General features: G+C 38.3%; 3 protein-coding genes and 2 long non-coding RNA genes across 13 annotated transcripts; 3 read left to right on the top strand and 2 right to left on the bottom strand.

Moving 5' to 3' along the window:
• The first annotated feature begins 23,206 nt into the window (after positions 1-23,206).
• LOC311441284 lies at positions 23,207-38,199 on the top strand. Its single transcript, XR_014695871.1, has 2 exons — positions 23,207-23,316; positions 35,727-38,199. It is a non-coding gene; the product is annotated as an uncharacterized lncRNA (long non-coding RNA).
• Positions 38,200-130,616: 92,417 nt separating this feature from the next.
• On the bottom strand, positions 130,617-470,831 carry LOC311441537 (uncharacterized protein). The gene is made up of 25 exons (XM_084529789.1): positions 470,732-470,831; positions 469,627-469,828; positions 457,974-458,028; positions 456,910-457,028; positions 443,854-443,952; positions 262,741-262,857; positions 262,560-262,658; positions 261,580-261,741; positions 260,177-260,262; positions 239,587-239,699; positions 238,043-238,170; positions 230,149-230,413; positions 224,769-224,923; positions 222,842-223,051; positions 221,287-221,485; positions 216,114-216,211; positions 208,469-208,579; positions 204,524-204,641; positions 201,475-201,536; positions 192,314-192,411; positions 190,253-190,361; positions 187,902-188,024; positions 167,733-167,813; positions 157,518-157,611; positions 130,617-130,964 (listed from the first exon to the last, which is right to left on the bottom strand). Exons 22-25 carry the CDS (start codon positions 187,992-187,994, stop codon positions 130,870-130,872), a joined length of 363 nt encoding a protein of 120 aa, XP_084385915.1. The 5' UTR covers positions 187,995-188,024; positions 190,253-190,361; positions 192,314-192,411; positions 201,475-201,536; positions 204,524-204,641; positions 208,469-208,579; positions 216,114-216,211; positions 221,287-221,485; positions 222,842-223,051; positions 224,769-224,923; positions 230,149-230,413; positions 238,043-238,170; positions 239,587-239,699; positions 260,177-260,262; positions 261,580-261,741; positions 262,560-262,658; positions 262,741-262,857; positions 443,854-443,952; positions 456,910-457,028; positions 457,974-458,028; positions 469,627-469,828; positions 470,732-470,831; the 3' UTR covers positions 130,617-130,869.
• Positions 402,855-412,412, bottom strand: LOC311441538. The gene is made up of 2 exons (XR_014696021.1): positions 412,330-412,412; positions 402,855-403,212 (listed from the first exon to the last, which is right to left on the bottom strand). It is a non-coding gene; the product is annotated as an uncharacterized lncRNA (long non-coding RNA).
• Positions 470,832-492,428: 21,597 nt separating the features above from the next.
• Positions 492,429-524,514, top strand: AGTR1 (angiotensin II receptor type 1). 9 transcript variants are annotated; one of them, XM_084529780.1, is made up of 5 exons: positions 492,429-492,562; positions 497,456-497,531; positions 497,701-497,839; positions 512,703-512,980; positions 514,890-523,252. In XM_084529780.1, exon 5 carries the CDS (start codon positions 514,938-514,940, stop codon positions 516,015-516,017), a length of 1,080 nt encoding a protein of 359 aa, XP_084385906.1. In that variant the 5' UTR covers positions 492,429-492,562; positions 497,456-497,531; positions 497,701-497,839; positions 512,703-512,980; positions 514,890-514,937; the 3' UTR covers positions 516,018-523,252. The 9 variants fall into 9 exon arrangements, 8 of the variants coding, with proteins under 8 accessions (XP_084385906.1, XP_084385905.1, XP_084385909.1 ...); XR_014696020.1 differs by lacking the exons at positions 497,701-497,839; positions 512,703-512,980 and adding an exon at positions 523,350-524,514 and having other exon boundaries at positions 514,890-516,303; XM_084529779.1 differs by lacking the exon at positions 497,701-497,839.
• An 18,891-nt stretch (positions 524,515-543,405) lies between these two features.
• On the top strand, positions 543,406-567,124 carry LOC311441533 (carboxypeptidase B-like). Its single transcript, XM_084529777.1, has 11 exons — positions 543,406-543,543; positions 543,648-543,723; positions 546,231-546,355; positions 548,101-548,200; positions 553,439-553,540; positions 554,129-554,230; positions 556,434-556,544; positions 556,646-556,736; positions 557,367-557,569; positions 565,635-565,719; positions 566,897-567,124. The coding sequence occupies exons 1-11, from the start codon at positions 543,473-543,475 to the stop codon at positions 567,082-567,084; spliced, it is 1,254 nt and encodes a 417-aa protein (XP_084385903.1). The 5' UTR covers positions 543,406-543,472; the 3' UTR covers positions 567,085-567,124.
• The last annotated feature ends 9,592 nt before the right edge of the window (positions 567,125-576,716 follow it).

The raw sequence follows: 576,716 nt of genomic DNA, 5'->3' as shown, positions 1-576,716 counted from the left end.
TGGTGCCTGTTCTGAAGCTGGGAGAATATTTCATATCACAAGTATTATGGGGCTGATGAATCTACTTCATAAGGTCATCTGCTACAGTTATTTGAGCTGTCAGACCACCCACCTCAATTTTTGATTTTTTTTTTTTTGAGAGCCTACTTTTATTTTCTATTTACGCATTTTAAAATCTCTCTCTCTCTTTTATTTTTATTTTATTTTATTTTATTTTATTTTATTTTATTTTATTTTATTTTATTTTATTTTATTTTATTTTATTTATTATTTTATTTTATTTATTATTTTATTTTATTTTTTTCCTCCTACACCTCCCTTGTACAAGTTGGTTGAGAGGAGACTGTAAAAAGTAAGGGTAGCACCTTATGCATCTTCATATAACTCTCTGTTCTGTTGAACCCTTTGGTAAACAATTTTTCCTGCATGATAGAGCATGTGCTGTGGCAGACATTTTTATGAGGTAGCCTAGGACAGGGCTAATCACATCACCCTGTCTCAGGTTTTGACCTTATCACTATTGTGCACTGAGCCTAAAAATTGGGCACTGGCTACCACATCACAGGAAAATAAATGGGAAATGACATTTTAGTTAAAAAGAATAAGTGGATTTTATTTTAATGAAACATAAGGTCATGTGAATTTTATTTATTGTTCTTGTATAACTGTAATTAAATAGTTGCCATGTTGCCATGTCAAATGATTTAAAAAAAAAAAAAAAAAAGTGAATTCACTAGCCAGGACCCAATTCATGGTTCTGCTGCTGTTTTACATTCAGGGCTTTTAATGAAGCCAGTGAAAACTCTACCAGTGAAAACTCTACCAGTGAAAGCCATGAGAGAATAATATTCTTATATGAAACATCATTTATAACATCTGTAATAAAACAGGCTAAATCATACCTCTGCCATTAAAAATCATAAATAGTATGTTAAATAGTATGTTAGCTTTTAAAGGTGATATTTGTCCTTTGAAATCTTTTGATATCAGGCTGTTTTAAGAAAAGCCTAAGTAGACTTCCACTATAGTGGTTTGATTAAGAAAAAAATCATTATAAAGTCTTCAATACATATGTAATTACATATAGTATATAGATGTGAGACTGGTCATTTATTGCTGGTTTCAGAAACTGAAGAATTTGTTGTTACAACCATCATTGTCTTCCAAAAGATGTAAACTGATATAAACTGTTCTCATTTGATTACCTGCATATATATATGTATATGTGTGTATATATATGTACATACATGCATGCAGTTTGATATAATCTTTAATAACTTGTTTTTAAAAATATCATTTTTCACTGCTTTACTAAAGCTATTACTTCACAGATATATTGGCACCTTTTACAGTGATAGCCTGACTGTATACAAAGCAAGAGACAAACCCCAGTAGTAGTAAAAAAGAGATCCTTCTTAACACAAAGTAGAAATAATCAGAAACAATGACATATATTGCTGCAAACTGGATAATAACAGGTACCTGCAAAATGCAAGGGATGTGGTTTGGAAGGCAAGTTGACCACAGCTTCCATTGTAAAACCAGTTATGTTTATAACACCAGGAAGCCAAATCTGATCTGTATGTGTGCAACCTGCAGTGCCCTGGGAGCCCTGCACACTATGGCATGTGCTCGGATGGCTGCTCCCAGAGTGCTTGCTGTAAGATGGTGAGGTGTGATCTGGGAAGAAATAAACTCACATTAAGGAGAAATGGCTGTGCCATTCTCTTGGCTAAACTCTTACTCCAGTGAAATTTTCTCTGCCCTTTCATCCCCTGCACCTCTTTGCACCTCGTGGTAAGGCTCACCTCCAGCACAGACCTCCCCAAGCCACCATGCCCTTCCATGGGGTGCCCACTTCACATCTGGGGCAAGGTGGTCCCCTGGTGTCTTCTGCCTATCCCTGGTCCAGCAGCTGCCTGGAGGCACACTGTGGAGTGAGGGATCCTGAGGGCGGATCTGGATGAAGGCTGAGGCTCTTTCTGGTCTGGAGAAATGAGCACACAGGGCTTCTCCCAGCATCCACCAATCAATCACATTGAACACACAGGCCAGCGGCCAGCCCTGCAAACCCTCAACAGTCATTTACACTAACAGAGTTATCCTTCCCTGATGTTCTTTGAGAGAAGTGGGTCCCAGATGTTACCTGCTTAATAATTATCCCATTTCCCAAGGACAAAGCTCCCACAGCTCCTGCACCAAGGGCGGATGACTGTTCCTTGGAGCTGTGCTTCACCACAGGCAGCTGACGGGGCTCAGTGAAATTGCTGCACCTAGTGTTCTCACCTCCAAGAAGGACAATTTTATTAAGGGCCATTTTTAATATTTATCTATTTATTTATTGATGCAGTAAAATAGAATGGGAAAGCCACAGTGCTCTAGACCACATTTTAACTACAACTATAAACCATGTATTATTAGCTGCCCTTCCTTTCTGTTCTATTGATGCCACCAGTCATTAAGCACAGACAATGATTTTATCTGAATTTGTATCCCACAATATATGAAGATTTAGATATTTGGGACGGAGCCTACTATGGCTGTTCCAGGCATATATGATGCATGGGGCAGTGGGTCATTCATCGGGGTGATTTGTTGCTGCAATATCAGGATGCGAATAACAGTGTGGGGGCAATGCTAACGTTTCCTCTTAGCTTCCTTTTTATTGTGTCCAATGTGACAAAAGGTGACGACCTCTAGAGCCTAATCTTACACAGTTGATCTGGATATTAAAGACACCGTGATTGACCTCTTCTGATTTGTAACAGAGTAAGTGGACTCTGATTCATTCTCAGTTGGACAAGCTTATCCACAACTTCCAGATGTTGACAATGCAATTGGTCCCTATGTGGAAAGAAAGAGAGGTATTTCTTCAAGCCCATATCCAATTTCCATGTTTCAATCCCTCTTTGTTTTAACTTTGCCCACATGCTGATATATCATGGTGATAAGTGGACTTTTTGTTTTTTTGAATCATGTGTAGAATCTGCACTCAACTCATTGACATATGGATGAAGAAAGTGATGGAAAAAGAGGGTGAATAGATCCATTACAAGTGTTGTAAATAATTGGTCTTAAATAAAAATATATGGAGAAAACAGGAAAACTGCTATTAAGTACACCTTTGCTGTCTGCAGTAGACCACAAGACAGCTTTACAACATTAATTATTTCCACCAGCTTTAAGTCTGAAATATGAATATGTCAGGTATTTAAATACCAATTTACTTTAAAAAATCTCTACTTTATTAAAATATCATTATGCATATTGGAAAGTTAAAAGTCAAAGCTATATAGCTGCTGAGGTAAAATTCACATTTATTGTCCACTGAATGTGATGGAAATTTAATTTGTCAGGAAGCTGATTGATATCTAGAAGTGTTTTGTTTTCAGTGACTGGCACTGCCGAGTTACAACCATCTATCATCTAACAGGTAATTAGTCAGATTTCTCATCATGAGCCTTCAGTCCTGCTGTTTTATTATTGAAATACCACAAACCAGTAGGCATCTGAATGCAGATAAAGTTCTCTGTCATGGTCTTAAGGACAAAGACAACATTTTGCAACTCAGCTGAAGGAAGTTTGAATAAAAGTCACTGAAATGTGAGGCACAATGTTAATATATATGGAAAAAAAAGCGATCCTGGAAAATATCATCAATGTTGACTGATTTTCTGCAAAGCAACATTTAACTTTAAAATCTTTCGTCTTGCAATCTACATGCAAACAAATACCTCCCAGGTGCCAAGGCAGAAAGAGAATATTAGACTTCAGCAGAGTGCAGTGGAAATCAGGGTGCACCTCTCAGAAGCGCTATGCCTCTGTGCCTCTTTGTCACTGGAGATGTCACCTCTGCTTGCCTTACAGGAACCCTGAGCTCTTCTTGGCAGTTCCTGGTGACACCTGTTCTGCTCCGGCATACATATGAGGTAGCTCTCGCTTGCCTTCAAAGAAAACAAGGCACGGATCATGGTGCTTGGTCCCAGTCAAAAGTGGCCAGGAGTGGGGTACAGGGCTTGGGACACAGCTGGCCCCAGAAGTCTATGGTTAAACAAAAATAGCTTTTTGGGGAAGTTGTTGTAAACTCAACATAGGATTGAATGCATGTTTGAACCATTAGCACGTTTTAATATAAAGGCTGCACAAGACCTACACAACAGTGATGTAACTGCATTTTTAACACATCCTTTCTCTTCTCCCCTCATCTCTTTTAAGTGTTTGCTGTAGATGATGTGACAGCAGTTTAATAACCAGGGATGTAGAAAAGTAAAAATAAATTGTTATTAGAGCTTTCAGGAAAATAAGCAGGATGAACTGTTACACTTCTAAATGCATTGCGCTCTGGATTCTGACTTTGTACTAAGTGGCTACAAGGAAATTGAAAATGTATTGCTGTTCACCCTTAAAATATTACTTTTGTAACAGAATACGACTGCATAAACTAATATTAGTAATGATTATTTAATGTTCTGTTTGGGGACTAATTGACCTAATCCAGCTGCATAGTTTATAGCACCGAAATGCCAGCAACCTTTGCGGTTTCAGGAAGTCAAATCTCTGTGCACTTTTTTGTTGGTGGTGTTTTTACTTTTGTTTTTATTTTTTAATGCTGTTGTTTACTTTCTTTCAATGTAAAAGAAAATGTCTTACTGGTGGAAGTTTGGGTCCATAGTATCCCAGCCCTCCATAACATCAAGACACAACAGCCATTAGTTCTTAATGAGTCATAAATGTTATCCTTCTCTAGAAAGCACCCACTGTTGAATATGTGTTTTTAGTCTTGAGATAAAAATGTTAATTCACCATAACTGATAAAGTGTTCTTAGTTTATGCAGCACACCAGAGAACAATTGCTAAGAAAGTTAGCTAACCACACTAAAAAGTGTTTTGATCCAAAATGTCAAAACATTTCTAGAATGAATATGCTGTCCATATAGTGTTGTGCATTTAATGATTCAAAGAATTTGACAGTAGTAGGATTTAAATCACGGTGTACATTATCAGATAACACGTATGTGAATGTTGTATTACAGCATTTAATTTGCAGTTGTTCCTTAAGATTATCTTGTGTTGCAGAGCCAAGTTCAAAGATTTTGAACTATGAGTTTGTTACACATGCTTGAGCTGACATTGTCATATTTGAGCAAGAGGCTGAGAAATGATCAAGTGTGAAAGAGAGGAATGTATATTTAAAAGACAGCTGAAGCATAAAGGTAGCTCTTTTTCCACAGACTAAGTTTGGAATGGACGAGGATCAAAACTTGGGAGCTCTGAAGAACCCCAAACTTTTTGGAAGGGTGAAATGGAATTTACAATTTGTGGCTGAGACCCATCTTTCAAGTAAATGCTCCCTGCAGAGAGGATCAAATAACCCCCCTGATGGAAAATGCAAATATAAAACCAACCATGAGCCACAGCTTTTGTTTACTCTCCTTCAGTGTAAGAGGTGTATTTTATGTGAAATTTGGATAGCTTGAATGCTTGGGCAAACTTACCCTGACAAATTGTTTGTAAACAAATTCCTTACTTCTTGTGCAGTCATTCTACAGTCCAGCCCTTACAATCCAACTGCAACAAGAACAAACTTCTGTTCTGAGAGGACTCATTGAAGAGAAAAGTCAAATAAAGATCAGGAATTGTACGTGAAATCAGGATAATTGAAAAAACAAACAAACAAACACACCACAACACAAAACAACAACTGACTGAACATAAGGTGACTGTCAAAGCAGAGCATAAAATATTAGCAGTAATAAATAACCCAGAAATCTCGCTTCATGGAAACAAACCAATGTAAACACTAAAGACAGCCAATGCTAAACACTAATTAGTTATAATTGCATTTCAAAATGGTGTAATGGGTCAGAGAACCATTCTCTAGCACTGCCCTGATGGACACCTGGGCAGAGGCAGCCAGCTCAACCCCCATGTCCCCAGGCTTTGCAGAACATCAGCATGGAACGAGGGGCCAGGTCAGGGCAAAAAGGAGAAAGAAAACTTCTCTAGCAGGGCAGACCTTGGAGGCTCACATCTGACAGCAAAGGTGTTTTCCTGTGATTTTACCACGTACCCCTTTCTTGCACAAACGCAAATTACTTTATGGTCCATTCAAGTGCTATATCTGGAGAGCCTGGCTGACCCAGGAATCTGGCTATGGCACTGTCAGAACATGGAGCAACAGCAAAAATTGGGATTCCTTTAGATTATTACAGATTAACTTTTTTTTTTTTTTTAAATTATTTTTATTTTATTATTTTTTTAATGATATAATTTTTGATAATTTATATTGTTTCTGGCTGTGCCAGTTTCTCCTATGAACAGTTAGTGGTTTAAAGTATAAGACATCCAATTTATTGGTACTGTTGAGTCTTGATTTATTTTTCTGTCTCCCATCAAGCAAGAACCTAGCTGAAGGCAGAAGACCAGGGCTGGCACCTAGTGAAATGTCAGGATATAGTATACTTAAGCAATCACATTTGAACAGTTGTTATATGACCACAACATGTCTGTTAACCATAATTTGCATCAAGAGCAGCTTCCATCATTATAGTCTTTTTGCCTTTAAATGAAGCAGCCTTCTGCAGTCCAAATCCCCTCTTCTCTCACCTTGGCTGTCTCCAGGAACTAGCAACTTTCATTTTTCATGCAGTGTTACTTTCTGCCTAGCGCTTGACACTCACAACATGTGTTGGTCCCATATCTCAAAAGGATTTGGTCACTCTCTGCTGAGCATCTATGATGGGCAGTCCATTGCTACTAGTAAAGCATGGGACATGGTGCAGTGAAAAAGCGCGGGTTATCCTGACTTTGTGCCCTCTCTTCATAGCCTGCTGCCAGGACTCATCACTGCAGTGGCTTCACTGCAAACCCCATATAGCCAGAATCCAACAAAACTGGCCTGTAACAGGCAATACCCTAAAATACCTTTTTTTTTTTTTTTTTTTTTTTTTTTTTTGTGGCTTAGCTGTCACTGTGTGGATGAATAACATACAGCCTTATTTAAACACAAGTGCAAAAGAAATAGAAATGATCAAATGGGAGGTGGTAAGTTACAGAAAATTGGTGGAACAAAAGTGACAGCAGTGGAGAGTCCAGGACAGGAATCTTCCCGTCTCTGAATTTTGTTGGAGGAGAGATCGATTTAGAAATGAACTTTCAAAGCATCAAGCATTTAGAATAAATGCTTGGAACAGATTATTTTCATTTTGACATTAGTAGATTAATTAAGCCCCTGAAATCTTAATGATCAGGTCAAGTCTACCATCCATAACAAGTGTGAGTTTGTGAGTACATAACGTGTGTCATGCTCTCACCTTTTAATTACAATTTTGGTTTCCCATTTGGAGTGAAAAGGTACAGGTTGTTTGAAAAGATCACCCTGACAGCTGCAAGTGTTGGACCAGGGCTTATTTCACAGGGCTTTACTGGGTAAAAATCTTGTGCATTCATCCTTTTTCCATCAGGATGTGTGTGTGGGGGGCCAGCAAGACTGTGTCACCTGCTGGCACTACATTGGTTCCCTGTGTATGTAGAAAAGAGCAGGAGTTGGCCCATCGTTCTTCTCAAGGGGATGATTTTCTCTCCTGTGGGTGCCAGGAACCCTGCTTCCACCTCTGTGCAACCTCCCACCTCCAGGCACCCAAACAAAATCCTGTAAAAGTGGGAAGGCTGCAAGGTGCTAATACCTGGGGCTTAACTAATACCTTCAGGGATAATGATAACTGACGCATTAGCAGAAGAAAATTAATGAAAGTTTAGTGGCTGTAAAATGGATAATATATTAATATTTCAGTATGTTTATCGAACACTTAACAATGTAATTTTTTAAAAGAATTTATCCTAGAATTGCTATCTTTTTGCATGTGCTTAGTTATCTTTTTAAACAATTACAAAACAGTGACTTGGTACTGAAGATTTCCTAAGCATCCCAAAGCAATATATGTGTGTGATATATGACATCCTTCCATAAATCCTAAATTTACACAGTATGCTAATGCTTGATTCCATAATTTCTTTTAAAAATGATTATACCCTGCTGCTAAGAGCAAAGGCATACTAAAATCAGTTTTCTATGCTTTTTCAACAATGAAATGCAAGCCAGCACACCACATAACCAATGCTTACCATATGTTAGAAGATAATCCAGTAGGCTTCAGACACTGACATGATTTGCTTAAATAAAAATCCCTTTTTTTAAAGCAGTAACAACAGCCTGCCATTTTTATTATTCCTTTAGTGACCTACTATAGAAATACTAACATTAAATATAAATATTTTTATTGTAAATCTGTCTAGTCTATTTTCATTGCCTTTAATGTGGGATAGCTCTGGCTTCACTGCTAGGCTGGAGGAAAAGGAGCTGCAATTAAATCACTGGGTTGTTCGAAGAATTCTCAAAAACAGAAAATATTCACCAGATCAAAAGAAGTCTAAAGAGCAGCTTCAAGATTTCTGTCGTATATTGCTGATGAGATGAAACAGTTCAATTTGGTATTAAAATAATTAAATGTAGTCTACAAAAACACCTATACAGTATTTTTGTAGAGCACTGATGCCTCTTAAGTATAGTTCATTGCTTTCCCATTCTGTACCAAATGAGACTTAATATTAAGCACATGCTTAAGTGTTTGTAAATTTGGAGTCTAAGGAAAGAAAATGTGAAATGCAATTTTTTATAGTGAAAGGAAGGAATGCATCTGACAGGTTAAGATTAAGGCTCTATGCACTAATGTGGCATCTTTCATTGTTACAGAATGATAAGAAAATAGAAAAATTGCATGTAGAAAGTAGAAGGTAGCAAATACATGAATTCTCTTCTTTTCAGATTCACCAGGGAAAACATACTTGATCTCAAGTACTGCTTATAGGTGGAAAATAAAATTTTTTAAAGCTCAGATACTTTCACTTTTTCCCAAATTATTAGGATTTCATCAGGATTGAACTCTTGGCCCTACAGAAGTCAGTGATAGATGAATGAGTGGAAAATATGGGTCTAAGAGAAATTTATATCTATTATCACTAGATCATTTCTCTCACATCATACTTTTAAATACTGTTATCATTTCAAGTCATGTCATTACATGATCTTTAGTGAAACATATTTGCACCTGTGAGGCAGTGCTTTATATTTTCTCCCAAAGCAAAAATTATGTAATAAATCTCAGCTGGCTGGATTTATTAACAGCCCAGTTTCTTCAGCTAGATGTGTCTGAATTTCTGGTACCCTTTTTCTCTGACCAGACTATTCCAGATGGACTGGTGATTACTGAGTAATGGACTAAGCGAAACCAGTAGTTATAGGGGATACAAGGAGTATGCCCAATGGGAGCATTTGGCAGTATGTAGAAATATTTGTAATAGGGGGATTCGGCGTACTTTCAGCATCTGCAAAAAATGTAGACTCCTCCTTTACTCTCAAAATATGCAAAGAGTTTACAGCTGAGAACAGAAAAATGTGGGAACTCCACAGCTTGACACATTGATCCACTCCCAAATTGCCCACAACTGCCTACGTGCTTTGGAACACCCTCTGGAAACCCCAACATTTGGATTAAGTATTTTTTAGCCCTTTTTAAAATTAATAACAGAGTATATTTTACTCATTATATAGTTAGCTATTTGTTGGGCCAGATCCTCAGCTGGTGTTAATCAGCATAACTATTGATCTTGATGAAACTACCCAAATTGTATCAGCCATACTTTTATATATTTGACTTTATAGACTGGAAATTGCAAATGGAAATATATATTTAAAGATTTATATCTCTACATCTAAACTAAAAATTTTTATCAGTAAAATAACTTGTGTACAGAAATTAATTTTGAACTAGATTTAGTAGGAAAAACATATGATTAATTCTCTCAGCTGCTGGGGTCAATTTTTGCAAACATTTAAAACTACTGAGAAGATTGCAATATTTATATGTATATAACCATTGCACGCTATATGTAATACATATACATATGTGCTATATTTACATACAATAACAATATACATAATATGCATATATGTCACATATACAATTATAGATGTGTGTATACACACACACATATTTAAGTGTACATTCATATTCCCCAATTTTGTGTGCCTCAGATAAGTTTGTATGATCCAATAAAGACATAAAACTATCAGAGTGTCCAAAGGAGGGCTATGAAGATGGTCTAGAGGGCAAGATGTATGAGGAGGAGCTGAGGTCTCTTGGTTTGTTCAGCCCCGAGCAGAGCAGGCTGAAGGGAGGCCTCATGGAAGCCTGCAGCTTCCTCATGAGGGGAGTGAAGGGGCAGGCGCTGAGCTCTGCTCTCTGCAGACAGGGATAGAACCTGAGGGAAGGCCATGGAGCTGTGACAGGGGAGGGTCAGGTCAGATATTAACAAAAGGTTCTTCACTGAGAACCCGGTCAGGCACTGGAACAGTACCCAGGGAAGTGGTCATGGCACTGTGCCTGCTAGAGTTCAAGGAATGTTTGGACAATGCTCTCAGACATAGGGCTTGATTTTTTGGGTGGTCCTGTGTGGAGCCAGAAGTTGAACTTGATGATCCTTGTGGGTCCCTTCTAACTTGGGATATTCTCTGTTTCTATTGTGGCTTAATCCCATTTAAATTAATAGCTACATCATGCAACACTAACTAGCCAACCAATATATATTTTTTTGATATTTGGAACATATCACAGGTCATCTTAGCCTTCTGTTCATTCAAAGCTCACATGTACATTTTGTGGAAACATACTTTATTAAAGATACATCAACTATATACTTTTCACTAGTATTGAACATTAAATTGTATTAATTATTTATAACCTAAGGCTATAAAAGTACACTGTGGAAAAAAATGGTCAACAGAGGACACAAATAGGTATGAACATCCAACAGTAGGATTATTACATTTGGAAAAATATATTGCTGCATTGTTCTAAGCAAAATTTATGACATGAAGACTTTGATGCCACTTGCAGAATATTCAAGCATGCAATCCTTATTGTGGTCAGTCACAAATCCTGCCCCAGTGGAATTGCAGGCTGTGCACAAGCATGAATGAACCCACATATGGTGGTGTACTAGAATTCAGGGCAGATTTTTAAGAGCACTTAGATTCATAACTTCTTTACTAAATCAAAACACCTAAATACCTTTAAAAAATGACTATTTATACCTCATAGTGAAGAATACCTGTAACTGCAATATAAACCTCTGCTTAATTATGTACCTGTCAAGGCCACCAAAAAGAGTCACAAAGTAAAAAACAACATGACAATTACTGGAAATGACTACTTAAACCCAGTATTTACTAACACTTTTGAAGTAGTTTTGAAGTATGTGTTGGTTAAGACCATCTATAAACTGCAAAATGGGGCTGCAGTGTGTAACCTTGTGGACCTCTGAGGTAGCACTCTTATATGCCAAAATGATACTGTCAGTTTCCAAAAGGTGACTGATTTACAGCTTAATGAACTGTATAAATGTATAAATAAAATGGAAGTGTGTCCACCAGATTTACCTGTATCATGCTATCACAGATGAGACTGATTAGTCACAAAGACTGAAAGGTATATTACTAGCAAACATATTGCTGCACTTTAGTCACACAAGGATTTACTCTCCCAGATGCTTTTAATGAGAGTTACATGGCAAAAGCCTAGTTTGCTGTTGAAGATCTTTGCATGGAGCCAATAATGCTATCAACTAGAGCATTGGCTCTGACAGTTGTAAGTTAGAGGTGATGGGTTAGATGTTGTGTCTTTCTCTACCCATAAGTAAGCTGCAGTATACTAATACAGAAACTATAAAATTGGTTTTAAGTATGATATAAGCCAATATTCAAGAATGTTTAATTATACCAATAAAATAAACTCATTATTTTTTAATTTTTAAATAAACTCATTTTAATTTTTAATTTTTAAATTTAAATTTTAAATTTAATTTTAAAATTTTAAATAAACTCATTATTTTTAAATTTTAGAAGGTTTGAATAATCTTTCAATACAGTATATATACAATGTTTCCTCTGACACTATTATTATTATTATTATTATTTCCTATACCATGAGATTTACACTTGCTTTAGAAATAGGTTATTACTGAATTAGCTAGTAAGAGCTACAAAACATTGTGAGAATATAGATTCCTCCTGATATTCTTAGGCTCTGATCCTGCAGTTCATTGCATGATCAACTGCTGTGAAAGTGGATTCTGGAGAATTTAATTGGGCCTCTACATGCAAAAAAGGCAACTTCTGAGGCTTATTATACACACAGGAACAGACTGTGGTTCATACAGGGACAATGTCAAGTGCAGTATATGGTACTTTACTATCAATATAGAAACACATTGCAGTCACCTATGTCATGAGTTTTTTTTATATTTCTTGATTCCTGACTATGCTGTAGAGACTTTGAAATCCACTCACCTGTTAGATCTTTTGTAATAATTCTGAATACCGTGTTCGGTTACACTCATTTTAATCCCTGGGATGAAATTTATATCCACTGTGTCTCCTAAAGAGGAACAGAAGTGTCTACTAGGAAAAGAAACTCATTTCTGCAAAAGGCAAAAACTTCATGAGAATCAGCTTGAGGCATTGTGTACCTGTATAATGTTAGAGTAGCTTTATTAGCAGACCTATCCTAAGATAGATTCACTGTAGACCTGCAGGAATGTCCTTCTGCTGGCATAGTTTGTACTTGTTCCCCAAGTAGAAAACTATGCTGATAAAAGGACATTTTTGACAGTAGGAATGTTTGCTCTTACTATACCATCAAAATCACAACTTCTGTCTCAGATATAGCAACTAAAGTGACACCTCTCCTGTATGCTTCTACTGGAAGCAGGGAGCATATGAAAACTTACCTCCCCATCCAAGAGCAAATGCATCTTTAATGTAGTCTTTGTTGCCATAAACACTTAAGACCACGTTTGCCCATTTAAAACCAGAGAAAAGCAAAAGCCCTCAACTCCAAGTCCTGCCCTTCTGACATCTCTCTCCCCATGGAGGAAGAGAGATGCAGAGCAGAGGAGGCAGCTAATGCAAATCATGCTCCAGTCAGAACCACTCAAAGCTCCTTCAATGTTATGGTAAGAAGGGCTGTGGCAAAATTTATACAGAGCAGGAGGACCCAAAATAACACCACTGATATCTGAAACTTTAACTTTTCCCTTTGAAGTATCTGTGGTCAACTCGATGCAGGTTCTTCTTTTAAACAGAAAAACATTTAATTTCTGCAACTTACATTTTGTTAACTCATCATTGAAGAAATATCTGACCCTTCCAGGCTTGGATTGATACACAATAAGTCTAGTTTGAGGAGCAGTCTGGTTTAACCAGTCCTCATTCAATAGCAAACATTCTTAAAGTAACAGACAGCATTTTTTTTTCTACCACAAAACATTTTCTTCTGACATTGCTTAGCCTATGTGTTGTTCTGTTAAAGATTCATCTTCTCTCTCAGTTCTGACACAATTTCCTCTTTAAGCACTATATAAGACATTAGAACCCTGGAAAGGTTATTTTCTGTATTTCATACTACCGTCACATAAGAAACTGAACTGCTGAGTATGGTAGCCACACTTCAGTTGGCATGCTTTGAACATGTGATTGCCATCATTTCACATAAAGCCAGGCAATCAGCAGGAAATCTAATCATTACTAGATAGTTTATTTTCACACCATTTTTCATATAGTACTTTATTTTGGAATTCATATTGCTGAATGCATTAGTAAAGATTAAAATTAGACAATTTAATGATAATCAAGACATTGTGCTGACTGTAGAAGTAATTTGATTTTTTGAGAATTTGGCGAGGGGGAGGGAACCAGAACTAAAAGTTTAAAGTAACTCTGAGACAGGGGGAGGAGGAAGCAGTGGAATTAAACAGTAAAAGCAGAAAACTGTAAAGGGCATAACTAGCTCAAAATGGATAAATTGAAAGAATGAAAGGGAGCTTTGAAAAATAAAATAAAAAATGGCTCGTTTATTTTTAAATTAAAAAGCAAAAGTAAAATAGAATCGTTTTAGCTATATGAAACCAGAAGCAACCTAGTCTGATCAAGAGTATAGATAGAGGGTAAAAATGAAAGTAGTAAAAAGTAGCAATAAGACAAATAGAATTAACAAAATAGAAGGAGAAAAAACCTTCGTGGAGGTATTAATATACCCTAATTTCAGTGTTAGAACTTTAAAGGAAGCTCTAGTTGCCTGTCAGAGCCCCACTGGAATCAATGGGTTACTGGATGGGTGTAGTTATCAACCATTTCTGTTCAGTTTGCAGGCTCTTGGCTAAGATGTGAAGCTATCATCACCTTAACCACTGTGCTTGTATGTTATATTGCATTTCCTATTGCATTTCCCCATCTGGATCTGGATTCTTTTTTTTTTTTTTTTGTCTCTTAAATTAGCAGCCTCCTTGGAGCAGGGACTGTGTCTTCTGAATATTCAGCACTTAGCACAAAGAAACTTTGATCCTGACTGTAACTTGGAAAAGTAATGATTATTTTTAATGATATCAGGTGGAAAAAAATCAAAGGAAAGAAGAATTTAATTGCAAATAATGTTGGACTGGCCCAGTATAATTTGCGGGTTATTTTATACATTGTACTGGATATTTCCTTGATCTGCCAATATTTGTGAAGGCTTATGTGAAATCCAAATATTTCAAAAATGGTATTGGTGATGTCTGAAAATACATATAAAGCTTTTAATATACATTGCTCACTCTGTATAGATCAACTGATTCCCACCTCTTCAAACAGGTTTTATTTGGCCAGTCACAGGGCAGAGGTGTTATGTGAATTGGGTCCCTCCTCACCAAAAGCTGGCAGTGAATATGACCATTGTAAAACCTCTGTGTGCAGTCAATAGGCCACATACAAACCCCATAGCACTGGTGCTTATGAATGCTAAGAAGAGTAAATATGTTTCAAAAAGCCAGAACTGGCTCATAATCATGTCACTTTTCCCAAGATTGCAAAGAGGGATTAGCTTCAGCATCCTGAAGTTCTGGGGTGACCAAGCTAGGATCTATTTAAGGGCATTGCGAACAGGCAATTTTTAAGTCTCCTCTGTTGGTGAAAAATGACTTATAATGACTAGTCACTTTTGAAAATGTTGGCCTAGGTTTGCTGTGAATGTTGGTAAAATAAGACATAAATCTGGATAATATATGAATATAACAATAATAATATAATACATCTGTAATCTATAGTAAAAACATAATATCTCTGTATAATATTTTTAGGGTGTAAATAAAAGCAATATTTACATAATCTTCTAATTCCTGGACAATGGCCCTGTGTTTTGACGTTGAACATTACCTATTGATATACATCACAGAAAAGTCCTCTTGGAAATGAATGGAAGATATTTAGGTAAAGCAATAATGAGTAAGAGAGAGAACATTCTTGTGACTCTTAAACATGGAGCAATGTGCTTGCAGGATTTCTGAAATTCATACTAATTTCACGTTTATTACTTCACTTTGAAGTCAACAACAAAAGATTGACTGAATTAACAGGCAAGAAGGTAAATGTTATCTCGTCACTATCTGCACTGCTTTTATGATTTAACTGAATCTGTAAATTTAAATGCTGTTATAAGAAATGGTAGTATCTAGGAAACAGGCAACAGATAGTCAATTCTGAATGGTAAAATGTCAATGTGCTTGGGTCAGCAGCTGTAACTGAGACACAATTGTGACTTTTTCTGCTTGCAGCCTTGTTCTTTTGTCATACAGATGTACTAATACTGCTGTCTCCCTTCAGATCACTACATCTGGAGAAAGGCAAAAGATAAATCTCCTTTGATTTAAAACATAAATATCAGTTTTTAAGGTGTTTCACATGGGCACAATACATAGTGACTCAACAATGTATAAATTATGAGATCATGATATTTCTGTCATTCAAGACATGGTACACAGGTAATCCTAGAAAGCTGAAGATTGACAAAAAACATCTGGGTAACTCTTTAAACCATTTGCCATTAACAGTAGAAACATGGTAAGCTACTGGGGAGACCTGTCTGAATTTACATTTTTGCAGAATTGTTGAAGACATGTATTTGGATGCACTGGAGCAAAACCTTACATGCACAGCTAGTACATTCACACATGTTGACTAAAATTTTTGAATATTTACGATGAAAATTTGGTCCTAAAGTGGCATTAGGTTTCCTAATTATGCATGGCTGCATACATAATACTCATAATTGTTGAAGCTGGAGCTTCTAGTTGGTCACAGCCTGTGAATAATCAAGTAATTTTGTTTAGAAGCCTAAATTTGGATATTATAGACTTATGACTCTGGGTGTCTATGACTGTGTTTATTTCCATGTTTCTCTGTTTGAAAAGTTAAGTATTCTAATTTACATGGTAACAAAACCTGTTTTTTGCATTTTAAAAGTTTAATCTTATTTGGAGAGGTCAATATAAAAAGTAGGTCTAGAAAAAATGACCTCAATGCTTTGGCTAACCTGAGGTCTTCTCACAGGGAGCTGTAATTTTTTCTGGCTAGAGTCATATATGAAATTATACAAGTTACTATCAATAGGACACCCTGTATTTCAATTAGCTGTAATCTTGAAGACAGTGTCTGATTTTCCTAGTGTTATAATACCACGGGCAAAATCTTAATGAGTCTACCTGCAGCTTTATATATATATATATATATATATATATATTTTTTTTTTTTCCCCCAAGGAAAAAAAAAATATTTTCATGATTAAGGAGTAAGAGCTGTGGCCCACACAGGTCAAATTATATCCCACTACATATGGGAATCCAAACTAACTCTCTATGTTTTCCTGGAGTTGGTTCAAATTCACTGTGGTCCACATATGAAGAGCAGAACTTGATAATAGCTGAGCTGTGACAGGAAACACAATCAGTCTGTGAGTGCTAAGAAGCAATAGGATGGGCCAATGCATCCATGTCATCAGCTCTGTGAGCAGATTGGCCCCCGAATGAAAGTCCCTGGCCACTCACTGCCTTCACAGCTACCAAAGTGCTGTGATCATTTCTGAGGAATCTTTGCATACAAGTGATACTAGTGTTTGAAAGTTTTTTTTTGTTTTGTTTTTTTTTTTTTTTTTTTTTTTTTTTTTTTTAATGTATTAGGGCAATAAATTATTGAGACCAGGTTTGTAGAAAGAAGTATTAGCACTTAGTAGACTCAGTGACAGTGTCAGGAAAAACTTGGGGGTTCAAGTTCATCTGCATGATCTGTGAAAGGCTTGTGTGTCAGGGGCTTGTCTGTCTTTATCAAATGTTGTGTTAGAGTGACAGAAAGAGAATTTCTGACCTTATTTTTCATTGTTTATATCCTTAAACCACTACGCTAACCTACTGTATTGCTGCAGGTGCTGTACAGCAGAAAGGATGGGCTGCTGCTGCGTGGCTGGTGAGAAGAGCAGCACAAATGACTTTTGCAGCATTAATTCTGTGGACATCCATGGACGTTTCTGTTTCTGGAGTCAAGGTTACAAGTCTCCATCCAGAACAACCTCAATTTTCTCTGGAAAAATGATTTGTAAGGTGTAAAGCAGGCATGATGGTGGCCCCATGTGATGCTCCTCAGTAACAGACCTGATCCATACACTGTAGAAGGGAGTGCTGCATAAGGTTTGCCTAAATGGTGGAAGAGTCCTGTCTATCTTGAGCAATCCATCACCCTTCCTCACCTGATGTGATGCAGGAAGGATGAGCAACTTTTGAGGTCTATGTGAGGTCATGTGAGCATTTTTCTGTGTATGTACAAGAGCTGATGGACTGTCTTATTTCTGAAATACAAGAATTTATTGTAAGCAACTGAAATCTTCCATTTCTTTCCATAACCAAATCAAGCCCATCTACCATTTTACATTGAATACTGTTGAAATTTCATAAAAACAATTTCTGCATCTAATTGTCTAACTCTTCATATTAAGGCACATATTTTCCCTGATTATGCAAACTTTCAGGTAGATTTATATTAGGTGCATTATAAAAATTGAAGATAGGTAGTAAAGAGTAAAGTATATTGATGTGCAAGGGATAGAAGACAACAACACATGGAGACAAAAGATATATGACTGGCTGGAAGCATTGCGAGCTAACACTTTGCTAAATTCCCACATGTATATATCACATAAGCAGCTGAAAACATTTAATAGTGAAGGCTCACACATCTACAGTGTGTTAAGTTTTGGGGGAAGTTTATGCAGCTGTTATAGATTTAAGTATTATTTTCTTTTCCTGTTGGTGACGTTGATGCAAAAAAATACCTATACCAGAGAGGTTATATTATAAAGACAATGTAATGAGGCACAACATGGAAGTGAAAATGAGGATGAGGAAAACCACTGCAGTCCCTGAAAATGCAGACTTGGATTTTAACTATAGATAAGACTCTAGATAAGACCTCTCTCTCTGAGACTTTCTTTAAGGACTTGTTTTGAGTGTTTTCCCAAAGTGGGCTACCTAGGTACAAAACTGAATTTACACCAATTATTATGAGGAGACACAAATTACATCTTGTGTACCAAAATTTTTAGTATGCTATCTCTGCTTTTATTTTATTTTTTTTAATAAGGATGGCTAAAGAGTAAAATTTGCTACTTGTACTACTTGCAGTGTTCTCAGAGCTTGCTTACTATAGCCTTTTCATTTTCTATAAGATCAGAATCAAATGTGTTTATACAAAAACATCCTCCATTAAAAAAAAAAAAAAAAAAAAGGCACAAAATGCTTTGCAGAGAGATAGTGAGGTATGAAGGTCTGGTTACAAGAGGCTTCTGAGAGAAAATGCTTGAAAGGACTGTGGAGCAGCTGTATAAAGGTCAATGAAAGTAGGATATGGCCACAGTCCTGTTGATCTTCCCTGTGAGATCAAATGCTGTAGTGTTCTTTAAAACTGATTGGCAAATTATTTAGTAGCAAAACAAAAGTAGTAGGAAGTGGCTGTGACCAAGCCAACAGAATGAATACAAAGGAGAGGACAAGCAGATCTAGGGTATTTATAGTATGTATAATGATAGCGAAGATAGAATTAACAGTAAGAAACCCTAGAGGGAGAATAGAGAACAATGAATTTTAATGAAGATGAAAACTTCCTTCAAGTCAGAAACAAGGGAGCTGGACAGATAACTTGATCTAACTGGAGAAAAGCATACCACAAACACTGAGCCAAATGTAGCCTGTGCGATGCCAGCTTTTACCATCTTTCTCCACAATGCATTTTCCATGCGCTGGCAGAGAACACTGCCAGCTGTCTCGGTTATGTCTTTTTAATATAGTAAATAGTGATGTGATTTGTACCACGTATTTCGCAAGTCATATGAACCAAATGAAATGGCTTTCTGTTGTAAGATCTTAAAATGATTGGTAGGTGATTCCAAAACTTGCAGCTAGAGCAAAAGAGCTAAAGCAGAGTGAAGGATTCACGACCAAAGAAATAAACATCAGCAAGCATTCGGTGAAGAGCAATCTCTCTTAAGATCACTCCTTAAGCTATATCTGTGCTGTACTTATTCATTACAACAGATTTTAGCTTCAGCTATCATCTAAATGCTACGTAGCAACATGAAATCTGCTATACTCCACATAACTTCAACATCAGTCATGAACATGTCAGATCTTTTCCGAGTTTTCAAACTGCCATTACCTAAGTTAGGCCTGCATTTGCTAATCTGTACTTCTGACATTTGACACCCTTCTTATTTGTCTTGAACCTTTTCTTCCCTTTTCTCTTCTGCTTTACATTTTGTTTTACCTAAAAACCTGAGGTGGATCAGAGTCCATGAAATGTAGGGGTGAGAGAGAGAAAAATGGGGCCGTTATCTCTGTGCCACCACTCTGTCCATACACTTTGAATGAGTCCATACAATGACACTGAATGAAACCCTAAGTAAATTCTGGTTGATAACTGCATGGAACAAATGTGGAACAAAGGAGCTATGTTCTACTCTTTATATGTTGGAAGAATGAACTTGTTGCTGCTTGATCAATTCCTTGTCCTTCACTAGTACTTGAGTTCCTCCTTTTGCTGAAAGAGCATGCAACGTTGCAGTTCAGGGTTGTGTTATATTTCCTGACCTTTGACACTTTTTTTGCAGAGATTTAAAGGAGTTAATAGGGGAAGAAGTTTTTGTCTCACTTTGGCTTTTAAATAGCAGAGTCTATTTATTTCTCATTCAGTTAACCTCAATTATTTGTTTGTAAAAAATCATTTGGTAACAGGATTAATTCATCCTTCATGTAACTACACTGGAAGACAATAATGTTACACAAGAGATGAATTTGCCAAATGTATAACTCTTGGGACAAAAAGAATTTCTAGAGATTTGTTAAAGGTGTATGATGAATGCCTGACATAGTATATTGATACAAACTTGAATGCTAGAGTTCATTTGCCTTTCTTCAATAGTATTTAATGTGATACCAGGTCCAGGTGTTAGACCACTGAGCCCAGCATTAAGAAAAAGTCATTTGCTTATGCCTATGCTGATGGTGTATAATGCTATACATGCTCCTGGGAAGTGCTTCTTCTTGACAGTTCTAATGTAACAAAGTTGGGTAAATCCATGCACATGTATGTTAAGAGGAGCATTCAGTGGATGCCTATGAGGTGGAGCTGCTTGACTCTATGGGTTTTTGGGTGCTGAGAGAGCAGTGGTAATGACCAGGAGACGGAGCGCATGCAAGGCTGTGTGGTGTCTCTCCCTGTTCTCTTTACCATAATGCCTGACTATCACCCATTAAGATGTTAAACAATGTCAGTCACATCTGTAGCATGTTGTTATTTCATTCTTTTCCCTGGGAGAGGGGAACACATAAAGAAGTCTTGCCTTTTTTTTATTTTTAATTTCTTTTTAACCTTATGTACCCATACGTGGTTATGGTATTATATACAGCGTAGTGGTTCATAAACTCAAGTCCTGACTCTAGCCAACACCAAGTGTGAATCTGTTGTGATTGGTTGTGTATCTGGTGCTAGAAAGAGCACTAACCTATGACTCAGGACCCAGGATTCCTAATCCTAACTATGTTATCAACCTTCTGCTTGGACCAAGGCAAACCATTTGACCCAGATTCCCAAAGACAGATAAGCACCTAAGATCTTTAAATGCTGACGTCCAGGACAGATTTATCTGGAGTGATGAATGCAACTCACAAGCTATCATGTGATAAGGTTTCAGCTGGGTGACTGGACAGCTTTCTCTCCTACTTTTAAAGCTGTATCTTTGCTTCATCTATGTCCACCATTTCAGCTCCATTCAAATCCCTTAAATAATGTAGCAGAGGGCACCAAGAACTCTGCTGTGCATATGGAAAAATATGGGGGACTGCTGAGAAGGAAAATCAAGCATAGGAACCTGGTCACAGAAGGGCATTTATGGTCAAGTCAAGGCAGGCATACTAAAGCAGATAGCAAATATACCCAAATCTCATCTGTTAACCTCCATGTTCAGACTGGTGTGTGCAATTCCCCACCCCACCCCTCCCTGCCCTGAGGACAAGGTTGGGTGCCTAATTTTCAGCAGGAACAATAAAACATGGCAGGGCAAGAAGGGGAATGTCAGCTTACTCTTAAAAGCCATAATGTCTATATATCTCTGAATATCTATCTATACATATATCTAAATATCTAGCATATTTATCATGTATCTCTGTATGCCCATCCAGCTCTGTGTTTTTTGCTGTTTCATAAAGAGAAGGGGACACTCTTCAAGGCAGTATTTGTGTGTGGGGAGGTATCCCCAAGGACAGCAGAGCACAGCCTTCATCCTTGCTTCCATAACAGCAGGAACAATCCTAGCACGAGTTGAACCATGTGGAAGGGCAGCTCCATGAGGGGTGGGGACACGAGGATGCCAGGCTCCTCAGAAAAACTCAGTGAGAAAAAACTCAGTGAGAATTTAGAGATGACACATAAAATAACCATTCATGTCATTCAGCTCTGGCCAAGCTCTGTGTAAGTGTGCCGGAATAGTCACTGACCTCAGTTTCTCATGATATTCAAAGTGGTGAAAGTATTCAAAATCCCTTGATGGGCTGGAGAAGCCTGGTACCTTACAACATGGAGTCCAGGTTAAAAGACAACACACAAACGTATTTTATGAGTAGGTCTGGAAGTGAAACAGATGACCGACTCCTTCAACACAGGCTTTTATACATGGTCATAGGGTATCCAGGAATCCATGAATCCACAGTGACATCTGTATGCGTAGAATCACGATGCTGCAGGCCCAAAGTATATGTTTAGACTACATCTACAAACCTAGCAGGAAAAAAAAATAAATCAGCAAAATGAAAAAACAAACAAACAAACAAAAATGAGACATAAAAATGAGCTGGCTACTCTAAAACACAGATACAGTAATTATTTCAGTCTTTTGCTTAGGGGTGTACCAACTGTTTACAATTTACTGTTTGGCAAGCTGGGTGTTCTCATTTCCCTCATGGTTCAGGAGTCAAAACATATGCTACCTTTAGTAATGAACTCTTCTAAGATCTGAAACTATCCATATTCATGTCACAAGAAATGTTTACACAAGAGCAAAATGCTCCAACATCAAAATAAATCAGTAACATCTCAGAGTTTATATTTCCATATGCTTCTTTGGCATAATAAAGCAGGGGAAGGGCTGCTGTTGTAAAATGGAGTTTAATTAAAAACAAAAGAAAAAAACTTTATCAGAAATCACAGCCATCCAAAAATCATGCAGAATAATGCATTGTTTCAACATATTCTAAAGATTTATCAGCTATCAATAGAAACAAGAAAATGTAATATAATCATATCCTCTACACACCTTGCATATTTTCCATCTTCTGTGCATAAATTATACATTCATTTTCATAATTATAGTAATATTCTAGTTTTCACATAAACTGCTATTACTCCTGGGTACCAGTTAGTTTACATCTACCAAGGTTACATGCTAATTACATTTTCTTTTTATAATGTTATCTATTTATCAAATTTAGTTTCTTAATGGAAATTAATAGACTAGGTCTCTGCATTAAAAAAAAAAAAAAAAAAAAAAATCAGATGCAACATAGCTGTTGGAATATTTTTTTCAGGTTTCATTTTATTCAGGCTTTAAGGGCTTTGAGTGCCTGCTTGGTGGTTATGGTGTATGAAATGGGTTACATAAACTAAGACCAGGGGATGGCAGGGAAGGAGTTAATCTTCCTTTTGCTAGAGGAAGGGCCACAGCTGCCTGAACCGAGTGCAGGGATTTTCAGGGTAGCCAGCTGTGGGAATTTAATTGATTCACCTGTCAGTCTATAAAGAGGGGTACCACAGGGTAGCTCTAAATCCTGTTGTGTTTCAGGGAGGAGGAGGTAATTTGGGGGATGGGGAGGGGGTAGGTTATTGAAACTCTGAGAAGACCTAGGTGGGAACGACTACTTGAAAGGAATAAATAGTTAATATATATATATTTTTTCTTCCTGGTGTCAAGTGAGTAAATGAAGGTCTTTTACATTTCTTTGAGAAAAGAGGATACTATTTCTGTTTGTTCTATTTTATTTTTCCAACTTTTAATGGAACCTCTTGTCTGATGTTCAGTTGTAAAGCCAGGAAAGCTATGTAGCTGGGCTGAAGGGAGATCAGTGGATGGAAGACATGTTTCAGCCAACAGCCATTGAAGAGTGGTGGATGGGAGTGGGCGGAAGTGGGGAAAAAACAGCATGGGGGTTGCTAGAGGAAATCTCCTTATATATACGAGGGTGAGCATCACAATCTCTAAAGGATACTTGGCTTTCAGATCTGCAATGTACATTCTTTTATCATGCTTTTCAATTGAATGTGATTTGCAGATGGTAGAGGGATTGCTTGCTTTACTTGGATACTTGAATTGTTTTAACAGGATTTATCAGTGTCTGGCTTACCCTTGGGGTTGGTTTCCCTCCTCTTTCTCTATCTCTGAATCAGAATATTCTTGTCAGAAATCTGTGCAGCTTGTTTTACAGGGACAGCGATGGTGTTGTAGCACCTTCTCTAAGAACTAGTTTTGACTACATTGATTTGAGCATCAATGTGTTTCCCTCATTCAAGCTTGGTGGGTTGCTTTTATCTGCCTTAGGATTTTCCAGGTTTCAGCATAATTTACCTGAAGAAATGGGATTTGGTTAGAATAAGAAGTTCTGCATAAATGTAAGATACCAATGCCAAGCATCACCTTGTTTTAAATATCAAAGTATGTTTACTTGCTACATATTCTGACCTTACTGTACTTTAGAAACGGTCTGCATATTTCTGCCATTATTTACATCTACTCATCCCTCTTCTGGCAATGACTTTCCTGTTGTTGAAATGTGAATCATCTCTTTACTGTGCTCCAGAGAGAGGATGTCACAGGCTTCATTCATCAATGTCTGTCTAAATAGCATGTTGTATCTGAGGAAGGATTCCTCATTGTTAATTCCATTATTGTTTATCACCTCATTCTAGCATTTTTTTGTATAAGTTCATATTGCCATAAATAAAATATGTATAAATAATAAGGGTCTTTGAGATGTTTTGCACAAGCCTGGGAAAAATCCATAAGTATCACCTGTGTGTTCTGCAAGACATTCAGAGGTTGCTGCAATGTGTCATATTGGAACAGCTTCCAGGTAGCACTTCCTTTAGCATTGCAGATCTGTTCCCCTAACTTACTGAAGTGTGGATTATTCTTGGATGTGTTTATCTACCCACAGTAACACCCACTTCAAGACTTCTCTAAGTATGGGTAGTGTTTCAAGAAAGGATATAAGTTTGCAGTTGGTGGTATTTTGAAACTTTTCATAAGCAATTTTTTGCAGGAAGTCCTGCTTCTACAGAGTCCATGTGTTGACTCAGGATATTGTTATGGTTGAAAGCTTCTTGATCTCTTTTTTTTCTCCCTAAGATTGGAAATTCTTACCTTTGCTCTCATTAAGGTCAGTGATTGCATACGAAATACCCTATGTATTCAGAATGCTCAAAGTGTTAATTTTGAATAACACAGAAAATGTTCCAAGTGTTGTGAGCGCTGTATACTGGCCAAAGCTTCATCTCATGAAATCTGTTCCAGATTTTCTGCCTATAATTTATCACTGGATTATTCTTTATTAATTCTTGACAGGTTGCCCTGCTGGTGTATGTGACAAGAAAGGAGATGGTACTTGTTCATTTAAGTGGCAAACAGAACATGGAGAAGTGACATGGCTGTTGATAGAGACCTATATTTGTTTATTGGCTGAGACTTTCAAAGATGTGATTGACAGCATCTCGTTATGCTGCAGTCTCCAGGGTATGTTTGAGGACATGGCGTAAACAGGCTTACAGCCCTTCAGCTTCCCCTCAGAGCCAAGGGATTGTTCACCTAGATTCAGTGTGTTTTTGAATGAGCCCAGACATAATCCATTATAAAACTGAGAGAGTGCCAGTCAGCCTTAAACTGTGTAAAACCCAAATTGGATCTAACATACAGGAATGGTCCAGATAAGCAGTCTTGTACACGTGAGATTACCTCTAAACTGACATATTCTGAGTTCACCTCCTGCTATTAAAATCTTAGTTGCCCTTGGATCATGGCACAGCCCAATGAAGCATCACCCTCTCTCCTCTTGTGATTACACTTTTTCAAGAGATAACATTGCTCAGAAACATGAACAGTCCTGTGTATTTTTGTTAGAATTCTCAGAAATTATTTCCTAAGAGCCACTCCAGTAGTTCAGACAGAGGGCTTGTCTAGCTTTATTCTTTTTCCAACAGTGGCAAGAATTAGATGTTGAAGGAAGATAATACAGCATGAATGATGCAAATGTCTAAAATCTTTCTGCTGAGTGTTCTAGTCTCTAGCTATTCTGACTCTGATCCTACTAACACTTGATCCATTTACTAACACTCCCTAGCTCTTTTTTTTTTTTTTTTTCAAATTCTTATTGAGCCTGTCCTTGAAGCCAGTAAAGTTTTATTTGCAAACCCTTGTCAAAAAAATGTAAAATTCTGCTACATATGACTGAAGAACAGCTTGTTTGTTTTAAACTTGGATCAGCTAGCTTCCCTTGATGGTCCTTATGTCCTGTATTGAAGCAGACAATGAACAATGAATCTCTGCACTGTTGTCTTGGTCACTCATGGTTTTGCAGACCTCCATTGCTTTTTTCCCCCTTTATTGGTCTCTTTTCCAGGATGAATTGTCTTAGCCTACTCAGACTTTCCTTATATGGAATCCATTCATCTTCACTGCCTTTCTCTGAGTATTTCCTAGTCTGAAGGCACTTCTTGGTGTGGGATTTAGAAACATGGTCTACAAAGCGTAGAACCATGGATTTGTACAGTATGCTTGTTATTTTTTTTTCCAGTTCAATTCTTAATTATTTCCAACATTAGAATGACCTTTATAACCATTATCAAGCAGTCAGCTGATATTTTCATGGAAATATAATAATTCCTAGTTGTGATGTCTATATGAAAATCACTAGCTCAGAACCAGCAATTTTATATATGGAGGAAACACATTTTTCACTGCTCATTACTTTATCTTAATTGCATTACTTTATCTTGGACTGCCATATTAGAAATGCAGTCATGATCACCGCCTCCCCTCCCCCCGGTTATTGGTTACTTTTCCTGAAATATCATCCTGACATTCATTCATTCTTTCATTTTCAGCTTATTTCATAAGTTCAGTAGTTCTATATTTGTTTTCAACTGCCTATCAATCCCAGTTCTCATAAACATGCACACACAAAAAAGCCCTATTTTTCTACATTTAATCTTTTTTTTTTTCCCTAAGCTTTGAAAATGATTTTTTTTTTTTTTTAGTAGAAATAATTCAGTGAGAAGGAGTAGTTGGTGCTTAAGAACTGGAATAGATTTTCTGTGTAAAAGTGTCAGCATTTAAGAGAAATCATGAGAGGAGGTTATGAAGAATCATTAGGAAGAGCAGTATGAGAAGAGCACAGCCAGAGGGAGATTTACTATAAGGAAAGGAGGGTTGACACACAGGAAGGACTGGTAGAGTGCAGTGCCTTGAAGTGAAGATGAAATACTGAAATATGATACAAAAGGTGAAGGGGAAGCCATTGAAGGAACTCAAAGGGGAAAATGTATGCTGAGAAGTGGGGAAAGATTATGCAATACCTCTTAGTTTGATCAGGAAGGAAGCAGATTTAGCATAATTTTTCAGGTATTTTCCAAGTCTTCCACAGCTCAGAGAAGAGTATAAAAGTGCAGCATCAAAATACCGCCTATTATTGTGTGGGGTCCTTAAATGTTACTGTGATAGTAATGCTGAAAGGTCTGGTGCTTAATTTCAGCTATGGAAATCACAAGGGACCTGCAAAACATCAACTGCTAGAAAAGACAGGGATTTTAGAAAGTCTGTCCAATGAGCTGGACACTACTTGTGGAGTCAGAAAACATCTGTCAGTATTTCTGGGAGAGTTGTAGTGAGCTGTCATCTATCTTCCTCACACTGAGGGTAGATCAGGGCTGGTCCTCATCTTCAGCACTCATTAAAAGAACCTCATGGAAGATGCTCTCTTTCTCCAGGAGAAGCTTCCCTGACTTCAGTCATTTCCTTTGTGATAATTAGCTCAAGTTTTAGATGTGTGGAGCTTGTCTTAGCACTCACTGTTGTTTGATGATTGTGAGTTATGCTTTTAGTTAGAAAAGTTAAAGGGTACCTGAGATTCTCAGCTATTGTACATTGATATAGACCTGTAAGCATGTTATCTTCACCGTATCCGCATCTTGGTTCCTCTGTTAGAGGAAGTGGGAAGGATGACACCACCTGTGAAATCCTTTGAAGAATGCATGCAAAAAGTTAGCATTTTATTATTATTAGAGATTTTACCAGCTGACAATATCCATAAGTGTTCCAGGGTGTTCCACTTTACCTATTGAAAATGGGCAAAGATTTGAGGTAGAAGGAAGGAAGAAGCAATTTATTTCCTTGATAATGATACACAAAGAACTGGACTTTTTGATGAAGAGTAATGGGAGAAAGGACATATTTTCACCAGATGCATAGTATATAAGCAAAGGTATTGTTGAGATTATATTAATGAAAAGATAATTTCTGACAGTATATGTGTATTAAAAGCTCTTGTTTTTTGTTTGAGTAATCTTTCTGAGAAGAAACAAGTATCTTGAGGCCAATTATATATTTGAAAAGGATTTTGGACCATTAAAACTATATCTGAATTATTAGTGTTATTCTACTGGTTGCCTTGATCATAAACCAGGTGGCTGGACATGTGTGATTATAGCAGAACTTAGTGTTTCATTCACATGTTGATGAACATTTGTTTGGAAGAAAATGTTTGTTAGGAAGATATTTTCTTTTTTCATGAAAAATAAAAACTTTTTGCAAACAATACTGTGCTATCACTCCTAATAAGTAGACTGGTTTTATTGTCTATACTGTACTCTAAAAATTAAAATACTGATTATCTCTCTTGCAATGTTATTTGAAGAAATGTCACCAAAAAATAACAGAGCTTTACATTTAAAATAAAACATCAACAGGTAGTGCATGAATAATTGTGAAAATGGTAAACAGTCAAGCTGAAGAAAGGGAATATTTTATAAAATATTGAAAACTTGCAACTCATGCATGCTGCATAAGCACAGTGTACATGGTTCTGTTTCTGTACTGACTGGGCACCCAGACCAAAGTGCTCACATCTGTGGCTGCCTTTAGAAAGCATGCATGCATTCGGTCTTAACCTTATCAGAGTTTTATTTTAATGATATTTTCATGTTTAATTTCCATGTAAATCATTTTAGCTGAGTTTTGACTGCAATGTCAGAGCTTAAAAACTGAGCTGAAGTTATTTCAAAAGCTAAGAATTTGTCTAGCCTGTGATGTTCAGTCAATATGATCCACTCAGGTGTGGAGCTCTCAGAAAGGACACCAGTGGATGGTGCTTAATCTGCTCAGTTTGAAGGGAACTTGGACCCTTAGTATGAAGTTAAATTTTTGATCTATCTCAGTTACCAATTTATGGATTTAAGGGCATTAAAGGAGTCACAATGGCTAGTCAGACATCCATGTAGTATTTTTTGTCATGTGGGACTTTCTTTTTTAGTTTAGTACATTCAGTGGTGTCTCATACAGAGCTGGGTATGTACTTCACAAACTACATTGGCAAATCTCTTTTCAGATAAATCCTGTATATCCATGTCAGCAATCATTAGGCTTTCTTTGCCCATTTTCCACAGACATTCACACATCCAGTTTCTGTGTAGTCCCATGGATGTAAATCTGGAATGACTGTAACTTTCAGTTGAGTGTTGTAGATTCAAAGTCACCCTCTGCCTTTTTTTGTCTCTGTGCTCCTTCCCACCTCCCCAAAACAATTTCAAATAAAATCTTCCTGGGGAAGGCTGGAGAGTTTTATATTCAAATCTCTGAAAATGTTTTCCCTCTTGGCACTCTTTCTTACTGTGAACATTCACACATTTTCAGTAGGCAGAGAGAGTTTTTTGCCTTGTAGATTATGAGCATGCAAGTCAGTGCACTAGGCTATAAACAATAAGCATGTGCAGGGCACTGGTGGCACAGAAGTGCCTGCCTTGCAGTTTGGGTCACTTCTTGCTTTTGAAGAAAAAATACATCTTTAGAATGTGGCTTGTAAATGTGTATGTCTTGGAGAGGCTCAGATTTAAATCAGGGTTTCTCTAACATGCTATTTCAGACAGTGTTCCTGAAGAAATGGAAGTATAAGCATCATGGCATCTTAGGGGAAAATATATTCCCTATCTTCTTGTACTGGTAGTCTAGGAGATCTTCCACTTAAGAATGAGTCAGAAATTGTAATCACCTCATTTTTTTTTTCTTTCTCCAAAACCTGCCCTGACCCTTCTAAAAGTAGTCAACTCTGAACAAAACTTTGAACAACAAGCCATGTGATAGAAAAGCTTCATATAGCAAATGCAAATGATTTTTTTCATCACATTCCAGTGTTCACTGGGAAGTTCTGTCTGGAATGTGTTTTTACTGTATTCAGGCAAACAGACTTTCCCTGTAGGATATGTAGATATATAGTTTTCACCAAAGACCTCTACCTGTAGAAAATGTCCTACAGATACCCATATTGTTGGCTAACCTTCAAGCTGCTTTCACTTATTATAGGTCAAAATATACATGGATGGGTTCAGTAGTGGTGGATGCACAAACATGTATGATTCAAATTTGCAAATACAAAACTGAATCTAAGCATACAAGAAGTATTTAAAAATTCTCACTTTTACAGCACTTTGGCATGAAAGGAGGTTTCCTTAAAGTATTACAGATTTGACTCAATTAAATATATATATTTAATTTTGATTCATGAATATTATTATAAGCTTTTAAAATGAAATTTTGAGCTGCCAGGAAAAGTCTGTATCCCTGGCAATGTAAGATTATTTTTCTTATTTTGCTACATGACATTGTCTGTGAGAGTGTGATCTTAATCTCAGTGCTTGCTTTTTCCAGAGAGGAAACCAGTAGAACATTTACAGTAATTAATGTATTTTTTGTTCTAATTTTGTTAATATATTTTTGAAGGCTGTGCAGTAATTGCTGCCCACAGAGGTACATACTCTGAAATTAATGACCAATGACCAATAACAATTAGAGATGTAATTATCCATTGTGGAATATAAGCAAAAACAGACATTAGATAGTGTTGGAACCTTAAAATAAACGGCACTGAAAAAAATGTACTGTTAAATGATGCTAAAATTATTTTAGCAGTTGATCAGAAAAACATAGTGAGTTCTCTTCTAATCATACATTAATGTTAGTCTTTTTTTTTTATTTCCATAACATTTTTTTCAACCGGCTGATATGTGAAAAAGGCTACATATTCTATGATTATTTTTGAGGAAATCTACTTTAGGTATGTTACAATTTATTGATAAATGTTCTTATTTTGCAAGTGAATTTTCAAACCAGAATTAGAACTTATAAGCACGAGTTTCTGAGAAGCTCAAATTCAAACCTTTTTAGCCAATTTTACTTTGTAAAACAATGCTGCAGATGAAAAAAGACTTGTACAGTTTTGGGGTGGCTTTTGCATACAGAACCAACAGGTTTAATGCTGGTGAGTCTCCTGTAGGCCAAAATGTTTTGCATAAAATATGCACAATCTTTTTAGTTTCATATTTAATGAAGCAAGACCCTACCTTTTGTTCAGGGGAACAATTTCTTTAATAATAATAATAATAAAAGATTAAAAGTAAATCCAGTAATTAATTTTCAAAAAACTAAATTAAGAACATGTTTTGTTTTTTTTTTTCCAAACAATGTAGTTTAGGGAAAGTATTCCAGAAACCCAGTGATCTGGTTGTTCCTAACAGGAGTTAGATGTCTTAAACATCTTAAATATTTGACCCTTTGACCTTACAAAGCACACTTTCACTTTAGCAAACCTTAATATGCAGGGTAGTTTGGGTTAACATCTATTTTGTCCTTACCGTTCTCTGAACGTCTTGATTTAAGGAAGTTTAACTTTTGAAAATAAGCTCACCTAGAGGAGTTTTGCACTATGCAGCAATGGACAGTGTGAAAGTAGCCCTTTAAGTCTTTAATGTTCTCTTTCAAACCATGGCATCTGGAGGTATGTGTGTGTGTGGGGAAAAAAAAGAGATTGCCATTTGAATTTTGACCCGAGACCTGAATGTTGCTTACTTATCCATATTGATGGATTTAACTCTACTTGGGATCTTATTAAGACAAAGTATCTCACACTGGGTTAGATTCTAATTTTTCTGTTCAAGTTAACACCAGCGTAAATAGAAAACATGCATCACAAGTGAACAAATGGTAGTGTGTGGGGTAAATCTATAAAATCCAAATGTGGGTATAAGCAGCCACAAGTCCATTATCTGAAGTGGTTATGTCATCTTACACCACCAGAAAACTGAGTCCACTATATTTGATTCCTAAGTCTCACCTTACATCAGATGTTCAAAAGTTCAGATGAATAAGATATGTCTTTGTAAAGTGTGTTTTAAATTAAAAGCTAGTGAAAAACATGTCTCTTGATTTCTGGATGATAGTCTTGGAAAACGTGTTTCAAATGGCAGCTGCCCTCTTCCTATTTTACTCCACCCTCACCAACGAACCAGTATCCAGTGACATAAGAGCTGATACAAATACTACCTCATTGGTTCATCTTCCTCATCTTGTTTTGGGTGCTGAGAGGTGGCTTTGAAAGGGCAGCATGAAAGGGCAGAAACACTTCTTTAGGGTACAGGGGAGATGTTCTCTTGTTTGAAGGAAACCAAGACTTCCAACTGATTTTAATTTTATTTTTAAGGTTCATGGGAACCAGTCTTACATGCCTGTCTGAATTCAGACTTTGGATTTTTGGCAGGTTTTTATTTGAGCCCAGCTTGGCTGTTTTTCAAAATATCCAGATTGATCACATTAAATCTGAATAAGTACTACCTGCTAGTTTAATCAGAGTCATCTGGTACACCTCTAATTAGTGTTAGTTAAAGTTGAAGTTCATAATAACATAAAATGGTGCATATTTGGAATGTATTTTGTAAACTCCTGAATGTAAAATTGTAGGAGGAAAAACCTTTTAGCAATATTACTCAAAAATTGGAATACAAAAGTTATGACAATAACACAATGATATATAAATAACAAATTGAAGCTAATTTCCTAACAAATGTCATGAAAAACAATCTGTAACCATTTAATCATGCATACATATACAAAATGTGTAGATATAAATTCATGTAAGAACTTTAATTGTTGGTCCTGATAGCCTAATAATTGCCTGTAACTGTACATTGTGCACAAATTAGTTAAAAAAACCACACATCTGTATTTCAGAAATTACCAAATCATGTGATGTTTTTGGTTGCATCTAGACATAAGTTATTTCTTAGATTCAACAGATGTAATGATATGCAAACAAAGTATTATAGAAGTATCTTCATTTGAAATCAATGTAGGCTTGCCTGAGTCAGAAACACTGTTAGAACCTTACTGTAGATTGTGGGGAAAATTGGAGCTTAATTACTACACTTGTGTGGTTCCAAAAGATCAAAAACTTGTACAAATCTAAAGTTTTATTACAATTTATACCTAAAAAAAAAAAAAGTGCTTGTTTATCTGTAATTATTCCCTAAATTCTTGCATTTCAAGATAATGTTTTAACTTTTATGTTGAAACATAGAACAATTAAAACAGCAAACTGCAATTTGATCCTTTTATTAATATAGACTTCAGATTAGGACCATGAGATTTAGGATTATGATTTTTCAGGTGTCATTTCTATACCTTAGAGAACTGGTGAAACTCATCTTGCAGACAAGCTATTGTTTTAAATGTATGATGTAATAATTGTACTAAAAAACATCTAAACATTTACTTGGATTTACTTACCTCAAATGTTATTTGTCATGTTTCAATTTATATTCTGGATATAGAAATATAAATTCTATTTTTTTTTTTCGGACACATTTCAGCTTCACTATTCAAGGATTGAATGGATCATGATTACAGAGTTTTTTCAAGGGCATCTGTTCTCAGCCACAGCTGAGGATGAGGCCCACAGAGCTGACTGGAAGGATCCACCTAGAATTTGTTGAATTAAGTCCTTGCACCTGGATATAATTGTCATGCTGCTGTGCTGGGGTTTTCTTAAGCTACTGGTAAAACAAATTAGCTCAATTTAAACTGGCATCCAGTAGGGAAGCAACAACTCACCTCATATAATGTTTTTCAAATAATTATTTTTCTATTGCCAGTTTTGCTTCATGAATATTTTCCTGAAGGCAGGATGAATTGTTGGGAATAATTTTTTTTGTTAACCACAATACAACAATGACAAAGACAAATATTCTATTCTGTATATTTGCTGAATTACATCTAATGTTAGAATAGTATATTATTATTAATTGTATGTGACTCTTATATTTATATAAAAATATAAATGAAAATAAAGATAATCTTTAATCACAGATAAAACAAAAAAAGTAATACAGTGCAATGTCATGTTCCCCCCACCCCCCCCAACCAGTTTCAGTATAGATATTTCATGTACTTTTTGCCAGATTTAGCACTGTAATGATATAACCACTTTTACGTTTGGAAAGCATTCATGGAAGTTTGTTTTCTTGTTGAACAGTAGACAAAGGTATTCATTTATGTCTGACATGGGAATTTGTATAAATACAATGGGATCTCATTTCCTTATGTATTTTAGAGCTGTTTGAACTTGGCAACAAAATTCATGAGCTTCCTGGGAGGTTCCTTGCCTCGATCAGACTCACAGTGGCAGGACATTTCTTGAATCCTTGGAATACCAATATAGTATCAGTTCTATAAATGTTACTATGTATTTTATTAGGAGGTGATGTGCTAATTTGGAGAAAAGGGGGAACATGTTCACTAAGTATGGGTGGTAGTTTTTGATGTCTCTAGAATCACCCTGGGGTAGCTGCTTCAGCAGCCGACCAAAGATGCTGTTTTTGTGAGCTGGTTATGTCACTGTGGATACCAACTTAATTTGCTTTCTAAGACACAGCTCAGCTGGCTACAAAATAACGACAATCATATGAGACTTCAGTTACTTGCTTCTTGTATTTTAAACAAGATTCAGGAATAAAAAAATGAGTTCAAGGGTATATCTTAATAAATGGTTTACTGATCATCTTAGAGATTGTGGCAGAAATACAGAAATCTATTATCATAAACCATCCTCTAAGTCACGTAAAGGTGCGGGACAATTGGTTTAAATTTTGCTTTAAATTGATTATGGCTGCTATAAAGCAAATCTTTTTAACTGCTGGGCCTGATTCTTGCTGAAAGCTAAGCCTGCTGTTCTCCGGTCCATCAGTGCAGCAGGAGTTCCCCGTGCGGGGATTTGGGGCTGGTGCTCCCTCCAGGGGCTCAGCACACACCCTCCCATGGCCCTGATGTGGTACTGAGGTGCACGAAACTCCCAGAGCAAAAGGGGCCAGCATATCAAATACTGCTGACTGAATTATCCCTCTTCTGTGGAGGAAGAGGCCACGAGAGTTACCATAACCTAACTTGCTGTGCCACTGCACACCCAGAGCAAAGTTTTTCTTTCAGCTCTGAATCTGAACTGCCCTGAATCGATGTATGCATTGAGAATGGGCAAGTTGCTTTCATACAATATTCCTTTTTATAAGCTCATTTTTCTTGAGCTTCAGGGGAAAGAAAAAAAAAGTCAGTTTTTCCTCAAAGTTTTGTACCCAGTGTGGCTGGTTTAGAGGCTGCCCTTCCCCCTCTCTGTGCTTCATCTCCTGTCTGGGGTTCCAGGGAGGAGAAAGTAGCAGAAAGCAGTAAACTGAGCAGAAGATATTTATTATCCTTGTGATAATAATCCTAGGCCTGCACTTAGAGGGAAGTTTCCAGTGGGAAATTAAGCTAAACTGAAAAGCATAACAAAACCCAAATCATCTAGACTAAAACACTGGAGGAATTTTGCTCTTTAATGCTTATTAATAGAGACAATGCTAAACCCAAAAGGAAGCTAGTAACATCCTTTTTTTTTTTTTTTGTTATAGCATGGATTTTTGTTTAGTAAATTCCATGTCAGCTCTTCTAATTTAATTATTTAACTCACAATGTGAATAAATGTACAGACATGACTAATAGCATTCCCTTATAATTTCATTACGTGGTAATAGACGTGGTTTATAAAACTGTTTTTTTTTCTATTACAGAGTGTTTATAATATAAATGAACTCTCACATCCTGCCTTCTTTTTCTCCTTACCCTTTTTTCATTTCTTTTTAGATTTGATTCATAGAAAAATGCAAGTGATGCATGCCACTGATTTGGGTCATCTGCACGCAATTCAAAAGGAAAAGGTGATTTTTTTTCATTGCCTGCCAAGTAAGTGGGAGAGGTGTAGGAAAAAGTGGATTTATGCATAAAATGCAAAACTCCAGATGAAAGAATGGAACTCTTTTATCATCGTAGAAAGAATCCATCTGCAATAATTACCAGTCAGGCTATCTGCAGACTATGTTACATTGTGACATCTGAGGAGTGCTACACTTCTTGAGCCAATAGCAACCAGCATCACTCCTGAATGAACAAATGGGCCCAACCACTGGTGAATGGCACTCAGTAAGTTTCCCATTGAACTGTGCTGCAAAACAAGGATGCACATTGGTAAATCACTGTGTGTGCCTTTCAGTTCTTATGCATATCCTGCACTGGACAGCTTCTATTCACTCCAGCACCCACTGCAAACAAATGTAACTATGCATCAGAGATGAAAGTGAAAATGCATATGTTAAATCCCAAATGGAAGTGGAAGGGTGTAATATATACATAGTTGCTTAGCAACAAACGTGTTTTGGCCACAGGAGCTGTGACATCAGTCAAAGGAGGGAGAGGGAAGCTGCTCTGCCCTTCTATGTCTCCCTAAAAGCCTCGTAAAGGTCTTTCCTTTATTTCATTTAAAGCAGAAGATGGAGGGCTGTTGTAGATGTTTGCTTATTCTATTAATGTGCTGGACTGTAGCACATTGGACTTTTCTTTGGGGGGGGAAGCCTGTTTTTGTTCTGGGCTTCTGTTGTGATGGTGTGTGCCCGCCCATGCAGCCAGGTGCTGTGAGCCTGGCTGCATGGCTCACTGCGGAGTCCATCTTAGCTGAAATGCTCACATAGGATGAATGAAGTGCTGAGGCCAAAATTACAAACTGTAGGAAATAAAACAAATTTTTGGTGCTGCTCACTGTGTTTTTGACCCTGTCATGCACTTTCAGCTGTTAGCTTTTAATTGTTATTTTACATTCATCTAGATCTATATTTTCTTCATAAAAGAAAGTAATGTTTATTTCAGGAAATCATACAATACTTATGGCTAGTAGATGGATATTGATCAATCCCACCCATTTTACAAATGGTCTGAACTTCTCTTCTCTCCTTTTCTGCTTTTAGCATGCTCTGGCATGCCCCCTGGTGTGCCCTCTGCAATGGGAGGCAGAGTAGAGAGCTGGTCAGCCCTGGCCCATGGTGTGCTCTTCTTGACACTGACATGAGTTGTCTGTGTAGCTGACATGATGGCTTTCATGCTTTTGGTAGTGTGCTTGCTCCACTGGACTATTGCATCTTTCACGTATAGAAATATTGTACATTCAGGTTCAAAATGATCTGCCACCCTGAACTGCTGCAGACACATTCCTGAATACATTATTTTAGAGTGTTTCCTTTTAATTTAAGGTAATGAATGTACTTTGGTGGATCCCCAGTGGAGAGAAAAGAACATTTCAGGCATGCACTTCTCTTTGCAAAGAAGGCCTTCTTGACAGTGAGAGACGTATAGGAATGCAAGATATATTGAAGAACACAAATGAAATTAAAATTGTAGAGGAAAGCAGGGTTAAAGAAGCATTATGGTAAAATAAGGCCTTTATTTCCACTCATGGAGCTATTATGTAGATAGTGTTTTACTTGCTTTCAGTTTTCTGTGAATTCATACAGACCCTTTTTATGTACTATCACATATCAAATTGACGACATGTAGCTGATAATCCCTTGCACTTGCTACCAGATTAATTTGAGGAAAGAAAAAGGGTTCTTCTGAAAATATATAAGAACTTGATATAAGGTATGTTTGTGCCTCTGAGCGGACAAGGTAAATGAGATCATCAGGGAAATGAGGATCAAAACATAAGAGAAGACAAAAAGGTTGTGTGATGAAAGGATGGGAAACAGGAAAAAGTATGATATTGATTCTTTCTGAAATGAAGAGCCAATAAAATGACCCAGGAGCTGGAAGGGCATAGCTGCTGTTCTGAATGAGGTGTCATCGTGGATTCTTATCTTCATTTTCTCTGCGTGACTTAAATCATTTCTAGAAACATTTTGCAGCCTGAATGGAGTACTGTGTAGCGTGACTCTACAGAAACCAAACTAACATCTGGATCTGAAGTTCATGGCTGACTCCTCAGAAATACAATATGTGAAACTGGGATCCCATATCTGAGATTGGTTGACAGCTTGAGCGATGAACAGAAATTTGTTGGCTGAGGATCAACCCAAGAAAATTCACTAATATGCTACTGTGCTTTTTCCTCTGTAAACTCTTCTTATTTTAATTTGTGAAACAAATTACTATATTAGCTGAAAAGATAATTAAACTAGCAACGAAAATAGATGTTTTAAAGGCCCGTCAAATTGCCAGTATTTTAAATGTGAATAATCAAAAATTTTAATGGTAATTGCTATCATTGAGTAAAACAAGATTTTACAACTCACATTAGTTACTGAACTCTAATTTATTTTCAATGTACACAGTTTATACTGCTCATTAAACATAAGTTCAACCATTTGTCCACTGTTGGTTTTCCGAGAAGTGTAAGAATTTTCCTAATGAAATTACTGTCTTTTCCTACTGCGTAGGTGGAGAGGTAGTTCTTTTATTATTATTATTTTTAAACATAGCTTAATGTTAAGCAAATATTATGAAATCTATTCATGATTTTATTAGTTGTGAAGCTCCAAACAAATGCAAAGTCTCTGCAAAAACATCTTGAAGGTTATTCATAAATTTGGCTGTTTATGAGATTCCATGAAAGGTGGGATGGAAATAGGAAGAAAATCACATGAATCATGTCCCAGTGTCCCTGACAAGTTCACATAATGAGGAGCAAAGTTTGAGTTAGAACTCAAGTTGCTGCTTTTTAAGGAGGATAAAATGGAAATCACGCTGGTGAAATGACTGGAAAGAACCTTATTGAACAGGGAGAGAAAGTAATATGTACTTACTATATATACAGGAAAAATCAGCTTCAGAATTCCTGGATGGAAGGGAAAATATTTGATTCTAAAAAAAATGACGGAGAAGTTATGATGGGCTCAACTTCTATGTAAGACTTCAACAAGAGGATGTTGAGGAAAAGACAGGTGTATTACTGATTTTTTTTTTTTTAATGATCATAACCTGGAAGACACAGAATCACAGAATTTCTAGGTTGGAAGAGACCTCAAGATCATCGAGTCCAACCTCTACCTAACGCTAACAATCCCCACTAAACTATATCCCTAAGCTCTACGTCTAAACATCTTTTAAAGACTTCCAGGGATGGTGACTCCACCACTTCCCTGGGCAGCCTGTTCCAATGTCCAACAGCCCTTTTGGTAAAGAATTTCTTCCTAACATCTAACCTAAAACTCCCCTGGCGCAACTTTAGCCCATTCCCCCTTGTCCTGTCACCAGGCATGTGGGAGAACAGGCCAACCCCACCTCACTACAGCCTCCTTTGAGGTACCTATAGAGAGTGATAAGGTCGCCCCTGAGCCTCCTTTTCTCCAAGCTGAACAAGCTCAGCTCTCTCAGCCGCTCCTCGTAGGACTTGTTCTCCAGGCTCCTCACCAGCTTTGTCGCCCTTCTCTGGACCCGCTCAAGCACCTTGATGTCCTTCTTGTAGCGAGGGGCCCAAAACTGAACACAGTACTCGAGGTGCGGCCTCACCAGAGCTGAGTACAGGGGGACAATCACTTCCCTAGCCCTGCTGGCCACACTGCTTCTTATGCAAGCCAGGATGTCGTTGGCCTTCTTGGCCACCTGAGCACACTGCTGGCTCATATTCAGCCGACTATCCACCATCACTCCCAGGTCCTTCTCTGCCTGGTAGCTCTCCAACCACTCGTCTCCCAGCCTGTAGCTCTGCTTGGGGTTATTGCGCCCCAGGTGCAGGACCCGGCACTTGGCCTTGTTGAACTTCATGCAGTTGACCTCAGCCCATGGGTGCAGCCTATCCAGATCCTCCTGAAGAGCCTTCCTACCCTCAAGCAGATCGACACACGCACCTAACTTGGTGTCATCTGCAAACTTACTGCAGGTGCACTCAATGCCCTCGTCCAGATCATTGATGAAGATATTAAAGAGGACTGGCCCCAGCACCGAGCCCTGGGGGATGCCACTAGTGACTGGCCTCCAACTGGACTTGGCTCCATTCACCACGACTCTTTGGGCCCGGCTATCCAGCCAGTTTCTAACCCAACGAAGTGTGCGCCAGTCCAAGCCAAGAGCAGCCAGTTTCTTGAGGAGAATGCTGTGGGAAACGGTGTCAAAAGCCTTGCTGAAGTCAAGGTAGACCACATCCACAGCCTTTCCCTCATCCACCCAGCGCGTCACTTTGTCATAGAAGGAGATCAGGTTCGTCAAGCAGGATCTGCCTTTCATAAACCCATGCTGACAGGGCCTGATCGCCTGCTTGCCCTGCAAGTGCTGCGTGATGACTGTCAAGAGGATCTGCTCCATGAGCTTTCCTGGCACTGAGGTCAAACTGACAGGCCTGTAGTTTCCCGGGTCTGCCCTCCGGCCTTTCTTGTAGATGGGCGTCACGTTTGCTAGCCGCCAGTCAACTGGGACCTCCCCCGATAGCCAGGACTGCTGATAAATGATGGATAGTGGCTTGGCCAGCTCCTCTGCCAGTTCTCTCAGTACCCTTGGGTGGATCCCATCCGGCCCCATTGACTTGTGCACATCCAAGTGCCATAGCAGGTCACCAACCAGTTCTTCGTGGATGGTGAGGGCCACATCCTGCTCCCCATCCCCTTCCACCAGCTCAGGGTACTGGGTATCCAGAGAGCAACCGGTATTGCCGCTAAAGACTGAGGCAAAGAAGGCATTGAGCACCTCCGCCTTTTCCTCATCTCTTGTAACTAAGTTTCCCCCCACATCCAGTAAAGGATGGAGATTCTCCTTAGTCCTCCTTTTTGTGTTGATGTATTTATAGAAACGTTTTTTGTTATCTTTAACGGCAGTAGCCAGATTGAGCTCCAGATGAGCTTTGGCCTTCCTAATTTTGTCCCTGCACAGCCTCGCTACATCCTTAAAGTCCTCCCTAGTGGCCTGCCCACTTTTCCAAAGCTTATAAACCCTCTTTTTTCTCCTAAACTCAAGCCACAATTCTCTGTTGAGCCAGGCTGGTCTTCTTCCCCGCAAGCTCGTCTTTGAGCACGTGGGAACAGACCGTTCCTGCACCATTAAGATTTCCTTCTTGAAGAGCGCCCAGCCTTCCTGGACCCCTCTGCCCTTCAGAACCACCTCCCAAGGGACTCCACCAACTAGTGTCCTGAGCAGCTCAAAGTCAGCCCTCTGAAAGTCCAATACAGCGGTTTTACTGGTCCCCTTCCTGGCCTCGCCAAGAATAGTGAACTCCACCATTTCGTGGTCGCTCTGCCCAAGGCAGCTCCCGACAATTACATCCTCCACCAGTCCTTCTCTGTTTGTGAAGAGAAGGTCTAGCGGGGCGCCACCCCTGGTAGGTTCACTAACCAGCTGCATCAGGAAGCTATCTTCCACACTCTCCAGAAACCTCCTAGACTGCTTTCTCAGGGCTGTAGGTGTTTTTCTAGCTTGCTCAGCATGAAAAAAAAAATATATATGGTATTGCTTTCCAAAAAGGATGTGGGGCAAAAGAGAATATTGAGTTAAGTGGTCAGAATGGCTGACAAGCAAACTGGAAGAGAAGGGGCTGTCTAGGGTGTACAAAGAGGGAACTTAACGGTCTTCATATATGCATAAGGTTGCTGCAGTGAAAAAAGTAATGAACTGTTTAATACTTTCTCTCTGCATTTGTAAGAAAATACAGACTTGAAGAACAAGAGAAATCTAGGTTAGCCATTATGAAAGTCATGATTAAAGAATAGATATGATTGCATTGCGAAAAATTTGTGCATTTTTAATGCTGAAGGACTTTAAAAACTAGTTGAATAAACATCTGTCAAAAATAGCATAGCTATAGTTGATATTTGACCTCCTAAAATCTTTTTCAGCTCTGCTTTCTACTATTTTCTCCAAGTGGATTCTGCTGCTTGGATGTTTGTTGGTAAAGCCAGCAATCTAAATAATAATGTAGAAGCAGAGGCCTGTTAACACAGAGGATCAGGTATGGTTTTCTAGTCATGTCATTTACCCTCTAGTGGAAACTGCCAAGATATGTGCTTCGGAAGACTCATAGGGCACATAGCTGCATGTCAGCCTATTTCAATTAGTGTGTTGAAATGGTGGATTACACATCTCCATAAAAATTAAATTGGTCTCATCCCTGAAATTAAATCAAGCCTGAGGATCCAATTGAAAAATCAGTTCTTGAGCCCCTAAATTTCAGGGGCCACTGAAAAGCATTGTACCACTGCCCCTGCTGACGTTGCTCATCCTCCCTTTCCAGTCCCATAGCATGGGGGGTCACAGAGAAAGGGACACATTACAGACAGCGATCCCCAAAATGTAGCTTTTTGCTCACAGTGTGGTGGCAGCTGAGAGGTCTGCGAGCACTGGGAGTTGTAGTTCTGCAGTTTTCTGAAGACAGTCTTACTCCATGTCTAAAATTGTTGGATGCCTGTATTCAGACAAATTTAAGTGTGGGGTTTAGATGGATTTTGAGTGTTCAGTGATACAACTGCCCCTCATACAACGCATAGCTTGTGTTGCTGTTTAATACACCTTGCATTTACAATCATTATGTGCCCCATTTAGAAGCTCAGGTGACCTGATGGTCTGTAGTTGCCCTTGTGTCCTCAGCTACTTCCCAAGTTTGAGAGCTCGCTTCTTAAAGAGGAAGGTTCATGCCACCAGCCAATGCACGTCTCCCCAAGCTCTGTGGAGGTCTATCACGTTATAGGCTGACGCTATGTTCCTTAGATTCCATTATTCTCATTTCATGCCAGTTAGGTGTGGTACCATGGTCCCTGAAGCTATGAGTCCCTTCTACCTGTTGTGTGACCTCTCTTGGTGGTCTCTCTGCATGTTCTGCCCATGCTGGGGCTGCAGCAATTTCCGAGAAGGTCACAGATGGGCTCTGAGAGTCCCTGTACTAAGTGTGGCTCTCTGGAGGGAGGTTGATCTCTGATGTCCTCCCAGCCTATGTTGGGCAGTGAATAATCTTGAGGGAAGAGCAAATAGGGAGTTGAGGCTGGGCAGAGTTCACGCGGACTCCCCAGGGACAGAGGTTAGTCCTCCGTGGGTGGATCCATGCTCTATCCATGAAGGCAGTGACATTTCTGTTTCTCTAATACACCCTCCAAAAGCTGTACTTCAGGATGTCTTGCTTGGATGTGGGTGGATCTGGCACTGAATTTCTTGTGGACCGAGACACAGATTTATTGGGAAAGGGTCTCAGGAGACGTTATTTCCATAACACTTATCCTTAGGGACTAGGGGAAGAGGAGAGGGGAGAATATCTGAGGGTAGCTATTGTAAAAAGCAAATAAATAAATAAATTCATCCCTTCTGATGCCTCATGCTTGAGCTCTGAAAGTACTGATTTCTAAATGTGTACAAAAGTCAGGAATATTACTGTTTCACTAGGTTTGTTGCCTCAGCTTTTAATTCAGTTCATGGACAGAAATTGAAGAATGGGGAACAACCACCACTTGGATTTCCTGGTTGGTGTTTCTGAAAGGAAAGGCTTGGAGACCCATCTTCTGGCCTGGATTAAAATCTTTTTTTTTTTTTTTTTTTTTTTTTTAATTTTATTTTAGATTTCCTTGTAAGGGACGCTTCTGCATTATTTACAATGACATCAATGTGCATGAAAGAAAATGAATTTTAAATAAATTTTAAATGGCACTGTTTTGAAATGAAAATATTCTTTTCAGACAAGGACAGAATAAAATGCTTTGAAACTTTTCTGATCTGTTTTGTTGAAGAAGTGCAGTGCTAGATGAATTCCTAAAGGAGTTTTTCTGTCTACCTGAAAAGCATTGCCCAGCTCTGTTTAGACAGCCCTAGTGTCTTGTGGTGGGAATTTTCTAAGGTGCATAAGTCACATGGGTACTTATAAGAACTTTACACAGGACCTAATTCATCATATTGAATGTCTTAAATATTGGTCAAACAATATTAAATCCTCTGTAGTATTTTTTTTTTTCCTGCTCAATCCCATATTTATAGCATTAACCATTTCTCTGTAATTAATTAAGAGAATTGATGGCTCTTAAGTTTCCTTAAGCTGATCCTTTAAGATAAGTATATCAAGCAAGATCTCCATTACCCAAATCAGACACCATCACAATAGCTGTACAGAGAGCCAGAGATAGAAGCATAGATCCAGAGAGTATCCACAGGGACTTTACATACAAAAAAAGTAATATTTCAAGCTCATGTCTCAGTGGAATGGTGAAATAATAGTGATATAATCAAGGGAGTGTTTGTGTATTCCTTACAGTTTAAAAACCTTTCACCTCAGCCACACTAATGCTCTGAAACAAGGATGCTGATTATATGACCAATTGTTTAGCATTTGTTCCTAACCTGGTTTATAATTACCAAATTAATCTCTCTGAGGTATTAAAAGCCTATTTACACAATCTTTGTAAAACTAAAAGGGAAGCAGAGCACTTTACCTGTGTTGATGTGGAGCCCTGCAAATAGCAACTATTTGTTTTTGTAGCTGTTGTGGCTCTGGGAACAAGTAAATATAAACAGCAGGAAACACAAATACAGAGGCAGTGCAATTGGAGGCTGTCAGGAAGCAGTATGGTGGCTTCAGGAGCTGAATTCTGCTTGAAATAAGCTTTGTCTCAGTATGCGTAAGAGGCTTTGGCACTGTATCAGACCTCTGGGGAAGCCACTCAGCAGGGTGGGGATTACTATAGTTTGTGCTTTCCAATTCACAGCAAACTTGCTTCCCTGTCATACTCATGCATTAACTCTCTCTGTCCCACCTTGTCGCTTTTTGGGGGAATTTGTCTGCTTTCTAGCAACTGGACTAGTTGGGAGTTGAGGAGAAAACCCCCAGCACACACGTCTGAGTGAATGCAGCATACTTCCCATTCGTGACTAGTGATAAAGGCACAAAGATGGCTAATTTTGCAAGGCTGGATAATTCTCCTCTACAAAGGACGTGCAATAGATGCTTTGACGATACTATCTAAAATGCAAATGAATTATGCCTGAATATAATAGCTGGCAGTGTCATGTAGACCTGCTGCTGGTACAAACTTCCTCCTAATGATTTTTTTTCTCTCTCTCTGCGAACACATGGACTCCACTCTCTCTTTTGAGCCTTCACAAGGGTTAATTTCTCTTAGCTGTGGGAATATTTTGCGTTAGGAGAAACTCCATGGTTATTCCTAACACATGACTATCAAAGAGTCAGATTAGCGCAGGGGGAGGGGAAAAGCTCCTGAGTTTGCACTTCCTGTCTGTTAATAAAGCTGAGATTCCAGAAGTATTTAATATCATTGTGGTTTACATAGGAAATTGTCTGAACACTCTTAGTAAGTAACTGAATAGATGCCTGCTATACCGAATACTGTTTGTCCAAGATCATATTTCTTTCAGTTACGTTAGATATCTGGAAAATGTTGTAAAAGCAGGATCTTGTTATAGTGCACTGCTAAATGAGCAACTATAAAATACAGTTTTTAAAATTTAAATATCTAAAATGTATTGAGAAATGTGTGGTGCACCAGTACTAAAGGAACAACAGCAATTATTTTATATACACTGCTAAGGCAATAAAATGTGGATTCCTTATGTAGGTCCAAATGTAGCAGCTGGATTTGGCTTTATGAACCATGAAAAATAGTTCCCATCTGGAAGTTGATGTTGAATAAAGATGCAACAGTAAGGCTGCATCTTACATGTAACATTTATACATTTCCAACTCAATACAGCACTGGTACTCGAGAGGAAAAAGAAAGAGGGAGGAGGAGATGGGAATATACAAATCAGAAGCCTCTGGCCAACATTTTTATGTGTATTCTCTAATTTAGGAGCCTCAGATTTTGCCTGCTTGTTTGTTTGGTAGGATAACCCTACCAATATCCAACACTGTACAAGTCAGAGAAGGCTTCTGAATGTTTATGACTACACTCACTGCTTCAATAGTCCGCATCTCTTGGTCAGATAAGTAACAAAGTGATTATGCCACTGTTTTGTGATATTAAAACCTCAGAGCATCCCTCCAGCACCGCCACCCATCCAACTGGCATTTAAAAGCACATTCAGGAAGTCTGCTTCAAAGTGGCTGAAAGCTGGCCCTTCACTCTGCACCTGCACCTTGTCACAAGCAATGTTTGCAACATACAAATCCCACATTTTCATACACAAGTCCCCAATCATAAGGTGCCCAGGAGACTCTACTTCCTCTCACACATAAATAAGGAGGTCCAGTTTAAGAACATTTTTGAAAAACCTGTCTCCAGACAACACTCCTTTAATTCTTAAAAGATTTTGTTAAATTCATGATGCTCTGAGGATTTTTAAAATTCAAATTATATACAAACGTAGTCAATGCTAAAAGCTTGCACTGTAAATAAGGTTGTAAATTCTTATTAATAACACAAAGCAACAAATAGCCAATAAAAGAATGAAGTTTGAACATTTAATTGGCTCTTTTTTCTTCCTCGAGCAAGAATTATTTCTAATGCAAGACAAAGTGTTGGTAGACATGATGATCCCCTATGGCTTTTGTCTAGAAGCAGTTTTGAGGTTTCTTTAACTGTGAGACTTTCATGGTGGCCCTAGTGCTGCAGTACATCTGGCTGGAAAGATTTCCTGTATTTTCCTAAAAGGATGCTGTTATTGTTCCTGTTGCCCTGGTCATTTCCAAGAGCCTTTAAAATGAACTCCATTTCCACACCAGTGTGGCAAGGTAGACCCTTTAAAGGTGACAGGAAAATTTAAAATCAAAGTTGGATATTGCAGGTGTTGATAGTCATTGGATCATGGGAATCTTTTAGTGCCCTTAATCCACATTTACAATGCATTTGAAATAACTATGCACCCTGATGCTTGCAAACTGTATTCCTTCAACATAGGAAATAAGAAACACATATGTTTAATATATTAACATGTGCAACACTCACTCGGTACATGTGGCCCACTGATGTGATCAGAGGCTTTCCTCAAGTTAGCTCTTCAAATCAGAAAGCACTGTCACCCTTTCACCTCTTGATATCCTGAGAGTCCACACCTACATAGCCTTCTCCTGCTTATCAGGGTAACTCTGCTGAGTGGGGCACATGGGAACTATCCCAGGAAGGTGGTTGGGTCTGTGTGTGCATGTGCACCAGGGAGGCATAATCCCATTGAGAGGAATTGTGCCACAGCCTAAAAATCTGCCCCTGTTCCCAAAGCTGAGCTGCACATGTCTGACCCTAGTGGTGTGTTTTCTGAGGGATTGCAGTGTTTCTGTCTGATCCTGCTCAGGCTGGGACTCAGGTGGCTTTTCTGCATCTGCAAGTGAGGAGCAGTGAAAACATTCTTCATCACTCCTCAGAAAATGAGGGAAAGACCCCATGTTTGCTGCTTCTCAGCTAAAAGCATCCTTAATAGCAAGGTCTGATAACAGCATCATGAACACATCTCAAAGGGGATTTGCACCTCCAAGTTTAGTGCCTCAGAGGTGGCAGAGCACCTGAAGCAGGGGCTGCAGTGTGCCAGTGAAGATAGACTGCACTGCTCCTTTCTGCCCTGGCCCAAGAAAAGCAGATGGTTAGGTTTTACCCATTTCACCTCTGCCTTGAGCTTGCTCTGGACTCAGTATAGTATAAAGACCATCAACAGTCATAAAGTTGGCTACAGCTTACACAGTGGGGGTTGCCTCTCTTCACTGTATTTTTACATGGTCAAGTCAGTTTTGTAATTAAAGAGGCACTAAAAACAAAACAAACAAAATAAAACCACCCTAGGTATCAAACTCCACATCTCTTTCTATCCACAAACTTGCAAGGAAAAGGGAGATTTTTGTGCAGAGGATATTTCTATTCCCAGCAGCAGAACCAATGATCTTTTCATTGTTTAATTCACGTGCATGCAAATTTAGGGATTGTGTAAGCATTGGCAGTAGATGCTCTGGATGTTGTTCTCACTGCTGAATGATTTAGGCGGCTAGTTTTTGCAGAGTTTGGAAATCCCTTCCAAGACTGCTTGATCTAGGCCAGGACTTGAGGAAGACCTGTGTGGTGCTATTAGAAAGCATAGGTTGTTTGCAGTTAGCCTGGGAGCTGGAGAGCAGCAAGCTGCAGTCCTGCCTGTGTCCAGTGGCTTTAATAAAGAATCCCATTTATATTCATTACTGCATCCAAGTCCTGCCTCTAATCTATCGCAAGGGACACTACAGATATATTATTCCTTTGTAGTCTCAAAATACTCAGATGGTTTTTAACCTTATTAAATCTAAAACCCTTAAATGTGCTTCTGGAGCAAAACTTTTAGCAGTAAGCTTCCCCCAAAAGTGCAAGATTTACAGAGCAGATTTACAGCTGTGTGGTAAGTTAAGTAACATTTTTTTCAGAATATTGTTTGCCAAAATTAGAGGAAATTCCCTACTTCAACTGCACAGGGAGCATTAGCAACATCTACTGTTCTTGTAAAACAAGATGTTAGTGCTCTAACAAGAAAGACAGCAAAGTGTTAATCTACCTAGATGATTTTCTAACAGTTGCTGCATTTCAGGAAATAATAAAACTTTGCTTGAATTACAGAATGCATCAAAGTCCTCAGCATTTCAGGTAAGGGAATAAAATTGGTCATAACCTCCCAGAAACAGTATCTGCATTTTCTAATAGAACCAACAGCCCAAGTCTTCTAAAATGTTGAAAGCACAATTGTGTATGCTTGTGCCCCATGCAACTGTTCTTGGTTCTAAGTGTGCAGGTCCCACCTCAGTATTTACAAATAAAGGAGCTGATGGCAGTAAAGATCAGCCCAAATGGTTCAGATATACCCTGGCACATGATACAGCACACATGGTACTTTCCTTCACACAAAATAAGGCATATAGTTGAAAAAGCTACAGGTACCGATAAATCTAAAATTGGAAGAAGACAGAATCTTCTAGCCATAACATAATTTCTATTTATTTATGTATGTATTTATTTATTTATTCAGATAAAGATGTCAATAATCATTAGATGAATAAGACGCAATGTGATGAAAATATATTGATATCAGATTTTCGCTAAATTGTCTAATAACCAGGAAAAAGTTTTTGGTTACAGAAAGAGGCATTACTGTATAGACTTTTAGCTTATAATAAACAGGATGATAATGGAGACGTTAGTTCATTTTTCTCCTACATTTTGGAGCCACATGTTTTCAGTCAAGTTTTGGAGACATTTTCTGAGCTAAGTGTATTTTTTACTATTAGATATAGCCAGCTGGAAACAAAGAAAGAGGGTTACTGCCTTAAACCATTTCTGCACTTTCCGTACATCTTTTTTACAGTATTAGTAAAAGTAAAATTATATGAGATAATATAGGAGTAGAAGCCAATCAATGGAGAAAGAAAAATGGCCTTAGAAATACCAGTGTTATCATCTCAGAAGTAATTCCTCTCTTCATATTCTAGGCAAAACCAATTCTACAGTGGAGACTTCTCCCAGCACCTGGATCTAGGGAAGGATATGCATTTTCTGGCAATTTGGCTGAATATACTAGTGGAAAAAAATGAGTAAATCTGCTCTGTGAAATCTGACAGCTAGACACAACAGGAAAGCAAAATTATCTGTCTCTAGGCAGACTGATATACAATATGGTTGAGGGATACATTTTCCATAGACAGAGAAAGCAAAAGTGTGTTCCTCCACCTGCCTGCTTTTAACAATAATGTTCAAAGCGACCAGGAGACATTTCAGAATTTGCTGTAAATGTTCTTCTGCAGCTATTCCCACCTGTTTTAGATAAAGATTCTAAAAAGGACCCATACTGCTATTGTGTCATGGAACATACCACCTAACCATTCAGTGTTACATGCAACAATGGCTTTGGTGTCATCAGTGATACTTTCCACATATCAGTGACCAGCAATTTCAGGGAGAAAAGTTTTCCATAAATTCATAGTGATTTATAATTTAATCCATTCAAATTGCATTATATTTGTAAAATTTATACTAAATGGAGTTTATTAAGTACACTACACACCAATATTCAAATTAGTTTACAATATGCATTTTTATATATATGAAATGTTTACATAAAATCATTTACAGAAACTTTGCAATTAGGTCCACAATTCTTTTGAGGACTTTTTCTGTCTCTAAATAAATTTAGGTCTTTAAATTATATTCCAGCCTATAAGCTATTAATTTAAGTCTGTATTACTTGAGAGAGAATCTTCTTGTAACTATGTATTGCTGTCAAAGCAATCGATACCATTTCTGAAGTCTGGTCTTGTCAAATACTTTAAAGAAGGAAGTCTCAGGGTGCATTTGGAAACTTGGCACTTTCAGAAAGAAGATTGTGAAGACACAAAGCAATGAAGCATCAGACTCTTGGTCTGGTTGCAGGTGATATCCCGAACATGAGTGGTAGACCTGCTTTGTTAGATTATGCAGTAGTTAATCAGAGGAAAGCTCAGACTTATTCATGTGTAACTTGCACAGAATCCACAAGCACATCCAGCTGACTGCAAGTTGAACTGACCTTCAGGAGATAAGGAGGGCTGTGTGTCTCCACTGTTTGTCCCCAGGCACAGCTGAGGCTGGTCCTGATTTCCTCCACCCTGGGAGGGCGTGGTGGCACCATGTGCCCGAAACCCCAAAGACACGAGCTCCACTGTGGGGATTCCCACTGCAGCCAGCCCCAGAGACACCAGTCCCCATCTTCTTTCCTGTGTGGAAACTTAGGAAGAAGGGCTGGAATATTTCTGAGGGAATTCTGCCAGATATTCATGTATCTACATTTTCTGCTCACTCAAGGGGAGCAGCGGTAACCAACGTACTAAAAGTCTTCAAATGCTGACAAATACAATTTAGCTTTGAAGGCTGCCAGCAATTCTGTGGTAGTAAATCCCATTTGCAATCAAAGGGTGAGTCATTAGCCTTGACATTTGAGAAATGGAGATTACTATGAATTTATGAAAAAGGTTCCCTAAAATGTTTCCTTAGCAACTGCTGCTGAGGAGCCTGGGGCATCTCTCAGGTCCCTAGGCTCAGAGAAGCTGGCAGTGGTGGAGAAGACATTTTCCTATCCCCTTGCTGTACGTAGTGCTAAGTGTTTATGATCCCTTTCCACTCAAGTCTTGTCTAGGAGAAGAAAAATTGTGTTTTCTTCAATAAAGTTATCTTTACTGAGCTGGCTTAATGAAACTGAAACTACTGCAATAAACATAACTTAGTGCAAAATACATGAGGATGAATTGTAGCCTACACAGTGTGATGGGCAGTTTTGCCAGTCTCAAAAATAATAATAAAAAAAAAGTAATGTGACAGCTTGTTGCCACCATAATGAGCATAAAATTTGATTTTTAAAAGGGTTTATGTTAAATAAATAAATAAATAAATAAAATCATATTTTTCCATTTGTCTTCTGTTTCTGAAATGCTTTGTCCTCTACTCAACCTTTTCCTTGCAACCATAAGCATGAAACATTTCCTTTTATGATAAGAAGATGGAGTGATGAAGACCTTCCACCTTTACAGAAACCACATAATATTGCTCAACCTGCAGTGAAATTAAAACCATTGGCTATATTGTGTATATTATAACTCAGGCTGTTAAGTTAACTCAAAGCAGCTAATTCAATTGAGAAAAATACTTGTCTCCTAGTTTAAAGAAGACCCTTGTCTGGCTGCAACTTCAGCAAAGAACGATGAGAGACCTCAAGGTGAGAAGTAGGAGAAGGAATGAGGGCACATGGGGGCTTCTTGAAATGGAATTTTGGTTGGAGGCAACAGACACTGGGTGTTGCACAGAAGGAGGAATTTCTTGAGTGTACTGTAACAACTGAGTTTTGCCTCAGTCAGGTAGGCTAATAAACCAGAGAGTAACCCCAGAAGAGGCCGGACAATTGCAGACATGGAGTCATACTATCATCTCATAATATGGATATATATATATATAAAATAACATAATAAAGAGCATAAGGTTTCTTCTGGACTTAGGGAAGAGGTCTCAGTGCAGACATGTGCAGCCACCTGCTTAGCACTACTATACACTCTCTTTTGATTGTATTAAACATATTACACAAGATTCTAATTTTCTGCCACAATAAACCAAGATTCCATTTACATGATATCCTCATGATTTTCACTTATATGTGATTTTTCCCCCCAGATTTTCCGAATTCATTCCAAACCTAGATAGTACAATTAAAGCATCTACTAGCTTCTAAGGGAAAGCTACTGCTGCTGGCATAACCCACAATGTAAATATAGGCATAAATCATACACCCAGTTCTCAGAAATTTTAAAAGAATACAGAATATTTGCAGGGAAGTAGTTCCACTCTTTGTATTTTTTTAATAAAAAATAGAGAATTAACATTTTTTCAAATGAAAAGAAACCTTTCTTTATTTTTTCTTCTATGAAATCATATAGTCTTCATTTTCCCATTGCTCCTATGCTATATATCCAAGCAGAATGGCCTGTAATTCTGCAGACTCTGTATTTTACAGAGTCAACTTTGCTATTCATCTCATGCAACTGCAGCCAATCTTAGCTGCCAACTGAAATACGATGTTGAAACAGAGAAGCAGTCTTCAAAAAATACAAGCTCTTAAACCACAAATGGCTTTGTGGATCAAAAATGCCATTTTGAATTACACCTGGAAATGAAGTGGAGAGCAGCAGTCTCGAGCACGGGCACGGCGGTGGGGAGGAGGAGGCAGGCAGTCCTATCCTTGCCTGATGAGTATTTTGCAGGTCTGCTCTGAGCACATCAGTTATGATAAGGAGCAGCTGCAAGCTCAGCCCAGTGCAGCACTCTCAATAAATTCCAGATGATGAATATGATGCAGACTTACTGGAAGAAAAAAATATTTCTGGGGAGAAAAACAATTACTTCTCAAAGCAAGAACATGGAGCTGAACTGATGCTACATGGGCATAAGATAGAACAGAACTTTTGGGCAATGGCTTTAACTTCTAATAAATCACCCACCTGGTGAGCCTTTTTGCAGACTGAGTTTGGATGTCTCAGACCCCAAATATTTCCAAAGCTACATAAAGTTGAAAAATTATGCATTCACTCTTGATTTCTCTGTAAAGGGACAGATACTTTGTTTTATCGTATCCTCCCAATTTTATGATGAGCAGAAAGGTGCCTTTGCTGCTCCAAACAACACATGGGTTGTTTCACAGAAGTTGTGCAAAAAGGCTTAGAAACACCACTTGATGCAGTGGGTTTCATTGGCTGAGTCTTCAGAGGGGACTCGAAGGAAATTTGCGAAAACATGTCAAAAGTTAAGTGGTGAAAATCAGCTTAAATGCCTAATTTTAATTTTGTTTGTGCTCTTTGTTGTTTCATTGTGGGGAGAGGGAAGAAGCTGTCTTTTTCTCCCTGTCTTTTCATTTTGCTGGGGAGAAAATTGATGTTGATGAAAAGAAGAGAGCTCTGACAGGGACTGGGAAGAGGTTGTTTATTCTGTTTTGTTTTCTTTAGAAAGGGGTAACTCTTCTAAAACTGGTGATGATCCAGTTAAAAGGGGATTTTGGGGAGGGAAGAAAAGAAAACTAATAATCAGCCTCTAAATGACAAGTTTCCTCTTGAACAAAAAAGCAACAGGAGGCAGTGCAGGCGGGGGGTCAGTGCCCAGGGGTAACTCGCCAAAACAATGGCTGGAGAATGTGCAGTTTTGCTCCAGGATCTACTGCCCCAGTGTGTTCACTGGCCAGCTGGAAGGATCAAACCTGATCCAAGGCTGGGTGATGTGTTGATGCCACTTCTGGAGTCCTCCAAGGAGGAGGAAATGATTGAGTGTGGCAAACAAGAAAAGAAAGACAGCAGGAGAATCTGGCTCTGAATGACAGGTATGAATAGCCCCAACCACTTTAGCAGAGCCTCTCGCAAAGGCATTAGAGGTGGACCTCAAAGAGGTTTTAGTTAAAGATAGAGACTGCTCAATAATATCTATGCTTTTCTTGCACTTGGTTAAGTGTCTGTTGGGAGCCACCATCAGTGCCAGATAACAGAAATGAGATGATTTTAAACTATTACAAGTGTTCACACAGAAGTCCATTCTGGTTTAGACTAAATTGGTTTTAATTTAAATTCATGTAACTTCTGTGTAGACGAGGCCTATGGCTTTCCATTTTGCAGCAACGGTGAATTTATAGCATGTGTACTCCAAATGGACTATCATGCAAATTCCCTCGGCGTTTACTCCAAGTCCAGTTCCAGTTGTCAGTGGAGATGGAGGAGCAGAATGGACTCATGCTCACATGGCCTCCCATATAATGCAGATTGGATCTATTGTCAGTCAGATAGACTGGTGGTATGGGAGCAGTGTGAAGCCAGTTCTTTCACTACATGGTGTGTAAAGCAATGAGGCAGACAAAAGCTGGATTTAAATTAGGGAATATTTCTGCCAAATTTCATTCTCTGAAGTATAGAAATAAAACACTTAATGTATCTGGCAGTGTTTATTCTGTGCACAATGTTCTAACTGATCATAAAAAAAAAGCTACATGTGAATATTATCTAGAAACTTCATCATATTCAGAGGAGATGAGAGTATGATTCTGCTGCAGTGTCTGAAAAAGTATTTGACTGTGAAAGTGGATACAGTTTGGCAAGAAAACAAGACAAGAAAAAATATATATATATTTTTTTTTTTCATTAGGTAGGAATTAACAATCACTGTAAATTCTTATCTGTCACGCAGGCTCCATTTTGAAAATTTTGTGTCATCAAGATCCTGCCCAATGACCAGTGGCTCCCACTTTGACTCTTTGATGCATTTTCAATGGGAGGCAAGATCTGAATGGCTGGGAAATGCACATGCAGCAATGGCATGTGCATGAAAATAGTAGAATTTTTTGCCTGTGCACAATGAGTATCTATGCCAATAAATAACTCTCCTCACATGTGTATTGCCCATTTGAAGATCTGAATCATCAATTACCTTCATAGAAATAGAAGACTGTGTTAAAAGTAATCCAAAAAGTAGTACTACACAATTTTTAATTACATATGACTGAAACAGCAAGTATCAGCTAATGCAAATGAAAACAGAGTTGTGTAATCCAAAGAAGAATTGTCAAGAATAACAGCTCTGCAACTATATTTGGAAAAATAAACAACGCTTTCCTTTTTACACAATAAATGTGATGTGAGTAGTGAAAGATAACATTTAAAAAATGCTGTAACATGTTTCTATTTCTACTAGTTCAAAACAGCATTTGCTTCCTGAAATTAAATGGAATCCAGTTGAGGTTCTGTCCTTTCAGAGACTAGTCTGGAACAAGGTAATACATTAATGACTACCTTATTGATATTGTAATTTTTACAGTATATATAGAAATTCTCATATTGCAAGTTGTTGGGGCCCTTGGTATGTCACAAATTAAGGATCATTAAGAATGTTTTCCATGCCAGAGCTATACTATTTGTGACTGTGTTGATGACATCCACCATTCTACTTAAATTGAAAATCACTGCTTACTAAAGAAGTTGGACTCAGCTTAAGTCCTTGGTGACTGATTTGATTAGTCCATTTGAGTGAGAATAGGGCAACACAGAGGCTATGTTAATGGAACTTAAACAATAGGCCATCACTAATCAGAGACCTCAAGGTTGAAGTGAGGTTAATTGTTATGCGGGTGGTATTTGAAAAGAAGTGTTGACTGGTGTAATGCACTATGGGACTGTAGTATTTGAACATGCAGCCCTAAGGCCAGAGGTTTTGTTTAGTTTCCCAATGAAATTTAAAGCTACATTATGTACATCTCTAAACAACAGCCTATACTGCCTTTTGATACATCACAAGAGCAACTACTAATTGATAACAGCAATGAACCCCCAGGCACAACATTCAGATCCAAATCTGGTACTGGATTTAAATCCCTTTCTAAAGTTGGTGAGGTGGGAATTGATTGAGTTTTGATTAAGCCCTTCATGAAATGCACATACAAGATTCAAATGACTTCTTCCTGCCCCTGAAAGTTTAGGAAATTGCAAATTCAGAGTTTAGTTTAGTCCTGTGGTGCACATTTGGTGGAAACATATGAACTGACAGCTGCAACTTCTTCATGCAAAAACATTTTGGCATAACTATGGAGAACTGTTATTGATACCACTATTCAGACATGGACTTATATCTCAACATAAGCACCAGGAGTTTTGTAGTGAGTTTTCTAAGGAAAGGCAGCTTATATAAAAGTATCAGTGTTTTTGTCCATCCAGAAATTGTGAACCTGTAGGGAAAGTAGTCTCAAACTTTCTATATTCTTTGTGAAAATAGCCTTGTAGAGGACAAAGAGTCTTAGTGATTCATCTGAGAGGGAGGCCGCAGACTTGGCAGATATTGCATTTAATACATACCTCACATTATCTGGCAATCTAGTGTTATAGAAACAGAACTTGTAGACCAGACCAATACGTGCTTCAGCTCCTCACAACTCCATTTCATGTGGTTTAGAGTATTTATTTTTAATTAAGTAGAGTTTGGACCTCTAGGTTGAATGTCGCCACTGCACATGGGATGTAAAACATGCTGAAAGGAATGTATTAGTTGTGCACTGGAAAACTTGCTAATGGTGCAGCTTCCTTCTGGTTTAGACACGAGTACCCCTTTCATGCTGAAGCATGGCTTTAGACTTTGTTTCCTCCAAAGGAGTCTGTTTGGCAACCATTGACTGGTGAATGAAGCTTCTCTGTTGTGAATGCTTCCAAGGAAATGAATTAGGTGAGGAAGAAAAATATCAAAACTAGGGACAAGGCAGAGGGAAAGAACTCTGAAACCCCTCGGTACAAAATTTAACTATTGTTTCCTCCAAGATGTGGAAAAAGAATGACAAAGACAAGGAGAGAAAAGAAGAGCTGTTATAGTTAGGAACAAGGGACTTTCGGGCCCCTTCTCTCTTTTCATATCAATCTCAATCAGCCTTTTTTTTTTTTTTTTAAGACTGCTGCACAAATCCAGTCAGGAAGCCCAATTTTTCATTTCTGGGCATGTACTACGGTACAGGTGGAGAGGTGAGGAGAATGTGCCGGCACACATAAAAATCTAGTATGAGCATGGGAAACGTAACGACGTTTTAACACAATCACATATGGAATTTACAAGATCCTAAGTCACGAATAAGCGCCTTATTCACAGGAAGCCAATATTTTGATGTATTCCCATAGCAGAAACAAAGTGATGGGCAAGAAATGGATAGGCACATAATACACACTGCAGTTGTCTTTTGCAATCAGTGCCTTTCCCTAAAAGGAATCCTTTCTCTATTTTCATTTCTTCTATATAAATAATCAGTCTTCCCAAGCATACCCAGTGTTAGCAAAGTCTTTCCAATATGTTCAGAAGTGTTACTGGCTGCTGTGGATAGAGCAGCTGGAGGCCTTACTCAGCTGCAAAACCAGAAACTCAAAATATTTTAGCATAGTATCCCACATAACAAATGACTATTTAAATAAAGTTTAATTGCAGTCCTTAGGGACGGATGGAGGAAGGGTCAAACTGCTCGACACGTGTGCTTTGTTCTTTGTATCAAAAGCCTTCAAGTGTAAGTCAATGAACTCTGAAAAATAAAATGAAATTGTGTTTTGATGTTTTGTGTATCTACTATATGGGAGCAGAGCCACACAACAGGAAGCAAAGAGCAAGGAAAAAAAAAAAAAAAAAAAAAAAAAAAACAAAAAAAAACAAACCAAAGCAAACCAGTTTATTGCATATTGCACCATATTATTTTCTCTCAAAAATCCCAGCAGTGTGCAAACTACCTGCTCATATTGTACTCTGGGCAAATTCAGGGTTCAGGGTTAACCTGGTGAGGATTTGTTTAATTGCCGATTACTGCACCTGTTGCTACATTTCCAAAAATTCACTTGTTTTGGGTAGTGCTTGTGAACCTCACACTTCCATCAGGACAGACTGCGTTCAGGCACAGAAATAGGGTCATAGCCTCAAAGAGATGAATATGCAGAAAGGAGAACAGCAGCCAAGAGGTGGTTGCAGACAGTGGTTTTCTCACTGAGGATCCAGTTCAGCCAAGCACATCCTACCAGAGAATTGTCCCATTGAAGTCAAATCAGAGGATTCTCAAGTTCAAATGATCTTGTAAAGTGCAAGGGATATTTCTCTTCACTGTGTGGAAGGTCTTTGTTCCTGAAAAACAACAAAAAAAAAGTGTACAGCTGAATCTGTTGCCTCCTGAAAATGCTAGATCCTACCATTCTCCATAACATGGGTGGTAAGAGAAGTGAGGAGGAAATGCATGTGGCAGAACAGAGTTTGTGCTATCTGGTTCTCATTGACATAAAATCTTTCAGGTCCATGTTTTGTTTGGGAAACAACCCTTCCTTGTGATTCACACAATATTGGATGACTCTGACTTCCATCTGCTGTGTTAATTAGTAGCTGTGGTTTGTCACTAAATATCATTAGTGATGGAGTTTGCTCCACACTTTCTGACTCTACCCACAGGTCACTGACTTGATTTACAGTCATGGAGGGATTCAGGAGGACTGAGAGGAACTTGATTATCTGATCAAGTGCCACTAATTGAGCAGCTATGGAGATGCCAGTTACATCTGTTTGGAAAGTATTCTGAATTCCAGTCCCACTGTTTACACAATTCCACTTCTTTGGCTGTAAGATGTATAAAAACAAGCATTATCCATGGCAACTAATGGAATAAATAGACTTGCTTTCCTTGGAACTCGGAACTTTCTCACTCTGTAACACACAACAGCCTGAATGCTGTAGCCCGAATTCAGAAACCCCTGTGTTTCTGAAGATCAGAGAATCATAGAATCATCTAGGTTGGAAGAGACCTCCAAGATCACACAGTCCAATCTCTGACCTAACACTAACCAGTCCTCCACTAAACCATATCACTAAGCTCTACATCTAAATGTCTTTTAAAGACCTCCAGGGATGGTGACTCAACCACTTCCCTGGGCAGCCCATTCCAATGCCTAACAACCCTTTTGGTAAAGAAGTTTTTCCTAATATCCAAACTAAACCTCCCATGGTGCAACTTTAGCCCATTCCCCCTCATCCTGTCACCAGGCATGTGGGAGAATAGACCAATCCCCACCTTGCTACAGCCTCCTTTAATAAGGTCGCCCCTAAGCATCGTTTTCTCCAGGCTGAACAATCCCAGCTCCCTCAGCTGCTTCTCATAAGACTTGTTCTCCAGACCCCTCACCAGCTTCGTTGCCCTTCTCTGGACTCTCTCGAGCACCTCCATGTCTTTCTTGTAGTGAGGGGCCCAAAACTGAACACAGTACTCGAGGTGCGGCCTCACCAGAGCCAAGTACAGGGGGACAATCACTTCCCTAGACCTGCTGGCCACACTGCTTCTTATACAAGCCAGGAGGCTGTTGGCCTTCTTGGCCACCTGAGCACACTGCTGGCTCATATTCAGCTGACTATCAACCAATACTCCCAGGTCTTTCTGTGCCAGGCAGCTTTTCAACCACTTATCTCCCAGCCTGTAGCACTGCTTGGGGTTGTTGCGCCCCAGGTGCAGGACCCGGCACTTGGCCTTGATGAAATTCATACAGTTGGCCTTCGCCCATCTGTCCAGCCTATCCAGATCCTCCTGAAGAGCCTTCCTACCCTCGAGCAGATCGACACACGCACCTAACTTGGTGTCATCTGCAAACTTACTGCAGGTGCACTCGAACCCCTCATCGAGATCATTGATAAAGATAATAAAGAGGACTGGTCTCAGTACTGAGGCCTGGGAGATGCCACTAGTGACTGGCCTTCAACTGGATTTGACTCCATTCACCACAACTCTTTGGGCCTGGCTACACAGCCAGTTTTTACCCAATGAAGTGTACACCAGTCCAATCCATGAGCAGACAGTTTCTTGAGGAGAATGTTGTGGGGAACGGTGTCAAAGGCCTTACTGAAGTCAAGGTAGACCACATCCACAGCCTTTCCCTCATCCACCCAGCATGTCACTTCATCATAGAAGGAGATCAGCTTCATCAAGCAGGACCTGCTTTTCATAAAGCTATTCTGACAGGGCCTGATTGCCTGGTTGCCCTGCAAGTGCTGTGTGATGACACTCTTGATCTGCTCCATGAGCTTCTCTGGTACTAAGATCAAACTAACAGGCCTATAGTTCCCTGGGTCTACCCTCCGGCCCTTCTTGTAGATGGGCGTCACGTTTGCTAGCTGCCAGTCGACTGGGACTTCCCCTGATAGGCAGGACTGCCGATAAATGATGGAAAGCAGCTTTGTCAGCTCTTCCGCTAGTTCTCTCAGTACCCTCGGGTGGACCCCATCCATCTGCATTGACTTGCATACATCCAAGTGCTGTATCAGGTCGCCAACCATTTCCTGGTGGATTATGAGGGCTACATTCTGCTCCCCATCCTCTTCCACCAGCTTAGGTTGCTGGGTATCCAGAGAACAACTGCTCTTGCCGCTAAAGACTGAGGCAAAGAAGGCATTAAGCACCTCAGCCTTTTCCTCATCTCTTGTAACTAAGTTTTCCCTGCATCTAGTAAAGGATGGAGATTCTCCTTAGTTGCCCTTCTTGTGTTAATGTATTTATAAATCTGTTACCTTTAACAGCAGTATCCAGACTGAGCTCCAGATGAGCTTTGGCCTTTCTAATTTTGTCCCTGCACAGCCTTGCAACATCCTTATAGTCCTCCCAAGTGGCCCGTCCTCTTTTCCAAAGATTGTAAACCCTCTTTTTTCTCCTAAACTCAAGCCACAACTCTCTGTTCAGCCAGGCCAGTCTTATTCCGTGCCAGCTCATCTTTGGGCACATGGGGACAGACGGCTATTGCCATCATTAAGATTTCCTTCTTGAAGAGCGCCCAGCCTTCCTGGACTCCTCTGCCCTTCAGAACCACCTCCCAAGGGACTCTACCAACCAGTGTCCTGAACAGCTCAAAGTCAGCCCTACAGAAAGCCAAGATTGCAGTATTACTGATCCCCCTCCTGACTTTGCCAAGAATGGAGAACTCTACCATTTTGTGGTCACTCTGCCCAAGACAGCTTCCAACCACCACATCTTCCACCAGTCCTTCTCTGTTTGTGAACAGAAGGTCTAGTGGGGCATGTCCCCCAGTAGGCTCACTAACCAGCTGCCACTACCACGCTCTCCAGAAACCTCCAAGGCTGTTTTCTCTGGGCTGTGTTGTGCTTCCAGGATATGTCTGGGAAGTTGAAGTCCCCAATGAGAACAAGTACTGACGATTTTGCAACTTCTGCCAGCTGCCTGTAGAATTCCTCATCAGTCTCCTCATCCTGGTTCAGCGGTCTACAACAGACCCCCACCAGGATGCTTGCCTTGTTGGCCTTCCTGCTGATCCTAACCAATAGGGACTCAACCTTACCATTCCCAGCTCCAAGTTCCACGACATCAGAACACTCTCTGATATAGAGAGCCACACCACCCCCCCTTCTATGCTGGCTGTCCCTTCTGAAGGGCCTATAGCCAGACATTGCAGCATTCCAGTCATGAGAGTGGTCCCACCACGTCTCCGTGATGGCAAACAAGTCATAGCCTGCCTGCTGCATGATGGCTTCCAGCTCCTCCTGTTTGTTACCCATGCTGTGTGCATTAATGTAGATGCACTTCAATTGGGCCATTGCCTTCTCCTCTGGCCTAGCCATTGTTCCCCCGGCACACCTCCAACAAGCCTTATTTCAGCCCCATCCCCCTTCTTACCTAGTTACGTCCCCCTTCTTATCTAGTTCCTGTGTTCCTGTGGCTACCCATTATAGCATTTCCTTATTTTAACTGTAAAATTTAGTTTCTAGGTATCTGTCCCAGGATTCTCACTGGTGTTCCCCAGCAATGAATGAGGTACTACCCATCCACCATTGCTGTTCATTGTGGCTGTGTACACTGGAGCCCACACAGAATCATTCTTAATCTCACTCATTTTTAGAGCTGAGGATATCCATGTCTTTGCCAGTGAAGGCCCTTGGAGCTATTAATTTGCTATCTAGATCAATTTCATTACACTGAGTACTCCAGCTCAGCCAAGACTCCCAGAGGATTCAGTAGGAGCGCTGATAGTGCTGAAAAACTACACAGCTTGCTTGGCCCACGTGCTTGTGCTGGGAAGAATTACAAGAGAAGCATTATATCTAACATCTTAACAAGAAAGAGGAATGCTATAGAATGTAGGATCCATTCCAAGAGCAGGTGTCCCCTTTCTACTTTCCTTTCTCCTGTGAAAACTTCAAAATAGATTAATTAAATGTTATGGGCATCAGAACTTTATTGAACAGTTTAATTTGGGATAAGAAAAACTTTCAGGAGTGTTACATCTTCTTAAAAATAGCAGTAATCATTCTGACTCATAGCAGAGTTCTCTATTTCCTCATCACACCATTGATCAGGACTTAGATTAACTGTCCAATGCCAGTAAAAGCTTTCAGATATTTTATGTAATTAAATATATAAATTAATCTCTCTGAATTCAGCTACAGTTTGTGAGGTTGATTTCAGCTAAGTCACCCTATTTTTATAAAACAAGCAACACAAAACTAGTAATGAAATAGATTTTAGTTGCTGAACTGTATTTGCTGTTACTATCTTCTGTCTGATCTGTGTTTGCTGTAAGTACAAAACCCTTCACACTATAGTAAGTAAACTGAATAATTATTAATAATAATAATAATAAAAGCAAAAACCAAACTTACAAAACTACTGAGTGCACTCAATGTGATGGCTTAGTTTTTTTTCAAACCAGCCTTCAAATATATGGTTTATATCCCAAAATTGCAATCTGTAATCTAAATAAACCTTTCCCTGATGTGAAGTAAACTTGCACCGGACGGCAGACATTGCTAAACATGCCAGCTTGCCTGCTATATGGCCAAAGTGTTTATTCAACAGAAGCTTGGACGACAGCCACCACATCAATGTCACAGCCTCTCAGCACATGCGAAGAAAATACATGTGATACATAGCAAATTAGGTGTCTTGCTCTAGAAGGAATGGAATGGGATTGATTTGCCACTTTTAGCAATGCTTTTTTACTGTCAGCTTGGCTTTGAGAAAAGCATTAGAGATTCTTGTCACAGATGTTTCTTTCATAAACTGTTGTGGGAGAATGACATTCTGCAAAAATGGTTTACTACTCTGCTTTCTTCTCCTGGGAAAACAAAGTGCGCTAGTCAGCCTAGCCAAATGGGCTCAAGGAACGCTCTTCAGTTATACCACAATAGCATTAAGGATCATGACATTTACAGAGCTGATCTTAGAAGCTCTCTTGGCAAATGTACAGTGTAGAGGTATTTATCCAAAGTATGTGCCATTGATTTTTTTTTTTCTTGCATTATTTCAGTGGGGTAAAACTGGCCAGTTGGGTGTTCTAAGCAGAGAAGATAAAAAGGACTGAGCTTACACACCATGTATTAAGTGAATGGTTCACACTGCATTTGAGTAATTAATCACCTTTAAACAAAACAAAACAAAACAAAAAAAAAAAAAAGAGAGAGAGAGAGAGAAAGAGGGAAATCTATTACAGTAGCTAACATAGGAAGCCTCATTTGATTTTATTCAAAGTTGCTGGATTTTCATAAAATGTAGCCATGGGATGAAGTCTCTTTTTAGATCACAGGATGAGTCTTTGATCAAGGAAGCATATTTTTAATTGTTTACGTCTGGGGGATGGGAAAAACAATGAATCTATTATTTTTTTTATTTTTAGGTCATAAACTTTACTTGAAAACATTTTGAGAAAGCAAATTTCCTTACTAAAAGTCAAAAGGTTTTGTATGAGTATTTGCTCTGCTGTAAAAAAGAGTTACTATAGCAACAGCAACATCATATAGAATCTATGACTTACAAAGCACGTTCTGGAGAAAACAAGTTATCCACATCACATTAATTTTCATACTTTATATACCATTAAACAAGCAAAACAGTCCTATAATATCCAGATTTTTCTCTTTGTAATATTTATTTTAAAACAATATATATATACACATGTATATATTTCCAGACACAGTCAGATATTTGCAAAATATTTTAAAATTAGAATAAGACTTTGGTGTTTCAAATGCACTTTGTGGTCCTCCACACAGCTTTCTGAGTTCCTAAACTAATACATCCTAAAACAAAATACTACTAGGGCAATGTGAAATATATTCTAAGTTTACTGTGATTAGGAGCAAGATAATAAGTGCTTTGCAGAAAGGACCAGCTCTTCGTTTCTGAGCAGCCTCAGCACAAACCTCAGCATGCAATGCAGGATCCTGTGCTGTCCAGAAATGATGCCGCTGGGGAGGCTCCTGGTGCTGGAGTGTGCGCGTAGGCAGAGAGCAGGCAGAGATTTGTATTGCCTAGGGCAGTCTGAAATAAGATCATTGTCATCTGTGCCAAAGTTCATGAGGCTTGCTATAAAAATAAATGTTTTCTAAAATAGGAGTGTCTGTGGCTGTAGAGGGCATGTTTTGTTTTGGGAAACAGAAAACAAAGGTGTAGTAACAGCAGCCCTAGCAGCAGATATGCAGGTAAGTAGTTAGACGTGGGGTGTTAAGCAACCACCCGGTGTTATATAGACACATGATGAGTTGATGAGACTCCTTTTTGCCAGTAGGACAGTCAGGACAGTCTAGCATGCATCTGTTCAAAACAATGGTGAAGAAAAGGTGATTCAAGATTTACAAAACTGGAAATTTAGAGGAAATTACTCTTTCCCTGCCCCACCAGGTAGGAAATCCCAAAGGAGCCTTACTGTACTCCCGATTCCAGCACTGTACGGGACTCCATGACCAGCTTTCTCAAGGAGAACCTTTCTTTCTACAAACTGATGTAGTTTGTTTTGTTTCTAAAGGTGCTGCCTGGTGTCCAAGAAATATGACACTAATAAAAAGATTTTATTTAATTTGAAGCTGTGACCATGTGGTCCTGTCATTAGGAACACAGTTATACTGCAAATATATGTTTTAGTTTCTAAGCTGGCTTGATTCCCAGATTGCAATGTGGTAAGACTTCTGATTTGAGTTATTAATCAAATGACAAGAATTTTATGCAAGGTTTGCTTATATAGAAGGTCCATGTAATCTATATCTTTCTTTTCTACACTATTAATGTATTCAGGGCTGCATTTTTTTTTTTTTCCTCCATTTAAATGTCAACAAGTCTGATTAAATATAAGCAAGAAATTAGTGTTCCTTCTTCAGTAGTATCTCAGCACAGAGGGGACTTTACAGAGGAGACAGTGTCATCACTTTTAGACAGACTGTTCCCCAAAACCAGCATTACTGGAATTCTGTGGCAGCTCAAGACTGACTTTCTGACTGGGGGAATGATAACTTCCTGGCTGTAGTCCACAAAATATACCCTTGGCCAAAGAATTCCCCAGTTTCACAGGCTGAAAATCACTCTATAACCACTCATGAAAAAGTTTCAGTGCATGTTGACATAGCTCCTAGGGAGGAACAGCAAACAATAGCCTGCATCCTCCCCATGCCTGCACTGGGGGAGAAAAAGCAAAACGAACGTGTTCATTACTCATGACACACGCATGCATGAGATAGCAGCTGACAGTATCTGACAAGCTGCAATCACAAGTACCCGAAAGCACATTGATTGGGCCCTGTGTGACTTTGCCATGGGAGGACGGACACCACTACTTGCTCCCCAGAGAGCTGGGTGTACCTGGCATTGCACATGGCAATGTGCTACCCCTGCACCGAGCGCCTATGGCTGGCTTTTACCCCATCACTTTAGCATGTGTTACGGAATATTTAATAAAAAACTTCCCAATGAAGTGCTGAATGGCTAAAATACATTACATGTGTTTCATGTGGGAGAAAAAAAAATAAAAGAAAGAAAAAAGGATAAGACTAGAGGACTGATTATAAGCAGGCCTATCTGTTGACATGGGAGCTGTTAAGCGGAGTTGCTGTGTTGCTGGATTTCTCCATGAACATCAGGAGTAACATCAGATTCTAAAAACTAAGTAAACAAAATGCTAACACAATGCTGTTGGCAAACCTGGAAGGAACTGGATCACTTTTCAGAAGTCTTTTTTCCTGCCTCATTTAATGATTTTACATATAGCCTTCCCTTATCTATCCTTTGCCATTTTCTCACAAAAAAACCTTCAAGCAGGGACACCTATCTTAAAACATGCTTGAAATGATTTTGTTATGTTTGTGATACAACACAAACACTGTCAGTCTGAAATTCTTTTCCTCATGCTGCTATTTTGAGAGGTAACCAAAAAAAGGGAGAAAACCAGCTATTTAAAGGCTTTTGAATTATGTCATTACAGATAGTGAGGAATCATCTAAAATAACCTCAGTAGTAATATCTCATCTGATTGATTTTCTATTAGTTTATTCCACATCACCATTTTGTCTTAAGACTTATATTTGCTTAGCACTTAACATAATACAGGATGTTGATATAAAATTTCGCCCCTCCATTTAGGACATACAGGGACTAGTTTTAAATAAAGTAAAATGAATTTTGCAAAAACACGGGCTAGATCCACAGATGGTGTAAATTGTCTTTAACGGAGTTCATAAACTTGAATTAAAGTCCCAAGTGGCTGTGTAGTTTGACTACATTCATCCCACTTTTTGTCTGTGAATACTTATCCAGGAGGGATTTAGCTAGAGGTAACATTCAGGAACAAATATTCTTTCGTTGAAGGCACAAATTCTCATATACTCGCCTTAACATGATGTCTTGTAACCAATTACTCATTATTAGACATTAATTATTTATGCATTTTTTAAAATTTCTCTTCTTTCACTGTCTGAACAAACAGGAGAATGTGAATTCAGGTAAATATACAGTGAAAAACCATACAAATCCCTACAGACTGAACTTTGAAAGCCATGTTGTTTTTATACATATATTACTGCTGACTCAGTGAAGAATGGGCTATGGAAAAAAATGCTTATACATGGTGGTTTGTTTGTTTGTTTGTTTTTTTTAGAACAGAAGGAAAAGGGACTAAATATAGCTGATATATTGTTCACAGTGAATAACGTAAATCTCCCTCTCTCAAATGTGTTATCTGCATCATTAATGAAACCAGATTTCATTTTTCGTGGCAGTATGTGCATCTTTTTCTTTCCATAAAACATTACATGGCTGTTGAGTCAATTGGTAGCTGGAGAACTAACATAAACACATAAATGATAGACATCTATACTGTAATGAAAAGGTCCAACCAACTGATGAATGGGCATAAAGCCATTCAAACAGATGGGTCTGAGCATCAGGAGCCAAAACATCAACTAAGTCCATCAAATGGAGATGTTGAGACTGGGTAGATTTCACAGCCAGGAACATCGAGTGTTAAGACTGTGTAATTAGCAGAATATGACACCATTAAACCAGCTCTGGGCTGGATTAATTCTGAAAAATATAATAAATACCTTCCACCTTATGGAAAGGAGAGCCTGAAAAGATGCCTGCTTTTAACAGGATATGACAGATGGAAGTCAGAATTTCCAAATCAGGAGTTTGAGGTTTCTCTTTCATGAGGACTCATAGCACAATGTTGTAGTTAGGTATTTCCAAGCCTATATAAGGAGAAACCCTTGTTTGCCTAAAATGAACAGCATGCTGCTGCTGTGGACAAAGCCTTCTGCAGGAAAGCCCCAGCTAATAAGAAAGCTCTTCTTCCTGGCTACCATTTGCCAGGCAGAGTGGTATAGTGTCAGAACACAGCTTTTACTGATTAAAGGTTAATTTGTTATATATCATAATTTAGTCATCTAATAAGAGAATAAAAACAAGGAAATGTGGCTTTAACTAAGTAACTTGTGTAAATGATATCTAATAAAACCTACAGGAATTCAAATTATATTTCAATTTTGTAAACTTATCATCCCAGAAACTATGAATTACTTTACTTTCCTAACACAAAACAGATTTTTTATGAGATTAATGGGAAATGTGCATTGTTTATAATAACTCATATTTCATAAATTAGCAGTGATCATATTCTGGTTTCTATTTGCATGCTTAGTTTGTTTCCCTCCCAGAGATACAGAGAAAACTACCCCTTAGATATTTGCCAAAACTGCAAAGAGAGGCACGGTTATTTTGCAAGCACCACCCTGCCAGGGGTCTTTCTTGGAATGGAAACTTTGAACTTTGCTTGTGGCACAAAATGAGCTTTCCTGGAGAGACACTAGGAAGAGCAGTCTGAATGATGCCTCCCTCTGCTGCATTGCCTACTATCCAGCAATAAACCCTTAGGCCTAAATAAGTGATTTACAGTGATACCCAATAGAAAATCACAGAACTGGTAAACTGAAGAGTGCTTTCAAGTAGAAACATAGTGGCATGAGAGGTTATTGATCAAGTTGGAGGAACCAGATCTGTGTGTGCAGTCACGGAACTTCAGTATTGTTGGAATAACTGAGACTTGGTGGGAGAGTTGTGTGGGTGGAGTGCTGTGATGGATAGACACAAGTGCTTCAGGAGAGGCAGGAACAGAAGAGCAGGCCAAGGGGTTGCCTGTGTATGGAGGAACAGCTCAGATCGATGGAGCAGCACTGAGCAGGAGGCAGGGTGAGAGTCTGAGGGACAGGAAGAAAAGATAGGTCAGTGAGGGTGTCATCATGGTAGCAGGCCAACCAGTGAGGGGGTGGATGGAGCCTCCTTTAATCATCTCAGGGAAGTCTCTAGCCTCTGATATGAGGTTATGGCAGACCACCAGCTTGGAGTGCTGCCCATCTTGGCAGCCATCTTGCTGTATGCACAGTCCGGCAAAGCCAGAAAGGATTTACCTTAGGCCTTGCTGCTGAGTTTAGAAGATGAATGATAGATGTGATAGCACATGAACATGATGGCATGGCACGATGGCATGGAAGTGCAGATCAGAATCCAACATTATCCGTTTATCCAGGAGATCAGTTTGGTGCTGCATGGAAGGGAAAAAAAGGGAAGAGGTTTTCTGAAGCTTATAGCAAAGATTTCTTTCTCCCTCCTTTCTGATAACAAGTGGTCCTCTGACCAGAAAGTGTAGTCAAACCAACAGATGAGTCTTCAATAAGTTTGATAAAGAGAGGATCCTATGCTGCAATGGATGCTTGTTCTGACTGCCTGGAGAAGTTACTGAAGGTTGAGGAACATGAACTACAGTGAAAACTAAACAGGCACAGTCATTAAAAACAAGAGCAAAAGCAAAAAAGAAAATAAATCAATTCTCTTTATGTTTTAATGCTTTCCACCTCCACCTCCACCACTTATATATATTCTTAGTCATTTAATAGGCCTATAATGTCACCATGGGAAAGAAAGATGATATAGCTACAGTGCTTATTAATAGGCTACTAATCACAGAGCAGCAAAGGTTTGGTTGACCTGGGGATGTTCCAATGAATGGAGAGCATTTACATTTTTCATCGTTTGTATGACATTATATTTACATATAATTTTCAGAAGCAAAAGCCAAGTCCTACTCTGACCCTAGCTGACCTGCTGAAAACAAATTAGCAAGGCTGCTTTTAAAGACAGTTTACAGTCTAAGGTGGGACGTGACAAAAACAAACCTAGCACAGCATGGTGCAGTCTTTACAGAAGATAGAATGTTAATATTAGTTTTTCAAAAGACTGGAAGTTTGTGAAACCACCAAAAATATTTTATTTTTTTCCATTCACACTCATTGCTTATTTGAAGGGGGTGGAGCTGAGGTGGTAAAGGTTAACCACTCTTATTTTTTCATCCAATAAACTAATCTGAATCATCCTGACAAAAGTAGAATATCATTACTGCAACCATAGAGAAGGGTACTTAACCTTTGGCTTTCTATTTCACAGCCTACACCAGGTGTAGTGAAATTTTCTTAATATCATGTTACCTAAATTTATCTTCTTAATAGCTGATAAGCTTCATCCCATCCGTTGTAAGTTATGCTAATCATAAGGTCTTCAAAAATGTCTAAGCTGAGTTATGTTCAGTTAATGACAGAATAAGGCAGAGGACTGATTTATAGAAATTTGGAGAAAATGGAAAACTAATATTAAATATACAACATTTCCAAGTGTAAACGCTTCAACTATACTTTAGCAAGTTGTACTGGGTCTGGCTGGGATGTTAACTTTCTCTGCAGCAGCCCATACAAATGAAAGAGAGGTTGTGGTGTTTAGCTGCCTAGCACGGTAAAAACCACCACACAAGTACAGTTGAAACAACTGTTTTAGGGTGATGATTTAAACTGAAATGTTGGCAAAGCCAGCTTTTATTTTGAGTAATCAATATACAGTTTAAAACAAAAACAAAAACAACAACAACAACAACAAAAAACACAACACAATTTACAATTTCTATCTTCTGAAGACGGTGACTCAACCACTTCCCTGGGCAGCCCATTCTAATGGTAAATTCCAATGGTAAAGAAGTTTTTCCTAATATCCAAACTAAATCTCCCATGGTGCAACTTTAGCCCATTCCCCCTCGTTCTGTCGCCAGGCACATGGGAGAATAGACCAATCCCCACCTTGCTACAGCCTCCTTTAATGTACCTATAGGGAGCAATAAGGTCACCCCTGAGCCTCGTTTTCTCCAGGCTGAACAATTCCAGCTTCCAATCATAGAATCAACCAGCTCCTTATCATTGAATCACAGAATCATAGAATGTCTTGGGTTGTCTTCCCGTGGCTCACCTGCCTTGCTGAAATGCACTCCTTGGGATGCAGCTACTTGTAATGACACAGTAACTTGTTCAGCACAAAGACTGCCTTTTGTAAATATTTAGCCACAAGCACACATAGACACTCTGTCACTTCAATCTGTTAACACAAGAAGTGTCTGGCTTGTATTAATGGACCTATAACAAGCATGAACTATTGTATGAGAAGAGAAACTGTTTTCTGTGTCTCCTTCTTATTATTTCATTTGAGCTAAATAAGAATAGGGCTAGCAGATGTGTTATTCATATGAAGGTTGGAAGAAATATCACTTTTAGTTCCAGAACCCCTGCAGATATTCAAGAATTTTACCAAAATATTTTTGTAGATTCCTATTTTTTTTTTTTTTACTGAAAAATATGGCCAAACTGAATGAAATGGATAGGTCACTTTCAAGAATAATAATTAAAAAAAATCAATTTCATTGCCCAGCATGTAACATTTTTCTGTGAGTTTCAAATATGCCGTAAAACTAGATCTCCATGTCTTTTTAATAGAGAAACTTAGCACTTTGAAAAATCACAGTCAAATATAAGAAGACTGTTGATGATTCATCTTTCTATAGTTGTACTAATATGATATTTTTCAACTTTGTTCACATTGTTTTGTTCTCAGCAAGTTTTACTTTAACTGTGGAGAAAATACAGGCTTTTCAGAATTAATTCATGCTTTAAATCAAATATGGAATAAAAGCCATATATACAGAGGTATAGGTATATACAGCCTGTAAACAGACAAACCTTTTTTGCCTTATGTGGTCCTGAGCTTCAGGCCAGGCTGACTTTACAGTTCTTGTAAAGGTTATTTAGGCTTACTAACACTTTTATCTGAGATCTGATAGGGAACAGCAGCAAGCAAGGAGAAAAACTCTTGAAATTATTGATGTCCTTTGTTGGACATTCTCTTCCCCTCCCCTGCCCCCCCCCCCCCCCCCCCCCCCCCCCCCCCGCCCCATAAGAATGCCCTGATAACACCTTATCTAGCAGAATCTGCTGAGAGTTCACTAGTGGTCTATGTTAGGTGTTGAATTTGAGCTTTGTACTGAGCGAGCTTCTGACAGCCTTTCTGTTTAAACCACACTTTCCGGTCTGAAGAATGGGAAAGCATGCTGTTCATATCATGAAACAGCAGCTGTTAAGTTTAAATGTACCTGGAATTAATGATACCTTTGGGTTAAGCTCATATAGTAATAATCTACTGTCTAGGGAAAATTGAGAGTAATCACAAGTCTTCTTAAAATTTAAGCATTTTAGAAAGTAAAACCAATTTCAGTAAAAACAACATGTTTTTACAACCATACTTAAAGTTGTTTTTCTGAATACATGGCCTCTTTTATTTTGAGACAGACATCTCTTTTTCACTGTATTTTGATCTAAAACTTAGTAAGTTGCATTAAACAAAGAACATCTGCCTTCAGACTTCTCGTGAAGTTTCTTCATACATGAGCTCTGTGCTTGCAAGGGGTGAAGATAGCATTCACCAAATTTTCTGCGCAAGGCATAAAGATTCACTTCAAAAGATATTTAGTCATTCACGCAGCCAAGTTCTGTTTAAAAAATAAATAAATAAATAAATAAGAAAAAAATATACATTTTGTTTTTGTGCTTTTGAAAGGGATAGGTGGTACAATTGCCTGGATGCTGAAGTCCTGCCTTAACTGAGTCAGGGTAACAGCAAGTACACATCTCACCTCATTATCCTCCCAGTGTCCTCTGAGCTAACAAAGTATTATCGGGGAAAATGTGGGCAACCTTCAAACCCTCTCTGTCCTTGACTTGACTGAGCCTGCCAAGAAAAAAGGCAACTCCTGCCAGCAGTAGTATGCGAGGCCCTTTGCGAAAGGATCTGAGACTGTTGAACTTATTTTCTTTAGGCTGTTCCACCCTCAGTGATTGTACCAAACCATAGCTTCTTAGCTCATTTGGCCTTTAGGTCCAACAGGAATTAAAGGACAAATAAGATGTTCCACTTTTTTTTTTTTTTTGTGTGTGTGTGTGTGTGTGTGTGTGTGTGCGCGTGCGTGAATCTTGTGTTAGGTACCTCATTGAGAGTTTGTTTTACCAGCCCAGCTGCTGATACTTAGCTGGCTTACTGGTTGTTTTTCTTAGCTGCCTGCATGAGCGTTTGCTGGGCCTACCCCGGCCGTCAGACAGTGCTGGGCTCTGCAGCCTGGGCTGCCCAGCCTGGCCCTCTGCTGTGAGCTGTGGCTGGCTCCGTGCTGCCTCAACAAGGACTGCCTGGGCATAAGCCGCTCCAACTGACCATCTGCTCCATTCCCCTCCATTGGCGGCTAATTTATTCAAATCTGAAGCAAGCCTTGTTTTGTCTGCAGTTTCTCTTTCATTGTTTTTCCCTTTCACAGAAGGAAGAACAGGGTATCTCCTCTCACCCCCAGGCTAATTATTACTAAGCACTGTTCTAAGGATTGAGAAAATAGGAAGAAACTGCTCAGTCGGTGCCCAATGAGAAGCAGAGCTCAGGTCCCATTGCTTTAAATAAACACAGAGGATAATATCCCAGAAAACAGACATCTTGTACAACCACAGAATAACTGTTTCTTTAGGTGTATTACCTCCAAAAAATGCTGAGTTTGGGTTAGGTTCATACTAGAATTCAATGCCCATAGAAAAGGGTCAATGGGAAAAACAAAACAAAACAAAACAAGAAAGGGGTGGAAGTCCATATCATGTTTTCGTGGGCTTTAAAAGTCTACTGATAACTTCTAAGATGTAATGCCCTATGTTACACTTTACTTGTTACCCCACTGATTTTATAGAGAAAATGTAAATTTGATGCTGCAGTGAATCTGGTCTTGATTCAAATTCACTGTCTATGAGCAGCGAGGTAATGAATAGGGATATATATGTACACATCCTTAACCTCTCTTTAACCTGTTCTGGAACAAATGACAACTCAACAGCATGAATTTTAAAGTGACTTAATGCCAGGTCTTGTATCTAGAATCAAAGATTTCCAGGATAGCAAACTCTGCCCTGGAAGGCAGTTACAGTGAGAGAGATGGGAGGCCCAGATAACCACCCCTCTATGACATCCAGTGACAGGTACCATAGCCATGGCTGAGTTATGTAGGTCAAACTAAATGACTGCAATTCTCCTTTTTGTCTTAGGGTGTGTTAACCTGCTACTTGGAAGGTTATTCTGTTATTAAATCAGAGGATGTTAAAGATTAACAGCAAGGAATATAGATAGGGGCCAGGGCAGTGAAAGAAAAAAAACTATTTTTTCCAAGTTTTGGCTGAGAGACCTCTATAATGAAGGGCTATATATCTTTTTACTGTACAGATCATCTTCTTTCTCTTCCTGCAATAAATTTCCTTCCAACAGCTTGCAGATACAGAAAACCCATACTGTATATACATGTATGTAAGGATTTGCTTCCTGGATATTATGCCTTATTTTATCTACCATTGATCAAACTGCTGTGATTATGCTAAGCTCCTCAAACGCAAGACGGAAATATGAATGCCACATCCTGGACATGAAATAAAGTTCAGACTGTTTTTTTCTTGGTCACTATTTTCATGTATTTTTTCTTCTCCACAGGAAGTGGGTTCACTTGAAGTAGGTATTTATTATAAAGCCTGATTTGAAAATATGACTGCAGTGATAAATCAGGAGATGAAGTTTTGAACCAAGGTACTCAGCATTTTTCATTATAGTTTGACCCATGCATGACTGCACAGATCTTACCTTCCCCTATTTTTCAATCAGATAATATTCTTGTAATGAGTGTAGCAACAGTTTCATTGCACTGCCATACAACACAAGGAAGGCGCTGGACATATGTTTGTTTCCTGATCTAAATGCCATACAACCTAAAGAAACAACCATGACAAGGTCTTTCTGTGGACAGACAGTGGCCCCAGACTGCAGACAGAGGAATGCTTTTACAGTATACATTTAGTTTTGTGTGTAAACTTTTCAAGACCATTTCAGACTAATAGTCTGAGCTGCATTACCTCGGAGGGTATTGTAGTTAAGACTTAACCCACTCTGCTAATAAATTACACTGATGTAGCAGCTTTTATGTCAAAGGATCCTGAAGTGCTTTACAAACTTTACAGTCCATACATGCATGAATCACTTCACCCACTATTGAAGTATGGCCAGCCCAGGCATGAATTGTGGCAGCTGTTTAACAGCACACAGCAGTACGACACAATGGGTTTAGGAGAGCAAAGACAACATGCTCTCCCAGCGCCGGTCCAAGTAATTCAGAGGGCACTGGAGAACACCTTGGGAGAGAAAAGGAGGGATTTCTCCCTCATGGGCCAATGCAAATGATTGTTACATGACTTTAGTGTCTTTAGCCTCAAGAGCCATCATGTCACTGTTAACTTCAGCAAGGATGAACCTAGGGGTCAGGGAAAATTTGCTCTGTTTCTTGTGCTGAGCAGTGACTACACAACTGCAGAGAAGAAACAGCCTGCGTGGGATTGCTTGTCCTTACCTCTCTGCACAGACATGACTGTTACCAAGCCTTTCTCAGGAAAGTTCTCCATCCTGACTAAGTGATTTGTTCTGTAAACACACAAGTAAGAATGTGTGTTTTTGAAACTGTAAAGGAAATTTAGGTAGGTAGAGTTTTGCTATCCATACTGGAACTTATCAGAATTTAGTGCTGCTTCGGCATGGAAAATACTAAAAATGTGCAGTGTTGGTTTAGGCTGTTTCTGATACAGATTGCAATGGGGAAGCTGAAGGGAAAACATCAGTTGCACTCACAGCCCATATCTGTACATCTACTTGAACAGGACCCAGATCTTTAAAGAGTTAGATAGGAAATTAATTTATTTCCGACTCCCTTTCTGGTAACCAGCTGTCCTCCTGACATAAAGTGATGGTCCCCATAAAGGCCTTCTAAAGAAGCAAGCAATTTCCTGAATAAATCAAGTTATCCTTTCCTTCTTCCTTTTTTTTTTTTCCACCCTTTTAGTGACTGGTATCTTTGGTGACAACTCTGAGAAGTCTTGTTACCAGCTGCTCTTATCTAGGACTTTCGTCATTTCACCTTGATATTTTCATATTGTTTCCCCTAAGTGTACAAAACAATGCCTGTGAGTGCTATGTACAGGACTCGCAGCTGAAGGAGAATTGTTTACAGTGACATATATCAAACTAAGGTTGGTTTCTTGCATAGGAATGGATTTATTTGTTCCTTCAAAAAATATCTTTAAGTTTTTAACTTCTGCAAAAGAGTGTGACTTCAGGAATTTATTGATTCATCTTCCTTTGTATAGATCCATGGAGATCAGTAGAAGTTGCTCTGAATGTGTAGGTTGAAAATAGTTGTGACTATTGACTTAGAGTTGTTTGCATTAGACATTTACAGTGTCACTAATTTATCCTGATTAATAATATAATATCTGCATGACTGGAGACCCTAAATATATAGTTTTATGAATTTCTATCCAGCACTTCACTGCAGAAATAGTAATTCATAGGCCTCTACCTTCACTCTTAGGGCCTCATTGTAAACTCCCCATTCCTCCATTAAGCTTCCTAGTGGGATTGCTCTTGTGAGCACATGCTGCTCAGAACTGCAGAGTCAGACCCTTATAGCCGTGAAGCAGATCACTATTAGTAGGAAGCAACTACTTGAGAGAAGAAAGTCTGCTGGTTTCTTTAAGCTTTGAATCAAACCCACAAAGAGTTAAAAATAAATAAGCATCATAAAGCAATATCCTAGTTATTTTATAAAGATTGCCAAATTTCATTCTAAAATGGGATTTCTAAGCAGAATTTTACATATAAAATACTGTAGGTATTGAACCTAGCTTTTATGCATCAACTCTGTGCTGAACTGAATCTTTTGCTTGTAAATGCACTGAGCCTTAAAAGCAATTTCTGTCATGTCCTTCTTCATATTCCTATCTCTTTCATCACCATCCAAAAGGAAACACTTTAAATTCAGGCAATAAGAAGCTTTTAATTCAAATCTAAGTTTACATGAGCTATCACCATTACAGTGTAAAATGTAAAAAAGAAAAAAATGTAAATCACACTTAAAAGTTTAATTAGATCATTTCTGCTGTTTTGCCTGTTTCAAAATATATAATAAAACTTCAATAAATTATATTCTGGGTCATATCAGCATCTTCTCAAGAAAATGAAGTTAAATCTTTGTAGTAACCAGCAGCTTAATTTTCATTAGGGTAGCTATTCGATAATTAGTCATGCACCATAAATCAAGTCCCCAAGTCTTCTCCAGGTTTCTTAATTGAAAATTATTGTTTCTTGGCTCTGTGGCTAAATGTGCAGCAAGTCTGAGGAGTGATAGATGCTGAATCTAGCACAAACAGTTTGAAACAGTCAGAACTTGATAGATCATTGCCCTGAAGGGGCTTGTAATGTGGAGAGACTGTGAATTTAAAAATTAAAGGTTTGTTCTTAAAAATCACAAGTGTAAAAGCTATCTGTAGTTTACCAAATATGTCCTAACCTTCAGCCACTTTTCCTTTCACTGCTAGCTGGATTTCGGTTGTTTTTCTAGTGACAATTGTTTGAGTTTGACTGAATATATTCAAAAAGTTAAAATGTTAGCTTGGAAAGACCCAAACTGAGATAATTTTTGCTCTCTCTTTTGTTGGTGGTGTTCTTTTTTTTTCTGGTAAATCTCATTAACAAATATGGAAGTTGTTTAATTTTTGGCACTTTCAAATATCAAATGAAATGGTGGCAGTCATCTCAGAGCCAATATGAGTGAACAGATGGGCTTGCTACGCATGCCCCAGGTCATAAAATAATTTCAGATATGATGCAATTGTGGCTAAGTAAAAGACTTGCAAAGTCAGAAATACATTACTTCACTGAAAGAAAGGAACCCTTTGTAATTTTTCTTTTGACAGCTGAACAGACTTTGCACAGAGCTTGGCGTGTGTTTGCCATTCTGTAATTCTGATAAGGACAGCCACAGGATTTTCTGCCATTCGTGGCTTGCTTCCGTGTGATCAGGCCAAGACCTGATGATGACCACAGCAGGAAAGAGTGTGAAATGCTCCATAAATTTAAATGCGGGAATCAATTGATACTAAAACTGGGCCTAAGATTTTTTAGCTGAGAATTTCCTAACCAAGTTGGTAAATTCCTACTGAAAACCTCCTCACACATTTCTTCAAGAAACAAATGTAGACTCAGGGCTGACCAAGGGCTTTATGTGTGATCAGATAAACTGAGACTTACATGATGTTAGACCCAACATCACCCTCTGTAACCCATGCTAAAATTAAACAAGGTATTGGTTTCATGGGCCCAGCCCTGTGCTCTTGCCCTGGGACATCCCTGGGGGATGGTATAAGGCGCTGAGGCTGGAGCAGACTTTCCATGTGGATGTCCTGCATGGGTCTGCTATTGTGTGATACAGATGTCTTTCTGCTGGCAAGGTCCACCTGCTTCCAAGTTTAGTTCTGGACTGCCAGTTCCAGGAAATTTTTGTGCATGTAGTAGCTTTATGAATGTTTTGCGAATATATACACACTAGTGAAAATCCCTCAGAGAAGATGGGTGCATGATGAGTAAGAAAATGTTAAGAAGTGAGAGATTTAAAAGAGCATGTTGTCAATTGGGAATTTATTAAAATATATAATCAAATAATTACTTTATTTGTGAACCATGTTATTTTCAGGGGCCTGAAATGACTGTGCACAATCTTACTTTTGAAAGACTTATTCTTGGAAGGGAAAGTCATTTGCCTAAGGGATATATTGATTTCATTCAGCTGTCACCATCCTTTTGTAATATATTACGGACAAAGAGCCAAATTCAGGCCTAGATTTATTCAACTTTATTTTATTTTTGCACTGTACTAAATCTAAATACAGTGCTCTGATTACAGACAAGGATTGTTTACAAGTCAATTGCTCCAGTTTCACATCAGACTAGATCACAGCTGTGTAGGTGGCTGAGTAAGGACGAATCGGGGCCTGGGGGTGACATCAGTAAACAACGGAGTGGCCTCTGCCTGAGCGGGAGCGTGGAGCCCAGCCCCAGGGAAGGCAGCTCCCTCCAGGCCTGCAGCACTGGTGGGGACTCAGCATGGCCCTTGTGGTGGGAAATGGAAGTTAGCCAAAGCCGACCCAATCTGCTTACATGCAGGAGGCAGAGGCTGTGCTTTTCGTACACTTCCACTTCCCATGTTGCACTGCAATACAGAAAGGAAGTTCAACATCAGGCTGCTGTCCTGGTACACAGGGTTTTGAACTGTTGCTTCCTGAAGTGCAGGTTTGGTAGAATCAAAGCTGAAAGAGCCCATTTTGTGCAATGCCTGTGTAAAATAGGCCATGGAACTTGCCTGGATTAATTAAAATGAGCTGGCATGTCAGTGGTGATGTAAAATCTCCACCAGTGCCCAGACGCATGCTCGCACTGAGGCCACACGAGCTTGCCTGGCTGTGACCTCTAATCAGGACCATATAGCTTGGTGGCTTTCTGCTTATGATGGTCTGGGCCTGGAGGCACTTTGTGCCGCTGCAGCCTGGCAGAGACAACTAATATTTTATCAGAGGGCTGGGCAGATCAGGATTTGTCCTGTGGATAACTGGAAAGCCAATCAGGGTCCTGATCCTGCTGAGGATTGTGAGAGGTCTGGGGGACTGTTTTTTGACAGAATCATAGCAGAGCTGGTGTCTGGATTCCTTGTCAATGAAATCTTGCAAGCTATTTTTGTCAGATTTTCACTGAGAAATGTAGAATTATCACACCTTCAGCTGTTCTTAACATGATTTTCATTAGCATTTATGACATCGTTTTATGGCTCATACAATTTACACCTGAGTTAAAATATTAAAACATTAGTATTCTCACTTTTGTCTGGCTTTTAGAACTGGAACAGATTCAGATTCAGAGCTGAAAACCCCGCTACTGTCCCATCCTTACTACACAAACACACAAATAAAATTGAATAACTGGGGTCTAAGAGTATATTTTTATTTGATAATCAGCTGATACAGACCTAATCTCCATGACATTAAAACTTCAGGAGTAATAATCATATTCTTAGGGCATAAAGCAAGTAAGGACTCATAATTTTTATTATAATTTTTATTATATTTTTTTAATTATTATTATTTTCAAGATGTAGAGTGTGTATATTCTATTTTGCAGATGTTTTACCCCATGACCTATACACTAAAAAAAGATCATATCTTTTTACTCCCTTCCACCAGTATCCCACAGTCAGAAACTGAGCTTACATACACAGAATAGTAATGTGTGTGACTGAAATAGTGTGCTTGGGCCATTAAAATGAAAAAGGTTGTAAAATACTACAGCTGTTGTTCCTCACAAGACATGAACTCATCCACACTTGGTATATCTAGGTAGAATTTCTTATTAGTGTAATATATATGATGTGTGCAGCAACTAGTGGATAGATGAATTTGAATGGGGATGCGTGGTCCATGAAAAGAAGGGGCAGTGCTTACTCAAATGCTGTTAAAACTCCCTCATTTACAGCTCCTGGAGATGAAACATGCAGCAGATTGCCTGTAACCATAGCAATTGGCTCTGACATGAAAGGTCTCCAGCATAGAGGTAGTGGTAATGGCAGAAGCAGTGTGGAAGATAAAGGTGTACAGACAGACAGTACCAGGTGGAAGTGAACTACTAAATAAGTGAAGACAAGGGGCCCTAGCTGGATTCAGGCAGATGTGTGAGCTTGCTGAGAAGGTTTGGGCTGGCAAGGTGAGCTGGGGGGGAAGGAAGGAAAGCTGAAGAGAAACAGGAGGTTTTGCTGCTAGACTGCTTCAAAGGATGGAATCAGAATATGGAGGATACTTTGCTGCTGGAAGGCTGCACCCTTGCAGTTTCTTGTCTTTCAACAATGGAGGATGGCTGGTTTTCAGGGATCTTCATGCATCAGTGCATAGAGGAAGCCTATATTTAGGTCTAGTTGTTAGGTCTTGGAGAAGGGTCATGGTGTGATTCCTGCTGTCAAAATGCAACACTCAGAAAGACATAGATGTTCCCTGTGCCAAAGCAGAGCCAGAGGTACAGATCTGCAGGTTCACAGTGTGGTAGGAAAATCCCCAGTAGAAAAATGTCAATGACAGATGGGGAGGAGACAGTTCCAAAATCTTCAACTGCCTCCAGTTATAAGCACTGGTATAAATAAAATATCTGAGGCTTTTACATTTATATTTTGCTTGGTCTCAATTTTCAGAGATTTTTTTTTTCAAATGTACCAAAGTAATTACCTCTTATTATTTAAGACAAACATAAAGGGAATCAGTTCTAACAAGAAAATCTTGTATCTAGTAACCCATAGAATCATGGATGTGATTAACTTTTTATAATAACAATCAAATTGTCATGTAAGTCGTAGACAAAAAATAAATAAATCCATTTTCAAAAAGTAAACCCTATCAATAAGCTAGGGACTGAAGATCAGGAAAAGTTTATTGTTCAAAACATTTAGATTCATATATATGAATTGCATCTATCCCAAATGAATCTATGAACTCTTTAAAAAATTAGGACAGACCTTCCAAAGACTTCCACCCATTCAGGTCATTGCTGCCATCATTTTTTTGCAAAGTCTTGTTGAGTTTTGTTTGGAAGAAAACCTTGGCAAAAAGTGTTCTGTGCACTTGTGATCTTAATCTGTCTGATTAGGGACAAACTCAAACTTCATTTGAGCAACTGGGATTACACCCAACTAAGAGCACAGAGCAAGGAATCGAGCAGCAAGAGTCTGCGGCTGCAGTGCTATACTGCAGGGCTGAGCTGGCTTCCCAAGGAGGAGGCCACACCACACCACAGCCTGTAAATTTCCCACCTTGTGCAGGATGTATAAACCCCTTGGTCTCCCTCACATTGCCTTTCCACTACTTTTTCTTTGCTTATAAAAGTTATTTTTGGTCAGCCAGGCAGTTCTTTACAGAAGGCATAGTAAACATGAGATTTATACAGCTATGTGTCATCTTTAAATCTACTCAACTACCTGGGTAAAAAACAGGATCACAGCAGTGAACATTTTAATAAACAAGCAAAGGCATTTTACAAAACAAGAGGACAGAGAGAAGGAAGATGTTACAGTTCAATGCCTCGTATGTAGGCTGTAGAAATGAGGTTGAGGCTTGTATTCATGTTCCTGTTTTGAAATATTTTGTCCCTGTGTCTGGTCCTGAATTAGAACAGTAGAGGATTGGCTCTAATTTACTGTTTCATTCTTCTGATTTTGAAGCAATCAGAAACTTGTGAAGCTGGCTGACTGTGCAAGATTTTGGGGCTAAAATCTGATTAAACAAGGTTGCTGGATATTACCTATTGTCAAATCACCAGTTCATTTTTTCAGTATACCTCTAGGACCATCTGATTGCCCTGAGATATCTGCTGAGAGATTCTTTTAAGTTTAAGGATTAGCTAGTACTGTTGTTGCTAGTGTCTGGCTAAGTTTCTCTTTCTGCTATGATTTGTGTTTCTAAATTAAACTTGGAATGGTGCTAGCAGCTTGGGATAAGCACCATTTGTAAGTTCAGATTTAAAAAAAAATAAAATAAAATAAAATAAAATAAAATAGAAATCTAAACTAAAACTACCAGCTCAAGATTTCTTCCAAAGTTTATGTACACCATCACTTTGCAAATCTAGATGGTCGTCAGTTACTTGGACTTTAACACCTGCAAAATATGGACAACATCACTGTCAAATTGAAATGAGTCTTCAGTGATTGGATCCCAGTCTGCAATCATCAACATGCTAATTTGGTAATAGTAATTTCAGAAGAAGATCAAGACTGATAAAAAGAAGAATCAAGACTGATAATTTCCTCCATATTATATTTATGTACATTGTAATGTAATAAAATGTTCCCCAAGGAAATTTTCTCTGCTATGCATAGCACACAATACCAATTGAACACACTTCTTACCTAGTTATGTGTTTTATCTGCTGATAGTACAGTGTCATTGGGAAATGTCCTGCCTTATATGGGTGCCTTGAATGTTTTTTACTGCTTTGTCATGTAAATATGTGTTTAATCTTAACTATTGTAAATGTTATATGCTTAAAAACAAACAAACCAACAAACAAAAAAACACCTATATGCTTAAAAAGCAAGCAAACAAAAAACCAACACCATATTTGCCATAAAAATCCATTCTATCTTGGTTATAATAAACTAAACTAAAGGTTTCCAATTAAATAATGTGAATCCAGATAGATCTGAAAGGCATTGAAATTCCTTTAAGGTGTTTATGATACCAGTATTTAGACATTATGTTTCTGCTGGAAGCTGCTGTTTTCTGGTAGAAGACATAACCTCCAAGAGGGGAAAAAAAAAAAAAAAAAAAAAAAAAAAAAAAAAAAAAAAGCTTTTTTGCAAGATATGGGTTACTTTACAAATCTGTGAGGGCATCAATTTTCCACTCTAAGGTCAAACTGTAGTCAACATTGATGTCAGCCCATGCAAGCACATATCAATAATGACAGTATGCCTCAGCCAGCAGGGATCTTACCTCTTGGCTAGAAAGTCACAAGTTTAAGTCTCCCACCAGGACTTGGGCTGATTCTTAATGCTGACATGGCAGTGCAACACCAGGGAGGCGTTGAACTGTTTGAGGTGCTGTCCTTCATGAGATGAGTGTTAATCCAAAATCCCTTTTGCCCGTCCCTGCTGCCTGTCTAGGCAATCTCTCTGTGGCATGTTTGTGAAAAGAGGCCAGCTAAGACTACCTCCTGGCCAAAACTCCCTGTTATACAGCAATGAGCTTGACTGTCCAAGGAAGAGCACAAGCCCATTGTGTTATCCACCACCATTACTGTGTTTAGTTAAGAATAATGGAAGCACTGTCAAGCATTTTAGGATACACAGGAAGTGAAGGGCCTAATGCAAAAGCAAAAATCTAATGCAGTTTTCTAAATTCTATTGTTTATCATGTCTCTGTACACAGACAAACAAACACATTATATGTATATTTGTATATATATTTAGAAAGTGAGGCTCTGTTAAAAATTACATTCAGCTTGTACCCATTCCATTTATATTATATTGAGCAATTATATCCTTCCCTCAAGTTGATTTTTACCATTTTGAAATACTAACTCTGCATTTAATATAAGACATTCTTTATTAAAGAAATGTATTGTTTAGCTTGTCATGATATAGAGTTGCTTTTCCATAAGTACATTAAGCATGGATACTCAGGGGATATTTTCTTCAAAGCAAGTGGAAATTCTGGGAAGAAACATGTTATAACAACCGTCTATAGATAAAAATGAGAAGTAGTAGAAAGCTTGGGTATTCTCTGAAGAATAGGATGCTCTATGTAGCATTGTTGAAAAACTATCTGAGGTTGATTATGGACTAAGAAGTATTGATGCTTCATGTCATTTCATTTCATTACATTTCATTTCATTTCATTTCATTTCATTTCATTTCATTTCATCTAATTTTATTTTATTTTACCTGAAACATTAACTGTTAAACTGTTAAAAAATTTAACATATACTGTTAAATGTATATTTTATTTACAGTACACTATTGATAAATGCATGCCTATGTGACATAAACTTTAGGATCTCCATATAAAGAGTTAATATGGAAAAGGTTATTAGGTGACTATGAGTTTGGGGGCAAATCAGAATAATGTAAGAATTTTCCTCCCCTCTCTAATTAGAAGTGCTATGATCTTCTGATATCAAAGTATCTATTTGAAATAATAAAGTGGGGAGTAAAACTTCAGAATAACACAGTCCCCATTTTTAACCACTTTGCATAATATAAAGTGCTAAAACTCTTTTTGCAGCAGTCCCGCTGGCTTTCTGTTGCTTGATATTCTGACCATTTTTGAACCCTTGAACTCAGAGAGGAGGGACTTGGAGAGGTTGTCATCTGATCTATGTAAGAAGGCAAATGGAATAGCTTTCTCTTTAATAGCACTCTTTTCTGCTTAACAGTTGGTGGGAGATTAAAATGATCTAGGTGGATAAGGCAGGTTAAAGGTCAAGGGACACCACAACTCCCCCTCTCTCCCACATGTCAAAATATAGACAGGTCGTTAGAAGTTAAAATTTTATATCCTTTTCCCAAATATTTTGATCTATTTATGCACTAATTTTTATTGTAAATTCCAATTCTTGAGGGGGACTAGACCCCTACTAGGCTACTGTCCAGCCCGCATAGTCATCAGGTGCTGACATTCTGAGTTTCAGCCATATTAATTGCTGGATAAAGGCTGTAATCCCGCCTTTGAAGACCAAGACTGATTTTTAGGCAGTACTTCAAAAGCAGCACACAACTGAAGAAGCATATTTCCTACTAGCACTGAATCAACATGATTTACTCTGTTTGCATTCGTCTACCTACGCCTTACATATTTGGCTGCACAACAAAAAGGTGTGAGTTGGCTGTAATATAGTCTAAGGAGAGGTTTTTACTATCCTGAGGTTGATATATGACCTCATCTGAGACATACAGTTCCAGATCTTTGCTTTAAGCATCATTAGGAAAGTATAAACTCCTATATCATGCTTTTGTTAACAATGAAAAATTGTGCCTTAACGTCGCTAGATTTTTTTTTCTCCCTGCAACATCATATTAAAACTATAATTTAGAGTGAGGCTGATTCTTAAGCCGTGAATAAATAAGGCCCGTGTTTTTAAAAAGCAAACCTTTTTTGAAACACAGATTTTAATACCTTAAACACTGCAGCTTCTTAATTAAATGAAACTGTGATCCAGCAGCAAATATCCATTGTTAAGAATAAATAAACATACTGTTTAGGTTGTTTTCAGAAAAACAAAACAGGCAAAGAGGTCTTCTAATTGTAAATAATTTTATAGCAAAGGCAGAGCTCACAGCATAGTGCTAGTGTGCACTTCACTTCTGGCTGTGCTTCTTTTGGGGCGGTGTATACTTCGCTTCCGGCGGGCTCTCCGCAGAGCTGCACTATAGGGACTTTCTCATACATTTGCCAAGTATACTTAGTGTTATGTTTGAGAAAGATTAACAATATTTCAGATCAAAGGAGGATCCTGCTGCACGGTCTTACAAGATTGTCATTCACTCCCATTATGGCTCATTTGCACAAGATTTTCATGTAATATGAGCCATTGTTTTGATGGCAGTGATTTGACATAAAGACAGGGCCAAAATGCATCCCAGAGTCCCGCTCCACCAGGCTGGGGGGTAGCTGGGGTGCAAAGAACTTGCCAATCATAAACCACAATTTTTTCTCAGTGGTGTTAAAGCCTTTATCAGGTGGCAAACTTTTCAATGAACATTGGTTCTAGGAGGAAAACTAACAACGGCCACTTTTATTAGGGCATAGATGCTGCTTTAGCTAGGCAAAGTTTTGGTTAAGATGAAATGCAAACATCAAGTTAGGGGTAATTTTGGTCAGCCACATAGTTCTATTGATTGTTCACTACTCCAAAGAACTGAATTTGTTTTAAGATGTTTTATAAAAGTTGGAGAGCCTCCCCATATGACATGTGAGAAACTTATTTCTCCCAATATTTGTGTTTTAACTTAATAGCTTCATTTTAAGGATCAAATTTTCCATATAGGTGCTTTGCAGACACTTTAAAATGCAGATGTATTTGACAGTAGTGCAAAACAGTAATCGATAAAATTAGAGAAAAACAAAAAAAAAGGTATGCGCATTGAATAATTTTCTTCAAATCCTGCCTTTGAAGTAATAGTTTTTAGGGTAAAGTCAGATTTTATGGGTAAATAAGTGTTGAACTTTACAAAGTTGGTGGAACAGTTTTTTTAGAGTCTGATTTAAATCTAAGTCTGGAGAAAGCCTGTTGCTTTGGCTTTAATACACCCTTTTGGGCTTAGGTATCACAAGAAACTCAAGGCAGTAGTTGCTCTGAAATGTATCAGGCCCAATCCTGCAATTCTTGCAGGGCAGAGCTCCCATTGACTTCAGACAAGAACTGCAGGATGCCCATTCTTTCCCACCCGGTAAAACTGCTTAGGTACATTTATGAAAGTTAAACATAAAATTTCAGCTGCAATTGTAAGTTTGTTTCTGTGGGTTTAAGTTGTCATTAACATTTTACCTGCTTTTTTTTTTTTTTTTTAATCTCTTTTTGAGGCTTAATATATATATATTTTTCAACAATGAATGCATGAGAAAATGTAGTACGTTACATAGAGATTTAGGAAACAATTTACTTCAAATAAATAATGGTGTCTTTAACTCTGCTATTTATGCATATGGATGTATAATGCTACTACATGCATACCAAAAACTGCAGAAAAATTATCGTATTATTTTAAGATGTAAATTGTATATTCCTCTTCCCTGTTTTTGCTTCTATAATTAGTTAATACTTTTTTATGGATAAAACACCTAAAATAATTTGTTATAAACTACAAAGAGTGTTTTAGAGTGAAAGAAATGTTGAAGAATAGCACCACAGTGCTAGGTTTCAAATTGCTTTCACACTTTGGTTTGCAAGTTACACTTCAATACATCTGGTGTACTTTTAAAATAAAAACAACTGAAATATCCTTATATGAAAATGTATGATGGAAGGAACCTTGTGGCTGGGTTGTAAAGTCTTGGTAATAGGAATGTAAAGTGGAAACAGTGAAAAACATTTCACTTGGGTGACGATAGCTGGCATCTCCCTTTCAGTCTGTCACAAAAAGGATTTATTTCAGGAAACTCATTGCAGAGTGTGGAAGGTAGCATCTATATGTCAGCAATTCCACTAGCATTTCATAGAAAGCTTAAAAATATAAACATTAAACTATTAGATCAATGTTTTTAGCCTTCATCAGGAAATGCTTGAAAAATACATGAGCAACAGCGCCCTCTGCACCTGGAAATCCTCCGATTATTAAAACAAGACTACAACTTGCAAAAGGGAGCCTTTTAATTGCAAGTACTGTTGTTTTCAGCTGGTGCAGGTATATTTGAGGCAGGGAGCAGGAGAAGGAGGGGAAATATTCTGTTATATTTTTTAGTGATATGTAAATTTACAATCTACCTGGTCACTTCGGCACCTTTAGGTACAAGAATTGCAGTAATACGTATTTTAAAGTTACCTGGAACAAGCACAAAATAGAAGTAAACACATTGTACTTTTGAATTTCCTTCAGCATAATTTAGATCCATGGTATGTTGTTAACAGTGAAGCATATCACAGTCTGGAGTTTTGGTTTAGGACAAATTTGCTGTATTATTTAATTTTAATTTTATTTTTATTTTATTTCAACTCTTTAAATATTACATACAGAATCAGAACTCTCTGTTTCTTTTAGTGCTTATGGAGGTATTCTGGGGACTTTCCAGAAACTGGTGGTAAAACTAGAGTCTGATGCATAACAATATTTTATGATTTGTAAGACATAATGCTGTATTTTCAGCTGGGGGCTAGCTATTTTTTGCAAGGCTCAAAATAGAGTTCTAAAAGCAAGTAATTATTATAAAAGTGAATTAATTTGAAATAAATGCTTTATGTTCCAACAATAATAGATGGAAGAAAATAGTTCTGTATGAAAAGTTCTTGCATAATATTTCTTGATGATCAAAAAGAAGAAAAAATAATTTGTATTTGCTATTTATATAAGCAATTAGTACAGCTGAGATTCTAATTAACTTCATAATATCCTTAGCTTATTCCTATAAAAGGCATGAAATGAGCTGTCCAAAAAAAAAAATCACACTATAAACATTATATTTCTCTTAAATTAAATGCAGTCATTTAAAGTATTTTCCACTGACAATTTATTTCCTCGAACCAGAAGTGAAATATTAGAACTATATGTATGTTATATATCCATGAAGTATAGAAAAGTACCAGCATAATTTGATTTTTTTTTTTAAATAGATTTTCTTTTTTTCTTTTTTTAGTCCTTTGGTAAGGATAATTTAATTCTTTTTACTATTTCTCATCACCTCATTCGTCAATAATTCCTTATCTTTAATATGAAATTAGCTTCTAATAACAATTTTTTTTTTTTTTTTTGGCCTGAAATATGAGTTTTAGAAATGTTCAGGGTAATTTCTACATGGAATGGATTTTATGAATTCAAGGAAAAAATGAGTGAATTGTATAGAAACTGTATTATAAAGGACCCGTTTTGTAAAATTAAAGTAAATGAATGTAGATCTATGTTTACAAAATATTAATGTGACAAAGTATACTTTTAAAATTTACTCATTTGAGAAAAGCAAACTGTCTTTGTCAAAGCAATTTAGGAGAGGTAGAAAGTCTAAAATTATTCCACTTCTGCATATCAACCAAATACTTTTAGAGGAAATTCTCAGACATATCTGAACATTAATGTATGCTCAGATTATTAACATGAAAAAGTTTTAACAATCAGAAAACAATAGTTCTTTGTTATATCTCTATTTTAAGCAATTTAAGATGCTGCTTAGAAAGATATGAAGTCATACAAAATTTTCAAAGATAAAGCACTTATGACTTAGTATCACTGTGTTCATTTTAAGAGCAAATTAAAAGAGTGAAAGAATGGTGCAAATAATTGTTTCATATGTTCTTTGCTTGTGACTGCTGTAATCATCCAGGCTGATTTACAAATGTAGACTTGAAGGTTTCTCAGCTTCCTGCAGTGTAGAAGACTGTTACTTTGGCACTCACACTCATGCCCTTGTAATCACCGCTCAAAACTGTGCCCTGGTACTTCCAATTCCCAGTCTCTTGATTGAACACCTCATTCTGTGCTAACAAGGTGTCCAAGGTATTTGAACAGGGGCTGCAGTCAGAAAATTGTTAATGGTTTCACTCATTAAGAGTTGCTGCACTAGTTTTGGTAATTTGGTAACTGTCTAAATTGCAAGTTGATTTTTTCCTTCATTTTAAAGAATGATGTTAAAATTTGATACCAGGGACATTAACAGCTACAAAACCCCAGAAGAGTGCTTAATCACTGTATTTGTATTAAAGCAAAGGATTTTCATAGCAGAAAGTGTATTATTTTATTTTTGTCTTTATGTTTTAAAATTATTGAGAAATGCAAAAACAAGTGTTAGATGGAAACCTAGTCAGAAAATGCATTAAAAGGGAATAGTGATGACTGTAAAACAGGCTCAAGATCTGCAAAGCTGGTATTAAAATTACAAACAAAAGTCAGAAAGAGTTCACCTTGGGCCTGAATGCACTTGTGGGTACTTGGGTTTAAATTCTTTAAAATAAAAGAATTTGCAGCTGTAGCAAACTGTAGTATATGTGCCTGAAAATGAGCCCTAGGAGTCTTAAATAATTTTTGTTATAGTGCAAACTAAGCAGAAAGTAAACCAAGATCAGTGGGCCTGATCCTGTAGTCCATATATATATATAAAAGAATATATATATTATATATAAGAATATATATATATATATAAGAACATATATATAAGAATCTCTTCCTTTGTCATTTGTCTGCATGCAGCATTCAGGAAAAAATGTATTCCCTGAAAAAAAAAAAAAAAAAAAAAAAAGGAAGGAAGAAAGAAAGAGCAATAAAGAATGATTAAAATTCATTTAAAAATGACATGCAAGTGATTTTTCTAGTAGTTGCCTCCCTGTCAGCTGAGATCACTGAATTATTTTCTTGAGCTACGGAATATAGGGAGCAGGGAGTAGGTTCTGTTTTCAGACAACAGTTCAACATTTTACACCTGAAGCAATTTCTTTGAGAGAAGAATTTTCCCCATGCAAATTTAATTTATAGAGTGGAAAGTACCTGTCTAAAAAAGAGGTGGAAAAGAATGCTCTGCGGATTTTTATTTAACCCATTAAAAGTTTAAGTCATCCCTAATAATTTGTAATGTACTCATTTTCAAAGGGGGATTAAAAACAATTCAGTGAGTCATGAAAGTATGCTGCATCTTTTGGCCAGGTTTTGTGGTTTTTCAATTACATATATCTATCTTTAAAAATACTCCACTCTTCTCTGTTGCTGTGAAATACATATCCACAAACCAAGGGAAACTATAAAATAAATGCTAGCACTGACCACACCGAAAGCACTGTCAAAAGCACACTATAAACAAACAGGGAAGAGATCTTTTTTCCTAATTATTTATTTATTTATTTTCTACCAATTTAAAGTATTCTTTTTAACTTTAGAAAGCAAACTATGTTCCATCAGAAGTGTAGATGCTGTCCTTGTGGTGTCCTTGTGGCAATTTAAGATTTTATACTTGTTCTGTACTGAACAAGTATACACTTTAATAAAAAATCATACAAGAAAATGTAAAAATAATATTGTAAATATTTTTCCTGGTATGAAATACGATATGATTTGGCCTTCACAGAAATATTCTAACCCGCAGGCAATACTCATCTGACTTTGTTAGAGAAGGATCTCTCTCAGATACCTCCTTTAACGGATGCTCTTTCATAAAGTTGTGCTAGCCACATAATTTGTCTCTCTATTGACTGAGATATCTCTCCAAGGTACACAGCTCTCTTTCGTGATGGGAAAAACAAAAAAAAAAAAAAGTGCAAGCAAAAGAGCAGAATGAAAACATTATTTACAATGCTGGTAGCGTTTATGCTGTGAGTAAGCATGTACATGTGACTTGTTGAACAGAATACATGTATACTTCTTGAACATTAGGAGCACAGTGCATGTTAGTATTTTACATTAATTCTTACCTTTATTTAGATTCATGTTTTTTAAACCTTTAGCATTTGTATTTAACAAAAAGTAGAAATTATGCCGAAGGAAGCATAATAAGAAAGGGCCATTTAATTTGCTCTATTAATAAGCATTCCTTTGTGTGTCTCTTTCACTTTTTTTTCTGACAGCAGTTGCAGAGGGGATGGGTAAATAATTTTTCAAAGGGAAATTTGCTTGAATTTTGGTGTGTGACCAGTGTACTTCTGAACTAAACAATGGAGATTTTTTTTTTCCTTTTAGTAGTTAAGCCATTCCTCTGGAACTGATTGCAATGATAAAACCCCATCTGTACATTGAAAACTTTTTTGTTGTTGTTTTTTAACTGGAAGTTGAATGCAGGCCACAGCTTTTCCATAGAAAAATTAGAGAAATAATGGCCCCTGACTGTGGAGGCATTTATTAGTTTTATTTTTTGTTTTTCATGAATCAGGCAAAAAGTTATTTAAAGTAGTTCTGGTCTTATCACTCTAAAAGAATATCATTACTAATCTTTATTAAAAAAAATGTTTAAAGTCAGCAGTGTGTGGATGTAATGTTAATAGCTATTTGACCAACTTCCCCAAACAATTTTTTCCTTATTGATGGAAAGACTATTGATAAACAAGACTATTGATGACAGTGATCATTCATGATGACAGTGATCACTCACGTACTTCATACATCACACATTATCTTTTTATGTTAATTGCATGTATCAGATGTACTAACTACTCTATTGTTTCATGATTGATAAAGGGTATTTATTTACTGTCTTTTGAAAATAGTAATTAAAGAAAAAATCAGAACAAATTTTCTCCATTAAAAAGAAATTCTGTGAATATTCCCATGTAATTAAAAATACATGACAAAATGCAAGTGTTACCTCCAAAACTTAGTCCATGGCTATGCATGTACCACATGAAGAGTTCTGCTCTGATTCCATCCACTACATAATTTGTGCTCATGTGTGTTTGCATGGACTGTAAGGAAACAGATTTTAATTAACCTGACACTTCATTTCTCTGTGATTCTGCTGCGTAGCAGAATGCAGCATCTCATGCACCACAGCTACAGCATGTTAAATGTTAATACTTATGTAAATGTCGAGATTTTGCTAACAGTTTTCTTTTGCCCCCTTGCTTCTCCAGATGCTATTCCAAATATGCAGAACATCCCCAGAATGAGAACTTCGACAGAGTTTTCTGGATTGGTCTCTTTGCCAGAGGAGGAGGAAGCTTGGGGCTGGGTGAACCAACAGATCCATCCCAGACTTGGCGCGGTCACTGGTGGCCCTTGTCTGCCTACTAGTCTATCTGATTGGTCTTTCTATAAAGCTTAAGCTCATCCTTAAGTGAAAGGTGATTTCTGTTGCTCCCAGGTGTATTGTGCCCTGTGAAATGACATTGATCTAGTATAAAGGCAGAAGCTGCACTTTAAATAAAGGCATTCCAGAAAGGAAAAGGCTGATGCCTTACCTTAATAATCAATACAGCAGCTAAAAGATAGCCGGTGGTGCCATACTAGCACAGCCAAAGATAGGACATTCTTGCTGAAAGCCATCAGTTCTACAGAAATTTGCCACTGACCTGAATAGATAGAGAACTGAGGTCTTCTTCAGAGGCTCCACTCATCTGCTCGTCCTACAGCTCAGCAGCATGCTCCTCCCAGCCGGCTCTGCCAGTGATGTGTTTGCTGAGAAGGGAGCACATTTCCAAGGCTCTAGCACAGAGAACAACTAGAGACAATGGGACTTAGAGGAAGGTGAGGATGAGAGGGCTTCTTGGTACTAAGGAGAAACATCTTTCAAAACTTTCTGTTTCCTCTGCAACACAAGGAAAAAGGGCTGGGGTTTCAGTGAAGATTAGTTAGGGCCAATCCTTAATAAGGATGCATAGTAAGCATTTACGTACAGTATTGTCCTCACTCTAGCTACACAGGGAGAGTAAATTGATAACTTCAATTCTCCCTTTATTCCAATATCAGGTTTCTCTGCATTTCCTGTCTTACTCATCACTTTGTGTCTGATGGTTCATATCATACTCAGCATGTTCATACTCAGCATGTGCTCTGCAAAAACAGATCACACGAGACTATGCGGATTAAAATTGGTGGAGAGACTTTTTCAACCTCTGGTGGGTTCTTCTTGGCTATGTTCAAAACCTCCATTTTTCAGCTGTAGTTAATGGTGTTAGTTGCCGAGGAAAATTCTAGCATGAGTCAGAATTTTTCATGCTGGTTGTTTATTTGTAATAGATTTTTTTTTTTTTTAATATTCAAGATGTGGGCATGATATTTCAGCACAAGAACACCTAATCCATCAAGAGTATTCATAAAAACCTTTATGGCAACTTTCTGAGCCAAAAATAGGGCAAGATAATTTCTTTGATCCAGACTACATGACTAACAAGCTCAAAGCAATATGTAAACAATGAGTTATCTGTATGGAAGTTGAAAGACACAAGTTGAACGAATGGGCAATAGCCCAGCACTGTCATGATCCCCCTTTTAATTTTTTTTTCTTTCTGTGTAATTCTTAAATTAAGTACATTTTACACAAGCAAGGTCTTTCCCAATCCCTGATGAGCCCATCTTCAAACAAGAGAAAAAGTACAGTAGGACTTCTGGAAGCTTTTGGGGAGTCAGGACCTCTTCAGGTTTGCCTTCAGATTTTATTGGCCTTCAGGGTGATTAATATCAATATAATGATTTGCTCTACTTGGAGGAAATGAGGTTCAGAGTGATGTGGGCAGTGATGTCCAGGACTCTGAAGTGGTTCAGGGATCTGCATTCCTGTCCTCAGATCCCTACTGAGATCAGAGAAGCACCTTTGGCTTTCAGAAGAATATCTACCAGAAGGGCTTAGTGTAAATGTTTTTATGGAAGGAGTAGGGAGGTCAAGGATGTCTTTCGCATTGATAAATGTGCTGACTAAAAATATGATGAATTTTACTGATTTTCCCAGATGCTCCTAAAAGCACATTTATGGCTCCTCAGTTTTGTGTGACTACATTCTTAACATTACTCTGTGCTAGTTTTAATCAGTATCTATTTTTGGTTAAAAATGTTCCTCACTTTCCACTGATGTAGCAAAGCAGAGCTTGAGAAGAGCTTTCTGCCTGCTCTCAGTTTTCCCACAGTACAATCAAACAAGCACAACACCAGTGCTTGTCATGCAAGTACCTTGGTGTTGCTGTGTGCACACTGTGAGTCTTTTTCCAGTGAAAAAATGGATTTGGGACTAGTCCTGGGAATAGGCAAAGAAGCAGCTGTGTTAGGCACTGCTGCAGGGAGCAAAGGAAGGACCATTATTCCAGAGTATGCAGTGCCTGTCATGTGTAGAGCTTTGAGGAAGGGAATTGTCAGTAAATCCAAAATCTTACTGCTACAGTACGGTATAATCTGCTCTGAGTGCAAGTTTGCTTTACCATACCACAGATAGGCAATGGGGTCAAAGAAGAGTACAGAACTGGGCATGATTGTCACTTCTTCCCTTCTTGTGCACAGCACAGTTTAGGGAGGAGTTTTGCCATACTTCCTTGTCTTCAAGGTCCAGATGAGCCTTATGTGCTTGGAGCTGTTTCCTGATGCATGACATGAAAGCTGCAGGGCTGGAAGCATCATTTTTTTTCTAAAGTTGTGCTACAGAATCACCACTCTTTTTCCTTACTTTCACAGTTTAAGATGTATCAGTGTTTCAATTTTTCCCCTTGGTGGTCTGTCTATATTTTTTGTTTACTAAGTTTCACACCATCATTCTTAATTATACATTGCTTCTTACCATGTGCTCTATTTCTCCTTAACATACAAGTATACACCCTACAAATTCTACTACTTGTTAGTCTATTTTTGGCCAAAGTGTACTTATGATTTTTTAAAATATGACTATTGTGAAATAGAATAACAGAAAATATCTATGAAATAATTTGTCTGTATCTGAAAGCAATGACAGAGCTTCCAATTGGAGTTAGCTGAGATCTTTTGTTGATTTTGGGTAATATAAAAGGCATATTTTTTTATCAGCAGAATCTTTTTTGAGAGGTTGGTTTTATACATTATATGTGAAAGGAATAAAAAGGAGACATTTAGCAAAAGTGTGACTATGTGGGTACAGAAAATGTTTGATTTTCTGCAATCTTGAACAGAAATAAATCTGGAATATATTTACTGGTGCATCCCAGATAAGCAATTTCTATTGTGATGTGTTCTCACAGAGACTGTACTATGGAAAATTGAGAATAATGGGCCATGTCATGCCTTCAGTCCATGTGCAGAACTCACACTGATGTCAATAGGAGCTCCCTTCACAAACTGAGGCCTATATATGACCCATAGAGTTACTACTAGATCTTTGCCATACATAACTACAAAATTAATGGAGCATTGTAATCCATTTTGAGATCTAATGAAACACACCATGATTTAAATTGCAATTAAACAGAGAGATGTCAATAGGCATCAATGAGCTTTCCACATGAAGACAGTGACATTCCTGCAAGAAACTTACAGCTTTTGAGGGGTAATGACTCATAGACTCCAAAAACACATTTACTCAGAGCCTTATTGATTAAACATCTAAGGAGCCTTAAACACCTGAATTGTATCTTTAGTTGTGAGACATAATTTGAACATCCAAGACTGTCTCCATTCTACAAAGACCACAGAATCCCATACAATTTTAGTTCAACATTTCTTAACCACCTACCTGAAAAAGTAGAATATGATAATATTGTTATGCTTTCATAGCAGGGAGTGGCTGAGAGGTTGTGGAGTTCAGGTGATTCACAAAGATGTGAATCTAAACTTTGTTAATTTGATGATGTTTCATGTGTCCCTGCCTTTTAAAGGTGATAAAAAATTCTGGGGTCATGTTTATAAGGGAAATTTCAAGAAATAATAAGAGTCTCTGTATTTCACAGCACAGAGACTAAATTTCACTACAACAGTGTTTAAAACTCTACAGCAGAACTTTTACATCCCACAGTAATATTAATCTTTGAGTGGTCTGAAATACATCATTCTCTGCTTCCTACCCTCATAAAATACACACAGAGCTGTGGCTTATCTTTGAAATTACCCATTGACATAAAATATGAGGACTATTATTTTCAACTGTGTTTCAAGGAAGTGTTTTCCACTGTTTCACACTGTTTCCAGTGTACTTAGTAGGCAGAACAGCTCTGGTCTTTAGGCTGTAGCTCCCATTACCCTGTGCAGAAGTCGAACTCCCTGCTCACCCTCACCCCATGGACCCATGTTTGTCCAGGGCTTGGCGCATCATCCTGCCCCTTCTGCTAGCTGACTGACCTGTTCACCTGCTGTGAACTGTCTTTCTCACTTCTCCAAATAGTTGTTCACCCTTCTAAGTTTTACACTTCTGCAAAATAATAAAGAGGTCATTATACGCTGTAATGTAATTATCTCTATGCTGTATACAGTGAGTGCTGGCCAGCGTGTTGAAGACTCTAGGCTTCAGCAAATCCATGGTGTCCCGGAGATGAGTAATTTCCCAGTGAAGGAAGAGCAGGGTTCCCTGGACTCCAGATGAATGACATGAGGAAGCCGTTCCTCTCATTCTCTGCAAACTCTGGCAGAAATCAGAATTTCATTTGCTTTTGAGACTTTTTTTGTCCAAAACTAAGGATAAGACATTATATATGTTCTGCTTTTAAATGAAATAAGATATGCTAGAACAATACGGCACAAAGTTAATTATGGAATACATTTCTCATTACAGGAGTGTGACAGTTATATATTAAAAAAAAAAATCACAAATAGAAGCCCAAGAAAATGTAATATTAGTAATTTTACCATTGAATTTTTAGACACAGAAAGAATTTTTTATATTGATAAAATAAATTTCTTTTTTGATTTCTGCTGTTATTTGCTGTATGACACTGTGGCTTCTTTAACAGTAAATTTGCCAATCAGTAGGCTTGGCAGCTATTTTGTGATGTTCTTATGAAGCAGTGAAGCAGTGGCACTGAGTAAAAATTACTCAGGTCGGTTTTACTCCACTGCAACACTGCCATTAAATAGCCCACCTTAGTAGGGAGAGGTGTACTTTGCATTTACTACACTCTGTGCTGAGTTTATCTCTAGGCAACATAGACACAGTCCCTGGAAACTATTTAACCAAGAAGTATATCTAAAAGTTGTTTTTCCTTATTGTTTCCTGACTTTCTGGACTCTAACCAGGACTGGAAAATTCTTAAATCCTACAAACGATTTCAGCCATTTGTAAGTTATAAAAGAACTCTGTTCAGCCCTGAATATCTTAGCTGATTTCTGTTCCTATCGCAGGCTGCTGTGCTGTTGAGCTCTCTTTGGTCTGATTTTTTTTTTTTTTTCTTCCCTTTGTCTGTTTTTTCAGCTTGCACCTTCTCTATGAGCAAAGGTCTCAGATGACAAGAAAGGGTCTCTGAACTCACCAATTCCTGCTTTCCACACACTACATTTGGAGGCATAGTACATAAAACTTTGCTGGGTTAATCTGGAAACTGCTTTCCCACTAAGGACTACAGGGAAAAAGAATCAGGTCTAGGGTTTATTACTTACATTTCCTTTCTTGACCCTTTCCCACTGCCCCCCAAACAGACAGGTGATCTTTCATCTTACCTTTCTCCTTTGATCAAGGTGCAGTCACCTGCATAATAGAATAAATTTTTATTCTAGTGAACTATGAAGCTCAACTTTGAAAGATCTAACGATTTCTATTAATTGAAGCAACCCTTCTTCCTCTCCACAATCAGTGGAATTTTTCCACGGCCAAACTAGCTAAGAACAGTTTAAATTATGTTTTTCTGGACTGAAACTCTCAGTTCCCAGACTCTTCTTTTACTCCTGTGAACATAGTGTTATACTGTATGTCAATTTGATCTTGTTTGTGGGTTCATTTTCCCCTCCATTAGAAAGAACAGCTTTTCTCTCTCTCTCTCTTTTTTTTTTTTTTTTTTTTTTTTTTTTCCTCCTTGTGATATTGTTCAAAGGCTTCTTGTGATGCCTTGAAAAAAGTTATTGATTGTTAGATCATTTCTCTCATTCATTCAGATGTTTTCTGGTCCCCAGATGGAAACATCACAGCTGCTGCTCTGGAATTCACTATCGACTTTTGTCTCTGGATTATCAGAGCTCCAAGCAAAAAGGCCCAAATCAAGGCACTCCTTTCCCTCTGTCGAGGCTTAAAGCTGTTATCCTTACAACTCAAAGGAGGTCCCACTGCCTGTATATGACCAGAGTCTGGAGCAGTAAGGTCCTATGATTGCTGTCTTTGAGTATTTTTCTAGTGCTCCTTTTTTTAGTTTCTGTATTATTTTTTCAGCTCTTCAGTAGAAGCACCAGATATCAGAGAGCAGTCTGAATTTCTGCCTCCCTCTGCTGTTGTTATTTCTGCTCTGGTCATTTGTTTTAGGTTTGAGGGCCAGGATCACCCTGACAAATTAGTATTTTTCAAATTCAGCCTTTGCTGACCAGCAGCCATCTGCCAGACAAAGAAGAAAGTAGGAAGGATCGCTGTGTTTAAAATGCTTTTCACTCAATCCCTCAAGGAAAGCCTCTTTTTTAAATTCAAAGGCTTGTTATGATTCAAAGAAAATGCTTATTCTACAGACTGTTTCCTTTCCATTAAAGTTTATTTATACCCTCCTCCTTGTCTGAGGGTATAATTATGAATGATCTAAGCTGGTAGTGAAAATCCTAAATTAAAAAATACATCTGTTGCAAGGATTCTCTCACCAGAAACCTTGAAAATGTTATCCTGTCTGTGTATCTATATATCTGTCTGTCTCTTTCTAGGTTTATGGCTATCCTTTATATGTTCCAGAAGTAAACGGGATTAAGTTAGTCACTGTATGTTTTAACTGCTGTATACATTCATGAAAGGGATGAAAGTATGTGGAAATCTGAATATATTATTTATTTATTTATATTAATCTTTTGAACACATTTTCATTTGCTAAAAACTGAGGGGATTAAACTTCATTGTTCTTCCCCTTCTTTATATATCAATTAGTGTGAAAAACTATGTTTTAAGTGGTAGAGGTTGTGTTTAAAAATAAAATGTGGAACTATAATATGAACTCTTGAACTGTAACAGTGTTCATTCAAAAACTAGGTGTTTTCTTGACAACAAAGTGCACTTGACAACAAAGTGCAACTTTGGTCAAACTTTTCAGCATACCTCAGGAAGTATCAGTGAAACACATTTATTTTTAATTAAAGCCAACTCTGTCCCAACATTTGCTTTAAATATGAGGACCAAAGAACATCAGAAAAGGACGTTATTTCTACAGTCCTTTGAAGCTGCTGCCTCCTGATATGTAGCTCAAGGGAGGGTAGCACCACAGTCAGCGGATTCATGGCAAAATCTCCACTTGGCAGAAGATAGCCAGATAATACTTTTCTCAGTTGGATTTCACCCAATTAATAAACTTCTTTTTCATTTTTAAAACTTTACTTTGAGAAGAGTCCCTTAAGATGTTGTAATGTTAATTAATGTTGTCGTAAACTCTTCTTTTATTTCACTGGCATGCATTTTTGTTCATCAAAAGGTACATTGTAGAAATGATTCTTTTACCCTGCCATTAGTCTATATATCATTTTGTGCTAGCACTGAAAGGTTATATGTTATAATTTATGCTAATTTTAATTTTCCCTAGTGCCATAGCAGTACAAATCAAGCAGCAGCCATTGATTATACATAACTGACAGTATAAAACAGAACAAACATACAGTTTTGTCAATGAAAGGCCTGTGCCATGTTACTCATAGTTAGGTTTCTATGGCCTCCTGAGAACAGCAGTCAAAGCCAAGCAATAATGATGATATGAATATTTATTTTGTGCATAGTTCTGGATCTAAGCCATTTTAATAAATCATTTTCCATGGTATTTTTGAGCCTCAAGAAGCATGATGGAAAGGCTGTTTGCCTCTTGAAGTATTTGTGCAATAAATATCAGATCTAAATTCTGGCTTTGGCTTCTCAAAGGAGGGAATGCACTGTAGCAGTCAAGCAGAAATTCACTGAAACATATACTTACACAAGAATGTGCAAGTTACAATTTCAGGAGAAGGAAGAACTGAAGGTATAGCTTGGGCCATTAAAAGTCAGAAAGATTGCTCACTAACTCGGTATCATCTGACGGAAGATCTAGCAGATCTTCTGTCACTATCACAGGGTGTCTTTGGAGCTGAGGGAAGACACTCAAGGTCCTCAGCCAGAGCTTTTCAAACTCCCAGGTTAAACATCTATGCTCTTCAGTTATTATGGTCTTTCAGTGTAAATTCCCTCTTCTCACAGTAAAGGTGAGGCAACACACCACCCTTACTTAGACCTCTTCAGAGCATATCTTTGCTGTTACTCTGCTCTTTTAAAGCAGCTATGGGGTAGATTGCTGGCACTTATTTTAATGTAGGAATGGCTCTGCTCTGCACCCTACTTCATAAAATAACAAAATGAGAGATAAATGAGGTTACAGCAGTAGGAAGAACAGGGTAGCAACTGGTATTTTAGTGGCGTAATGGGACAGACGCTAATTCATATAACTCTCTTTGAGAGAGAAGAAAATGCTTTTTGGAGGTAAATTAAAGTGCCCTCTTTGGCTGTGAGCAGTATAAGGAGACTCAGTCTAGGCTGGGAAATGTGGTTAAATGTCTCAAGAGCTTTTCTGCTCCTAAGTGGTCCTCAACCTGGGTATAAGCCACTATGGGCTTCTTGCTTGAAAGAGACAGTTGGAAGGGATGAGCTACAGAAAGGGTTGCTTACTTGCTGGTAGATCTAAGAAGAGAGTCAATGCCACATTGTTTATTGGAGAATGAAATGGAGCATTGACAATGGGATTAGGGAATTACTGCTGGAGTGAAGGGCAAGTGACCCAGTGAGACAAAGACAGCTATACACTTAGATCTCAGGAGACTGGAACAAGATTCTTGCAATGTGGCAACAACAACTGAAAGGCAAGTGTTCCAACAGTATTTTTTTTCAAAAATACTTGATAAATTTTAGTGTACAAATCCTGTTGACCTTTAGTAGGCAGTCAGTTTAGGTAGTTTCAGAACTCTAATTTTAATAGCCACTCTTGCTGATTTTTACATGTCCAAAACTGATTTAGCACTGTTGAATAGAAATAGGAATACATCATCTTTGTATTACTTTATAAAATTTTGATAAAGAGACATTTGTGAATAAAGACAATGTAGTACCGAAAGACCAGAATAATAATTTTTCAATACAGTGCTTTAATTTAAAGACATTTTTCTTTTTCCCCCCCCCCCCCTTTTTTTTTTTTTTTTGCTTTCTTTTTTTCCTTTTATTCATGTAGCTGTTGTACTTTGGCTTAAAATTAGTGAAACACGGCTTAGTTACTTTAACCTACATGGTTTCTACCCCACTCATAAAGATTGGTTACTTTAGCACAGATGTCTCTTTTCCTTTCATGAGACATATTAGACAGAAAACAAAGATTAAAATTTAAGCAATAAATAACAACAATTACCACCCCTGTTTGCTTAGATATGTCAAAATCCAAAACCACAGCTAAAAGTTTCTTTAAAGTGTGGTGGGCCACAACTTATAGTTCTTTTATTTTGCTTTCTTTTTAAAATATTTGACTTTGTTGACATCTTTTACACTGTTTCAATTGATCTTTATTGAAAAAGAATAAAGATGGAGAAGAATGACAATTTTATTTGACAGATGATTAATATCTTTGCTTAGATCTGGCCTGAAGTGTAACCACAAAATATTTGATAAGGGGGGGATAAAATATGGTTTGCAGGCAGTTGAGCGTTTAAGGGATATAAAATGGCTAAATGGCAATCTAAACAATGCAAGGTTCAGAACCATGAGGCCATGTTATTATTGTATCAGCATCCTTTCATCCTAGGGTTACTATGACTTCTCCTAATTGCTCTTGGCTCATGGTGGACAAGTCTCCCTAGGTACACTTACAGAAAGTTCTCCTTATAAACAGGTCAAGCCTTTTGTGCATAGGCTACTCTCTCAGCCTCATTTCCCAAAGTCTCCAGGCTAATCTTGGAGCACCAAACCTGGGTCTGGGAGCAGCCCAAGGCTTCTGTTGCTTGTTTAGGGTAATTTGGTCTAGCCTATTTTCCCTTGCCATAAGGAAGCTGTTCTCCCATTTCCTGTCTAGCACAATACCGTAATGGATTCCTTGCATAAGAAACTCCCCCACGGTTACAGCTTTTTGCATTTTCCTAAGGAGGGTGAACTGGCCCAAGTTAAGCTCAGGTACAACTAAAAACAAAACTTTTATGATAACACTTTTTTTCCTCAGGCTTTTTAGCACAGTCCAAATTTTGCTACTGCGGGGAGACGTTAGTCATTAGGATTTATATTATGTTTATTTAATTACTAATTTCTGTAAAAGAAAAAATAATTCTGTTACTTCTGGCAACGAATCATGCCAGGAATAATATTTAGTAGGTATAGCTTAACACAATAGACCATTTTAAAAAGACCTTTTCCTAAAATTTAATTTTAGATTTGGGACTATGGAGCATTTAACTTACCTTCGGGAGGGTATTTTGAATAAAAATAACAAGAAACTGCCTTACTAGAATATCAGCCATGCTTGACTGATGTTAACCATATGAAAAAAATGTATGAGACATATAAACTTCACATAAAAACTACAGTTAAACCCACTCAGATTTTTCTTTTAAAATGGATGTCTAAACTTTAAAAGTCCTTATGTTATTCTTCCTAAGATCCAAATATATTTTTGGAGACTGAGTTCCTACTGTTTGCAATAATGAACACCTCATGGATGGTAGAGAAAAAAAAAAAAAAAAAAAAATCAGCTTTCCCTAAATGCCACCATTGGCCAAGGGAAAGGTGAAAAATAATTTTGTAACAAGATATCCTCTGTGCTAGAAACTGCATTTTTTCCCCATCTCTGGATGCAGAAAGATGTGTTTCAGAGAAGACTCCACAACTTCATCCTCTTTTTTCTTCCCCTGTGCCCTGGTGGCCCCAAAGCAAACCTGAGGAAACCCAGAGTGACACAAGGCTGAGGATGTTTGTACAACCTGCTGCTTTCTCCCTGAGCACAGGGGAGCAAAGACCAACCCAAGTCAATGACAGGGCTCCTCTTGACTTCACTGGGTGTTGCACACTGCCCTAGCAGTCGCTCCAGGAGCTACTGCCTGGTAGGGCCTTTGAAACTGGGGACATCATGTAACTGGTCTAATGCTGGTCTGACAGGCCCTCACAGCACAGAGTACTGGCACCCCAGGATACACTCTGCCTTGTTAGCTCCTGCTAACAAAAAACATTTACTAATGAGGCCTAAAACTTCCCTTCAGTGATCACCTTATATATTTACGATTGTGGTTTGCTGCCGTTATAGGTGCCATTTTTTGGCCTGTCTCCTTTATTAATGCTCTCTGAGAAGCACTCTCTTTTGAGAGCACTGCAGATAGTTTCTTTCTCTCCATTCTTGCTGGATGCTCTGGTATCTGTGTGCCAGTTATTTTAGAAATGCTAGTTTACTTGGCTGAGTAGTTAGACGGAGCTGCAGGCTCTAAAATTGGCATGTGCCCTTTGTGTGCATACCAGGGTGAGAGTGACGCCCAAAGACAGTCTGCTCTGAACTTCAGCAATCAGCACGATTCTCCCCCGAATGTCAGAGGTTACATTGCAAGGACCGTCTCTGCTCCTTGGGTTGCCGACCCCTGGTGTTAGGAAGTCTGCTTGGAGCAAGGTCACAGCAGCACCAGCCACCTGCCCATCACCCTGTGCCAGGAGCCAGGAGCCAGGCCAGCCCGTGCCAGAAGAGCACCAGGCAGGAGGGGAGAAAGAGGGGAGAGGCTTGGGCAGAGGCTGCCACGGCCCTGTCCCTCAACAGCCTCCACTGGCAACCATCCCAGGAGCCACGGCCAGGTCTGTAGAGCTGCCTTTGCCCTTCGCTGGGCTCCCTGCAAGAGGCTGAGGGCATAAGGGCTGCAGTTTGCCACACAGGTAAAATTAGTCGCTCCTGGGGCCTGGTGACAGAGAGGTGTCTGACCTACACAAAGCACAGTCTTAAGTTCTTAAAGGACTGAAGCAAAACTTAGACAAGATTCTCCAGGCAGCAGCAGAGGATGGAGTTAACAGCCACCTGAACCTGCTGTGGTGTGTGATGAGAGGAAAGGTGTTGAAGAAGAAGCTAATGGGGTTAGTTTCATTGTGCCAGGAGGTGGCCATCACTAGAGCTGAGAGTAGTGCGTATTTCTGCTCCGTATTTTGGGGACAATGTGACCTCACACAGGAATTGGTTCTACAGAGTTTCCAACAGCTGTTCCCACTTGTATTGCAAGGGGCAGAGAAGGAAGTAGGGCTTTGCACTTCATGGCAAATACAAATGGAGTGCAAATATCAGAAGAATCGATTTTAGGTGCATCAAGCAGAGATTAGCTTAGGAAGAGCTACAGGTCAGACATTTGCCTTGTCATTATACATCATTTTCATTGATATATGATTGTGAACTCTCAATTATTTGATCTGAAATGGTAATGGACATTGAGAATGACACAAATAGGTAAACAGCACACAAAGGCAGGTTGCAGAAGAAATTGCCAGAGGGATCATTCTTCAGAAATCTTAGGTAGTTTTAAAATATTGCCTGCCAGACCATGAGACAACTGCAAGAAACATGTATGACTTTATTTAAAGGATAAGTTTCCTCAAGGAAGGCTAACGTTCATTTAAGATCTGGAAAACTGTGTATCTGTAGGAAGTTATATGTGAAATGCATTTTACTCTTTGAAGCAGAAGGCCTTTTTAAGGGACTTAATTAATTCTGGTTTTAACATGGATGATGATATCTGTACATTAGTTTCATGTACTCCAGGTGACATACTGACTTTATTTAGGATCTGCTCAGCTTTTATGTGAGTCAAGACAGATCTATAGAAGTTACTGAAGATGTACTGATATAACTCTGCTGAGATACCACACACAGTTTGCTTTTTATGGCTTTGAATATTTATTTGAAGTTTTCATTTCAAAAAAATTTGGTGGAGTCATTCTGCCTGATGAATACAGGTTCCCCCCACACTTTTTTTTTCCTGATGTAAAAGGGTTTGCTTCCCCCATCTGGCCATGTATCCATTGTGTCTATTTCTGCAACTCTTTTGCTCCAAAAAAGCACATAGACTCATGTGGCTGAAGAAACCTGCCTCCCAGCCATCTATTGAAGTAGCTTCAGTTACTCAAATAGAAACCTGCTCTTTCATGTTCCATCCTCAAACCAGATTTTGCTGCCTGACCTTTCCTAAAGCCATTCCCAGTTTAAATGTGTAATTCTCTTCCCTGTATTATTCCCTCTGGCTACTCTCTATGCAAGGTCTTTTCCATGACCCTGTGGATCTCTTGCTCCTGCCTTCACCAGCCTGAAGCATTCCCCACAGGTTTTCCTACGCAGTCAGTCAAAGCCTTGAGGCACATCTGAGCACAAGCCCTGTCCTGAACACCTTCCTACATTTGTAGCCGCAGTATCTAAATGACTTTTAAACATGGATTTTCAGAAGAACTATAAAAGAGTTGAAGAGGAAAGAATCAAAATAAATACATTTGGAGTTAATATCTCCAAGAGAAACATCTGTTTATTCCTTTGAGTGACCAAAGGCAAATTCTTACATGTGTTCAGAACATGCTACAGATTAATGTCCAAAGCTGTCAGAATTATTGTCAATTTCAATTTTCAATTGCCCTTAATAATGGATCTCAAGCTATTTATTGACAGTGTTGATGTATCACCTTTGATTTTATTAGACAGGTAAAAGCACTCTTTTTTTTTTTTTTTTTTTTTTAATTTAGGTATATATTGTAGCAGTGCACTGTAGTCTACCAATGTCTTCATGTTTTAGGAGCTTCAATAGACAACTATTATCGTAAAAAAGTCTTTTCTCACAGAGAATTCATTTGTGGGACTTCATTTACTGAGAGCAGACTTCCAATTAGTAGTAAAATTAGTAAGTTTAAAAAAAAGAATTGGGAAAATAAAGATGTATTGGACTGTGCATGAATATTAAATTAAAGCAGTAGGAGACAATGCTAGTCAAAAAGGTGCTGGAATGCAGGAATAGGCCACTTTGCTTATGCCTATTCCCACACTGCCTTGGGAACATGGCCACTCTGCCTCCTGTCCCCTGGGAGAAGAGAAACAATGCACACTGCCTTTGAGACTGGGAGGAAAAGGAGAGGCAGGGAGCTGCTGGTTCTCCAGATAGTCACTTGGTTTGAGCTCCCAGATAAGCCACAGAGAACTGCTGAAGCAACAAATATAATACAAACAGAGGCAAAGGAATATTGATTTTGATGGAGTGTTGTAATATAACCACCTGTTTGCCAAGCATGCATACTTTGAATTCATTTATAGTAGGGCTTAGAAAAGCCATCCAAAAGTAGTAACTTTGAGCAGTACAGGCAACTTAGACTAGAGACATTTTAAAATAATGGATTTTGAAGACAGTGTTTTCCAAACAAGTGCCCCTGTGACATTTGGCCATCCAAAAAAAATGATATATTTTTAAATGGCCTCCTTGCACCATCTACAGGATTTGGTAGGACATTTTGGAGGTCATGATTTTAAAAACAGAATAAAGTTCTTACCTCAGAAGTCATGCCAGCATTGGCAGTGAGCAGAGAAGAAAGCTCCCTGTCCTATTTGGAACTTAGGTGCAGTGAAAAGGAAATTTTTGTGTACAAAAGAGTGAGTACTTGTCCCTGGTAACCATCTCCTGTAGCCTGTAGCAAGAGAGATGAGCCTGATTCTATTCTACAACCTGGAAACTGGGGAGCATTCTAGGGCAAGACAGAAAAGGTTGCAAAAAATGCTCCTGCCTTAGAAAATGAGCTGCAGTGCTTCCAGGCACCTTCTGTAAGTCACTGTGAGCAATTTGGCACTTTGATTTGAAAATAAAAATTTGGACCATGACAGAGAGATTTAAACAAATTATTTGTATTTCCATTTAAAAAATACTCCACTTTACCTTTTTTTTTTTTTTCCTTAGAAATTGCTATCATCTTGATTTTTTTCTCACCCTTTTCCAGTGAGAGAGGTGCATCTTTTCAATGTGAAACAGAGCAAAAAGACCTATATAAGACATAGGGTAATATAACACTTTAGAGCATAAGCTGCTTCACTACAAGGAGGAAGCTTGCCATTTTACTCAATAAAAGACATAGAAATACCATGGGATTTTTTCCCCCTCCAGTTGGGCCCCAAATGTTCTCATGCTATATTTGTAATATGCATTACTAGCTGATTAGAAGTGACATCAATTAGTCACATGTCTGTGTTTCTGATGGAAATAAAAATGAGCTTCTGTACACAAAAATCTCAAATTCATCTCCCTATTGCCTAGGGATTTTTCTCCTGCAATATTAGTTATCAGTTTAATATAATATTGTTGACTTAACAATGATATATTTCAGGCTGAAGGCAGAAATGCATTTTGCATTAATAAATTGTTTTGAGATGGGCTTAAAGAATATTTCATTATAAAAGAGAGGCAACTATAAAACCTATTTGGTGGTCTTTCAATCACTGCTACCTGTGGCCTATTTATGTGGCTGGCATTCATCAGTGTGGCAGGAAATATTAAATAAGAACTAGACAGTTATTAGTTCTCCTCATGCAGAAGTCCTCATACCTCCTCTTCCTATGCCATGGGAAAAAATCACTTGGTATTTTCTTTCTTGCAACCATTCTGCTGTTCATAATTTGATGGAAAATTGATTAATCACACATTTAACTCAATGCAAGATCTTCTGCACTGTAATAAATTATGGCCATTAATCAATAAGTACAAAGTAATTCCAGGAGTCTGGAGACATGCTGGTTTCTAATAGAAAAACTTGTGCTTAGGCCTTCTTGCCAGTGACCACTTCATCTGAGGTATTTTGCACCTGTCTCAATCCAATTAGATGACATAATTAATGAATCTCAATGCAGTTGATAATTTGTTATACAAAAGAAAGAATGTTTTGGCGCATCTATTAAGTCCTGATGTACAAATCTTTGCGTGGGAGTGGGGGGGCGGGGGGGAGGGGAGAAGAAGGGAGGAAATACTAGGAAGACAGGACGGGAACCTACAACCTCAGCTACAGCTGAGGAAACGCCTCTTTATTCCAGGTCACTGAGTACGCAAATTCCACTGGACTTTAAAATTCTCACATTTCCTCCTCCTGTGCATAAAGGGAAACTAACTGTGTGCAGGAGTCTTCCATGACATCTTGTTTTTTTATGACAAATTAAATGGTATGATTAGAGCAAGCATTCAGGAAGTGCTGTTTCCCAGGCAATCTAATCAATGTTTCCTTGGTCAAGTATTAGTTACAGTTTTACATATCGCAATCCATTTGCACCTGTTATACGCAGCTAACATATAGGCACCCAATAGATTTTAGTGAAAGAGTGTGAAGATAAAAAGAACCAGTCTGCTGCTAATTCTGTCACTAGGAGATGCCATGAGCAGATTTTATTTAGAGACTTTGAAAAACAATTAGCTGAGGATTATAGGACTAAAAGGCCTTTACTAGCTGTACCTGGAAAATACTTTGCCCATTTAATGCCTTCTAAGCTGTCATTGTGCTTGAACTTCAGTCCCAGTGATTAATGAAAAGCTGCAGGGCACAGCTAGAAGCTGAAGTCTCAATTATGAAAAAGCAGTAACTAGCTTAATGTGCTGATGCTTTTATACTTAAACTGACAGCTGTGAAAAATGGCAATATTTCCAATCATGCTTTAATAATTTATCATTAATTTATTGGCATGTCCAACACACTTTACTCCCACTGCTCTTTTCCTCCTTTTAGGCTCATGACATTTCAACACTGAAAAGAAAAATCTGTTGCAAATCTCTAAGGACAAGCATCCTTGTGGTCCCTGAGTGATTACTGCTTGCAAGCATACAGTATTATCAGTAGTTCATGGTTTATCAATGCAGATACAGTATGAACATTTTGTGGGCTATGATATTTGAACACATATAATTACTGCTACTCAATCATTCTAACTCCATTAATTTCAGCAGAACTAGAACAACTGAGAACATGGATGGCTTTGTGGGACTGGAGTCAGCCAGCCTCATGCGGTCAGTTTTCATTTGTTGGCCCAACAAGCTCCCTGGAAGGACAGCTGAAACTGTCTAAGTGCTCTAAATCATACATTAAATTTGGAAAGTGACCCTTTTGAAGAATACAAGCAAAGTCTCACCTGCTATGAATTCTGTGGAAATATTATGATGTTTAATACCAAACAATTGAATCACTGCAGATAAGTTAATTTAAAACAGCTGAAGTTCTACAATCCATTTATTTTTGAAATATTTTGAATTTTTCCTTTTCTGTTTTGGTGCTCCCTGCTTGCTCAGTTGCTCTTGATTTGGTGTATGAACAATGGGAAAGGAACAAAGTCAAATAGCAAAACCTTGCTTCAGTACAATTTCCATGCTGAATTTAGTTTGTCATGCTTCATGGCTGTTCCCAGGTCTGTTATAGATGAGACAAATATTCACAAAGATGAACAATTATGAATTTTAGAGCCCATGACAGCTTATTCTTTTGATAGTAGAAGCTGACCCTGTTTTGTTTTCCATCTAATACTCTTGTCATTTACAAAAGCTTAATCATCCAAGAAGGAGTGATTCAGTTTTATTTGTGCTTTTGCATACACTTCTCTTTGTGCAATGACTGACACTAGGTCAGACTGACGCTAAGGTCTGAGCGACACTCAATTGGAGTTGTTTTTTATTGGACCTGATGACTCCTGAGCTTTTTTGCAAAGCTCACGTAGGCCTGAATGGTAGCTGAGCTTTTCTTGACAGCCTGGCTGTGCTGATGGTTGCCAATTCCTGGATTTAAAAGCAGTCTGACCAGCCAGTAGGGAAAGTTATTCTGAACTGTTTGATGCAAACTATTACACAACTGCTATATGGCTGTCATTCATGAACTGACTGAATAGTAAAAACATGTCTATGAGAGAATATTAATACCAATTTATGTGACATTTGTAATGGTCTAACAAGTATTAAGTATTATATTGCTGGACAAGAAACATTTCACAAAAAGCTGCAGTGTATCCAATTTAAACTGATGTAATGGAAAGGACCTGTCAAGTGGTTTGTTCCATAGGTTGAGAATTTTCTCCTTCCTAAAATAAATAAATATATAAATATAAATATAAATATAAATATATAAAATAAAATAAAATAAAATTGCCTTTGCTTATATTTACATTTGGACATTTTTGTTTGAAGTTTTGATTATACTTTCCCACACTGACAAAGTTTATACTAATTAGTTAACAGTTCGATTATTATCAAAGGCAGTTTTGAATGAAAAGAAACTGAGTTTCCAGCCCTGCCCTAAGTGCATGTTTGAGTACTGAGTGTGGCACTTCATTAGGAATCCTGGAAACGGGGCTAAGGAAAGTGAGTCATTAGTAACACATCTACTACTATTTCTTAAAGGAATTAAATATCTGTTTTGTGAATTACTACCTGGAAAAGAAGGTTTATTCTAATCTACATTATCTGTCATACTGTAGACCTAATACTGTCTTTTAGCACCACATGACAGAGTGAAGAAATACAACACGATATATACAAATGGTTGGGATGCAAAAGGTTGTGTCTAGAATTGTACAGGTTCATGTCTGGTTATTGGTGGATGTACAGCCAGGCACCAGCAATCACTCTATTATCAATCTGCTACCCTCTGTTTTTCAGGCTCCTAGTTTAAGGCTTGATTACAGCAATTTGGAGGATGTATGCAAACCAATTCCAGCTACTAATTGAAGGAACTCTACTAATTAGAAAAGGCTATGGAACAAATAACAAGTGGCAACAAGTCTGGGGTCATTTTCTGTACTGAACTCCCTCTGTAAAATGACTTCTAACTTGAACAAAATTAACATTAGACTTTCTGGATTGGAGACGGACTTTGAAAACATTATTCACATTGGCTTTATTGCACATCTAAGAGTATCTGAAGTTTTCCTTAAAACCCCAACTCGTGGAACAATATGAGTATGTAAGAAACTTAGCTCCTCAAAAGAAAAATGAAAATTAAATTTCACCACTTCTTGATTGAGGAGAAAGGCTTGTAAATACATTTCCCAAGGTCTGACCTGAAAAGGTAAATGAAGAAAAAAGCCAAATTTTATCTTTGATTTAAAAATGCTTTTCTTAAAAGTTTCTATATCTATGGGGAGTGGCAGTTAAAAGACACCAATATTTTGGCACTGGTAATAAAATAATTACTAATAGAAATTAGGTAATTGTTGTTAGTGCAGATATATGCTAAGACTAAGAACCAGCTTTTAGATCTGGTTCTTCTGTAGCACTCCCTGGTTGACACGTGCTCTCTGTAGACTGATTCAAGTCCTTAATCAAGGGGAAATCAGTTTTGCAAGACATTTCTTTAAAGTACCTTTACAGAGACAGTCAGTGCTTTCTCAGATTAGTTTATAAATAGATATCTGTGTAAGTGTGTAGACAGTGATTATCTAGTCATTGGCTTGATGCACCAGACTTCTACTCACTGAGACCAAGGTGGATAGTTGGCTGCCAGAGGACCAGATCTTGGGATCCTATCTGTAGGATGGGTGGCCATAATGTAAGTTTATCTCCTAGCGGTTCCAATGTAAAGCCCAGATGAAACTACTATTTCTGTTGGAGTGATCTTGTATGCACTGGCTTTGCTGGAATGTGTGCATGCTGAAAAGAACGTGCATTTTTACAGGAACACACCTATCATGATATTCCATGTTTGCTTTAGTCTTCAAATAGTAAAATAAAAAAGCATTAATTTCATGTTTGTCATTTTAAATACCCTTTCTTAATAAGCTTAAACCTTTTACACTTATACCTGTGCTTTATCCCTTCCCAAGAGGCCCCATGCTTCCTAAAAATAGTTCCTCTCCAGTATGAGAGAGTATCTCCCACTCTGCTGCTGAAATGGATAAGAATATTGTCCATTCTGCAACAGAGGGATTTGTCTGATTTTGCCACTGCCTTAGTGAGGTATTTTTAGCAGCTATTAGTGCTAGTTTAATCCGAATATTATTTGCAGTAGAAGCACCAGATATCTTAGTAATTCATTTAATACATATAAGTCCAGAAAATGCTGAAAATCCAGTCCTATTGCCAGTTTGATAAGGTCAAGTATTTTCTGTCCAAATTCCATCTATTCTTTTCCATTGAGATTTGTGGCTTTGTAATTCAATACCAGATGGTGAGTGGCTCAGGTGCAGTGCAGGTACAGAAGGAAATGTATTTAATTGGTGTGATCCTTCACGAAGTGCATGTGAAGAGAATAAGAAATAATTAACACACAGTCAAGGCTTCTCAGCACCTTCACTTGCAGAAACTGCTTTAGGACCTACTTTAACCATGACCTTTGTCTACTATAGCCAGCAGGAAGTGTTTCTGTGGGCATTGCTGCCTGAATGCATTATTCCCATAAGGAACCACTCCTGCATTGTCTTGATGGACTTTCTAGATTAGCCTAAACTGTATTATAATGTCATGACAAAGCATCAGCTTGACCATGACTTCTGAAGATGTCTAAGTACCTTACAACACAGATAATAATACTCTGCAACTTGTGTCAAATATTGCTAGATTTTCTAGTTACCTATTTACTGAAAGTCAAAAGCATCCAGATATTTTCTCAGATTTTTACTGCAACAGTGGGGCTGGAGGTACCTGCAGCTCTGCTAGGGAAGCCTTCTTTGGGCTAAAATCCCAGAGAACAACTAACAGAGTTGGGGGTCTACATTCTAATTAATTTTAATAGATCAAGCTCAACCACATCATATTAGATGTGAGAAATCCAAAACCAAGAAATAGTAGAGTGCAAAATGCTGTGTGTCACCTTAGTGGTGAGTATTGGGGATGGCAGGTAGGAGTCAAGCAACATGCGAAAAAACTCCAACACTATACAGTCATGCTACAGCTTGGTTTCGTGTTGGCAGCTTGGTTTTGAACACCACTTACAAGATGGCAAGCCAAAATATCATTTATAAGGAAACCCAGTTCTACCATTTTGCCCCAGCAATGTATTTCTTGTTTACAACACAATTTGCTCAAATCATGTCTCTAGAGCTTGGGTAGAAGTTGAGCTTTCCAGCCTAGCAGGAAACCAGTATCTAATCTTTCCTAACTCAAGTGGATGTTGAACTTAATGTGTTTGGTTTGGCCTGTGGTGGAAAGAATAACTGAGCCTTCTCCTTCATCTGTCTGCCAGTGATGGCTCTCCCAGCTTCTTCCTCTCTGTAGACCAACAGCTTTTCTCCTGTAATGATTGTACTACCTGTATACTGCTTTAGTGTAGCTTACTCCCTGCAGGTTCTCGGTGGGGGGAATGTGGAGACTGCTTTCTACCAAGCCCTGGCCCAGTGTCTTACACAGACATTATTTCATGGTCGGAAGTGGGGGCAGCAGCCCATTTATTCTTCATCTTTTCTTTCCTCATGCCCTTCCCCCAAAAGTGAATCCACCCTAGAATAGTTCACTTAAATCTAAAATGTATATATAAAAATTGTTCAGAGAACCTTTTCTTCTCTTTTGTGTAAGCTGAAGTCATGTTTGGCCATGCTGTGACCCTGAAGCCCATCCTTAATGAATAGAGGTGATTGTGTCACTGGCCCAACTCAGAGTGCTACATGCTGACTCTACAAGGAAAGGCCTTACATCACTTATATTGCCAGGAAATATTTACTACATGACAGAAAAAGATTTTTTCCCCCTCATAAAAAACAGCGTCAAAGCTGCACAATAAGTGAGAAGACTCATTGGTAGACCCTGCAATGGGGGTTGTGCTCTTAATTGAAACAGCAGCGGTGAAAAGTGAGAAAATGCCTTCCATGTGGACTACCTAAATACTCAGAAGTCTGGGTATGAGCTCTGATTGATGTATTGAAGTCACACTCCTGGTACGATGGTAGTGGAATGGGAAAGATCAATTTAAAATGTCTAGGGCAGGAAAAGATCATTTGATAAACTCTCTTTAGGTATATAACAGCTTGGAAAGTTATCTGCAGCTTTAATAATCGCTTTGTCTTCTGAGACTGCCAACCTGTTTCTTAACTGTTCTTTTTAGTGTGTAGAACTCTCCCATTTCTATTCTTGGGTCAGAAAGTGAACATCCTATTTTTGCAGCTTTGAAGCCACATGGCTATATAAGCAGCTGATTTCTTCACATAATACTTCTCAGATATTATTTATTTTATTTTATTTTATTTTATTTTATTTTATTTTATTTTATTTTATTTTATTTTTATTTTATTTTATTTTATTTTATTTTATTTTCATTATTTATTTATTTATTTTCTAAGAGTAGCCCTCACCATTTCTCCAGTCTTTATGAAAAAATAAATAGGCAACACAACTAAGAAGATTCACAGTTTTACCTGCTGAAGGGCACGGTAGTCAATGGTATTCAGCCCTGCTAGGAGCTTCTGACATTGTTTAAACAGTGGCCCAATTAGAAAAAAAAAAAAAATAAAATAAAATAAAAAAGTGGTTCTTTAAAAATATTTTTTTGAATAACAGACTAATAAAATTAATATATATATATACATATATATTAACTTCTGAATTTTCCACTAAGTGTGAATGCAGCATTTTCTGCTTGAGAAATACATTATTTTTGAATACATTGAGAAATACATTATTTTTGTTTGGCAGTTGAATAAGTTTTTGTTTGCTTTGAACAGTCTTGCTTCTAGAACTTATAGAAAGCACATTTCAATCTGTCTTATTCCAATTTCAGGCTTTGGCTTAGGTAAAGTACTGAAGAAACAAAATTAAAGGGACTAACTCCTGTGTGGGACAAAGGTAGCCAAATCTGGATGCATGTTTTTTTCTTATGGGATTTTATTATCACATATTCTATTTCTTGGCTAAAATATATTACTCATTCAGCTTCAAGGTACCTTGTTGCATACATCAAAACAGAAGATTTCTTCCAAACAACATTCTTAGGAAGGAATGTGGGGGGTCATTTTGGGAAAAAAACAAACAAACAAACAAACAAAAAACAACAACAACAACAACAAAAAAAAAAAAAAAAACAGAACAAAAACAAACAAACAAACAAACAAAAAAAACGTGGAGACAGTTTTTAATACAATTTACTGTTTGTAAACAAAACATGTGACAATAACATTGCATTACTATGCTGTGTAAAACAAGTCATCCAGATTTATATGTTGAAGTTTCTGTAAGTAGTTAATCTGCTGCTGGCCACCTGCAGAGGAGGAATGGAAAAGCTTCCTTTTGATCTCTTTTGTGAAATGACCTTTAAGGGTGAAAAAAATATAAAAGAAAATAAATGTGAATGAGCCTTAAAAGGTTTGGTACAAATATTCTGTTGGGAACTGTTTGGTCCTTTAAAAAGATGTCCATATAGGACATTAAATGTATGAAAGAGAGTAACATCTGTGCTTTAGGTCAAGAAGGCTCATCAGCCATTAATATAACTCAGCTAACTTCTTACAGGTCACTGAAACATAGTGTTAGCCTGGTAGACTACTTTGTGAGTACTCCATCTCTGCAAAGAAGGGTGGCTTGAATACAGAAACAAAGGGTTAGTGGGCAAAACTGCAATTCAAACTCTGTTATGATTCCTCTCCTCTTGGAGAGGTTCACTTGTGATGCCCCCTCTGTGGTATATTCATATCTGTGGCCAAACTTTTCACTTTTGTGTTGTATCTGGCTGTTGGCTTGGACACGTGTCACTGGTAGGAATACAGACTTAATTGAGATTTATACTCATTTCAGAGGAAGCGACCAAAGCAAAGTTCATTCAGTCTTTCCCAAATCAATAAACATTAAAGATTCTCCCATGCATGGAAATAAGACTGAACATTTGCACCGTATATTATGTTTTTGTGTAGATGAGGCTAAATATCTGAAAGTCATGCTCATGACCTATGGGTGGGCAGAGATAATTCTGCCTATAATACCTCTCCATTTTCCTATGACGTAGAACTTCTCAAACTGTCTGTAGAAGCTCAGGTTCTCTTCTTACCCTTGTGCATACCCAGGCACCAGGAAGACATATGTCTTAATGAATAATGGCTCCATTGTGTGAATACTGTCATTATCATATCAATGTGATACAAATATAACAAATTATCTGTGTCTTACTTGCATCAGAACTGCTTCAGCTCTTTGTGTGGAATGGAAAAGGTAGAAGTCAAAGCTCTCTGAAGCAGAGTCTTTTCCTTTTTTAAACAGTGTTCTGAGAAACTGCACCAAGTTTTAGATTCAGGCTTTTTCTTTTTTTTTTTTTTTCTTTTTTTTTTTTTTAAGTAATGTATGAACTAATGTTTATAATCACCTGGGCACTTGGAAATTGGTACTTTGGCAAAATCTTCCTCAGAGAATTATATTAGCAACCTTGTCTGAACACATACGTAAATGAAACATTCCTTGTGCATACTGCTCTGTATTTCTGTCTCTGACACTATTGGCCTCCCTCCAGAATCATAAAATAGCATCTTTCATGACTTAATATACAGATTAGTTAAAAGGATTTTTTGTAGGCTTGCTTTTTGAGACTCATATTTATTGAGTTAATTTTTAAAGAATCTTCACAGATTTCAAAAAATTTATGTATTTAGTCTAGTGAATCAGAAAATTTTAACTGTGACTGCCTTTCACTTCCAGATATTTGCAACGTAGTACAGCCATTGCTAAGGATAATACTTCTGTAGTCACTCAAGAAGCACTGCAAGTGAAAAACGATGTTTTGAGAAGTGGTAGAAAAATAAACATTATAAATTTTATTTTTGACAGGATGCATTTCCAGGTCTCGGTCATTCACTTTTATTTCCATCGGAACATATGAATGACCAGAAGATATCCAATACGTTCTAAAAGTTAAGGCACATTGGAATCTCTGCATTTCTCCCAGGCTTTGGAGGTAACAATTTTTATGAAAAAAGGTGGTTTTTTTTTTTTTTTTTTTTTTTTATGTTTTTTTTTGTTTTGTTTTGTTTTTTTGTGTTTTTAGGATCTTGCATCCCCCATAAAGTACTATGACTCTTGGAAACAAGGCATGTGCCAATATCTGGTTGTGTGTAATCCAAAATGACACAACATTGGAAATTAAATATATGCAATATTTTTTTTTCCACAAAATATCAAATAACAAATACATGTGCTCTGTCTTTTGCAAACACTTGAATGTTCATTTCATAAGCCTGGGCTGGCTTTCTCCCTGCCCCCCTTTCCTGGGAACATCTTTAAACAATGGTTTTCAACAAGTCACTTTTTTCAAATTTTCAGCTGTAAGGTATCAAGTTGCATGTGTGTTTTTCTATAACAAGTCAACACTGAATACATGAACAAATGACTAGTCTGCATGTTTAAAATCTAAGGGATAGAAATAAAATCCTGCAATAAAAATTTCTCCAATAGTGATCAGTAGGCTCACAATAATGTCTCTTAAATACTAAAGACATTATTAAAAAAAATATAAATACAGTTCAGTTTTCAGAGAAGCTCTGTTGTGATGGTATCACTTATGTGAATTTGCCAGAGGAGAACTTTGAACAAATATGTTGTAGATTAGTCCAGTGGCTTTTTCAGTATGTAAGATTATCCATGTAAGTGTTTTTGGGAAAGGGCAGAACTTCACACAGCCTTTCTTCCCTTCCAAAATACTAGAAATGTTACACAAACAGTACTCTAACATGAGGCTTTACTCTTAATCTTGCACTAGTATAGTTTAACTCTTCATCATCTCTGACTTATAGCAGTCATTATATTGACTTAAATCAATTTAACTCATTGAAATTAGTTAAAAGCTTATATTTGGTGCATATTAGACATCCGCATTTCTGATGTCTCAGACCTGAGATTTACAGAAATAGTGTGACACTGAGGAAATGTAAGTCTGATTAAGAAGAACTATGTCTTTTCACCTCATAACTGATAAATGATGGTAACCAAAATTTATGTATTCATGTTGAACCAACAATACCTGTATTTGTTCCTTGTAATGGGTATGTAAAGCTCCATGACATTCCTTGTTTTTCCACCAGCTTCTCCACAGGAATCAGCAAGAGCCTTAGTTTCATCCTGTACATGTATGACAGCACCAAAAGAGAAAAAGAGAGGGCTACAGGTTTCCCTCTCACTTTGTCACTACATCTGATGACTCCTTAGATAGTGGCAAGGCCCCAAACTCATGGTGTGGCACCTTGCTGAGGGAGCACATGGCATGCTTTAAAGGGGCACTGGGCAGTTGTGTTCCCCCATGTTGAAGAGCACCAAGAGTGATGCAGACTGAATGAAAGAAAAATGTTTGTCCGAGAGATCACTGGTTTGGGCATATCTTTTGATAAGTATAATTGTATATGGTTTAGTTGTTGTCTTGCATATGGTTTAATTGTTGGCTTTTAATGACAAGAGTTATGCCTATATTAAGAACCTGTGCTTGCAGGTTACTCCTAGGGTGTCACATGGACAGTCTCTGGCCCAGCATACCCTTTATTCCACCTAGCCTCATGTCTTACCTGGAAATGACACTGCTGTCTCAAGAGCTTCCCGTTAGAATAACAAAGTAGACAGGATGACTTTATGAAGAAGAAAAAGAACTATTGAGTAAACTGGCTCTTACACTTTGCAAAATATAATATTGAACTTCAATGTGGTTCTTAAATACTACAGGGCAAGGACTGACTGGTTGTTTGGTGATTGTACAACTTCAAACTCCAGGGCTTCCTGAGCCATGGCAAGGGATGACCATGCTTTAAATGATAATAAAAATGATAATGATAATGAGGACAGTAATAAATTACCAGTACTCTCTCCAGAGACCATTTATTGGAATTTTGAGACTTTTCTTATTTTAAAGCTGAAACAAAGCAAAGGTTAATTTATAGCACATTTGTATTTTTCCTGCTCCAGCCCATATTCAGCCAATTGTACTGCTTCACTGTGACTCAAGGGAAATTTTGCCACTATTTTAATGGAAACAGAATTGTTGACCTAGAACCTGTTCCTCTCTGGCATTACTCTAACTGCATTCATGTGTAATCAGTGGCATGGATTCTGGTTTAAAACTGTACCTCGTGAACATTCTGGTGAAACAGGTCCTTAATCCCCTGCATCAGTGCAAATTGTATAGACCTCAGTGAACTAAACATTCAGACTTTGTATTTATGCTCAAAAAGGAGAAAATATGCCCACAGTTCATTCACATTACAAATGTGATGGGAAAATAATTCTATGGGGATAAACTTTTGGTTTGTCATGAGACATACTTGACAATTACTGCTTTGTCCCTCTTGTGCTATTGCAATGCAGTTATAAGATTGTGCCATAAATCTGAAAGACTGTTTTGCAAAGTTTGTATCTACATTTGCTACCTTTAATATTAATAGGAGAATATCTTTAAAGTGAGTAAATTGAGAAAGTGGCTGAAACTATAGTTTATAAAAGAAGATTAGTGGGTTTAATATGCACTGGAGAGTAAAAGAAAAATCTTATTACTGTATGGAGAAATTACCTCATAAAGAAGCTAATACAGCAGGCTAGGGAGTAATTTTTAACAAGGTTTTTATGATGCACAAGTGTAGGCAAGTTAATGAACTTATCTTTCTAGTTATTTTCAGACTGTAACAATGCATTTCTTTTCAGTTCCTGTGCTTTAAAAAGTAAAACACATTTAATCACTTACAATAAAATTAACTCATTAGTTTGATAAATCAAGTAAAATCCCATACTGCTCCTGTTGTGGCAGTGCTGCTTAGAAACTAGATCAGGTGAAAACATTAAGTATAGAACAGAGCAAACTACCAGGCTTATTCATTATTGGAATTAAAAGGTGTCACATTGACAGGGAATGTTAATTTTTGGAAAGACCTGCTCTGGTCTCAGTAACAGGACTTTGGAAATGAAAACTAAAATAGGGATTCAGGCCAAGATTTTGTTTTAACAATTCCTCTCTTTTCAAAATAGCCATGTGGTCTTTGACATTCATAAAACAGACATCTGAAGAATGTCACATCCAACAGCAAAGAAACCACGGGGGGGGAGTTGGTAAATACAGAATGTCCATCTGTCAGCACCTCAGCATGGCATGCATAGGTATTGTTTAGGAGGGGCATGTCCACATTTTTCTACCCAAATGCAAAAGAGAGACTGCTGAGTAAAACAGTTCAATCTTTATATTGATTAAAGAGTTGTGCTTTCCTAACATACAATGACTATACTTGAAATAATTCATCAACACTCTCGAGACAAGACTGAATGTTGTTGGAGACTCACTGCAGGATTTAATACATTTGTCCTAGAACAGAAATAATGTGGACATATCACAATAATCTGACACTACAATAGGGCATTTCATCGAGAGTTTATCAGAACCTCATCTAGACCACAGTCATGTAAGCCACAATCATATTGAATGTTAGCATTATTCACCACTTCCATCATGTCATGGGATGGGACAACCTTCCCAGAAGTGCGCTAAAGGAGGAGAGAAGTGTGCTGGGAAAACAAGTTATTGAGTGATTGACTGATTGAGGCAAATGGACAGGATGGCTGGGTTTCTCCTTTACGGATGAGAACATTCCCCCATATGGACATGGAAGAAGTGTCTGCAGAGAGTGGCAGCAGGAAGCTTTCCACTATTGCGATGCTTGGTTTAAGTAAGTGGTGAGTAAGTTGCATACAGCTCAAGGCATTCAAGAGTCTCCACACCCTTGTTGAAGGTCACAGCAGTCTACTGCACTGAACCAATTAATCTAAGAAAGCTTATGACTGGTGGGAAACGAACTGTTATTACCACAGTGTATTTACCCTGGGGTGGGCAAGTATCCATTTCCCAAGTCACATTTTTTAGTTTACACATTTCCAGTGAAACAGTGAATATAGCTAAAATGACTAATTTGCTGTCTAGGGCTCACTGGTGTCTTCTTCCTCTAATACTTCTGTGTCAAGGCAAATCTATATCCTGTAACAAACACAGACTTGAATCTGGCTAGAGATACAGAGGGAGGTCTATCCATCCATCTATCTATAAAACCTTTGAAGGGCCTTTTGAAAGAACATCTTAAAGTGATTTTCCTGCTTTGTAGTTTTATGGTAGACTCTTTTTGGGGACCAGGATAACCCAATTTTTCCCAAGTCCTCCTTTGAATATTATCTGTCAACAGGTAATTTTGGCTTGAGGGATAGCCTTTACAGCCTTTACTGTTTTCCTCAATAATATTTTCTAGCTCTGAGAAAATTCTGTGGACTGGTAAAAATGTGATAGCTAAAAATATTTACAGTTTAAGGAATACTATTTCTATCTTTTTGATTCTGAGATAAACTTTCCTCCATCCCTATTCATCTTTAATTTAAGTATTTTGATGCTGTATATTTAATATTCAGAGATGATGATGGCTATCTAGTGTAGGTGACCCTGAGTTTAAATGCAAATTCAAATTGTTCCTGAGCTCCACCAAATTCAGGCCCCCTCAGACATTAAAGTTGCTGTGACCTTGACTCTGGTGATGGAACTGACTTCTCTGGGTGGCCAACAACATAACTGCTGGATGTCCCTGAAGTGTAGACTCATATCAAAATGATGTGATTAAATCTAATCACTGACTTCTAGAGGAACAGCTTCTTGAATAAGAATTGACTCGAAACTGAAGTAAGCAGGTGAAGGAAGATAATGGGAAGAGGATTGCTTTTTTGTTCACTAAGTCTTTGACTGTTAGACAATCTTAACATCCCAGGTTTGTCTCCCTCTTAGTGGCTTTGAATTGGTCTTTCAGTGAAGATGTTACACAAGGATGAGAACCTACCAGAACCTTTGTTTCTCCATGACACATCTGTGCCCTGTATTCCAGCTTGACAAGTGTCTTTTAAACATTTTCTGCTGAGTTAAAAAAGAAAATAAATTGTTAGTGATTTTTTCTGCAAATTAAAAAAATAATAATAATCAGACCCCGTAGATGCTCAAGCTTTGAAGGCCACTGATTAGCTAAAATGGACTTACAAATACACAACCAGGATCTCAGACAGCTCCTACATGAATCCTTTTTCTTTATGTTTAACGTAAGAATAAATCAGTATCTTGCAGTAAGTATGTACAAAATAAATTTTCTCAGTTTTCAAGAGCAATCACCTATACAAATGCATTATTTATTATATTTATTTTATTTGTTATTATATGCATTTATTCTGCTCTCCATAAAATAGCATTATTTTTACCATTAAATATAAGCATCTGCAGCAGTGAGAAAGTAGCAGGTACTGATCATCTGTGATTAAATAAACTCTCTGTCAGATGATGAATGGCATACTTGTTTGTAACACTGAAACTTTACTGAAGAATTTAATCTGTTTCTCAATATATCTTATTGAAAAACAATAAAAAGGCAACATTGTGTCTGGAAAGACAAAAAAACACATGAGGAGAATAGGCTAACTTCTGATCTCAGTAACCTTATGTAAATCTAATGTAATTACAGTGCAGACAAACAAGTTCCTCTAGATTTATGTCACTCCTTCCTCTTTAAATCAGAACAGCATTTGGGGAAGATGTAATCACTCTAATACAGTATTTGTTACACACCCAGGAACAAATATTTTGATAGACGACAACTTCACTATAGCATTTTCTTTTTCCCTCGTTAGTTATTGAAGTAATAGCTCCTTCTTTAGACTGTATAGACTAATTAGTCAATACACAATTTTAAGAGAAACTTTAACTCAGTTCCTAAAGCAGCCACTCATTCTTTCTCCCCACAAAGAAATGCTGTATAATAAGCTCAGGTAGAAATCATTCTTGAAGTATTATAAAAGCATGTTTTTTTCTCTAAAGATTAATGGACTGAACTTGGACACAGGCTTTGAAAAGCAGCCTTGTCTGGACTGTCTCAAAATCTATGCTCCAGAAAACAGGAATGCACAATTAACTTCCCAATTAAAAACAAAACAAAACAAAACAAAACAAAACAAAATATCTAAATAAGTAAATAAAACATAAGAGATTTACCTTTGTTTATGAATCTCTCTATATATAAAATAAATAAATAAATAAATAAAGCAAGTTAAATTTGAGAGCCTATTCCAGAAAAGCCTACTCCATCATTATTTAAACTGAAATTTTGCCTATCCATGTTCAGATACAGATACTGGTTTTCCAAGCAATAACTGTAAAGCATCATGGGAAAAATGACAAACTTTTTCCACTTAAGTTTGCTCATGTTCTGAGAAGTGATTACATCTGCTGGGCTTGCTTCATTTTTGCATGTGTTTTGCATGAATAACTCAGCTTCACTGGCTGAAACCTTCTCAGGAAATGAAATTCAAAGAGCTATGTTAAAAGCTGTCATCAAAAATGTCAGGTCTCAGTTCACAGCATGGGTGTGTTAACTTGTCTGTGCTCCCAGTGCACACTGGTATGAAAGGGAGAAGTTGTTTGTGGAGTAGATGGATAGTATGTGGGCTCACTTGGTGCAAGGAGAGCTGATGCCAGGCAACTTCACTGACCACTCAAAACAGTTTGTTTTGAGTTTGAAACATCAGTGATCAAGGCATTACAAAGAAAACCACTAAATGTTAATATTTAATTTATTGTATGTCCCACCTAAACTTGCAGTCACTCCCAGCATGTTGATTCAAGCTTGCTGGTATTGGAGGTGGGTTACTAACAAGACCCTTCCAGGGAACAGTTGGAGACACCACTCATACTTGCCAATTAGCCATCTGTCATCTTGACTGATCATTTTGTGATAATGATATAGTAGTGATCAATTTTTTTGTATTTCTAGTAGGAGAAACTGCTCAGGTTGTTACCTTACAAGCAAATGAGAGAGACAGTAACACATTTTGGAAGAATGCCATGAAAATTATGTTTTATATCACACAATATAATGCTGGAGTGCATTGTGTAGCAGGAAGAACTGAGCTCATAGATTCAGATAGAGAGCTCTAGATCTAATATTATCAGGAAAATGACTGCCATTGGAAGGAATTTGTTGTGTCAACACAGTGCCCAGGATAAGGTTGTCAGAAACCAAATGTGGAGCAAAGATAAAAAACTTTTGACATTGAGTATTATATAAAAATGAACACAAACCAGGGAATAAAAGTATATATTCAAGAGAGAAGCACAGAGCAAACTTGAATTCAACTACTGTTAAAATGTAAAAGAACCTTCGATATAGAATAAATCTAGAATGAGACTCTGAGAAAGAAAACAGTGAATTGCAGAAAGTCAGAAACAAAATAATAACAGGCAGTCACCGCTCTGAAATCCCACTTCATGGACAGCAAAGGGTAGCTTGCATATGGGAGACCTGTAAAGGACAGGTGGCGGTGAAAAAATAAAACCTTTTCATGGAAACTGTGCATCCATAGTAATGCAACATAAGGCAAAAACCATATTGTTCCAAGCAGGAGTAAGCATTGCATGGACCAGCACACCCTCTCCCTGGGTATCTGGAGCTCTCCTAGGGTGGTGGTGCTTTAGCCAGCAGGCCCTGACAGATGCTGCAGGGGGATGGGGAAGATGTTTTAGTGAAATCTGATTCTTTATCTTGTTCTCCATCTTTTCCTGATAAAACCAGTTTGGATGCAAGGGACAGATGAGTACTCTTGCCCCTGCCAGTAGGACCATGGCCAGGGCTCATCTCACTGCGGGGCAACCATCTGCTGCCACTTAACAGCACAGGAAACCACCACTGAACAAAAGCATCCACTCCTCAGCATCCTACCTCTTGCAACAAGATGGAGGGGTAAGGGAAATGCTACTACAACAAATATGATTTACAATGAAGGGATTACAGCAAACACTCTAGGTAAGGTTATAGGGTAGCTTTCCCTTGGATGCCATCAACAGGTGCAAGGACATTATTCTGGGGCTTAATACAGCCCAGGTGAGTGAAGGGGAGCAAACAGCAACAGGGGTGGTGGAAGGATGGATGGAGGGAATATGGCCTCCTCCATCTGCATAGAAACCCCTCTGCTCTGATTAGATTTGATGTTGAGAGAGGCTAAGCCTGGGATAGGATCAGGCAGGGTTCATGCCTTTCAAATATGTCACTCCTCAACGGTGCAGAATTTCCTGGTGAACCTCTGTGCACTCTGCATGTTATTTTGGTGTTTTTGTCAGTTCATGTACAAATTCACATGCCATATTTCATTGCTGCCTAAATAAGGATAGTGAACATATACTGTGAACTTCACTCAACCAGAGATTTGTGTGATTTTATACCTACTCACCATGAACTTGTATTCTGCACTTTTTTCTTGCTTTTTGCTCAAAACAAAATTTGAAATCTTTATTTTGAATCAAGACCATGGGAAAAAAATATATTTTTTGTTTTAGAAAAGGATTTTAAGAGAATAAAAGAGTATAACATCTGGTTTACAAACAAACAAACAAATAAACCAAATAACCAACACAAAACTATTTAAACAAGAATTTCCTTTTTTCAAGAAAAAACTGGTCAAAATTGATCGAGGATGTATGCCAACAAAGAAATTATGGTTATGAAGTTGCCAGCAGTACGGCCATGCCCATTTATTGTGTTTTATCTTGACAATCAATCAGAGAGGAAAACAAAGGCTTTACTGTGGAAAATTATTAAAGCATATAGAACTTCCAAAGACAGTGGTAAAAGGATGCAAATACATGCCCTGAACAGAGGCGAACATGGAGTCAATATTATTATATCACCTGTAGTGCCTTCTACCATCAGTATTCACCCAGCAAAACTAATCCTTCTGGAGGATGGCCAGAGAAGGTGAAACTTCTGGGAAGCAGGCTGGTCTTCCAGGGTGGCATTGTGGAGGATGCCCATTTAGAAATAAGTTCTTCTGAGTGGCAAAATTAATTGAGTGATCTTGGCTAACAGAGACTTTTCAGAAGCAGCTTTCGAGTATTCTGGATTGCCATTTAGCTCAGGTTTGGTTTTTTTGACTTTTTTCTAACATAATTTTCTGTCTGTCTTCTGAGAGCAATACTGAGATGATTCCAAGGCTTGATGTGCCCTCAAAACTGTATTCCACTGAGCAGGTCTTTGGGATGGGTGTCTAAAGTATTGGACAGAAAAGAGAACACCTGAAGTGACTGGCTTACTTTTGTCTTTCTAACACAAAGGGCATAATAGGAAGTCAAGGTCTTTTTTTACCAGGTATTTATTACCTGTGAAGCCATGGAATCTGTTCTGCTTTTTGATTGCTTCTTAATTTTACGGAACTGTGAGGCTAGAAGCACTCTATACAAAAGGAGGATGCATGCCCTGGGACAGAAAAGCTGACAGCAAAGCTATAGGAACAGTAAAAATCTCTTAATCTAAAGTTTATATTTTGTTATTACATTTTCAGCTCTTGCTGAAGACAATCCTCCCCACCCCCTTTCTTCCCTCCAGAAAAGGATATGAGTTTGAAGTACAAAACGCCTGTACATTTGCTGTTCAGAGCAGAGTAGGAACTCCACCTGCTCACAGCCTTGCTCTGTTAAAAGCTACTAATCCTCATAAAACTGATCTTTCTGCTTTTTTTTTTTCCATCTCTAATTTCCTGCATTCTTCACACTCTATTCTCTCTTTGCCTAGAAACTCATCTTGTTCTCTTTTGAACATACTGATTCATAAACATATGTTCTAAGTTACCTCTCTTGTCTTTAGTAACGTATTCCACATGCTTACATGCCATTTTATGAAATAGTTTTCTTTAACCTTTTTATTTGCTTCGATTTCCTAATGTTCAAAATATATTATTTCCTTTCATGTTTTTTTTTTTTTTTTTTTTTTTTCTTTTCTTCTTCTTTATAAATATATTGTACAGCTAAACAATGATGATTTTAATCAAAACCAAAACCATGGAAGGCCTAATCCTTCTCTGACATATGAGGTCAAATTCTGTCCTTAGTTACATTTGTGTAGAAAAAAGGAGTAGAAAAAGCTCTCTATTTCACAGGATTTAAATTTTTGCAAATCACCTTTATATGGCTAAATCTTGATTTACAAGGTATGCAGGGGTACCAGAGAGATATAGTAAAAGTCATTCAGAAATTTATTTCTGAAATGAAAAGTCTAAAAATTGTGTTCTGCTACAGTCTATTGATATTGTCTTTATTTGTGTGTGTGAATGTGTTATATCTAAGGATAGTTGTGCAAGTTGAATATCCCAAACACAAAGTCTCCTGCAGCTGAATTCTTTTTTCATTAGTAAGTTATTCAACTTTAATAATAAATGCACTTGGAATTGCAACAGGCAGAAAAATGTACAATATAAGATTTCATAAAAACTTCATTAAAAAATAAATAAAAAGCAGCAGCAAATAACCCAAACAAAATCAATTCAGTTTTTAAAATCCCCGCACAGATATCCTTCCAGGGTGTTTGTGTGGGGTGGGAGTAAGGAGAAGGGGGAAAAGCAAAGAGAGAACAGAAAAAGGCCATTCCCCATCCTAAGTATTAACAGAAGACAGCAGAGTTGCATGAGTGTCACTGAACGTGTAATCTGGCATATTTCTAGTCTTGGTAATACAGGAGTAAAAGAAGTTAAATTGACACTGCAAAGAGAGATACTCCATAACTCCAAGGGATAAGCACCTTTCACTTAGAAGACTCAATGACCATCATATGATTAAATAAGTTTATTAAGATTCAGTTAACTGTTTTGCTTAACTTTGCTGAGGTAGGTAGCCTAGTGCCTTTATAGCCTGCTGTCTGCATACACCAGTAACAGGGACACTAATACCCTAAACTGGTCCGGTTGTCAAAAGCAACACTCAGACAGATAAATTGCACAGCAGTAATTGTGTATTAAATGGAAATTGATGTAACTTACATGAATTTCTGCTAAGGAACACATAGGTTGTAACCTATGCTTCCATTTATGCAAATCCTATGTGAAACCAGTCCAAAATCCAATTAGAGTATCTGATAAGAGAATGAAGCTATTAAATGCATAAAAATCTGCCAAAATATAATGATTGCCTCACCGGTGAAACAAAATGTGCTGAAAGGATAAACATGTGGCAAACCAATTCATGGCATGTACTGAGCATGTTATGGAACCCTCTCAAATGAATATGTGACAAAGGAATAAACATGAAAGAAATATACTGATTGTACACTAAGGCTGTACATTTCAGAGAGATTTGAGAGCTTCACTGTATTATCTTCCTTATTCATGTGGATAACAGGCTTACTTATGTCTTCAAAAGTAATTCTTCTATCCCACTGCAACAATTCTAAGCATAGTGATAAATAGAAAGTAAGAAAATGCTAATGTATAAGAGCTGGTGGAATTTTAAAGGATCAGGCCTGAGCCAAATTTTTAGATGAGATTTCTTGACATGGAAAAAGACTCACTGAAGGAAAAAAATGAACACAGTAATCTGTGTATTGCAAATTTATAGTCCAATAATTTGACTCTGAGATTTACAAAAATCCATATCAGAGGTTTTATCCCTGTTGTATAGCTTACATGGTTTGGCATCCTTTTCAACAGTTCATGAGCAACAATATACAACAGATTTACAGGGTTTATTTCACACTTGTAACAAATTTTAAAGTGAAAACTGAAGCAGCAGCTGGAAAAACATACTCCTTGTCAGTCAAGTGCAATATATGAAAAAAAATAGTATTATTAATTTTTGTTTTTAATAGAGATGCTATTTTTGTTACAATTAAGATGAAATAGATCAGTCTTCTAATATTCTCAACTATTGCATGATACAAAAAGCAACTATGTAAAAATTGTCTGTATCAGTATCTGCATCTCTACATAAAGGGGTAGCCTTCTAACCTGCAAACCAGGGACAAGTTGTTTATCATACTTGATTTCATATGATGAAAAGGGTTTTTGTTGTTGTGTTTTTTTTTTGTTTGTTTTTTTTTTTCCTTTAATGAACTATACTTTTAGGGAGAATTACTACATATCACAAAGATGGCTAGATGTCTTTGTGGTTTGGTACTTTTTTTCCAAATGACAGAAAGTAGGAGAATATTTATACCTGAAATGCCCTTGCTCTCTTTTCCTTTAAAATAGCTTGTATATTTTCAAAATAGCAGATGGATTTCCCTGAAGTATTTGGAAGTAGCAGCAACTCAAATATCTGCCTATTTATTATTAGAGAAAAGGATTTAAGTGTCTGGTATGCAGAGCAGACTTCTTCTGGGCTGGGACTTCTAGATATAAGTGAGGTTTTAGCAAACGTTCTCAGAATAGAGCAGGCAGTTTGCTGGATTGCTCAGAAGCTTTCTGTGCCATTCATTTACATTTTCAGCTATGCTCTCTGCATTAAGGATTTTGTACCTATCCAGACATAAGTCAAATTTTATCAAGGACATCTGTGTATTTTAAAAAGTCCATTACTGTTGAAGTGGCAAAATGATAAGCACAGGAACTGTATTTTTACTGCCTATATTTCTAATCAGATTCATTTTCTATCTAGACAAAGAGAATAGCATTTTCTTAGTGCTTGCTAAGCATAAATTCCTCTCCCTGGACTCATGGTGTTGACTCACCATTCTCACAGATTTCAGCAGCACTCATCACTTTCCTTTATTCCAGAGAATGTCCATCTCACGTGATCACACCTCTAACATATCACTGCTTCTTGGTGAACATGAAATCCCTGGCTCCATAAGACTTAATCACGAAGTCCCATTTTAGGGCTGAGAGAATTCTTCAGTAAATTCTGATATTCTGACAAAACCAATGAAACCTGAAATTTTCCTTCTTTCATCTTCTCACAGTGTTCATTTCAGAGCCGAGTCACACACATATATTAAACAAATATTCTTCTTGCCTTTATTACTAGAGACAATATGCATAATAATCCTGGTCTTGCTATTCCTGATTATTCCTTTAAACAACAAAGTCATCTTTCAATTGCTTCTAACTGGTTCTTTCTGCTGAGAAGAGGCCCCAGACTGAGAAGTGTGGTAACGCAGAGCTGCTCTGTGAAGGATTGGCAAGGTTGCATGGAAAAGCTTGGAAAGCATCTGCTCTCATACTATGCTTGGCTTCAGTTAATATTCTCACTATTAGTCCTTTGGTTTCATGAGCATCAAAAATAAGTAACACTATAAGCAGAAAACAAGCAAAAAAAAATAAGCTGTGTTTTTTTGTTGTTGTTGTTTTTGTTTGTTTGTTTGTTGTTGTTTGTTGTTTTTTTTTTTTCCTCCTGTCTGATCATGTCAGAAAATCTGGTTTGATTTTTGTTCCAATATCCTACTCTGCACCCTTCCAGGTCTAGAAAATCTGTTATCAATATGCTTAGGCTAGGACTTGCTTCATCTCTTTGACCAAGGTGAGAAGTTTGTTTAATGTAAAAGCTGCAGGACCTGCTCCTGAGGAGAGCAGGAGAAGCTCCTGATGCTGCTGACCAGGGAAAAAAAGGACAAAAAAAAAATAAATCAGTCTGGAAGGTAGAAACTCTTTTGAATTTATAAGGGTTTTCATTTCAATTAAAATAATTTCAGACGGGTAAATCCTGGGTAATGTATGGTGCTTTTATACCAGTGCAGACCTATCCCTCAAGCTCATCACCATATGACTTGTGTATGGCTGGATGAAAGCAGCCCAGTTTGGGGCTAAAGCAGCCATTTCAGCAGAGTGGTGGAGCTAACCCAGGCTAGAGTAAGGCCAGGCTGAGCTCAGCCATAAAAGTAAGGGTGTAGAGAGTCCCAAGGGAATCCAGGAGTCACCCCCTGGGCAGAATAATTCAAAGTAAATGACATGCCAAGAGGATTGCTATTTTAGCAGAAGTTACCAGCCTCTTATATTGCTGTGCATGATGTGAGGCTTCCTGAGGAAAGCGATGAGTTAGAAGGGGGAATATTTGATGTCTGCAATACTTTAGGAATGGCTTTGACTTGTGTTTAAATTGGTTTGAGCTGTTGCTAGTCCCACAGATTGGCATGTTGTGTCCTCAGACAGATGTTCATCGTGATCTGAATGAAAGATAATACAGAAAATCAGTCTCAGGAAGATGCAGAAATGCTAGCTTATAAATTGGGATTCCTTTCTTAACATAGAAAGCAGGTATATTTTGAAAAGCGTAGTACATGGGAAGCATGAGGGATTCTTCCCTTTCACCTGTCTTCTCCCAGCCCGTGACTCTGCTCTCCAGTATTGACCTTTATTTTAGAGCTGAAACTAAAGAAAGTGAGCTCTGGCCAGCCCATCTGAGCTGTCCATCAGGCAAGGAGAGGGAGGAATTGCCTCCATAACAGGGACACAGAAGTACTCCTGCTTGGGAACATAGATGCCTGCTCCCCAGTCAGGTGTAACATAATTCTCCCTTGACTGATAAAAACTGTGGCTTTTCCTGCAGGGGTGGGCTTGCAGATGGGTTCTGCCTAAGTTAACAGAATCAGACTCCCATGCAGCTTGTGAAGGCTGTCATTGGTGCTGCAAAATCCACCAAATGCAGAACTTTCTGGTAAATTTCCCTGTTAGCTGCCTTGGGTTTGCCTGGAAGCAAGTAGAATCTAGGCAATATGATCCATGGGAGTGCCATGGCAGGGTCATCAGGATAAGAACTGTACAGATAGTGCAAATTAATGGTGATATTTATATTCTTACTGCTGACCCTGACACATAAAAATATTTGGAAACAGCTATGGATTACTTCTCAAAATGGACTAAAGATAAACCCCTACAGAATAAACCAGCCCAAAGTGTTGAAGGTCTTTGATTGAAGTCATCAGACATTCATGTGTATCTGTACAAATCAATGATCAAGGCAGGGAATTTGTCAATCACATATGTGAGGAAAAACATTAACAGGTGACAGAAAACAATTTGCCAGGGCACATAACCCTAGAGCCAGAAAACTTGTGAAATGGCAGAACTGAACTGTGAAAGACAAATCACTGAAGGTGGAGAGAGTGTCTTCATCATGTCTTGCAAAGTTCAGTGAATTTTTTACTGTTATCCTCTTCTACATTAAAAATATGAGCAAGTTGTTCATATACATTACAAATTCTGTTACAGCTTCACTTTAATAGCAAGATAACAATCGTGTGCCATCTACATATTTTGCATTTTATTGCTCTTGAATAATTCATCTTAAGTAACATAACATGCTTGACAGAAGTTCCACAAAATTTAAGAAAATGGAAGGTGAGCTGTAATACAATCTAAAATAGCAAATAATATTGAGGCGTTTAGGTGAAGAAAATGAAATGAAGTAGGAAACAAGAAGAATGAAGGGAGGAGAGAAAATGAACTGATTACTGCAAGGCATTAAATGAAAGCGTGGAGTAGAAAGTGACATCCTGCAAAAAAAAAGGAATGGTTGGCTCGTATATCATTGATGAGATGGGTTTAATGATGACTAAACTGGATATACTGCAAAAGAGTAATTGTTATGGAAGAACACATGTTTCAAGGAACAATTGCAGGGTGCTGAATCAGTTAGCAAAGCCCTTAGAAAAATGGAGCCATGACTGAGCAGACTGGAAGTTTTCAAAAGAACTATTATCTCTGAGAGCTCTTAAAATCATTCCATTTCACATCAGTATAGCTGCAAACAATAGTCTGCCAGTAGGGTTTTATCAACTTTTCTACATTCCAATCACCTCCATTTGTCTTGTTAATTTTGGCATAAAAACACTTAGGCAATGACATTAAAATATTCTTCATAGAACCAAAATTTGATCTCATTTCACATCTGGGCAAACTAAGTTGAAAACACACATACATGAAAAATTTCTGATTATCTAAGTTTCTAGAACTGTCAGACTAGAAACAGAATATAGCTAACTGGTTTCAGATTCTCCTCAACTGCAAAACATGAGCCAGGTTTGAGAAGATTTTGGTCCTATTAAAGGAATCCTGAATGCCACAAGCACAAAAGTCAAGTTTAGATTAGATGTGATCTGCCTCAGAAGAGCATGAGGGGTTTTATAGCAGTATCTGAAACAACTTAAATCTCAGTAATTTTGGCTCAGGAGAGAACAACAATGATAGGTTTGTTATTTCCTTTGATTTCATCTCCCACCCAATTGTAATTGTCATGTTACACCACAGGAGAGATCTGGGCACAGGTAAATCATAAACAAAATGCCTGGATGTTCCCTAGCTCAAGGCTGGCAGAGAACCAAGCACAAAGCACATGTAATCACTGGAGAAACTCTCCTCTTTGGAGTTTCATGACCTGTGGGTTACTTCCTTTTGCATTTGTGGTCACATGTCCCCCTGGCAACGGTGAGAATGACTTACCATGTAGTAGCATTAGGAAGGGATTGGTTACAGCTTTTTTCTAATGTCATTTAACAGATAAAAATGAAGAACAGGGCATCGGCACATATGCATGAATCAGTCTGGGAAACTCTATTTTGATTGGTAGGGGAAAATACAGAGATGTTGGATACTGCTGAATGATGATAACTGATGGCAAATCTGACATCTAAGTGCCATTCACAATACATTGATACATAACCCCATGTTTAGAGACACCCTCCCTCACTTTCCCACCCCCCAAAACAATCTGAATAATGAATCAAATGGTCTCAGGAGTAATTGGATCTTTTTCTGTGTAATTAGCAATTTTTCCCCTTGCATTATAATTTAAAGTACTGTGGTTGAATTGAGCAACTCATGTAATGAGTCATTAGATTGAGGCTTTTAAGGAAGTTATTTCTGAAGGTCTGTGGAGGCTAAAATATGTCTAAATTAAAAGAATGACAGGCTGCAATCACAGCTGTAAAATAAAGGTGCTCAGTAAGCAGTCCTATTACAATCAGAAAGAAAAAGAAGCAGATCTCTGTCTTGTGCATGGAAGCAGAGGAAATGATGAATACCTTAGGTAACTCATTCTGTGCAAAATCAATCTTTCACTGTCAATTTTAAATGAACTAATTTGTTCACAAATCTGCTCAGTCAGTTTGGAAGCATACTCAGTTCATCCATATTAGCAAATCCTTTAATCTTGACTAGTCCACTGAGTAAGAAATCCAGAAATGTGTTAATATGACTGGACATATGTAGTAGGATAAGAATTGATTCTTTTAATTAGTGTCTATTCGAGTTCCTTCTTTTACTGAACTATTGACCCACTGATATATAAAGAGATTACTATTATGACTAAAATACCTTCCAAAGTTATATTTAACTCTCTTCATTGGTCAGAGTCAGATAGAAAAATAAGCTTTGAATTATCCAAAAAAACACAATGTAAACTAATTGAAGGTTTCTTTCAGATATGTTCCCATCAATTCTAGAGATTCAAACTGATATTTGAAATTAAAGAAAATATATATATATATAATTTCCCTCCACCAAAATTCATTCTTGACCACGGACCAAAATAAAATAAAATTAAAATTAAAATTAAAAAAAAAAAAAAAAGTGAGGGGAATGAGGGGAAGAGGGAGAGGGATGGAAGAGCAGATAGAGATGACTACTGTTCCTTTCATTCCTACTTTACTCACACAGACTGAGGCCTAAATAAGTTAAACTCTGGAAAACATCTTTGTATGAAATAAGAATAAACTCACTGTAGTTTGCAAACAAGCAAGATTATGTTAGCTCTTGCTCACCCACAGAGAGACAAACACTAGAAACAATCCCAAATAACACTGCTTTTTACAATGGGAAGCAGTGTTATTATGGTCCCAGCGTGGTCCTTGGAACAAAAAATGAAATGGGTGTCTAGTCTGGTCACTCATATTTTCTTGTTACTCTTCACCTTACATAGCATAAAAGCCTCTGCAGCAGGGTGGTCTTGGGCAGCTTTGGTGTCCTTATGATGAACAGTTATGTCCTGTCTGGAGGGCAAATGCAGCATTAGCATTACCAATACAGATCTAAACTACATGTATTTAAAGGATCTTTGTTAATTTCAGAAATACCTAGAGCAACAGAAGTAGAAATATGCTTTAGCACCCTACCTTTGTGGACAACCACTTCTACTCACTTTTGAGATTGAAGCCATAGAGCTGCACTTTTAAGATTTGCAGTGACTTTTTAAAATATAGAAGCAATAGAGAGCAATATGCTAAATAAAATGTGGGAAAATGTTGTGTACTAAAGCCTTCTTGCTGTAAGCCAGCAAGCCAGACCCTCCTGCTTTTTCTGAGCCCTGTTAATCTTTTTCCCACTGTCTTTGGTACTATGGTATGATGGTATTTTTTACCACTGTGGTATGGTCTTGACCTGGGGTCTTGCACATACCTGTGCCTTGCAGCAGCACTTGTTTGCTAGCTACAGTCTATCTACCAAGCATAGGTAAGAAAAAGGACGGATAATTTGCAGCTAAACCTTCTGATGTTTCTCTTTTTGTCTTCCATCAAATTTTCACTTGAAGTCAGTTCTCAGACAATGTGCAATAGGAGGAATATTGCTGTCATGATATGAGTCCTGTATTTGTGGAGTTTTTGGGGTATCATTTGTATCATTTCAAGTCATGTCTCTCCTCATGCTTTCAATGCAGCAGTTGTTTTGCTTACCTTCTTTTTCAGTAGGCTGAGCCACAGGGGCCTGACTGGTGGGAACTAGCAGATTCCTGTCACAGAAGGCAGCAAATTAATGGTGGCTTTCCCCAGTCTGCTTTCTTAGTGCATTAAGACTGGCCTTTGCCATTTGAGCTGTTGATGTGTATGAGTGCTGAGAGTTTTTTTTACTGGGTATGTAACCAGTTTGAGAGGGATTAGGATAGCAGCTAACATCACAACCAGCAATCTCAGGGGTTTGTTCTCTCATTTTAGCATAATGGTGGCCACTGCAGTTTCCCCACTTGTTGCTTAAAGATTTGGCCAAAAATCTCTATGAACATTCTTTGTTTGTCCATGATTTAACCCTTTTTCCTCCTATTTTGCTGCAGCAGCAGCCATTTTCTGCACTTTGGCTCTCTAATTCCTATCTGAATCCCTTGTAGGTACTCTTGTGGTGCTCTCCAATACCTGACCAGTCTAGTGAAAAAGCCCAGGTCCTTGATAAACAAGATTATGCCGAAGTGCACATTAACAGAAGAGCTTTGGCTTATAGACTGCCACAAACACTTATTTATATTAATGGTGATTTTTTTTCTTTTCCATGCACATCTTCCTCAGCAACCAGTTATGATAGGTTTGTAGCAGGGATCCATTTTGTGCCCAGAGTGTATTAAGAACCAGTCAGAGTATGTACAACTCTGTCTGTGTAAATATTCATGCAAATCCCACTGGTTTGAATGGGATTAATGGGCTGTGCAGTGGATTTTCCATTTCCTAATGAAAGCACTGTAAAAAATCTTCCATTCACTTTAATAGTTATTGAGACTTCCCAGAGGACGTACCTGGTTCTGCAAATAGTCCTATGAAATGATTAGCCTTTGCAAATGCTAAAATACTTCCTGATATCTATATTTTTGTCAGATATATCTCTGCCTCCCTCTGTGCAAATCTCTATATATATTTATGTGTAAGCTAATTTGGCATGATCTTGATGGAGGACAGGACAATGGCTTGGTTTGGCTCATTTCAGATACTAATGATGACTGCCTTAGAAGTGAATATAATAATAATCATGGCATTTTTAATGTCTAAATTATTGCAGAACTTGAAAATACTCCTCTTGCTTCCAAGGCAGATGTAGGATTGCACAGAAGATGAATGGCACATCTCCATCAGCCAGCACGTTTAGATAATTGATCAAATTTCCATTTTAATTAGAAAACATGCACCCAAAGTGGGTGGGATCACAAGATTCTATCAGTTCAGTTTTTCATAATCCTCTGGGGTGAATGAAAAAATGAAGTGGCTGGCCTTTTACTAACTCTGAATTCAAGAGATTGCCTTGACCACTGCTTGTTCAATTTATCTAGTAATGTCTTTTGTGCTGTGTGATCTCTGACTGTCTGAAAATACCTTTTAATTTCCTGAATACATATATGTATACAATGAATATTAATTAAGAACTGATTAGTATCTCTTCTGCCAGCACACAACAATATTTTATCAAAGACAGATTGTATCTGTAACTGCATATTTAAAATCTATATTGGAATGGCACATGAGTTGACTGAGAATGGACATTTAAGTCTTGCACTTAAATTTTAGATTTTCTTGTCTTTAACAAACAAGAGGAGCTGGAAGCCATCATGCAGCAGGCAGGCTATGACTTGGTTGCCATCATGGAAAACGTGGTGTGACCACTCTTATGACTGGAGTGCTGCAGTGTCTGGCTATAGGCTCTTCAGAAGGGACAGGCAGCATAGAAGGGGTGGTGGTGTGGCTCTGTGGCCTTCTGGAGGGCTGACTTTGAGCTGTTCAGGGCACTGGTTGGTAGAGTCCCTTGGGAGGTGGTTCTGAAGGGCAGAGGAGTCCAGGAAGGCTGGGCACTCTTCAAGAAGGAAATCTTAATGATGGCAGGAGCCGTCTGTCCCCATGTGCCCAAAGACGAGCCAGCATGGAAGACTGGCCTGGCTGAACAGAGAGTTACAGCTTGAGCTTAGGAGAAAAAAGAGGGTTTATAATCTTTGGAAAAGAGGATGGGCCACTTGGGAGGACTATAAGGATGTTGCAAGGCTGTGCAGGGACAAAATTAGAAAGGCCAAAGCTCATCTGGAGCTCAAACTGGATACTGCTGTTAAAGATAACAAAAAATGTTTTTATAAATACATTAACACGAGAAGGACGACTAAGGAGAATCTCCATCCTTTACTAGATGTGGGGAAAACTCAGTTACAAGAGATGAGGAAAAGGCTGAGGTGCTTAATGCCTTCTTTGCCTCAGTCTTTAGCGGCAATACCGGTTGTTCTCTGGATACCCAGCAACCTAAGATGGTGGAAGAGGATGGGGAGCAGAATGTGGCTCTCATAATCCACCAGGAAATGGTTGGTGACCTGATACAGCACTTGGATGTACGCAAGTCAATGCAGATGGATGGGATCCACCCGAGGGTACTGAGAGAACTTGCAGAAGAGCTGGCCATCAATTATCGGCAGTCCTGCCTATCAGGGGAGGTCCCAGTCGATTGGCAGCTAGCAAAAGTGATGCCCATCTACAAGAAGGGCCGGAGGGTAGACCCAGGGAACTATAAGTCTGTTAGTTTGACCTCAATACCAGGGAAGCTCATGGAGCAGATCAAGGATGTCATCACACAGCACTTGCAGGGCAACCAGGCAATCAGGCCCTGTCAGCATGGGTTTATGAAAGACAGGTCCTGCTTGATGAAGCTGATCTCCTTCTATGATGAAGTGACATGCTGGGTGGATGAAGGAAAGGCTGTGGATGTAGTCTACCTTGACTTCAGTAAGGCCTTTGACACCATTCCCCACAACATTCTCCTCAAGAAACTGTCTGCTCGTGGATTGGACTGGCATACCAGTTGGGTTAAAGACTGTCTGGGCCCAAAGAGTTGTGGTGAATGGAGTCAAATCCAGCTGGAGGCCAGTCACTAGTGGCATCTCCCAGGCCTCGGTACTGGGGCCAGTCCTCTTTAGTATCTTTATCAATGATCTGGATAAGGGGATCAAGTACACCAGTACTAAGTTTGCAGACAACACCAAGTTAGGTGCATGTGTCGATCTGCTCGAGGGTAAGAAGGCTCTTCAGGAGGATCTGGATAGGCTGGACTGATGGGCTGAGGTCAACTGTAAGGCCAAGTGCCGGGTCCTGCACCTGGGGCGCAACAACCCCAAGCAGTGCTACAGGCTGGGAGATGAGTGGTTGGAAAGCTGCCTGGCATAGAAGGACCTGGGATATTGGTTGATAGTCGGCTGAATATGAGCCAGCAGTGTGCTCAGGTGGCCAAGAAGGCCAACAGCCTCCTGGCTTGTATAAGAAGCAGTGTGGCCAGCAGGTCTAGGGAAGTGATTGTCCCCCTGTACTTGGCTCTGGTGAGGCCGCACCTCGAGTACTGTGTTCAGTTTTGGGCCCCTTGCTACAAGAAGGACATCGAGGTGCTTGAGCAAGTCCAGAGAAGGGCAACGAAGCTGGTGAGGGGTCTGGAGAACAAGTCCTACGAGGAGCGGCTGAGGGATCTGGAATTGTTCAGCCTGGAGAAAACAAGGCTCAGGGGTGACCTTATCGCTCTCTATAGGTACATTAAAGGAGGCTGTAGCGAGGTGGGGATTGGTCTATTCTCCCACATTCATGGCGACAGGATGAGGGTGAATGGGCTAAAGTTGCACCAGAGGAGGTTTAGGTTGGATATTAGGAAGAACTTCTTTACCAAAAGGGTTGTTAGGCATTGGAATGGGCTGCCCAGGGAAGTGGTTGAGTCACCATCCCTGGAGGTCTTTAAAAGACATTTAGATGTAGAGCTTAGGGATATGGTTTCGTGGAGGACTGGTTAGTGTTAGGTCAGAGGTTGGACTAGGTGATCTTGGAGGTCTCTTCCAACCTATACAATCCTGTGATTCTGTGATTGTCTGTAAGTAAATTCTGCTAGTCTGGAAAATAAAATTTTAAAAAGCCAAAACTTTTTTTCCTTCTTCTTCGGTAAAACTATCATTTTCTTATATTCGGATACTCTAGCCATCAGTATTGCTGGTGCTGTACTGGGCTAAAATCTTACATCCAATATGAGTCACTGTTATGATATGGAAGGAATCCTCCCAAAAAGAAGCTGCTGACCTTAAGGTTCAAACCAAACCTTGCAACCTTTTCATGGGGTGAAGGCAATTGAGCAAGTTAGTAGTCTGCCCACCTGCTAAAACTGATGCTGCAGCCTGCTCACAGGACAGCTGCCAAGGAATCCAGACCCATATCACCTGGGGGATGACCCAAACTCTGCATCCCTCCATGCCCTTCTGTCCACGGAAATGCCCCTTGCTGTAAACACTTGGAAACTACAACATATTTTGAGGAAGGAAGAGTAAGGTTTGTCTTTTAGTTTCTTTAAATTTAACTCAAACTTTTAGTCTGCTTACCTAAAAATACCTTATGTATCCTCTGGTGGCTGAGAGTCTGCCTTGCATGCAGGATGACAGATTGAGTGCTAATTCTACCACCTGTAGACCTTGCTTATTTCAAAATGTCACTTGTTTTTTGTATCTTAAGTGCCAAGAGAGATGTTCTCCCAGGATACCAAAAATCAGTCATTATTATAACATAGATATTAAGCCACCCATTGATGTTTCAAACACATCAGTCAAAGTCATCTGTCCTGCAACTGTTCAGCAGAAAGGGCAGCATGTTATTAGAGAGAAAGAGAGAGAGAGATACCAGGGGAGACAAAATCATTATCTGAACATATCTTAGAGGCTGTCTGAATGCTGTAGGACCCATGGCAAAGCCCATGTACTTTAATGGAAATTTCAGTCCTCTGTGATCATGTAATTGCTCCACAGTAATTCCTTCTAGCAGCTTCTTATAATGTTTCATCATGGAAGAACCTGGACTCTGAAATCTCCCACCTTTGAGTTTGAGCCACTGTAAAAATTCTTTTTTTCTGGAAGTTGCAGAGGGAAAAGCATGCTCAGAAGCCCAATTCCTTACCTCCAGGCTTTATGCAAGGTCTTAAAAAGCACAACTACCTCACATTAGGTCTATCCTAACACTTATTCCAGGGCCAAACTACATAGGAGCAAGAAGGGAAGAAGAGGAAACTTTCTGAGGACATCTGCTAGGCCCACATTGGCTGTCTGGATGAGGTTTGTCAGTACACATTGGAAGTGCGCAGTGAGGCTGAAGATTCCCTACTGGCTGGAACCGAGTCATTTGCCAGGTTTTCCTTGTCAGGGAGAGTTAAACCAGTCACTGATCCTAATTCTAACACTGTTGTTGCAGCATTCCAATTTTTAATCGCTACATGACTTGTCAGGTTGAATACGAGCCGCATGAATAAAATTTAAAAACCTCTTAATAATGAGGGTTGTCAAAAATTACTAGCACTCACTGTTTCTACAGTTACCTTTTTATTTCCTAAAAGTGTAGCTAAGGTGCAAAGATCCTTCTTTCCAGCTGCCCTTTATTTTTCCATTTCTACCCACAACAGTTTTTTTCCTGAAGGCCACCGGGACAATCAGAATAAACAGCACATTCCCATACCTCAAGTACAGTGCTGGGCTCCCAGTGCCTCCTTCAGGCTTAAGGGACTTATTCAAAAAAAGGGGATCCTTAATCTTCCACAACTAGGGGGAAATATAGTTGAAGATTAGTTAAGAACATAAAGCTGCCATTTTTCTTCATCCTAGGCAGCCGCTTTTCTCTATTTCCTTTTCTATGAGTTTTAAAGTATGTGAGATGCAAGTCTCTGGCTGTCAGTGAGCATTGTCTTTGGAATGTCACAGTTTTGCATATCACCAATTTGTCTCTAAATGTTTGAAATTTGAAGTAATTGTAGAAGACTGAGGCAAGCAAAGTGGGAGCCAATCAGAAGGAAAGGACATTTTTCAGGCTAGCAAACTGACACGTAGGCATCCCAGTGCTCCTTTTCCAGTGACAGAGTGCAGCTAGGACAGATGTGCTTCATGCTGTAAGTTCCTGGATGCTGACAAACAAATCAATTTCCAGTAGACTCTTAGTTCTCATCTGCAGTTGAACTAATTTACCATCCTCATGTGCTGCGTGAACAAAATACAATAATTGATTTCAAAAGACACCAGCTTGCTAGCAAATACGGGTTGCTGAACGCTAGACTTTTTCAATGAAAAATTATCTTACCCTTAGCAGTGTTTCAGTTCACTGATTTCTTTTTGTTTGGGTGTTTTTGTTACAGAATGCTTAAATTCACAGTGCTTTCCATAAAGGAAAATCTGCACTGTAATCTCAAATCACAACAGAAAAGGCAAGGTTGTTTGACTTCATCTTGGCTTGGCATTAGAAGCAGGCTTACAGCACAACAAAGCTAAAGCTACACAGAGGAGGAGTTAAATGCAATGGTCTAGTTATGGGTTTAACAGGAACATCAACATATAACTGGAGCAATTCAGTGTTTAAAAAGCTTAATAACATGTGAAAAGTAAGTTCAGCATCAGAGCTGGGTCAAGAAAAATGGGATCATTCAATTAAAAATGGAAGGACATGAAAGTGAATCTGTCTGTGTTTGCAATGCTGTGCTATGCTGTTGTAAATTATGTATTTTAAACTGAGCTAAATGACTATTGCAAAATGTTTCATTTTCATGGGAAAAAAAAAGTTTAGCTATGAATACAATGCCAAGATGTAGCAGGAGGAATTGTGGGCCCAGGGAGGCTTGTACATAGCCTCCAGACGAAGCAGCTGCTGTTGAAAGGCCTCCTATCCATCAGTGCAATTTCTGCAGCTGACACAGCTTCTGGAAGCCATCCCCATTTTCAGGAGGAAATTCTCCACTGTGGCAAGACAGGAACATGGACTCTAGCTCCTAGATGCACGCTGTCTTTGAGGAAATCTCTTTGGAACTTCTCCAGCCTTATCTAGAAGCCCATTGCAGCCTTAAGCAACTCTACAAGGTTTCAAGAATTTATGCACTTTTATTAGTAGAACTGAAAATGTTGCAGAGTAGTGTTCATGAGTGCTGTTTTTGTCCTTCCACTTTATCAGCTGTTCTTAAAACTTCTATTCACTTCAGAAGTTAATCATAAACCCTCTTTTTGAAAGCTGAAAAGTATATCATTGAAATGACAACATTAAGGTCTGACTTTATACAGGTGTAAAATTCATGAGCACTTACATGTATTGCTACTTACCTGATGATTTATCTAGTGCAATGGCTGCTCTGCTCGGTGACACCCTTGTTGCTAGCTCTCTTTCCTGTAAATATGAAGTGATCTGGAAGAACTCATAAGGCCTTCTAAGTGTAAATAAAATCTTTCACCTAGGAGCATTCCTGGTTCAATGCCCCAGTTTCAGAAATGCACACAACTAAGATTCAGCAAAACTTTTCTAACCACAAAAAGTACTAGGAGAGGGGCAGAAAAGCCACATCTTTCTTTTTTAAAACTCAGACTATGGGTAGTTTGAGTCTTTGTTCCCTTTTATTCTGATCATCAGAGAGTGAGCAAAACCACACTTTTTTCTGAGTTCAGAAAAAGGTTTTATTTTTATCATTTCTATTATGAGCAAACTGGGATGAATATGATTTTGACTTGGGCTTGGAAATAGCTCAGAAGTTAAGTTTTGGGTTTGCAGAAAAAAAAAAAAAAAAAAAGTTGTGTTGGATAAAACATTCTTCTTATTATCACCTTATTATCAAAATCAGGAACTTTTTATAGATGTGCATAAAAATGAAGATTCAGTCCTTTTAATCCCTCCTGGCATCACAGGGTACCTGAACTTTTTGCCTTCTCTTTGAACCATAAATTGGTTGAGATTTCCAAAAGAGGAAAAGCAGGATTAAATTTGATTAAGGGTTGCAGCAGTTCAATGTAAAGTAAATTATTTTTATCTACCCTAATTTGATCCAGCATTGGGAAACTAAGCTGACCTTGCACCTTACCAATGTTTTACAACAACAAATTTTTCTTTACATGATTTTGTGAAGACAATGTTTTAAAGATTCCATACAGCACTCCTTTACCAACTGTTCAGCAAATTATTATAAAACTTTGAAACATGCTAATTTCAGTGTCTTTGACCACTATTTACACTGAATGTACAAGAGAAAAATTTAAATCAAAATTTATCCTACTCTTTTATGTCATTATAAAGCCCAAATCTAGCCAAAAAACTCTGTACATCTCCTAGTTGCCTTCGGTTTAGATTGATTATGTCTTTATACTGAGGAGAGGGACTGCCTGATAAAAGAATGGCTTAATCTTTATTTGCCTAGAGCAGTTAGAAAAATAAGTGAAGCAAGCAGCCTCCTGTGACTGATTTCTGCTCACTTAAGGCAGTTCACCCTTGAAACAGAGAGTAATTGTTCTCTGTCCTTTTTCAGATAATGTCATCCCTTTCATGTATTATATCCAAATAATCTTTAAGATTTTGAACATTAAAGGAAGACAGAGTGAATCAAAACCATACACCAGGTTAAATTCTGCCTTGAGAGGCATATCCACAGTTTTCATGAAAGCCAGTGGAAACCATACACACATGTAAGAAGGAAAATTGGGTCCATAGTCTCTTAAAAAAATAAAAAATAAATAAAAATAAAATAAAATGAATTTCTGTACTTCCATTTCAAGAAGCAGGATATGAATATATGGGCTTTGATCAAATTACTGTGTGTCAACAATAATAGGATAATCTTCAGAATTGCACATTATAATTTAATTCCTATTTGGTACCCATCTGGACATGAACCATGGAAATTTGCCTGTTTGAGATATGTTTTGCTTCTGGACATCAACTTTATGGGGAAAAAAAAATACAAATATTTCCCTTCAGCATCCATGGAGAAGGTGAATTTTACCACCTTCTCTTTCATGTAGCTCTATATTTAATGAGTTCTTTCCTTCCTGCAGCTGGTCAAGTGGTTGGTGATGAACAACCAGTTGTCTGCCTTCTCTATTCAGCAGGAACCTAGGAAACTCTTTAATCTAGTTTAGGTGTAGTTGTAACATCCTTACCATGTTAGGCTGATCTTGATGCTGAGACAACTCCTACCAATCCCAGGTTTATGAATCCTTCTTGTAAATATTTCTCTTTGTTTTTTTTTGTACTCTTAATTGTTGGTACTCCGGTAGCAAAGTTGAAACAGAGGTGACCATAGGAAAAGAAACATTTTTGTAGTTTACTCCAAAGTTGTTTTTTTTTTTGTTTGTTTGTTTGTTTGTGACTTCACCAGAGTTGTCTCTTACAAATACCTTTCTGTCAGTATAACTGAGCACCTTAATACAAAGTGATATTGCAAACTATTAAGGAATGATTTATTTCATGTAGTTATGTTTGTAAGTGAAGCCTTTGTACCTAGCAAATATTTGTTGAAAATATAAAATTAAAATTAGAAATAGCAAACTTTTCGGAATTATTCAACCGCATTTCTTCAAAAGTTGCAATTATACATCCTGCAACTGTCTCTTCTCTACTGCTTGGTAGTTCAGTTGGATGCACTATATCCAAAATAGGACACCTAAGCTTTTCACAAGAAGGGCTTTCTAGTGTCTCCTCTGGCAGGGAGACGTATTTAGGAAGGGATCTGCTTATGTAGGTCATATACTTTGGGACCGACCCAAAGCTGTAAATTGTAAACACCAAAAAGGAGCAAAGATAAACTGTTGACCTTATAAATATTATGATTGTTTCAATAGGTTAAGGACATCATTTGTGTCTTCCCTCTGTTCAATAATATCCACTGTATGATTCTGTGTTAGACAAATTTGTGTCAGCACAGCAGATGATTTACAGCATGTATTTTTATAAATTTAACACTGGAAAATACTGACACCTGATTTTTGCTATGTCATGCATGGTTCTTTCAAATGCGGAGATTGGCAGAGAGCTACCAGAAACCAATTCTTTACCAGTTGACAATGAACAGACTTTTGTAAGACAAATCACTATTTCACATATGTGGCTATGTTATCAAGAAGTCACTAAATTATTGTACAGTAATGTTAAAAGATAACAATTTTATAAAACCTTAAATCAGAGAAAATCTGAGGTTAAACTTTTGCCTCTAAATGAGTCCAAACCAGCAAAATAAGTGCATGTGTACAAAAGAATCTGAGCAGATTAGAAATAGATGCCATTAATCTTAATTTATAATATGAATTCAATTTCTAATTCTTTAGGAGTCCTGAATCATCAACTTTCAACTTTTCAAATAATAAAACTTCCCAGTAAACCAGGTAACATTTCTGTAAGGGACACTAGGGGATGGCATCAATTGCTAAGCTTCCAGGTTGCACCAGCCCTTACAACTGTGCTATTTGTAGTTCTTCCTTTTGCCAGTATTTCCCTGACATTGGATTTCTGATGTGTTATGTCCACTTTTAAAAGTAATGGTTTAATAACTAGAAATGAATGCATACATTGCTTTTCAAAATTCCAAGTTGCTAGCAATCCAGCCTTTCTTAGCCTCTACAGTTAGAAATAAGATCTAGTTTTACTGTGAAACACTGTGAGAATCTGTATCTCGTTGTTGGTTAGATCATAGATGGGCAACAATGCTTTTTTTCTCAAGGTTTCACAGACTAGCAAACTTAAAGTAGCTCCTTTTAATTGAAACCCAGACATACTTTTAGGTAAAAACAAAATGAGCTGGCTTGAGTTTTTCCCAAGCCAAACAAAAGAGATTGGAACTTTCCATTGTTTTTGTCTGCCAACCATGCATTGTTAAAGGAATCGAAATAAAGAGGGAAAGGGGTCAAGGGTTATAGAGCTCATATTTCCACTCTACATGACCCCATCTCAGCAATAGTGGGACCCTCATGATCAGTTCCTGTTGGTCTAACAGAACAGCCATTTCCTAAGAAAAGGAATTACTGCGTACAGTACCTTTGTGACTAACAGAAGAATACACTAGCTCTTCAAAGGTCCTTTCATTACAGCCCCTGAAGAGGACTCTGACATTACTTTCTTGAGATTATAATGAAAACAGCTGTACTTGTACCAATTCCCCTTTTTATTATTTTTTTTAACAAAACAAGATTGATGTTTTGCCACTTTCTATTCTGTCATGAGAATAAGGTATCACAAATGCTAATAACTACCACAGTAGCAATATGCAGTACTACTTTGATCTTTTCACTGTTCTTTAATTTGGGCAGCTGGCAACTGAATTCCTCCCTAAAAATCTCTGCTGCCTATAAAAAAAAGGGAAAAATGGCCAACAAAATCAAATGTGCACATTTAAAACTATTCATCTGACGAGTCCAATTGAAAGTCCACATGAGTAATGCAAATACGATACTTTGATTTTGTGATTCTAGGCACAAAAATCTTAATACACATTCTTTTGATGATGGATTGTGGCAGAATGAGAAATACCACAAACAACCAATTTTCATTAAAATCTAAAGCTTGTAATCCGTCTGTTCTTATTGGTTGCTTTGCCAAAGACTTCTTAAGAGATTATTAAGCTTATTAATGAAAATCCAGAAGTAATTTTAAGTGATTTTCTTCCTTATGTTTATAAGACAGTAAAATTAAACATGCTGTGGTTGTTTTTTTTTCCAGCATCAATGGCAATGCAAGAAGGCAGAATCTGGCAATAGCGGCTGTCAAGATTACAAAACCAAGAAATGCAAACACCTAGTGTCCAAATTATTGCTGTACTGGTAGAAACAGGATAGTAGTCATTAGTGTTTGTGCTAGTAAGACAGAAGAGATCTGTCTATTGCCAGTTAAATTTCTTTTTCAGTGAGTCAACTTTCACAGTGAATCAGATGCACAACTTTTCTATTCCCTGTGTTTCAGTTCAATCCCCTATCCATGTTCAAAACGAGCATAATTGGTCTCTTGTTGGCACCAATACCACATTTGAAATGATAAGGTGCATTCATTTGAAATGAATGGTGCTCAGAATTTGCAAGTAAAGTTCTCTAAACTAAGATTTTGGATTCTCTGTTCCACTCATCAACAATGATTTAGTTACTTAAGAGCTTTGCTAGAAGCCAGACACAAAGTATCCAAAAGTTAAAATAAATGCTTCTTGGAAATTTCAGAATCAGCCAAAGATATAATTTTGTTGCGTAAGTGCTTTTGAAAATATGATTGTTCTGTTTGTAAATGGAACATAATTTTAGAGGTATTTATATTCATAGAAATTGATATGAGATGTGGAGTATGAGGAGAAACATTCTGCAAATACAGTCCAAAAAGCATCATGAAAATAAATCTACATGTCAATGTATGAAATGGGAAGAAGATCCTAGAACCTCTGATGTTCATAGAGAAATAAAATAGGTACCAAGCAGGACAGAAGATCCAGTTTTGCTATATTTCAAATGAGATGGTTGCATATATGTTTACGTTCTTCCTCAGAAAGACATAAACAAGTGTATCTTGCACATTCGTAGACATATATATATTAGCCAAAACCCTAATGCAGAGAATGCAACAGGGTTACCAAAGCCTTGTAAACAAGCTGTTACAGGAATTGATTTGTGTTGTAATACAGGGACATTCATCAATCCTTTCTTTTTTACTGTGCAGATATAGTTCTGGCTTAACATAAACTTGAATTTGCATATTTTTTACTTTTGTCTGAGCAGTATTTTGTGCTGTAGACTTGGACCTGCTGCATAAACTCTTCTTGATCCAAGTGGTTTGGTCATGCAGTAGAACAGATGCTTGGCTAGGTGTGTTTGACATTGTCCTGGTTTCAGTTAGAAATACAGTTAATTTTCCTCCTAGTAGCTGGTAGGGCGCTATGTCTTGGATTAGGGTGAGAAGGGTGCTGATAACATGCTGATGTTTTAATTGTTGCAGCACAGTGCTTACACTAAGCCAAGGACTTTTCGGCTTCTTGCTCTCTCCTGCCAGCGGGCAGGCTGGGGGTGCAGCAAGAGCTGGGAGGACAGCTGACCCAAACTGGCCAAAGGGGTATTCCATACCACCTGACATCATGCTAAACAATATATAGGGGTGGCTAGCCAGGGTGGGGGGCCGGCTGCTCGGGGATAGTCTGGGCATTGGTCAGTGGGTGGTGAGCAATTACATTGTGCATCACTTGTTTTGTACACATTATTAGTAGTAGTACTATTATCATTATTATTATTGTTGTTGTTGTTGATGCTATTTTCCTGTCTTAATAAACTGTCTTTATCTCAACTCAGAGGCTTCACTTTCCCATTTCTCTCCCCCATCCCAGAGAGGAGGGGGGAGGGTGAGCGAACAGCTGTCTGGTGTTTAGCTGCCGGCCGGGTTAAACCACAACAGACATCCAAGACAGATGATTATGACTGTGAAAGTCGTCCAGAGGCCACACACCACTGGGCATCTGTACTGAATGAAGTAGATATTTTCCAGAGTTTGTGGTGCAAGAGAACTAGCAAAACAAGGAGAGAATTCAATTATGCAGATTTGAAATGGCCACAATTGTTCTACAAAGTCAAGTAAATGAATTAGATGTGGAGCACCTTGTGGTTCCAACACCTGCAAATTCAGTTCAAGGAGCTATACACACTTACAAATATCTCATAATTGTCATCTGGAGACTTCCTATAGTCATTTTATATCAATGACTCAAGCTCAGTAACTCATTTATAAAGTTCAAAGACCAATATGTGGCTATACATTAAATACCACTAGCCCTTGGGAGTCAATAACATCTTTCTAAATAGCAGGGACAAAAAGTGTATGAAGTACGTCCTCAAATCCTCACTGTTAAATCTGCAACAGTCAATTCAATATACTTGTAGATATGTCTACATCAACACTGAAACTGGAGCAATGGCAACCAACAGAAAATAGATATAGGAACAGATAAAACAGTGGGTCCAAGAGAAGGCAAACTCATGACTACAGAGTATTGCATAGAAGGGGAAATAACTCAGAAGGTAAGTAGGGTAACAGAGGAGCTGTACAGAGAGTAAAATGTGCATAATATGCTTGAGAGTAGTAGAAGAAAGCCAGTTGGGGAAGAAAGGTTCAGATATAAACAGAGAGGATTTTGCAACAGAGAAAAAGATAGTAGCTTGAAGGGAAATGGATGTCATATAGACAAAGAGCAGTAGTGCAACCATTCTCAAAGCCATTGATTGACAGAAAGGGAAGGATGTAGTAAGAGTTGAGAGTTAAAGACAAGCATGGTAGAATATCAGAAAACTCTTAGTTACCTTAGACTGGAAAGCAAAATGACACATGTAGGGCATGCCTGATCATTGCAGCATTTGAGGACAGATGTGAAACTAACCATTTTAAAAATACACAAAATATTGACATAGAAATGAAACTGCCTTTTCTTACAATGTATTCACTCCTACTGAGATGTGCACACATACACATACACACTGCCTTATGCTCCTCTAAGCTAAGCATGACCCAGAAATACAGTATCATCTGCATTTGCTCAGTCCTGGAAAAATGCTTAAGGGAGGCAATGCAGATCCAATATATGGATGCCAGTTTGTCCCTGTGTCTTAACAATGCAGCCAAGGTCTGACCTCCCCCAGCTTCCAGGGGTTTCTGAGTATAGGAAGGAAAAGAAATCACCAGACCATTATAGATGAAAAGAACTCTGAACATTGAAAGATGTTAATTAATATGCCATACATCTGTAAGACATTTGGATTTTAAGTTACTTTTGTCAGCGTAAGAAACTTGAATGAGGGACTGAATTTATACAAGCTTATAAAGGAAGGTGTATACGTACCTGTAAAGAAAGGTGCAGTGTATATTTTTTTCTAATCAGACAAGATTTAAATATTTTTTAATATCTTTTGTGTATCACTACTAAAGAAAATGGCAACTTTTCAAGCTTTAGGAAAAAAAGGCAAGAAAAGAAAAGCCTTTAGATGCCCACAGTAGGTGGCATCAGCTACTGACCTACCTACTAATAAGGCAAATGAAAGGAAAACAGCCTGAGAGGAACTAAATAGCAGTAAGACCATGTCTTGAGGGAAGAACAGGCAAAGGAGACACACAGTGTTTAATTCACCCTGACTAAAAAGCTTTCTCAAACCACAAGTTGAAGATGCTACCATATATAACAGTGTTACAATAGGAATATTTAATTGTATTTTGGTCCTTTGACTGGAATACTGCTGATATTGAATTGCTGAACATGGCTGTAGTCAGGAATTCTGATAAGTCTTTTAAAAAATACCATATAGCCTGGAAGCAATCACTAAGGCTAGTCAAGCTTCTGCTTACAGTTACAGGACCACAGTCCTACTAGATGGTATAGAGGAAATAACTCTGAAATCAAATCAAGCTAGCTGGTCTGGTTTCAAAACCAGCACCTTACACCATAAATAGAAATACAGGACAGAATAAATTGAACAGAAGACTCAGAATCGTGATTATAAATGCCTTCACCAGCTGGTCTGGATATGTGCAATATTTATTAAATTTTCTAAACCTGTTTCTGTCCCTTAAAAACTTCTTTATAATATTTAGAAAACAGATTTCCTTAGAACATGACTATCCTTGCACTCAGTTCTAACCAAATAAATACTTTGAACTTGTTTTTAAAAATCATAAACTTCACTCTTGAGCAGTTTATCATTCGCTCCTTACAATAAAATGAGATCAACATTAGGAGGTCTGTTAATGTATTTATTCATATATTTAATATCTGGGCTAATATACACTGGATAATAATATATTGCTAATTGCACATAGATATATTTAATATTTAGTTAATGTCTGTCTGAAATAGTGTTCTGATCATCCTTTTTAAGAACATCCTCAACCATAGAACATTTCTGCTGTCACTGACACAACCAATGCATTATTTCCAGTTACGTATTTTTCACTGCAATGCAGAAACTAATCTTGGTACAAACTGTGTTTCTGGTTACATTGGCATTAGAATTATTTTAGATTTATAACAAGCACAATTTGATTTGTTTATGACTGAATTAATATAGAAAATAAAATTAAAATATTTTAAATACATGCATGTAGTTTGGGATTTTTTATTGCCTAAGGCAGTGAGAGGATTGAAGCATCAATGTTTTCTTGCAAGTTCCCTAGGAAAAAAATACATAAATAAAAATAAAAATAAAAATAAAAATAAAAAAGCATCTATAAAAAAAGTCTCACCTTTTTGTTTTAACAAATTCCTGCAACTTCTTCCCATGGCTTTAGCGAGTCCTGGAAATTTCTCATATAGGCTATACCATCTGCAAGAATCTTTCCCAGATTTCTCACCCTTTTTAATTTGTGTCTCTTAGTTACCTGCTCCATCTTTTCCTTCCCCCTCCTTTCTACTCTAACACTAATAGGCTTGCTGGAATCTACTTTCTAAATGAAATCAGTCAATTCACCTCAGCTTTGATTGTTTTATTCCCATGCTGTAGAATGAAAGCACTCTGCTGAATCAAAAATGTCCTACATTCAATTGTCATAAATAACAATGCACAGCAAAGAACTTAAGCTATCAACATAAATAATACAATATGAAAGCATGCTTCAAACCAGATGCTGCTTTATTTCTGTCCAAACAGTTTGAAGAGCCTGTTAAAATGCTTCAAGTTGCTGTTTATAGAGGGTCAAATGAACATTTTTCAATTAAATGTGTCCCTTCTGGTTCCTTAATGATTAAATACAGTGGAACAATAGCCATTTAAAATAGCCAAAGAATATCTGATGATTTTTTATTGTTAGAATTGTTAAAATAGGAGGAGTTGAAATGCTTTGTGTGAGGTGAGAGAAAAATGCTCTGACAGCATCAGAGCCACCTCAAAGATTTTGACAATTTGTCAAAAATCACTGCACTTTCCAAGTAGCCTTTTGCAGGTCTCATGGGAAAATAACAGCATCTCTCCTTCAGTCAGACTGGCAAACAGTTTTTCCCACAATCTCCCCCAAATGCCTCCCCCAACAGTTCTCCCTTATACCTGGTGATACTGAAACTTCATCTGTATCAGCTGTAAACACAGGATGAGGACAAGTATGTGTATATATCCACTGCCTGTAAACAGACAACGTCAGATGCTCAACCAGCCTAAGTCAGTGTGGCTCTTCAGATCGGAGATGACCCAGGCCATATCTGGTTTATTTGGAGATCAAACACAAATATAAAAGTCTGTCTAACAATATGACCCTAAAAGGTAGGCTGAGCCTACCTTCCCATGGAAACAGCCTTCCCAATGACTTCTGTGTACTTGTGATTTTCGGAAGGGCTCTCTCTTTCTAACCATCAAGACTCCAAGTTTGCCTCCTGGATCTTCCTCCTGCTCACCTGTGTCAGGATTTAGCCCACTGTAAATACTCCACTTGCCTATATGTCATTAAAATTGCAATGGGTTTGAGTTTTGTTGGTTAAACAAAGCCTTTAGGATCCACTTTCATCTGTAAAGCAGAGTTAAATTTTATTGAAAAAAAATAGTCTGTCTTTGCACAAAAACATTTATGCATGCATAACATCAAATGTTGACCTAACTACGAAAGAAGATGATCTTATTTGATGAGAAATCCACCATTTTAAAATGAAATATAATAATAATAATAATAATAACAACAACAACAACAACAACAACAACAACATAAAAAAGTAAACAATGCTTTTGGTCTAAATGGTCTGGAACAAAACTGTATTTCTTTTCATGTTTGATCACAGCTTTAGTGACTTGTCAGGATTCCGAAACTCAGAGCTATTAGGCTACTACACCACAGTAGCAACCCTAAGGAGTAATACGACTTGGTATTTGCTACTTTTACTCCGTCCAGCTAGACTTACTTAAACCTTGCAGAGCAATAATTTGCTGTATAATGAAAACAAAGACAGCAACAATTCTATTAAATTTCTTTAATACCATGCTGGAGAATCTGCCTTTTTGTCTAAACATACCCAGCATGTGACGACCAAAATGGTCAAGGAACAGCAATAACAGGTAATAAATTTTTGCTATGTGAACTTCTGTATTTAGTTACTTATAATTATCCATAGCTTCCTAATATGCCAGGAGATTTATGAGACATATAACTAATAAACAAGAATCTTATTAAACTGGATCCATCTAGATCCATCTAGTTTATGATGAATTATGCTAGGTTTCACAGTGCTTTTTTGTAAGTAGAATGTGTTTTTTGTTTTTGTTTTTATTTGTCTTTCTCAAGAGGGAAGACTTTAAAACTCTCCCTGGCTCCACAGAGGTGACCTGACACTCTGTTTGGCCTTTACATGCATGGGCAGTGCAGGCAACAAAACACAGGGAGACTTCTTCCACACATGTAAGCCTTACCAGAGCTCCAGAAGTCTCTGCTTCTGGTGAGAGCAAGATGTGCTGTCCTATGCTTGATGTCTTAAAAGGGCAATGAAGGTAGTGGAGTATATTAACTTCACTTAATATTCTACTGCTAAGTACTATCTGCAAAACTGACGTGAGCTGAAGTGGTCAGTGGTACAGTGGTAGGGCTACCCTCAAGTGGATTTCTGGGGATGGGCTCCCCCAGACCTGTTTCACCTTTGCAGACCCTTCCTCTTCACCGTTCTGCTTCTCACAACACCCTCGTCAATGGGCTCTGGATACACAATTCAGGGCTGGGTGGACTGGGCAGACTATGGCTGAAAATTCAGCAAAATGAGTAAGAAAAGGTCACTAGTGTGTTAAAAATCCCAGTAGCCATCTCAGATGGGTACAGTAGCCAGGCTCCCTCTAACAGACTCCATTTCCACAGATAACTGATGCCCATTAGGCCCAGCTCAGCTGCACACATTAAGCTCTTTGCACTGCATGAACTCCCATGCTAAGTGAAGTGCATCACTGTAACTTATTTTCTGCACCTCTACGTTAGCTTTCTCAAAAACTATAGCAAAAATAATGGTATTTGTTCTGTCTCTCCTTTAGCTCTCTTTAATTACATATTTATCCATCCCTATCTTTCTACCTTCAGAACAAATTTTAAAAGTGCAGTGGAGGTGAAATCATTTGCTTTTACACTATAGCAAAAGATTTTTCTGTTCTCAGGTACTGTATTTCAGCTCCTGTGGAAATACAAAATAAAACCTTTGCCATCCAAGGAGTTCTGCCAAATTTACACCATTGAAATAAACTGAAATTATGGCCCAAATCCTTTGATATGTAAGGTAGAAGCCATTTAATTTTAGTCAGACTTCCCTCCAAACTCCAGAAAGGATCTAGTGAAAGAAGTGAGTATAGTAAGTGATGGACCTCCAGTATTTGGCTCATGTTAGTTCTAGGCTAACATTGTCATCCTAGGGTGCAGAAATAATAGTTAAACACAGGAATGGATTGCTTAGAGGATAATAACAGGTGTTACAACTATTAAAAATAATTTAATAGTTCAAAAAATAGTGACAGATGGTTATCAAAATTTACTTAGCTGAAGTCAGTCCTGCCTTCAGGCGGAATGATGGGCCAGATGATCTCCCTTTCTGATCATTTTATTATGATTCATTCTACGATTTGCTGATTCACTTTCCTCAGCCTCTTTTGGGAATTCTTCATGTGACCATCTGTGAGCATGGGCACTAAATATCTTTCCTCAATACTATCCAAGCACTGCAAGGAGAGGACAGAAGAGCCAGACCATCCTTCTTCTGCACAGAAGGATGCACAGTCAGGGAACAGACAAGATCCAGTGTTTCTTTCATCAGTCCTCCTTTTTATCCTTTGACACCTTATGTAGATCTGCTAGCCAGCTCTAGCTCAAAGGATTAAGTGGAAGAGAATGGGATGCTATGGTTTTCTTCCCTTTAGGGTGGTTAGAGCTCAGCTCTCATCCTTACACGTATGCTCACCTTTCTCCACATAAACTGAAAGTGAGTCCTTTATGAATTCATATCCAGAAACATTTCACCTACACAATCCACACAATCATTCTTCACCTTGATGTTACTGGGGTTCACTGACATTTAAAAAAAAAAAAAAATTAAAGCTATCTTTCAGACAGAATTGATAATTACTTTTCCCTGGTAAATTTATCAAAGAATGAAACCAACACTTTCTATGGGTGCCTGGAGGGTTTGTATACTTCCTAGCTGTGATATTTCTGTCAATTACTTTATTTTTGACTATGTTTCCTGGAATTTCTAGTAAAATCATAAGCAGTGGCTTGTTGCCTGAGAGGTTTGAAAATACTATCAGCTGATTTTCGGACAGCATCAGTTGAGCTTGTGAGTTGTGAGTTTCTGCTGCCAGCAGTCAGTTATTGTTTTCAGGATGCTCTTAAGTGAGCGTCCTAAAGATGTTCACATTAAAACTGCATTCCCAAACTGCCAATATTGAGCCATAATTTCCTACAAGACTTTTTAACATTTGAGATATTTGTGTAAGAATGGTCAGCCCACCCACACACTGCACAGAAAAAAACAGTGCATACGTCATTCCATTTGCCTGGATGGGCTGAGCTTTTGAATGAGCCACATATACATTTATGAAAAGATCTTCTACACATGGAAACTCAATTTTTATCTTTGGCAGCTCCACTGAAGAACAGAATATGAAACTGACCTGAAAAACTAGCATTTACAGGGGGGAATCCAGTTCTCCTTTCACTAACACAGATGTAAATCAGGAGTATGCCTTTGACAGCCAGTGATGCTGCACTGCACAGGCAGTGTTACTGTGCAGGGAACCAGGGCCAGGGCAGAGAGCTGGAACACTGCCAAGCTGAGGCAATATTGGGTTGATACCTGCTCTGAAATCCAATAGAAACCCTTGTCTCCAAGTTTATCAACTCATGACTACAGATGCTTAAATAGAAAAGAAAAAGCCCCTGTGTGTTTGTGAAATCTGGCCTTTATTTTATATCACTTTCATGACAAAAAAGTGTTCAAAAAATGTCTTAAACCACTACTTGGGGATTTCCTCCAAGCACTATGCCAGCTGCTCTCAGCCTCCATTGTGAAATGATGGGCTTCTGGCATAGCCAAAGTACTTTACACTCCAGCAACCACTGGATGCATAGCAGCCCTTTGGGAGTCATTACCAACTGGTGTAATTTAGGGCAGCCCTGAGGCAGCTCTAAGTCACAGCCTCCAGGAACTTGAGGCTATAAAGGTGGCATAACACCTCTCCTTTAGGTCTATAATCTGCAATAACATTTACAATACAGACTGCATCGTATTATTTCCATGTTTAATTAGAGTAAAGAATATCAAACATTTTACTTTAACGCTACCCTGTGTGCTGTTACCAGCTCTGTATGTGATTTAATGGGTGATCAATCATTCACATATCGGTGGTGATGTAAACCTGATGTTCATCTGCTCTTTTCACATTGTGCATGGATCTCATGTAACAAGAAAAGAAATATCTACCAGGAATGTGGTAGTTCTCTGTTGCTGTTAAATCTCAGCAAGTTCTTCTAGAATCCAAGAAGTAAGGTAGCATCAGTTTACAGACCAACTTTTCAGTGGCATTGTTCCAAGTCTGTGCTATTGGCCAGCCTGGCTTATGCTTTGCTTCCATGGCCAAATATGTGATGCTTGACATGTCAAGTCAGCTGCTTTTTTTTTTTTTTTTTTTTTTTTTAAGAGAGAAGATATTGTTGATACAGCTGTGAAAGGATCCTTTCTCCTTTCCAAAGAATTGTCACTAAATTACATTAAGCAGAGGGAGACTCTCTTCATTGCTTAATAAACACTCTGAAATGAAAACATTGAAGGTAGGAATGGATACTTTTGCGCTGCCATCATTTTTCTTTCAGCCTTTTCTCACCAACCATATGATCTGATGCTGCTGACCACTTATATTTCAAATGGGTATTATCCTGCCATTGATCCTCAGATACATCTTCTGTTGAAATCACCAGGAAAATTGCCTTTGTGAAATCTGAAGGATTAGACCTCTTAAGGGGAAAATTCCCTTTATTTCACTGTTTCAGGCCAATGAACTGAGTCCAGCTAAGCTCAGGAAGAGATGGGGCCAAGTACAGCCAGGGTTGGCAGTGTCCCATGGCAGGGGATGGAGGAGTCACAGGGGGCAGTGGGAGGTTGGTGCCTTGCAGAGAAATCCTGGGGAGCTTGCAAGCTGGCACACGGCACGAGTGCCTGCCTGCTGGGTGTCCGAGGAAAGGGTTGGGATGCCTCAGACGTGCCAGGCAGGGAGGCTACTTGTGTACCATCCTTACCTTTGTGCTGCTCTGCAAGTGCTTCTGTGTCATTCCGAAGGACAGCTTCCCATTGCTCCACTCCAGGAGCAGGGGTAGAAAAGCAATGTGAAATCTGCCAGGGAAACAGAAGTCATTATTTTGCCAGTGATAACAACACAACTTTGTTTTAAGCATAGTAATAAAACAAAAGATGACAAGTGATGACTCCTCTGAGGTACTTATAACCTTAATAAGAGCTCCATTAATTTTTCATGTTATTGATAAAGCAAATTAATACATATCTAAAACCAAGCAAAACATAAAAAGGCATCAAAACCAAACTGAAATCATTGAATCTTATTTGTAAAGATTGCCATTAAAATAATGTAAATCTGTTTCTGTAAATTAACTTCATGCATAACTAGAAATGATTAGCATGCATATCTACCAACCTCTGTGTTTGTAATTTTGGCACACATACTAATGTGTTTAGTATTTAGAGCCTTAGAACTTCATAGATGAATATCTGAATGCCATGATAGGTAGCTGAGGAAAAAGTTTGGACACTAATTTGGATACCTGCTGGAGTCACAGGAGGAACTCAAGGAACCCAAGATCCTATTCACCAATATCCTCTACCTGCTTTGCTGACTTCAGGTAGTCTGAGCAGATGTGAACCCAGCCTAAAGGCCTACCATGTGCTGGTGAATTTAGCAAGCTCTCTGTAGGACAGTTCTTCCAAAACTGGGAGCAAAAGGCATTGGTAACAACTTCTGCCAAGCTCTTAGTGTTTTGAGAGTTTGAAAGAATTCAATCCTCTCTCAACTGTGTTTGTGATAGACTTTGTTTCGGTGTTTGTTTTTGTACTCTCTGAAAATAATACTGTTTATGAACTAGAAATGGGCATTTGGGAATAAAAGGCTAAACAGGAATATTCAATGCTGGTTGTTATTATTGCTGTTGTTATTATTATTTCTCAAATACAGAGATAAAGCCTTATTTTAAGTTAAGCATTTCCTACTTCTGCCTGCATCAGTACTAAAGCTGAAAATTTATACAAGACAGTTTAGTGTTTGAGGATAGAGACAATAATCCACATTCCCTGAAACTAGCCAAGAGGGTAGGCTCCTGCCTGGAATTATTTACATTCTCTGACCCTTTAGGCTCAACTCCTTAACTAAATGAATTTCTCTAGCAGAATTTGTAGCCCTAACCTGTTTGTATTTTACACATGTGGTGTTAAGATTGTAGCAGAATTTTACAAGTATCTGGCATATTCTTGATACCACATCTGGTGAGTATGGACACTGTTCATTAGAATAGTTCTGCAAACTGATAACATGCCAAAGCTTTGACAGAAGTACTTATGGTAGATGTCAATCATTTTTCTTTGCCAGTTTAAACACATACCCTTCTGGGAGTAATTCTGATCTATTCTGGCACACAAAACATAATGAACAATATTTTCAGGCTTTGCAGATGAAAGTGAGTCCACATATTATATGTACTACATGTAGATCACTAGACAATTATGAGAAGGAAGAATGATATTTATATACGTTATCGGAAAAAAAAAAATATCTGTGAGAAAAAGCAGTTAAAGTTAAAGGCTATCTCTGGAAAATAGGGACTGTAAGAAGAAGAAGGAGGACAGTGGTGACACTCTACAGCAGTCACCAGTGTTACCCACATCTGGTAGTTTCTTCTTCTGCCAGAACTCCCTCCTGCCTAATGGACTTTCCTTCTCTTACAAAACTATAAGAAAAAAGTTATCAAATGTGAGAGAGACTGAATTTGACAGCAAAGGGATAACAGCAAAGAAAAAAAATCATAACCTGATTTCTGACATTTATAAAGTCTTGCATTATTTGTCAATTTGTTCTTGTTTTCTCCGAGAAGGGACTCCTAGTGTAAATGACAGAGCCAGAAATGGCCCCTCCAAGAAGTATGAGACATCTTTCAGAGCCAAACGTATGTCACACCAGAGAATTTCTTGTATGATGGATATATTGATTCCACACCCTTCTTCTCAGTGTTGCTTGGATGTAGATTTTCATTTATAAATTTCCTAAGCTACATTTCAATGGTGATTACATGTTAATAATAAAGTGGGAATAAACAAATATTCAAATGAGCTCTAAATCTTACTTTTGTTCAATAAATTGCATAAATAAAGCACACAACTTTTTGGTCTTTCACACAAACACACTGGATATATCTTAAGTATGTACTGGTAAAACACTTCAGGTCTGCTGAATACAGTAAGTATTCATACTTTTAATTTAAATGGGGATTAAAAATTATTCGCCTTTTGCCATGCACAATATGCATATTATAGTGTGGATATTGTGTTACCAATTCACTGTAACTAAGTACTTCTTCACAAAAAAAAAAATAAAAAATAAAAAAGCCGGGGGTAACGGGAGGGGGAGAGCAATTTCTGACCCGATAGACCATAATAGACCCTTTCAAGCTTGTTTGATGCAGCTGCCATGAACTGAAAAAAAAAAAATCATACAAAATGTCCTGTGTGTAGAGCAATTTAATATGCAGAAATATGCATTTTCAGTAAGATATGATATCTAGTTCAGGCTATTTTAAATAAATGAAGGTACTGGTCCTTGTTATTATCTGATGGTGAGGAAGGCTTCAGATTAGACCTGTCAATAGCTACTAACTAGCAAGCAAATTTCCCAAACTACCTTCCTTCCTCACTGACCAGGGTGATACCATTTTTGCATAACATGAGCTTTTATGGGCATGCAAAAGCAATGCTGTGGTACTGAGAAAATCTGAGAGAACCATACAATTCAACCAAAACTGTATTTTAAAATTATTCTTAGTGGCTTAAATAAAAACATATTCTTGATTTATTTTTTTTTAACGTGTTTTTCAGTATGTTCCATATTTTTAAATTTAGCCTATCGCATCAATATTTTATATGCCATCATGAATACCATCCTCTTGTTAATGAAATAGTGATTCGAGCCACAAAATTAAAACCAGTTGGTTTGTCAAATCCCAAGCTTAAAAACAATCCTGTAAGATGACTGGAGAAAATATACAGAGTCTTGATTATCTCTCTTGGTTATTAAGTACTGACGATAAGAGTTCCCTTGATTTGTCCCAATGATGTAGGACCCTGATGCCATCTGACAAGACCTGGGGATGCCATGAGGCCTCCTACTGCCATCCCAGAAGAAAATATGGCTCTTACAGCCCCTCTGTCATGTTTGACATCCCCACTTGCATGCCTCAGATACCACATTGCACCTCAGAGGGCACTGGACACTCCTGTTTGGGCCAATGAAACAAACCCTAGAGGTTCATATCTTAAATTCTTAATATGATTTGTATGTGTATGGGTGGCGTGTGTGAGAAAGTACGTGTTTTTATTATATATGAATCTCCTTACATGTTCATACATGTGTGTCGATGTATGTTATTAGATATTAGAGTAATTTAAATTTCCTATAAATTGATACAAATTATATTTTTCCCTTAAAAACATCTCCTTACGTAATTAATTTTATTTTTACCAAGAGGATTGCAGCAACCAAAGCTCAGACTATTTGCCTCTTCCACTGAATAATCGTTGCAAGTTTTAAATAAAGAATCAAGTGCTGGAGCCAAAGCACACTGAAGTCAATAGGAGTCTTTTCATTTACTTCAATGGGCTTTGAATCAGAGTCTAAATTCTAACTGTTGCTGAACATATAGTACCACAACATTTTGTGTGGTACTCTGTGTGGGCACTGTGGTAGAGTTTACTTGGGAAAACAAAGAGGGACACACTCTTAGATGGTATGACCAGTATTATTGCACATAAAAACTAGGTCCTGTGAATATCAGCTATATCACAAAAAAATAATCAAACAATTCAGCTGTGCATGCAAGGATGTATATAGCTAGCTAATATCTATCAAGGCCAGAAAACAACTCATGCTGATGCTTCTGAAACCACTGCCAAAGAGGAAGAGATATTATTAGTGCCGCTGTATTCACATATCAAAATTAGAAGCAGTATTACTTTAAGCAAGTTCTAAATTGTTGTTCTTCTAAATTATAGCTGCTACAAGATGTCTAAACAAAATGTCTAAAAGTGAATTGGTGTTCATTGTTTCCAACACTGATTAATCAGCAGTAGTCACACTGTGCTTACTGCATGCTAGTAGTATTCACACATGTATGTCCAATTTCAGTTTCAGAAACTACAGTGAACTTATTAAGTAATTTTCCCATCTGTAATATAGTGTCTAAGTAATACAGAGTACAGAGTGTTTCCAGCTAAAAGCTATCTGACGCCTGTGTTTTGAAGGTAAGCTGAGGAGGTCTTTCCTCATTCCCTACCTCAGATATGTAATACAATAACAGATACTATACATTACAGTGACATTCCATTATGTTGCACAGCATCATATATTCTTAGCTCCTGGGGGAAAAAATGACCAGTGGAAATTGAAGCTAGCTTGTGGACTTAGCCAGTAATCCACTGGATCTCAGCCAGGTTTCCCAGCCAGATTCTGTTCAAACAGATATGTACATATGAACACCGACATAACCTTGAGTTTAACTGATTTTTAGTAGTTTAATATTCAATTAAAAATGTATTTTCATCCTGCCATGATACTGCAACCAAAAATGGGCTATGCAGTATGGGTATAAAAGAGAGACTGATTTCAATGGGCCCCTTCTGAAACCTTTGAAGACATTACCTGCTCTCAGAGAATGTTGAATATCTTGAGAATGACTTATTATATCCTTATCAAATTTTAAATATCATGCTGTTAAAAATATTAGTCACAGGAGTTTGACAACAGTGTTGCAGTGAAGTTCTCTTGTCTATATGAACATGGATAACCTGATACATAAAACCATGTCTCATTTGGTGGATGGCATCCAGTGGTAAAAGCTGAGCAATAAAAGTATCCTCAGAACATTGGCAATACCCTGCCAATAGATATACTGTACATGCCATTTAAGCCAGCTGAGTACTGCCTTTCCTCTCCCTCCCTCCAGTTTTTCCATTCCCTAAGGGGCAATCCTTTGGCGAACAACCCATTTAAGTCAAACAGCTATCATGTAAAAGTGAAGATGAACAACAAAGCACATCCAAGGGAAGCAAGTTAAGATCTAGGCCCTGAGGTTTCAAGGGCGGGGGGGGGAGGGAGGAGGGTCCTAAAGAAACTGAGACAAAGAAATTCTAAAAAGGCACTTTTTTAGCTTAAAAAAAAAAATAAGATTAGAAACCAGCTTGTATGAGCCCAACTGTGATTAAAAAAAATAAACCTTTTATAGTTAAGACAGGATTATTTTTTTCTTTTTGTTCTTTGACTTTTCCTTGCAGAGAAAGAGGCTATCTTCACTTAATCAGAGCAAAGAAAGAGTGGCTGAGGCAGAAGCAGCATCATGTGGGTGAAGGTCAGGCCAATTTTCACCCATGTGATGCTGCTTTATCACTCATGGAACAAAGATTAAGGCCTTTCTTTTCTTTATCCTTTTGTGCTTTCCCCCATTACTTTAACAGATCTGAACAAATCCCAGGCAGTTCATCCAAAAGTTCCTTTTAGCTGAATTCCACATAAGACTTCATGCTATACCAACATGAAGAGGATATAAAACGCACATGTGTAGGGAGAAAAATGTTACAGAAAAACACAAAAATCATTGCACAGAACGTGATGACAGCGAAGGCCTTTTCAGCTGCAAGAAACTAGGCACATCCAGGAATCAGAAATATCTGCTTTCCTGTGCCCTTATTTTTAAGGAAATATGCTTTGCTGTTACACCAAAATGATGCACAAATATTGGCATCAGTTAAGATGATGTTAACACGGTAAATCTCTAGCTAAGCTCTGGGCTTCTGAAAATAAATCACAAACAATAACAAACCAACCAACACCATTAATGCACAGTCCATTGCTGCCCATATGCAGACGTAAATATGCTATAACACAAAAAAAATGAGCTTACAATGTATACGTCTACATACGTTATTGGCAGCCAGGTTGCTAAACCACATTGTTCCAGAATTGTATCAATTGCAGAAATAAGAGAGGATGTCGTTTTTATGCAAAGTACAGAGAGGCTTGATCGAAAGGGCAGTTGTTTGATTTGATTCTGCATTTCAAATCTGTGGTTTTATTCAGGTAGGGTTAAGCAGCCCTTCATAGCTTGCTATTTATCTCCATTTCAAACCATAAGGCTTAAGGAATGGCTGTTGATTATCATATTTATTTCATTTATCCAACTCTTGATATTTTCAAATGGTTAGTACAATATGTTGAAATAAATAGCAATCAATTGCATAAACTTAATGACAAGAAGGTGTACTTATGTGACACGTCCTGGCTATCCATAATATTTGCAGTTTTGCATAGACTAATTCTGTAATATTTTACATATTAAAATATATGAATAATAAAGCAGCTAAGCATTTTGTGTTATTCATGTTTATTGGAGTAAAATCTTGGCCTCACTGAAGTGAACAGAAATACTGTCTGACTCCACTGGGGCCTGGTTTCACCCACTGTTTGTAAAGGAAATGTAAAGGAAATGGTTCTCTTTTTTACTTAGAGTATTTTGTGATGTGTAAACTGCTAATGTAACTGAGAAGTCAGCACAGAATAATTTAGGGTGGAAAAGACCCTTAAGACCATCGAGTCCAACCATCAACCTAACACTACCGTCTATCACTAAACCATGTCCCTAAGCACCACATCCACATGTCTTTTAAATACCTCCAGGGATGGTGACTCCATCACTTCTGTGGGCAGCCTGTTCCAATGCCTGACTCCACCCTTTCTGTGAAGTTCTTTGTGATATATGTCCAGCCTTAACCTGCCCTGGTGAAACCTGATGAGGCTACTGCCTTGCATCCCATTACTTGTCACCTGAGGAAAAAGACCAATACCCTCTTTGCTGCAACCTCATTTCAGGTAGTTGTAGAGAGCAATGAGATCTCCCCTCACTCCTTTTCTCAAAACTAAACAGCCCCAGTTCCCTCAGCCACTCTTCATATGTCTTGTTTTGTAGCATGCAAAAACTGTTTCAGTAGGATAATATACAAATGCACTCTGGCTCATGGTAATAAGAAATTAATAAATCTTGTTATATATACATTTATTTAAAGCATAGTATTCATTTTGCTCGTTACTTAAAAATCTTCATATTCATGTTCCAGATTTCTGATGAAGCCCAAATCATTGTCATCATTTTATAAAACCAGAAGATACCAATAGTTTTTCGGATCATTTTCAGCCTTAGCCAGAAAATGCAACAAATCCAGAAAGTCTATTTCATGCACTCTAATAAACAGTTTGGTAACAAAAGCTGGAAGAACCTCTCATATTCCTATGTAAATCCCACCTCCTTTCTTCATGGAAGAATTTTGAAATGTGTTTCCCCCTGGCTATTTCCACAGACTATAATTCTTTTTATTATCCTTTCAGTAGCAGGTGGCAATTTATCATTCTTTCTATGATTCTTTGGTTGTAACCAAGATTAACCATCTTTCAAAACAGATAAATACAGATGGAAAACTAGACCTTTCAAAGTTCCTAAAAACTCTGATTTTCAAGCAATGTTTTTGTCTCAACACAAGCAAAGGGCTAAGAGCTGAGGCTGCAGCCAATGAGACATGACACTCTGGGAGCAAGGGTTAGTCACTGTAAAGATGTTTCTGCCCTCAGTACTCTCAGTCCCTGTGTGCTTTTCATTCTCTATTGGAGGAGTATAAATTTGAGTAAATGCCATGTGACAGTGTTGCTGCTGTGGAATTTATTCATTTTTCTTGAGTAGGAAATCAATTAGTAATTACTTAAGGGCAGTCCTTATAGGCCATCTAGGTTGGCCCTTAATTAAGCAACAAGACATGACAGGCAATGCATTTCTGGGCAATTTAGCACATCTCTTAGGGAGTTTTCAAGGCATGAGGCCGAAGGTCAAGTGACTTTAACCACCTGAGAAGTGCAAAAATCCCTTAGAAATGCACTGTCTAGAATGACTTATTGCTGTTATTAAATGGAATTTGTGAATAAAAATAAGAAAGTGTCAGCCCCAGGCATGAATTGGACATTATTAATATGGATATGACATTGTTGACAGCTAATCTAAAGCTCCATTTGTGTCCTGAGCTCTAGAGCTATTTCATTATACTGTATATTAAAACAGGGAAGATACATGGCATTCTTCATTCACACTTTTATTGGAGCTGTCCAATAAGAATGAGGGACATAGTTTTCTGAAATTTGCATTGCATATCACATTTTTGGGCTGTAATACAACAACTAAACCTTGTATGCCTAGGATCCCATTTCTGGATCATAATGTAGAAGTCTCCTGACAGAACAAAACTTCCTTCCTAGGAGGCAAAATCCCTGTTCCTCACACAATCTCCCCTGCAACCAGAAATCTGCTCTGAATTTGTCTCCTCATAGCTCAGCTGCTTCCCCTGTCCCCTGTTGCTCAGTGTCCCTGCCTGTGCATGTCAATGCACCCAGGCTGAAGAAGTTTACTAGTGGCAGTGCCATGTAGAGATGGATAAACAGAGCCAATTTCAAGGCCTTCCTCTTACATATGGTTTTGTGCTTTTTTTCTTCCCCATCGCAACATGAATGGCAACTTTCCAAAGAGCATGCATACTTTCTAAACACCTTGCACTGAACATGCACAGTGACACTGCCAAAGCAGTGTTTGTTTCCTGAAATTTGAAATCACAGAAAAGAAACTGAATGTCTGTTGTAAATATTATCTTTCCCCAGACTGACTGTGTATAGGTCTACATATTTTTGCTTTGCTTGTTTCTATTGGCTTAATTTGTTCTTGGGTTTCTTGGTGTGTTTGTTATTATCCTTACCCCAACGTATGCTCAACCCTTTGTCGGTTCTGTTTGTTGATCTATGGTAACACCCATTTCCAAAGACCAAATTCTTGCCTGGGTCAGCTCTGAGCAGCCCAGCTCTAGCCTTACTCTGACCAGCAGTTTTCTTTTCTCCTTATTTTCTTTCAGAATTGCTGGAAGGCTGCATGCATGTGATCTCGAGTTGCCAGGGGATTTCCAGCTGCCCAGGAATTTTCCTGCTGCAGATTTTCAGTCCAGGAATGGCATGCATCTTGTTGTTGACAAGGCTCACTCTTTCCTTGGAATGTAACAGCCTATGCAAGCGTGCTGTATGTGAGCACTGTACTGGCAAGAGCAGGTTTTCTGTCCTGCAGGACTGCGGTGCAGTCACACATGAGTCCAAGGAGCATTGCTGCATTTTCCAAGAAGCATCGTATCTGTGTAGCATGTGGTGTTCAGTTCTTCTGCACATTCACAAGTACATCTAATATGCTATGAAAGTAATGGATTTATTGTGCATACCTCAAATACTTTAAGGGTATGTGAACACACATTTGTGCCTGGGAAATCCTGCCCAGAAATACAGAAGTACTGATGTGGAGTCTTTGCTTAGGCATACTGGAACCAAAGTAGGTTAATCTAGAGCTGTCTATGCACACAGATAATTCAGGGGAATTGTTATAGGATTACAATGCAGAAATATTTTGTATATTTCCTGAACCTATCTTAACCACAAGGGAGCGTCTCAGTTGTGGTAATCCTGGTGCAAATAATGGTAAAACTGGTATATATAGTATAACCATTAAAAAATTGTATAAAATGTAAAAATGGTTTAAATGAAAAATTGGAGGGTTTCAAAGATACATTTTGAAAATTATTTTTAATTATATTTTATACAGTAGTGATCCATAAGGGTGTATTAGATTTTTTTTAATTTTTTTTTTTAATGACCTGTTGCGCTTTTGTTTGTGCAAAGTTCCATACACTGCAGTTTGAACCAAGTAACTAGAAATGGAAAAGTAATCGGTACTAGTCTAGGACCACTGTACTAAGGGAAAATTTCTTAAAATTGCTAATAACAAAAATTCGGATATCATCTAGGCACAAGGCCATTCTATTAAGTCTGAACTCAAGAATCCTTTTTAGTGCAACATTAAAAGCAAGTTTTCTGGACATTCTGACTGTCCTGAACCTGGTAATTTACTGTAAAACAGATGGAGACATTATGACATCATCTTATTTAAACTGAAATAGAGACCAAAAAAAGTATGTCATGTTCACATATCAATTAAGAACCATTTTTTTTCATTGTTCACCTAATATAACAAGTAATAAAAACCTTAAAAATCATAATGACTATAAAAATATTCCATTGTAATGAAACAAAAAAAAATAATTAATTAGTGTCTCACATTTGTGGTTTGGATCATGCTGAAGGTGATACTGAGCCACAAGAAATGACTAACGAGTTGTAGTCTGCAATCCAAGATTTCCTGAAAGAGCAAACAAGTAAATAATTAACCCATTAACCATCTTAGTAGCAAACCCACTGTATCTACAGCAACCACTATCACCCCACATGAGCTAAGGCAAGTGTTCTAAGACATGCAGTAACTGCTTGGCATTTGCCTGAATTCAGCAATACCTGACAGTTCTGAACTATTTTAATCATGATCAAAAGGATAAAAAAAAAAAAAAAAATTATATCTAACTATTTTCTTTAGAGGGGCTCACAGCAATTGCTGAGCTCTTACACTACAATCTCAGCAGCTGAGCTCCCTCCCGTCTCCCTTGTCTCTTCTGGCACTGGGTGCAGGCAGCCCCAAAGTTCAGGTCTGGCATCTAGAGACCATAAGCACTGGCAAATCTGGATGATTTTCTGCTATTTTTCACGACAGAAAGAAGTGTTAACATAATACAGCCATTGTCATGAAAGTACATTTATCACTGTCAGTACATTTATCACAGGTTCTTTTTCAAAACAGGAAAGTTCTTAGTGAGTGACTGAAGGATTTCAGACCATGATATTTACAGTTAATGTAAGCTGTTGCTTTTAGTATGAAATCCAATGTAAATTCTGCCCCTTCATTTTTATGATCCCCTGTTCTTTTCAAAAGTAAATTATTGAATTACAGTAGACAGAACTATTGAAAAAGATACGCAAAACAAGCAAAAAGCAAAACAAACAAACAAAAAGTAGAGAAAATCACTACAATGTGGAAAGATATTGTGGTCCTGGGTTGAAAGAGAGAAATAAATGTAGAAATGCTGTGGAAAGCAGAATCAAGAAAAAAATAACATAACAGAAGAGGTGAGAGGAAGGGAATTAGAAAGCAATGAAGACCAAGTGAAAAACACTTTGTAATTCTGACAAGGATGTAGAAATGAGAAGAGAAGGATTATTTTTATGACCCAATTAAATTAAGTATTCTCTCAATTATTTTGCCCTCTAAAATTACACTTTATGTTATCAATTAAGATATTTATCATGAATATCTGCAATATGTTTCAGTATCAACACATCTCCAACACCTTGAAACTCCCAGTTGCAATGCATCCAGACTAGAATCAATATAATAATAATAAAAAAAGGTTGAACACTTATTCAATCTCCTGCTTGTATTCACTCTTTAGAAAAGGCCTATTCTAGTTCATTTCTTAAAAGAACAGAACTATGTGAAGAACAGAATTCGCTGTTTCAGAAGGAAGACTAGATGAAATGAGCTAAATATCAGTACTCCGTATAGCTGCATGTACAAAGCCTTGTTTATTGCCAGTTTAATGTAAGGGCTTACTGAAGCATACACACACACACTTCTATATATTTGGTACGCATTCTACTAGGTGACAGTGGTTGGCACATATATCGTAGCATATAAATTTTATTAAAAGTGTTTCTACTATAGTAACATTGGATGTGCTGGGGACTATAAAAGATACTTCCATATTTTTGTTCACCTGCTATGGTCAATTCACTGGATACTAGATATACTTGCAGGAAAGTATATATATGTGACACAAATAGACATGTGAACACTGACATGAAAGTCTTGAGAATGAACAATGGAAACTAAAGACCGCTCATTATTCATTACTTATTTTAATTCATATTGAAGCCATATTGGTAGCTTTTTTCCCTTGCATAGTATTCAGGTGTTAGAGAAAAATCTGTGTGTTACTGTGGGGACAAAAAAAAAAAAAAAAAAAAAAAAGCAACCACCCAATAATCAAAGATTGCTGTTGCCGTGATTTTTTACTAAGTGATGTGAAAGATATGTCTCTGAACTTCTATTTAACTACAGAGAGTTTACACAGCTTTTAAAGACTTCTTTCTTTTTTAATAGCACAACTCATGCTCCTTTGACTTCAACACGCACCAATTATTTGTACTAACTCTATTTCTCCTTTGAAACACAAGCTGTGTTCAGAAAAGATTTCCTGTCTCTAAAGATGGCTTGTTATAAACAATAGAAATGCACTGAAATTAATCATTTGACACTTCTTTTCCTGGTATCTTGCAAAGAGTAATAATATCCATATGTGCTATAACACATTTCTAAAACATTTTTTCACTGAGTGATGCAGTTTTGTATGTTAACAACTGCATTTTAATGAAGCAAACATTATCAATAAAGAATGAGTCTACATTTTTCAAGGAGCATTTGGACATCACTGACTTTATTTCATTTGGAATTTCTGAAGACTTTCCATTGAGGTAACATTTACTTTTGAGGTGTGTAATTGGGACTCAGCATGCTCTGTGCTGTAACTCTTTGATGTTCAACAGTGCTGTTTAAAGAAATGAGTTAGAACTGGGAATCCAATATCTGTTAGGAAAATTCTTAAACCCACAGAATGGCTGCCTATTTTTTCCTTCTCTCTTTGTGTGTGTTTATAGTCTTTTTCTTTAGGATTCCTGAACTGACATAATACAAGCAAGGTCCCAATTATCTGCATAAGTAAGTCAGGTTTTCTGCTGGGATTAAAAACACTTAATAAAGCTGGCAAGCAGTCAGTTAAATTCATACTCAGAAGAACTGCAATGTTTTTGGTCTGGGGATTTTTCTTTCATGTTTTTTATTTATTTATTTATTCCTTTCCTTTTTTTTTGTTTTGTTTTGTTTGTTTTGTTTCGGAGTTAAACAAAAAAAACAGTCTGATGACCTATTGGTACCTCAGGGAATGATACCACATTATTTTTCTGCTTCTGGTTGTAATCATTTGTCTCTTTAAATTGACATCAGCTGAGGCCACTAAGACCCTCACACCAAAAGAAAACTTGAAACTCCTTGCACTGCCTTCAAGGCTTATTTTATACTTCCTAGTTTGCTTGTTTTTCATAAGGTACAGTATGTATTCTGGAGTCAATTTCCTATATTATGGCAGCCTAATCATCTCTGTCCCTTCTTTTGCCCCCTCCCTAAGGCAAGCTCCTTCTGGACAATAATTTTTCCTCTGAGTAGGTCTTTCATTACCACAGGAGAAGAAAGTGATGCATCCCAGAAGGAGTAGATGACAACCTTTTTCAGGCTCCTGAGCTACTGTTTTCATTCTGGGAGCTGTTTCTTAGTTTGTCCTTCTGTATTCAGTCATGTCATTACAGGACTGTCTACCATATAGCTTGGACCATTCCTCTAATAGCAGGCTCAAGGGAATTGTGTTCAGGTTTTATCTCACTTACTCTGCTTCTAGTCATGACTACTGTGCATCCTAAGCTATCCCATAGGATCTACATTTTTCCTCTGCAAAACATGTGCTTTTGCTCCTGCATCAAAATCAATCACAGATCTGGGGCCCCTGAGGGGTACATCTTATCCCTTTTCAGAATACTCAGAAAATGATGGGGGGGAGACTGCAGAGAAAGATCACCTTATCCATCTGTTTTACACAGATGTTCTCACAGGGGATGGAGGCCCAATACAACAGAAACACACTGGTGAACTTGGCAAAAAGTCTCCCTATGTGATTCTTCAGGAAGCAACGTTTAGAGAGAGCTGCTTCCCAGAGTAAAGCTACAGTGACAAATTAAACAGGAGATGGACATCTCTGAGGTAAGGTTTTCACACTTACCCTCAACCACAGAAGAAAACATAGATCATCTCATCTGAAATTTTCTGTGGCAACTCACCTGATCTGATTGAGATGGTCCCTCCTTTACCATAAAGTGCCATTTCAGATTAAGAAGCAAAGAGACCATACACACTTCTCCCTTGAAAGGGTGATATCCTTAAACCAGCACATGTTGGTCTTAACATTTAGGTCTGGCAGAGCATTTACTGAAGAAACAATATTGAAATGGTGAAATAAGTACTTAGGCAGAGGGGAAAAAAATTACATGGCATAAACGGGTCCAAATTCTGTCTCATGCACTTTATTCCAGAAGGCTGTACAGTGTCCAGTGCCCCATGGTGTCCCTGTAGGAGTGTGGTTGTCAGTAAGACTGACATTTCTTGCAACTAGAGGAAGGGCTACTTCTGCAGCATTCAACAAGGACACAATGTCTCCCACACAGCGTCTGCAGCCTGTAGTCAATGCAGTCTGCAGTCAATGATGTCCCATCGCAAAACCTTATGAGAGATCCACTTACATGGAGGAATAAATTCACATCAGTGTGCTCTGCTTGGCCTCTTCTGCACATCTATATGGTGTCTCTGAACATGTTTTTACACTGTTATTTCCAGGCAGTGAACCACACTCCTGGTTTTCAATAAGGCGGGCAATTAGTGGCATGCTTCATTCTCCTCTTGGTCAGCACAAGGATTCAGGAAGGTGTTTTTTTCCTGTCATTTGCTTTCTACAAGCAAAATCATCCAAGAGTCTCTCCATCACTTTCAGGGAACTGTTACAGAAAAAATGGTGCCTGGCAGGTAGATCTAATCTCTATACTATGTCATTTATTTTGTATTTTGGAAGCATTTCTGAATCAATTTATAAAGTATTTGGTGCAGTGTGCTGTATGACACAATGTTATATTGGTTCTGTTACTCAAGTTATAACATTTGCTATAATGTAATAAATTATATAAGAATAAATAATCTACTGGAGTCTACTGATGGCAGCATGCAGGGAAGGCCCTTCACCACATAAAATGTGGCAATTGTTATCGTTAAGTCTGCAAGGAGTTTCTCTTTTAAGAAAAGTTTTCTAAATGGTAATAACTTTCTAAAATGTTCCCCATTTTTGGTTGTAGATTTGGCTGTTCAGCTGGTGATTTTTTGAAAGTTTGAACAAAAACAGCTTAGCTGCTAATAGCTGAAATATACATAAAAATATTACTCTTTTAAAAATGCAGCCTTTGGTAAAAATAGAATCACAGCTGACATGACTCTGGTACAAACACAGTGTTTGGAAAGGAAATAGTCCTCACCAAGGGGTGTGAACAGTCTCATTCCAAACAAAATGGTTTTGATTTGTCTGAGGTTTAAAAAAAATAATGCTCAGGACCTGATCTGAAGCCCATTGACGTCAAAAGAAAGATTCATAGTGCCTTCAATGGGCTTGGGATCAAGTGTGAATGGAGCACAGCACGGGCAGCTGTTTGAGGCCATTGCATCAATGTGATCCACTTAGCATCTGATTCCTAGAATGAGTTTTAACTTTGCTTCTGGTTTTGGGATAGTGTGTACAATTGGCATATCCAAAAGTAACAGCAGGTGGAAAATCACCGATTAATAATTTTTTGTCCCTGCATTAAGAGTTCCATCTCAAAATGAAGACTTGGTGACAAATTCTGTTACACTAACAGCAGAGTAGAATTTCAAGGTCATTTCAGACTCTTACTGATGCCTTGGCCAATTCCAGATTATTAATTTTCATAGAATCTGCCACCTGAGATTTCAGTTGGGCAAAACTTTTGAGCAGAAAAAGCCTGTTGAACTGGACTCTGTGGTACATTCTGTAGTTCTATGTTTTGGTGAGGTGAGCTGAAAAGAGGAGTTTCCCACAGGAGGGCCAAAGACACATTAAGGTTATTACACTTTGAGTGACTACGAATGTATGAGGTGGTAGATCAGATATATAGGCATTCGATTAAGAAAAAAGATTTATACACTCAGACTTGAACAACTTCCTTTACTGCCTATTAATGAGCGTAACTGATGCTTTGTTGTGAATATTCAATCCTCAGCATACTGTGTTGATGCAAATTAATAAAATTACAGATATTCTCTGCTAGCCAAATGTGAGTAAAATAGGCTGCAGAAATATCTGTTTGGCTATATATTTTAGTATCTAAATGTTTTTCAGGTGGAGAAGTGTCAAAGCACTGGAATCTCCACCTGGGATAAAGCTGTGTCTTAAGTACAAGAATTTCCTTAGAAAAAAGACCATGTTAGCCTGATGAGAATGGACATACAGGCAGAGAACAGACGGTTGCTTGAGATCCAACAAGATTTTTTCCACACTATAATGTGGTCTGAGGTTGGTACATATCTGTGTTGAGGTTCATCAGCCAGTTAGCTGCTTTAGTTGACTTGTGAGGCTGGAAGCTGGGCTGGAGGGACAGTAAGCCAAGAGCAGGAAACTATGATTCTCCATGATGGAGAAAATGTTTCTTACACTGAGTATATCTTGTCAGAGAAGGGATAACATTAGAAAGAGAAAAAACCTTCACCACATCCCATTGCAATTACTATTTTTTCAAATTAACTGTCTAAACTGTTTAGCTTCCTTTAAAATCTGTATAGTGCATTGGCACCAACAATGATCACACCTAACCAGCTGTTGGAATGAATGTGCTATGTTTCTCTTAAATAAAATAAACATTATCTAACTGACCAGAAAGACAAATAGAATATTTTCATTTATTACTAATCAATCCTTGATGTCTTAAAAGCAGCAGTTAAAATTCTGGATTAATTACTGGTGATGTTGAAGCATAAAAGTAATAAAATTTAGTACTACTGGACAATTGTTCATTTTGAATCCAATAATGATTTCCAATAATGATTTGTTTAATTATTTTGAATTCTAATGCTGAAATATTTGACTGTACTGAGGATAAAAAATAAATAAATAAAAAATGTATCTGCAGAGGAATATAGATCTAAGCTATCAAAAGTCACTAAGTGTATATTTCTTATATTACTAGACTTGCCAATCTCATTGTTTGAATAAATACTTCTTGCAAAGCATACTTTTATAATATTTTCTTAATCCTGACTGCTTATTTTATTTTCTTTTTCTACAAATGTAGAATCTCTAGAAAGGACCTTGGCTCTACACTTTTTCCAGATCAAATATACATAATTAAATGTGTTTTCTTGCATAGTACTAGTGATCAGATTCTTATGAAACAAACACCTGCTGGTGGGGAAAGAACACTCAACAGCAGAATTTTCAGAATTGTTTCCTTCTATTCTTCTATTTTCTTTACTTTATTCACATCTTAATAACTGACCTGCTTTCGCTTGGACTAATGGTAACAATAATATATTACAATGTTTAGTATGATTTAAAAGTTTTTGCTTCTAGACATTCCTTGCTAACAGTTTCCTCTAAGTGGATGCAATCTACTGACCTGTGTTGGATTGTGAGCTGAGAGTGATATATTCAGGACTATAGTCACATCTTGTTACGTAGATATGCAAAGTTTACGTCACAAGTTCTACTTGAACTGCATCATAAAATGTACAATTGTTCCAGACACAATAACCAATTTAAAATTGAAAGTTAATTCATTACATTAGTAATATCATTTTGCCTATGGGATCATTTGTCAATGTTGCCATAAAAGACTAATGATTTGATAACTGAAGAGAATTTATTATAGTAGCAATTTGTATTATTATACTATAAATAAGAGTGTGTTGTCATTTCTATAATAAATCTGATTTTCAGTGGACTATTATTAAGTCATAAAAAATCACCTTGGGCTGAATTAGATCTATTGGATGTACAATAATAATAATACATTAACAAAATGTACATTTAATCCAGTGAGTAATATGGCCTTGAAAAAACCTTAAATGTGAATTAAATTAATCACAGGCATTATTTAAATAAAGATTGGAATATGCCCTTCAGATACTGTCTATACTTTAAAACAGAGGTCTAAGAGTCTGATGCTGATCTTATTTGCACTGAGTAAATCATATGTAACTTCACTAGTGTCAGCAGACCTACTCTAGGGAAAAATGATCCCTAATGAAAAATATCAAGAACAAAATCAGCTGCTGGATATAGAATTATTCAAAATCAGTTGTGTAGGACGGGCTCAGGTAAGACGTAAGAAGTTGTCAAGCATTGTACACACTGTCAGACTTTAAAAGACCTGTTAGAGAATAAAAACGAAAACTATACCTAGGGAATGACACTTGGCAATTTCTGTTTAACCTTGGCCAGGTTGTATCCATACTCTGAATAGTTACCATTGACGATAAGGATGTCAGTGTCTCTTCTCCCTGGGCATGCAGGAATTGGCCAGGAGCGCATCCTCCTGGTGCCCCCTAGGTGTGAGCCCCCGCAAAACGTATAAGGTGGTGTTGGAAGAAGATGGGCCTACAGAGATGCTGAGCAACATCAATGCAGGTGGTGCACAGCATTTGCATTTTACTTACATGCTGTGGTGCACTGGGGGCATTGTGTCTCTCTAAGGTATAATCCCTTCCATAGTTCCCCTCAGAGTGGTACGAATCCACAGCACCCTTTAATTAAAACTGTGCCTAGAAGGCACAACTGAGCCGTTAGTATTGCCACAGGCTTTACATATACCTTTACTTGCAAATTGCAGATAAAAGTAGTTAATTTAAGTACAAACCACCTCTTTTTAAAAAGAAAGACCTTGATTTACACATGGAAGAGAAAGTAATTATGTTTCACAAATGTCACAGCTTGTAAAGAATATTTGATAATAATTAATCATTAAGATAGAAAAAAAATTAAAAAGGCAATTGAAGTCAGTTTGGAGCTGAGGTCAAAACCTTAACCTCTTCAAGGAAATTTTACTTCTCTTCTCTTCTCTTCTCTTCTCTTCTCTTCTCTTCTCTTCTCTTCTCTTCTCTTCTCTTCTCTTCTCTTCTCTTCTCTTCTCTTCTCTTCTCTTCTCTTCTCTTCTATCCTATCCTATCCTATCCTATCCTATCCTATCCTATCCTATCCTATCCTATCCTATCCTATCCTATCCTATCCTATCCTATCCTATCCTAGTTTTTATACTACATGTATCACTGTAGTATAAAAATTATACTTTCCAGCATACTAAATTAAAAAATATGATTACATTCCATCAACCATTTAATCAGCTATAGTCCTTTAAGTCAATCACAGCTGTGACTGCTCAGTACCTTGCAGGACTGTGAAGCATCCTTCACAATTCTCTAGCCACTGGATTTATTTTTTAATGCAGACTTCCTATCACTTAATTCTCATCATATCACTGAATGAGTGAACCCTAAGTGAATCTAATCCTGACATACCTCTACCCCTCCCTCCATCATCACCATGCCAGTGCTTTGGGTGTCTGTATTTATAAATGGCATTTACCCTCCTAACCACTTTTCTTAGCTACTCCTCTGCAGAATGCAGAAAAGCAGAAGCAGGACGCTCACAACAAGACTGCTGCTTGAATATCCTGCTCATAATCATAGACAGACACCAGGGTGTAAGTGACATTTTTATGCTATGCCAGTGCATATCATGTGTGCCTACACCAATGATCCAAACAGTATGGTATTTCCACTAGTCTGAAGAGTGTCTGCTTAGTTGTTATTCATTTTGTTTGCCCTTTTTTTTTTTTTATTCTACATTTTCTTCTCTTTCATCTTGTAGTTACTAGCAAGTTTCAGTCTAAATAGGATTGAGGTCTGAAACACAAAATGTTCTTACTCTGCTATTCGATGTTTTTCATCTTTTAAAACACATATATTCAAAGATGAAAATGTCTTTTTTGGAGTCCACATCAAAAGAATGTTAGAAGTCATCAAAGAAAGTGGAGAGCAGAGCATGTGCTATTCTAAAGATGGCTTCAATCCTCTAAAAATTAGGGGTCTGATCCTGCTGTCACTGATATCAGTGGGAAAATTTCCACTGACTCCAGCAGGTAAACAATCAGACCCTGTAATATTAAAACACTGACAGACATAGATAAGAGAAATGTGAAGGACATTTTTTAAATATATATTAAAATACCAGTGCACACAACAGAAGCCTAAAATACTCGTGATGATGTTTTCTTAGTTTTCTGAGAGGAGAAAGTGAATTAATCAGACTTTGCACACAGCTCTTTGCCCTTTCTGAGCATCAGGATGCATTTTGTTTCTTTGCTTTTATCACAGAAAAGTTTCAGCTACAATGTTACAACTACACATGCTGAAGATATGTGACATTTCTGAACTTCATTCACTTTCATGGACTTTTAATAAATTCTAGTTGTTGTTTATAGCTTATTACAAACTGTCGTATAGCTTAGAATACACAGCAAAGCCAGGTAGGCATGGTTTCCTACAGAGAGGTCTCCTGCCTTCAGCAGATCCTTACCCTAACACCTTCCTCTCTCTCTCAGACCTCCTTTCTCCAATCCCTCTCTTGCTCTAGCTGGGCAAGCACTATGTACTGTGGGCTGGCTTAGCCGTGTCCAACATCCCCAGGCTGGTAGTCCGGAGAGTTTAAACGGGGTTCTGTTATAGCCTTTTCATTCTGTGGGTAGGCCAGCCTTTCTCTCTTCAGACCAAGTGATAATGCACAGTTAGAAACTCCATGCAACTTCATATCTTCAGGATTTCTAATTCTCAGACTGCTGAATTACAAAGTTTAGTACACACAACTTCTTAATTTTTTTTCCCATGGCAACAAGACAGCATGGTTCCAGTCTACCCTCCACATTTGCTCTTCTATTGCAAAAAGTAATTTTGCTTTAAACAAGTTCCTTGGACCAAATTGCTAAAGGTGGGCATTGGATGGTGAAGCCTGGTTTTCCTCCCTGTAACAGCCTACACAAAAGGCCAGTTATGATACCAGTCCAGACACTCAGCAGGATACAGGAATAACTCTCACTCTGCATCTCAGAGGGCAAGGGAGTGTCAAAACTAGGAATCACGCTCTTTCTGTGAATACACATGATCTATGAACACAAGTTGTCCCACCTTAATGGATAGGAAGTTCAAAGTGAACCTGTATCTAGTGGGATTGCAAGCCAGTGCATAGCTGACCATCAGCTGTAGTTGAGACAGTAGTTAATAACTGAGAAACCGCAACTTAGCAAACAAATTAAAAATGAGCATAAGAACAAGGAACAGGAAAATTAGTTTTTGAAAGGTGGGATTTGCCAAATTCCAGGGGCTACTGATTTGACACATTTTTTATCTTAAGCCCCAGATGACTGGGTAAGGTTCAAAACAATGAGGATAACACATTCATGCAAAATTGTGTAGAAAAAAAATGAAATCAAATGATTTGAGTGCTGCTTCTGACTAGGGAGACTCCATATATTTATAAGGGGAATGATTGAATCTTCCATCAAAAAAAGAAATGATCTCTCATGGCATGCCTGATAATTTAGAGTCTTCTCAGGTTTTTGAATTATGCTACTGTCTGTAGCTGAAAATTTTTTGATAAGCATCACTAAGTGGTCTGGCTTTAAACCAAGCCTGTCATCTAGTGGAGTGCTATGCTACTCTAACTTTAACTAGATGACTGGCACACATAAAATAAGGAAACACAAATGTGACACAGCTGCAGCTAGTCTGGCGGAGCTAAAATGCTTAACAGTGTTTTATGCCTGTAATATAAGACTGCTTACTAATGGGAGAATCCTAAGTGCAAAAGAGTGACAATCAGATTGCCTTTGATATAACTGGTTATAAAAATGTTGGAGATTTAGTATTTATGGTGCCTGCAGGTTACAATAAAATGCTTCTTGTGTAATGACTTTAGCAGACATTCAAAATGCTGTATAACTATGGGCAAACTTCACAAATAACTGCCCAAAACATGTGTAGCAGGCTAGGTTTGCAGCAGAGAATAGGTTAATGATCAACAGTTTACAGAAGGGCTTGTGACATAACTTAGACATTATAGTGGCGTGTTGTGCAATCCATGTGCCCTTTCTGAATAATATATCTGAGTGTGCCAGGAAAAAAACGGTATATGTATTAAATTTGGTAAATATGAGTCAGTGCAGTAAAATAAATAAATAGTGTATGATCCAAGTGCTTTTGTCAATAATGCATTGTGTCAATAATGCATTATAATGCCACATACTGTACTAAAAATCTAATAAATACAGAATGTCAGCTGGATAACTAAAGCATAAGAATATGTTAAGTTCTTGCACTTGAAGCAAATATAAACAGCCTTATTTGTGCTCTAGGAGTAGAAGATATTCCCCTCAGGAAAAATACATACACTATCACTTATGCTACATTTTAAAAGCAGGTGTTCAGAAAAGAAATTGAGGGATCTGCTCCATTAATTATGATCAGAGGGACTAATATAGGAGAAAAATCAGTTGAGAGAAGAAAAGACAGATGGATAGAAATGTAAACTAGAAATTGTTTGTTCAGCCAAGATATATATACACCGGAACCTGTTATGCACTAGGACATTGTACTTGGTGTCTCAGGAAGTATGTCTGCGGAGGTATAACTTGTAGTTGTGATTACAGCACTGCACAGAAAGTGCTAAAATAGCTACCTGATTTAACATGGCATGTCACTGGGATGTTAACAGGCTGTGTTTGGACCTCTTTCTTTGTATCAAACTTAAGAATACTGTGCACAGTTGAGTAAACGCCTATGCACAGGTGTGATCTCCAGGGACAGCATCAATCTGTTGTCCATGAAATGACTGTAGAGGTTTACTGAAACTAATGGTCCAACCTGGATGCTGATGTAACCTCTACAGCTCACACCAGACTGCACAGAAAAACTGAAGATCAGAAGGACCTTTCCCTGCCTGTACAAACCAAAACTGCATCATTTATTCAAAATACTAATAGCTGGCACAGAACTGTGAGCTGGCAAGGATAAAACAAGGCAAAAATAGCAAGGGTGGCTGCTGGCAACAACAGCAGGTTCCAGCCTGTGGTTCAGCTAGCTGACTTGTTCTTGAAAAGATCATAACTTCACACAGAAATTCTCCCTGATATTTTCTGTAGTGTTATGCAGTGTCACCAGATATATTCAGAACTAGCATAATTTTATTTATTTTTTATTGGGCCTCCACGATAACCTTTGCAAAAACTCATGTTTCCAAACTACGTCAAGATCTTAGGGCTGTGATTGATAATCATTTGTGACTAATCTGATTTAGGAAAGGATGTCACACAATTAGGCTGTTGATCAGCTTGCAGTTTGTGACTGCTAAGCCTCTACAAAGACAGCATTCTCATTTTTATGACCCGATCTTGCAAAGAAGTCCAAGAAGCTGAGGGTCCAATTACTCACAAAAGCATGATCCAGAAACATAAGCATTTGAAAAAGTGCAAAATTTTAAGCATTTGAGTAGTTCTATTGACTTCAGCCTACTCTTGTGTTGTATTGGATCAGTCTCAGACTAGAATAAGGTTATCTGTAAGAATGCAACTGTCAAATACTCTGCATACGCCTCTCCATTTTGTTCTTTTGCACCCATGTGTAATGAGTTGTGCATCTGTTTGGATACTGGAGTACTAATGTAAAAAAGTGGTGTTTTGCCTTAACTAGAAATAAGTAGCAAAAGTATGTTGGGTGTTTCTAAAGGCAAAGCATTCTTTCTCTATGGTTTCTATGTTTACCCAACAATGATGCATTCCCTACATCTAGAATGAAGAAAAAAAAAAAGTAAAAAATGTGATGATTGTGCCTATTTGAACACATAGACATGAATGTATTTTATGTTTAAGCTAAGAATATATTGTAAAACACAGACCAAAACCTGATTACGTGCAAGGATGGGTAACAGTATGTGGCTAAAGTTTAGGCAAGCACATAATTGTGTAATGAAATCACTTAAATGTGTTGGGAAATGCATTTTCCTTTCACCCTTGGCAAAACTGATCTGCACAGGAAGAACTGGAATTCTATACTGAGGTTTTTACTCCTGTTCCCCCAGCCCTCTTCCTGCCCTTTCTGCTGGGTCTACAGCTTTTACATGTCTCTCCATGACTCTCTTCCTTTTGTCTGCCTCCTCAATGGCTTGAGTCCTAAAGAAATCTTCAGCTTTGAAGACTGGCCTAAAAAAATGGTAATTTTCCAGACAAAGGCCAGGTGTTACTTCCGATTCATACAATATGCATCTCTATTATCCTGCAGGTCAGCTCCTGCCGTGCTTGCTCCATGGGTGTTCTGACTGTGTAAGGCCTATGAGATTTGCCCCACATGAGTGAACTGCAGATGGCACTTTCATTTCTCCTGTTTTAGTAGCAGTCAATTTTCCAAACTTTCCTAATATCAAGCTACAAGGTGATTTCTGTGTCAGTGCCTCACAGCTTTCTCACGCCAACTGGAGGAGGAAACATAGTGTCCATCATGAGAAAACGGGGTCAGGAATGAAATCTCCAGCCCCATCAGCAGAGTGACCATCAGCACAGCTCTGACCTGCCCAGGCACTCTGCCGAGGCCAGCTCCTCAGACTATCACTGCTTCCAGGGCTCTGCCACTACAGGGGGCAGAGATTTTGTCTCACTGTGCATTTCCCTTTTGCCTTTAGAGAGACAAAATATCAGTTCCCCACAAAAGAACTTCAGCAGGAGAAGAGGTAGGCCAGGCTTTGCAGAGCAAACTTCCCTGAGCACACCACACCTACCAGGTGCCGTGCAGCTCCTGGATCAGTGCATGAACAAAGAGCCTTGCATCAATTCACACAGGCATCCAGACACTTGCCAGGATTTCCTAGCTACTTGTGGAGGCATGGTCATCTGTGTGGATACACCTTCCTAGCAAGGTCAGCCTTTTCAAGCAATGAGTTTTGGATCATTGTTTGCTCTCAGGACAGATTATTTTTATCTATTTCCACAATCAGGCTAAGATAAAAAGGAAAAACAACCCACCCTTTGTAAATATGCTGCATCCAAACCAAACTAACCCATTTGGTTTCTGCCAGAAAACAGTCAAGTTTCAGTTTCTAAATAAACCGCTTCTGAAATCATCACTCTGGAATTGCTCCCTCTCCTGCACCATAATTGTGTGTCTTGGATGGAGACAGGAATCATGTTAGAAAGGAACACTATCTGCAGCCATTTCTCTGTAGTTAAAATCCTTTTTTTTTTTTTTTTAAAGGATTTGAATGTTGCTAAAATTCCCAAAAGTTAGACACAGATGCAATCCAGAACTTTTGAATTATTGTTAAACCTAATTCAGCCATTCACTTTTATGTCTGTGGTGATAATTAGGAATGGATACCCCTTGTGCTGATGATAATGATAGTGTTATCTCTGAATTTGGTAACATAAAAGAATATTTTTAAAAGGCAAGTAAACAGCGCTGCGTGTGCGGGGAGTCTACGCTTCACCAACATGCACACACGAACATCAAACATTCTAAATATACAGAACATTGCTTTACATACTATACCCAAGTATGCCTATACATACATACAATCAGGAAAGGTAACAAACAATACTTTAAGTTCCATGACTTAACAGTCTCCATTTTCCATTCCTTTTCTTGATTACAAACAACAGTCTCCACTTCCCATTCCTTTTCTTCAGGCCTTATGTATCCCGTTCTTCCCGGATCGAAGAAAAGCAGATCCATCTCCTTTTCAAGGCCAATAGGGCCTGGGTCAAAAGGCACGTTCAGGTCAACAGGGGGCGTAACAGCAAAAGCCTTCGATGGCTGTAGCAGCAGAGGGGCCCATGGCATAGCAGTCGGATCAGTAAAGGAGCCCGCAGCTCCCTCACTATCTGGCAAACCACACGTTTGTGATTGTGGCTCCACATGGCTCTTTAAGGCCTCAGAGATTGCTCGCCAGGTGCCGAGCAATCCCACTGCAACCTTGTCGTTTTTAGTTGCAGGGTCCCACACCTTGACCTCAGTTTGGTCCCATATTTCAGGTTCATAAACTGTCCAATTGTTAATAAGGAGAATAAGCTGTAAGATTACCAGGACAGTCTTTGCTCCTAAGGACAGATTCCCCATAATGCACAACTGCTTACCAGCGAGAGGCAGTTGTGTGCACAGGTCTGCTTCTCTCAGCTGGAGCTTCTCTCCAGCTCCAGTGTGCCAATTTCCAGCAACTTTCTGTACGAGCTTCTCTGAGCAGTTTGCTGAGTCTGGCCGAACATATCTTCATGAGGCAATCAATGTGCCTGCTCCTGTCCTGGTCTCCATTCTGCCAGCCTGTTCCTCTTCACTTCTTTTTCCCGCTTCTTTATTGATGTAACTTCATCGTGTTGCCTTTTTCTTTTTTTCTTCTTTCTTCTCCTTTCTTGAGGGCAGGCTCCCCTCTTATACCCTTCTTTCCACAGCAGTTCTTTTCAAAACAACTTTTCATTGGTAACAACAACAGCAAACACCCAGAAAAATCCATGCCTTAACAGCTGGAGAACAAGAGAACCAGCTGGGGAACAAGAAACCCCAGACTGCATGGAGTCTCCTGAATCACCCTTCTTTGTTCCCTCTAAACTCTTTTACATTCCTGATGGCCTCGTCATTAAGAGTCTAATGTTATCTCAACCACGGGGCTTTCCAACCTCCATGGCCACATTCCCAAATCTCCCCCTTTTTTATTAATATCAACCATTTTCTCGACACAAATTAACACTCCATATATAACAATAGAAAGCCTTAAGCGATGGGTAGATCAGGCCCAGGCTAGTTTACAGTAATATGTTATTTAAATTAAATGTCTTATTACACAACAGATGAATCTACAACACTATGTGATTGTGTCCAATGGAAAGCTTGAATCATGATTTCTACCTGACATATCTAGAATAGGCTTAAAATTGTACATTACCATTCCTTAATTTTTAATTTGTTTTTATATTTTTTTATTATGTAGTTTAACCATGTAAGTACAGTGAAACGTATCATGTTATCTAAAGGCTGAATAATAAAAGAAAAATAAATGAAAGTGAAGAAAAGAAGTTTTAAAACAAGATTGAAACGTCAGAAATAAATAACTCATTCCATTAGAAAGAAAAAGCAAGAAACCTAATTATGCAGAAAGCCGCCCGACACCAGCCATGTGTAGGGGGTTTACGTGGCAAGGTTTTGGTAGCAGGGGGCCATAGGGGTGGTTTCTGTGAGAAGGATCTAGAAGCTGCCCCATGTTTGGTAAGGGCCCCACTGCTGACCAGAGGCGAGCCAATAAGCGATGTTGTTTTGCGCCTCTGTGAGAGCATATTTAAGACAGGGAAAAAAATGCTGCACCACACAGCAGCTGGGAGAGTGAGAGGAGTGAGGAACGGCCTTGCAGGCACCAAGGTCAGTGAAGAAGGAGGGGGAGAGGTGCTCCAGGCGCTGGAGCAGAAGTCCCCTGCGGCCTGTGGTGAGGACCATGGTGAAGCAGGATGTCCCCCTGCAGCCCATGGAGTACCACGGTGGAGCAGGGTTCCACACTGCAGCCTGTGGAGGAGACCACAGTGGAGCAGGTGGCCCTGCACCGATGGAGGCTGCCACCTGTGGAAGACCCCTGCTGGAGCAGATTCCAGGCCAGACCTGTAGCCCATGGAGAGGAGACCACGCAGGAGCAGGTGACCTGGCAGGAGCTGCTGCCCATGGGGGAGCCAGGTTGGAGCAGTTTTCTCCTGAGGGATGGACCCCGTGGTATGGACCCATATCTGGAGCAGTTCTGGAAGAGCTGCTGCCTGTGGGAAGCCCATGCTGGATCAGTTCATCAATGACTGTATCCCGTGGGTGGACCCCACAGCACAGGGGACGAGAGTGACCAAGAAGGTGCGGCAGAGATGCGCTATAGACTGACCATAACCCCCATTCCCCCGTTCCCCTGCGCCGCTCGGGGGAAGGAGGTGGAAGAGGGTGGATGGGGGGGAAGGTGCTTTTGGTTTCTTTCCTTTGTTTCTCACTTGTCTAGCTTGTTAGTAATAAGCAATAAATCTTACTATCTCCCTATGCCGAGTCTGTTTTGCCCATTACAATAATTACTGCGTGATTTTCTCGTCCTTATCTCAACCTTTGAGCCCTTTTCACATATTTTCTCCCCATTCCTCTTTGAGGAGGGGGAGTGAGAGAGCGGCTGTGGTGGAGCTCGGCTGCCCACTCAAGCGGAACCATGACACCATGTTATGGAGAGCATTAAGGCAAGACAAGAAAGGTGATGAAGTAAAATGAGTAATGAGGACTCTGTGGTTACAAAAACTCAGTAGACATGGTGGGTTTCACATTTGTGACAGTAACAGTGACTGGGTTCAGAAAATAAATGGAAGCTAAAGGTTGTAATTAAACTTAAAACCCTACAAGGTCATGCTTCATATGTGAGACAATTGCTTTGCACTGCTCTGAATGCAGCTACTCACAGTTTTTGCTGAAGGGATTGAAGTGAGATGAGCAGCAGAGCCCAGGAGAACAATCCACAAGTTCGTAGTTTGATGCAACACTTGGATTGTCACACCTTTAAGCCTGCATTTGGATTGCATTGCAGTTGAGGAAGCTAGCATGTTCCCTTACATGAAAGTGCTGATCAGAACAGGAATGGACTTAATGGTCTTGAATGCTCTCCTGTGTTTCAAGTTTATAGCACTGAAAATGAGGATGATATCAGGCCTGTAGTTACAAGGTTTTGAACATCTAAGCACTATTTCACAACTTTTTTTTTTTTTTTTTTTCCTGTCCAAAGTGAGTTTTTATAGTTTAGCCATTCATCTCATGAAGTGGGAATTTAACATGTCATTGTTGACAGACTGTTAACTATAGCAGCAATGATGAAGCTTCTATAATATTGACCTTTCAAAAAATAAAACTGCAATAATGATGTTGTTTCCATTAGACCTTTCAGATCACTTACAAATTATCTGGATCTCCTACTGTTTATTTGTTTTTACTTTAGATTGTTGCCCCAAGCATTTAAATAATTATAATAAAATAATAATAGAATTAAGATTAGATAAATTAAGTGGAAACAAAACTGAATACATTTTCCATGACAGCTGGCAAGTCCCATTCTGTGACTGCTCAGAAACAAAACTGGAATTTTTATGACAGTAGACAATAAGGCGATCATGTACAGGATGTAACCCAATGCTCAAGAGGAGCAGTGTGCAAGTGACACCAACAAAAACAAATTTGATTCATTTATGTACTGTTAATTACCATAACTTACATAATCATGGACATCTGTTCTCCCTTTTTCATACATGTATGTATACGCAGATAATTACCACTATCTATTGGTAAGAAGAGCAAAAAGCACACTATAGTGATAGATGGGGTATAACATACAGGTGTATATATGTATGTATACATATTTCATATGTATATATACACTCATATATACACATCTGTCTGATTTATCCTTGAAACACTTTGCATGTCATTTTTTTTTTCCTAAGCTTCAAATCCAAACAATAAGTAGGTGTGCTTACGTGGGTAAAGGGGCATTTTACAGAAGAGTAAATCATTTATAATTAATCAAAATAAATTAATCTAGGAATGCAATATCTATTGTCATGATTCTTCTGAACCACTGTATTAAAGAATTATTTTCAGCCATAGCGACAAGAATTATTGTCTTTAGTCAGTTGCACTGTTTCAAGAGAAACATCCATTTTTTTATTGTTATTTAATTAAAAAAGAAAAGTAACTGATACACAAATTACTGTTCTTAACATATAGTCTTTTTTTTCTGTTGAGACTTGAGCACTTAAGGCTGATTTTTGTCCCTGTGAAACATTTTCTGATTTTCCCTTCTCATTTTCTATATTTTTGGAACTTTAAGAAAATGTCAAGAAAGTTAGGTTACATTTCATGAAATTCATTTGCTTGAAATGTCTGTCATTTCAGCATTTATTTTTGTGCCTACAGTCATATACCTTCTCTATACAGATTAAGGATTTTTTAAAAGCATAGCTCTATTTAAGTAATATTTTTTCAAAAATAAATGGAAATACCCACATAATTAAGGTTAATAAACATTCTTTTCTTAGAGCACAAGAGCTCTCCATCCCTATTGCAAGGCCAGCTCCAAATCCATCTTTACACCTGAGCAAGATACAGACTATAAAAATTCTGCATTTGTTTTCAATCTTTTGTTCTGACTCATATCACCTAGTACCAGACATTACAAAGAAAAAAAAACAAACAAACACACAAAACAACAACAAAAAACCTACACTGTGCAGCTGTATCATAACCTACTGAACTTTTCTTCTCTATTAGCCAATTAACCAGAAGATTAGCTTGCATCCCGAGACTTGGCAATTCTTTTTTTCTTTTTCTAATGTGTATCTGCTTTTAATCTCTAGTGTACTAATTCAGTAATATACTCATTTGAAAGCTGTGAAACTATTTACATACTGTATTTTTGTCACAATTCTTTGGAGAGAAGAAAACTCAAAGGACCACCACTCAGCAAGTTGAATCATCAGTCCACAGTCTCACTGTGCTCATAGAATTAAGGGACAAATTCTCTGCTGTTATATACTTGGTCCATGAGGAGGCTGATGATAAAAGGGAGTAGGGAATGATTGGAAAATAATGGCATACTTTACCAGTTCCAAGGAAGAGGCCCTTTGTTTTAAAACAGTAAATTGTTGCTCTGGCTTGACATCTGGCATCAAGAGTATGGTATACAGACATATGGCATTATTTGAGATGATCCTGAGGTCTCTAATAGCCAAAGAAGATGCACAGACATAGACACATAGATATAGGCAAAGATATAGAAGAAATATATACAGATATATTTTTGCACATTTTATTTTCTCTACTGTTTCTGCTGACTAAAGCAAAGGAGGCTGAACTTGGTTCATTAATCCCTGTCCCACAGCTTCGGGGAAGTGGAGGGCTTTGATTTTATTTCTAAGTTGTCTTTCCCACTGTGGAACAAAACAAAACAAAACAAAACAAAACAAACAAACAAAAAGCCTTGAAATTAATTTACTGAGTCATGAAGACTCCCTCTTTCAACAACCCCCAACTGAAAGCATGCTAAGCTAAGAGCTGGTACAGCAACGAAATAAAATATGACTGGATATAAGTTAGTCTCTTTGACCTGATTGAAACTAATGCTCTGATATATCCTGTATACTGCAGACTTTACACCCACTGAAATCCAGATTAATTCCAGGGAAATCAGTGTCACTTTAGGGTGACTGAAACAGGTATTTTTTTTCTAATATAACTCATGCCAAGTAATATTGGTACTAAGTATGGTACAAGACCAAGTCTTTTAAATGCCGTGTCTCCTAAGAACATTTTTTCTGAATAACAATGTTTTATCTTTTCCTTCAAATTTGCTACATTTGAAATATTTTTTCCTAGCACCTGCTTAATCTTTTGTTCCATAGATAATTTCTCATTACCCAGGTGTCCTCTTAGGGACCCACAGAAAGATTGGGCCTAGTTTAAGCGTGAAATAATCCTGTTGCTTCTATCTGAGAATGAATGAGCCCAGGATTAGATCAGATAAAACACACTTGAGATAAAATGCACAAGGTGGATTATATGAGAAAAGAGGATTTAGCGAAGAACATATCCACAACTTTTTGTTAACATAGAGAATGGTAGCTTTTGTAAGCAACATTTATGGAAACTCAACTGGAGGTTTGAAAGCTATGCCTTTTGTTGTACATTTCTCTGCATACATTTGCTTTGTAGTTGGTAGCTTTAACTTTGGAAGCCATGCTGGGCCTTGACTCATGCTCATTTTGTTTAATGAAAAGCTAAGGATGTACTTTTACTCATACATTCTTGTTTTGTTTTCTTTGAAGTTTATTAAGCTATCCAGTAAGATGAGAGGTTCATTAGGTTGTTATTATCATGGCTACAAATTAAGCATCTGTTCCCTGGGGAGTTATAAGCTTCAAGTGGATGTCAGAGACATACTTATTACAATATTTACTTAATTACCAAGTTACTGCTTCTTGTCATATAAAATACAAACATGGACTCTGCTGTCCATATTAGACACATACTCTTCACCTGCTGAATGGTTAAGATACACTCATTCCATTTAGCACTCTTTTAAAATATGCAACAAAATTTTTGTCATGTGATCATATAAACAGGTAAATCAAGAAAAATTAAGGACAAAATTGAATTTAATATATTATCAATAGCATTACCATTGACTTTGGGCTTACATGTCAGGATGTTGGTAGTTTCCAATAGCAACAAAAGCACACACAAATTAGGTAACCATAATTAGCCAAAGCACCTCAAAAGTCAACAGGTAAGGGTGTGTTGTCAAGTAGCTGGTTGAAGATCATTGGAGTTAAGAGCTCTCCTAAAAGCAGTTCAGATGTAATGCTAATGATCTGTAATAAAATCAGGCTTTTCAAGGCACATATCTTTTATGAAAACTCAAGGAATTTCACATAAGAGGTACATGTGTCATCACAAATGTCTGAAAGTCACTCTTCATCATCATTTTGTTGTTGTTTTTTTTTCCCTCCTCTTTAGTGCTTTAATTATCTAATGCTGTAAATTATAGAATTACCAGATCTTCCCCTGTCAAGTTTTCTGAAGATGTCAAGCCATGTAAAACTGAAAATGTTATTTCCTCTTCTCAGATATGACTTGTGAGAACAGATATGGCTGTTGGGAGGATGTCAACACAACAGAACAATGTCTGCATTTTTGAGAAATTTGTGTCAATTTTTAATTCAGAAGTTGCATTTGGAGTTTATAGGTTATTGACTGTGAAACTCATCATTTGCATGCTATCTATCATATACCTCACTGAATACCTCACTGAAAACCTTCATTGTTTTTGTATCTTATAGGCATAAATCTCACTACCAGTAATGTAATTTGATATGGTCCATTCTAGCAGCCCTTTTCCCTGTAAAACAAACAAACAAACAAACAAACCAAAAAAAACTATAATTATTTACCTTTCATGAATCCTGCCCTGGAGAGGCCCATCTCTTCCCTAGCTATGGAAGGAATACAAGCTTCTAACTCCAGGTCCATTGAACCATAGCATATGATTAGCTTTCATGGCTTCCAGAAATTCCAGTTCATGTATAGACAGCAAACATAAAAAAAAATGACTTATGCAAGTTTAAAGAAATAAATAATACTTAAACCTCAATTTTGAGTCTTTTCTGGTTCTCCCACCTGAATGAAAGGCCTACTTGATGAGCTAATCACCCACCAATGAACAGGACTTCTAAAATAAAAAATGTGTTTTTTTTTAAACTGTCAACACAAAAATATTTAAGCTTAATAAAAAGCTTTTTCCCACCCTGGATGAGTCAAGAAAACTCTCATTTGTTTTGGTATACCCATATAAACCACTTTGAAGTAAAATATGAGCATTTGCTCTCCAGTATAAAAGAAAGGATAAAAGAAAAGTGAAAAATCTATCATGCCTCTCGTATAGAAAATACAAAAATAAATATTTTCCCAGGAAACTATGCATACTAAGCAAAAAACCCAGTGCTAAAGTCCTCACTGTGCATTCCTGCTAGATTTGCATTACCTAGCAAAGGATATTGAGGACTTTTCCTAAAAAAATAAAAAGTAATATCAATATCTGAAGATATGATATCAATATTTCAAAGACCTCTGAATCCCAGTTAGGTCAGTTGAAGCCATCATCACAAAAACAAAAAAACAAAGCAGAAACCCAGTCTTAATCTTTCTAGTGCTTTAACTTGATCTTTTAAAAATCTCATATTCTTCAAGAAGATGCACTAAATCTTCGTTTATTATTCAGTTCTAAAAAACAAAGATAAAAAACATTTACAAAAGTTCCTTATAAAAACTCTAAAAATTATCAATAAATTAATTACTTTTCAAGAGAACTAATCTGAAAAAGTTTAAATTAACTGATTAATTTCCATCTTGGCATCTTACATTAATTAAAAACCCAAACAAACAAAAAAACACATGCCAAAACCCACAAAACAATGTTATTTGTCATTTCAGCCATCAGTAACTACATTCTAATTTTGCATAGGGACAGACACACATGAAGTTATTTACTGTTACATAGATGTCAATAAAATATGACTCTTACTCACTCATAAGTGTCCAGAGTTTCTAAAATGTACCAGAATACCGGGAAACAAAATGTTTTATGTAATCCAGTAATAATTATTGCAAAATAATAATTAAAATTTCTTCTAGAATGTCTTGAAATAGGTTTGTGATTAAAAGTAATCCTCTATAATTATACCCACAGAGCTGTTTAAGGTTTTTATCACTGCTAATGAAAATATGGTCATAGCTTCTATGAAAAGTATATTTCTCAATATGATGTGCTGTAAACAACATGTCTTTAGGCTAGTTTTGACCTTTAACCAATGGGAAAGGTCTGTCTAGTTGATCTCATCTAACTACACAGCAGGTATAAGGAATTAAACCAATTTAGGTTGAGCCTTGGTACAATATATAGTTTCAGACTATGTTTTCCAAAAGGAAATGCTTAATAAGCTTGTAATCCACTATTATATTTATCTAGTCAAAGAGGTAAATAAAATTAAATAAAATAATAATAATAATAGTAATAATAATCTGAGCTGTGTTCAACAGAGAGGAATCACAAGTGAAAATCTATGATACCATGTTGTTTGTAAAAGTTGGTGAGGAAGGCAGTTATGAGCAAATTAAAAGTAAACAATCCACTATGGACCTACGCTGTGTCAGACCACTTGTAAGATCACACAAGAAAAGTAAAACATTAAATAGCTGGCTCCAGCAGCCTTCACACATTTGCCTGAGTTTCAAGGGGAATAATGTTTTTCACTGGGGAGGCAGTGAAAGAGCTTGAGAATAAATAAAAGCTTTAAAAATAAGGCTTTTTTTGGTCTTTTTTCTTTTCCTTTTTCCTTTTTTTTTTTTCCTTTTTTTTTTTTTTTTTTTCCTAACATTAATTAGGTCCTTAAAAACACGAGTATAATCTAAGTGGACAACTTTGTTTTTGGTAAAGATATAGGTCCCAAACTCACCATTCTGGCTCTGTTCCCTTGCTGAGATGGAGCCAGATGTTTCTTCTGGGCAGGGGCACTTCATGAAGTTCTGGACAATATGGTGGCACCAGATGTTCCTGAGATTTCATGAGAATAAACTGGTTACTTGCCTTAAATCCATGTAAATCTTACCATGCCAGAAATCATCAGGCACAAGGGGGCAAGTTCAGCATGAATTTGATCCAGAGGGGTCATTTACTTCAAGTGTCCAAACCTAATCTACATACATATTCAACTGTTATTTATTAAAAAGGTACAAGGTCAAATTCAAGCCACAAATCTCAAAAATTTGTGGTTCAGGGTGTAGTTTTATTCCTCCAAAACCAAAGTTTGCAGACACCCTAGATTCTCTGTCTGGTGCAATATGGGATGACCACAGGCCGCACCAAGCAAAGGCAAGATGATGACGGTTACCCTTGAAAGTACATCTGGAATAGGGTATGGAGGTCGTTAACACTGCTTCTGTTTCAATGATGTTCATATAATCAAAGTTGAAAGAAACCTTGAATTTTGCATAGTTTTGACCAATTTTGCTTATCAAAGACAACAACTGAAAAATTTCCCTGCCACCTCTGACTATTTCCTGCTTCTGAAATTTGAAATTTTAATTGGGTAAAAATAGCCTTAGGCAGCCTAAACATTTGTATGGAACTATTTATATTTTTACATTTTTAGGGGATTACCTATTAATGCCATTATTTATTGGTGTACACCTTTAAAGAATATTCAAATGCTTAAAACTGGAAATGAAGCATAATGCAATGCACTACAGAGCAGATGCCGAGCTTGAAGTGCTCTTAGGAATACATATACCACATTTTAATTTCAACTCCTATTATTATACTAACTAGTCACAAAATGGCTTCCTATTTATGCAATATGTTATCTGTAATGTCACTTAAATTGAATAGATGAGTGCCTTCTAATAATGTATGTTTACTTCATGAACTTGTGGGCAATTACATTGTAATTATGTCTTTTGTAGGTCCTTTTTTGCTGACACATAGTGCAGCAGTGCATTTTAAGTGTAATTGCAGTTCTTCCTACCATTTAGGAAAGCTGAACATTGTTAAAGGTTTGTAAATTACCTACACTTAGACCATAGGCAACTAGGCAAATTAAATGGCAATGTCAGTAATATTACAATGTAAATTGGTGCCAAGCATAAGCCAAGGTAAAAGATTTTTTATAGAACAATGTTTATGTAGCACCTCAAAAACTGCAACAGAAAGCACATACTCCCAAACTTGCAAAAGTGTATATTTCTGATACCTGAAAAACACACACAGCATACAGTCTAAATGGCTATCGACTACCTGAAGAACTGAATGTACACATGTGTGTGAATGTACACACATATATTTTGTCCAACAGGGCTACACAGTCATCCCATAGAAGTGAAAGGTATGATCAAATGCCAGTCTTCAGAATCAGAATCAGAATTCCATCCTTCTCACATCCTTCCCACCTCAGGAATGGCACTTCATCATAGAAAATACTTTCCCAGCAGCCTGTAATGTCTTAAAGGCAGGAATGGAGACACTCAGACCATCCCCATACTGAAAGTTGGATCTTTCCTATTCCCTTCTCGCAAGACCTTGTTCTCACCATGAGGAATGAAGGAAACAACCAGCCTCTTTTACCATACTTGTTCATCGCTGCTTCCTCAGGGTAAAACTGTAAGCACTGCGTTGACTTGCAGTTTCATGGGGCAGAATGTTCCTGTCATAGTTGTGTCCCTGTCACAATTTTAGCTTCTCAACAAATCCACAGACTTATCCAAGTAAACTCAAGTTTGAGTCCCTGGTAATATTTGACCAAGATCATTGCAGCAGGAGTAACCTTCAAAAGTCTAGAGAAGGAATAGGAATCCCTTATCCCAATCCTTACTGCTGCAGAGCAGTGAGCTGAATCCCAAAGGTGGCTTAAGGAACACAGGTAAAAAGAAAACTCTCTTGGCATCAGCATGACACCATATTTTCTACAGCTGAGCACTGTTTGACTAGGGTACAGAATTTTAAAATGAGGTTCTTACATTTTCAGCCTGGTGTTTTAAACAGTCTATTCTGTGTGTGGTTTATCATTCACTTCAATGAATGATATTTGTGATGTGATAAAGGATCTTTATCACAAGGTAGCTTTTCACTTATGTTTATCCACTTTGTTGGCAAAACAGAAATTTCAAAGCAGAGAATATTTTTATTTGCACAACCTTTACAGTGATCATGAAGCACAGTTATATACAAATACAACTTTATATATTTTTTTTTTTTTCTTACAGACTGGATATATCAGTATTGTTTTCAAGAACAAAAACTTGAGGAGTTGACAGTGTTTCTACTATAGGAATTTGAACTATCGTATGCATGGACATGTCATTACAGAATTTTTTTAAAGTGGATTTGTGTCGCCCTATGGGGCTTAAGGGGATAGTGATTATTATACACTGAGAAATGTGCATTTAGCTTACAAAACCAATGTCCCACAGAGGTGACCACTCTAGAAAGACCAGCAACATCACTTAAGTAAATTAATTTTGAAGTACTGTCCTGTCACTTCATGCCTCTAGGCCAATCACTCACTGGTGGAGACATCCTAGTTTTGGATTAAACCAGTTCAACCATGCAAACTGTAGCCAATGCATGGGAATGAGCATCTGGGATTGACAGCTCACAGATCTTGGCAATAGAGGCCACAAGTCCAATGACATAATTTTAATTTAGAGTAAAATCCTAGTGTCATTTTGGTAGAATTCAATCTTCAGTAAACATTTATCAGAATAAACCCAGGAGGCCTGATGCTGATCTCACTTGCCTTTCTTGCAGCTTGGAAGTAGCAATTGAATATAGTGATGCAAATCAGAATCATATCTTACGTCTGGATGCAAAAATTGATATGGTAAATTGGAAACACTCATGCTCCCAAGCCCAGCAAACATGCAAACATCCAACTACAACATTATACTTTCAGAGATGCCAGAGATTTAAAATTCCTCTCTTTCTATTGGTGTTTCTAACTAAAAGTGAGAACTGCAAACATACAGTACAAGACAAAACCTTTGAGTGGCTGGTAGCCTTTTCCCCATAATTAGCTTGCTCAGAAAGAAAGAGGCAGAGCAGACACAAAGTTTTTAATTGTGCCTGGCCTTACAAGGGGCCGCACAGAAAGTGCACAACACCAACACCAGTCACATTATACATACACGTATAGCTTTGTGCACCTCTTCTCTTTTTGTTTTTCTAAATGCACATTGAGCAGCAGGACATATTACTTAAATTAAAGGTTCCTTACGAGGAACTTTCTGTGTGACCAGCTAATAGTGACTCAGCCAGCCCCAGCATCATCTCCAGATACTTTAATTTAGCTGGAATATACCTACTAGTGCTATAATTTAAAGTAAACCGTAGTTTAAAGCCTGACGATTTGCACAGGCACAGTAATAATCTCATACTCACAGCACTTCCTGCACCTCTTCTATACCATTTCTGTTGTCACCTTTTTACATTAAACACAAAAGGGTTTTCAGTAAACATCAGTGCTAAGTGCTATTCCATTTAAATGGACATAAATTATTCAACTACTGCAATTATTGCAAAAATGTAACTTTTAATTTGAGGAGGAAAAATACTCCCTTAATTGCTACATTCAGTAACTATTCTTTTATACTCACAATGGACTTAAAAGAGAACACCAGAGAAGTGAGGAATCCTGTTGCTAAACACAGCCCCTAAATTACTGGCATGTCTATGGAGCTTTCTACCTTAATGCACTTAGGGGGAATCGCTCATCACTAATGATTTGGAAATACAGGCCACATAGATCCTCAATTCAAAGTTGAACAGTAACCTGAGTTTTAAAAAACATGTTATGCTTCCTCCCCCCAATGCACATACAGATGTATAAAAAAAAATAAAAATAAATAAAAATAAAAGCACCACAGTATTAATAACAACAAAATACCATGCCAAGTGCAATGGTTTCCCTACAAACTCTATCACCTGTTTATTTCTCACCCCCAATACTAACACTAAATTGGGCCTCATGAATTATTCATGAGAGGGCCTTTAATGGGATCATTTTTCCTGGCTAGCCCTGACACTAATGCTAAGAAAAATCTCTTGACATTAATCTTGGGTTGAAGAAAGTCCCAAACACCTAGTTTTCTTCTGAATGTTCCCTTTCCTCCTCCTATTTAACATGTTAAGAAACCAGTCATTCTGCAGCTCTGTAATGCATGAGTGTGGGCATGGGAGGTAGAAGGAAAGATGGAAAAGAGAAATCTTTTGTCTTTTGAAGTTGGAAAGAGAATCTGTGGCATTAGGATTTTCACTCTGGGGAGCTCACATTAAATTTAAATGAAAGTTTCCCATTGTCCATTGCCAATCCCGGACAGCAGAAGCAAGTCCCAGAGCCCTGCTTTTTTAGCACATATGCATAACTTTTCTGAAGGAAATGGAAATACCTGCTTGAAAAAGACAAGCAAAATATGAATCTACAACTACACTATTTTAGATAAAATGTCTTGAGTTGATTAAAGCCCTTTTTTCCTCTGTTATTTTATAGCTATTCTAATGATGAAGTGATTCAGGGTATTTTCCAGGACTGATTACAAGAGTACAATGGGTCTGGTCCTGCAATTGCAAATACAACCATTAACAGAGGCATAAGAAGCCAAAACTAGGTATTGGCAGATCCTAAAGACAACGTTGTTTTTAATTTATGCAGAAAGACAATTCCTGCAAAATATTATCCAAATTACAGTCCCTTGCCAAAAGAAAAATCTCTTTAAGGTGCCCTGATATAAAAAAGAAGCTATGTTAGAGAACTGCGAATTGCAATTTAAAACACATTTTATTAGCTAGGGCCATATGATAAGGATATCCATCCACAGCCCCCTCCCCACACACTCCTTTGGTCATACTGATAAGACTACTAACTTTCCTAATTTTTTGAAAATAAAATAGCTAAAAAGCAATGCATTTATTTATTTATTTATTTATTTTCAGTTGTGGCTTTTTGACATCTGTAATGGTTTTGTGTCTAAATCTGACAACATTTGTAACAAACTGAAGTGACTGTTACTGCTGGAATGTGTCCTGGAGGCTTTTTCTGTCAGAGGAGATGACAGTAACTTTTCCCATGCAGATTAAGCTAGTGTTTACAGATTTGCCCTGGGTGTGCATTTTTATCCAGCTGCGATCAAGTAACACTGCTTGATGAGTGCCAGACAGATCTCCTGATAGGAAGGGTTTACACGCCCATCACTTCTGCACAGAACATGATTCTAATCTGGACACCACAGCAAAGATCAGTTATTACTGGATTTTTGTTTTGCCTTCATTTGTATACCAAAGCAGAGTATTCACAAGGGAATGTGAAAAACTTAAATGTTTAAAAATCACGTTGCCATTTTACACAAAATAGTGCAATGTGGATTTAAAATTTTTTGCTCAACCTTTATGTTTCCTACACTGAGCCCTAACTGAGAATTTTTAAACAAGAAGCAATAGATTAGGTGTTTTCACAATTTAAAATCTAAGATTTCCTTTTTTTTTTTCTCTTTTTTTTTTTTTTTTTAATTCCCTGTTGAATATCTTTAGCACGCATGGTGTACATACTAATATGTGATATGGCAACCTACAGGCTCAACAGCATATAACCTTTTCCCAGTCAGTGAAAGTGTGAGGTCAAGAGGTTGTTTGCCTTTGTGGGACCTGAAGCTACACACATTACAAAGATACCTTGAAAAGTACCAGTGGTTGCATATTGCTTTCTCACAACTCCTAGCTGTTCAAGCTGAGAGGGAAGAAGCTCTATTTTCTATATCCGAATTCCTGTTTGCAACCTCTAATTCATGAAAGGATAAGAGGAAAACAAACAAACAAACAAACAAACAAAAAAAAAACATCCTTTGAACTTGAATTTAAAACATATTTCTAAATATTAGTAACATTAACATTAGCATTGCTTAAAGTATTAGCAACTTATTTCACAATCACTTTTTCAAACTGTTACTAAAAACACACAAATATGCAAAAGTAACCCTTGTAAAAGGAGTGCTTGGCTTTGTGGATCAGATTCTGCTCTTTTATCAGCATTTTCACTGCTTTCACTGACCAGGTGATCCATATTTATATTGGTATATGTGAAAACAACACTTTCCATTTAGTTTCCAGTTTGCTTCAAAATGCCACGCAATTCATAGATCTTTCCTGCTCTTGTTCTAACTCTTGCACATGCAAGTATTAAGAAACCAGTCCTCTATCCTGTGCAACAGCCAGCTCTGTATTATCTAATGATCCTTACAAATCACAAGGCAGCTTGCTCCGGAAGGCAGCAGCCAGAAGGTGCACACTGAAAAATATATATATATATTTCAATGGTTCCTACCAATAGCTGCTGTAGATCATTTTAATACTGACTATACATGAATTTTTGTGCTTATGGCACTGAAGCTGCAGAAAACAGTGAAAAAACTGATTCCAGAATCTGGTGCATAAAATCGGTAATGTCTAGAGAGTATTTTTATTTCTTTCTGACTACGTTATCAAAGTGTGAACTCGTAAGCTCCAGGGAACACTAAGTTGTACAAAACCTCTCACCTTTGGGTCAGAGGTTCAGATCTGGACAGATCCTTGGTGACTGAAGGTCATTACCAGCTGACAGCTTTCTGGTGACCTACATGCTGGTGGGCTCATCCAGATTCAGTGGGCATATCACACAACACACCACTACAATTTGTTCTCTTCTTGGCAACTGTAGCTGAGAAACCAGGAAATAAATGGACATAACTCCTCCTCCCCCAAACCATTACTTTCATTCAACTGGCAAGGTATAACAAAGGAACTTAGACTTGGAAACAGCAAGGATAGAGAATACTCAGTGATCTTACTCACTATTTAATTCATAAATTACAATATATAAACAGCAGGCCATGCCAGTTGCAAGCTGCTCTTTTTTGGAGGCACAATTTGATGCCAAGCCATCCCAGGTGATAAGAACAAGCTTGCAGCCTCCCAGTACTTCCAATAGCCTCCCTGAAGAGAAGAAAAATGCTGTAAAGGCAAACAGTCAGCAATGAAGAACACTGGCTAAGAATAAAGCCCATGTCTTTTCTCCCACTACTAACCCAGCCCTGTGATTTTTCCTCTGCTCTGAACAGCTTGGAACAAGCAGAGCACAGGTATAAGGGAGGTTTCTCCAGGGTGTGTCTGCACCCATGTCATAGGATGGGGTAACAGGCACAGAAACCCCAAGAAACCTGTTGCAGACTTCTTCCATCATCAGCTACAGCTGAGCCTACACTCTAAATGTTGTATATATACTGTGGACTCATTATATTTGTTCATAATATATATATGTTTATTTATATAGAATCATAGAATCATAGAATATCCCGAGTTGGAAGGGACCCATAAGGATCATCAAGTCGAACTGGCACCGCACAGTCTACACAAAAGTTTAGACCATGTGACTAAGTGCACAGTCCAATCGCTTCTTAAATTCAGACAGGCTTGGTGCAGTGCCTACTTCACTGGGGAGCCTGTTCCAGTGTGCGACCACCCTCTCGGTGAAGAACCTCTTCCTGATGGCCAGCCTAAACTTCCCCTGCCTCAGCTTAACACCATTCCTGCGGGTCCTATCACTGGTGATTAAGGAGAATAGGTCACCTGCCTCTCCACTCCACCTCACGAGGAAGTTGTAGACTGCGACGAGGTCCCCCCTCAGCCTCCTCTTCTCCAGGCTGAACAGGTCCAGTGTCCTCATCCATCTTCCCCTCTAGGCCCTTCACCATCTTCGTCACCCTCCTCTGGACACTCTCCAACAGTTTAATGCCCTTTTTGTACTGTGGTGCCCAGAACTGCACACAGTACTTGAGGTGAGAGTAGAGCGGGACAATCACCTCCCTCGACCGACTAGCGATGCTGTGCTTGATGCACCCCAGGAGTTAGCCCTCCTGGTTGCCAGGGCACACTGCTGGCTCCTATTCAACTTGCTCTCAACCACAACCCCAGATCCTTCTCTGCGTGGCTGCTCTCTAGTGTCTCGTCGCCCAGTCTGTATGTATAGCCAGGGTTGCACCATCCCAGGTGCAGGACCCGGCACTTGCTCTTGTTAAACTTCATGTGGTTGGTGATCACCCAGCTCTCCAATCTGTCCAGGTCTCTCTGCAAGGCCTTTCCACCCTCATCCAAGTCCACAACTCCTCCAAGTTTGGTGTCGTTGGCAAATTTGTTCAAAACACCCTCTAGTCCTACATCGAAATCATTTATAAAAACATGGAAGAGGACTGGCCCTGAAATGGAGCCTTGAGGGACTCCACTAGTGACCATCCACCAGCCAGATGTGGCCCCATTTACCACAACCCTTTGAGCCCTGCCTGTCAGCCAACTGAATATATGAATATATATATATTCTGCATATATGAATAGGAATATATGCAGAATCTTATTGGCTGTCAATAATTTGGCTATTCTATAAAACCTGAAACTAAGTTCTTGCATTTTAAAAGGAGATATTAATTATAACATATCATGTCACAAATAACTAATGGAAAGCCTAACAATTTCTGATACTCAGTTTTAACTTGTCACGTTCATAATATTCATTGAACCTATAAGGAGGTTCTGAATTCTAACCAGATTTTTAAAAACACAAATTAAGTTGCTCTTTGGCTATAGTTATAAAATACAGAAACTTGGAAGACTGCTTTCCTTTGAAAATTTTCTGTGGTTGTACTGAAAATTCAGTATCATATGATCATATGATTGTGAGTAATACTTTAAATAGACAATAACACTTACAGACCACATTGTAAAAGAATTGTGGCTAGCTAACTAAATACATTAAAACGCGGGCTTTAAAGCACAGTAGTATCCCTTTTTACTCTATCTGAGGGCAACAAAGTCAAGCAATCTGCCTAAACAGCCTTACATTCATTTCAGAACTTTTTTTTCCTCTGTAACAACTGTACCCATTTAGATCCCCATTAATGTTAAAAATTAGGTGAATCTTTTTTAATTTTTTTTGAGCCATTTTCTCTGTAAATTAATTAATTATTTAAGGAACTCAATTAATGACAGTTTCAGCTCTGAAAAAATAAAATTTTGCATTACTATCTGATTTACTACAAAACCCACCTATAGGAGGTAATCAGAGGTGTCGTCCGTCTAAGGATCTGGCCCAGAATCATCTTTTTCTTCTTTTTAAAAAAAAAATAAAAAATTGTCAGGAGCAGTGCATAAGTACATAACTTTAATTCATTTATTTCTTCATCCATCTCAATAAACATTGGATTTTATCTTTTAGTGCACAAAAAAAAAAAAAAACAACAAAAAACCTCCACAGAGATTTTTTATAGCACTTATTGATTCAGAAGGATTTGCTGTAATATTTAATGTTTGATTTGCTGGGGAAGATGTGTTTTTTAGCAGTCACCTGTCTGTTCTTCATTTAGCTAGGTGCTTGTATGAGCTTTGCACTTTTTAAAATCCTTTTCAGGAGACTTAACTTTCACCTGCGTATATACTAGCTGACAGCTTCGTGTTCTTCACTGTACTGACAAATAAACCAAGAATGCCTGTACTCATTTCATTATAAACATTTCGTAAGCATCCCATAAAGATTACTTCTGAACACTATGATAGATATGAGCTGCTTTTCCCTGTGATGAAAGGCCAGTGTCGGATCAAATGAGCCATCCAGGCCCTAAAATGGCTTTACAGAAATAGTTTTAATCTCTTCATTGTCTGACTTCACGGCATGGTAGTGCTGCCCTTAAATAAAACTTACATAAAATGGTTAGTACAGCTGGTTAGAAAATGTGCTTGAAGTTTAGAATCACGTATCGTTGTTTATACAGATGACTATTTGGAATAGACTTCAATAGAATCTGACTTTACTAGCAAAGGAGAAGGCTTTGGCAATAGCATACAGTGATCAGCAACAGCAACTCATATTTTCCAACTGAGATCAATGTGGCCTTTAATCCATTAATGCAGACCTAAATATCACCAGACAGATATGAATAGATGACAGTGAAAATATGAGAAAGAAAAGTCTGGAGACTTGTTTCATATTCCAATTCATTTTAGTACTCTACAGGAAAGCAGCCTGTTTCTACACTTTCAATTAGCATACCCTAGATATGAACGAAAATACTTCTTTTCTCCTAACACAGATGCTTTTTTGTTCACCCATTTTGAGCCTGTGTTCATAGAATTGGATTTCTACAAAAATCCTTGGGAGCATTTTAGCAATGCATTTTTTTTTTGAAATGTCAAGGAATGGGTTTGTTTGGAATGGAAGGTTGCCGACAATCACTCCAAGTCATTCAGATGCCAATTTAGATATTTAAATACTAATGCCAGGCTGGGGGAAGGGAGGAGGAAAATCCCAAAACAACAAAAACACAACCCAAACTTAAAAAGCTCCCAGCTCTGTGCATATTAAATTAAACTAAAAATAAAGATGATGGCAGTATCTGCAAGCAATTTGGGTGGTCAGAAGAGAATGGTACCCTCTGGTTTGAAAACAGTGTTTAGTGTTTGCACTGTTCTTACTTGTCAAAATAAATTTGGACAGGGTTCCTATTTCCTGAATTGACTGAAGCTTTTCATTCTTTAAATTTCTAATGTGGTATGTCACATCTTACTGTATTTCATGGTGTCACATTGCATTATTTTGCATCACTGTCTCTGAAGTTGATGAAACACAATGCAACAGCACATGACAAAAAGGAATAAGCTACTGGTTATACAAAAATTTGTAATTCAGTATTTGTTAGATGCTGTAGTCATTGCAGATAATCTTGAACTTTTAATACTTGTACCTTCTTGGTGAGCTAGTGATAAACCTGTTCAAATTACTGATTTATTGAAAAGCAAGCCCCCTCTCTTGGGAAACACAGGGTTGTCATTATTTACTTGGTATCAGAGTATGCTGCTGCTGCTTTTCAACCTCTGCATTGTTAATTTATAATGATTAGAATGAGATTTGAGACATACTAGGGTAGAGAATTTCTCAGAACGCAATAATGAGAGTATTCATTTGAGACAGCATTAAAGGCACAATATGAGTGTTTTGATTTTAGAGCACAAATACAGCACATATCCTTGGGACTATTTCCATTCATTATGATTAAGCCATGTCACTCAGTAGAGACAGAACTGAGTTCTCCTCCCTCCCCTCCCTCCTTATTGTTCTTGCTGATATCAATGCCATAAAACTGAAGATTTATAACCTAACAATTGTGGTCTGCTTAAGAAAAGAGAATATTTACACTTTGAGAAACACACCAACTTACTGTTACAAAATATTAGAATCTATAGTCCGCACCAAAATAAATAAATAAATAAATTAATTAATAAATAAATAAAATTCTACCCTTACTGCAAGTGTAATTCTTGTCTGAGAAGAAACAGATGAACATAAGAATTTAATAGCAATCATGATGAGTCATCATGACAATTGTTTGGTCTATGTGCTGTGAAAACTTTAAAACTGGAAAGTACTGGAGGAACTTCCAAAAATTTGTATAAATATACAGAATGGAAACAAAATGCCACAAATCAGAATCTGTCTGTCTTTCAGTTAAATTGATTTACTTCTGAATGTGTTTTTTGAGTGGATGTGACTCAAGGTGTTTGTGTACTACCCAATTCTGATTCAAAATTTTTGCTGTGACACAACTAACTTGTTGTAAAGAAATACAGCAGTTTTATTTCTTTTTCATTCCATTGTTCTAGTCCATTGCAAGACATGGGCTATTGTTGCTGTTTTCCTCTCAGAAGAGAATAGATAAACTAAATATATCATGCAGTATTTGTATTATATTAAGGAGGCTACGTTAGAAAATACATCCAATAGTACAAGCAAAAATGTGCCAGAAATTGTAATAACCCAAGCAAAGGACTATGAAGCAAGACTGCCTGAAAAACAGAACACAGAGCTGAGCAGGAGTCATCAAGTTCAAGCACGTGCCAGCACATGAATCCCATCACATAAACCCACCTAATAAATCGATCTGAGTTCTGTGTTTACTCCCACACTCCTGTACTTATGGCTCTGGTGTCTAGAAACCTCCTCTCCATTTCTTGTCCAAATTTATCTAGCCAATTTATGTCCATTTGTTCTCATGTCAAAATTACCATTTAATTTCACAAGCTTTTCTTTCTCCCCAGGATTTACCTCATCATATATTTACAGACACCAATTGTATCTGCTCTCAACCTTTGCTTTGCCAGGCCCAGCTTCTTTTCAGACAGTTATCCTTTTCTTTGATCACCACACTAGTCACCCTTTGTACCTGTTTCAAAAATAAATAAGTAAATAAATTAAAATTTGCACCACAGCCATAGGGATTCAGAATTTCAGATGATGTCTAACAAGCACCTTGGTTGACGGCATATATACTCTCCTTGCTTCATTAAAAATAGTTTCCTCAATGTATCTTTAAATTGCATTTTCCCTTTACATAGTCTAAGTGCACTGGTAGTTCACAGTAATTCTGTGATTGACTGTTGCAGCTAGGTAGTTTCCCTCTCTGTCACTTCACACTGATGATCCTACAGTTCATAGCAGATACTTTTCATTAGTCCTGAAGTGCATGACCTTGCAGCACATGACTTTAAATTCCATCCCATTTCTATTACCCCAGACTTCAAGGTCATTTAATTCTTCCTGTATAACATTCCAATCCTCCACTGTATTCATGACATCTCCCAGTTTTGTATCATCAGCAAATTAATTAGTACACTCCTACTTTTTCTGCCTAGGTCATTAAGGAAAATATTAAATAAAATTAATCCCCAGACCAATCCTAAAGGAACTCCACTAGTAACTTTCCTCCAGAGAGAGAGACAAATCCTTTCAACATAACTTGCTCTTGTCTCCTTTTCAGTCACTTTACTTATATTTTAGTCCTGGTACTTGTCCTTATCTTTTCCAATTTAACTAATTATTCCCCATGTAGTAATGTATCTAACACTTTAATAAAGAACAGATAGGTTGAATCTACTACATTTTATTTGTCTCAAAAATCAAGTTGTCATTAAAATAAAGAAGGTAAGATAAGTTTATCTGCATGATTTTTTTTTTAAATGAATTCAGGTTTCATTTAGTCCATTTTTTTCCTATTTTAACCTTATTTTTATTCTCAAAGTCTTCATTTAATTTTTGGGTCACACCTAGACTATCTTTAATTTCTACTCTATCCTCTATGCACAGTGATTCTCTTGTGTTTTCCCCTCCTCACACAACTGAAAAAGCTTTTCCAAAAGCTGTTTAATTTGGTTTTCAGTGCCTAACTCTGCTTGACTTTTCTCTGATACAGTTCTCTGTATTACTATCCTTATGAAGTGCTAAGATGTACTTTTTATTTGCTAGCCTGTCCTTCCCCTGTGGCCATTCCTTGATGAGTTTTTATCATTTCTTGTAAAACGTATGAGGTAGTAATTTATCTGCTAAGGCATACAGTCCCACATGTTAGTTCACCTGGCTGGAGTAACATCACCTTGTTGGTTTAGTAATTGCCTAGTAAAGAAATAACTTGAGTGAGAAATAACTGAACCTTCCTGTTAGTGGCATTCATTTTCTTGTGTAGGCTAGGCAAAATAGTCCTCCACAAAATAAAATAAACTATAGATTTTATCATATATTTCAGGGACTGAAATGACAGAGCTGCATCTCTAAAGGCTGTTGGTTGATGTCACTCATCCTTGCAGATAGTAGCACATCTATTAGGACAGGGAAGAGCTCAGTACAATCCTAGATGGCAGGAAACATCTAGCAGGCATGTCAGAGAAAGGTGACTTCTCGTAAAGCCTTCCTAGTGGTATTTGATTTGATACAAACCCTGTAGAGCACCAGATTGCATAGATGTTCCTCTAGAGAATTCTGGAATGTATCTGAATTGGGCATAACTGTTGCAAGAGGCCTCTGGCGAGTACCCGTTTGCTCTTATGCAACTTTGTATGGATGCAAAAGACTGTGGAGGACCTATGAGCAGAGCAAGCACAACACTTCAGAGCAGTGTGTGGAAGAGTGTGTGGTTTTGCGTGGGGGCTAAAGGTGCCAACCAGAAATAGGAGCCATGAAATCAAAAATCAGTATCTCTGGGCATTAAAATTCATGAAGATTTTGTCCTTTAGAATTGTTTTTCCTATGTTTGTGTTTCTCCCCACAGTGTTGTTAGGCCTATTGTCTTAACTAATTTTTGCATATTTACATTCAGCATATTCTCCTACATTCTCCATAGTTTCCTTTACGTAGTTGCTGTCCTGAGTGGTCCTATAAGGTTTCTGTCACTGATCAAAATCTGTTGTCTTCCAACAGTACCTCTAACTCAGTGATGATTTCAAGCTTCTTCTGCAGTCAGAAATATCAGTATAAGATGCATTACATATGTTCTATGTGTCAAAGTTAAAACAGCCAAATATGAGAGAATGAATTGGGGGGGGGGGGGGGGGGGGGGAAGGGGAGGGGAAGGGAGCCTCTACAAAGGTTCTGTTATTTCTTTTAGTATATTCTGATGTTTTAAAGATTATACTTGACTTCCAGTTATATATATGTGTTAGAAAAGACCCTGCATATTTATACCATGTTCTTAAAATATGGGGCAGCCAGTGTACTACAGTTCAAGGGGAGGGATCTCATTATAAAAACACAGAATCAGTCATGCTGGCTAGACCTAACTTTCCATAACTGTTTCTTGGCTCCAGCATCGGTGATTAGCTAGAGAAAAGCAGAGACAGTGGCATGCACTAAGTATTTTTTTCCCCAGTTTCTCCTTCCGCACTCTGGATATTACTGACTTAGGAACTTAGGAAGATCAGTGTTGCCTCCAGGTCATCTGGTTTAAGAACTACCAATAGACCAAAATTTCATGACTCTGCCTTGTTGTCTTTTCAACCTATTTATACTTTTATCCCTCACATCTTCCTGGAGAAGTAAAGTCCACAGCTGAGAGCATTTTCTCAATTTTAAACATAAAATGCTCATGTGGTTTGGGAGCCCTGAATCTCGTACTGTGAGAAATAGCGATGATTCCCTGTTCACATTCTGATATCATTCGTGTGGTTTCATAGTTTTGTCTTATCTCTCTTCTGATGTCTTTTGCAAGGTAAAGAGTCCTAATCTACCCAAACTCATTCAAAAACAGTTCCATTCTTCCTTGAAATCCTTTCCCACCTCTCCTCTGTCTTTTTGGAGATGGGATGATCGATACCAAACACTACATTCACAACATTGTGGTGTTACAGTAGGTTTATGCAGCAGCAGAGTCCTTTTGCTTTTTTTTTTTCCTGTTTCTTGCCCATAATGCTTAACAGTCAATTTGTAAATTTGACCACTACTGATGTTTTCAGAGAATCATCAATATTGACTCCAAGACCTTTTACTTGAACATTTTGTAAGTCATTTTTGCATAGGATTACGTGTATTTTTTCTCCACACGTATTAGGACACATTAATGGGCACCAAAGATGGAATTCAATTTCCCAAACAGGCATCTAATGTCACAGCAGAGTCAAGCCTGTGTTTTACTTCTGCTACTCTCACATGGATATGTCAGGCACCCTAAGGACTCTAAAATTACTCTAGATATCTATTTGCAAGCAACTGGCACATACCCTGAATGTCACATACCATTTTGTCACCCAGTCAGACAGTAAATCCTACTTCAGGCCTTGATAGACATTAGTAGATCTATCAACCTTGAAAACTTTCGTATCGTCTGGTAACAGTGGCACTATCTGAATAATCCCTCATCCTTTATAATAATTATTTATGCATTTACAGACTGTACAAATCCTCTATGACTCCATTAGCAACCTCTCTTCATTATGAAAATAGTTATTTTATTCCTGCCTGCTGTTTCCTATTTTTATTCAGAACATATTCAAGCCATTTCCTCTAACCTCTTAAGAACTTAGTTACTTAAAGATCTTTTGGGTGAGGGAACCTTCATATGGCTTTTCAAAAACCCAGATATAGCATCTTGATCATACAGTTGTAACTCACATTGTTCTCTGAGCTCAAATAAAATTGTATTCATTCTTACAGAGACTGTATTCATACTTATTAATCTACCTGTTACCACAGCTAAGCTTCAGCAATTTCACGTTTGAATTCTACCTGGAAAAATATTATCCGATCTTCACAATTAGGTCCTGTTGATTTCATCCAATTTGTTCCAAAATCTTTTCTTTAGACTCCTCAGTTCAAAATAGCTTCTTATATTCACACCTGGAAGAGAAGAACATCCTGATATCCTTAATGCTAAATACTAACTTAAAACTTCGATTTATCTTTCCTGCTTTGAACTTATGTTACTTAGATGTTACATTTATACTTTCAACATTGAGCAACATCCAGGAATTCCTTTCAGGACATTCAACAGACTCTGTTGTACCCCTTGTACAGACAGAGAAGATGAACAGAAAATCAACAAGGTTTAGCACACCTCTCCAGTACAACATTCAGGTCACAACCTTCCAGATAGATCTTTCTTCTTTACAAAACACTCCCAGCATACACCTAGTATTGATATTGGATTTAATTCAAGAAAAATTAAATCAAATCAAATATGTGGATAAACAGGAAACATTTTTCTTGATAAACCTACTCAGTCTTACTATAAGAAAGAAGTAAATAACAATTTTCAGTATGTCACCAACCTTATTGTTTTTGATATAATTCTCTGTGAAAGATCTTTTTTCTTCTTCATGAAGCACTATCAGTTTTACATGCATTCAGTGCTAGTCATTCAATGTCTGTATTACGAATTAAAAACATAAGAAAAAATTTTCTGCTCTTCAGAAGGATATAAAAAGCCTGTTAATTATATATCAGCCATGAGCACGAAACTGTAGACACAGAGTTAAAAAGAAGATTCATGATAGACGTATCATTTTCTGAATTGAATGGATATTTAAATCCCAGTTGTCTGAAGAAAGGAGAATAGAGTGTCTAATATCTCACTGAAATGAACAATAGTGTGCACTTATGGAAGGAGAAAGAAAATTGCTTGGACAGGTAATATGAATTCCAGACGTGCTAGTGATTGCTTTGCTTTGCCATTTCTGAAGCGTCAAGTTTTCAAATCAGCATAATTCACCTCTAATTAATAGTACCAATACCCTAAACCCATTTTTTTTTCCGCAATTGCTTTTTCATGTGTCTTTTCCTTATGTTCTCACCCTAAGACAGTATGTAGGCTTGTGAGGCCTACAACCACACATTCATAGTTCAGCAACATTTATAGTTCAGCAAAGAACTTAAGCTGTGCTTTTCAAGTTTTATTAAAAACAAGTTGCAGTTCCATACTGATTTTCCTGCTGTGCATACAAAAATGCCAAAAGCATGTTTGGGGTATATTAACAAATTTCAGCAGCACAAAACCAATCCTACATGTTGCAGATAATTAAACCATCTGAAATAGTTTTGGAAAGGTGGTTTCTTTTGTGATCTGTGAGTAATTCACTTTCATGGACACATATGCATTCTTAGAACTGGCTAGGGTAATTTACACATTACAAGGCTTCTACATATAGTTGGCCACTTATCCAGTGCTAATAAATTGAAAATGTGTGTGCATGATTTAACAAAGAAAGGAAGATGTGAATGTAATGCAGGTAATTGCTGAATTACAGTTCTGCTTCTGACAGCTAAAGAATACATGAATAGAGCTATCTGGAGGACACAAGTTACTTTGCATCAAGTTTCAAAATATTGATTTTTCTTCTAACTGTTTGAAAACAATCATATGACTATTTTTGAGAAAATGCTTTATGTTAAAATGTCTGTTTTTAGGCAAAATGATTCTACACATTCAAGTCTGAGTTTGTATGTGGGGAGGGGTGCAGGACCATATTTTCCTTTCTGTATACATAATGGACTTTAGAGGGACCGGAGGGGGGAGGGGGGGGGGGGGAAGGAGAGGATGTGAAAAAAGCCTATATATAAAACCAAGGAAGATTTTGTTGCAAAATGTTTCACTTTCAAAAAAAAAAAAGACGGCTTTCTTGTTAAAAACTTTTCTGCTATAGCTCATTTCTACAGGTATTTCCATCTCACTGGTCACTGGCTTAATTGATGTATCATTTCCAATGCCTAACTTTACAAAACTGTACTTCTAAATTGAACCTCTGCAGGTTAACAAAGAGCTTCAGTTTCGAAGAGCTCTCTACTTCAAAGAGAAACCTCTTCCTTTATCAAGGTTTCATTCCTGACTGCCAGTACCAGATATATTGCAAGTTTTGTTACAAAGTCTATGGGAAAAACAGAAAGCCTGAGAGCTTCTAAAAGAGGTGGAAGTTTGGGAGAGAAATGGAAACATGTTTGAAGAGTACTGGAGTGCTTTATTGTGGCAGGTATAAGCAGGTTATCCAGCAAATAGCTTTCTTGTCTTTCCTTGCTCTTGCAACCCCTCTATTTTTTCTAGATCTGTTTGATATTGAATTTCTCCCATCACAATCATTTTCACAGAATCACAGAACTGAAGGGGTTGGAAGGGACCTCAAAAGATCATTGGACCCAATCCCCCTGCCAAAGCAGGTTCCTTACAGCAGGCTGCTCAAGTAGGTGTCCAGACGAGCCTTGAATATCTCCAGAGAAGGAGACTCCACAACCTCCCTTGGCAGCCTGTTCTAGCGCTCCATCACCCTCACCGTGAAGAAGTTCTTTTGCGTGTTAGTGTGGAATTTCCTGTGCTCAATTTTGTGGCCATTATTCCTTGTCCTGTCCCCACAAATGACTGAAAAGAGGTTGGCCAAATCCCTCTGTCTACCATTTTTTAGATGGACATGTAAGAAAAAATATAAACCTAGATTTACAACCCTCAAGCAGGAAAACAATGAAACAAGTTGAACTGTGAAGGGCAGATGTCATAATTATAGTAAAATCTTGTAAATTCTATGACACTGAAATCAGCTTGAAATTGTGTCACAGCTACCAGCACAAAAATTGAGTCATAATTATTGAGTCAGCAAATACAAACATTGTTGTTCTTATTTAAACAAACAACATTAGACACAGTAAGGAGAAATAGATTTAAAATGAAAAGTGCCCAAATTGTTCAGACACTATTTTCTGTAAGTTTTCTTGCATAAGAAATTTCTTTACATATGAGCAAAGGTTTTGGTCTGCACTTTAATTATGGAAATCTGGAGAAACATCCATGAGTTGAGTCAAGTCACAAAGTTATGAAACAGGTGTAAAGGTTTGGAGACATGACTCAGCAGTTATATATTCCTGTTCAAAGACAAATTGGAAAATATTTATCAGAGGAAAGTATTTTTTTCTTTCTTCCCCATCTAACAATTCTTATTATCAATCACAGAAATAATTTTTTCCATTGTTCATTTTCATTTTCTAGACACTAGTAGCCAAAATGCTGTACAATTACTTTGTACTGAGCAGACAAAGTATTTCAAACACAGCTCAACATCTCTGCCTTCCTTCTTAATTCAGACATCCTGGAAATGGTGTCATTCTTATCACTCCTCCTGTTATTTCTGCTCCACATCTCCAGTGGCTTCAGATCTTCCTGCCACCCATCCAACACAGTCTTTGAAAATTCCTCAACAACTCACACCAGCCACTGGCATCAGAATCAGCCCTCAGCAGCCCAGCACTACTTTGGAAAGTGGATGTCATTATTATCATTGATCATCAATGGAACAGGGGATCTGTGTTAGCTGAAAAGACGCTTAACTCTTCAGTATTGCCTCAGTTCGTGGTGGTTCCTTTTCTGTCTCCTGATATTTTATTACAGAAGAATCATTTTAATTGGCACATGCTGGTGGAAACAAAACTGCATCTGTTAAGGGCCAAATTCTAGCACTCCTGTTCAGGTGGTACAAGTCCCTTGTTCTGGAGTATGTCCATTGAAATCAAGGGACCTGCCCAATTGTTAGAGTTTCATAGGAACATATTGTTCTGATAGGTATTCACTTTTATTTCGTAATATGCTTTAAAAATATACACTGTACAAACCATTAAGAAAACTTCTATTAAAGTAAGTTTTGCCATAATAGAGCAGGGAAGCAGCAGAAAGTGAACAAAGGGCTACCCAGCACGACGCTTATGCTAGCAAACACCAGTTCTCACCTGTTAACTACTGTGAATAAAATCTTTGGAATCAGTTCCTCCAAAAAGTCAAAAATGAAAGAAAAACTGTTCACCATGTAAGAAAACTGGAATTTCAAGTGTGCTGCTGAAAGCTTACAGAGTCTGATCATCATTTTTAATCAGCCACTTCTGAGATTACCTGAAGGAACAGATGGAGAGGACTTGGCAGGTATACAAAGTATACACAAGCACAGAAGAATTAGTCCTCATAATGTTGAAGTAAAATGAAAGGCAGCCCCACTAGGTCCCAGCAAAGATATAGTTCTGAACTAAAAGTTCAGCTAGAGCTTTGGTCCTAGGAGGTAATTATAAGGCTTTCTGACCTTACTGACCCAACTTAATGAAATGAATATAGCTGAACTGAGGAGAGAAGAAAAATATACAGTGAGAATAAAAACAGGGTTCCTGATCTGTGACAGCTATTCAGATTCTTGAGAAAAGACACATCATTGTCAAAGGCTCTTTCATTAATAGATGTCAGCCTTCTTGGCTATAAGCAACTAAGCACCATATAGAAACAAGTGGAAAAATTCTGTTCTCACATATATATATATGTCCACAAACCTGGAGATGTTTGCCTGAAAACTGTCAATAAAGACCAAGTGATTGTTTTCAGGACATCTGCTTGCGATCCTACAGACATAAAGTGAGCATGTAATCATGAGTTTTATTTATCAATCTAAAGTGCAATTACGCATCCTTACCTTTGTGAGGATCATACACCTGGACAATATTTCCTCAATGTAAGTGATCAGTACAAATCTGTCCCCTCGCTATTAATAATAAAAAATCATTATTTGGAATAGAATGCTCTTGCAGAAGAATGCAGATCAGAGAGACCTATGATTACTGAAGAACCTACGGTTTTATATCTTACATATGTTGAATCTGCTTTACATTAGCCCAGGGTCCAAAGTAAGCTTCAACTAGAAAAATCTAGCTGTGGGAAGTATGGCTTGGTGAGTTTTTGAGTGTTACAAGGCTGCCTTCCCAATCACTGCTACAAGAGTGCATGTTTCATCCTCAGAGAAACAATGATATGGCTTGCATATCCACAGCCCAGCAATTCTTAGCTCCACAAGCAGCCCAAAGCATCTGTTCACAGGTGACACAGCATAAATCCTGAGGCAGTATCCCACTCTCTGTTATTTACACATATATGTAGTCTTAAACAAGGGACACTTTAGCAGGCAAGAGCAAGGTACAGTACATAATGTGCAAATTCAGTTCAGCAGAACTCCAACTAAAGCATGTCAGCCTCAAGGGCTTTTCTCTCAAACAGTGCTCCTAAGTTCTCCACAGAAGGAAACTTGCTGAACTACATCTTTCTGAACTTTAAAGAAGAAAGTCCTGATTCTCACCCGAATCAGGGAGTAAATGAATGAGTAACTTCACTGAAGGCAAGAAGCTGCCCTGGTCTAATGCTAGGAGACCTATGGAGAATCCAGACAATGCAGTCATTACAAGAAAATGTTCTTACTTTTTAAAGTCTTTTGTTGTAGAAACATTATCCATCTCTGTAGCTTTATTCTCAGCAGCAAACCTTAGACTGATCTTTGAGGATTCTCTTAAATAACCTCCAGTATAGACATATAAAAGAAGCAGACCAGAACAATCAAACCTAAGGTTTACTTTTAAATGTATCTCTATCCTCTCTCTCTTATTCCCAAATTGCCCTCCTTCCCCCCCTACCCTTCCTTCATCTTTTTCCCAAGCCAGTTTCATTCCCATCTTTTTCCCCCCAGATGATTCCCTCGCAGCAGGCAGAGAGGTACCACTTTCAGGCAACTCCTGCTGTGCATCAGTTGTTCACATGAAGACTATTTCTTGAGGCTCCTTTGCATGGCTCAGCCTGCCCAGATCTAAAAGAACATGTACTCCTGCCACAGTTGCTTTAGCCTTAATAATTTCCATCTGTGTCATTTATTTCTTGGCCACAGAGAAAGCTCATTTTGTTGGAAGGTGAACTGCTGCCTATTCTGAATAATTTCAGATTCAGTCCTAGACTCTGACTGGTACCTTGTTTTAAGATTCTTTCTTTTCTTTCCCTGGAAATTAATGAACTTTTTCAAATTGCCTCATGTGATACATCATAAGGTGGGTTTTTTTAGTTTTGCAAAAAAAAATAATCCAAAAGAAGTAGTGTTTATCTGTTAAATATCTCCTGATTTCCTTATTACTTCTTTGAAACCGAGTATCTGGGAAGTTGTGCTGTTCCCGTTTTGGTAGAGCAAAGCCTTGATGAACTGACTCATGCAATTTCACAAGTTTGGATTCAGACAATGTTCAAAATAGAAATTCATAAGAGCTCTTTCCTCTGGTAAATAAATAAACCAACCAAATTATCAACAAATCAATGTACAAACAAACAAAACAAAACAGAGAAAAAAAAATAAAATATCCTGGCCTTTTTAGAAAATCAGTTGACACTATGCACTTCTGCAGATAACCTGGAGGAAACAATGAATTTAAGTGGGTGTCTTATCTGGTGTGAGGCTGTTTTGTTGTTTACTGTATACTCTAGAACACCTCCATGCACTTGTTTCTGTTCAGTTACTTTAAGCCAAAATCATTTTCAATCTCTGCCACATTCAGTTCCTCCTATTTCCTGGCTACATCCATGTGTGATCCACATGCTTTATTTTTATCTTAGCAAAATAAGGGAACATTTTCTGATGGAGTCCTGGAAGAAAATCTGGGGTAGTGGTGAACTGGGAGAGGGTTAGAAGAAGCCCAAACCTGAATGGAGATGAAAGAAATATGTAGTCACAAGTCTGTGACTTGATCATGCAACAGAGAAATGTATACCAGTATTGGCAGTGGAAAGTAGCCAAGTTCTCATAGGCCTTACTTAGATGTAGTGCGTAGACTGGGTTTCCTAAGACATGGTCCTAGAATCTGTCCAATACACACCTTTGGCGCTTCTGCAAGATAAAATTGTGCTGTTTTTTACCCTGCAAATCAGCATTTACGCAACTGGTATTTTGTCTTTGAGCTGATATTTATCAACATCCTCTGGCTTCTTTAATTTGTCAGGTCAAATGCTTCTTAGCATCCATGGAGATATTTCTCCCGCCCCAGCCCTCCTACTGGTCTCTGGCTTATTAGGTTCTTCGTTAGCACTATTCTTAACTACTTGTAAAGGAATTATCATAAACTATTTCTGGTAGAGTGTTTTTACTTTGGCCTTCACAACACTTCTTTCACAGGTGCAAACACTTTTTCTTAAAAAAGTTTAAAAATACAGATGTTTAAATTGTGCAAAAATAAATGAATTGGGACTACTAAGGCAAAGGAATTCAGGAAAGAAATTAAAAAGTAAACTTCAAGAGCACTTAGAAAAATTACTTTTCTGACTAAATATTTGAGACACTCCCCCCCAATATTTCATTTCTATACTGAAAGATTGAAAGATCATATATAGTAAACTTTAATGGTACATAGTAAAGCCGAATATCTTGCATTGTCATCATCATATTAATGGTATCTTGTGATACTAATTTTAAAAAGTCTAAGAAAATTAGCATTACATATTTATTAGCATATTACTCAAATGATTTATAATCTCAGAGGTCCCTGCAGTACCGCTTAAATTTTTTTCATTTGTTTCACTGGGCAAAATCATAAAATGCTTCTCTTGTTTACTTACACTTCTCGCAAGGTAGTGTAATCTTTTCATTCCACCTTCATATAGAACTCTTTTCTTTTTGCCCTCAGGACTCCACACAGTGTCTTGAATGTGTTTGTCTGAGGGAAGAACATGGGAAAGGTATCAATAGCATCAGTTCAAATTCTGAAAATACCTTACATGTGTAAATCTTTTATTTTTTTCCACATTTACAACCAAACAAACAACCAACCAAACAACAACATAGTTTTGGGAAAGAAAAAAAAAAAAAGAAAAAAAAAAGTAAGGTTTCAAAAACTAAACCTAACAGGCTCAAGGGTTAAGGGACAAGACATTCTTATAGTGCAAAGATACTGCTGAAAATTTTTACCAGGATTGGAAGTGGAGTTGGCAAACTGATTTAAATTAGTCAGGCCTGGCTATATTGGCGAGGCTATGCTTGCATGTCCATTTTTTTTATGGCAGTGCTTCTCTGGGATTCTTACATAAAAGAGTATAAAGTGGGCATTCTCCGCTTGATGCAATTTCACTATATAGTGATTCCCATCAATGTATAATTAAAAGTGGATTTCCTTTTCCCTGTTTGGCTGAGGTGGGGGAGGGTCTGCATAAACCTGGTTGATGTGAAGTGAACAAAGAGAACTTTCATGAGTTCTCCTACAAACAGTCTATCAGTTACAATTCCTAGTGTTCACACTGCTGCACTGTTCAAAAGGAGCTCTAAAAAAAGTCAAGCAGGGGGTCCAAGAAAAATTCAACCCGCATGCCAACTAAGGGAAAGAATGAGAAGGCAGGGAAAAAAAAAATAGCTTTTGTTGTAAAAAGAACTAATGAAGCTGCTCTTAGAACTGTCCATGGTGACACAACAAGCCTGTGCACCCACACACATTGTGAGAATGCCAGTCACCCACAGTAATGAGAAAAGGGAACACTGTGGGCAAAGGAAATATATGAATACACTGCTTTTATGGTTTAACTGTGGGGAATCACAACGCTGGCCCACAATATCTTGTGCCAACTGCCAAAAGTGGTAAAATAATACATAAGGTTGTCTACTTATATTTTTCTTACAGACAAGATGGACTGGTGGGGGGTAAAATCCCATTATCATTATAAATTGCTAATTAAATAATTATCAATTAGATGGGCAGACAGAACTCATTCCAATGAATTCCTTGGAGGGCGTTCAGTAAAGAAAAACAGTAATTTTGATTATTTTTTTTATCTATACTTCCTGCCTAGGGGCTCTAAATAGAGATGATATATGGTGTATCCCATGTTAGACTTTCACACAGTATATCCCATGTTAGAGCTCAGGGACAAACACTGAACTTTGGAGCATATAGAGATCTTTTTTCAGTTTTTCAGATAAATGGCCTTAATTTCATGACATTAATTAGTAGCCCAGGGTTATTTCCTAAGGAATAAAAATAATATTTTCCAGACTTTTATGCGGCTTTGAAAAATCTCTTTTTTTTTTCAATCAACTGATAATATTTTCTAATGTCATTTCATTTGCTTTTCCTTTTTTTCATAATCCAGAATTTTCTTTGAAAAAAAAAAATATTTAATACATATAAATATACAGATGTTAAGCATGGCTGAACATAGTCCAAGGAATATTTTTAACAAACTTTGTTCTATTCATTAACACTAAAACCAACGCAAAATTAAACCTTATGGCCATAGGTTTTGTCAAGTTTTCCAATCAGACCCTTGGGCAAAAATACTGTTGTCACAGTACTGAGCAAGAGAAACGTTCCTGTAATGTCGTGTGCCCCTTAGTCATGTGAGTAATTTTTCGTGAGGAGAGGGGTCCCAACAGCTTGAATAAAACTTACTCAGCTATGATCAGTAATTACTTACATGTGCACACACTGGTTGTACCCACACTTTTCTTGTCCTAACTGAGTTTTCCAAGACAATTAAAAACTACATTGATGTTCAACGGTTATTAAATGAAGAAATGAAAAAAAAAAAAAAAAAAGCCTCAGTTGTCTGTAGCAGGGAGTATTTTCGAGGAACAGAAGTTCTACAAACTGAAAAGTCACACTAATGTTTGGGAAATAGTTTCCATCGCTGGCAAACACCACCACCGCCACTGCCATCAAAAAAAAAAAAAAAAAAAAAAAAAAAAAAAAAAGGATAGAAAAGGATAACATGAAAGATGGACTTCTAATTCCAAAGCCACAAACATTTAAATATGAATGAGGCTTGCTGCAGTCCGCTATCTTTTGTCAGGAAATATGAAGCTCTGGAACGCCTTTTGTTGCCTTCTTTGTTAACTGTATGAGGCTGAAAGGAGTTAGATGCCTTGCTTCATTTTCAATCCCCATCACAATGAGGACCTCAAAAATAAATTCTGATAAATACATGAAAATTCTGAAGGGTTGATAAAGGAGAGAAAACTTTATTTTCCAGAGTAACCTGTCAATAGGTGACATACCAGGAATGATCATCATTAAAAACAAATGGCAAGTTAGAATTTTAAGGTTTAGAAAAGGGAAATGAGTTACAGCATAAAATAAAAATATAATTATAGTAAAACATTTGAGAACACTGACATAATATACGTTTGGCAATATAAACGTCTTTTCCCTCAGGTTTGCTATTTTTCTCTGGGAGATCACAGAATCCCAAGGGAAGTTCCTTATGATGATGTTCCCTAATGTGATTTACTTTGAGGAATACTTAATACTTAATACTTAACGGAGAAAGGTGCCTACTACATTTTGTTATTGAGTTTTTGTTCATGGTTCAGGATTGATCCACTTGAGTCTTTCAGCAGGGAGTAGTTTTCCAGTGTGGCACAGCATGACTCCAAATCAATAAGGTTAATAGATGTGGTGGCCACACAGTCAGAGGTGATGTGCCTGGCATTTTCTGTGCCAATGAAGAAAATTTTTGATGACGAGATGTCATTTTTGTGCCGGCAGTAATGTCACCCTGATTACCTAGAGCACATAGCCAGTTAGTAAGTTAGCAAGACTGTAAATGGCCCATTAATCTGAATTATCTTTACAGAAACTGTTTGAAAAAAAATTTGCTATATAAAAATGACATTGCTGTGAAAAAGTGACTAAATGGGAATGGCTACCCTGGAACTTCACTGTATATTTTTAAACTCTCAGCACTGTAGTATAAAACCTGCAAAACATTAAAAAAAAAAAAAAAAGTCAACCAAAGGAAAATAAATAAGTACAACACAAAATACCACTGGAAAAAAAAAAAAAAAGGCAGTAATATATTGATGCCAAATCTACTGGTGTAATGAGAGTGCCATGTGTTGGTCTTCCTGCAGTTCTCATTTTCTCTGACTTTTTAAAATATGCAAACTCTCAACAGTGCCTCCCAGAGCATTAATGGGTACATATTCCCAGATGGCTTGTGTTGTGAAAGAAGTGCTGGACTGGACTGCAAAGAGAAATCTGTTTAATATTCCAATATCTAAATGTCAGGAAGGTGTAATTCAGAGTGACACTGAAAGATGAGCTGAACAGAATACAATTTATAGTGACTTTAGTTAACAAATGGCATTAAGGGAAGGATTTCCATAATTAAATCATTAACTAATATGAAATATTGATTTCTCCTCTGATATTACTATATCATCACTTGTCGGACTTGCTGACGCCCAAAGAGCTCTTAGTGCAGTCTCTACCAGCAGCAATAATAATTTGCACAGAGCAAGGTACTCTGTGTACCAAACATCCTTGTCCCAGAGACTTCACAGATAACGTTTTGAAGAAAAATAATAAGATGGTAGGATGGGTGCAAGGAAAGTCTGTGCAAACAGACTGGATAAAATGATGGTTTGTATTACAAGGCTTGCTCCATATTGCCTTCCTTCAACTATATCTACTTTTTGTTAACTGGTTTGGAGTGAGCCAACTTTACTTCAGCTTTTCCTAGACTTCTTTACAGAGCTTCTAAATAGATATTTTATCTGAAGAGCTAAATTCTATTGCAATTTACATCAAGAACTCTTATTTTCTAACAGCAAGGGTTCTGATTTTTTTTTTTTTTTTTTTGACAGCTCTTTATATTTTAGTGTTGTCCAAGGGAAGTTGAGTGTGATCCATGAAAGGAATACAGCACATTCAATGATGATTCCAGTTATATTCTAGTATGCTCATTAACCATGTTAAATAGTTGAACTTATTAAGTTAACTTGAAAATGCGGAAGGAATGGAACAGGCAAGATTAAAAATAAAATAAAATAAAATAAAATAAAATAAAATAAAATAATAAAAAAAAGGGAAAAACTTAATTGAGTTGTAATCAGTATTGATCATTAGTCCTTTCTTTTATCAGCATGATGAAGATAATGATGATAATGATGATGACGATGATGCAATGTGCAGTATTTAGATCATAAAGGACGGAAAAATTGTTTAAATATCTGATGATAATTGTTTTTTGGTGAAAGGTGTTATAGGCTGTACAATATAATATATTACTCTCAAATTGATGACAGAGCTTGAAAATACCTGAATAAGCAAGATTTCCTTTTCTTTGTATACTTTTCCAGATCTACGTTTAAAGAATCAGTCCACTCAGAGCTAAAATGAAGAGGTGCTATATTTTGGAAAAATGCATTAAAAATATGTTATTTTCTACCTCAGTCTTTCAGCAGGAAATCAGTTCTTTTACCAGTTAAACATTCAAAAATCTTGTCTCATTTGAATAAATTAACATATTTTGTGGCAAAAAAAATAATTCCAAGGAAGGAACAATAAATAGGAAAGCAATTTAAATTGTGTATTTTACAGGGGATGAAAAAAAAAAAGAAAACCCAACATTGTCATGCGTATGACAGCTCAGCTAATTTGATGGGCTTTGATGTTAATTTAGGGTTTACTTTAATTTCAAAACATATTTTTTCACTTAATAAGGGAAACAAAAGAAACTTTCAACCAGTTTGTTATCTGGGAATGTTTTGGCTTCTCAAATGTGAGAACATGATTGTTTTTATTTCCAGGAGGAGATAATAACACTGAAGCAATAAAAAAGAGTCAAGGCAGCTTGCACAGCACAGGAAGTTCACAGCCAGAGACTTAATTTCCCACACAATGTACTGTGCAATGGGCCCATTAACACAGATGAATAGGCTCTTTAAAGCTTTTTTTTTTTTTTTTTTTTTTTCCAGATATGCAGCTGCGGCTGAATGGTGCTATGTTAATAAGGTACTCACATGCCTATTCTTCAGGTACTCTGGCATTCTCTGCCTAGGTAATCTCCATATTGGAAAAGCTATTAGGGGTTGTATCTCCTACCACACCTTCAATTATTTTAACATCTGCACTGATAATCCAGGCAAGGTAAATTGATAGGGGGCTGAGGGTCTACGTCCATCCTCTTCCCCGCCAAAGTCACATCTTAGGGGGTGGGGCCTAAGGAGAAGAAAAAAAGTGAAGTCACTTTTATTACACATCAGTGGGAACATTCTGAAAAAGCTTTCATGCCTAGGAAATTGTTATTTCTTCAAACAACTGACAGCCTGCAGAGGAAACTCTAATGGAAATCCAGCTCATGCATTGTTATGCATGGCCCTCATGTAGATACATGGGGGCGGTTTCAGTTAGCTTCCAAAGGGTCTATTGTGTGCAGCATTAATTTGCAGTGCTCTTGATATTTGAGTTTGAAGGTTTTACAACCTTTGTGTTTACTTAGATGCACTATATCCTAGGTTTGTTTATTTCCTTCCACAATCTCTTATTACCCTGTAAACGTTACATTTGTCTTTATTAACTTTCAGTCTGTTGCTGTAAGTCACAGAGAAGGAACAGCTTCCTTGAAATGTATTAGTTTTAGAGGCATTTTTTTTTCTTTCTTCCTGGTCAGTTCCGAGTTATTCATCTGTTAAAACACTGGCCTTCTTTGTAAAACCAGTGGATTTAAAGCATAAAAACTATGTTATTTATTATTATTATATTATTAAATCATACATAAATACATTATATTTCCCATGTCACATACGTACAGCTAAATAAATCAATCAATACAGTCTTCCAAAAGATTGTGAATCTGACACTGGCACAACTGCCTCTTGCTACACAGTGATATGAGAAAAAATGCTCATGACGCTCATCATGAGCAAAATCTTTCTCCTGTTTCCTCAGAATCCTCTACAAAATTCTTTGCTGTCACATACAGGTCTTTGTCTCCTAGTATTAAGATCTGAAATACAAATAAGACTTGTCCTATGCTGCCTTAACTTTTATTATTTCTTTCTGTAAAGATACAAATACAATGTAGACAGGCATTTTTGTAAATTCAACTTTCCCTTAAGATTTAAATTCAGTAGGTCCTAATGGCTTTTTATTCAAACTTGTCAGAGATGTCTAGAAGTGTTAGTTTTTCAACACTGAACTAAGAACTCAAAGTAACTTGTACGCTCAAAAGAAGCTATGATCCTAATCTGAACTAAAGGACTCAATTGAATAAAAATACCTTATGCTCGAGTAACTCCAGTTATGTGTGGTTCCTTCCTTTCCCTTCCCCTTTATATGGAAGTCAGACAGTTAGACGTTTCTGTATTTTAATAACACAAAAGGGTTTCTTGTAAAAAAAAAAAGTGTCTGACTTACAGTAATTAGGGTCTGAGTAGTATCAGGTGCATAGTTTACTCCAAAACAAAACAAAACAAAACAAAACAAACTAGCACTAAGGGAAAACCCTTTTAAATCACAGAAAGTTTTGAATTCAGGTCCTGATGCTACATAATGGATTAAGAGAAAAGAAATTACCTTCTTTAGGGCTCACTCATTAGGGGCACAACAGCAGAAACAGCTGCCTCGAAGACCTGCTTGCTTGTTAGGCGGAGGGATTCTATTTGGAAGCTGTCTCAGACTGAGTGGGAAGAAATGCAGACCAAATGCTAGGAGCCACTGACCTCAGCTTTTGAAGAAGTGAAGATCTTAATCCAACCTCTGGGGTTTGGGATCTTTTCTAATGTCCTAGGAAATGATAACAGTGGGAATAGAAGGAACTACTTTTCACAGAGCTCTTTGAAGTACTGTGGTACTACTGCATTGTATAAAACAATAGCACAGCTTCCCCTGGAACATGATAAAAGTATGTGAAACTGTGACTGGTTTAGATAATATAGATCTAGTGCGTCTGTTCTCCTTGTTTTGTAACACAAGGACAAGGAGTGATAATAAAGAGATGCAAATTCAAAACCAATAAAAGGAAAGCCTTCTTTCGTCACTTTGGATAATTAGGCTATTGGTATGCAATATCATAATATTTCATTGAAGTCAGATTAAATCTAGCAGATTAAAAGAAGAAGTCAGATATTTGTATAATACAAGAATCTCCTGTATTTCTGCAGTTAACTTGAATTACTGGCAAATAAGAAGAGACCTGTGTCTGGAACAGTATAGTCTTCATTCGCTATCACCAAATTCTGCCTTCAACTGAATTCTCAGACCCTGGCTTTTGCCAGAGATATGGTACCGTCCTGGTACAATTCTTACATTGCTGCAGCCCTATAATATCCCTCAGCTTTAATCATCATGTCATATTCAGAGAATTTTTTTTTGGACTAAAACCACAAGAACCACAAGTGAACAAAAGGGTTTTTGTTTTGTTTTGAAATGATAGATAATTCCAAAATTCCAATAACACCTCCACTACCCTGCCCCTCCCCCCCCAATAAATAAATAAATAAATAAAAATTTGAGTACACATCACAAAACTTGTCTTGGTATCATAAAACTGGTAAAGCTCTCCTGGTCATAGTGGTGTCCACAGAAGACTCCTACTGAAGACCTCCCATAGGTTATCAAAGAGTGTATTACGAAGACAAAAAATACTCCTTCCTACCTAGCAACAACCATCTCTCCATTTTAAAAAAAGGGAAAGTTGGTGACAGGAGTGACCAATGCAATCAGGCAGAAATTGCAGGCTTTTCTTTGTTACTTTCGCAACTGTGAAAACATTTTTGATCCCTGATCTCATTTCCAGAATGGCAGTTATTATTCTGTCAGTCTACTCACAACAAAGTCTTTACAGGCACATGAAGCTGCCTGCTATCTGTTTATTTTTGGAATATTAACATATGTATGTATTTCTCTAGCAGAGCTGTTATTTACTTAATACATGAGGTATGAACTCACTTAACTTACTGCATGTTAATTCTGTGCAGTTTTGCAGTTTTTTTACAACCTCCCCATATTCCACAAGAGGAGCCATACACAAAGAGAATATTATAACCCCGAACTGGACCCCTCTATTTTTTATCCATGCTTTCTTTAAGCAACCATTCCAAGAGACATATTATCTGAAATGTGGTGATGAATGTTCTGTATATTAAAGCAGGAGTCTGATTTGTCATTGGTTTCAAAATGTGCACAGTACAATTATTGACTAGGTTTCATCAACCCTCTGACAACCCAGGGGAGGATAATCTACTCCAGTTCTCATGGTAACTCACACCTATATGTTCACTGCACTTGGTATCATGGGAAGTACAGGCCAGGCCACACCAATCCTCTCCCATTACCCTAATCTTCCGAGGAGATATGGAGGTGGCCATGTCTCCACCTTCTCACCTCTATGGACCAAGTCAGGAGTAGGTAAAGTGAAAACTTTAGATTTTGTGTACTTTTTAAAGACAAGAAATAGTTTATCTTTTTCTGACTCATACAATATCAAATATTTAATAAATACCTGGAGTTAACTGTGGAAGGGAGGAGATGAAACTCAGCAGTTTCCCATTCAGGCAATGAGCAGGAAACAAAATCTTCAAAGCACATTACTTTCCCAGTGTCTCCGAACATGACCAGTTGACAGATACCCAGGAAAACAGGAGTTGTTTGGAGGAACTGCACGTTGGGCAATGATGAAGATAAATTAATGTAGACAATCTGTATGGCTGAGATGGTAAAAGACACACTTCAAAGCTAAGGACTGGTCAATCAGAGGTTTGTTACCAGCCAAGGAAAATTATAGGTATTCTAGAAAATAAAAGCCATTGGAAAGGAGCTGGTCAAGAGGAAGAAAAAGTTAAATAAGAGAAACAGTGTAAGGAAAAAGTAAATATAGAGGGAAGCAGGGAAAATAAGGTATCAAATCATAGGAAACAAATAGAGAAGAGTAAATATCTGCGTGAAGTAGTGGACAAATTGTAAGAACATTGTGTATGGGTGACAGTGAAGAGCATGTGGTGTAGATGTTTAATGTTTTAAAGTTTAATGGAAAACTAACTTACTGGGAAACGCTGGAGCTAAACCATCTATCTATCTAATTTTAAAAATGTGTTTTGTTCATGTTTTAGTAAGCAAAAAAAATGCAGCCTCGTGCTCTGTCTTGGAGCACTCGCAATGTTCAGGATGTATTCCAGTAAGTAAATTTGATGGGTCATTGCTCATTTTTGCAACCAAAATTTTGTTGTCTATATGCAGAAAATGGGGCTTGGCTTGATTCCAAAATCAGGACTGCTTCCACACACAGGCCAAGATAATTTAACTTAAAATGAATGCTCATTTCCATAGAACTGTATTACATATATCGGAATATTGGCCCACATTAGGCTTGGTTTCTAATTTTACCTTTCACAGCAAAGGCCCCTGGCAAGAGACAGTCCCAACCCAATGAACAAAATTCATACAAAGCCCTTGCATAAAAGGAGGAATGCTAGATAATTCATTTTCTTGCCTATTAAGGTGTACTTTGACAATTTGACTTCTTGGAAACTAATGAAAATTACGGGATCATGGTTCTTTTGCTTTATCCCTTTTTAAACACAGTCGAACAAATTAACAGAAGGAAGAGAGTGATCCCAGCAGTGTGCATCCTTAATAGTAGGGTCTGTATCTCTGTCTCTCTGCTGCTCCTGGAGGCAGTTCTTAACTGCGGACTCCAGTGTGATGTGGCTCAGAGACAACCAGCCTCATTGCTGAACACCGTGATTCTTTTGCAGCAATCAGTCAACTTGTTCAAACCACCACAGAGCAGGGGCAGTTTGCAAGAAGCAAAGGTAATCATTTCTACATTAAGTATGTGGCAAAGGTGTGGGCTATGGGCAGGGGGAAGGGACACGGGGAGGGAGGAGCTGCAGAACATGGTAGTGGAAGATGAAGAAACAGCTACCAAAAATAAATCCAGTGTTTCATAGGAAGGTGTAAGGCGGCAACAAGACTCGAGACAGGACCAGGAAAGCAGGAAGACTGCACATCTGCATCCTGCACATTTTGCATTTTGTTCTAACATGTTCTTTTGCCTTTATCTTTTTCTGTTTTTTTTTTTTTGTTTGTTTTGTTTTGTTTTTTTTTCAGGCTGTCTGCAAAGTTTTGCAAAAGACTCCCACTGCCAAGGCAAGCAACATGACTGGGTACTGAGATGGTGCTTCTTATCTACAGGATTCTACCTTTTTTCTATTTTGTTCTTCTGAGATGGGCTGCTAAGGAAATAAGGCCCCATGTAATTTCCAGCAATGGCGAGTGAATCAGTTCTTTTGCTTTAAATAATAAAACCCCCTCATTTTCATATTTCCATATTTAATTTTTGCACTTGCATGTACGTTTCTGTTATCTTCCAGCCACATGTTGCTATTTGTCTCTGTAGTGGAGATAGTGGAGAATTTTTTTTTTTTTTGACTGTGGGCTATGTGAAGCCTGACTTGCATGTAAAAGATCCACAGGGGAAAAAACAAACAAACAAACAAACAAACAAAACAAACAAAAAAGCAAGCTCCAGTCCTCACAGAAATACAGAGAGCTGGCATGCTGCACGCTTCATGAGAACACTCCCTGCTCACCACCACACTGGGCAGCATGTGGCACATACATGCAGTACCACACACCTACAGACCAAGATGAGACAGTCAGTGCAAAGTCCCAGAGGAAAACAGCAGGTGTGAGCAAAGAAGGGTAATAAGAGACAGGCTGGGGAAAAAAAAAAAAAAAAAAGACTGTTCCAAAAATCAGCCAGATTTGGCTGACTAAACACTGTTTTAACAATCATCCAGCCACTATGCAACTTCCACAGAGTTCAAACTGACAAAAATTGAGTAGAAGGAGAGCTCTGAGATTTATGAGACCATTTCAGGCAATCTCACTGCATTTAAACTGTTGTTTATGTTAGTCACCCTTCAGCTTTCAATGAAATTCAGACTCCTAAGATATTTGGGTGCTTTTGAAAAGGTTACATGCAGTCAAAAGCAAGCAGCCAAGACTCCCTCATTCAGTCAAAATTAGTGAGGCAGCTGTTGCAATACATCTTAACTCAGCTTCAGCAACACTTGGACAGACAGTATTTTTGCTATGCTTGCTGGCAGACAAGTTTTCAGACAGACTCTGGTTATGATTTAGTTTTGGTCTACATGCTCAGCGCTCTGTCAAACTCCTACAGCCAACACAGGGACTGCCTTCAACAGGAGAGAGAGTAACTGCAATCAATTCCCCATTTGAACAACATTTGGGTTGTCATGAGTGGCTGTGCTCCACTGACTAAACATTCTGCTTTAATCTGCTCCCACACTGCAGACAGCTCTGGATAGTCCACATAAAATGTATTCACTGAATTTATCCTGCACTCTTCTCTCCTGCAGAGGGGACATTACCTCCAGCTTGCTGCTGCCTCCAGTGCCATCATGGGGCTGCCAAACCTAGCATTCCTGTTCTCTGACAGGTATGCTCTGCCCTTGCATTGGAAAAGAAAGTTTAATACAACTTTTTTTTTTTTTTCTCCCCTTCCTGATAACAGATTTGGAAAGTGATACTCAAGAAATACAACAGTATGTAGCATGTACTCTTCTGGTGTTGATTTTGCTCCTATGTCCCCTCTTAGTTCCGTCTCTCTGTATTTACAAGCCTTCCCTCCATGGCACCCAGATGCCAGCTAAATCACCAATCCATGGTTCGCATTTTTCATGGAGTTACCCACCTTTGCCCATATCCTCCTCCTCTCTTCCCTCCCTCCTTCACCATATGTTGGCCATCTTGCTCCTATTGATTCTGTCAGCACAAGCTTTACAGAGAACTGCTAGTCAGATGGATAGCTTTATTGTATCAGACTTCAACCTATGCCATGCCTTAACTACAGTACTGACAGCATTCATTAAGGTGTACAACATATATAAGTACCACAAAATTTACCATCGCATATAAAAATGCACTGTCATAAAGCTATACTGTGGTTGAGAAAGACATCTTCCAACCATTCATCTACACTGAATATGACAGACTTTTCACTCCAAATACCTCCCCTGAAGCTTGAAGCTTTGTGTCAGTTCAGTGTGATTGGAAAGGGATGTGTGACACCAGCTCACAAAATGGTTTGCCTTAATGAACGTGATAATTCTCCTTAAAGGGTCACTTATCCTCTGCTCAACTGATATCAGCTGGAAAACCTATTGTTTGCACCACTTTGACCAGCAGATATCAAAGCAATTCATCAGCCTCTCTTACAGCATGACACTATTTGTGACAGCATATGACAATCCAAAAATATTACCCTAAACAGTTAAGGCATCTCTGTGAGCTTTTTTGACCCCATACAGTGAGACTCTCTGTAGGCATAAAATTCATCCATGCATCTCTGTGCAGGGGCAGATGTTCAGTTTCATGTAGTTTTATGAGGAGGTTCAGTTGTGGCAGACCTGTACAATACCCTGTATTTCTCTGAGCAGGGCAATGTGGAAGCTAAGGACAAGTGAGGATAACAATTGGCCAACACTCAGCAAAAGCTCTGGGGTATACAGTTAGTATAGCCCAAGAAGACAGGCCTATGAGATGATGAGACCCAATAGATACAACCCAGCATTGTATCTATCCAGGGAGTAAAAAAAGAAACTGACAGAAGATACACACAATGTGGACATTAGGGTTTCTAGTTGTATAACTTTACTTTTTCCAGATATGATAACGTTATGCAAAAGGAAACGGATTCAGTTTGGCCAGTTTAGTCTCACTGAGGCCTCTATTGCTGCTATATTATAAATGTGATGTTATCTAGTATTGGAATTGCCAAATTTTGAACTTAAATATGTTACAAGTAAAACAGGCATGAAATGACACTCTGGAAAAGTATTCGAAAATTTAGGGAGAAATTAGTAGCTTTCATGCAGTTTCTTCAACTTGTAAATGTGAATCTATATGCAATTAGTACTGAGTTGCTACTACAAACGTTAAATAAGCTACAGTCACCAGATGACTATTTCTATTAAACATAATTATTGATGGGAAGGGAAAAGTGCCTTTTCCCCCCTAATTTGAGAGTGTAAAAGGTTTAACTAACCTGTTCCTATGAAAATCTTGAAATTTGGCCAAAGATACCGGGATATTACACACTTTTTTTCCTGCATCTATATTTATGTCCTATGGAAAATATAACAGCCTCTTTCTGGAGCAGTTAACATAAAAGGTCTTGGTCAAGAGAAGCTTTTCTCTTGCAAAAGATAATCTGCCATCAAAGTAATAAGTTTGACAATCAAGCGGTCTAATTGATTGAACATTTACAAATACTTCATAACTAAAACTGTCCCAAACTGTGAAAAAGATTAACGTTCTGCTTCCCCAAACTGCTTCTTCCTCATGTTATTTTTTGTGTGTGTGTTTGCATGTGTGAACTGAATCTTTGGGAACCCCTTCCAGTTGATGCATCATTGGGGTGGTTACACACATTACAGTATGGCAGTCTGTCACATCAGTGTTTCACACAGAGATACTAGACTTGACACATCTCTGAGAAAGCAAGTTAGACAATCCAGAGAGTCATGTTTCTTTTGAAACTTGAGATTTTGAGGACAGAATTTTCATCTACTTAATTCAGACAGCAGCAAGAAAACAAGATGTTTAAGTAACTATAATACAACTTTTTAAACATTAAAAATAATTTGCATACAAATAATATGGTCTTGTTGGTCCTGTCTATGGAAGGAAGTAACCAATGCTCTGAAAACTGCCCTTTTTCTTTTGGTGAACCCCTCTGAAGTAGTTATGGCAGGACAATATAGGGCATGTGACTCTCCAGCAAACAAAATGCAGTGCACTGCAATATTTTTATGCAGTAATGCCTTGAATGTTTTCTCTAGCACATGAGCTCTTACCAGATCCTTTGGTGTCTGTGGAAATTTTGTCTACAACCAGCTTTCTTGAGACAGTGTTTCATTTGACTGCCATGTGTTCTAATAGTCACATGAGAATCTGTAGTTGTTTCAGTATTGTATCTTCTGTTTCCAAGGGAAGAACTGCAAGTTCATTAAAATACAAAGCTTAACTTCTGGAGTAGTGTAGAATATGCTCTTTTCCACTGGTATCACCAGCAAGAGAGGCAAAAGCAGGAATTTTGGAACATTTAAGATGTCAGTATTCCTGTAATTACAAACAAACAAAGAAACAAACAAAACAAAAAATTATCTTTACATTTTAGACTACCAGTATTCGCTTGGTAAATTCACCATATGTATGAAACAAGAGACCACTGAACATACACAAGATTGAATGAACCTTCAACTTTAACCAGAATTTACAACACATCTTTTGTGTTGATTTTATCATAAAAAATAAATAAATAAAAGTCAAGATTATAAACAACAATGTTTCAGTGTTGTACTGCAAGAGAGTTAGGAATAGGACCTGAAAATCCTACTTTCTTAGCTTTAACCAGCATACAAAAAAGTGGATAAGTAATTAATATGGAAACAAGGGTGAAGATGGATTGCCACAGTTTGAGGAAAAAAGGGTGCCATCTGGACAACATTGCCAGCTCAAGATCATATGCAAGTCTCAGTTATTTAGTTTTTGTATGTGACAACAGAGGATATGCCATATATTAAGTCTGATGATAAAAAGGCAATGTTCACAATGCTTAATATCAGATGATGCTTGAAAATATGACACTAGCTTTTATTATATGTATTGCATGTATTGTTTCTATTATTTAAAATTTTGTCAGAATCAAATTCATGATTTTAAGCACCTTGGGGTTAATAATAGCATTTGTTGAAATTTCTAAAACTTCCTACACTTTAGTATGCTTATAGAGCTTTTGTGCATGGAATGATGGGTACTAAAATAAACTTAAATCTTCAGTGGATTCTATAGAATACCTTTTATTTGAATACTCCATGGCATCCTCAATCCAAATCTCACATCAGATTCATTCTCTCCTTCCTTTCATCTCAGAATCTCCTGCAAATAACCCTTCCTCACTGGGAACAGCTTTCTTGTGATAAAACTGTTGTGATATCACTTTATCTTGTGATAAAGTCCTGCTTCTTACAATGTCCATCTCAGATATGATTTTATACTGTGTTCAAGGTGTCACAGAGTTCTCTAAGATTGTTCAGCCTGGAGAAGAGGAGGCTCAGGGGTGACCTTATCGCTCTTTTTAGGTACCTCAAGGGAGGCTGTAGCGAGGTGGGGGTTGGTCTGTTCTCCCACGTGCCTGGTGACAGGACGAGGGGGAATGGGCTTAAGTTGAGCCAGGGGAGTTTTAGGTTAGATGTTAGGAAGAACTTCTTCACTGAAAGGGTTGTGAGGCATTGGAACAGGCTGCCCAGGGAAGTGGTGGAGTCACCATCCCTGGAAGTCTTCAAAAGACGCTTAGATGTAGAGCTTAGGGATATGGTTTAGTGGAGGGCTGTTAGCGTTAGGTTGGAGGTTGGACTCGATGACCTTGAGGTCTCTTCCAACCTAGAAAATTCTGTGATTCTGTGATTCTGTAGCAAACAACTTCAAAATTAACCACCTGATTTACCCCCAAATGCTCAAATTCTTCATCATGGACAGAAGAATCAAACACATTTGAAAGCCCTAGGGCCATGATGATTTTTAGTATAACATGCTAAAGTATGCATTTAAAAAAAAAAAAAAAAAAAAAAACTCTTAATTTTTCAGAGGGCTCTATTTCACCAATGCCTTTTCATCTGATCTCCACCTTCCACCCTGTCTTTCATGTGCATGAAGAAACCATCACTACTAGAAGGACAATAAATGACCACTGAGGAAAGCAAAAGAGGTGCTAAATTAACAGCAAATTCATAGCTGAGAGTTCTTCTCAGACTTTGCTATGGGCAGAATACTTACCCTAGTTAATACAATCTTTTATGAGCTCCTATGAAGTTATAGATAACTTTTTTAACCCTCCAATTTCAGTCCGATTCCCAATCCCCTAAAGGATAAGGCCTAAACCTTCATAATATATTAATCTTAATTCTGATTTGTAGTTATTACAATGAATGTCTTCTTCCCCTTTTACCCCAGCCCAGGATTCATTTTGCGTGAATGAAATGCCAGGGAGAAAAAGCGCTTCTTTTTCCACAGCGACTTGTGCTCATGCTAGATTACTCGACCAGTCTGTGTTGAACTGAACACCAGAAAGGCAAAAACCTTGGAGCAACTCCAGGGCTGCCCAGGGTACCTACTTCTCCCTAGAAGAAAAAGACAGGCTGGAAGTGGTGTAAGCCAGCAGGCACTCTGCATATATCCTTGTCAGCTTAGACAAGTTCCATGTAAGTTAAAATACAGCAAATTCATACAGTGGGGCTTCATCCCTTAATGGGGATACAGACCTTGTCCGAGTCTCAATGGCTCAGTAAAACAGCCCGTTTCTTTGCCAAATTGCCTTATAAGGCCACAGCAGGGTCTGGATTTACCCGTTACCACAGGGCTTAATGACCTTAAGCACAATGCTGAATTACACCTCCAATTGTAATTTCCATCTGATTAAGCACTGAAAAATGCAGAAGGCTGGATACATATATACAACAGTTGTAGATTGAGTAACACATTGAGCATGCAGTATTTAACCCTCACTCAACACAACTCATGATTATTTACTGAGGCATTCAGAAACGAATGTGTCACTACAAAGCTACAGAACTGAAGAAACTATTTTCTATAAATAAATAAATAAATAAATTACAAGTAAATAAAAATAAAATGAAGCACTTAGCAATAAAGTTTTAGGAAACCTATCACTGAAGTAATCTCATGAAGTAACTACTCCCACTTCCCAAACCAAGTCTCACCGAAGTCATGACTGTGCAAGTAACTACTCAGGAATAGGAACAATGGGTTCAAAGCTATGTGTTTGGACTTAGCCTAAAGCAAAATAAATGCAAACTTGACAGAGCTCCATTTGCAAAATACTCATCAATTTTACTATTGTTGCAAAAGTGTCCACAGTTCAGTCAAATGATCATCAACTAGTCTAGAAGTTTATCTAAACTGGGCATCACAGCCATTAAAAAATTCAGTGCAAATGAGAGGCAGGGTATGGCCGCAGAACAATAATACCATTTTAAAATTACTAAAATAGAACTTTGAGTTATAATAGGAACCAGAGCTAAAACTTGAATGCCAGCCTTTTGTTTTGTTTTGTTTTGTTTTAAGCTTTCATGTTGACCTCTGCTCTACACAAACTTAAATCTGTTTTACATCAGAAGTTGCAGGGACAAGAGAGTACATGGGAAAATATGTCTGGGAGTTAAGAGCAGACTTGCTAGATTTCTGAGCTCCAGTGATATTGGTGACATAACTAAAAAGCAACAAACAGCAGGTGAGAGGAAGGATTTAAATATAAATAAGGACACTTTGAAGCCATAGGTTTTTATTGAACACTTTCACATTTACAAATCAAAGTCATTGTTTTTTAGAAAAATGTGTAACTAAGAAAAAATCCAAAAGCCACAAAATACCAGGCAGAGAAAGAAAAGATATTAAAGAAAAATAAAAACAAGGAATAGTGTTGATATATATTCTCTTGCCTAAAAATAAACCAACTAAATACCCTATTTTCTTTAATTAAAAATCACTTAATTATTTAAGGATTTCTGACTAAATTAAGCATTGAAGACACATCAAGATCTCACTAGTGCTGTGATTAGTGATTTACGTAGTTATCAAGATCTGCCCATTTGGACCTGAATTCAGCCTCTAATTAGAAAAGTTATTAGAAATTCAGTCCCATAAATGCAGCATATACGTACTCCATGCTTTAAAATGGTTAACTATATTAATTTACACAATACATTCATTAGTAAAAGACCAAGCTTCCTTTTTTTCCTTTTTTTTTTTTTTTCTTCAGTATTCAATATATACAGAGAGACTATGACGACTTAAATGGCCATGGTTTAACAGATAGCTTCTGCTGTTTTACTAAAGGTGCTGTTCACACTCTATCCATGGGATCAGAGTTCAACTAGCAGTGCATTCAATCTGGAAAAAAGTGGTGGTTACAATAGCATAGTAATAACAGTTGCAGATAACAATCTGAAAAGCTGAAACCACTGAAACATGATGGCTTGCAGTTAGAAAATATTTGTGTGTTTTACCAGAATGTAACCCATTACCCTGCTGACTGGGAAAAATAAAAATCCAGTGGGAAAACATAAAATTAGATCAGAGCTCTCCTAAATGAAAAGAAATTCAGTCTTGCTGAACTGAAATGTGATCATTTGGATGGCATTTCTATCAGCTCATTCATTTAAAACTCAATTTAATGCTATGCTAGAGACTTTACCTTAACAAACACTAATATGTGTACGTGCAAGTTGGATCACAGGTGCAGGCCCATTAGCAGGTCTGTGCAAACTGGCCTCTGTGGGAAACCCACAACTATCCATTGCAAACAGAGGCACAGATTCACCAGCTTTAGGCAGATAACTGAGGTACTGGACACTATAAGAAGTCTCACCAGCTTGCAAAAGATGTCCAGTTTGTCATTGGCAGTGACCAAAAGTGGATGCTTGGGAATTACTGCAAGAAAGGAACTGTAGCAAAATTTAGCATTTTTTTCCCAGGAAACTCTTCCAGCCTCCAAAACTTTGCATCTCTGAGACTTCCTATTAGTCATCTTTAGTGGATTTCTCTTCCATGAACCTGTCCTGTGCCCAATGAATCTTCACAAAAGGTCAGTTCCCACAACACACGGGGACATCATAGTCAGCACATGGCCATCCGCCACATGCAGAACTCAGTCTGCTGAGTCTGAAAATGCTGTCTTCATTAAATGCCCACACTTTTGGTATCAGAAAAATTGTGGGCACTTCTACCTCTCCGCATCAGTCATGATCTTCTACAGTTTTTACATACCTCCCCTGCATATCTGCCCAGCTCAGTTTCTCAGTCTGAAAAATCTGGTTTATGCAGCTATTGGAGGGCTTTTCCAACCTTGTCTATGATTCCATTCCTTGTATAAAGTATGTGAAGCCAGGACTCCATGCATCCAAGGTTGCCCTTCTGCTTTTCTTCCTGGGGGAGGGTTTTCATACACCTTCCTCTTGTATGAAGGATTCAACTTATTCATGTTGAATCATTCTCTGAATATTTCTGTTTTGTTGTTGTTTTGTTTTTCTCCCAAAGAGGAAGCCTTAATGACTGTTCTTATCTAAGACCTAACTTAGATGTCAGGCTGGTGTTTTGAAGAAGGAAGAGTTAGATCAAATTTTACTAAATTTATCAGGTGAAGATCTGAGTGTTTCTGTTTAGCAAGATAAAGAAATTCATGCTATTAATGGTTGCTATTTGACAGTGGTTTCTTTTCAGTACATGAAATGAGAAAACAGAGCCAGTTCATTATGAAGATAGTAAAAGTTATAATAAAGCCAATACAGGCTGAATCCTACAATTGCATGTGGGAAATATAACATATGAAAATGCAACATCAAAGAAAAATGAGCAGGGGATGGAGAGCAGAGAAACATGTAATGAGACTAGTCAGACTAAAGTCTAAGAAAATTGGTTAAGGATAACAGAACTTTGGAAATGGTATCCTACAACATAAGTAGAAAATGGACTGAAAAGAGTGAGACCCAGTCAATCTGTAATTATATTATAAGGACCTGAATAATTTTCCTCATTTCTTCAGATGGAGAAACTGAGGCTCTAAGAGACACAGTATTGACTGTCTCACTTGGAACAGCTCAGAGATCTGGGATCAGACCTACCCCAACTTGTGTTTTGCCCACATCTCTTCCAAATATTTTTCATATTAACTCTGTGTCTAGATAAAACCTGATAACCTGTCAGTGTGAAATTATTAACTCTCTTAACAGCAAAGGCAAGATGTGGGGTTTGTGGCCCAGTATAAATTATTGCTGTTTGTGCAGTGTTAAATAAGTCCGTTGATCAATGGTGCTCTGATGATTTATTGACATCATGCTGCCAATGAGAACTCATGCTGAAACTTAAGATGGATCAAAATTAATTGTGAAATATTAAGGTGAATATTGTATCTTTCAAGGACTTATAGAACCAATTGTGCATTTATAATATTTTAACATAGAAAGCAAAATACATCTGAATAATGACTGTATCCCTTTCATCAGTTCAAAGGGCTACAGCACTAATAGCAAGTAATTGTTTTATCATGTTTTCTTGCAATTCCACAAAAATGGCTCAATATCCCAGTGTCAAAATCAATTCCTAGGTTGCGTACTAAGTATCTTTGTTTTTCAAAAAGACCAAAAAAAAGAAAAAAAAGCCATAAATCTAATTTCACTTGGTTATGAGTACATTGTTTTCACATTTCAATTAAAAAATCTAAACGGCATGAATTCCCCAGTGAACAAAATTTGACTGTTATTAAAACAGATTAAACAAAACACTGCAAAAAGTATTTTTTTCTCTCATGAAAGATTCACAATGCCACACTGCCTTGGTTGGTATGATTATTTCTAAAATTTGATTAATGATTTATGCCTCATTTAGGGTGATACTGTACCTGCCTGGTACAGATTTATTTAGCAGCAGTCTGCTATACCAACAGACTGCTGTTCTCCTTTTCTTTTATACATGTATATCCCTACACTGGCAGCACTGCACAGGAAACTGGTCTATAAACTATTACCATGCACTGAAAACCGTGTGGAATACCAAGCAGAGCTTATCTAATAAGCATTTAATTATTTGCATTGCCGTTAATTTTTGTGTATTTTTACAGTTCAGATCCATACCTTTTAAATTAGAAAGAATTGCATGAGGAATATGGGGCCATATTAAGAGTTAAAATATTTGTTATTATACTTCGGACTTACTCAGGCTTTCATCTGAGACGCTTACTGTTTGATAACTGTGGTCAAGTGTTATCTTCCCCATTTCACTTTTTAAGAACCTGAACCACAGACAGACCGAGCACCTTCTAACACCGTTGGCAAATAGTGCAGACCAGAAGAATCAGATATACAGAGCAAAACAGTTGACACTGAGGACAAAAAAAAATACATTATAAGCATTTATTTAAAAAACAAACAAAAACCAACCAAACAAAAACCAACTTTGGACTAGGTCTTGTTTGATCCCACAGACTGGGTGCCTATTAGTAGCTGGACTCCACCAAGATGTAGTTCTGGAGCACATCTGGTTTACTTTTATCCAAAACTAATTCTGGTTTATGTAACCAACACATGAATGAGGGCACAAAAAGTGGAGATAATCATAAGAGTTGCTTTAGAACTACGATCTTCATGCAAGCTAAAATGGAAAGGCAGACTCAGCCTTTACGAAGTCAGCTGGACAGAGCCCAATTCAAAGCCCTGTGGAGCCAGCAATGAGGTGAGAAGAGGACACTTTCCAGAAGCTTCAGTAGAACTATTTGGCCACCACAATTAATCATTTGGTTGACACATCTCCTTGGCGAGGTCTGCCTCCACAGCTCCTGGATTCATATTCTGTCTGAAATTCTGAAAAACTTGCTTCATACCATGCATCATATTGTGCATTAAAACTACCCACATCACAGGCAGTCTTCTAAAGATAACAATAATCTTCAGGTGATGCCAACAATTTGTATTTACTGGTTGTGTGCAGTGCTCTACTGAGCCCGGCCCCTCTACAACAGTCAGCTGAGCAACAAGAGTAACAGTCTCCAACTCTGCTATGCTCTGTCAGTTTTCTTAACTGTTTCAAGAAATTAGTTCTAATGACTTTGCTATAACATTTACATTAAAAGACAATGTACTTTCTAGCTCCCTGATAAATGTATTAGATTATACTCACACATCATATGCTGGGAGACTACTTGCATATCTCAAATACCAGGGAGTTTTCCATACTCCCAGGATTCAGAAATCTGGGAAAGCAGCAAAATTTAGATTTCCCGAGTCAGCCTTGGTGGATTTCCATGCCTGTGTAAAGAAAATGAACACTGAGTTTTGTTTGTCATCAGAGACTTGCTCTATCTGTGATGAGAACAGGATAACTGAGTGGTCCTGTGCAGATCCATGAGCTGGATTCAATGATCCCAGTGGTTCCCTTCTAACTCAGGATATTCTCATTTTTCCACTGTTAGCTTTACTTTGGATAGACAAGGAGAAAAGAAATTTAAATCTAGAGAGAGACAGAAGTCAAAAAGTATCAGAAAAGCTCCAGACCAAAAATCTGAAAGAATCTCAGTTTCATATAAAGAGGCAGTAGATTAGTTAGTTTACTCTGTTTTGACTTGAGGGATTTTCCTTCATGTGAACAAAGCATGCCCAAAACATGCCTCTTCTGAGGATTTTCACCCAGCCAATGTTTCAGTCTAATGTAGACTATAAGAAATCTGGCCCTGAGTATTGTGCTTATACCCCAAAATTCCCAAGGTCTGGAAAAAAAATTTTGAGTTTTACATTGAGTTTTGATTTACAGAGGTTTGCATGTGTACGCAGGCTTTTTATACAGAGATCCATTCTAAAGCAGGTTAAGGTACCTACATGCTATGTAGACATAGCCGTCGAGGCTTTTTTTTTTTTTTTAAATAAATCAAAGAATACAAAAGTATCGTTTAAAAGTTGACAAGGATTTAGGACTTATTTTTTAGCCCCTTATGCAACCAATTGCTACCTTGTATACCTAATAAAATATAGTAGAGCAATTCAAGTTGATCTGCAGGCAATATAACTCCTACTTCAAATCTACCTAAATACAAAAAGTAATAAATTACAGTTAGTGATCCTTGCTTTTTAACTGGCATTCCAAGTCCATTTGCCTTTCTAATGTATTTTGAAAAAGATAAATGCTCAACACTTAAGCTGCACATAAGCTAAGAAGCTTTTTATTATATTATTCCCAATAAATAAAAATATAAATGCTCGTGGTCATGCAATTTGATCTTTGAGTACACGGCACTATAAATCTAGTCATGATGCATTTCCCTTGAAAATAAATAAGACCTTTTATTGTAAAAATCCAGGACAAAAAGATTCTTTCTTAAGGGCATAAACACCTAATAATCTGAACAGAAACTTAGCCCTAAAAGTAAAGACAGTAAAAGCAACAATTGCTCCAGGGCATGCATACTAACTGGACACATGTTCTCCATGCCAGACAGAAAAAAAGCCCTTAGACAGGAAATTCTATGGGACAGAACTGTTCTATACTCAGCCTAGAGCGCCATGCCAGCATTATGTGGTACTTTGTATTTATTGCAGGCAAGTTTGGTATGGAACTAGTCCTCTGCATCTCTCTCCTCATATTTTCTTGCCATTCCTATTCTTCCAGTACCATTTCTTGTCCTCTGCTTTTGATTCCTATGATACTTACATCAAATCTCCATTTCTTACCTGTCAATATCTCTACTATCTTGCAAACAATTCCCTTTAAGTTCACTCTTACTCTTTTCACAGTGGCAGTCCTCTCACTCAGGATGCCCCTTTTTCTCTAAGGTTGTAATTTTCTGTAAAAAAAAAAACAAGGGAAAGTATGCTTTTCCTAGATATATCATAACAAAAAGTCTCTGGTCTCTCTCTTTTTTTTTTTTTTTTTGAATATGCATATGGGTACTACAATATTTGTATATATACTATTTAGTCACCTCATCACAGGAGATTCCTTAGGGTGTAACCAGCACCTACCTATTTTCTCCTCCATAACATTAAATTGTCATAATCTCTTTGAGTTTAACTATCACCACTTGCCAGTAACTGCTTTTAGTTTTTAATATGTTAAACATATTAACACCGTTTGCACTCTAAGCACTAAGAGCACACAGATATGTTTACTTTCCATACATAATCATGCTTAAGATAAAAATAAATTGAATAAAATAATAAAAAAAAGGAGTAAGGGATTTTCATGAACAGGACCAAATAAAAAGTATATAAAGGAATATCTGTATTGTTTTGATTACTCACACTATTCTGATCTTATGTCCTCTGCTTCACAACAGAAATCATTCTTTTGCTCTAACTGAAGTTGCCAAAATATAGCCTTCATCAACATTAATTCAACACACCATCATCTAAAACAAGGTGATAAAGCTGGTATTTATATCTATCAGGGGACTGACTACAGATGATGACAACAACCATCTCAAAAGGCATAATTCTCTGCCACAGTGTATATCAGTATTTTTCTTAATTATTTCTGACATTTTATCTATTACTCCAAGAACTTTCTCAGAGGGTGGAAATAAAGGGAAAAAATTGCTTTTGTGCCATAGATGAAGAAATACATCTTCTGCACGTAATTCCCAGAAGAAATCTTGAAAATCTTACGGGGTCAGGAAAGAGGTAAGAAAATAGTATTTGTCACCCTTGCTGCATTGGTCATCTAAACTTTACAGTAGCACCTGTGACTTATCTGCCACTCCTCAGGCAGGAAGAAAAGTGAGAATAAAGAAGTATATGGGGGAAAAAAGAGTATCATGAAAGTAAGTATCACCTGGATGCCTGCCTAAAGCTTTTGGTCTTTGAGCTACTTACCTTCTGTTTCTCCATTGCTGATGTCCATTCACTTCAGCTATTAGAAACCATACACAGCAAAAAATGAAAAACCATATAGCTGAGGTTATGGCAAGGACAAGAATGCACCAGGCTTAGGACCAGCAAATAATGTTTGAGAGTTGCCGGGAGAAAAATTTTCCAGCTGACAAATTGTACAGATGCAATAAGAGTGACCAATGTTCACTATCTACAGAGAATAGTAAGATTAGATGAATCAAAAATAGGCAGCTCACAAAACCGAAGGATGCTTTGAAAAAAGCACACGAAAAAGTTTGTTACAAGTCACTGCTTTTAACATGAGTTTGATTCAGAAAGGACAACAAGTTGCAAGGAGCAACTTGTCATAGAGCCCTAGAGAAATTTCAAACACAGTTGGCTGCTTAGCTTAATGACACCATTATTAAACTCAAGATAAGTAAAACAGGCTATAGAAGACACGAGCTTCCTGTTCTTATCTTAAAAACCTGAAAACACTGCAGCTGTCCCACAGCACTATACAAAAAAACCACGCATCATCTGGTTTCCAGCCTTGGAGCTAGTTTCTGCACAGTCTTCTCTCACCCTCTGAATCCTCCATCATCCTCTGTTGATGACCCGCCGGCATGAAGATAGTGATCAAAACATGAATTTCACATAGTTGTTGGACCTATTTTATATTGCATTACATGGATACAAATCAAGTTAATAGCACTCCATGGAAGCTCATATGTATAGAATTATATTGCTAGGTATAACAGTGTTTCTAACAAGTGTTAGGACAAACCAGGAGCATGTGAATTATTCAGTATTTAACAGAACGAAACACATAAGTTTCAGATATTCACTGGTCAGGTGGCTTGTCCTTATTCTACACTCAATGAGAAATGAAAAGTGCCTTTTCCCCCTTCTTCTAGTGTTGGCTACATGGTGGCCTGCCTTTAAGAAGGCATTTACTGCCTACCTCTGAGAGATAGAAGAGGAAGGGTGAGTGATTTTCATGCTCTGGCACTCATTGTAGGCTGTTTAATTTGTCAGGACTACTAGGCCATGGTTTTGTACTCTGACAGGTTTTTGTTATTCCTGCTAATCCCATTTCTGTTGTGTAATGTGCGTGGCAGCATCTGGTGACAACAGAATAGAACACCTAATTGTGAATGAATACAGAGCGCCCTGTTCTGCCACATTGCCTGTTGCACTATTTTTGCATTTTTATGGCTGAGGGTGGGCTTCCAGGAGCTGCAAAGCAGACAGCCCATTGTTGTAATCAAATTTTCCATTTGCATGTGTGTGTTCCAGCAGCCTTCATGTTTCTACGGCCCCCAGGATTCCCTGACTTTGGCTTTCTGGCTCCTTCTTCTGAGTAGCGAGGATGATCATACCTATTTATTAAACAACCTCTCTTTACTTTACAATTAAGTCACAATATGAAGCTGACAGATTTACATGCATTTGGGTGTGACTGAAGTGAGCAGAAGGTGGGGTGGGTGGATGCAAGACCTGCACGACTGCTGCCCCCACCCATGGCACAGCAGCTTCACTCACTTGCTAGACACAAGGACCAGCCGCTGCCTGCAGATCCCCTTGCCATCTGACCATCTATTTATCTGCTCCACCTGTTCTGATATTCCAGTGGCTCACTGACTCAAAGTCCTATTCCACTTTGCCAGTCAGGGCATACAGAGCAAGCATAGAAACTCTGGGCTATGCTCATGTAGACGAGCTTAGCTCCTTGTAGAGTACAGTGACTATAAATGCTCCCAGAAGGCAAGATTAGATTATGTTTTTAAACAGTAGTCTTCCAGATTTCAGAGGAAGGAGTGGAGTTCAATAAATTCAAAACTTCCTGAGAGTAGATTACTGATTTAATCAAATTCTTACACAAATACTCTCCTGATAGGGTACTGATCAGATAGCTTCATCTCTGTGTGACCTAAACTGGTTCCAACTAATATTAGTATAACAGCAAAATGCCCTCACTTAGAATGAAAAATGTCTGAAAATATCATTTTGGAAGAAGCTTGGATCATGGTTGACAATTGGTGCGATATAGTTACTCAAAACATGTACAGATCAGAGTGGTATTGAGTTCGACAAAATGGACCAAGGCTATTATTTATAGAACAAAAAAATATTTTGAGAAGAATGATAAACCTTTCTGTCAAGAGGTCTCTATGTGTTTTCAGCTTAGATTATTATCAGTCACAATCACAAGTATTGCATAACAAGACCGACAAAATTTACTGCCAAAATCAATCTTCCAGAAACTGTCAAAAGATTAATTAAGACAAAGCTCTAAAAACACAGAGATCTGAAATACATGACTGACAACATCAAAGACAAAAACTTCAAGGAGGGTGTCCAGAATTACCAATTAAAATGCAGACTTGAATTTTCTCCTATAACACAATTTTTCTCTCAGTAAACTACACAGCTCTTCTGTATTCACCACAATAATACAAAATCAAAACATGAAACCTGTTGGATATGGCAACCTAAAAAAGATCTAAAGCTGGTATAAAATTTAACTGTTTATTCACACATTTTTTTTTTAATATCCTCTATATTATAGGATGTCGAATTTACTAAGTTTAGAACAGGTGGTCAAACAGTAACAGTAAATATGAAAGCAGTTTCAGGACTGAAGCATGAAGCAGCATACAACTCACAAATGAAACTAAGATCTTGTCTTACACTTTCTCTTATCTGCTACAGTTCGATTCTAAACTGAGTTCTAAAGAAAAATAAGATAGTGTGAAAGCAAAAATATTTATGTACGCTATGCATACAAAATACACAAGCAAGGGAGAAATGTTCCTCCTTATCAAAGACTCGTATTAGATGTATCCTTCTTCTAAGCATCTGTGGACAAGTTCCTCATAAATGATGCCTTTCATCAATAATGGGAGCTGTTATTCATTATCATCATCTGTTTATAATCAATGAGAACACTCTTGAAAACCAATCCAATTATTTAGGTCAGTAGTTTTTAACCTTTTTCTATTTGTAGACTCGAGCATTTTCCAGTGGATGTGAGGCTCTGCTAGAAATTTGCTCATGTAGATAGCTGTCACTTTATCTGGCACTTACAACAAACTGTCTAGAATTTATCCCTTCCCCTCGCATCCCCTCAAGAAAATGCTTTTAGTCTCTAAGAAAAGAAAAGAAAAAAAATATTAATCAAAAAAATATATATTTTGTCTAAATTAAAAAAAAAAAAGCATACATGAATCCACGCATTTTAATCACCTTGATAAAACACGCATGTAAAATTTCCTCAGTTTGTATCTAAAAGTCACACAAATTATTTTGATTACAATACAGGAAGGATGCAGTTCTGCTGACATTGCCCCCAGCTGGCACAAACAGTTAAGTTGGTGCTATGCCCCAGTCCTCCTTATCCAGCTTATTGTGATCAATGAATTGTGCTGTGGAACCAAGACTGATCAAGTAGGGACAAACACCTCTAAATCAAAATTGCTCTCAAAAAGTACTTTTGTGACACTGTATCCCAATAGCATTGTACATGCTACAATTCTCCAGAAAATTTTGAACATGGTTTTGAACAGAGAGGGAGGGAGAAGATTACAGGCAAGCAAGGGACAGCTCCAATTCCCTAATTCGGTAACAACAGTACAAATTAAAAGGTTCCAACTGCATCCAATATGTGACTTTATATTCCTAATCATGCAGTAGAACAAATGCAAGACAGATTGGGGCTGCCTTAGGAAGGAACATTGGCTGAGATCTGGCCATGCAAGCTTCTGGTGTCCCACCTAAAGGTACATTCCACCTTTACGGGAGATCAGTAGCAGCAGAAACTGCTCCAGGCACACAGGCTGTGTTCTAGGATTGTTCTGCTCAGAAACAGAACTGTGTCAAATAAGAATTGCTACAGCAACCACTCATGAACACAGACTGAACAGACAAGACAGTTGTTTGCAAGAACTTAAAAAATATCTAATGCCATTTTACTGTTTATTATAATTATTATAGTTACTGGAATACAAAGATTGCATATATTTTACTGTATCTTCACTAAACTACTGTGAACGTATTTGTACAGGCACTGTGCCTAACGCAGAGTTGCATTTAACAGATCAGGCTCTTAAGTTTCCAAATCAGTTCAACCTCTGACCTCTTAAACAACCAAGGAGAATACCTACATCAGCTCTGTGCAGGCTTTGGTAATCCCTAACACAAACCCCCTGGGAAATGCTCTGAACCAACAAACTCATTTCACATGTTGGAAGCAACGAAACAACTGTTGCACTACTTCAGCAAAGTAGCTGCTGAAAAGTTCCTAAAGGAAAAGCAGGCTGGGGAGGGGGGAAGAACTATCCTGGTTTTAATGAAAAACAAACAAAAACAACCAACTAACCAACCAACCAACCAAAAAAAAACAATTTAGGACTGACTACTGTATTTAAATTAAATCTACTTGCTTTTTAAACAGTTGAATAGATGCTTTTTAATTATTGCTAATTGTTTAAGATATTGTTGTATGCCCCTGAAGATTTAAACAGCATAAATTTAATTCCTTTAAAATCTCCTTCAGCTACAAGCAATACAGTAAGAAGCCCCATAGGTATGGCAGTAAAAATAACCATAAAGGCATAAGCATTTAAATGAGGAGAGCACGGAATACTTCCCACTAAAAAGAGAAAAGCAAAGGAGAGGAGAGGAGAGGAGAGGAGAGGAGAGGAGAGGAGAGGAGAGGAGAGGAGAGGAGAGGAGAGGAGAGGAGAGGAGAGGAGAGGAGAGGAGAGGAGAGGAGAGGAGAGGAGAGGAGAGGAGAGGAGAGGAGAGGAGAGGAGAGGAGAGGAGAGGAGAGGAGAGGAGAGGAGAGGAGAGGAGAGGAGAGGAGAGGAGAGGAGAGGAGAGGAGAGGAGAGGAGAGGAGAGGAGAGGAGAGGAGAGGAGAGGAGAGGAGAGGAGAGGAGAGGAGAGGAGAGGAGAGGAGAGGAGAGGAGAGGAGAGGAGAGGAGAGGAGAGGAGAGGAGAGGAGAGGAGAGGAGAGGAGAGGAGAGAAGAGAAGAGAAGAGAAGAGAAGAGAAGAGAAGAGAAGAGAAGAGAAGAGAAGAGAAGAGAAGAGAAGAGAAGAGAAGAGAAGAGAAGAGAAGAGAAGAGAAGAGAAGAGAAGAGAAGAGAAGAGAAAAGAAAAGAAAAGAAAAGAAAAGAAAAGAAAAGAAAAGAAAAGAAAAGAAAAGAAAAGAAAAGAAAAGAAAAGAAAAGAAAAGAAAAGAAAAGAAAAGAAAAGAAAAGAAAAGAAAAGAAAAGAAAAGAAAAGAAAAGAAAAGAAAAGAAAAGAAAAAGCTATGTGTTTTGGAGACACAAGAAGCAAACCATGAAATACACAGTTGAAACATTTAGGATGACTAAGAAAAAGGTCTATGTTCACTTGTTAAGGAATGCGCTAAGGCAGACTAAAGCATATGAATGGCCCTTTCACAGGTCACAGATTCTATTCAGTTCTTGGACATTGTTATTATCCAATAGAAATAGATGGGCCTAATTAATATTCTGAACATACCTGAGAGAACATTCTTAAGGAAATCATCCTCTGGTGGTTTAGGTTTGTTGTGTTTTGGGGTTTTGTTTTTTGTTGTGGTTTCTTGGGTGCTATACATGCTTTTTGGTTTTGTTTTTAACAAACAGCAGACATTACAAATAGCTTCTGGTTAATAAAGTATAAGTATAAGCATAATTTTGGTGTTAAAAGTTTAATAAAAAGTCTACTTCTGAATATATTTGTTTATGCAAAGACTTTTTTTTTAATTTTAGTAAACAGTTTTGCCATATAGATTAAAGCTGAACTGCAGTCATTTTGCAAGCAATTATAATCTTGGCACTTTTCTGAACATAATATAACAATTACCACAGCAACTGCATTTTTATCAGAGCACTGCAAGCATGCTGCAGGTTAATATCAGTGTTCAGCAACTTCAGATAATATTTCTAAGATGCTCGTGTTTAGCCAATTTCAAATGTAGCAGGCAGCTTCTGATATGAACTGAGTTCTGTGCTTTTAAGATAATGTGGTTATATAGACCCTGATTTTATATATATAGTTGGACTGATGTCCCCCTTACAAAATCCTGCTAAGGTTGATGAGAGTCTAGAAAATCAAAATGCAGGGCCAGCTCCACAGCAAGAAAGATGAACTCTGATGACAAAGTTAACTTTCCAAGGAGCATCACAGACTGCACAACTAGGTTAGGATCCCAGCTCTCCTATGGTGTGATATTGGGTGAGCCTTCCCCTTGCACAGCCTGCCTGTTTACATAATCAGTTTTGGAAAAAGCATGTGCTGTTGATGAGTGTTTGCGTGGTACTAACCACTGCCTTAAAATGATGTTGTTACTATCCTAATCTACACTGGATTTTAAAGATACACAGTTTGGTTTCAATTATGTGACTCCTCCTGAGCGATCCCAGAAAGAAATATCCTAATTTTTTGAGACTTGGTTCCTCTCACTGCTGACCCTTGCAGGAGTTTTGCTGTTGACTTCACAGGGAGCAGAAGCAGGCCCAGAAAATGGATAATCGCCCTGAGTCATTTGAGCTGCATCACTGCATTTTGAATTCAGGACACTGCTTCAGTACAGTGACTTGTTCTCATCTTAAATGTCTGGATGGCATACAAATATAGATAAAAGTAGATGACTAATTATCACAAGGCATGCATGGAGGGAAGCAGTAAAGAGGAGGGTAAGTTTGTGGGTTACTCCCACACATAAATCCTCTATGTGTCAATGGGTGAATAGACCCTACTTTAATCTATTGTACAAAGCTGTTTTATAACAACAATAAGCTGAAACAGAGAAGAGACTATATTAGAAATGCAAATATCAAAATACATCACTACTAAAATGCTTGCAGGTAATCATGTAATCCAGTTCTGTAGTACACCCAGAAATAGGAGTCAAGTGTTTTGTACTGAAACCTTAATAAGGCATATGTGGGGAAAATAAATAAATAAATAAATAAATAAATAAATAAATAAATCCCATTGAAATAGATAGGCCTATTCACTTCAGAGACAGTGAAAAAGAGAGGAACTTTCTTTGTCTTGCCACTTCAGGGCCCCTTGATAGCATTTTCCTTTTTTATTGTCTTTTAGATATAGATGCCCCTCTGCTTAAATATCACCAAGGCTACTAGTAACAAATACCTAAATACATGTATATAACAGATGCGTAAGTGCATCTTGGGATAAATACATTATGGACAATTAACTGTCATCATACCCCTCAATTACATTTTCACCCGCTCCTGTAGTGTACAGGAGTGTACCCGCTCCTGTAGTGTTAACCTGTGGCTTGTTAGTAATAGTGTTGTAAAGCAACTCTAAGGTTCAAAGATAGCTCTGCAAAAATCTGTTTTCCTCTTTTCTTAAATGTGCAGTACACAAACAGAAACAAACACATGCAAAAAAGAGCACTACCTTTTCTTTTACCAGCTGACACTTGACTGAATGAAAAATTTTAATTTGCCTGCTGTGTCATACAGGAAAGACCATTTGCATGAAGCAGCCGGACTAATTCTGATTTCACTAAAGTAAAAATTAACCTAGAGAAGAAGCAAGTGAAACTCATTTTGGCACATTTTGTAACATTATTTTAAATGTCAAATTTCTCAGCCATGAGGGGATAATATAATAATCACATACAGCATTTGAGATAATTTTGTAACACACATCATTTTTAGTCAAAAGTAAAAGAAGTTGTTAGAAACACAACTAAGCCTGATACATATCTAGGCTACAGTATAATTGTCTACAATTTTGCAAAACGAATATGTGTATAAGTTAAAGTAGCTATTGGATATCCTTACTATAATCACACTTAAATCCATAATAGTTCCTGGAAGGATTATTTGTTGTTAAATATGTGAGCCGCATAATTCAGTAAGCTCTGTATATGACATCAATGGAGTGTCTGTAAAGAAAAATATTAAAAATATACTGTACAAATGGTCTTGTAGCTAGAAGCAAATCTAGCACAGCAATACTAGCCTTGGTTAATATCCCAGTGGCATTTGTGTTACTGGTATATTTGTTTATGCTTTAGTTTTATATTATTAACAGAAAGCTTTTTTTTTATTCCTCTCCTGTATGCTTCCAATGTTAGTTACTATCTCTGTTAGCAATTCTGGGCTACTGCATTACTTGGGAAGGGAAACACAGATAATCTGAGGCTTTTCGGAGCTTCAGGGGGAAAGATAGGGTGAGATTTGCAATCAATCACATCACTTTCCCATTATACAAGGGATGCCACCCAAAATCTCACATGCTGGATTCCAGCTGACCCACTCCACCATGAGTTGACAGCTTCCTTTAATTGTGTTGCTAGTTCTTTGCTTGTCTTTAAAATGGTCTGTGAAGCAAAGTTGAAGGACAGGACAGTGAGGTATTTACAGATAATATTGGAGAACAGCATTTCATTCTAAGATGCGAGTGACTTACCTGAGAGGTTGGTATTTATTTATAGATGAGAATCAAATATGCATGGCTCGATCAACATTGACGCAAGGATTGTCAAATGGCAATGTTTCATTGCGTTCAAGCAGTCCTGTAAAGAACTGGATTATCTGAATTAATGATAACAGCCACTGGCCAATCAGCATAAACTGTGAAGAGTTACAGCATCTTACTTTACTAAATCCATTGTTTCCACAAAGTTTAATCATAGTTGGATGACACAAAACCAAATACAACCTGTCCTGCTTAGCAATGGCTGTCAGCTAATCTGCATTTTGAAATCATATATGAACAAAATATTACCAAACAGCCCCTTCAAACGGGTAGGAGAAAGAGCAAGAGAAAAGACAAATCCAAATATTTGGTAAAGTGTTAGCACTAGCTATAGGGGGAAAATAGTACGAAAGAAAAGTATGGTTAAAATCAGGAAAACCTTCTGCTACCTGCTATATACAAATCCACCGCTGTCTGGATGCCTTACTACTTGGAAGAGTTTAAAAAACCTGAAAGACCAGACCAAAGACCAGAAAAATGTGTCACGAGGAAAAATCCTACAGGATCCAGAACCTGGACTGGATGATACAATAGGACACCCTCATTTCTAGCATTCTTTTCTTGGCAGCTATTTACCTCTTTTGCTAAAATGCTGGCTCCATAAAAAGAGTTGCCTGTCTTTCCTGCCTCAGATATTTTTTTCTGTATGATTAGAAAATTTATCAAAAAAATAACATCTTAAAAAAATTATCTCCTTCAGATACTGAACTGAAGAATATGAACTGCAATGCTTTGGGATTCTAAATTCTGTAATGATGATAGGAAACACCCTGCCATCTATTGTCTAAGCTCTTCTATTGACTAGCCAGTGCAAAATTAGTATCAGTAGCATTTCCATTGACCTATAAATGGCCTGAGCAAAATCTCATAACAAATCCACAGTGTAGTTGGAACTCATCTGTTGTTTCCACTTCCTACTTTGCAGATGAGATAGTCTCAAAAGAGTTAGGGTAGGCTGAAGACTGGTTGGACAACTCTATAAGTGAAGTCTCAAGACTCTTGTCATTCTAGCTGTCTAAATTACTTAAACAGGACTCAGAGGGACTTAAAGGGGAGAAACGACATGACAAACAATTATATTCTAACACACTATTTATAACAATGCCCTTTCAGATTATTGTTCCACTCAGACTGACACATTACTGTAATCCCAGGGATAAATCAAGGGATTTAGAGTTAGATCGTTCACAGCTTGTAGGCATAAAAAAAAAAAAAAAAAAAAAAAACGAATAAAGAACTGACATTCGGGAAATATAGTGACTCAAGGATAAATTCTGCTGGGATGAGCTTAATTTATCAATGTCAATAACAACGGTGAACGCATCGCAAGAATACATGCATATTAATTGAAAATAACTCAGATTAAATCACTGCAGTTTGACATTTTAAGATAGGCACTTTATCTTTTCAAGAAATAGAGCACTATAAAATCTTTAATCTGAAAACACATCTTAATTGCATGTTATCACCTCCTAATTGCTTCTATATTATATTAAACATTTTGCTAATTACTAGCCTGATCATGGTGTAAATAGCTTGAGGCTAGAGCTTATAACCAGCAGAAGACAACTGGGCACAATGAGGGCCACAAAGAAGTTTATCACTTCAGTGTATTATCATGGACTTCCATCATTAGCAGTGTCTATCACTCGTTATCTCTGCTTCCCTTGTGAGATAAAGAAGAGAGGCAATAATGTAGATCAGAGGTTGGCTTGCATTTCAGTTAATCCATCTATTTCTAGCTCTAGATTTCTAATATTCCCTGGAGACAAAAGTTGTCTGCCTACTGCTGTCACTAATATACTGCTTGAAGACTGAGGCCATAATGCTATTTGCTCTACTACAACACTGGGTAATGGAGGTGCTCCTGGACAGCTGGAGGTGCATGCTGCATCTGAATCCAAAGGACATGGACGAAATGCATTGCTATGAGCAATCTACCCACTTAGCTTCAGAACCCAAGTAATACAAATACAATGTATAGACAGCATCTCAGGCAGCTGTTTGTGCATTCATCAGGAATGAAAATTATTTATGTATAGGTAATAAAAGTGATTACACAAAAATGCCAGGTAACCTAACAATGCAGGCACTCGTTTGGGCAGCAACTAATAATTTAGGCACAGTAATTGTTTAGATAATTACTGCTACCTGAAATTAGCAGACCAGAATATTTTTTTTTTAAAGGAAAACAATTTTATCCAACAACGCATTCAAGAATGAAGTGACTTTGTGAGTTACAAACTGCAAGGTAAAACAGACTTATAAAACATGATTTCCATTTACCAAAGGGGAAAAACAAACAAACAAACAAACAAACAACAAAAACAAACAAACAAACAAACAAAAATAATAATTTGGTCTGTTCTCAGGTAAAACAGTTTTTCTTGCCTTGGCAGAACATCAGTTTGGCAAGTGCAAAGAGGAGGTGGTGATATATGGCCTATGAATTTTTCTCCCTCTGTTTAAATTAGACTTTCACCGTAGCTCCTTTGTCTGGCCTTACTGCAAAATGCCAGAGGCCTAAGTTTGTCCCTGCTTATAAAAGCTTACTTTTATATCCTTCTTTGCATTGTGGCAGCAGCAACGGATCCATGCCTGGAGCTTCATTTGATACAGGAAAATAACTCACAACTTCTTTTACTGAGCAGAAAGTATTCAAGTCGGGCAGAAAGAAAACAGACTGCAAATGAGGGAATATGAAAGACAGATGAGTTTAGGCCTGAGTCACGAGATGCCAAAGCAAACCATTCTCAGCTCCAAACTGTTTTTCTCACTGAAGACCACGCTTCATGAAATTGCACACAATTAAGCAATAAGTAAGCAGTGTACAAATCTGAAGAAACTCTGCCCTCTTATCCACAGGGGCTGACTCCTCAGCATTGGGACACATGACCCTTTTTCCAGCAAAACCAGGGGCACGGTCCCTACTTCGGCTTTCCCCTCCTAGGACCTTTACACCTACTGGACTCTCTTCTGTGCCATTTTTTCCATTATTTATTCCAAGAGATATATCACACTTTACCTAAATTTCTGTTTTTCATAGATTTGAACCTGTGCTTTCTCAGGGTTATCATAAAATAAGTCAGAGAATTGCGGTTAAATAAGGCGTGAGTGCTAACCATGGCCTTGGGTACTGCTTGTCGCTTAGTTCATGCCCATCTCCCCTGCGGCTGCTGTGACTCCTTGCTGTCCCATCTCTGCACCTCAGTCCCTTCAGTGACACAAGTTTCAGCATTACATTGACAGGAATCTTGGGCTGTGAAAGATTGTGTCAAAGCTTCAGAAACTGGGCTTCCTGTCAAAATTTCTCAGCTGCGAGCATACAGAGGAATGAAATACAGCACAGCTAACCTGAAGGAGGCAATGACGCACAGCTGTTTTATTGCCTGGTACAGGTAAGACATTTTTAGGGAATATATTCTGCCTTTTAATGAGCCCACAGCAGAAGGCCCTGGATTTATCTCAGCTGCCAGAATCCTTTCACTTTCAGGTTCTTATTATCTTTCTCTGTTTCCTTCTGTCTTTGTTTCTAGGCTGTGTCTGTTAAAAGCGCTTCAGCCCCTTTCTTCAGCTCCCAAGCAGTTGTTAGAAGTGCGTCTGCTTTCCCCAAGAATTTCTTAATTTGCCTTCTTTATTTCCTCTTAAACCTATGGGAAAGCTGTGCTGTGTTCTTGCCTGCCTTTGTATCCAAAGCGAGGAGAGGGAAATATTTCCTGGTGGAATAAATATTCTGCCATGGCAGACTGGTGCAAGGACAGGCCCCCTGTGTGGTAGCAAGTGGTTTTAAGAACTTATTACATTAAAAGACGGGGGCGCACACAGCTTAAAGGAAAGTCTGTACCATACAAGATTGGACTTTTGCAAGGGCTTATTTCTGTGGTTGTATTTTAAACCCATGCTACACAAGTTTCGTGATATTTGCTTGTGTTTTCTCCTCTGTATTCACATGTTTTATCTACACAGCCACTAATTCTTGATATAAATGATGCTAAGCAGTAAAGTATGGTCCATTAACTTGTTTTTTAAAAGTATCTAAAATTTACGAAGTGATTTAAATAATAATATAAATTATATTAAGTATGTGCAGCAGCAGAGGGTACAGCCTCCTAAACAGAATGAATTTCTCCTTGGAGAGCACTGATTAGTTCATTTTTCCTAATGCATCTTCTGTTATAGTCAGAAGTTCCTTTTTTTTCCCCCTCACTGTCTTACTTATGAAGCATGCATATGTATATATGTAAGTTCCATTTATATATTTGATAGCTAGATTAAGTGGTATCCTACTTCACCTCCACAAAGGGCACAGCACTTCTCAAGGTGGTAGCTACGTTTCTTAGGCAGGGGAAACTGAGGACAAGGTAGCCCATCTGTGGGTTCTTGACCTGCTCAATATATGGGCTGACCACTTCCAAACACACAATCTGTTGCTAAGAGTCTAGAGAAATGTGGATGAATACTGTCGTTTCTCTCGATGAAATGTATTGTTGAGGCCAATTATAAGGTATTGTCCATTAAAACTGATCTAGCAGTTATTGCTCTGTCAAAAAGGTATAGCAGATGGCTTTGCTCTGCTTTCTCGAGTATCTAGCAATGCACCTCTGCTTCTCCTCTCCCCTCACTCTACTTATTCACACCTTGTTTCCCAGGGCAGGGAGAAGTCCCCTTGTTCCCTCACATGTGCTTTCCATACTCCTAGAAAAGAGGCTGCCATCTGGCCTAATGAGTTTTGAAAAAAACTGCCTTCAAGATAACTTTTTTTTACTTGCAGTGATGTTCCTTTGGTGGTTGTTTACCAGCACCCTGGTCATTTAGACTGTAGTTTAAGATGCATCATGGTTGTTTTTTTCCCCTAGAAATATCAATGTAGGTAGTGCTTTCCAATAAGTGGACATTAATTCATGCTAAATTACAGTGGGATTCCCATGAAATTACATATTACATCCACATGAATACTGAAAGAAATCATTATGATTAATGGTATAATTTATACGTGCATGTTGATGAAAGAATCATAATCTAGACTAAATTAGTAGAGATTTATGTACTAATAATTTTATTGTGCTCTAAGGTCCAGATGAAAACCAACTAAGTGATGTTGTATTGACAGCCAGTTCACATTATCATACCTTAAAGGGGTAGTAAAACAGTATCAAATAAACAATTTCTAATGTACATTAACTCCATTTTACTTTTTTTTTTTTTTTTTCCCTGCAGAATCTTTATTTATGGCACTTCTAGGAATAAGGTTTCCATTCCTTTCATCTTCACATATGTGCCAAAGAATCTAGGTAGATGAGATGAATGGAAATATTTAAACATAAAACAACTGACTTTTAACAGAGCGAAGTAAACAAACTGATCTGCTCTGCCCATGAGCTTTTGAGTGCGTGAAGGCCATGTGGCTGCATGCAGGGAGCTGGTGCAGCTCTCCCCAAAGCTCATGGCACCCCAGCTCACTACTGAGGACGGCCATGGCAGCACCCTACACTCATCCAAACTACCCATGTTGTTGACACCCACACCACACCTGAGCCACTCACCAGCTGTATCCCAAACATTCAGCGCACTCCTGTCTTAAATGCAATCTTTATTGATTTTTAATAGCTTAATGCAGACAGTGGAATTTGGGGAGTAAAGGCACCATGAAATGAATTCATCCTTGATTTGCCATATAGGAAAATACCAGCAGAAGCACCTTTCTCATTGGAAATATTTTTTGAAGTGTTTATTGCTCAAACTGAAGCACAACTGAAGCTGATGGTAATGCAGGCCTTTTAAAAACTGAGTCTGTGTTGCAGGGACCATGTACCAGTGTCACACAGTCACCTTGTGCAGTTCAAAATGCAAAATGCAGCTGATGGTAAATATATGAGATAAAATGCATTAGTTAATATTCTAAAGAGAGGGTTGCAAATCATTTTACATTAATCACTAATCAAATGTTTATAAAATGCATCTCTGTATGTAATCACCAGCTGATCTTACCTCTGAAATTCTTATGAGAAATAGAAAGTGGAACATACATTAAATTCTATTTCAGTTACATTTTAAAAAGGATAAATTGCTGACTGGCAAAATCTGCAATTTTTTTTTCCTAGGATGCTCTTAGAACATCATCCTTTTCATATATTCTTTAAAGAAATCGTCTAATTTAGTCAAAATAGTCCTATGTTTTTGCAATAACTTTCTTTATTAATCTATAGCAACTCGGATAGGACTCCTCCCCAGGGAGTTGAGACTAAACTATTTGTAATTTCCTAGAAGCAAACATCCCCTGATCTCTTTGTCTAACACTGTAGTAAGATGAGACAACAGCAGCACTACCACTTATTTAGTAATTAAATTAGTAATTTAGTAATTTTAGTAATTAAATTAGTAATTTAAGCAAGATCCAGAATGTCTTCCCCTCCATCCTCCCTTTTTATGTTAAAATGTTAAAATTTGCTATTTTAACATTTTGCTGCTGGGGATGCATTTTCGTTATAGTACAAAGCTGAATATGAGAGGCAGTGTTTTAAATTTTACACAATCTCAGATATATTAGTTCATAACAAAGACTGTTGGAGGATTAACTCTCTTCTAAAGGGAACACAATGTCAATTTGCAAAAGGAGAAATTACTAATGGCAACATACTAATGACAAGCAACCTTTTTCTATACATTTTACCTAGCTATTATTTATGGAACCTGCAGCCACCACTATACATTATGCAGAATACCTAACTAATTTTCAAAATCCTCGCTTAAAACTGAATTCAAGGGAAAGACCTCTTGATCTTACAAAAGGCGTTATTGCCGGAGATTAAACTGCTTGATGCTATGTATTGTTCTAGCTGTAGTCAAGAGGGAATATTAATTGAGATGTTCCATGGATTACAGTGTGTATTCCACAGTGGTTCACATGTTTCCTGGTGGTCTTTCCAACAGGAATAGCACAAATGAGGGGAATAAGACGGATCATTTTGAACCTTAGTTGTTAAGCCATTGTTCTGTCGTGCACAAAAGGTAATGCTTGGTTGATTTGCTTTATTTCTGAGCTGTTCTGATTTTTTCCTTGTGCACCTAATCTCCGCCACTTCCTCTGTGAGTCATCAGCAGCTGGACCCAGTGAAACCACAGGAATTGGCTCCTGGTAAAGAGCTCTAATGGTGCTATTACTCAAGTTCAAATCTCTTTAAGCCTAGTAAAGAAGCATCATGAGTCATATGGTACAGACAAGAGTTCTTTTGCATTTGCTTCTTTAGGAAAATCAAAACCCATGCTTTGCTTTTTCAAAGTGATTACATTGGGTGGCTCCTATACCTATTTCTCTCTGCCTGTCCTTTGCAGTAAGGATGAAATGTTATTTTTATTTGAATTCCTCATTACTTTTTCCTTGTACTTAACCACTCTACTGGCTATAATTAAAAGCAAGTTCTTAAAAAATAAAACAACAAAAAAATTTACAACCATTTGGCTCTTCCCTTTCTGCTCGTTTTCATTGCACAGAAGTGCAATATGAGTCACACCTCTGATTCAGCTGATTTGATTAGTTGTTGCTGCCATACTCCTGCTGCTGTCACGGCAGTAGTCTGTATTTGTGGCATACATTCCTGCTGTCTGACAGAACAGGTGGATATTGTACAGTAGATTGAAAAGAATGGTGTGAATGGTAATTGTTCTGCATCCCTGTTACACAAACCCAGCAAAAGTTGGGTCTGTAAAATGAGTATCTCATGATTTGCCTGCAGATACTAGGATGGTCACATATCTTATTTAAACTAAGGCCAGATTTTCAACTGTAGAAGAGAATAACCTGGTCAAATGAAATTTACAGTTTGAGATGGTCAGACGTTGTTCATAACCTCTGTTCATTTAGATTCTAAGGCTTTTCTATACAAGACAATTTGAAAACTTCAGAGAGCTCTTTGACTCTTGGTAAGAGTTCCTTTCCCCTTCTTCAATTAAAACAAGTCATCCTTAACATTTAAAAATGGTCCTTATTAAAAGAATATCTCAGTTATTATCCTCTGAGACTAGCATTTTGCCTTCTGATGAAGTCTTGCATGCTGGTTGTAGGAGCTTTACTGAATTGTAATGTAATACTGCTCTGCATAGTCTGTGACAGCCTGTTAAAATGGGCAGTAGAAGAAGAAAAGGAAAAAATGAAAGAAAAAAGGAGAATGGGTAAAGGAAGGGAAAAACTCAAAGGGAGATTATTGTTCAGTTTACTAAGCAGAGTAAACTATATGGTAGTTAAGAGATCCTCTTGCAAAGTGGAGGGGCACCTCTGACTATAGAGGTCTTTGAATTATCTGTAAAACATGACATTCCACATGCTTCACAAATCGAAAGTATTTCAATGAAAACACAAGTAGCAGTTAACCAATAGGAAGAACTGGAGAAACCAAATACAGAAAACATGAAACCTAAAGAGAATGAAACTGTAGTCTCTAAATCAGATCCTTTATTTATTAGTGCAGTTGTATTTAAATGGATGAAAATCTCCAACACAGGCATTCCCAAGTTGCAATCCAAATACCACAAGTCATACACAAGTGTCTGCAATGGTGACTTGTGACCCCATGTACAGCTCCAGGCTGAGACTGCTATCACTACTGTTGCTGATAGCAGTAGTTGGCACGGAAAAGTTTGAAAATCATCATCCTAACAGAAAAACAGTTTTCCCTTTCATGCAAGATATTCATTTTAGTCAAATAGCGTGCCTCATCTAAAGTTTGCCTATTATTTCACCTAATAATCACCTATTATTTCTCCAGTTTGAACAAATCTATATGTTTTTATACTATAAATGCAATCTAAATACCAACTTACCAGCAGTGCCAAAATTTAGAATTGATTACTTCTGCCTAAGCAAAGATAGTGCTATTTCTCTTGATATATTTTTCAAGCTAGCTATTAAATCAGTGGCAGATTGTAAGTCATGATTCTGCAGTAGAAAAATCCAACAAAAATTTGAAGCCAATATTGTGCACATTTTTAATGTGCACTTTTTCAAATATGCTCATCTGAGCTGTTTGTTCTGCTATGGAAGAATTTGTTTTCCTAAAGGCAGGGAAAAAGCATAAACTGATAACATTTTAGGTGGACTGCAATTCTCCAACTTGGAAGCTTTACAAAGCTTTATGGCATTTATTTCAAATTAATTGATGCAAGTATTTTTTGTGCAATTTTTAGAATTATTAATTTGTTCAGCCTTTACCTTGTAGCTATACAGTTGACAATAGTGTTTTAAAAATTGTGATACTGACAGTTTTCCGACTATCAGGTACACAGAGGATAAAGCAGAACCAAAGAGCTTTCAGTTTTCATCCAATTCTAACAGATTTAGAATTATAAACAAATGTATTTGTTTTGCAGTAGAAGCTGGTTTCATATTCTCAAAAATGTAAACAATTTGCAGCTGCTTGATTTTTTGCTGCTATCATAAATATTCATTACAATTTTCCAAGATCTACAAATATAAGGTGACCTTACACCCGCTCCCTCCCCCCCCCAAAAAAAAAAAAAAAAAAAAAAAAAGTCTTGGGTGGTATAGAGCACAAGTCATCACTTCTTCACCTTTCTAAGAATTACACAGACAGCTGCAAAGTCTGTGCTGCCCATCACATGCAAGGCTTCTGGCACATGTTTTTCTGTGTATTTTGAACAGAACTAATGAAAAGCCACTGCATTAAAGCTGTGTTAGAGGAGAGTCTGATAGCACAGTTTTGGTACAAGTATAATGTCCCTGAGAGAAACTGTTAGGTGTGTGATCAATAGCTCTGAACATGACTTTTAATTACATTACTACATATTTTTTAGTTTGCACCACAACAGTTTTCTGGCCATAAGAATGGTAAGAAAATCGAATGAGAGTGAATGGAAGAATTAAAAAAAAATAATAAAAATCACAACTGGCAAAGCTAACTATTCTGTTTGCAAATGCATTAATTGTTCAGCAAATAACGCTGACACTAAATTATACAAAAATATATCACATTGTGTGACAATTTATTACATGACAAGATATACTGTGTTATCCTAACTTTACTCAACAAACAGGTACATCTTCCTCAACCTTGCAAAGTTCTGTGTTTTTTTTTTCATACAACTTTCTCCTTCAGTATTTCCACATACAGTCTATAACAGGTATGTTTGTGTTTCAGGTGAATTTATTATGTTCCTAAAACTAATAAAAGACTGTATACGGAGACAGTAATTGCATCAGTACCATCAGCCAGTCAGATAAGCCAGGGACGGGAAGGTAGGGGGTCCTGACTAATATGAGAAGATGTAAGAAAAGACTTGAGAAGGTGAAGTAATTCCACTCAGAAAGATGCAGGACTTTGAGGGAGCTGATCTTCAGTGGAATAAATTGCTTCAAGTGATGCCGAATTACACCGGCTTGCCTTAAACAATTGGGTCATCTGATATGTAATTTAAGTACAGCCTATATGACCCAGATTTCTAATGGTACTTCTCAGCAAATAATGACTAAAATGACACATTAGTGACAAAAACTAGGATTTGTACCCAGATTCATAGAACATTTTTCACTAAAGGACTACATCCACAACACACTTTTTTCCTGGGGTAGTCACAAGGTATAAATAAATTATGGGTAATATTTTCATAAGTACATATATGATTTAGAAATCTATGCCCCATTATTTAAATTGAAGGAAAATGTTTAAAATTATTTCAAAGGGATTGAGGTGCTGAAGTACTATAAAAAAAATCCCACTAGGCTCCTTTTACATTCCATGTCTGACCATAAATGCTTAGATGTCCCTTTGAAGGTCAGTTAGCATCCAAGCTGCTTTCAGAACTCTGAATTAGACCCCTAAACAACATAAGTGCTTTTGAAAATGAGAGCTAGCAAAATCTTGCATGTATGTTGGTTTTATAAGTTAAGAGTATCTGAAAATCTTACCTGTAAAGTTCAACAGCTTTATAAGCCCTTGACCAAAACCCAACATTCTTCATCTATCAACATGAGAAAGTAAACTAAGCACAGTCCTATAAACAGAGAAAGTGGTTTAAGTTTTTTTTTTTTTTTCTCACTTAAAAACATGCTCATATTTACAGACCTAGGAATCTTTTGCAAATACTCTTTGGAACTTTTGCATATATAACTGTAGCTTAATGTTTTCCCCTTAAATATGCCAATTACTTTCAAAATTTTCACCTCAATTAAACAAATGAAGAATAATCTCCTAAGAAGAGCTGAAACAACATCGTATATTTTGATACATTTTTATATACATATATATTTTTCTGATGTGAAGCCTTTGTATAGAAGGCAGTGTTATATACAGTCAACTGACTATTCATGTTTATAGGATACAATCCTCCAATATGAAAGGTCTAAATTTTCTTTTCCTCTCTGTGGCTTTAAGACAATTTGTCTTAAGCCTATGAGACCTGGAGAACTACTGAAGTAAATTGAGAAAACAAATTTGACAACTAGGTACTCATTTTCCAAGCTAAATTTTTAATTGTGGATATGGGAATTCTCTATGGCACTGAACACTATCCAGAAAGCAAAATGCTCAAAAAACAGTATATATTGTTGGTATGAGAATAAGAAAATATCTCTGCCTGATTCTCCTTGAAAATATTAGTCAAGTCAGTGTAATGCAGTGCTGAGGATACTTGAGACAGATATATTATTTGTTAATGTTTACTTTATGATATGTATGCAACATTAAACACTTGGGTAGATATGCGGTTAATATGAAACCATGCCTAGGTACCTTTATGATTTTTTCCCCTCAAAGCACCTAAAACATACTTTCATAAAAACTACTTTTGGGAATAGAAAAACTGTACAGAGTGATTTTATTTTAAAACAAAATCACATTTCCAATCCTATTCCTCAGCAAGTCATATCCTTTTTACATTTCACAGAAATGACATGTCATTAGGAAATGATGCTACTCTTGGTTACATGGGCATGTCATGTTACAGTACATTAGAAAACATGATGTGCTGACATAACCATGCATGACCATTATTCAAAAGACACTTTATATCCTGGCAGTTCAGTAAGAGGCATATTTAATTCTCAGCACACATATTCTGCATATATTATAATCTACACATGCAAAATGTAAAAGATCAGGAAAAAAAATAAACAAGAAAGGAAACAGGGCAATCATGAAGTCAAATTATCCTTCAGCATTCATCCACCTTCACATCTCAGTCCCCCCTTATACTGCATATGCAGAGTTTTCAGCATAGTCCCTGAGTGATCATTTATGCAAAACAAACCTCAAACAAATAGAAATAATTACTTTGAATTTTATTTTAGAAAATAAAATCACTTTTCTTTACCTCCATAGCTGTTATAGTTGACCTTTGGATTTTATTCTTTCTCTGCTTTTGGTGTGTGTTAACAACATCTGGGACTCATCACGCTGTCCAGCATTTCAACAAAGATGATGTCACTGGTGCCAAATACTTTGACAAACATGGCTACTGCATAAATCTAAAGAACTGAAACACCAGACAAATAATGTTTATGATTAGAGAAAAAATGAATCATTTGTACCATGAGTTTAAGTACTTTAAACAGACTTTCTTTCCAGAGGGAATACATTGACTTAAAAATGTAAAAGCAAGTATTTATTTATTTATTTATTAACTCTGAGAGTTTGGAAGAGCTTTTGATATTCCAGCGTTCGTTACAACTTTGGGGAAGGTTAAGTTAACCCTTTGAACAAACATTCCTACTGGCTTCCAATTCACTCCAACAAAGTAACTTAATTGCCAGCTAAATTGAATTCAAACTGCTCTTAGAGAACATGAACTGACATAGCTCAGCCCTGATGACAGGGAAATGAAGAACAGTGAATTTGTTGCTGACATGCACCAAGGGGTCCCAAACTCTCAATTCCCACATCAGTGTGATTTCACCGCACAGAAGGGTAGGTGCGCAGTTGGCCAAGGTGTGAGTTGTGTGCCAGAGATGCACACAACTTACAAGCATCACGACACCGAGCATCACCTGCAGTGCTGCTGGCAGGGCAGGGAGTGGCAGGACAGCAACAGAGGACAGCTCTGTGCTAGGCTGCCTGGCCCCACCCTGCTGAGAGAGCAGTCGGCAGCTGCAGAGACCACTCCATCTACCACCTCTTCTTCAGCCACACATCGCAGGAGGAATTTCTTTCTTAGCCTTTTCTTCCTGTGCACCCATCCGAAACCTAGCAGGCCTTTTCAAGGATTGCTTTGTTAAATATATAATTCTAAAGGGAATTATTCAGTTCAGTACTGACCACTCCCACCAAGAGTTCATAAAAGCAGCATGACCCTACCAGTCTAGCAGGGAAGGGATGCAGGAGATTCCCAAGAATGCAAGTTTATCAAGTGGAACAGCACCATAAGTGTTGCATTTCTCTGCTGCCAATGTTCACCTACAATTACAGAAATTGTGATCCACGGTTTATCCAATAAGAGTGCAAACAAAAAAGGTGAATAACAGAGGCATAGAATCACCTGGTCTTGCTATCAAGCCTAAACCTGGCACAGCAGTGATTCTGAAGGGCAATAAGTGCACAGGTAACTTCTGTGACATGGTCACTGATACATATTAGAGCCAGCTTAATCATGTAACTATCAAACAAGCAGAGAAAGATGTATTTCAGCTAAGGTATAAAAGTGAAATTCTAGAATACACATAAAATGGTAAAAAAGCAAACAAATTACAATATAGCAAAGGTGTCAGATAAGGATTTGAGTCCTTTAATCACATTGCTAATAAAGTTTGAATAAAATTAAGTCACCACCATTTATTATACCTGACAGAGTACAAGTTTAAATATTAAGCTAAAATATGATTAACTCAGCTTTCAGCTGACTCCGAAAGCATTCATCTGCAATTGATATTGGTGAATACTTTCACACCAGCAACTATTACTTTCAGCCCTCGGGTACAACATCTTGCACCCAGAAGTAGCAGGAACATTTTTTTTCCTCGCCCCCCACAGGAATATTAACCTTTATACAACTGTAATATCTCCTTACGCTTAGTCATGACAATATTTTCCTTTTGCTTTATACCACATGCCTTAATTTAAAATCTCTCTGATAAAACTAAAAGGACCGGGAATTTTATAAAACAGAATAATCCTGCTGAACATGCAATTAATTAATGGAAACATGGAGATGGATATTTTTGAAAGCTCCTTACAGGCTCTAGACAAACACTGTGAGATAACAATGGCAAATTGTTTGGCTTACTAACTGTAACCAAATGTATGCCATTCTATCAAAACATTCTCAGGAGGATATCAAAGATTCTTTTTTAAGTAAACATCTCGTGTCATCCTTTTACTGAAGTGGAACAAGGGTCTCTAATAAAAATAGTATATATCAAGGACCCTCAAAGAGGTTTATATATGTATTACTGAACTTTGAAAATGCAGCCTGAGAGGTACACTAATAATTTCACCCAGCTGAGCAATAAACATTCCTGCCAAAATAATTATGTAAAATTACATAAACCCTTTTTAAAGAGAATGCGTTTCAAGGAGATGTAAAGTATAGACTCAGTTACTTCAGCTTTTTTCTTTTTTTTTCTTTAAAGCTGTGTTCTCAGAAAGCATTTTAGTGGGTAAAATTTCTCTCCTTGTAAAATACTCCAAATAGAAGCCAAAATTCACACCTGATTTTAATGCATAGTACCTAGGTGGCATATGGTGCAAACTACAAAAAGTTTAACATTGAGAAATAAGAAAACCACAGCCAAAATAGAAAGGCTTTTAACATCTGAAGCAATTCATAGAATAGCAATGAACAGATAAAGGCAAATACTTTTTCATCAAGGAATACTTTAACTTTTAAATAGAGTATGTAATCCAAAGGGAGTTACGAAATACTTAAAGCACTTGATCATTCTTAAAATGCAGATTGCAGTGCTGGAATGCTGAGAAAGAAAGGAAAAAATCAAACAAACAAATAAAAACAATTAAACACTTTTTTAAAAGAACCTTACAGTATAGCAATGGATCTAAGTCTTGGGAATTACATTAGTAAAACATTCATGCATGTTCCTGTTCAAACTTCACAGAAGAGTACTTTTCTTAAACAAATAGGCTAAAATTAAGAAACTTAAGGATAAACACAAGTATTTTGTCAGATTTGTCTTCTGTAATAAGTAAATCTGTTCTTCAAGTTTCCCCAAGGTGCTCAAAAAAAACTTATTCTAAAAAGTAGTAAAAATTACATTCATTTAATTCGCACAGAATAAATACCTGAATGGAAAAAAATATGCTGCCATGAGGTCTGAACTAAGAAGTTTTTTGCATGAAACTATAGGGAATTTCAGCTTTTACAGTGCTTCAATAATTCTTTCTTGGCATTTCTGAGAATTCCTAGTATAAATATAACATAAGAAAAAACTGCTTGATTGCAACTTGATTTTTAGAATCAGAAAGGAGCTCCCTCAAACAGATTTTTAGCACAGATTCCTCTAATGAACCTGCAAAATGTTTTCTCAAAGCTTGCCCTAGAGAAGCTTACAGGAAACTTGGACAAAATTTTCAAGATCCTAGAAAAAGTGAGGACATTGCTAGTTACCAACTCATTCCTCATAGTTCTTTAGTTCTGACATCCATGAGTCAAGGCTGCAGGAAATGCTCCCAAAATCTGTGGGAAAACAGGTGTAAGAGGCTGAGATGGTGGCTGACAGGATTATCACCCTCAGAAAGGCAGGGATGCCGTAATATTCACAGAATCACAGAATCACAGAATCACAGAATTTTCTAGGTTGGAAGAGACCTCAAGGTCATCAAGTCCAACCTCCAACCTAACGCTAACAGCCCTCCACTAAACCATATCCCTAAGCTCTACATCTAAGCGTCTTTTGAAGACTTCCAGGGATGGTGACTCCACCACTTCCCTGGGCAGCCTGTTCCAATGCCTCACAACCCTTTCTGTAAAGAAGTTCTTCCTAACATCTAACCTAAAACTCCCCTGGCTCAACTTAAGCCCATTCCCCCTCGTCCTGTCACCAGGCACGTGGGAGAACAGGCCAACCCCCACCTCGCTACAGCCTCCCTTGAGGTACCTAAAAAGAGCGATAAGGTCACCCCTGAGCCTCCTCTTCTCCAGGCTGAACAAGCCCAGCTCCCTCAGCCGCTCCTCGTAGGACTTGTTCTCCAGGCCCCTCACCAGCTTCGTCGCCCTTCTCTGCACCCGCTCAAGCACCTCGATGTCCTTCTTGTAGCGAGGGGCCCAAATTGGTTCTCTTCATCTTCCCTTTCTTTCTTCCTTCTAGGTGGTGAACAGACTGTAAAATGAGCACTACAGAAATGTGAAGAGAACTTTCTTCTGGTCCTTCTATCCTTTATAAATCTACCTATCTAAAAACAAAACAAAACAAACAAAGAATAAAAATCAAAGTGCATAAAAGTTTTAGCATAAGAATAATCAGGCTGCAAGAGACCAAAGTATTACCTCCAGCAGCGGCCAGTGGCAGAAACGTGGGGAAGAGCAGAGGAACCTGGCTTGTACTTAAGAGATCCCCCTGTCTGGTTGTACTTTTCCCAACCACTGGCACGCAGTGTACTTGGGACTTCCTCTGGTTGCTGGAGGCCAGGCTGTTCACTCTCTCATGGCCCTCTCTTTATGCTCACTAACCTGTCACTTTTGCCAAGGGATAGTATAGGACAAAACAGAGATGACTGTCAATGAGAAGAAAGAGCAAGAGGAAATTCTTTAGAAGAGTGATTGGTGTATGTACTGCTCAATAACCAAAGCAGAGGAGTAAGGTCTGTAATTCCAGAGAGGGAATTGCAAAGCCCCATGCAATTGTTCAGCAACTGAGGGCTGATCTACGTCATACAGGTTTAGCTGCACAATGTCCAGGCCTAACTAATTGCAGTTCTAACTGTAATCATTTTAGTTGTGATTTTTAAAATTATTATTACTCCTTTGTATCCAGAAGGCTGGTAAGTTGTTGATCTTACAGAAGCATAGGCAGATTCAATTTCTATAGAAAACTTAGTGGTATGTACAATGGGCAGTTCAAAGCATGGCACTAAATCATAGCAACAAGGAATTAAATCATAGTTAAAGGCATGGCCTTCCTAGATGAAAGACAACTAACAGCATTTTTTTTTCCACAGATTTCTTTAAAATTTCATGAAAGAAAATCAGCAACTAATGCAAGTGAGACTTACAGCTGCTTTAACATTAATTTCATTGGAGATGTGGTACTAGTGATATGACCAAAAGAATGAAATAATAGGAAATGGGAAGCTGAAATACTGGAGGGAAGAGAAGTACTTTTAAAATTTCTGCTGGCAGTATCCAATAATCAATTTAATAATTCACTGTCTAACATGTTCCTCACAGATTATTTTTTTCAAGATTTGCTGTTTATTATTACTTCTTACAGGCCTGATATTTCCTTTCAGACTTTCCTGCTAGATCAGAGTTATATGAGACAGACAGCTTCAGAGGTATATAAAAATATATCAGAGGCATATAAAATCAGTCAAGTAACTGTATATTCAAGGATTTGGTGCTACATTCCAGCTATTCTCTGGAAGAGCAAAGACTTGGGAACTATCACATGAAAAATGAAAAGAGTTGGCAAGGACTACTAATTAGTTCAGAAGAAACTGTATTATCATGATATACTAATAGAAATAAAACTGGCAAAAAGAAAATCTGCCTTTTCTTAGGTAGAATTCTTCTTTGTCCCCACATCATAATAATGACCATGTTAGAATTGCTCAGGTAGATAACAAACAATCTGAAATTATTCATTAAGACAAATTACTACAACTTCCTGCCTATATTCATTCAAATTTTATTACTAGATAAGCTATCCCACTGCAATTCGCTGCAATTAATCAGAGCCAGTATGAGTGGAATCCAATGGATCCCAATTCGCTGCAATTAATCAGAGCCAGTATGAGTGGAAATGGAAGAATCAGGCCCAATATAGCCACAGGACATAGATGTTTAGCAGTGGCTCCAAGCATACTTTCCCCCCTCTTTTCTAAAGTTTGGCAGCTTTCTTTCAGAGCATTTCTATCAAATAGTTTATATGAATGAGATAAAGAATTTTCTGGCTCACAGTCTGGAATCTCTTCCTCTAGATCTTGGAAAGATTTAACACGATGATGAATAAGCATCTTCAATTTTTAATTTATATTATTAAAACACTCTGTTATGATTGACAAGTTTGTGGGTTCATTTTAGTTTTATCTGAATGATGAACTATATTCTGACTGCAGCATTTCAGACTATACCTGAAAAATATCAGGCTCCAGATCCAGATAATTTTCTCTCTTCCTTTCCTGTTTCCCCCTCCTCCTCCATTCTTCTCCTATATTTTACTGCCCTTCTGAAAAGAGATTTTCTCCTTTATTTTCCCTTTATGTGCAGACCTTCCTTCAGACATAAGTTTAGAATGTAGTTTTCTCTTCATATTGAAATTAATATTCCATTGAATCAATTGAGCAGGAATGCAAATGTCTTCAGATTTTTTTTATTTTTTATTTTATTAAGGAGAAAAAATATTAAGTGTCTTAGCTAGAAAATGTACTCTGCTGCCATTGTGAACAACTCCACCTTCTCTCTGATTTCCTAGGCTGTGTATTTGAGCAACAGTTTTTTGCTCGCTGTTGTATTCTGGAACAGGTGAAATATTTCAGTTATCCTGTATGGCCAGATTGGAACCACCTGCCAAGACACGAAGGACTGGCATAGCCCGGGGGCAGGTTTCCCTACGAATGTAATAACGTACCTGGTGCAGTTCTAAATGGCCCCTCTCTTAATGAAACAGTCCTGTGCTACATTCGGGATTCTGGATCTATTTTTCAGAGACTTCAGAAATGGCAAAGAGAAATGGTTTCAGCAGGAGATAATGGGCTTTATGACTTTTCCCAAATTATTCCCCTTTTTAGTAGCCATCATCTTGTCGGGTGACATCTGTAATGATTAGAGGATGATATTTTAGACTGACAACTGGGCTGTCATTCACACTGTCAGTCAGCAAACATCCATGTTGCCCAGGGTTACAAAGCTAGTTTATGCCTTTGTCCTGTAGTATTTAGTGCTGCTGATTCTATACGTTGATTTCAGATGAAGCGGTTCTGACAGCTAGTGCCAGAGGCAGGCAGAGAACTCCTGTTGATGGTGGAAGTCCCGTGGTGCTTTTGTGTGCGACAGTTTTAGTGCTTCTGCAGCAGCCCATCAGGTAGGACGTAGCTCTATAGTAGTAGGGTGGATCTAGTAAATTCCTCTGTTTTCAAAAAATAGAAGGCCAATATTTAATCTATGCCCTAGAAACACATCTATTTTAGGCTTAAGTATCTGAATAGGAGCTTTCTTAAACCACGCAGTTGTCTGCAGAAATATTACCCTTAAGAAGACCATAATGAAAACCAGCCCAAAGCAGCAACTTGAGGCTCTGAGGATGAGCAGTCCCTATGCTTTCCTCAGCTTAAAAAAGCACCCTCACCAAATCATCCGTAAGAATAAAATAATTGTGCTACACAGCAACACCTTCAAACTGCACAACTGTCCCTTGTTACACAGTCCAAATACCTGCCTACTCACTCACTGCCTTTGTGTGCATCCCTGGCCAAAGCAAAGGCCTCTGCTTGTCCTGAAACCAGGACAGCGTTTTTGAGAACACAGCTTTGGGATCCAAAATCCAGATTTTCAAAGGGAAAAAGTACCAGCAGTTCTCAGAAACATCAAAGCAATTTTTTGAGTGTGTACCAACTCTGATATTCAACACCTAGAACATTACCATCAGGAAATCAAGAACAGAAACACCAAAGACAGCTTCCCTGAAGGTTTCTTTCATCTCTTTTTGCTTCAATGTATTCTTCTGTTAACACAAAAATAATAACATTTCTTACAGGAATACTGAGCAAACGGGATTCTCACAAAACTTAAAAATTTATAACTAATGAACTAGGTGATAAATTAAGATAAAGAATGCTAACATCCAGTTTGTTATCAGTGAGCAGCTAAGTTATTTGTTATTATTTATTTCCAGACAGGTAACAGTGCAAGACATCCTAGCACACTGTTTCACAGACCAATTTGAAACTCATAACACGCATCTGTGACATCTGCCTTCTGCAAGTAGGCTTGCAGCCTTGTCCTCAGAAAATGTAAAATGAAAAGAGTGTGCTCAGAGCAAATTTGCCTAAAAATTCAATGAAAGTGCCTTAAAACACAGGTAGAAATTGCATAGTCTGAAGGCAAGGAAGTCCTTCAGTAATGTTTCTAGCTAATGTTTCTGAAGCATGTAAAGAAGTAATCCAATTTCATAAATAAGCTGGACAAAAAGGATGCCTTCCACAAATCTTATTGCCTATTTTATGCATGTGAGAGCATAAAGTCCCTACTTGGGTCTGTCTTGCAGCCCCTGTGTATTCCTGGTGCTCTACTACAGGATGTTTACCAATTACAGCAGCAGAGAAGCTGAAAGTGGAACAGAACAAGCATTTAGATACGTGTGGACAGGGTGTTAAAACAAAAAGGAAAAAAGCTGTTTGAAGCGTGCTTTGGTAGCATTGTACTGGAGCAAAAACACCCCTCTAAAGAGCAACAGGAAAGCAATAAAATCACTATTATTTATTTACACTAACTTTTTTAATAGTTCACTGTGATTCTTTCCAAGTAGTATCTCACAAAACTGGTTGTTAAGTATAAATTAAAACCACTCAAGAGGTAATATTTGTAAAGCACTTTTGCATCCACAGATGAATGCTGCTGTATAATATGAACATTGACATATTTGACAAGGCAACAGAGTTAAGTGTGATACAGAGTCAGACCAAAGATTTTTTTCTTGTCTGAAAAGCCCTTGTTTTGTTACTAATATTAGAGCTACAGAGGCCTATTTGACAAAAAGCACCTCCTAATTTGAGAGCTGTAGCTCTTAAGCTCCATAGTAGCAGCTATTTACCTGGTTGGCTCACTCTTCACAAAATGTGCCCATTAAGCTCAGGGTATAAAACCAAAAAAAAAAAAAATAATAACAGCCACTCTACTGAGCATGACTGAACAAGCAACTGTGCTGGTATGTGTTTGATAAGAGACAGCAGAGGAAAAGGAGATAAACCTTGGGACGTAAAACAAGAGTTTACATATTATATTTAGAACAATAGGGAAAGCTATTATTGACTTTATTGAGAATAACTCATAGCAGCACAAATTCTCTCTGGTTGCAAGTGTTTGGAGGATTTTCCCTGAGGGAAGTTTTATGATATATATACATACATACATACACAACACCAGTTTATGTCAAGGGAATTTATGCATGCATTCTCAACCGAGAGTAAATTTTAGCCCTTTTCTTGTTCACTGATGTTACACAAGCATTTTCCTGGCTTGGCAGGGCTAAATTAAATTGGGCAATGTTCTGTGTGTGTTTGATGTCTGCTAAATGAAGTGAGCTTCCAATTCGTCATATTTACTCAAGCTCACTCAACTCTCGTAAAAATTAAAATGTTCCAGTTAATTTAACAAGATAATTTAGCTCTCTCAAATCTTTCTTGCTCAACGTTTGTTGCTGTTTAGAAGTGGGGGGTATGTACTGCCATGTAATTCTTTGGACAGCTCTGAGGACTTAATAGTTAACAGTAGACATTTTAGGTGCTGGTCTGACACTGTGTTTAATCTCAAATAAGTTCCTGAGCTGCCACTTGAGAGGGAAAGTCTAAGATCAGGCTCTTTGGATTCATTATTTAAAGAAAAGGGGTCATGCAAAAAGATACTGAATATTTAGTAAAGAATCAGGGTGGATAAGGTAGCACCTCTGGATAGAAATAAAAGCTTGCACACTGAATAACTTGGATACAAATGGAAGGTAGTGAAGGGCTCTGAGAACCAAAATAATCAACATATCCACACCTAAAGCTATTTACGCTCTATACTTGGAGATAACAGCTCTGTCCTGAGATGAATGTCTGCCTTGATCTTGCAACTCTCTTACATCAACCTAGACAAGGAAGCCAAAACATCATGCAGTATCACTGGTGTATATGCACTACAGTCCACTGAAATTAATACTTAATGAAAGGAATCAAGAGCAATAATTTAAGATTGCCCATACCTATAAAACAGAGATTACTCACAGGAACTTGTAGTATTGTCTCTCTGCAAACTGGCATCATTGGATGTTATCTGTGGGCTTGAGCAGTAAAAAGACAAAAAGGTGCAGTAACTATTAAAGGTCAGAAATCCCATTATAACCAAAGGGTAGGTCATGCAGCATATTGAATGACAGATAGCAGCACCAAAACATGTGCTGTATAATAGGTCCTCAAAGATCCGAAGCACTGAATTGTAGACAACACTGAAATACTATTCTCATGTTCATTTGGGGCTACAGTAAGAATCGGGGGTAGAATGAGGGTTAATTTTCCTGGCTGGCTGTATTTAATCACATTCAGTTGCTGGTGATCAACTTGCAGAAAGACAAGAGACTGTGCAAACATCTCAAAGGCCTTTGGAGAGATTTGTAGGTATTGAAGGGACAAAGTAGTGGATTGTGCACAGCCTTTCCTCTCCCCAGAGGAGATGGGCTGTTTGCGACCTGGCCCATGTCTCCTACTGCAGAAGCTGGAAGACTGGGGGTGCCAGGATGGTGCATGAGATACTGCTTTTGGCTTCACTGCACTTGAAAATACTACTCCTCTTGATGGAGCAGACAGGAAATTTTGAGAGATCAGACTCCTAACAGAATTGGATGTCTAAAGCTAAGCAAAACTCTTCTAAGTCTCACATATGAGTGACTTAACACACTCCGCTTTCAGTCTTTCTGCAATTTGCTTTGACACAGTGGAAGACACAATCACATTTTGGAAAGAATTCATTAAGCAGCCTAGCAGCCTAGCAATATTCAGTATACCCTGAAGAACATGCAGACAGGTGAACTACCAAAAGCTAATACAACATGCAGAACAATTTAAACAAAATGGTGCTGGGGACTTGAATAAAATTACAGCTATGTGCCCCTCTTGCTGTAGAATCAAAAGCAAATCAGAGTGCACCTGGTTCTGTTATGTAAACCTTGGTGTAAGTTTGCCAAAAAGTTTGCAAACCTGTCAGCAAAACCAGGAAAAGAAAAGAAGGAAAAAAAAAAAAAAAAAGAGAAAGAGCTGTTAAAACACCTTCAACAATCAAGAATGACAGTAATTCACCCTTGGAGACATGCACCTGTATGTGTGATGAGATACCACTACCATGATAACAAATATACTCTTGATAACAAATATACTTTTTTTTTTTTTTTTTTAAATGTGCTTTAATTCTTGCCCTCTTCCCCCTAACCCTCCCCCCGCTCCCCCCGAACCTTAGAGTGTTTTAGAGTGTTTTCATTTAAAATCCATTCAGAAAGACAGACAACATGGACATCAATAATGGTAATATCAAATGACAGTGAAAAGCAAACATGATGCAAGAACATGATGGCAAAACTAAAATTATCATTAAATGACTTTACAGTGCTAAAAGCATTTCAGGAATATAGCATGATTTCTCATCACTTTCTATGAAAGGGATAATGCGGAGATAAAGGGGAGCTGACAAAAATAAAATTAAGAATAGCCAAGAACCTGAAAAAAATAAAAATCAAAACTTCACCTGAAGTTGAAAGTACAGGATTATTTACATTAGAAAGGAGACACATAAGAAGGGCATGATCCAAGTATGAAACCTGAATAGCTGGGAAAGGTTAGGAGCTTCACTTCAGAAAAAGGGATTTACTGAAATGAAAAGGTGGCAAATGCAATGATGATAAAGAGAAACTTATTATTTTGGTTTCATAATTAAACTACGGTAGAGAGCTGAGTATGATTTTTTTTCAGTTTTTCATTGTACAGTGCAATGTAGTCAAAATGGATGTGAAGAATTTATAACAATATACATAAATGTATAAATCTAACAAACTTTTTGAGAGAAAATAAAATATTTAACTTAAACTTCACAGTATTGATTCGAGTTCTTTCATTTGGAAAAAGTATGTTACAGGTATGGGACCCTGTAGGAAGAAGAACATGGAGTGGAAGGAGCTGCAGAATCTGCAGTAAGAGCGTGGAGGGCTCAAGGCCAAACCAGCTCCCTAGCCACCCATAGCTGATGGGAATTCCTGAGATCAGGATTTCAAGGTGTCTTTTCTATAAACAAAAGGGAAAGGGCTTCCTGGAATGCTGCTGAAGCCTTGCAGCTCTCCTGTGAATGGAGGAGGGAACTGATATTAAAGGAATTTGGCAAAATGTTATCCTTTTATAGCTGAGAACTTGAATCTAGTAACAAAAAAGAGAGAATGAAATGGGAGCCAGAAGTGGAGATAGCAGAATAAAATACATTTTCAGCTCTGTTCAGGGTAAAAAAAAATAAAATAAAAAAAATGCCATTGTTCAGCCCCTATATCGAAGATAGAAAAAGCACACACATGCACCAAATTCACAGGCTGAGCATTACTTGCAGCTCTTTCAGATGATGAAAAATGCAGATGAGGTTGGTAAGACGATGGAGGGGTTTCTGCTGGCTGCTGCAGCATGAAGAGGTTGCCTTCCATTCAGGACAGAAAGTCAAATGAGGCCCATGTAACTGTTCAAAATTTATTAGAATGACCTTAGTTAAGCTTTGCTTCCATGCACACTATGGTATACGATAATATAGCCTGGAGCAACAGCAGTAGTGGTGGTGACACTTCCTGAAATATTTCTAGTACTTGAAAGCCACTGAATTTGTTAAAATTTCTAAAAGGATTATAACAGGATGAGCTGTATTTTTTTTTTTCTTTTACTTTCTCCAAGCCATTATAATACTATTACACAGAACTTTTCATCTTCAAAGATCTTTACAAATCTTAGCAATTCACAGTAACTGAACAGTTATAAAAATATAATAAAATTCATTTTTGCTGTCTTGCTAATTTTTTCTCTTATTACTTGTAAGAATTAACTTCTTTAACTGGGATGGTTCTGTAAATGTAAACATAAAACTCATTGCTAAATTGAATGTTGAAATAATAATAATAACTTATTTTCTAACTCCCTGCTATTCCAACAGTAGATGACAGTACTTTTCTCCTTTCAGTGTTCATAGCTAATTCATTGCTGTTTTATTATTTAAACCACAAGCAGGAATAACATCAAAAAAAGCACTACCAAAGAAATCATTTTACCAAATATAACCATATCTAATATCTGTGGCAGATAAGACTATAAGGAAGTAATTTTATTATTCCCCTTTTCCTTTCTGAACAGTTGCTCTAGTAACATGTAAAATTTTCACACAGCTTTCACAACCACGTAATTTCTCTCCTTAACATTAAAGGTCTGTGCTTACCAACCAGGAGCAAATGCCCTCTGCTCTTGCTCACTTTAATGGATGCTGAAGGCACCCACCAACTGACAGGACTGACTCTTCTAGGCTTTACTTCACATCAAGAAAAAATTCATTACACAACACAAGGTGCTTCTCAGTGCAAGGAAGGATACCTGGATCCAGGCCTTGATGAAGCAGTTCTGTGCACCTAAAGACTCACAAGCACCTTTACCCATTTATTCCCAACAGCACGTGGGAAGCTCAAAGGCTGCTAGCTTGCTCCTGGAGACCTTACTGATGCAAAATGCCTATTGAAGCTGAGCACTTTCTGCTCTCAGCACTATTACAAGTGTCCCAGTTTGAACAGTCTAATAATACTTAGCAGTAACTTCTTTGAAGGCAGAGAAAGGGTCAGGCTTTTGATGGCCCTAAAGCATTTCCTAACTGAGGCCTAATTCTGCAACCCTTTTTCACACTGAATAGCATTTAGCTGTCCCAGTGACAGTGTCCAAGGTGACAGCTTGCACGGAACTGTCACTGCAGTGGCAGAAGAAGGAACTGTAAAAATTAAATTTGCATGTAAAAATGACTGGGCATTAATATCACTCACTCATTCTTCTATCTTAGCTTCCTCCACAGTAAGAAAGTATTTCACATCATCAAACTGTATTTTGCAAGGGGTCCAATAAATTGTCATGAACATCTCAAAAACTCTAGAGTTCCTACTCTTGGCAGAAGGAAACTGAGGCAATACGTCCTCCACAGCAAGTGGAGTCAGAGCAAGAAGATGGGCAAGATCTAGCTTCTACACAAAGACAGGTTTGTAGCTTACTGTGGAATGTAGAGTTTTTGGCATGGCTGAGTGAATAGAAGACTGCATACCTAAAATAATAGAAAACAGGAGAGTGGCAGGTCATAAACATAAAGAAGCCTGCAAAGAAAAACCTACTCATTTTTTACCTCACAGCATCCTTCCGGCATTTTTTTGTGTTTTTGTTTGTTTGTTTTGTTTTTTTCCTGTCAACCGATTCCAATACTGAACACTAAAGCCTGGGTTCTGGCCTCCTGGTAATAAGTAATTTGCAAGAGCGTGGTCACGGAGAGGTCAGAAAACCATGTAAATTTCTTGGATGGGAAATCTGTTTTCACAGGAAGAAGCAGTAGGTGGTAGAGAGGCTCCCTGCCACAATTTTGCATTCCCTAGACATAGTGATATAGAAAGAGACAAGAGAGCAACACTGTCTTCTCCTGTTGGGCACCCTTCAGCTGCCCTCTGGGGCAGGGATGGGTCCCAAGCCTCTGGATACACTGAAAATGTTGCTATAAGGGATAGAAACCACCCTCAATCTCAACACAGTTTTTCTGCTATTAGGCAAGCAATTTCTTGAAACGGGGCTCTACGGCTGCATATGTTACAGTGAGTTTTACTATACGCACAGTTGCATGTGTTTAACTTCTACTGTCACCTACCCAGAAAGCGGAATGAGATAATACACCTTCCGGTACTGGACTGGAAGATTTACTGGAGTAAATCTTTACTTCCGGTACTGGACAGAAGATTTACTGGAGTAAATCTTCTGGAAGATTTACTGTAGTGTTTGAATTTAATTTCACTGATGAATGCAGTTTGAAGAACATGGAAGCTTAAAGAACATGCTGCAGGAACTCTTACTTGTTCAGCCAGGGTTGCTCTCACCCACATGCAGAACCAACTGATGGGTTGATTTGGGATAGCTCATTATAGAGAAAAGTCTAATTCATTGAGAAGCATCATTCTTGTGTGCTTTTCACTTCTGGGTTACCCAAGAGGACATGACCCATTCCTATGGGTCTTCTCTCCTCTCCCATGCCATATGACATGCCTCTACTGTTTACTCTGCAGACCTCCACGCAAAACAGCTGAATAAAACCCTTGGCAAACAATAATGGGAAATACTTCACTAAGGAGCTGGTACTGCCGTGATGCATACAACCCACCACCGAGTAAGTCATGCAGCTTCCTTCCACGTGTCAAACAAGCAGTTCTCATTGTGTGTATTGTGAAATGAGCATTCAGCTTTGCCAAATCCATTGTTCAGCTGCATCTCAAATCCTGATTGTTTGGTATTGGAACTATAGCAATCTTACCAAATGAGATTAAAATATTTTTTACCTAACAAGATTTGAGCTCTGAATATTCTATGATTAATCTCATTATACAGACAACAAGACATAAAATATTTCAGACAGCATTATACATCATGTTTCTGTCCAAACATAAGTATTAGGATTAAATACAGTGGCAGTGCAATAAACACCATCACATGTCCCTTCTAGCCTTTGTGCTAAAAAAACGATGGCTGGTCTGTGCTATTTAATATTTAGGCTCAAAGATCACCCCTTGCTTTTTATTAATTTGACAAAAAAAAAAAAAAAAAAAAAAAAAAAAAAAAAAAAGCCTTTTCTCTGGATTAACACAAATAAAACTGAAACACTGTGGAATATAAAGGCCATGGGTTGCATTTTGCACAGGATAGGTTCTGGTTGAATGAGATCTGGGACGTGTGCCAAATTAATAGAAAAAATCCTGTTCTTCCTCTCCAATAGCCACAATGTTCATTATTAAGAAAAGCATATGAACCACAGGATTTGATTTTAATAACACCAATGTCTTCATTAATCTGTACTTTCCATTTAGCCTCATTATTGAGTAAATGCTGAGTTAATGCAGCACCTATTATTGTTGGATTTTCCATGAAAAACCTCCTTTCCCTCTTCTTTTTTTATTCATTCAAGCACTATCAGGTGTGTGTGTCGTGTTTTTAAACAGGCCGTCTGCTGTCAATGGCTGTTTTCTTACCTCAGGTCTATGCAGCTACTGCAGTAACGTGCAGTCTACAGTGCAGACAGTAACAACAACAACAACAAAACACCAGCAGCAACAAAAGGCCCAACAATACACACAAGACATCAAAACCTTGATAAAACCTCTCCTAACCAAACCCTATATTTGTTTTGGTATTTTAAATGCAGTCATGTCAAGGAGCCTCTTACTATCACCTGCAACTAAGCTGATCTTTCCTGGATGCTCCATGCTGCCTCCTTCTAAATCAAGATTGCTGATGGCCAACATTGCTTTGTATCTGCTGAACAAATAGTGGCCTTTTGTCCAGCACAAGTTCCTAAACAAACTTAATCTCTCTAACACTGTGACAGATGACATTTAGATGTCCTTGTTACCCTTCAAATGAGTTTTATTGACAATCACAGAACAAAAAGAAGGCCCAGATAAAGCCCAACGTTTTATAGGCCTGCTAACAACATCTTAGTTCTTAATGCAGAGGGTGTAGAGAAAGCCTGGAGTTGCCCCCATTTTCCCCTGCTTTGCTATATCACCATGACAACAGATATAGAAATCACTTAGTGACTTCTAGAAAGAAAACACAGTGACACAGTACCCCTTGTATGGCGAATCAAACTAAAGCCTGCATTCAAATGGCTATTCAGCATGGGCATTCATGTAGAGGATGGGGTGGATTTTACACAGGTAACAACAACAGAAAGGCCAGCAAGCACTCCAGCCACAGCATATGGTAAAGTCTCTGTTTAATTAATGCATCCTAAATAGAATTTATCCATTTTAAATTTGTTTTCTTTTACTTGAAACATCATTAATGTAAAGGGCAACATTAATCAACATCTTGCAACTTAAAAGGGCATTAAAAAGTGATCTCACCCCCCTCCCAACACACACACACACACACACATCGCAGCAGAATCTTTTCAAGTACTTTCGCTAACTGCGTCTGCTTCCAGGCAGGCTGAGGCCTTCGTCGGAAGGCAAATCTAGAGAGGCCTCTACCGGCCAGCCTGGCAATGTGCAGCTTTTCTATTTTTAGTGGACTTGGAAACGCAAACAGTGAAGTAACTGCAAGTTTTTATCTTAAAGTCGCACACAGAACGGATTACTGATAAATATATTGTGCAAAACATGGGATAATTGTGCTTTTTTGAAGCTACCGTGTATAGTATAACTTTGCTTTAAAAAATTAAAAAATAGGAAGACTAAAGATTTATCCTGGCTGTGATGTATTTACTTCTATGACATTTTGAGATATTTTAAGATTATAGGCCTAAAAATTAATGGGCAATCATTTTTCTTTGTGCACGGGGTTCACCTGAAACTTGGGATTTAAAGCTACCTAAATTTGAAAATGTTGTATATGGCATTTTATATATGCATTTCTCACAACTAGACTAAAACATGAATCAAAACTCAGAGAAATTAAATCAAGAGCACAAGAAAAGGAAGTTATTGGGTGATAGAGGAACTCTGCCTCTCTGGGCTTTCCACAGTGACAACACAAAGAACTTCAAAATCTCTCCTCCAGGTTCTTGGAGGTAAAATTTAATATTTTAACAACGGTCAGTGTGCTCTATGCAAATATCAGTAGTTCTGGGGGGGGAGGGGGGGGGAAAGCAAGCAAGAAAAAAAAAGCGTTTCTGCATTTTCTTCAAAAATATGAAGTGAGTTTGAAGATAGTTAAAACTAAACTTTCTTTTTTTTAATTCCTGGAATTCATATGGCCAAATATCAACCAAAACCATGGGAATAAGAAATAGCTACCTAAGAATCACCTAGTGCTTCACTTAAAGGAAACTTCTTAACATCTAAACGCAAGGAAAATGGGCAAACTGACAGATCTAGTGAAATGAATCCCTAGGTTGAAGGCTGAAAAATGACACATACAAATAAAGTGCAAAATGTTGATAGTGAATGTAATTAACCCTGGAAGTATTTAACTCAGGCTGTAGTAGGCTTCTCCAAAATTTAAGCTTGACTTTCAAAGATATTATTTTCCACAAAATAGAATAGTCATCCTCATAACTCCTAATCTTAAAGATAGTTAATATATGTATATTTCTTTTAAGTCTGCATTGAAGACTATTTGCATTATAGTTGTAGTTAGAAAACTTTCAGTTCTTGGGTGACCTATAAATAAATCTTTTTTTTTTTTCCTAAAATAAAATGGTCTAGTAAATATACAGTACTATTTACCCAAATCCTAACATTTATACAATAAATATACATCACTAATTTATTTGTCTTTCACCTCAAAGAAATGGGGGAAAAATGTTATATTGTTTTAATTTCTCTTGGATCCAGTATAAACTAGAAGCACTTTGAGAATAGAGAAATAACTACTGCATCTAGCCTGGATTTGCATGTACTTTTTAAGATAATCAGCATTCAATTTTTATTTATTTTTTGTTATTGCTAATTTCTGTATTTGCCCATACCTCCATATAAAAAACAGCTAATTTTACCCGTGATTACCTTTCCCCAGAAGGGCTGGAGTGAGGAGGGGAGATGTAATACAGGTCAATTCCTATCTCATGGTCAACGCAGTCTTAAAAAAATAAAGAGCAGCTCTGCAGCTCACCCAGCCAGTCCCAACAGTGACACCTCCTGGGGCAAGCAGGCTCCAGACAGCTGCAGGATTTTCTATGCTTTGAAGTACAGTGAGAGCTCCCCTTTGCAGAGCTGCACAAGTTACAGTCTGGGAGTTTCTTTGAAGAAACTTTTTGGTACTGAGGCACTGCAGGGAGGAAAAGGAACAATCCTGTTTAATTACATCAGTTTAGCGAGGACAGCACAAGAAGCCAGGAGCCATGTGGATGGACAATATGACAAATTAATGGTATCCTTCGGATATTTCATTTTAAAAATGGATTCAGTTAGGGAAATCATGTTCCAGAAATAGTTTTGCAGTACATCCAGCAAGTGTGTGGCAAACAGTAGCCGCTATGGCTTTTTTTTTTTTTTTTTTTTTTTCCTGGCTTTTGGTGCTTTTGTTTTGTTTTGATTTTGTAGTACAAGCTCACCTATGAGGAAAAGCTAGAAACACTTAAAATGAAAATTTCTACAAGATGTAGGCAATTTCATAAAATATATTTAAAAACTATGGGCCAAATAGCTTAAAATCTACAAGTCCTGCAATCTCTCCATAACAGGCACAGATCTTTGAACAACAGGAACTGAGTGAAGTCATGAGAATTAGACTTTGTAAGAACAAGACAAAATGTCCTGAAAGCAAATTGATAAAACATATTGGAGGAAAAACATATTCTAAATATGCCTAGATTTAGAATTTCCTTTACCCATCATTCTTCATGCACTTAAGATAACCAACCAAACAAAACACACACACACAAACAAACAAAAAAACATGCAAATGAAAAACAAGACCACCCTTTTGCAAGAGGAGCCTTTTCTTCCTTTAGATTCCTGCAGTACTAACAATGAATAAAAATATCACCAACCAGTTCACAAAGGGCAAAATATCCACAACGGTCTTTGATGTTAGCCTAGTAAAAATAAATTTTAAGAATCATACATTTTTAGGACTACAGACCGTCAACATTTCATAGAGGAATCTCTGGCATGTGGTAATTTCCTGACAGAGATAGAATTACACAGATTTGGTAACATCAAAGGGTAAAAAATCTTTCACAAATTGGTTGAGAGTTTTTTACTTTATTTTACTTTTTATTTTATTTTACTTTTTATTTTATTTTATTTTATTTTATTTTATTTTATTTTATTTTATTTTATTTTATTTTATTTTATTTTATTTTATTTTATTTTATTTTTAGTGAGTTCATTATTATTTCTAAGAATCCAAAGACACACCATATGTATAGCCAAATAATAAACACTTTCAATGTGTAAATTTGCAGGAAATGATTCTGTGGACAAAAGATACACAATTCCAATCAAATCTAACAAGTGATCGCTCAGATTTCTAGTAACTAGAAAGCATGTAGAGCACTAGGAATAATAATAATAATAATAATAATAATAATAATAATAATAATAATCAAAACCTCTAGAGATCTGATTTTGCAGGTAAAGCCACAACAGAATTTTCTGCATTTTTATTGTAATCATTTGATAAATATGCAATTTACTGATTATAATGAAAAATCCAGAATGAATAAACTGGAAGTTAGAAAGTCACAAAAGAGAAGTTAATCACTATTCAAGGAAAGTATTTTGGTATTTTTTATTCAGCTGTAAATGTAGTAGAACACACTGCGTAAAAAAGGGAAAAAGTATGAAAACATATTATTCCTTGTTTTGCTAAAAAGCCGAAGAGCCTTACTTCCAAATATATTTTATTAACATTCTTCTGATTTTGTCCCACAAAATAATAAATATATAAAAGAAATACTGTATATTAGCTGTCACATAGTGACAAACATATCCAATACATGGAACAATTTTAAAAAAACATTTTAAGAGTTGTATCTGTGTTTAATACAGAATATGCACAATGACTTACAAATAACTTATTTTACATACTTTTTAAAATTTTAAGGCATTATTGAGTTGCATGTAAATTGGAGGGAAAAAATCTCCCTTTTCTGCCTAAAGTACAGAGCTCTTCTTTAGTCACATTTGAGATACTGTATTTACTTTCTGATAGTGTGTTGTTGTTAATATATGATAAGTTTGGCACAATTAAAAAAAAAAAAAAAAGTTTGCAAAAGACCACAGAATACAGCAGCAGAGATAAAAGACAGTGGGGGAGGAGAAAAAAAAAAAGGGGGGGGGGGGGGGGGGAAGGACATGACCTGGCCTTATACCTAGCTGCACATTTGTGACCAATATTAAGGCTTAAGGAAGCCAGAAATTGCAAAATGTATGAAGTTTTCCCAAGTACCTAAAGTCTACAACAGCCAGGAAAGAGATACCCTTTCTGTCTTTGTGAAGCCCATTTATCCATTTCACAGGGGATTTCTGCAGTGTAAAGCTCCAGAAAGCCCATGGGCTGGTGGAGGGAGATGGCATCGAGCCGCACAGGGCAGCCCAGGCAGCCCATCAAGAGCAAAGGCACAAAACAGAGCCAGAGGCAGCTCCAAGGCTGCCAACACAACTGCCTACAAAAGCTGCCAATGAGCCAGAAACTGCTTGTGGGAAAATATCACTTACCCTTAGCATCTGGGTCCCATGATTACTGTCCAAAGAAACAGACTGGTAAGATAATGGCAGGATAAATAGAACTCCTTTTCTCCTCTTTCTTCCCTTCTACTCCTACAGATTTTTGACACCCCTTCAACTTGTGTGTGTGTGTATAAAAATAAAATTTTTTGTTCTTTTTAATCCTTGTGTTACTCATGAAGTAAAATGAGCCTTCCTACATCATCTTTAAAAATAGCTTTTGCACACTTCCCCTAGCTCCCGAAGTACAAGACATAGTGGGGCTATTTGTTACCATTATTGACATGTTTGTGGTGAGCTGCAGGCGTGTTTACAGTAGAAATGAAGTCCCTGCTCTCTTGGAGGTAATCCTGGGGTGTCTAAAAGGCTCACAGGAGTCCTTGACATGGATGCTCTAAAATTAATTTCTATTCCCATATAAATATAATCGTCTCATCATCAAATATTTATATTTTCATTGATTCAAGAAGGGATCAGATGTAAAAGTTCCTGGCAGCCCAAGAAGAAAGCCCCACTCGGTCTCTACTACTGGGGTTGAGAAAGAACACGAGAGAAAAGGAAGGGCTTGGCACTTTCCAGTTGCAGTATAATAGAATGAGAAATGGGGCTCTTGCAGCAAGTAAATAGGGCTAAGTAAGAATTGGCTCCCTTAGGTGAAGGGTGTCAAAAATGCTAGGGAACCTAAAGGACAGAAATGTCTTATATATATATACAGTGAATTGGCCTGAACTTCCCTAAATTACACACAAGGTTGCCCAGGAAATTTTACTGTCATTAGCTTTTCGCCAGTATTGATAGATTTCCATTTCCATGCATTATCTACACACCAAAGGGGGAAAATGGTTTCTAGCAAAAATATACAGTATTATCATCTCAACAGCATAGGCTGCTTTTTCTTGTAGAAATTCATTAAGAGAAGTAAACTCTAGCCAGAACTGCAGTTTGTACTTTTGCACCACACTGAAACAGACTTGGACAGCTGCTCGTTAATACCATTCAGTTATGTATAACATCTACAGGGTTCTGCAATGTCCGGGTGTTAAACAAAACATGAGCTGACATCATTCTGTGGCTTTTTTTCTAAAAAATATGGTCTCATGGTGGTTTACAGGGAAAAAATCACACTGCTTTTTGGTGAACTGCATATAAAATGGCTGAAGAGAACAAGTTGCTGTTCTGTACAGATTTTGATATCAGGTAAATCTCTATCTCTGCATGCACAAATTCATGTTTATAAGCAGAGACCTACACTAAACATTTTATTAAAATATTCTTCTTGGTAAGGAATAAGGAGCTTAGAGTAATATAAACAAAATTTATAGGAATATCTGTGGGCTGCAGATATATTTAAGAGTATAACCAGCAATAAAATATTCAAGAGAGACTATCAATAACATAAGAGGAAATTGTAAGTTGGATTTCCTGTATAATAAACGAAGCAATCTGGATTCAATAGCATAATTAGTTTTTTTGTTTGGTTGGTTTTTAAATTGTCACGGACAGAAAGGTGTTTGATTCCAGCAGTGGACTCTTTTGATTGATGGGCTATTTGATTGAATGGTGCTGAGAGATCTTCATTTCTATTCCTGTGCAAACTAATGAATTCCAAAACCCATTCAAAATGTATAGCATTATTTATACTTCCATTAAACGAATCAGAAAAATTACTACTGAAGAGTTCTGGCTCCTGCTTATGCATTGGGTAAGGTCTACATTCAAAACCAAATTTACCTCCAGTGTGAGGCTGAGCTCAAGAGAAAGGTACCATATACATAATTGGCACTAGGCAGCTTTGTACTTGGAAACAAGAAAAAAAAGCGTATGTGAAAATGAATTGCTTTTAGTGAATAGAAGTACAGAATACTCAGATACCTGTGATGTACTATGCAATCCTCATTTTCAATACTGTAGAAGGATGAGTACAGAAGACTGTGTTTGATAACTCTGAGTATGGTCAAAATGAAACACACCTTAGATAACATCATGTGTGTGCCAAGAGATGCTGGGCTAACTCTGATTTACATTAAGAAAAAAAGTTAATAGTTATATAAAGACATATTAAAAGGTTACAGATGAAGTCAGATTTCATATGCAGATTTTCTATATATTATCTTGTAGTATCATAGTGCTGTTTCTAGAATTAAAAAAAAAAAAAGTTTTATTTGTTCTTTTTCATAGCAAGTTAGTATGCAGAATATTTTGCTTGCTTTTTCCATACACATTCAGTTTATAAGCTTTTTCTTTCAATTATCTTAGTGTCTTGAATATTTAGTGACATGCAGATCTTGCTTACATTCTACATTTTCTTATTTCATTCTAATTACTTCAAAAACTTATACAGAAGCTGCATCATAATATTACTTGCTTCTACTTGACCGAAAATCATGTACATTTTCTTGAACATGGGAATATTTATAATTTTTATATGGAATTGCTTAAGAAGGCACACCATTTGAGTAGTTAGGCCAAATGTTCCAACTAAAACATGCCACCTGCATTTCAGGACAAAAAGAAATATTGAGGCTTACTTATTTTAGAAGAAAACCAATGTCACTTCACCTTTAACGATTTTATCGTTTCTACATGCCCAAGAAAAAAAATGTCAAAATTCTCACTAGTAAAGCAAGGAATATATATTCATCTTGAAAAACCAAATGTTTTCCCTAAGATTTTTTTTTTTTTTTTTTTCTTGTGGAAAAAGAGTTATGCTTTTATACAGGCAAGTGTTTCTTTTCTCTTATGACACCAGCTGAAAGTGCAGAGAACTAGTTAGCTGCACACACACTCCATGTTCATCCTGTATTCTTTGGAATAACTGTCCAAATTTTATTAGGATTTTCTTATAATGATGTTATATGATGTTCTTGTTGTGATACCTGCATATGTAGAGATCTTAATATTGATTTACTATATCTTTTGCCCATCCTTGAACAGCGTAGATAGCAATTACAGCTGTTGGTGGTATCTATTTTGTCTTTTCATAATTGTCATTTCTGGTTCTACTTAAGATTAAAATATGAAAATTGCATCACGTGCACATGAACAGGGCATCAGCTAAGTTATCAGCAGTATCATGGCAACATCATCATTTTAAACACCTTCCTCTCTATCTTTTTTATGAAAACTGCATACTGCAATATAAACTTTTAGAAGGAATTACACAAGCAGTCCTGACAGAAAGCCCTCATTCAGATCATTAATATCTTCCCCCCAAAATCATCAGGGACAGAGAAACACCTGTACAGCTGCACCAGATGTTTCTGAATAATTTTGCTTAGCTTGCTGTCTGAGATTCTGAGATTGATCAGTTCAAAACTGATTCCTTAGCTAGATCTAAAATCATTTACAGGCTTCCTATTGCCAGCATTTTGCTCAGCTGAAGTTGCAGATATGTTGTGGAACACACGCTATTTTAATTGCACAATGGATTTTTAAAAAGCAGTAAAGGCAAAAACTAGCATTAATATTAAGTTATTGTTCATGCTCCCCAATAATTAACATAAATCATATTTCAACCACATGCTTGGATGAGGGGTGTGTAATTTATACAAAGAAACAGTAGAAAATATTTTCAAACTTCCCAGGTTTCTATTTTTAGAGAAGCAATTTTCTTTAACACTAGAAAAAGACATCTTGTACAGGGTTGGCCTGGAGTGGGTTTATTTACAATCTGTTCATGTACAAAACACAGCTGAGATAATGGAGAGTAAACTTCAGACGTAACATCCTTGCAAGCATCAACATTATCTACCAGTCCTCCTGAGCAGGGCATTTGATCACTTGTCAGTGAAGTTATCTTCTATTAAAAATGAAGTTGAACAAAGAAAAACAGAACGAGAAGAAAAGAGTAGGTATTTCACTTTTGTTGTTGTTGTTTTCTTTTTTTTTGGGGGGGAGGGGGGTCTTTTTTAAAACACTCTGTCTGGTATTTTAAAAAATCTTTTGCACATATTTAGATACAGATGAGAACAATAAGATACCCTGTAATAATTAATATATATGCAATCTATAGCGTACATTCTCTTCTTATTAGAGGCTGTGGGTTTTTTTTTTTGTTGTTGTTGTTGCAATCTAGCTAATAAAGGCTTTCTTTTCCACAAGAGAATTTTGACAGGGTTGACTCCAGACGGCTTTCCAGCTGAGGTCTGGGGCCTTGCTGAACCTTCAAAATTTTCCCATTTGAGCTGCATCAAAGTGAAGGAAATTCAAGGATCACTAACGTCTCAGATGGTAGCACTTGCCCTAACAACCAAGGTTCAGGAATTCTTTGGAGCAGGCTGAGGTCATTTTTCTCCCCTTTTCTCCTAATGCTTTTCTCTATTAATCAGAGCTCACAGCTCAGATTGGTCTTCAACTTCCTCCCAATCCTTGCTAAGCCTGTCATTTCTAGCTATTATTTACTTTAATGGACTTTGGCTGATCCCTTATGAAGCTTTGGATCTGAGAATAATAAGGCTGGAGAGTAACGGGCACAGACATGGGTGTGGGTTTGCCTGCAGATTAACCGTGGCAGATGGGCTTTATTGCGGTTTCCTGTGTGCCGAGTGTTGATTGAGGGGGTATAATGAGAGAGGTGGTGTCTGCACAATGGCTGCAGCCACTTCATTGCACCTCGCGTCTAAACAACCCCATTTTTCTAAATCTTTGGGTTGTGAAATTTTAGGAAGTCAGAGCACAAGAACAAGTACAAAAACAACTGTAAATAACCATGAATGTTAATCCAACCCTAATTGGTCCCTTCTTTCATTATGGGTACATTTTGCTGAGCTTTTTTTTCCCTTTTCTTTTAACAAATTAATTATATGGACAGTGATGCATACATTTGACTTTTATAAGTTTAACACAAATATTACTTCATATCAGTTATATAATTATTAATATTAATGTCCCATTAGTTTTGCATTATTAACATCAGCAGCAAAAGCTTACCTTGCGATCATCTTGTTATGCTTTAGGTTTTTGTCATCTTGGGGAAATTTGTTTGAATTAAATTATCTATTGTCTAGATAATATCAAAAATAACAGCAGGAAAATTGCTTATATCTGGCAAAATGTGTCAAAAAATGCTTTTCTAAGTCCAAATGTCATTAATTTTCATCAGCAATCAGATAATAAATTATTTTCAGCTATAGGTACTATCAAAAGATCTTTTACAAATTCACCATTTTAAAGATTTTACTTAATTCCTCCCTTTCACTGATGGATTAAATCACAACTATTGATTCTTTTCTTCTTTTGGGGCTTCACCCATCTGTCCTAACGCTTTCATCCCAGCACCCCTTGGCTGAGAGAAGTGTTCTACAAATGAACCAGTGAAAACCTGGAGAAGATTCCAGGTCAAGTTTGTGTACAAGAGTTTAAATTTTTAGTGACAGTCTTCCCTTACTGAAGACGAAAGTTTCCACACAAGAGCTGTACAAGCTAGCCCCACCAATTATCCTCCTCCTTTGAAAACTATTATCAAGTTTTTCAAAACTTCTTTCATTTCACTGTTGTCACTTGATGAAAAGGAAACTAACCACCATGTCAAGACAACTCAGCTGCCTGGCAACCAAGGGCCACATTTTAATTCTGACTTGCTTCTGGTCTTGACTAATGGAAAGTGACTATGTTAAGCCAGTCAGAAGAGTTGTTTGTCACTTCTGAAATGCAAACAAAACTATATTGTTTCAGAAGTCCAGGATGTGATTGATGTAAAGATTTACAGTAACATCATTCATTTGCCCTTGTGTTTTAGTGGGATTGATGTCATATTTTTTCATGGTTTATTAAACACTTTGCAATAGTCCAAATACATGATGTTTTTTGTCCCAAAGGATCTAAAGAGATTTTCCTTATGCAAGAAAACTGGACTCCAACTTGTGAGACTTAATGATGCCATTCAACATGTGCCTATAATTTAATATGAAACATCGGGAAAGAAACAGGAATGTATATCAAACTGACCAGAGGAAGAAAAAAAAAAGCCAGCACAGAAAGAAATCAGCAGTTTTGGGGGAGGGGAAGAAAAGATACACTGCTAACTTGCCAGTTAAATAAAGCCTGCTGGTTAAATAGAGCTTTCCCACAGCTGTGTTATTTTTTTTTCCCACTTCTAATACCAACACAAAAAGTTTAAATTTTGCTCTCCACCTCTTTCACAATATATGCACCAACAAATACAAAACATGTATATTGCACCAAATTGTAACTGAAAATATTGTAAGATCAGCATCAATTATCCTGACAACGTATGACATATTCAAACAGGTTTTAACGGTTTGTTTTCAAAGTTATCTAAAATAAAATCCCCCCTAAGTACAATTACATTGTAAATTATTTTTGTAAAGGTCAGATTAATTTTTCTAAGAAATTAATGATCAGAAGAGGATGAATGAATTTACAGACAGTTTTCTCCTCAGGGACAGGGGGACAGACTCACACACTCTCCTTGCATATGTATCATTTTTGTTATTATATATTCAAAATATGTGCATGTGTAAGCATATATATGCACACACAAAAATATAAACAGAAAGAAAACCACAGTTGTTGTGGTAGTTTCTGTTTGATTTCAATAGTATAGAACACTTTTCAAATGTCTATTATTAATTGATGCAATAATATGATGAATATTCAGGACAGCAAGCATAGTATAGATTTTGCAAATACACTTACATCAGCATCATTGCCATATTAGAGCTATAAGAGGACCCTTATTCATTTTTAAAAACGGATAATTAAAATTGAAGCATAGTAATATTTGCTGTCATCACAGTTACCATGTAGGACTCTTGGGAATGGTCCATGAGGTACCCACAATATCAGCTGCCTGGGTAGAAGCTTGCCAAGCAGTCCAAATGCAGTGGTCAGCTCAGCAGCAGTGCTGTGCCCTCCAATGTAACAGGATAATGGATATTGATTGCATGGGGCTGCAAGGAGCTATCATGCAGATCCAGTCCCCAGAGTAGGACAGTATTGATATCAGTGCTGTAAGCAGCTGTCAGAGCCAAACAAGAAGGCTTTTAGCTGTGGACCATGCTACAAGAGGTCAAAGAGCCTGGCAGAGGACAAGCAGAGATAGCCCAGGGCTGTTAACACTTGTTCTCCTCGTATAGCCAGGCTCAGCACAGAAGGATGCAGCACCCCTTTTACCTGCCCCGAGCCCATTGGTGTGACGATGCAAGGCTGTGCCTAGAACCTCCCTTCCATAGTCAGAAAGCACCAGGATATGGGGTCCTCCTAGGAAGAGGAATTTTGCTATCCCATTCAGGAGGCTGTGAAAGTACAGTGTTTTCTCGTTCCAGTCCCAGCCTCAGCAGAGGCCAGTACAGGACTTTGAAAGAATCCTGCATAATTGCACCAAAGCACTGAGGCCTTAGGGCTTGGATAAATAAGTGAATACCACTTAATGCTGATCATAAGAAAAAAGGTAAATTAGATGCGTAGATTTGTTGGGCAGATGAAAAAAAAAAAGTAAGGATGTGTGCCTGTCCACCTTCCAGAAAATAAAGATCTCTGCTAAGGCCTGTTACTTCAGCATTTCTCAATGCATGATTAAGCTGAAGCATTAGTGACCTCAAGGAAGGAGGAGGAGAAAGAGGAAGGGAAACAGCTGCCCAACCCTTCCACTGACTGTAAGTCAGGACTGGATCAGACACAATAACTCCATTGACTCAGGAAAATAAAAATACGTTCATTCAGAAAGATTATCTAATCAGTCTAAGTCTGGATATTAGGTCAGTGGATACCCAGTCATCTGGTAAATGTGTTTGATTTCAATAGTATATATAGCATATAGCATATAGCATAATATAGCATTACTCAGTCAATCACCAATCTCAGCAAGTCCTTCATCTCCCAGAAGGAGTGAATTAAGAACATGCACATTCCAGATCACAGCATTTTTACAGTCCTCATCATAGCCAAAAAGCAAAAGCTGGGTGTAAAACTGTCTCTCTATAGCCAAATTACACAGATAGCATGTTGTAAATCAACTTCATTCCAGGGAAGGTGAGCTGTAAACTACCTATCATTTTACATGGCTACATATAACCATCATGGTGGAGGAAACATGAAAAAGTCAAGGGATATTTCTAAACTACCTATGTCTCTGGAGTAGCTCAAGAAGCCACATAATCTAAGGTCCTCAGTTAGTGTCTGCTGTCTTTTTCCTTATGGAAATGAACATGTAGCTTTCTAACTGCCTTCAGCTTCTGCTGAATTAAACACATTCCAGAGTCTCTAGAGCAGCTCTTAGGCAATTGCGCTCCCCCTTGCATTCTCATGGGTAATCCTTCTGGGCAAAAAAATACATAACGAAGCCCTCAGCTGACAATTTGGGAGGCCTGCCACTGGTTATTGCCATCAATTATTTTTCAACTGATTCAAAGGTAACACAAAGACTGAAAGCTCGTAGCTACTTCTTTTGAGAAAACAGAGTTGGCTCAAAGTCAAAACAGTTCCTCTTCATCCTGAGGATTACCTGAAAGTTTCCAGTAACCTACTGGAGACTGACTCAAAATTAAAAAATAAAATATATATATATTTTTTTAAATAATATTGCAATATTCTATATTCCTTTCCAAAAATAAACATGCAAATGAAATTGCAATGCAACTGACTGAAACCTTCTACAATTGCTCCAGGTTCATAAACATTTCATGAACTCAGATTAAATTTCAATTACAGTGCAAATACTTCCGTGAGTGGCAGAATGAAAGACGCTTGTTCTACCCTGGCTTTGTATGTGTAGTCAGGTTGCTTGGGACCTCAGGAGGTACAAAGCTCCAACTGAACATGCTGCCCCAGGTGGGACATTCTCTGTCCTGCAAAGACTGCCAATATCTAAGGAGCCTTTCCAACAGTGAGAACAACAGCACAACTTGCATTTCAGCAGAAACGCTTGGCCAGTAGATTCACTATAGGGCATAGCCTGACACATACAAAAAACATACAGAGAACTGTGATCATAAAAAGACTATTTCCAAACAGGCTGAAAAATATTTTGGCACAGTCAGAAGCAACAATAGGGGAAGGCCAAGCCTATGTGAACCGTTAGTTTCCCTGTCTGCCACAAAAAAGACATTTTCCTGCAGTTCATGGTTAAGCTGCCCTTTGCACAAGTTGTCTGTTTTTCCATCTGCTTCAGCTAAAGCTCTTTCATACCTTGTATACTGTTATTTTCTCTCTTTCAGCTGTTACTGAGCTCACCTTCTTCCCACACCACAGACATATTGCTATTCTGATCCCTTTGCTAATTCTCCTTAGTGATGGCATTCACAGCTCACACCACCACTCCCAGCAGGGCAGGCAGACCCTTCCCAGCCCCTGATTTCAGCTCCCTAGGCTCTCCCCAAGCTCTTCACCTCGCTTCTGCAAGGTTAGGGCTCTTCAGCTGTGCTCATAGTGCCCCCTGTCCCCAGACAGGTCTCTCACCCTACAAGCCCTTGAATCACGACTTCTTGTTCCTCCGGATGATGCACCAATGCCTCATGTTGTGCTTCTTTGTCATCCTCACATTGTATGTTCCTTTCTGCAGTGAACATAACTTATTTGTATTGCACACAGAGCCCTGCAAATTTAGGGGACTATTTTAATGTGAGATAAATAATTACTATAATTAACAGAAAAACAAAATACCTCCTGCCAATTTGTCACAACTAAACACCTCTTTCCTTGCCAGATATTTTCATATTTATAACATGTACATATAAGATCCCTCTTGCTTCTGTGTAGGGACATGCATCTCCCATTATCAGCAATGGGAATTATGTGTGTTCACTGAGGGGAGACTGTAGTCTACCCAGGCTTATGGGTTATGCTAGCTGTGCTTTATTGGATAATATGGAGCATGCCAACAAAAAAAAAAAATAAAAAAAATGTATCTTTTCCTTCTTCATTGTTCAGAGAGAGAAATATGAAATAGGAAGCCCCTGAACACAATCATGCTTTTAATTAAGTGCTATTGCAGGTGCTATATTGCTCCTATTTCCTGTAGCCATTTCTAAAAGAGCAATAACAAAAACTATCTGCAAAATAAAGTGATTAGGGATCAAAATTAGCTAGAGTTACTAGGCTGATGAGAAATTTAAAAATTAGCAATTTTAATAAACCAGATTTTGAAACTGTAAACATCCTTGTATGGGTAGATGCTGAAAAACACAAAACTTCATTTCACTATCAATTTTCTGATTCATCTGAAGAAGTTCATTATCTGTTAAATTGAAGGGAAGCCTCCAACAGAGGAATGCTGTCTAACGATGGATGTGTTTGTGTGTGAAAGGATAGCCTTTTTTACCTGTTTATCAAAAAAGACATTCACAGACTAGTTAACAATATAATTCACTACTTTGTAAATATGAAGTACAATACATACATACAATCATATGACAGTGGTTCATTTCTGTCATCTGGTTTTGGCACATTAATACAAATTTAGTCCAAACATGCAAAGTTAGGTTGCAAGGGATCCTGCCATCTGGTTTTAATGAATATCTGGGGTCCTTTTTTCAGTTAAGCTTTTCTTATTGTGTTTGTGTGTTGCTTTTTCCAAGCTATCTGCATAATTGCTTAAAGATTTTACTGCAAAATTAATATCCTCACTGTGAATGAGGGAGAAGGGCAAAAACCAGGATGACAAAGGCTGAAATGAGGTGAAAGGCAAATTCAATTTTTCCTTGCACCATAGAAACCTCGTCAGGACTAGCTTTATCTGGTAATCCACATTTAAACTTTAACCTGTAGGGGGGCTCTTTGTGCTAGTTAATGTAAGCATAAAAAGAGTCTGAACAACTAATCAGATTAATCATATTTTGTGAGACTCAAAAGCTTCATTAAAAGGACCTCGTTTCCAGGCTACACATTTCAGAAAGGGAAAAAAAGTTGGCTATGAAAAGGAAAGAGTAACACTGAAATTCAAAAAGACACAGACTGTGTGTCTCCTGGAATTAAACCAAACAGAGTAAGAACTGGAACAACACTCACCTTCATAAAATACACCTTGACCATGCCAAAACAATTAGGACATTTTACTATTGAAATTTTGCATTCCCTACATTTACAAAGCTTTATCTTATGCACAAGAGAGAACTATTTATTAGGTAAATACAGTAAATGTCTTACCTTTTCTCATATTTATGGAAGTCTCTCTCTCCAAAGAAGTAATCATATTTCCTAAGTATTTCAGGTGACCACTCAGAGACAAGAAAATTTGAACTTCAGAAGAATAAGAACTGGAACCTGTTATCTGTTGTCAGGTTATTTACAGCCATGCAAGAAACACCACAGTTCCCTAAAGAGCACGAAAGTGGAAGAGCAAGATATTTTCCCAAGTTAGCACTGTGTTGTATTTGTTTTCAAAACCAGTGTAACTATATTTTTAATTAAAAAAATAAATAAAAATGCCACAAATGAAACTTCAGTGAGATTTTGTTTGCACTTTTGGAACAAAACATGGTTTAAGAGTCAGAATCCCAATCTCAGAATTTTGGTCATTATGTTCAACAAAAACAATTTGCACTTAAGGCAATGTGAAGCCCAGTCAGCAGAGCTATTGTGGAGTTAGTGAACACCTGAAACCAGAGGGAACAATGATGCAAATGAACAACAAAGCTGAAAGTCTTACATTCAGAAGGTTATTTGATGCTGAGCAAATGAAACACTTAAGCAAACATTTAAATACATGACATTAAGAGGTGGGCAAAGAAATCAAGACATGACATCACTGGGAAGATCACTTGAAATTACAAATATCCATTTTCCAATCATGGAACTGGGGAAATGGACTTAGTCTCACTTTTTTTTTCCAAGCAAGATGGTGCATCCTTATGCTGATTAACAGCCAAACTGTTTCCTCGTATTGCACCATCACATTTTAATTTTTCTTTTTCCATAACTTGCCAAGATCTCTTAATGTAGGCTCCATGATCCTCCATGCAACAGGTAAGTTCAGTCCTGAGCCACTTGGTTAACCTAAAAATACATTTTAATGCACACATTAATTCTCCACTTGATGTGGTTAAGCATAAATTAATATGTTTTCAAATATCTGTTTACTAATTTTATGCATAATTGTACTGAGACTATACTGCCTTACATAGTTATACTGAAAGGCACTGCTCGTAGCCTGGGTAAGGAGATAACAGATGAGGGGAGGAGAAACCTTCTGCGGAAAATGACCAGACACCAAGAAATTGTCATTACACTGCATATTGCAGAACGGACGGACACATCTTGGGTACACTAAATCCCTCTCCCATCTTCATTTTTGTGGAACCAATGTCACTGCATGTGCTGCAGGGGCTTCAAAGAACAGCAGCTCAGCTTTCCTACGCTCCACAGGCCTTACCTGTGATAGAGCACACAGCTTTATCATAAGTTTTCATTTTATGGCTGCATTTCTGAGCGTGTGCCACTGTGTGCCATTGTGTGCCCTGAGGTCTTCACTGTTTCTTCATCAAACCAAGCAGCTGTCGAAATGTGCCTCAGCTTCATCCAGCACACATTCCCCAGCTTTCTCTTCCAAGGAAAAGGAGGGGAGAAAGGCCAGTCAATGCCAAGGTCTTGCTTGCTCCAGTGAGGAGCTGAGATGCAGCCAAGGACAGGCTCACAGGTTCCTAACATAGATGCAGACTATGATACCATTGAATATCGCACAAACCTAAGTTACTTACGAATTGACTTCAGCACATGTTTGCACCACTGTAAATGTGGAGCAACTGCACCGGCTCTAAGCCAGTGCAACCTAGAGCAGAATCTAGCCCTTCAGATAAGCAAGAAATGCTGTCCTAAAAGTACAGAAAAAAAAAAATAATTGCCTAAACACACACACGCACAAAAAAAAAAAAAAAAAAAAAAAACATTCATAGGTCTGACCTACAGATATGACTTTAAGTTACCCAAACCTAACTCTAAAAAAGAGAAAAGCACTAGGATGCATTATCATTTATCACCATTTTGTGTGTGGTCAGGTTTCCTCAGCCTTCCTCTCTCACCTTGTTTTATGGTGAATTCCAGCGGAACTCACACAAACATTCACAGAGAGCACAGCACAAACAACTATAATGAAGAATATCCCCAGTCAGCTTGTTACCTGAGCTGTGGTACTTCCCAGTCCATAGCAGAGCAGAGGTGATGGCGTTAGCTTTCAGCACTGCTCAAACTGCTGGGGAAGGTCTAAGCTTCCTGTTTGCCTTTGTACTGAGCTGACCAGGAGTTGTTCACATGCACATGTTCACCACATCTTAGCTGAGGCTAATGACTAATAATAGCCAGGAGGAAGCAAACTACTGCAGCTCTTCTGACTACACTCCGAGTATGTTTCTTACTTTAGGAATTGGGAGCCTCAAAGGTGTAAAATCACATGCCCATGCCCACAAATGTTTGTTTTGGTGACACTCACAGAACTGGACTCTTTGAACTCCATGTTTGCACTCAGTCCTCCTGGCTGTACTCTGTTTGCAATTCAGCCACTGGGGTGCAGGAGTTAGAGCTGGGTGCCCCCGTTGCTCTCCCCTACAGCAGTGCAGGTCATGCACAAAGCCTGGGTCACCTTTGTTGCCACTTGTGCTTCTACCTCAAGAGGACACGTCCATTTCTGAGAGACAGAACTGCAGAGGCATGCAGCAAACTTCAAAAGCTGGAATGGTTCAGCTGATTCAAGCTAAAACATCCACATTTGTTCAGCCAGAATCTAGTAAATGCACATTTTGAAATTTGTTGTTCACAAAGATCTTAAGAATCTTTGTGACAGTATGATGTTAGTTATTTATGAATGTCCAAACCTGCTTTGCTTTAAATTTGTCAGTCTGTCAAAACCCAAGCAACTGGGGGACTGCTGAGACTGTTGCCTGATGAGGTCAGGTTCACATTACCTGAGCTGCATAATGTCACCTGTCTCTACTCACTCCAGAGTAGAATTTTCCCTCTTCAGGAAGAAAAGCTATTTAACCCCATCAACAATGTATGTTCACAACCCTCTGAGATAATTCATATTTGGTTGCAAAAGCCTACATTGATCTCCAATAGGCAACAACAATAAAAAAGTAACATGTTTTATTCGTATTTGTATTAGAGAAATTCTTTTTAAAAGCAGTACAAACCTTAAAAAAGACACCACTGGAATGCCCACAGGAAAGCAGCAGACCCAGTACTTTCACCACTTCAAACAAACAAACAAACAAAAATTGTTTTGCAAAAAGAAACTCCTCTCTTTTCTGTAGTTCTAGACTCTGCAGATCATTAGTTTGGCAAAGATATTTTGATCATTTGCAACTCCGTGGTAAGAAGCTTCCCACAAGGCTCACAATGCTCTAAGTCACCTTTGTTTCTTTTCTTCGGCCTCCCTCTCTCCAAGTTAAAACTCACGCAGACCAAAACAGTACTGCTGACCTCAGCAGCATTGTGAAGGAGGAATCTGTGGCACCCTAAGGCCTGATTGTATAAACACATGTAACGGTATCAAGAGAGTGGAGTAGGGAAACATTCCCATGACTGCTTGGTAGGGCTTCATGCCTACCAGGCATGTGTAAAGACAGCTTCACACCTATGAATATTGAAAAGAGTCAGACCCTCTACTGTGTTCTGAGATCTTAAATAATGATGGGGACACAAGTATGAAAATCTTTGCACTCAGAGAGCAAGAAAAAGAAAACACATAGGAAAGGTAACAATCGACAAAATTTGCATTTTTTTTCTATGTTACAAGTAATAAGGTTGCATTTCTTTCTTCCATCTCCTGTCACCCACCTTCTGTCCTTGCTGCACCACCATCAAAACACTCCTATCTCCAATCTTTTAAGTACTTCCATGAAGTTATGTCTAGTACACTTTAAGACACAAACATTACGTGGCAACCTCCAACAGGGGAAGAGTAAACCAAGTTCCCTTTACTGTCAGGGCTGCCCCAAACACAGGAAGGATTTCCATCCTTTAAAATTCCTGATAAGAATGACTCTGCACCGGGAAATGCAAAATTCATCTTATAACCCTGTGAAGTTCTGTAGAGAAAGCCTAAACCTACATATTTGGTTAGAATGGATTTCAGTGAATGTAATAGCCAAAAATATAGAAAAGGATTATTCCCTGAGTCTCATAAAAGATGTGGAGGGAAAGAAAGAGTACAAAAGATCAGGATAGTTCCCTAAATTGTCTGGATGTGATCTGAGCCAATTCCCTGTTGTTTGGATTTCTGTTTACCCTTGCAAATCTGAGGAGACAGTTCACCAGGGAATCCATTGGTTTGCTATATTTCAGAATGTTATTTCAGCTGGGGAGCCACTGGACAAGCTACGAGCAATTTTGCAGCTGCAAATGTATAATGTCTTAGTTTTTTAGTGACAAAGTGGCATTGTATTCTTGAGGCATTATAATGCTGTAGTACAGTGTTTAATTCAGATGGTTAAGGTAATAAAATAATAGTTTTCTATTGACCAAATTGCTGTTGAACCAAACAGTTCATTTCTCTACCTCGACATGAAGAGAAATAAGGTATTTTTCCAGTGTTTGGCACCAAAAGAGTATTTATAGGATTATTGTAGTTACAGCCCCATCTGCATCCTGTTCCACTGTCAGCTGCATAGAGGAAAGAGAAACAGAACTGCACAGTAACAGAGGAAGGACAAGCAGACAAAAAACATACTCTTAGTATTTTCCTCTCTCTTATACAAAATCAGATTTCTAAATACAATCACCTACCGTCTCATTTAAGAGGCTGCACTTTTCACCCATGATGAGAAAGCATTGGAATTTGCTCTATTGAAATCGTAGTTTGGGCACATTGCTAACTCATGTTTGCAAGCTAGTATCATCTAAATTACAGTTTTATGACACACTCATAGAAAAAGAAGGTTATGCACAGTGAAACCTAGTTTTAACTAGCAATGTAGTAGTCAGTTTAGTTGGAAAATTTAGACACTGAGGGAAAGATGCTTCTAAAAGTCACATTGTCTGGAGGAACAGGTACACTGCTATCTTTCAGACTATTCCATCACAGGCCTTAATTGTAGTCAGTACTTTACAAAGTGCTTTTTGTAATGAAACAATGATTAACAATGAATCCATTGTTATGGATTACACACAAATCTCAGTCGCTAGAGCACAGTCCCACTCTGTTCCTCACTCATCTCTTGCACAGCAATTCCCATTCTTTTAAATGTTTAAACTCTCTCCCCATAATTTGCTTGTAAATATATGAAACCCTTTATATTGTCATGCTTCACCTCTAGGTTCCACCCACTGCACGCATGCAGAAATGAACATGGCTAAATGGGTTGCATAAATTCATGCTGTAAGTTAGTATGAGGATTGAAAAACGAATTCTATTATATTCAGTTCTATGCTTGGAACACAGTTTCTACGACACAAACAGAAACTAGACGGAATGTAGACAAAAAACTGCTGCATTTGCCTGGCAATTCCTTTTTAAATGGCCATTAATTATTTATATCTCCTTTCCTGAGTGTCCAGGTTGAGATCACCTTAAGGAACCTCAGACTAAGTGCTCAAGATCAGTGGCATATTTGAAATCTTTCCCAAAAGTTGCTCTCATATTTGGTTTGAAAACTAATGACTGCTAACCATACTGTGCACCTGGTGAGGACATGCTGCTTGGATCCCTGATGTTGGGGAGCCTCATTCTGCTCCCTGGACCAACAGCACATTTCTCTTGTCTGTCAGCAAGAGAAGCAATGGGAGCTGTGCCTTCACAGTCCAGCAGAGGATCGAGTCTCTTCTGGAAAAATGTGTACTTCTAAACTTAAAAGGGCTCATGACAAATAAGCCAGAGACATTAGTGTCAGTACCAGGTTTTGGGACTTGGGTAAAAGTGTACTGAGTTTAGAACTAAAGATATGAAGCACTGCCTGAATATCGAGTATTAATTTTAATATAAGGGAGAAATATAGTCAGGTACCTAACAGCCCTTTCTCTTACACTTCTGTCAGTAACTCTTTCAGCTCTCCACACAGATAGATCTTCTGTCTTCTTGAAACAATAATCACATAGGTGAAATTTCCAGTATTTTCCATTATTGCAAAACTATTTTTCCAAACTATTTTTCTTAGGAAAACATGCTCTTAGGGCTTCAGAGCACCATAACCTTTAAAACATAGCAGAAGAAAACAAATATGTTCCAGCAAAAAATCAACAATTTTACTTACGTAGTCAGGTATGAGCAATGACGTGCAGCTGGCTGGTGGTGGGTCACCTGCAGAAGAATTTGGAGGGTCTCTATTTAAGAACTGGGAAGTTTGGATTAGACATGTGCGTGACTTGAGGGAGCTTTAAGCAATTAACTCTGCACATGAACAAAAGTGAAGCACAAAGAAACACTAATTGGAAGAGATCATTAATGCAATCCGTCCACATTCTCCATCTATACACTCATTACCTACTGACAACAGCAGTAGGTTTTGCCCATATGAGGAAATGGACCAAAATAGCTGTTGCAGAATAAGCCATTTTTCAATAGCCCTCTGTTTGTCCCTGTGTGGACACTGTAGGAATAATTAGAGCACTTATTCTATTCTAGAATAATCAGTGCACTAATTATTCCAGACTAATCTTTTATTTCAAAACACTTTGTCCACAAGGGGAGCTATTGTGAAATAGCTGTGCTCCTCTGCTCAATTTCCATCTCTAAAAAGAACGTAATCCATGTTGTTGGAATAGCTGTACCCCTGGACTCCATGAACAAATCAAATTATAGGCAAGTTCTGATTCTCCCAGTGCTCATGCTGATTTGCTGAAGTAAATGAATATACACAGTTGTTGTGAAAACAGGATTCAGCTGTATGGCAATGGATGAGCTCCTCTTTTAGGAGCTTTTCCTTTATAAAATTATTTTAGTCACATTTGCATCCAAGCTTATTACTGGATTTAATGACTGTAGTGTATAGAAGCTGACATGGTAGATAAGACTTTGCCCACTCTTTTGCAAAGTGTGAAATGCTGAAATTGGATGAGCATATAGTATAAATAGCTAATTTGTTGGGGTAGTTTTACCCAGTCTACATGTTTAGAAACACCACTCATCTATCAGTTTTTTGTGACACAAAGCAATTAAACTAGAAACAAAATATGACTAGACAGTGACCCCACAGGGCTGTTAAAATCCATTTAAAATGAAGGATGGGAATGGTGCCGTCAGATCTTGCTAAGCTTGGAGGAGAGTCCCAATACCTTGGCCTACCTACCACTCTACTCTAAGCAGCCCAGCTTACCAATTTTGCAGAGTTCCTTACAAAGGCAGATTCATATATATATATATGTATGTATTTATTTATACATGTATGCATATTTTTATACATACATATACATATATAAATATATATATATATTTAATTCTACCCCTTTTATATATATTTTAAATTCTCTGTGGAATATCCTACTTTGTAAAATTGTATACAAGACATTTACGTGCAATAAATTGTAATCTTAATACTTTTGTGTTTCATACAGGTTGCATTGTCTCACCATCCATCCTCTATCTTTGTCTCACCAGAGGAAAAACAAAGGCTGTTTGGAATGTGTTTCAAAATAAATGGCATCATTACTTAACACATATTTCAATAACATTTCCAATGGACATGGGATATTACTTGTTAGGGTTTTACTGATATCTCCACTGTCTAGCTAGGATCTAAGAAGTTGTCTGGTATTTCTCAAAGGAGATTCATTGCTTTGAAGCATTCAATCCCTTCTCATAGTATTATTTTGTTATTAATTAATTAGACTTTTATCTTGAAGTTTATTTATCCAAGATACATTGTTAACCATTAATTGCTCCAAATTTATTATTAATAATTTTTCTAAAATGTGTTGGAAATGGACTAAATTATAACAATTTTTATTATATTGTATACCCAGAAATCTACACTGAAAAAATGTTATTAAATAATTTCTTACTGGATGGAAATATTGACATTTCCAACATATTTGTAGCTCCAAAAAGCTTTGCTGATGGATTTATTTTCACTTTACCAAAATAAAAGAACAAATTTGATTTGTGACAAATACTATCTACCCTATTTAAGGCAGCTATCCTTTATAAGACAGCTTTTCACTAGTGATTCCTATAATAAGTTTTTGCTCAATTAAAGTTTGTGTTCATTTACAAGATGGATGCAATTAGAAATACAAGATGTTCTGTATTCTCAGCTAAGACTGTGCTATTATCTTATGCTTCTCATGTGCTACTGTAGCTGTTCTACCCTGAATTGAACTAAATTATGATTACTAGTTAAGAACAGAAAACACTGCCACCTTTACTTCTTTCTGACAGTTGCTTTATAAATAAATACTTCAAATTACAAAAATGTTCCCAAAGAAATAGGAATTATGTTGAAAGAACCCCACTGCTGCTCTAACAGTTTCAGCAGTGAGTCCTTCTCACTGTATTACAATAGCTCCTGCTGTTTTACCTGGACTAAAGCAATGCCAGACTCCAGCCTTGTATTTTTTTAATGTTTAAAACCATCTGGGATAAAAAATAAAACCAACATTTTTCTATCTTCAAGCTTTTGATTAGAATCAGAATGGAAATACTAAGAAGAAATTTTAAAATGTCCCTTTCTCATTTCCAATAGTTGGCTAAGAGCCATGCAGCTACATTTCAGTTTTACAGTTATCTCAGATTTTACAGGCAAGAGTCTAATTTTATTTTATTTGTATTTATTAAAGCCAACTCTAGCATAGCGGTTCAGAAGATACAGTGTAGTGAGGCAGATAAGAGAAAAAACGTGTTTAGCATTAAAACAACACTGAATTTGAAGAGACATACTTCCCCATCTGCAGCTATCCTACAGCTGGTGCTGTGCTCTTACAATCATTCTTATGAGGAAGTTTCACATCAAATTTCTCGATCTTATTGTCATAATCATTCAAGTGAGAATCCAGGCTCCAGATATTGCCTTTACTGCTGTACTAAGGTATGCTGAAATTTCAAGTGTTTGGATAATTTCACCATCCTGTTGCTTTAGTACTGGACTATTCTCATTTCTTTTTGGATGCAACATGAATTACAAAATGAAAGTTATATGATGACACTCCTCCTTTTTTATATATGTGCAGACCTATCTACTCAAACCATGCCTAACAGGAAGCAGAAATTTAAAATACTTTATGTTTTAAATTACTTCTTCTTTCCTTTCTATATATGTTTATGTACATTTACCCATTTAAAATGCACATCAAAAAATGCAGATCACAAAAATTACAGGCTACAGCATTTCTACTCACCATTGCTTCATGATAACAGAAACACAAAGTAGTAAAGGTTCCAGAGTGAAGAAAAGCACTGTGGTTTTACACAATAAGTGACTCCAGCAGCCACTTCTGGTACACCAAGAGCAAGCATTTTCTATTTTTATTATTTAATTATTTTTAATTTATTAAGCACTCTTACGAAGTATGAAGGGAAGAGGGCAAATCTGCTACTGCTTCATTCTTACCCAGCACCTCGTGATCTAAAGCCAACTACTACCCATGCATTTTAATTGTCTCACTGAGGTCAAAGGGATTGTTGACTTGTCTAAACTGGTCCAAAGTGATAAGTAAGAGACCTAAATGATACATAGAAATTGTTCCAAAACAATATAAACAAAACCAGATCAGCTGTCTTGCCACTTACTCCCATGGAGATTCCAGAAAAGCAATCCATAACACATTGAATTCTTTCTTTTCATTTTCATTCTTGACAAACTATTTTTTCATAAGCACAAGGGTAGGAAAATCAACTGCCAGATGGCAAGCTGGGGTATCAGCTATTGGATCCAAAGGTATACTGAAAGTAGCCAATATTCTCAAGCAAAGACCTTTAATGATGTTTGAAATTGAAAGTCCTCTATTTTTGGGAAACTAACATAGAATTAACAAAATGGACAACTGCGAAGTGGATCCACAGAGATGATCACTGTGCAAGCTGAGATCAAAAGACAGTGAAATAAACCCAGGAGAGCAATTTAGGCAGTGACTCTTGTTATAAATTACATACACAGAGCAACTCCTGAAGATAATCAGCTTTTCATGCCAGGGGGAGAGAGAGCCTGTATATAGATCTATGCTGAATCCATCAGAGGTATCTTTTGCAGTTTTCTTTTTGTTGTTTGTTTTTTGTTTTGCTTTGTTTTTGACGTTCTTGTCCCTGTTTTTCACTGGTATTCCCTTCCCGAAGCATTACAGAGCACTTTCTGTGTTTTATCACTTGCCACCTTTGCAGATGCATTCAAAGTGTTACGCATTACTGAAATTAGCCCTCCACGAGATCCTGGCAGTTTAGAACAGCCTCAAGCAGAGAAAGAGATAAACACATATTTGTACAACTATGAAATGCCTCAGTTGAAGGTAAGCAAAGAAATTAGACTTGGAGAGTTCATAAGGGGAATGCAGATCATAAAATCAACAGACTCCCTGAGATAAAAATAATGACCAAGCACTTTAAGGCTGTAACACACAGAAGATCACATGAAATGAGCTTGGCAAAGCACAATACACAGAACAGTCATTTGCAAACACCCATGCTATGCTCAGATCAGGGAACCATTCCATACAACCTCACAGATTTCAGGATTTGTTTTATGATAGAATACATAGTGCATTTCCAAATGTACTTTCCAAACAGACCATAACATAATCTCTGTTTAAAAGTTGGGCTACTTTCATTTTGGGGTTTCCTTCCTAAATCTAGATCACTCTTCCTAAGATTTAGAAGGGTTTTAGACTTCTCTATTATAATTAGTGGATTATTTTTTTTTCATCACTCAAGAGTGTATTTGAGCATCAGTTTTCCTGCACACCATCACTGTTAAGCAAGTAACACAAGCAACTGCAGTAGCATGGCTCCAGACATTCACTAGTTCAACCAAAATAAATGTTCAGGCTTTGGAAAATCCAAATACAGATTCTCACATCTATTTCAAAATGTTTACAGAACTTGACAAATACAACTTGAAGGTACCTCTAGACTGTGCTAATAATTAGTTTGAGAAAGAGATAAACCTTCAAGTTCACAGAGGAATCCAGCTTTTGTCTCCTAAATGTTAGAGAAAAACATCCTTTAAAAACAGATTATTCTGTAGCTGGTGATTGTAGAGGCTGATTGTAGCAGGTGCTTCTGGCTCCTCTAAGTCATTGGTCTAAATGGACTATGTGAAATAAAGTGGATACTTGCATGCACTGCCATTTTCATCTATGGACCTAACAAGCAAATGACCTTGTAAAATTACATTTTTCCTATTGACATCTAGTACTCTTCACAATTCTTTGCAGAGTCCAAATTAAAGATCAGTTGATGTCCAGACATTCTACAGATTTATTTCACCAGAGAATAGGGAAGGAACAAGGTCCACTGCTATGCCCTTCTACTACAGCACACAAATACAAAAGGACAGACAAGGTGAGGGAAAAGCAGGACCATGACTGAAATTCACCCAGTGTTTTGGCTACCAGAGCTGGCTGACTATACAAACAGAAAGATTTTTCATCCCCTGAAGTGGAACAGCAAAGGGCTTCTGTGGCTGCCAGGACACCTAGTAGGGCTTCTACATTTTGAGGCATGATTCCTTGAGGCAATATGACTGAAGGGATGTGGCTCCCTCCAGTGCAGGGTTCTGCTTAAATGCAACACTGAGCCCTGGAAAAAGATATTAACTCATTCCTCATTTGAGCTGCCAAACGCACCAGAAATACCTGGCAGCAGCTCCCTGCCATGCTGCCAACCATTCTAGGTACACAGCCAGCTATTTCACTGATTTCAGAAGAACTCAGAGGACTTGCAGAACAGCAGCAATAGCAGTGGAAGAACAAAAACAACATTCGATTTCTTCTCACAAATGTCTGTCCCAGACTAGAGTGAAACTCACTCAGGCACAAACCTCCAGCATTAACTACTGCCCTGTATGGCCCGAACCCAAGCTCAACTTGCTCTATAAAATCAGATGATTAAACAACCAATAGCAAGCAATTGCCTCTCCTACTCTCAGAATGTTTTATGTTCATGTCACAAGCAATCCTGCAAAGCCCTGATAGGTATATTCATTATTTATGGTCTGCCATAATTATATTGAGCACTTATAGCTTAGCCTGCAGGAGGCAGTGTCATGTGTGGAAAGAACTCATCAATGCTAATGAACTTTTGCAGGGAATTTTGAAAAACTATGATTTCACTTAAAAACAAGAAAAGCAAAAAAGGCAATAAGTTTAGTAAGAATATCTGGTCTAGGGTAAAACTGGGGCAGGATGCCATGGGTTTTAAACATGATTTTTTACCCTCAACATTTCCAGATTTTCACTCAATTTAGTCAAAGAGATATTTTCCTCTCTAAAAAAGACTTTGCTTGAGCATTTAAATAGCATTAGTTCAAATAAAAGACAAGAGCAGAAGACTGGACAATATCTGTGTTGAATGCATTGCATTAACCAGTGCTGTTAACAGCAAACACCCAAATTACCAGCTGTAAAATCCTGGCCTCCCTTAAGTTTCCTTAGTAACTACCATGAGGTCCAAATGGACCACACTTTTAACCAAAATATTTTGGGGTTTGACTTTTAATGCCCTAAAAGGAGCAATATGTGAGCAGAAAGGACCATGCAAGTGCTAGAGTTCTAACTTGTGATTTAAGGACACTGTCACCACAGCTTTTTTCCATGGATGTGGGAAAGCTATGTAATTCCTCTGAAGCTCAAATATCTTTGTGTAAGACCAGCATATGAACAGGATTGGTTTTCCCCACAAGGTAACATGAAATGCTTGACTGATAATACAAGACATCATAACGCTTTTGCTAGGATAACTATAGTGTTATGGCACAGAGTTTGACTGAGCAGGAGGAAAAACAAAACACAACAAACAAACAAAACAAAACAAAAACAAGAACAAGAACAACAACAACAACAAAAAACAAACAACAACACAAACAAACAGATTTACAAGTTTGCATCAAAAGTTTAGAACAACTGCTATTTGTGAAAAGGGGGAACTCTCAAACTTCTTAAAGGAGCTAGGCTGTAAATTTGAACTTTTGCAGTTGTCAGTACCAAAATAAGTAAGCTTCAGCTTGGGTGAGTTACTGGGCTTGCAGGATTCAGTAGATCTCCCACATCTTTGTACAGCACAGCTGAATTGTAAGTTAGAGACTGGTTCTGCAAATGGTAATCACCATGTAGTTACAGGGCTGTACAACAGGGTTGTTCCTGTCTTTCTGATTTTCCCCTCAAAATAAGAACTGCAGTCCATCTTTCATCTCCTGCTGACACCGTCTGGTGTCCCGGCTCTCAGTTCTCTGCACAGACTTGCATAGACTCCACCTGTGTTTCTTAATAGCAAGAGAATTAAGTAATAGCAAGTGCCCACCTTCAGACTAGCTACCTACCTACCTAGCTAGCTACCACCCACTGATACCATACATACAGCCTCCTTTTAATATTAAAAAGAAGAAAAAAAGTGATAAATCTGGATGTAGATCTTTCTTGGCGTTTTTACTAATGCAGTTTCCACGACTAAAAAATGAAGAAAATTGCTGGTTATTCTAAAAACAGTGTGGAAACTATTGGCATATATAGCCCCATTGTATAATCTGTAGGATTATACAAGATAATAAATGTTAAGGTCCAGCAGTGTAAGAAGCTGGAAGTGGTAGAAATGATGCACATCAATAAACTGGCAATACCAATAAGGCTTCAAATCTAAACATTCAGCTTTGAATTGAATTAGTGAAAAGAGATATGATAAAACAGACACTCAGCACAGCTGTGCACAGAATGCCAGACTTAAAGTCTTAAAGTTTCTTTTTTTTCCTCTTTTTAATAAAGTCTGCTAACTTGTGTTTAACAGTACAATGAAAGGTTGGCCATGAAAAGATATTCAGAACTTAAAAGCTAAAACTGGACTATGTTTCATTTTCTTTTTATTAACCATCAGTGAGTGTTCTGCACAGACACAAGCCATGAAACTAACAATAGAAAGAAATTAATTAGATGACTGTATTTCAATCTTGTGGTTTTCTTGACATTTTATACCAAAGGAATGCAGCTCAAGCAGTTTGTAACTGACAGCAGTGCCATGAAATTGCACTACAGCCTTGATAATTATCTTCTTCATTATTTTTATAATATATAAAGAGATAAAATACAATATTTCCCTTTCATTTTGTAATAGTATGAAGTATAATGGAAGTAGCTGAAGGAGGATGTTTGTCTTACAATGCTACAGTTTAAATCTAGTGACAAGGAAAGTATCACATTAATGATACACAGAGAAGAGCACTACAAGGAGCCATCCATTATATAATTATACTATACACACTATAAATATATGGATAAATATATACCCCAAACTTTTGTTACTTCCTCTCTTTCCTTAAATTTAAAGAAATGCCAATGACAACTCACCAGAAATAAAAATATATTAATCAAATTTACATGAATTTCTTTCTTTGTTAAAATCTAGCATCATCAAAGCTTTCTGATGACACATAAAGGGTTGGTCATTTTTTTATATAGCAGATGCAAGTACTTCTGCACTATACAAGCCCAGAAAATGAATACAAGCAAGAAGAGTCCCTTTGGCTGCAGATGGAGACTTGAAAGGACTAAAGGTCTTATCATATACTATCACAGAATCACAGAATCGAGTAGCAGTGGAAGAGTAACAATTCCATAATTTGGCACATTATTTTAGACAATATTCAGAAAAGGTAAGAAGGGAAGACTCAGCTGGAACATCTCAAATACACACAAAGAGATAAGTTACAGTTTCTCTGTCTATCCCGGTGTCAGCTCAATTTGGTATATGAACAACAGAAGTTGGCTCCAGATGGCTACAAACGAAGTCATTCTTTTACTTTTAGTAAAGCAGAGTTTGAAATCCGGATAACTTCAGGAACAGCAATTTTGCAGGTAGTTTTAGCAGAAGCTGCCAAATTAAGCCTGTAGAGATATGAAGCATTTAAAGCAGCTGTGGAGAACAGTAATCTCCTATCTCTGAGCATGAACTCAGTATATTCTCTTGGTGTGACACCTATAATAGGTATCACTATCCAAGTTTTAAATGAATCTGTTAAAACTTTGTGGGAAAATAAATAAATAAATAAATAAAAATATGGCTGCTTGCCCTGGTATTGTATGAATGACAAAACATATCTTTCTGCCTTTTCAAAAACATATTCCTTTAAACATATGTGACAGCTCTAAGCAATGTAGCCACACATATACTTTTGTAGTGAGTTTTGGTTAAATCTACTTCAGCCATTCAGCCATCCATTCCTGTGTCATACAGCTCAGCTGAACCAGTTGCTTTCCAGAAATGAGGAATTCTGGGGCAACACTCACTCTGCTTTACTTGCCTTTACAGCACAAGAATACACAACAAGGGGTATCCAGGATGGCCCTACAAAATACACCCCATACACTTTGTGTGTGCATCCACCACACTTCCAATGCATTCTCTGTATACAATCCACGCGCACGACAGATCTGATGCTTCCTCATTACAAGTGATTCACTGTGTGTGTGACGTAGGGCCCACCCATATGCATGTTGTGAGTCCAGAATTGTCATATCATGAGAGATCAGCTCCATGCTAACAGTACATCTCTTGGACACAATCAACTATTGCAATCGTTTCCAGTGACACATTGGAAAAACACCTTTAAGTGCACCTAAAGTCAATCAGATCACAAGGGAAGAATACTTTTCTGTTCTAAAACACAGTGCAATTATTCAAGAACGTTCTATGCAGTGACATACATACCCCAAATGCTTATTTTCATTGGTTTGCAGTGGATCAGAATGGACTTTGATAATTCAGGGCATACAAATAATAAAGAAATACTTAGAAACAGTCAGACCTTTGAAATAATCCAAGGTAAAAAGTTTTCTTTTAGGAATATATGAGCAATGTGAACTTACCCTCACAAGGTAAACATTTTCAGAAGACAAGTCCTTGGAAATCTTCATAGTTGCAAAAATTGAAACAAGCAAACTAGTGGCTAGTTTAAGGTATCACTCCTTTGAAATGTCCAAACTTGCTTAATTTTCAGAAACATTTTGCAGACAGTTTCAGCAAAAGTCCCATTGTTATACCCATTATTATATACAAGAAGAGCTTCCATAGCAGAAATAAAGGAATTCAAGTCAAGCCTCAAGGAAAACAAAACAAAAGTCAAACACAAACACACATCTCACGCACATACATACAGGAAGGCCAAATCCTTCTGAAAATTTCATGTGACTTGAGTATCCAAAAGTACATGCTGTCAAAATTGCCCGTTAGAACAGAATCAGAAAGTGATTTGGAGGACTGAAGACCTTTCTACCCACAGGGTGTTCGTTATTTGCCTCTCAGCTTCCGTGAACTTGCTAGCGCTCAGCCTGCTCACATCACTTTTTAATCAGTCTATGTTGAACAGTTGAGTTTGTACCAAAGATGACAGCAAGTGCTCACACAAATCATTTCATCAATTTAATGAAAAGTTACTGATGGTTACCTGAGAGCATCTGAGACATACTCATTTAGAAATGTATAATTTTGTTGTTTTAAGAAAATTCAGACACATGGGAAAAACAGTACAACTAAATTTCCAAAGAATTGCCACTTAAATATGCATATGCTGTTTTCATTTGCTCAAGCTGAAGTTATTATTTTCACTTTTTCATTGCTAATTCAATAGAATATTAAGATTACGAAAAGTTTTAAATACATAGATAGGATCATTAAATTACGCCTATTCACATAAATCACTGTGAAGCTGTATTACCTAAGCACCTAAACTACCTCCATGTAGAAAAGAAATAAAGAGAGGTAGTTTCTAAAATGGAGAGCTTGAAGGAACATAAAGCATACAGCAGATACTCTATTAGATTTCTTCATATGGAGGCATCGCTGCAACAGTGTTGTTTCTTCAAAGAGGTAGCCCCTCAACAACACAAAAATATACAGATTTTCAAACACGGTGAAATATTTTATAATATGAACATCCTAAAAAGGGGAAATCAATAAATTGCATGAAAAACTTCAAAGACGGACCTCCTGTCAATGACAGAGGTTCTTCAGCAATGTAAAGTCTTTGAAGAAGGAATCCCAGTGCTGGGAAACCTTTGAAGTGACAGAAAGCAGACATTTATAATTACAGAAAGGTGCGGTGTCCAGCAGAGATAGTAAAAAGATATAACTGGGGTATGTGTGGGGGAGGTTGAGCGGTGGCTTGGGCCCTGAGTGGCCCTGTTCACTTGAAGCCTAAAAGCCCACAAGGTCAACTCTATATCCATATGAAAGAGATAATTTGTGAAATGGACAGGTGGATGGGACTTAAACACCAAATCAATGCAGCTTTCACACTTTTAGCCCATGTTTATTAAACAAGACATCTCTCTCTTCTCTCACTACCCCAGATTCCAGCACACACATCACCACACAGTCCGTTTTCACTTCCCAGCGTAAAATTCCCTCAAGGGGTAATCTGAGCTTGTTTTGTCCATTGGCTTGGAAACTGGCATGTACTATGAAATGGGGTCATTCAGCTTTAGAGGGATTTTTCTCGATGTTTTTCATGGGTGTATCACTCCTTCCTGAAATTCCTACTTCCCTCTCCTTCCCTGTTTCTTGTCTATTTTTTAATTAAGTGTTAAAGAAATGCAGGGAAATGAAAAAAATACATATATCCTCGAAGAATGCTGTGCTTGGGCTGTGGAGTTCTTTGAATTCTTGGGTACTTGAAAGGGAAGATGTGAAAGCACAGGAATGTATTTTTGTTTTCCTGTCAGACTATGAGGTACATCTCTACGGTGTTTTTGGAGCAGACCAGGTGGATGGATAGAGGGAGAACAGCTCACTCTTGCTCTTACGCTTTGGAACTCCACAGCTCCTGATTGTCCTAAAGCACAGGCCCAGCTCTCTTGCTTCTGTCTCAAAAACTTAACTTAATCACTTAACTACATCCCAAATATTTATTTTTAACTCATTCCTTGCCTGTGACATACTAGAAGTAAATCATTTACAGAAAAACAACTGCCTGATGCAAGTCAAGATCTTCTGGAAAGCTTAAAGGAAAAACAAGCGAGCAAATCAGCCAGATGATGCCACATCATTTTCACCTAGTTGGTCTTTCTTGTATAGCTGGCCCAGCATCTGGAAGCAGGACTGCTCACAGCAGGCTGAAATGGGTCCTCCAATCAAGATGTCTGGTGTCAGGAGGACTCTAGAGCATTCTATAGCTGCGCCTGTGAACCTTAAATCCACACAGTCCTTAGCCAGTAAAAAAAAATGCACTACTGAGAAGGAGAAAAGGGCTATTTTTTCATTGTGCTTCCCTGCAGGCTTGCATAGATGAATACTTCCAAGCAAAAGCTGGTGGAATATGACATTTTTTTAACACTGAAATAAACACATGGACCATGAAGTTTGTTACCTTTTGGAACACGGCAACTGCAGATCTCAAATCCAGTTACTAACCCAGTTTGTGAATGGGAAAACTGAAGTCCTGGACAGACATTCAGCCAGGCTTTGTAAAAGACCTTAAAGTCTTTAGGAAAAGCAAACCAACGTTTATTACTGCAGGAAATTTAGAGTAGACAGCATTGAGTCTTTTTCTGTTTTTAGATAACCTTCAGTCCCAGGTTAAGGTCAGAGCTAGAGAAAAAAATATCAAAGTCTAATGCAGGCTTTAGAGAATTGCTGAAAGATTTTTTTTTGTTGAACTCTTTTGTTGGTCAGATAGCAACTGTATAATTATGCAACAGCATTTTTAAGGAAGTGTTATAGAGAAAAACTCAAACTACAGTACATATTGTGGCACTGTATTTGTTTCCTCATGCATCAACAATTTAGTTTTTCTTCTGTTCAAGAGGTTAGCCTGAAGGGAATAAGAGAGAAGAAATCACAAAAATTATTACCTTTTTATATCTTTCTAAAAGTTATGGCATCAGCTACATGATGTGTATAGTAAAAAGAAGAGAAAAAAAAATCCTAAATACCAATGGAGAGACTGTATGGAAACTCAGAAGGCAATTAACATGCAGACAAAATTTTTAAGAGTAGTGATGAAATTAAGTATTGTTGCCAGAAGATGTTTACTACTTAAAATATCTTTCAGGTCTTTCAAAATATTGCTTGGAGGATTTGGCATGACAAAGAAAGCAGATGTCAGATAACACATAACACATCAAGAAACCAATAATATATTCTGAGCTTAAGAGTCATGCTGGTGATATGGGACAAAAATATGCATGGGCAATATGAAATAGCTTTTAAATAAAACAAAATCAAAAAATATATACATGTTATTTTTGAAGTGTCTACATATCATGTAAATTTTGTGCTACAGAAAGTTAGGCTACAGACAGGATGAACTCAGCAAAAACTGAGATTACCTTAAATGCAACAGATCAGTGGAAATTGTTTTCTGATGCATAGCATTCCCTAGCTTTGTAATACGCACTGATAAGGTTTGGGACATCTGATTGGTACACAGCACTGTTTATACTGTCTATTTAAAGCCAATGCTTTCATAGAATAAGCAACCTTAATTCCCAGATGAACTTTATTATAAAAGAAGGTTGCAAATGTAAAGACCTTTCCAAACTGAGAAGCAAGGAGATCTTCCTTATGGCTGCTACATGATAATCCTTCTGTAAGTTAACACCATGTTCAGTATATTCTGACATGAGATGACATGCGAAGACCTGCACCTATTGTTACCTGTCTTTTCTCCTATTCCTCCCTGTTAGTGGCATCTCTTGGCATTTGTTGCTCATTCTTATAGCCTAGATCCTAGGCTATTTCTGTAGCCAGTTCAACACAGACTTCTAAGAGCAGTGGCTTTACCCCTGAGCAGGGTGAAAACATACTCTCTGCTGATAATTTGAATTGGAGCAGTACTCCTCTGACAACAGTAGAATAGGTCATTAACAGCAGTCTGGGCAATGCCTTACTCACAAATGAGGTCAGAGTGAAACAAAATTAATTTTCTTCCTATTGTTAGTGCATTAATTACACCATAAGTATATCCTCATGGCGTGGTAAGAAAGGGATCTAAGTGACTATTCACAAAGGAACATGCAGTAAAGCCTTAAAAATGACGACCAAACACCCTGAATTTAATACCATAAAATAAAATATGAGCAGACAGTAGTATGATTTAGGAAGATGAGGTATTTCTGGTTATTGGAAAGGCTTCAGGGTTCATTTGAAGGATGGATGATTTGTCTTACTGTCTTATTTTTAAAAGAAATTAGAAAGAGGCAAAGAGGTTCTCAGCAGATAGGATGATGAGGGTAGCCTTTTCATGCATTTAAAAGAAAAAAAAAAAAAAAAAGTCAGATTTGGCCATGGTCTAAGAATCAAGAGAAAGAGGAATAAAGAATGAGCCAAAGTATAAAGAATGAGCCAAAGTTACATGCCTGGTTGATATTCCTATTTTTTTCCCCGCTATAGATGATTATAATTTCAGTGAGTTTGCCAAGATGTCATTTTTGTCATATTCGTTTTTGCTGTTCTTTCCTTATATTTTGTCTGAGAACACAAGAATCAGATTTATGAAAAATGTATGCTGTTGTCAAGTACATACAAGTAATTTCTGTGAAGTGTTAACTAAGAAGGACTTATATGCCAAAACTTAAGTTTATGTTTGTTTTTAAGCACTTTTTATTTTCATTCTTCTGTGGGAATCATCAAAATATGATAATGTATTGTTTAAATTCTAAACTTCAAATATAATAAATTAACCTGAGACAGGACCAATGCTGAGAACTCAGTAATTCTTCTTATACCTATTGTATTTCAGGCACCTCTCTAGCTCCCAAATGCCTTTCAGATTCTAGAAATACCTCATAAAGGAAAAAAAAAAAAAAAAAAAAAGACTTCTTTTTTCAAATATCAATCAGAACAGATTGCTTACTTCATGAAATAGCGTCTTCCACACATGCAGGAGCTGCACATAATGATAACTTGAAATTAGCAGCTGCCAGTATAAAGCTATCAAAATAAACAAGAAAAGAAAAGAAAAGAAAAGAAAAGAAAAGAAAAGAAAAGAAAAGAAAAGAAAAGAAAAGAAAAGAAAAGAAAAGAAAAGAAAAGAAAAGAAAAGAAAAGAAAAGAAAAGAAAAGAAAAGAAAAGAAAAGAAAAGAAAAGAAAGAAAAGAAAAGAAAAGAAAAGAAAAGAAAAGAAAAGAAAAGAAAAGAAAAGAAAAGAAAAGAAAAGAAAAGAAAAGAAAAGAAAAGAAAAGAAAAGAAAAGAAAAGAAAAGAAAAGAAAAGAAAAGAAAATGAACAAACAAAAACCACACAAGTGTTTTTGAAACTTCTCCCAAGCAGATGCTGTATTCAATTCTATTCTATCTGGTAAAAATAAATAAATGTTGTGCCGATTTTCAAGAAGGGTCAGAAAGAAGACCCTAGCAATTACGGGCCTGTCAGTCTCACGTCAGTGCCTGGTAAGATCATGGAGAAGATGGTTCTCGAACTTATTGAGGCGCACCTGGGGGACAAAGCAGTCATTGGTCCCAGCCAGCACGGGTTTGTGAAGGATAGGTCCTGCCTAAACTAACCTGATTTCCTTTTATGATAAGATCACCCGTATGGTGGACCAAGGGAAACCAGCTGATGTGATTTTTTTGGACTTCAGCAAGGCTTTTGACACAGTTTCCCATAGGATCCTACTGGACAAAATGTCCACCATACAGCTAAATAAAAACATCATACGATGGGTGAGCAATTGGCTAACGGGCAGGGCCCAAAGGGTTATGGTAAATGGGGCTGTGTCAGGCTGGCGGGCGGTCACCAGTGGGGTCCCTCAAGGCTCCATTTTAGGGCCGGTACTTTTCAATATTTTTATAAACGATCTGGATGTAGGAATAGAAGGTATTTTGAGCAAGTTTGCTGATGACACCAAACTTGGAGGAGTTGTGGACTCGAATGAGGGTGGAAAGGCCTTGCAGAGGGATCTGGATAGGTTGGAGAGCTGGGCGATCACCAACCGCATGAAGTTCAATAAGAGCAAGTGCTGGGTCCTGCACCTGGGACGGGGAAACCCTGGCTGCACGTACAGACTGGGCGATGAGACGCTGGAGAGCAGCCTAGAAGAGAGAGATCTGGGGGTCGTGGTAGACAGCAAGTTGAATATGAGCCAGCAGTGTGCCCTGGCAGCCAGGAGGGCCAACCGTGTCCTGGGGTGCATCAAGTACGGCATCGCTAGTAGGTCAAGGGAGGTGATTGTCCCGCTCTACTCTGCTCTGGTGCGGCCTCACCTCGAGTACTGTGTGCAGTTCTGGGCACCACAGTATAAAAAGGACATGAAACTGTTGGAGAGTGTCCAGAGGAGGGCTACGAAGATGGTGAAAGGCCTGGAGGGGAAGACGTACGAAGAACGGCTGAGGTCACTGGGCCTGTTCAGCCTGGAGAAGAGGAGGCTGAGGGGAGACCTCATCACAGTCTACAACTTCCTCGTAAGGGGGTGTCGAGAGGCAGGAGACCTTTTCTCCATTAACACCAGTGACAGGACCCGCGGGAACGGGGTTAAGCTGAGGCAGGGGAAATTTAGGCTTGACATCAGGAGGGGGTTCTTCACAGAGAGGGTGGTTGCACACTGGAACAGGCTCCCCAGGGAAGTGGTCACTGCACCGAGCCTGTCTGAATTTAAGAAGAGATTGGACTGTGCACTTAGTCACATGGTCTGAACTTTTGGGTAGACCTGTGCGGTGTCAAGAGTTGGACTTGATGATCCTTAAGGGTCCCTTCCAACTCAGGATATTCTATGATTCTATGATTCTATGATTCTATGGTAACATCTACATGCAGTTTCCATAATATGTTCATTTTTCAAAAAATATCAATAAACAAAAAGGGCATGGATCACATGGATCAGACCCCAAGTATTCTTCATGCAGAAAACAGTAAAACAGTAAAAACAAGTGCATATATTTCAGCCTTATCCTGCAAGCAGTGATGCATGTGTGAAATTCAAGGCCACTAATTTTTATCAATATTCAAGGCCACTAATTTTTATCAATATTAGTAGGATTAAATCTCCTTTTGACCATTAACTTAGCAGGATCAACCTTATATGTGAAATCTAACACAAAAGAGAGGACAAAAGTCACCACAGAACTGAAAATGTTAATTGATACAGCTGAGTCTTTTTCTTAGGACTTCTGCTGTTTGGCTACAGTCTGTATGTCCTTTGTGAAAGAAAATTGTATTGTTTGAAAGCAAAAGCAATGGAAAAGAGTAAGACTTCAAAGATCACAGCATCAAGATTTCTAGGACTTTCTAGACATCATGAAAATGGATATTTAGCTATTTCAGAGTGAAACGACAGCAAATAAAAGCCTCACATGCACAAGAAACAGGGTGAAGAGCAAAACACAAGATAACTAGTAGCTGGGGTATGGACTATGTTAGGCATTAGAAGAAAATAGTTTTGTGGCTTGTTTCCATCATGCAGATTTTTGCACGTATCTTCATTACTGAGAGCTCAGTTCCAATGCCTAAACATGGCTCTATGTCCCAATGGTATCTCAAAACATGGAGATGGTAGATATGATAAAGGACACACATAGAGCAGGACTTCAGAATCCCTGTGCCCTGGCTGCATAGTCACACCATTCCCTACAAAACCAGGGTGCAGCCACCTCATGAACAAAAGCCTGAATCCACATCATGCACAAGTCTGATCACAGCCAGGTGCTCACTTACATTCTGCAGTCCAGAGCACTTATTGTGGTCCTACCCTGTGTCGGTGATGGTGATGACTGCCCTTCCTCAGGCATGTTGGGGTGGGTACAGACCCTAAGTCTTCAACTTAGGCAAAATGAATCCAATTCCCACAACTGATAGACGACAAAGACTTCAGAGACACCACTTCTTCACTTTGAAGGATGGCAGGATACAGAACAGGAGGGAAAGAGGTGAGCCTTATCCTAAAGGGACTATGGCTGCTTAGAGAACCCCTCCACTATTTTTTGTAAAGGGAAACCACATGGTCCAAAAGCCACAGGGAAAAAGGAAAGCAACAAGGCAGCAGAAGATCATTCTTACTGCTGTATGGTTTAGATTTCTTGCAAATAACAGGGATTTGTTATGTTGCAGGAAAACTAAGTATCTAGCTGGAGCCCTCCTGCAGTAATCAAGGCCTGAAGTGCATAGGTCTTTGACCTTGCATGATTTTCAAGGACATTTTTCTTAGCTTTTTTGCAAACTGTTAAAACTTCAATGGTGGTACCAGTCTAAAATCCAAAGCACAAATGTCAGATATCACCCAGATTGTTCACTTTTTGATTTCTCTACAGTATATTGAAGGATTATTAGAGCATTCAGAATTAATCTGTTCAAATTGTTATTGTTTGGAGAGCATGCATTTTTCTTAGAATCACCTACCATTCATACCCATAAACTATGCACGGTATGGAGGGTTGGATAACATCAAAGGAAGCAGATCCTTTTCAGTAATATATTGTATTGCGTAAATCAGCTTGAAAGGTATTTTTCAGCTCATTTTGATTTTTATGCTTCCTTTTTCCTGCTGCTTGATGTAAAACTGACAACAAGCAGCAGAGAGATGCAAGCTTCCTAGTACAGAAGAGTAAACATTTCTCTTAACAGATGGAGTCATTTTCACTTTTATTGTCATTAAAAATTTCAAAATTCAGTGCAAGTGGAGGAGCCAACAAGCTAGCACTCAAGGATGCTGCTTTGTAGCTAGATTTTTAGAGTTACTTGTATATTATGTTTAGAAGATCGTGTAAGACAGTATTGGATACAAATATAGGTTAGCTTTGAAGAATGTGGTCCAATACTCTGAGTAGGACTGTGGTAATTGGACTGTGAAGAATAAGACAGACTAACTAATTTGAGTCACTGAACTGTTGTCACCCCGAAGCTGGTATTCACCACAGCAACACTGGACTGCTGTGCCTGCTCTCCAGAACAGAACAGATGAATTTTCTGTGTAGAAAGCACATAGATGCAGGTGACACTAGAAGGGCAAATATATAGGTTGAAAACGAGGCAGTAATGCAAATAAGGCCACTGCTTAAGCAGAGGGAGAAAACGCTTCTGTTGGAAGCAAATCCTTGGAGGATACCTGATGGCTGAGTTGGCAAAACTGGGCAGCCAAACTCTATTTACAACATATGACATCAACATATGACATCAGAACATCCATAGGATCGATTTTTCTTTGTCCCAGTGTTTATTAATCTTCCTCATGTAAACATTCATAGAATGGAATCACAGAATGGCTCAGATTGGAAGGGACCTTAAAGATAATCTAATCCCAACACCCCTGCCCCTTTCACAGCACAGTCACAGAGGAAGTTGCTATTCTTGTCCAACAACCTAGGGGGATATGTTATACAGTAATACATACATTACTGTAAGCAGCACCACATAATGAGGAAATCATTCTTCCAGTTAGGAAAAATACTGTAAATAATTATTAATTTTCTTTCTTATTTGGCTGTCCAATCTTGTACTGTCTGCAGTGTGTTTATTTTTTCTATAGTATAAAGACATTTAGCATTTAGAAATGTTTTACATAAATTATTTTGGAGAGGAATACACATTATGAATCACAACGGTTTTAAACTACAACTGCATTTCCAGACTCTTCGAAGCTGGCCCAAATTTAGATATAAAAGCTCAATGTACAACGTATCCTTTAAGTATTCTATTGTTTTATACACTTAAGTAGCTGGTGGTAAATTGTAAACTGCTAAAACCTGCAGAGATCCTTTTATAAAGGGTTTAATAAGCCATTTAAGATTTAAGCCAATGGGTTATTAATTTACTTCAACATTTGTGAGCTGTAAAACTAACTACAGCATTTTGTTTTCAAGTGTAGCTCATAGACTTTACTCATCATAAAAAGGATTTTGTTTGTTTTCACAACTTCTTGTTCTGCATCTTCTTTCCTACAGACCAATTTGTAAGAGCATTATGTTTGCCTGAAATGGGCAGCAATTTAATTTTCTTTTTGCTTCCCTAATGTATCAGCAGAATCGGATAGATGCTTCAAATGAGTAAGGAATAATAATATCCAGAGAAAATTACAGAAATAAAGAGTAAATAACTTAGTGTTAAAGAAGGATTAATATAATGGGATCACTCAGAAACTATCAGGATTTTTAATGAAATTAAAGTATAACCCACAGTAATTTAAAAATTCAGTTAAAGGCTATGTTTAAAATTACTAAATGTCAAGGGAAAATATATAAATTATGAAAATATTTATTATAGAGCTATGACTGGAACTACCCATTTACACAAGCCTAAAGTCACCCATTGAGTTTATATGCATTGATACTCGCACTAGATTATTTAGCAGAAAATTATTAAGGGAAACGACTTAGTTCTATTTACTTTCAAATATAGTTAAGATACAAATAAAGATACAAATGCATTTTTACTGTACTTCTTGCATTAGCTCCATCTGACTTTTACGATAACTGCTTTTAAATTAATGTGATTTTCTGAAGTATATCCTCTTGTACACGTGCTTATTTGGCAGATTTACTGACACATAGGGATGGTGCAGGGGTGATAGCTGTGCATCAGGGAAGAGGCTGAATTGCTGCTGCATTTGTTGAGCTCCTGTCCATCACACATCACAGAGTTACATCCACCCAACTCCATATATACACCTAGAAGGCATGTGCAAACACAAACATCTTGTATTCATGAAGTTTTCTGTGCAAACACCAGCAATTTTTTTGAGCAAAACATTTAACAACTAACAAAGATTTTGTGACCATACTCTAAAGAAGGTTGGCAAATAGTTTAGAACAGGAGCCCTAACAGAAAATCTGCTACCACTAAAAGACTAAAGCAAATGAAGAGATGCTTAATGTATGTCAGGATCACAAGGTGACATCTCAAACCCCTGCATGTCTTGAAAGATTTTCAGTGGAGTTAGGATTCCACCCACAGTTTATGGAAGTTTAGGATGAAAAGTCTGTGGACAGCAGTAGCACAAGTTATTTGATACAAGCTATTAAATAGCTGAAGCTAGGAAAGCTTTCTTTACATTACAGGTGTAAGACTTCCTTGCCAGTTTAAGCATGTTAGTCAAGTTTGGGTGTCTACACAGATCAACCAAAAACTAATGGAGAAAACAGGGCAGATTCTAGGGCATGGTTATGCAGAAAGTCTGAGCAAATTTTATCAATCATTTCTTTTGGATATAGAATCCAATTCTGACCATGAATTTTTTGTAGGTATCTCTTGTTCTCCACAGACACAGCATGGCCAAATTTTAAATCTTGGGAATTTTACAGGCAGTTCTGCTTTCTTCTCTATTTGTCCCATGTCCTGAGCAGTCCTGTTACTAACATTATACTGTGTAGGTATTGAACACTGGCAAGTGTGGAGGAATGGAAGCTGGCAGAAAAGGACTTGAAAATACCCTTCAAGGTTTCTACAAAATTAGTCCAATGAGGAAAGTAACACAAATGCCCCTTTCATGTACAGCGAGTCAATCATAAACTGCATTTGCTGTTGACAACATTCTGGCCATTGCCATGGACCTTCCACAATTACTGTGAGCTGCTAAGGCATGGTATGATGAAAGTCATTAAGCATGTAAAATCTGAATTAGCTCATTGACCTAAGTTAAGTTATTCCAAAGTTAGAACCACAAAACTACAGCCAATATCCAGATATAAATGAAAAATTACTGTAAATTCTAACTTCAGATGTCTGGATGGACTCTATAAAGCCTCTTCAAATATAATCAGACAAATACAGTCAGTCACAACAGTATTAAAACATCAAAATGGTCATGGTCTCTCAAATATAATTAATTTTGTCCAGTTTGTGAAAAGAAACATTTTGGGAGAGAAGCAAGAGCCGAGAGATCTTTTTTGTTGTTTGTTTGTTTTGTTTTTGTTTGTTTGTCTTGTTTTGTTTTGTTGTTGTTTCAGGTGACTTGATGATTTATTTCCAAATCTGAAATGGTCGGTGCTTTTCCCTTAAAAGCAAACTAGGAAAAAATGTGGCTTTAAAAACAAAAACGCATCTGCAGAAACATTTTCCTGAATGTATTTCTCTTTTGATCTATTTGAGATGACCAAACAGTAGGTTTTCTTTTATTCAATATCTCTCTTATAGCCAGTATATTCAATTATATTTGATGTACTTTAAAGCTACATAGAAAACGTGGAACAGAGAAAATAAAGGAAATAAAACTTTAAAGGAAACAGCAGTCGTTATTAGCACAAACATATACATATGTATATCTCCTGAACTGAATCATTAATTTCCCCTAGTAATTTAGTGACATCAATTACTGAGTTTTGTCTACCTTTTTCTCAGGGTGTGTCCCTAGCCTAGTTCCTTTAAAGTTTTACAGATCCAACTTCCATTAGCAGCAATGAAGGCAAGAAGGGAAAACAGATGGGGATACAATTACAACTTTTCTCTGCAATACACGAACTTAACTAGAAAGAAAACCAGCTGATTTTTCAAAATGTAACTGTGCAAAACACCAAACACAAAACCAAGACTTAGGTAAATCACAACTCCTCCAGTCCCTGACACAGACAGCAAGCAGAGCAGGACTCTAAAAGCAAGTAGGTTCTTTGTTCATGGTCCCAAGTTCTTCCTAACCAGCACTCAGCTCAAATCACTCTTGTTATCTTGCTCTCTCCCAGAGCAACATTAGCAGTGATTCTCTCCATAATGCTTTGGCTTTTCATCCTGGTCTCTTGCTGTCCCTTGCTACTTGCAAGGCATACTCCTGTCAAACTGCCCAGCAAAGCACTTCCGTATATATAACTATGCTTCACTTTGACTTGACACATAGTTTGCCTTTTTTACTGTTGAATCCCAGACATCTGTTGTTGTTGTTGTTTTGTTTTTTAACTTTGACTTTCCCTATACCTTCTACTAACCCTGCACTATCAGACAGTTGTCAGAAGCTGCTTGGTTTGAAACTTCTGTCCTAATGACAATACATACCCTTGGCATGTGTGTTTAGTAACAGCCTAAAAGCAGACCTTAGAATAGAAAGATATAGAAAGGGACAGAGTTTATGAAACCTAATTGTCAACTAGATAATGCATTTTAAAATTATTTAAGTCTTAGGGGCCTCAGAAAGAATCAAGAACTAATGCTCTCAAAACTCCAGGTTAATTTTTAAATACTATTGGAAGCATACAAAGGTTTGACCTCATTAACTAGAAGGTATGAAGCATGGTTTAACTTGTGGATAAAGCAGTGCTAGCAGTAAGCAGTATTGCAATGAACAGCTCTTTTAGCCAAGATCCAGGAAAACTGTGCATTAATTCTTGAACTTCTCCTGAGTTCTCTGGTTTCTTCATTAATTCCTTCTTGAATTTGCTGTTGGACAAAAACAAGGAACCACATGGCTTTGTACTGCGCCTTACATAATTCTTTGAGTTCACAAATCTTCCACTGGATCTGAGTTCACGGGCTTGCAAAGGCAGCATTTTATCCAAAAGAGTTGGCTAATAAATAGTCGGCAGGCATAAATACCTGGTAGGAAGTTGTTTAATTTCAGAAGGGGAAGGGGACAAAATAAGTCAGAATATCAGAATTCAATTAAGAGAAAGGAAATTGAGTTAAAGCATCACAGGTGCTCGTGAGACCATATAGTGCAGCGGGCTCACTTTGAAACAAAATGAACCCACAGAAAATCATCTGAAACAAAAAGTACCTGAACAAAAAGAAAAGAAGCAAAGTATGAAATAGCAGCTGCAAAAATCATTAAAACGTGGGCTCCATCAAATTTAACAGTTTACCATAATGTTAATTGATATATATATAATACACAAGAATGATTTGTGCATTTGCAGTATAGCAATACAAGCAAGAACTCTCGTCTCTCTGCTTTAGCAACATCAAAATAATTATCCTGTTTATCAACCTTAATGTCAGTACAGTACACAAATATTGCCCAGCCTCATTGTGAAACTATCTAACCTCTTTCTTGTCTGTGCCTCAACCAGCCCAGATTTTCTTCTCAGCCCCAGCCCACAACTACTGCTGCTTTACTACCAGCAAGACTCCAGCACATCCTGACCCTAGGATTTTACTATAGAAATTTTTCCCATTCCTATATGTCTGGCCTTTTCGTGTCTCTTTGAGCTCATCTTTATCACAGTCTCACTGCGACAGTCCCCTATCCACAGGAAGTCTTAAGTCTACAACTATACCAACTTGTTAGCAATAACTGCCTTGAGCCCACACTGGATCTGCCATTTGTGAAGTGTCCCTAAATGTTCCTGTTCTGTCAGCAACTGTTTCCATCATTAATTTCATTGTTCATTTGCCTTTCTGTGTCACTGCCCTCATGCAAGGTCCTTCTTGACAGCTTACAAAAAGAAGCCTTTTTTTTCCTCCACAGCAAGCACAACTTGCAGACTCTCCTGCTGCCTCTTTCCTCTAGGGACTTCCAAACATACAGGCATCTGACGTCCCTAATTATCCTGTCACAGAAAAAGTAAGCAGCTTTCAAACTGCTTGTAGCATTACCATCCAAGGGAAGTAGTCAAGTTCCTATTGTATGAATTGTTTAAAACTAAACAGTACAAAGCATCGCACAACCACACAGGGAAAACCCAATATTGACAAGGGACAAAATTTGGCAACTTAAAAGGTGTTTTCTGTCCCCACTTTTTGTGATATCTTGAAGTGCTTTCCTGCACTAAGGTAGAAATTGTCACATTTCTTCCAATGTAAACAATGGCTCTAGGTTTCATTGCATTCCTTTACTGCCTTACCTTAGTTATCCACCTGCAAGTGTCAGTTTAATTTTCCTTAGCGATTTCATCAATTATTCCTGTAGTACCTAGAGAGGATCTACCTTTGTTTCCTGCTTAGTATACTGGAGGAATTCAGCACAGCTCATGGAAGCAAAAGCATAGCTCTGCAGCAATCTGAAATCTTAACTCTTTTAAGAATCTGGTCTCTCAAACTATACGTGGACTGCAATGGTGCTGGTCACTTCTCAAATTCTGTTCTGCCTTTGCCAAATGCAGATGAATTGGCATGCTTCCATTCATCGAGACAGGAGAGCATGGCTAGGGAAGGCATGGGGAGCATGCACATATGTGTACCACATGGGAGTGCAGATGCCTAGGGAAGCACAGGGGAGGAGAATGAGTGGAGAAGTCATGATTCATAACCAAGCAGCCCCTCTTTCCTCACAGAGAAGAAGCAAAGGAAGAATGCATGCATGGTCACGTGGCTTCACATTTCCACTGTGACCTGAGGGATGCTTTCTTCAAATATGTAGATGTTCAGAGTTTAGCCAAATAAAGGACCCTTTGACCAGGGATGAGTTAGACTTGAACTTTACAATTAGTCCTCACAGCCTTCATTTTACTGTTTTAAACCTTAATATCTATATCAATAAATAGCAGACTCAACCATTGTCCAGGCTCCTCTCAGGTAAAAGTCAAAGATTTTTTCAGCTGCTAAAAAAAAAATAAAATGCCAAGGGGAGAGTAGAGCTAATATCTTGTAGCATTTATACATTTTCTGAAGCTCTGTGTAAATTGTAAAGCCTCTTGTTTTATTGCACACTGTTGGAAAAGTTGGAGCTGGAATCTTGTAATGTCAGCTGAGAGGACCCACACACAGTCACCACAACCCCAGGAAGAAAAGAATTAACAGCCTTCAAAAATTGAAAGGTTTTTAAAAGATATTTAAAAGGCTTGACTCACAGCCAAGTGTTAAACAGTAAATACAAGTTTTAAGTGTCTTAACGATTGAGATGAAGTATCATAATTCAGCAGCATGGAATGGGACCTCTTACTGGGAGAGGCTAAAAGAAGAAAACTAAACCAGTACAGAAGGAACTCCCTCTAGGGAAGATCTCACACATTTGGGCTTGGAGCCTGGTTAGAGTAGGCCAAAACCTGATACTTTTATCTCCAACCTTTGACCTTGACATCTGGAAACTTAGTTTCAGTCAAACAGAAGGAAGTTTTCTTTTCTATTTCAAATACTTTATAGAAGAAAAACTCCAAGTATCTACAGTCAACTCTGTTAGTACAAACTACTTTTATTTGTGCACTTGTAGTGAACTCTAAAATATGGAACATTTGTGCAGGAAATGCATGCGTCAGAACTTTTGGGAAAAGAGAGTAACTTGGTGAGACTGGCACATTGTTAGATGCTTGTATGGGATCCAGATAACAGCCCAGATAAACATCTCCAAGGGGGTGCTGAAGAGTATAAAAGGTCCAGTTCCTTTGATGTTCTTAGATGTTCTCATTTAATAGGTATCAGCCTGGGTGCCAGAAATAACAACATGTTTAAACATTCTGTATCAAAACACAAATTAAATTCATTTAGCGTGAAACCTGTGTTTCCAAAGTTCATTTTCATCTTTAGCTGGAACACTAAGTGTGATGTAACTCATGTTCTTCAGTTATTTTCATTATTATGTTTATTACTCATTTAAGAGGCATTTTTTTGAACAGAGGGATTAATGAATTTAGACTGCACATTATAACATCAAAAGGTTTGGTTTCAAATAAGCCCATCTGAGCTACGGGAGATTTTCTCCCCTTATATGAAGCTAAACAGCAACTTCAAAAACATATCTCTGTTACAGTATTATTTTCTAGTTGACTGAAGTCATGGGTTTTATGTCAACCTGTTATATTTGCATATAATAAATGACTACTTATTTGTATTGTCCAAGCGACTTCTTTAACCCTCAGTTTGTTTAGAAGTCAGATGTTTTCCACAGATACAAGCTGTCTCCTCAGAAGGATTTCTGATCATGTGAAAGAACAAAAATAATAAGAAAGGAATTATCTTTTGTTCTTCAAATGACTGAGATCAGTTCATCAGTGGGTAAGAAGACACACAAGCTGCTCAGGCCATTGTTAAACTATTATAGCAAACTAAGAATAAAATAGGAAATGAACACATTAAAACATAACATTTAGCAAAAATATTTGAAACCTGGATATGTTCCTTTTGATCACTAACATTTCTGTTTACATGTGAAATTATTTTTTTTAACCCTCTATTGATTAATAGCAAATGTGCAAAATCTCATCGGAAGTGCAAGCAGAGGTCTTAGAAATCAGCCTGACTTTACAACTGAAGGCAGATTTCTGCTGAATTTTCTGTCTAAAATATCTTTAGGATATATGGAGTCCCCCCAGTCAGTGATTTCACTAGAAATACTAAAACACTGCTTAGCACACAGGCCAAAATGCCAGTTTACTCCAGACAAAATATTTTACTCATTTTTAGTGAGCCTAGACAACTTTACAGCACTGTCTTTAAAAGACTGTAATGTCCAAGGTAAAGGTCATGCCTCTGCATTTCCACATGCAGATGGAGTAGCTCTCATATACAGAAGATACAGTCTTCAGCTAAGGAAGTTATTTCAAAAGCTTCACCTTTGTTGTCATGAGAATTTACTGTGTCTTAAGGAACTGAGTTAGTAGGAAATATTTAAACGTATCAGCAATTGAAACCAAAATGTCTTCTTTGAAAGTGTTATAAGTACACTTAAATACCTTGAAGCCGCTTTTGATAAACACTGTGAAAGACCAAATTTGTTAAAAGCAACAACAACAACAACAAAAAGAGTCAGCAAATTCTTCTTTGGAAGGAGTTAATTACATATTTGTCTCTGGTCTAGCAAACAGGTACCCTTGTGAGAGACAAACAAATGGAAAACTGCTCTGACATTTTTAACTATGAGAACGTAGTTTTGCTTCTTATTGTTTTCAGCAAGACTCTGTCATGTCTAGACAACTTGTATTCTTACTACTGCTTGCCATTGTTGAGATTTGTATCCTGCTTCTCAAAAACAGTTCAGCAATTCCCATCTCACCTCTCATACTAGAAGAACAACTAATAGCACTGTATGAAACACCCCTCATGCCTTCCTTCCTCATCTCAAACAATCCTATGATGCACCTTAATGTGCAGTCTGCAGATGTTTACTTGTCTCTTTCAGCTCTATTTTTCATGAAGGCGGACTAACAGAAGAAAACACACATCCACTTAAAAATCTTTTCCCCTGTACTTTGTCAACACACCTACACCATCCCAGTCAATATGTATATATCTGTATAGCAAGATGAAGTCCTTTCCACAGTCTCAGCTTTAGTTTAGGTAGCGGGCTGCTGCTCCCCTTACCTTGAGAGCATCTTCAGGTCCTCATGAAAGGCCATCCCGTTGAGACTAAGCATCTATGTGTGTGCGGTTGACTGCTATACAGCTGCCAAACACAGCTCCTAACAATACTTCATTTAGCTCTTCATTCTTAAGTCCTTCAGGCTCTAGGAGGAAGGACATGCTATTTAGCTTAAAGGTTGTAGTTTAATAAGACATCATTCACATTTGTTTTCTCAAAACTCACCAGAGCTGTGGGATCTGATCATTTCCAAGTTCATAGTTAGACTGTAGTTATTGATGCACATACTCATAGAACCTAAAGCCATTACAAAGTTTTACTATATTTTTTTCTTATTTTTCCATAAGCATGCTCCAAGCACACAGTGTACAGGAAGATGAAAGGCCAGGTGATTTTAGTGATCCATCTCACAAGTCCATTAAACAACCAATGTAAAAAACTCAACTGGAGAAGTATTGACCTATTTCATCTTACATATAAATGCTTAGAGAAGAAAAGAAAGTTGATACAGAAGTTAATTGAACCAATAAAAAAAAGAACAACGGAGACACAATTTGACAGTCAAAATAATATAGAAGGGGAGAGCTACTTCTGTTTTTTCTTTACAGCTCTAAAACCAAATAAATAGAAGGACTGCTGAGACAGACATGTTTTTTCATTTCCTAAATTTTCTTACATCTCAACTACACAGTACAGCAAGGGGCATATTACCCTTTTGAAGCCCAGACCTAGCATTAACATTTATGGGAGTTATGCATACATCAAAAGGAAACCCTACTTTAAGCAATTTAAAAATCTGAATATTTTTTCTCTCTGACCAGTGCAAATGCAGGATTATCTGTAACAGAGTGCAAAATTGTCTCATGTTATTTTTGCTGCTGAATACCTATAAGGGAAAAAAGATGGAGAAGGAGAAAGGGAATAAGAAGATAGAGTGAGAGTGGATGAGAGAAACAGGGAGGAAGGACAAAGGGGGAGAGAGAAATGCCTTTCCCACTCTGATCTGAAAACTGTTTAGAACCGGTTTCTACTCTTTTTCATGTGCTTTTCTTATCATTTTGGGCACCAAAACCATAATTGTTTATATTTAGAACTATTTGTAGAAGCATTGCCCTTCCTGAAAGACTTTCTTATTGCTTTTTGTCCACTTAAGGAACCATCTGTACATGGCACAAGTTCAAGATGTTTAAACCCTCTGTACGTAATGCCATGAAGTACTTGTATTCCCTTTCATTTTTTTTCAGTGCCTTCTGATCCTACAAATTAATGTATGTTCCCATCATTATTTTGTGATTAAAACCCCTTGATCTTTCACAAATGCAAAAAAGGATTCCTTCCATATATTCCCATTAGAGAGAAAGCTGATTAAAGGAGTCCCTTATTCAGTTCTATTCTATTCCTTTCCAGTTTAATCTCTTGGAGAAATAACTCCACTTCCTTTCCCTAGACTATCTTTAATATATTTTCCCCATACATATTCTCTTTTATCTGTGTAAATTTAAATTCAAAAAAAAAAAAAACAAAAAACAAACAAACAAACAAAAAAAAGTAAACTTAAGCTCTTCCTTTAGAGAAGCAAGATGGTTTTGTGAGCATTTAACAACTTTCACTATGAAGTCATTGTACATTTGCTCTTGGTCATAGAGCCAAAAATCCCTGCTGAGAAACTTGGATTAGTGAATCAGAGATGTTTTCAAAAAATAAAAATAATTAAAAAAAAGGTCTGGACTCCACAAATGCACACTTTCCAACGATACCATGTTTCTTTGGAAAACACGCTGTCCTTGCTGCTATTCAAGACAAATCCCACAGATGTGACACCATGATAATGTGAGGTTGTCAGCTTATACTGCAAAGAACTTCCCTGTACACTGCACATCTGAACAACACGCACCCAACAGAGATGCTATCTCCAGTTGGTATTGAACTTTATGTATTAGCAGTACTAGACCCCACAATTCCCCACTGCATTTCTTATTATATTGTATACTTTTCTTCATGAGATATAGAGTGAATTAACTGTAGAGAAAGCATTAAGCTTGCTGTGGCTGGGTTGGTTTGGTCCTTTGTTTACAGCTGTCTTGGGTACCTCTGCATTCTCCTGGCATCTAAAACGTGATTCCTAACTTAAACCTCTTGCCTGTGCAAGGGGCCTTTCTTATAACAGAGCCTGTCACCACCTGTTTTCAGAGAGGATTTTTCAGAGACAAGACCATGGCCATTTGAACAGTTTGGAACTGGAAGTATTTCCTGTACAGGTTTCTAGTCATGAAATGTAATTGGGCCTCTAAAGAGAAACTTAAAGCTGGCCAAGTAAGATTCCTTTGGAATACAGCAAATGGGATGATTCCCTTGAAATGTGACCAGTGTTGATCTGGGGTTTGCTGCTCTCTTAAGAAATACTAACAAAAATATTCACCAGGCTGTCAAACAGACAGCAACAGCAGTGAGAGACAGGAATATATTTGCATTAAAAAAATCACCATGCAAAAATTTCCTTGTCAAAACTTCGCAAAGCCAAGATAAGAAGTTAGCATGCACAAGACAATAAAACAAAATGACAGAAGTAGTAGCTGGCATATTAGTTGTTATTTGAGTGTTAGTGATCAGATCAGATATGAAATAATAAAGAATTTTAGATGTAAGCTAAAACATTTATTACAGGTGCTTAATCATGAAATCCGCTTAATCGGGACATTTCCCAAGGAACCAAATTAAGCCTAATGATACTTAATGGCAAGGACTGCTGCTTAATTGGGGTGGTAATTCCAGTTAATTGGGATTCCTGCAGGTGAGTAAATGGTACTCAAATAGAGATACTGTATCTGGCCTTCATGATGTTCTGATATTGGTGGTGCTTTGTCTTCCCTAAAATAGCCTCTCCTGTTACTGGATCAGCAAAGCAAAATTACTTCTGTGCTCCCATTTTGGTCCTTACAAGCATTACTTAAAGTTACAATCACTCTCTTTGGGCAGGCAGTACAAGAAGCCTACTCTGAAATCTAGTGAATCTGGATTTATAGATTTATTTGCATTTAATCACAATAAAAAGATCACATTCAACCTCCTGGTTGTGACCAAGGCGAAGCTTTTTAGTAAGCCCTTAAAAGATGCACAAGGATATTTGAAATTTTTTGGTAGCAATTTCAACTTAAAAACAGCATGTCCTAACAAAATTGATTTTGCACTGGCTTATGAGGACAAAGATTTTACCACACAAAACAAAACAAAACAAAACAAAACTACCCTGAAGTCATTTAAGTCATTTTTCAATAATATGAAACGGAAAGACCTACATTCTCATGGCACACTTGCTATTGCTTGAGGTTTTGTTTCAGTCCATCACATGTACACAGGCACACACACACAACTCTTTAGATTATTTTTTTTGCCATTATTGAAATATGCTCAAACATTACTTAGGCTGCTACATAGTGCCACAGACCTTGAAACTAAAAACCAGTAATGGTAGTCATCTTATTAGAAAGATATGTTCTATCATTGTTTCTTGAGGTCCTTATTATCCTCTGAAAGACATGGTATACTGCACTTGGTGTGCCACTCTCTCTTGCTTAGCTGGAAGATAGGCAAGTTGCCAGTTCTTGGGAGAGAGCTGTACCAGCAGCGCCTGCAGCTACCTGGGGAGAGACACTCTTCTCTGCAGGTTTCTAAAAGCAGTAGAGCTGCTGCCTCTGACAAACCCAATGTGCATCTCTCAGCTGCTGGGAATTTTGGAGAAGGAGGGAATCTTGGTCACTGCAGCCCATACAAAACTTGGGCAGGCCGTGAGCCATTATCACCCAGAGTGCAGCCAGGTTGGCTGGAAAGAGTTGATCCCAGTCAGCTGAGAGAGGTGGCTGCAAGGTTCAGGTATGTTGGACAACAGCATCCCCATGTGAGCTCAGATCTAACTGGAGCCAGGAGATCCGCAGACAACAGACCAACAGACCTTGTCTCCCACAGTGGCATCTGGCCACCCCTCAGTGATCTTCAAGGGGGCTGCTGCAACCCAAGCAGTGTCTATACACAAGACAAGGATACCCCCACAGCCCCCATTTCTCACAGAAAGTGGGATGGTGTTTCTGCCAGAAGCAGCTGCTCCTGACTTCTGGCTGCTGCTGAGATCAAAACCATACGTTATTTTTCCCCTCCCACTCCAAGAAGTGATTCATCATCTCAAAATATTTCACAACAGAAATGTTATGAACAAAAAAAGGAAACATTCTGCAAGCACTTGGAGGGGGTGGGCTGGTTTTCCTACATAATAGAGTACCTGTTTGTAAGTAGGACTGTGTTTCACTGCTCCAGCTGAATACCAGCAGTAGCTCAAACTTGTACTAGAGACTACTACCTCTGCACACAACATTGCGAGCCTCTGTCAGGGTACAACTTCAGTCCCAAAGCAACGCACAATAGGGGATTTTGATTCAGTCTTACAGTAGAGGGCTCCAGAGTGAGAAATCAGACACAGTAAAATATTAGCCAATAAAAGCACCAAGGTCAGATTTTCAGCATGCTGGGTTTTCCTTTCTCAAGCATTTATAAGCTGCAGATCAGGTTTTGCAAAAGGAAAATGAGAACAATAATTTAAGAATGAAAATAGATTGATCTTTGTTGTGGAGCTATTTAAGGTAAGTGCCGCAGTTAAAATGCAACAAAATTCTCAGGTGAAATACTACAAAAAATTTCACTTCAAATTTTCTCCCTCACACCACTTTCATTTACCTCAGATAAACTGAAATAACTGGCAATTTAATCATTTGACTAAAAATTATCAAGATATTTGTCAAGCTGCTGAAGTCCTCCTTCAGAAGACATGTTCCAGCTGAAATCTGTACTGCAATGACTACGCTGGTTCTGAATTTGTTACTCACTGCATCATGTGAGTAAGATGAGTAAGAGTGCAGCTACAAAATAGTCAATATATACACAAAGAGAAACCTAAGTGGAAACCATTTTTCACTCTGATCTACACTTGAAGTTACAGATTCTTCACAAAGCTTATCATAAAATATTCACAAAACTTGAAGAATATCAGCATTATTCAATTATTCACAATGAATTGTTAACTTAAAGTCATAGCTTTTCCTCTTCTTCAGAGCACCCACACTCGGCAAATCACTCACTGCGTAAAGTGAAGATGCATCCTACGTGTGAAACTAGCTTGGATGAAGGATTTGCCCAACAATATCTCACTAACAGACTCCAGACAGGAGGAAATCAGAGGTTACCAGCCAAGTATATCCCTGAAGGAAGAAAACAATATTAAACTACTAAAACAAGTGGGGTAAACAGAACAATTTCTCCATTTTAAAATCCAGTTCATAAATTTTAACTGGTTTCCACTGGTAGGTGGATGCTGCTAGCTTTAAAACAAAGAAAGGTGATCAGGATTTTTTATCCTCAAGAAATGTTACTCTAATGAGAACTTGCACAGACTGCCTGAACCCACCAGGAATTAGCTGAGGGATTTTAATGGACTCTACAGCAATTTTCACTGTGTAAGGGAAGAAATTGAATGAGTTTAAATAAGTAAAATGTAAATTAATAATCACTATCATGAAAAAGTTGAAATGTCAGAAAAAAATTTGGTGAGATAAGATTAATGAGGACACCAAAGGAAAACGAGGAAAAAAAGAGAAAGTAAACAATGCTTAGAAAAGTCAAGACTGTTAGTGTTAGAAATTAGTTATTGCAATGAAATACAAGGGCTCAGAAATGATTGAGTCAGCAGGTGATCAAAAACATAAATGAATATTAAAATAATGAAGGACAATAAGGCAAGGTGAACTAACTGAAAATCAACCTAGAAGGAGTTTAAGGAATTAGTAATGAACAAAAAGGGACAGCTCCTCAGCACGTAGAAATCCATCAGAGCTATGTTGATTTAGACCAGCTGAAGAGCTGGTCTCTGTGCAGTCAGAAAATACAGAAAAAATGACCTTTCACTCCTGAATCCTAACTGGAAGAAAGAAAAGAAAGCAACCACCAAGATAAATTTCTGCCAGGAGCATAGCAGGCTAAAACTTCTCAGACAAATGATGTATTCACTCAGAAATGCAGTCAGAAGTCTGACGTAACTATCTGTGAATTTGGATCAACTCAACAGATAGCACTGGACGAAAATAAATAAATAAATAAATAAATAAATAAATAAATAAATAAAATACAGAACACATGTAATTCTGAAACATTTTGATTTGATGTTTTTGAAAGCATAAGGGTTTTCATACAAAATATTTTAAACTGACAAAAATTAATAACTGAAAAGGTGCTAAAAATCCATTTCAAGTTCGAAAAATGTTTCACTTGACCTAGAATAATTTGGGGTGGTTCATTTTGTGCAGAAAATTGAAAATCAATTCTTCTCACAGCTCTAGCTCAGGCCGTTTATGTAGATTCTGATATTCACTCTAATCTCAGAAGCATCCAAAATACAAACAAAACTATATATTTCCAGCATGTACAAGTGATTAAACAATGCAATATTCATAAACAAAAGACCCTATTCCAAATTCAACTGAGAACAAAAAGATCTGTATTTATGTTTAGAAACAAAGTTCTTACATGAATGAAAGATTATATGATATGACTCATGAATAAACTTAGTATGAGAAGCCTCTACATACGTAGGTGGTAAGACTTAGCAATGCAATCAAAATAATTCCTGAAAAATATTTTTCAATCCACATCACACAAAATTGACACAATATCCCAAAACACAGAAGAAAAGAAATCCACTAATATATGGCAAACAAGATCCCAATGTGCTACTCCCTTATAGTCCTGGGCACAAAGTTGAGCAAAACACACGCCTAGCCACAGAAAGGAGCTTTAGAGAAGACGGAAATCGTGTGAGCAGAAAAATATGGACACTACCTGTTCTGGGAGGAAAAGTGCTAGTAGTATGTTAAGGACCTCTGTGCTCAGCAGAAAAGATGAGACAATTCTATCTTCTGTGTTACACAAGAAACCACAGCATTTCTTTCCTTTCTCAAGTCTCTGAGTACTCATCATGACCAAGACCACTGAAACCAATGGTTGTAGACCTATATAAAATCTGGTGCAACTGAATAAAGAATTGGACTCCAGTCCCTGACAGCAGGAATCCCTCATGTCTCTTGAGCTCCTTTTCACTCAAAGTAGCAAAATTCCCGGCTACCACCTGATACATTCATACTTAATTTTGCCATATCTTCTGTAAGTGTTGTTGTTTTAACAGATGTTGCAATATTTACAGATCATACCTTACCTTGACTCTGTCATGACCTGTAGGAAAAAGTGTCCCAACAGAGAAGATAAAAAGAGGAATCAGCTCACCTAGACTCTTCCATCTGTAACACTGCCTTTACTGTTTTTTTCCTGCACTTTTAACAGTGATATATCATGTTTTGTTTTACAAAAGCAAATTCATTAAATGCTTATAAAGAATTCTGAGTTTCACAGAGGGAAAACTTTACCAACATTCAATATTATTAGAAATAGCATGTGGATTAAGCTAAAGTAATCTATCTCAGTTTAAGTCAATATAAATATTTTTGTAGCGTCTCTCCAGTACAATCTTCCTGCTAACTGCTGGTAAATGGCTGCATTCTAAGACTGGCTTAAAAAATTGTTCACACAGTCAAAATTGTATCATGTGCATTTTAAACAAGAGTAAAGCCAGAAGCTAACTCTAATTCCACCCTCCTCTGCCTTACCCAGCAAACTCCACAGTAATGTACATTTTCAATTACTCTCCATTCAAAATTCAACAATTCAACAAACTGTCATATTAGCAACAATTGTGTCTTATTGGCAAAACCTAACACTATTATTACACAGAAACTGTCAGCACAAAAAATAGTGTAATTTCTAATTGAAAGAAATGTTCATGCAAAGTTCCATCCAACAGCAATGGATGGCACAATTTAGGCTATATAGCTTCTAAGCAGAGAGCAGTCATTTAAATATCATTTTCAAACAATCTCTAGCTCTGCCTCAGAAAATATAGTAGCATCCAACATCTAATTATTATCGTGGAACATTCTATATACTGTATCTCAAAACAACATGAAAATTAACTTCTATTTGTCTCTTCAAACATTGAATAGTTTAATGTTATGATAAATCAAAATGAACTAAAATTAATACCTATTGGGTGCAGAATACCATTATACTAATTCATAAAGCACAATTCACGTTTTCTAGTACAATGAATTATCTTGCTAATGAGGGCTGAAATATAACAGAGCAGCTAATAGAGAGACTCTAACTCACGTAATATAAGTTACCATAGTCAGTTACTTAGTTTAATCAGGTAAAGTATTATGGTATTACATTTTCAAGTTCCTTGGGGAGATAGTGTCCCCTCTGGCAGAAAGCAAGGTTACATGGTCATCTTCATCAACTGAGGCTGTCATCTAAATTACCTCACATTTACTACAGGCTTGGGAATACACAGAGCAATTACTAATGGCCAGCTGATGGGTGGTAACATGCAGTCTCAGCGCCCACAGTCACTGCATCTAACCCAACAGAAAATGTAATATAATTTGATATAATTTACTTCACGAAAAAAAAAAAAAGAAGAGGGGAAAGTTGTCTCAGATATACTCTATCCAAATGGGCAGTAGCCACAGAAGCACTGATCCCTCATGTTTTCTTTATGAGGTCATACCATGGGTCTCTCCACTGTGTTCAATTCAAAATGGGAACAATACAGGGAAAAGACTGGGCAGAATCTCATAGGGGTGCATGCACTTTATGGAACCTCAGAAAAGCCAAAAACATTGTGTTAATAATGGGGAAAAATACCATGTAGTTAGTGCAGCATCACATATGATTAAGGTGAGTTCTACTTCAGAACTGTATGAAATGTTTGCAACAGAACATGATGAAACCATTTAATATATGATTGACTTCTGTGATGTTAAACTTGCACATGGAAGGACTACTAGAGCTAATGAACCTTAAATAATAGTCAGGGTGCACCTGTGTACACGTGTCATTACAGCATTGCTCAATTTCTAAATCCGAGAGGCTTGATTATATTTTTCAATTTTCTTGAACCCCAATCTCAAAGCTAAACTGTTGTCCAGTGAATGACACTCAGGGAAATGTTTGCAGCAACCCTAACAAATGAAAACCACAGCATTTTGCATGGCTCTTTCCTGCTAATGCAGTCCCAGTCACATCTGGTGTTCCTTTTATCCTAAAACAAAGATAAATTCATATGCAAGAACAAAGAGATATACATGTCATTTGGTGTTATTTTACAAAAGAAGAAGAAGAAAAAAAAAAAAACTTTCTGGTTTTCCCATGTCAGCAATCAGAGCTTTAAATCCATGAAAGGAGATTTGCATTCATTATTTAACCACAAGGCAAGACAACATTTTTAGAAAGCATCCAAGATTGACTAAAGTTCCCCTCGGGTCTCCTTTCAGACATATCTTCTTCAACCCCTCACACAACAAACATTCCACTAGAAAAATGCATCTGCCAGGTTTTAAGATCTTTGCAATGCTCCTTATTTGCATATTATTTTCCTAGCCCACCCCCAATCAATAATACTTACCTTTCTGTTGCAGCATTTGATAGTTCTTAATCCATCCTGCAGTATCTCACTCAGCCTGCAGCTCTGGATGTGTCCTGATTTTAGAGCTTGTCATCCCTGAACATATTTCAGATAATTGTTTGATTCTTTTCCTAAATCCACCAGCAGTTTTGGAAACTTGCATTACAAATAAAATGATGAATTTCTTTAGCTTCAAAACTGCTGTTATTAATTATTACCATGGAAAATATTATTTAGTGACTTAGGGCTTGATCCTGTTCCCACCAACCTTGATTTCAGGGCTCCCATTGCTGTTAGAGGAAGTAGGATCAGGCTTTTAACTTCCAACGGATTAAATACATCATTAGTAGAGTTTAATTGGACTTTACAACATGATTCTGCTTACCTCAGACATCCTGTAAGACATCAGCACATTGAAATGATGAACGGTGGCAGTGAGAAACTAAACACTGGGATAACGCTGAAAGTGATTTTATTTCTTCTGTGTTCTGTAGTGTGTGTCAGTGATGGCACTGCTGCAGTGAGTGCTAGAAATGGAATTGCTGCAGGTAACTCCTGGAGCACAGCCTGGTGCTGGGCAGAATTTCTCATAAGCACAGCAAGACAACCTGAGCAATCTCAGAATGCAGAAGGAAATGGGGTGGTAGGGTAGATATTTTTGGCATTACGTGGATAAGGAACAAGACTTAAAATCCAGTCTTAAACTTTTGCTTGTTCTGCAGCAACTGCCATAAGCAAGCCACTACAATAAAAGCGGCATTAAGCACCCACTGAATAAAGAGGAAAAAACACATATACAGACATTCAGGGCATATTTTAATTGACCTTTGCAGCATGAAGATTTAAGTCCCATTCTGGGAAATCATTACTTATAATGCTTGATCAACTGTATGCACCTCTGTGCCCCAGACTCCAGTTGAACTGACTTCATATGTGAAGTTAGGTAAACATATAATTATGTGTAGGATTATCACACTTCAACTGTAAGCTCCCTGGGCCAGGCTATGTCTACCTCATTATCCTTTAGTAAGCAGAGTCCATAGTATCAAGCAATACTGTTACAATTGTGTGCTGAATTATGCAGCTCACAACAGGCAAAGTAGAGCACTTGGATGCTGTTCATAGATTATTATTATGATTATTTTAAAACTGAAGCACTTACCACACCAAGTGATGCAACTGCTTAAATTCATTTCTGGATGAAATATGTGTGACTACTTTAAAGATATATTTCATATCGTTCAAATTATGTCTGGTTGCTTCACATTTAGACTAAAAACATAATAGGTTTTTAGTTTGGCAATCAGAGCCACACATGTTGACATGTAAATTTACATAGGCTTAAGCCATGATCTGCTTTTTTAACAAAACCTAACATCTGATCCCTTTTCTCAGAAATATCAGTACAAGTAAAATCCTGTTGACTTCAGTGGCAACTACTTAAACGTTATACCAGTTGGAAATATCTACCAGCATTACAGAATGTGTCTGAGGGTATGTCTACATCAGCATTTTATTTCAAATCAGAAACGCATTTTGCTTCCTAGTCATCCCCATTCAGCACATTTTGCCTGCATTCTCAGACTGCACAAACTGAATTCCTCTTGGCTAAAGCTATACTAGAAGATGTGCTTCCAGCATATCTACTGTACATCTGCTGCTAATGGGTATTCAGTCCATGGGACCGGAAGAAAACTGGATACATCAAAATCCCATGACTTCTGTGATGCACGTTGGGTCCTCATCTCCAACTGTATTAGTCTACACATCAGGCTCTTTTTTTAGAAATTACCAGAACATTTGGGCACTCAAATTTGGTTGCCTATTACACTTATTCCATGTATATTATTTTATACAATGACTTTCGTAAACATTTTGATATTTCCTCTAAATAAAATAACCGATCAGAGAGTCCTCTTCCATACAGGGACAAGCCCAAACATTCAGCTACACATGTATTATTTCTTCCATGCTCCCAATTACAAACTCTGTTGCAAGGTCATAACTAAACACTGATGGAAAAGTTGACATTAGAGTGCTTCATTACCCAGCACTAAATTGAATTTAGCTTCACCCTAAACATAGCTTCTAGTTTCTGCAGCCTCTCAACTAGCACTGTAAATATTTGCTGCTCTTGGCTTAGACTGGCGCACGCTTCGTTGGGTTAGAAACTGGCTGGATAGCCGGGCCCAAAGAGTTGTGGTAAATGGAGTCAAATCCAGTTGGAGGCCAGTCACTAGTGGCGTTCCCCAGGGCTCGGTGCTGGGGCCGGTCCTCTTTAATATCTTCATCGATGATCTGGACAAGGGCATTGAGTGCACCCTCAGTAAGTTTGCAGATGACACCAAGTTAGGTGCGTGTGTCGATCTGCTTGAGGGTAGGAAGGCTCTGCAGGAGGATCTGGATAGGCTGCACCCATGGGCTGAGGTCAACTGCATGAAGTTCAACAAGGCCAAGTGCCGGGTCCTGCACCTGGGGTGCAATAACCCCAAGCAGAGCTACAGACTGGGAGAGGAATGGTTGGAAAGCTGCCAGGCAGAGAAGGACCTGGGAGTGATGGTGGATAGTCGGCTGAATACGAGCCAGCAGTGTGCTCAGGTGGCCAAGAAGGCCAACGGCATCCTGGCTTGTATCAGGAACAGTGTGACCAGCAGGGCTAGGGAGGTGATCGTCCCCCTGTACTCGGCTCTGGTGAGGCCGCACCTCAAGTACTGTGTTTAGTTTTGGGCCCCTCGCTACAAGAAGGACATCGAGGTGCTTGAGCGGGTGCAGAGAAGGGCAATGAAGCTGGTGAGGGGCCTGGAGAACAAGTCCTACGAGGAGCGGCTGAGGGAGCTGGGCTTGTTCAGCCTGGAGAAGAGGAGGCTCAGGGGCGACCTTATCGCTCTCTATAGGTACCTCAAGGGAGGCTGTAGCGAGGTGGGGGTTGGTCTGTTCTCCCACGTGCCTGGTGACAGGACGAGGGGGAATGGGCTTAAGTTGAGCCAGGGGAGTTTTAGGTTAGATGTTAGGAAGAACTTCTTTACTGAAAGGGTTGTGAGGCATTGGAACAGGCTGCCCAGGGAAGTGGTGGAGTCACCATCCCTGGAAGTCTTCAAAAGCCGTTTAGATGTAGAGCTTAGGGATATGGTTTAGTGGGGACTGCTAGCATTAGGTCAGAGGTTGGACTCGATGATCTTGAGGTCTCTTCCAACCTAGAAATTCTGTGATTCTGTGTGATTCAACTAGCACTGTAAATATTTGGTTGATGATTTCCTTTATGTCCTCTCTAATAGAAGTTCTTATACTAGGATACCTATGAGGAAATCAATGATATTAGAAAATCCTTTTTTTTTTTTTTTTTTTTTTTCACTCACTCCTCCTAATCTCTGTGGCAATTTGCAATTTGCAAAGCCCAATTTGTCCTTTTGTTCAGTTTCACTAATCCAAGACGAAGATCGTAAAGTCTCCCAAGTGGTCTTTAATTAATAGCTGACATGAATATACAAACGTTCTCACTTAGACTAACACTGGAAATTAACAAATATGTCTGCAGTCCCTCAGGATTTATTGACAGTCCTTTCTTAAACTATTGCTTGCAGAGCTGTTGCTTATCTACCCTCAAAATATCTTTGTTCAATGTGGCCAGGTGGCCTTCTTCCCCCTCAAATGGTGATATAACTTCTTGAAGGAAAATGACTACATTTTAGCTCACATTTTTTTCTGTTCCACTTGGTAAAGAAACATGCCAAATACATTAGGGACACATTGTCCAATATGTTCAGATCTCAACCTACAGTTCTGTGAAGTGTTTTCATAGGAAAACCCTCCAATACACTAAATTCTTCCCTTTTTTAAGGATATAACAATACACATATGGAAAGACAGGCCAATGCCTCATAGAAAAATGGAAAGATAATTTACATATTTCACACTGCATCACTGATGTTAACTCAGTGCATGTATGGCCATTCTGCTGCATATGCACATGATGACTTCCTTGACATCTACATTAGTTGCATTAACAAAGACAACAGAGAAATGTACTCTTTTAAAGAGTGCTATTGAAAGCACCAGAATGCCTTTGCTCTTTTTAATATCACTTCCTCCTTCCCACGGTTCAGCAAGGCTGTTTCTGGTTATAACAACATACAATAGAACTTCAATTCCTCTTTGTTTCTGGAAGCTCGTATCAGTAAGCAGGGTAACAAATAGTTGAATAGGTTACCGAAGTTTTCTGTGGTTAGTACTTGGAGCATACTACTTACATATATTTATAAAAGTCACATTCACAAGCACACTTGCAAATGAAAACCTTCTCTCTCCAGCCAAGTTCACCCCAGAACTGCTCCATGGACTGAAAGGGACGAAGCCACATAACAGTCTTGTCACTGCTATTGAAATTTAGAAGATATTAAATACAAAAGTGTCTATACAAAGCAGCAGCAAGATTCAACAGAAGAGATCTTCTACTTTGCTATTCAGCATAACCAGGAGAAGTAAAGGGGCAACCAGTAAAGTAAGAATATCTAAAGTATTTGGGGATTTGCAATGAAGTATAAACAAAAATACCATTATAATAAGTATTATAGCAACTGAGCTGGGCAGGTAAGGTAGAGCAAAGTTCCAAGATACAAAATATCTCAGATGCATCCCGTGATTCCCATTCAGTGGGATACATAACATTGCACTTTTCCATAGGTTTCGCTAGTACCACATAGGCTGGGCTTGTTCAGCTCAGCAGTGGGAAATTTCACAGAAAAAAAATCTGTAAAAAAAATAAATTTCACAGAAAAGATCTGATAAAGTAACTGAATATTGGCAAAAGATTATTTGCAAGTTTGCTTGAAAGCAGAGAAGCAGCGTGGGTGTTTTTTTTTTTGTTTTGTTTTGTTTTGTTTTTTCTTTAAGTAAAAAAGGTGTAATTACTTCATAGCGGTTAGTGTAAGTAACAACACTGAACAAATTGCAGTGATTACAAAATCCTCTATAAATATGGGTAGCACTATTCTTGACAATAATTAGTGTACAGCATCTCCTCAATAGTATCATGATTAATATTTATTCTGATGTTGTTTTTGTTCTGGGAGATGGGAGGGGACAAAAGGGAAGGGAGATAACATTTAAGTAGAGCTGAGTATGTTTTTGAAGCAGAACCAAAAGCACAAAAAAAATCTGTTTTATTTTTCTGGTTACTGTCATTCCTTCCTCCCCTCAAAAAGGCAATGCAAATGGTGCTGGTTTTAAAAGTAAAGTCAGAAATTATGTGGAGTTGGAAATGCTGAATTATTCATGAGTTCTGATTGAATGGGATCATTATCTCTGGTCTTACAAGCTAATAAATACTGTCTAATGCCTGGGTACTGTTTTGATCTAATGGTGTCAGAGGGAAAAAAAAAAAAAAAAAAAAAAAAAAAAAAGGACTTATTTTTTACAAGCTAGAGCCTAAATTGGGGAGGAGCTCCCTGATGAGTTCATTGCAGGAAAACCATGTGTTTTTTTTTCCCCTTCCATTGACTACAAGGTTCACTTTGCAGTTCTCAGTTCCATTTGCTGCAAAGGCATTTTAACTTGGCCATGAGGTTAAGATGTTGCTCTGTGCTGTCTATACAATGACTTACTTATTTCTTATAATTTCTTATTCCTTTCCTATTTCCAGTAGTATCTTTATATTTTCTACCCCTCCCCCTGCTTTCCAATCTCTTGCACCTCACAGTACAAAATACCCCAAACATTCAAAGAGGCGGATAAAGCAAAGTAAGTGATTATGGCATCTAATCATCCACCTGTCAGCAGTCAAATAATCTTAAATTGCACTGTTCCATGTTTTATTTCAGGATTGACTGTGGTGAATCTACCCTCACTTGATTTAGGAACCCAAATTAAGGTTCTGCTGAGCCAGCGATCAAAGAAGGAGGGGAATTTGTTAGAGGTGCTATGCCAATGTCCATTGATAAGATGTGAAATAACAACAAAAAAATCATTCAAAAACTGTATAAATTAAAATGAAAGCCAATATATTTTGTTGGATAGAATTTCACATGCTTTCTTGAGGATTACTTTTAGAATGGGACTTGTTTCAATAAGAAGAAATAATTAGGATATTATTACAAGTTTAAAACCCCTCATAATTAGATAGGGATTAGTAACTTCGTTTTCATATGATTAACACAATAAAACCCATTTTTCCCCAAAGTAATTGGAGACCTATTAAGCAACATGAGATCATATATCAAGGGGCCTTTTAGTAATTCTGCAGTTTGTAACATTTACACAGACTGAGTCTTCCACAGACAAAGTCTTCCACAAAACAGCTGGCTTCATTCTATCAAGAAAATACTTAGTTTTGGTTGTATTTATTTTGCTGTCTAACACAATCCTTGAAATTATATCGTTTAATTAAGGATTTTTTTTTTAAACTAGAGTTAGAAATGTGTGAACAGCTAGGGGAAAAGTGTGAACACTTTCTCAAATACTGCATCAGTAGTGGAGTGCTCTGCCCCAGTTTAGCATGGGAGAACCTACCTGGTACCTCTACATTTAAGGGAGTATCTCCTAATATTTTGCACATTCCAAGCTTACAAATGCCTAGCAATATGTTTTTGTTCGTTTGTTTGTTTTTGTGTTGTTGTTGTTTTTTTTTTTTTGCTAGTAAAATCATGTTAATGCTTAGCTCTGTTATGATAACTAGGCTGAATATGAAGCAAATTATTGACACATTTGCTCTTTGTACACACAGTTCATAAGCAATAAGTAATAAAGAACAGATGCGATATAAATTTAGTTTTGTGGGTCTATTCAGTAGAATAATTCCCCAAACATTACCTTTTCATTCTCCCTTTTTAGTGTTTTTAACTGCAGCAAAAATACAAAATTGTTCCTTTTGCTGTTATTAAGTGGGGACGTGATCACCCTTTCTGGTGATGCCAGTCATTGCAGCCAATGAGACCTTCAGACAGTAGGCATTATCTGTCACACTCCTGGACCAAAATAATAAATAATATGCCTGGAGGTGCCGCGTTTTGTGACTGCTAGTTTCCCTGCATGGCATATGCCTCGATAGACTCAGATGAGAGGCGATTGCACAGAACTGTGATTGTGAGATGACTTAGCAGAACCCATGATGATGTCCAAATGGCCTCCTGCAGAGGGAAACAGGGGTAATTGTTTGTCAGGGGAACGAGCACATCTGTATGGAGGCATCCTCTGCAAACCAAGCAGCCATGTGGAAAAAAAAGAAACAGAATCACAATGCAGCGATGCTGCACTGGAGTCTAATAAAACGAGTCACAAAAGAGGTGGGAAATGAAACAATGTATTAAATGACCAGGTTAAAAAGCTGTTACAGGTGTGCACTAGACTGAAAACAAATTGAGTCATTTCCAGGCAGTTTTGTTCTTTTAAAACAGTCAGGTGAAATTCTAGGAGTCCCAGCAAGGAAAGTTAAAGCAGCAAACCTGTGAAATGTAAAAACGTTCCCAAAAGCGAAAGCAGGCACATAGCAACCAGTGTGCCTGTACATTCTCACTTGTAATAGGGTGGTTTTGTAGCCCTCATCTCTTTGCTGCAGTATTTTCTTCTTCCAGCTTTTTAATTTTCTATTTACTTTTCATGTGATCACTGCATAGAAAACTAACATCCTCCCAACATCCTTTCTATAGCAAAGATACTGGATTTCAGAAACGAGAACCCATCAGTGTCAAGCCAGGCAATTATGACATCAGTCACAGCAGTGGGAACTTGCCTTTAATGTCGACAGGGACAGAAACAGGCCCTTAGAGTATATTAAGGGCTTTATTTTAAACCCTTTCAGCATCTTCTGTTTGATCAGAAATAAACTGAAGCAAACAAGCTAATTAATCGTTTACTGAACTAATTCCCCAGTCTTTTCAACCCACATCTTAATTGTTTATTTTCTAACTACAGAAGAGCAGACATACTAATCTCAACAGTAGGAAGATTCCCTGTAAATCAATTAATCGATTACAGCTTTATTGATCTATAGGCTATAGAAAGGAGCCAAAATTCTTCAAGCTTCATCTGTACTCATAATCTACTAATTACACCTTACCAATGGACATCTGGAAAGGAGTCACAAAATGAGAGCCAGGAGTTCCTATACTAACTTCACTACACTAACATAGAAAAAATGTTCTTTTGTTTGTTTAAATGATGTTTTGTAAACTCTCTCTTTAAAAAGTTAGCAGAGCATTTAAAAATACCTTCTAATCAGATCTACTTGCAATCAAAAAAGCATCTAATTCACAAATTATTAAATGAAATTTGCAAAGTGAATCAAACAAATAATAGCTTTTATTTTTCCCTGATGAGTGACTTGTAAAACTTGGGCCAAAAAAGGGTATATAATTATTTCAAGAAACAAAACATTACAGAAATCAACATAGCAATTACTTTGCACTTTTCCAAAAATATAGGTTGATCTTTTAACAGAAAATGATTCTCTGAAAAGTTAGTCTCACTGAAAAAATGTTCCAATGAAGCATTTTGACTTTTCTGAAATATCCTTGTTCTCATGTTTTCCTTCCATGTCTTTCTGTCAAAATTATCCACTGCAATTGATCTAAATTTTCAATTGCTTCCAAACCTTCAAAAATGATACTTTTGGGGAACTTATTCTCTCCCATACAACAAATGTTATATAGCCCTATTCACAAATATTTATGACAAAGCTTTGAGTTTAAGAATGCTTCTTCAAAAATAAAGTAAAAATTAAAATGTAAAGTAAAAATTCTGGGGCTTATACAGGGCATGCTACTCTGTAGATGAATAGAGTTTGGGGCTATGTAACACATCCCACACTGTGGGTAGCTGCAAGGTGCACAGGCACACATTTTTCTACATAAAGTCTCAGAAAAGAATATGGGAACATCAGTTAAGGAATTGGTGGAAGTGCTGACCTGTTTCACCATCAGCTGAAAAGAGAGTAACCCTGTAAAAGCCCTTCCACTGACATTCAAGTTTTCCTTTTTGAAGGGAAAAAAAAAGGAGTTTCAGTAACAACAATTATCAATTGTCTTGTTAAGGCAAAATACACATGGTCATTAACAAGGTGGCAATATCTGAGGGCCAGTCACAAATTTCTTTCAAAAATGTTTTGATGGGACACTGGGCTTGCTTAAGCCCAGACTAAATGCTCTTGATTGATTGTTTCCCAAAGCAAATTACAAATTGAATAAAAAAGCCTTTATTTTTTTTCCCCAAAAAAATCATTTTCTTTTATCCTCTGCCTCAAATATTCACAAAGGTGAGTTTCTTACAGGCAAACCAGCCATGGGCAACAACAAAATACATGCTGCTGAAGAAAGAGGGGTTTGCTTTCTCGGTGCCTTGCCCACATTTCCCACTATCTGACTAGAGCTGCTGAGGTGTACCTCCTGTCTCAAAGTAGACCAGGTGGCAATGGTAACATAACTGAACATAAAGATGTTTTCTCTGGGTTGCCTGAACAAACAGAACCCAGACCTGACGAATAGCTTCCCAAAAAAATCTACATACAGCTGAAGAAGAAATAAACATGAAAGTACAAAGTGGTGAGGCGATCTACTGTTTAGGCTTTACTTGTTGGTTCTGAGCTCTCCTCTTCTCTGCTTAACAAAAAAGTTTATCTAGCTTTGTGGTGCCAGGGGATGCCATGTTGTAAAGGTCATATTCAGAGCAATTACCCTTCTACTAAATTTAGCGTCCATGGAAATACACAGAATTTCTATTCTACATATAATAAGTCATATATTTTTCTACACATAGTATATTCCAATTTTGAACAACTCCAAGGCAACAGAAATCTTTTCTATTTCTACTATATTGTGTGCACAAGTAAAGCCTATGTTTTTATGTGATTGGAAAATTATAAAAAAAAAATTTAAAAATACTTAAGTAACAGTGATGTTAAAAATCACCATTTCTCTCCTACAGCTTTTACCACTGATCTTGTGAATATCATTTAAAACTGTTTTATTACACTACTTAAGGGTTTTTATGATTTTCAATTATTAAAACTGTACTTCTGAGTAAGTGTCCTTCTGTTGTAACACTGAGAATTTGTATCTAATTGCCAGGATACCAGCCTGTGCTTTAAAACTGAACATTTAAATATTTTAAATGGTGCTTTATTCCTATTAGTTTTGAAAATGATGAAGATCAACCACAAAAGTAAACTGGCAGCAAAGCTCTGCTTTAGCAGTGTTTGTCAGGCTGCACATACTGTCATCCTGACTTTCGCCATGCAGGAGACAATGAAATACTGCTAAAGACACATCTACCAAGGAGGCAGAAGCAGGAGTCTATAATTTGTGCCTTCACCCACACCAGCATTTTTGTCCTCCAAAAACATGGGAAGCAATTGTTCAAATCCTCTTCACTTTCTTCATAAGAGCTTTTTCAACTACATAGAATATGTCTGACTAACTCACTGAAATGTGGCTGGGTTAATAGAAAATATACCGCAGACAGTAATAATAAGGAAAGTTTTATTTTACCATGTTGAATCTATTGCACCATACTGACCCATTACATATCCCCTCACCTATACACAGAGGCTAATCAAGTAGAAAGAAGCAAAATTTGATGGGCAAAATCTGTAAATCTGTGATTACAATTACTGTAAGAGGAAAAAAAAAAAACAACAAACAACAAACAAACAAACAAAAAACTTGCTTTGGTTTCATATAATATAAAAGCAGACAAAGTACAGTAGGAGCAAAGTCAGATAAATTTATAATGTCTTTTATAATGTCTCAGTACAATTTTGATAACCTTGCAATGATACAAACCATAGAAAGAATATTTATTATAGAACTAACCGAATGAATTTTACAAGTCCAGAAACTTTCTGAAAGGGACAGAGTAACTTACTATATTTGCAAGTGAACACTAAATATTTCTATATACTTGTAATGGAAAATGTTATTGAATATAATGGATGAACTTGCTAAATAACTAAATATGGTGAATTTTTATGGATTACAAAATGAAGCTAAGTGGATATCAGAATTTCTTTTCTGTATGAAGTAGTAAAAGCAGTAAGATGTAATTAGACCTTGAAAATGAAATGGTACAAGCAACTTATAGTAACTTGTAAAGAACAATACATAAAATGTGAAAGGACAGCACGCATTATAAAATATAGTGGAGATATTAGGATGTCTGCATGATAACTCATGAAGAAACTCATACTGCAGAGAAGTACGAAGACTTCATAGGAATCCAGGCCTTAAGAAACTAATGCAAGATTTGTTCTTGTGTTAAGATAAGATTTCACTACCTCAATACATAATTTTTTAACATAGAAAATCAAAGTAAGAATCATTAGAAAAAGAAATGGTGTGCCAAATGAAGTCTAATTTCTCTGCTACATGCTTTACTTCAGGGGTTGTATTAAAATCCGTAATACTAACAATGTGAGTGAGTAATCATTTGTTGAATTGTGTCCAAATTGGTTGCTGACTAAATCAGATCAGATTAAATAGATTTGGCAGCTTGAACTCAAGATTACCTATTTTTTCATTTTCTTTCCTTAATTTCAGACATCACACCTTGCCCAGTTTAACCCCCTGGCAGTCTATTAAATCATCATTTTTCAGTACAAAAATAGCATAAACAGCCTAAATTCTACTTTGCACAGAACTGAAAACAAAAAAGTATTTAATTTAGCAGGCACTCCAAATGAAATATTTCCCCTCCTACCAGGCATTACCTCTCTGTTCCAGCTGTACTTTCTTATCTTATTGTATGGTTCTCTGGTAGAACCTTTTAGTTGCTAGAAAAACCTGTAATGAAATTAACACACTGGCCAGCAATAAGTCACAGCTGGTAGTGATGGCAGGCAGCTCTAAATATGTCTCCATTACTTGTCCTTATTCAACAGAAAAATCATTGTTGTATGCTGTTATATACACACATGTCGTTGTATTTCACTAACCTGTGCACATGTATATGTATAAACTTGTATCTTACATAAGCTTTCCTAATTTAGCAGTGATCTCAAACAGTATTTTAGTATAGTAACATCATCTTAAAATGAATGATCATCAGTAAACATATATGTGAGCTTTCTAAGAGGAATCAAAGTGATGCCTTTCAACAAGGTATCTGTCCTGGAGTATAACTATGTTGAGATGCTTTTTACCAAAGCAAAATAAGTTTGTAAAATGTGATTTTATTTCCTAACAGCTAGTGAAAAAAGCATTTCAGAGATTTTCCTTGGAAAAATAGAGCCAAAGATATCAATACCTTATTACACTATCAGATCACTCTTCTGTGCCAGCATTTGCCTATAAATTTTCAGTTAGCACTGCTCTTTTTAACTTAGAACACACACCATGGGATCAAGGGCCCCATATAATCCCTGGCATCTTCAGGAGCTGAAGGAACTGGGAACGTCACAGGTGGTGCTTAATCAGGATGTGACAACAGCACCCTTTGGGGATTCATTGCTCCATGGAGAACTGATCAGGGCCAGGCATACTGACGGCTGGCCTTAAGGAACCCTTTAAGCTTATTCATTGTACAACCCCGTAAGGCCAACAAAACTCCTCAGGAGAGCACACAACATAGCTGTAGTATGCTCATGTTCAAATGGCACAAGAGGCAGATGCTGGACATGTCCTGTCTCTCTGTGCCAGCATATATGTCATAACTACATAAAATGGAAAACTCAACAGGAATTATTGAGAACTCTTTGTAACACCCAAGCCACTCACTTGAAAGTCCCTAGTTTGAACAAGGTCCAGCAGAAATTGAGGTAACCAGGAGACTGTCCTGAAGTAGGTGTCTCATGATATGCAGTTATGCCTGTCATCTGGGGAAGCATCAACAGAAATGATACATCCTTGAAAAAAAAAAAAAAAAGTCTTTCCATAAACATGATTTTTGTGGAAAAATAAATGAAGCATTTTCCAGTTCTTTCCACTGGTGACCTAGTCTTTCTTTCTGGCAGACATCTCCAAGAAATAGCATACAAAACAGAAAAATGTTGATTTGCCACGTTCTACCTCAGTCTGATTTAGCATAACATTGCAGTATTTTTCTGTGTCTTTTATATCCCCAATCACTTGATTACTGAGTTGCATCATTGCTGAACCCTGGCCCATAAAAACTGAGGGAACACAATGACAGTCAGCCAAAACATCACAAACAGCTGCTTGTCTAGACATATTAGTAGTGTCCTGAAACTCTGGCAGCCTGGTAACATAATCTAAAATAAATTGCACCACTATTCTTGAAATGTTTCATTGTGATTATGTAAATCACATTTATTTTCACTGGAAAATAAAAAAATGCAGGCAAAAGAAATCATGAATCATTGCCCCTTGGTTCCTAACTAAGGGTATGATTCAAAGGAAGGTATCTGCAAGCTTTTTTCTCTAACGAAAGACTCCTAAGAATAGCATATTCTATAGCATGAGGGGACAAATTAATAACAGTGTTACAATATAATTATTTTCTTTCTGTTGTGTGTGCTTATTTTACTGTGGCAATTATTTGTTTATAAGCCATTAAGTTATCTGAAAGGCCTATTTGATATTCTACCTCTGATTTAATTAGTAGAAGACAGTCCCTTTACAGTAAACAAAGTTTAATTTTGTGTTTAAATTCTCAATTGAATTTATCATTTCTTTGCTTATTTATATCCATTTCTAATTAAAAATATATGGTTTTGTTCAATCAAAATGTGCGATTAAGTCTTCAAAGTATGTAACAGATTGCCACCAATGGCACATAGCATTGAGAGTCCCCACAGAGTCACTCTGTACTCAAAGTTACTGGTTCCTCAGCTTGTGAAGAAAAATAAATGAGAAAAAGAAAAGCAGAAAATGGTCTCTGATTTGCACTAGCCATGAAAGACATCTGTAGTCAAAGCAAGGAAGAAAATCGAAAGCCATGGGCCTGAACTTTGGGAGCTTTACTCCCGTGCCCTTATTTGTGTGATTTTTCAGTCAGTTACCTCAGGCTGTCAATGATCCGAACTGCAACTTTTCCTGACTCCAACTATTGCACCTTTGAAAAACTGAGCATCTTTGAAGACTGAGCCCTACACCAAAGGGCTCCAAGTTTCAAGTGCATTTAATGGCTAGAGATATTCTGACTACCTTGGCTGCTCAGATAGGGCCTTAGAGGTAGTTAGAATGAACAAGGGGATGAGAATTTGACTGCTTGTTTTTGTCACTTTAATATTTGGCATTTCTGTGGCCTAAAAAGACTAGGGAAATCATTTAAGAACTAATGAAGAGCTATTTACCTCCTAAATCTTCTTCCCTTGAGTAATGAAATAATTACCCTCCCATAATCATGGAAATATTCAACTTGAATCTTAAATTGAGCTGTTGTGAAAAGTGGTAGTAATGTTACATAGGTGATCACCATGGTAACATTGGGAAACTGCACTGTTGGCAAGCCAGGAATATCACGGACTCACAGAATCACAGAACTGAAGGGGCTGGAAGGGACCTTGAAAGATGATTGTGTCCAACCCCCCTGCAGAAGCAGGTTCCTTAGAGCAGGCTGCCTAGGTAGGTGTCCAGACAGGCCTTAGATATTTCCACAGAAGGAGACTCCACAGCCTCCCTGGGCAGCCTGTTCCAGTGCTCCATTACCCTCACTGTGAAGAAGTTCTTTTGCATGTTGGTGCGGAACTTCCTGTGCTCTATCTTGTGACCATTACTCCTTGTCCTGTCCCTGCAAACCACTGAAAAGAGGTTGTCCAGATCCCTCTGTCCCTCACACCTCAGGTATTTGTACACATTGATGAGATCCCCTGTCAGTCTTCTTTTCTCCAGGCTGAACAGACCCAGGTCTCTCAGCCTTTCCTCATAGGAAAGATGCTCCAGGCCCTATATCATCTTTGTGGCCCTCCGCTGGACTCTTTCCAGGAGATCCCTGTCTTTCTTTCACTGGGGAGCCCAGAACTGGACACAGTACTCCAGGTGAGGCCTGACCACAGCAGAGAAGAGGGGGTGGATCACCTCCCTTGACCTGCTGGCCACACTCCTTTTAATGCACGCCAGGATCCCATTGGCCCTCTTGGCCACGAGGGCACACTGCTGGCTCATGGTCAGCCTGTCGTCCACCAGGACCCCCAGGTCCTTGTCCTCAGAGCTCCTCTCCAGCAGGTTGTCCCCCAGCCTCTACTGATACGTGTGGTTGTTCCTTCCCAGGTGCAGGACTCTACATTTGCCTCATTTGGTTTCTTCCTGCCCATCTCTCCAGCCTGTCCAGGTCTCGCTGAATGGCAGCACAGCCTTCTGGCGTGTCAGCCACTCCTCCCAGCCTTGTGTCATCGGCGTACTTGCTGAGGGCAGACACTATTCCTTCATCAAGGTCATCGATGAAGATGTTGAATAAGATTGGACCCAGGACTGACCCCTGGGGAACACCGCTTGTCACAGGTCTCCAGCTGGACTCTGTGCCACTGATCACCACCCTCTGAGCTCGGACAGTCAGCCAGTTCTCAACCCACCTTGCTGTCCACTCCTCTATCCCACACTTTCTCAGCTTTGCTATCAGGATGTCATGGGAGACAGTATCAAAAGCCTTGCTAAAGTCAAAGTAGATGGCATCCACCACTCTCCCCTCATCTACCCAGCTGGTGATGCCATCATAGAAGGCAGCGAGGTTGGTCAAGCACAATTTCCCCTTGGTGAATCCATGCTGACTACTCCTCATAACCTTCTTCTCTTCCAATTGCTTGGAGATGGCATCCAGAACAAGCTGTTCCAACACCTTTCCAGGGACAGAGGTGAGACTGACTGGCCTGTAGTTTCCCGGAGCCTCATTCTTGCCCTTCTTAGAGACCAGAGTGGCATTGGCTATCCTCCAGTCTTCATGCACCTCACCCGTTCTCCAGGACCTTTCAAAGATGATAGAGAGCGATTTGGTGATCACATCTGCCAGCTCATGCGGATGCATCCCATTGGGACCCATGGATTTATGTGCGTTGAGCCCACTCAGATACTCCCATGTCTACCAGGGGGGAGCCCTCCATTTCCCAGATCCTTTGTCCTATTGCCAGGGGCGAGGAGTCCCGGGGAAGTGTCCTTGAAACAAAGACGGAAGCAAAGAAAACATTCAGTATCTCTGCCTTCTCAGCGTCTCCCGTGACCAGGACACCCCCCTCATTCAGCAAGGGACCCACATTATCCCTAGTCTTCCTCTTGCTGTTTACATACTTGAAAAAATCCTTCTTATTATCCTTTATCTCTTTCATAGAGATAAAGCCTCATCTCTAGGTGGGCTTTAGCCTTCCTCGTCACATCCCTGCAGGCCCTGACAACACATTTATACTCCTCCCAAGAGGACAGGCCCTTTTTCCACATTTCATAGACCATCCTCTTCCTTTTGATCTTATCGATGAGCTCCTTGCTCATCCACGTGGGTTTCCTGCCCCCCTTCCCCGATTTCCTATTCCTCGGGATGCACCAATCCTGAGCATGGAAGAAGTGCTGCTTAAATGTATCCCAGCTCTCACAATTACCCTTGCCTTCTAGCAACCTATCCCATGACATACTCCCAAGCAGGTCCCAGAAGAGGTCGAAGTTGGCTCTTCGGAAGTCCAGGGTAGCAATCCTGCTTTTAGCCTTGCTTCCTTTGCCTAGTTCCATCTGGAACTCCACCATCTCACGGTCGCTGCATTCCAAGCTGCCCCCAACCTTCACATCCCTAACAAGGCCATCCCTGTTGGTAAGAACGAGGTCCAGGAGCACCCCACGCCTCGTTGGCTTCTCCACCACCTGTGTCAGAAAATTGTCCTCAACACATTGTAGGAACCGTTTGGACTACTCGTGCCTGGCTGAGTTGCTTACCCAGCAGATGTCGGGGTAATTGAAGTCCCCCATGAGGATCACAGAATCACAGAATTTCTAGGTTGGAAGAGACCTCAAGATCATTGAGTCCAAACTCTCACCTAATACAAACAGTCCTCCACTAAACCATATCCCTAAGCTCTACATCTAAACGTCTTTTAAAGACCTCCAGGGATGGTGACTCCACCACTTCCCTGGGCAGCCCGTTCCAATGTCTAACAATCGTTTCGGTAAAGAAGTTCTTCCTAACATCCAACCTAAAACTCCCCTGGCACAACTTTAGCCCATTCCCCCTCATCCTGTCACCAGGCACGTGGGAGAACAGGCTAACCCCCACCTCGCTACAGCCTCCTTTAATGTACTTATTAGAGAGCAATAAGGTCGCCCCTGAGCCTCCTTTTCTCCAGGCTGAACAAGCCCAGCTCCCTCAGCCGCTCCTCGTAGGACTTGTTCTCCAGACCTCTCACCAGCTTCATTGCCCTTCTCTGCACCCGCTCAAGCACCTCGATGTCTTTCTTGTAGCAAGGGGCCCAAAACTAAACACAGTACTTGAGGTGCGGCCTCACCAGAGCCGAGTACAGGGGGACGATCACTTCCCTAGCCCTGCCGGCCACACTGTTTCTTATACAAGCCAGGATGCCGTTGGCCTTCTTGGCCACCTGAGCACACTGCTGGCTCGTATTCAGCTGACTATCCACCATCACTCCCAGGTCCTTCTCTGCCTGGCAGCTTTCCAACCATTCCTCTCCCAGTCTGTAGCTCTGCTTGGGGTTATTGCACCCCAGGTGCAGGACCCGGCACTTGGCCTTGTTGAACTTCATGCAGTTGACCTCAGCCCATGGGTGCAGCCTATCCAGATCCTCCTGCAGAGCCTTCCTACCCTCAAGCAGATCGACGCACGCACCTAACTTGGTGTCATCTGCGAACTTACTGAGGGTGCACTCAATGCCCTTGTCCAGATCATCGATGAAGATATTAAAGAGGACCGGCCCCAGCACCGAGCCCTGGGGAACGCCACTAGTGACTGGCCTCCAACTGGATTTGACTCCATTTACCACGACTCTTTGGGCCCGGCTATCCAGCCAGTTTCTAACCCAACGAAGTGTGCGCCAGTCCAAGCCAAGAGCAGCCAGTTTCTTGAGGAGAATGCTGTGGGAAACGGTGTCAAAAGCCTTGCTGAAGTCAAGGTAGACCACATCCACAGCCTTTCCCTCATCCACCCAGCGCGTCACTTTGTCATAGAAGGAGATCAGGTTCGTCAAGCAGGATCTGCCTTTCATAAACCCATGCTGACTGGGCCTGATCGCCTGCTTGCCCTGCAAGTGCCGCATGATGACTCTCAAGATAATCTGCTCCATGAGCTTCCCTGGCACTGAGGTCAAACTGACAGGCCTATAGTTCCCCCGGTCTGCCCTCTGGCCCTTCTTGTAGATGGGCGTCACGTTTGCTAGCCGCCAGTCAACTGGGACCTCCCCCATCCTCCGTTTTGCATTGATGTATTTGTAAAAAGATTTTTTGTTGTCTTTAGTGGCAGTAACCAGATTGAGCTCCAGACGAGCTTTAGGCTTTCTAATTTTGTCCCTGCACAGCCTCGCAACATCCTTATAGTCCTCCTCAGTGGCCCGCCCTTTTTTCCAAAGATTATAAACCCTCTTTTTTCTCCTAAGCTCAAGCTGCAACTCCCTATTGAGCCAGGCTGGTCTTCTTCCACGTCGGCTCGTCTTTGGGCACGTGGGGACAGAACACTCCTGTGCCATTAAGATTTCCTTCCTGAAGAGCGGCCAGCCTTCCTGGACTCCTCTGCCCTTCAGAACCGCCTCCCAAGGGACTCTACCAACCAGTGTCCTGAGCAGCTCAAAGTCAGCCCTACAGAAGTCCAAGACAGCGGTTTTACTGGTCCCCTTCCTGGCCTCGCCAAGAATAGAGAACTCCACCATTTCGTGGTCACTCTGCCCAAGACAGTTTCCAACCACCACATCTCCCACCAGTCCTTCTCTGTTTGTGGGGCACTACCCCTGATAGGCTCAGTAACTAGCTGCGTCAGGAAGCTATCTTCCACGCTCTCCAGAAACCTCCTAGACTGCTTTCTCTGGGCTGTGTTGTGCTTCCAGGATATGTCTTGGAAGTTGAAGTCCCGCACGAGAACAAGCGCCGATGATTTCACAACTTCTGTCAGCTTCCTGTAGAACTCCTCATCTGTCTCCTCATCCTGGTTCGGCGGTCTATAACAGACCCTGACCAGGATGCTTCCCTTGTTGGCCTTCCCGCCCCCTAACCAAAGGGACTCAACCTTGTCATTCCCAGCCTCGAGTTCCACAACATCGAAAGATTCTCTAATACAGAGAGCCACACCACCACCCCTTCTGTGCTGTCTGTCCCTTCTGAAGAGCTTATAGCCAGTCATTGCAGCACTCCAGTCATGAGAGTGGTCCCACCACGTCTCTGTGATGGCAACCAAGTCATAGCCTGCCTGCTGCATGATGGCTTCCAGCTCCTCCTGTTTGTTACCCATGTTGCGTGCATTAGTGTAGATGCACTTCAGCTGGGCCATTGCCTTAACCCCCGGCCTTGCCATTGTTCCCCCTGGCACAGCTCCAACAAGCCTTGTTTCAGCCCCATCCCCCTTCTTACCTAGTTTAAAGCCCTCTCAATGAGCCCCGCCAGCTCCTGGCCCAGGACCCGTTTTCCCTTTAGAGATAGGGACCCGTCTGCAGCCATCAGGCCGGGTGCCGAGTAAGGCGCCCCATGGTCAAAAAAAAAAACAAGATTTCTGTGCTGGCAGCAGCCCCCGAGCCATGTGTTTATCAGGTGGGCTTTTTGTGTCCTGTCAGTACCTCTCCCTGCCACCGTAGGGATAGACGAAAACACCACTTGTACTCCCGCTCCCTCCACTAATCACCCCAGCCCCTTAAAGTCCCGTTTGATAGCCTTGAGGCTTCTCTCTTCAATGTCATCACTGCCTGGACTATCAAAAGGGGATAATAGTCAGAGGGGAGAACCAGGTTGGGAAGCTTCCTGGCAACATCCCTGACCCTGGCCCCAGGGAGGCAGCAGACTTCCCTACAGGTAGGGTCAGGCCGACAAATAGGGCCCTCTGTTCCACGGAGAAGAGAGTCTCCCACAACAATTACCCTTCTTTCTTTCTTGGTGGAGGCAGTCCTGAGGCGGAGTCGACTTCCTTGCCCTAGGCATCCTCCTGAGTACACTTTCTACCTTTTCCTCAGCTACCAGTCTCAGTCTCCAGGGCCTCAAACCTGTTGCATAAGGGCACCTGGGAAGGTGTGGCCAGTGGGGGAGGGCATCTCCTGCGACGTCGAGCAGGGACCTGTCTCCATTCCTCCTCAACTCCCAGGTCCCCTCTCTCTGCCCGACGGTGACAGGGCAGGGGGTCCACCCCCATTTGGGGTGTCTCACCCCGGTACTTCTCCTTGAGGCCCTGCAGGGAGTTGCTTCACCAGTCTATCTCCTGCTCACACTCCCTGATATCCCTCAGCCTCTCCACCTCCTCCTTGAGCTCCGCCACCACGTGGACCAGGTCATCCACCTGCTCGCACCTCACGCACGCAGTTTCTCTGCCTCCCACCGATGGCAGCAACAGGCTCAGACACTCCCCACATCCAGTGACCTGAACTGCTGCATTTTTGAACGGTTTGAACGGGTAGTCGGTCTGGGTGTGTACCGACTTTCTGGAGAGCGCACCGTGCCTGGTGGAGACCATTGCAGCCTAGCTAACGGCTGTCGTTAAGGAGGTGTTCGTATGGGCGGGGGAGAGCGCTCTGCCCTTCCTGCTCGCCCTGCCGCGCCACTCCCTTCTGATGCACCACACCCTGTTTGCCTGCCCTGTTCGCCGTGCTCCCTAGGGGCAGATTTTGAACGGCCGGGAGGGGGCGCTGCTGGCTCTGCCTACGCCTCGTCAGCCTCCCTCAGGAGGGCTGCCAGGTCCTGGCGGCTCCCTCAAGTAGTCTCAATGCCAGAAAATTTAGCCCTTCCTGGCCTGATCCCCAGTTCTGCTGCAGAATGCGTCTGCCCTGGAGCCGATTGCCTCGGCAAGTAGGCTCATGATCATGAGGCTACTACTAGCTGCTCGTAGAAGGCCTCATCGACTTCCTCCTCCTGATCTGGAGACCTGTAGTAGACCCCTACCACCATGTCTCCCATACCAGCCCAGCCCTTAATTCTTACCCACAAGCTCTCCACTTGTCCTTCACCCTCCCCCAGCTGGAGCTGGGTACACTCTAATTGCTCCCTCACATAAAGGGCAACCCCACCCCTCGCTTCCACAGCCTGTCTTTTCTAAAGAGGACATAGCCCTCCATGACAGCGTTCCAGTCATGCGAGCTGTCCTACCACATCTCAGTGATCACAATGAGATCAATGTCCCAATTGATCGTGGTCACAATTGTCGTGGGTCACAATGTCCCATGACCGAACACAGATCTCGAGCTCATCCTGTTTATTTCCCGTGCTCCATGCATGGGAATATAGTTTTGCTTTTCCCATAAGAACCAGGGTTGAACTCTTCCAAGATCCCGTAATACAAGTAAAAGTGAACATTTATCTGTCTCACCCACATGGGAAAAAGGCTTTAAAACAACAACAACAAAAATAAAAAATAAAAAAAATAAAAATTAAAAAAAAAGAAAAAAAAACAACCCAACCCATCAGTACACCACCCATAAAGTGAATTTATAATGTGACATCGCTGTTTGTTGGCGCTGTATTATTATTTTATTTTATTTTTTACCTCTGTACAAGACAGATTCCAAAAGAACAATGCTGTGGGACTACAGGGAGAAATCAGATTTACTCATATAACTTATGTAATTAGACATCCTGCAAAATATTAGAGCAGTTACCTTTTAAACTGTGGTTATTTTACAAAGAGAGCCCTCCCATTTTGCTTGATTTTTGACTTCTCACACAAGATAATTTTCTAGACCAGCAGTGGTCATTGCATCTGAAGCTAGTTCACTTCAGGGTACCCAGTGCAAGTACCCTAAGCATGTGCTTAGGTTCAGAGAACTATTCAAGGAACAGTGAAAGGGATGATCAATACTACAGATATTGTTTCCATCAGCAGTCTGAGAGATACAATGAAAGACCATACACTGAATCCCTACCAGAAATGGTACAAGATTAAAACCTCATAGATAATGTAAAACATGAAGGACAATATAGGAGAAGCTGAGTAACTTCAGCTAGGGTTTCACAGAAACAAGGGGATGAACTAATGTGCTTTTAAATAATCCACCACAAATAAGTGATTGGAGGCTCTGTATCAAAGCTGAAGGACCTAACATTTTCCCAGCACAAGGGTACCATGATTTCCACTTTGATGGCTGTTTTTCTGTCTACATGCTGTGTGGTATGAAAGGCATGACTATTCAAAGGGCAGACTAAGCATTTGGGATACTAATCTTACATTAAGCATGGTAGAGAAACTGAACTGTCAACAACGTCAGAGTACACAGTGCTGCAGAGATGGCAGATAAGATATCCAAAAGGCATTGCCTGTTTACAGCTAAGTGGGATTATGTGATCCTAAAATGTAAAGTTCATTAAAAATCCAGATGAGAAAATAGAAGATCTTGAGAAAGGATGTATAATTCTAGGAAATTACTAGGAAGCAAACGATTAATTCCTCCTGAAAAGGACATTCTACTGCAGAATAAACATACTTGAGGAATGTTCACATTCATTCTTTGGAGAAGATAAGGAAATCTTTTTGCCAGGCTGTTGCAATAAAATAGCAAGCAGTAGGTTAGGTGAGAACAATAACAAAGACAACATATGTAGACTCTGAAATGATTCTGTTCCTCTTGAACTTACAAGTGAGCTACAGACTGCTACTACTTTTCTTCCATTATGCACAGCAGAGCTTTATCTCCTAAAAATGGCCATCTGTTTAATTTTGAATTACTTAAACCGTTACAACATGTGAACTGCAGGATGAACCCAAGAGGACTGTCCACAGCTGCTCACTGACAATATCAAGCTTGGGATGGGACTGGTGGAATGCCATCATTTGGCTGTAAGCTCCCTGCTACCCAGCAGTTATGGTGAGTGGTCCACTGCAAAAGGTAGCCAGAATTCTATGAAACCGGAGTAGAGGCCACTGCCACATAGGATTCACCCTGTCCGCTTAGCACAGAAAGAGAAGATGGAGACAGCACGGAAAGAAGTAGGGTTCAAGAACACTTTGACAAGTGTAGAGAGGTGCTGAGGCAGGAACAGCATGTGGTATCAAGTAAAAAATACCTGCTTTAGCCAAGTACAGATAAAGACAACTCACAGACTTTTAGAGTGTTGCAAAGGCAGAGATCAGTGCAGAGCCTTAGACTTTGAGCAGCACTTCTTTCTTCTGTGGACAGCAGGGGCACATGACTAACGCAAGATTGCCTACAGTTCACTCTTAAGAGACTTCAGAAGTTGTAAGAGACCTCTTTATTCCCAGAGAGCCTGGAATAACCATTGTAACAGATGACACGTTCATAGTAGACTGTGGTCGTGTGAAAGAAACAGGAGATTTCTCCCATGGAAGAGGTTCTGAATCAAATGCCCCTTTCACCGACTCTGCCATCCAAGCAAATTCAAATTTACTTGTCAGCCTATGGTCAGCTGCCCATCTCAAAAGCCTTTCCATTTACACAAACATAGCACTGTCCAACTCCTTCCCTTCAGCAGGACCATATGGATTATCCTCTCATAACCCATTCCCAGAGTGTTCTCTGGAACGATCCTAGCTTTGGTCAGGAGATCTGAGAGGGCTCAGCACTCCACATGGCTCACCCCCCTCTAAATCTGTAGAGAAAAGAAACAGCTCTTTCAAAAGAAAAGTTCAAGCTCTGTGCCAAAGAACACACAGTTTAGGAAAATGGGTCCAAAGCACTGAAGAGCGTTATCTAAATATTTCATTACCTCAGTGCAACCACTTATCCAAATGAAGAGGGATCCAGCTCATTCCTGCCTCTCCTGGAAGACTCAGCTCTCTCTGCCTGCATCTGATCCAACCTGCTCACAAAGCCCTATTTCCTTTGATCTAAAGTTTAGGATTGAAAAAAAAAAAAAATCTAGTCCAGGTAAAGATTTTTTTAGGTCGGGTGGATACAAGCCACAGTTATTCACTAATTAACATCTTCCCCATTGTGCTCCAAGAGCATTAGTATTATCTAGGATAGATTCTTATCTCTGCCTTTTTCTCTGCCCCTTTGTTTGATTCAAAATCTCTTTGACCAACTCTGACCTGACTAATAGGTAGTGAAGGTCTTCACTTTTTTTCCCCCTCCCTACTCAAAAGTAAAGTTTATCTCAAAAAGTTTTTCTGTTACACTACTTAGAACCATATTCAAGTTAGGAGTGTATTTCATGAATGATTTATAAACTGAATGCTTTACAGGCTACAATTTTCACATAAGGAAACAAATGTCCTATGTACATCAAAGGCACACCCTACTGGAGAATAGGTTTCTGCATTGCTATTGGAGCAGTAAACTCATAATTCATTTTCCATTTGCTAGTCTTGGCCACTGTATTGTATAAGCAAGAAAATGCCATACAACGAAACCTTTTCCATTGACTGTTCTGACAGCAACTCACAAGAACCACTAGAGACCTAAAAGGAAAACTCAGACATTTCTGGGTGGGAGGCAAGCAAGGCTGCATAGTGTGTGGCTCTGTCCTTATGCCCCCTAGACCAGTCAAGTGATTCAGATCTCATACTTGGGATACATGTCCACAATGGCAGTGGGGTCCTTGTATATGGAGACTAGGAAAGAAAGAGATATTACTTGTTTATTTACTTGCTTCCAAACTGCAGTCCACCATGACCACCACATCATTTCCTACAAAACTCTCATCTCCCCAGTGCTCTCCAGGTCATTTATGTATATGCGTAAACCCATTGTCTCACTCCCCATTGGGAATTCCTCTCAGTTTGGCAGCACCTAAAAATTTAATAAGCTACTTGCTGGCCCATTATTCAGGTCATTAATGAAAAATAAGAATAATATCAGATCCAGAACAGAACCTTCTTGATGTTCACCCAACATACATACTGGTAGTGAACCACTGATAATTCCTTGCTCTTTACATATCTTTACATATTTCAATGTCTTTCCAGCAATTGAAATAAAGTTGTGTTCTATAAATTTTCACTTTTCCCACTCCTTAAACATAATTACTAACTTCACATTTTCTCTCATCTAGGTAATTTTCTGTCTTTCAGAAGTTCTTATGGGTGACTGTTCAAGACTCCAAGATTTCATCAACCAGCCCATTAACTACCAAGTAAAAACTTCACCTGTGCAGCTGATTTGAAAACATCTAAATTTTACCTATATTACATCAACTGTTTCTATCTTGTTCTTTCCTTGTGGTGCTGGTGTAATCCACATTATTGCAGCAGACCTTTATATTGAAATCCAACACAAAAGACATAAAACACTCAAATCCTTCCACTCTCGCCTTCCAATAGCCTTTCCTCCCTCTCAAATATTTTCTCTGATTTATATGCTTGCAGCTGGCCTTAGTGAGCTAACCTAGTTTCTACTTTGTGTGATCTTCCTTTTCATGTTTGCAGTATGTGAAGAGCTCTTCATTTAGCCAACTCAGGCTCTTACTGTATTTCCTATCTTTCCTCCACAATGGGATAATTTGCAGTGCCCTTAGTAGCATTTCCTTAAGGAACTGCCAGGTCTCTTACTACATTTTTTCTTAGACCAGCCTCCCAAAAATCTAACCTAACTGTGTGTAGAGCAGACCTATTCCCACAAATGTAAGTCCTGATAAGGACATCAAGGATCACAAAAATCAGGTTTGTGGTACTCTCATTTATTGTGTTTCTTTGTTTGTTTAAATTTCAGACAGTTACCAAACTGTTGATAAACAGTTTTTTCTCTTCATGCAGGAGTGGCTGAGTACCCTCTGGGTACATCTACACACTTCCACATCTTCTGAAAAACAGATTTTCTTCAAACTATTTTAAATTGATTGATAATGGAATTCATTAAGAAGTGAAGAATACAAACAGTGACTGGTCATGACCTCCAGCAAAAATAATACGCAGGTGATAGCTATGTGTATTATTTTTCTTGAGATGCTAGTCTAATGATTCCAGTCTCACTTCTCTAGTGTATCCCTGCCTCCAATTCATTCATCCTTTTTCCTTGAAGTCATTCTGGTCAATATTGTGATCTTTGGTATTCCCAAAGTTTCTAAGTGCAAGTGGCATCTGTCGGCATTGCAATACAAACAAGAGCACAAAGAGGAATAAATGTAGCATACTACAAGACTAGAGAGCGTCAGTCTCTTAGATCTGCATCCATTAAGATGTTTTTGTTGTTGTTTTTGTGTTTTGTTTTTTTTTTTGTTGTAGATGTTTGTTTGTTTGAATTATTCACCTGCTTTTGATGGAGTTACCAAGGTTTGGATTCCCTTCACTTTCAAGTGATCCCAAGCTCCTAAACTTGAGGTAAGTACAATTTTTTACACCAAACATGTGAGAATTTTCAGTGCATAATATAATCCAGAAAAAAAGTCCATCCAAGAGTAGTGATTTATAAAAAAAAAGAGGAACCAAAAATTAATCCTTGTACCGTACAAAGATTTTAGTGAAGAAATAAGAAGAGAATTAAGTTATCTCATCTTTTCAAAATAATCTAATTTAAGAGCATGTATGCCATGGACTTGTGCTCTTGTTATTTAGCCACCTTTGAAAACCCCTCCTCTGCACTGCCAATTTATTAGTGCTCCCTTGTCTCTTAACACTACTGAAATAAAAGCATAGCTTGTCTGAAATTGGGCTACTGCAAATTAGTAAGCATTTTATTTCTGATAAATTGTATTGATACAAGCAACTTGTATTACTCCCCCATAAAAGTTGATAAAGAGCAACACATAGGACTTGCATTCATCAATACTACAAATTGTTAATTGAAACAGTAACTACCCTGTAGTTTATAGAAATGACTGGCAGACGCACTAGACTTACTATATTAGGTGACCTAATGTGTCCAGAAATTAAGACTACAGTCAAAAAGAATAAGGCTAGAGGCCATTTAGGCCTAAAAGAATAAGGCCTAAGGTAGTTTAAACTGTGATTGGAGAGCTGTTAATTTCCTCTCATGCACAGAAGGTAGCTGGTAACGGGAAGCTTGCTTATGCTATGTGCATTACACCATGGTTTGATGGTTCAGCTGCACAGGCCAGAAAGGGCACAGGCTGAAAACTAATCCCTGGCAACATCTCTACGCACCCATTTATCCTGGAAAAAACATCCATAGATAAATCACCCACTATAGATGATCCAACCCTTGAGGCCTTAAAAGATTGATGGTTTAGATTCACAAGCCACTACTTCATCAGCAAATTCTGATGTAATTTATGTGAAGAGCTAGATTCTGAGAAGTTTGTCTAGCCATATTTACTCAATGAACAATCTCCTCGATATTAACAGGAGAAATTCATAAATCAACCTACTTTTTAGGGTGAATAAAATCCAACCCATGATTACTAGTGGTAATACTTCATGTTATAACACTTTCATATGGTTTAACTGTCTATTTTGCAGGAGTAGACACCACTATTCCCATCCAGATGTAATAAAATCATTACTGAAAAGAGGAAATACATTGTGAATTTTTATCCAAGTTCTGAGGAAAAAATAAAAATAAGAATTATAAATTGGATTTTTAAAGGACTAATTGGATTACTTTGATTTTATAAAAAAAATGAAACATAACACAACACAAACATAACATCAGAAGAATTTCTTTGCATGCTCATAGGAAAACAATATTCATAAACAAAATTATTTTGTAAGATGAAGTTTTATTAAGAGATGATTTTAAAGAATTTTGTAGAGTTCTAATATCACTCCTGTTAAAGCCATACCCTGTTTGTAAGCAGAAAAATCCTTCTTCTTGAGTTTACTTGTCAGTGGAAGTCTTCATGTACAGATGACTCATATAGAACTAGACAAAGATTATATATTCTCTACAGAAAGCAAGTATTTTCAGAATTTGCCAGGCACTGTTTCTGGTCCTCATTTTTTGATTTATGGCAATACATTTTGATTGACTGCTTGACTGAGGAGTGTCCTGGGTAAGACCCACTTGACATTCTCAATCGTTTTCCTGAAGTCTCCAGAAAATGAACCGGTCCCTTTTGCTGTTCTTTTACCAAGCCTTATGACTCTGTATCTTTATATGGAATGAAAGACTCCAGATCTAAAGATAATCAAGACCACATGACTGAAGTGTGAGCCAATTGTATGCAGATCTAGGATCCAACACTGTAAGGTTAATACCTCCTTGTTGAAAGCATATAATCATTTTGAAGTATCTTCTTTGTTTTGTGTGGTTTTTTTTTTTGCTTTGTTTTTAAAGAATAACAAAAAACAGAGCCTGATGTTATGTGCCTGGGAGTAGCTATCTAAGCTTCAGGCAATACAAACGCTGCTATTACTGGGGAGTAAAAGCTCTGCATAATTAACAAACATCATCAGCCTTACAGTTCCTGTAGAATGTAGTAAGTTCCTTGCCTGAAGGCTGCTCTCAGCCTAGTAAGTCTGTTTACCCTGTCCAAGATTAGATTAGTTTAATTATTATGAAAAAGACTGCTAAGATCTTACAGCCTAATTATGCAAATGTTTCTAAATGTTCACAAAAGTAATTTATTTATTTGGAGATAAATGAATCTGTTTTGTCATAAACCAGATTGCAGTCCTGGCAATGTACAAGCAGGGTTATGTGCCCTTAGGCATATCTTTCACCACAAATATCAGTGGGACCCCTGGATTACAACATTTATAAATACATAAGTGGTTTTTATCAGGTTTTTATTGTTTTTGTAAATTATTATAATCCCAGAAAGAACTATCGCAGGTTTAATACTCACCAACCTTGTTATGAAAACAGGGTTTCTCAGCAGAAGCATTTAAAAGATGCTAACAGCTAAAACATTCCTAGTAGACCTATTAAGGTACACCTGTTTTATTATGCTTTGGAACTGATATCTTCTAGAGTTCTCCTCTCCTAGTACAGAGTCTTGCTGCTAAAATAACCTGCATCAATAAAGCACTATTATTCTAAATACTGTGGTAACATTCAAGGTAGACAGTGCTAAGCATAACTCGAAGCAATTCCTTTTTACATTAGAAATTATGTAGGTTTACCTTGTAAACATCATTGCAGTTCAGAGATTTAATTCTTCATCTATTTGTAATTACATGACAACACATGAAATAGATGCAGAAAAACTGTTCTATATTTAGCTACTGCTGTAGTTTCATTGCTATTATCATGGAGATAATCCCTAGGCAGCACACTGCTGCCTTCTGTGAACTCATGCACATTCAAGACAGAGGGCAGAGTACTTATATTTTGGAATGGTAGACGCTTAAAACCTGATCTTGACCTCCACCCCCAAAAAAAAATAACAAAAAAAATAATAAGGCTTAATATGTTGCACAACTATGTAAAATGGAGCAGGACATATGCGCAAAATAAGACTGGCCTTCAAAGAGTTCAAATCTTTTCATAATGAGACAGTTCATCTGTGGGTAGGAGATATTTTGCACACTGCAGAGCATACACCCCTAACTCCTGGAGGCATCAGCTTCTGAGGGAACTAAACAACATGCACCTTTAAAACACAGCACAAGAAAAGTTTAGCTGTATGCTACCAGCAAAGCAGGTGAAACAGAATCACATCTCTATGTAACTGGGACACTTGGAGCCAAGTTCATTTAAACACTATTGTCTGTTTGATGCTGTAATGCTTTCTGGCATCAATGTTTGTTTTCTATTTGAGACATCAGCATGACATTTTACTGGAAATATACTGTATTAAAACCAACGCAGAGTGACTTCTTGATTTGTTTCTAAATTAACCATTCCTTAAATAAGCAGGGAATCTCTATATGGGAATTATACCCACAGTTCCGTGTATTAAATGGAGGATGTGAGCAATGATTTTAACTGGCTGCAATGACATCACCATTATCATGGATATTCAAGACATTAGAAGCTGTTTGCTGTCAGTTAAATGATCACATCTCAAGTGCACCTGCTTTATAATTATTCATTTGGAGCAGGATCATTAGCATATTCCTTAAGTCATTTACAGGCAATTTGACTCTACTGTAATGATTTTTTTCCCTCTTTGTAACAAATTAATGATATATATAAATACGTGAGTACAAATGAAATTCACATAATTCATACCATAATTAGTGTATACCGAAGGACTGAAGGTTGTCTAACTTGCCTTTTTTTGTTGTTGTTAACAAGGCTAGAGAATGTGGAGAATCATATGATTAGTTGATAGGCACACATGAACACACAGGAGCATGTCCAAGCACCTATAGTATGTATTTTAAATACCGGTAACTCCTTTGGAGATTTTCCACAGCTCACATGCTGACAGAACTTCCCTAAAACCTCCATCATTAGTGCAAGATAGTGCTGATCTCACCTTGGCTTGCATACAAAGCTCTTTATAGAGAACATTACTGCTGGGGTGAAGGATACTGTAAGACTGTCAGAAAACTGCAGTGCACACTCATTTTGGCCCAAAGAATCACTTTTCTGTAACACCTGAGATGCCATAATTGCCTACCCTAGGCAACATCTCTTCCTCACAAGATGCAGTGGCCTGCAAAAATGCACAGCAGAGTTTGCACAGATCATTCCTACGTATTATTTGCTCTTAGCATGTGGTTAGCCAGTGTCATGGAATTTCTGCAGAGAGGCAGTGAGGAACAAGGGAATCAAGTCAAATTCCTTCATTAATGATATGCAAGCGAAGGGCAGCATGGTTCAGCAAACTACTGGGTTGAAGTCCGTTTACCAAGAGGGTCTCTTCTGTCTCCAGCAGCCCTGTTCATTACATTGGCAATGTGACAGTGAGCAGGAGACCTTCTGCAGGCACACATAGAAGGAGAGATGGGCATGGGAGCATTTCTTCTTCTAACATGCCTTGCCAAAAAAATGTGTGGAAAACACCCACCATTTGGGGAAATTTCTATTATACAGCTGCTCTTCAGGACTAACCTGAGAGCATCTGAGAGAGAGACATCTATAGATAGGGTGAAAAAAATATTTCCAGCTTCCTTTCAGGTGATGGCAGACGGTTCCTGAGAGTGCTAGAAAAGCCCCAAAGGCTATCCACAGGAGCAGTATCACCTCTGCCCCTGCTGAGCAGTCCCTCTCGGACAAGTGTCTAAGAGGAACTGAAAGTGACCTTGGAAAGTGTAGTTGCATATGAGCATAGGAAACTTGGAGGTAGCATTTTTTAACTCCAAGCACCAGACCAAAGACCAAAGCATTCTGGATGCCATGCGTGATTTTGTATGACTAACAAATGCAAAAAAACTCTTGGATTTTTTTTTTTTTTGAAATTATTTTTGTGCTAGACTTCTGACTAGAAATCTTGGCCTTAAAAACACCATGATTTTTCTATTAGCTTCTGCTGCCATCACGATACCAGTCAGTGCTGGTGAACCAATGGCAGATGAGAAACTTAGTAGCATGATGCAAACATCCCTGAGCTCGTGATCTGTTTCCCTAATTATCCTGAGAAAATTACAGCACCCTTTATGGAACAAAAGCCTTATAAAAAATAATTGTTTGTTATATGGTTATCAAATTCTCTAGTTACAATGTGTAAATTTGACAGGTGCATAAAAAATTAAATCAACTTATTTACTAATGTCATCAGTGGGTGAAAGTGCCACTGTTATTAAAAATGTTACAGAAAGCTGAAGAATACTAATCACCAACGGACATACCAGTTATAAAAATCAAAGCACAGAGACACTGTGATGGAAGTAAAAGGAAACTGAGCCCTCAGTTGTTTTAATTTTTTTCTTCCAGGTGATAAACTACTCATACTTAGATAATCTCACAATATAACCATACCTACTGTGCAGGATATATATCATTCCCAAGTATCAGTTAGAAATGGAGATTCAAAAAGACTGCTTAAACCTTTGTATATTACACTCACTCTATCAGGGTAATTTACTGTTTTTAATATACAACTAAAACGTTACAGAAAACAAAACACTGGATTATAATTTATTTTACATTACTGAAAGACACTCCCTCCAACAGTGTATTCTGCATTATTGAAAAGTGAGCACTTGCCTTCCTTTTTCTCTTGGTACAGCTCCTGTCACCATTACTGGACCAGATGGCTCTGCTCTGCAGCCCTTTCTCAGGATCTGATGTCTGCGGTGTGGCATGGGAGAGGTTTTACCTCTCCCAAAATGAAATCTGACAACTCACCAGCTCTTAAATATGACCTGCCCTGCACATCCCTGCATAACAGCCATGGTTAGTTACTTACCAGACAATAAAGCACAGATTCCTCATAGGATTTCTCCTACTTTCCACCATGACAGCAACTGATTAAAGCAATTCACAAACAGAAGAAAGCATTCGTTATTCCTTCACTCAGTGATGGAAAGCATCAGTGCCACAACAGAAAGCCAAAGGAGAGTCCCATACCTATATTCTCCTACCTAACACAGACTCTTCCTTCAGTGCTCAAGCCAACCCAGTCTACCTGCCCAGCTTTGGATAAACAGCAAGTCCTCAGCCTGCAGCTTCTCAGTGCTGTGATTCTTCCCTGGCTCTGAGCTGCCACGTTTCTCTTTTGCCTTCTCTACTACACCCTCTCTAAATCCCCCTCTCTTTCCTCAGGACAGAAGAATGGGAATTCTCCCCGGCCATCAAATAAGCCCTGGAAATAGTAAACCATTATACTCTGCATTGTTTCTAGGCCAAATTAAAGCTGTGCATCTGAAGCTTACCTGAGCCAGCACTTTTCTTTTCCTTCTAACTTTAAAGACCATTTTACAGACTTCCTTGACATAAAGCTGCATTCACTCAGGCAGCAATGTGCAAGTTTGAAGAAACCGGTAATACGTATCAGAATAATGCAGAGAGCTCATCACGACTCATTCTTACTTTCTTGGTGCTCACTGAAAGCAGTTTTAGATTCGTGAACTGCATGATACCACTGAACAGTACCTGAGTGCCTTCTCTGGGTGACAAACTTACACAGTCAATTTGTTGGACTTGTATTCAGAGCCAGGGCAGAGCAGTATCATTCCAGTTCCCTCCCGCTGAATGCTCCTTTCACCCTTCTTGGGCCCCTTTAGCCATAGCCACTGACTCACCACAGCACCATGGATTTCCAATGCCTTTTAACTTAGGGAAACAAAGGGCAATGGACCTTATTTGCTCTGGATTGCTGCACTATGGTGTGTGCAAGTGAAGCAGAGACCCCTTTTCCCCATATCTTTGCTATAGTTCTATTTGGATCACCTACTGGTGTGTCTACTGAAAATACATGCCCAGTAAAGCAGTTATCTTCTTTACCATCAGTTCAGGTGCATCGACATCAGACTGTCGTGGTTCCCCTCAAGTGGGCAGCCGAGCTCCACTACAGCCGCTCTCTCACTCCCCCTCCTCAAAGAGGAATGGGGAGAAAATATGATGAAAAGGGTTCAAAGGTTGAGATAAGGACGAGAAGATCACGCAGTAATTATTGTAACGGGCAAAACAGACTTGGCATAGGGAGATAGTAAGATTTATTGCTTATTACTAACAAACTAGTGAAGTGAGAAACAAAGGAAAGAAACTAAAAGCACCTTCCCCCCCATCCACCCTCTTCCACCTCCTCCCCCCGAGCAGCGCAGGGGAACGGGGGAATGGGGGTTATGGTCAGTCTATAGCGCTTCTTCTCTGCCACTCCTTCTCGGTCACTCTCGTCCCCTGTGCTGTGGGGTCCACCCACGGGATACAGTCCTTGATGAACTGATCCAGCATGGGCTTCCCACAGGCAGCAGCTCTTCCAGAACTGCTCCAGATATGGGTCCATACCACAGGGTCCATCCCCCAGGAGAAAACTGCTCCAACCTGGCTCCCCTACAGGCAGCAGCTCCTGCCAGGTCACCTGCTCCTGCGTGGTCTCCTCTCCATGGGCTACAGGTCTGGCCTGGAATCTGCTCCAGCAGGGGTCTTCCACAGGTGGCAGCCTCCATCGGTGCAGGGCCACCTGCTCCACTGTGGTCTCCTCCATGGGTTGCAGCATGGAACCCTGCTCCACCGTGGTACTCCATGGGCTGCAGGGGGACATCCTGCTTCACCATGGTCCTCACCACAGGCCGCAGGGGACTTCTGCTCCAGCGCCTGGAGTACCTCTCCCCCTCCTTCTGCACTGACCTTGGCACCTGCAAGGCTGTTCCTCACTCCTCTCACTCTCCCAGCTGCTGTGTGGCGCAGCATTTTTTTCCCTGTCTTAAATATGCTCTCACAGAGGCGCAAAACAACATCACTTATTGGCTCGCCTCTGGTCAGCAGTGGGGCCCTTACCAAACATGGGGCAGCTTCTAGATCCTTCTCACAGAAACCACCCCTATGGCCCCCTGCAACCAAAACCTTGCCACGTAAACCGACTACACAGACAAAAGATAAGGAAACATTATGGCATCTGTATGTTGCAAAGGCAAATAACCAAATTTAAATCAAGCGCTACATCATTTTTCATCTCTGACTATTCAAAAGTTTAAAAAAATAAAATAAAGTAAAAGTGCACTACACAGTACTTCACACTCAGAAGAGATTTATTTCATTTTACTGAGGCTTTCTGTATCACTCATCACTGAGGTATCCAAAACCAACATGTTTTGCTTATGAGAACAATAGCCTGTAAATTTCTGAATTTGAAATATTCATGAGAAATAGGTAATGACATTTACAGCTTAACACATGTTGGGCTTCTAATGAAAGATCAGAAAAAAAAAAAAAGCCAGAGTGTAGTGTAGCATTATTCTTTGTTTTAGACTATTCTGAAAAACTCATTCTACATAGGAAAACAGCAAGTGGAATTGGGGGGTTTCCAGTTATAGAGGTCATTGTCTGGGAGAAGATCTATGGCTTACCCAAGACAGGGTGTCCCTTAGCACTGCTGAGTAACTCTTGCACAGCAGCATCCCATGAAGTGGAAGGGAATGTTATTTCCTATAGCATGGAGCAGGTCTGTGGCCTATCAGTTATTAAATACTGCTAAATTTTTTACCCTTCTTTGCATTTGATATGTTTACTTTTTAAATTGCTTTTTTTCCCCTCTGAAAATGTATCATTTGGTAGAGAACATCTATTTTAACTGAATGGCTAATCCCTGTTTTGAGATAAAAGAGTAATGATAAAAGGGTCTGACAATGTTATGCCTTATTTCATTTTTAAATCAACATTATCACATCATTACAGATTTGCCAGCTCTATACAACAATTATTCAGTTGATTATTTCAGATCCCACACCTCACTAATGCTAAGTCTTGAAAACTTTCTTTAAATAGATATTGCTCTTATGATACTTAGAAGCATTTCTCACAATTCAGTCTAGCTTCCCAAATCCTGAACATGACATGTCATAGATATTGCAAATATTAAATTACAACAAATAGAGCACTGATGGTAAAAACAAATCAAATCAAAACCATATGTTCATTTCTACATCAAAATTTAAAGTATGCTGTGATTCTGGTTGCAAAAATTTATCTCACTGTATATTTACTATTGATCTGTCAAAAGAATACATTACATTGAATTTGATCTCTCCTCACTTCACATCAAAACCATTCCTTAGCTCACAAATTCTTTGTAATATAAGGAAAAAAAAAAAATTAAATTTTTAAAGAACGCATCTAAACCAAGGCTGAGTTTCCCATTGGTAATGAGACTAAGCATGTTAAAAGGGATCTACATCTTTGATTAACAGGAATTTCAATACCCTCAGAGCACCTGTTGACTACAGTATTCAACGTTCTGGATAGCCTTGTGTTAATCAACACATACATGTTTAGATACATGTATGTGATACCCAAAGAACATGCAATAAGCCAACTTAAATTGGTTCAGCCTATTCCCTCTGCCTTCAAAGGGCATTTCAGTGACCTGGAACCACTCTTCCTCACCCCACACAGAGGCTGAAAAGTTCATCTTATTTGCTTAACTCAGGAGCAGAAGTTATAACATTAGGTGCTATTTTCATTTCTCTTTTTCAAGAGTTCTGACCTTCCTAGACAGGCATCAGGTGTTCTTACCAGGAGGATGCCCTCTGCTCTTTTTCTTCTACTTGAAGTGGGAGCCCCTCTCTGCTACATATAAGATCTTGTCACTCTGTTGTCACATGGCTCACAGCTTCATTACAAGCATTTTGCACATCTCTGGCTGGAAACCGTAGATGAGAACAGCTTTTTAATGTTTGCTGTAGTCTGAAAGAATTGTGCATTTATTCAACTGAAAGCAGTAACAACAAAGGAAAAAAATATTATTTTCAATGCTACTTTCACTGCACATTTCCAAGATGAGGCACTGAAGCTTCATTTGCAGTCTGTTACAAAGGATATCAAGACATATTTAATATCTAAATTGTGCACAGCAGCAATACAGAAAGAAGAGACAAAATTGCTGACTATGTAACTCAAGACTGGGCGACAGAACATGCTGCTCACATTCCCTGCTCGCTTAATGTGCCTTTGTGCAGAAGCTGACACATCTGTATAAATGTTATAGGATGCTGGCTTGTAATTGAGGTCTCTCATTGCAAAAATAAGGTCTACGGAATTAAGTTTCTGAAGCGTCTGCCTACTAAAACTTGAAGATAATTAAAGCAGTCATCCACAAGATGGCTCCCTCTCTCTGTTCGCATTACTGACTCAGACCTGAGCAGAGAGAACATAAATAGTATTCAGGTCAAAAGTGAGATTACGGTTTGGAGGAGTAAAACTGCCTCCACAGGGGAAGAGCTGACTTAGCTGACTTAGGGCAGCCTATGTGACAGTCGGGAACTATACATCGTCCGCTTTCTACAGACTGGAAAGTAGATGAAGGGTTTGGTGGGGTGTTTTGAAATCACGTCAAATTGTTAAAATCACGTTAAAATAAAGGCATGCACTTACTCCATCTGTACTCTAAACTAGTGGTTTCAGTTCCTCAGCTACACACCTCAGAGGCAGTGTCTAAATTAGCAATCCCTGCCCTTCAGGGCTAACAGAAGTGTTTAGCTTCTGGACTGGATCTGAACAGATAGCTCCTGGTGTACTACACACATGGGCAGTGAGGCTTCTTTGCAAAGGGGAATTGAAACTGGCATTCCACATTTCGCGGGGGGGGGGGGGGGGGGGGTGGGTTAAAAAAGAAGTGCAGTAATAATAAAACACATTTCCACTGATTTTCTTTACAGTTTTTTGTTTGCGAAATTTTAATTCATCTCTTATACTACACCTATGGAAAATATCTTTGTGTCATCTGAAAGCATATACAGTTGAGTGGCTTTAAAACCTACTGGACTCACAGAATCCTTTCACACACATTTATCCTGGACCATTATGTATCTTTGCCTTATTTTCAGTGTAATGCAATTTACACTGTAAATTAACCTTGTTAATTAAACAATTAAATTTACCTTGTTCTGTTTATATGCTTATATATGCTTACCTTAAACTTGGGGATCAGACTTATTCTTGGGAATGAATGCTACAGATTTATTTATGAAATGATTGTTTAGTTCTAAAGAAAATTCTCAGAAATCATATTTCACAACAATCTAAATACATTTGACTGAAACAGAAATTGTAGTACCTTGCCTTATTCCACCATCACCAACAGCTTTACACTAAGTGATGATCTGCTTATACAGATACTCCTCATTACAAAACGTGCTCTTTCTATGCCCAGCATTTGAAGTAGCTTATCTTTAGGTGGTTCCATCAGGTGGATTCAGGATAGTTGTGCTTTCAAATAACTGCCCTTATGAGCAAGACACAGACACCAAAACATGAGACTGGGAACATTTGTCACACTGTGGCTTCCTCTGACTCCCAGCAGTACGCTGGGGCAGGGATAGGTGCAGGGAGCTGTCTCTATCCCCCACTCTCTATTTGCTGCAGAAAGTGGCAAAGGGCTGCAAGCAAAGTCTTCAGTTCTGTGGGATTCCTAGCATGGTTTGGAGCTGGTGCCATACGGCTTTCTTAAGTATATCATGGGAATAAACTGGGGCACCCTCTTACCACGTTATAATCTGAGGCACCTCCAACTTCAGGCTGCCTCATCTTTACCACAGCAGAAGAGTATATCACTGGCAGCTGCAGCAGGTGGGACGCTGTGAGATTACTGTATAATTTATCCTCACACACCCATGTTTATTGACCCTAGAATATAACTTCCTTGGTTGTACTCATTTTGGCAGAGGATCTGTGTGGTGTGGTAGACAGGTACCTTCTTTCTTCTTGCATCATCATGATGTTGTCTCTGCAGAGCTGTAAGAGGGTACCAAAAATGCAGACCTACATCTGACTTGATAACAGACAGCAGAGAGCACTGCTACTATAGGTCTACTTCATAGTCTGAGCACAGGAAAATACCTACAGTGTCCCCTGAGATTATGGTATATTACATTAGCAAAATGGGATTAGGTCTAGCATGATAAGGAGGTCTGCTCTCCCTATTTTATCTCACGCATACTAAAGCAAGCACTCCTCGGTCCATATCACATGATGTTACTTGGAGAAAACTGATCTGTAAAGAGCTGCTATTCTGCCCTAGCTGCTACCAGCCACAAGAAGGACAAGCAGCTGAGAGATACCAAGGAAAAAGAGAGAAATGCTCACAATCCTGTCTTTGCTCATGATGCCACTTACACTAGCTTTATGCTGAAGCAACCCCATCATTTTCTGCATGGCTGCACTAACACACACCATCAGGAGAACAGTCACACTCACATACTTGCACAGCAATGTGCAGCACATCACTGGATCCCATCAGCCTGTTCTGCCTCCATCTCCCATCATAAACTCATCTCAGTGTTCATAGGGAGTTTCTGGCACATTTCATATGTACCATTAAAATTAAGCAAAGAAGAAAGATTTTTTTTCCTTAAGTTTTCTTCAGTTCTGTCAATACCTGTTAATAGTTTCACCTGCAGCTTTGTAACTACCTCACCTCTCCAGCACATCAGACAGTCTGCCCCCAGTGCTATCTCACAGCCCAGGTAATGACCTCTTCCTCAAAAACCATTCCCGCTTTCTCCTTGTGCACCCATGTACAGAGTTCAGTTATCATTTGGTAGGCTGTACATAGTAAAGTACCTTTTCCTTCTGTTGAGGTGGGAAAAAAGAGGGTTGTGATTTATAACGAATATAAAGGTTGTCCTGGCAGCAATATGATTCATCTCCATACTGACAAAAAGCATGGAAGAGTTTTGAAAGAAACACAAGGATATATCCCTCACTTGCTCTCAATCAGTATTAACTAAATGTTATTTCATTGTCAGAGAAGCTTAAGGACATTACTAGAACCTTTAAGATCCAAATCTGATGCCATACTGATTTGAATTTCTTGTGAGAATCTTATTTTTTAGAAACAGTTAAAAAAAAAAAAAAAAAAAAAAAAAAAACACACTCACACAACACCAAGCACTAACATTTTTGCTTGCAGCCTTGTAATTTCTCTGAATCATGCTGTGTTGCTGACTTTTAAGTAAAAGTCTTTATTGAAATCCACTGGAAGTTCTATTTAAGAACTGGTGGCAGGGTATGGGCCATTGACTTCAGTACAATTACCCCATGCTGAACTGCCTGCATCTGAGAATCTGTCCTTTGTCCTTCCTATAAACTTAGGCATGCTTAAGATGCTTCACACAAATAAGACATTCAACTGAGCAAAAACATGCACGGGATTCCTTTGGAACCTGTACGAACCTCTCTTCTTTTAGCTTTTGCTTCTGGGGGTCTAATTTATGCTTGAAGATGGACTCAACGTAAAGCCAGTTCGCTTTCCCTGCATATCAAAGTTTGCATTAAAATTGCTGAAATTGCTGTCATTGCATCATAGAATAATTTTTATTTTTTTTTACTTTCTATGAACTTTTAGAAGAATGCCTATGTCATCATTATTGCCATAATTCTTAAGAAATTACATTAAAAATCCAAATAAGGTCAACTGAGTGGTACACAAAAATGGTGTATTTACCTCTGCTGGGATGTTTCAATACTTGAGGAATATTTCATGTCCACAGAGATGCAAAAGGCAAGTCATTTGAAAAGCAGTGTGCATGCAGAATATCATCATAATGCTCTGTAGGACCAATCTGAGCCCATCAAAATCAACCAAAGTCTGTCCACTGACTTCAGAGACTTTCAGCACTGGTCCTCAATGTGCATTTTCTCAACCTAAAGAATCGTTAGGCATTCTAACACCACTCTGTTACAACCAGCACTTTAACAGACTCAAAAACTCTCAGAACAACACACAACTAGAGTCTGATGCTGTACCACCCTATGGACTGCCCAATCTATTTTCTTTCCACAGTGGTGAGAGGAGCCAGACATATGCACTGTGGCAACTGGAATAAATGGCACAGATGGAGAAGTGTTGGATGCTGACAAGTTTAAGATCTAAGAGCAGCCCCTCCTCTAAAAGGAGATTCTTTACTACCAAATAACACCAAAGCCAGGATTAAAGGCCAATAAACATAATTATTTAGTGTATATTAAACGGGGCTTGACACTAGGAATGCAGATCAGTAACACTGGGAATTTTCACCGGATATCAAAGCACTTCCAAAATACTAATGGCCTGTGCAACCAGGCCCCCAGATTTGGGACCCAGCCCCTGAAATCATATTGCCACAGCTGAGATCAACAGAAGTCGCCACTGCAGAATTATCTACACTGAAATAAAAATAAAATAAAATAAAATAAAATAAAATAAAATAAAATAAAATAAAATAAAATAAAATAAAATAAAATAAAATAAAATAAAATAAAATAAAATAAAATAAAATAAAATAAAATAAAATAATATATATATATATATATACATAAATAATAATAATAAAAAAGAAATTCTAAAACCTCTCTATTTTGTTTCAAAGAAAGCTGCAAAACTTACTTTCCTACCAAGCACCGCCAGAAAAGCTTAAGTGGCTTGTTATGGAAACTGTTGTCATGTCTGTTGCATATTTACTCTGCAGAGGGAATATCAGTCACATGTTCTTGCATAATTTGAATTAAGCTTGTATGTAAAACAATTACTATAAACATCAATTTTTTTAAACTGAAAATGTTAAGTAGAAGTAACTTGAAAAGCTAGGTCTGTAGCTTGAAGTGGCTAGGTCTGAAAGCAGCCCTACTGTTTTGCTGCTAGTTAACTTCATTTTACACTTCCATGTATTTTTGGTGTAAACAAATGCTGGAGAAACTCAGTACTTGAATATTACAAAATATAAATTGCTTACCTATATTACTGACTTCTATAAACTCTCAGCGCACACAATTTTGTTCACAAGGATTTCTAGAAGCAGCATTCATTGTGAATACCTGTGCAAATATTCACAATTACACCCTGACACAAGTGATTACCACACTATATTTAGGGTGGTCAAACACTTCTTCCTCAGCCTCTAGCTGGCAACCTCCTGCTGTGGGACAGGTACCAGCAAAACATACATGTACACCTCTCTAGAGTGCATCAGCAAAGATCTGTGAATGCAGCCAGGGGGAGCTGAATGTGTCCTACAAGTATGCTCACTACCAAATCCTGGGTACTGCATACAGCAATGGCAGTTGCCCTAACCCCAGAAGCACAAGCTGAGCTGCTGCCTTATGATGAAACCAATTTATGTAGGTTGAAGACTGGACCAAGATGTTCTAATCTCAGCATTAAGTATTGAGAAAGATTTTATCTGCATACGAGAAGCGTACACTTTTGAAGAGAAAAAAAAAAAAACACAAAACCACATTTCTCATTTGAAATAAAACAGTTTAGATTTCAGTCAAATTATCTACATTTTCTCAGCTAGCTCTAGGTGAGTTCGTTTTTTTTTTTTTTTCCATTTTGTATTTATTTAAGAGTTACACATTTGCCCATCCCTTTTTTTACCCACTCAAGCCAGAATATGAGAAGACTGGGAATCCTTGTGGACAACATGTAAATCTTTTATATAACGAGCAACTTTCCAAAAAGCTTGGAATTCCTGTAAATTACTTTTTCCTGTCATGTGGATGAAAGATGGCTTTGACCCTTTATATAAAAGTCTGACAATCTTAACAAATATCTCCAAGCTATAGCAGCTAACACATATTTATATGAAAGATGGCTCAGAATAATTGATTAGGTTTGCTAAGGTTCCAGTTAAGGAACTGCAGCTGCAATCTGCAAAATTTATTGATTTATTTTACCTTCCCTTACTGTTTTCTTGCATAACAATTTCTTCCTTATCATTGCTTATTTTCATGTGGAGCATGTTTACTTATTTGTTATGGTCAGTAGACACTTCATTTTAATTACTTCAAAGATAAATGTATTTAAAGGCACTTGGCTGTGATTTCAGGTAAGAAAAAAAATAACAAAATTGTTATAAAGCAGCATAGGAAAAAATGGCAGAAGTATGAGCCGCCAACACCTGAAAAACAGATAAAGTAATGAATATACTGTTTGTTTTGCTTTTGCCTAGACCTTTTTCTAATGAACATAGTAGTGGCAACATGGTAACTTTTTTACTACCTAAATCTTGTCAGAGGCTACTGTACAGTTATTTATCAAATGCAAACCTACAACTTCGTTACTATAATTATGTAGTAACCATCCAATTAACTCCTGGGGTAAATGCATATTGCTCTTGCACTTCCTGTTCCAATACGCATTCAGCTTTCAATTCTTTTCCTTACCATGTGTGTGTTATTGGAGCAGTTATAAGGCCCTTTAGACATATGAATCCCACTGTTACTGATACTGGGCAATCAGATAACTTGAAAATGCAAGGGTAGCTTTAAGAAGTTGTCGCTAGGTAGTAGAGATTTATCATGAAACACCATGGAAGGCAGCAAGACAAGGAATTCCACTGTGCTGTAGACACCTCCTGTCCATTCCAATATGGATAAGTCAAGAGGAACCAGACCATAAACTAGCATCAATCACTGTAATTTCAGTTAAATTCATGAAGTACATGAAATATCACCAACCCAGAAAAAAATGCCTTTCTTGCCATGTCATATGATGACCATTGAAAGAAAAAGAGAAAAAAAAAAAAGGAAAAAAAAAAAGGAAAGTAGAAAGAGAAAAAAAAAAAAAAAGGAAAAAAAAAGGAAGAATAAAAAAAAAAGAGAGAGAGAGAGAGAAAAGAGACAAAAACCACAACTTGATATGGCATGAGATACTGATGTAATCTAACCATACAGGTCCAGATGCCAGTGAACCTTGACAGATGCAAAATCCATCACTCTTTCAAAATGACTGCTACAGAAGCTTTACATGAAGCCAAACCAATAGTAAGTAAGCTGAGGCACAAAGCAGAGGTGTTACCTCTGAGCACCTCCACCCTACCAAGGCAGCGGCAGCCCAGCATACAGCATGTGGCCCTCTCCCCAGCATCACGCAGGGCTGCACATCCTCCACCTCGACAGCCCTGCAATGCAGCAGCCACATCGCAGCTGCCTTCTGATCTTCCAAGAGGCAGTTCAAGGGCAGGAAGAGAAACTTTGCTGTTTGGTCTTCTAAAATAAACGTAATGGCCTTTTTTTGTTATGGAAATGTGAATAAATGGGATACAGATTCCTTTCCAGAAACAGGCCAAAGAGAAATTTAAGAAAGATGTAAGCAAGTTCTTCCTGAAGATGTGCAGCCCATAAAACTGTCCTGAAATCCAGCATGGATGAGTCTGTTCCTTCCCTCCAAACCACTTCTGGGAATACGTTTATTGCCCTCATCCTCTTTCGCATTCCCCGATCTCTTCAAGGGCATGTTAAAAGAATTGCTTGGAAAATAGAATTTAATTGCATTAAATAGCAAATTAATCTTTTCCCCCTAGATATTCTACATTGTGACACCACACCAAAAACAACTGAAAACACAGCCATGCAAGTGGAGTCTCTTGTAAAAAGTTATTCCAGAATATTGGCTTCTATCCAAAAGGTAAGACTAACGGAGGTAATTTAAATATGCTTGAACACAGGAGCAAATGCCTAAGCTCTGTCGCTTTCTTTGTTGAAACCCATTCTTTCAGAAAATCATTTTCTTTACCCATTGGACAACAAAATGCATTGTCAAGAAATTTTATAGCAATAATTATAAAAGATGTCCATTTGAACCCATTGAGGTCTTACTGATTTTATAACACCCAGCAGACTTCCCTGCAGGAGAACACTATATTTATGTTAGCAATATATGCGAGAATTGAGATCGTAAAATTAAATGACCACATAGAACTGTCATTTATATGATGAGCACCTACATATGTGAAGGCTGATTTATCTTGCCAGATAGGGTAGTACTAAATGGTCCACTCTCAGTCAATGCTTTTAATCACGCATTTCTTCACCACTTCTGCAACATTACACTTGAAGGACTGGTAAGCAGTTTGCTATGAAATGTTAAATGGCTACTGACAGTACAAGCCCAATGGAAGTGCTCACTAAAATAGAAGTACAGTACATATTGTATGCAATTGTTTTATGAGAGACATTATGGTTACTAGAATAACATTTCACCATTACCAACTGCTGAGAGAAAAGTCATTAAGATATTTGGCAAGCCAGTGTAATTTTTCAGCAGAACTACAGTACAAGACCTCGGAATAGCTTCTGTACAAAAAGGCGAGCTGTCTCAAGAAAACAACTTAAGTCTTTGGTGTCATTTTATTCAGAGGGGTTTATTTTCAGATTCCAATGAGAAAGTTATTGTTGCTGGAGAGTGAACAATTGAGCCTTAACCCTTATAACACTGCAATTTCAGAAGCACTATAATAAATCTTGCAGCAGTGTTTACATTAAAAATCTCTTTTCCAAGGAGCTTTTATGGCCTGTAGTGTCCTTCAGACACTTTTATGAGAGATTTCTTTAAACTATTGTTCTAAAACTAAAGAGAGATTAAACGTGTGTTTAAGCACTGTTAAATGCTGAGATGGAAACAAACAAAACTCAGGTCACTGTTTTTATCTCTGCCTCTTTCCATGTTTTCTGCAAATTCCACAGCAACAGAAATGAAAAATGTCCCCCTCCCCAAGGGAGGGGGGATCCACATGGGACAGAGTCCCTCTCAGGACCACCGCCTGTGTCCACAACTGCGCATTTGTCATATGGCCATCACCATATTAAATGGGGACTCACAAACACACGGATGTCATTCCATCCCAATCGTTTCCAGTAATATGCCTTTCCTCTTCCTAGAACTGTACTTTAATGATGTGACGAGACATTGCAGCTTCAAGGTACAAACATTTTCAACCAAACAGCCACTATGCATCACCGAACTAAATCCTTTTCTCTACAACAAGAACGGTATTGCCATATTACAGTATTATCACAAGGTAACAAAACATAAGGAATGAGGCCCATTGCAACCAAACACTTCTAGTTGTCAGTGTTTCCAATGGAAACACTGATTTCTGGTTAACACAAGCTGACAGCAGAGCTCACAAAAGCCCCGTAAACAATTCAGGCCAGCATTAAACAAACTGCTATTTTATTCCTCTTTAGTTCTTCATGTGCAACCATGACAATTTCCAAATGATTAGAGGTTTCAACAGGACTTGTTATTTATTGGATTTGGAAGAAGGCAAATTGGATGTTTGATTTTTTTGTAATTTGTTTTTGTATACTTTCCACACAAATACTTCACAACAGAAATTAAAACATACCATCTAGATTCAAGCTCAAGGAACCATTTGCCTGGTGATCCATTCACTAACAAGAATAAATGAGCAGAAACATGGTCAAATGTGGTAACAGTTTCAAAGATGAAAAATCATAGTTTATTATATTTGCCAGAACTAACACCCCCCAAAAAGAAAATATGCATCCCAGAAAGTGATGGTGGAAATGAACCAGTTCTCAGGTAAAACCATATGAATACAGAGGTATATTGAAATTTCTGGCCAAAGCCATTCCATTCAGAAAGGCGGGTCTCCCGTTCCCAGCAGAAGCTTGCATCTGTACAGCTCTTAATTTGCAAACTCTGCCATATATGTTTGATTTTGCCACTATAAGCAATTCCTACTGGTCTTCCTATTCTTTTATTCATAAGAATAAAATGGAGCCACTCACTTAAAGAAATGGTTAAGTCACTGACAGCATTCACATTCGTGTCCATCACCTCTTACTGCACTATGTCACTTAACTAGGACTGCTCCTAATGACTACCAAGTGATCTCTGTAGTCCCTTAAGGCATTTAATTGTAGGGCAGATAGCGGAAGGACAAGAATTTTAGAAGTATGGAGCTACACTTTGAAAGCCACAATAGAACAGAAGAAAAAATTAATGAATGCAAAGTTAAAAATATTTTCTAGAACTCAGCAGCTGAACTACACAACTAACATATTAAAAAAAAAAAAAAAAAAAAAAAAAAGCATTAAAAGGCACATTTATTTTTCTTACAAAAATAATGGCCAAGAACTTAAAGTAACTGCTTTTATAATCATTAAACTACTCCTCATACATCAGCAAACTAATTTTCACAACTTTATTCTGCAAATTAACTGCAATTTATTAAAGATGTATTTTAACTTTCCTGTCTCCTAATCTCATGAGTTTGTTAGTACTAGAACCAGACAACCAAATCACATATGGGAACACATATCTCTAAGTATTGATAAAAATTTTTTCCCTTTGGTCTGAACAATGAATAAATTTCCCTTTTATTTTAAAATTCAGTTATCACCATTTTCCCTCAGAAAAAAAAAAAAAAAAATCCTTTCTTAAAGCTTTTACAAATAATTGTGAACATACACACAGATAAACTCAAACAAATGTTTTGTCTTTAAAGCTCATCTGTTGTGCCAGAAGGGTGTGTTCTTCATCATTTTTAATTTAGAATGCTAATTTTACAGAACGTGTGAATTTAGAGAGAGTTCTTCACAGCTGCTATTCCCATTAGAGCTCTCTCTGAAAAGTTAATAACATTAACAGTTTTTCTATTAATTTTACTTGACTTTACACTGTGTTGTTTTTTGTGTTTTTTTTTAGGATCCCAAGAGAAAGGAAAATAACCTTAAACTTACAAACATTTAAAAAAGAGGTTGGTAAAATTTCCCTCATTAAATTGAAAATATCAGAGCTGCTAAATGCTTCACCAGGCTTTCCCAAAAGTCACCATCATTTCAATATCAATTAGCAAAAATAAAATAAAATAAAAATACAAAGCAAACAAACAACCCCCTGTTTACCTAAAACTTAAATTCATTTATAAAATTTTATGCATTAACTGGAAACACACCAGTAATTGCATCAGATGTTCTAGTGCACACCTTTCTTATTTTCTCATGCAACCTCTGATGCAAGTGACTCACAGGTATGCTTTATGCTTTAGAATCTTAAAAGATGTTGGGTTTTACATTTCTTAGAAGAAAATGTCGGCTTTTAGGCCGTTTGCAGTTTCCCCATTCAAAGGAGACTGTTTTCATATCTGTAAAATCTTGGGTGTAGTTCTTCAAACACAAACTGCTGCTTCCCTTTTTAAGAACAGTTCTTAGTATTAAACTGCTGAATAGCAATACTTCCAACAGAATTTAAGGAAAGATACACTTCAGCCCCAAAGTGGAGCTGGGATAATGTGATAAGTAAACAGGATTACTTGTTTAAGCATTCAAAGTTCGACAAGTGGGAAAGCACAGAAAAAAAAAAAAAAAAAAAAAAAAAAGTAATAAAATTTGCACAAAGCAAACTTATTAGTTATTAGTGCCTGTGGGATAGTTTTGCAAACATAAGCCTACAGCATTCTAGGTTTACCACGTATGGACCCCATTTACATAAGTGAAGTTATGCTGGATTTATGGTGCTAAGACTGATACAGAATTTTGTGCATTCAAACAAAGCAGTGATTACTACCATGCCTTTCTGACAAAGGAAAAAAAAAAAAAAAAAAAAGAATCCCTCACAGGTCTCTTCACTATTTTGACAGATTACTTAGCTATTTCATTTACTCAGCACTTAGACATGGTGAAGATTTGGGATCTGATTCTCTTCTATGCTACAAAAATCTGATGCCAATAAAACTTTCTTCAAGTCCGCATATAGTGAATATTTATAGATAATAATGGGGTAACAGGTTCTTAACTCTATCAGCACATTATTTTCTTGTAATATTTCTGCTTTACATCATGTATTAAGGAGCCGTATTCAGTCCACATGCAAAAGCTTTCAGGTAATATCAGTTGTTTATCAACCACCTAGTAAAGATGAAAAGCATTTTTCTGACAAGAGCTCACTAAACTCTTAGAATCTTAGAAGCCTTCTGTATGCCATTTGATGTATTTAAAAAAAAAAAAAAAAAAAAAAAAAAAGGAAAAGAATGGTATAGATTCTTAGATTCTCAAATTTTTATAGAAAACCTGTAGCAGCAGCAGATCGTCCCTCCTATCAGTCCTGCCCCAAGCCATAAAGTAAGCATCCTTCCTTTGGAAACTACAGGGCATCCAAAAGGCTGCAGAAATTTCACAGCTTTTTACCGCATCAGACAGCTCTTTCGTTCAATTAAAATAACAATAACAATAATAATAATAATAATAACAATAACAACAACAACAACACTATATTCCTTTCAACCATGTACTGCTGTACCAATCCAGCTCTTTTAGCAACTTTGCTACAGCTCTGTGGTTGCCTTCTGAAAGGAAAAAGGCTTGCAGCATTCCCATAGCAGCATCACTCGGCATTTTGCATAGGCTGGTTTGTCACCAGTCCTCAGGCACAACCAAGATTACAAAGTGCTGTTCAGGTTCCCAAGATGCCAAAGTGTCTGAATTTTAACAGGCTTGTTCAACAATGTTTGCAGGTGCGGCTGGAGTGCAACACAAGTGCAGGTCAGACTCAGATTTGACGTAATAATGTCACTCAGTTTGATGCATTTATATTCAGTTTAAGCTACAGCAATGTGCTGCAAATCCCAGAGAAACAAATCTGTCATGGTGGAACAGCAACTGGCTACTATCTCAAAGGGCTTTAATGTACAACTTCCCTTTCAAATGGATTGTTTGGGCTAAGGAAGGAATTTCTTTAGCCAGACAACTGGCATGCCAATAGGAATGTGTCCACCTGCATCACTGCCCAATTTTTTAATGAAGCAGAATAAGAACAAAAATTGAAATCTGAGAAATAACAAAAATGAAATGTTGTCACAAATAGAAGGCTAAAAGGCCTCAACTTTTCAAACAGAACACTTCATATTACTTGTAGGAGAAAGTGAAATCGCTGGAGTTTTATGGAACAAGGTATGTTGCAGACGTGTCACCCTTCACTTTGGCAGGTGATCCAAAGGGAAATACACACAACATTTAGGCTTAAAAGAAGGAAGCTAAGCCTAATTTGTAACAAGGTACCCTGGGAGGTACCTAGACCTATTCAATACCTTATACTTAAGTGGAAAATAGTACTGCTATCTTCACCTATTTGTGTCTCCTCGTCTAATTGATAAAAATGACATGATGTCTCTTTGTCATCAGACACAACAATCAGTGCTCCAGGCACACACAAACCTAGTAAAATTCTTCCCAGTGATATCACTTAAAAAGTTTTTTGAGAAAATCCAACCACTATTGTAAACCTCTAGTGCTATTCGAAGAAATGTCAGTGTTACTTGTCAAAGAACTGTTGTTTTACCTCTATGAATAAATGCAATATATTCCTTCTAGGAGTTTCTTTCATAGTTTTGCAGAATTGTGAAATGAGGTATTCCTAATCAGGAAGGGAGATTTGAAGACAAAAAGAAAGATTAAAACTGTGGAAAGGACCTTTGTAGGTATTGTGATTACAGAAATTAACTGCATTTTTTCATAGGGCAGATAAAATTTTTAAATAATAGTCAAGAAAATGGTATCAGAAAGAATATGCTAAATGAGTTTTATTTAGGAACCACCATGTTTAACTGGGCAAAGTCTCAGACTTAAATTATCTGCCCGCAGTGACCCCTGAAAAAGGCTTATTTTTGCGGTTTGAATATGAAAAGATCAGAAATGCTAATCATTCCATCTGGAAATCAAAATCATAAACTGTTAGATTAATGAATGCTACAAGTAGCTCTCACATGCAGAATAGCAAAGACATTGTTAGCAATTTGTTTTGACAAAAGTGATTAGAATATTTATTCTTTGTTAACACTTCTACATGTGGGCCTGGAAAAACGAAACATGTTTGTATAATTCTGTAATACACAAATCTTTATTAAAACTCAGAATGTTGCTAAGTTAATTATATGATATTACCAAGAAAAGGGATAATCAAGAAACCCTTCACAAATTCATAATCTCAAAGGCAAACAATGCTTCACTGGTCTAATCTGTAGTGCCACTTAGAGCTCTTTTAAATGGAATTGCTAGTTTTTACTATAAATTATTAAAATGGAGGAAAAGCAGAACTGCTGATTATAGTTGTTTCTGATCATAAGAAATGCAACAGCACCTAAACCGTTACATCTGGTTTAGCTGCTAACAAATAGTGGGTCAAGAATGAGAAGGACAAAATGTGAAGGGTTGTTTTGTGATCTGTATTGCTTCTGCTTATTCCATTGTGTGTAACACTTGTCCAGAAATCTGGAACAAATATGTTTTCTTGAAGAAAAAAAAAAAAAAAAATCGTGGTTTTGCCTACACTGAAAGTAACTTAAAAAAAAAAAAAAAATTAAATTTAGTCTATGATTTCAAATTTCAATCCAAACTGTAGAGTTTCCCTCCTCTTTTGCTGTTAAAGTAACCACTAGTGCAGAAAACAGGCAAAAATTACTAGCAATTATTCACAGATTTCTAGTTCCATAGGAACCATGTAGTTCAGGGCTTCCAGCATAGCATAGGCTAAAGATTGAACACAACGATTTCTCGCTCAAGCCCCTTAGTTGTGGTTGAGATTTACAAAGACATTCCTCCCTGATTGCTAGCAATAGAGAATCTTAACCTCCTTCAGTTCCAGTGATTAATTACTCTCACTATATAAACCAATTTTGTCTGCCTTCAGTTTCCACAACACGGTTTCATTATGCCTTTTTCTACTAGATTATAGAGCCCATCTAGTATCAGAGCACATTCTCCTATGGGAATAATGATAGGTTATAGGCATCACAGTTTAGATGAACAATTCCTTTTATGTTTGATCCCAAATGCAAATGGTTTCAGAGCAAAATTTACTTTTCACGTGTCCTTAATTTTAGAAATGTTTGTTCTGAGAAAGTAAGTGGAGGTAAGGAGTGGAGGAGAAGAAAACAAGCAGCAGGTCTGGGGAAGGTAGAGGGATATGATGTTTTGAATTGTTTTAATGTTTCCAACAAGGAGCAGGGAGTGTTGGTAAACACACATATTTTACTGTGCACAGCAAGCAGAAGTTCCCCTACCTGACCTGCACTCTCACATTCATGCTTTCTCTGATTACTGGCAAGGCAGCCACTAACCCAAAGCGAAGGACAGGCTCCAAACTACGCTGTGCTTTGCTGTTGTGAGGAAACTGCTGCTGTGCCCAATCTTCCCTGTGGCTCAACTATGGTTTCCTAGAGGAATCCACCCACATATAGTTGTAATCTCTGTCCAAGAGCAGCAGCCTTTAGGCCTAGTACGCTAGCAGAAAAGAGGAACATAGGGAAGCACCAGTGCAGGGAGAATCTGCTACAAAATTCAGAATTAAGGCAGTCTGCATTTTCTCATTCGTTTGGTACAATGTGTTTTTGTTATCAACTCTGTTCATATCTGCAAACCGTTGTCACCACCTTCTCCAGGCAAGCAGCTGCCTCTGAAATGTTCAGACCCATCTCTTGGCAGCAGCCTTTCTAGCGGTGCACCAGTGAAGCATTGCCTCTCCACAAAGCAGCAGCTGCTAATGCTGGTGCGGTACATAACAGTACGGTGCCACAGCAGGTTGGGTCCTGCAAGAAAACAAATTTCTCTGGCCTAGATCATTTGACAATTGCTATCGCATGAATAATTCAATTCACAAAACCTAGCAAATGCAAACAGCAAATAAAACAGCAACCTGGTACTGTGCTGTACAGCCAGAAACGGCACCAGTTCAGCCAAAGGGCATGACAGCTGCTTGCAGATCGTGACGGCCATAGCCACTGCATGCTGCCTAACCACCGAGCCAGTGGGAGGCATCCCAGGAAAATATTTCCATGTTTCCAACTATATGGCTTGCTATGCTGGTCCCGTTGCTTTCAGTTAGTAAAATTAGGTCTTAAACCTATGAAAGTAGGTTCATAATAATTCCACCTCAAGATTAACTAACCTGGTTTAAAAGCATACATTCAGCTAAACCCATGCAATTTCCTCATGTCCATAAAGCCTTTAGCTTTGCCTTACCTTCTTCTGGCTTCTGGGATTAAAATTGTTTGCAAGGACAGAGAGCATGACAGTTCTGTTCAGAAACATTTTCCCAGCTTTAACTTTAGCAATATGCACAGGAAATGTACATTATTGGAAAGATATAATGCTTTCTTTTCTACCCTTAAGGTTTTTTGTTTTGTTTTGTTTTGTTTTGTTTCTGCCCTGGTCTCACCCTCTTAAAGCAGGGAAGGAGAAAGCATTTAATGAGAACTTTGCCACTTCTGCCTTGAATTTATTCTGCTCATCATTTAAGAAATTATCTCCAAAAGCAGAGGAGACTGCAGCTCCAGCCCAGGCTGCATTGTGGGCCGTCTCACACCTTTTGTGGTCCACCTCCCTTTTGTGGCTCACAGGCAGCAGCCTGGGAGCGTGGAAGCCCCAGGCACAGGGTAGCCCACCTGGCCGAACAGACAAACAACCTCCACATTGTCTGCATCTCACTTCATAGCTGGTGTGCTTCCAGTGAGCTGCTTGGGTAAAGCAGCAGGGAAGCAAGTTAAAACTTCACATATTTGCAGAAATAACTTTGTCAAATTGAACTATTTGCATTGAGAACTTGGATGAATTAGCAGCCCCAGCGCTGCAAGTGTTCTGACTCAACCTGTTCAGTGTCCAGCTTAGTGAATGCAGTGGCCAGTAAGTGCCCCATGCTTGTGGGGGCTATTCATACAGGAACAGGAAAACAAAAAACACAATTTTTTTTTTTTTAATAACAATAAAACCTGGCTGTAAAACTACAATTGTCAGGGATATTTTCCAGGTTAGGAACTTTTGACACCCAAATTCACATTGCCTCTTTTATGTTTTTCTGCTTTGTTCACACTAACAACTCCCATCTCACCATTCCTGCTTACCCGCAATCACTCCATCACATAATGCATTACCGACTTCTATTTCTCCATTGTGCATAGCCTCTTCTGGTCAGAGAGGCTATCACCTTTGGTTTCTTTGTTCATCAAACATCTGTCTACATACAGCAAGAATGTAGCAGGATATCAACGGAGACACCTAACTGTACTGTTTACACAGGAACTCTGCTGTGTCATTTTATTTGACCAGATAAATGAACAGATGACATTTATTGTGATTGACCTTGCCTTGACAACTACTGAGAACTCTTGACACATACATCCGCTTATAGAGGCAAGATGGATAATTTCTCCCAGGCCATAGTCAGTGTGAGGTTCCTTGAATAATCAACACCTAGCTTATAGCTTGACTTTGATAAAGCATGTGGTACTCAGGGACATTAATTCAGAAACATTTAGCCAAGCTCTCTTCTAGGGAATTAGTAGGGCTATCTTGATCAGAAGTGGTCAGCTAAAATCTCACACAATCCGACTGCCCACATCTATGGTATAAATGCCCTACCAACAAACAACAAGAAGCCTCTGGTAGAGTACAACATAAATTAAATATTACCCATACAAGGAACAGAGTGACTGAGAGTGATAATGGTGAGGCCTGTTCATCCAACAAAACATGTTTTCTTCTGCGTGAAGAAAAAAGTGAAAGGCGTTTACAACCCTAATCACCCAAATTAAAATAAAACAGACTAGAAGACATCAGCAAGGTAAGCAGAGTTGAGCTTTGATGAAAAGAGTACTTTCAGACTTTCAGAAAGAGATGGCTTGTCACCATAGCAAACAAAAGAAGAAAAAGTATTGATAACTGAAAGCAAACAAGAAATATATTTTACTTTCAAAAGAGAAAGAAGGAAGGAAGGAAGTCTATAGAAACAAGACAAAATTGGTCATTCAGGAAGAAAAAACTGATGAGCATAGTGAAAGACAGGAACTAAACAGTTAGATCTCACCGAGAAGAAAACAATTAAACAATCTTGTTCTATAATATGCACAGATTTATTAGTTTGGACTAGAGACTCTCTGTTGATAGACCTGCATCCAAAAGGCACTTCCACAATTTCCTGCCAAAGCTTGAGATTTTTTTTCTCCGAAACTAAAAGGTGGGGAATTGGGGAGGAGGAGGGTGGAATGACTTGAACTGCTCCTTAGTCTGCCCTTGGCCGCTTTGCCACACCAGCAAGCACGTTGTGCTAAGGCTTCCACATCACAGCCTGTGCATAAGTTGGTTCTGCAGCACCTCACCAGTCTCAGTCTCTACTGAGCAGAGTCCTGAACACACCAAATAGGACACTTTTCCCAGCCTTTATTTTCTGTAACCCTGGTCTGCTAAGCAATGTCATCCATGCATGCCTCTGACAAGCACGCACCCTCTCCCCAGCCAGTTCTGCCCGATCCAGCTGTGTACACTCACTTTCCCGGTTGGTCCTAGCAGAACTTTCATCTCCTCCTTGCTTCACAATGGGGTGCGCTCACTTCTCACACAGCTCCCACTTGAACGCATATTAACAGCTTATGCTAGTGCTCCAAGTTCCACAGAGCCCAGGCTCATGCAGGGAGACTTATGAAGCCCCCTGAAATCACCATCCTTCCAGGTAAATAAGTCTCTGACAACCCTTACTACACATAGGGCTTTATGCTGCATTTGCAATTCAGATGCCTACTCCAAATATAAAGCACATGTACTGTACGAGGGAACTTTCAACATAAAGGAGAAAGTGGAACTGATTCACACTCTCTGCTGCAATCAAACTACCAGAGGATGCTGAATGATTCCCTCTGCTCTGATTTTGGATGCAATTATCTGACCTCGTTTTTTGCTTGTGACATTTTCTCGGGCAGCGCAGTGCTCACACATCATTCAAGCCAGCAGCACTCAAAGCATACAAATGTGAGTGTATGTGTATGTCTCTGAAATGGGACAAGGCGTGGAGTAAATTAAAGGCTTTTAAGTATTACTGATTAAGAAAGAGAGAAAACAACATTTAAAAGCCTTTTAAATTGCTATTCCTTCCTTTTGATCCCAAATTTCTCTTTGTTTTGTTCTGTGCAGCTGGCTGAATGATGACAGAGTGGCTTGCAATTATCTGGATGACATTAGATGCCAGCTGAAATGGACACTAAAGGAAGAATCCAACATTCTGCATACATAATTCCTACTCCGTTTGGCATTGAACCAAGTCAACAAATATAATTCCCCCCCCCAGTTAAATCCCATGACCAGTGATGCTGCTATGGTAACAGAAGCCCAGGAAGGGAAAAGATCTTGGATATAAGCAGAGTTTCAAAATCCTGTAGAAGAGTTTTGACTCCAAACTGCACATGCCTTTAAGGTAAATCCCCGAAGCTCTGCACACTGAACATTTACACATATGCGACAGATGTGGTCTTACAATGCCTGGCGAATTCTGAAGGGCTTTCATTAATTTAGTGACTTGCATTTTCAGTCTTTGTAGGGTTCTTTCAAATCACAGGTACTTCTCCAACAATTCTATGAAGCTTACTAAAATAGACCTTAGAAACTGAGCACAGTTGCCAAAATAATGTTATTGTTTTCCAGAATCTGTTTCAAAGATAGTTATTCCAAATAAACTTAAAAGTTATATTCCTATATTAGCACACCAAGCAGTTCATAGCAGGTTAGTAAATCAAATATTCCATACTGCTAGCTTAATAAGATGGGGAGTCATGCATGAAATGACTGCCAGGTTAATGACATAGGGAGCCATGCATGGCATGTATTTGCATATAATAGCACAGAACATTCCCCTAAATCCTCTAAATTACTCATCAGTTCTTAAATAGGCATTTAACTAAGCCTTCATCCAGAATCAAAAAGAAAGAGTGAGCCACCTATAATTGAAAAGAACGATTAATAAAGACTAAGCAAAACCTAAAGTGCCAGCTTGTAGGAAGCTGGAAAATCTGCACATGCAAACCAATCAAGCCATACCAAATGTGTACAGCTGAACATAAACAGAACAGATTTGTTTCTGGATATAAATTCTTAATGGAAACTAGGGCGTGGCTTTATATCAGGTGTTGTGCTATGGGATGAAAACAAAGGGAAAACATGACAAATCTTAAAACCAAGGCTGGAGCACAACTTGCAAAGAGGAGACATTGGGAACAGCATTTGTGCCCATTATTCCTGATGACTTACAGGCTCAGACTGTACAAGCTGAAAATTTTTCTTTGGTTTACTTTTGCAGAGGCCTTTTCAGACTGCCAAACATACATTCTTTCATGCTGTAGCTCTTGCTTTAGGCTCCATTTGTAGGAAGAAATTTGTTTTGAAGAAATAGGACACTAAAACCTGAGCGAAATTGGAGAAGTCAGGGCACGGAGAGAAGTCTGGAGCCTTCTCCCTAGGCAGCAGTTCAGAAGAACTGGGCTAAGAGTACCAAGATGTACTTAGAATCACGCAAGATGTTTCAACCCTGGTTTGCTTTTTTCTTCCTGTTGCCTGTTATAATTGCTCAAAGGGCAAGATCTTCAGGGCAAAGACTTTCAACGTGTTCGCAAATGGGCCCCCAGAGCATGCTCAGGGCTTCTCCATATCTCTGCAGTATAACAGGTTTTGTTCAAACACATTCAAGCACAAATACCTGTAATAAACACAGGAAAAAAAAATACTAGCTGGAAAAGTTTCTGCCTCACTTTAGCAAGTAGTACCTCATGTAAGCATCCCATCACCATCCCTACACAGAACAGAGGCATTCTCTTCTGGATCCTGGCTTACTCTTTCCTCCACTCACACAGAAAAACCTCCCTCAAAATCCTGCCCCAACATCATTTTTATATAACTGGATTCAAATGTCAGTAACTTCAGGCTGCAGATTACAATCTGAGTCATAGATTTATAAAACTGAAGTTTCTAAAGCTTGCCCAGAGGTATATTATTATTCCAGCATGCAAGAAGATAATATGCTTAATTTTTTTTGTTTGCTTGGATATGAAAAACAATTTAATCATTAATTCAAATTAAGCGAGTTTGGAATAACAAGCCTTGAACTTTCATGCAATTGCAAAAAAAGTTACATTGGATGAATAATATGGAGAAGGAGAGGAAATAAAGAAGGAGAGTTGGAGGGAGAGGAAATAAGAGTTTTGTAAAGTGTTAAAATATATCCACTGTATCATAAGCTGAGATCTTTTTGGTCAGAGAAAGTTCCTCAGCCTAGATAACAGCAGTGAAAAAAAACATGAACTTACTTCCCTTCCCACTCTCAACCACTGAAGTATCAATTTCAAAGCCTAAGCAAAATGAATTGCCAACATTATTAAATCCAAGCTCCCCTTTACTTCTTCATAAAATTAAAAATGCAGATGTTGTGTTATTGCCACTTCATGTATGCCAGTTTATAATTAAAAAAAAATAATACTAATAATAAAAAAAAAATTAAAAGGATACAAAATATAAAGTTCCAGAGAAATACCAGCTCATCCTTTTTGTAAGCCACAAAACATCTCTCTCTCTTCATGTCTTTAAAGACCAGGTATCACTGTAATGCAAAATGCTGACCATGGTTCACTTACAGTTCATTTTCCAGGGAAGAAAGCCAAGTTGATATTGCCAAAATATAATTTAAAGACTCACAGAAGTGCCAGTGTCCTAACTGAAATAATTTTACATTGTGAGAGGTAAGGGATGATAAGTAGTGCTCACTTCCTGAAGTAGCTGAAATATACTGGTATGCAATATAACAACTCTTTTGGACAAAGAGCAACTCTTTTAGGCAAGTAAACCATTTTGGAGAAATCTGTGCTCAGTCACTCAGTTATTAATATATTGCTATGAGTTGGTAAAGTATTAAAGGAACATATAAATAGGTACTATTCAACATCAACAAAAAGACTTCCAGTGTCTACATTTAGCATCAAATACACTGAGGAAATAAGTTAAGAAAAAGAAGAAATATCTCTTTATCTAAAACTATGTAGCCACAGTACCTAGATGCTTTCTAAGGATGACTTTCTAAGGATTAATGGAATTTCTATCCTTTCTACAGATTTGCCACATTTTCATTTACTGAATACCGATAGTTACATTTTAGAGATCAAAGCATAACATTTCTCAGTTGTAAGCAACCAGAGGAAAAGCCTACATTTTATTTACCAGGAAATATTTATTTCTTCAGAATACAGCTCTTTCTAAACTATATCCTTATTTCTCATAGACTAAGGCTCAAGCTATTACATAGCTTTTAATTATAAGTATGGTCTTTTGTGTTAAGAAAGATAAATGTCAGATGAATTAATTATGTATCTATAATTAGACACTGCTGAAAATGAGCTGAAACTTGTTTTGACATCTTCTTTGAAGAATGTATTTGTACATTGCATGTAGCACTGTGCACATGCATTTGCAAAACCTGAACCAAGTGAATGGCAGCTATGTACAAAAGCCAGTAGGCTTTGCCAGGGTAAACAAAATCAAAGAAAAGCACAGCTGAGGAGTTAATAAGCACTGACTTACAGGAGGGAAATTCATACTAGACAGCTTCCTCAGAAAAAGCTAAATGGCCATCAAGAGGAAAGGAAGTCTCAGACCAGGAACACATGATAAAAGCTGTACTTTGGTGATTGCAGAAAGCTTTATTTTAAATATACCCCTCTAAGTGTTTAACTAGTTTCCAAGAGGCTTGACTGTACTTTCCTCATCTCATTTTTTTCCCCCTACTAATCTGGAGATAGATTGTACCTTAAAGCAGAGCCAGGAGCAAGGTGTGTGTGCTTAAGTGGCAGGAGCCCAAGAGTAAGTGTGGGAGGCATTGTGTTTCAGCAACAAAGCATCACTCCCTGCTCCCTCACAGAGGCAAAGGAGATGAATCAACCTTACCACTAACTGTGAATTCAAGTATGAAAAGCAGCAGCACACAGAACATGTTGCAGGATGTAAGCAAAGTCTCTTCTGCCTTTCACACAATCTAGGAATTTAAAGAGGCAGTGCCAGCAACCTTTCTATGCGAGTGGCCCTACGGATGAGGTAACCACATGTGAGTTTAATAACAGTAATAATAATAGTAGGAGTATTTAATGAAGACTCCCAACGAACTGTCTATGTTATTATTGTAGGATAATGATAAATGGTTTGACAATGCTGTTTCTGGGACTGAATAAACAATTCAGCCTTATCACAGCTGTTGGACTTCAACACCCAGCATTTAAGTGCTGTTATGGTCAGAAGAGTGACTCTGGAAAAATAATACCTTCTTACTCAAGAAAGCTGCTTCTTCTATGTATTCTGAGTCATATCTGATACCTTTACTGACAAAACAAGTTGTTACTAATGATAGCATGGAAGCACTAATCCCGATCTAAGAGGGGAGGCTGTATCCTAGTTTGTCTCACCATGACACAGGTCTGTCTGTGGCATGTAGCCCAGATCACCACCAGAGATGCGATGCAGGAACACAGGAGAAGAATCATTCCCAAACACCTGGGATTAGGCACAGCGCAATATTTCTCTTTGGAAGACTAACCTGTTTGTCCCTAATCCAAGCAACCCCTTTGCTGAAGTGGGAATAAGCATAGGCATTTGCCCTGCAAGCATGCTCCATGCCACACGTACATCTGAAAATCCATGTCACCAAAGAAGAGAGGCTTTACATTTGATCTCTTCCTTGTGCTTCACTGCCAGGTTCAGAATCTGCCAGCTCCCAGCTAGAGAGGACAGCCCTGTCTAAGCAGGCACTGTGACTAACCCTGTCCCCATGCCACCCTTGCCAGGTCATGCATCAAGAGGAAACCTTCTAAAGAAGAAGGGACTGTCGGTCATATACTTACTTCTGCATGACTCTGAAACAAATTAACTTTCAGTCAGGTTAAATCCTCACAGCTGCATAGATCACTTTAGCTGGTGTCAGTGATTTTACTGATGGGTTTACACTCAAACGGTACCAAAAAGGAGCAATTTCCTTGTTGCTCTTCACAAAGCCTATTCCAGCAGGTACTACTTGGCAGAGCCTTGCAAGCGTGCTTTTGCTGGTGCTTGCCAGCTTATCCCTGCACTAAACTGGCCACATGACAAGTGAATATAAAATGGTCTGTGGGACTTCTACCATAGCAGGAGCACATTAAACTGAGAAGTTTCTATAAAAATGAAATGACTAAACATCTAATTTTTGGTGTTCATTTTAGAGTTCCCATAAAAAAACTGAAGAGGAACAGGAAAATTCCCTTATATTCACTCAAATTTCTTATTTTCTAGAACCTTAGAAATAACTTCAGTGTTTCCATATCCGTAAGGAAACTACAGCATAATGGTTCTATTTTATGCCAATAACCTTCACTTTAAAGGACAGAACCAGCAGAAAGGCAAGATTTTCTCCTGGAAAGCTTTCCCTAAATGCCAGCAACACAGCAGTGCTTTCATACCCTCTCACTGAATTCAAAACAACTTGAAACAATCGTGGGCACTGCTTGCTATCTTGTGCGAATCAGGGAAGGGAAGCAGCTTATTTCCTGATTAGCAGTTTCTCAGTGGTAGTAGTGGGAAGGGAGAATCTGCCTACCAAAATCTTAGCTCTGTGGAAATATCAGCCTGTCTATAAACAGATGGCTGCTCCTCACGAGATACTGTCCTCTCTAAGAATGCTGTTCTACGTCCTGAACCTCTTCCAATGCAGCCCTGAGCAGGCTGCGCTCCTAGCAAAGGTGAGGAAAGTTAGAAATGGAACCAAGCCAACCTGTGCATATAAAAGCTCTAAATTTATTACTCTCAATTAAAATGAATGAGGATAAGGATTGCTTCCAAGTACATCAGCCAAAGAAAGTACCTGCTGCAGGAAAACAAAAGACACCGGTGTATACGTGAAGGAAATTATTCATATGTTAACAAAATGTGTGCAAGTTAACATACATGGAACTGGTAAATTGTTATTCACCTGACAAGTAGTTACTACCTAGGAACAATGGGTTAAAAATCTAGAATTATTCTTTTTTAAGCCAGTTTCTAATCTGAGAGATACTTATACACCTGCGCACCTGCTTTTACCAAAAAAAAAAAGTGGGGGGTGGGGGATCTTCAAAGCCAAGTACTTTATGCAGCACAAACAGGAATATGATGTTCAGTTGGCAAGCACAAATTTACCTCTAAAGTAATTTGTTCTCTTAATTCTTCTATTAACTTTGGAGTGTCTTAAAAACCCTTAACTCTTTCTAAACTCAACAGCAATAGAAACTACTGAGAACTACAGAACTAGCTTTGTGATGAAGAAGAATCCTCAAACAAAAGATAATGCTTCTTATTTATCTAATGCTAATGTTTTTTATTGCTGGAAAAAAAAATAAATTCTTATAGTGATATTTCTCATTTTGGTTTTATTTTTGCTAATATTGCAGCCAAAAAGAGAAAACAATGTCAAGGTTTTGAGCTTGGGAAGTTTGCACAGAAATTTGGAAAAGGACAGAAATCAAATAATTTCTGTCTCAGTTTAGCTAATATTGCCTACATAAAAGCAGTGCTGGGAAGCCAGGTTCATTATTTGTAGTAACATATTTTTCCTTGTGCAGAAGGCCTATAGAAGCCTCTCATTAATTGAGATGTTTCAAGAGCTTATCATTTCTAAGATGGTAATTCCATCAACCTATACCACAAAGCACAAGAAATGTGCCTATTTCACAAGGTGTGGCAAAAAGGGACAACCCATTTCTGTTAAATTCCTACACTTAAGCTTATAGAAAAAAAAAAATAAAAAAAAATGGAGGAGTAGCTGTAATAAATCAACATAAGCCAAAAGCCTTTCTGAGCACTGAACAATCCTGTAATCCTCCTCTGGGTGAAAATTTCTTAGTGTTCTTAAGAGCGGTTTATAAGCTACAGGGAAGTTGAAGCTTAACCTGCGGCACAGCACAAGGATTTTTAGATGCTCCCAGGATGACTTTCAATTATAGCCCCTGTTCTTGGGATCACACAACTAGTCACTTTTAGCAGGACACGATGCTGTCAGAAACTATGATGGCATTAAGCTTTCTTATACTAACATCACCACAGCATAGCTCTTGGTGGCACAGGTTTGTGCAACAGTCAACAAAACTGAAAGCAGCCCACGGTCATAGCAGTGAAGGGCCAAGAAGGAACCACAAGCTATAACGACACTACCTAAGCTCACCAGGCTGGGGACTGGGCTAAAGTTGATGTGCCTCCCACCCTCACATATTTGTTGATTCCTTCAGGGAAGCTGAGCCTCTCTACAGGCCTACTCACAGGCTGCAAAACCCAGCTGCCCTTGTAACTCTGGCAAGGATTCGTGACAGCTCAGACTGCACTTCTATCTTACACCCTGCACTACAAAGCTCGAGTCTTCACTGGGACAGATAAATGCCATCGAGATATAACTAATATCTCTTAAAACAGTAGAATTAAAACGTGTATGTTTATACACAAGCATACTTCCTAAAACCGGGGACTAAAAAAGTGCACTTCATTAACTTACTTAAGTTCTTTCCTATAAACCAAAAACTTCACTAGTTAGTCCCAGAGGACTTTTCAAAATTGATTTAACAGATGAGCGCTCTTGGGGACTCTTAGGAGAATTCACTAAATACATGTAATTCATGGATTATTTACTTTGATAAGTACAAGCACTTCAGATTTATATCCTCCATAAGATATTTTCAGACAAAATTCTCAAACACAGAATTTATTCATCTATCATTCAGGTACTGTCCCAGGGTATATACTGTCCCTGTTTTGGTTGGGATAATATTAATTTTCTTTACTGTAGCTGGTATGGTGCTGTGTAGCTGGTTGGATTTAGGATTAGAGTAATGTCAATAACACACTGATGTTTTAGTTGCTGCAGAGCAGTGCTTACACAGAGCCTAGGACTTTTGGCTTCATGTACTGCCATACCAGCGAGGAGGCTGGGGCTGCACAAGAAGCTGGGAGGGCACACAGCCAGGACAGCTGACCCAAACAGGCCAAAGGGATGTCCCATACCATGTGGTGTCATGTTCAGCAATAAAGACAAGGGAGGTTGCCTGGGGGGCTGCCATTGCTCAGGGACTGGCTGGGCATCAGTCAGCTGGTGGTGAACAATTGCACTGTGCATCTCTTGCTTCATTTTTTCTTTTTTTTTCTTCCCATTTTTTTTTCTATTAAACTGGTTTTATCTGAACCCATGTTCTCACATTTTTCTTTTAAATTCTCCCCCACCCCATGGGGAAGGGGAAGAGCAAACAGCTGTGTGGTGCTTAGCTGCCTGCCAGGTTAAGCCACATGTACTCAGCCACATTATATTGAATTACGGTATGTATATACACACTGCTTACAACTTTCAGTCTGAAATTTACTGTTCCACCACAAGTCTCATACTGACTAGAGAGAGCTAAGAGAAAGCTAGCAATGTTCAGTTTGAATGAACTTTTCCAATCAAAGGTAAGTGTTTCACCAACATAGTTTAAATAGGAACAAGGGCAGATGGAAGCTGCAAGACAGTTTCTATTCTCTGAGAGCATTCAATGCCATAAAAGTATGAAAACACTAGATGGCAATAACAACTGTACATGTATTGTTCAACTCAAATTTACTCCTGTTAAGGCAGTTTATCAGCATCTAGGCTGATACACTTTACAAAGCACCATACTTATAAATAAATAAATATATAAATAAATAAATAAAAATAGCTGTATGTTAGGGTTGTTTTGTTTGTTTGTTTTTAAACCTAACCAGACTTCCTCGAAGGACTAGTTTTCACTTCAGGTTTCTGCAGTGGTTCACAGTAAACTCTGCTTCAGTGTGGATCAGGCTGGCATCTTTGTTATGAGACCTGAAGTTACTATACTAGAAAAGGGCAGAAACTGTGGAACACTGATATAGTGTTGTCATTCCTACTTAAGTATTTATTTTAGAATAAATAGAATACATAGCTTAGAATATACAGCTATACAACTGCTTAGAATACACAAACATCACAAAACAATCATATGCACTTGTTAGGATGTTAGCCTGAAAATGCATTCATAGCCCAAGAATGTATTAATTAATGAAAAGAAACCTTTATAGTTTTGTCTTTCATAATCAGGAAACGAAAAAAAAAAAAAAAAAAAAAAAAACCACTTCGTAAGTATCAGTAATGAAAATCATTTATGAATCAGACAGAAAGTTTGAATCATTCAAAACCTCACAGTAAGTACTTTAAAAACCGTGATCAGACGACAAGTATCAAGAAAACCAGAAAACTCTATAGACCAGCTGGTTCCTTTTAGGATGGGAACTTGTCTCAGTATAGTAACAGCTGAGAGCCATAACCTTAAATCAGTCAATTGCTATTTGTACCTTCACAGTATTGAGGAAGCCTGGTCATGGATCAATGTAACTGCCTAAATCCTGCACACCTGCAGATTCATCGCACCCTAGTTTTGCTTGGAACATTCTCCAGGACCACAGCTGCAATTTTCTAGGAAAGTGGGGCTGGAGAGGACACTGCAAGGAACCAAACCTAGCTCTTGCCAGTCACAAGCTATAGCATAACCAAACCCCTTGCAAGCCACTTTGTCCTCAAACTCAACACTCCCTCAGTGGGAAGAGGCTGCCCCACAGAGCTCTGTCCAGGCCACAGGCATGCCTGCTGTATCATGCCCTGTTTCAATTGCTTGACTGCCCAGTATGAAGCCCACAAAGTTTCCTCATAGTGCTTTATACACAGAAGGTCCTAAATAACAGACACAAAGATTTCTGTGCACACACCCCACCAAACCAGACGTGTTTACAGGCAAGGGACCCACACAAAAGCCGTGAGGCAGTTAAGGCCTTGCTGTGGGTTTGCCTTCTTGCACATCAAGGTTACCACATTCAAACCCTCTTCACCCACCTCACTGTGCCCTCCAAACAATGTAGCCACATCTGACCACTTCTGTTCTGTCATACATGTAGGTTATTTTCTGTTTGTGCATCCTTGGGCCCTTACAGACCTCAGCTCTCTACAAGGACTCAGTTCCAACAGAACATTTTTCCCTATGGAAACCTAATGTGAAAGCCTTCCTAAGGAAGGCATCTCTAGTGTTATAGAGCAAACAAGCTGTTCCATCAACAGTGCAAACAGTTCATGTTGACACTATATTACTGAATAGTTGTCGGGTTTTTTGTTTGTTTTTTCCAAATGACATTTTACCCATCAACACTACTACTCCACTACACACTATGCAATTTAACACACTGATTTTGGGTCACCAAGAAATGATGTAAGATATTTGATGCGTTCAAATGAAGGAAGTTTAAATGACACACACAAAAATTTCAGAATTCAAAAGTTGCAGACTTTCCTGTGAAAATAAAAATATTCTAATTTCCCCACTGATCCATCCCTAATCATCTAATTTCCTCACCTGCCTCAACAAGCCAAAAACGGTTAAATTCATTAAACTTTTGACAGGTTTTTAGATCTAGAATTCAAGCTGGCTTAGCAATCCATCGGTATAACTAGAAGTAAAACCAGGAGTGATTCCTATCAACTTTTATTCCACCCATTTATAAAATCTCAAGAACAAGTTAGTCTTTGGTTTAAAGAGTTTTTAGTTATTCCCAGCCCCTATAAAGAAAAGGGTAGTCTAATCATTCAAGTTTGATTAAGGAAAATTACCTACTACAGACAGTGATTAAATGCATATATAAAGCCTACACTCAAAAACGGTCAGTTTAAATATAAGTTTATTATATTTTCATTAGTAAATGAAAAAGAGGAAAGTAGCACAGAAATATTTAAATGGCTGTTTTGAGAAAATTTTGAGATATGAAACCCTGCAGAAATAAAGATATCCTAAAGTAAACATACACAAAACATATTATACATTGTACATTATGCAATGCTAAATCAATTACATATGTTGTCATCTACATATGTTAGAAATGCGACAAGTCTAATTTGAGATGTCTGTTTGCAGCTGAGTTCACAACGGTCTTATAAAGGATACAGAGCTCATCAGACACAAGACCTGCCAGCATCCACGATGGGGCAAGGGAATGGTGCCTTCCTAGCTCACAAGCAGTACCTAGATGAAGGAATGGACAAATTAAGACTCTTATTAAGCACTGTAGCAATAGCACTGAGCTTCCTCCTACACTCAGTGTATACAGACCCAAGTCATCATTTTACAAGGAAAAAGCTACTGTTTGCTAACTCAGTCTATATACAGAAGTCATCTGGGATTGCCATCATTATAATGAAAATGTAGTCAACAATCCTTTTATTATAACAGAACCCATCTCTCCTTCCAGTAACTATAGACTTTGCAATCTGAAAGAAAAAAATAGAGCAATTTATTTAGGTACAAGAATAGAGAAAATAGGTGTTCTCAGTACACAAGTGTGGAACAGTCTCATTGAGGAAACAAAGAGCTTTCTTGTTGTGAGTATGCTGTCACATACGGATTTTAGAAACAAGCAATATGGAAATAAGACAATTTATGTCCATACTCCTTGTATGTGAATCAGTAACAGTCTGGTAAACAGATTGGGAAAACACACACACACACACGATGTCCTTGCTTAAGTAAGAAAAATGACAGGAAGAGCAACTGCAATTTTCATAGTTTCTACACTGTTCACATCCCTGACAGAAATTCTAATGAAATATTTTATACTCTCTATTGTTTACAAAAACATCTTTACTTCACTGTTCTTGCTTTCAAAAGTTTATCTCCATGAAATAATGTTGCTATGAAAAAGCAAATAAATCATGTGATGACCAGAGACGGGAATTCTCTTACTAAATCATCACACTAAGGCTTATTTCCTCAGAACTTCATCTTGTAAGTCATCAAATCAGGTGACACAAAACAGCTTGGGGAGAGGTATGCAACAAAGACAGAAACACAAAATGTTTCTCCTATTCTCAGGGAAAAAAAAAAAAAAAAAAAAAAAAAAAAAAGGAAAAAAAAAAATCAGTTTAGGGGATCTTGGGAAATACTTTCCAGTGGGGACACCTATCTTTCTGTATTGCTTCTAGGCTTCCAACTATGCTGTCAGGGAAGGGGTGAGGATAATCCTGGGAAAAAATTGCACGCATAGAACTTGATAGTTTAGCTTTTACTATATATTACAGATTTATTGGTTTATCTACAGCAGATCCGTATTTGCAGTGTTAGCACCACCCACCTTACATGCTCTGGTTGGGGAAGCATGTATCAGTATTACCTAACCACAGAAAATGGCTCCAAATTAAAGCCTGTCTCAATCATGAAGCAGTTACAATCCCCTGAAAGTAAAGCATCACTGACCAGCAGGCAACGTTGGCGAGCGCCATGGCACCGAGACCAGAGTATGCACCTCACTATCAGTCAAACACTCTTTCTAGCATCAGACTAAAGAGACCCACTGAAGTCAATGATAAGGTTTCCATGGAAATCAATGAGGTCTCAGTAAGGCTGTAAAGATGCAGCATTAATTTTTTCAGCCTCACTTTCATACACATCCATTCCCTCTCTAATATCAGTTCTTATACTATTTATATAACTCACAATCTAATCAAGACATGTACTCCTGCTTGCTGGGAGCCGAAAAGATCATGCTGATTTGTTACTTTTCTTTTATTATTTAGGAGGTACTCAGTTACACTGGATACATAGGCTCTATAAAAGCCTTTACAGAGGTGTTGAGAAGCACTTGGACATCTGTACACAAGAACTTTTACATCTAAAGACCTATGACAGTTTCTAAAGCAAAAATTGTTTAAAACCCAGCTCAGTAGAATTTAAATACTGCAATTACTGTGTTATTAATAACCAGAGAACTAATTTTTTGCTGGCTAATATAAATCTCATGAAAAAAAAAAATAATGCCTCAGTAAGCATCTGCCACGTAAGTGTTATATAATTAAATGCCTAAATTGTATTTCCTCTCTTCTCTACCTATTTGACACTGCTTTGTAAAACGTCCTTGAACTTGTTAGTTTATTGCTTCTGTTTTTTTCTTTTTTTTTTTTTTTTTTTTTTTTTTTTTATTCACAGTTGCTAGTTTATGTGGAAGCATTCAGAAGCATGGAAATTAATAACTGCAGAAGCTGTGAGATGCTAATGGCATTGTATTTCATACAACTAAAACATGGGCAACAGACTATATTACTGTTGCAAAGTACAGCATAAACTACAAGAAAAGATTTTAAATTATTTACCTTTCTACTTCAGCACAAATGTCCTGTAGCCAATTATCATGAGATATTGCCTAGAAATTAACCAGTCATCTTGTGTTTCTATCTCCAGATTTACAATTAGTAACGCTATTAATGTGGATCCTGTACTTAGCATCACTAATTACATTGCTATGAACTAATGGTGTTAAAAATAGCAATAGCCATCAACTACCAATTAATGCTTAATGAGAGCATATAAACCCTGGCATTGTAATGAATTTCCAAATTATTGTTTCTTGTGTGTCTCTTGAAATCATACACACAAAAAAAATTGTGTAGCCCATGAAGTAAGACAGTGACTAAAAGCACATTCATAAAAAAAAAAATGTGAATCAAAAACGGGACCAGGAACAATAGGAAATTAAGGATTTAGCCTACAACTTCCAGGCAAGTAAACAGTTAAACATACATTTTTAAAAGGGAACCTCTCAAATTTTGACAAAGGCAAGGAAGTTGGTGGTCACTGAGTTGTTTAACTGTTGACAGTCTTGGGCACAGCAGGACAAGAGGCTAAAATGCAGGAAGGACTGTGAACACTAAACAGCATTAATAAACCGTTTGTATATTGAGCTGTTGCAGTGCAGAGTAACACTGAGTTTTTCCATATCCAAACAAGGTTTGTTCCTCTTAAGGCTATGGTATATGTATCAAAAATGAACCCTCACCACTTCCACAATGAAATATTGCTTGTGCTGTTTACTCCAGCAACTTTCAGCAGCAGATGCTGAAAAAATCCTTTGGCAGAAGAAAATAAAAGCCCACCACAAGTCTGCTCTCTATGAACCAATACAGGACCAGATGCATCCAGGGCTGGAAGGTAAAGACAGAGAGAACAGGTTGTGGAACAGAGAGAACCTGCCAACAACATTAAAGAAAATATGTACTGCTAAAACAGTGAAGGTTATCTTTCCAGGAAGGAGCCAGTTGGACAAAACCCCTGGAATGGATAACCTTTGGGACCAAATCCCTGCTGCTCATTGTCATCCTTCATGCATCCTCTGAGTGCCAGGAGAGTTGAGATTAGTCCCACGACAGTGACTGCAGCAGAGAGCATAGGGAGCACAGAATTAAACTGCTTTCCTGTCCCCAAAATGTAAGAACAAGCAAACGATAAAGCAGATGAAGAAAACTGTGGTGCAATCATAGCCAACTTGACCAGCCCCAGCCTGACACCAAGGAGCAGGACACCTGCTTCCCTGCCAAGGTGTGCAGCCAAAGGGTGATATCTAAGAACCTGAGGAGAACATGACCAAGGTCTTCCATGCCCTGTAAGGTAAATGCAGCCTGGGGATGCCATAAGCAGCTCTTCCTTGCACAGAGTGGTTTAGCAGAGAGAGCCAGCCTCACATCTCCACGTGGTGAGCGCTCCAGGCTGGAGCAGCAGCCTGGGCAACGTGCTCCATCGGCGCAAGTTTCCCCAAGGGATACTTTTCCAAGCATGCTATTGTTCACCAGACAATGTAATGTTTCTCATCTTTGCTCACTAAGCTCTGCATGCAGCTTTGATCAGAAATAAGTCCCAGCAATTCCAGATATCTCCCTAACTGTGCTATATCATGAACACATGCTGGGACAACTGTAAAAAGACAGCAATTACCACCGGGAATAAGCTCCATGTTTCCTGTGCTGTTTTGCATGTCTTTGCAAGAAACAGGAGACAAGACAATCCCATACAAGGAAGACATTACTCGTTGCTTCCATTCTTGCTTTATCTGTGACAAAGTTGAGTAGTGGAAGATATCCTGTGCAGAGTTGCATGACAAGTGGATTTTTCCCTCCTTAAATTTCAATTTTTATTAAAAAAAAAAAAAGTTTTCTCCATGCCACCCGAGCAAAGCAGGTGGGGATGACAAGAAGAGAAAAAGTAAGAGAGGGTATTCCCTAGAGAGACTGGAAGACCACACACTCACTGAAAACAAAAAATGAATCTACATCTCCTGCACACCAAGGAAAGACCACAGCCACTTTGCTGCACAGTACTTTGGACTCAGGCTGTCCTAGACCTGAGTCACCTCTTCCAAAGGAAGTCTGAGATAGCTTTAGCTAATGACAAGACTTTTCTTCTCAGCAATTATCCAAACAGATCTAATATGAAAAATTCACCTCCAAACACGCCATTCATATTTCTCATACTGAACTGCAGGTTAGATACATCAGGACATATAGGAGAACACTGTAATTTATATTGCCATCTTGGGAGAAACAGTATCTTGATTTCAATGCATGTATAGTTGTCTGGTTTTTGTTTTTAACTTTTAAGTTCAAAGGACTAGTTTTTTATGGTTTTTGTATGTTTATTTGTTTGTTTGTTTGTTTTTTTAACTGTACACACTTGTACAGTGGCCTCTTACAGCTTTCAAAGCTAATATATTGAATTAGCTTTTATATCTCTCTTCTAGTTTCCCTACCAACAGGATACTGTCTCAGCTAATGTATTCAAATTATCCTAATAAACATCTGAACATTACATAATTATGGTAGGATTTTTATTCTCCTCTTCTTTGAACCCTTACTGTGTACAGCTGTAAACAGTTCATGAAAGTAAGAAAAATCCCCTTTATTTCAAGATTATTTTTATATTTTCTCATCTTTCACTATCAGCCATAGCAAACTCTAAAGCACTAGAGGTACTTTATTACTAGAGCAAACAAGCAAAATGAGAATGTTTTTGTAATGGGAACCAACTAATTTTGATCTGTAATGATTCTAAAATATGAGAATGGAAACGTTTTCTTACAGCTAAGCTCTTCACAATTTTTTGATCTAAAAGAATCTTACTAAGCCATTATATACCTGCTTCAATTACTTCTCTAAAAGTAGGCATCTATGACATCTTTGCACAGGAAATTCAAACGTACTTGTCCAAGATATTGTGCTGTACAAAATAGTTGAATTTCCTGCACTTCTAAAGATGCAGCCATGATAACAAAGTCAGGCATTCCAACTGACTATGAATGCTCAGCCAAACCTGCAGCATCTCTGTCTCCTTTCGCCAAAAGCATCAATCTATCATGCCTTCATGGTGGGAAAACAGGCTTTATCTGATGTATTACAAAGGATTCAGAGCAGAACTGATAGTATACAGCTGGGATATTCTGGAAACACATGTTGGGAACACATGCTGGGATTCTGGGAACAGCAGGGAACACACATGTAGCCTGACAACCACTGTGGTTAGTTTATATGGTTCAGGGCAAATACTCAAAGCAAGAGTTGCATAACTATATACAGACCCAGACTCTGTATGCATGCAGTATTCACTGCTGGGACCATGATAAATATCATGTCTCTTTCTCTGAGATCACGTAATTAATTCTGAAACTTACCCACTGTTTTAAATTATTTGAAAAGTATGTTAGAGCTTAAATATTGCAATCTCTAGCATAATTCATGGAAGTAGATTTTTGTTTTTCATTCATGCTACATCTATTTTTTTTCATTCATTATGAAATATGTTTAATCCAAATACATTAAATTCCTCTTCACTTCTTTCAGTCTTTTTACTTCAGAGACTGATTTTGCCGTGTTTTTCTGCTTCCCTTCATACAATCCAATTCAGTTTAGAGTCAGACATTCACACACCAACTTAGGCATGCAGAGATTTATTCTTTATATTCCACTGGCTCCATCATATGGTGATATTTCTCTCCAGGTTCATTTCCATACTGGAAGAGCTAAGTTCCTTTCAGAAAACTCCTAATCAGAACACTGGTCCATCTATAAAAGGACTTTACAAGAAGCAAAGATTACCCATGCAAAATGAGAGTTATAGATTAAGTCTTCTTTAGAAAACTGCAAATGAATCTGCTGAAATGTGCATCATCTTAAAAAGATGACAGCCCTGATATAACTTGGCTGTGAGAATATTCTACTTTACAGCAAATGAAATATGATCAACGTAGGTTTGTATAAAATAAAATAGTTGAGATCCTCGACTCTTCCCTGTCTCCTTCACAAGCAAAGAATCGGGGCAGTGGAGCTTAAAGAGCAATGCAAAAAACATCACCCATATTTAAATTGATTAACTGAATGTGGACAATAAAGATGAAATACATCCATGGTCAAGCAACACAGTTCTCCTAGGTTATGTGTACATCACTGTAATGTCTTAACACAATATTGCTGGGAATGCTTCCCTGGCTTGTTCTCTAAAGATTAAAATAATGTGCAATATATCTACTATTCCTGTATCAGTAAAGATTAAGTATTTTTGTTTATTGCAATACTGATAAAAAATAAGTTAGAGCTATTAAAACAGGTTTTATTTCCCCTGCAATCTAAGCAAAAAAAAATACATCTGAAATTTCCATTTTTAAAAGATGCTGAAAATACAATTCCTAGCTCTTTTGCTTTTGAATCCATTTTTCTTAAGGTCACCAAAGAAGATTGTATACTTCAGTAAAGAACTCTGGTGTACTGACACATTTAAAGCGTCTCTTTTCTTTTTTTTTTTTTTTTTAATGCATTATGGGCAAGAACGTATCAGTTTTATCCTACCCTTGTGAGAGTCGGTACATTTAAATATTTTAAAGTTTTACTTTTAATAAGCAAAAAATCATATTAAAGATTAATTATAGTCTATGACGTACACCCTCCCAGAATACACCACCTGAACGATAAGGTAATGAAGTACACGGAAAAGAAAAAAAATCAGTAGAAATATATATATTAAAATATGAGTATTTGTGGATCTGAAGAGTTATTCATCCTAATAATAATGGATAGATTTGAGATACTTTCTTAAATGTCTGATTCAGTGAAGACATGGCAACACATTTGCACCATGGGAGATATTATTCAGTACATGCAGCAAACAACAGTCTCTTAGTAGAGTCATCAGGCTCATTACTGCTTACCAGAGATGTGCATACATTCAATTACGTCTCGAAGTGCATACTGCATATGCTTTAATTTTACTTAATGAATAAGCTCTTCTGAACAGTATTGGATCCCAGAAATCTGAACTTTGTATAAGAATCTGAATTCACAAAGCAACCCAAACTTTGTCAGTGTATGCACTGATGTGTGAATTCTGACGCTTAGTCCAGGTATCCATCTCTTAACCTCTGCACTTGCATCTTTTGTCTCTCTTGGCTTTCTACTGCACAAGCACAAGAACGCTATATAAGAAAAGTAAATGTTTGTTCTTTGATTGAACTCTTCGGGTAAACGTTCACATAGGGTGTTACAAGGCATAGAGACTCTAACACAAGGTGGTGCTCTCTTCTTATTAAACAGCTTGTTGTTTGGTTTACACGTTGAAAGGAAAACGTCAGGTTTCTCTAAAACTCAAAACGCTTTTCAGACATAGAATTTCAATGTCAGTAATTTAAATAAGCACTAAAGCGCCTTTTTTCCCCAAAAAGATGTTTCATTGGATGAAATGAAATTAAATCCCTCGCTGCATTTATCAGTTCTTCTGTCATAGTTCTGTCTCCAGATCTTTCAGTCCATCATCCAATCTCTCTAGCCATTTCTGACTTTTTTCCCCTCCTCCCACTATCTGCATGTCATCAGGACTGAGATTTTCAGCTGGGAAGGGGATACACAAGCTCTTTTCTGCTGAGAAGGGGCGGGGCAATAAAAATCTGTTTGTTAGGTTTGTATCAAGTGGTAACTAAGGATCCCTTTGAGAGTTTATGAACAAAGTCTCCTCAAATCACACAGGTTCCACCCATGAGACTCGACTCCAACCTCAATCCCCTATTAAAGATCTAACCGTGGTTTACTTCATACTAGCATTACTAACAGGAAGTGTCAGCATTACAGTTTTTGCTACTTCTCTCCCCTGAGCAAACACTGGTGGGCCTTTATTGCCAGAACTTCCAAATCAACCCCCAAAGCACCGATCACAATTCTGTCCATGAGAATGACTGCGCATGCAGCTTTTCAAGATGGGGGAGAGGTGGTGGGGGGACACAACAACTCAGCTTGCTTGTTACAAAAGGCTTTCTTTTAGATACAAAGAAATATCAGATCTATTTCAAACTGCACATTTCTGCCAGGTTTTGAATTTTCCAAGGTAACATTGGTAACAAATACAGCAACACCCTGTTGACAGCAATCATCACAGACAGCACTCCCATAAATCCTGTGGTTTTTTTTCAGTGCAGTTCAGACACATGGAAACCAATGCATTACCTTGGAGTATGTGAAGTCCTTCAGCTCAGTATGCGCAAAATCATGGGTAAAAAAACTTGTCCCTAGTCTTTTACAGACCATTCTGACTTTCTTGTGAATATTGGCCATCTGCAGGAACCCTCTTAGAAATGCATGCTATAGACTGCAGAGGCACACCTTGTTAACTATAAGATTAGTGCATTTAATCTCTCATGAAGACACCAGTGGTGGAAATTTCATACTGAAAATTGGATTCTTGCCTTTTTCAAAAATGTAAGCTACCAAGTAGCTGACTACCTTTTCAATCACCTTTGAAAATTCCATGACAAATTAGAGACAGTGGAAATTCAAAAACAAAATCAGCAAGATGAACATTTCTCATCCCATCTTTAGAATTAAAGAGTATCACAAGAATAGTAAGCATATGATAAATTAGTTAACTTTTAAAGACCTGTGTTACACAAACATCTCTTTAATCAGATTACTTTGGTGCCGTAGGAGTGTGCCATCTTATATTTCCTCAAAGAACACGCTGTTCGGTTACTGTAGCATTTCTATATCTGGATTAATTAGAAACGGAAATGTGGATACAATTAAGTTTGAAATTAAACACACTTTGTAGCAGTGAAGATAATCACTGCTTTAGAATGATCTGGCTGCTCCAACCTGTGAAGTATCAAGCTATTCTCTCAATTAATTGGAACAGTACTGTGTGTTCTTGGAACCAGCTAACCATGGCACACTGTACAGAATATCTACGGACATATCAGTTCTCTGACCTATTATTTGACCTGTATTATTTGATTATAAGAATAATTAATGTTGCTACGCAATTAGTGATGTCAAGCATACTACTTACACTTCTAAATGACTTTGTTTGATTCCATCTCTTATTCTAGCTACTGTTGGTTTGCACTTCCTGCTGTATTCAAACAAGCAAACTCAAGTGCCACAGAATTCAAAGTCCTTTCCTGTGAACCAGAGCAGAAGTGATTATTAACTCAATTATTAACTCAAAACAGTTAAAAGACAAGTCCCTTTCCCCAGTACTACCTGTTCTTGATGAAGAATGAAAAGTTCAAGTGCAGAAATCAAGCAAGGTTCAAGACCACAGTGACTGGGATAATACTAGTGTAACTCTGTTCATCTCTCAGTAGAAAGACAGCAGAGTAAACTACATTTTATCCTAAGAAGAAGATGCAACAATAAGGTGGTGTTCTTGGGGCTACGACTCTAAGAACCCTGTTAGCAACAGGCCATTGGGAAATAAACTACAAGGCCAGTCAGTCTCACCTCTGTCCCTGGAAAGGTGTTGGAACAGCTTGTTCTGGATGCCATCTCCAAGCAATTGGAAGAGAAGAAGGTTATGAGGAGTAGTCAGCATGGATTCACCAAGGGGAAGTTGTGCTCAACCAACCTCGCTGCCTTCTATGATGGCATCACCAGCTGGGTAGATGAGGGGAGAGTGGTGGATGGCATCTACCTTGACTTTAGCAAGGCTTTTGATACTGTCTCCCATGACATCCTGATAGCAAAGCTGAGAAAGTGTGGGATAGAGGAGTGGACAGCAAGGTGGGTTGAGAACTGGCTGACTGTCCGAGCTCAGAGGGTGGTGATCGGTGGCACAGAGTCCAGCTGGAGACCTGTGACAAGCGGTGTTCCCCAGGGGTCAGTCCTGGGTCCAGTCTTGTTCAGCATCTTCATCAACAACCTTGATGAAGGAATAGTGTCTGCCCTCAGCAAGTACGCCGATGACACAAGGCTGGGAGGAGTGGCTGACACGCCAGAAGGCTGTGCTGCCATTCAGCGAGACCTGGACAGGCTGGAGAGATGGGCAGGAAGAAACCAAATGAGGCAAATGTAGAGTCCTGCACCTGGGAAGGAACAACCACACGTATCAGTAGAGGCTGGGGGACAACCTGCTGGAGAGGAGCTCTGAGGACAAAGACCTGGGGGTCCTGGTGGATGACAGGCTGACCATGAGCCAGCAGTGTGCCCTCGTGGCCAAGAGGGCCAATGGGATCCTGGCGTGCATTAAAAGGAGTGTGGCCAGCAGGTCAAGGGAGGTGATCCACCCCCTCTCCTCTGCTGTGGTCAGGCCTCACCTGGAGTACTGTGTCCAGTTCTGGGTTCCCCAGTAAAAGAAAGACAGGGATCTCCTGGAAAGAGTCCAGCGGAGGGCCACAAAGATGATATAGGGCCTGGAGCATCTTTCCTTTGAGGAAAGGCTGAGAGACCTGGGTCTGTTCAGCCTGGAGAAAAGAAGACTGACAGGGGATCTCATCAGTGTGTACAAATACCTGAGGTGTGAGGGACAGAGGGATTTGGCCAACCTCTTTTCAGTGGTTTGTGGGGACAGGACAAGGCGTAATGGCCACAAAATTGAGCACAGGAAGTTCCGCACCAACATGTGAAAGAACTTCTTCATGATGACAGTGACAGAGTGCTGAAACAGGCTGCCCAGGGAGGCTGTGGAGTCTCCTTCTCTGGAGATATTCAAGGCCTGTCTGGACACCTACCCAGGTAGCCTGCTGTAAGGAACCTGCTTTGGCAGGGGGGTTGGACACGATCTTTCAAGGTCCCTTCCAGCCCCTACAATTCCGTGATTCTCTGTGATTCTGTGAAATATAGCACCACGAGAGCCAAAAGCATTTGTTCCTTCACAGAGAGGGAGATCAGCTCTGTTTAGTACATTAAGAACAGAGATCTCCAAATCTGCACTATTATTGGAACACCTGAACAGGTGAGGAAAAAAGGGAGAATGAAAAATTAGAAGAATAAAATTTAAATAAGCTCTCTCCACCTAGAGTTGGTATGGCAAATTTTAGGTAGATCAAACTTTTAAATTTGCTTTTCATGTTTTAAAGCATCCACCGTACACATGTGAACAAAATAAACAAATAACAAAGACAATGGAAAATTATCCAAACAGCGTAATTAGAACACCACGATCTTCTTATTGCCAAGCAGTTGGCTTTAACTACTGGACTACATGGCTCATGTCCTAATTAATAGAGAAATTCAATGTTATAAAAATTTCCAAATCTTCTTTTCTTTTTTTTTAAACCTGAGATGGAGATTTCCAGTATCAAGCAATTATAAGTGTCTTAATCCACTCAGATACCTCCTACAAAGCTTAGCATGTGGCAACAACATTTTGCAAGTCTTGTTTTTTGCCTTCACTGCTCTGATTTTTATTTCTTAACATCTATCAATAAGCTTTTCATATTTCATAATCTTAGTCACAAACCAGCTTTGCTGAGGATGGGAAAGTACTTTGTGGTTTCCTACAAAGCTACAGTGTAAATGAAGCAGAGATTCTTTTACAAACCTAAGGCAGCTGAGCAGGTCTTTATGCATCAGGTACAGAAACCGTCTTGGGAACCTGCACAACAAAGAGTCCTACGCCATATTCCCCACAAAGTGTTCAATTTTTATTTGTAAATGTAATAATATTGATAGGCAAAGAGGATTTAAATATCCTCTTAGGAGTTGGACTCGATGATCCTTGTAGGTCCCTTCTAACTTGGGATATTCTATAATCCTATCACCATGTGGCTATTTAAACAAATACCATAGACTGAGAAAAAAAACTTCTGGGCCATGTTTGTCATTAAGCAGTAATCTGATAACTCTCATGCACAAGTGCTTGTGGAACATGGGATAAGAATAAAGTAGAACAAGCCACGGAAGGTGCAAGATTGAGAAGAGTCCATATAATCATAGAACAGTTTCCTTTTTAATCCCGACATCCTTCTGTGAGCCCCTGGCTTTCCTGCAGAAATTTCCAGTATGTCAGAAAAATCTCATAGGTGGCTATTAATCCACAAAGGATATTTTTGCTTTAAAGTTTGGGGGGTGATTAGTCAATCTGGGTTTCATTAATCACTAAGAATATTTAAAAAAAAAAAAAAAAAAAAAAGAATTAAAATGGCCTTACTTTTACATACTCTAAACAAGCATAGTTTTTAATAATAGCTAGACATCTTTCTTAGAGCTTCTCAATAAAGAAGTATGCAAATACATATTAGTTTCAAACATATGATGAGTTCTAGGATAAACTCAGTGGACATTACAAGAATATGAAGTGTTATATGTTTCATAAACTGACATGCACAAGTTCCTGAGGCATATCCTGAGTGGTGACAAGCCCCATGGTGCTTGCAGTAGCTATGTAAGCTTCACCATCACCACTTCTCCTATGAAGCTTGAAAATCTTTTAGTCCTAGCTTTTTCCACTGGCTCATTATGATACTTGAGGAAAATCACTTTTCCAAATGGAAAAGCACAAATTTCCCCAATGGAAAATTCAGTAAGTCCAATGAATTCATATTCTTAACTCCCCAAGATGCTTCTGACATCTTCTCTGTCATATCTTCTGGTTTCCCATCTCTAAAATTATGGCATAATACACCTCACTGAAATGCTGGCAGAAGCCAGTTACGAGCTCTTTCATAAGTCCCTTGCTTACTGTTCCATGGGCACCAATGAACTACAAATGATGCTCTCTGAAACCACTCCTACACCAGTCACAAATCTCTGCACACAGGTATTCTGAGGTCATCAGTGAGGGAGGAAAAAAAAAAGGGGGGGGGGGGGAGAGAGAGATTTTCAACCCAAAGCTTTTTTAATGTGCAGCTCCATTAGAAGTTAAGCAATCATCTTATTGAAAATGGCACAGTTAGTTCTGTAATCATTCCGCTATGTAACTTCACCAGTATTGCCATGATATCTGAAATACACCCCTAACACATTCTGAAGACATGGGATTTGAAGTGACTCTACACTTTGCTACTCAGTTACCAACCTCACTTTGGATAAAAACAGGAAACGTTATATAACCCTTACCATACAATTGTCACGATCAGAGGACAGCAGACACAAATAGATCCACTCACACAGGGCTGAGAAACGAAGGAACATTTCAGATCTAAAGCACAGCAGGCACTATTTTCCTGCTGATCTTTTCTTTGCAGCAAAGCGATGGCCCTGGTGAATAAATGACCAATCTTAGTCTTTTTTTGTTAAAATGATTTTTGCCATTTGGGGGCTCCAGACCTCTCCCTTTCTCCCTAGGAAGGCCTGTCCTCTCTGTGAGTTGCTCTCTGGGTCAACAGCAGGAGGTAGGGCTGGTGGCAGCTGCCTGAAGGGAGAATACAACAACCTATTACTGCTTCATACAGGAACAGCAGCCAGCTCTGATTTTGTGAAGAAAGAGAAGGAACACTTGTTTTGCCCTTAGCCATCTCCCCTATTTCATCCCTACCTATAAAAGGTATTCACACAGCCCCTACTGAGGTCTTGCAATCTCCACTGCCCTTACAATACTTACGCGTTAAAGAAAAGAAATATCATATCTTTGTGCACATCAAAAATTGTGGTACAGGAAAATTGAGTTGCTTGAGATTGCTTGTAGGAGAGTGAAGTCACTCCACATTTGCAGAAAACCTCTTATAAAGAAGCTTACTCCCCAGAAAATTGCCAGTAACAGCAATGTTGATAACTCTGCAAAACATAGATACTACACCTCTTTTTCTTTCAGGTGCAATAGTTGTAAACATCATCTGTGCCTTCCATTTTAAAATACTTGTAAAGTTCTTAAAATACTTTAAAGCTAAGCTGAAGAATCAGCCATCCATCTTGCAATAGATCAGACAGGCAGAATAGGGTGGACTTAGCTTCCTCTACAAAATCCCTGGACAAATGCTTCTACAACCCCAACTCGGTGGTCCATGGTGGAAAAATACCAGTCAGCAGTGTACTCTCTGCAAACATGGAGCTGTGGGCACACCAGTATCTTAAGGCGGAGTGGGAAGAGAGAGAGAACGAAGTATGCCACGGGTGTCTTACAGCTTAAAAACTTTTCTGAAACAGAACACAAGGAGACAAACTGCTTCCAGACAGTGAAGGGTTTTCAAATGACAGATTTCACTTGCTACCCACTCTTCTTCTTTTCCAGGTTGTCTATTAATTCACCATGATAATTTGGGTAATATGCACAGTCACTAGCTACCTAAAGGAATTGTCAGACATGATCACCAGCGTTTCTGAATAATCAAGGGTGGGTAAGTCACATTATTTTGGTATGACTGTACAATGAAAGCTATGTTTAAGTGGTTTTCCTTAGCTTAGCCACTATTATATATAGTTGTAAATATTGACTTACTGGATCTACACAACACATTTCAGCTCTGCTTAAAGGAGGTAACTCATCTTGACTTGAGATTACTGTCATTTCATATACCACATCTTTTAAAATCAGAATACATGCCCAATAAATATGTTTCACAAAACTTATATTAAGAAATTTATACTATGGGTGAAGATCACGTAGAATTTTATTTTATTTTATTTTATTTTTTTGATTTGCATAACTGCTTAAGTAACACTTTTGGGGTGAATTGTCTCAACGTAGGTATCATTTTTTCGCTTTGGCAGGGTATGCAGTATAAAAGTCAAGCTAGACATTTGTCTCAGGTAAAGAGGAATGAAGCATTTGTTGGCTATGCTGTTACCAGCTTCCTGGTACAATTTTTGGAGAGAATAATTATGCAAAGTGTGGAATTTATTATTTATTTCCAAGTTATATTTAGTACACAAAAAGCTAAATCACTTGTTCAACTACTATATGTACTGTAATTACACTCTAATTTCAAGCTTTTGGTCATGCAGTTAGCATAAGTAGTTGTAATTACATATTTAAGGCATGTAATCATGTAATAATTAAGATACACAATTAAATTATATAATTAAGATATGCAAATATGTAGGACCATCTTGTGACATTGATTTTAAGTAGACTACCCCATTAATTCTGAGGAGAGTTCTGCTTAAAACACATTTCACAACACAGCTTGCAAAGAAGAATTACACAGACGAAGAAAAAACAGACACGTTATTATACCCTTTTGGATATCTGCCTGAAATGTTAAATAAAATAAAATTGAACTATCAGATTTTAATCGTATTTACAAGCTTGGTTCTTGTCCTAACCTAAAATAAGTAAATAAAAATCCAGCGAGCAAGAGAAGTTGTATTCTTCTCCAAATGGACCAAAATATTTGCAGACTTGTTTTTAGGCAAGCATTGGTACAGAGAAAACAATCTCCACAAATATCCTACTACTTCTTAATTACCTGTTATGTCCCCAGAAAGACATGTTAAACAAGCAAGCCAAATAGCTAATCATCTCTTTGCATGTTGCAATACCAAATATGGTTTTCATAGTTTATTTCAGAGAACTAGGAAAGGAAAGAGCAATTTTTCTTGATTGGATGAAAACAAGGGAACACACAAAACAGAGTCATTTCCACTGTGGTTGTTTTTATGCTCAGCAACAGAAAATTTTTATCCAAAATTACAAAATCAAGATTACTGACCTCAATTTTACTGCATTATATTTATGTTAATGCTTTTAGCCTTTTTTCCCCCCTTCCCACAATTAAAACATACAAACAAAAGACAAACAAAACAAGGAGGACTCTGTGCAGAACACCACAAGTAAAGTTTAATGGCTCCTTCAGGGGTTTTCTCTCTAAGAGTAGAAGAGCAGAAGCAAGAAAGCCACTGCCAGAGCAAGGAGGCCAAAGTAATTGTTGCACTGACCTACAGAGATTATGCAATCACTGAGCCTCAACTTCCATACATGCTCAGCACTAGCAAACCAAATTAAGAAGGGGATTTCAAAAAAGATGGTAATACCTTGATGAGTAGCCCAGGATAGATAAGTTTCACCTTTCCCTTTCCTTTGACGTATCTTAAGGAATAGGCATTAGAAGTTGAGAATCAGTCTTCTACTAAGCAAAGTGATAAGGAGAAAAAGCTATCTCACCACAATGAGTTTGTTTAATAGCAGCTTGGTAGTAATGTGTCAGGAGAAATATGTGAAACGAAGGAAAACGCATCACTGAGTATATCTAGGTTGAAAGGAAGCACCAAAATACCATGGTATAACTCCTTTTACACCAATTTCCCTCTGCCATTCATAGCATTTGATTGTATGTAAACTTGTGATAAGGCTGTGTTGGGAAGTCTCTTCTATTGAAATGGGCGTATCACAGGGCAGCCTAACTGGGACTCAGAAATCCTCAAACTGGAACAGTGGTTAATTCCTGGTAACTCACCGTTATGCCTGACAGATTTATACTTGTTCTAGAAATAGACAGAGGAGCAAAATAAATAAATTATTTTTTATAAATTCTGTAGGAGATTTTTACTGTCTCTCTCTCTCAAAAAAAAAAAAAAAAAAAAAAAAAGCCTCTGGATTCAAGATATAAATCATTCAATAGATCTGCATCAGTAACCAGTATTCAATAACCAGTATTCTCCTCAGATGACAGAAATGCTTTAAAGATCCTACTTAGAATATTCATACAATCTAGGGTGATTTTTAAATTTTTTTATTTTTTTGCTAAGATTAATATATTTTATCATTCTTTTAGTATTCATTTGAAAGATAAAAACATACATTCATAGTTCAGGATCTTAGGATGCTCCACTGCCTATTTTGAGTTTAAATAAACAACCATACCCATATGCAAGTATGCAATAAGAGAAACTGAATTCTGCCAGGAGAACATACGCGGGCAATGCTATTTACATTTCTACGTACTAGAAGTCAGGAATAGATAGCTATTGTACCCAAAATATATCCCACAGGACAGAGAAAAACAAACAATCTCACTAGAAAGCTCAGAACTAGAGCCTATTCCAGCAGCAATTAGCACAACGTGACTCTGATTTTTGGTGGCATTTCTATTGCACGCTTTGCCACTCCACAACTAACAAATACCATTTATAACCTGGCGAGCAACATCTCTGCAGGTGATCTCAGCTATTTTCAAAGTACTCTTTTCTCTCATTGCTGAAGAATAACACAGCTTTGCTTGAAGAAGAATTTGTAGCCCTTTGAAGGGCTACCACTAGCATTTCTCTAATGGCAGTATTTCAAAGAGAAACAACTGCTTCCCTCTAAGGCCCTGAAGTTCTTTGGAGAAGGGAAGGCTACTCTGAAGTGTTATAATGCAGAAGCACACAATCTTCTGTCTGAAATTCAAGTCAAAGTGAGAGGTCTTGAGGGATCTCACAAAAATAGGATGACACACTCCTATTCCTCCATATTTTCCACCTTATCTTTACATAGCACAACCAACATATGGTTTTCCTGTAATTTCAGAGGATTTTGCCATGTAATACTGGCAGTTGGGAGCTGCTGCTGTGAGACTTCCCCCCCTTCCCCCCCCCAAAACATGGAAAGAAGCTGACAGATGGATGCATATATTCATCTTTATTTACTGCTAACAACACCCAGACCCATGGTGATATGGTTTGGCCCATATCCTTTCAGCATTTCCTCTGGCCATTCCTTGATTTTCATCATTAGCTTACAAAGAATATTTCTACCTAGACATGTGGTTTTCTTTCATTTCTGGATGATTACTGTACTGACATACTTCAATTTCAATTCCTTTTTGTCCTTATCTGTTTTTGAAGAACTGGTTAAAAGAAGAAAATAATACAAAAAGCTCTTTTTTTGTACACTTTTATTTTTTTTTTTTGGCAGATATTGAATAAGTATCTCTTTTCCAACTGCCTTAAGGAAGGTGAAGAGGTTCCCTTTTCTCTAACGTTTGTTCTGATTATTGATGGAAGAAATTAGCTCTCTGAAGTTTATCCTGTCATGAATTTATCCCTTGCTCAACACACACTCCTGACTCTTTCTCTGCATATTAAACATTCATGTAAGCAGGTTAGACTTCAAGCTTTCTACAGAGAAGATGAGTTCCTAACAGGAGCTAGCCTTCAGCTCTGACCTAATAGACCACAGTGTATCCCAGAGGCAAACCCTCACGTTGTCATCCTGCTCAATACTATTACAATGGCAATTGACCACTGCAAACATTAAGATCCTGAAAGTTATTAGATGTTATAATTTAAATACATAAGGATTTTGATATTATGGGTAAATCCAGTAGTAGACTAAAATAACATATAGCATGCAATTTGGCAAACATCCTCAAGGAAGAAGTTAACACATTGCAAGACAGCAATTGCAAATGTTCACATGAGCTTTCACAATAAATGTGCTTCACACACACACACACAAAAAAAAAAAAAAAAAAAAGTGTCAGTTTGGAGTCTATTTTGTGGGTAGTCTTAACATAAAAATCATGACTTGAATGATAGTGTAATATTTATTATTGCCAACAGATGTAAAGAGGGAAAATATATTTTCCTACTGAAGATAGAAATGATAATTGCATATATAGTATGCATCTATATCATATTAACCCAGTATACCAATCTCTATCATCATCTGTGGATCAAATTTGAGCCCCTTACGTGCAGTGTCCTTGAGATAAGGTGACTTCTGCACATCTGTACTATTTTTCATCACTTGCAACACCACAGCCCAAGTTCCTTCTCCTTCTATCCCTTGCCTTTGCTGTCTCACAGACTAACCAGGATGAAAGGCAAGGGGACTGTGTATAACATAGTCCTTTAGTAATACACAGGCCACAAGCATCCTCAAGAGCCTATGAAGGACTCACCTCATTTCTCCTCATGAGGATCCATCTTCACATCCATATAACCATGAATATTTGGCATTCAGTAATACCAAAAGCTGCTAACAAACCCAGAGGACAAGTCTAAACAATGATGGTGTCATAGGGGCATTGATCACCAGTGACCTTAACCTGTAACTCACTAACGTTGGTTCACACATCGAATGGCACAGGGACTGCGTGTTTTTCAATCATGAAGATGGTGTCAGCTACTTTAAAAATGTTCTCCAAGATGTGGTGAGAGGAAGACACCCTTGTATATGCATTATGATTTGACACCAACCTCAAGATGCATTCAATTAAGGTGTCACATCTCACCTCAAGTGGAAACAAAGAAATCAAGTAGTAGTACAATAGCATTTAACAGCTGATAATAGTGTTTCTGTCTGATTTGCTATGATTACACAGATTGAACAGTCTGTGTTACAGGCAACCATTAATTACCAGTTCTATACCCCAAGTATATATTTTTCCTCAGAGTTTTAATGCTAGGTCCAAATTCTTTTCATAAGAGAAGTAATCCAGTAACATTTCCTTCCACACCAAAAATTTTTTACTCCATGTAGTGCAGACATTTAATTTCTCTGCTGGCACTCTCAAAAGCAACTAATACTTCCAAGAGAAACTCCATGTGAAATACCAAATTCTTATCAAGTCATTTGCTAACCAAGTATTTTAAATATATCTAAAATCATTTCATGGCACAACTGCTGCCTTTCACATTTATTAGTAGATTTTTAAAATGTTTATTATATTAAGTCATTCAAGGGCAGAATTCACCATGACAATAATTTAAATATGTTTTGCATTTCAGAAGGTTTACCATAAGACAACTTGCAGTGCCTGCAAAAATCATGTGTAATATTGGTAACATTATTCAGCCTATACATTTACTGCGCTCCACTGCTCCAAATTCTGAGAGACTTAAAATTAATACAAATAATGAACTGTTTCTTACTAACTATTTGTGATAATCATTTATGTCTCCAGAGCATATAACTCTGAAAGCGGTTTTGGCAAAAGTAACAGGCCTGTCAACCGGCTTTTCAAAAACATGCATTCCCACTACATTTATATAAATCTGATGAATCCAAAGCTAAAACTACTTAAAATAAGATAAATAAGAATATGCAAACACAATTCTTTAAAGTGAAGGAACACTTTGGAACTCTTTTACTTGACTGGTGACTTGTGATAGAGGACTGTGAATAATTATTGTTAGACAACAGGAATAATGCTATATAAAACAATTCTGAAAGCCTTCTTGCAAAAATGTACACATACATTTACTGAGAGCAAAGTGCTAACTGTAAAAGCAAATAATGAAAAACCTTGTTAATGGGGAATTTAGCTTTAAAATAACTCCATGATTTAGCTTAATGTCTCCTCATGTTGATACAGACATTTTGGAAACTAAATCTCTTGAGAAGAGTGCAGGCTAAATGCAGCTTCCACAAAGTGATCCATTAAAGTGACCGAGAGCACAAACCCATGTGTTCCACAATGCTGGATTTGAGTCTGTTTCTATTTCTCAGAAAGAAATTATCTTTCAAATTAGACTAATCTGATTTCCTAAGATATAAAGTACTCACAAATTGTAACCTGAAGATAAAAAAAAAAAAAAAAAAAAAAAGCATATGAACACTGTTAAGCAAGTACACAGTGATGTTACTAAAGTGACAACTACATATTAAATTACAGAAACAGTACCAACAAGAAAATAAACATTTTAAGACTTCATAGCAACTTCAGCCCATCAATAACCCCAGTGTAAAGATATTGAGACTAGGAGTCTATACTGAGACCTGCAACTATACACCATACTTACGGAAATTATGTGTTTCACTGCAATTCTGGTAAAGGCATGTTCTAGCTATGACAACTCAAGAACGCTCCAGAATGTTAAGCATAGCTACTTATTCTTAAAATTTTAGATGTGAGCCTCATACCTTGTTTCTTCCTGTTGTTCCAGTTATTACATGCTGAAGTCATTTCATATTGTGGGTGATCAGATGAGATGAAATAAAGAATCAATGTGTAAGTGGTTCCTGTTGTTTAACTTTGAGGAAGTACAACTTTTTCAGCCATCCAATCAAGGGATTAAGGTAGTTGTAAGGTTTCTATCACATTACTGAAAATTCAGATTCAATTTGATATTCAGAATCTTTCAACATCTTCTTCTGTTAGCCAATCCTGAGCTTAGTTTTTGCAATATGTATGAGTTGATTATGTTCGAACTAGATAAAAGGCGACTGAGCTATCCATTAAAGTTGAAGTTCACTGTTCACTCATATTGAGCGTCTGTGTCTTCCTTCCGTCGACAACAAATTGGTGCCCGAACAGGGACAGGTCTGAACGGGATTTGGACACTGCTGGCAGTGATCCTGGGCCACGTGTTCGACGGAATAAGGGAGGATCCGGTCCTGCAACGCAGCCCAGGAGGTGGAAGGGACAAGAATCCCCGCACACGCGTCGGGAAGGTGAAAGGGACGTGGAGTCCCCGCACCCGGGAGAGGATCCCGCCGGTCACGCGTCGCCGAGGTCTGAAAGGTGAAAGGGACGAAAACTTGGAGTCCCCGCACCCGCAGCTCGGAAGGTGGAAGGGAGTCCCCGCACTCGGGATGAGCCTATAAAGGGTCCCGCCGGAAAAGCGCCGCCGAGGTCTTTGCAAAGGCTGCAACTGTATATATAAAGGTATGAAAGACAAGCGGCGTATAATTTGCTCAGATGCTTTTTAGAAAAGCGGAGTATTTTAGATATAGATTGTAGAAAAAGATTTGCCAGGGTTATTAGCATATGCAGTAGCGCAGGGTTGTTTTACAAATCCTGATACAGTTTTTTGAACAAACAGAGTGGCGTAAATTTGGAGATAAATTGTTTGATGATGTTATTAATGATATTAAGTCTGCTAAAAAATTTATTGAAGCCTTGGAGAACAGTCACTAGCGCTTTAGCTACACATCAGGCTGAGCAGAGAGTCGCTGCTGCCGCTACAGAGCGACTGGGATTGCCGGGAAGTGCTGGAGCTGGGCATTGCCCACTGCCGCCTTCAGAGAGAATGGTAACGCTGCCTCGGGGCTACGGGGCAATGGGAGCCTCCCCACCCCCCTCAGTCACCGCCACGAGCAGCGCTGCGCTTGGAGCTCACCGTGTGGCGAGTCGGCACAGAGCAGAGGGACGGACATCAGGACCCTGCAGCCTGTCTGACGTAACCATGGAAGCAGCGGCGACTGTGGTGCTTCTCTCTGGCATGTTTTTGATCTGTGGAGACCGTGCATGGCAAGGAGTACCAGCCAATGCTTTTGGAGGACCGTGTTACCTAGGGCGACTCACATTTTTCGCTCCAGATTTACACTCATGGCAGAACTCGACAAGGAGCAGAAGAATTAAACGAGAACTAAAAACTTTGGGTTCTGACTGTAATGATGATGTAGAATTGTGGGGTCCAGCAGAAAGATTCTTTGCTTCTTTGGTGCCTGGTGTGGGAACTGCACACGCTTTGACTAACATTAATAAGCTTGCTTGTTGGGCTGTTAAACAATCAAATGTAACAACACAAGTTCTTTCTGAAATGTCACAATATATGGAGAGTCTAAGACATGCTGTATTGCAAAATAGGGCCGCTATTGATTTCTTACTGCTGGCTCAGGGACATGGGTGTGAAGATGTAGAAGGAATGTGTTGCTTTTATCTTTCCGACCATGGTTAGTCAATTCACGACCAGTTGAAATGGTTAAGGGATCATATGCAAAAAATTGTAGTACAAGATAGTTGGTTTGAAGGTTGGCTTAAATCTGTTTTTGGGAACATGGGTGGATGGGTTTTCTTAGTTAAAGAGGGACTTCGCTTTCTACTTATAATTATATTGATTATAGTTACTGCACGTATAATCTTTAACTGCACTGCCTAACTTAGAAACTAGAGCAACTCACAGAAGGTATTTGTAGCGCAAAATAAAAACGGGGGAATTGTGGAGGAATGGTTAAGTGAAATAGGACATGTGGATGTTGGGCAGTTAAAAGGCAATGGGCTAGTGAAGTACCGTACTCAACTCACAGGAGTCTGGCACGTACGCAGCTGGCTGAGAGCCAATCAGGATCAAGGACACGATGCCCTTGAGCGATGGGGAAAGTCCCTAAGGCGGGACGGTGGCTAAAAGAAGGAGGAACAAACTGAAAAGAGCGGGAAATGTTAGCCAATCCTGAGCTTAGTTTTTGCAATATGTATGAGTTGATTATGTTCGAACTAGATAAAAGGCGACTGAGCTATCCATTAAAGTTCACTGTTCACTCATATTGAGCGTCTGTGTCTTCCTTCCGTCGACAACATTCTTCGTTAAAAGAACTTTGCATCAATACAAGTAACACGAGGAAAATGAAATAAGGACGATCATACAAAAACCTGTTTCCTCCCGTGAGAGTAAAGAACCCTTTGATGGCTCTCCCTCCTTCACTTTATTTGTCCTTAAGTCACCTTGGAGGCTTTTATACTTCCTACAATAATGCTTGATTTTGCTGTGGAAATGAGAACTTTTTTCCTCGTTAACATAAAAACAGACATTAGACTCAGCAGCTGCTGCTGAAGGACTTGTTTTCTTCCCTGGCAATTCACTGTCATAAGCATCTCCAAGCAGACAACACAATGTTGTGCATTGCTACCTCAGGTTGCAGTACCACTTAAACCAACTAAGTTTGGCCTCTCTTCTTCGTCTCTCTTGCTGAAGTATAAACATTTCAGCATTTCTTAGCCACACTATGGCTTAAAGGCACTACATATTCTCATAGATTAATTGAAATAATTGCTGAGGCAAACAGCTCTGGGGCAGACACGTTCTGCAGCAGAGCAGGGAATAGCAATAGGCAGGGCTTTTTTTCAGCATCGAGGCCACTTGAGGCAGCTGAGGGAGCTGCCAGGGCCCGGCAGCCCTCACAAGGGTGGCTGACAAGGTGTAGGCGCAGCCAGCAGCACCCCCTCCCCGGCCATTCAAAAGCAGCCCCTGGGGAGCGCGAGGTGAAAGCAGCAATTTCTGTAGGCAGGGCCCCTTGCTGCTCTCTTGCAGGGGTCTTTCCCTTCCGTACCGGTAGCCTGCTTGTGAGGAACCTGGCCATGGTATCAACCAGGCAGAAAACTTCGCTAAGAAAGTCAAGCGCCTGGTACAGCCCACCGACTACTACCTGCTACTGGTCTTTCAGGCTGGTAATAATGAGGTAGCAACGAGAAGTCAGAGCAATCAAAAAGGACTTTTGAAAAAGGCTTTGGGGTGACTACTTAAAGGATCAGGGGCACAGGTTGTGTTTGCCTCTATCTTTCCAATAGGGGGGATCGATGCTGACAAGCGGGCTCACCACATTAACACATGGCTTCAGGACTGATGCAACCGGCAGAACTTTGGGTTCTTTGATCATGGGAAGGTCTACGTGACACCAGGCCTGCTAGCACCAGATGGGATGCACCTCTCTCAGAGAAGGGTAAGGATTTTGGCTCAGGAGTTGGCAGGGCTGATAGATAGGGCTTTAAACTAGAGCTGAAGGGGGAAGAGGATAAAACCAGGCACTCCGGCGATGAGCTAAGGGATGGTGCACTAGAATCAGAGGGACTGTGTGCTAGTGAGGTCCTTTGGTCAGCTCCACAAGGTGCTGCATGTAGGGAGGCACATTTGAAGTGCTTCTACACAAACACATGCAGTATGAGGAATAAAATAGATGAGCTAGAAGTCTTGGGCCAGTCCCACAGCTACGACATCATTGGCATAAGCGAAACCTGGTGGAATGAGTCCTGTGGCTGGTGTGCTGCAATAGATTGTTACAGGCTCTTCAGGAGGGACAGGCAGGGTAGGCAGGGTGGTGATGTACATGTATATGAAGCATGGGCTGGACTGTGTGGAAATTCAAGTTGGCAATGGCAAAGTTGAGAGCCTCTGCATAAGGATTAAGGCATGAACAAATAAAGGGGATGTCGTTATGGGAGTCCATTACAGACCACCTGGCCAGGACAACAACGCCAATGAATTATTCTTTGCAGAACTAAGAGATGCCTTGAGATCAACTCCCCTTGTCCTTATGGGGGATTTCAACTTGCCAGACATCAACTGGGATCACCACACAGCTGACACGAGCAAGTCCAGGAGGTTCCTAAAGCACCTAGATGATAACTTCTTGGTGCAGGTGCTAAGGAAGCCGACTAGGAAAGGTGCCCTCCTAGATCTGTTGCTGGAGAACAAAGAGGGTCTTCTGGGAGACATGGCAATTGGCGGCCATCTCGGTCATAGTGACCATGATGTGGTTGAGTTTAGAATTTATGGTGACAAAAGGAAGACTGCCGCCAAAACTTCAGCCCTGGATATAGGGAAAGCAGACTTCAGGCTGCTCAGTGAACTAGTCAGCAAAGTCTCCTGGGAAACTGCTTTTGAAGGCATTGGTGTCCATCAGTGCTGGTCAGTCTTTAAGCACTGCCTCCTAAAAGCACAAGATCAGGTGATTCCAAAATATTGAAAGTCATGCAGGCAGGGCAGAAGACCAGCCCGGCTGACCAGGGATCTTCCACTGGAGTTTAGGCAAAAAAAGAAAGTGTACTGCTGCTGGAAGGATGGTCAGGCAACATGAAAGGAATACAGGAATGCTGTTCATGTTTGTAGGGAGAAAATTCATGTAGGGAGAAAATTCAACTAGAGTTGAAGCTGGCCATGTCTTTGGGAGATAATAAGAAAGTTTTTTTTAGATACGTGAACGGAAAATGGAGAACCAAAGAAAACATAGGCCTGCTACTTGATGGGGAAGGTCTTCTCACATACAATGGCATAGGCAAAGCAGAGACATTTAATGCCTTCTTTGCCTCTGTCTTTAACACTGACGATGGGCTTTGGGACCTAGGGTGCCCTGAGCTGGAAGACCATGACAATGGGAATAACAAACTCCCAACCGACCCTGAACGTGTGCGGGATTTGCTGCTCCATCTGGATCCATACAAGTCTATGGGTCCAGCTGGGATCCATCCCAGGGTGCTTAAAGGGCTGGCTGACGTCATCGCAGGACCTCTCTCGATTATTTTCAAAGGTTTTGGGAATCTGGAGAGGTCCCAGTAGACTGGAAGCTATCAAATGTTGTGCCAATTTTCAAGAAGGGTAAGAAAGAAGACCCCAACAATTACAGGCCTGTCAGTCTCACATCAGCACCTGGTAAAATCACGGAGAAGATGATTCTTGAAGTTATTGAGGCGCACCTGGGGGACAAAGCAGTCACTGGTCCCAGCCAACATGGGTTCATGAGGGGTAGGTCCTGCCTAACAAATTTGATTTCCTTTTATGATAAGATCACCCATCTAGTCGATCAAGGGAAACCAGCTGATGTGATGTTTTTGGACTTCAGCAAAGCTTTTGGCATGGTTTCCCACAGGATCCTACTGGGCAAAATGTCCAGCATACAACTTAACAAAAACATCATATGATGGGTGAGCAATTGGCTGACGGACAGGGCTCAAAGGGTTGTGGTAAAATGGGGCCACATCTGGCTGGTGGATGGTCACTAGTGGGGTCCCTCAAGGCTCCATTTTAGAGCCAGTCCTCTTCCATATTTTTATAAATGATCTGGATGTAGGACTAGAGGGTGTTTTGAGCAAATCTGCCGATGACACCAAACTTGAAGGAGTTGTAGACTCGGATGAAGGTGGAAAGGCCTTGCAGAGAGATCTGGACAGATTAGATAGCTGGGTGATCACCAACCACATGAAGTTTAACAAGAGCAAGTGCTGGCTCCTGCACCTGGGGTGGGGCAACCCTGGCCGTACATACAGACTGGGCGACGAAACGCTGGATTGCAGCCCTGCAGAGAGGGATCTGGGGTCTGTGGTTGACAGCAAGTTGAATAGGAGCCAGCAGTGTGCCCTGGCAGCCAAGAAGGCCAACCGTATCCTGGGGTGCATCAAGCACGGCATTGATGGTTGGCCGAGGGAGGTGATTGTCCCACTCTACGCTGGTGTAGCCTCACCTCAAGTACTGTGTGCAGTTCTGGGCACCACAATACAAAAAGGACATTAAACTGTTGGAGAGCCTCCAGAGGAGGGCTACGAAGATGGTGAAGGACCTAGAGGGGAAGACTGATGAGTAGCAGCTGAGGTCACTGGGCCTGTTCAGCCTGGAGAAGAGGAGGCTGAGGGGAGACCTCATCACAGTCTACAACTTCCTCATAAGGGGGTGTCGAGAGGCAGGAGACCTTTTCTCCATTAACACCAGTGACAGGACCCGCAGGAACGGGGTTAAGCTGAGGCAGGGGAAATTTAGGCTTGACATCAGGAGGGGGTTCTTCACAGAGAGGGTGGTTGCACACTGGAACAGGCTCCCCAGGGAAGTGGTCACTGCACCGAGCCTGTCTGAATTTAAGAAGAGATTGGACTGTGCACTTAGTCACATAGTCTGAACTTTTGGGTAGACCTGTGCGGTGTCAAGAGTTGGACTTGATGATCCTTAAGGGTCCCTTCCAACTCAGGATATTCTATGATTCTATGAAAAGGGAAGGAAATACTCAAGATTCTCTTCACAAATCATATTCATGTTTAAAATAAAAGCTCATGGTTCAATTCTCTAAGAACTTAAGTACTTCCAAAGTTTGCTTTCTTCCTTTTCTCCCTTATTTCATCTTTAAAGATGAATGGTTCTCTCCTTACCCATTTTTCCTTTTGTAGCATTCAACAAGTAGAAAGTCAGCCCTTTTCCACATACAACAGCTAAGATTGGTGTGTTTTATTAAAAAGAGGTGAAACAGCATCTCACTTCTTATACCTCAGTTATGTTCAATCAACCTGACAAAAAAATGCTCTGGAACTCTTAAATGTCAGAGCTAATTTTGTCAGATTTGCCTTTCTTTTGGAAGAAAAGAGCAACGATGATGCAAAAGTGTGCCAAAATGCCTTTCTGAAGACCCTGTTGGTTTCGGTGTAACCTTAGGGATAGAGGTTTTCCATCCAGTAAGACTGAAAACACAATGTTCCCTTCTAAACAACCTGCTGTCTTCTGGCTAACTGCCAGTGTATGGATGTACTTCTTACAAGAGCATCTATCCAAACTAAACACTAGGGAAAAAGTTGCAGTCCACAGGTGATGGAAATTATCTGCCTCCCTAAGGAAATGCTTCCTCCTAGTCACTAACCCTTTGTCTTCAGTAAAAGGCAGTAACAAATTCCCACCAATCTTCTCAGGCAACCTAGCTCCCAGGGCTCTCTGTGACATTGCACTGCTATACAAATGTAAGATAAGAGCTCAGAGACCTTTGAAGTCTCACGCAGAGCAATACTTTACTAAGGTGACTATATACAGAAAAATAGCTGTTTATAGCTTGCACTGGCTTATCACAGAAATGGGGCTCTCTTTCTAGACTGTTTAAAGAATTGAAAAATATTGCCTCTTTTCCAGTAAAGTACTCCGGGAGCTACTATTTATATTGTGGTAGTTAATAGTCAAAAATATATTATTTGGTTTAATCTAAGAGTATAAATGCTCAGAGGGTGCAAACTTCAGTTAAACTAGAAACAGTTTTTTATGACACTGCAAAAAACAATGTTGTCGTATAGAGCTACGAGCTATAGTAACCATCCATTATCACAGTGCAATTAAACAACCACTTCACCTACATACCAACAGCACAGCTTTCTCTATTTTTCTAGCACAGCAGAGTCCAGTAATCCCCATCGAGTTTGAGTGTACTTTAGGTTTACGTTTCATATTATTTTTAATTATAATGTAAATTAGTAATTTCCATCATTTACTCACAGAGGCAAAGTGATATATTTGAAGAGCTAAATAAAGGAAAATATCAAAATACACTTCCATAAGTGAAATACTCAAATCTTCAGTTTCCTCAAGGACAGAGATATTTTCAGAATAACCATTCATGAAATTCAGATTGAAATCAGAGTCTTACCCTTCCTGTGTTACTTTTCTCATTTGCCTCACCTCATTTGTTTAAGTACTAGCTGATTTTGTGTTACAACTTTGGCACAAATATGCAGCTTTCCAAGAAAGTCAGGGATGACCATAAGTTCTGAAACAAGGACTACCTAACAAAAATAGGACCAAAAAGGTGTTGAAGGATTTTTTGAAACAGCAAAAATCCCATGGATTGCTGCAGCTGAGCAAACCAAGCTACCAGGGCAACTATGAGAAGTTCCCATGACAGTGTTCCCACATCGCCCAATTGAGGAATTTAAAAAAATATTGTTACCAGCTTCAAGGACAAGGTCTACGTGACTGCTAATCACAAGGGGGTTGTTTTCTTGTAGTTGTTTGTCTGAGTGTTTTTGACCAATAATCTTGTGCGAGACACTATCCGCCCCTGTTAAGTTCACTATAAAATTTAGGCAATTCGGGCAATAAAATGGAGCATGATCTGACCATACTGGTGTCTGTCGTGCTTTCGGCCGTGCTTCTTGCAACAAAAAAGGGACATTTAATATCAAACCCACTCAACATAAACAGTCAGTCCTGTACAAATTTCTACCTGACTCTTCTGATAATGATAGTAATGGATAAAAGTGCAGGTTGTTCAGTCTTATACCTGATTATACACACATTATCTACCTACGTCTTTCTTTGTCAATATTTTTCTCAGATAAAAATCTGTTGAATTACGGCACTCTATGATTGATGGCAACTGTTAAAGTGGTGCCCTGAGCTACATGTGTGGGAACAGTCTCATTGCTTAATTTAGTAATGAAGCATCCAAATCAGATTGCCAGAAGCTGGCAGTTACCATACACTAGTTATGTTCTTGCATCCTTTTACAATGACTCCTCTTCTGGCCACAGTCAGATGCTGCATGCTAACACTAGGGAGACATTGGGCTGTTTCTATATGGCCATTTTGACGCATTTACAAAATTTAAATAAGATTGATAATATCATTAATAAGTCCTGTCTGACATAAATAACCTACTCCTAATACTGGACCACTCTCCTGTCATTTGGAAATGTAAAACAGGCATATGGAATTTGTTATTTTGTTTTTTGAGTCATAAACATTACTCAAAAGACAGAAAGTTTAAAGATTAATGAGAGCTGATCACAGTGACTTGTGTAACTTCAAGATGAGGACACTGAAAAATGCAGCTCCTTGGCATTTATGGAGGAGGGTGTGTGGATGAATCACAAAATTGATAGATACCCTTGTTTCAGAAGGCAGCTCTTCTGCCAAGTCATGTTCTTTTTTATCTAATCCAATTAAGAAATCATAATAAAATCTACCTTACTACTTTTCCTGTATCAAGTATTCTTTTGCAAGATATTCATAGCTGTGTATGCAACAAACTTCAGGGGGAACATTTCAGTGCTATGGAGCACCCACAGAAAGGGCAAGTCTACATTCTACCAAATCTGTGTTCTTGCTCATCCAAGAGGGTCCTGTTTCCAGCATAATACTAAGAAAGCACAATACTTAATAGCATTAAATGGAACAGTTTTCACCCTAATAGAAACCACAGCAACAATGTTAAAGAGACATTTCACAATGGTCCTCAAGACCAGAACATTCGCACAAAGACACAAGTCCCATAAATTTAGCTGGTATCCTAGAGGCAAAGCAGACTTCACAACTCAAAGCATAAAAAGATAAACAACTGTGGGCAATATTCAGCTTTAGTAACAGTCAGAGGCTAAGAATAACAGAGAACATTGAATCTCTCAACAGCAATAAAATCTGCCCAGCATCACTGGGTCTGGCTTAAAAAACAAACAATAAAAAACTGTTAATGACTGGGGTCCAACGCTGCTCAATGGGACTTGTGTAAATAATTAAATAAGAAAAGCCAGCACTTTTTTAGTTTACATGATCACTGAAAATAAGGATGGAAAGGCAATACCATTTTTTTTCCTATTATAAAACTCTTTTCTTTAAGTACAAATGGTAGACTAACAGTATCAGGAAATCAGGAAGATGCGGGGGGGGGGGGGGAAGGGGAGACGGGGGTGATAAAAAAAGAGCTGTTAAGAAAAAATTCTTTTTGTCCAGTTAATGTTATAAAGTTACCAAAATATTTGTTTCTTTCTGAAATAACAGTAATATTCACTACAAAGAAGAAGATTTATTTTACTCATGGCCTTTTCTCCAAGGTATTTTCAAAAGTCTACAGATTTGGCCCAGTGTAAAAATACTAGCAACATTTCATTTTGCCAAACAGCAGCATGTAACAACCACGTGCACAAGTACACAACTGAAGCCTCATAAGTTGGTGCAAATCCTTCTACAGCTTCCCAGGCCCCTGTTTCTTGCCTTTTAGTCCAAGATGTGGCTCAGCACCCACCAATCCCCCACCAATGGGACATGCTCCCACTACGAGCATCTGCGTGAAGCTGTGGGGAGGCCGCGTGCTCCGGTTGTGTGGGGCCTTGAGTGTCTGATATGCTCCATCCTTTAGCCTTCACACTGGCAAATTAAATAAAGATGCTATTTCGCTTCTTTACACAACTGAGTGGCATTTTAATTAGTCTACAGTTAGAAGTGTTAATCACACGATGAAGTGAGGCGATAATTCACAGCTAGTAAAACTTCCTGCAATGGTTTTACAAGCACCAGTATACAGTTTACCACATCTGTTTTAAAAGGAAAAAAAAAAAAAAAAAAAGAGAGAGAAAGAAAAAAAGAAAGAAAGGGAACCCACCACACCACAACGGTGCAAACTCTTTTTCAATGAAAATCAGCTTCCAGAAATCCATTCCTAACAGAGGGTTTTTATTCCTCTTTGAAAGGATACTCTAAATCCCTAATGATTTCTTTCAAAGGGCTTTATATATTAACTTTATTTACTATTTTCATTTTGATAGATTCATAAAAATATATGCATAGTAATCCAGGCCTCTCCTTCCTGAAAGCTTCTTTCCTTCACTCCACTGAAAATACTGTATTAACAACTTTCGTTCTTCTATTTTTCATGTATTCTACTGGTGAAAAGCTTTTCTGTGCAGCAAGTTTTCAGAAAGGGAAGCTGTGTTTATTATTGAAAACACAGATCAAAAAAAAATGTTGAATTTAAGCAGCTGAGATCAAGCAGCAGTATATACATGCCACCAAGTTTATTTTTTATTTTTTGAAAAGAATGCAAGACCTTCACAATAAATATTTTTAAATTAATCATTCATTTGCTTATTTTTGTGGGGAGCACATTTGTGCAAGATGATTTATCTTCTGCACAGCTCAGCCATCTGGCTGTTCTGAAAGCCTAAAAGAACAGGATAGAAACAAATAGCTAAGCGATTCCTTTATTTTTCTAAGGAATATGATGGGTGTGGTGGGGCTGTTCTGGCAGGCTCCATGCAAAGGATGGCTATAACATAGCATCATCAATTTGATAGACAAAGTTTTTCAGTGCCATTTTAGATAGAATCCTAAAATGTACTTAACACTCACATCCAGTGTTTTCAGTGAGCAGAGGTAAGCAAACAAGTAAGTACCTGAGAACTCAAAGGTGCCTCTGTACACAGATGCATCTCCAATTCTGATTAGCACATTTAATACAAATTTACCTATCAGATGCAGACATTAAGATGAACTTCATTCTAACATGATAGGAAGCATACAGAAAGCTTCATAACTCCAAACTACATTATAGTTACCAGACGTAATAAATGTGCAAAGTGTCTCTCTGCACAGACTCTTTAAATTAAAAATCTGAAGCAAGAAAGAACCCCAGCTTTTTTTCCCCTCCCTCCATTTTCTGTTACTATTTTAAAGCACTCTTTAAAGGTTTCTTCATCAACAAACCAGACCCATGAATCAGTTTAGCAAAAGGCTAACATGGCATCATCTGCACCTATGCAGAATTTTCTTTTGTCATGATTAATCCATGACTCTGAATATCTTAAATGAACCAAGCCACAACAACATAAATTTCCTTACTTATTCAAGAGTGTGGTTTTGAACAAAAATTGGGCAAATCATTTCAAAGTCTATGGGTCAAATAATCAGGATATATAGAATTTCTCATATTTGTTTCCCTTTGAATGTCAGGCCTCAAGTCAACAGGAACATTTAATAACTTGTCAATAATTTGTGCATGGAATGATCTGGTAAAATCTTGTCACAGTCCATGCAATTCATATACATCTTTTATCTTTCATTAGATATACATGTCAGAGTCACTGTCTATGCTTTTGTCTTTGAATGTAATCACATATGCAAGAAATCAGAAATAAGACAGCATTCAAACCACACACTGCATTGTATGAGGACTACTAATTTCTTAGTAACGCTGGCTTTTCTCATAAAGGACAAGGAGGAAATCAGCTTCAAAAACATCACTTTCACACACATTATTAAAACTTTTAGCTTAAGAAATGGGGCAAGGGTAGTTACAGACCAGTCCAACATGGTGCTTTGTTATCCATATGAAATATGGAGCTTGGCTCCAATGAGCTTGCCTTGGAGCCAAAACCGAGGGAGGAGGAAGAGGGGATTACTTGCAGGCCAGAAGAAAGTGGGTGTGATCACGGGTAAGTGACTAAACAGACCTCCCTTGTGCATCACATCCCCCCCACACCCTGCTTTTTGCCCTTTTCTCTCTTTTTTTTTAATTTTTTTTTTTTTTTTGGCTAGTGCATAGAGGTTACACTTCTCTTGGTCCAGAAGCACAGAACTACTACAGCAGTCTGATGTATTCCAAGCCATTGACTACAGCTAGTAGAAATATGCAGGATGAAATACATTGTTCCTGGCATTTTAATTCTATTTCAAACCAGAATATCTAAAAATCTCATATGAAAATCCTTTCAGGTTAATCTAGTTCATTTTTCACTCAGTGAGGTTCATAAATTATCTTGCCTAAAAACAAACAAAACAAAACAAAAAAAGTATTTGAGCAAAAACTCATCCACTATTACTATAGTGCTCATTGCAAATATTTCCTTTTATTGAGGTATCTTCCCAGTGTTTTTCAGAAATTGATTAGTTAATCAAGTAGCAAAATAAAATTTATGTGGCAGACGTTTATTGGTGATCAGATCAGAAATTATGAAATTGAAGTCCAAAGAAATTATGTAGCTCAACACCAGTCTTACATTTGATAACCAAACCCGTAGAATAAGATAGGAAGATAACTTAAGGTTACGTCACTAGGAAAAAATAAAACTACCACTTTACATTTACCTCACTATCACACAGGAAAAACAAACAAAAAATTATAAATGAACTTTGCTATTTCTTCCACCGAATCCTAAAGTTTCCACAGGTGTTGTTGCTGTTGTTTGTTTAGTGTGGTGTATTTTTCATTTTGGTGTTTTGAGAAAGAGAGAGAGGGGTGAAGAGGATTTTCACCTGATGGGGAATTCAAACACGCTTTTGTCCTGAAACTTGCACTAATTGTACAGAAGTTCATGAGCCTTGTGCTGGCAAGTGTTCTTAAAACGTAACCCTATGGCTCATTTATGTAATTCCCAGTTCTCTGGTAAAAGAGAAACTATCAGCATTGTGTGCAGTACAGCTGAAAAAGTACTACTCTTACCGCTCCTTCTTCAATATTGTAAATAATGGGAATATTTTTTCCCCATGTTCTCAAATTCATAGCTAATTCTAAAAGAGAGCATCAGCACCTGGAAACACAAACAAATATTATCCAGCCACTGACAATAGGTTCACACATTGACCGGCTATTTGCATGAGAAGCCATCCTTTCACACTGAGCTGCAGAACAGCCCAAAAGCTGGTCCTTTATGAACAATAAGTGGACTTCCCCCACCCTTTTTTCTTAGAGCAAGTCAAAGATGTACAGAGTGTGAGAACACGCGTTGCTGCTGTTCATTCCCCACCTCATACATGCTGCCCCCTGCACCCCTGCCAGGTGGGGGTGTTGGGGATGTTTGTCGGGGAAACAAGGAACCTCCCTGCAGGGCCCCAAGCTCAGAAGAGCCTCACCCAAGTTCACCCTTTTCCTACCATCTTATGACACTTTATCACCCCATTTAACACACACAGACTAGTGTCCTCAGGCCATATCATCACACACTTCTGTTTAAAAGCAGCCAACGCACCAATAAAAGTACAAAAAAGTCCAGAGAAGCTAATATTGAGATTTCAAGTCTTTCAAAGACAAAAATTTGAAACCGGAGAGCACCTTTCTTTAATTGCACAACAGAAATGTGGATTTCACTTTGTAATTAAGGCACCCCAGTTTTCTGTTTCACCCACACACACACTCTTCTTTGGAAGTGAAAAACTCTACTCATAGCCTCCAAAAACACTAAAGATATAAATTTAGAAATATCTTAATTTAGCTACAAAATAATGTTTTAATATTTTTTAGTTACTAGAGGATAAAATGCTTGGTTGATGGTTCTTAGTGTTATCAAACTTTGCAATTAACTTTTATTTGATCTTCTCCTGCTTCCAAGGAGAAAGTCATGTCAAGTATTTTGGCAAAGGCCCTTCAGTTCAGATTCTAGCAGAATTCATTATCAATACCACTGTATTGTTGTATCCAGGTAGGACATGTATGATACCTTTGGCATTATACTAGCATGAATTGTCTCACATTATTTTATATATAATATATAAAATGCACATATACGCACATGACAGACTATAGCCAAACATAAAACACAAAGTTATTCATCAGATTATGAGGAAAATAAATGGAACAAGGATATTATGTCCAATCTGAACAGTCTGCTATTACCAGTCATATTTTTAAAAAAGCAACACCTGAGAAACTTTATTTCAATTCTCATAAGACTGGGGTTCAGATCATTAAGATTTCAAAATGAATTTTCAAAACTTTGGCTTTATAGTACAATTTACATTTAGATGCAGCAGAATACAAACAGCTTGATGCATAACATTTTTTTCTGTTAAATACGTAGCACATTCTCAAAATTAACGACTTCTTCAACAGCACTTGCAAATAAATATAGTTGACCATTTTTCCATCTTCTAAACACCATAATCTCTCTTTAAGTATTAAGAGATGTCATGTTCTGAACTTTTATGGATCATAAAGCTTCCATTGTATATCCAAAGGTTACTAAACTTTAAACAGTTGACTGAGATTTATGAGGCAAATGCAAAATCTGCTTGCATGAGTCAGGCTTCGTAACTAAGCAAGGAGAAGGTAGCCCTAACCATGGAAATAAGGTATATTATTCAAAAACACTCCAGGAAATAAGGCATGATGGGGTAACAACATCATGAAAGCAAAATACCACAGAAAATAAACCACAGGAAAAAAAAAATCAGGAAATGGAGTAAGTCAGATTTTGTTCCATTAAATAGTAACAAAATTAGAAGTAAGACATGTAAAGAAAACAAGATAAAGATTTGTCATCACTGAAGGGAAACGGAAGCAAAAACAGCTAGCAACCCCATGGGACATATAAAATAAAATCAGGATGCAGAAACGCAGAGCAGCTCAAAAATTGATGGACTTAAAACCTTCACTTTTTCACATCACCAAAGTGAAAGAGATTAAAATCAGAACTGTAATACTTTAGGAACATGTCAGCCAGATCACATTTGCAAAAGATGCCCATCTTGATTAGCTGCAAGGGAAACATTCATTTCTACTAGATTTTGGATGAGAATGTAAATGAAACTCTTATCATTGCTTGAATCCCTGAAATGCAAATGTAGGGCTCTGATTTACCACTAACATTCCTGAAAAGCTTCTGACTTTCTTACCTTAATATCTCTAAAGTGAATGATCTGATGGGGAAAGAAAAAAAAATAAAATGTTTTGCAGTTCCCCTTTCCCCTATCACCTCAATGTTGAGTGACTTAGCCCTCAAGAGTTAAAACCAAATCAAAAGCAAACCAAAACCCTCCAAACTGACACCACAACCACCAAGGATGACATTATCTGTATATACTGACAGAAAGAGGAGGGGGGAATAAAAAACAAACAAACAACAAAAACAACAACAAAGACAGTCAGAAGCTGCAAAACTAAGCAGGATGGATGAAGGAAGAAGCAGCTGCTACTTCAACACTTCCCAATGTTTTTCTTCAACTCTTAAGCCCTCTGTTTTCAAAGTCTCTGGGGCCTGACATTGCTGGGTTACATTCTTGTGCATAATGTTTGCCAAAGAGGAGGAAGCTCCACACTGCAGGAGCTGTCTCATCCTTGGGGAGAAAATGTGACCCGTGCTCTGAGCCCCAAACAGGCCCATGCAGGCATGCCTTAGGGGCAGAAGCTAGGGTTGTCCATCACTGCTCCTGCTGCAGTGTCAGTCTATGGACAAAGATTCAAACCAGTAATGAATGAGCCAGACTCCAACTATGAGGACAAGTGAGAAAAAAAAGAAAAAAAAAAAAGGGGGGGGGGGGGGGCAAGAAAGTGCTCATTCAAGAAGCAAAACTTACAAGATTACAAAAATATGAGAGCAACATATGAAGGGAAAAATAATAAAATGGAAATACCAGTACAGGCCTGAAGAGCTGCTTCTCTTTTGCCATGCAGTGAAGCAGAAATTTAAAATGTTATGACAAGGGATATTAGGATGATAACCAGAAATCAGGGAGACTCGAGACATTTAAGAAGGCAGGACATAAATATGCCTAGTTTTTCTGCTAGGCAACAGCTCTAGAAACCTCTGGTTTACTCCTAGAGACTGAAAATTTACAAAAGATCAAAAGTTGGACAACAGATTACATTTACAGAGCATTACACTCTACAGATTGCTAGATAACATCCTACATAACAGCAACAGATCTTTGATCAAACTCTGGAAATTGGTGTTTATATTCAAAGTAACTGCACTGAGCATAGTTTACATTCTGGAACCCAATTTGGACTCCTTTAAGCAAGTAGACAAGGCCAAGTTCAGAGCTGTGAGGTGTTGAGAGCTCTCATTGCAGTGTTTGCAGCATGGAGGGCAGACTGGATAGAGAAATTATCTGAGTTTTAAGACTGGCTGGAAATTTTGGAATAATTAAAAGAAATCACATAGATCTAATCTTCTACATGTAATGGGAAATATTAACTTGATGATCAGGCATAGTGATGTTGACTTACTCTAGGTGACAACCTGGCACAGGGTTAGTCCAGAAGGCAGCTGGCAGCCTGTGGCTGGTGCTGCCCTCAGTTCACCACTGCGCCAAGGGCTTCGAGTGCTCTGGGACTGCTCGGCTGCCTGCACACTGTTCTGAGCACAGGGGACTCACACCTCAGCTGTGAATCTATTCTGGAATGTACTTTAAAGGAGCTTAATAGAATAATAAAGGAGAGTGCATACCAAAATATGGCTCATACCACTGAGCTTTTTTTTTTTTTTTTAAGCAGTAGAACTCTTACTGTTCTACATGCTACAAATAAAAGAGGTTTTATTTTTTAATTTTTTCTCCCGAAATGTCAAGACTTGTCCTACTTAGGAAAGCTTTTTTAATTGAAAGAAGAGTTTGAAAACACTTTTGTAAGTATCTTATGAAAAACAAAAAAATCACTCAAATTTTTTCCATTCATTTGTCAATTGTGCATAAATAAATGAACGGATTTTGCTTAAAACTATTTTTTCCTTTCAGTTGCCTTTCTTCTGATCAACTTTTTAACTAGAAGATTTCCTTTCCCTCCCATTTTCTAGTTACAATTCCTAGTGGAACTGGGTTTAAGGACACACAGCAGAAGGCAATGTTGGATTCCTCAGCATGCGGGGCTTCGTGTGTGACACACATGGCCACATGGCACCAGCACTATGCATGTTCTGACTGCCACAAAAGGCACCACAACACAGATGCAAGAAGTCCATACCTTCTTTCAATAACCATTTTTAAAGCCTACTTTGATGTTTCTTCAAGTACTGCAAGAAGTAAAAACTTAAAAACTTCCTCAGAGAAATAAAAATAAAAAAAATAAAAATAATAATAATAAAAAAAAGATCCAAATGTCTTTTCAAGTTATTTCTCCACAGAATCTATTTGATTTTCAGATTTTCAGTCAGTTCCATGAAAACATAATTTCTCAGTAGGGAAAAAAGAAACAGGACCATATGAAAATAAACACGACTGGTTCCTGACATGGTCCTCCAAGCTCTGTGCCCTTCCTGAAGGAATTTTGGCCCCAGATTTGCTCAAAGTGGGAAGAGTTGACTGTTCCCAGCCCTCCGCCAGGTGCTATCTGGTGACAGGAGGATCCTTCCAGCGCATTTCAGCAACCAGCCAGCTTGACAAACGTCCTGCAAAACTGGAATATTGTATCTCAGCAGTACGCAATGGAGTTTTGCCAAATGTCTAACAGCCCTATTATTTCTCCCTGACAGGCTGTTTTACAGAAGTTATTATTTTCTAATTACACTAAATGAAAGTATGGGTCATTGGACGGAACAGAAGGATATTTACATTGGGCCTCTGACATCATTATAACAAGATAAAGAGCAAATACAGGCCAGAAATGTTCCATTCAGAGTGACATTACAACTTGCTATACCATATATTTACCCAAAAAACCACATTCTTATCACAAAACATATATTTCTCCTTAACATGAGACCACCAAAATAAAATAAAATAAAATAGAAGAAGATCGGAGTAGAGAAATACTCAACGTTTCAGAAAAGTGGAAAGAATGTAAGAGCAGTAGTGCTGTGACAATTCAGACCAGCTAGAGATCTAGTCTTAGCAAAGCAAATTTATTGTAATTCAAAATGATTAACCATTAACAGTCAATTACATGCATACTGCTAAAAACCATAAGACAAACGTGTGTCTTAACAAGTATGAAAGGTACACTGATAACAAGACCCTCCTTGGTTTTAAATGGACTTTAAACCCAACTTTCCCTCCAGGTGTTTTATGTTAAGTAGAAGTATCTGCCTACTGTTGGCATTTATCTCACTTCTCATGCACATAGCACTAATTTGGCAGTATTGGGGTCTTATGATAAACAATCCCCATGGAGCTTTAAAATTCTGCCTAATAATTCATTCTCTTTTCTTTAACATTCAACTGGTCATGGAGTGGATGAAAATGGTTATTAAATGGGCAGAGTCAGCCTTTCTGTACCATTTGTGCATTATCCAGAAAAAATGAGGATGCATCTAGAAGGAAATAATACATCTGACATCTTTGAACAATTTATTTTCAACTCCTAAAATGTAGTAGTTCTATTGTGGCAAGTACAGATGTTATATCATTTGTGATGAGAACTAAAATCAATAAGAAAAGAATTTCAAAAAGAAAACCATACAGTACAGTCATGGCATATGTAACAGTCAACATATTACTAGACAGACAGTACATAGCATCAGTAGTTCCTATTCATAGGAATAAAAAGCAGCAGTATATATGAAAACTATTCATATTCTCTGTCTTACTATTAAAAGATGCTTGAGGGGAAAATCTTTGCTGATAAGCATATTCTGACAACATAAAAATGTACCTGTACATTGAAATTATAGTCAAATACCTATTTGTGTAATTTTCTTTTTAATTTTGTTTTACTCAGACTTTTCAAGCTTACTTTTGATAATACAAGAATAAAATCAAATCTGCTTAGGAGGTGGAAGTTTCCCAGTTAAGCATGTGTTAAGTCTGCACTGCCGAACAGAAATATTTAGGCAGCCTCAACAAAAGCCACTTCCATCAGTTCCACTATTTAAAAAAATTAATCATCATTTAGAACAACATAATGTTAGGTGAATGCTATTATGAATTCACTAGTAAAAATGCCTGTAATATAACCTCTGAACATAAAACATTTCTATTTTCAGAAAGAAAATCGTTATAATGCATGGACAGACACACGTTTGCATCCTTGACTTTTGTTATCCAGAATGAATTAGATTTCATGGCAAAGAAAAACAAGGGAAGGTCTAATTTTCTTGGAAAAAATGTGTGGCATTTTATTTATTTATTTACTTACTAATACACTATTAGAGCAGGGAACACAGAGTTCTTCAGGAAGGTGGGGAGGTCTGGCAGGTACGTCTTTATAGAGGGTAAAACCACACTTAGATGTAACCTGAAAACAGAAACCGGTAGTGGATCACTGTAGCAATACTACCATTTCAACAGCTAATCATAATTCACCAATGGCAACTTTTACACATGTATCTCACCACAAGAACGCTGCATCACCTGTATCCCATGAAAGAGATCAAAAAACTTTTGAATGAAGGTAGCAGAACATGGTGCTCTTGAACAATCTTGCAAAGTCACCTGAACTTTCAGCAAGATGCATTTTAGTCTTGTCATTAACCACTCTGAAGAAAAACAATATGAATCAAAATCATTACTGCCTTAAAATCTAGCAGTACACCATCAGTCTGGTAGCCTGGCCAAGAGTCCATTCCTGGAACCTCAAAAAGCATGTGTGCAGTCGAAGGTTTTTTGTTGCTGTTTTTGTTTTGTCTGAAAAAAGTGAAACATATCATATCTACCCCCATTACAACTCTAAATTACCCGGGAGGAATTTTGTTTTTCTCTAAACAGTCTGTGTGTATTTGAGCATGGGTTCACCTATCACACTGTAAACAATGAAACTCATCCTATGAAGTTCAAACCAACCCAAATAAAGATGTGAAATCCTTGTGTTTTACCTCCCAGGCAGCTATGAGGTCTGGCAAGGTAACAGATTCAGATCAGTTTAGATTTTGAAATTACTGCTGTGCAGCATTCTGAGGCCTCTACAGCATGCATTTTTAGAGCTGTAGACCATGTCTGTGCAATGTCTGTCAGTTAACTGACAGTTAACTGCAGTTAACTGCAATGTCTGTCAGTGACTAGGTAATGAAATTTATCACCTGGAAGATAAGGGACTATTTCTGAGGAGATAACAGAGCTCAGCTTTCTGATGTTCTGGCAAAGTGCTGCCTGCACACGTACACAGTGCTGGAAAGGGTGCCAGGCAGCAAGGAGCATGAGTTCAAAGCTAACATCTGCAAGTTAGGCAGTTCACAGTTTCATACCTAAATATTCAAAAGCGACCCTACTCCACTCCTAAGTGAGAGATGAAACAGACCAGATAGTGAAAGGAAAAGCAGGGTAAGTAATAAGTCTTCATAAAATGGTAATTATAAAGAGGAAATAAATAAATCATAAATAATTAAATAATAGGAGTAAATAAGAACACATTTTGACAGCAGTAAGAAGAAATCTAGTTAGAACAGATTACCTGAAAAGAAGTGGTGTCTGTAAATGGGAGACAAAAACATTCCTTTGAATTGACATAATTTCATCTTGCTGAGTGCAGGTCTTACCAAAGGCCCTCCTGGGATTCTCCTAGAGAAGAGGTCACTAAAGGTCCCACTCCATCCTACTTGGCCACCTTAGGGTTGCTTTTCAACCCATGTTTATTTTAGAAAATAACTTCAGAATAAAAATAGAGCCGGGCATGTAACAGTCCTCAAGATGTGTTGTGTACTCTGCTGATTAGTTTCATGGTTTAAAAATTCATTTTGAATTTCTGCATATACATTCAGTGTCACGTTCTGTTATAAAAGAAAATTCTTCTACATAGAAGGTCTGCACAGTGGCCTTGTGATCTACACACTTAACGTGATCCACAAAACACTGCATTCCCCACTGGACTTTGAGGGTGTTTTGAATTTCACAAGCTAGTGAAATCTGGTCATCTGTGAATTCATGAAAAGTGAAAGGCAGCAAATGCGTCACTTTCAAGTCTGAATGAGCATTTCTTCTCTGCCACAGACCCCAAACCTAGCAGTCATTTAAGCCTGGAGTATAATGAGCCAAAATTATCAGGAGAGCTGACCACAGCTGATATATTCTAAAGAGGAAATTGTTTTCATCAAAACATACTGTCATTAGTTTCTCCACATATACTACAAAAGCTGAAATCATAAACACAATAATGCATGGTTTCAAAACATTAACTGAGGCCACAGAGGCAGCTAGGTTAAAGAATCCACAAAGATCTCAGTGTTCATATAGAAGGAGTGAAAAACTCAAAGTGAGGACCTTCTGAGAAATCAGAAACTGAAATTATATATATTCAGGATAAAGTACTTATCTGAATATTTTAAAGGGTTTATTTCAGTTTGGCTGAATAAATTAATTTTACTCCCCATCTTACTGCGCTGCTAAGGATCAGTTAAATGAGTTGTCCTGGGCCACAGACCTGAAGCTTCAGCTTTAACCTACAGGAAGTGTGTAAGCAACCGCTGCTTCAAAAGCATTGACCAACCACCTATTGACTACTGTGAACTTGGGATTTGACCTAGAAATTCATTACACTGCTGTTGTCTCAAAAATATAACTTTCTGTCATGGTCTAACTGAGAGTAACAGGGTTACATACAACTTGGACAAACACTTCAATTTCTCTTTGTATTGAAGTAACTAGGCAATTGCAGAACTTTCATGTTCTTATAACTGGAAACTCTTTTTTAAAATACAAATGTACATTTATACATGGTCATTTGGACAATATTAGGTGAAGTACCAAAAAAAAAAAAAAAAAAAAAAAAAAAAAAAAAAAAAGCTTTTATTTTTCCTGATATAACAGCCACCATAGGCTTCTTCCAGTTTTTCTATTTTGACATTGAGTAAGTCAAGTGCTTTCATCTCCTCTTGTACAGGGAGTTCTCCAGTCCTCTGATGATTCTGGCTGGACATTTCAGTTTGGACCCACATCTCTTGATCATAAATGATTAGAATTGCTCAAAAACATACCAATAAAGGTCTCAAGTGACTGAACATGAGTATCGGTATTCACTCTGGGATCACTTCATTTGATATGTTTCATTTTTCCACAGCCATGTCACACTGATGGCTCATACTCTTCCTGCGACCAACCAATGCACACAGATCCTCTTCTTCTTCAACTATTTCAATCTGTGAGCCTCCAGAAAAGATGCTTTGATTCCCAGGTACACAGCCCTGCGGTTTGTTTTATTGATTTTCTATTATTTTTGTCTCCAAGCCTGTCCCATTCTTTCCTTTATAATATAAAGTGGTCTGCTGCCTTCACAGTCCCTCCTAATTTTTTTTGTCAATTGATTTCATCAGCATAACACAATTGTTTGTGCCAAAGTTATTTTAAAAAATAAAAATAAAATTCAAAGTAATTTTCTCCAAACTAATCCTCAAGGAAATAAGAAGTAATCTTAATCCAGACAATCTTTCTTTCATAGCTATTTGCTGTTGACATATTTAACCAGCTCTTTATGTGTTGCGTACATTTTCTACCACTTACTATCATTACTAATAGGTTTTCATTATTCCTCCTGGTCCATAATTAATAATTTCCCAGCATTAGATTTAAATGGCAAAGACTTCAGAGTCTAGTCAAGTATATAAAGTATTGAAACTATCAATTTTGTTGTTCAAGCCATAGAAGATGAATTTTCTCTTTTCCCTTATGCACTAATAGACAAAGATTGCATTTGCAGCGAGACTTTAAAGTAAGAGAGCAAACATAACTATGGAAACAGAACCTGAAAAATATTTTAAATATCCACCAAAAGAGCTCCAAGCAGGGATACAATATGGAATCACCCCAAGAAACAATATCATGAACAAAATGGGAGATTACAAACCATAAGAAAATTCTAGGCTGCTTCTTCTTCTACTTAGCCTTTCTTTGGGAATCCATTCCTGATTAGGAATGACAAGGTTTCATTGCCTGCTTTCTTGAATATTTATTCGAAAAGAAGCCAGCTGTCCCCATCACTGGGAAGCACATTCACTTTCTTCCCCTACCAATCAAAGCTTATAGTCTGCCATCTTCTCTTCCAAAGACCTTTAAAAATTTGATACTTTCTCTTGCTATTAATAACTTTCCACAACTCCAAACACCATTCCACAATTTTCAAAAATACAGGCAAATAATATAGCTTTCTAGAATACTGTACATCACAGAAACCTCTCACTAAAAGTAAAACTTCTTTAAACATATTCATTAAGTAACACAACTGTACTGACTCTTGGTGAACACACATAACAAAGAATCTTGGATCTTCTGGGAAGTTTTACACATACCACTTCTTTCTATGTTTCATTTCCTCATGAAAAAATACTTATCACTCCTATTCCTTGACTGGTCTCCACAGGCTCAAATCCTGTAATGCAGCAGATTTCTGAGGAGTCTCACAGCACAATTTTCATATTGCATGCTCAGAGCACCTTGCAGAAAAACTTTTCAAACTTGGAGGAATTATTTATTATTGTAGTATAAATATTCACGCAAAAATACAACAAAAATTTTTAAGCACTTAATAAGTAAGAAAGCATCATAAGTTAAATCATTTCTTACATAGCCCCTAGTGAACCCAGCCAAAAATACCGGAAAAAAAAGTTCAAGAAGTGATCCTCAAAAATAGCACATTGGTATTAAAAATAACCCAGGACAAATGAGTATCAATCTTGTTTAACCTTAGGTTTAAAAATAGGATGGTTTTATTCTGTGGTATTATCCAAATAACTTTAACCATGAAGCCGTGAAAATTAAAGTAATCTCTAGCACAAAAGAGTCATTACAACAGAGCATAATAAGAAAACAGAAGGTGCCAAAGCACAGAAGTCTACCAAGAAAGGAGCTCATCTAGAGTGTATTAAGGTAGATTTTACATGTGGTCATTGGTCGTTATTACATTGTAGGAATTTTCTGTACACCAAGAAGTGTAACACTCAGAGAGTGTTCTGTAAACCAAGAAGTGAAACACTCTACTGGAAGGAGGGCCAGGTGTCATGGAAAGAATACAGGGATGCTGTTCGTGTTTGTAGGGAGAAAATTCATGTGGCCAAAGCACACCTAGAGTTGAAGCTGGCTGTGTCTGTGAGAGAAAATAAAAAGGGTTTTTTTAGATATTTGAATGGAAAAAGGAGAACTAAAGAATACATAGGGCCGCTCCTTGATAGGGAAGGTCTCCTCACAGACAATGACATAGGCAAAGCAGAGACGCTTAACGCCGCCTTTGCCTCTGTCTTCAATGCCGATGATGAGCTTTAGGACCCAGGGTGCCCTGAGCTGGAGGACCGGGACAGTGGGGATGACAAACTCCCAACCGACCCTGAACGTGTGCGGGATTTGCTACTCCACCTGGATCCCTACAAGTCCATGTGTCTGGATGGGATTCATCCCCAGGTGCTTAAAGGGCTGGCGGACATCATCGCGGAACCTCTCTCGATTATTTTTCAACGATCCTGGGAATTTGGAGAGGTCCCGGTAGACTGGAAGCTATCAAATGTTGTGCCGATTTTCAAGAAGGGTCAGAAAGAAGACCCTAGCAATTACAGGCCTGTCAGTCTCACGTCAGTGCCTGGTAAGATCATGGAGAAGATGGTTCTCGAACTTATTGAGGCACACCTGGGGGACAAAGCAGTCATTGGTCCCAGCCAGCATGGGTTTGTGAAGGGTAGGTCCTGCCTAAACTAACCTGATTTCCTTTTATGATAAGATCACCCGTATGGTGGACCAAGGGAAACCAGCTGATGTGATTTTTTTGGACTTCAGCAAGGCTTTTGACACTGTTTCCCATAGGATCCTACTGGACAAAATGTCCACCATACAGCTAAATAAAAACATCATACGATGGGTGAGCAATTGGCTAACGGGCAGGGCCCAAAGGGTTATGGTAAATGGGGCTGTGTCAGGCTGGCGGGCGGTCACCAGTGGGGTCCCTCAAGGCTCCATTTTAGGGCCGGTACTTTTCAATATTTTTATAAACGATCTGGATGTAGGAATAGAAGGTATTTTGAGCAAGTTTGCTGATGACACCAAACTTGGAGGAGTTGTGGACTCGAATGAGGGTGGAAAGGAGGGATCTGGATAGGTTGGAGAGCTGGGCGATCACCAACCTCATGAAGTTCAATAAGAGCAAGTGCCGGGTCCTGCACCTGGGACGGGGAAACCCTGGCTGCACGTACAGACTGGGCGATGAGACGCTGGAGAGCAGCCCTGCAGAGAGGGATCTGGGGTCTGTGGTTGACAGCAAGTTGAATATGAGCCAGCAGTGTGCCCTGGCAGCCAGGAGGGCCAACCGTGTCCTGGGCTGCATCAAGCACGGCATCGCTAGTAGGTCAAGGGAGGCGATTTTCCCGCTCTACTCTGCACTGATGCGGCCTCACCTCGAGTACTGTGTGCAGTTCTGGGCACCACAGTATAAAAAGGACATGAAACTGTTGGAGAATGTCCAGAGGAGGGCTACGAAGATGGTGAAGGACCTAGAGGGGAAGACGTACGAAGAACGGCTGAGGTCACTGGGCCTGTTCAGCCTGGAGAAGAGGAGGCTGAGGGGAGACCTCATCACAGTCTACAACTTCCTCGTAAGGGGGTGTCAAGAGGCAGGAGACCTTTTCTCCATTAACACCAGTGACAGGACCCGCAGGAACGGGGTTAAGCTGAGGCAGGGGAAATTTAGGCTTGACATCAGGAGGGGGTTCTTCACAGAGAGGGTGGTTGCACACTGGAACAGGCTCCCCAGGGAAGTGGTCACTGCACCGAGCCTGTCTGAATTTAAGAAGAGATTGGACTGTGCACTTAGTCACATGGTCTGAACTTTTGGGTAGACCTGTGCGGTGTCAAGAGTTGGACTTGATGATCCTTAAGGGTCCCTTCCAACTCAGGATATTCTATGATTTTAAGTATCTGTGTAGCAAAACCACTACCTATATTAAAAGTTGGAACTTAAATAAAAACAAAAGTATTCAAAGATGAACAGCTAAATAAGGAATCAAACAATAAATTTTAGCCACAGAGTTACTGTAAGGTAAGTAAATAACATTCACCATCACAATTGCCCTGACAGGCTCAGATTCAACTTTTTATTCAAGAAAGACTCAACACCCTTCCCGCCTCCATTCTTGCCCTAGCAAAGACAGAACAGGATCTGTGCATGCCTATTGACATCCTTTTCACTGTAGTATCCAATCACATAGACAACTGGCACACAGCAACTAACAGAACTGACACTGCTCCAGCACCATCCAATATTGTTATCTTTATAGAGATAATTATGCAAGGTAATTGATGATACTCTGTCATTACCAGTAAAAAGAATTCTATCTTCTGATCGAGAATGCATCCTTTATGTAAATACTAACGTCACACTACTTCTGCAATTCGAGAAACGCAGGCAGGAAGAAATTGAAAGTCTTGCACCTTATCACAGCATGTCAACAGCAGATCTAGAAACAAAATGCAGAACCCCAGACCTGGTCCAAAGCTCTATGGCATGTCACATAACAACTTCACTCAAAGCAATAGCAGAACTGAACATCATCTCCCCTGCTTCCAAGTCTTTTCCAAATGACAGTCTAGACACATTAGTAATGCCCTGTGAAGGTGAATATGTTCAAAGTATACGTCTGTGCAAGAACTTGAGTTCCCTACATTCTGCATACACTAGATGTTTGACATATGAAATAGAAATGCCAAGAGAGTGAAAGGAGAAAAAAAAGCTTCACTTTCTCTAAGAGCATCAACATTAAAAGTGAAGGCATTAGAACAATTTTATCATACACAGGAACTTTTTTCTATTTAGAAATTTACAGCTTCCATCAGGCTATAAACTTTTAATACCAAATACATGACAGCCAAGCATTCAGATATCACATGGCCTCCACAGACACAAATGGACAATGGTGTTATTGCCCCTTAAAAAGTATTCAAATAGGGATCCAAATATGAATGTACCTGTACAATCATTAATGTCAGTTATTCTGCTGATGTAGATCCAGCTAGTTTTTTTTTTCTCCATTTAAATCTTATAAGTCTCTTACTCTGATCCTCGTTTTAAATTTCCAGTTGCTTCCATGATATTTGTACCTCAAAAATGCTACTAAATGAAGCTGTTATAAATAATAATAAAAACAAATCAAGCAAACATAAAAATCTACCTACTTTGAAATAAGCTTGTACTGAAGTTATTTCTATAGAAGGTAGGGAAAAAATCACAATGCACCTGTAAAAGCTTCTTTCCTATTACCTACATTGCGGCTCTCCTAGGCAGTTTTACATGACTTATAAGTTTGTTGTTTTAATTAGCTAAATCATGTTTTTCCCATATAAAGGTGTCTTCTGAAAAATTCATTCCTCTTCAGAACCCCAAGTTTTTCACTGTTACCAGATCCAAAGCAATCTAAAGTTTAACTAAGTCTTTAGTGTTTATAATGAAATCTATTTCTATTTGACTCAGCCATACTAATTATATGCTAGCCCCATATTTGCTTCATTTATATTTTGTCTTATTCTGATTGCACAGAGGAAATGCTAGTATTAGCCAAATTGAGCAGAGAACCCGTGTCAGCCTGGGACCATTCATGAACAACCAGCAGGGAAGGAAAAGATAGAAATCCATTTATTACTTCTTATAACAGATTTTTAAGATGTGTGTGGACATTTCTGACATTACCTGTTATGCTGGATATATATACTAAACCACAACAATATTTAATATACTGAGAATTGCTTATATATCTTGTATTACTTAGGAGTGCTTGCTGTGCTTTATGTTTAAACCAGATAACACAGATGGTTTCCTCCTCCACAACTGTATAATAAATCAAAATTGTAAATCCCCATTTATTCTGACTGCCTTGACAAGACTCCTTTGAAATTATAATATATTTCATTTAAGAAATTTTTTAAATTTTTCCATGTCAAAAGGAATCTCCTGGGAAGGAAAAAAACAAACATTCTCAAAATAAAGTAGTTAGATTAAAATTAAAATATTATAAAATAATAAAAAGTGGAGCAGATTCAGAGCATGGTATTTTTTGTCTACAAATTGAGCATGAAGGTTTGTTGATTTGAGGGGGGAGGTATCTTTATTCTTTTCATCAATATAAATTGGACTAGTGGGAGAAATCTTTTGCTTGGGTTTTATAGCTTCTGTTGTAACCAAGGAATGAGGGTCCATTCAATATTATGGCCTGTTTTCATTTCAGCAATACCAGTTCAACTGATGACGATTATTAAGTGGTTTAGCAGACAGAGGACTAGAAGTTGGAAAGTCCATGTTCAACTAGTTTTTTTCTCGCATAGTCTATTGCTCCATCTCTCAGTTTCTCTAAAATTTACTGATATAACATAAGGAATAACATTCTGTATTTTGCCAGTTCAAACTTTACAATAAAACACCACAATACAAAGGGAAACGTTATTTAAAGTGTAATGCATCAAGTCATTAAGACAAAGTCCCCAACTCCAGTCAAGATGTGGTATACGCATCTGGTATACCATCTGATATGAGACATATGCCAGAGTCAGTTTTGCTAAAAAAAAAAAAAAAAAAAAAAAGAGAGAGAGAGAGAGAGAGGGAGAGAGAGGGAGAGAGACATGATTTAAAAAGAAAAAAATAGGTTAGACAATAGAATAGGCAAACAAAACTGTCAGGGAGCGTAAAAATACATTGACATGGGTCTTAAAATATGAGTCAAGCCTCCCAAGGTTGTGCTGGTGAATACACCATGGGTGTATTTCTTCCTTAGCCAGCACTCTAAAATTGTTATCACAGAGACTGACCAGATACCCTGCAATACCTCCGTGTCTCTTTTGTGATTTGCAGAGCTCAAAGAACTGTTCAGAAATAGTAAAATTATAACCAGTTTCTGTTTATAGATGGGGCAGCTGAAGGGCAAAGAGTGAACATTTATGTAACAAGCCACTAGCAGAGCTCAGTATTAGTCTTTAACCATTAGACCACTAAAATTCTTAGTTAGAATGTTCATATGATTTCTCCAAAGGCAGAAGAAATGTAGTACCATATGTGAAAACGTAAGGAAGCCAAGCTTCGTTAATTTTATTACTCATAAACTACTCATGGAAAAAGGAATCCACAAAGGAGAAGCAGGCATCGTAGACTTTTTTTTTTATTGTTCACACTGACAAAGAGCAGGATGACTAGTGGTAAACATCATTTATTTTCCTTTAAAGTATTTGCTCAATTCATCCAAGCCTCTTACAACCTTGAAAATGGATAGTGCATTACAAAATGTCCTAAGAATAATTATAGGAAATCTAGAACAGAAAATTGACCATGTCTATATAAATATCTTAATGTCTACACAGGAATATCCACCTCCCACTGTTCTTACTTCCATGTTGCCAGGAACCAGCAAAACTGATGGCGCTGCTAATATTTCTTTCCATATCACATTTTTCCTCTCATGAACTGATACTTCGTGTTTCACTCTAACCATATTCAAAAACAAAACGAAAAACAGCAGCACCTGGTCTGTTATTTCCCCATGATTTTAAACATGTACAGGAACAAAGAATTTGTTGTCTCTCATATTTTTGCCTCTCATATACTGTAAGTTTGTTTTATTTAAGTGGTGTACATGAGAGTCCAGCTATCCTCTCTAACCACTGCACCTGATGAAATGCATCCTGATTTAAACAGATAATAAGGGTTGGAACAAACTAAGGTTGGTAGAACATACTTGATGCTTCATGAAACTGAATGGGAGATTGCATACTGTCTGAAAGAAGCAGAAATTAAACAGAAAAAGAATGGCTCCCAGTGATCAAACTGAAAAAAAAAATGATATTTGCTAAATGATGGAAGAGACCAGCAACATAGACTTTATTTTCTACTGATTTTTCTACTCAGAAAGTAACCAGCAGCACTAGTCCTTACCATTAAGGATAACATTGTTTGTTTGTTGCTTTTCTTTCCATCATAATAATCAAAATTTCACTAAAAATAAATTGTTTTTTAAAAATAAAAGTTCTGGGACACTAAAGCATTCTGACTGAATTAAAGTAAGGAACTAAATGATGTCCTCTTAGTTGCTCCAGTTTTTGAAGTAATTGATGAAGCCTTTCCATTACTTCAAAGGAAGTCAGATTTAACTCTTGCAGACAGTTTAGGTGGGGGTTGGCACTAAAATACCCTAAAACACATAGAAAAGAACAGTCACTTCTGTTTGTACCAAACACATTCCATAGAAACAACTCAGTGATGGCAATTTATAGCACACTAAGTAAAGCTGAGGAAGAAAATGAAAATTGTTTTCATAGGAAGTGAAACTAAATTATGTATTTGGTTCTAGTTTTGTAAATTTAATTTAATTACACTTTTTTTTAAATATTATATGTCAGAATAGTCCATTAACTCATTGGCCAACATTCCACTGCAAGGACTGCATTACAAAACCAATTTTGATTTAGACTTTTAAACACTAAATCAGCTGTTACCACACAGCAGATATGGTTTCCACATAACTCTTAATTTGAGCTCAAGCTTCAAGTTTAGTCACTCATTGTATGATTCAAGGCTGTCCTAATTGCAGCCCCAGGACAAAATAAAATAAAAAAAGAAAATTTACCTCAAAATACATTACCAATCATACTGAACTACTATTACCTTATTAATAAGAATTAAATACTGCCTACAACTGATGCAGAGAATGTATCTCACCAAGAATGCTATTTCTAAATAACTAAGAATAAGAGAACTCTTTGGTCAAGAAGGAAAACATTATTTCAAAGTTGTCTGGATCTGTGAAATACAGGTTTGGATAGAGGTCAACAGCATAGGAAGAATGAAATCTCAAGCTTATTAAAATAACAATATTTTGCACCCTCTTCATGTGCTTCAGTATATTTAACATGGTAAGCTAAATTTGCAGTGCAAGAGCTTGTAGTATATTCTCTCTGAGCTTTACCTATTGGTTGCCTTACTAAGGTTTTGTTGGTTTGTTTTTGGTGTTTGTTGTTGCTTTTTGTTAAGTCTCTCCCTCCATAAAGGCTGCAACCTTGCAACACTACCCCACCAGAACTTCATCTTGAAGACCCTTGAAGAATTATTGTGCATTACTCTATTAGTTCTCCCGCAAAGGAGGATCTTAAATGGAAGGACAGGTGGGGGGAGTGGAGCAAAAATAAAATGCATAAAATTACCATATGCTGAATAATTAATATTTTTTTTTCTGTTAGCTGATGAACTCCTAAGATTCTTCCATGAAGAATGGAAGATTCTTCCCTCTTCAATTATTTTACAGTTCTATATCTAAAAGCAAAATCCCTACAAACTGATCTATGTTGGTAACACAAGAGAGTAAAGCACAAAGACTATGAGGACCAGATACGATTATCATCTTTAAAATGCTTCAGTTGACTTTTATGGATTTTAGATTTTACTATTTCATTTTATTGCACAGCAACAAGGACTAAGATACAGAACACAATACATGCAAAGGAAGAACCCTTTCAGAAAAGGCTGAGTATATCCTTTGGCACCATTTCTGTATTGTCTTTAGAAGAGATTAGGAAAAAGAAAAGGCAGCACTATCTCATGGCATGGAAACTAATGATTCAATACCCATAAAGACACGCATGTTCAAATGCCCCTCCACACTCCTTAAGCTCCATTTAAAACGTTTGTAGAACCTACCTTAAGGAATGCAAGCACCCCTTAAAAGGGTCTCATAGCCTGTAACTTAGGTTGGTCTCGCACTGTAGGACAGGGCATACTTTCTCATACATCAGCCTTATCTTTCTAGGGCTGGTATTCAACCTTTATATATGTGGATATATAAACCGCTTCACTTCCCAAATAAGAGTACAACTAGGGCCTTCATTTGGCAACATGGATTTGGACCAATTTAATGTTTACAGAACCAACTGTTTGAGAAGTTTCATCACTAAGTACATTCCCAGAAAGAGTGGATATTTTTAACCATAACTTATGCTAAAGCAGAAGTGAAGCTAAAACTCCTAACTGCCCCACTGCCTCCTGACATTTATTAGGCTAGCTGAATACAGTCAGGCCAAAGAACAGTTAAATGCTTGGAGCCATTCTTTCAACATTTGTTAGCGATAGGTTTTCACGATGCTTGTTGTTTTTTTGTTTTTTTCAAATGATCTATCAACCAACAAAATATCTTAGCAGCAGCATTTTCCCAATGTACACGTAAGTAGGAGAAAAACACTTAAAGGATCACAGAGCAAAGAACAAGAAGTTCACAGAGACAAGAAGTCAGAAATCACAGTTCTACACAGAAATCCCTACCATTTGCTCTGCTGACTGATGGCGGCGATAACCATGGTCTCATCGCTCACAAAGCATCAGATCACATGCTCCTTGCATTCGGTCACAGTGCTCAAATGCAAGATGTCAGACATGAGCAACTAGGAAAGAGAAAAGGTTTTTTTCATTTGTTTGTTTTTGTGTGTTTTTTTTTTTTGTTTGTTTTGCTTTTTCACAAAATAGCATGTGCAGAGTGACAAAAGCTACTTTTTCTGGCAGAAAGCTCACATGCACCAAAGCACATGGACACTAATATTAAAGTTAATTAAAATACACTTTAAAAAAATTATGAAGAAAAATTATCTGAAAAATCACTACATAGTTCTGACTGAGAGCTTGCAAGAATAATCAGGCAATAATTATGGGAAATAGCACAAAGCACACCAAAAAATGACATTGCAACCACACATCCAAAAAGAACAACAGGAAACCAACACTCCAGCTCTTGGTCTGTACTGGGAAACACTCAACAACTGAGCTGAAGCTTCAGCTCAGTAGTAGTTCATTTGGTACTTGTGGTTGAGTGGACAATATTCTTGAGCCTACTAAAATCATACAGATTTCTAGCCCCAGTTTGACTTGGAGGTGCTTTAGAAAAGGTTTGAATGTTTCAAATATATTTATTATCAATCAATGGGACAGAGGATATACCTCTTAAATGCAACTTTTGGAATTGATCACATAAAATAAGAACAATTTACCCCATATACCCTTTCAGGGACAACATAGTTTATCCTGGAAACAGCAGCTGCATTCTGTTGCAGGGTAAAGAAGAAAGCCTTAAAATATTAGCTTCTGAATTGAATTTAGTGTCAGGGAAAAACAAAACAAAAAAAACTTACTGAATTTAGCAGTCAACCCAGACACTTTTGTTGAAAGCTATTTTTTCTCCTTCCCCAGACAGAGATAATAATAGTCTTGAATCACCCATTCATTTTTCCATTTTTCACACATTTAAACTTAAATCTCATAACAGTTTAGCTCTGACGCCAAGGGGAAATGACCACACAAGTCTGATTGATTGTCAAAGAAGAAACATCACTTACAGTGCCTTCTGGAACCAAAGTCTTTCCTTCAAAGGCTTTAAATGCATCCAATGACCTTTATTAAAAATAGAAAAAGTGTTTTTGTTTAAATACTGTCATTGTTTAAATTAATTAAACAATGTTTCCACTAATAAAGCAAGAAAAAATCCTGTCAACTTGTCTTGAATTTATCTTTCTTTATAAGGATAAAAGTTAGCTATTATTTTAGGACCCCAGGAGCAACAAAGAAAAAGATTAAAAAATAAAATCTTAGAAAAATATCTTATTATACAAGCACAACAATAAATAAGTTTCTTACCCTAATCAAAGTGGTCATTTATCCTGTAGCTCAAATAAATAACATATTTGGAAAAAAGTGCAGAATTTGGAGAGGATTAACTGTTTTGTCTATTAATGCATTATATTCGCAAGGTGTTCCTTCTGACAGTAACCAAGAAAATACAATGTCTGTATTCATGCACATGCACCAGCTGCAGGGCATCGCCAGCTGCTGCGTGGATTTCAGCCCGCTGTTATCTGGAAAGGACTGATGTATCCCACTTGGTATGTACCATTTGCAAGGTCTGTAAATTGACTAAACTTCTACAAATTTCAATGAAGATTGCATTATTAATTATTTTCTTCCACCCTTAACATCTTATGTCCGATAAGCCACTGTTCTGCTGCTTACACAATACAAACACAGAATTTTACTGACTAGTTTCCATACTAGTCAGTATGTTTCCGTACTAGTCAGAGTGAAAGCTGTACCATATCTAGGGTATTATAGATACAACAGGAAATTCAAAGAATTGCATTTTGCCCTGTTCCTAACAATACTTGTTGCAGTCTCTTTACAAAACAATCTCAGCAGACAGCTTACATTTCTCTCAATGATACTGGCCCCATGGCTCTAATTCTTTATTAGCATCACTACGCTCAAACATATTATTGACATTTAATACTTATAGGAGAGGAAAAATCCACGACCTCTTCCATCAGGAAGCTGTTCATCATTGGATTTTATCCAAAGGGAATGTTAATGATGATACAGAAATGTGGTTAACCATTTTTCATAAATATAAATGGCATCTCCCATTTAGGATATGTTTCCTGTTTACTGTGGGAAGTGCAGTCAGAGGTGACATATTAACCTTGGTTTGTTTGCATGAACTTTTAATCTTCAAATGTGGACAAGCTGACTCTGAAGTTATTCTACCTGACAGATGAGAAATTGCTCCATCTTGTTCGCTCATGACAGAAGATTTAAGCAGATTACATGGGGCATCAGATCAGGCCCCCGTGCATACATTGTACTGTGCAACCATAATCTATATGGTGAGACTTTTCGCAAGGCCCTGATGGGCAATTAAATTACAGGATTTATCAAAAGAAGAACCTAAGAATTGCCCTTGTGGCTCAAAACTAAGGTCCATGCGGCCCTGTGTGTTGTCTCAGCAGAGGCAGTAAGAGAAACTATTGGGAATAGCACAAGAGCACTGTGGTCCCTCTGACTTCCCCAGCGTCTAAAGCTCACAGCTAATAGGAATGCCAGAGGGCACATCTCTGTCTAGTCTCTTTAGTATCCTTATGGGCATAAGCAACAGCCTCTGCCTCCTTCATGGTAATCTTCCTGAGGATGCCTAAGGTTTTGTTGTTTTTTTTGGCTGCTGCACTCCAACACGCTGATTTCAGGAAACTGTAAATGATAGCTCAACAAGTTATCTGCCAGTTCTGATATCAGCACCTTGCAGGCATGTTCCTTCCACAATGTATCACCTGCACTACTTACATTGGAACTTATTTGCTGTCTTTTCCTCCTCTCAAAGTTTTGCAGATATCCTTGCTATTTGCTCTAAGAGACAATGAACTCAAAGCACTATCATAACACAGACATGTTAACAAATATCCAGTAACTGAACAGTAAAAATGGGTAAAGAAAAATCCAAGGGGATATTCAGTTTAAGAATGAGAATCTTGTTCAGAGTGATGACAGGCATTTATTATTATTTATGTCAGAGTGGTAAGAAATCCACTTAAAGAAAGTCATTGCTTTTCTGTACTAAGTGACTAGGGCTTGCAGCTGAAGGAATAAATTAGATTTGTTATGTCTATAAAACTTTGAAAGCACAAAAAACAGTTATTTCTTTTCTCCTATGAAATTTCAGGAGTGACATGTTAGCATTAGCCTAGAGAGGGTAAGATGAGTCATCTATTACTATTATCAAACCTTTGATTTGACTAGAGCTGGGAAAATTACAACTCCCTTTTGAAAACTCATGGCATTCTGTTAAAATAGAATATTAGCATCCACCTCACAGCTGCGTATGCAGCGATTACCTAGAGGCAGCTTTACAGCTGAATATATAAGGCTAAGTCCTGACTTCAGCAGCTCGTCTGTTGCCCCAGTAAAGTTAGCATGGGCAGCAGTTCACACACAGCACAAGACCTAACAGGGTCAAATGCAGAACCTGCCACATAGCTCCCCAGAAGCAAAGCACGAAGAACATGACCCACAGTCATCAGAGTTGCCAGCGTTACACAGCACTGTCTCTGTGGCTTGTGTGCCTTTGGGAAAGTAGAGCCATGCTGCTTGAGAAAAGAGACAGAAGAGCTGCATATGGCTTCTTCCTCCCTACAGGAGGGTTCCTCACCTGCTCTTCTCTTGAGAAGGCAATAAGCCTGTTCTCAAACCCACCCTGCTCAGGGCAGAGCCACAGGAGACCTCAGCACTGAATATTTTCAAAAAGTTATAAAAACTTTGCTCCATTTTTGGAGATCTCTTGCTCTCTCTATGGCATTTTCCTTTGGCTATTCAGCTCTGATTAATAGGAAGCTACTCCAAGTCACTTGTAATAAAAAAAAAAAAAAAAAAAAAATGGACCAGAATACCAACTCCTCCTTTGCCATCCTGGTGATGAATTAATTCTGCTCAACTTCAAAGCAATCAGCAATTTTATGGTTGTTAAATGAATTTACGTCCTTATTTACCAATAGAGCTGTTCACACAAATGAAGACAGATTACGCAATAAAAATGTCCTGAGTTACATCCCTAAATAATGTTCAATTACCATTAGGTATTGCTGTTTGGGACCTGTCTTGAGAATGCTGAATGCTGTTGTATTGCAGTATATTTAAAATCTCTGACTTTCTGAAATGTTATTGGTACAGAGTCTCCTGTATTTCAAAATTGAATTATTTCACAATTTATTAAATAAATCAGATTCTAGTACAGCATGCAGAATGGATTCCAGTCACTGGTATTTATGATGCTTTTCCAATGTAAACGAGCCATTGCCGATTATATTTATGACCTTTTTCATTTGTAATTTCATTTATAAAAATAATAGCTGTTTATACAAACAGTAGCAAGCAGGTTGCATTGCAAGTGAATGTGTGTATACTTATGTGGAAGGTGAATATTACAAGGGGTTGATACATGTACCATACACCTAAACTTTTACATTATCAGCTTTTTTCCCCACGGTTTTGTTTTTTGGTCTGTTTGTATAGCATAAAGGCAGTTCACCATCCTTCTCAAATATACCGGGTTATTACTCATGTAAATCGTTCACTCTGAGTTACTCAGTTTCCCTGATAACAAAAATATGATTACACAGAAGCACCACACAGTGCTTTGGAGGTGAGAACAAACGCATTAAATCTGAAATAAAGGTAGCATAACATGGCTCTCACTTCCCAACAGCTGTTTGGCAGTGCAATGTGTGGATGTGACAGTAATGACAGCATACTGTCCTCAGAGGCAATAAGGCTCGTATCTAGACAAGCATAGAAAATGCGTCAGAGTTCCAGGGAGCCCCAGGATAGACACCTTGCTGCACAAGATGTATCACTTTGGGCTGCAGGAAAGCAGGGAGCAGGCATTACTACAAGCAGCAGTGATCTCCCTACTCAGGTGGGAAAGCTTTAACATTGTGCCACTACCAGAGCAGTATAGATAGCAGATAGAGTAGATTTAATAATATATTCTTATTCTTTCTTGCTGTTGATAAGTACTAAAATATAGAATTAAGGTTCTATTCTGGCCTCCTTAAAGGAACAGCATATTTATTTTCACATAATTTAGTCAATTTGAGAGAGAAAGAGAGTCTGCCTTCCCCTCCTCTGTCCCCCTCAAGCTGGAGGCCGCTGCTGTTGCTGACAAGCGAATAGGGTAATGCACCAGAATCGGGATAACCACATGAGAGAAGTGCAAGACCACTGACAGCTTCTAGTGGAGCATGAGAAAACAAGGCATGTGTATAAACCTACAGCCAAAAAGCCCAACAGACATGTCCAACACAGAAGGGGAAGAACAAGTATTCAGTAAGCTCTTTACATAGTTTCTATTATACTCTCTTCTGGCAAGTGCTTTCTAACAACCCAAGTCAGAAAAAATTGCAAACCTAGCAAAAGCCCATTCATCTGCAGATGTAACCGTGCTGACTTGGGAGGAACTGTGCTCTCCCCCCTAGGCAGACTTTGCACATACTCTGTGTGAATGGGTGTCAACGCTCCAGGCCCAGCTGATCACACTGGGATGCATCCTGCTACACAGTGGCGGCTTTGCTGCCTGGCTAACTCAAGAATGAGCCTTCAAAGGGGCCTCCCCTCAGTGCACAGCAGTGGGGGTGCTCAGTGAAGGAGCCATGTCTCTTCCTCAAAGACTCCCTACCTCAGCTACCACTAAAGACCTTCTTTTTTAAAGAGAGAAACCATGCACAAGGTGCTAGAGAAGGACTGTAAGAAATAAGAGCCACCAAAATGCATCTGATTCATCTTCTCTACCAAAATCAGTGGGGAGCTACATGACCCCTCAGGTACAGTGCAGTTGATTATAGCTCTGTACCATCACCTATCTTTTTAACTTGGAAAAGGAAAAGAAAAAAAAAAAAAAAAAAGGCAGCATTTATCAGTGATAAATGTTCCTGGCCTGGGGGAGGAGGGGGACAAGACCGTTTGCCCTGGGTAACTAAACTGAGGGTCTTTTTCAGCTCGCAAGGTATTACTTTCTGTTGCAAGCACAAGAAACAGAAGAGAAATGCAGATTGATGTATATTTATCACAGATTCCACCTGGAAGTTCTAAAGGGCTATCATTGCCAAAGGATTGTTATTAACCATACATACACATTGAATTTCCTACAAAGTCCATATTTAATTACTAACAGACCAGTTCTATATCCTCCTGCATATCAAGAATTAATTTTTTAAAGTATTAATGTAAAAATAGAATCACAGAATTTCTAGGTTGGAAGAGACCTCAAGATCATCGAGTCCAACCTCTGACCTAACGCTAGCAGTCCCCACTAAACCATATCCCTAAGCTCTACATCTAAACATCTTTTAAAGACTTCCAGGGATGGTGACTCCACCACTTCCCTTGGCAGCCTGTTCCAATGCCTAACAACCCTTTCAGTAAAGAAGTTCTTCCTAACATCTAACCTAAAACTCCCCTGGCGCAACTTAAGCCCATTCCCCCTCGTCCTGTCACCAGGCACGTGGGAGAACAGACCAACCCCCACCTCGCTACAGCCTCCCTTGAGGTACCTATAGAGAGCGATAAGGTCGCCCCTGAGCCTCCTCTTCTCCAGGCTGAACAAGCCCAGCTCCCTCAGCCGCTCCTCGTAGGACTTGTTCTCCAGGCCCCTCATCAGCTTCATCGCCCTTCTCTGCACCCGCTCAAGCACCTCGATGTCCTTCTTGTAGCGAGGGGCCCAAAACTGAACACAGTACTTGAGGTGTGGCCTCACCAGAGCTGAGTACAGGGGGATGATCCCCTCCCTAGCCCTGCTGGTCACACTGTTCCTCATACAAGCCAGGATGCCGTTGGCCTTCTTGGCCACCTGAGCACACTGCTGGCTCATATTCAGCCGACTATCAACCATCACTCCCAGGTCCTTCTCTGCCTGGCAGCTCTCCAACCATTCCTCTCCCAGCCTGTAGCTCTGCTTGGGGTTATTGCACCCCAGGTGCAGGACCCAGCACTTGGCCTTGTTGAACTTCATGCAGTTGACCTCAGCCCATGGGTGCAGCCTATCCAGATCCTCCTGCAGAGCCTTCCTACCCTCAAGCAGATCGACACACGCACCTAACTTGGTGTCATCTGCGAACTTACTGAGGGTGCACTCAATGCCCTCGTCCAGATCATCAATGAAGATATTAAAGAGGACTGGCCCCAGCACCGAGTCCTGGGGGACGCCACTAGTGACTGGCCTCCAACTGGACTTGACTCCATTCACCACGACTCTTTCGGCCCGGCTATCCAGCCAGTTTCTAACCCAACGAAGCGTGTACCAGTCCAAGCCAAGAGCAGCCAGTTTCTTGAGGAGAATGCTGTGGGAGACGGTGTCAAAAGCCTTGCTGAAGTCAAGGTAGACCACATCCACAGCCTTTCCCTCATCCACCCAGCGCGTCACTTTGTCATAGAAGGAGATCAGGTTCGTCAAGCAGGACCTGCCTTTCATAAACCCATGCTGACTGGGCCTGATCGCCTGCTTGCCCTGCAAGGGCTGCGTGATGACTCTCAGGAGGATCTGCTCCATGAGCTTCCCTGGCACTGAGGTCAAACTGACAGGCCTGTAGTTTCCCGGGTCTGCCCTCCGGCCCTTCTTGTAGATGGGCATCACATTTGCTAGCCGCCAGTCAACTGGGACCTCCCCCGATCGCCAGGACTGCTGATAAATGATGAAATGTAATGCATTCTTAAATAGTAACAGCCTTTGTAAACCATGCAGATGCACCAGCAACTGTTTAATTAACTTGGCAATGCCAAATGGTAGGAAGAAATCATTTTTCTTAGAACTATTCTCCCTTCTCTACTTTTCAAGAACAGTTTTCAGGATACAAAATGATAGCTGTTGACACCTTGTTGGCATTTTGGTTTGATAAAGGTAGATTTGGGATACTGTTAGTCCAAATAATATTTAATTATTTCTGCTTTCTCATTCAAATCGAAACAGTTCATAAGAATTATGCTTGGAAAATTTGGGCATCTTATTATTCAGCTAGGAATCTTCTGCTTTATTCTTCATAAAAAAAAAAATTCTTCAACAACAGGTAAGCTAAATAATATTCTGCCAGTCAGTCATTGCATTTCAGGGAGATTAAATGGATTCTTAAGAAAAAATGGGTATTAGTGACAACAGGATAAGTGAGTTCTCTCTGGTACATGCTCTTCAGGGCATGCATGGGAAGAAGGATGGATTCAGAGAAGGCTGAAAGGCTAACTTGCTTATGAGTGTTTTTAAAAAAAACTTTTTAAAGCAAATATAATCTTATAAGCAAATTGCCCAGAATAGAACCTGATTCATTTTGCCATATTTTAACCATTGTTAAAGCTAATATCTAGTAAAATCAGTATTCATCAACACTACTTACGTATGCATTAAGTGTCATATTCAGACCATTTATACTTCAGGGCAACTGTCTTTCAGCCAGTGCAGCAAAACATGCATGGGCTAATAAAAACAACGATAAAATTATTTAGCACACAGGATGTGGAAAGATTTGGCCAGGCAGGTATTTGCTGCTCTCCAGGAAATTCACATTGAACATTATGATTCTCTGAAAGCTAATTCCAAAAAGCAAATATGACCCAAAAGAAATCAAGTGTGTTTCAGATCAGGATCTTCATTGAGAACTATACACATTGCACAGTCCTCACCAACAGATACAGCTATATTTTACCGTAACAAACAGAAATATTTAGAAACAGATAGAAGAACAGCACCAAAGCAGAATAGCATCACAAGGAAGACAGAAAGTAGATAAATGATATGTTATGGCAGATGCAAAAATGATAGGATTAAACAAATAGATATGTATGTATCCAAGGTTAATGCTCAAGCACAGTAGACAAGGAACATGAATGCAAAAGAACATTCAGAAGAGAGAAGCCAGAGGTTCTCTGTGCAAGGGACTGAAAAAAGACAGAATATCTGGCAACTGCACATGGAACAGATTTTCAGGAGAGCATGGTAAAAGGGTGTCTTCTAAAAACTCAATTCTGTAAGTGAAAAATAGTTTTGCCTGTCAACAATACAATCATTCCTTTAGGACTCAGGATCAGAGCAAAGGCCTACATAAGATCTAGCAATAGGCTGTGACCTGTAATTTTCCACAGGAGCGATTTTATTTTACAGCACATACAAAGCCACATTCTGCACAAGAGACAGTTCACTGTAAAGAACCACACCCATTCAGCTACTAAGGTCAAGTGTGAATTTTTGGAGGCTGAAGAATGGAACAAAGCAAATACTGCTTCTATATTTCTAATCTTTAGCCAAACTCTCATTTATCAGTATTAGTCATTTCAGATTTGCTAGAATTGCTCAAAGTGGAACTAGTCCCACTGGACCTCTTATTTTGCATTCAACTCTTACTGGTGTTACCACAGACCTTCTCAGCAAGCATGTCTCTGATGCCGTGGCTATGACTGCTGCATATGTTAACTAGCACAGTAAAAGGATACTTAATGCAACATGTGTTTTGACTAAACAGCTGTGAATAAGAGAAATCTGCTGCTTATTATGCAATAAACTTCATAATTAAAACCAGATACTATTTAAAAAGAGTGAAGTACTCACGTGTAAGCTAAGAGATAAACTCAGAAACAAGAAGGTCAGAAACAAGGAGACTGATGAGGAGTTTTCGCATTGCTTGCTCTAAAATAAACCGACAAGCACTGCTTTCACATACAAAAAAGATATGGCAAGGCTGCACACTGACTTGCTGCTTACAAGCAAAACACATTTCTTCAAACCATTAAGTAAAACAGATGAGCATTTTGTTAACACTGAGGTAGAACACAAAGTTCACTTTGTCCAAAATAGAAACAAATAATTTCAAGTAACTGGCATTTCTCTCACTGCTTTGTGCTTTCCCATGACTGCAGACATTACTGCATGTAAACCTACTTTTCAGAAAGACTGTTGTAAATAAATTTGCTCTCCAAAAACATGTAGCATACCCATGGAAAGTGATTTTCTCAGACTATGGAGAGCATCATTCTTATACCTGAAACAGCAAACTCCTGCAAGGACACAGGAAGATAAAGTGGAAAAGATGTTAAAAAAATAAAAAAATCACACGTGTCAAGTATCAAATCTTTCCATCTTTCAGCACAAAGGTTTAACAGAAAGCCACAACCCAACAACAGGACCAAGAAGTGATTAAATAAGCTGCTTCTTTGCTGACACATCTTGTCTGAGGGAAAATTTACAGGGGAGCATATGATTTTCACAAACATTTTTCTGGGTGTTTTATCCTCCCAAGATTGAAAACATGGGAACTTGCTATGGACAGATGTACACTGTCTGGAGTATGGATTCCTTGTGCTGTTTTTTTGTTTGTTTGTTTTTAAGTTTACACCAGTGCAAAACAACAATTCAGAGAAATTAAAATTAAAGCACAGTTAGTTGGACAAAATAAGGTTAGCCTGGACAAACTTCTGACACCGCTGTACAAGAATCAGCAGAAATACTATCTATAAGACAAGGCTGTCAATCAAGGATTTTTGCCTCAAGCAAATGATATATCTCAAGAAATTTCATTCCAACAGCATCTCTGAGCATACAGAAACACTGGCAGTCATCCTAGAACAGGACTTTCATTAAGTATCCCACATGTGCAACTCTTCAGATTTCATCTAAAGGATGAATTAGTTATTATTTTCATGCTGTCACCATTCTAGTAACTTAAAATGGAAACACACCCGATCTCTCCCTCTCCTGCATATACAAAAGAAAAAAAAAGAGAGAAGACAAGAGAAGTGCCAGACCTTTTACTTCATTTTGTTCACAGGACATTTATATACATGCTTTAGAAGAAATAGCCATATGGGCACTGTTTTCAGTTTTTACTGTCCTCACTGATGAGAAACATTAGATAAAAAGCTGCTCACCCAAAATCAACTGTGTGTCTGTAACAGAGAAAGAACTTGACGGTGTTAACAAAGTAGCATTTCTTTTTATTAGAGCATCATTGAAAGGGTCTTTTCGCATTGTTTAATCTAAAGCTTTGATTTCTGGGAAGAATGTCAAAGCTAGCAGCTTCAGTCCCTCATTGTTCTTTTAAGTCATTAACAAAGACATTGACTTTACACTAAGCAATAACAAATAAGCTTTAACTGACATTTCAATAGCATTTCTCTATTAATGTTTAACGTTGTTGAGAAAGGAGTATCATTTCACCATTAGCAGCTTCAAGGGCTTATGGTCCTCCATGAGGGCTGACTCTCTTGCTTTGCCTAGCACTGCTTACAAGATGTAATTCTTAGATAAAAGCCTTACAGTTTTACCCTAGAGTGCAACAGAAGCATTTGCACTTAACAGCTTTTCATGAGCACAAATAAGCCTGCAGCAATGAGAAATCAACAGCTTTATTCCAAGTTAAGGTTAGCTACTGTGTGACATCAACTCTGCCAATTCCAGGAGACAGCAATGGTGTGAGGTCCTGATGCAGAGCACTAGCTTAAAAGAGCAAGCACGGCTCACTACCACATGGTCCTAACCCTCAATACATACAGAAAAACAAAATACCTCCAAAAATGCAGAAGATCTTAATTGGGATTTACCTAAATCTGACATCAAAGTTAGAAACAAAGACCAACAACCTGCCTTTAAATTCTTAGTTCTTCCTCCTGAGACGTTTCAGTAATAATCTGAACTTTTATGACTCATTAATTGTATCTGAACTTGCAATTTTACTTATCTGGGTAAACAAGACTCAGGTTTTCCAATACAATTGCTCCTCTACAAATCTTTCCTTCATAACTGGAAAAGGACTGTAAATAAAAATAAAGCTAAAAACATCTGTGATTGCATACATGCATTTAACCCTCCAGATCTTATTCAGTTCATTTATTCAGTTCAAGTTTCACACTGCATAGAGCTGTAAAATAAAGTACATATTCTGAGAAAAAGAGCAGTTAAGTTCCCTAAACTCGAGTTCTCTAGACTCAAAGACTGATTCAGGATAGCAACTCATCCTCACAAATGAGCCAAATTAAATTATGGAAAAAACATGGTGCATATCTCCTTACTACTAGTAAAATGTACAAGCAATACAGTTTTCTGAGAGAAACTACATTTTACAAGTATAGATATGTGCCCACCATAGTCTCCTTCAAATCCATTCTTACAAATAGCTAAATTTCTTTCAGTTCATTTCTACCTCCCTTGTTTTTGATCCCTCCCCGACAACATTAAATTCTGTGGGTTTTGTTTGTTTGTTTGTTTTCTCTTCCTTACAAACTGAAATAAGAGTGAGCTCTCCAGGGCAAGGCTAATCACATTGGACAACTTTGCCTTACTAATAAGGGTTAGAGCCCTTTATCAGCAGTTTTAAAGGTCTTAAGACAACAGGTTGCCACTGAAGAATTTCTGGTTAGAGGTTACAGGGCTGTGAAGCGGACTTAAAGACAAACACACAGTGGTTAATCAAGATCAGTGTTTCTGCCAACTGCTTTAATTTTACTGTTCTCAGCACATCATCAGTTACTACCTGATCTAGCTCAGTACACAACATACAGACAGCCCAGGTCACAAGGTGCTTGATACTGGAGCTGCACCCAGCCATGATTATAGCCTCCCAGTTTAGTAATGAACCACAAGTCATTAAAAAGAAAGCAAATCATGATGATAATAAATAAATAAACCAACAGAAAACCTACCTGACCAGATTATATCACCTCACTCCCCTTCAGCCTCCCTCTTCACCACTGGGCATTTTTCACAGGTGGGGCAAGCAGAAGTTCACAGCAATCGGGGCACCTCATTAACCCCACATGGGCTGTCAGTATTGCAAAGCTGCTTCCAATATTCAAGTATTTTTAATCATCTGCCATCCCCATCAATCACAATCACTGTAGGTGCCTTGAAGATATTTTTAAATTGGTAATGCTCTTCCAAGATCAACTTAGTTTTGTTTTTTTTTTTTGAGCAAATGTACTACAGTTAACCAAATGTAATATGTTTGCCCTGATTTGGGGAAGAAGACAGTTATGCAGTTGAAAATACAAACATAATCTAGCAAACTTGATCCAAACTTCTATATTCCTATATGCTTTAGAGAACTCTTGCATTTCTTTTCAGCTAGGAATATCCATACTAACCTTGAATAAAACTATGCTCTGATTTCTCAAAGGGAGGTAGGGCTTCTAAAGTTACATAAAGACTGATGACAATAACAACATGTACTTAAGCACCAGTTTTCACCCTTGTGAGCTCTACAATAAGAAAATCAGTGGAAGCAAGTTACACCATCTTAAGCTGCAGGCATCAAAATTAATTATTTTACACCAATGCATGCCTCAAAAGGGACCACTGTCATTAGCATAATAAGCGTTACTGCACATTGTGAATATTATGTGTGGGTTTTTTATGTTTATAAATCCCTTTTGGCCATAATTGTTGTGTTATTGTTATTTGTAATAAAAACACAAAACAAAAATTTGAAATCTTATTAAAATGTATGCAGTGAAACACGGACTAAAGTGTATATAATCATCCCACAACTTCAGACTTTATGGACAATATCTATCATGGTAGGTCTTTAAGTATATTAATTGCATGGATTTCAAGTATCATTAACATTCATTCAATATTGTTATTCCAGAAAGCTTCCAGCTAGGATTAGGACCTTTTGGAAACAAAATTTAATTTGCAGAGAAGATAATTTTAATCTATTTCAATGTATTAAAAATGAAGGGAAAAATCAGCTAATATTGTTTTAAACACTGGAGACCTGGCCCACAGCTTACAGAAATTAAAACCAACCCCTCCATCGATAGCAGGCAGTAGAGCAGAGCATAAACGAAGCGGGGCCCCAACTGGGGCCCAGTTCACCACACATTCCCTACTGCAGGGAGGTGTGAGCTAATGCACTTTTTCATGCTCTCATCACCTCAGCTGAGTCCCCTAACTAATAGAGAGAGCAGATGCTGAGGTGGAAACAGACGGTGCATTAATTGCTTCTTTTAGGATTAGCATTAAAGTGTGTAATGTGTAATATTTAACCCCCACCCTCAGAAAACACCCTCTGCTCCTGCACTTTTTGATCAGCCACTAGCACGCTGCAGTGATAGAAAAGAAGGATTTTGCCTTAAGCCAACAGAACATCTATAATCATTTGACCTTGTACAAACAGCATAGCTTAATCTTGCTTCTGTTTCTGAATGCAATAGTTGTTTGCTTTCTAAAGTGCTACGAGGCAACATTGAGTCTCTGGTGCCAGATACCGTATTTATAATTACATCTCAGAGTCAATTTATGAAACAATTTGTTAACATATAATAACTGTTCTTGATGAGAGGAATATTTTTGAAGGGCAGTTCTGCAGACAGTCACTCTGAAACTCCTGGTACTTAATCTCATAAATTTACATTTGTTAACTCCAGGCTCCAAGCAATTTTTCCTATTAATTACTGCTTTCCGTCCCAATTTTCTCCAAAGTTTTGGTACTCACAATATGTGCAATTTCCTCCCTCAGATTATTTCACAGCATTACAACTAGCTTTAAAACAACTCATTTTCTGCTCAGAATTTACTATGTTTTAGAAGTGAACAAAATATTTTTTCCTACTTTCAGCTCTGTTATAAAGACCAACTAGCATCTGTGAGTACTCCAGTACCCTAGATATAAGCAAAGGAAGAACAAGGAAAGAGTTCTTGTAACTGCCCATGAATTTCTTCAGGAAGAAAGGGGAGAGAAGTCTTACACAACATTTTTTTCTACCCCCTTTTAATAGAAGCACTGGATATGATATAGCATAAGATTTGGCAAAAATAATCACAATTTTCTTGCTAACAACTGTGACTTGTATTAATTGAATCATCCCCTTCAGAGGGAGAACACACATGCTGCAAACACTGCCTGAAAGGAGAAAGGAAAATTCCACTGAGAATTTGATCTGCCACTTACTGTTGCTGAAATAACAGCTGATAGCACGAATCACACCAACCAATCACACCAACCAATCACACCGCTAACATCTCTCCCATGTTAGTTTCCACTATCCCTATCTGTGAGTTGTTGCTGTATACATCTTAGCTGTTTACCCACATTACAGATATGCTCCTCAGGACTCAAGAAGCAAAAGGAAATGATGTTACCTTTCTGGTAACATCAATGGGCTTTGGATAAGATCTTTGAGCCACAGACAAGGGCAGAAAAGGCACCTCGGCTGTCTTGAACCAGCAACTATCAAGTCCTTGTCTACAAAATCAAACAGAAAAGAAGAAACCTCAGGAAGGTAAAGTTTCAGGACTGGTACCATATAACCCATGTAACCCAGATATGTAAGACCGACATTAATTAGCTCACATGCAGCAGAACATTTTAATTAACTAACCACCATCAATGTCGTCTTTTTTCAGTTAAAAAATAAAATCTGAAGAACCTCAAAAGAAGTATTTCATTCCCTTTGTATGTGGAGGGGGGGGGGGAGAGCAGGTAGAGGGAAGCAAAGAGAGCATTATCGATTACATGACACTCTTCAATGTGAGAGAATTATGAGGAAGATAAACTTGACTGAATCACAGAATCACAGAATTTCTAGGTTGGAAGAGACCTCAAGATCATCGAGTCCAACCTCTGACCTAACGCTAGCAGTCCCCACTAAACCATATCCCTAAGCTCTACATCTAAACATCTTTTAAAGACTTCCAGGGATGGTGACTCCACCACTTCCCTTGGCAGCCTGTTCCAATGCCTAACAACCCTTTCAGTAAAGAAGTTCTTCCTAACATCTAACCTAAAACTCCCCTGGCGCAACTTAAGCCCATTCCCCCTCGTCCTGTCACCAGGCACGTGGGAGAACAGACCAACCCCCACCTCGCTACAGCCTCCCTTGAGGTACCTATAGAGAGCGATAAGGTCGCCCCTGAGCCTCCTCTTCTCCAGGCTGAACAAGCCCAGCTCCCTCAGCCGCTCCTCGTAGGACTTGTTCTCCAGGCCCCTCATCAGCTTCATCGCCCTTCTCTGCACCCGCTCAAGCACCTCGATGTCCTTCTTGTAGCGAGGGGCCCAAAACTGAACACAGTACTTGAGGTGTGGCCTCACCAGAGCTGAGTACAGGGGGATGATCCCCTCCCTAGCCCTGCTGGTCACACTGTTCCTCATACAAGCCAGGATGCCGTTGGCCTTCTTGGCCACCTGAGCACACTGCTGGCTCATATTCAGCCGACTATCAACCATCACTCCCAGGTCCTTCTCTGCCTGGCAGCTCTCCAACCATTCCTCTCCCAGCCTGTAGCTCTGCTTGGGGTTATTGCACCCCAGGTGCAGGACCCGGCACTTGGCCTTGTTGAACTTCATGCAGTTGACCTCAGCCCATGGGTACAGCCTATCCAGATCCTCCTGCAGAGCTTTCCTACCCTCAAGCAGATCGACACACGCACCTAACTTGGTGTCATCTGCGAACTTACTGAGGGTGAACTCGATGCCCTCGTCCAGATCATCGATGAAGATATTAAAGAGGACCGTGTAAATTTAAGTCAGGAAAACAAGCATGTTTAGATCAGTCCAAAATGAAAGGACTGAACTTAATTAAGTAGCATCTGGCTTATGGCAAATCTCATATCATAAATGCTTTGGATAAGTATCTGCTGACCAAATCTGGACTTGCTCAGGACTTTCCAGTAACTGCTATATAGCAGACTTGTTTAGAAGCAAAGTTTAAGGTATTAACTTTAGTCTATTTTAGAATCTGTTTGCAGCCTACATAAGGGATCAAGCCATACAAAAGACTATCTAAATATTGCAATTTGCAATTGCTCTCAGGCCTACCTGAATGTGAATGACTGCCATTATCCACAAAGATGAAAGCAAGCTCTAAAAGTAAAAGAACATGAGAGGCTTAAAAACTGGAGGGGGAAGCTCCTGGACTTATCAAAATTGTCAATAAATTTCAGGAAGCAGAATAGGACAGCACTTGAAAGACTAGTGATGCTACTACGGCAGCAATGTTTTTATTTCTTGCCAAAAAGATGGTGAGTGACTTTGGCACAAAGCACTTCAGTTTTATAACTTTATAGAGCTCCTAAATTCAAATGCAGAGGATGAATCTATGAATGCTGGCCAGGGCCTGTCTTCTAAATACAAACCAGAGTTAATATTGCTGTAGGAAAGAAAGATGCTACCATATAAAGCATTTTACAACAGGAATAATCAGTATGGCAAAACCCCCAAGCACGTACAAAGGAACACAATTAGCCTGTGTAAAAGACTATACCATCTAGCTGCCTCAGATAGCAGCGTCTACACTGGATACCATGCAGTACCTTCTATTTGCCTCCATCCCAAAATCTCAGTCACTTGGTTACCACTACACATGTATAGTGTAGGCATTTTCCTACCTACTGCTTTCTCAGTATCCCTGACAAGACACCAGCCCTTTTCCTGATACCTGTCTTTCAAATAAACATTCATTTGCTCCCTCTCCTAGGAAATTGGCTTTAGCCAGTCTTTCTTGATCTACCTTTTGGAAACACAACAGCAATTTATGTTCTTAATCATTAGCTACATTTTAAGTTTCCAGACACAGAAGGATTATAATACAACTACTTAATTAAAAAAAAGAAAAAAAAATAGTGAACTGAGCACTTGCACTTTTGGTCCATATCCTCATTTCTTAATTGGATGACCACTCCAATTTTCTCCAAGTGCTTATTTACTTCCCTACTCTAGAATTGGCATTTCATATACTCATCTCCCATAAAGCCTGTTTCTTTTCAGTCTCCTGACATCCAAGTCATGTTTTCATTGCTTCTCTCTATCATCAGATTTTTGCAGCTGTAACTCCTCTCCATCCAGCTGGAGTTCAGCCCATTTAAGCCCCAACTCAAGGGGGTGAACTTGACCCCTTGACCCTGAACAGATCCTTCCATTTTCTCTACAGCTTACAACAGTTGCTCTCTTCAGTGAAGCCTAGATATGACTAATTTCTACTATCAGAAATCACTACTTATTTTCACTATCAGAAAAGATCCTCATCTAGTTCCTCTCTTTTTTTTTTTTTCCCCTTCTATCTGTTTTCTCCTAAAGCAAGGCACATGGATGCACCTTGGTCGGCTTATTGCAACTAATTCTTCTGCCACATTTCCACAGCTACATCACCTACTTCCTTGGCTGTTCAATACTTTTTATTCCTTCTTTCAAAAAATAACACAAATCAGTATTCTCTGCTACTTTTTAAGCATTCATATCACAGTGTTGTGTCACTTTCAAAAGAAAGCCATTGCATCCTGCGATTCCACCAGCTTGGACTCTCCTTGCTGTACAACAGAGCTCACCAACCTTGTGTACACCACAGTCCCTCTTGTGTGCCTGATAATTTAAGACAAAATTTGAGCATTCTGCTCCCCCAGACAGAAGTTTCAGTAATCAAATTCAATTATCAGAGATGTCCTACTTATGACTCTTAAAAACTTTTAGCTTTCCTTGGTCTGCTTCAGTAGTGATGGGGCTAGAAGAGTGAACCTGCCTTATCCAGGTGCATGGTGTTGACTCCCTCTTTTTTTAATGATCTTCTGGATCTTTCCTACAACCTTTTATGCATTTCAAACATTTTTGTCTACATTTACTATCTCTGTGTCCTCTCATTGTATTTGGGAAAAACTGGTTTATTCCTCTGGGCTTGTAATAATTTTGTAGCTGCTATGTGAATTGCCTTTTGGATGAGATAACTGAGCTACATCAATTCTCTGTACCCACTCACCTCATAGGGTTAAAGTGCAAATCTAGAATGATGTAATCTCTTTAATCCCAGTACTTCCCAGCAAACTAATAAAATGAGGCAAATTTAAAAAAACAATGCTACAGGAACCTCCTACATTTTCTTTAAAGCAGTACGTAAAATGGACAAAAATTAAAAAAAAAAATAAATAAATCAGTGAGCTCTGATCAGGAACTACAGGCATCCCCGAGACAACACAAAACAGCATGAAATAAAACAAGTAGTGGTTCAAGCTTTTTTTTTCCCCAGAGTTATGCAATAAGAAAAAGGAATATGTTATATCCATATTCATATAACCTTTGCATTTAAATTTAAAGGCATGAGAATAACACAGGTTAGAATTTGATTGTACAAGTGACTGATGATTCTGGAAGCAAATATTCTTTCTAGCAATGTTTTGGTGAGTTCTTTTTCTAGTCATATTTTATTCCTGGCTAATTTCACCACTTTTTTTAAAATAAAATAACATTTTAAATGAAATCCTGTTGATATTTGTTTCTGCCAATTTTGCTCTACAAAATTCAGTTTTGCCTGCAGCAGCATTTCAGTTTTGACTTACAACTTTCACTGGGTGAGGCTAGTTAAGTCTCATGATATCACTTTTACATAACCTAAACAGAATTAGGAGTTTCCCTAAAAGCAAACTGGTTTCTTTCTAAGCCATGTTTCAGGCAATGCAGGAATGCTGAAAAAAAATACAAGTCCCAGACGAGAAAATACTCTGTTGTTCCACTGCATTTGGAAGCACTATCTGTTTTTTAAAAAGTGTGCCAAGAAAGGCTCACAATGAGTCTTGGAGAGTTTGGAGATAGAACATTTTAGGTGTTGGAGGAATTTCTACAAGCTAAAGAGAAAAATAGCAGAAAGAAAAAAGAATAATAATTTCTGGTATGTGGAGCTTCCTACCCAGGACTGTCTGTTCATTCTTCATGAGTAAGGCAGCATCCTAAATTCTTACTGTGAGTTTCTATTAGACATCCTACTGCACCTAAGCCAAGTTCTTATTTTTGCTATGAATTTCCCCTATTACAATAATCTATAGACACATACCACTAAAAGTAGGCAGAAGCTGCTGAATAGCACTTCTGTCATCTTATTTTGCTCACATTTTTCTTAATCTCTGTGATCTGTCTATGGCAGTACATTGCCACACAGCTGAAACAACCCAAACTGCTTTCTTTTCATTTTCCCTAATTTAATACATTTGTGGGGCAATCCAAAAACACCTGATGAAAAACACCTGGTGATGGTATTTGGGTACCCATTTTCAACCTAATCAGCCCTGAATTGCTATTTGGGATTCATTTACCCTCTTCTCTCAGTAATAATACAGAAGAAAATGACAAAAAAAAAAAAAAAAAAAAAAACTTGCATTAGAGTAACATATCTTCATGCAATTTTAAGAAACCAGAGTTCTACAACAATAAATAAATAAATAAAATCCAAAAGACTTAAAAAAATAATAATAAAATGGGAATGCAGGAGATAGGTACTAAAATACCTTCTTGTGAATTCATATTCTTTCTCTTTCATTTCCTGATTATTACAAACTTTTCTTTCTTTCCTTTTTTTTTTTTTTTATCAGTTCTTAAAAACAAATAAACTTGATGCTTTTACTTTCTTCAGAACACACAGGGAGAAGAGATCCCAAATTAATGTGCAGGGGCAGAAAAATCCTGTAAGGTCTTCATAAATGGAGAAAGGGTAGGAAGCTGCTGCAGAGGAAGCAAAATCATGACTAAAATTCAGGATTCTGAGAAGTAGCAAAGTTTGCAATGAAAATGAGGCCTGATAACAAGCTATCAGAAAGCTTTCTCCTGCCAGCTCACTTCTCCCCATGCAACTGTGGAGACTTCACTACAACTATAACTTCTAGGTAAGTACAACTGTTCTAGGACCTGTTTTTTCCACCACCAAATTAGAATTAGCTTTTCCCTTGACCAGGAGTACAGAAGTAAATGGGAAAAATAGAAAACAAAATTCAGTCTATGAGAAACAGAGTGGTATATTTTGAGTCTAAAAAATCTGAACAACATACTGTGCTGATTTTATGCTGCTTGGATACAAGGAAAATTACTGAGAATGTTGCTGATTCTGTGAACTGATAAAGACTTATTATATCACAGAATCACAGAATCACAGAATTTCTAGGTTGGAAGAGACCTTAAGATCATTGAGTCCAACCTCTGACCTAACACTAACAGTCCCCACTAAACCATATCCCTAAGCTCTACATCTAAACGTCTTTTAAAGACCTCCAGGGATGGTGACTCCACCACTTCCCTGGGCAGCCTGTTCCAATGCCTAACAACCCTTTTGGTAAAAAAAGTTCTTCCTAACATCCAACCTAAAACTCCCCTGGCGCAACTTAAGCCCATTCCCCCTCGTCCTGTCACCAGGCACGTGGGAGAACAGACCAACCCCCACCTCGCTACAGCCTCCCTTGAGGTACCTATAGAGAGCGATAAGGTCGCCCCTGAGCCTCCTCTTCTCCGGGCTGAACAAGCCCAGCTCCCTCAGCCGCTCCTCGTAGGACTTGTTCTCCAGGCCCCTCATCAGCTTCATCGCCCTTCTCTGCACCCGCTCAAGCACCTCGATGTCCTTCTTGTAGTGAGGGGCCCAAAACTGAACACAGTACTTGAGGTGTGGCCTCACCAGAGCTGAGTACAGGGGGATGATCCCCTCCCTAGCCCTGCTGGTCACACTGTTCCTCATACAAGCCAGGATGCCATTGGCCTTCTTGGCCACCTGAGCACACTGCTGGCTCATATTCAGCCGACTATCAACCATCACTCCCAGGTCCTTCTCTGCCTGGCAGCTCTCCAACCATTCCTCTCCCAGTCTGTAGCTCTGCTTGGGGTTATTGCACCCCAGGTGCAGGACCCGGCACTTGGCCTTGTTGAACTTCATGCAGTTGACCTCAGCCCATGGGTACAGCCTATCCAGATCCTCCTGCAGAGCCTTCCTACCCTCAAGCAGATCGACACACGCACCTAACTTGGTGTCATCTGCAAACTTACTGAGGGTGAATTCAATGCCCTCGTCCAGATCATCAATGAAGATATTAAAGAGGACTGGCCCCAGCACCGAGTCCTGGGGGACGCCACTAGTGACTGGCCTCCAACTGGACTTGACTCCATTCACCACGACTCTTTCGGCCCGGCTATCCAGCCAGTTTCTAACCCAACGAAGCGTGTGCCAGTCCAAGCCAAGAGTAGCCAGTTTCTTGAGGAGAATGCTGTGGGAGACGGTGTCAAAAGCCTTGCTGAAGTCAAGGTAGACCACATCCACAGCCTTTCCCTCATCCACCCAGCGCGTCACTTTGTCATAGAAGGAGATCAGGTTCGTCAAGCAGGACCTGCCTTTCATAAACCCATGCTGACTGGGCCTGATCGCCTGCTTGCCCTGCAAGTGCTGCGTGATGACTCTCAAGATAATCTGCTCCATGAGCTTCCCTGGCACTGAGGTCAAACTGACAGGCCTGTAGTTTCCCAGGTCAGTCCTCTGGCCCTTCTTGTAGATGGGCGTCACGTTTGCTAGCTGCCAGTCAACTGGGACCTCCCCCAGTAGCCAGGACTGTTGATAAATGATGGTAAGCGGCTTGGCCAGCTCCTCTGCCAGTTCTCTCAGTACCCTTGGGTGGATCCCATCCAGCCATCGACTTGTGCACATCCAAGTGCCGTACCAGGTCACCAACCATTTCTTCGTGGATAGTGAGGGCCACATCCTGCTCCCCATCCCCTTCCACCAGCTCAGGGTACTGGGTATCCAGAGAACAACAGGTATTGCCGCTAAAGACTGAGGCGAAGAAGGCATTAAGCACCTCCACCTTTTCCTCATCTCTTGTAACTAAGTTTTCCCCCGCATCCAGTAAAGGATGGAGATTCTCCTTAGTCCTTCTTTTTGTGTTGATGTATTTATAAAAACATTTTTTGAAAATGTACGTATCTATGTTTCCCTATATAGATTCCCTTTTTTGGCTTCATGTAATTATACCAGACCACACATTGTTTCCAGTCAAATTGCATTAATGTTGAGGTAAATTTTTTTTGTGGTTATAACCATGTGCTCAATGCTAGAAGCCTAAATACAGCAAAAGAAATGATAGTTCATGGAAAAAATGTGCAGGATCCTGACACCTATAAATAATTTATTGAAATACGAGCAATAACATCTATCTAGCACTTCCAAGTAAAAGTTTATAGGGTAGTACCAATTCACTAAAATTAGTTCGAGATTTAAAGGGGATTTGTGTTTTATAGCTGCGTGTCACAACAAGGATGTAGTATGTTTTATGTCAGTGGTTCAAAGACCCCTGCATTCCTTCACTGGTACAACACTGTTCCAGCCAGGCTGCATCAGCTCCTCCTTCAGACAACAGGTATCCACAAACTTGCAAATTGGTCAGGAAACACTCTGAACTGAATATGAACTGTGCATGGAAGAAACACATTCTGTTTTCCAGTCTGATATTGTATAAACTCACTTTAGGATAGAATAAAACTTGTGGTTTGATATTGTATAAACTCACTTTAGGATAGAATAAAACTTTTGGTTAAAAGTTAGCAAGGACAAAGTAAACAACATCTTGTTATCTGTAGACCTTCTGTTATGTTTAAGCATCTTGTTATTTGAAAACTTCCCGGTATCTGTTAACCATTAGTCAGGCTGAGACTTGAGATAACTTGAGTCAACTGTCTGTTATGTCTTGTTAACTGAGACTTCCTGTTATCTGCCAACCCTCAGTTAAACCGAAAGACAACTCAGCATTTTTACAGCTTGGAAAACAACTGATTAAGCAAAGGTGAAAAGTACATTACAAGGAAGACCTACGACCTTCCTCTCAAAGACCACTGCCCACATCCCGAAGACCCCGGCCCACAATTCTTGGAAGGCTTTGCGCAAGCACAAGGACTGATAAGCTAATCAGCATACGAAGCGAGAGTAGGCGGGGTTAGGTAATGAATATGTATAGGTGCTAATAGAATATTAATTGTTTTGCTGTATAAATATGAGATAGTTTGTCACTTCAAACATGCACGATAGGCAGAAGGATCCCCCATGCATCCAGCGCTGCAATAAAGAATATACCACTTAAAGAAATTTCGGCTTTGATCTTTAAATCAAGTCTCTGCTGAAAATTGGCTTGAATGATTAAATGTATTCATAAATATAGCATCACTCCTTTACTGTAGTCATACCATACTTTACTTACCTGCAAGGAAGTACATACATTTCATCCAGTACACTTCTAAAAGGATATGCTTGTCTTTGTGCTAGTAGTATTTTGACTTCAGCAATATTTCAACATCTAATGATAGTTGACTGCGTAACATAGAATGAGCCTGACCCGTTACGTATGTTTCAGAGGAGAAAATTAAGAACATTAGTCATCATGATCAGAATTGTCTTTCTAAGCCTGCTGGTCCAAACTGCTGCTATAAAAGGCAACAACATCAAAATACACCTCTGTATTTTGGATAAATTTTTTTTGAATTAAATATATACAATGTATGCTTTTTACATATTCTTATCTAGGTATACAGAGAATATAGGTATGTTATTTAGACATGTTTGTATTCTTACTTTGTATGTACACTAAGAAAGTCTTTAAGAAACTGTCATTCACCTTCTGGAATTTTTATTTTCTAAATATCAAAGCATCCTAAATGCTGCTACTCATTGGTGTTAAAAACTTAGAAATATAAATCTATTCAATAAACACACACACAAAAGCACCTGATAACCATGCTACACTCCTCTTGTTGGTCTGTTGCTCCTATCCTCCTATTTACACAGTTCATTTAATAAACCATTCCAGCCCACTGCAATAAACTAAACAGTTTAAACAAGCTAAACTAAACAGTAAACAAGCTAAAGTAATCTAAATGATGTACAAACTAATATGTTCTTACCATTCATTAAGATTTCCTAGGAAACAGTTATACTTTTTTGAAAAACAGTTAAGGTCAGAATAAACAACCCGGTCTCCATACATGCAGTAAAACAGGTAACATCCAAAAGCTATGAAACAGAAGTGTCAAAGGCACACCCTGGCCTGGCTGGGCTGCCCAAGAGTACTAAGAGACAATGGCTTAGAATTAGGGATGGGAGTGTGCTCTGGCCAAGAATTAAATAAAGAAAGCAGCCACCTAAGTTAGACTTTTCAGTCATATGTAATCATATAAAGAACTAACACGGTTCTTGGGCCATTAAGAACCAAAATTGGAAACAAACAACTAGGTCATCTTAGCATTCAAATGGAAGGGTAGTTAGCCACACTAATTAGCCTCATCCTCTGCCCAAAGATTTCCCTGTGTTTTTATGCAGAGCCACAATGTCTGTAGGCCCTCCACTACCTGCAACAAGGGGTGGAGGGCCAGAGAGAAAAAGTACAGAAGTGTCTTTGCTCCCCGTCACAGCCTCACAGCACAGAGCTCTTGCAATGGGAGGGAAGCTCCTGGCTCCTGCATGTTCACCCAGGTGCTCTCACAACTCTTTGGCTCTGTAGCTAATACACACATTTTCAGTTCCATATTGGCTAATTAAACTGGATTTTGATAAAAGTGGCAGACATCTGAAGAAGAATTGCTTCCACAGTGGAACAGGTTCCGTTCCATGCTCAGAGACTTACAGCTGTTTTTTTGCAGTATCAGGCTGATGAGGACTAGAATTTAGCTGCTCCTTATCTTACTTAATAAAATGTTTGCTTTTACTTATAACAACTAGATTAGAAAGTGCTGATCACAGTGGTTTGCAGATAGTACTGCTCTGGGCCTCAGACAGTAGGGGCTTGAATTCTTGCTCTGTCAAAAGCTTCCTGAGAACCTCCAGCAAGTTACTGAGCATTAAGTGGCCTAATTCCCCTGTGAGATGACAGTAATAGTGCTTCTGCCCTGCCCAGTTTTATCCCACGGGAATTGGGAAGGGTTGGGTTGGTAACTGATAAGTCACTGGAACAACTGGGGTGTTCAGCCACAGCTACAGTAATCCTCATCCTTGCTCTTAAATACTCTGAGGAGGAAAAAAGTGGTGTTTTTGCATAAGGAAGAAAAGAAGCTGTTTAATTCCTCTGAGTTAAAAATACAGTCTTTTACTCTTCTGTTGGTTAAATTTCTTTTCAGAAACAGCAAAAATCCCTTGTAATAAGAAAAATAGTGTTTCCTCCAAGCAATCTGCTCAGAGAAAAAAAAAATCATCTTTTTGTGCTTCTGCTTAGCTCAAAGAACATGGTAAATAATGTTACGATGGTCTTATGGCTGTGGTTTTTGGTAAATTAAATAATTCCAGAGGTAAAAATTGAATTCTACATCTTTCCACAGTTAGCCTGGAGAGGAGAGGTTTTTTACATAATAATTATCACTGATAACACTGCACACTCTCCATTAAAATTTAATCACAATGATTAGGTTTAATAAGAAGTGGAGGCAACTCAAACACCAATCTTTGTTTCTCCTCTCATTCCGAAGTATAAATATATTTTTATGAATACGTACTGTTTTCAAGTTTGCCACAATGGGAAGTCTTGTTTGTTGTTTTGAGAAAAGACATTTTAAAATGACTAATTACACATTAGTCCAAGCCCATTTTTCAGGGATGATTAAGCAATGCAAACAACAGCTTGCTTTACCATAAGCACAGCCTTTTCCAGAAACTGATAATTTTATGATCAGTTAGAATTAAATGGGATATTTCTTAGAACCTTCAAGCACCTTAAATCATGAATATGTCAACAGCAGGTTTCCAAACTATCCTGTTCTACTCAACAATTAAAGAACTTGATAGAACTTGATAAAGAACTGAAGGAGCCACCAGTGTTACAGCTGGGATTTCTGTATTTCCATTTTTAACATGCTCTTGTCATATTTTAACTCATTTCTACGTTGAACCTCATTTTTACATAACATTTGCTTCGGATAAGATGAATTTACTCAGGAAGAGTAAGTAAAGAAAGGGTAAACAAATGGCTAAGATGTGTTCCCCTACTAACACTACTCAATTCAGTTCACACATAGTGTGACATATTGAGAATAAATCACACAAGCTTTCCAAAATGTACTTCACCACTATAAGCACTGCTTCCGGTACTAAGGAATTTAAACAAAATCCTTTCTACAGGAACACTTTCTTGGCTCAAATTTTGCCCTAGCATCACCTGAAACATAAATTATGCCAATAGCATGATATTGCATGGAGATTGAAAGAGATTCTCAAATGGACATGAGAGTCCCTGATGGAAATGGCTGTCTAGCTTCAAAGGCTTTAAGATCATAAAGAAATAAACAGGATGAGCTCAAGATCTGTGTTTGGTCACAGGGCCACAATCTCGTTGCAGTCACAGAGACATGGTGGGACAGCTCGCAGGACTGGAACGCTGTCATGGAGGGCTATGTCCTTTTTAGGAAAGACAGTCTGGGGAAGTGAGGGGGTGGGGTTGCTCTTTATGTGGGGGAGGGTGATGGACAAGTGGAGAGCTTGTGGGTGAGAATTAAGGGGTGGGGTGGTATGGGGGACACTGTTGTGGGGGTGTACTACAGGTCACCAGATCAGGAGGAGGAGGAGGTCGATGGGGCCTTCTACAAGTAGCTAGTAGCCTCACGATCATGGACACTGGTTCTCATGCAGGACTTCAATTTTCTGGACATCTGTTGGGTAAGCAACATGGTCAGGCACGCGCAGTCCAAACAGTTCCTTCAATGCATTGAAGACAATTTTCTGATGTAGGTGGTGGAGGAGCTGAAGAGAAGGGGGTGCTCCTGGACCTTGTCCTTACCAACAGGGATGGGCTTGTTAGGGATGTGAAGGCTGGGGCAGCTTGGAATGCAGTGACCATGATATGGCAGAGTTCAAGATGGAACTTGATGAAAGAAGTAAGGCTAAAAGCAGGATTGCTACCCTGGACTTTCGGAGAGTCAACTTCAACTGCTTCCGGGACCTGCTTGGGAGTATCTCATGGGCTAGGTTGCTAGAAGGCAAGGGTGCATGTGAGAGCTGGGCTACATTTAAACAGCACTTCTTCCAAGCTCAGGATCAGGGAAGGAGGAAATCGGGGAAGGGGGACAGGAAACCTGCATGGATGAGCAAGGAGCTCATCGATAAGATCAAAAGGAAGAGGGTGGTCTATGAAATGTGGAAAAAGGGCCTGTCCTCTTGGGAGGAGTATAGAAGGGTTGTCAGGGCCTGCAGGGACGCAACAAGGAAGGCCCACCTAGAGATGAGGCTTGCAAAAGAGATAAAAGATACTAAGAAGGGTTTTTTTTTAAGTATGTAAACAGTAAAAGGAAGACTAGGGATAATGTGGGTCCCTTGCTGAACAAGGGCTGGTGTCCTGGTAACGGGAGATGCTGAGAAGGCGGAAATACTGAATGCTTTCTTTGCTTTAGGGACTCCCCCCCAGGACTCCTCGACCCTGGAGGGAGGAGAAAGAGTCTCGGAAATGGAGATCTCCCCCTTTGTTAACAAGGGAGTGCTTTGGGAGCATCTGAGTGGGCTCAACACAAACAAATCCATGGGTCCCAATGGGATGCATCCACATGTGCTAAGGGAGTTAGCAGAGGTGATCACCGAACTACTCCCTATCATCTTTGAAAGGTCCTGGAGAACAGGAAACGTGCCTGAAGATTGGAGGATATCCAATGTCACTCTGGTCTCTAAGAAGGGCAAGAATGAGGCTCCGGGAAACTACAGGCCAGTCAGTCTCACCTCTGTCCCTGGAAAGGTGTTGGAACAGCTTGTTCTGGATGCCATCTCCAAGCAATTGGAAGAGAAGAAGGTTATGAGGAGTAGTCAGCATGGATTCACCAAGGGGAAGTCGTGCTCGACCAACCTCGTTGCCTTCTATGATGGCATCACCAGCTGGGTAGATGAGGGGAGAGCGGTGGATGGCATCTACCTTGACTTTAGCAAGGCTTTTGATACTGTCTCCCATGACATCCTGATAGCAAAGCTGAGAAAGTGTGGGATAGAGGAGTGGACAGCAAGGTGGATTGAGAACTGGCTGACTGTCCGAGCTCAGAGGGTGGTGATCAGTGGCACAGAGTCCAGCTGGAGACCTGTGACAAGCGGTGTTCCCCAGGGGTCAGTCCTGGGTCCAGTCTTGTTCAGCATCTTCATCAACAACCTTGATGAAGGAATAGTGTCTGCCCTCAGCAAGTACGCCGATGACACAAGGCTGGGAGGAGTGGCTGACACGCCAGAAGGCTGTGCTGCCATTCAGCAAGACCTGGACAGGCTGGAGAGATGGGCAGGAAGAAACCAAATGAGGCAAATGTAGAGTCCTGCACCTGGGAAGGAACAACCACACGTATCAGTAGAGGCTGTGGGACAACCTGCTGGAGAGGAGCTCTGAGGACAAAGACCTGGGGGTCCTGGTGGATGACAGGCTGACCATGAGCCAGCAGTGTGCCCTCGTGGCCAAGAGGGCCAATGGGATCCTGGCGTGCATTAAAAGGAGTGTGGCCAGCAGGTCAAGGGAGGTGATCCACCCCCTCTTCTCTGCTGTGGTCAGGCCTCACCTGGAGTACTGTGTCCAGTTCTGGGCTCCCCAGTAAAAGAAAGACAGGGATCTCCTGGAAAGAGTCCAGCGGTGGGCCACAAAGATGATATAGGGCCTGGAGCATCTTTCCTATGAGGAAAGGCTGAGAGACCTGGATCTGTTCAGCCTGGAGAAAAGAAGTCTGACAGGGGATCTCATTAGTGTGTACAAATACCTGAGGTGTGAGGGACAGAGGGATTTGGCCAACCTCTTTTCAGTGGTTTGTGGGGACAGGACAAGGCGTAATGGCCACAAAATAGAGCACAGGAAGTTCCGCACCAACATGCAAAAGAACTTCTTCACAGTGAGGGTAATGGAGCACTGGAACAGGCTGCCCAGGGAGGCTGTGGAGTCTCCTTCTGTGGAAATATCTAAGGCCTGTCTGGACACCTACCTAGGTAGCCTGCTCTAAGGAACCTGCTTCTGCAGGGGGGTTGGACACAATCATCTTTCAAGGTCCCTTCCAGCCCCTTCAGTTCTGTGATTCTGTGATCATGATCATATTCAGCATTCACTGTGTCCTGTGCTGCAGTTTGTAAAAAGAAAAATAAATAAATGCTTTGAATGGCATGATCTGTGTAATATTTTTACTTAATAGCATGTAGCATTTAGAAAATGCATTTCAAATACAGTGTTTTGCTGCCAGTTCCCAGAAAGAACATTGAATGTTCACGCAGAATGTGTGAACATCCACAAAGACAGATTTAAACAGCGAAGCCAAGCTACATGATACATCTGCCTGCAATGAAACACCATTAAAAAGTAAATCCTGTAAGTCTGGGGGGAAAAGGCTGATTTCCAAAAGCAAAGCAACATGTTTGGGTATATAAAGGACTCCAAATATCTGATTCCTCACAAATGGAATGGTTTTACAAGAGCCTGACATTTCTGAGGGGCATATAAAAGATGCTTCGTCTTGGCTCTCCCTGCCCCAGTCAGGTGAAAGGCAGCAGGAAGAGAAGCAGAATAAAAGGTTCCTTATCAAGAGTGTGCTTCATTCATTTAAAAAAATGCTAGATCTTTGACACGAACAAGACAAATGAGGAAGATAAAGAAAGGGATGGAAACACAGGAAAGAAACACATCCTGCAGCAAAAATAACCTCATACCTGCCTGCTTTAATATTAAAATAAATACTGAGTCCTGCAAACCAGGGTTGATTTCACATCCAGCTTGGTTTCAAATATTTTGTTCACGTGGGAAGACAGGTTTATGCCCTGCCAGTCCTATACCAGCCTATGCAGATGGACAGGTCTGTGTGAGCAACAGAAGCAGCCTCCTGCATTTTCTTTCCACATCCTACACAGCCCGTCTGCACCTGCACCCAACAGCCAGACTGCACTGCAGCCCTGCCAGCTGCCAGCAGCCACAGAAATGAGGTAAGAGCACGTGTTCATTGAACAGTACCATATTTCAATGCTGCTGTCTAGGATTTTCCAGGACGAACTTTATGTCATAACCCTTGAGAAAAGTTTGTAGAGCAGAACGGGCTCAGTTCGGGAAGCCCAGCCCAGCCCTCTTCAGCTTCTGGGCTCATCTGGCTCTGGTCTGGCTTCCCAGCAGCGCAGGACCCAGCACTTGCTGCTGATGTAGGGGTCCCTACCTCAGAAAGAGATCTCTACCTCTCTCTCTTCCACTTCTTAAGACAGCAAAAAATGATATGGCTCTGCCACATCAGCTTCCTTCAGATCCCTGGGAGCTCTGACAAGGTTTGAGGAGGACAGGAGGTCTGCACTGAGGCAGACGGCCTCCTTCTGATGCAGACAGGAGAAAAAGCTCCTGGAGAAGGGCCAGAGTTCTGCATTAATCTGGTGACCTGACAGTTTCATCAAGCAAGGACTTACTCTGGAAGTAAAAAAAGTCTAAGTCTCCTTCTCTCCTCTGCCCATACCACCATCAAAAACTACTTCACCAGCAGAAGCAGCAGCTGCCCACACAGGGTGGGACACGCTGCTCTCACTGCCCAGCCACAGCCCCACTGCAGGCCTGCAGCGATGCTGAGCCAGGGCCAGCAGCCTGCCCTTGCTGCCACCTGCATGGCAGTCTTTGCTCTCCAAGCACATTCCACATTATATCTGCTTCTGGACTCAACGGTCCAAACTCCCAAAGCAGTTGTTGTTAAACTAACAGCCCAGAAAAGCCCCACCTAGACAGAAAAAGCAGTACATAACATACCATATTTTATAAAATTTAAGAAGTGATGTCAACACTTTCACTTCAGTTCAGCTTCCTAAATTCACATAAGTTGATCAAAATATCTACTACTTATCTACCAAAATAATACCAATTAAACTTTCCAGTGCTGAGAAGATGCCAAGAATCAAAACATTGGCTTCCTTGGAGTCTTCGCATTTTTCAGCCCCCCTCTCCCCCCCCCCCCCCCATTTTGCTGTATGCCACAATGACTATCGGGCATACAATTAAAACATAAAAGCTGAGAAAGAATAAAGTTAAACTGCATACCTTCCTAGAAGGAGATTAACTATCTTAATTACTTGAGAACCTCAACAGAAAAGAAATAATAATGTAAATTTCCATAGCCCTGGACAGGCAGACCTTGCGGATATTAATACCACTGCTGCTCAGAAGTCTACCAATGATCTCTCTCACTTGTCACACATTCCTCCCTCTCACACTTGCTCCTTCTCTGACATACACAAATACATATTACCCTTAGCAGAGCCTTCTAGCCTTAGCAAAAGCTTATAGTCTCCAACAGTCTCACGCAGATGACAGCAGTGACATACATTCCTGTTCCTACAAGACAAGCTGCTAGCATTTAGTCCTACAGCTATACAAGCTTGGGTTCAAGAGCAGGGCAGCGAGACTCACAGTGTTTACCTTTCTTCAAAATTTTCTTTACTCAACATTTTCCAGTAACTTTCAGTTGTGGTAGACAGCAAGAGAACACACACTGAAAATGCAGTTCATTAACAAAAGAGAATGACAAATTCTAAATAATAGATGCAGTGACTTGGGATCAATTCCTGGTCCCTTTTCTCGGGAAATATTTAGATGTGTAAACAGGACATGACTGAAATACTCATTATGATAGGAGGAGTGTCTTTTGATTAGAAATGTTCCTAAAGAAGCGTTTTTAACTTTTCTCATCTTCAGGCAAATCTTCAGCATGCTCAGATCAGCTTGCTACCAGGACATGTAGGGGTTTCCAGTACAGCGGCAGATCTGCCTCTGAATTACTTGTTCTATGTTAAGCAAGCGCACAGCCATATTCTACGTGCAAAAGTGCAATCAGTTTCCTGACATAACCAACAGTGGGAAAATACAACAGAAATACATAATAAAAAAGAATAACAACTAGAAGCAGCATGCCACAAATCTCACAGCCTGCAGTACTTTCCTAAAGCCTGGTTCTTGAAGTCCTGTGCCATAGGGATCCATGTGTGGAATGACAGCTTTCAACAGATAAAATATTTTCTTCTCATTCTTGCAGAACAAAAAATCTATGAAAATGTGAACAGCAACAACAACAAACACCTGCAAGTTTCAGATACAAAACATTACAAACATATTACTAAAAATCAGAGGTTTTAAAGACAATGTTATTTTGAGGTCCCAGTGAAGAAACACTAAAGTTTTTAAACAATTTGTTCTCAATATTGTACTAGTGATCTTAGTAAACATCACTATTGGAAGAGGTATCTACTTGATTTTATACAAATCAAACTGCCCAGCACAGTCACCTTCAAGAGTTGTTTAATCTAACACAAGTAGTGGAATAAAACCTACTCCCCAAAGCCCTTTCTGCATTACAGGCACCTCACTCAATTTTGGAAGGAAGAAGGCTTTTTATTTACACAGTTCAATGAAAACGGAATTCTAGTCATCAAGTCTATTATTCACTGGATGTTCTTGTAAACCACATTTCTATAATGAGTATGTATTTCAGTGCTCATCATATTAAAAATCTGTTACTGAGATTCCAGACACAAAACTCCTAGCAATGAGGAGATTCTCCTAAAATTACATGAAATTACATCTTCTCTCATGTGAATACTCTCCAGAAGTGGACTGAACTCAACAAAGATATGTAGAACCAAAATCAATTTATACATATATTTAAAAAAAAATAAAAATAACAGTAGTTATTTTATATAAATAAAAAATACGGTGGTGAGGCACTGGCACAGGTTGTCCAGAGAAGCTGTGGAAGCCCCATTCCTGGAGGTGTTCAAGGACAGGTTGGATGGGGCCCCAGGCAACCTGACCTGGGGGGTGGTGTCCCTGGCAGGGGGTTGGAGCTAGATGGGCTTTAAGGTCCCTTCCAACCCAAGCCATTCTAGGATTCTATGATTTTATTCCAGTAAAAGTACAGTGATCATCTACTTTTGCTATCCCTTTCCTAAAACAACAGGATGATGGAAGGTAATAAAGGGAACAACTGGTTGCAGGCATCCGGGGACATTTTGGGACTCTAAATAGCAAGGGTTTGATGTGGGCATTGAGATTTGGCTTCAGTTTCTTCAGCTCAGCTTTAGGAGAACTGTAAGACCACTTGAGGACAAACCCCTGTAAGCTACAGGGTAAGGTAAACACCTTACAGAGGTCTCCTCCCCACCAGTTTCATCCAGCATATTTTACCATGGAAGAGAGAGACAGAGTTGTGCCTGTTACCCCAGCAATATCTGCCAGATACATTGATACTCATTGGAATTGTGTAATCACATCACACGTACAAAGAAACATTTGGATAGAATAAATGTGTCCCACATGTCAGGAGCCCCACTTAATACAACCAATAACATGTCTGGGAATAAAAGAGCAAACTGCAGTAGTTGGCTTCAGGGACTGCAAAGGCCTGAGTAGTACTTACTGGCAGTGGCTTCCAGTCCTTGTCATGGGACTAAATCTGTCAACACACACAAAGTTGTGCACATTAGATGATACCTCAGCATGATCTCCTCAGAGAGGAAGCCAATTACAAACTTCCCCAGTGCAGGAGGGCAGCAAGCAGCCAATATAAATGGTTCCAATCCTGACTGTTCTGATGAAAATGCAGATGTTTTGTTCTTGATGTGACATAAGTAAGGTCAGAGCAAAAGACTTTATCATTGGTGAGCTACTGGCTCCATGTAACACACCCGTGATCCATCCGGGAACAATTAAGTTCATGCAATACACCTCAGTTCTGTATTTCTATCCAAACCTCCATTTTAGCTAAGAGACTTTTAAAAACAAATTATAACTGGCCAATTCCTTGCTGATAATACACCTGCAGATGCTGAAGAGTAATTTTATTCCAGCAGAGTTATTACTGCAGAATGCAAATGTTTCCTTATGGTGTGCCTGCTCTCATCACTAAGATTGCTGTCAATCCTGATCACTCTTAGCCACAGCAAATTTACATTACCAGTCCCATCCTAGGTCACCACATCTTCCTTAAGAGTACCTTCAAAAATGCAGTGGATGTATAAAAGACTAGAAAGCAATGTGCAGTAGGGCAGTTCTCACTGGAAGCATTAGCTCTGTCTGTAACCGTGGAGCTTAAAATAAAAACAGAACTCATGAAACGCTGTTCCTGGTGAGCATGGCAATGTCAGAAACCCTGCCTGTTCTGTTTACCAGATCCAGGTTTAGAAAAGAGAAACAATAAAATAAAATAAAATAAAATAAAATAAAATAAAATAAAATAAAATAAAATAAAATAAAATAAAATAAAATAAAAAAACAAAGAAACAAAAAATCCCTCACAAAGTCTTTTCATGTCAGCAGTGACTTGAAGAGTGCACCTCCCAGGACGCCCGTTCCAAAGGGGGTAACAGACCTCCTTCCTTCTCCGCCCCACTCCCTGAGAATAGTTTGTCAGATTCATTGCGCCTTTTTGCATATATCGCAACTTCGCTAACGATGATCAGATCAGATCACTTCAGGTGTGCTCGCGGGCAGCCCGGGGAATTCCTAGAGAGACTACAAACGTTTGTACGCCTCGTGGCTGCTCCTTCGGCCAGCCGCAGGCAGGAGCATCCTCCTGCCTCGCGCCCTGCGCAGCGCCGGAGACGCCCGTCCAGTCCCATCCCGTCCCGTCCTGTCCCGGACACCCCCGAGCCCCCTTGCCCGCAGCGGGGAGGGGTTTCCGGCCGCGGGCGTGCCGGTGGCCTGGGGGCTGGAAGTGGGAGGGAGCCGGGTCGGAGGGGGGCACGTCCCGGGAGAGGGGTGGGGAGAGCCGGCGGCGAACAGGGCTGCGCCGCAACGCCCCTCGCTATAAAGCCGGGGGCCGCGTAGCCGAGCGAAAGGAGCGGTGCGGCCGGGGAGGGAGAGCACGGCGAGCCCAGTCACGGGGCTGTCCCGTCCCGCGGCGGCCAGCCGCCGCCGAGCCAGGTAAGGCAGCCCCTGCGGGCTGGCCGGGAGCGCGCTGTTGGGCCCCGGGGGAGAAAGGCGCCTGGAGGTCGGGGCGCTGCGTCCTGCTGCTCCCCCGCTCTGCTCCTTCGTAGGTGGCAGGGCAGGCTACTGGCAATTAAATCGGGGCGGCTTGCGCTTCGAGACCCACTCGCTAAGCCAACACTACGCGTTTGTCTTGGTTTTGGAGACGGATAAAGGTCCCCCACATTCACGACCGTGCCCTTTGCATGAGCTCTCCTGGCCTGCACCAGCCTGAAGGCAGAGCAAAGGCACCCTTGGCAGAAGGTGCGGTGCTGGGAACAGTCACCTCCTTTCCCCAGTGAGGCGACTCCGCAAGCCCGCAGCAGCCAGCCCCTTCGCTCTGGGCAAGATCAGAGGAGCACTTGAAGTTTTCATTACTGTGCTAAATCCATGAGATAAATTAATCAAAAATCACTGAAAGCAATGCTGATTAATTTTTAGACTTGTGCAAACATTTGTTTTCTTAATTAATAAATAAAATGTAGCAGCCAGGCGATACAACTTCCACCAGTTAGCAACTGGTACCTGTTTCATCAAAAATGGGGTAGCATGCTGTCTCCATAACCAGACTTGTCCCTTAGCCAGCTCCCCAACTCAGCTTCAACTCATAAAACTAAATTCAATATGTTCTTTGACCTTTATAGGTGAAATTCTGTAACACTTACTGTCCTCCTATTCTCCATCTGTTAAAAAATACTAAGTTATTAACAGCTAATTACAGATACAGAAGCAAATCAACAACTAGATCACAGTATGTATGAGCATTAATTTGCAGGATTCAATCTTGCCAACGTGTATATTTCTACAAACCCACTGGAATTAATGAGTTGTATGGCAATAAATGACAGCAGGACTCTGTCCAAAGCATGCTACAGCTTGCTGTAAATTTCCATCACTTCCATAAGCAGCACTATGTATCTCAAGTGTGCGGTGTGACATAGCATGAGGCAATCTAGTAAATGGACCCAGTAAAATCACAAGCATCAAGAAGGGATGAAAGGCTTTTTGTTTATTTGGAGGCAGGGAGGGGGGAAGCAGGGTCTGTCATCTTTTTTTTTTTTTTTACTTACGTGAACCTGCACCACTAATATGATTAGATTTTTGCCTGAACAAGGAGAATTGAGCATGGCCTGAAGTAGGTTAATTACCATGGTGATTTAGAAGGGCTCTCCTAGCTCTGGTTTAGTGCCTGACAAATGTTTCATGCTCCTGACTTTGGCAGCTCATTTTGCTTGTTGCCATCATAATCTCTTAAATTACAATATCTTTCAAAACCATGAAGTGCCTACAAAAATAAGCTCTCATTCATATATTAAGAACTTAAAGAACTTTAGCAATGTGCCTTTCCAGCAGGAATGTGGTGTTTCTGTACACTTCTCTCTACAGCTTGAACTACATAGCAGAGAAAAATCAGTGATTTCTATGGTGTGCTTCCTAGCTTATTACTAAACTGAAAAAGCAAAGTGGTCCTGTGCAATTAAGAGATGGAAGTCATCTTTACCATGAAATAGTTGGTTTCATTCTCCCCTTACTTTTGCCAAGGTAATAGATGGAAAGAGTTAATTCTTACACTGGAGTAGGTAAAAGTGGGCCCATTTCCAATGATATGAGATGTCCTGCCTTCTTGCTTGGAAAAAAAATACCTTGCTTGGGTTGGACAGCACGTGCAAACTGCAACTAGAAGCTACTGCCTTAAAATACAGCAAATACCAGCCTGAAATGCTAGTATATACAGCACTGCAGAAGTGAGGAGAGCGCTGCCTTTCAGTTTAAAATGTCACAACTCCACAACCTGTTTAGGACAAGAAGGTGTGAGATTTGTAGTTGCTCCCTGGTGAATATTACCATTTTTAATTATGTTCAATATCTAAAAAGATCTGGAAGTGCATCTCATTTCTTTTGCTACTACTTGGAGTACTACTTAAAAGAGGCAAATGCACACCAAAGATGATTTATTTACACTTTCCAGAATATGCTCAAAACAGAGACTGTGTTTGCAGACATGGAGATAGGAATTGGAGAGGGTCAAATGAAAATTTTCATTTCAGATAGTGGGTAGCCAGTGCATTTTCCTACACTTCTAGGCTTTCTCCGATGCAGTAATTTTGTTCTGTTTTCTATAAGGGAATGCATTTAGGGAGTTCTCTTTTCTTTCACTTCTATGGTTTCTTACTACAGCCACACTGATTAATGTGGTAGCTTAAAGTTTTGCATAAATCACAAACTCACAGTCCCAGTTAAACTCGTATTTATGCAAAAAGTATAGTCTTGATTGAAAATGTTTCAAATAGTTACAGATTGCTCTCATTTGCTCACTCCCTCTCCTTTCCCTTGGATGTCCAGAAGCTACTAATGTCACCAGGAGTATTCATAATCTCCCTTGGGTCTATTACTGTCCAAATTTTAAGCATCTAATCACAATGAGAACCACCCAATTGTTTGAGTCACTGGCATGCATCTCTGCATCCGACGCTTCAAGTGTCCTTTTCTCCCTTAGTAGCTTCATGAAAGGTCAAATTTTGCCACATGTTGGGTAGAGAACATGGATATTTGTCTATTATTTTAACCTACTATTATGTTAGACTCACTCTACTTGGTTAATCTTGTGTGTTTTTTTGTGAAGTCAATAGTTATTTTCTTACAGGAGTCACCTCTATAAAAGGAGAAATAGACTAAATTTAAATCTGATTGTATTACACCTAAAGCTGAGCTGGGGACATAGGTTATTAAGATTCATTGAGATATGAATAGATGTTTGGATGGTATATTAGATATGCCAAAGCAAGTGACCAAATGGATAAGCAAAATAAAACTGTCACCTACCTGTGACAGGAATACCAGCAATCAATCAACATGCATCCTCTGGCAACCAAAATGCTAACCTAAAGAGAGGTCCAAACAAAACACCCACAGTTTCCTTAGCTATAATGAAGGGAGCTTGGACAGGTCAGTGAAACAGCACAGACTGTGTGAAAGAGACTGCTGGGTGGGGAATTATTTGCTGGGGAATTGGATCAGACTGATTCCAACAAATGACAGAGCAGAAAGGCAAAAAGGAAGTCAAGTAAGTACCAGCATTCCAGCATTAATTCTTCTGGACTCCAAGACTGGCTAAAGGGTAATTGCACTTCAGACCCCTTGCAAATTCTTGCATCCATTCATTTTAAACCATTTATCTGCAGAAAGTATAATCTGAGAATTCTTTCAGTCTTCAAACCTGGGAAGGCTTCCAGCTTCAGGAACAGGGACAGGGCAGCATGAGCCTGCCTACTACAGGCACATGGCAGTCTACTTGCGTTGCAGACTCTTACTGCGTGTTTATCAAAATAACCTTTAGGTAAACTCGTTTCAGCTTTTAAGCCTTACCTAGCTTACTGCTGATGTCTGTGCCTCATGCTCTCAGTTGTGCAACAACTCTATCAGAAATGTACTGGTCATTTGCACTTATGTTGTGTTCTGCCCTGTGTTCCTCTGAAATGTTAATTAGTAATTTTGCAGTATTGGGTAGTAACTCTGACTTTTGACAGTTCTTCCTTAGGGAAATTGTAGCATTTTTAAGAAGTCAGCCTCTGTTACTATCAGGTTTGAGAAGCTAGGTGAAAGAAAATTGCCAAGCAATTGTAGAGACATTTTTAGTATTTTGTAGAATTCTGAAGACAAAATGGAAAATGTGTTGCTTATGAGAAGAGGGAAGAGTGGAAGGAAGTCTTTCCCTATTTTACGCATGTAGGGTTAGCTTCCACCACCCTAGCAGGAATAAAGTGTTGCTCTTGGTGAGAACTGAACCCATGCTACTTATCAAGACACAATGTAGGAAGGTTCCATTCTGAAATTGTTACTGTCTTTCAGGTGAGTCAGAGCAGTTCTGGAATGAAAATTTTATGCAAAGTTGAAATTTTTGCACATACTCACAAAGTGAGTTCAAATGCATTTGAGAGTTTTAAGTAGACACAACAGGATTTTCTCTTAGAGCTTAAGAGTGTATAGACTTCATGTAGGGGGTCCAAATACTGCATCCTGAAGATCAGAAAGGTTTCAGCGAAGCTGTTTTGCCATATACAACTGCTATTGCAGAGTAAGTTCCTAATCGTGGTATCATTTTGCACCTCCTCCTTCTGGTCTTAAAAATTCTACAGTGAAAGCAAGCCAGTAAGCTTTTGGTAACCGCAATATTTCTTTCAGTTCACTCTCCGTCAACAATAGATCACTTTCAACAATACAGAGTCATTGTACTCAGAGCACTCATACTATGTTCTATACCATGTTCTAAAACTTATTGTTTGCCAAATTAAAAAATTGACAGATGTACTCTAGAAGCTTGTGTAATTTTTGAACATTTTGGGGAATTTAACAAAACCAACAAATAGGAGAAGTTATGATGCTTGCCTTTTTTTTTTAACCTTAACTGTAACAGGCAAGTGAAGAGAGGCTATCTTTACTGTAAATCCTAACAGCTGTGATTGTTTGAGACTGCACATAAAATAGAATGGCTGGTCTAATCATTTACTGACTTATCCTCAGATAAATGATAGATTAGACTAAAATTACTTTGAGCTTTCAACTGAATTGCAACTAAGAGTAGAAAAACATGCTCAGAATGGCATGCTGTTACTATTCTCTGTTGCACTGCCTTCTGAAAGAACTACAGATTTGGGGCTGTCAAGCATCTTTTACAATTTTCATTCCATTTGGTTTTTGCTTGATAGCAAAACTGTCCAGGTATCTGCTATATAACAACTCTGGCTAGAATGCTTGGTTACTATTTGGGGTGTTTATCTGCTTTTATTGTAGTTGAGTAGCATTTCTCTTATAGGCACAGAAAATAGGTAATAACTGAAGACTATCTCACAGCAGGAAAGAACAATCAGATTGGCAATGCATCACTGAATGGCATGACTGAAGACAAGACAAAAAGCGGGTAACAAAGGTAACATTGGCAATATTTAAAGCAACTGGTATTGAATTTGGGGAAGGTCAATACTTAGACAGTATTTCACTGTTTGAGGTGAAGGCTTTAATTAGAGTTAAGGCCAGAACAAAGAATGATTTAACCAAATGCCTAATTTTACCTATTTAATCTGTTCCTTTATTTCTAGGTCAAAAAAAGAATAATCTGATACTGATCAGTTGTTTCCTATTGGTACCTAATAATCAGTAGATGAAATACAAGAAATTCTCAGTTTTCAAGTTTCAAGTCCTCTCAGTTCTCTGAAAATTGAGAGGGATATGCTGAATGTGAGTTCTGTGCCTCAGCATTTCAAGCTCAGAGGACTCATGCAAATAGTAAAACATTCCAGAAAACCACTGAACAGCTGTACCCTTATGCTGGGGGGCTTACGCAAGGGAGAAAAATGCACTAGTTGACTTCCCTAAAAATGTTCTATTGGCAGTCATCCTCCATTTAACCCTGTATTGTCACAGCCTTTGCTTGAAGCAGCCAGCACATGATGTACAAGATGCAAACTGAACTTGTTTATTTAGAAACCATGCATGTCCCTCCCAAACTGAGTTTATAGGAGTATGTATGTCTTCCTTTCATCTTTTTGTCTTTTTTAAAAAAAAAAAAAAAGCCTTTTTGTCTTTTCTGTTTCCCATTACCTCAGACTCAGATGATTTTCCTTCTTCCCCTGCCTCCTTTTCTCCCCTTATGGGCCCAAGAGCTAGTCTGATACCATTCAGTTTCTGGTAGTTGTGCAGGATTTTGTTCCTCAGGTTCTTTACTTCAGGTGTAACAATCAGAAAGGGAAAACATGAGGCAGGAAGACGCTTGTTTTCAAAGTAAAACTCTAGCTTTGCTGCTGGATATGTCCCTGTTTTACTATTGACTTGGTTATTAGCCAACATCAGCTTTGCTAATATTAGCAGATTACCATAGGACAGTTGCAGTTCTTGCTCAAATCAGGCTTTCATTTAGGTAAAGGATATTTCTTTACCCATGTGCTTTCAAAAAAGCTCTTGAAGAGACAAGGGCCCTAAAATACTTTTGACTTAAATATTGGTATTATCATGCTGCTCCATTTCACCAAGTGCTCTGAAGTATACAGTGAAAAAGTCATGTCAGTACAGGGCAGCCACATACCCAAGCATGCTCTCACTTCAAACAGTAATATTCCTAGCACTGAAGTAAAGCTCACATGGCATGTTTTGGAGGGCACAGTGCTACACCTCCCAAGGATCTTTGCAGTCACCTGTGCTTGAGAATCAAGAGTGCACTTGATTCAGGATGCACTGATTCACAACACCTTAGGTTAACTTTGTGTGGTTTTGTGGGTTTATTTGTTGTAGCATTGTTTTCGTTTTTTCTTTTTGGAGAGAGTGGGGAGCAGGGTGATGGAACTGACATGCTCAAGAGATCATATAATACAAGGGCATTTCACCATTTTGGGTTTTACCATCCTTCTTGGTTTTGCTAGCTATATTACTGGCCCTTGGTACCCACAGGAGAAGTCTCAGAGCCAGGATGTTAAAGAGTTCACTGATGAATTTTATTTTCAAAATAGACCAATAAATTTTACTTTGATAAAAAACAGGAAACAAGCTATACACATTTGGCAGAACATCTATCTTGCTATCATTCTATTAAGTGTGCTGCTTTCCAGACAAAGCACTAGGGATTGCAATATCTGCTTTTTGCATGGGCGGTAATATCTCTCACACTGACTTGTATTAAGGTGTCTGTATTTGAGCTTTCATTCTCTGATTAACCCCTTAGTACCTCAGTAGTCCAATTGACATGTGTCAAAATCACAGGTTCATTGCTTGTCTTTATATTTGGCTACTCATTGAATTTTCACCTAGTCCTTATAATGATGTGCCCTTAACAGGAGTTTTGTTTAAGTGAAATCACAATTGGTTCTCTATGTTTTCCATGTTATGCTTACTAACAGTTACAATGCTACTAATTTATCTAGAGCTTAGCAGCATTACCCTTTTGAAAAGATTATTTTTTTTTGTCTGAGTGAACTCTTGTACTTTACCAGTTATCCAGTTACTGTTTTCTTTCAGTTACCAGTTGCTGTTTTCTTTCCTTTCTGCCTTTGGTTTCCCTTTTCTGACCCTAATGAGGTATTCATTAGGAAGCCTCCATGCTGATCCTTTGCTTTTAATCTTTTAAACTTCTCCCTCCAGGCTGTTACTTACATTCTCATTTTTTAAAAAAGGCTTTTCTGAGGCATAGTGCCATAATGCAGTATTTTCCCACCATAAGAATATCTAAATTAATTATATAACAGAACAATAATCAAGGGTCTCAACTGGACCCAGTGAAACAAATCCTGTTACATAGTGCTGAATTATGACACATGGAAAACAAAGCTGCTTTTGAACAAGGGCGTCGAAATCTAACATCTATTTCCTTACACAGAAATTTACAATACACTTGCTTTCACTTTATAAGTTCTCCAGTAGGACAAACACTATTTTTCACAGTGAAGTTGAAAAAAAAAATATTCAACATGGAATTTGTTTTTCCCCAGAGCCATAATGTCTTGATTAGCAGGAAGCTGTGTGAAAGTCACCAGCCATGGTGTCAGAAATGTAGTGCTAGATCTTCCATGTTAAATGGTTTAATTAACATGACATATTTTAGTGACATTGATAATGTCTATGTCCACGTATGAATGCTGCATCTGCATGAGTGTTTATTTTTTAGCAAATGTTTTCATTACTCAAGCAAAAGTTTCTATCAGTCACTTTAACCACTGATGATAGGTAGGAAACAGGGATGTGATTTGTCACAGCTTTTTAGTGAGAGTATATTAGATAAAAACATGCAAGTTTTTTTTTCCCCCCTTCTTCCACTTTTTGACAGATTAGCTGTTGTTGCAGATGAAAATATCTGTACTGCATACATAATGTATTTCTCAAACTTGAAAACTCTTCAGTGGCTTGTTATTCATTAACTTACACTTGCCTTCTGTGTTTGCAGGGGGAAAAAGTAAAAATAAGAAGCACAACCTGCAGAAGGGGCTGTGTGTTAAACTTGTAGAGCTCTTAGGTGCCTCATGGCCCATTTTGGTGACTTAGTTCATGGCAGGAAAAAGTCCTCCTGAATGTACAGGTGAAGCCTCACACACATTAGATATTTCCATGCATGTTAGAACGTTATCAATGTGCCACACAAGTTGGAGCAAATTTATGCACCTTTCTTACTGTTTTAAAAGTACATACAGAAAGGCTGTTCTTTATACCAGTTCCTGGTACCAAAAAGAGTATCTTGCAGAGTTTACTGCTCATATTTAATATCTCACTTTTAACTAAAGAAAACTGTTCAGGAGCTTGAGTTACATATATAGTGTTAACTTTTACCTCTTCATCTTCTAGTTTAGCAGAACATGACAGTGGGAGAGGGACTACCAGGGAAGCCTCTACTTGCACTAACCTATAATTCCACAAAGAAGCCCCATCACCCATCGTTGTCTACGAAGTTATTAGCTGTGTCCCCTGCCCTTCCTCCTGCAAACATCTATAGAAAACAACAGAAACCTAATTAGAATATCCCTTTCAGTAGTTTTGTACTAGTAACACCACTGATTTTGAGCTGCTTCCTTCACAGTAAATAAAACTAGAGATCTGAAACCTTGCACCTTGATTAAAAAAGAAAATAAAAGAAAGAAAAAACAACTTTTCTCCTAGAAAGACCACTTACTTTACAAGGAAACAACTGCAGCTCTGCCTTTCTATTCTGTTCTCTAATGTGATCTCTGCCAATGACAGAGAAGATGCCCACAGCAAGATGCAATCACTGTCAGTATGTCACTCGTGCATTAGACATTTTAGAATATTATTTTTAATTTAGATGCATGAATTCTAATTTTCTGCTAAATTATCAACCACCACTAGTTTGAACTCAGCAAATTTTACTTATTTTTGCCCATGTGCTGGTAAGTATACACTTAATTACCTCAGTCAGTAGTACCCAGACTTCCACAGAGTAGACCATAATACCCCTCTTATAGCCATTCCTAATCTGGCTATACTGCTTTTTTTTTTTTCAGCTTCCATTTAGTAATACTTGTCTTCTATCATGTGATGACCCATGCCATTGTTATTTTATCATTCTTTGCAGAATTTAAGAGACATTTTATCATTTACCACCTTTTTTTTTTTTTCTCCCTTGAACCAAAATCAGAAGAGTCCAGGGTTTCACCACATACTACATGTATATTTCATTTCACACAAGTTACCTAGCAGTACAACTGGGCTTAATAAACTAAAAGATATAACCATTAAAAGACATAACCATTTACCTTGTCATTGACTCATGTCAATTAATAAAAGCTGAAGATGTAGAAAGTCTTCAGTGTGGGGGGCAGGGGAGTCTGGAAGAGACCTGCATAGCTGTTACTTTCTCACAGCCCATGTTTGGGAGTAATATTGTATTCCTGAGAAAAAAAAATATTAATTGTTGCAGAAATTGCTCTGGCTAACAGCCATGTTAAATGATGCGCATTTCTAATATTTTAGACTTTAAAGTGTTAAGGTTTATATGCAGCAAAAACTGTTAGAAAGAACCCATGCATACATGTACCCTCTTCATGTCCTGGAGTCAGTTTGGGAATAATAGTTTGTGAGCAAGAAATCTCCATGAGACACTAATATTTTTGGTTTCAATTCAACGAGCCTTAGTCTGTGTGAGTAGCTGTTACTCTCAAGGCTCCAAAGCATCACCATAACTGTGATCATCAAAAAGATAAATCCCAGAATGCAAATAACCTCTAAAGTGGCAAAGATTTCATTTGACTCACAAAAAGAAAGATTTATGTAGCACTCCTGAGGTTCCTAACTTCTCACCCCTTTCTGCTGTATAAAATCAATTTCTATATTCTGTGAATTTTCCTTGGGTGTTTTAACAAATGAAGAGCTACCTCTTTTCCTACCAATATTGATATATCTGGTCCATTCAACCCTTTGTGTTTGAACACCTTAGGAAAGCCCCCCACCTTCTTTCCTTTCAACATACAAAACATTTCCATCTGCATTTTCTGTATTGTCAGTGTCCCTAAAAAACACGCTTTTTTGAAAAGTCCTTCTTCACACAACACCAAAAGAGCAATATTTTACATACGAGATTTTCAGCATTTGCCCAACTTCATGAGTAGTGACATCAGTAAGAGTTTCCCAAAGTTTGACTGAGTTTCAGGAATTTTGTAGAAAATCACATAGTTACTATGCATATGATTTAAGCTAACCCACCAGTTAGCAAAAGTAAGCAGCAGGCTTACAGAACTCTAATGCATCATCTGTTAATTGTTTTAGATAACAGAAATGCGTTATTTCTGTCACAGGATCTTTATCTACATAGGATTGTGTAGACTCCGCATTTTCCTGTTTTCAAGAAGTTGCAAAGATAAAACATTTGCAGTATGCCATCGAAAGACTAGCCCCACTACTAGTACAACACAAGTTGCCTCAGTGAAACCAGAGGAAGAGCAAGTGACTGAAGTACAAACATGTCAAGTGGTTAAAAAAAAAAAAAAAAAAAAAAGAAAGAAATCACAGAATAAGATCATGCAAATGAGAAGAGAAATCCAGAAAACTTGGCTTTACTTGAGCATTTGAGGCGACCTCAGCTTGATAATTGTATTCATGCCTTTTCAGTGGTATTGCATTTCAAATTGAACACAAATAGCTAAAGACCTTCAGTACCACAAAGGCAGCCGTGCAAGTACCATTTCTTCCTGTCAGATTCAGTTCTGGTCTTGGCAATGCACGGAACAGTTGGGACCTGCAAGTTGAAACCATTGTCTTTATACATGTGAATATTTTTTAAAAGAGCTGATCAACATTGTCTCATCCTTGAACAGCAGTAGAAAGAAGGGCTCTTATCTTACATTCAGAGCAGTTTGTGGAAGTGGTCTTTATTTCCCCCAGAAAGACCACCCTCCAGGTGATAGCTATGTTCTAAAGGACTGGTGAAACCATTTGCAGATACTAAGATCTTGACAGTGAAACTAAGAAGTCTTTCAGTGTTGGATGCACAAAGACATTCACTCTAGCAAGAAATAAGAACAACCAGAGGCTGATGATACACCCAAGAGCATGGAAAATGTCTTGTAGCACCTTATTAAGCCCTTTGTGCTCTGAACCACCACAGTATTTCTGCTGCAAGGTGGAAAGGAAGAGTGGTAGTTAATGCTGTACCTGATGAAGGTACCCACAATCTTGAGTGAAGAGTACCCCATAGCTTTTAAGACAGAAACAGGTGTATTAAATACCCAGTAAGTCCAATCATGATTTTATGTGTGATTTGAAAACAGGTGAGGTATCTCCCGTGTGATACCTGGTCTCTGTTCTGTTAGAAGAGGGCATAATAAGGGTTTTCAGCAGTGCCTTTTACTTCAGTAAGTTTTCCCACCACCCTGTTTCTACTTAGCCTTTTTAACATCAGGCTGAAATACAGATCTGGATGTAGGCCAGAATTAATATAAGCTCCCTTACTCCTCAGATTGGAGGAGTTCACCATAGCAGTTTATAGTTCATTCTCCGTGGAAATGATGTGCTAACAGAAATTTCAGGTGTGTGTTTAGGTGTCCAGAAGCTACATTTGCGTAGGACATGTACTGCTATGCAATTAAAAAATACTTTAAAACTTATTCTGTGGAACTAAGCTATCAGAATAGTAACTTAAAATTCGTCAAATGATTTCACTTGCTCTTGGCAAACCTGAATTTGATTTCCATCTTTTATTAAAAATAATCACATGGGGCACACTATATTTTATATAGGCAATTCCAGCTGCAATAAAGGAAATGTGTTAATCCACTCATTTACTATCATTTGGAGAAAGTAACCGTTCAGTACGTAACCTTTCACAGTTCAAACTAATATCACTTTTATTCGTTCTGGGACTTGATGGCTTCATTCTTCTTAACTATGGACTCTTTTGGGTACTTCAAAAATACCCTAAAGATACTGCATAATGAGGCATCAGATTTGAAATTATGAATGTACAGTTAGCTGTATGTTTATAATAAAACAGTACCTTATGTTATGTTGCCCTTCAAAAAAATCTTTTCATGTTGATATTGAAAACTGTAGAAGTTCTAGTATTTCCTTTTTGGGCACTATGCAGTAAATGGTTAAAAAAGGGAGGAACTGATAGGACCCTGATAAACAGCCTTTAGGTTAGCCTAATACTCACAGATCATTTTTCTCTCTTAGGAGGGCACTACTCTTCCTTTCTGATAAAGCTAATGGCTAGAACAGAGGTGCAAAACTCCATGCTGATTGATAATGATAGGTAATACCCTCATTTCAAAGAGCCAATATATCCAATTGTCTTTGGTGTTTATTAGATAAAGAGGCAATTCTTTACCCTGTGGTATAAACCAGAAGAATGACTACCTTCTGTTTTAACAGTGAATTTCTTATATTTAAAAAGAAATTCAGCTACAGGTTTAGTAACCTACATGAGAAAAGATCTTCATTTATATCAAGACAGAACAAGTGTCTGTCCCATGGGACATGGGGATATCATTTAGAGATTCACCTTTCAGGCATTTTTTCTGAAGCTTAACCTTTTGATGTTTAGTTTAAGTACTGAACTAGAACTCTTAAGGTAGACGTTTATTTCACTTTATCAGTTTATTTATTTAAAAAAAAATAAACTAAAACTAAAAAGTTTAAAACTAAAGTTAAAAACTAAAGTTTTAAGTTACTGCTGCATGGATAATTTTATATTTACATCTCCTAAGGATATATAATACCTAATGACATACTAAACACCAGAGAGTTTTAAACACACTCTTACAGTCTTGTTCAAAGAATGAAATAGAGTTTGCTATATTGATGATGAATATATTGAAGATGAATAAAGAAGAAAGAGACCAGAAAATTACATGAAAAATTTTAAGATACCCAGAGGTACACAGTCACACCAGAAACAGTGATTTATTACGCCACCACCTGATCAATATTCTTCAAGAGATTAGATGAATACACTGCATGTTGAGCATTGTTAGTCTTTCAGTGTTGTCGAATCCAGTTCTGCATTTATTAAACCCAAGGATGGTTTTCCTCCACTTAACAGTGAACTAAATTATGTGTGTTTACAGGAAAAAGCTCCCAGAAAATGTTTACTGCTAAGCACGTACCTAGAAGATGTGGAAAATGAAACCTATAAACTAAAATACTTCCTGACAGTTTACTTTTGGCTAGCCATAATGAGTGATCTGTGGCTCAGTCAACAAACTTTTGTACAAAATAACCTAACCATTGCCACGCCAGCACTTACTAAACCACTAAACTCTAATGAGGTTGAGAAACTAGTGAGGTTAAGCAATCCTTCCTTGACAGTAACATCTGTGAATAAATTTTCATAGAAATATATATATCAACTTCCCAACTTCTGGGAAAAAAAAAAAAAAAAAAAAAAAAAAAAAGATGGAGGGAATAGGTAGCATTAACTTTGGCCAAAGAGCTAAGTAGCATAAATAAGTATTTCCAATGTTCCTGAACTCTGCAAGTACTACAAAAGTACAGGCAAAAACTTGTCCAATCTTTCACTGCTCCATCAGCAGATGGAATTCTAACTGTGATATTATTAAACTGTATGTTGTTGGAAAGAGCATGCAGAAAGTTTCTCATGTATTACATCGTAGTATTATTAAGCATTCAGTAATAGTACTAAGCTTTAATAGAGATGTTGCTTTTCTGAAGCCAACATTTTTCTGTTTAAAAGAGTTTTCTAGCACTTGGATTGCTCTTCATTCAAGGCATGATCCATTTGCCTGCTTCTTTCAGCAAGTTTCCCCTTACACCCATGGGCTTTGCATCTAGACTTTCAATTTTAACAAGCTGAACTGGGTCAGAGTATCCAAAAACTAGTGCAGATCTCTTCCACTCCTAGCAGGATAGGACAGCTTTCTCAACTCTCTCCAAAATCTTGGGGATTAACAGAAGACCTTCAGTACCCCCTGAGAACAGAGGCTGCAATAACAAGACTGGCCTTGGTGCTGAGCCAGTCTCCTGCAGATGACTAGGATAACTGAAAGCCACTCCAAGTTGTTCTCTTTCTAAGCAGAAGTGGTCTGGAGGTGCTCTCGGTAACTCAATTACCAGCATGGTGGGAATGGAACCCCAATTAATTGAGGTCTTAAAGAATTTCATGGGTTCTACATGCTGAAGAACAGCTTACTTTCTACAGCTAAGTATTGTCTTCAAATAGTGTAACTGCAGGAAAATGTCTACAAAGAAAAAAAGTAATCAGAAGTTTTTTATTCATAACTCCACAGTGACATAAACTGGTGTTTTAGAGGTGGCATTTCACCTATAACGCTGTTTGCCACATGCATTTCTAACACTCAGTGCTAAAATGTGCAACTGAAAGATTATTTTCATTAATTATGCATTTTAAATCTGGCTCTGTGTATCACTTTAATTCTCTCTAGATGCTTCTGCTTTTAGAAACTTCAAGATATAACCCTCATAGGCTTGTACAGTGTTTTTTCCAAACATCCCTTAAGTTCCTTGACACTGTATAACCCATTGCACATGAATATAGAACAAGACACTGAGTATTTCTACTTATCTGGCACAAGATAATACAGTTAATATAAACTTTTCAGTTCTTCTTTGCTCATCTACTAGTTTCAATAAAATAAATATGTCATCACAACACTAATAACCTTTCTTCTCTATCTGGATCAAAATATATTTGCCAGCATTAGAGGACTGGTTAGCTAAATAAATCATTTGAAGCAGAACCATCATCACATCCTGAGTGTCCAAAGGTGTAAAAACATGCCCAGCTGTATAGCAAAAAACAGAAAGTCTGCGTGTATGTATGGCTGGGGAGAAAGATATGTTTTCAAATTGTGACATTGCTTACAATTTCTTAAATATATACTACAGAAGGTCTAAAAATCACCAAACTGTAGACTCACATTGCCATTTCATCTAAAATTAAAAGTAGTTCTGAAGCAGCATTTTCATCAATAAAAACATCTTCCACTAAATAGGAAAATACATATTGGAGTCAAGTTAACTTAGAATTACTTTAAATAATAACCTGTGTGATACTTGAGGAAAAAAAAAAAAAAAAAAAAAAAAGAGTTGCATGTTTAATAACAGGTAGAGTTTAAAAAATTATCTATGAGTATGTGACACTTTTTTAAAATCTACACTGTTTAGGTAAACTATATATCCACTCTCCCTGTAAACATATTTTTTCTTATTTTGGCTTAAACCCTTTAGAGTTTAAGCTGCATATATCTGAAAAACTCAAGCATCAGGACCTTGCTCCATAACTTACTAGTGCATAAATCAGAGTCAAGGTCTGAAAAAACAGAAGCATACCAGCATAAAGGAAATTAGACATAAGCAAGTAGATAGTAAAATAAATTTAAAATGGCTCACACTGGTACATTATACTTTACATAAATGCAGATGTTTATGATGGGTATTTTGTCTTACATTGCATTTTAAAGAAATAATCTTGAAGGAAAGTGATACTGCGGAAAGTGATGACATTTCATTATGAAATAATAATCCTATTTTTAAATAGGAAATACAGACCTCTAGTGGTGGAAATATATATTAATCATAGAATCATAGAATATCCTGAGTTGGAAGGGACCCTTAAGGATCATCAAGTCCAACTCTTGACACCGCACAGGTCTACCCAAAAGTTCAGACCATGTGACTAAGTGCACAGTCCAATCTCTTCTTAAATTCAGACAGGCTCGGTGCAGTGACCACTTCCCTGGGGAGCCTGTTCCAGTGTGCAACCACCCTCTCTGTGAAGAACCTCCTCCTGATGTCAAGCCTAAATTTCCCCTGCCTCAGCTTAACCCCGTTCCCGCGGGTCCTGTCACTGGTGTTAATGGAGAAAAGGTCTCCTGCCTCTCGACACCCCCTTACGAGGAAGTTGTAGACTGTGATGAGGTCTCCCCTCAGCCTCCTCTTCTCCAGGCTGAACAGGCCCAGTGACCTCAGCCGTTCTTCGTACGTCTTCCCCTCCAGGCCTTTCACCATCTTCGTAGCCCTCCTCTGGACACTCTCCAACAGTTTCATGTCCTTTTTATACTGTGGTGCCCAGAACTGCACACAGTACTCGAGGTGAGGCCGCACCAGAGCAGAGTAGAGCGGGACAATCACCTCCCTTGACCTACTAGTGATGCCGTGCTTGATGCACCCCAGGACACGGTTGGCCCTCCTGGCTGCCAGGGCACACTGCTGGCTCATATTCAACTTGCTGTCTACCACGACCCCCAGATCCCTCTCTTCTAGGCTGCTCTCCAGCGTCTCATCGCCCAGTCTGTACGTGCAGCCAGGGTTTCCCCGTCCCAGGTGCAGGACCCGGCACTTGCTCTTATTGAACTTCATGCGGTTGGTGATCGCCCAGCTCTCCAACCTATCCAGATCCCTCTGCAAGGCCTTTCCACCCTCATTCGAGTCCACAACTCCTCCAAGTTTGGTGTCATCAGCAAACTTGCTCAAAATACCTTCTATTCCTACATCCAGATCGTTTATAAAAATATTGAAAAGTACCGGCCCTAAAATGGAGCCTTGAGGGACCCCACTGGTGACCGCCCGCCAGCCTGACACAGCCCCATTTACCATAACCCTTTGGGCCCTGCCCGTTAGCCAATTGCTCACCCATCGTATGATGTTTTTATTTAGCTGTATGGTGGACATTTTGTCCAGTAGGATCCTATGGGAAACTGTGTCAAAAGCCTTGCTGAAGTCCAAAAAAATCACATCAGCTGGTTTCCCTTGGTTTCCCTATTATACTCATGCAACTTCAATTGCAACTTCAATTGCAACTTCAAATGCAACTTCAATTTAAATATCACCATGCTGAACTGTGTCATTTCCCCAACCACTCAAAAGAAAAACAACTTTCAAAATAAGCCCAATTGCACTGTTCAGTCATTCTTCAAGCATTGATGTTTCCAGAGGAAAAAGTTGCAGAGTTGAAAGCTACTTGGGAAGTGAAGGGAAAATAATGAGAGTAGCCTATGAAAATGGAAGAGATGTTATTCTTTTCAGCATAAGTTATGAAAGCCATAACATAGAAGGACAGACTTTTGAAGTATTCTCAAAGAAACAAATACAGAGAATTCTTACAGAGAAGGTCAGAGTACATAAATAGTTTGTGTTTATGAGACAGCAATAACTAGTCCTCTGCTAGCACAAAATAAGTAATACCCAATTTAGAGTTTTGATGCAGTAGGACTATATCCTAGAAAGATCACAGGCAGTTTATTTGCCATTTCTATAGAGCTAGCATGAATGAAGGTGACCAGCTCCAACTCCTGCAAGGGGAAGATACAAAGAATCCACATATAGGTTACAGAATTAAAAAATATAAATATTTTTAGTAAGTTTTTAAACTGCACCTTAAGACAAGAAAACGCTAGTACACCTCACTTCTACATGATTCTTATATGTAATAGTTAAAATAATTAATTGCTGAAAACATTTAACTGCTGCACGTTAGCATAGGGTAAGCCAAGCATAAGTTAATTAAAATTTATTTCAGATCAGGGCCCCACTCCTGTGAAACACATGAATATGGATAAGGCTCCACTTAACTTATGGAATAAGTGAGAGTAATAATTGAGTATAATACAGTTATTTGGAAATATATTAGCATAGGTCATAAAAATACACATTTATAAAGCTAATACTGTGTATTCAGAGCATTCCTCTGAAGCAAAAAGTTAAACACAGTACTGTGACTCAGAAGATTACCAAAACCAAACACCACAAAATTGACAGCAATTTCAGACTGATTGTTCCTTTATGCAAGACTGAATAGGACAGCTATTCAAAGAAAACGCACAGCCAATTACAAGGTCCTGTAAATTCTACTTGTTCTCATATCAAACCACCTTTTGATCCAAAATTGCAAAAGCAACAGCCAACTTGACAGTTACTAATAAGAATCTTTTGAAGCTTGCTTTCTGTTCTTGTTGCTCGTGAACCAATGCACTGGCAGTGTTCCAGTTCTATACTGCCAATGCAGTTCCATTTCAGTAATGTTTTGATTTATTGTCATTTACCATGAAGTCAGATGACCTCTGTGGAAGATAGAGGCAGTGATGACAGGAGGCCTATGCACACAGCAAGGCCACACTAGCTTGAATTACCAGCCTTTGCCTTTGTTTGCCCAAGTGTTTGCATTGCTCTCACCCTCCTCATTTCACATATCAACTGTGGACTAAAAATACTTTTTCATATTTACAATTTCAGTGAAAGTGAGGCTGGAACATTCACTTTGAGAAACCTGAGAATGTAGTGCTGTTCTAGCACACCATCAAAACCACAGTATAAGGGCGTCTCCAAATTAAAGAAATTAAAAACATTTCTGTCTTGAGCTGCTACATGTCACCTTGGGAACAGACTGGCAACAGGCATATGCTGCAGTGAACAGATTTCACTTATGAGACTGGTTTGGAGCCACTAGACTAGGGAGTGCAGCAAGCTCAGCTTTGCCATTCCACTGGGAATCTGCATATGAGTGACAACAGCCATGGGGCTCCCAAAGAGTATTTCTTCCTTCAGTTCTGGAGCATGGTTTTATAATTGCATGAGCACAGGTTTTCTACCAGAATATTTGCTCAGACAGGAACTGCAGTCAGTACGTTTATATTCATTTATCTTCTAAATCCATATTTGTTAAACAGTAATTCTGTCTCTGAACAGACTCCTTCTCCATTTGATGCAGGGCATTTGTGGAATATAATCTTACTGCCAGGTGAGCAGTAGTACTGCTCAAGAACCCCAGGAAAGCAGGGGAGAGTCTGAAGTAGGTATAGGACTGGTATTAAGGCAGTGGTGATAAAGGGGGTTGTTCTGTTGGGTATAAAAAATGTAGTGAGATGAGACATTTGGGAGGTATCATTAGTTTCTCAACAATTAGAAAAATAAAATGCAAGAAATTAGGAAGGGGAGGGGAGCTAAACTCCCAAGATAAAGGAAAAAAGCTTATGGCACAAGAAGGAAGTGAACATAGTTAATATATTGAATGTATGATTCCAAACATTTCACAGCCTCTCTTCTACCTGTGTAATAATCTTATATAAAATTAGAATGCATCATCCTCAAACAGAAGTATCTTCTCATTTGTAAGAAAAGCAAATAATCCACCTACCATCAGAAGGAAAAAACCACATTACCTAATGTCAGGGTGGCTAAACTGTGGCAGGGTTGGTCAAGCAGAGTTTACTTAGTCTGTCAAAGCAAGTATGAAAAACAAATTTTTGTTTAAAAATTGACTTGGGACATCTGTGTACCTATTTATATCTGATCAAGTTCTCACAGAAAGCCATGGTCAGTGTGATCTTATCTTTCACCAGGCAGAGTGCTTTTTAACTTGCACAGACCCAGCATTCCTTGTTTCAGTAGACAGTTTCATTAAGATGCATGCTCACCCAAAAGCAGCAATGAACAGAAAGATAAATAATAGTTGGTAGAGCAGTCTGAATCAGTTCACGATCAGTGACTTCTTGTAATCATTGTAATTAAAAGTAAATAAAAGGTCACAGGACAGTAGCATACAACAGGGATTTGCTGCTCACCAGATAATATGGTTTGAGATGGATGTTGACATACAATTCACAATCACATCAATTCAAACCTCTTGGAAAAATCTCCTTGTGTATCAGCCTTCAAATGATCCAATTATCATTATATTAACTCAGGTCATTTCAGATGCTTTAAATGGTATTACCAATGTGCACAATTTCAGTTGCAACATTTTCAAACACATCAGTACTTCTCATACAGAAATACCTGCTTTGTATAAAATGTGTATAACCACTAATCTAGTCATGGAGAAATTTCTTGCTCAGCCTTAACTGCGCCCTGGTCTACTTTACCGCATGTCTGGCTTGCAATGCTCATGTTCTTGGTATAGACTTCGCTTTGGTTTCTTACTGCTTACTTTGGCCATTATCTCAATGGGAATATAAGTGAGCAAAGGCTTCTATAGTGAATAAACCACACAGCACCTTTGCAGCAAGGCAAATATTGCATTGTGGAATCTACCAGTTATTGTCAAACCTTCCTGGGCACTTCCACAACCAAGGGTTGAGATATGAGTATTTCTTGATCTTGCAAACTTTTTATGTTGTCTCTCCCTGTCCTGCAGGCAGCATGACATTCCACAGAGGCAAACACCAACTACTCTAGATTTGGCGCAGTTTGAAAGCAGGAAGTTGAGCTCAGGACGCATTACACTGCCACACATGATCAGAATGGCACACATTTGTTTTCGTGAGATGCATTTGCTTGACTTTTTAATGTCTTAAACATGGTTAAAATCGCTGATGTCATATTGAGCCATCTTCACCAACCAAGGAAACAAGACAAATTCACATAATGAATTGGAGATGTTGGGAGGTGTTGCACTGCGTATCTTGACAAAAGGTTTGTCACTGCTTGCAGTTAACTAGATATTCCAATTCTGATAGAATTAGCAAGAACCTACATCTTGAAATTGCACTGTTAGCTTAATTGAAATGAATCAGCTAACTAATGCAGACCTAATAATAGAACATAAAATAAGACAGAAACAATAATAATATAATAATATAAAAATATAAAAATGTATTTCTAAATAATATTGAGTATATATATTTATATATTATATAACATCATATAATATTAATTTTATATTAATATTAAATATATTGATATATAATATGTGAGTTGTATATACAATTATAAATTATAGAAATATAATGAATATAATGGTTATGATAATAAACAATAATATAAAATCTTAAAAGATAATAAAGTGAGAGCCACAGGGATACTTTGCTCAAAAGGTACAGACTGCAACCCCTGTTTTGAGTTTGGTCCCTGACTTTTCTACAGGCTTCCTATGTGGACTTTGCTGAGGTGAATCTATGCTTCACTTTCCTATTAAAACTTTAAAAAGTTTTTTGGGGGAGGTTGGTTGGTTGAAAAAAAACCTAATTTTTTGTATTCAAAAAAAAACTAATCTGTATTCATTTATTTTGTTAATGCAACATGTTAATGCTTAAGTGTAGTTTCTGAGATATCCGAATAACTTTGCTCATGAGATATAGGACCTATCTATGGAAAAAAATAACCTAGATAACTGTACATTCGTTTGGTACTTTGAGTCTCTGTTACAACATATGTTCATTAACTAGTTGTATTTTGAACTGTAAATTTATTAAGTAATTGAAAGAAGTTTGTTGGCTTTCATTTACATTAAAAAATAATCTAACAATGTACACCGAACTCCTAACATTGTTACCTCTGTTTTATTCCACAAAGTCTACATTAAAATAGAAATCAGTTTTGAAAACATTTAAACTTGGCCCCCCATATGACACCTGATATACAAAAAAAAAATTTCCCCTTGTTTTTTGTGATCTGAGAATCAGTATGCTGTTTGCCTTGGACTGGTTTGGGATTTATTTATTTAACTACTGAACTGTTACATACTGCACTTGTGAACAATGGCTCACTTCCAACTCCCTACAGAGTCACTGATAAAGCTCCTGCTATAGGCATTGTATCAAGACCGTCATGAATAATCTGGTCTTTCATGCCGTATCAGAAGAAAAGCAAAGTGAAGGAAACTTGGTTAATTTTGGGTCTACTGGTTCCATCTGCCTGCATTCCAAACAAAAATGATCCAACAGAATTGTGTGGCATGAATTTCTGAATCCAGACAACGCAAGTTCCAGACAAACACATGCTTCGTAATTAAGCCAGCTGATATCTGTGGTATTAGGGTAGAACCCCACAGGGAATGAACTGCAAGTTCACAACTTTCAGATTTAGAACTTTCTATTCTGTTCTATTCAGATCTAGAAAGAGAAACATATCCTCATGTTTTTAGAAAGGAATTGTGATTGCACAGAAAATGGGAGCAGGATATGGCCCAGGAATTATAAAAATCAAGAAAAAGTATGAAATACTGGTAGCATTAGCCATAAGATGCATCCATGGAAAAAAAAAAAGAAAAAACATAAGTAGATCATACTGTGTATATTTGTGAACAAAAATAAAGAGGGCAAAAAAAAACATTTTCATTGCTTTCCATTAAAAGTGTTTCAGGAGGTGTACTGATTAGCAATTGGGCCTATAATCCAGTTTTCAACTGAAAGCCATAGGTAGCAGTCTGTTAACGAAAAGTTGATTTCTTACTCTTCCATGACTTATTAATCAGAAATTGAATTTATTACACTGAATTATATCTCTAGTTAAACAGAAAATCTTGATATTTAATTGAAATTTTAAAAAATAACTAAATACCTTATGAATTACTTTTTCCTCCCTCTTTACCTTTGCCCTGTAGGTGTGAACTTCACATTGTTTCCCTGAAACAAGTGTACAAGAGATCAAGATGGTCCCAAACTATCCTACCGAAGAAACCCTTAAAAGAATCTACGTCGACTGTCCCGTTTCAGGAAGGCACAGTTACATCTACATTATGGTTCCAACTGTTTACAGTATCATCTTCATCATAGGCATATTTGGGAACAGCCTAGTTGTTATTGTCATTTACTGCTACATGAAACTGAAAACAGTGGCCAGCATCTTTCTGCTAAACTTGGCACTTGCTGACTTGTGTTTTTTAATAACTCTGCCACTCTGGGCAGCCTACACGGCCATGGAGTACCAGTGGCCATTTGGCAATTGTTTATGCAAGCTAGCATCTGCAGGAATAAGTTTCAACTTGTACGCCAGTGTGTTCCTACTCACATGCCTTAGTATTGACCGCTACCTGGCCATAGTACATCCAGTGAAGTCACGAATCCGGCGTACCATGTTTGTTGCCAGAATAACTTGCATCGCCATCTGGCTTCTTGCTGGTGTGGCCAGTTTGCCCGTCATCATTCACCGTAATATATTCTTTGCTGAGAACTTGAACATGACAGTCTGTGGTTTTCGGTATGACAACAATAATACAACACTTCGGGTTGGGCTAGGCTTATCCAAAAATTTGCTGGGATTTTTAATTCCTTTTCTAATCATATTAACAAGTTACACCTTAATTTGGAAGACCCTAAAGAAGGCATATCAGATTCAAAGAAATAAGACCAGAAATGATGATATCTTTAAGATGATTGTGGCAATAGTATTTTTCTTTTTCTTTTCCTGGATTCCTCATCAAGTATTCACTTTTCTTGATGTATTAATTCAATTACATGTAATAACAGACTGCAAAATCACTGATATTGTGGATACAGCTATGCCCTTCACTATTTGCATTGCTTACTTTAACAACTGTTTGAATCCTTTTTTTTATGTTTTCTTTGGAAAAAATTTTAAAAAATACTTTCTTCAGCTAATAAAATACATTCCACCAAATGTCAGCACACATCCCAGTCTAACAACGAAGATGAGCTCCCTTTCCTACAGACCACCAGAAAATATCCACTTGCCCACTAAAAAGACTGCTGGGTCTCTCGAAACCAAGTGATGCGGTTTATAATATACCTTTTTGAACAACCTTGTGAACGAAGCAGCAAGAATGACAAAATTCATCTGCAGTCACAAACATCACAGCTTACTACTCATTACTGAAACATTAAATCACCTCAGAGAAATCACACTGAAAAGATTTAGCAGTGGCCTTCTATTTTAGAGTATGTGGAGGACTGCCTGATTTTCATTTTGTTTATCTTTGTTGAAAGCAATGTATATGACAGACAGGCACACCAGAGTTTGTCAGCATCCTGCCATTTGCGCAGAACTACAAAACAAAGGTAGTTGTTTTTTTTCTTTTACTCCTAAAAAGATCTCTGAACTTAAAGGAAAAGCTTTTGTAAGTTACATGAATTATGAAGGACATGTTTTACAAATGAGCTATTCCAAGTTTTGTTCCAGGAGCTGAGAGCTAAATGGCTTGGCTTTCTTTCTTTTCTTTTTCTTTTTTTTTTTTTTTTTTTTTAAACACGAGTTATATATCAGAGTTATATTATAACTTGTTTTTCAAATATATGCTGTATCTACAGGCCCAACTTTAAACACAAATGGAAATTTCAGGACCTTGAAACTGGTCTCGTTCTAATTTGTGCTACTATTTCTCATTTTAAAATAACAAAAGTTCATAATATATGCAATAAAAAGCAGGTTTATTTACTAAGTATAGAAGAAATATATTTTTAGATTTATACTCCTACTTATAGATTTCAAATGTTGTTTCATAAGCGTTTTTATCCCAGTATGTATTTTTATAGTAGTAACATATATACACACACAGACACATGAATGGGGTTTACTCACCTTTCTCAATAATATGCCATGCTGACTCTGAAGAAAATTATTTATGGAGTGGGTTGACTGCATAATTTTAGTCATTAAGTCAAAAACTATTTGAAACGTGAGTTCTGAGACAAAGGAGATCAGAAACTTTCAAACTATTTTTGTAAAATATCCAGAGTACTCTAAGAGAAAAGTACCAGCTAATGAAATCCACTCTGTTTTTCAAATTCCTGGACTTTTAAACTCAGACTGACAAGCAGAAGTGTGACAATTATTATATTATAGTTTAACAAATAATGCTTTTAATCATATCACTAAACAATGGAGACCAAACTTCATTATTGACTTTTACTTAATTACTCTCCATTTATATAAAACAGATCTTGGAATGAGGAGCATACTACATAAATCAGAACAAAAGTCTGGCTCAAACTCTCCATACAAATGAAGGGGAAAAGGCGTTAAGCATTGTAAGAAGTTCCAGCTAATGATATCCTTATATAACCTTTTCATATTTGCTCTTGATTCACTCCCATTTATTTTCTTCAGAGATACGTGAACTCATAAATGCTTTTCAACATAACAAAGCTAAAGAAAAAATCCAGAATTTTACATGTCATGTAAGCAAATATATGACCCTCAAGAATTTGCAATATTTATATTTAATGTGGCTTAGCTAGCAAGTGGCTGGATTTTCCATTTTCTACTTAAATGTCACAAGATATTGCGAGTTCAGTAAAACTTCTAAAGCTTTATATTTAGAAAATGCTCTTTCTTTGGAGGTTTATTTAATTGAAAGCTAGTATTTAAAAAAGAAAAAAAAAAAAAATTGAAACCTGAATGTGACATTTAATGAGACAGGTAAATTGTTCTCACATACAATACTCTCTATTTAGCTTATATCCTTACACATGCATGTGAGGCAGCCATTCAAAAAGAATATAAGTCACATGCATTATAAATATCATCCAGAGCAGCAACACTGCCCTAGCACTCAGTAAGCTGATGTGGGACCAACAGAGCTTGCCATCATCTGTATAACATTTTGTTCATATACACATATACGTATGTCAAACTGAGTCAGGAGCCTCCAGTTCCAGAAGTAACTCTTTCTCAGGCATAATTCAGTGTGCTGTGCTTGCCACCTGCTGGATGCAGCCACAAAATTGTTGTTCGTCTTAAAAGTTGCTATAGGAAAAACAGCAGTATTTTCCTGCTGCTTGAAAGATCTGCAGATCCTTACCCATGCCAAGACTACTGTAGAAGTAACTGCCTCCTGGACAGATGATCTTGTATTTGGGAAGGGGCTAAGCTGGCATTTCCTCACCACCTGCTGATCCCTTTGGTCACCAGTATCCCATACTACAATAGATAGTTCAGTAGAAAAAACAAAGCACATTTGTATAAGTGATAACTAAGTATTTAACTGAAAGGATTCACTTACCACCAGGAAGAAAAAGCAGCAGAATCAGTAGTGACCACAAATGATAAAAATGACTGTATTGCATTGAAATATAGAGCAAAAAAGATTGGTTGGTGATTTTGACCACTTCAGGCCAAATCCTGCATGTTTCAGAGACTCTGTATCCTAGCTGTTGGTGCCACCTGTGCCTACCTGTGTCATGGGAAAAAGCAGGAGCATGCACATCTGGCTGAGCTACTCCAGGAAAGGCAGGAAAGGATTGCAGCTGGTGTGCTTTGAATAGAAGACCAACCTTGGATTGATAGGCAACAAATAAGATTGGGGGGAAAAAAAATGTTCTAAAGGGTAGGAGAATGATCATCAGCTGCCAAGGATAGTGGATCCTAGTTTAGCATTTCCTAAAACAAACAAACAAAAAACCCCACAAAGTGATAGGTATTAAAAACCACATAAAACCAGAGATAAAATCTTCTAGCAACTCTAACTGGGCAGCAGCAAAACAAACTCCTCTGGATCACAGCACGGTTACTGTGTACAGCCAGATCCTGCCAATTCAGCCAACCCCACAGAGCCCCAGACTAAGAGCTAGTTGATGCTAGCCTTACTCCGCAGCTTAGCCACACCATTTTCTTCACCCATCCAGCTGCCGTCAACACAAGTGCTAACAAACACCTAGTTGCTGAGCCCCACACTCCCCCTGCCCACCTGCTTGCTTAAAATATTTTGCTGGAAACCTGTGTATGGGGCACACAGCAGTGTCAGTGTTATCAAGCCCTTCTAGTCACAGCCTCCCATTGAACTACTTTGAATTATTCTGACCTCCAGCATGCAAGAGGCATAGACTAAATAAAAGTCTGTTGTGCCTCTGGCCACCAACAGGGAGGAAGGAGAAGGCCAAAGAACCTACCCCTTGCCAAGAGAGCAGGAAGAAGTGAGATCTAGCCCTGTACGACTACCATTTTGGGGGAACTTTAGACTGATCCTTTTTAATTCCATACCAAAATAAGAACTAGTTATATGTACTTTAGAACAAACACCCACTATCTTAAAGAACACAAAGTTAAATAAGATGCAACAGGATGTTAGTTTAAACAAGTATCCTAAGCACTTTTCCTTCTCAGGGTAACCTAAGTAAAATGCTTGACAAACTTAGTCTGCCCCTGTACTTTCCTGGTTTGAGGAACTCAAGCCAGTATTAATGGGGACAGCCTATAGCCCTAAATCCAGGAATCACTCCTCCTGAGCTATCACTGTTACAGGCTGCTGACTTGTCTGAATGTATACTTTCTGCTGGCAGAATAATAGTTAGATTGCATTATGTTTAACACATACATGCAGAATATTTATTTCTATTTATTGTGCAATTGTGCTTTATATGACTCATGTTTCACACTCTACTCACTTCCACGTTACATGCCTATCTGAAATCACACAATATAATCTGCACTGGTTAACCTGAATTCAAACAAAACCATTACAGACACAGTGGGAATTCATTTGGCTCCTCAGCTCAATAATTATTTTATGTTTATACAGTTAATCAAGATGTTTCAGAGTACATACTAGGCCAAGAGTCCTTTCCTTTACCAGAACTGCTGTTTAGATGATAATCAACTTGGACCTGTGACAGAAGCAGAGAATATAGGAGGATTCCCAGGTTTGGGCTTGCTTGCATAGCTTCAGCAATGATTTATCTTACTGGCCTCTTTTTTTCAGTACACTGAAGTACAAGTGTTCCCACAGAGAAGCTTGCCATGGAAAGAACAAACACATATTAAGGGGGAATGGCATGGGAATGGCCTAGAAAGGAACTTGCCCATTTTGGAAATACTTAGTGTTGCATGTAAATAGATCTTTCAGTTAAGTATTAAAAACTTCCAGAAAGTTTTGAGAGGCTCTTAAGTTTCTTTAGTACCTCCTGCTCAGTTCAGAACATACCGAACCACAAAACCCTGACCTTGCGAGCAGGGTAAGACAGCTCTGCTCTCCTCCATTACAGGCTTGGCCAGCACATCATCCCACCAGCTAGCAAGAAGCAGTGAGGTTGTTCTATCAATCATCAAGTCCATTTCATCAGTGACCTCGCTACCAAGGCTGAATTAACAAATCCTCAGTGCTAACCACAGGGCTGTCAAGCCCATTGTCACTAACAAGTTCTGCAGATATGGCTAGACACTGAAGAAAGAGGTACAGATAATGTTTGAGAACATGATTGTGCAAGTCTTTTTAGTGGGCTAGTGCTATGGCCTTCGGCTTTAAAAACACCTGATAAATAAAGTAGCAGGAACTAGATATTATTTTCATTTAAATATTTTTGTGCAGTCAGAATCTGTGAAGTGGCAGATGTCAACGTTTTCTACTTCAATAGAACAATCTTTATATTGTAAAAAGGCTACTACTGTTATAAGAACTTTTGTTGTCTGAAGCATTACCAAAAACATATATCATCAATAGATTATGTGTTTGTGAAATCCATCTCCGCTGCTGTATTAGTCCACCCAAAGAAAAGAGAGATGTTTCTGTATTATTGTAAGTTCTCCAGTATATCAGTGTATCTATGGCTATATCTTAGGCAATGTCATTCTTACCAAAGTATTTCTGTTGAATGCTGTAATACTTTATACCACTGTTCCTCATTCCTTGTAATCTAAAATCTAAGCCAGCTCCCCCTAAACTCCAGACTGAACATGTTGTGTCCATAATTCATTCTGGATAGGATACCCACATAGCACCAGCTAACTCCAGAAATCACACACACACAATAGGGGATCAGCAATTGGCTTGTGTTTCCAAGGACCGGCTTAATTAATTAAGTTTCCTTGAACTGAATATTCAGCAAATTGCTCATTTTGCTATATACAACTTAGAGCTTAAAGCAGAATCTAGGCTTCACATTTTAGAAGATAAATTAAACTATAGGGACAGATTTTAGAATACTGAGTCAAATATAAAGTCATATTAAATTACGAATATTTGGTCTTTAGAACAAGCTTTGGTGTTTCCAAGCAGTGCCACATTGTGTTCTGTGAAGCCCAGTGGCTTCAGCAGAAACAGGATCAGGTTTGAGCATAAGAGGGGGACTCTTGTTTTGGTGTGGGTTTTGTTGTTGTTTTGTTAAAAGAACAGCAGAATGGATCACATTTCCACTTTGAATTTGTATGAAAAATAAATTGAATTTAATTATTTTGCATATCCCTAGTAAATGCCACCTCAGATTAAGTTTTATACTGTCACACACCAGGAGGAAAAAAAAAAAAAAAAAAAAAAAAAAAAAAAAAAAAAAGTAGAGTTATGGGCCAGACCTATAAATTTCTTATAACTTACTTACTGAAAAACTGATTTTCTATGTATTTTAATTATTACTTAGCTTTATATATTGGCAGTGTTGTGAGGTTGCAATAAAGCACAGACCCTAGTGCAAGACAAGATATTCATACACAGAGACATAGAGTCCCTTGGAGCTTTAGAATCAGAGAGCAAAAGTTCGTTAGAACAGAGTGGAAAGCAAAGCCTGTTACTGAACAAACAAAAAGACTGCAAGGATATTTTCATCTTGCAGTTAAATTAAAAATAAAAACTAAAAATGCCATGAAATAAACAACAACAACAAAAAATTATATCATTAAAAATAAGAAAATAAAAACAGCAGAAAGGAAAATACTGAAAGGCTTTAATGTTGGGAGCTTATACAAAACTGGCTGAAGAACACCCACCCTATGTGTGTTCAACAACTTCCCACTGATACTATCAAGCAAATGTAAACTTGGTTATTTTTATGAAATTGAATGAACAACCAGAAATCTTTCGAGTCAATGAATGTATAGGTATCATTTAAGATATTAGCTGATTTACTACTATTGATTTCTCTCTCATTAAAAAAAAAAAAAAAAGTTAAATTATACAAATTATACACTGGATGCTCATCAAATAACTGTACCGGGAAAGGCAGACAATGTACCACATATAAATTTACATCAGCTTAGCCTACCTAGCTTGAACTCCTCCTCAGGCTCAGCAGAACATACAAACACAAAAGAACAGAAACCAAAAAAATTTAAAATAATTTCACAACAATATTACATATATTATAGTAGTACTATATATATATTTAATTTTGCTGAAGAGTTAAATACTATATGATCTACAATAACATTGTTTTCACAAGTTTTTATTCAAGTAGCACTTTTTTGAAGCTTTTGTAAGAATTCAGTTTGGCACTATAAAAAAACCTTCAAGCACAGTAAAAATTTGAAGACTCAAAGCCCCTTCTTGTATAAAAGCACCTATAAAATTAGAGAATGTCTATAATTTGCAGGACACCTTTCAAAGCAAGGATAAAAATAAAGGTACATGAGATGTAATTTAACCTACTAGAGAACTGTTAATGTTAAGCCTGTTTTTTGTGATATGATTACTCTAAATGGAAGTGTAAAGCAGCACACACAAAGGCATTCTCTATATACTAGACTGTTATACACTGCAGCATGTGCCTGATAAATACAGCCAAATAGTATTTCTGTTATTCTTGAATTTCTCTGTTTATTTATGATAGCTTTCTATAACATCACCTGTACATTTTATATGAGAGTGAACAGCAGATTTGCAATGCTCTGTTTTAAAAAGATTTTGCAAACTTTAGACAGGTTTTTCTCTCACTGAATTTTGCAAAACAAAGTAAATCATTTGCCACAAACACCTACATCAGAATGATGATATTTTGAAAAATTGGAAAAAATAATCTAAAATACATTTAACAGCATTGGTTCAAATTAATCTTCACAGATATGGTTAGATTGTTTCTTCCAAGTTTTGTTTTTCATCAGACCAAAAAGTAAATGTGTTTTTAGCTTTACTTCCCAACATCAGTAGCAGAACAAAGTGCAGGGTCTGACAAGATCACTGGATTCCTAGTGAAAACGAACATTGTCCTACAGCTCACCACCTAAAAATTCTGAAGTTGTAATGTGATTTTGTTTTGATCAAGGCTTGTGAATCAATTCCCATTAATTAAAGAAAACTTTAAAACACTTACTGGAAAATTACATTGTACTTATTGTTTGAATCTAGATAATATTCTGTCAAGGGTTATGCTCCTACAATTCTTTTACCTGTGCTCTCTTACAGCATCTAACTTCAGTTTTCCTGTGGGGCTTAACTGCTAATGTGGATATCCCATATGCTTCAGCAGCTGAGTAGACTGGCTCCAAAACAACATCAATATTCCTTGTTGTGACCCACAAATAGGTGCTGGATATAAACGGGGCACTCAACCATGATACTGTCAAGACTCCAGAAAAGTACGCAGTACATTTAAAAAGCATATTCCAATTTTAACCTCTTACCTCCAGCCCAAAGGAAGATTGCAAACTTAACATGCAAGATAAAATTTTTTCTTTACACTTCACTGCTTATCTTGGAGCTGTGTAAAGGCTGTTTTCTACCAAGCTAATTCAAATATTTTGACAAGGCTATTCCATGACGAAATATGCCTTTATCTCTCCTGTCACATCTTTTGATTGATGATCCACCTATGTCAAAGGAGAAGCTGATCAACACTGCAGAGCTCCACAACTTCCAGCTACAAGCAACAACAACACTTGCACTTGTACCGAGTAACAGCATGCTCAGCACATGTTAAGTCTAGTTTCACCCACCACAACTCATCATGATGAGTTCACTCATCAATAAATCCGCAGAGGCAATGGCATCCTGAAAAAACTGCTGTAGATAGGGTCATCCCTAAATTTCACTTACAGTGACATACCTGCAGTGTTTGCTGTAGTGCATTATAACACTGACTGCCATCTAGCACACACCACGTGTGCTCCATCAGGCTGCAAATATGCGCTTGTTTAAGGTTTTAAGGTTTTAGCCAAGCCCTGTTAATTAACCGTATCTACACTTAACTGTTGCTTTCTCTACAGTCTGGTCTCCTAATACAGAGAAAATTCATGTGTAGCTGTTACATTCACCACAGCAATGAAGAAGAATACACATGACAGTACAAAGAATGTGCTACATATCTGTATTGATCCTATGCTGTTTTCAAATGCATGTTTTCAGAGAAAAGAGGGGAATCTAAGACTTTCTCTATATGCTTTAAATTTGGGAAATACTTGATTTTCCAAAAGCACAGTGCAATTCTCTCAGAAGCTTTCTAACAAAACAGGGGGGAGGGGGGACGACACAAGTTAAAAAATTCAAACATTGTTATGCACAAATTTTGAATTGCAATTTATGACTAAACTTTTAATATGATTACTTTAAAAAATAAACTATTTTTCTGGTCCATTGTATTATTGTACATGCATTTGAGGGCATCTTGCTGACAGGCATTACAACGTTTCATTCTCCTTCAGAATGCCTCTGAAGGAGAAGTAACAGTAGATGTATTTTAAGCTGAGGGGAAGAAGTAAAACAGAACTAGAAACATTTGAAGACGGGTCAATGCAGATGTAGTTCCTAGAGCTGCATTACACACTATTACTTTAACTGCACTAAAAATGGGCACATTTCAAATCAGGAACCTATCTATGCAGAAGTTGTCTGGAGGCTTGATATTACCTCAGGCAATTTGAAGAGTATAAATCTTCAGGCTTCACAGTAATCAAAGTTGCAAACATGCTTTTAAGTGCGCTTTAAACCCTCTAATATTCTACACTTAAATTTTCAAATTCCAACTTCTAATAGCAAGCCTGGCCTTTGATTTAGAGAAGGGAAGTGAAAGCAGTTCTGGAAACATGAGCCATAATCCTGTCACAGTTCTTCTAGCAAGCAAACATGGCAGTCTAAAAACTGCTCTGAAGATTTCTATAGTGCAGTACTACAATCTGCTTGCTTTATTTCCATCTAAAACTGTATTGCTGTAATAGTTATTGGGCATGATTATAACTGCTAGTCTGTTAAACGAGATTTTGCATTTTTAAGATTATTGAAAAAGAGAAAAATACGCAGTCACCTGTGATGCTCAAGAGCTTTGCTGTGGGGAGTGGTACCATGGTGTGCAAAATAAATTGATCACACAAGCATGAACACTGGTTGAAGCCCATTCACATTATGTCAGCTGGATTTTTACCACTGGCTTGAATGAAAAGACAACTCTCGGTTTTAAGAATCTCATATGCACCTTTAATTTCAAAAGCAGAGCAAAAACAGCACCTGAACAATCACTTCATCTCCTCCTGCATATGGATCAAAATATAGCATGCAGCCACAAGAAAGCTACTTGCATCATCACAGCATATACACTGTGCAATCAGCTGGGTTGCTCCACACAAAACAGAGTCAAAATGATGGAAGCAAGAATTTGGTCCAAGTAGATACTTGGAAGTGTTGTAATAGATACAGACAAGACAACTTAAAAGGTAACAAAAAAAATCCTTATGCTATGAATCTGCTATAGTGGGCGTCTTCGTAGCATATATTAATCAGGAAATTAACCTGGTGTTTTTCTGCCTCACTATCAGAAAATTTGCAGTAATTTGCATGAACACCATGTACAGTGTTGCTTAGTAACAGAGACAGCAGAATAAAGCCATAAATTGGGAGGAGGAAGATGAGGCAGGAGGAAATCAAAGCAGCATGAAAACTTTTATTGGCACTTAAGCATACTTTTCCCTGATTGTAGCAGAATTCATGAAACAATTACAACCCCATGACAAAGGATGGTAATGATTAGCCCTTAAGAACTACTGTTATTTTCTGACAGTTTGGAAACTGTTTTTGTTTATTGCAGGAAAGGAAATATCAAATCTTCTTTGGACTACCCAAAACCAGAGACAGAGATTAACACCAGCTAATTACCCAGTGCCAGCATTTCACTAAAGCTCCCACTGTAGAATAGATTTATGGAATAATTTAGAATTGTAATTAATTCTTGTCACCCAGAGTTTTTAAAGTAATAATATGCACTTCTGTACCCACTACTTACATAATGCTGTACAAAAGTGGAAGATATATATCATTCAAGGAATTATTAGGGAAAATAATAAGGAGTTGCAACACTATTTTAATAAATTCAGTCAGAAATACCAAAAAAGATAAATGTTATAAGAATAATTTATTGTTATAAAGCCTACATCAAGTCTTTCAGACAATTCAGCAAAAACTGTAATACCATTAGGTAAACAAATAAACAAAAGCTTTCCCATAGTAGCTAAAAATGACTTCTATTCAAGATTTTGTGTTCTATGATTATTAGATTAAGAGCATACAACAAGATTTACATAGAACAGAGTATTTACAATTCCTCATAGCAGTGACCATGTTTCAGATATCACCACATAGACCATGTCTTTTTCCAGTCAAACTACTTAAAAATATATATAATTGTATCCCTACAGCAACTTGACTGCTAGATTGCAACACCCTGCTTTGTTCAACTGCTTATTGTAGAAAAGCAATATTGAGAAATAGACTGTATTTTTGTTTAGGTTTGCATTTATTACAATTGTTTTCTCATTTAGAGAAAACATATCCATGGTCTCTTTGTTCTCCTCTTCACATGCCTTTCCAAATAATCTATTCTTCTCTTGACCCAGGAACAACCATTTTGTTGTTGCTACTACTGCTTCCCAAAGAAGGCCCTGTGTCTTGGTATTCTCTAATGCCATTACAATCTTGGCTTTGATTTCATCACGAGTTCACTAAATTTTGAAGGCTTCAGTCATAACCTTAATCCATCTGAAAGTGGCTCAAAGCTTTAGACAGACAACAGCTTACTCCAAACACCACTTCCAAGCCCACCATTAACACATAACTGTAAAGCCAGGCAGAAATGCAACAGTCCCCATGCCACCCAAGCAGAGCCATCTGTCATACTGCTAAGCATTGCAGGCTGCTTTCTCTGGCCAGAAGAGGCAACCTTCTTCAGCCTGTGCTTCTGCCACTGATATGTACAAAGCAGCAGGATTTTCCTGTTCTGGTCTTCCAAGTGAGAGCATGGAGTTGTAAGGGAGATGCACCAAAGCAGAGAGACCCTGTGTTAGGGCACGCGTGGTGCCACTCATGGTCATTACAGAGCCAGCTGTCCTCCATACAACACAGCTCCTGCTCTCATGAATGCCCTGCTCTCAATACTATTGTCTAGGTCTATTGCTGGTGGTACGCTGATCTTCCACTAACATACTAACATGAGGCTAATCTCATGAGCTTCTCAACTTGACTGCCAGGATTTGTTCAGTTCAGAACTTGGACATTTAGTCAAGTTTGCATCCCAGGCAAACAATTTTTTTTTTTTTTTCCTCTAATAAACTCAAGCAATCGTTTTTATCTAATCTACAAATTCCCAGTACTCCTCCAAATCACATTTTCACCCACTTCCTTTGCTTTGTTGTTGAACTTCTTGTTATGCCCGATTTTAAAATGCAGTGTTGTGCAGAAAGAGTCCATGAACTTACTCAGTGAGTTCATTTTTACATTTGTGATGCTGGATAAACAATAAATAAATGCCAGCTTACTGTATTGAGAAACCCAGAAACAAGACATCACATCTTAACCATATCGTGCTTCATATATATTAAAACCACTGAGCTGTTAGAAAACCACATATAAAAAAGAATTTCTTATTACAAAAGTATCTGAACTTACCTGAGAATCTACCCAGCCGTAACTTGGAGGTCATAACATGTACCTTTGAAGATTTCTTTTTACATAAACATCACCAGTTTAAATACGTTTTTTGATAGATAATTTTTAAACCTTTACTTGTAACCTCAGGAATATGAGAGACAGAAGGGATAACTAAAATTTCTTTGCAAGCACCATCATCTATCAAATGAAACATGCAAGAAGCAAGGAATGAATGCAAGGAAAATACTACAGCTACACAAAGTACTTAAGAAATAGTAAGACTAGACTCAGGCTAACTCTGCCTTGTTTATGCATGCAGTATTCTATTTGCTAGAAAACATTTTCTCTCAGGCAACTGTTTTAAGATGGAAGCAACATGACATAATCTTTTGACCACAGCCCTTTAAGATTGTTTATTACATCACACCCCTCACGTCAGTATCAAGTGCATCCACAAAGTCTAAACCATTTAAATTTTCATTGACAAGTTGTTAAATACTCCCGTTTGCCAATTTTTCCAAGAAATACAAATACTGCTGTGAAAGAGGATACTATGCAAAGTTAGATTCACAAATAAAAATAAATCATGCTAAGACAACATTCCATGTTATTTCCTGAGGGACAATACCCCATAGGATTTCCTGAGCTGAGACCAAAACAATGAGAGACAATCTGTAAATTAATGCTCGACTCCAAACACAAGGACTTTAGACACCAGAAGAATGACTATTCCCCACGCTCCAAAAAAAAAAAAAAAAAAAAAAAAAAAACTAAAAAACTTTTTAAAAAACATATTTGTCAGCTCCCTTGTGCAAAATATTTGTGGTTTTCTTTTAAAAAATGATGAAGCAAAACAGATGCTGCAGTGCAGAGAGCAAAACAAAACAGAGAACAGTTGTTTTCTGGCCCTCTAGTGTGCCATCCATGTTATTTGAATCATGCAAGACCTCATTAGGCCATGTGCTGAGCAAGGATGAAGCCCTGCTGCCTTGGGAGCTGCACATGTGCAACTGAGATCAGAATTTGGCCGTGTGCTTTCTTTCCCAACCAAACCAACCTAATCCTCACAATATAAATTCTTACAGATGCACAGATAAACCGAGCCACAGTGTAACTTCACTGCTGGAAGAGCTCACGTTCCCAGCACCAAACACAACTCACAGATGTCAGATTCGCACTCTCATTAGGACATCAACCAGTAAAACATTTACTTCATTTAAGCTAGCACAAAGGGCAAGGAGATCTTTTTAATTCTGTCACACCAAAATTCACCAAATTAACAGCTTACCTAAGCCAGCAGCAGAGTCTCAACACTGTGCACCAATGGCTGGCACAGCTGCGGCATTAGTCCTGGAGCCTGGTACAAGTTGCTGGCCAAAGGGGAAGGCAGTTACACAAGTCTTTCCCTCTCTACAGCCTAAATATCTTGTTTTCCTTTCAAATCAGGGTTGGGGAAGACCCAGCCCCAAAAGAGGTACCCCATCACAGAGGAAAGAGAGGAGCTAGGTAGGCACTGCACCCTCCCATACTGCTCTTGACAGGACTTAGGTGCACTCTGAAGGAAGTGCCTTGCTCCTGAGGGAGCAGTCTCAGTGCCCTGAGGGCACTTATGGGCCTTAACCAGACCAGTCCCACCTGGCACCACATTTCAGTCCAGCCTGAGGCCACCTGTCCTAATCTAGGCCAAAATGAAGGATACCGTTTTCCAATCCTTCCTGAGCATGGGCCCCCTGGGTTCAGACCTGACCCACAGACTGATGGCTTATGTTTGGTCGTGCTGCCCCTCATTGGGCCTGACCCTGAAAGAAATATGCTGTCAAATCTGAAATTACTTGGGTAGTGGTCTTGGGAGCCAGAAGTTGACCGTGGAGGAGACTGGGATATAGAAGTTTTCCACACAAACTTAGCTAGCACCAGGGTTGCACCCCACATGAACACCTAAATCACACCTTGGAATTCAAAAAAAAGACCCTGCTTTGGTTGGGATTGACAGAAAAAAATCAGTCATGTTTTAACATCTAGCTGCTTTTTAAGATTGTCTCATCTGGGCTTGAGTTTAGTTGGAGATTTAAGGTGATTCAAGATAAACCAAAGGCTTCTCCTCTAGAATGCATTAAAAAGCCACACAGGGAAATGATGGGCAGCACGGTCTGGCTTTGGCCTAGTGATGAAACTCTTGAGCCAAGTAAAATTGGGTATTTATAGCTACATTCCTTAGCCATTTCCTGGTCGCCTGTTTAAACTAGTAACCAGGCTTGGTTTCCATATTTCAAAGATCATCCTGCTTTATCCATTCATAAACAGATTTTTTTTTCTTTTTTTTTTTAAGAGATTATCATTTCTTTTTATAGCACCTGTGAAAGCAAAATGTGGCATCTCTAGTACTGGAAATTTTTAAGAACAGGTAGCTCGGCCAGATATCAGGAATGACAGAGATTTTCCATTTGGGAATCAAACTGATGGACTAGCAAACCTGTGAGGAATTTTCTGGTGGTTTAGAAGGCACCTTCTGAGGCAGAGGGTTAACTGATGGAATAATTCACTTAGAAGACATCAGCTTTGGACTTCTCAACTCTTGCAGAAGTTCATAATAGCAGACTAACTTAACTGCTGTTTATTAGAAACAGTGTTGGCCTCAGCACAACTTGGGAGGTTTTTTTGCCTTTTTCCTTGGGATGGTATTCCTCTAATAGGTGTTGTTTCAACATTCTTGAACTAGTTTTGACTCTTTTAGAACTTGCGGCCTCTCTCAAAAAACAGCTTGCAAATTCTGATGACAGTGTATATATTTCAAAGAAGTCAGGAAAGTCTTTCTTTGCTATATGTTGTTTGTTAGTATGTTCTGAAAGAGGCATGAGTCCCAGTGGCTTATGTTTATGATGAACCCTTTGTGTTGTGAACACGTGCATTGCAAGGTTCATCATTTTCTCTGCAGATCTTATAAAACCTTAAAAACATAAATGTTAGTGTAAAAGACTTCAAGCTTTGCAAACCTTGTATATTCTGCAATACAGAAGGTTCTTAGATTACCAAATCTATCAGTTAATTGTCCTTACTTGTAAATTGTAACTCACTCCTCTCCCCAAGTCTCAAAAACTTGGTCTAGCTTGCAAACAAGTCAGAAGTGACTCCTTTTGGGGTCAATTAAGGAGTAAAAGCAACAATCTAAAAGAAGAGGAATGGAACTGAGTTCTGAATGATATTGAAACAAAATTTCATAGGAGCCATGGCAAGATAAACAAATGAAAGGCTTCACTTCTGTTATTTACAGAATGTCAAATTTTCTTTTTAAACAAACCTTTCTCAGCTACTTCACAACAAACTAATTATATTTTTATAAGAAGACCATAAACCTTAAACAACTGCTTTACTAATGTGCAATTTGGGACAAGAGGGAGAATAAATAAATAGATAAATAAGTACCTGAAATAGTTTTAAAGCATTTTAAAAAAAAAATCAACTTGTAATATTCTATAGCCCTCTGTAGTGATCCTCCAAGATCTCTACATCCTTGTGACTGCATGGGATTGTGGCCTAAGTCAGCAGTTCTCAAAATGCTGTCCCTAGTAAGCAGACTGTTCCTCTAAGTTTCCAGATGCTACACTGCAATAAAAGAAGTACAACATACATTAAACATTTTTCCATGCAAGTAATTGCTGCTGTAATGTTAGAAAATTCACTAGTGGCGTTCCCCAGGGCTCGGTGCTGGGGCCAGTCCTCTTTAATATCTTATCGATGATCTGGATGAGGGGATCGAGTGTACCCACAGTAAGTTCGCAGATGACACCAAGTTGGGTGCATGTGTTGATCTGCTTGAGGGTAGGAAGGCTCTGAAAGAGAATCTACATAGGCTGGACTGATGGGCTGAGGTCAACTCCATGAAGTTCAACAAGGCCAAGTGCTGGGTCCTGCACCTGGGGCGCAACAACCCCAAGCAGCGCTACAGGCTGGGTGATGAGTGGTTGGAAAGCTGCCTGGCAGAGAAGGAACTGGCAGTGATGGTGGATAGTCGGCTGAATATGAGCCAGCAGTGTGCTCAGGGGGCCAAGAAGGCCAACGGCATCCTGGCTTGTATAAGAAGCAGTGTGGCCAGCAGGTCTAGGGAAGTGATTGTCCCCCTGTACTCGGCTCTGGTGAGGCCGCACCTCGAGTACTGTGTTCAGTTTTGGGCCCCTCACTACAAGAAGGACATCGAGGTGCTTGAAAGAGTCCAGAGAAGGGCAACAAAGCTGGTGGGGGGTCTGGAGAACAAGTCCTACGAGGAGAGGCTGAGGGAGCTGGGATTGTTCAGCCTGGAGAAGTGGAGGCTCAGGGGCGACCATATTGCTCTCTATCAAGTACCTTAAAGGAGGCTGTAGCGAGGTGGGGGTTGGTCTATTCTCCCATGTGCCTGGTAACAGGACGAGGGGTAACAGCCTAAAGTTGTGCCAGGGGTGTTTTAGGTTGGATTTTAGGAAGAAGTTCTTTACTAAAAGGGTTGTTAGGCATTGGAATGGGCTGCCCAGGGAAGCTGTTCAGTCACCATCCCTGGAGGTCTTTAAAAAACGTTTAGATGTTGAACTTAGCAATATGGTTTAGTGGTTGACTTGTTAGTGTTAGGTCAGAGGTTGGACTCGATGATCTTGAGGTCACTTCCAACCTAGACAATTCTGTGATTCTGTGAAAATCAGTAAAGGAATGAAGGTCAGCACAATTTGTGAATGGGTGGAACAGGCAATCTTTCTCTAATCATGTGGCCTATTCCAGAAACAAACACAAGAACTCCTGATGCAAGTGTATTTGAAATGCAGATTTTTGTTTTTGTTTTCATTTTTTAATGCTTTGTGCTTGTCAGACTGCTTATACATGCTTACATAGTTTGTGTTCTTGCAGTCTCCTAGCCTTCTTGAATGTGGTTCCTCCAGGAAGAATGAATTACAAAAGAAAAATTATATAAATTAAAAGTCCTTGTAGATTACACTGTGGAAAAAATAATAATAAAGAAACATAATGCTCTTACCTCCTAGATCTCAGTTACAGAAAAATAGCATCAGTGAGAAAATTACTACTTTCATAATTACTTTTCTCAATAACAGTTTTTTGAAATCCCATGGAAAGCTCTCAGACTGCATTTTAAACTTTGAAGCTGTGAAGTAGATCAAAGAATACATGTGTTTAGTCTCTATTATTAAGGAAACTGTACAGTATTTGGCATCTACAGGCAATGTGAATTGTGTGAAACTTGCAGGATCATAACAGCAATAAACCTGAAGCACTATGTGACCCAATGATTTAAATACAAAATAAGTAAATAATATTGCCAGTTAAATTGTTTGTATTTTTTTTCTCTCCTTCTCAAGCCATGCATACAGTGTTTTAGACAAAAATGAATAATGGTTAGAAAGAAAAAATGGTATTTCTTTCTAGACAGAAAAGTTACAGGAAAGTATTGCTTTCCCATGTTTTATCCAAATTATATTTAAAAAATAAATAAATAAATAAAAATCTGAATTGAAGAGATAGAAAATAGTATATGATTAAATAGATTAGATCACCTCTGGAACAAATTCAGTCAAGAGCATTTGTGTTGCTATATACACTATCTACAAATCTTCAATACAAAATCTTCAATAGTTTTAATAGAGGGAGCAATTTAATAGAGAGAACACTTCTTTCTCTCATTCATTGCCTTGATAAGTCCCTCCGTATATCTGTTTCTTATAAGGCATGGCTACATTTGCTAGAGTTATATCTGTAAAGAATGTGGCCTCTGTGTCACTAGCCCAGCCTTTGCAAAGAAAAATTCATAGAGAAGCAAAATACTGAGGAAGATGTTGTGCCTGAAAGCACAAGTTCATCCTCCAAAGCAACATCTATCCTTTGCTTTGTCAATTTTCCAACAACAGCTGCTAGTTATCTGTCATATTAACATGCTTTCAATATATTGTGCTTGAAGTAGCTGGACCCACTTGAAACCAATTTGAAAAACATGTTTATAGAGAAAGGCGAAGGAAATGACCTGTAACATTGTAGACACAATATGTTCCACATGAGAGCTCCATCGGTCAAGTTTATACCAACTCAGTTGTTTTATTATCATTCAACATCTCCAGTTTTCATTTTGCTGCTGTTAGTAGATTGGAAGTCAGAGGTATCCCAGACCTATCTTCCCAATATTTTCTATGATTCTTTGGTCCCAGAGATGAAGCAGCAGTAAAACAGCCATTTAAGTGAGGAGCTTCACTCTCACATTCCTGTGTGTCTGCAGCAGCATGACTAAACCAGAATTTGTTTACTTAGTAGGTGAGTGAGAGGAGTGAGCAAGCTGTTATTTCTTTTCTTTCACAGTTATGAAAAGACAAACATGATGTTCAGAGTTAGTGCTACAGAATTTGGTGTAATATGACAGTTAAAAAGATTTCAGTTTTAATTATTTTGCATGTTAGGATGGCACTCTAGAATGTAATGAAGGAGAAAGAGTTGATGGAAAAAAATCATTCATCTTTTGTTCTACATAAAGTTATTAAGTTTATCCAGAAGTATTTCCACATTTGCTACAGTGCAGAAACTAAGGCTCTTGTCTTTAGTAATATATACTTTTCATTCTTCGGATTTCTGCTTGCTAAATTTTACAAACTTCATGTGCCAGTAAACTAAACGAATTGTGTCTTTCATGCAACTTTGAAGCTTAGAATGTAAACTGAAAACAATAATAATAAATTCCCTACAAATACTATATCTTTTTCCCCTTCCATAAAGAAATAGAAATATATGCATGCTTTTACATAAGTATTTGAGAAAAGAAATACTGCAGACCTGTTGCTGTCATTTGGCTCTGATAATTTTGAATGTTTTGGTGGGATTGCATTTAAATTCTCAAGCCTAAATCCAACATCTACAGAATCTTTTGTGTTTGTCCATGTGATTTTAAAATGGAAGTTACAAGTGACCAGTGGCATTTTTGAAATAATGACTTATTCATAGTGTCATCTGATTAGGAGGAAAAAAAAAAAAAAAAAAGATTGACTAAAACACTTAGCTCTACACATTCTCTATCAGATGTTCAAGATGCTGTTGTTCTGCAGAAACATGCTTGTTTCAGTTGTGGTCAAACACAAGCTGATCATAAACTTCTGATGCAATGCCATTATGGGAAAGACACTGCAGTGCTACAATGTGTGACATGAAGAGTTGTCAAGAGTTAGGAAAGTACTGATGCTATTAGCAAAGTTTCTATTGATTCCTTTTCCAAAACACTTGTCTGGTAAGCCATGGTTAGAAGAAAAGTTGAGACTGAAACAACACAGAGCAAGACAGTAAGGAACAGAGCGTGTGCCTGGTTTAAACAAAAGCTTGTTTAATCCATCAAGTACTTTGTCTAGCAAAATAAAATCTAAGGTGATAGGATTATTCCTCAAAATATCACAGAAAGGAAAATGAAGCCCTTCTTAAGCTAAGGCATAGTGCTGGTACATGAATAATTGAGTATCAGCTTATCACAAACAAATTCAGATTATTAATTAAAAGGCAGTTTCCAAACATCAGAAGAAGGATGATCAGGAAGTTTTCTTATGGGAGTAGAGGGAGCAACAAGCTAAACAGACTTAAGGTGGCACTTGATATGTTTGTAAAAAAGATAACACGGTGTGATGCTTGAGAAAGCAAGGAACAAGGCTGGTTTGGAAGCACAGAGACCCTGTTCCAGCTGGGTCACTGCATTACACAGCTCCTGATTTTGAGGTATATGTTAATCCAGAACATCAGGGGAAATAGATACAAGGCCAAATTTTTGTGTACATAGAACATCCTGTGTCTGTAAATTACATTTTTTCCAGCTTGTACTACGTTCTGGCAACAGGGAGTATTTATTTAAATAATACTTATACAGCAAGTAAATGTGAGCACGTACAACTTGCAGGGTATCTGAGCATGCAATTACAAATTCCTAACTAATGACAACCACATTTTTTTAGACAGAACTGCATCCCCTAATGAACTGAAAATTTGCTGATAAAGAAGATGCAGGATGAGCTGTCCTCATCTCAGTCTCTCAGTTCTTATTCTCAGCCTGGATTCCCACTTCTTACTACACCTTCTGAATTTCTTATCTGTGTTTTACATCTGATCAGCCAGGTGAAAAAGAAAAAACAGCTGAAACTCAAGCAGCTTCAGTTTTTAAAGACTATTCCTAGCTTTTCTGGTCCATGTGTTGCAGCCAACTGCTTTGCCACCCAGTTTGAACTACATTGATGCCAAGTCTTACAAAAGATGTTTCATATATATATATATATACAAATACACATACACACATATGTATATTTCCAGCCCAGATGTCCTCATTTTGCTGACAGCAAAGCTTTAAGCCAAAGTAATTGTCTAATTTCTACCACACCATATAATGGAAATGCTGAGCATATTACAGCAACCTTTAATATACCAGTTTCAACAGGCATATTAATTTACCCTGAATCTGCGGAAAACCCTACAGCAAGTTTGCATCAGGACTTACACTGGCAAAATTGCAGTGCTTTGCCCTGTGCCACATAGCTTCATGAGCTCAAAAGCCTGAAATATTAGGCATTGCAGCTCTGTGCTCCATTTATTAGCACAGGGGTATTATACAGGTTTGGAAATGTCACCATCCCAACAGGCTTCTACAAATTCTACAAGGAGAAAAGTATGAACTATAACTCACCTTGAAGACAAATGCAAACTTTCCATCTGTAAAAAATCTTAGAAAGCCTATAAATCTATTCTTCTTTGAAATATCATGAAGCTCTGTACAGCAGGACCAATGAATCTTTATAGGATTTTTCCATTCAAAATGGAAATCAGATCACAATGGTAGGATAAGGAAAAGCAGATCTTATTGTCCCCTTGGACCTAGGTAAAATTCCAGAAGTGCTTTTAGTCAACTCCCTCACCTACAACTTACACTGCCACTAAGTACATAACTGCCTTTGCCTATATATCACTTCTGGAACTGTAGATATTAATCAATCAATGAATTAGATTTAAAACCAACGACAACAACAAAACAAATTTTACATGACAGGAAAAAAAATGGCAGCAAAAGAGGGGGAAAGAATTCCTAAGCCTTCCTATCAGCACTCTGCTGCTGAATAGACAAAAAACAGCTAACCAGGGGAGGAACTTCCTCTTTATAACTTATTTATTAATACATGTATATTCATATGTATTCCATATTTATACATAACTGTGTATATTTGTATATTTTATATCCAGCCATGCTCCTTGACCAGATCACATCCCTTCTGATGACACATGCGCCAAACCAGCAGCTGAGCTGCTGCACTGCATTGCTGGAGCCCTTAGTCACAGAGCATCACAGCTGTGACATACTAGCTGGAGAACAGAGCACAGGGCCTTGGGATACCTTCTGTACTACTTCCATGAAGCACTACAGCAACATTTCCACATCAAAATGTATCTTTTTTGAGAAAAAGTTTAAATAATTCACATAAAATATAAGGATTTCAGGTAGATGTGATGTTTCAGGAGGTAGCAGATCAAAGCATGGTCTCTCTCTCTCCTCCCTCACCCCTTCCCAGCAGATGTGATTTCAGGGTTGGAGAGTGGGAAGTGCAGAGAAACACAAGTAAGAAGCAGCCATAAATTAGTAGCAAAAAGCCTCTGTCTGAAATTGGACCTGCATAGTCCCAGTGTTTGGGATAGCTGTATTACAATGTAGAGTTTTATAAACTGCTTCTAATCAAGTTGGCAAAAATAATATTGTTTCAATTATACTCCACCATTAAAAAGGGGGGGGAGGGGGGAGGGGAAGAGAGGAAGAACAATTCAATTTAACAATACAGACTTGCATGAGCATAATACAGCAGAATCCGGACACTGAATTTAAAGCCACTATCTTATCATCTCTAATGCCTAAACATTTCTACATGTATAGACCAACGTATTTCCCAAGAACATTGCTGTTTTATGTTCCACAGCTTGCTTCTTTTCCTTGACAAGACCACTTTCATACAAATTTAGCAGAATTGCATCTGACTGAATTAATTTCCAGACAAATTCATGAAAATAAGATTACACTATGTCTACATGAGAAAATTGTTTGCACTCCATATGTTTTTTTCTTTATACTGTGAAGTCTGCCAGTTACTGAAAAATAGTAAATTATTCATTCTTGAGAAGCCCAGTTTTGTCTTTAGCCATTGACTTATTTCTGTGAATCAAAGGAGCTTTTTTATCTAGACAGAAATCCATGCCTCAATCAGATTTGGTTCCACACACTTCAATAGCATGAATTTGATTTCATTATTTTTTCCTATCTCACAAATAGCTAATAAAAACGCCTAAATCAGACAGGGTCTCCTCTAAATTTGAGCTTTGTTTACTTACATATTCACAGAAGAACAAACAGTGCCAAGATTAATTTGTTCAGATTAATTTACTACCCCGTACACTTAAAATGAACGAGCTATCGCTATGATTTTTGCAACTAACGTGTTTTAATAATGACATCCCAGTATATATTATTAGTCAAACAAGTTGCTTTGGGAAGAGTTTTATGAATATTTCTTATTAACTAAGAACCATGAGTCTTTTGAAAGGGAGCATATTGTTAAATGAGCAAATTGGTGCACAGAATACCTAATTTGTAACACTTGATCTATCTTTTTGGTTTCATAGTTTTTTCTTTGTTAGTCTGTATGTTTAACAATATGACACCACCAAATTATCTCCAAGCTCTGGTGGTAAAAAAGAAGAGGGAACTTATTTTACTGAAGACAGATAATTAGCTGAAGCCTCCTTGCTTTCAGTGGAGTTCCACTTTCTTCTGAAGCTTGTAAATTTATCTTTCTTCACTAAATGCAGACTAAGAAAATTTGTTCATTTCTACAGTCTTGTTTTTCTGAAATGGTAGAACTCCCTGACCTTTTCCCAGGTCTAGCAGTGGTTGATACAACCTGCCTTTCAGCAAAGGGCACCAGATTTCAAAACCATTCAGAGCTGAAGGTAATGTATCTAAGTGCTGAGCTTCAAACATTATCAAGTCACAAACAAGCTTCAAACATTGTCAAGTCACAAACAAACATTATCAAGATCACAAACAAGCTATACAGGAGAAGAATGTTCATGATTTACCTCATCCACAAAGGACAATACACACAAATAACAAAACAGAACAGTAAATTACTCAGCAAGCTGTAAAAAGGAATTTCAGTTAAGCCTCAGTGTGGAATAGAGCCATTGCACTCAGTCCACTCTCTTCCTTGAACCTATCTTGCTGGTGTTTTTGATGCAGCCTGGACTCTCCCATTACATTTCATCTCCCTTTACTCCCACTCATGGTCACCCTGCTGTGCTGTGTTAGCTCCAATACAACTTCACTATCTGGATCGCATTTAATGAGATGAAATGGAGATTCATCTGCCTGTCTAAATCCGTATGTTAAAACTGGAAGTGGATGATTGCACACTGACAGCCTGATTTACCCTCAGCCCCCTGTGGAGCCCAGAATTGGAACTGAGGAATACTGAGAGAGACAATGTGCTAACAACCCATATTAGATATCCTGGAGAGATGTCAGCAGTGGGCAGATACTCCTGTATCTCCTTACAGTATAGCTCTAGCACCCACTTCAGCAGCATCTGGTTCTGGCATTGATGGAAACATTATATAGGTGTAAATGGTGTGCTGATCCACACCAGAAAATAAACTCATCAGATACAGCAAAAAGTTGAAAGACCTGGTTCCTACCAGTAAGGTGCTGAGTGTCTGGTTACTCTTGTACTTTTTTAGATTATGATCTGTTCAGTATAGGCATGATGTCTCACTACACACCACGTGCTGATTTCAATGCCTTAAGAATTTTACGGGAAGGGACCTTAAGTTTTTTGGATCTTTGAGCTGTTGCTGAGTCCTGCCATGACCCAGCCAGTCTTACAGATGCCAAAGTATGCTTGAGTATGAGAATCCACCACAGCCTTGTACAAGGCATCCCAAGGACAAGCTAATTAAACAGAAGACATCCATAACAAATGGCTGTGAGGTCAGTCCTAATTGCTTCGTTAAATGTCTTTTTTCTGCTTGGCACTAAACAGTTAGATTCTCAGTGCTTGGCTTCAGGGAATTCTGGCACTGCCAATACCTTTATTCACTGCTTATATTTCAGTATATTTCACACTCTTTTCAAGCATGTAGGAATTCAAATAGTATGCACAAACATCCTCTAGCTAAGGATATAAAATATTTTTTGAACACTAAGCCATTCATTCAGTGGTCATATGATAAAGCTGGAATACATTCACTCTTAATCCTAAACAATGGTAAAAAAAAATCCCACAGGAGGTACCCTGCAAGAATCCACTGACCCTGCAAAATAACAATTACACATTTTGTTTCTCACCTGATGAGTCAATAGCAGAAGTAGAAACACTCCTAAGTCATGAGACCTACCTCTGTGGTCCCTAGCCTAGATCTCATCACTCTCACTCTTCCCTCTCCCAGTTCCTGCTCACATGTTAAACCGCATCTACATGTATAATTGGGGTGAGGGGGAAGATACCTACACATAGCTACCAAACAGTAGGCTATAAGCATGTCCGAGGGTACACAAGTTGAAAAACCTTTGATGAATTACAAGATGCAATATTAATAATATATAAATACATAAAATAAATATATAAATAATATAAATTATATATACATATATAAATATAAATACGAATAATTATTTATATAAATAATATATAAATACAAAGAAAATACCAGCAAAGTTTGGAGTAGTGATTCTGCTGATCCCAGCATCTTCAAAGTACTCTCAGAGGTCTTCAGAATATATTCAATAATGTCACTCTTCAAAACTAATATTAGCCATAAAAACATATTACTAAATAATGGTGGTGAGAGGGTCCCCATAATTCAAACACGTGTGGCTGGTCTGGAGCACATGCTAGGATTTTGCTACATGACATCGAGATCTAGATGATTCTGTGAAGACATACATAAACAGGGTTATGATTTGGGCATCGAGAAGTTTCTCACTGATGTTTTGGAAATTAATAAATATCAAACAGTATTAAGAAGGCAAATTTGTCAGTCCAAGATTATAAAAACTGGCAATATTTTGTGACTAAAAGATAGTAGACTTTTTCTTTTTCTTTCTTTTTTTTTTTAAATAGGTCAACAAACTATCTGATTCATGATATCTATAAATATTGAGAATTCCTAGAAAAAGAGGTATTGTTTAGCATCAGACTTTTGGACTCAGTTTGACAACAAATGGGATGAAAGGCTTTAATAGAATGCTTCTTTAAAGGATGCTTCTGAAATGGTAACCCTGATGCATATTTTTTCCTTTTATCAGTATGCACTTAACCTTCATAAGTTTTTCAAAGTGGAATACCAGAGTATTTTTATTCCTAAAACTGAAGAAATCACTTCTTTATCATATCTTTATCATAAAAATATTGAACAGTTATATTATACAGTTGGGAAGAAAAAAAAAAAAAAAAGAAAAAAAAAAAACAAACAGTGCTTAGAGCTAGTTTATGAGCTAATCTAACAGTTAACCATCAATCCTGAGATGCAAAATGAAAAATTTAAATAATATTCCAGGTCATTGTTTGGTTGACTCCTTTTTGACCTAGTCTGTGATGGAAACAGAAAAGACTGTCATCAGAAATTATAATATTCAGAAATTCTTGCCAGCTCAGTAGCTTATGGCACTAATGCTGTGTCAGTGACTGGAAAAAGGAAAAAAAAAATATATGTATATATATATATATATATATATATATATATATATATATATATATATATATCCAACTGCATGAAGAAAAAATATGTATCTTAAAAGTAAACTCAGGCATTGAAATCTGGCAGTCTTCTATTTCCAAGATGTTTCTCAGTGCTCAACAGGGAATGACGACATTTGTTTGATTACTTCTTATGATCATTTATTCATCGCAAGATCTGGGCTTGATCAGCTTCACATTATTGTTTTTGCAGTGTTCATGGGTCCACACCATTTTATCTAATTCCGTAGATCTCATCAACTTTAAACTGAAGTTTCTGAAGACTTTGCAGTATTGTTTTGGCATTCTGTCAGAATAACTCCTGCTGTCATCCTTCTTAGAGACTTGACTAAGATTATTGCAGGGCAAGAGCCTGCAGTGCTACAAATTAGGTCATTAATTGTAAAGTAAGTTCAAACTGTATGATTTGGCAAACACAGCTTTTGAATAAGCAGGTTCAGTAGTTTTGGAATCTCCTTTTAAGAACATATTTATCATGGGTCATATTGTTAAGTATAAACTGCTGCATTTTTGGTACATTGATTTTTAAAGCGTATTTATTGGATACTCTGTATATTAGGCTGCTGCAGCTTTACTGAGCTGACTCCAGAGAATCTCATTTTAAAAGTGCAGTGTCTGATGCCACAGTCATCCTTAAAATGGTCATCAACAATACTACATTCTGCACTTTGAAACTGTCAATATATCTTTTATTCTGAGACTAATATATTTCATTTTCACACATTATATTAAACGCATATATGCAGATTCCTGCAAAATAGCAGACATGGTGTCAAAAAACATCTTCAAGATTGTCTGTGTCTGAAACCCTGGAATCTACCAGGTCCCTTAGGTGTAACAGAATTAAGCTCAATTTTCATTTTTTATATATTTATACACTGATTCTTTTAGGGGCTGCCTTTCAAAAACATCAGTCACCTCAGGTCACAGCACCAGCAGACAATTAATGTAACATTTAATGCCAAGTACAAGTTAATGAAAATTAAGCAGATGCAAGCACTTAGCATGATACAAATCCACTATTCTCAGACATTTTAAGCACAACATGAAAGGAAAAAATAAAAATGTTTTTGTGTGACAACATTTTATACTATCTTGGCCTACAGGTCATTCCTACTGGAGAGTTAATTTAAAAGATGTTTACCTCTGATTCTCACATGACTAAATTAGAGAACATGCAAGAATCAGTGAATATATTATGTGGAGTACGTGTACAACTCTACTGTGACTAGAAATTTCTACACCTTCAGTTCTGCAGACATCTGATTTACTTGGAGAGAGGCAATTGAGCAGTGAACAAGTTCAGTACCTTTCCTCTCTGTTGAGAAAAAAAAAGGATGATTCATACGTCCAAACTGTATTTCCTCTTCCTCTGTCAGTCAGCCCCAGTCCATTTGGGAAAAGAGACAGAGCTGTGTGATTAAGATGACTGATCACGCTGCAACAACATCTTATAGATGTCTGCCATTACATAAGGTGATAATATAGTAAATAAATACAGTAAATAAATAAAAGTAAAAAGTATAAAGTAAATAAAGTAAAGGTTGTAATCCAGCAGCCAAACTTTGAACAAAAATAAATAAATTAAAAATAAAAATTCCACAAATAACAGAAAAGAACAAAATTAAATTCAGTTTCTCAAATCACAAGTTTATTCAGCTCAAGTAGTGAGATTCCTTAGCACTCTCCCCCCACACCTTTGAGAGTTTCAGCTGTTTTCACAGGTGTGAATTAAAACAAACATTAGAAATCGTATGCAAATAAAACATGGCCAAAGGAATAATCAGTCAGCTGATCAGTGGGTTGTTCTGGTGTATTTTTGATAAAAAGGAGGACAAAACAAATTTATAAAAGCAGCCTAGAAGAACTGAAAATGTGGTTTTCGTCTTTGAAATAATGTGGGCCTTCTTGGTTCTCCTGGGTGCTGCAGCTGTGTCTGCTTATCCGAACAATCTTGCTTTTGATGGGTATGTAATGACACAGAGCTTATATTTGCAGACTTTCTTCTCCATAAGCTAAAGACTTTCAATTGACCTACCTTTTTAAAATCCACCTTTCTTTCTCCTTTCAGCCATATGGTGTTTCGTGTGATTCTACAGAATGAGGGCCAGGTGGAAATCATCAATTCCCTCGCCAGCAAAATGCAGGTAAAATAACTTGAGGAAGGAGCTCTATTGCATGCATAAAGAATGTTTCTTGTTTTCCTCAATTAATGAATATTTAATAAATAAATTAAAAAAAAAAAATGCTACTGAAATAAAGGCCTAATTCATTCATTGCATTAGGACTGTTTCTTCAGAAGAAACAGACAAGATGGTAAAGCTATTTACATAAATACATTCCAGTGCCTTCCTAGAAAGTCCGGTTAACCCAGCTTGAACATCAAAGTGCCCACCAGGATTTATTAATTAAATAAGTTAATTTGAAATTATATATTCCTTGTGGAGTTCTTTCAAGAATGTATTAGATTAAACATGGAACTTGCAAGTATAAGAATTTTTAGCATTATAGGCAAAATGTTCTGTTCATGAAAATAATCTAAAAATCTGTGCTCCCAACAAATTGAACTTTTCTTTGGCCTCTAGCCTCTCCTGTCATCTTTTCTTCACTGACTTTGCTTTAAAGTTTTCTTTCTCTCAAACCAAGCTGCATTTTTTCATACTGACCTTGATGTAGATATACGATGACATAATGACATGAGAAAAAACAATAAAGACAGCAAATGTGTTTTCAATATTTCTCTTCAGCTTTGATGTTGTAAAATAGCTGTTGGTGAAAAAGACACCATTATCTGTAGCATGAAAGGATGGTATTTTTAATGCAGCACAGATGTGGAGAACTATCAGCAGCAGGCTAGTATAGCATGCTGAACCAGTACTCTATAGAAGAACATACTACTGGTATGTTGCTGCCAGTATTAAGAAAAGTAATATACCACACTTGCTTCCAAGTCTGTAGGATAAAGAGATGGTTTGTTTTCTTTTAACCAAAGAAAAGATTCCTGAGCTACCATTATTGTACAAAACAATCACTTAGGAGTGATGTAGCAGTATATACTGGAATAGTCATCTCACTTAAAGTTGCATGGTTTCTGAATATGCCTACCAGCCCCAATTTCATTTACTTTTAGGAGATGAAAGGCTGAAAAGGCACTAGGATGGCAAAACAGCTTTGTTTCTGTTGGCTTTTAATAGGTCTCTAATTTAGAGATCTTGAAATAATATCTGAAATAGTAATAGCACTGTCATTTATCCATTCTGAACTAAACAGCATCTTTCAAAGGCAGACTCCTCATACCAACTTCAGTGAAATGAGTCTTGAAAATACTTATACAGGCAACAGTCTTTCCCAGCTGATATATGTAAAGTATGTAAATAGTCATAGTCTCCCTCTACTATAGCTGGGAGGCCATTCCTGTCTAATGCTTATATACGAACACCTCAAATAGAATATGTACAAAGAATGAAAAAAGTCATAAAGATAACCATAAATTTTGCACAGCATTCAAAAATCCATATGTGTTCAGATGCTGTAGTAATAGAAAAAGACTGTTCAGGATACTCAGAGTAGACAATGTTCCATATGTTCTAAAATTCCATTCTCCTTTGCATCAGATTCTTTCAAATGAAGTTCAGAATATTCTTATGGATTTCAGAGCTACCTTCCATTTGATTTACAATGATACTTGTTTTCTTCTGTTTCAATTTTGAAAACAAAAACACCTTTATGGCACACTTGAAATAACAGATTACAACTGTCCTACTAAGCCAAAAGTAAGGAATGGTAAGGTACTTAGTATGATCAAAACATTAAAGAGTATTAAACAAAAGAAGGCAATAACAAAAATAAAATGAAGTAAATTATATCAATTATCAGAAAATTCTAATTGTCTTAAACTGGGATTACCAATTTATTGTAACATTAAGAAGATCTTGCTCTCTGCTTATATTATTTTAATTCTAAGTTAATAATGTTTTGTTCAGACACCAAGGAGAGGGTATATTTAAATACCCTTATTTGGATTAGCAACCTTTACTCCAGCAAAGTATACTGTTTAGAGTCAAGCATATACAAACATGTTAGGTACAAACATGTACTCTGTACAAATGTATGCACCTGCAACTAGTAACTGGTCAGAGGTGGAGCTCAATATCTGCACAACACTAACACTGCACTGTTCAGTCTTAGACTGGGGTCTTCTGTGAATTTAATGCCACATCTACTAGCAATATAAAGATCATCTTTACAGTGAGTCAAGGAGTTGGATTTTATAGGTGTGAGCATCCCTAGTCAGAAAACTAAGCACTGATTTTTGACACTGTGCAAGATCAGTGCAGTCCCTATTAAGTAACATAAAAGTTAAAAAATGGAATACACACAAAAATCAAGTTAATACTTGATATTTGTGAAATTGTCACCACTGTTTCCAGAAATCTGCCATATAAATTGGAGGATCAAATAAAATCTTGTTAATCAAGTTATGTTTAAAACTTAGGTCAATATTTCTGTCAAGCAAGACCAATTCAGTGTAATACAGGAATTAAATTTGTTGTACTAATCACAGTCAACATAACTATTACACATACACTTACCTAAAACTCACAGCCACATGTATGTATTTATTAGTTCATATATTTGTTTGGCCTTCTTTCAGGTTGATTTTTGGCAGCCAGACTATGTCACACTGGTAAAGCCAAAAATGCAAGTTGATTTCCGAGTTGAAGCTGACAAGGTTTTTGAGGTTGAACATCTTTTGAAGGAAAACAAAGTGGAGTATAGGTAAGTTTGTTCTCACTACTGTATTTTGAGTAGGAGGAGATTAAAAACTGGGTAAAATGTGTTTAATCTTTTAATTATTGGTCAACTCATCTTCCTGTCACAAACTTTCTGCCTCCTGTGGATGCCTCTACTGCATTCAGATTTCCTGTGACAGTTCAAACAGACTGTACCTGCTCTGCATTAAAGGGATAAGGTGATATATTGATAGGGGTAGGAGACCAGAAGCAAGGACTTACTATCAGATATTTCCCCAAGGTGAAAGCTCACTGCAGTGCGCTGGGGACAAAAAGGGCTTACCATTAAGACAAAATGCAGCAAAGGTCTAGAAAGAGCCAGAAAGCGCATCAGAAAAGTTCACGTGATACTATGAGTGAATTGAAGTCAGAAAATGGTGAGTCCCAAGAGCATTCATGAGAGGCTCCCCACTGAGTTGTCTAAGCTAGAAAACAATAGCTAGAGGGACAAAAAACACAACAACTGATGACAAAAAAGAAGACAGCTGCTGGTGAAGGACCCAGGGAGTGAAGAGAACTGGACACAAGTCATATAGCAGATCCATGACAGTGATTTCTCCAAAGAAAGAGCAATTAAGCTCAAATATTTCAAAATGTAATACCCAGAAGTATTTCCCAAAGGAGGAGTTACTATACATATGCTAGTTTTTCTTATGACATTATTGAACTCCCTCAGGTCCATGCACAAATCTTTTGATTGCAACAAAGGCCATAATGTCTGGAAGGTGTCCCTGACAAACTTCAGTGGAGTTTGTCCTTGTGACAATCCAAGCAGTTACACTTCTTTTGAAGTGCAGCTACAGTGTCGTGGAAATGTCAGTGTAGTCATTTGCACTGTTTGTTCTGAAGGTTGGTGGTGCCTCACAAACTGGCCTCCTGCTCTTCCATACAAATCACAGATGATCAAGGACATACATGTATCTTGAACGAGTAAAAATTTGTAAGAATATTAAGACAAGCATTGGAAACATCAGAAAAGTTCATTTCCTTGATAGCCAAGGTTGAGATATTAGCAAAAGGTTCTCAAGACTATGCTCAGTGATGAGATATGCCTTTGTATAAGCCCCAGGAAAAGAGGAACAGGAGAAATTCAGCCAATGCAGTAGGATACTGCATTTTTCTTACTGTGGTGTGTTGCTACTTTAATAGCCCACCTTACAAGCAGTAAAGTAGTTTGGCGGATGTATCATGCCACCCGCAACATGCACCTAAACTTTGAAAGCTTGGTTTGACAAAGAAATTAATCAGGCAAACATCTCAGCATTGCTGCAGGATGGTGCTGCAGTCTGTCTTTCAGCGCCAACAATTCAAGAAAGAGTCCTTTTCCTCTCAAGGCAGAGGCAATCTGGTAACATGAGATTAGTCCGAAGGAAAGAAGGCTGATTTCAGATGCAGAGCTGGTTTTCTACATGCTATTGTTTCAGCATTCTTCCTAAATCAAACTGTTGGCACCCTGGAGGTTTGCTGGGATGGCATTAAGTAGGCAGGTAATAGTTAGGATGAAGCTATTGCTCCACAAACATTGTCAGCAAGGATGAGGCAGGAAGTAAGTTGAAACTTGAACCTACTGTGTTATTTTCAAATGGGGGCCATAAATCAGGCCCCCATATTTCACTTCACATTCAACATGGCCTTAATTCTGGGCAGATTCTTAAATATCTAACTGGTTCTTGATTTCCTGCTAGTAAAGTGTATGCCTCTCTTTCCACTTTTCATGGTGGCTTATTGCAGAGTTCTGATCAACAACCTGAAGACTGCACTGGATGCTCAGTTTGACAGCAAAGCTCGTAGCACCAGTCACAGCTATGAAAAGTACAACACCTGGGAAAAGGTAAAGTGTGGAAGTTCATCAGCTTGGTAACTTGGCCATCAGAATGGCTTCTGATATTCTTCCAGCCTTCTCCCCTTTTCCTCTTCTGTTCCATCCATTAATATGATAACTCCTTCTCCAAACTCTCTCTCTTCTCCTTCACTCATTACACAGCTAATCCGCACAACCCATCACAACCTATACATATTTTCTCTACTGCTCCCAGCGTTGTGGGAAATTCTGGCAGAAATCCAGTGGCCAGGCTAACATGCTTCACTACCAATTTACTTTCCTTTTCCCTCTTTCTCCTATCTCTTCTGCTAAAAAGTGTTTCAGCAACAACTTGATTCTATCCCCTGACACAACTGTAGATCTTCGTCTTCCATCATAAGCTCTCCCCTCTCCCTCCTTTCTTCACAGCCATGATGATTTTTCCTGACACATAGTCTTGACCATGTCATCCCCCACTTTACATCTTTGCAGCGGCTCCTTATACCCATTGCATCACAGTTGCAAGTATGCAACCTGCAATTCTCGCATACTTGCATACTCACAAGTATGAGAATATCTCTTTCCTGTTTTTTCCTTGAAAGAATCTTTCATTTCTGTGCTGATCTTTGGCTTACCTGTTACATTTTCAAACAATAAAATTTGTGCTTTCTCACCGGGTGATATTTATAGATCTACATGTATATAGAAATATACAGAACTATACATACAGAACTAATTAATTTTCCTCCTCCAGAACTCTCATAAAAATAATTCATTAATTAAATCCTGCTTCTATAAGGATATCTAAAAATAAGAACAAAAGCTTCTCTGACTCTTCTAAGGTTATAAAACACCATCATCCATAGTGTCGACTATTATTTCTAATGTCCCCTTGCCAGTCTGTCTAGATCCATCTGCTGTCTCCTGTCTTAGTTTGTGACTCTTTGGGTAGAAATGCTTTTTTGTATGGATGTGATGACTTTTTTTGTGAGCATCTGAAGGCACCTGGTACAAAGGGAGTCTGCTCAAATACTAAAATAATAAAGGCTAGTTCTTTCCCTTAAATAATGAATAGATTGAAGGACAAGCTCAACATCACAGGCAAAGCCCCCTCCTGCCAGCCTCACCTTCCCAGGTGCCCTTACACATCAGATTTGGGGCCCTGGAGCTTGAGAGACCGGTAGGTGAAGAAGAGGTAGAAGGTCTACCCAGGAGGATGCCTAGGGCAAGGAAGTCGACTCCACGCCTCAGGACTACCTCCACCAAGACAGAAAGAAGGGTAATTGTTGTAGGCAACTCCCTTCTCAGGGGAACAGAGGGCCCTATTTGTTGGCCTGACCCTACCTGTAGGGAAGTCTGCTGCCTCCCTGGGGCCAGGGTCAGGGACATTGCCAGAAAGCTTCCCAACCTGGTTCTCCCCTCTGACTATTATCCTCTTTTGATAGTCCAGGCTGGCAGTGATGACATTGAGGAGAAAAGCCTGAAGACTATCAAACAGGACTTTAGGGGACCGGCATGGTTAGTGGATGGAGTGGGAGTACAGGTGGTGTTTTCGTCTATCCCTACGGTGACAGGGAGGGAGGACACGGAAAGTCCACACATGGCTCAGAGGCTGGTGCCAACACAGAAATTTTGTGGGTTTTTTTGACAATAGGGCACTTTACTCGGCACCCAGCCTGATGGCTGCAGACGGGTCCCTATCTCTAAGGGGAAAACGGATCCTAGGCCAGGAGCTGGCGGGGCTCATTGAGAGGACTTTAAACTAGGTAAGAAGGGGGACAGGGCTGAAACAAGGCTTGTTAGAGCTGTGCCAAGGATAACAATGGTAAGGCTGGGAGAGAAGGCAATAGCCCAGCTGAAGTTCATCTACACTAATGCACGCAGCATGGGTAACAAACAGGAGGAGCTGGAAGCCATCATGCAGCAGGCAGGCTCTGACTTGGTTGCCATCACGGAAACGTGGTGGGACCACTCTCATGACTGGAGTGCTGCAATGTCTGGCTATAGGCACTTCAGAAGGGACAGGCAGCACAGAAGGGGTGGTGGTGTGGCTTTCTATATTAGAGAGTGTTTTGATGCTGTGGAACTTGACGCTGGGTTAAGTCCCTATGGGTTAGGATCAGTGGGAAGGCCAACAAGGCAAGCATTCTGGTGGGGTCTGTTATAAGCCGCTGAACCAGGATGAGGAGACTGATGAAGAGTAGCTGACAGAAGTTGCGAAATCATCAGCACTTGTTCTCGTGCAGGACTTCAACTTCCCAGACATATCCTGGACATGCAATACAGCCCAGAGAAAGCAGTCTAGGAGGTTTCTGGAGAGCGTGGAAGATAGCCTCCTGATGCAGCTGTTTAGTGAGCCTGACAGTGGAGGTGCCCCACTAGACCTCCTCTTCACAAACAGAAGGACTGGTGGGAGATGTGCTGATCGGGAACTGTCTTGGACAGAGTGACCATGAAATAGTAGAGTTCTCTATTCTTGGCAAAGTCAGGAGGGGGACCAGTAAAACAGCTGTCTTGGACTTCTGGAGGGCTGACTTTGAACTGTTCAGGACACTGGTTGGCAGAGTCCCTTGGGAGGCAATCCTGATGGGCAGAGGAGTCCAAGAAGTCTGGGCACTCTTCAAGAAGGAAATCTTAATGGCTCAGGAGCGGTCTGTCCCCACGTGCCCAAAGACAAGCCGGCGGGGAAGAAGATTGGCCTGGCTGAACAGAGAATTGTGGCTTGAGCTTAGGAGAAAAAAGAGGTTTTATACTCTTTGGAAAAGAGGATGGGCCACTTGGGAGGACTATAAGGATGTTGTAAGGCTGTGCAGGGACAAAATTAGAAAGCCCAAAGCTCATCTGGAGCTCAATCTGGCTACTGCCATTAAAGACAACAAAAAATGTTTTTACAAATACATCAACACAAAAAGAAGGACTAAGGAGAATCTCCATCCTTTACTGGATGCGGGTGGAAACTTAGTTATAAAAGATGAGGAAAAGGCTGTGGTGCTTAATGCCTTCTTTGCCTCAGTCTTTAGCGGCAAGACCAGTTGCTGTCTGGATACCCCGTATCCCATACCCTGAGCTGGTGGAAGGGGACAGGGAGCAGAATGTGGCCCTCACAATCCACGAAGAAACGGCTGGTGACCTGCTACAGCACTTAGATGTACGCAATTCGATGGGGCCAAATGGGATCCATCCGAGCGTACTGAGAGAACTAGCAGAAGAACTGGCCAAGCCACTTTCCATCAGTTATCAGCAGTCCTGGCTATCAGGGGAGGTCCCAGTCGACTCGCAGCTAGCAAACATGACACCCATCTACAAGAAGGGACGGAGGGTAGACCCAGGGAACTATAGGTCTGTCAGTTTGACCTCAGTGCCAGGGAAGCTCATGGAGCAGATTAACTTGAGTGTCATCACGCGGCACTTACAGGGCAGCCAGGTGATCAGGCCCCGTCAGCATAGGTTTAGGAAAGGCAGGTCCTGCTTGACGAACCTGATCTCCCTCTATGACAAAGTGACGCGCTTAGTGGATGAGGGAAAGGCTGTGGATGTGGTCTATCTTGACTTCAGTAAGGCTTTTGACACTGTTTCCAACAACATTCTCCTCAAGAAACTGGCTGCTCATGGCTTGGACCAGCGCATGCTTTATTGGGTTAGAAACTGGCTGGGTAGCTGGGCCGAAAGAGTTGTGGTGAATGGAGTCAAATCCAGCTGGAGGCCGGTCACTAATGGAGTCCCCTGGGGTTCAGTACTGGGGCCAGTCCTCTTTAATATCTTATCGATGATCTGGATGAGGGGATCGAGTGTACCCACAGTAAGTTCGCAGATGACACCAAGTTAGGTGCATGTGTTGATCTGCTTGAGGGTAGGAAGGCTCTGAAAGAGAATCTACATAGGCTGGACTGATGGGCTGAGGTCAGCTCTATGAAGTTCAACAAGGCCAAGTGCTGGGTCCTGCACCTGGGGCGCAACAACCCCAAGCAGTGCTACAGGCTGGGTGATGAGTGGTTGGAAAGCTGCCTGGCAGAGAAGGAACTGGCAGTGATGGTGAATAGTCAGCTGAATATGAGCCAGCAGTGTGCTCAGGGGGCCAAGAAGGCCAACGGCATCCTGGCTTGTATAAGAAGCAGTGTGGCCAGCAGGTCTAGGGAAGTGATTGTCCCCCTGTACTCGGCTCTGGTGAGGCCGCACCTCAAGTACTGTGTTCAGTTTTGGGTCCCTCACTACAAGAAGGACATCGAGGTGCTCGAAAGAGTCCAGAGAAGGGCAACAAAGCTGGTGAGGGGTCTGGAGAACAAGTCCTACGAGGAGCAGCTGAGGGAGCTGGGATTGTTCAGCCTGGAGAAGTGGAGGCTCAGGGGCGACCATATTGCTCTCTATCAAGTACCTTAAAGGAGGCTGTAGCGAGGTGGGGGTTGGTCTATTCTCCCATGTGCCTGGTGACAGGATGAGGGGTAACAGCCTAAAGTTGTGCCAGGGGTGTTTTAGGTTGGATTTTAGGAAGAAGTTCTTTACTAAAAGGGTTGTTAGGCATCGGAATGGGCTGCCCAGGGAAGCTGTTCAGTCACCATCCCTGGAGGTCTTTAAAAGACGTTTAGATGTAGAGCTTTGTGATATGGTTTAGTGGAGGACTTGTTAGTGTTAGGTCAGAGGTTGGACTCGATGATCTTGAGGTCACTTCCAACCTAGACAATTCTGTGATTCTGTGACACTTTCAAACAAGTATTTGACTTTGGTGGACTGTTCTCACAAATCCCTGTCCAGTGCTTCTGTCAACAATTCAAAAATGATAATAAATAGAAAAGCTATGAAAGTGAAAAACATGTCAACATACAGAAGTTCTAAGGCATTCAATCTACTTAATATAAGAAGGAAAAAAAAAAATTATTTTGTTAAGAGAGTTTAAGGGATGACAAGACCATAATCTCTAAATCCTATGTAGGGTCAGCATTCAAAAGGTTTTGTAATCCACCAACCAGACTCCAATGACATGAAGTGCTAGATAAATTCATACCAGAAAATATTAATTCAGGCAGTCATCGCAATAACTTGAGAGGTTGAGAGGTCTGCAATGAACCACTGTCACTGGAGGGAAAAAAAATATATATATATATAATATATATATATATATATATATAACTTTAGTTTAAGTAGGAATTAATTCTTAGAAATCTATAAACTCTTCTGGCTTGAAATCTATGAATTAGTTACTCTGGACCTGAGGACAGAGACATCAATAAATTATTAATTTCTATTATTTAAAAATATATCCTTATTAAACAGATAGCTGCTTGGACTGAGGATATTACTGTTCAGAACCCAGACCTTGTTTCTCGCAGTGTAATTGGGGAAACATACGAAGGACGGCCGATGTACCTTCTCAAGGTAAGTGCTTTGATTTCTCTATATTTTGTGCACTAATACTATAAATTTAGCAACACTCCTGTGAGCCACGTGAATGGTCTACCTCTATAATCTCTCCATCTGTCATTTGCAAATCCATTTGCTCTAACAGGATCTATAAATGTTGGGCTATCTAGCAACAACAAATTTGTTTGTATCTTCTTTAGGTACAATTTTTTGGAATAACTTTTATGAAAAAATAAGATACAATTAATTAAATACGGATGAGAGAATTAAGATTATTCGCCCAAAATTGCATAAGCATCTCTTATCCAACCAAACAAGACCAACTACTAGAAACACTACAAGAAATACAAGTGCAGAATAATCAAATAATCGTGGGAGAGAAGGCTTATCTACATTAATACAAATAAAATCATTATGATTGTATGGTGTTAGCTTGAATATCACAGTCAGCTACAGTTGAGAAGACTCCATAGACTTTCATTTAATCAAGGAATGCTACATTTATATGAAGTTTCACACTCTTTAGGTCAACATGCTGTCTGACTTATTCTACATACAAATTATCTCATTTGGAATCTGTTTTATCTTGTTTTTTATCCATAGTTGGGAAAAAGTGGTACAAATAAGAAGGCCATCTTTATGGATTGTGGTTTCCATGCAAGAGAGTGGATCTCCCCTGCTTTCTGCCAGTGGTTTGTGAAAGAAGTCAGTAAGCTTAACAATCAAAATGTGCTTTACAAAACGCAACTATTTTTAACTACTTAAACTAGATCTTAATATCTGGCCCTGTAATCTTTGGGCAGCTTAAGACTACATAAGCACGTGTAAGTAACAACTAAAAAGGCTACTTATAGTCTGTAAATTCATCTTTGTACCTGTAGTCAGAGGAAGGTAAGAGACAAGTAAACAAGTCTAGTAATACTATAGTTATGTAGTCATGTTCTTTACATAGTCATAAAGAACAGGAAAAAGGGAAAGTTCAGGGACATGTCAGAAGGCATCCAAATGTGTCAGAACAGCTGCCTTCTCCAGAACCAGGTGCTGGATTCCCTGCAAGCAGTCTTTCTCAGTAGAACAGGAATGATGGAAACCTACCCTCAGCTAAGCACAGTCAGAATGCACTGAGGAATGCACTCAAGAGGAGGAAGATTATAGTTTAAGCTCCCTAAACTCCACTTAGGAATAGGGAAATGTGTATATTTCCCTTTGAGCTGTCACATTAAGTTGCACAGAATGGCTTCTAAAACATTAAAACATATTCAAGAAAGCCTCACAGGTGCAACTGGCTTCACTTCAGGCTGGGACACTTCAGGCCATAAATGAAAAAAATTACCTCATATCTCTTTCCCTTCTCACCATTACGAATATAAAGCAGGTGGGAGTTATCAAACATTGCACAGTCTTCTGTAAAGAAAATAGGTACATTCTTCTTCGGGTGGGGAGGGGAAGGCTGGGGAATCAATCATCTTATCAGAACAGCTTACTGATCGAATCTCAAATTTTGTAACAATTTCTGCTTGAAGATTTAAAACCAAACTAAACAAACAGAAGGAGTAGCTGGAACTTAAAACCCAAATAAAGGAAAGCCAAAGTACTTGAGTAAGCCATGCTGGCAAAGACATTGGTGGCAAGTATAATCTCCATCTTCCCAGACAGCCATGCGGTTTTGTGTAAGGAGCAGTAGAAATTGAAAGTGACATGTCAGTGGAGTCAATGGGAATGTTATTTCATTATCTCCCAAAAAGGCTGCAGACAGCCTTATGTGCTACCATTTTTCTCACAGCTGTAGTGATGTGAATTGCTGACATTTTTACCAGCTGATCACTTAATTCATGGATGTACCTGACACCAACAGAGGCTCTGCACAGTGGATTCAAGTGTAGATAGGTAGGAACACTTTAAAAGCACAGTCCTCTGAAAACCATCAGTGGTTCACCTGGGATTGCTTTTAGACATAAAAGTCAAAAACTACAGAAAAAACATGAGCAAGGTAGATTATCATATGTATCTAAAAGGAAAGAAAAGAAAAAAAAAGGCAAAAAACAATAGACTAAACAAATAACAATCAAAAAAAAAAAAAGGGGGTAAATTCTAGTGATCTAATATCGCTTTTCTATCCAACTTGTCTGCTTCCTAGTTACAGGAAAATAGATGCCATTCTCCATTGCATTGCTCCTTATGTTTTCCTTTATGTCTGTATAGAGTAAAGGAATCATGGGCTCACCAAGCCTCTTAGAGCAAATTTCCATGACTAATGGAAATTCAGTTGACACTGACTTAAATCTGTGAACAAGCATACAAAGTGCCAGGTCATGAGCAATCAGGATATGTTCTTATGTACATTACTCAATGTATGTGACTGGAAAAGTGCAAGAAAAAAATGTGCCTCCCTAATAATACATGTACCTGACATTATGACTGGAAATGTGTAAGGATGTTCTCTGAAATATGCTTTATAATTCTTGTTAGTTCTGAAATTTGTCTATACAACAGATACCAAAAACAGGAAATGATTTGAAAATAAATAATTTAAAATAAAAACAAACCTTTAAGTTGACAGGATGTAGGAAAGATATATGGACCGGCACTCTGTTCTGTCTTTAAACAATAAATTAGTAGATGGTAATCTCTCCCCAGGGATTTATTATCCTGTTCAAAAATCAACACTGCTTTAGCATGTAATTTATCCACCAAAGTAAGATGGCTCTCCAACAGCAGTGTGGTTTGAGTCAGTCTAAATCATCTAGGTATATGTAACATCAGAGCTGCCACTTCACATGGTGGAGTGACCTGCATGACTTTGCCTACCACATTAATTCCTTATCTAGACCCAGGCATTTAAATGCATACTGGAGGTGTTTTCATTCCATAAAGATATCATCAATTCTTTCTAACTCTCTCCAACTAGGCTGTTGAGACCTATGGAAAAGATAATGTCATGACCAGACTTCTCAACAACCTAGACTTCTATGTTTTGCCTGTTCTTAATATTGATGGTTACATTTACACTTGGACAAATGTAAGTACATTCTTCTTTCTCAAAAAAAAAAAAAAAATCTGGCTAAGCCAATGGTTAAAACTTTTCTTACTTTTGATCTGCATTTCACCATTTTATTTTAGGACCGTATGTGGAGAAAGACACGCTCTAAAAACTCTGGTAGCTTTTGCATTGGTACTGATCCCAACAGGAATTTTGATGCTGGCTGGTGCAGTAAGTGGCTCCTAACGGTTGCTGCAACAATAATACAGGAATACAATAGCCAAAATATTTAATTATAGGTTTTCCCCTACATGTTGGTCCATCTCATTTTTGAGTCAAGATCACCAATATAGCACTGTAGAATATCTTGTATTAAATTTGGGGGCAATTTGGGGAAAAAACAGTCCTTGTTTACTAGTGTCATCAGTATGGCTACTTCCATGAGAGAAGAGTTCAGAACAGAAGCCAGAATAGTTCTATTTTGATTGGTTTCACTCAGTGGAGAGGGGTGCCTTTTGAGTGGTTCTCACCTCACTGGCTCCCGGAAGCATCTTAGAGTTGAGGGAGATATGCAAGGAAAAGATTAAGTACTGAAGCAAATGATTTACCAAATCATTTAGACAAAACAGGGCTTTGCATCAATACTCATGTCTTTTCCCATATGCACACAATACATACTACAGAGCATATTTACTTAATACTATGTCATGTTGTCCAGTGTCTTAACTATGCAAGAAGAAATTCTCTCTTCTGATATGTGTGTGTCAGTAGGATATTTACGAAAGTGGTGTAGAATCACTCTCTTAACAACCAACTTTTTTTTGTTAAATATTCATTAAATTTACTATTTTTTTTTTCCAGGTATTGGGGCCTCAAGAAGACCCTGTGATTCTACTTACTGTGGCTCTGCACCTGAGTCTGAAAAGGAGACCAAGGCTTTGGCTGATTTTATTCGTGAACATCTTTCTACAATCAAAGCATATCTGACTATTCACTCCTATTCCCAGCTGCTACTGTTTCCTTATTCATATACTTACAAATACCCAGAGAATTATGAGGAACTGGTAAGTAGAAGCTCTTTGTCATTTTGATATAATGAAAAGAATAAGAAAAAATCACTCGCTGTTTAGGTCTGTAAGACTTCAGGCACTTAGCTGCTCTTGGCTTGGACTGGCATACACTTTGTTGGGTTAGAAACTGGCTGAGTAGCCGGGCACAAAGAGTTGTGGTGAATGGAGTCAAATCCAGCTGGAGGCCGGTCACCAGTAGAGTTCCCCAGGCCTCAGTACTGGGGCCAGCTTTCTTTAACCTTTATTGATCATCTGGATGAGGGGATCGAGTGCACCCGCAGTAAGTTCGCAGATGACACCAAGTTAGATGCATGTGTTGATCTACTCAAGGGCAGGAAGGCTCTGCAGGAGGATCTGGATAGGCTGGACCGATGGACTGAGGTCAACTCCATGAAGTTCAACAAGGCCAAGTGCCGGGTTCTGCACCTGGGGCGCAATAACCCCAAGCAGCGCTACAGGCTGGGTGATGTGTGGTTGGAAAGCTGCCTGGCAGAGAAGGACCTGGCAGTGATGGTTGATAGTCATCTGAAAAGAGGATGAAATAGCTAGGGAAAAATGAGGACGTTTTTGTCAAAACTGTAACTAAAAACAGTTACACACAGAACAGTTGGAAAAAAAAATCAGTTCTGAGGCCTTTCTAAAGAGGCCTCAACTCAAACACACCTTTTATGTGGAAGAAGAGGGGATCAATATTGTGTTTTAAGTTACAACAACTCTTTTATCTATCCAAGATTAAGGACACACCCTAGTACCATTTACATAAGATAAAACAGTCTGGAGTATAATCTAGGGAAAAAAAAAAAAAAAAAAAAAAGAGTGAGGTTAAAAATATTAAATCTATATAAAAGTTGCAAACATTTTATAAGGCCAATAATCAACAATCAGGAATAATAAAATTACCTCAGTTCTTTGGCATAATAGCAGCTAGAAGCTGTTGGCAGGGAAAGCAACATAGCAAAATAAAACAAACAAATCTTGATTCCCCCTCTTTTCAGGATGCTGCCAACAGTCCAAGGCAACAACATTAAGTATGCCGGTCTGCTGTGGACGCTTGACAGATTTATGATCTCCCAAGTAGATGTCATAATTTCAAAGCACAAATGAAAGCTGCGGCCAACAGTGAAGTTTCTTGTTGCATTTTTTTACAGCCTAAAAAGAGAGGATGAAATCTACATGAAAATTTTGCCTTCTCAATTTATTTTGCAGAAGGTTTTAATTGTAATTATTCCAGGGAACTAAAGTAACTTCTTGTCTTCAGTTTTTACAAAAGTATTCACATTTCACACATTGCAGTTCAGTCTCAAGTAATAAACAACATAAAACCCTTGAGCTGCTTTATTGTCAAGATCACAAAGTTCCCATGTGTTAAAAATTTGTATGACATTCTGCCCAACTATTTGAATCAAGAGCAAATGTGATGAAACATAACTAAAAGTACAGCATGTTTCTCACAGTATTAAATCAAAAAAGTTTACATCAACAGCCCAGTATTAAAAAATATAGTAAATCCTATCCATTAAAACAATCCTTAACAATAAGAACTTATGTGATTTTTCTACATTTTCACATTCTTTTATCAAATTATAATTTTGTATTATCAATGCTCTATTCCAATATACGATTTAATGAATCACCCTATCGTTCTGCAGTTTTGATCAGTACGAATTCTTTTCCTGCCATAGAGAATGAGTCTACAATTACTATTCAGCATAAAAAGTTAAGAATGCTTAAGAATGCAAACTGTATATTTCTCTTCAACCATTTGATTTCATTTCATAAGTGAGTCTTTTTACTGTCACTTTACCTTATATTTTATATTGAGCCCAATGATCCCAGAGGGCATTCCATTATTTTCCTTTACAAAGCAATCACAAACCTCACCATCATGACAAGGTGACCCACTGAGGTATTTTCATGTCTTAATTACAGGAAAACATTTCTTTTACTGGTGATCCCAACAAAAAGACAGTGTGGTCCCAGAGAGGTTCAGCTTCTGTAGTATTTTACTTTAAAAAGATTTTTTTCTTGCCAAAAGTCCTTTTGAAGAATAAGATCAGAGTATCATCCAACCAAGCTTGTCTATAGTTGGGGTTATTAAACAAAAAGATCCCAATTCACTCCAACACCAGTGAATTAAACAGAAATGCTGACTTCCACAAGCTCTGGGTCAGGTTCAAAAGTGCAGCTTTTCAGGCTACTTCAAATAACTAAAGCACATTAATCTGAGTTGTGACTAAATAAATTTAAGGATTTTCCATCAACAATTGTATTTGCTTAAAATGATACACCTACAAAGAGAGATATTATGTTGCATGCCAATCATTATTTCATGTCTAAATTTACTGTATAGATTTGGAATTTAGGGAAATCTGAAAAATTAGATTCTCAACCTTTCATATAAATTGTTTAGGCAAATAAGAGGACCATAAGTCAATTGTCAAATGAAGAAGCAAAAATTATAGTGCCATTATATTATCTTAAATATTATTTTTACTCTGACATATGTAATAAATTATAGGAAATATAACTACAATTTCTTATCTCTTTCAGTGAGCAGCTTGACATGGTTAAACAAAATTTCATGTCTGCTTATCATTAATAACATTATGTTCCGTTGTATTTAATTAAAGGTAGCATAATACACTGGGCTTTGTGCTGCATTCCAAAGTCTGAGATACAAATGGCACAAAAATTGAGTAATTTGAGATTGAAAACACTAAGCCTACAGAAGAGAAAGATGTAGAGAAGGCTTGTACCTTCCTTTCATGCAAGAGTATTGAGCAGCGTCCAGTATCCTTGGGGCTTAAAAGACTTTGTTTGCTCACTGCCTCAAGAAACCACCAGAAAGCATAAAACTATTCTGGTTTTGATTTCTCAGGTAGAAAACGGCACTCTGTGAGTCCAAGAAAAAGAAGGATGCTTCATCCTTCATTGCTATAGATAATCAGAACAACTTCTAATTTATTGCAACTTGCTTTGAGTGGACGATTAGGACTATCCCTCAACCACCCCCAGTACTAGGCTGTAAAACAGGTGATGAAAGTCACATATGTCTATTGCTTCCCAAGCCTTTACATCCTTCTGCTCAGAGGTAGGAGGAGCTCTGAAGACCTCAACCCCACGGTACACAAGAATTTTCCCCCAATTCTTCTCCCTGCAATTATGGTTGGGTGGTTTTGTTTGTTTGTGTTTTTCCCTCCTGGGATGCTACACAGAACTTTCACCGCTATCCAAACAATATTTGAACAAATACAAACACCCAAGACAGGAAAATCTAGGTCAGAATTTCTCAGAAGTTACACAATATTCCTGTGATGACTCCTTGAAATAAATATGTACTCTGATTTGGTGGATCACATTTTGCTTGCTTCATAATCCTCACTTGTCTCATTCTTTACTATACCCCAGAGAGCTACCCTGCACACAGAATACATGCTTGAATCCATCTTCTGCTGAGAACAGAAGCATTAGGTCTTCACAATTAAAAATGTGCTTGGCAAGGCCAGCATCTCTCTCCACCCCAAAAAGATTCTTTTTATCTTGATTTTACTATTCACATATTTGTCCTCTTGCAATAAAAACCTGTGCATTTAATCACAATTTTCATAAAAAGTTCAGCCCATATATTTTAATCAGTTCAGATTTTGGCCATGGTTTCCTATAATGTCACCTTATAAGAAATAATAAATTATGAATAATGCTTTCCTCATTTTCAGCAAAAACAAATCTAGCTTTATCAGTTCGTGTTTGTATTCACATTGGCTCTGAACTATGAATTAATAGATCAGAGGAATGTCCATCATGCTCTCTCTTCCTTTCCAGGTTCAATTCTATCTCATAGCAGAGCAACAAAATAGGGGCCAAATACATGCCTGCAGCCAGCTCATACTCTGTTAGATTAGTGTATTTGTATTATTACTGTTTGGCAGGCTACAGATTATTATATTAACTCACAAATGAATATAATTTTCTAGACATGGAATGTCCATATTTGTTGTTGTTTAAGATCACTGAAATGAGTCTTCCATGTGGGGTTGGTCTACCATTTTGTTTCTTCTTAAGCCCTTAAAATAGAACATAGTAGAAGGTGGAGATATGCCTAGAGTCTATCCAGCATGCAAGAAGAGTGAATTTCAAATATATTGTATGACTTTGTAAATATTAGTCTGATTATTCAACCTGATGGCTAGGAACAAAGTCTTTTAATTCCTGATTTAATTCTTAAATGTTTAAGATACATGAATACCTGTAGTAAGGAATTTTTGAACATCAAAAATCCTTTCATCTGAGGGATTCAGACATAACAATTTTTGAGTTGCAAAATCTCCTGTTGTTTTATATGTGCTGTTTCAAACTTCTGTGATTGTACTACTTGTTACAAGTAAATATTCAGTAAAGAAACTGGGAAGCACAGAAAATGCAAGCAGGCAGAAAAGCAAAATTTGGAAACTCTTTCACTGAGCTTGCCACAACAGAACTACTTGGTACTGACAGTCTATTGTAAAAATGATGTTTTTAGTAGCAGCTTCTTCAAGATGAAGTTGATGTGTGAACCTGGCTCCAAGACAAGATTCCCCAGTTGTATGGCAGGTTCACCTTAACTCAGTCACACTGCAAACCCTCTCACCAGGGATCGATTTCTTACTTAGTCTAAGACTGCCTTAGAGGAACTAGCTTGCAAAGAAAAAAGAAGCACTATACTAAAGTCCTCCACTTGGCTGGATTTCCTAGGCTCTTAGGGGAGATGCTTAACTATCAACAACAGAATAGTGAACTAAATTACACATCAATCATGGACCTTGAGAGGAGTCTGTTTTTACTGGCAAAACAGAAAGCCTCACAAGTTTTAGCTTCACTTGGCTGAAGTTAACTTTGCAAATACCACCTTTTCAGCCTCTCATTACAAAGGAAATTAAGGGAAGCTTAAGTAGCACACAAGACAGAAGTGAAGGGAAAATACAGTTTTCAGCCTCAGGCAAATCAATTTGCAGTCCAGTGAGAGAAGAGAGCAAGATGTCCAGACAATCAATGAACAGGCGTCTCCAGATCACCACCAGATTATGATGGCAAAGGGAATTGTCTACGTGCAGCAGCTGCACAGTCAACATCCCTGAGGTGTTTCTAAATAGTCAGTTTGCTGGCAAGTCTGTCCCAAAGAGTAAAATAAAGGAGCTGCTCCTCCAAAAAATTACCTATTAACAGGCAGAAGATGCTTAGCCTGATAAATTACATTGTTAGTTCAAAACTCCAGATGCCGTAGAGAGAGGCCAGTAAGCCACATCCGTCATGAAGTAAATGTTCGTAGCTGCAGTGTAAACACAGATGGATGGGCAGTGCAGGAAATCCTACCTCTGCTGAGGTGACCTGCCCGCTGAGTTCAGCTGCAAGTCAGAGGCTGAAGAGCCTTTTCTGCTTGCAGCTACAAAGTATTAATCTGGAGTTATTTGGAGGACTTCTGGGCACCAGTTGTTTCTTGGCTACTATAACTCTGAGCAGAATTTTCCTTGTAACAGAGAGATTCTTGACAGTCAAAAATAAACAAACAAACCACAACAATTGAGTTAAGCTAGTTATAGAAAGAAATTTTGAAAATAGGGTCAATAGTAAAGAGTATTCTCAAAGGTCAAAAAGACAGCCATGCCTCTCTTTGTAGCTGTGCAAATAACACACTAGCATGAAATGTTGCCTATTATTTATATAGCTCTGTATAAGTCACTGAGTTAGTTCCTCTTTACAGATGGTTTTGAATACTTTTTTTTTTTCCTCTTATTTTATATTTAGACCCACGAGAATCTACTTCATTTTTATTATTCCTGTTTTCTATATCACGAGAAAGAGGTGACTTTAGTTCCTACAAACTTGAATTTTGTTTTGACCTTCGGATTTTGGACTATAAATCTATTAGGACAGCAACAGAGACAGAGTAGCTTAACAAAGAAAAAAAAAATCAGATATCAAAACTTCTGACAAAGATTCATTTCATGTTGAAGTCATAAATGCTCAGTCATGTTCTTCAGCTAATGAAGAGGGTCATTTAAAATACCACCTTGATCTCCAACCTGGGGAATTTAAGGAAGTTGTTTATCTGAATTCCAGTCTCCATATAGCTGAAAACTCCAACTGCTCTTTCTACAAATCTCTCTTTTTACAACTTCCAGGCTAATAATAAAATATCCCTTGGGTAAAAAGATTTCCTGACATACTTTTTGCATATCTGTGCTGGTATGACTTGACGCAATCATTTGACAGAGTGAAAGGTATGCCCCACTCTTTCCTTACAGCAGCTTTGCTCTTTTGTTGCCCCTACAATGCATTTTTCTAAAGAGGGAGCAAATATTAATTACCATCCGGTCCATACATAGGATAAAACTATCTTTCCAAATTTTGTTTTCACTTTTTTTTTTTTTTCTTTTTTGGAAAGAATAAGAATCAGCTTACATTTACTATTACATCAGTTTACTATTGGCAAATTTAACTCAATCTCAGCTGCTGATTAAATGTACATATTATAAAAATAAAAAAGAAGCCTGAAAAAAAATGATATCACTAGAAAATACTACTCTCCAACCTCTACAATTTCCTCAACAAGTGATAAAATGATTATGAATTAAAAAAAGAGTCAGTTTGAGGGGACTTTAGAACAAAAGAAAACAAAACCATACAAACAACAACAACAAAATCACACTGGAGAGAGCTCAGCCACCCCAGTTGTTATGAATCCCAGACTGTTAAATGCAAAGCAACATTATATCTACAATAGGGTTGTGTTTTGATAACAGAGGCCAGAAACAAAACCTCACATTCAGGTACAGACAGTTTTATAGATGGAAGGACAAGTTTCAAATACTCTTTGCCCTACCTTGCTTAAATATTCTTTATACAATTAAATGACCACAGATTTCTATAGTAAACTCCTACAGTTCTGGGATGTTTAAAATCCAGCACCTGGGAGTGGAGAAACACTTGCAACCCTGTGCTAGACTAGGCAGCCAGCAGTAAAGCAAACACATTTTGATGCTGTTTTGTAGAAGCTAAGACAGGTCTCTCACTAAACTAAGATTTTTCTAAACTCATTGTCCAATGTGCATTTTTGAGTAATTCGCAGGAATACTTGAAGCATAAGGATGAACATAGAATACATGTATTATACGATCTCTCTTCCACTGGGAAGTAAGCCAGAGTATAACCTACAGAGAAAGAAAGGGCTTGAGGAAATTCCTAGAATAGTAAGCTGTTCAGCTGTAAGCTATAAAGAAAGATATGGCAACCCATCGCTTATTCTTATACTGCACATCTGTTTTCAAAAATCACTCATATTTATCATCTGCTAGTAATAGTTTTCATGTTTTATTACCAACATGCTGTATAATGTAGAACTGGAAAAGCCACACGTTCCAAAGAAAAGCCTGTAATTTTCCTTAATGCAAATATACAAAGCTTCACAGTGCTATTGATGGGCCTGATCCAACCCTCACTGAAATCAGTGGGAGTTGAATGAGTCCTTCTGTGCACAGGAAATGAATTGAAATTAATGAGACTACATATGGTTCCAAGGTAATTTATGCCTTTTCTGGCTGTTAATATTTATAAGACTTTAATCTGCTTCCACTTACAGGAGTGTTCAACTTCACTGACTAAACTGGCTCTACTCTGAATTTAGAGCTCCATGAACAGAAGGAAAAGAAAGGTTATTGTGTGTTCACAATTTACTGTGCAAGGTTATTTAGTTTTAATCTTGTACAAGTTTCTTCTCAGTGTAGAAGGTATTGTTAGCTTTTGTGCCTTACCTAGCCAATCTATACAGCAGGCTATACACCAAGAGAGCTATACACAAACCGGACTATACTCCAGACTACAAACCATTAGAGCTTGAAGAACAAGCTCAATACTGACAAGCTGTGCATTGGCAGCTACTGACACCTAATAATTTTCAAAGGTACACAAGAGTTCACAAATAAAAACTTTCCAAACACTGCTTTTCAGATTATTTAACAGTGCATTTACTTAGATTCACTCAAAAAGCTTCTAAAAATATGCATTTATACTTCTTCCCCTACAGAATTCCATCGCTAGTGCTGCAGCCAAACAGCTGGCCACTTTGTACAATACTGAATACACGTACGGCCCAGGAGCTACAACAATCTGTGAGTACTGGCCTAAACTTACCAACTATACTAAGTGCTAGTCAGACTCTGAAATGCAGTTTTTTAGTGACTTTTGTTCCTCTTAATAAGCATTCAACTTCCTTCCTCACAAGCATATTCCCAGAGGTATATATGCAATCGCTTATGTCTAAAATAGGGAATAATATATGCCATAAGGATACCAGGGAGTGTGTGGCCCCAGGAAGGTAAACAGATGTGATAAAGTGTTCAGGAATTCATGTGCGTAGCATGAATTCCCAAAATCTGCCCAGTTTAGATTTAAATATAAAATCTGACCCTGAATTTTTCTATATTTCCAGCATATATAAGTCAAAGTAAAAAATTATTTGAATGCTAAAGAATAGTTCAACCACTTTACCAACTCCTTTAATTATTTCTTTACCTTTGCATTATGGTCTGAGAAATGTACCAGCTATAATTCCATTCTTTTATACTCCTTGGGAACTCAGCTGTCAGTGCATAGCCTTAGCTGTGTCAGAAGATGATCTGTGGCCAGTTCTAGATTTCTAGAACTTGTATACATCAATATTTAAGAGCTCTTAATTGCCTTAAGTACAGAAACTGATCTCTTCCTAATCTTACTTTTCTTAAATAACTTTTAAAACCTTTGATAAGTAACCCCCTTTAAAAAAAATATGGACATTTTTTCCTTTAAATGTATTTTAGTGATGCTTAGCAATTTTGGAAGCTCCTTCCTTAGGAAAAGAAAAAGAGACTACTTTCACTGTACCAAAGTACTAGAACGGTAATGTACTATTCTTCCAGAAGAAAAGGATCCAACTAATATCCCAGATCTGTGGTTCTTTCAGATCTGTATGAATCTCAAAAGTGATTTCTCTTTTGCAAAAACTACTTGTTTCTGCTATCAAATCTTTCTAAACAGCCCCATAAAAGCATGCCATTCTCCTGCTCCCTAGACACCATGGCATGCCCACCGTATTGATAAGGAGGGAACAGGATAACTGGTTAAGATTTCCATGTACACATCAGCTGAAATGGAGCTCACAAGTGGCCTAAATCAAAGAAGTCTTGCCACGACAAAGAGAAGTTAATCAATTCACTAAATATACTTTTTTATCACTTTATTCTGTATTTCTAGCTCTGTGACTTGACATTTCCACTTTTTCAATTATGTTTTATTTATTCTTTTTATCAGATCCTGCTGCAGGGGGCTCTGATGACTGGGCTTATGATCAAGGCATCAAGTACTCTTTCACTTTTGAGCTCCGAGACACTGGCTATTATGGGTTTCTTCTCCCTGAATCTCAGATAAAGCCAACCTGTGAGGAGACTTTGCTTGCTGTTAAATACATTGCCAATTATGTCCTTGATCACTTGTATTAGAATGAAGTTCTAAAAACTATTAAAGATTTATTCAAAGGCATCTTCCTCTTCATTCTTCAATAGTTTTTGTTTGTTTTTTTTTTTTTTTTAACTTATTGCTCTGAATCACATCCTTACTCCATCATAGGTCAATAAAAAACTTTGAGATAAATTATATATTTTATAAAGGCAACTGCTATAATTAGGGAGGGGGAATGAAAGACAATCCTTGCTGGTAAAGCATGCATGCCCGTACACTTGCCTGATCTTTTGAGATCCACATCATTAAGTACAAGTTTTCAATTACTTTTCCCTACCAACCTTGTCTCCGTATTTATTTATTTTTTATTTGGAATTACCTGGCTATATTTCAATGCTAACAACACAGTGTTTGGAGAATTTCTCTAGTGACTGGATTTGGCATAAATAAGCCAATCCTGTATACACGTATTTTGACTGTTAAAACACATTTTTAAAGGAATGGCACTCTCAGGCAATGAAATTGGATGTTGACTTCACTGGAATTGCACAGATAGAAAAAAGAACGTATACTAATTCTCTCACAAAATAGGATTGTGAAGACCGTCAGACTATTAATGTCTGACCTCCAAGTCAGCTTGCACTGTGGCAGCTTGCACTGTGGCAGCTACTGATTTCTTCCCATCACTAATAGGTGGGATTTCTCACTCAGGTTCCTATAATTTCTTCTGGTAAATATAGCACATACTTCTGTCTTTAATATCATGACTTCCATGTCTTTCACCATGTCTTCTGTTCTCCCTTGTCTCTGACACTCCTTCCCCTCAAGCCCTTCCTAGCTTTCTCTCTTTATCTTTCTCTCTTTTATTGTGTTCAGTACAGTAACCTTCCAAACTGAAAGTTTAATATTTTAAACTCCTGACAAACCAAAAGGTGAGAAAATACAAGGAACAGGAAGTTGAAACATTCTTCCTTTCTTCCTGAAATGATATCAAAATAATTTTGAGCTTATTAACCTAAAACTTGCTTTAAAATGCTCTACAGCTGTACAGCCTACACTCACAATCTTTTCAAAGAGCTGACCAAAACCTACCTCAGATTAAGACTGTTAGGACTTGGTTTTGGTAACCATAAAAACCCCAAATGCATTACATCTGAGTTAATATGTGCAGTTTACAAATCAGAAAGATGAATTATGCTTACAAGTAGCAGAGACAATCAGCAAATTTATTTTCCACTGTGTAATAAAGCATGATGCAATCTAAATTTTATTTAAACAGTGTGTGAAAATACCCATGTTGTTTTTTTGTTTGTTTGTTTGTAAAGTGTCCTGCGGGCCATATTCTTCCCTGATGCAGCTCAGTTAGGTCAATGTGACCATGTGCTCTAATCCAGGGGACTAGTTTAACTTCTGAGTATGGTGGTGTATTTAAAACTTGCAACAAGATGACTTTACTAAAAATAAAGGTTGAGATCTACCAGAAAAGACAGATGAAATCCATTTGCACTTCTCAGTGATGAACATGGCATAGAAGACTCATGTCAAATGAAGCATTTTATAGTAAAGATGGATATGGGACACCAGACACGTCCTGAGGGGAGTTCCTTGTGGGGGACTTCAACTTCTCAGACATATCCTGGACATGCAATACAGCCCAGAGAAAGCAGTCTAGGAGGTTTCTGGAGAGCGTGGAAGATAGCCTCCTGACGCAGCTGTTTAGTGAGCCTGACAGTGGAGGCGCCCCACTAGACCTCCTCTTCACAAACAGAAGGACTGGTGGGAGATGTGCTGATCGGGAACTGTCTTGGACAGAGTGACCATGAAATAGTAGAGTTCTCTATTCTTGGCAAAGTCAGGAGGGGGACCAGTAAAACAGCTGTCTTGGACTTCTGGAGGGCTGACTTTGAACTGTTCAGGACACTGGTTGGCAGAGTCCCTTGGGAGGCAATCCTGATGGGCAGAGGAGTCCAGGAAGTCTGGGCACTCTTCAAGAAGGAAATCTTAATGGCTCAGGAGCGGTCTGTCCCCACGTGCCCAAAGGCAAGCCGGCGGGGAAGAAGATTGGCCTGGCTGAACAGAGAATTGTGGCTTGAGCTTAGGAGAAAAAAGAGGTTTTATACTCTTTGGAAAAGAGGATGGGCCACTTGGGAGGACTATAAGGATGTTGTAAGGCTGTGCAGGGACAAAATTAGAAAGCCCAAAGCTCATCTGGAGCTCAATCTGGCTACTGCCATTAAAGACAACAAAAAATGTTTTTACAAATACATCAACACAAAAAGAAGGACTAAGGAGAATCTCCATCCTTTACTGGATGCGGGTGGAAACTTAGTTACAAAAGATGAGGAAAAGGCTGAGGTGCTTAATGCCTTCTTTGCCTTAGTCTTTAGCGGCAAGACCAGTTGTTCTCTAGACACCCTAAGCTGGTGGAAGGGGATGGTGAGCAGGATGTGGCCATCACAATCCACGAAGAAACGGCTGGTGACCTGCTACAGCACTTAGATGTACGCAATTCGATGGGGCCAAATGGGATCCATCCGAGCGTACTGAGAGAACTAGCAGAAGAACTGGCCAAGCCACTTTCCATCAGTTATCAGCAGTCCTGGCTATCAGGGGAGGTCCCAGTCGACTCGCAGCTAGCAAACATGACACCCATCTACAAGAAGGGACGGAGGGTAGACCCAGGGAACTATAGGTCTGTCAGTTTGACCTCAGTGCCAGGGAAGCTCATGGAGCAGATTAACTTGAGTGTCATCACGCGGCACTTACAGGGCAGCCAGGTGATCAGGCCCCGTCAGCATAGGTTTAGGAAAGGCAGGTCCTGCTTGACGAACCTGATCTCCCTCTATGACAAAGTGACGCGCTTAGTGGATGAGGGAAAGGCTGTGGATGTGGTCTATCTTGACTTCAGTAAGGCTTTTGACACTGTTTCCAACAACATTCTCCTCAAGAAACTGGCTGCTCTCGGCAGACTTGCATACACTTCGTTGGGTTAGAAACCGGCTGGGTAGCTGGGCCCAAAGAGTTGTGGTGAATGGAGTCAAATCCAGATGGAGGCCAGTCACCAGTAGAGTCCCCCAGCACCTCGAGTACTGTGTTCAGTTTTGGGCCCCTCACTACAAGAAGGACATCGAGGTGCTCAAGAGAGCCCAGAGAAGGGCAACAAAGCTGGTGAGGGGCCTGGAGAACAAGTCCTACGAGGAGCGGCTGAGGGAGCTGGGATTGTTCAGCCTGGAGAAGTGGAGGCTCAGGGGCAACCTTATCGCACTCTATAGGTACCTTAAAGGAGGCTGTAGCGAGGTGGGGGTTGGTCTATTCTCCCATGTGCCTGGCAACATGGTTGTTTGAATGGTAAGTTGTGCCAGGGGAGGTTTAGGTTGGATTTTAGGAAGAACTTCTTTACTAAAAGGGTTGTTAGGCATTGGAATGGGCTGCCCAGGGAAGCTGTTCAGTCACCATCCCTGGAGGTCTTTAAAAGATGTTTAGATGTAGAGCTTTGTGATATGGTTTAGTGGAGGACTTGTTAGTGTTAGGTCAGAGGTTGGACTCAATGATCTTGGAGGTCTCTTCTAAACTAGATGATTCTGTGATCTGTTTCAGGTCTGTACTCCAGTAGTTTGCACAAGAAGCTTAAACAATTTAAGATAAAGGCTGCTTTAATGATTAAAATTATTTTTACACAGAGCAAATGGGCAGAGCATTAGAACTTATACAGCCCACTTATATAAGCATAAAGAAAATGTCCAGGTGATTTATATAAATACACTTTCATCCAAACTTTCATTGTCTTAAAGTCAACAGTAGCAAGGAAAAGTTCACAACACATACTTCCAAAATGATGTTAGCTGGGATATGTTCTTGGAATTGTCTTAAAACCTACCCTGGATCTTCCCCACCACTGAAATCTCCTAATTTGGACCCAAGGCCACTGATTGTCCTACCTGAACTCGATCTGAAGCTTATAATTAATACTAGTTTTAAAGACCAAGACTTCATAAAGCAAACAGTGCTATACACTACTATGTGTTTAAGGCTCTCACACTCACCACAGTAGCATTTCTCGCAGTATTCTCAGTCTTGGTACTTCCTGGGGCCCCACATGTTCCTACTGTCATTAGCAGGAGAACTGTAAACAGCCATAAAGAACAAGTTTGACGATAAATGATTAACTCTTCCTTTCAAGAAAAGCTGTAAAGAATTATCCTCTCCTGATCAATTGTCTATACGAGTAACGGGGGCCTGATTGGGTCAAAGTGGGTAAGAGTGATAAATAGCCCCTCTGGGCAGCTTTCTCACATAGCTGCAAAAAATGTGTTTGGCATTTATTAATGCTGTTTGGAGCTTGGCTAATATGGTCCACACTGAAGAAAGATGGAGAAAAGCCCTATGTCAAGATATGACCTGCCTGATCTCCCATCCCATCTTGAGCCATTGCTAGAAGCTCTAAACAGAGACTTTGTTGCGAGGACATTTGTTGTCGATGGAAGGAAGACAAGTGCGGTCAATATGAGTGATCAGCAAGCTCCATTTTATTGCCCAAATAGCCTAACTTTTATAGTGAACTTAACAGGGGCGGACAGTGTTTCACACAAGATTATTGGTCAAAAGCACTCAGACAAACAGTTACAAGAAAACAACCCCACCTGCAAGAAAAGAACCCCTTGTGATTAGCAGTCAGGTAAACCTTGTCCTTGAAGCCAGCTGCTGGTAACAGTATTTTTCTGAGTTCCTTAATTGGGCGATGTGGGAGTCATTGCTGTGGGAGCTTCTCACAGTTACTCTGGTAGCTTGGTTTGCTCAGCTACAGCAGGCCATGGGATTCTTACTGTCTCAGCTGCTTTATGTCTACGTGACCTATTTCAGTTAACCATTCCTCTACAAGACTTGATCTGTCCATTGGCACTCCTGCAATTACCACTATTTTTGGCAGGTCCCTAAAAAGATGCACTCAAAACAGGTCGTGAAACGCATGTTATAGAGAAAAGATTTCTCCAAGAAAATCACCAAATTCAGAGGTCTGAATGTTAAGTGTTCTCCTCTTTTGGCTCTCATCCTTGGAGGAGCACAGGACACAACATGGCACACACACTATCTTTACGTCACTTACCTTTCGGCTCCTTCCTTTTTCTCAGGCTAGTGTCTGATAGTAAACTAGCACAGAGAAGTCCTGGGGTTTTGACAAAAGATATGTGCCTTTGCACTTACATGCCTCTGAGAATCATTTCTGAAAATAAATGACATGTTGTGCTCTCTTTCACTTCCTGGAAGAGAATACAACGTCATCCCTGATATTCACAGTGTATCAGGCACCACCTCCCACCACTGTCTATAGTAGTGCTATTATTTGACTTGGTTTTTTAAAACTCTCCTATGATTTTATGTCTCACACAAGCAAAATACCAAAAAGCAGCACTTGCCATTAATTGTTTGCAGAGAAAATACAATAATAAAAGTGCATAAACTGTAGAGCACAAAACTAACTCCTCTTTAGCTTTAGGCTCTCAGATACCTCAGCCACAAGGTCAGCATAAGACTAAGCAGAGCACAGCAATAAACCACACACCATTGATTAAAGATACCAGGATGAGTTTGGCACAGAGTTCACAATTAGCAGAGGTAGCAAGGTCCAATCTAAAACAACACTTTCATTCATATTTATTTCCAGCAAAGAAACACATCCACTAGCCCCCTCCAATTAGCCCAGCAATAGCCAGATTAAACCAGTCCTCACACACACAACCGATCCATCTGTTCTTTGTCACCAATGAAACAGAACCCATATGTGAAAGCAGCACATACCAATAAAGAGACATGTCATTCAGTTTTGCAACAGAAGTGAGGGGAAGGATAATCAACGTTACCAGTAATAGCACAGGATGCAAACAGAACATACTGACCAGAGCCAAATATGTTACAAAGAGCAGGAACATAAATTATTCAGAATACCAATATTTTTTTTGGCTACTTTTAACTAAGTGCTAACAATCAACCAGGGATTATCCTGACTAAAATTGTATTGTTTTGGAAAACATCACAGGCCTTTTGCTGGTTACAAAGTGAATTGCTGATGCTCTGCACCATTCATTTCTAGGAAGATTGCAGGCAACCAAACACCGTTACAAATGCAGGTGATGGGCAGGTCACTGCACCCAGCAGCTCCAATGGTGTCAGGGTCACCCCAGCTAACTTAAAAAGTGTGACTACAAGGCAGAACATGGCACCCATTTGTTAGCTCTGAGCTTCACAAAGCCAGGTCACAGCAAGGCAGTGCTAAGATTTCCATGCTCTTTCCAGCACTCACTAGCAACTCTGGTCAAATTACAGAGATGTATAAAAAGAATAGCAATCACACATGTTATACCATATATAACCTATGCAGCTTGGAACATAAAACTAAGAATACACGGAGAAATTTAAGCTGAGAAGACATGCTGCTAGCACGTAAGCTGTTAAAACAGAGACAAGAAAAAAAACAGCAGAAGCAACAAGTCACAATGCTTCAAATTTCAGCACTGCTTTCAAAAAACATAGAAAAGCCACGAGCAAAACTGATGGATAATATATTTTTGTAGATGTCATTAGAGTTCCTCAGAAGCAATTCCTCAGTTTTGAAGTGGTTCTTACAAATAAACAGGCGAAAGACGGGATAAGAAATAAAAATGCATTACATGGGTGATGGAGGTACATTTTGTCATTTTTTAACAGCAAATTTTTTTCAATAACCCTAAACAAAACTTTCCAGTGTTCTCCAGCCTGAGTCTTTTTCTTGTTTTCTTAAAACCAAATAAGTCTGTACAGAAACAGTGAATATTCTACCAATGTAAAAATATAAATAGAACCAACCTCTCAAACAATCCGTGGTTTCAACTTTTCTTTCACTGTACATTTTAGGCTGAGTCTTTACTGTGAACACTAAGTCCACACTGCAATTTTGTAGCATCTAAGAATATTTTTAACCATAATTATGTTTATGACAAAAAGTCATGAAAAAAAAAAAAAAGAAAAAAAAAAAAAAAAGATGATTAACTATTCAGCCCTCATATACCCCTTACTAAAGGCAGAGGGACTGGGGCATTTGTCACAAGAGACAAGGCTGACAGGTCTGGGACTGTTCTGCCTCGAGAAGGAAAGGCTCAGGGGGATCTCATCAAAATGTATACATACCTGAAGGGAGAGTGCAGAGAGGATGCAGGATGTTGACCTGATGCAGGTCAACTAAGGATTGAGATGAACACCTTCTAATTGATTTATATTGCTCCTTTGAATAGATAACAAGAAAAGGAGCATGCTGTTTTCTTGGTTAAGAAACACATCAAAAAGTTGCATCTTTCTCATATAAAGCTATTGTTTTAGGCAAATGCACTCAGTCAATTAATTTCAGTGCTCCAAAACTCAAAAGGGACTAAGAACTGATGAAGTGTTTTGAAGACAATGTACTCTCCATGTGCCAGCTCTCATAGCAGTGATATCAGATATCAGACTGCTCGTGGAGGAAATGCCCCAGTATAGATCACAGCTGCAAAGGCCTGACAAAAACAGCATTATACAAATTCTTGATTCTTTAACATACAAAGCAGGTAACTGCATACAAAACCAAATGAAGTACAGTAAATCCAGACAGTTTTGTCAGAGTTAAACATGCTTCCAGGGCTGGTATCGCCCAGTTTGCTCAAAGTTCTCTAACAGCTACTGACACACAGCGGTAATTCAGAGAATTAAACTTGTTCTTAATGATTTAGACACAACAGCCTCAAGATCTCTGGTAGAAATTAAAACTGTGCTTGCAGTTCAGCCCATTCTGAACATTGCTTTGCTGACATATGGCCTCAGCATGCTTCCTGTCACTTTGAATTTTTCTAAGGACAGATGTGGCCCAGTGAAGCAGGTTGCCTCTGTGCTTCCCACTGCACTCCTAACAGCTGCATTACAGCTGCATGCACAGTCTTTTACAATAAGAGGAGAGGAAAGTGTTGCTCTGGAGAGTGGGGTTGCATCCCCAGGAAATAGGAAAATATATTCTGAGATAGTAAAATATTTCAAATTATATAAAAATTTTCCTTCAAATCTATTTTAAACAAAGCACTTCAGCTTCTTGCCATACATGAAAGCATTTTAATTTCTGCATTTAACAGAAGGCCTAAGATGCTTAACTCCAGACCTCCTCAAAGAAAGCATGAATCATGTTGCTTTAATACAAAAATCAACTCCCAGTTTCCTGAGTTCATGAGGAAAAATAAAATATTCATTTTTCTCTTTAATACATTGATAAAATAAACCATAAGAATAACAATAAAGACTGCAAGGAAGAAAAAGAAGATTCATTCAGGAGGAATGGCTGTCATCCTGCAGATCCCTATGTTGCTATGACATGGATCAGACCACAGAACACAGCTCAACATCACAGTGATCTTGTGTCCAGAAGTGATAGAGCTCAGAGAATCAGCGTTCCTACCACAGCCAATCCATAATCTAATTAACCTGCTAGAACAATCAAGAAATGCTAGAAAATTTTAAAAATGACAAACAAAATTGAAAGGCAAACATTGTGATGCAACACTGGCATCTTTGTTAACATATAAATTGCACTTTGTTAACATATAATTGCACTTATGAACATGGCCCCATCTCCACCATTGCAAATGCTAAACACTCTCAGATTATGAGACCATAAATACAGCAGTAGATGCAAATAGCCTGTTCGTCAATGATATTACCATGCCCCTGTTTAGTGTATAAATATAATAACTTCACGTATATGAAGTTTAAGAAATTCAAGTGTTCAAAGGATGCATTAGGAATGTTCTAATGGCCAGGTTTATAGTACCTTCAAATCCAGAATCTGAGATTCTCTCCTCTTAAAAAAAAATATAAAAAAAAATCACTCACAAACAACAGCTGATGTTCTGTTCAGCCACTTTCTAGAATGCATAGTGATGCCACCAAGGTCAGTGAAGTCACCCTTCATCCATTCTGGGGTAAGCAAAAGGAGAAGCAGGTTCTCCTTGGGGTACGTTCAGCTAAGGAGTTCAGGCCTACCAAAATCAACAGCAACTCCATTCAAAAACGAAGTTGTGAATACTGGAAAAAACACTGCATGTTTTTTTTATCTTATTTTCACATAGCTTCTGATAATTTTTCAGTGTTTTAATGTCACCAGAAATTGATTTTGAAAGGTATCATTTTATATTGACTTGTAGAAAACTATTCTTACATTTTTCTCCTACAAATGGAAATGCTGTTCATGACCCAAAGGCTTTCTGTAAGGTTCATAAATAGCACTTTTCCTTTTCAAATGGAATTAGAATTCCTAATGACACAGATGATTTATACTTTCCCTTTTTTAATATGTATCTTTGAATCATATCTGAAAAGCAATGATACAGCCTTCATAGAAGTGGAATACATATTCTTCCATTTAAAAGGAAATCTGAATGGAGAATGCTTCAATTCTAGCTTTTGTCACCGATATTTCATTGTGGTTTCAGTCTCTCATCTCTCTATTTATGTTATACTGTCACAGTCAACAGTTGTGGCAACACACTCAGCAATAAAAATGTTTAGATACAATGAAGAATAAATGTATATATATATATTGTTCTTAGCACAAACTGAATTTGTACGACACTTTAAAATTAGAATATCCATTGCACCTAAGAACTTAAAAAACATTGTTTTT

This window comes from Aythya ferina (assembly GCF_964211825.1).
Source record: "Aythya ferina genome assembly, chromosome: 9".
In the NCBI taxonomy this organism is placed as follows: Eukaryota; Metazoa; Chordata; class Aves; order Anseriformes; family Anatidae; genus Aythya; species Aythya ferina.
The sequence above is the reverse complement of the archived record's forward strand: the minus strand, read 5'-3'. Positions and strand labels throughout refer to the sequence as shown.

Bases quoted from the DNA above. Each gene is read 5' to 3' on its own strand.
- LOC311441537 (XM_084529789.1), bottom strand. From the start codon at position 187,994: ATGTCTGTATACCATACTCTTGATGCCAGATGTCAAGCCAGAGCAACA. The intron at 167,814-187,901 runs GTATGCCATTAT...TTGCTCTTTCAG, and splicing joins TCTTCCTTGGAACTGGTAAA to GAAATCTTGGATTGCAGACT. The intron at 130,965-157,517 runs GTAAGGATGGTA...TCTTTCATTCAG, and splicing joins ACTTGCAGAGCAGCACAAAG to ATCACGATGAACATCTGTCT.
- AGTR1 (XM_084529779.1), top strand. From the start codon at position 514,938: ATGGTCCCAAACTATCCTACCGAAGAAACCCTTAAAAGAATCTACGTC.
- LOC311441533 (XM_084529777.1), top strand. From the start codon at position 543,473: ATGTGGGCCTTCTTGGTTCTCCTGGGTGCTGCAGCTGTGTCTGCTTAT. The intron at 546,356-548,100 runs GTAAGTTTGTTC...GGCTTATTGCAG, and splicing joins GAAAACAAAGTGGAGTATAG to AGTTCTGATCAACAACCTGA. The intron at 565,720-566,896 runs GTGAGTACTGGC...TCTTTTTATCAG, and splicing joins CCCAGGAGCTACAACAATCT to ATCCTGCTGCAGGGGGCTCT.